A 574710-nucleotide genomic window follows, 5' to 3' on the forward strand; every position below is an offset into this window, starting at 1 on the left:
ATATCTCTTCGTTATACTCCTTCCCATCCTCTTTGTTCCCACAGCTGCCTCATCACCTCTCCCTTGCAGTAGCTCAGGACTCACTCCCCACCCTCAATCTGTCCTCACATCAACTGTCTGCCATCTCTACAAACCCCTATTTGACTGTGTCATCTACATGCTTAAAGGTCTCTGGTGGCCCCTCACAGTTTATATTTTGAAGCTGATATTCCTTAGCATATTATTCAGGTCTCATTCCCAGTTGAGGAATGTTTATATTTGAAATGATGGAGTAGAGCAGGTTGACAGTGCAGAGTGAGTGTGGTAGGAGCAGAATTCCCTGGGAGGTGCCTGGTGATCCTGGAGGACCCCACTCATCCAGTGCCTGTACCCATGCATTCTGAGTGATGACAATGGCTTTGTGTAACAAAGTACTTACCAGACACTGGACCAGTGCCAAGTTTATTATTGTTATTATTATTACCATTATTACATTTATTTACTCACTTGGTGTATTTATATGTTGCATTGTGTATCTGTGACAGTATGTGTGACACATGGCATATGTGTGGCAATCAGTGGACAGCATAGGGTTGCAGTTTTCTCCTTCTGCCATGTGGATCTCAGGAATTGAAGTCAGGAACCAGGCATGGCAACAAGTCCTTAACCCACTGAATCATCTCGGCAGCACAGAATCAAGTTCTTCACTTGAAGATGCGTCATGGATTCCTGGACTATCCCAATATTTCTAAGAGGGTTTTCTGTTAGTCCTGTTTTATGATGGGGAAACTCAGCTCCTGGAGTCTGTCATTGCTCTAGAACTCCACAACTAGTGTGTTACTGAACTAGGCATCATCTCAAACTTCCAGAGCACTTCACTCCATCCTATTCACATCTGCAGAGACTGTGGAGCTGCCTATTCATAGACCCAAACTTCCTGTTTCATCTCTTTAGCTCCCACTCACCTCCTGTCCTAAACACAACCCCAACACACACTGTCTGGGTCCCCAGTCTTCACTCTGATCCAACCCTGCCTCAGCCCTTGCTTGCCTCACACCAACTCATCCTTCAGTACCTTCCTGAAAGGCCACCTCCCATAGTGCTCCACTGGTGCTGCACTAGGGGACCAACTAAGCAACCCTGCTCCTTGCTCCCAAGGCACCCCTTGTAACACTTATCACACATCACACTGCAGCCTGACTGCTCTCTCAATAAGATGATGGGCCCTTTGTGGCAGAGACCAGGTCAGCTTCCTCTTTCTGGTCCTAGCTAGAATCTGGGATGGAGTAAAAGCTTCATAAATATCTGCCAACCTGAATTTGCTCAGTGGATGTTCAAACTGGGTGATTTGGGGTGACTATTCCTATAGACTTTGCAGTATACTTTGAGGTCTAAAGAATTTACATCAATCATTCCATCTCATCTTCCAAGGTTGATAATGTTCCCACAGCTGTGGAAACTGACTCAGTTCCCTCAAGCTCACCCAGCCAGGAAGTGGCCAGGCGAGGACTCGACCTCATGTCTCTCTGAGTTCAAAGTTCTCTCCATCACTTCCCAGGTCATCCGATGCAAACCACTTGCACATTTTACCAAGGGTGCTGTAACTGGGAGAGAGAAGTTGCTGGCTGAGGACCATTCCGTTTGTACCCCATTGCTCCTCTCCTCAACAGGAAATGTCCAGCAAGGTGACACAGTGGGAAGAGGTCCTGGACAGGACAGGAGTGTGCTGCCTCCGTCTCTTCCCATTTGCTCTCTCCCTGTGTGTCACAACCTGAATGTTTAAATTTTCTATTTAGTATTTACTCTGAAATGGCTTTCATCTGATTTCCCCCTTGCTCACCAATTTAGCTGTCAGAGTAAATAAACGTGAAGCTGGGTCTCCAGCCTCTCCAGCTCATATTACCTTCCTAGAATTACTCCCGGCGGGGTGGAACCACTGCTGGGGGCCTCCCACAGAATTATCCGGTTACTAATGAAGCCTCTTTTCAAGCCCAAACCTTTCAGGACAGCAGAGTCTCAGGTTGGGGGGAGGATGGCAAAATCCACCTCAGAGGACCAGATGACCATATCCTGTTAGTGACCAGTGGGAGCGGAAATGATGACAGCATAGATGCCTGGTACTAAACACAGCTCCAGAATGGAGTCAATGTTTGTAAAAGTATCACGTGTAATGTGTGGCTAGTTGTCACTCCAACCCCGAGGGGTGAGGATCGTTAGCCCCATTTGCAAGTTGAGAAAGAGAGCTCTGAGAGGTAAAGTGACCTGCCCACGGTCTCCTACAGGAGGAAAATGAGTATCCTGTCTGAACAGACTAGAGGAATTGTTCTGAAGTTTGGCAATCTGGTCTCATTCTGCTGCAGGACTCTGGGCTTGTGGGAAGGAAGATTTCTTGTCCGAAGTGATTTCATTTTTGTCTTTGAAGTTGGATATGCTCTGAGCTAGAATAATAGGTCTGCTGCTTCCTTGAGTAAGTTATTCAGGAGAGTTTTTGAGTGTTTAAATTATGTCTTACCTATTCCAGAAAGAACCTGAAGTAGTATCCAGTAGAATAAACACTAACTACAAAATCTGGTGGGTCTCTGCCATGGTGGCCCCTAATATTCAAGGACTGGGTAGTGTGTGACAGACATTCTGAGCCATTGGCATAAGTTTCACAGTTGGGTGGGACTGTGCTTAGGAGGCTGGACTCTGTTATCATCCCTACCTCGAAGGAGAGGGAACTGAGGCTGAAGGAGTGAATGGAGGACTTGCTAAGCCAAAACATAAGGGGCAGTGTTATGGCTAGTACCAAGGCAGGCTGCCCTCAGTCTTTGGACTTTGGTACTGACTGAGTTCCATGCCTCTTATTCTAGTTTTGATTTTTCGAAGGATCTAATCAGAATCCAGGTGTGGACCTGCATGGAGATAAGAGTTTCTGTTTGGAGTGCCAAGACACAAAATCTAGATTCCTATAAACAAGGGCACCATATCATTTTTGTAGAGTTACTAGGAGGATTGAAGAGGATGGTGCATACAGAACAGAGCTAAGTCACACAAATGGTGCTATGTCATTGCCGCAGTCATTCTGGGAGCAGGTACTTCCCACTTCTCCTCATAGCTGTGGCACCACCTGTTTGCTGCCACCGGACCTCTGCCATCATTTCTCTACCTGGACCACTGTCTTCTGTCTCCCAAACTATGTAAATCTCAACCACCATTTTGTTTCAACTGGTCTTATCTTACCTAAGAAGTTTTGGAGGACCAGCACAACCTTCAAGCCTGGTCTTTTTGGGTTCCTATGCTTGCCATGTTCTGTGTATTGCCCTCTGGACTCTCCAGGCCAGGAAAGGAGAAGAGAGGAGGGGAAGGGAGGGGAGGAGAGACACAAAGACAGTGCTGCTGTTTTTCTGTCTGTGCTGATGAGCCAGAAGTATCCATATTTTTGACAAAATATGAAAAGCATGTGTGTGTATGCACATGCTCACCAGGAGTGGTCATAGTCATGGGTATAGCCTAAAAATGAAGGTCATAAGCTCTGTAGATGAATCCAATTTTGAGTTCTTGGCTCAGGCAGTTATTAGCTATGTGGCACTATGATGGGTATGAGTTCTTTAAACTTCAGTTTAAAATGGGTAAAATGGGTAACATAAGGAATGCTGCCTCACGTAGAAAATGAGATCACAATTGTAAAATGCTTAGCATTTTAATGCCTAGCCCGGATTAAAGCATTCAAGAATAGTAGTGTATATGTGTACATATGTGTGCATGTACACACCTCACCTACTTCCAAAGTTTAATATGTTCTCTTTAGTATAAAAGACTGGTTCAGAACCTTTCTGCTCTGTAGATGCATGTGCCTGAGAGCAATAAATTACTGGAATGCAAGGGCTGATGCCATTAGCTGGGGCTGTTTCTGCCCAAAGGAGCAGATACGTGCGTCTCTTTAGGGTTCCGGAGATGGGTGTTTAATTCTGTGATGGTGTGTACAAAACATCAGTGTGTTTCTGGCTATGCCTATTTGTGCAGCTAGAGACTGACAGCTGGGAATGCTGTTCTTTGCAAAGGTGTATGTTGCTTTCTCATAAGCCTAGTGCCTGTATTGACACCTGCAAGAATGCAGTACATAGTAGGAGATGTCAGATAACAGACAAGTAGTTACATGGGTTTGGAGCTCTATGGGAGCCTGGACTCTCCTGAATATGGCTGTGTGTACAAGTGTAAGCATGATTGTGGGGGTGCTGTTTACATCTTTAAATGAGGGCAATTATGGAGATGGTGGTCTGTGTGATGGGTGGGTTGTTGTGCTATGCAGGACTGGATCTAAATCTGAGTGTGCACATTTTTAAAGAAGAGGATGCGTATTTACACACTTCCTTGGCACAGTTTGTGTGTAGAGAAAGAGGCTGAGGCTATATGCGTCCATTTGTGTTTGTCAGTTTGAGGGCTCAGTGTTCCGGGGTGTGCCTCCTATCTACATGTCCAGGTCTCTGCCTTTCCCTAACTCTCATTGTAGTTAGAGCCCCATGGAAGGTAGAAAATGTAGAAGTAAATCTTGAAGTGAAGGTTGATGTCCCAAGCAATTCCTTCCAAAAGAATCCAGGGGAACTGCCCTCTCACCGCCACTGGCACACTTAGCTTTGACCCCAGTTCTACGCAGCCCTTAGGAGCTAGTGCAGGCTCTGGTTGTTCTGGAGCAGAGATCTCTTTGCAGGAGTGTGAGGGGTGTGTAGATGTCCGGGACCTGGGGGGTTAGTGTGAGCAGGTAACCATTTGCGGCTATATGTACACAAATGTGCTCGGCACTGCACCAACAGAGTGTGGCTTCACGTGGAATCCAGCTCTGCAGATGGGCTGACCACGGATTCCTCTCACACTTATGAACCGGCTATGTGAGGGCGGTGGGTGCCCTTGAGGGAGGGGCGGTAGTAGGAGCTGTGAGAATGTAAGCCCGCCAGTGTTTTTGTATGTTAGCATGTTCCGAGAGTCCCTCTGTAGCACTGAGTTTCAGTGTGTCTCTCTGTGTGTAAGTCTCTGAGTCTGCCTCCTTGTGAATGTCTCGCTCTTCTTAGCGGGGAGGGGATTGGTCACGCATGACTCATCTTGAACGGAGCGGGGTTCCAGCGGCAGGGCGGTCGTCGCCGCAGCTGGAAGGGGAGGAGGACGAAGAGGAGGGAGAGGAGGAGGAAGAGGAGGAGGAGGAAGAGGAGGAGGAGGCAGCAGCGGCAGCCGCAGAGGCAGCTGCAAGGACCTTTCCAAGTTTGTCGGGACCTTCTTCCGAGGAGGCAGTGGCGCCGGCAGCCAGGGAGGCTGGGTCTGCTTTCAGGCCGGGGGCGGGAGCTGGGGCTGGGCCCGGGGCGGCCCGGCCGCAGCCTCGGTTCTCCAGCTCTCGCAGCAGCCTCTGCCCCCAGGGCACCCGAGGCCCCCCTCCGCGCCGCTCTCCGTGCTGCGCGCCCGCCGAGCCCTCCGCTCCCGGGCCCATGTACTGGAAGCATGAAAGCGCCGCCCCGGCGCTGCCCGAGGGCTGCCGCTTGCCGGCGGAGGCCGGCCCCGCTACCGACCAGGTGAGCTAGCTGAAGAGTGGGTAAGCCTACTGGATCCCGGGGCCAGCGAGAGTCGGGATTCAGCTCGGCCGGGCCGGGTGGCAGGCGGCAGTAGGGAGGAGGGGTGCTGGGTGAGCCCGGGGAGTGTGTGTCTGCGAGTGTGAGAGTGTGCAAGGGGGTGCGGGGGGGGGGGGGGTCGCGGAAAGCGGGAACACATTATGCAAATGTTGGAGGAATTTCTCAAAAAGCGATTTAGCAAAGACATAGGCGAATCAAGAGGAGGCGAGGCCAGTATTGTCCGTCTGAATAGGCGCTGATAGCGCCGATGCGCCGGGGGTTGTGCCGGCGCAACGCTGAGAATCCCGACGCGGGGCCGGTCCCGGGCTCTCCGAGAGTCGGGAGGGTTCTCTTTCCTCCTCCAGGAGGCCTCTCTTTTCTCTTTTTGGCCTCATTTTATTTGCCGATCTCGTCCTCGTTGGCTCCGGGCTTCCCTTCCAAAGGCGTTTGAATCGGTGTCAATATCCGCGCTTCAATTTCGCGGCGCGCGTCGGGCAGGAGGGCGGATGCTCCCAGTGCTCTGGGTTTTATTTTTCTCAACCATCACCACTACCACCACCACCCCCATCTCCTTTTTATTTTCTTTCTTTCTCTCTTCTCCTTTTTACATTTTGTGCCGAGAGTAGGAGAAGGGAGGGGTGGAGGAAGAAAAAAATTCGATTTTTAATTACTACCATTAAAAAATCAAATTTGCAATTCTTTGGGCGGCCTGATGGATCTCACTGATTGACAGTTGGAATTGACACTCTGGCTACCTCTTATCTTGGGCATTCACGACAATTTCTAATTGCAGGTAGTTTGTGTGTGTGCGTGTGTTTTTTTTTCCCCCTCAGAGGCTTGGATTGCAAAGGAACTAAGCGATTACTTCAAGAGCCACGGGTTAAGTGCAGGGAGAGGGGGAGAGAGAGGGAAAAAACCCAATCCAAATTCAAATTGCTTCATTAGAGAGACACCGCTTTTGTGGGGAAGGGCTTTAAATGCCCACTACAAAGTTAGGATTCATTGTTCACCGCCGGTTTATATAACAGGCGCGGGGAGGCGCAGGGCTCTGACAGCTCCGAGCCAGTTCAGCAGCCGCCGTCGCCTGCATTCCCTCCCCCTCCCCCAGGTGATGGCCCAGCCAGGGTCTGGCTGCAAAGCGACCACCCGCTGTCTTGAAGGGACCGCGCCGCCTGCCATGGTGAGTCCATTCGGCTCTGCTTTCGGCCCCGAGTTTTCTCCCAACGGCACAGGCCAGGGCATCTGGCTCAGCCTTCTGGCTACCAACCTCTACCCCTGCGCTGGAGAGTTGCCGATAGGAGCCGCCTCTCTTTAAGCCTTGGTTTTTCTGGCCTGGAATGTGGGCTTTGGCTACTTCCTGCACCCAGGATACGCTGTGTTAAAAGTTGGGGGCCGTCCCTTCTTCTCCAATAGATCCTTTCATTCTGGTTCTCCAGCCTAGGGCGCGACATCCTTGGCACATTTCGTTGTCAGTCGGTGCGCAAGGGAACCAGATTTGTCTTTACGGCAACTCCGGGTGTCCGGCTTAGCGCTTCGCTGTTCCTCTTTCCTATTTCAGGCTCAGTCAGACACCGAGGCCCTGGCAGGCGCTCTGGACAAGGATGAAGGTCGAGCCTCTCCATGTACGCCCAGCACACCGTCTGTCTGCTCGCCGCCCTCTGCCGCCTCTTCCGTGCCGTCTGCAGGCAAGAATATCTGCTCCAGTTGCGGCCTCGAGATTCTGGACCGGTATCTGCTCAAGGTGAGTCAGGGTAGGTGTTGCCTGCATGATGGGTGGGTGTGAACTGTAGGGAAGCCCTGAGGACTGTAGAGAAGCAACGCCCTTGCCCGGTCCATTTTATTCGGCGTCCTAGTTCAGCCGCTGACGGATTGCGCAGCTTTGGGCAAACGTGGGAGGTCTCCTTTTGCCCCGAGTTTCAACTAGAAAATGGGAAGAGTGTATTTCAATTTCCTTGAGCCTCCGTATTGTAGAAGAAAACTAGAAAAGCCATTCGCCCTTCTGAGCTTCAGTGTCTCTCTCCGCAAATGAGGCTGGGGAGGCTGGGGGGCGGGAGTGAAAGAGGCCCGCGCTGAGCCGACCCCCCCCTCCGCCCCCTCCCCAGGTCAACAATCTCATCTGGCACGTGCGGTGCCTCGAGTGCTCTGTGTGTCGCACATCGCTGAGGCAACAGAATAGCTGCTACATCAAGAACAAGGAAATCTACTGCAAGATGGACTACTTCAGGTAGGCTGCAGCGGTTTGGCCAGCAAGTGCTGGTGCACGCAGGCCCTGAACAGGAGTTTCTAGTGTGGCCGGTGCTCTCCGACTCCTGAGTCCTGCCATCCCGAGAGCAATACGCAGCTCGGCGCGCTGGCCCAGCTCTCCTGCTCTGCACGTCTTAAACAGAAGGCTCCGGGTAGAGAACCAGTGCCAGCACGAGCGATCTGCCTCGGGTTCCTGAGGCCTGATCCTCCCTGGTCACGGTTCTGGCTCCGTTTCTGGTCTTTTCTGAGTCTCAGGCTCCAGTTGTGATCTGTTGAACATTGACATCCGTGGCTCTGGCCGGGATCGGTCCGGCTTCTAGGCGCCATCCGGCTGCTTCTCTAGCTCTGGTTCCCACTTGAAATCCAGTTGTGTGTGGCCTATCCTGGCAGGGAGATCCTAAGATAGGCTCAGGACTCCAGTTCTAGCTTTGCTCTGCTCTCAGTTCTGGGCTCAGATCTGCTCCAGCCCCAAGTGCCAACGCCACATCCGACTGCAGCCCTAGCCCAGATCCTGGCGCTTAGTCCTAGGCACCAATCTTGATCTCTGCCTCCTCCACAACTCATGCCGTGGTCGCTTTTTGAATTTGGGGTTATGATTAGGTTCCAGGCTCCTGTTCCCGCCATTGCTCGGCCATCGTTTCAGCCCTGCCTAGGTTCAGACTCTAGCTCTAGGCCTCCAGGTCGCGCTTTGGGAGCGGCGGCGTTGCATTCCACCTAGCTATACTTTGCGCCACCGCCGCCACCGTGCCGAAAGCCTGCTCCCCGGCAGCTCACGACCCATCACTGCTGGTTGCATGGGCCTGGCCCGGCCTGGCAGCTGAACCTCCTACAGGCACCTAGCTTCTAGGCACACAGCAGGCGCCTGCTGACCGGGTCGAGGTCATGGCAGTGCCCAGGGGCACTACGAAGAATCTATCAGATCTATGAGGGAAGCCGAGAGTCTGCTGAAGAATGATGTGGAATTGGTTCCTCCCAGCAATGCCTTCTTCCAAATACTTTCTCCGGAAGTGGAGAAAGCTGCCCTATGTATACATTCCCCCTATACACAGACAGACAGTCAGTCAGACAGACAGACAGTCAGACAGACAGACAGACACACACACACACACACACACACGCACACACACGCACACACGCGCGCGCGCTTCTCTTTCGAGAGAAGTCTTGACTCAGTCCCAGAACACTTGTGAGTCAGGGAATGTGGTGGGTGGCCACCCTCATCCTCTTTGAACCTACAGGGACCTGGCAAAAAGTCCTTGAACCCAGGGAGAAGTTAACAGCATGTGGGACTGCAGTTCTCTGAGAAACCAGGAGAAACAGCCTCTTCCTTCACATCATGGGTCCTAGGACTGTGTGCAAGGAGCATGTGTCTATGTGGTGTGGTCCAGCAGTGGTGCTGGGTATGTGCCACCAAGCAGGATCGGACATATGAACAGTAGGTATGTTCCTTTATAGAAAAGCATGTGTCTTTCTAGTCACATGTGAGTGTTGAGAGTATAGGCCTTGCATGTGATTGCTGAAACTTTGTGTGCTTCCCAGTGGTTTGCTTAGGACAGGGGACACATCTGGACCAGATGTAGGAGGGCAAGTTGGGGTGAAAGGATTTGAATGCCATTTTCCACCTCCAGATTCTCTGAGGGAGCATTGCAAGGGTAAGGGTGTGGTGTGCAGGTGGACCTTTGGACTAACAACTGCTGTGCATGTACATAGAAGAAGGTTATGCCTGTGTGGTGTGTAAAAAAAGATTGAGGTCTCCTCTGTCTGATGTTTTATCGGTTTAGTTTAGACAGAAAATGTATATTACAGATATTTTCTAGCCACCTTCTGCTCTAGGCCTTCCTCTATAGAATAAAGCTGGGCAGGTGCCTTCTTCTGGCTCTTCAGATGATAAAGGCCCAGGCAGCCCTACCCTGTGTCAGAACTCCTCATTATCTCCATGCTGGACTGAGACTCCTCGATGTCATGCTTCACAGAATTTTGAAGGACCAGTCAAAACTAGGCTCTTGATTCCCTCATGTATAACCCCCACCAATTCCCCATGCCACTGTACTGGTGTGGTGGGTGGCATGCACAGCCAACCTGAGAAGAGGCTAGAGACTCTGAGGCTAATTATGACCTTGGGCAAGTCACAGCATCTCTGCTCTGATTTTCCTTTCCCAGGATGGCCTCCTGAACCAAGGAGGCCACCAAGAGGGAGCAGTCTCCATAAAGGCTCATACATGACAGTGAATATGAATGCATCAGTTATAACCATTATGGTCATTGACAGGGTGGGTACCAGTCATGAACCTGTGATAGCATTTCCTCAGGCAGCCTGGAGAGCTGGACCTGCCTGTCTGGCCAGGCCATTCCTGAGAAGAGGTTCCGACTGATAACCCTTTTCCAATGACAGGCTATCTCAAAACAAAACCAGATTCTAAGTTAAGAAAATAGTGAGTAGTGCTCACTTTGCCCAAAACAAGGGTAGAGTGAGTGGTGGATTTTCTGATCCCTTCTCTCCTTGCCAGTCTCCATGCAGGCATAAATCATCTCTGGCAGCCTCACCAGTTACACAAATAATAAAACTCAAGACAGGGAAAGAGAAAGCCTGTAGAGGATCAGGCAAGGACTATTGTCTGCCTGAGCAGCAACACAGACTCTTCCCAGGGAGTTGAATAATGGTGTGTGGGAAGCAGAATTCCCGCTCAAGAACTGGGGCTGAGAAGGCCAGCTGTGCCTCTCCAGGCCTCTGTTTCCCAAAACAGGGGTCAACAGTCTGGGTCTGATGGTGTGTGGACTGAAGTATTCTGCCAAAGGGAGGCAACATCTTCCAACGGGGTAGAGGGGAATGGTGAGCAGGAGTGTGCCCAGGGCCCCAAGGAGTGGACACTTTGGACTCCCAAGAGCTTCTAACCTCTGACCTTGCCCCCACAAAAGGATTTTATCCCAGATTCTATCTCCTCTCTCTCCCTTCCCTAACATTATCTTGTAGATTTTTCTTCAGTTTCTATTGGCAGAGTGGGTGTTGGTGGCTCAGAAGTTAGAGGTCAAGAAGAAACTCCAAGTTTAGCAGGGACTGAAGTTGCAAAACATGGAGGAACTGGAGAGTCTGATGCTGCTCCTGGCTTGTTTGCACTTGTGGGGGGCAAGTGGTTCTCCCATTATGTGCCCTTGGCCAGGTTTCTGGACATTTTGGCCTCAGTTTTTCCAATTCCTTCTCCGAACAGAGAACTCACCAGCCATTGTAAGTTCATTTTGATTCTCCACCTACCCCCTACTCTTGGCAAGCGCGACTGAAACATAAAATCACCAACAAGGAAGTAGGGTTTGCTTTAATTTCTTTCTTCCTTTCTTCCTTTCTTCCTTTTTTTTTCTGAAACCATTCCTCCTCCCTAATTTCCCCCATGAACTGGAGAAGATTGTGGTGTGTGTGTGGAGGGTGTCTGAACTGAAGAAGATTTGGTGTGTGTGTGTGTGTGTGTGTGTGTGTGTGTGTGTGTGTGTGTGTGTGTAGGATGTGTCTGAACTGAAGAAGATTTGGTGTGTGTGTGTGTGTGTGTGTGTGTGTGTGTGTGTGTGTGTGTGTGTAGGATGTGTCTGAACTGAAGAAGATTTGGTGTGTGTGTGTGTGTGTGTGTGTGTGTGTGTGTGTGTGTGTGTGTGTAGGATGTGTCTGAACTGAAGAAGATTTGGTGTGTGTGTGTGTGTGTGTGTGTGTGTGTAGGATGTGTCTGAACTGGAGAAGATTGTGGTGTGTGTGTGGAGGGTGTCTGAACTGAAGAAGATTTGGTGTGTGTGTGTGTGTGTGTGTGTGTGTGTGTGTGTGTAGGATGTGTCTGAACTGAAGAAGATTTGGTGTGTGTGTGTGTGTGTGTGTGTGTGTGTGTGTGTGTGTGTAGGATGTGTCTGAACTGAAGAAGATTTGGTGTGTGTGTGTGTGTGTGTGTGTGTGTGTGTGTGTGTGTAGGATGTGTCTGAACTGAAGAAGATTTGGTGTGTGTGTGTGTGTGTGTGTGTGTGTGTGTGTGTGTGTGTGTGTGTGTAGGATGTGTCTGAACTGAAGAAGATTTGGTGTGTGTGTGTGTGTGTGTGTGTGTGTGTGTGTGTGTGTGTGTGTGTAGGATGTGTCTGAACTGAAGAAGATTTGGTGTGTGTGTGGAGGGTGTCCCATTCTTCTCTGGAGTATTCATTTCCCATTACCGTCAGCGAACACACCACAGGGCAGTTTGATGTGCCTACCTACAGCTATTGCTCCATGGCCTGCTGGCACTATCCTCAAAGCTCCTGTGGTCTCTTAGAGTGTTGTACCCATTTGTAGCAAAGAAGCCCCATGTGCTAGGAGAAAAGCCCAGGATCACCCAATGATTGAGAGCACACAGTAAGACTACCAAACCTTTTATCTGCTATATCCTGTATCTCGTGTAACCATGTGATCCACCCTGTATGATACTGTCAGCATCTCCACCTTATGGGAGGGAAACCGAAGCTCTGAGGGATGAGGTCAGCCAGGTGATGTTCAGATAAGCTCCACAGCCACTTGGCTCTACAACTTCTTCCTCTAAGTGTCCCTATAACTCTTCTATAGTCAAAACACAGCTGCCACCTTTTGCAATTGTAAGGCATATAGAATGGCAAAGACCTTTCTCTGCTATCCCTATGATTCTCATCCAGTTTCCCTGATTCACATAAAGAGCACCCACTATATGCTTGAATGGCCCCATGAGCACTACAACAGAAGTAATCTTTTCAGAAGTCAATAACTAGCAACTTTCCTGAGACCAAGGACTCTGGTCCTTATCCCTTTTCTCTCTGACAATGGGAATAGGGAACAAAGAGGTATAGGGATGGGATTGGGAGCCTGAGAGCTCCAGAACTAACCGAAATTCCTGTTCTCTGCTTGGCTTACCACCCGGGGGTGGGGCATGGGGGTGGGGGGCGCTCCAGCCTTCTCTGGCCTTCCACTCTGAGCCCAAGCTCTGTCTCTGGTCTTCAACCCCTTTCCTCAGAGCTGGGGTCCCAGGGGAGACTGACAGCCTGGACACCAGCCCCCCACCATGTGCAGAGAGGCCCAGCAGCAACCAGCTGTTGGGGGACAGATGTTGGGGGAATGGAGGAGAGAGCTGGGAAAGAAGGAGCCTCGGGCCAGGACCTCCAGGCAGGCTTAGCTGCTGTTTAACCTCTTAATTGCTGGTTCTGCACCCCTTTTCCTTTTAAGGGTTTTGTGCAGGAAGGAAGTGGGGAGAGAATAGGAAGGCCTTCACTTCCAGTTCTCTGTCTACAGTTCTCGGTCTTGAATGTCTAAAACCTAAAATAAGTGAACTCCAGTTTCTTTTGGTGTTAAGAGACCTCACCCTGAGCTTCGTTTCCCCCGTGTAAAAAGAAGCAATTTAGTGTGCGTGTGGGATTCCAACGGGCTCACTTATTTTTAGAGGCTCGTTCACCCAACCTATATCAAGGAGCATCTTCTATGTGTCCAGGGGAAGTAGACCTGGAAAATGAGCCTGACCTGGTCAAGGACGCAGTTCCGCCTACAAAACCGGCTATCCGGATTTCTGCTCTCCACTGTGGGGAGAGGGTTTGTTGGTTTCCCTTTAACAGTTACTAGGATTCGCTGCCTCTGTCGGGCACCTCTCTATCCTCAAAGCTCATCCACCCTTTTCGTCTCTGACTGTGGTGTGCTGGGACCCTGGTGGGGAAGCGCAGAGAATCCAGATCTCACCGCGTGGGTGAGGGTGTCAGTAGAATCATCCCCCAATCCCTTTAGCAATTCCTTCATAGCTCCCAAGCATCCCTTTCTTGAAGTTTCGTTGTCTCCGCAGACGAGGCTGTTTTTCGCTGCTTCCGGAATGAAGCGGCTGGAGCCTTGAAGCCTGTCTGGGTGGGAGTTTGTCGGTTTGTCAGACTTGAATCGTGGCTTCCTTTCGCTCTTTCTCTGTGAACTACCCCCTGTCCTGAGGACACTTTGTCTCTCCGGACACAATGGGCAGTGACACCTTTTTCCATGGATCTGATTCCAGGAGGATGTTTTGTTGACTGGGCCAATTCGTGGCGCTTCAGTCTAGGGTTGAAGACAGCATTTGAGATGTGCAGAGGGTGAGGAAGTTGCTGGTGGGTGGGTTACAGGAGGCACTTACTCAGGAGCGAGGGGATGGGGGCACTATGACCTATCTGTGTAGGCACCAAAGTCTGGCTCGTAAACAGAAAGATCTGTGATTCCAAAGGAGACTGGGACCAGGAATCCCGAGGAGTCAGGTGTGGGGACCGCTGTTCCTGGCGCAGAAGAGCACAGCATGGAAGCCAAAGACTGCTGCTCCTAAGGGCAGCCCTTCCCTGCTCCACCTCTCCTTGATCTCCGATAAGGCACTTCTCAGAACCCACTCCAGGAGTGGACCAGGGTTAGACCAGGCCCCTTACTATCCCCCACTGGGATGCCAGGTGTCCTCATCTCCATTCCAGTTGCTCCCAAACGTGTTCTAAGTCCTTCAGCACCTCGAGGGGACCTTAGCTCCCACCACACACTTTGTGTTGTGGAGTAAGTCAACACTGTTTTTGCACCTCTGACTCCAGGTGCCAGGTGTGAAAAAAGAGTTTGAGTCTGTACTTCACTGGTTACAGAAAAGATGAAGGGGTGCACTGAAGGTATTGAGCTGGAGGGGGGGTGCCTAACAGGAAGCAAAGGCTCTGAGAAGGCCTGGTTGTTCTGTTACCCCAAAGTACAAACAATGGAAAACCAGCCTCCCATGGGTGGCCAGAAAGTGGTTCCTCTGGGACTACCATCAGCAGGGCTGGGGGATGGGGTGTTGGTAAAGCGGTTTCATCTCCATTTTCTGAAGGATTAGGAATAGAGACCACAGACTGGTCTAGACTCTCCCACAGGGAAGCCTGATTTCTAAGGTCACAAAAAGCATCTACTTGGGTGGGGGGAGGTGTTTGATTAGGCAAAGGGCTGAAGCTTAGCATGAGCAAACTTAGAGGCTTGGGCAGGGTCCCTGGACTCCCCTTGAACCAGAGAGGAGAGAGAGATGTTGTGGAGTTTGTGTTTAAGAGTCTGAGGTGATGAAAGTGCTGCAATCTAGCATTTCCAACAGCCAATTGCTTAAATTTGCCACATCAGGCAATGCCACGGTGTAACTGGAGTGAGTTTTGCTGGGCTGTTTATACACACAGGTAGTGTGAGTGTGCTTTCAGATGGAAAGGTGCTGGCCCTGGAGGCAGGAGCACAAATCCTTCTGGTATACCCATCTCCAGGAATGCCAAGGATGAAAGGGGCAAGCCAAAGATGCAGACACTTAAAGAGAAGTGTAATCAGTGCTGAGATGGTGGTATGACTCTGGGGGGAGTCATGGCCAGGGAAGGAACAGCCTGCAAAGGCCTGGGGGTGGGAAAAGGCTGGGGGTGGAGAGAACAAAGGGCTGAAAATGAGCTTCCACTGTGTCTTGGGACTCATGCTTGAATACAGGGTGGGAGATACTGACGATTAGGAAAGAGGTGGGCCTGAGGAGGATGTGGTCTGTTGGGTTTTATAAATCCCAAGCATCTTGGACTAGACCCTAAGCATAACATGGAGCCACCAGAGACTATAAGCAGGCCAGCGGACAGGATTCTGTGTTCATGCTGAAAATTTAGCTACAGACTGCAGTGTGGAGGATACATTGACAAGCCAAGGTTGGAAAAGTAAGAGCTGAGTGCAGATGGGGTGGTGAGAGGAGCCAGGCCAAGAAAGGCAGCAGCGGGGATGGGTGAAGTGTAAGGTTCCGATATCCACACTGGAGGGATGGATGATTGTGGTCGTGCTTCCAGGATAGAGTGTGCTCCAGAGGAGACAGGCTTAAGGCTTAGGACCATCACAGGTGAGTCAGCCACTTCCAGGTGGGCTAGGCTCTGCGGCTTCCTGGAGGGACTCCTGGTCTGGGGATCCAGGCTGTAACAGCCTAACAGCCCCTACAGAAAGCAGAGAGAGGAGGGGAAGGGACAGAGAGACAGGCAGAATGGAAAAGAAGGCATAAGGGACAAGGGAGCTTTCGATCTGGACCCCCCCCCCCCCCCATTTAGTATTAGGATGCCATGGGCTCCAGAGTTCGGAGCTGCTTGTGTTGACTGCAAGACACTAAACAAATAGTAGCAGTCATTGCTGTGGTCCTCTTTGCAGCTTGGATCAAGGAAAATGAAAAGTCAAAGCAATTCAGTGATATGTGGGGTCACAAAGCCAGTGAGTGCATGTAGATGTATCCTAAGAAAGGCTGGGGCTACAGCTGGAGTCCCTGTCCTGTAATGAGACGTTTCCTGTTAGGGCCTAGATTCCCGATCTCCTCCGCTGCAAAATGAGAACCGAGATTAAACTCTGTGAAGCATTAGAATCTTGCAAGGCAGGCGATACTCAAACCTTTCCGTGTTTTGTACTGTTGTGTTTTCCTAACACTTGTGGAATAGTATAATGAACAAATACACAAATGTTAAGTGACTGTTGTAGAAAATCTCGCTCTCAATCATCTTATTGGTAGGACTTGGATGCACAGGAGTGATGGATTCGAGTGTGGGGTAATGAGGGGGCATGGGTGCTATGTGAACCCTGAGCAGCGAGCGCCCTGAGCAATAGAATCAAGAAAGGCGTTTCTTTACTTTCTAAACTTTACTATTCCGGTCCGTGTCCCCTTTTGATCCGCAGCCGATTTGGAACCAAGTGCGCCCGGTGCGGCAGACAAATCTATGCCAGTGACTGGGTGCGGCGGGCGCGTGGCAACGCCTACCACCTGGCCTGCTTCGCCTGCTTCTCCTGCAAGCGCCAGCTGTCCACCGGGGAGGAATTCGGCCTGGTTGAGGAGAAGGTGCTTTGCCGCATCCATTACGACACCATGATCGAGAACCTCAAGAGGGCCGCTGAGAACGGTACCCAACCCGCCCTACCCAGCACCTAGTCCTAGCCCTTTCCCACCATCCCTAGCACCTAGGTATGGTCGGCACAGTGGTACCTGCTGAGCAATCGCTGAAACACCTGAACGCAGCGTAGAGGGGTTGGGGGAAGGGAAGGCTACACGTGGAGCATGCACTCTGGTTCTATCATTTGCGTGAGTCGCCAAGTTTTTACTGGTCCCTGCAATGCATGCGGCAGGCCACACGCTCATTGGCCTGCGGAGCACCCCACCCTACCCCCCAGCTGCCTGGGCAGTCCAGGAGATACGGTGTTGCCCACATTCTTTCCACTTCCTTATGGGCTACACCAAGCCAGAGGCAAAGGATGGCTCATGCTGGATCAGGGGTTCTGAATATGAAGGTTTAAAAGGGTCTTGGTGACACCGCTCCACCATACAATGCCAACAGCGGAGGTTTCCTTTTTCTCTATGGGCCTCTTGCTGTCCTACATCTGTGCAAGCTATCTAGATGTTGGTCTAGAATGTTCTTGAATCTCCTCAGGCTCTGACATTATAACTTATCCAAGACATATATCCCAGGGTCAAAGTGACAGTCTTCCAGCATGCGGGGGTGAGTTGGGGTGATGTAAAAGGGGAGGTGGGGGACCCTAAAAGGGAGTGGAGCTGTGGCCAGAGGCAACAACCCTTTCCCTAGTACTGCTGTCAGGATCTGTGGATACTGCTAACTTCCCTGGAATGTGACCGGCTGTATAAATCCTTATAACACTTTTAGGAGCTTTGTGGTATTCATAGCTAGGAAAGAGGCAGAGGTTATCTGCAGTACTCACCTTCAAAGGTTACACCTAATAGGTCTGCTCCTGCCCTAAATTCCTTAACTATCATAATGTAGCACACTACAACATGTTACTTCATCCCTACGCTCCAGAATCCCCTTCAGCCGCCAGGAGACTCCTGGGATGTGCTTGCCTCTGTGAGTTTCATTTTTTTTCCATCTAAAAAAACTAGGCACAGTAACCCTTAAGATGACTGCTTTTCTTGGAATATTAATATCGCACAGCTCCTCTCGAGAGGAATATGGACCTCCCTACCTCAATTAAAGGCACCAGTGGAGGGCTAGTCAGGCCCACGGAGTGTTACTGGCCATGGCCTCACCCGAGACCATCACTTTCTCCTGTTAGGATCAGTAGCTAAGTGGGGAGCAACTGAACTTAAGGCACACTGAAGTTTCCTGTAGTGCGGGACCGAGTCAGCAGCAGAGCTGGGTTGGGAACTTAGGAGTCAGAGCTTCCTCTACACTATGTAAACCACTCAGGAAACCACAGGCTCCTTTCACTCCCGGACCACCCAGGGCCACCCTTAGTCCTTGCCTTGCCAATGACCTCCTATGCAGGGGAACTCGAACACCTGGGGCTTCTGATCACTGGCCATCAGCACTGGCTATTGCTTTTCTTTTAAGCAAAACAACACACACATTCATTATAGAAAAATGAGGAGAGGTGGTTAAGGAAAAATTTGAGATGTCATTATCTCCCTGTTTCCACTTCCAGTTTTTTCTTTGTACATGCAGGGTTTTTTGTTTTTGTTTTTGTTTTTTCTGCATTAAAACATTACAACAAAGCGTGAGCAGTGGTTACCCCTAAGAAGTAGACTCACTGTGACTTTCCCTTTCTTTGTGCTTGCCAGATTTTTGGGCTTTTGATAAGAACAATGTATTATTTTTTTATTCAGAAAAATGAAGCATTAAAATGGGAATATATTTGGTTTGCAATCATAGCTGCAAAAGTTCTATAAAACAGAAAGACAGTACCTAAGATATATCCTAGTTAGTAAACTATTTAGAGAAGGTAAAATGTAATTCTTTTAAATACTTCAAAAGTTGCCGGGAGTGGTGGCACACACCTTTTGTCCCAGCAATCAGGAGGCAGAGGCAGGTGGATCTACATGAGTTAGAGGCCAGCCTGATCTACAGAGAGAGTTCCAGGACAGCCAGGGCTACACAGAGAAACTCTGTCTCGAAAAACCAAAATAATAATAGTAATAGTCATAACAACAACAACAAATAAAATAAAGAAAAAGAGGAAGTTACTGAAATATCGAAAGTGAAGTTACCACAATCATACTCCTTGGAGGTAGGCCACTGTAACGACTTGAGCCTTCCCAACTTTTCCCTCCTGATTGTTTCTGTGAATTCGGGATCATAGCTTCTACAACCGCAAGTTTTTATCTCCACCTCGGTTTCCCTCCAGCTTAGCTAGGAGGGACGTTAGGGTCAGCCGGGCTACAGATCTGAGACAGATAATTTGGGGTTCCCAGCCAGGAGCTTTCTTCTTTCTGAGCCTTAGTTTCTCTTAAAAAATGGGCAATAGTATAGAGAGGACGCACTGGGCTCGGGGACTATAGCCCTGGGATCCCCGCTCCCAGACACCTCGCTCCTGACCCTTCCAGGGACAAGCTCCCCCCCACCCGGTCCTTTCCAGGCTGCCACTAGAAGAGATGGGGACGCGTGGTCAGCCGCTTCTGTCGCCCCCCAGGGAACGGTCTCACGTTGGAGGGGGCAGTGCCCTCGGAACAGGACAGTCAGCCTAAGCCGGCCAAGCGGGCGCGGACGTCTTTCACAGCAGAACAGTTGCAGGTACGCAACCCCGACCCTCCCGCTAGCCCCGAGGCGTGTGGGCGGGGCCTCGGAGTGGGCGTGGTTGTGCGGGACTTGTGACTCCACCCCCTCGTGCTGGGACCCGCGGGAGGTCGCGCCGGGCTGAAACTGCCTGGGGCGTGGCCTCGGGTCCCGAGCCTCTGATTGGGCGGAGGTCTCAGGGCACTCGTACGCCCCGCAGGTTATGCAGGCACAGTTCGCCCAGGACAACAACCCCGACGCGCAGACGCTGCAGAAGCTGGCGGACATGACGGGCCTGAGCCGCAGGGTCATCCAGGTGGGGCTCCGGGGTCTCGGCGTTCAGGTCTGGGGCGGGTCTCGGGGCGAGCGCTGGAGCTCGTAGCGGAGGGTCTCGGGTGCACGTGGCCGCCCCTCTCCAGTGTGGCCTGAGGTCCCCAGGCGGCACGGCTGACCTCTTTCCGCGATTGCTGAGACTGCGGAGGCTGTCGTTCCAGGTGTGGTTTCAAAACTGCCGAGCGCGTCATAAAAAACATACACCGCAGCACCCAGTGCCGCCCTCAGGGGCGCCCCAGTCCCGCATCCCCTCCGCCCTGTCCGACGACATCCACTACTCTCCGTTCAGCAGCCCCGAGCGGGCGCGCATGGTCACCCTGCACGGCTACATCGAGAGTAAGTGATATTGATTCTGGGGCCGCCAGGCCTGCTGGGAAGGGGACGCTGAGGAGTGCTCCTTGGTTTCGTAGGCGTGGGGGGATCTGAGGGAGACTAGTGGATGAAGATGTGAAGGGGATCAGTTTCCGCCCTTCCTTAGTGGGTCGGCCTTTTGGAAGAGGGAACAAATAGTAAAACTTCAAGCAGCCTCTGTGTATGTGCGTGGGATGGGGGGCAGGAACCAAGAAGCCTGCGTTCTGACGGGCAAGACAGCCTAGGTCAAAACTCAAGTGTGCATGCAGTTTTCATCACAGTGATTCCTATAGGGAAGATGCCAGGTGGGAGTGTCCAAAGATGCTGGGGCTGGAGGAGTATTGCCTCTGAGCAAGCTGGGCTATGAAGGATGGACTAGATTTCCTGAGGCACATAGACTGGGGAACTGAAAGTGGGTAAACCCTGACTCAGAAGGCATCCTGCGGAGCAGAAGCCAGGATGGCACGACCACCCAGAGCTGTGAGGCCTTTGGACAAGTCACATACTCTCCTCGAACCCTTCTGTTTCCTCATCTGTGAACTAGAATAGTGATAATGCCTCTCAAAGGGTATTGAGAATTGATTGACATGGGCATCCAGCAAATGTATACTCTGAGTGCCTCCTGCGTTCTTAGCACTAAAATAGAAGAGTCAATAAATAGATCAGAATTGCACAGCTCCTGGGACTCACATTCCAGTGAAGAGACAAATTCCTCCCTTCCTTTACCTCCCTCCTTCCTCCCTCCATGTCGGCATGATAGCAAGTGCTATGCCATTGAGTTATGATCCCAATAAAGACAGTAAAGGCAGATATGTGGGTGGGCAGTGGGCACTAGAGGGGTGGATGGGTCATGGTGAAATGATCTTGAAGCTGGCACCTAGATGAGTGAAGGCATGGCCTGGATTTCTGAGAGATGAGCAGTCAGTGAATCTGCTACTCAGCTGGTGCTTGTTACAGTCTCTCTGCTTTTGGGATCATTTCCTCAGCTGGGTATGACAAAAGGAAAAAAAAAAGTCATCCACACCCATACTCTCTCTCAAGCCATTTGTGGCTCCAACTAAAAGGGGGAAGAAGGGAGCAAACTCTTGTTTATGGAGCATCTGCCCTTTGCCAGAGGAGATGCCATCTGAACGTCAGAGGCCATTTATTCCGTTACACAGACTAAGAAACCAAAGGGCCCACTGTTAAGTTCCATGACTGAATGTGGGCTGTGGTGTAACTGCCAGGGATCAAGCTAGGAAGCCGCTTCCTAGCTTGGTGACATCGGGCAAATTTCTTTGCTTCCTGGACCTCCAGCCTGATTCTTCATCCATAAAAACAGGGACAGTGAGAGTAGCCAGCGCAGGGCAGTCCTGGGAGCAGCACCGAGACAACTGACTTCGAGACAACTGACTTCAAGGCCCGTTCAGCACAGAGAGGCTAAGCCCCAGCTGCTCTGGGATGTGCTGTGGATGTGGTTGGCAGAGCAAGGGGCAGAGCCATGTGTGCTGTGCCCGGCTGCCAGCTGGCACCGTCTCTCTAGACACTTCCATTTCTGAACCTTCTCACCAGGAGGGACACTTTCTCCCTTTTGTTTCTAAACAATGACTCAATGTTCAGCCTGAATAACACCTATTAAATACTTGCTGAAGGTGCCAAGACTAGGGACTCTCTCTTACTGGGGGTCTTGGCAGCCAGCTAATACTTGGTGTGGAGTTGGTAGTGGGTCTAGGTGACTTCTGTCATGTATTCTGTTCATCAAGCCTGGATCTAACTTTCTTCTAGAGAAGGGGCTGTTAAACTTTCTTCTTCCCCTAGAGTCAGAATATACCTCTGTTGCATGACTAAAGGGCAACCTAGCAGTTTGTTTACAGTGATCTCAAGACGTGGAGTCTTGGGTTTTCTGAAATGTTAAAGCTATAAAGTGAGTACAGGGTTTAGAAGCAGACCCAAGGGTGGGGGATGCCCTTCCACTTTGAAGTCAACTAAATTCAGTTCTTAGAATCTGATTTAAAATAATTTAAAAAAATTTTGGAACCAGATTCCAGAAAACATACAGACAGAGTTATTTGGGTAACTTGAAGCTGTTCAGAAATGTCCTGAACACCCAGAGAGTTAAGAATCCTCAACTAAATAGGATTGCCTTACCCTGCAGAAGAGAGAATGGCATCTCAGAAAGGCACAGCAACTTGTCCCAATTTAGTTATCACTTGCAAGTGTCTATCTAGGCTCCACTGAGCAAGTATGTCAGAGTCTAGAGAAGAGACAGGCAGGTGAGTGCTTAGCTACAGTGGTGAGCAGGCAGAGATGTGAGATGTGGATCAGAACCAATAATGAACTTTCCTCATTGGAAGTTCATCCAACAAATATTTAAAGAGTGAGAGATCATTCAGCAGTCAAGGGCATGACTGCTCTGTAAGGGGATAATGGTATGGTTGGAGAGATGGCTTGGAGGTTGAGAGCACTGACTGCCTTTCCAGAGGACCCGAGTTCAATTCCCAGCACCCACATGGCAACTCACAACTGTCTGTAACTCCAAGATCTATCACCCTCACACAGACATACATGCATGCAAAACACCAATGCAGATAAAGTAAATTCAAAAAAGAGGATAAAGGTTTGATTCCCATAAATCCACACAGCAGCTCAGTACTGTCTGTAACTCCAGTTCCAGGGGATCCAGTGACATCATCTGCCCTCCATAGGCACAAGCACTTGCAAGTAGTGCAGAGACATACATGCAGGCCAAGCACCCATATGTATAACAATAAAATTTAAATAAGAAAAGAGTGCCTTGTATATTCCATGCCTCATCCTGAGTACTAGAAAGCCAGAAAGATCAGGTGTGCATGGGGGAATTCCCATCGTCATAGAGTCTGCATTCTAATTGATGAAGAGACAATATTAAATAAACAGTGAAATTATATGTAAGTCAGGTGATTAGGGCTAATCAAGAAAAGAATGAAGTGCAGAAGAAGGAAGAAGGACAGGGGCTGTTTGTTGGGCTGCAGTTACAAGCAGGGTGGTGAGAACAGAATCTCCTAGGAGGCCGTTCATAAACTGCCTTTGGTGATGCTCTGGAAATGAGAATGTGTGGGAGAGGATCTGAATAGGTGGGTACATCCTTCTTTGCAGGCGGGGCTCAGTACATTCATATAGCAGTGTTGACTTATCAGTGAACTGGGCTGTAGCACCTCATAAAGTCCTTCACATCCATAGCATTGCAGCCAACTCCATTGAGATCATCCCCAGAGCTACCCAGGTGGCAAGCCACAGGGATGGAGCTCTGGGTTTGTGATCAGGCTTCAGCTTGCAGAGCACACAACAGGTGGGATCCTGTATGGAGCCTGGGGGATGGGCTCCAAGGCATCCTCTCATCCACAGGTCAGGTACAGTGCGGGCAGGTGCACTGCCGACTGCCTTACACCGCGCCCCCTGTCCACCTCAAAGCTGATATGGATGGCCCGCTCTCCAACCGGGGTGAGAAGGTAAATGGAGCCTGGTTGTGTCTGGTGGGTCAGAGCCTTCCTGCTGGGAATGGGTTTCTGGCAGTATTCCCTGTCACTGAGTGGGTACCATGCCATGCTATGGCAGATCACTCAGGCTCCCCAGTGTGTCCCCAAGGCAGTCATCAGAGCAGCTACTTGTGTGTTTCATGTGCCTGACTTCTCTGAAGTCTCCCTTGTAGCCCTGTCCTCCCCACCTATTGGAGTGAGGCCTTCTTATTTACCTTCTTTGAAATTATTCATGTTTGCGGTTCTGGGGAGGCTTTCTATCCCACACCACTTCATTTCCCATTTCATATCCCTTTCTTCTATTCATTCTGTCTGTTGGCAGTAAATAATTGTATAGGGCTGGTGGGTCCCAGGAAGAGAAGACCACATGTGACCCAGGGTCAGCTGGCAGGGCCTTCTCTGTGGAAGTGAGTCTGTGGTTGTTCCAGGCATTAATACTGAGTTTCCTAAAGGATGCATAGATGTCACAGTCTGGTGGCTTGATTTAATCTTGTCCACATGACAGGTGAAAGTAGCTGGGTCTGCTTTAGGTGTAACAAGGAGTGGGTAGGAACCTTGTCTCTTCAGTCGAAAATACCACATAGTTTGACCTCAAAGCCATGATCCCAAACAGCTCCTTATTAGATGTGGAGAAACAGAGGCTCATGCAGTATTTCAGGCACAGAGCCTGGGGGAGGGGAACGGGGTGAGAAACAAAGCCTTAAGGATGCTAGGTGGGGGCTTAGATTTACCAGGCATCAGGGTGATGGTGGTGGTCAGTGGAGCTGGGTAGGGTGATCACATGGGAAGCAGGAAGCTCCTGGCATGCCTCAGAATCCCAGAGGCAGCTTGGGAAGGTACAGATCCTCAAGCCAGGGGTAATGAGGAGCAGTGGAGGCCAGTAGGAGCAATGCCTGGCACTTGTACTTCTGATGGGCTGCCCTGAGAAGACATCTTTTCAAGGCAGGTCTTCCCTACTGCTTTCTGAAATCTGCTGTGCACAGGGCTTCCTGGGTGGTGGGCACTATGGGGCAGGGACTGGAGGATGGAGGTTCAGGTGGTCCGACAGGACAGTATGGTAGCATTGCATGAGAATCTGGTGAGCAGGCTCCGAGAAGACACCTCTGAGCTTCTCAGCCACAGTGAGAGCTGCTGACTGTTGAACTCCTCCTCAGCTTGAGGTTGGCACTTTATACACACTGGTTGACACCTCCCAGCCGCCTTTGGTGTGGACATGGCCTTTTCTTTCCCTTCCTTCCCTCCTCCCTTCCTTCCTTCATTTATTAATATTAATATTATTATTATTATTATTATTATTATTATTATTATTATTATTATTGAGACAGCGTTTCTTTGTGTAGCTTTGGATGTCCTGGCACTCTGTAGACTAGGCTGGTCTCAAACTCATAGAGAGCCACTTGCCTCCTGAGTGCTGGGATTAAAGGTGTGTGCCACTATGCCTGGCATGACCTTTTCATTGTAAACACAGAGAAACAAATTCAGAGAGGTGGCACTATTAGACCCAGGAGTACCAAATATTGGAATCTGAAGTCTGCATACTTTAGTGTTTAGTCGTTGATGCTTTTGTGTGGCACTTTATAGTTTGTTCAGTACTCTCTCTGACTTCGTCTTTCTTTCTCAGCCTCCCTGAGGGGGGTTATAATGCTCTGCTTTTCAAATCCATAGAAAGTGAGGCTCAGAGCAAGTAACAGCTCACCCAGGGTCACAGGAAACACGGCAGAGCTGACCTGGATCCTACCACTGCCGAGTTGGAGCTGGACCCGACGCTGGGACTGCAGAGGGAGAGTACATAATCTCTGCCCTCAAGGGCTGTGTGGTGTAGACAGGTTTGGGGCAGATAGAATGGGGGACAAGCGTGACCCCAGAGGATTCAGAAGGGGGAATGACAAGCTCAAGGGGAGAGGCATGGAGGAGACAGAGCTCAAAGGACCGCTCATGTCCAGTGTGGCTGAGGCCCAGGGAGGTAGGGAGAACTGGCAGAGGCCACCTCACAAAAGGCCCAGTCCCTGGAGTGAAGGGTTTGAGTCAGGGGAGCTGTGGAAGTGCGCAGGGTTGGGCTCAGAGGAAAGCCTTTCTTTCTTACATGCTGAGCTGTGGTTGTGTCTGGTTCAATCTGAAAGATGAGCCAGGCTGGGTGATGGCAGCTTTGGCTCTCGGTTCTTGGCCTCTGGGTTTGTCTGTTGAGCCAGAATATCTCTTTCTGGGCTGTGTCTCCAGCTTTGTGGCCAGAAGCTCTGTGGTACAGTGTGTGTCCTCCCTTCATGACCTACTACCCTCTTGCTGTCAGGCCTGCTTGCCAGCTCCTAAGTACCTCTGCCAGCCACATCTGCTTACACATGTGAACGAAGTCTGCTGGGTTACAGATGTAGGGTGGGACAGACAGACAACAGAATTAGCTTCCTCCCAAGTCCTTCTATGAAACCTATGAGGATACTCAGAGTCCCCTTGGTACTGGTACACTCATTGACACTAGTGCTGGCAGCCAGGCGGTGGTGGCATACAACATTTAATCCAGCACTCGGGATGCAGAGGCAGGCAGATTTCTGTGAGTCCGAGGCCAGCCTGACTAGTGCTGGCCTGGCTAGCCCTGATCGCTGAGACAGGGTGGAGCTTCCTGTCCCCATGACAGCATCATTTGGCCCCACACACCTGTTAAGTTCCTAGAACCACATTTCTTCCTGGCCGTATACCCTGATTCCCACAGCTTTAGCACTTGAAAGGGTCTTAGAAGTCGGGCAGGCTGGCCTCAATCAGTGGAAGAATGGAGCCTGCAGAGAAGGAACTGACCAGAGTTGTTTCCCAATAGGATTTCAAAGCCAGGTGTCCCAAGTTCAGGCCCCGAGAAAGCTATGTCCAGGGCTGGGTGAGGAATGGAGTGTGAACTTCTGAGGTCAGGTGACCCGAAGTCCCAGATCTGCCACCTCCTCCCCCAAAGACTTTGAAGTACAATTAGCTTTTTGCAACTTCGGTTTCTGCCTCTACTAAGTGGGGCTGCAATAGTTTCTGCCATGCTCCAGTGCTATAGAAATGAGAGACAGTGTGTGTGAAGAGCCCAACACAAGTGCCTGGTGCACAGAAGGCACTCAGCAGCTTTTGCTTATCAGCATCTTCTCAGTGGTCCTTTATATATGGGAGCTGTGGATGCCCAAAACTGCGACTAGAACTGAACCTTACACATATACACCCATGATAAGGCTCAAGTCATAATTAGACACAGTCAGAGATTAATAAAATAGCAAGTAGTAAAACAGAACAGTTGCAATATGCTGTAGTAACTGTGCCGTAAATGTTCATGGGGTCCAGAGTAAAGCACATGGTGGTCTCTGCTGCTGCTCTTGTTCTGAGAGATTTTGCCATCCCTATTTACACATGAGGAAACAGGCTGGGAGAAGGGAAGTGAGCTGCCCAAGGTCTCACAGCAAGTAATCAGAGCTGGGATTGAAGCTCAGGTCTAAGCTCTGAACCGCCGTCCGTCCGTTCTCCAGGCCGTGAGGTCCCCTGGGCTGCTGGGTGGGAAGGCACCAGCTCAGCAGCCCCTCCCCTTGCCCTTCTCTTGCAGGTCATCCTTTTTCAGTATTAACGCTGCCGGCACTTGCGCATCTGTCCATGGGCACTGCACAGCTGCCCCTCAGCCGCTGAGATTCAGCATCCAGCTGTGGCCAGGGATCCACCACCTCTGCATACACCCTCACCCGCTGCCATCCTGCCCCTCTGCCAGCGGTCCCCCAAACCCAGGCCTGGTCTTTCCCTCTCCTGCTGAGAACTAGAACCCACCAGGAGCAGCAGAGTCCCTGTTTGGGAAGGCAGGCTCCCTGAAATGTGGCATCAGCATGAAAACAAGCAGCCTGTCCTTCCTCATCAGACGGGAGTCATCCTTAACGTCCGTCAGCTAATCACAGCAGCAATGGCAAACTGAATCTCGAGTCACCAACAACCTCCTACTTTACAGGTTTTCTTCTCCCCTACATTGGCCTTTATTTACTACTTCCTTGGAACCATCTCTGAATTCTGAATAGCCAACAACCCCCAACGCTGCATACTCTGTTGCTTTTGTCTGGAAAACTCTACAGTGTTTGTGGGATGTCCCCAAAGGAAAGCTATGTTCTAATTTTATCATTTCCATCTGTCTGGTTATGTCAAGTTAACTCAGAAAAAGAAGAGACAGTGACCAACCCTGAGAGGCCCAATAGGGCAGAGATGGAGGCCTGCCCAAATGAAGAGGCAGAGGGACAGGCAGGGATGGGTGCCAAAGACCCCCCCGTTGGCTTGGAGGAGAGGGACTGGGTACACTGGACTTGGAAAGGCACTGACCATTTCATGGAGAGAAAAAAAAGCAAACTTGGGGAGGGCCCTTCCCCCACCAACTACCCAGCAGGAGTCATGGCAAGGCTGACGTCTCATCTGCATAATGGCACTGCTGAACGTTTGGGTGGGCTAGCATTAGGGACCCTTGTTGGCTACTTCTCAGTCCTGAGAGGAGGGCCTGAGCCAGTGTTCACTGAGGTTTGGGTGGGACCATTTATGAGGACCAAGGAACATAGCCCAGTGAAATGGAGCCCGAATATTAGTTCTGACTTATCCCTGAGAAAAGAGAGGTGCCCATGGCCTTAGTGAGTATGCCAAGCCCAGGATTCCAGCTGGCACCTCTGCAATTTCCCCACCAACTCTGAGCAGAGTCAGCTCCACCCACTCTTGAGAGCAGAGGCCAATTCCAAATAAAGGTCTCAGGTTACACAGGTCCCCAACTTATGTTTTCTGGGGATGCCCATTTGTCCCACACTTATCCTGTTATTATAGAACCACTTGGTGGCCTGATGCACTTCTTACTAGGGGCTGCTTGCAGCATGTTTTAGCCAAAGTCCTCCTTGCTTTGAGAAGGAGACTCCAGGACAGGGAAGGCAAGTTTCTAGTATGGATGCATTTGCTGTCCCTGCTTCACCCATGACAGACATCGCTAATCAATCACAGCACTCTATCTCATGGAGTCTGGATAAGGTTTCAGGATTCCCATGCTTAAAGTTGGCACTTAACATGAGAACCACTGTGCTTTTTGCTGTGGGGCTTGGAGGAGGGTTAGGCAAGGGTGACGCCCTGGAAGGGGACTTTCATCTTCTCCCTTCCTAAACTGTCAGCTGACTGAGGACAGAGAGAGCACCTCCCAGAATGTGTGAGTGTGGTTCAGTTCAGAACTCCTCCAGTACCCTTGCCAGGCACTGACTCAAGCAGGAGGAACCTGGCCTGATCTCTGGCTTTGGGGAACCCAGATCTTTCCTTTGATTTTTGCTCCTAATGATCAAAACCCCAATTGCAACCATGTGGGAAGTGGCCAGCTGAGCCCAGGTCACTCAATACCCACTCTGCCTTGAGCCTTCCCCCAGGGTCTAATTTTGCGTGGATCACGTGGCAGTAGCATGTTGCAGTTCATACGTCTCCACTACCCTGTTCAGAACAGCCTGGGAATGTACAGGCCGTCAAGGCTATTTATTTAAATACTCACAAAAAAGGGGGGAACACACAAACGGAAAAAATTGTAAGCACTTTTTTTTTGTAAAACCAATGTCTGTTTTGTTACATACCTTTCATGTCGTGCTTTGTAAATGTCTTATTTGTGTAATAAATAAAGTTAATGCAAGTAGAAGTGCTGGCACTCAAATCCACAATATGATGGGATTCCACTGCTTTCTTGCTCATTGGTCCCTGGCTCAGGTCCCTGGCTGCTGGATGATGCAGTCTCAGAAAACTGGTACCATAGTCCAGGCAGTGGACTGTGCTAAGGCATGGTGATGGGTCTCCTCTCTAACACTGTGTCGTTGTACGTATTGGCTTCTCTGTGGGAAGTCAGGCTGGTTGCTGACCTCTGTTCTGCTTTCTGAATAGCGACTCTGCTGTGTCCTGTGCTGCTCTGCCTCGGAGAAGCCCTCAGTCTGACCAGTGCTGCCAGCAGACATTCCTCCAGTGTGGAGGGGACTGAGGAGGCATTTGATCCAATCCAGTAAGATACACAGAGTAGATAGGAAACGCGAGGGTCTGGGAGAGGGCGGGGAACAAGGTACCCAGATATTATGGGGAAGAATCCAATGTGATGGTACTAGCTTAACATAAGCCTGACTCATGACGGCTTTGTCAGTTCTAGTTGCTGGACAGTGGTCTGGTGGCTGTCTTCAAGCAAAGCCCCAGATATAGAGAATAACGCTGCCTGTAGGGTGTGGATGCTTTCCTGCCTCCTGCAGCCCTAGGCATATTGCTTATAAACCTTGCATGAAAGCTTGTGGGGTGTGTGTGTGTGTGTGTGTGTGTGTGTGTGTGTGTGTGTGTGTGTGCGTGTGCACGCGCACAAAGGCCAGGGGTATGTCCCTTATTTTCCTCAGTAGCTTTCCACCTTATTTTCTGAGACAGGGTCTCTCACTGAACATGGAGCTCACCAATTTGGCTAGAGCAGCTGGCCAGCAAGCCCCAGGGGTCCTGCTGTCTTCATGTCCCCAGCACTGGAATGACAGGCACATACTGCTGTATCTGGCCTTGTACCTGGGTGCTGGGGACCAAGACTGAGGTACCCATGCCCATGTGACAAGCACTTTTCCAGGTGAGCCATCTCTTTAGCCCATTATTGTTGCTTTTTAATCCTCTCCCCCTAACGTTGTTTCTGCCTTTCCCTCTAGTCTATGTTTTAAATTCTATTTGTATATGACAGAGAATGTACACTTAGTTGTGTGTGTTTCTTCGACGAGTGTACCTTCTGTTTTGAAAGCCCAGTTTGAGGACCTCCGGTGGAACTCCACCCTATCAGTTTTCTAGGGATAACTAAAGCCTTAGGAGAGATGACTCCCAGGTCTACCTCATGGAGCAGCTAGCTAAGGGACCGAAATTTTCCTTGGCTGGTGGCTCTCCAGCAGGTCCACTCTGAATTCCTGGTTTGAGGTGTTTTTCCCCCTCTAGATCTCAGCAGATCTCTCCCTAGTCTGACCACTCTTCTGTCTCCACAGGGTAACGTGGGTAAACCAGCAATCATAACCTGGAGTCTGAAGGGGGATGTCCTCCATGGACTAGTCATGCAAAAATACAAGATGCTTGGGGCCCAAGAGTGGCCCTGGGACACTTTACCAGTTCTTCTTCTGAACTGAGCTAACAAATGTGATCTCTGGGGATGATTATATGCACAGAGAACAGATTTACTTTTGTATCTTTTTTATATGGGGCCTTACCATGTAACTTGGGCTGGCTCTTGAGCATGTGGTCCTTCTGCCTTACTCTTCCAAGTGCTAGGATACAGTGGCAAAAATTGATATTTAAGTTGAACATTGAACACCTGCCAGTGGTCAGCATCTTGAACTGTCTCATTTGACTCATTATGGTGCTATATTGTTTTAAGCATTCTTGTAACTGTTTTATAGACATTGGAAGCTGAGACTTAGAGAAGTGACTTGCCCAGAGTTGCATGCTGAGTGGCCATGATCTAGCTGAGATTTGAACCCTATATAGACACCAAAGCACCTTGTGGATCCAGTGCCCAGAGAGAAAGGCAGTCCCGGGGGAAGGTGCCACTGCTGAGGCCAGTGAGTCACCAGCAAGTCTCATTTCTCTGAGCCACAGATTCTCCATCTGCAGAAGGAAGTTCACAGCCCTTAGTTGCTCATTCAGTTAGAAATCTATGTCCTAAGATAAAGGTTCTTGAACGTTCCCATGAATGAGAATTAATTGGGAATGCAATTGCCAAGCCCCACTTCCACATATTCTGATTGGCAAGTCTGGGCTTGGGCCCAGTGCCACCACACTGGTACCGAAGCAGGTGAAATGGGGGTGTCTTCTGAAGCACTCACCCTTGGGGCCTTTCAGTGCTGGAAACCTTTATTCTGAAACTCAAGTTGAAGCTAGAACAAGAACCCGTGGACAGAGGGGATCCCAGTGGAGATGCTGAGGTATTCACAGCTTGGGCTTCTGTGCAGGTTTCTCTGCCCAGCCCTTGCGGCAGGTCCTGACGATCCACTCATGTTCATCATCATCTGTAGGGAGAGAAGCCAGTTACACCTCTACTCACTAGAGCCCTCCAGGCCCTGGGCCTGGGAGACCCAGGTGGGGTCTTGGGGCCTGCAGTGCCTTCCAGCACCAGCTGCTGGTCCAGGTGTTCAGCTCGAAATGGCTGGAGCAGACCTTTGTCTCGCTATCATAGCATCATAGCATCCCTTAGCAAAGTTCCTCTGCTGGGAAAATGGACCACTAAGTTATCATCAAAGAGTTTGTGGTTTGAGGATGGAGCTGATGAAGACAGCCCAAGAGCATCTGGCCACTTGGGATGGTTTGGTCCTGTCAGGCGGTGTGGTGGCCTCACACTCACTCACCTGCTGACAGCCCTACAAGCAGCAGCCCACTACATTGGGCCAGACCTTGGCAAAAGTACTAGGAGACACAGCCTCGGGGACCAGTTCTCTTTCTGTGACCATTTGGTCTCCCCGTTTGGACTCAGGTACACAGTGGGGGACACAGAGGGGACGCTGGTGACATTCTCTCAGAGGCCGAGTACAGCCCTCTCCCTGCACCCCATCTTCACGGCCCCCCACAAGCGCATTGTTCCCACCACTGTGCAGATGAACAGGGGCTCACAGGGGTCTGGCCACTTGTGCCCAGCCTCCTGGTCAGCATGTGGCAGAGCTGGGAGGATCTGAGCCCATGGCTGCTGCTTTTCCAAGCAAGTGAGCCCTAATCTTCATTCCATAAGCAGCCTTCCCCTTTCTGTATGGGACCCTCTGTGGATTTATCTTATTTTCCTTTCTTCCTCCTTTCTTCTCTAAACACACACCCAGCCCCTCCCCCACCACAACAGGGACCCTCTCTAATGGCAGGGCATGCACCCCTAAAAATGCATGCAGCTTTATAAAATATGCCCTCTTGTTTTGTGTGCAAATAAATGTGTTTTTAATTTACAAAAATGGCGTTGTGCTGTGAGCCGCATTGTGTGGGACTTCTTTCACTCTGTGGTACGTCTCACTTTTCCTGTGGCCAAACGTACAGCTAGTTCTTTGCTTGTTACCACGGCCTCTGATTCCGTAGCTGGCTGCTCTCATAGCTGACTCTGTCCTCCAGGTGTCAAACCTCCAACCTCAAAACCGGGAACACCAGGCACTGCGGGGCTCCTGCCTTTGTGTGCACAGGGGAGAATACGCCTGGGTTTTGTTCCAGGAGGAGGAGCACAAGGCTGCACAGATTTCACTCACCTGTGCCCTACCACCTTCCTGCCTGTCCTCCCTTGTCCTTCCTGTCCATCCCTGTGTCCATCACTGCCTCTCGTAGGAGGAAGGGACTCCCCATTCTCCTCAGGTGACAAATGCTGGAAACTAAGAACCGAGGGGACTCACTGGAAGCAGAAAAGCAGAAAGCTAGTAAAAGCCTCCTGCAGCCCCTGTCCAGGGACCTCCCTAGAGCCACCCTCTCGGGGAAGCACCAGGCCCACCCCGGGGAGAGGTTCGTGGACAGCTGAAAGTGCCACACAAGCCCCGCGTCTCACTGGGTCTCTGTAAGAATACAGCAGGGGTTGAGGAGATCACACTCATGTCACAGAACTGAGGCTTTAGATCCCTGGCCTCTGGAATCTCAGCCAAGTTCATCAGGAGCTGCAGCCTAACTTCTCACCCCAGGGCAAGCTTGATGCAGGGCCAAAGCTGCCTGCGGAAGAACTAGCCCTGCCCACCCTCACTATTTCTTTGCACTGTGACTCAAGAAAAACAGCTTGCTGGTGAGAGCATGCTCTGGCCTTGGACTTAAGCAGCCAGTGGGCCTCAGTTTCCCTTAGCAGGCTGCCTGAATGACCTCGCTAAGGCTGGCAACCCAAGGGTGTGTGGTGGGGTGCTATGCTGATGTGTCAGCACACAAGGAGTTAAGCACTGGTGGAGCCCACTTTCGCCACACTGTGAGCAGCCTGCTTGATAATTACAGTTCTGAAGTCTCCAGGCTATTCGAATCAGTGCAGCTGCAGCCTCTTCAGCGGTAACCCCTGAAACCAGACAAACTGGGTGTATTGTGCTGAACCAGTCCTCAGGCCCCTCCCTGATCGTTACAAATTGACAGCAATGGACTTAACAGCCTCTTCACTACTCAGTTTACTCTCTACCTGGCTGCACAGCCACCAATTTGAATCCCAGATGCCTTCCCTCGGGCAGCTGCTCCTCCATCCTCCCTCCACCTCCTCGGCGCCTCCTCTGCTCCCCTGGCCCTGCCACACCAGGGTGAGGCTGCCGAAGCACATTTCATCAATATTTAAAATGGAATTAAACCTGTAGCTTTGATTAATGCCTCCTGGAGCCCAAGAGTAGTGATTACTATTTTGCAAATTGCGATTGTTGGAATATGTTAATATGATTGTCTGAGAACATCTTCACCTTCTCGGGTAATTTTCCTCCTTTTTTGGCAAGGGGGGGAGGATGGGAGAAAAGCAAAAAAAAAAAAAAAAAAAAAAAAAAGATGGGGAAAACACCCCTGAGAACTCTTTAATCAATTGTAAATGATAAGCCTTGGCAGAGTTGGTGGTGGTGCAGAGGGAAGTGGGAGGGGTGGAGGGGAAGACTTCTGTTTTGGTACATTTAGCATCATCCTAAGTTTTTGGTTCTTGTTGGCCTGGTAATGCCACTCTGGGACACTATCCTAAGGAAGTAATCTAGTTGTCTCCATACTGTTTAGAATCAAGAGAACAGAAAATGATGTAGATTTCTAAACCAGGGAATGGTTACTTTGTTGTCTATTCATTCATTTAACAAATGATTTCTAAATGCTGGACATGCTGGCAACCTACTGGCTTGGGGAGTGGGGTGGGCACTCACTCTAAGCCATGGGGAGGGGATATTTAACAGCCAGTGAAAATGATAGTTGTGAAGTCGGTACGGCAACACAGGGGAAGTCCTTTTGATAAGGTAATAAGCCAGAATAAATGAGAAGATGCAGCAACACACCCCTCAACAACAACAACAAAAATCCATGGACTTTCATACAATAAAATGGTGACTGGAAGAAAAACTAAAGGTGATAAACTGAATTGGGGTAACTCTGAGCACTGTGGTGTTCTTTCCTGTTTTTGGTGTTCCCCAGATCTTCTCTCCTTAGTGTGTGTTGATCACAGAAGAAGTGTTTGCCTTTTTTGTCCTGCTCTGCAGTATAAAGTCTTGGTGATTTTTATGTGTTTTGTTCATTAAAATACAAAATTTCTAGGTTCCTAAAAACACTAATGTTTTTATATTTCTAAAAAGTAAAAATCTTAGCATAAAAATATTGGCAGAAATATACAAAAATCTGAACAGATGCCCTGCCCTCATGCAGAGTGACCATCTTCCAAAGGAAGGGAGAGGAAAACACACACACATACACACACACACACAAATACTAACTTGGCAGTGGAAAAACTGGCCTCAGCTAGGTTCAGGGTTCAGGACAGTGCCAAGTAAACCCCAGGGAGCATGTCCTCTTGTTCTGTTTGGATGGAAATGGCCTGTCACCTTTGTGGCCTTCCTCCCCAAACCCTCCCATCCCAGTCTAATCAGAAGAGAAACATCTTACAAAATACCTGAGCAGCGCTCCTTAAGACTGTCACCCCACACAAGGAAAATGGCACCTGTGGGTGTAGCCTAGTTGCAGAGCACTGAGATCAGGTCCTAACCAAACCAAAATAAAACCCAAACAAAAATCCTAGCCAGGCATGGTAGCACACACCTTTATTCCCAACACTTAGGCAGCAGAGGTAGGTAGAGCTCTGTGAGACTGAGTCTAGCATGGGCTCATAGTGAGTTCTGGACCAGACTCACTACATAGTGAGACTCTGTCTGAAAACAAACAAAACCCACTAAGTAAAACAGGAAAGGTGGAGTAACTGTCACACTAAGATGAGCCCACAAAGACACAACTGCATGTCATGTGTTGTTCTGTCATGTGATGTCCTGGAAGGGGTCCTACAACAGAAAGTGGACATGAGAGAAAGAAAAGGGATTCTAACAAACTTTAGACCTTAGTTAAATTAATTCACCAACATTAATATTGATACAAATGAACTAACTTGCCAAGTTTACCATACAACAGTGTCTGTGAATAAGAGGAAGTGGGCATGTGGTGTACTGAGAGAATAGCTGTAGGATCCTCACACTGATTATGTGACTGTAACTGCTCTAAAATAAACAGATCATTTCTTTCAAATGCATCAAAATCAGTGTGCTCCTTACTGGCCAGACATCATGCTCTCCAAACACAGCCAGTTACCCAAATGAAAACACTCACTGCTTTTGTCTCCCTTGGCCCCTCATACCAGATTTTTAAAATCCTTTCTTAGATAATGCCTTCCTTTCACATTAGAGACCCCCTTTGGGGGTCACATATCAGATGCCCTACATATCAGGTATTTACATTGTGATTCAAAACAGTAGCAGAATTACAGTTAGGAAGTAGCAATGAAAATAACTTGATGGTTGGGGTCACCACAGCATGAGGAACTGTATTAGAGGGTTGCAGCGTTAGGAAGGTGGAGAACCACTGGCCTGGAGCTAAGCTCTTGGTGCAGGCACCACCGCACCAGCATACATAGGTACCCAGTAATGCTCTGCCAGGTGAATCTGAATAAGCCTTTTTCATCCTGATTTCCCTCAGGAGTCTGAAGCAAGAGAATAAGGGAGTTTATGGCTAGCCTGGGCTACATAGACCTTTTAAGACACCAGGCTAGGATACAGCTGAGTGGTAGAGCACTTGCCTGATATGCACAAGGAGAACTTCAGTTCTGTCTTCAGCAGAAAAAAAAGAAACAAGAAAGGCCTAAACAAGGTAATACCAACTGTGGTATACTTTAAACATTGACGTTAGATTATTCCTTTTAACACAAACAAGTGTTGATACAAGGGTGATGCTCTGAGAGTTCTTTCAGAAGAAGTCCAAAGGCTGTGGGTTGGGGAAGGGCCTATGGATTTTCTTGTCTGGACACAAAGGGCCACATAATGTGTATAGGCTGGGCTCTCGTGCCTACCTCCACTCCACCCTCACAGGCCCTGTCTGAATGCCAGACTTCCCTGACAAAGAAGCCAAGATCATGGTTGCTTCAAGCAGATTGGAGCAGCCACATCGTCAGGGCCTAGCGCAGATCCAGAACATTTAAAGTACTTAATAACTATATGGTGAACAAATGAATAAAGAAATGTAAACTTAGGGACATAAAAGTAATAGATTGACTCTGTGGGACTGAGATCAAAAGAGAAGAATATTCTCCCTCCTTGGGCAAATGGAGCTCCTCAGACAGATGCCAAGTGCGGCCTAAGACTGACAGCTGCCGCCGCCTTTTGTATCCTGGGGCCGTAGGTTGGGCACCTCACCACCTGGCCTGGGATCACACCTGAGGACTAACCGCTTGCAGGAAATGCCAAGCCTGGCTGGCCTATGGCTTGCCTCCCAGCAAAGATGGAGGAGGGCCAGCCTGCATAGGCCAGATATGGGCCAGGCCTGCCAAGCTGCGCCCAGGTCCCAGAAGGTGACGATAGTTCAGTCTGCAAGTCAGCATGACATTGAGGGAAGGAGAGGTACTGGAGTCTCAGGAAGGCTTCAGGGAAACAGGAGCTGCCTAGGTGGCTAGCAGAGAAGGAAGCAGTATGGCTGCACATGGCTAAGAATGTGGCCTTCGAGGGCTGGAGTGATGGTTCTGTGGGTCAAGTGTGAAGACTTGAGGTCAGACCCCTAGCATCTGTGTAAGAACCCAGCATAGCAGTGTGTGTCTGTGACCTCATTGGAGATAGGGTAGATGGATGGATCCCCGAAGCTTGCTGGCCTTGCAATCTAGATGAAACTAGCTTGCTGGCCAACCCCCCGTTCAATGAGAGACCCTTTCTCAAAATGAATAAGGTTAAGAACAATAGAGGAAGGTAACTGAAGTTATCTCTGGCCTCTATGTGTACCACACACAAGAAATTGCACCCAAGCACACATATACAACTCGCACAGTGTGGCTTTGGAGCACTGTGCCACTGTTACGGGCAAGAGGGTGCCACCTCCCTGGACTTGTTTGCCCCCTACAAATGTCCCTGCCCAGAAGCTTTGCCATGAAGTCACATCTGAAACATGCTTAGGGCAGTTCTTGGTGCACAGGAAATGCCAAATGCCAAAGAGAGAAGCCGGAAGTTAGTTGTTTATGCAAGGTGGGACTTCTGAAACCAGACAGACCTGGGTCAGACGATGAACCACTCACTTGCTGGGTGAGCAGCCCTTCTCCATTTCTGAGCCAGGATCCCATCTGTACAGTGGGTTGAACCAGACCTCCTACAGAAGGCAGGGGAAGGCCTGGTCAGGAAGAAGGGCGTTCCATGAGTACTGAGGAGGTAAAAGCTGGATATCATTCCAATGGGTCTTTAATTCCCAAACTGGATGATTGCGAGGGTGTGTTCCCTAAGGGACTCACCAATGGACCCTTGGAATTTCTGGGCACCTGCCAGATATGGGGTGGAGGGGATCACAGGGAGGAGGTCTTTACTCAGCATTGGAACCAGGAGGATCAAGAGGCACAGCTCAGCTAATGAGCTCTGTTCAAAGCTAGGAGGGCAGGCTGGGGCAGGTGAGCCATGGTGGGCAAACAGGGAGACTGGGGTCACTGGGCACCACAAGCTGGGCTCGTGGCACACCTTTGGGTTAGGTAACCCTGTGGTCACCACTCCTGTGCAGCTTCCTAGTGTGAGGGGAGGGGTGTGGACTGGGAAAGGGAGGAGACCCAGAATGAACAAGCAGCAGGCCTCAGGGAGTGGGGGCAGCCCAGCCCAGAGCCTGGCGGGGCTGAGCTTTGTGTGTGCATAGTGTGTGTGTGAGTGTGTGTGCAAGTGTATGTATGTGCATGTGTGTGGTGTGTGTGTGCAAGTGTATGTGTACATATGTGGTGTGTGTGTGTGTGTGTGTGTGTGTGTGTGTGTGTGTGTGTGTGTGTATTCATCAACCCTCTCAACGAGAAATGAGATTGCCACCACTTACCATAAGGAAGGCTTAGGAGATGTAGTGATTTCCTCCTTCTCTCCATTGGGGCAGAGGGGAAGGCCCATTTCTACCCAGTTGTTCTCAAAATGCAGCTGTGTGCCTGTGAGTGTACCAGTAGTTATGTTTGAGGTACGCACTGTAGTGCATGGGACTCTGGTGAATGTGTGGCACACTGTGTGGGGATGGCTGAGTGTGGCAGTGGGTGTGTATCTGAAGTCTGAGTGTATGGGATCACAAATACAGGACAGAGACACTGCCAACCTGAAGAGCCAACCTGGTCATCCAAAAGACCAGGCTGGCAGTGGGCCCAGGGCCAGGCCAGGCTCTGGGAGAGAGAGCTTCTGTCATGGGATACTGCTCCTTACCCCTGGGGTCAGTGCCAACAGGAGTCCAGACTGGGATGAAGGTACATATCAAATCAGACTTCCAGGCCATAGCTCTGTCTCACCTTCAGTACAAATGACAAATGCATGAAATGGTGGAGGTGGACCAATGCCACCATGCCCTGGTATTCCTATCACAAGTCCCAACAAAAAGGAGGCTTTGAACTTTTCTGGCAGTGGTGGCCAGAGGCAAAGACCTCAGTGTTGTTAATATTGACTGAGAAGTCCCTGCCCAGGCAGCGCTTGCTGCAGGCAGGTGAGAGGCCTTAGGTTGTTCTTGTCTCTTCCTGTAGTAGAGTATCCTCTTGGGAGTGGATTAGGACAACCCACACCACCCCTTGGGAACCAGGGCTGTGGAACCCAGCATCCGAAATCTTGCCAAGGCCCATTCAGATATAAGAGGCTTGGAAATAAAAAAGGAAATGGCAAGACTGAAATAAATAAATATTATAATTAATGCATTCAAACTTGATTAGTTATTAATTCTAGAAATCAAAACAATTTTATTATCCTTGAAATCCATTTGCAGGCTCTGTTTCTTCATTTTGCCAGAATTCTCTGCTAACACACCCCTCCCAAGAAATTAGAGCTAGTGTAACAGAATTGTAGTCAAATAATGGACCAAGTAAAGTTGGAGAGACCCAACAGCAAATAGAGCTTGTACTTTAATATACTGAAATGATGCGGATAAAGGCTTCAGGGCTTGGGTGCCTTAGGATCTGTCCTCGCGGACTGGTGAGTTAAGAATCTTAGGAAGCACTTCTGGGGTCAGGTGCTGGGCACAGCAGGAACACATGCCCTACCTCAGTGGACCTCATGAATACTTCTGAAAGTATGGCTGGGATGGTTTGGGGTGGATGTTGTGGGTGCTTCAGTTGCTGGGTAAGGGGGAAAGTGCTCACAGTCAACAACAACAAAAAAATGAACCTTAGAAGTCCTTTAGGAAGGCCCTAGGCTGGAAGGACACTTCTCTGAGTACCACATAGGCAGTTTGCTGAGGTGGCAATACACACGTGACCTGTGCTTGTGGGTGATACTAATCTAGAACCATCGTCTGTGTCTAGTGTGGACAGGAGGCATTCAGGAATGGAGACTGCTGATCCCTACCCTTACTGTTTGAGTACTAATAATTGGATTTGTGTTTCTGAATCACATTCAGGATGCCTGCCATAGCAATAAGACAACTCAGAAAAACTGAGTACCTGGCAGCCTGACTTCATAGCATCTGCTCCTTTTGCCCCTGACCTCTGGCTGTGCATGGATGATGGAGGCCAGTGTACAGTTAGCAGATGCCAAAGGCTGGATTAGGCTAGCAGAGTGGGGACAACCAGGAGGGATGGGAAGTACTCTTCAACACTGGTTTTGCAGGTCAGTGTTACCATCTCTGGATCACAGGGGAGGGGAGCCAGGCTCAGAACCAAAGCCTCTCCACAGGCTCACCAGTGGTACAGTGACAGAGCCACGCCTATCTTCACAGCGGCAGCCCATGGTGTGGCCATGCCCCACTTCCTGAGAAGCCTTTCTGTAGGTAGCTCCTGCCCTGACTGTTCACTGTCTGAGGGATTAAAGCCAAACACCCTAACCAGCATTCACTTTCTCTCCATGCTCTGCCTTGAATGCACAGCTGAGACCCACTCAGACACACCCACCAAAGCCCTGCTGGACATCACTGCTTTGGGAAGCCCCTTGAGTCCTCCCTCAGCCTCTAACACACAAGCAGATCATAGTGATACATCTTAGGCTCCTACTGTTCCTTCCCTTTCATTTAACAAACCCCATCTCTTGTTCTTTAAGGCCAACCTCATTTTCTGGGCCATTATTTCAACTGCACAGACACAGTCACACATTCAACACACTGTAATCACAGCTCTGGCTACCAGAGAAATGAGGGCATTCTTGGTTTTGGAAGAAGGAATCTCATATTCAATATTTTAAATTAAATGTGAACATGAACATCACAGGCCACTGCCTTCCATATGTCATCTGTGGTTCACTTGAGCATTTAGGCTCCCTGAAGGCCCCAGGCTTCCTGCGCCTGCCTGTTCTGTCTGTGCTTTTCTCCACCCTGCACTGATTTGGGGTTTGGGGAAAGCTCTGTGCTGTCATATGAAGCCCTCATGTACACAGGAGAAAATCAAAGACCTGAGTCTGGGGTGCCAGAGGGTCTGAAACTCTAGATTGATAAAGGATGAAGATGAGGGGCCTGTGCCCCCAAACTGAACACCAAGGAGAGATCTGGAAGCAGCAGGCCACTGGTTCAGTTTTGAAAGCAGTACCAAAAACAGGTGGGCAGAGGCCAGGGAACAGCCTGCCGAGGGACCCTGGCTTGCTGGGTGTGTAGTGTGACTTTTTAATCCATGGTACAAGATCACCACTGTGGTGATCACTGGCATGCACTGTGCCATGGGCAGAGCCACACACTGTCCCCACAAGACTGCTGGCATCAATTTCATGCTCACTACAGATCCTTTACTGCTCCCATCCTTCACATGAGGAGTTTGAATTCTAGAGAAGGTAAGTTACCTGCTCAAATTTGTCCAGCTAGCAAGTGGCATAAAGCTGACTGTGGCTCCAGCTGCCCCTCCAGCCTAGGAATGGGCTTCAGCTAAATACCCCGACTTCCAGAGCAGAACTGAGGAAGACAGGTGAGGCTTCTGCCCAAGGGTTCTGGCCTTGCACTTACTTCTATTAAAGAAGACAAAACAAATGCTGGCCAGGCTGATTCCAGCTGCAGAAGGGGAAGCTGTGGCCTCTGGATGCCTCCAGGAGGCTGCCATGAGGGCAGGGAAGCATTGTTACCACAGTCCATGGGCCTTGCAGCTGGAAGGGGGACTTCCAAGACCTTTGGAGTGCCAAGGTGAGAGGGTGACAGTGGGCAGGTCAGGGAGGGGCAGCAAGCAGGGCTGTCTGTCATCACCACACATGGATCTTGACAGGGACCCATGGGTGGTTTCCAGATGAGCCATTCTTACCCTTTCTAGGCCAATTTCTGTTTGGGGAGAGGGCTCCATAGCTTTACCTATATTATCAGAGAGACCTGGGTTCAAATGCTGGCTCTTCACTTTAACAGAGGCATAATTGTTAACAAATAACATGCTCCCTGAGCCTCAGTTTCTCCATCTGTCAAGTAGGGAAAATAGCATTTCCTCAAAGACTGGGGATGGGCTAAGTTGCTGGTACAGTGGAGGCTTCAGTGTGCCTAGTGTCCCTTCCTTTGCCTTCTGCTGACGGCGCATACCCACGTCTGCTGGGAGGGATGTGTGATCTGTGGGGCATTTTATCTGGCAGTTACAAGCGTGATATTATCCCTCCACAAAGCCTTCATTATGGTGCTGCTGACAATACCACAGATAAAGCAGGGATGCCCCTGCATGCCAGCCTCCAGGTGATTATAACATTTGGATAAATTGCCTTTTGTCTTGCTAGAGAGCCAGCACTGGGAGGGGCTGTGTGGGAGCCTCACTGGCCATCTTAGGAAAACCCCAGGAGGCTCCACTGAGAGGTAGCCTGGGACTGAAGCTTGCAGTGGGAAATCAGGGTTGTAGCCTTGGCTGGACCATGGTTGCCAATGTAAGAGTCAGGCATGGGATGGGCTGTCTTAGAGGAAGTAGCTGCTTCAAGGTGAGAGGCGTCTTGACTTTCTATAGCACTGGAGGACTCTCTGGGCCAGATTTTGAGCATAAAGTAAGCAGAGGACCTGTCTTAGCAAAAGTAGCTGCCTGTAATTCCATCTTTCTGGTGCTGGGAAGGCCATTGGTTCTTCCACTAGCAAAATCCACCTTCTCGAAGCCAGCCCAAATGCTATGGCTATTTAGCTTTGGAGTCAGCTGGACTTGGGTTTTAATTCCAGCTTTGTTGACCTTGAACCAGGCATTTTGCCTCACCTCAATCTCATCATCTGTGAAGTAGGAACGATCAGGAAAGCTACTTATCAAAGCTGCTGGTGTCATGTGAGGTGGAGGCCTGTGCCAGGGACACTCAGTAAAACCATCATCACATCCCTCATTCCATATGTGCCTTGGTCCCTCCTGTTGGGCATTTGGGATGTTTAAACTTCAGAAGACTAAAGTGGCCTTCCATTTTCAGGTGTACAGTCTGCAGTTGGGTATTCTAGAGTTGGCTGGGGGCAATTGCCCGGGCCCCTGTGAACAGGCCTGGCATGTAGATGAGCCTGAGTGTGACTCCCATCTGTGCTGAATTTCCTGGGGGAATTCTTTAACGTCACTGGGCCTCAGTTTGTCGAATGTAGCTGATGGGAGGACCTCCTCCCACTGATGGTAGATGTCCAGTCAGTGACAGCTCTTACCACCGCCTTCCACTTTATCTTCCTCCCAAAGGCTCCAGATGGCACAAGCCAGGTCAAAATCCTTCTTCCTACTGCCCATGGAACCAAGTGTACATTCAAATGAGGTTTGTGGTCTTCATTTTGAATTCTGTCTGGGATCCACAGGTTCAAGTGTAAAAAGGGCCTCTCTACAAATAATCACCAGCGTGTGATATTTTTACGAAACCAAAGCCATTGTTTCTGATTGAAGGAAAGTCGCTGCTATTTTGAAGTGCAGCACGATTAGGCGGTGGCGTTCTCTCTTTCACCATTGGGAATTAGATGCTGTTTGAGAGATTGTGAGCTCCAGGACATTTGCCAGATGTGCTTGATTCTACATTTCAGACAACAAAGGGGATAATGTTGGCGGGAATCTTGACGGCACTGCTGATGATCGGGATATTCTTTGGGGATGGTACTGAGACCTTTCAGGGAAGGATTTCAGCTTTTACATAAACTAATTTGGGATGCTCACTCTCTGTCTTGCACAAAGCAAATTTAGTTCATTGTTAGCTGTATCTGTTAAAATGGTTACAAGGGTTTTTTCCTTGAATATTAATAATGTGCCTTTCATCGGAGACTCGCATGGGGTGTCATTAATTGGGAGGAGGGAGTGAGGATTAGTGGCACAGTTCTCTCAAAAATGATTCCTACCAGTGCCATGGAGGCAAGCAACAGACACATAAAGAGATATATGAGCAAAATGCTGACGTGACTTTGGCTAATCCTTCCTGAGAAGGGTGAAGGCAAAGTCTATGAGGGGGCAGCGTTAGCTAATCTCTTGATTTTTTCATCGTATTGAAGGTAATTATCCTGAATATCTTCAAGTGCTTCTGCATTGGATCACAGTGTATAAAGGACCTTTTTTGAAATAAGGTTACATTTAATTTGGGAGACTGTCGTGGTTTTGTCTTAAGACTCTAGAGTGGGCCTTCTCATCCATTTAGGACCCTTACCAAGCTCCAGGTGGGTGCCAGTGGCTGTCTTTGGTAGAGGAACAATTATGAATCAGGCATGTCCCTGTCTAGAGAGGTCAATGAGCACAAAATGAAGTAGTGTGCAAACTGGCAGGAAGAAAAGAATGTGTATTAACCAGTTTGCTGTGACTGTAACAAAGTACCTGAGGCAATTAACATAAAGGGGGAAAGTGTTTAGTTTATGTTGTAAAAGGTTCCTGTCCAAGACCAGCAGCCCGCTTGTTCTGGGCCTCTGGCAAGGGTGGCACATCCACGGAGGGTGACCGTGAAGGTGACATGTAAAGGGTGGTCTGTGAAACTGCAAGCCAGAAAGCCAAGGAGGGACACTGGATTGAGGTCTCATAGACCCTTTCAACAGGGTGCTCCAATGACCTAAGGACCCCCCCCTAGGGCTCCACCTCCTGACTAACACCCCCTGGGGCTGCCCTTCAACATGTGGGCCTCTGGGAGATAGTGCACACATTTGAATCACAGCAAACAGGCTTTAAGTTTGGGCCTAACTTTGTCAACAGCCGTGTGACCAACCCAAAGCAAATTCTGCTTGGAAAGACATATGTGTATGTGTGTACCTGCCAGTGCTCACCAGCCAGAAGATCCCCTGGGACAGGAGTTCCAGAGAGGGCTGTGAGCCACCATGTGACTCTGGGAATCAAACACAGGTCCTCTGCAGGAGCAGTAAATGGTCTTAACCACTGAGACATCTCTCCAGTCCCCATAAGGAAGTTCTTAGCCTGTCTGACACCAGGTATTACATTGCAAACTATAGATCATGCAGATTATCCTCTTAGAGCAGATGAGAGGAGGGAGGAGGTCCACAGCACAGGCCTCAGCAGCCTCCTCTCCAGTGACCATTCCTTTCCCAGCCTTGTCACCCTGAGAGGAGAGTGAGCAGGTGAAGTGATTCTTCAGTGATCACAGGCAGACCTCCTGGCCTGTGGCTCTGTGCTGAGCCCTGAGAGATGAGGCCTGTGGCAGGTGGAAGAGGGAAAGGCTGTCTGTGTTGTTGCTCACTGAGAGATGGCTGGTAGCCTGGGTAGATTTCAACATGGTGTAGAGCACAGAGGAGTGTGGAAGATAGACCTTCACCCAAAGTGAACTGGGAGCTCTGAATGCTCTGAGTGAGGAGCTGTGGACCCTAAACTCCCAGCGGCATTCCATTCCCCAAGCACATCCGGGAGGAGGCAGCAAGATTAGCATAGCCAATCACATAGTCTCCCAAGAGACTTCTTTGCTCCTCAGCACCCAGAGAAAACATAATAAGCCCTAGGGCCCAACTCACTCCTCTTTCCTCCAACCTGAGTCAGCAATCATCATAGTGATGGCAGTCTCGAGCCGCCAGTGAGTGAACACCTGTCTGGGCCAGGTGCTGGGCCGGGTAATCATACACCTAATCTCCCTTTAACCCACAGCTCCTCCAGAGAGGTGCTACTACAACACCCATTTTATAGATGAGGAAACTGAGGCTCTTAGAGGAAGAAGTGAGCTATCCATGACCACACAGCTCATCTCTGGGTCACCTCAGACTAGAGGCCTCCCATTGATATGGGTGCCAGGCCCTGAGGTTTCGTCACTACAGCACCTCCCCCAGTCCTCATGCCTCTCGTGGGACAAAAAGTCCTAAACAAGCCTGGTTTGCTGTATTTGCTGTACTGAGATGTATACAATAACTGTGTCCAGTGGCTATCACTTACAGTTCACTGTCTTAAAACAGAAAGCTCCAGGGAGGAATGGAAAGATCCCTCACTGATGGGGGATATGAAACAATTCTGTTGTCTCCAGACCTGACATTCTCATCTCAGGACATCAGCATTCCAGCTGCCAACATGCCCAGAGGCTCTAATGGGGGTCAGGGCACATGAAGAGAGGCTGCGAGGTGGACAGAGATGACTAATGCCACTAGCGCCATAGAAGGGACCTGAGTACTGTGTGCCCACCTAGCAGCTAAGCCCAAGCTCAAGCACTGGACCAAGCAAACACCAACCCTGCAGATCAGATATGGCTTGAGTCCCCGATTGTGACCCCATGTCAGCCAGTAAGATGATTTGAAACCTTGGCACCATGTAGAAATATAATGGACTGCTTTTATTCAAAATAGCAAGTTGTCTATTATGTACAAGAACTGAACTTCGAATTTCAGAGAGGGAATATGTAAGATGTGTAAGGGAGTGCTCTGCCTGCCTGCCTGCCTTTGCTTTTACAAAGACTTGATCGACTCATGGGACCTGTGAGATGCTAGGAACATGATGAGTCAAACATACTCACCCAGGCCCTGACCTCATGAGCTCCCAAATAAAGATACTTCACTGTCATATGCTAAGCACTGCTTGAGAAGCCTATGGGGCTGCAGAGAGAGAAGGAAGCCAGGAAAGGATGCCTCTAGCAGTCCTTGGAGAGAGTTAGGAAATCAGCATAGTGCACAGCAGCCAGCACTTACCAATGAGCAGAACAGAGAATATTGAACATTGCGTGTGTGTGGTACACATATGCACACGGGCTGTGTCATGTGTGCAGTCAGGAGGAGATGCTCCTGATGTGCCCAAGGGCCTGTGCCTTCCCTGCTGCAGTGACAAACTTGAGGTACAAAGACTTTATGTGACCCACAGTCTAGGTTATAATCCAGGGGAAGTGACGTGGCATGGCAGGAGCCTGAGAGAACCATGGTGCTCAGCATGCTTTCTCCACTCTGCACAGTCCTGCCCAGGGAATGGTGCCACCAGTAGAAGGAAGGTCTTTGCTGTGGATATCGCTCTGTATGCTGTGAATGTGTTGCTCTGATTAGTTAATTAAGTGCTGATTGGCCAGTATCCAGGCAGGAAGTATAGGTGGGACAAAGAGAGAGGGGAATTCTGGGAACAGGAAGGCTGAGTCAGGAGTTGCCAGCCAGATACAGGAAGCAAGATGTGAAGGCAGAACTGGGAGAAGGTACCAAGCCACATGGCTAAACATAAATAAGAATTATGGGTTAATTTAATTTTAAGATCTAGCTAGCAAAAAGCCTGAGCCATTAGGCCAGTTTTAATTAATATAAGCGTCTGTGTGTTTATTTGGGTCTGAGCGGCTGCGGCCCAGGTGGGACTGGAGAAAACTCCAGCTACAGGTCTTATCTCAAAGTATTTAAGATAACCCCTCACAGACATACGCACAGGAACCTGATCTAGACAATTCCACACTGATACTCTCTTCCAAGGTGATTCTGAATTGTGTCAGGTTGATAATTGAAACTAACTGGCACTGCCTAAAAGCCAAACTCGAGAGCCCAGGTCGCCTGCTGATATCCTGGAATGCTGGAGGTTGTCAAACCTTTTTAATGAGTAGAAGGGTGGATTTAAACTATCACTAAAAGCCTAGCACAGGCTTGCCTGTCTGTGATGCTGACTACTTGGAAGGCTGAAACAGATTTGCTTGAGCCCAGGAGTTCAAAAGAAAAGTTAATTTTTAAAGTAACTGCAGGTGCCACAGTCCTCAGGTAAGAAAGGCATCTCTTAGGGCTGGTGAGATGGTTAAGAGTACTGGCTGCTCTTCCAGAGGACCTGGGTTCAATTCCCAGCATCCTCATAGTGGCTCACAACCATCTGTAACTATAGTTCCAGGGCCTCTATTGCCCTCTCTGGCCTCGTGTGCACCAGGCACACACATATAAAGTGCCAGCAGCACACTGTCCACACTGAAAAAGAAAAGAAGGGATCTCTGAAGCCCAATTCCAGCAGCAGGGCTGCCCAGGGAGGCTAGAGTTCTGGAGACAGGGAGGAGCCAAGGGAGTACAGAGAGGCCTGAAGGAAAAAAATCTACTCTGCACAGCCCATCACGTCCTTCAAAGTGTCCATAGAGAAACCAACTTCAGGTTGACCAGGAAACTCTTCCCCTGCTCACTAGCTTAGACAGTACCAGGAAGTGCTCTGTGGGCTGCTGGGGAAGAGAGGACAAGCTGGACCCTGCACACTGCAACAGTGACCTGCTGGGAAATATGCCCTCTGGTGCAACAGTGGTGTGTAGGTTATGGGGTAACCAGCCCTGTCAGATTAGGATATGAGGCCTGCTCATACTATAAACCAGATCAGAAGTCATGACTTGGGAAGACCATGGGCCCTGGGCAGCGGGCTGGGTGGCTGGGCTGGGGTGGGGGTATACAACAACCTACAGCTGTTGTTTTACTAAACGCTTTCAAACTGCATTCTAAATACCTATGTTTTTGCTCACATATGTGGAATGCTCTCATTTTGGTCAGAGAAGCTTCTTTAAGCAGTGGATAGTGGTAATGCAGAGACCCATAACTGGTCTGTGTGCAGGGTATGTGTAACTCCGAGTGCCAGCTGCGGTGGATCAGTTGTATCAGCCTCCGGCATCCAAGACTCATGCCACATCAGGCCCACAGGCCAGCAGCTCAGGCCCCAGGTTGCAGATGGGAAGCACTGTTAATGGCAAATTGGGATGTGGGGAGAAGGGCCCAGGGAGAAAGTGGACAGGAGTGCAGGTCATTCCTCATGTGAGGAGGTGAGTCAGGATAATGACTAGTTGACCAGAGAGGCTCTCCCTCAGTGGTTTTCTGAACACTCTACACTCAACCTGTCTTACAATATCAGGACCAAATACTCTTGGTTCTGTTTCTCTCCATTATAGACTCTTTTTTTTTTTTTTGGTTTTTCGAGACAGGGTTTCTCTGTGTAGCTTTGCACTTTTCCTGGATCTCGCTCTGTAGACCAGGCTGGTCTCGAACTCACAGAGATCTGCCTGCCTCTGCCTCCCAAGTGCTGGGATTAAAGGCGTGTGCCACCACCGCCCGGCTCCATTATAGACTCTTAAAGTCAGAAGGACAAGGGATTATCCAGCCCGACCACTTCATTTACAGCCGGAGATGGGGCCAGAGAGGGAAGGCTCCAGGGTTCAGAGCTGCGGCCAGAACTTTAACCCAGGTACCAGGGTCCTTTTGGTTGCCCTCCTCACCCACCGTCTTACCAGAAGGCTCTCCTACAATCTTAGTTCTTTTGCCCTTTTCTCTCTATGTAAAGAGTCTTTCCAGTCTGAAACATTCCCCTGCTCCAGTCACCCGTCACCCCCCACCCCCCGCCAAGTGCTGGCAGCAACTCTGTACAGTCAGGGTTGCTTCCTCAGTAGTCCTTCCTGCTCTGTGGGAGATGATGCTGGGGCGCTGCTACCATCCCCATACTTAGCCCAGATCCAGACACACAGCGAGTGGCAGGAAATACCTGACGTGCAAACCATTAGTATCTGCCCTCCAAGCGCCCCTAAAGTTTAAGTACACCACCAAGAACGGCTTCCTTTGGAACTTTCTGGCTGCTCGGTCATGACATATTTTTATGCTTCTGTGTCTTTACACATTCTCTCTGCCTAAAATGCCCCTCCCGGCTTTCCTGCTCAGTATATCATTATATACCCATTGTTTGTTTGTTTTAAACACATCTGACCAGGCTGGCCTCAAACTTGCTATGCATGAGGATCATCTTGCCCTCCTGGTTCTCCTGCCTCCACCTCACAGATGCTGGGATGACAGACATGTGCCACCATGCCTGGTTTATGTGTTCTGTGGCTTCCTATGTATGAGCCAAGCGCTCTGCCAGCTAAACTACACCCCAAGAACACCCATTCTCTAAGAGCCATTGCCTCTGTGAGCCCTTTCTCTGTAGCACATTTCCTTCTCCCTCGTCTCCCACTCATTCACAAATTCTGCCCATTATACTGCAGATGTGTGCTTCTGTGTCTGTCATGAACATTAGGCTGTGACTCTTCACTGGACCAGGATGCCACTCTGAGGAGACAGGACTGGAATACAATTCAAACCTTAAAAGCTTCAAATAAATCACTTGTTTCCTACCATAACTATAGAAAGATTTAATGAACACACCGTGCTCTGGAATGCTCCAGAATAGACTTCATATAGCCCTGCTTCTGCAAAATGCTCCCACTGCCCCACTTCCCAGCAAATTTCATAGTCAAACACATTTGAGACATGAAAGAAACATATTCTCTCCTGCCCCTTCCTCCCCTCTCCCCCAGGTAGAGGTTGATAGATCACATTCATTCCTTGATTTATCTCTTTGTCTCTGTCTGTCTCTGTGTCTCTGTGTGTCTCTATCTCTCTGTGTGTCTCTGTCTCTCTGTCTCTCTCTGTCTCTCTGTCTCTCTCTCTGTCTCTCTCTCTCTGTGTGTGTGTGTGTGTGTGTGTGTGTGTACAGATAGACAGGTCTCTGAAAAGGTCCATAGCTGTTGTTACCTTAGTTGGATTATGACTCCAAGAACACAGCTGTGACCCCATGCATTTATAGGAAACATCCATGCTTTTCTTTATACATTGTCTTCTGAGAGTCAAGTCACTGTGGAGTCTTATCAGCCTTGGGGTCACTCACTAAAATGAAGTTCTGGATCTGCCAGCTAGCCAAGGACCAGCCAGCCTTCCTGGACTACACAGAGTCACTCCTCTCTAGCCATACCTATGCTTTCCCTCTGACTGACAAACTTCCTCTCCATGTCCAAGGCCAATTCCTAGGTGCCAGTTGAGATGCCATGTCCTTCTCAAAACCTCTGATACCTTGGTTCTGGACTAGGGACTCTAAACCACCCCTTCATGGTGCTCCCACCCTTTCACTTTCAGGGCCGTGTCTTTCTTTTGATGGCCTGCTCCATCATGAAATCAACTCTCTGTAGTCCTCTCTCTGCCTACCAGAGCATCTGCTCCAGCAGGAAGGGGCTGGGGTCTAGCTTCTCTCTGTTATACCAAGCACTAAGCATGGCGTCTGGAACACAGTAGGAGTCCACTAATGCTTGATGAAGGGACGCATACAAAAAGAAGTGCCTTAATCTTTCAGCAGCTGGCTGCAGTGCTATCACAGTTACCCTAGGAATGTCCTTGCTCTCACTCTGTGGTCAGGGTTGAGGTCACAGAGACATCCAGATAACCCATATTTGTCTTTTTCTTAATAGAAAGTGAAGAGAAAGCATGTCGGCGGTGTCAGCATACACCTACCTGCATTTCTCAGAAAGCGGTTTCGGTAATCCTTAATGACCCTGGTGGTAGGGTTATAGAAGCCATCTCCACAGTCATAACAGCCTGGGGGGATTTTTCTAGGTGGGTCCATGTTGGTGAGCTGAGAGATACCTTAAACAGACACAAAAGGACAATTAGTATATCACCAAGGCCACGTGCAACAAGGCCACTGTTTATGTGGCTGTGGGACCAAAGGCTCCTTTTGCAGGGCCAGGAACAAAATCAGCAGGAACAGGGCCCAGGGAGCTTTTGGGAAACGGGCTATAGTCAGGGCCTTGGGAGCTGGACCCTGCTTTGACCTTACCCTCATCCATTTCTTGGACCACTGTGATGAAGTTCTGAAGTCAGAGAAACCCTAAGGGTAAGTCAGAGATGTCCAGAAGGGTAAATCCAAGAGAGGGGTAGGCAACATGTGGGTAGAGGCCACAGGTGTGAGCCCTTGGCCACACTCAGGACAGAGGCCACAGGTGTGAATCCTTAACCACACCCCAGGAAACCTGAGAGCAGAACTTAGATGGGGGAGGGCACCAGAGAGGGTGGACAGAGCCCCGCACCTGGCTTTCCCACATGGCCACATTGTACCATGCATTGTTTCTTGTGTGCTAGACATTTGGTTCCTCCTGTCTCAGGTGACCCTCAGAGCAGCCCTATCTTACAGAGAAGAGAGCTCACATCTGAGGCTGAGGAACAGGCCCAATGCTAGCTAGATAGGAAGCAGCCATGCTCTGGACCCTGGGTGCTAAGTAACGCATGAGGGAAGGCGTGGGTCTGAGTCTGAGCTCTAAGTCAGCGGCACTGGAACCCCAGGAAGGAAGGAAAAGGATATAGACATTTTAGGTCTTGGCATGCCATGGCTGGAGTAAAGGGGGATGCCAGAATGTTTTTAATTGTAAATCTTGAATTTCCCTCTCTCTGAGCAGAAAGCTGAATGTCCCACCATGCCCTGTTTATAGATCTGCACCCCAGAAAAGCAAATGCTTGAATGTTATCTAATTATATACTTGACCTTGACCCTAACCAAAACACATGTATATTGGCAATGATTGTGGAATGCTTTTTCCATGCCAATGGCTTTGAAGCCATTCTATGGCTGAAACCTCAGGCCAGTTGCCACCCTAGAGATGCTTGGAGAAGTCAAGATCACCTTAACCATCTCTATTTTCTCCTCTGTGAGGCAGGGCAAGAGTGACCAGATGGGGCACCCTGAACAATCCAAGAGATAAGACAGGGACTGGAGGAATCCAGCCCACAGAGCACACGTCCCATCAGTCTCTGTCCCCCTTTCCCACCCTCTCGTGTTCTAATGCTTACATATTTTTAGTATGACAGCTGGCATGTGCCATGCACCTGACATGCATGCAAAGCACTATTCCAGGTGCGAATTCTCTTATTGGCAATGGACTTGTAAGGCAGAAAACACTGCTTCCCTGACTTAGATGGGGAAAGCTGAGGCAGAGAAAGGGAGTCCCTTGGTCTCCTCCCCTTGGCCAGCCCAGGGGTCTCAGATGTGAGGACTGGGTCCTGTGGCTCTCCTGGGTCTGTTGTATCCATCTTCCCCCTTGAGAAGGTTCAGTGGGGATCAGTCCCTTGTTTCAAGCACCTTTGGCCTCCCTCTAGGTGTGGGTGTGCTACCTGAGGGCTTCAGGCCGTAGCAGATCTCGGTGAAGAACCTGCGGTCATAGCTGTCACAGTAGTGCCAGTGTCTGTCCTCGTACTGCAGCCCGTCAGCGAAGGTGTACTTGCCCTGGAAGAAGAGAAGCACGTGGGCGCCAGAGGAGACCAGAGACTTTTTGGCCGAGCAGGTCGCTACCAAGGGAGCAGTTGGCTGTTTGCTGCCTTAGGAAAGAAGTGACAGCTGGCAGAGTGGCCCTGGTTGTGAGGATTAGGGAGATGGAGCTACAGGACTGAACCCGGGTGTGGCGGCTGCATGGAGCTGGGCAGGCCACCTACTCGCAGCTCTCAGGTTCCTCATTTCTAGGATTAGGATGATGACAGTGTCCCTCTAATAGGGGTGGCTGGGAATTCGGTGAGATAGGTACATGCCAAGCTTGGCCGGGAGAGGTGTGTGTGTGTGTGTGTGTGTGTGTGTGTGTGTGTGTGTGTGTGTGTGTGTGTGTTTCCCAAAGAGATTAACATTTGAGTAGATGGACTGAGTGTACAGAGATCACCCTTACCCATACAGATGGACATTGTTAATGGCCTGATCAGAACATAGGGCAGAGGAAGGATCACTGTGCTCTCAGCTGGTCTTGGGCATCGGCCTCTGCCTGGGACTCACCCCACTGCCTTCTCTAGGTTCTCAGCCTTTCAGTTTGAACAAGAACTACAGTTCTGGCTTCCCCTGGGCCCCCAGCTTGCAGAGGATACACTGTGGTCCAGCTTCCATTATTTCATGAGCCAAACTCTCATAATCCCTTTCTGTGTATCTATTGGTGCCTTCCTGACCACCCTTCTCTGAGTACTCTAATACCCATAGAAGAAATACTTGCACATGTTGTTTTCCTTTTATTATTATTGTAGCTAGAAAGGCCAGAGCCAGAAGCCACAGCCGCCTGTCCAGACATGCATTCTGTTCTTGCTGCTTCAGAGCTAAAGGGATCCTCAGGATGTAGGAGCACATCAGCCTAGGCCTCAGGAAACATGGGTGGAAAGTCCCACAATACTGTTTGTTCACTGTGTGGCCTTGGGTAAGTCACAGCCCCTTCCTGAGGCTTAGAGTCCCCAAGCTATAAAAGAAGCATTTCTTAGCCTTTTTTTAGGTCATGAGTCAGGCTCAGCAAACACTCGGGGAAGCTCAGGAGAGCACAGATCATTTCCCCACAGAAAAACAGTTCCATACTTGCAGAGACTTTTGTGTGTGTAAAATCAGGGTGTTCCACTGACCCCTGAGTTCTACTCATGGCCCATAAACCCCAAGATCAGAACCTTTGGATTAGATGACTTAGTAGAGGTGGGGATGGTAAAAGCTAACCCTTATGAGCGTCTACTGTGTGTTAGGAAAATACACCTTTCCCCTATTGACTGTCAGCACCATTGTGGTAGGCTGTTATACCATCCCACCCCACCCCACCACCAAAGCTGGCCACACCTGCTGGAATTTGAGAATGTGTTACCTTGCATAATTTTTTTTTTTTTTTTTTTTTGGTTTTTCGAGACAGGGTTTCTCTGTGTAGCTTTGCGCCTGTCCTGGAACTCACTTGGTAGTCCAGGCTGGCCTCGAACTCACAGAGATCCGCCTGGCTCTGCCTCCCGAGTGCTAGGATTAAAGGCGTGCGCCACCACCACCCGGCTGCATAATTTTTTAAAAGGAACTTTTCTAGAATCACCCAATGTGAGGGTCCTTACAAGAGAGAGGTAGACAGGTCCAGGTGGGAGAGCTGGACAGCAGGAGCCAACAGGGCTGGGGAGAGGCGGGGTGGGGAGGGGGTGGGAGAAGTGACTTGGAGCTGTAAGCAGTGATTGGAGTAATAGCTAGTCATGAGTCAAGGGGTGCAAGCAGTTTCTAGAAGGCAGACAAAATGTGAGGAAACAGATTTTCCCCTGGAGTCTGCCTGCTGGCCCTGTTGAGACTTCCAGCCCCTAGAACCATAAGGTGGTGATGGAGGCTGATTTAAAATGGTAAACTGAGGGGTAATCCACCACAGCAGCAGTAGATAGCCAAGCTGACTGAGGAGCATGCATTTCAGAGATGTAGATCAGACAGCAAAGGACACAACAGGACGGAGGAGATCCTAGAGTCCCTGGAGAATGAGAAGTGGGGAGAGGAGAGACTGGAAAGAGGAGGTAAGCAACAGACAAGGAGAGCACAGTGACACAGCAGGCGGTGGCTCTTCCTGCCTGAGCACCGCCCCAGTCCCCAGCTGATCACCTTCACCACCAATCCCTTCTCCCAGGTGGCGTCGAATCTGCTCCCGCTGGGGAAGAACAGGGTTCCTTCTCCATGGAACATGCCATCCTTCATGTCCCCAACATATCTCGTGTCAGTAGGGAGGACGTATTCTGCACTGCCCTCCATCCTGTAAGGACATGGGGAAGTCACTGAGCTCTGCATGGCAGCTGGGAAGACATTCACTCTCTACATCCTCAGATGTTGTCGTCCCTCAATATTCTGTCAGAGCTTTTTGTGGTGCTTTGTTTTCATCAAAACCACACACACACACACAAATGTTGTTTAAGATGGGGCACCTTGGGTCCCTGCAGACTGCCCTGGAGTTGATGCTGTTCCCCGAGATACCTCCTCAACAGGCCCAGAGAAGGCTGTGTGCTGTGTCAAAGCTACACAGCAGAAACGGCAGAGACCAGCGCTCAGGAAGCCGACTCTGCGCCCACTATGACCAGTCCAGCCTTGCCCATTAAGCAAATCCTTGGTCTGGTAAATGTTAGCTTGGGCCAGCTACATAAATCACTCTGCACCTTACCTTACTTTTCTCACTTGTCAAGTGGCAATCACTGTGAGGAGGAGATGATGCATGGCGGCTGCTATAAAATGTGGATGGTCTTCCTTCATGTTCTGTGTTCTGAAGTAGAATTATCTAGAATTCACTGCACAACACTTCCAGAGAAATCATGATCATGAGGTCAGAGAGACTATATATATATAATTTTTTTTAACAGGCACTCTAGCCCATGCTGACCTGGAATTCATGTAGCTCAGGCTGGCCTTGAACCCTGCCTCAGCCTCTCAAGTGCTGAGATTATAGGAATAAGCCACTAGACCAGGTTTTTCATTTTTAGATTTAGATATGGTACAAGCAAGTCATGAATTTTAATGTTTTGTTAAAACAGCTTTATTTATGAAGCATAATTGACATGCAAGACTACACACATACTTAAAGTGTACAATTTGTAAGTCTTGACACATATCCTGGAAACCATCATCATAGTCAACATAATTAATATATCCACCACCCTCAGCTGCTGCATACCCTTGTTAACCTTTCTTTTTTGTTCTTTCCATTCCTCATCCCTAAGCAAATACTGATCGATTTTCTGTGACCATGAATTAATTTACATTTCCTATAATTTTATATAAAATATCATATAATGCCGGGCGGTGGTGGCGCATGCCTTTAATCCCAGCACTCGGGAGGCAGAGGAAGGAGGATCTCTCTGAGTTCAAGGCCAGCCTGGGCTACAGAGTGAGTTCCAGGAAAGGAACAAAGCTACACAGAGAAACCCTGTCTCGAAAAAACTATATATATATATATATATATATATATATATATATATATATATATATATATATATATATATACTCCTTTTTGGGGGGATTCTAATTTCCTTCATTCAATACAATTCTTCTGAGACCTACAGGCTGTTTTCTTCACAGTGGTGTTTCATCACATGCTGGAACTTAAGAGGCCCCAAGGATGACTTGTTTGCCTATTGCTAAAAATCAAGATTCAGCAGAGTATTTGACAGAACTATGAAAAGAAGTATAGTCAGCAAATCAACAACTGCCTTCTTGTGGGTTGTGGGCAATTGAGAGGCATTCTTCAGGTCTGGGTTTCAGTACTGTGGCTACAGCAGTACTGAAAAAAAAAAAAATCCCAAGCAAACACATTGCTTGGGATGAAGCACAGGGATGGCTGGTGTGGTGGTGTGGACAGGTGAAAGTGCACAGGAGGCCTTCTGTCCATGTCTGTCTGGTTATCTCACTAACTTTACATGCATAGCACATGATGTGTGTGGGCTTTCCAGTTTCTGTGCCTAAAATACTCAATCCTTCATCTCCACCTGACAAAACTTTTGCTGTAGCAAGGCCTTGTGGGAAGAAATGATGTGGTTTAGACACAGAACTGGGTAGAAATTCTTGACTCCATCACTTCTTCTCTGTGTATTCATAACAGTGAGCATGCTGTTTTGCTTAAGTTCAACCAGTTATTTGCAAGATCAGCCTGAACCACCTCACTGCCATGGAAGTGTTGCACCCAGCATCTTTGGAGTGTTGCACCCAGCATCTTTGCCACTTCCTGAAGAGTTAGACAGGGGTCCTGAGTCCTCTAAGCCCCCTTTCCTCCTTTACCATCTCCCTTGCAAAGCTGCTTGAAGATTTGCGACAGCATCCCATATGTATTGTTTCCACTTTCTCTAACACTCTATCCCATGCTTGGCTAGACCATTGCTCTCGTTGCCTCAAACTCAACACCCTGCAGTTCCTCTAGCCTGTACACACAGACCCTCCCAAATCAGGCCCTTCATCTCCATCTCCACAGTCCATGAACTGATCTACACCCCCAACAACTAGTACTAATCTGTCAATATACTTCCCCCAGCCTCGGGCTCTCCAGCTCTAAAAAATACTCCACTCTCTTCATCCAGAGCTGCTAGCAAGGCAAAGCGGCCGCCTCCACACATCCTTTGCCTCCCTTGGCCACAGTGCTGACCTTGATTGCTTGTCATAACTGTTAAGCTTACTTGCTCCACTATGTTTGCGTGAGCTTATTGAAGGCAGAGATTACAATCAGCATTTGCTGATTAGCATTTCCTGTTTTCCTTGGTGTGCATCATTTTAAAAAATATTTGTTTTTATTTTTTAATGTGTATTAATGTTTTGCTTACATGCATGTTTGTGCACCACGTGCGTGCCTGGTGCCCGCAGAGGCCAGAAGTGGAACTTTGGTTACAGATGGTCGTGAGCCAGCATGTGGGTTCTGGGACACACACACCACACACAATAAATAGAATGAATGAATCCCACCTATGCGGCTTATTAGATATGTGTACTTGAGCATGTTAGTAGAACAAGTGTTTGAAAGCGCTTGGCACAATGTCCTTGGCAGAGGCCAAAAGGCAGCTGTCTCTCTCTCCCCTGCCCGGGAGTGGACACACGGACGAATGGGACCTTACCTCCCGTTTACGTATGCCCCGACATAATGGCTCCCGGTGTACTGCATGTCAGCGGCTAGTGTCTAGCAGTTAGACGCCAACTTCAGCGGCCTCAGTGTCACTATGACAACCAGGAGGTGTGGGCGGAGCTCAAACGAAGCTCCGCCCCGCGAACCCGCTTGACTTCCTGAAATGGCGTACACTCATTCCTCCAGCGGTCACAGAGCATTGCGTCTGCGCGCCGCTGGAGACGCATGCGCAAATGGTACAGGGCAGCCTCGGAGACCCAAAGGGGAATTGAAGGAGACGGGCGACGCGGCCGAGGGCACCTGGTCAGGGTCGCGGCTGCCGCCGTCATGCCGGGGATAGTGGAGCTGCCCACTCTGGAAGAGCTGAAAGTGGAGGAGGTGAGGCTCGCCCCCAGGGCAGGCGGGAGGCCCGGGGCTGCAGCTGCCAGGCGGGCCCGTGCTCGGTCCCGGCCTCTGCGACCTGCATGATCACATCCCGCCGTGCTCCAAACACCTAGGCCCCAACCGCGACCCGTCTCCCCTCCCTCTTGTGAATGGAGGTGACACTTTCTAACATCACCTAGCCCCCTGCTGTACCTCCCCGTGAGACGAGTATGCCTATCCAGGTGCTCACCTTCCTACGAGTCTGTCAAAATCGGTGCGGAGCAGGCCTGGGGGCCGCCGCAGCATACAGTGCGTGTTGCACAGTGAGGCTGGCATGGGCTAGGGTGTTTGGTAACAGGACACATTTAAATATTCATTATACAGTGGAAAGTAAGGGACAATGCTCTGCTTTCGTAGCTTATAGTTTAATAAGGAGATAGGTAAAGAGGCAGTACAGCACAGTGCAGCTAGTGGTGTGAGAAGTGAAGTGAAGGCGATGTGTTACTGTAATTATTGCAAACACGATCAAGCCACTTCTGCAGGCCACGTTGCTAATTACTTGGGACACACAGTAAGGTAAGATATAACTGATCTTCCCTGTAGACCAGAAGTAGGCCCGGAGAGTAGAAATGATTTGCCCAAGGTCACATAGACAGTGTGTGGAAGAGTTGGAACGGGAACCCACACCTGTTCTGAAGCCTGGGCTGTTAAAGCTTTGAGCTAACGTGCGATAGAGTGAAGAGGAGGTGTAGATCATGTTCGTTGAGAAAGCCAGAGCTATTTGATGTCAGCTCTAGTGTTAGTGGTGGTTCTGAGAAGTCACTGATGGGGCCAGAGCAGTTTGAACTTGACCCCGTGAGATGGTGCCAAAGGTGAATGTGTTAAGGCAGAAGACCGTCCTGGCAGGACTTGTTGTTAGAAAAAACAGACCTGGCAGGCTGGAAAGTCTGTGTTGGGAATTCCACACCAGACACTGAAAAGTGTTTTCCCCACACTACTTCTGGAGTCCCTTACAAACCTGTGAGGGTGGCAACTGTTATTTCTTCAGATGAAAGTATTAGCTGTACTCATGTGTGAGTAACACTTACTAAGAAGTGACAAGTTATGTCCCCATGAGCCCGCTTTTTATTCTTATCCCATCATTAAATTGGTTAAACATGAGTTGACATGTTTTTGATTTTTTTTTTCTTTTGGTTTCTTGAGACAGACAGGGTTTCTCTGTAGTTTGAGTTCCTGTCCTGGAACTCACTCTGTAGACCAGGCTGGCCTTGAACTCACAGAGATTCGCCTGCCTCTGTCTCTCGAGTACTGGGATTAAAGATGTGCACCACCACGCCCGACTTTTTTGTTAAATTTTTAATTGGCACAGCAAACATTTCATGCAAGAGCTTTCCAGTATATTTTTCTTTAAAGTTTGCACAATATATATAATTATGCAAATAACTAAGGTGTAATAAAAGATAAGACACATATGATTAAATCTATGAGATAGGCAGGCACAGGTTAAGGAGAAAGTAGGATTTGATGTTGGATCTGAATTCTAGGCCAAACTGCTTGATTACTTTCAGTAGCCTTTAGCACTTATAAACAAGGGTGTTTTGCTTGCAAGATGAGGTGACTAGCTGAACAGTTTGTGAGGACGTAAGCTGTGCTTAACAGAGTTAAAGATAAGATCCTCTGTGCGAGTGCGTCCTCCTTAGCAGTGGACTAGTGACAGAGGCGATGATGTGGGAGAGCCTGGGTCAGGTCTGCAATATGACAACAGGCCCAGGGGGGCCAAGAGCAGCAGCCACAGCTTTGGGGAGCAGATAAAATCCATTTTGGACTCTATGACTTAGGGGTCATGTCACATCACTATGGAAAAAAACATCCAGGAGCTTTGGGTTAAAAATGCCAGCCAGGGGGTGGTGGCGCACACCTTTAATTTCAGAACTCAGAAGGCAGAGGCAAGCAGATCTCCAGGTTCAAGGCCAGCCTGGTCTACAGAGTGAGTTCCAGGACAGCCAGGGCTACATAGAGAAACCCTGTCTTGAAAAACCAAAAACCAAACAAACAAACAAACAAACAAAAACAACATCAAAAATATTCCTTGGTGTGTTGATAATTTTGAGTAAAAATTAAGCAACAGCCAGTACTGATGTACATTTTATGTGTCAGGTACATTCTTAGCATTTTTACAGGTATGAGTTCATTGGATCCTCACAAGATCCTGTGAAGTAGTAAGTGCATCACTCTGTGTTTTACATAAATATGAAATAGGCCTGCCATAATTTAAGTACTAAGAAGGTGTGGATGTGGTTTGTGGAAGCAGTGCCAGTACTGGAAGGCATGGGGGCTTTGCTGTGACTCTGTGGAAGCTTGCAACGCAGAGTGTCTGTGAAGGATGATGAGGAAGGATGCTGAAATTCTGGGTTCTGGAGACAAAGGATGCTGGATGAACTTGAGAGGGGACTGTTGGACTTCATCAACTCTGAAGAAGCAGGTGAAGGGGGCATGGTTGCATCTCAAGCGCTCCACCTTCTCTCTGATGGTAATGTCATGCCAAAGGCCTGTTGAGAGGCTACAGCGTCTGGGCTCCAGTTCTGAAGATGGCTGGCATGTCATCTCAAATGTGTGTTTATTCGATGGTTAGGAATTGGCTCAGTGAATGTGTCTCATCTTTGTTTCTTTATGACAGCATGAATATACCTTCATTTTGATAAGACTGCCACCTGTGTAAGGAAATAAAGCAACTAATACTTCAGGCTTTTGGAGGGCTGCTGTCTTGAGGATTTAAGTAATCAAATCAGTCATTTAAGGATATTTTGAGGCATTTGGCAAGCAAGTAAAATGGTGCTCAATTTTTTATTTAAATTTTTTATATTATTTATATGTATGAGTGTTTTGCCTGAATGTATGTGTACCACGTTTATGCCTGGTTACCATGAGTGCCAAAAGAGGGCATCAGATCCCCTGGGACTGTTGGTGAGCCACATATGGGTGCTAAGAATTGAGCCTCAGTCTGCTGGAAGAGCAGCAAGTATTCTAAACCACTGAAACTCAATTTTTAAAATGTAGTGACTTTTAGAAAAAACAAGAGTGGTAGTGCATGCTTGTGGTCCCAGCTGAGCAGGATTGAGAGTAGGAGGCCAGCCTGGCCTACATAGTTCAAAGCTAGCCTGGGCTACGTGAGTGTCTCCCAAAATCAGAAATAAAATAAAAAGGTTGAGTACCTTTATTCTCCCAGCTGGCTATAGGTAATAAAATAAGCAAATGTGTACCAAACTTAAATACAAAAATTTACCGATTTGGAGTATAAATCTGTTAGAGTTGGCATGGCAAATTTCACTTACGTGTGAGTTTACCTTTGTGTGTTGATTGTTGGGATGGACAGTGCTGGTGGGCAGTCCTGGTTCTTCATCTCCTTCCTGTAGGATGTTGGTGAGCCTTCTCACTCTTCTTTCCCAGATGTTTGTCCTATTAGTAAATTAATATGTATAAAGTGCATAAAAATAAGAGTGCAGACTTTTCTCACACTAAAGTCCTTAATTTTTTAAAAAATCCAATTCAGTGGTGTGTTAAAGTATGGTTTCCTGACACCGACTTTTAGGAAGCCTGCTAATGCTCTCTGTTCCATATCTCAGTTGACCAGGAATCTGAAAACTCCCTGCTCGGGAAAACAGCAACAGTAAAGCAAAAGCAGGTTAGATCAGAAAGGCCAGCCCTGAACAGGACTATCAAACTGCCCACGCCCAGATGCCAGCAGCAAATAAATACCCCACCCCGCTCTTGAAAATTTAGGCTTAAGAAGTTGCCCATGGCAGAGCTGGTGCTCAGTGTCTGCCTGCAGACTTTAGTCGGGCAGTAAGATAGAAATATCAGAAGAGAAACAGTAGCCAAAGTGGCTAAAAAGCGAGGATGAAGATGAGTCCTTCCAGACAGCAGAATGCTCTGTCGGGTTCCAGTGACGGAAGTGGCTTCGGCCTGGGCTAACACTCTAGAGCTGGAAGCTGGGCCCTGGACTCTGCCGATCCTAGTGAGCTACCTGCAGCTGCTCTTCAGTGCTTCTCTAGAGTGTTGGAAGGCAAGCAGGGGAGTCTGCATGGTCACAGTGCTCGACTTCGCATCAGTGTGGGCAGGTTCCAGGGCTTTATTCTTAGGAATAATTTGCCAGACTGTGAGCTCCTTTTCCTTTTCCCTGCTTCCTCTGATTTCCCAGCCCTCTGGGAGTTTCAGATGTCCTTATAGGATTCATTTCATCCTTGGAGAGGAACCTTAGCAATGTTGACAGGGTTATTTTAAGCAAGATTCTGTTAGGGTCACCATCTTTGTCTTTAAGAGAAAGCTGGGCTGGTTCTGTCAGCCTAGCGAGACGTGCGGGAGTGCATAGTGTGTGACCCTCTACATCACTTTTCCAGGTGAAGGTCAGCTCAGCCGTGCTTAAAGCTGCCGCCCACCACTATGGGGCTCAGTGTGATAAGGCCAATAAGGAATTCATGCTGTGCCGCTGGGAGGAGAAGGACCCCAGGCGCTGTCTGCAGGAGGGCAAGCTGGTCAACAGCTGTGCACTGGACTTCTTCAGGTAAGACTCACCTGAAGGCAGTGTCTGTGTGAGTTGTAACGTCAGGGTGTTCTGAAATATTCTTACCTGAGGAAGTGACTTCCGGCTAAGAAAGAAGAGCTGCAAGTGTGCAGGTTTGAAGTCAGATAGACCAAACTTAGTTATTTTGTTTGTTTTGGATTTGTTTTTATAAGGCAAATTCTGTAACCTCCATGAATCTCAGTTTTCAGTTGTGAAACAGTGTCTGTCCTCTGCAGTATTGCAGTGGGTATTTTGAAAAGGTGTGTGCAACCGTCTGAGCCCAATGCTTATTGACAGACAACAGACAGTTGTGCTGGTTAGGAAAGCATTGAGGTGGACACTATGCTCAGTACTTAGACAGGCCCAGGTGTGCAGTTAACTGAAAAATGTTAGTTGGGCATGATGCTGTGGTTGTAATCCTGGCATTCAGGCGGTAGAGGCAGAGGACCAACCAGGGCAGCCATGGCTACATAGGGAGTTGGAAGCCAGTTTGGGCTTCATGAGATGCTGTCTCAAAAAAAATTCTGGTTTGATTCAGTCAGCCTAGAACTCACCATGTAGTCCTGGAACACTCGTTCCTGATTCAGCCTGCAAGGGCTGGACCTGTACTGCGCACTACCTCACCCAGGCGCAGAAAGAGGTGTTTGAGAATTCTGTTATACTAAAGGGATAGAAACTCAACTCAGAGCGAGTTGGCTCCAAAGTCCAGAAATAGTCCTGGTGTCAGGCAGGCTGGACTCAAGGGTCTAAATGACAGCAGAACTATGTGATCCCTTTTTTCCTCTTTTCTGCATAAGCTCTTGGCTCAGCATTTCTCCGTTGACCTTATTTTCAAATAGACTTTCCCTTGGCTATTGCCTGAATGGCCAGCAGCCACTGTAAGCTGCCCTCCTCGTTAGTAAGCCCTGAGAGGGTGCCATTGTAGTGCCATTGCCAGGGTAGGCAGAGTCCCCACACTGAGCCAACTCTACTGTCTGTGGACTTCATGGGCTTGTTTTTGAACCTTGGGAGGTAAGTGCTCTGATTGGTCAGGCCTAAAGTGGGATGTAGTCTTAACTTCATGCAGCTGCATCACTGAGAGACAGGGAGGAGTTGTTTCCCAAAGGAAATCAGAGGGATGTTACAGAAGAATGGGGACCGACTGCTGTCGGAGCAGGCGCTGCTGCAGTGACATTACAGGAGAGTCAGACGTGGAGACCCAGTAGCGGCCTTTCTTCTCTCTTGCCTGTGCTGTCTCTGTCCACATGCAAAGATACTCTGTGGTTATAATTGTAATGTGTAGACTTTTAGACTGGTTTTCCCTGAAATCACTGGACGCATTCTTTTGAAGCTTGGTTTCAGTGACTACACAGTCTACTAGTAGAAGGGCCAACTGTAATGTACCAGACAGCTCTTGTTAGTGAACATCAGTCTGTACTGTTTAACCTTTCTTTTTCTTTTTTCTTTTTCATTATTTTTTATTTTTATTATGTTTTGAAACAGGATTTCCTAGGTAGCCTGGCTGTCCTAGAACTTACTATGTAGACCAAGCTGGCCTTGAACTCACAGAGATAGGCCTGCTTCTACCTCTCAAGTTCTGGGATTAAAGTCGTCTGCCACTGCAGCTAGTTTTTATTTAACCCTGTAATTCCTTGGTATACATTTTCCAACAGTGTGATTCTTTTTTTAAGGTTCTGATAATTATATTTGGCTTCTGAACTTTTATTGCTATATTTTTAAAAAATTAATGATTTTTAAATTTTTTTTTCAAATGTGTTTGTGTATTTTGATTGAAGATATATGTCTGTGCACCGTGTTCATGCATGCCTAGTGTCTTGGGGCCGGGAGTCAGAAGAGGGTATCAGATTCCTTGGAACTAGATGTGAGCTGTCATGTGGGTGCTGGGAACCAAACCATTTCTTGGCAAGAGCAGCAAGTGATCTTAACTGCTGAGCCATCTCTCCAGTCCCTGATTAAACAAACAAACAAACAAACAATTTTATTTATTGATGTCTGGGGGGAGGGAGTCATGTCCATGTGCCATGGTGCAGGTGTGAGGGGTCAGAGGCCAACCTTGTGGAGTTGGTTTTCTTCTGCTACCTTTATGTCAGTTCCAGGGATTAAACTCAGGACTTCAGGCTTTGTGGCAGTTTTACCCAATGAACCAACTCACCAGCCCCTGCCTTTTTGTTATTTTAGGTTGGGTCAACTTATTCTGCCCTCTGCATTGATGATATGCACAGTGTTTAAATATTTAATACATAGGAGATGGTGCTTTATGATGCTTGAATTTATATTGATATGATTGCTAGCAAGGTTAAATATGTCTTTACTTATTTGGGGGAATAAAAATGGTTTTCTAAGAGAATATTGGAAAAGGATTTTTCCCGAGATGCCGAGATGGGAAATGAAGAATCCCCTTGGTCCTCAGGCCCGCCCAGGGAGGAGGGACTCAGAGCTGGAGATGACTGATGAGCACTAGATGAGGGTCTGCAGGCGTGGTGGGCAGAGGCCTGGTAGGATCCCCACTGCAGTGCTGGGCTAGGACTCCTCTTCTGCTGCGGACTGTGGAGAACACAGGAGTGGGTGCGGGTTGGGATACACAGGGTCCGGGTAACATTGGTGAGTCCTAGGAGGGAAACTGAGTGAGTGGCAGGAGGGAGGCATGGAGAGTGACTTTTGCTGCATGCTTAGACTCTCGGAAAGTCTTCATGAGACATATTAAAGGAAGGCCATGCATTGGGAGTCCTCAAGTTCTAGAATAGGGTAGGGAGCACTTTCAGCCTTTATTCTACTGCAGAAATGTGTTCTGGGGTTTTCCCCACTACCTTAAATATGGCTTTCACATAAAATTGTGCTATTTTGTGCTTACCTAGCAAGCACAAGGCCCAAGGTTTGGTCCTCAGCTCTGTGGAGGGAGGGCGTGTTACATAAAGTAGTGCTATTTTATTCTTCCTTGAATTTGTATTTAATTCCTAACAGGTTTGAATGAAAAGGGAGGGGGAATTTTGCTCCAGTCATTTTTTTCTTTTCTTCTTATCTCTACCCGCCCCTCTGGGCGAGGTGTGTGTAGAATAGGGTCTCATGTAGCCCAAGCTGACCTCAGATTCACTCTGTAACTAAGGCCGCCCCTGAACTCCTGATCCTCCTGTCTCCACCTCCCACAGGCTGCGATTATAAACCTGTGCCCCACACCTAGCCTCCCTAGCCATGTGTTCTCTTTGTGTGTTTGTTTCTGTGTTTGTGTGAACGTGTGTGTACCCACATTCATGTAGAAACTTGAGGCTGACAGCAGGAACCCTTATTCTTTGAGGCAGGGTCTCTCATTCTGGAGACATGGAGCTCAGCACTATGGGCTAGTTTCACTGGCCAGCTTGCTTTGGGGTCTCCCGTCCCCTTCTTCAGAGGATGGAATTTACAGTGGGGCTGCCAGGGCAACTTGGCACTTCTGTGGGCTCTGGAGCCCCCATTCCAGTCCTGTTTCTTGTGTGGCCAGTGCCTGAAGCACCAGCCGTCTCCCTGGCTTCCTCCAGCTGATGCTCCAGATCAGTTACTTGCTTCCCTGCTTCCTAGCAGCGCCCAGCTCTTCTTCAGGACTGTTTCTGGCTAGAGCACCAGTGGGCCGAAGCCACAGCTCTGTGTGGGCCCCAGTACCTCTTCCAGTTAGTGTTTGTGTTTGAAGGCTCTGTCACCTCTGGCCTCTGTCAGCATGCCAGGCTCTGACTGCTTCCTTCCTTTCTGAGTTTGCTAAGCTGAGATGTAAAGAATGACCAGGCTCCAGGAGAGTTAGTTCTCCTGACTAAGATGCCAGTGTCTTAGGCCATGGTCTTTTATTTTTGCTGGATAAAGAAAGGCTTGCTCCTCAGAAATCTTCCTGTTTATTTCTTACTTACTGGTTCTTAACTTTGGCTTCTTCTTTTTTTTTTTTTTTTAATTACAAAGCATATAGAAAGTTACTTTTCATTATGACATTTTTCAAGCAAAATTTGTTTTTGTTGTTTCTCTTCCCTCCTTTCATGAGTCTGCCTCCCTGTGTGTTCCCCACCCCTCACCCCCACCCCGTAGCCACTTTACACTTTCAGGTCACCTGTGACCTTTAGCCCCCCAACGCCTCTTGTCCTAGTCTGTGATCACTCTCACAGCCTTTTATTTGTATGCATACATCCTGACCTGCCGTCCTGCTGTGCTAATGAGACACTATACACATTCACGTATATTAAAAGTGAACTCACGTGAGATCCGAGAGAGGGCCAGTGGTTCGTGTCTGAGACTGTGACACCTCACTTAGTATGACATTTCCTAGTTCTGTTTTCCTGCAAATTTCATATTTCTTAGAAGCTGAGTAAACCAGGCATGGTAGCAGAGACCTTTAATCCCAGCACACTGGAAGCAGAGGCAGACGAATCTCTGAGTTAGAAGCCAGCCTGGTCTACAGAGAGAATTCCAGGACAGCCAGGGCTACACAGTGAGATTCTCCCGAAAAACCAGAAGTAAATAAATAAAAGCTGAGTACAAATCCCATTGTGTATGTTTGCCACGTTTTCACTGTCCAGTGTTCTGTTGATGGACATCTAGACCGGCTCCATTCCCTTGCTGTGGTGAATGGAGCAGCAGTAGATACAAACAGTCCAGCGTCTGGGGTAGGGTATAGCGAGTCCTTTGGGTGCAGCCTGGGAATGGTGTCGATGGTCACATGGTGCTCTGGTTTCCATTTTTTGGTGACTTCCACAGTGGTCGCACTAGTCTACATCCCAGCGGTGATGGTCACATGGTGCTCTGGTTTCCATTTTTTGGTGACTTCCACAGTGGTCGCACTAGTCTACATCCCAGCGGTGATGGTCACATGGTGCTCTGGTTTCCATTTTTTGGTGACTTCCACAGTGACTTCCACAGTGGTCGCACTAGTCTACATCCCAGCGGTGGGAAGGGCCCCTTCCCTGCAGTCTCAGCGTTTGTTGTCCGTCTTCACTTGAAGGCCTTGAAGGTGACATGTGGGTGGTGTGGCATTACTGACTGCTGCACTTCCAGAACGTAAGGCTGTTCACTTGCCTGTGGGTGCTCTGTTGTGTTGTTCAAGAGGCACCTCTAACTTCCAGTCTCCTTTTCCAGGAAGGTAAAGCGCCACTGTGCAGAGCCTTTCACAGAGTACTGGACTTGCCTTGATTACTCCAACCTGCAGATGTTCCGTCACTGCCGCAAACAACAGGCAAAATTTGACAAGTGTGTGCTGGACAATCTGGGCTGGGTGCGGCCTGACCTTGGGGAGCTGTCCAAGGTAAGGTTCCTCTGGGCTCACTCTGACCTGGAGGTGGAGGTCAGGCAGAGGGACTGGCTTTGACAGAAGCAGAAGGGGCCTTCTAAGGTTGGAGAGGATGTGAGTGCTCCCCATTGACCAGACAGGCATCCAGAAGCAAGTGTGTCCAAGCACGTGTCATCCTCTCTGGGCTGGTTAGCTAACGGGGTAGAGCGGCTTAGGCAGCATGCCAGTGAGGTGCCCTTGGGGTGATCGGATCAGCTTGTGTCAGGTTATTTTGTGACACCAAGAATTTAGAAGCCCTGCTCACAGTTGAGGAGCTCAGTCCTCCCTCCTCCTGTGTTGGTGGTTTTGGTGACGACTCTGGGTGAAGTGTCCCCGGACGCCTGACACCTGCACTCTTCTCTGTGCTCTCATGACTGTACTTAGCACAGGAGCAGGCCAAGTGTTGACCCCCCAAGTCTGTCCTCCCAGCCCCCACTGCTGGGGCCTTGCTGGAGAGCTCTTCTGAGCTGCTTCTGCACGATAGCTCATCCTGTGCAGTTGAAGGATTCAGGGCTGAGGCGCTGTCGGTCTTCACTGCAGGAGCGATCTGTGTGGGCAACAAAGATGCACCGATGGCACTCTGAAGAGCTGTAGGGACCCCCCTCCCGAGCTGCATGTCCTCCCCTGTTGTGTTGTGCAGCTGAAGAAGCCCTCCCCACATGCCTACAGTTCCTGCTGCTTTACCTGGGGTCCTCCACGCTCAGAGCCAGGGAGCAAAGCTTGAAGGGGCGGCCATGGTCAGACGGACAGAGTAGGGCTGCATCCTCTGTCCACAACCTCCTGTGGAATCTCAGACTAACTTTCCAATCCTGTCCGCCCTGATCCTAATAAGGCTGAGGATCTTGGCCTCCTGAACGAGTTATACCTGAGCCCCTGTGTGAACCCCTGCATAGCACCAGGCACACAGGCCGTCTGTCCATCTTAGTTCCCTTCCCTCTGGGGTCAGCATCTGTGAATAGTTGTCACAAATAGATGGGTAGCCTAGCTTTTTTTTCCCAGTCTGGCATACTTAGCTTTACTTCAGATACATTCTTTAGCTAAACTGAGAAAATTATTTTAATAGTGGCCAATTCAGAGTTGGAAAATGATAGGACTTACACACTTAACCAGTAAAACTATCTTTTCTTGTTTCTCCCTCACCACAGGGGAATTAGTGAGTCAGGCTATTAAAGTGGTGTATTTATTCTTGAGTCTTTGTGTTAACATTTTTAACCCCAAATAAAGTTGTCACCCTAATCGCCTCAAAAATGTATTTCTTGACACGTATCATCAATTGTAGCTGTACTGCAGTCCACTGTCCAGTCTCTGGAAAGGCTCCATCCAGCCGAGGGAGCCCAGGCTGCAGCTTCATTCTCTTTGGCACTCTGTCTGGCCCACTTGCCTCTTCCTCTGGATGTCACATCCTTTTCTAGGCAGAATTATCTCCAACTCATGATCATAACCTGAGTATAAAGAAAGCAAGGTAGGGGCGCTTCTGTACATCCTAGTTCCTCCCGGGAACCCCATTTTACACATGGCAGGTTCATCATCCCGTAGCTGCCCCAGACCTTCCTGCTCCTTCTCCTCAGGATGCGCTTCGCTCTTCTTCCCTTGATCAGTTAGCTGTTCTTTCAAGGAGTCACTGGGTACTTCATGTTCAACGGACATTTTTCAAAAACAAAGATATGATATCACTCATATCTTGAGTGAGCATTTGGAACTACTCGTCAAGCAGCAAGGAACCCTTAGTGACCTGCAGTTAGAGCAGGGGACAGGGACCTGCATCAAGGCCTTGGGTTCCAGCACCAGCTCTGATGTCATCTTAGGTGACCCAGTTGCCATCCTGTGAGCTGGAGGTAATGTGTACACACAGGGTGGTGGAATTAACTGTGTACCTGGGAGCTCTGGGCACAGACATGTTTCTGAATGGTATATCTAGGCAGATGGACCTGGCCTCTCATGTATGTAGGTGGCTTAGTGTTGGTACCACTAGAGTAAAAGCCAAAAAATGCTTAGTAGCTGTGGCCTACTTGTAAGGGCCTGCTTCCTTAACTTTCAAAGGGGTCATTTCTGGGCTAGAGGTATTGCCAAGTGGTACAGCATTTACCTAGCATGTGCAAGTCCCTAAGTCTAGTCCCCAGATCCACAGCAAAATTCAAAAATTAAAAATCAATTTCTGGTTGCTTCAGTTGAGATTTTGGTGGCCATTGGGAATGGTAGTTGTGGCTGCTCTCCATCTCCCTCTTGGCTGCAGTTTAGAACCTACCGTTTCATTTGGCTGTTGGCTCCACTCGTAGTTCTGGTCCTGCCACCAGGACTGGCTTCCCTGACTCCCGGCCTGCAGATGGTGATTGGTTGCATCCCTGTAACAGTGGCACCTGTTGATGTCAGCTCAAATCCAAGCACCTCTGCACGTGTTTGCACACTGTATCACGCGGCCCTGTGGCTTAGCTGTGCACAGAACCTCCGAGCACAGAACAGATGGGCCTGGCTTTGTGTCCCAGCAAGGTAGTCTTAGAGAAGCGCTGGGAACTCACCCGGTGGGAGCTGCTGGTAATGGTGAGCAGGGATAGCATGCTCAGCGTCAGCACTAATAGCATCAGAGCGTGTTTAGTGTACGGCCTCTGCTGCTGTGTGAGTTCTGTACATGTCGTCTCTGTCGTCTCTGCTCTCTCACTTGCACTGGCTTCCTTCTTAATCTCCCTGGCTGACTCCTGATTCTCCTCAGAAATGGACCCAGTCTTCAGTGTGAGTGATTTGTGCAGGATCCTCCCTTCTCCGTTGTCATTGGGTAGAAGTCTTGCTTGATAGTTCTGGCTTGCTCACTAGCCAGTGGATAGCATGTATCTTCTCCTTGCTGTATCCTCAACTCTTACCATGCAGCATGACAAAAAGTGGGCTTTCTGAAGTCTGTACAAGATTCAGTGAGGCTAGACACATGTGCCTGAGGTTTGACGCTGAGGAGTAGTTGGGGCAGCAGGAGCAGAGGGACCCCAGAGGGCTTAGGGTCACTACTGCTGCAGTCCCTTTAAACCCTGCCTCCTTCTTTGCCCTTCCAGGTCACCAAAGTGAAAACAGAGCGCCCTTTACCAGAGAACCCTTATCACTCAAGAGAGAGGCCGGAGCCCAACCCTGTGATAGAAGAGGAACTGAAGCCTGCCAAACACGGCAGCCGGTTTTTTTTCTGGACCACTTAAGATGGGTCCCTAGCCCACACGTGCCCAGATGACAGCTGATGAAAATACCCATGCCGCTCGCATGTTCTTTCCTGGATCACGGACGTTAACAAAAAAAATTAATTTATGTGACTTGGCAGTTATTCTATACATTTCCTGTCCATTAAAATTTTAAAGGAAACAGTTGTGTTTTATTACGCTTTACGTAACCTTTTAGCCTTTAGAGATGACTTCCCCTGTCCTTTCTTGTGCTTCTGTCTTACTTGCTTGCTCTAAGGAGGACTCGCCTGTGTAGCAGGAGAGCCACACTCCAGCATGGAGGCTTTTCTACCTGAAGCAGCTTCCCAGAGGTGTTTGGCAAACAGTATGAAACCCAGCTCTCTCCTCTGGGCTGGCATTCCAAGCAGATAGCTCTCCCTATCAGTCATTCCAGGGAAACGTCCAGGACAGAGTAAAGGTTTGAGCCTGTGACTCAGGCACGGGAGGGGCTGCTGGCTGGGTCCTAGGCAGTGTTGCTTGAAGTTCCTTAAAGAACCTAACTTCCACCGTTTCCCCTCAGCAGCCCATGGTCCGTGCGTTAGAACCCAGATGTTTTTCCTGATAGACAAGGGAGGTGGAGGCTGAGCTCCCAGCTCCAAAGCCAGGAAGTTGGAGGTCTGAGTGTCAATTCCAACCTTGGGTGTGTTCCTTAACCTCTTGTGAGAGGTTGAGTTTGAGGGCACACCAAAGGGCACACACTTATCTACCTCCTGGGCAGGTTAGAGCCCCAGTGTTTATAAAGCTCTGGTTCAAAGCGCTGTTCCCCCGAGTCCCTTCACCCCATCCAGTTCCTTTCACTTACTCGGCTGTCTCCTCCGCGGTTGACTGGGTCACTGCACTTTCTGGTTGTGGCATTACATTGCCATAAGACTGTGTGAGTCTTCCAAGCTCGGTGGCTTTGAGCTTCTTTGCAGAGCTGTGAAAATAAAGCTTTGGGACACATGTCTCCTTCAGTTCATCCAACTCTCAGTGGGAGAGTGAAGCATTAGGCTAGATAAGGAGCTGGGGCTGCCGCCCAAGGAATGCGAGGCCAGTTGAAGGGAAAGGACTGGCAGTCAGCCATGCCCCCCACTCCACGCTCGCCTCGCCGTTGCTTTTCCGTGAAGCTCTACTTGGTCCACACCAGTGCCTTGCCAGCACCTCTGCCTCATTCCCAACTCTTGAATAAACTCTTGGTTTTTTTAAATGGCTGCAGCAAAGTCTATTAGCATCTTGGTGGCCAAATAATTGGAAGTCAGCTACGATACCTAAAGTTGGGCATGGCCTCAGATTGACAGGTCTGTGGTGTACTGCCTGCCATGGTTGACTTCCTGGGTCTTACCTAGGTAACGCTCGCAGAGCACTTGCACTGTGCCAAGTGCTGCTTCGCACAAGTCAACTCCTGTGTCCAGAGCCGTTTGTAAGTGGTGCTGTTGACTGGGGAGACAACGGATTGCTCTACCAGAGGACTCAGGCTCAGTTCCCAGCACCCACATCAGCTGCGTCACACCCATCTGTAATGCTCAGGGGATCCAGCACCTCTGGACTGTGGGCCCTCACACATATGTGGCATACACATGATTTAAAATAAAGTTTTTTAGCCAAGCAGTGGAGGAGCACATCCTTAATCCCAGCACTCGGGAGGCAGAGGCAGGCAGATCTCTATGAGTTCAAGACCACCCTGGTCTACAGAGCTAGTTCCAGGACAGGCTCCAAAGCTACACAGAGAAAAATAAAGTTTTTAAGGAAAAAAAAAAATACATCAACTAGCCCATTTCATAGGCAAAAGAGCTAATGCTTAGGTATGGGTGAAGAGGGCCCCGCCCCCTCAAGAAGTGCATACAGGGTACAAGTGAAGGGTTTTCTGATCCTGATGGTCACACCCATCCATTAACACCTTTTGCAGTTCATAGCCTTGGATACACATTGAATTATCTAGAAACCTGTAAATATTGATATCTGGATCCCACCCTCCAGAGGTTCTGATTTCCTGGATCTGTGATGTGGACTGACAGGGGTTTGAAAACTCCCTTGAGGTGAAACCAAGGTATAAGGCTTTGCGCTGATTTTGTATATGGAAGCCAGTCAGAAGGTCGCTTTCTAGCTGAGTAGTAGATGGCTAAGCTGAGATCTGAACCCAGTTCCAGCCGACAGCAAAGTCTGTACCCCTATGTAAGTCTGCAGATGCAGCACGGGGAAGATTCTGGTTCAGTGGGTCTGAAGTGAGACTTGAGATTTCTAATAAGCTTTCCAGCAGACTACTGACACCTTATTGGGTAACAAAAGGATAAACTGTTTGTAGGGTACAAGAAGCTGGCTTGACCTAGCTTGCTTCAGGTGGCCTGTGGAGTGCCAATCACTCCCCAAATGCTAATCTACTTCTGTAGAAATACAACAATGCAGCCTGAACTGTTAATGTCTTCAAATTCAATTCTAGGATGTTTTAACTTTTACCCAAGTTGGACAGGAGCTGTGTCTTCCACCCTCCCCACCTTGCTTTGAATTCCTTGAACAAAGGAACCAGCATTTGGCTTTCCTGTACCCTTGATGGGCTCACACATCACAGCCTTCTAGGACAGAAAGTCTAGGCGGTTGAAGATAATAATTTCTTACAGCAAATGCATGTCTCGATGTCAGTAGGTAAAAGGTCACAGGACAGTTTGAAAGCAGCTAGTGTGAAGGTCCCTGAGCAGGGTGTCAAATGGCAGAAACTCTCACTTGCCTTGAGGAGAGTGAGACTAATTCCTTGCATTCCCAAAGGAAACCTGTCTGCCCCTTTCCCCTGCCAAGCCCGTTCCTGGCTTCCCTATCTGAGTCTACACTGTCTTCATCCTCCCAGTGTCAAAACACGAGACACATCTTCGGCTCCTTCCGCTTCTTCCTCTCCCATTCACAACCCAACACCAAGCCCTGTTGAGTCTCTTCTGTGGCCTCACATTGGCTGCTTCCTCTTTATCTCACTGTCCTCACCCTAGGCTGCTTTGTTTCCCTGGCCTGGATTATTGAAACAGTTTCCTAATTGTGGTCCAGTCCATCTCACAATTTGCTGTGTGTGCCTCTGCTGCCCAAAACCTTCAGTGGCCCTCGAATGCCTGCTAAGGAAAGCCCAAACCCTTGCTGGCATTCTGACACTCCGTAACCCGCCCTAGCTTGCCCGTTTCCCCATGTTTATCTTAATCTGATGATGAATCCTGCACTCTACAGAAGGCCTACATTGCTTTCCACTTTTTTTCTGGTGCTGGGGGTCAAACCCAGGGCTTCCTGTATGCTAATTAAGCCTTCCCACCAAGTTACATTCCCAGTCGGATTTTTACTTTTCATGTTTGAGACATGATCTCAACTAACTTGCTCAGGCTGGCATTGAATTCACTGTAGCCCAGGCCTGCCTTGAACTTGGTGATCTTCCTGTTTAAGCTTCTTGAGTAACTGGGATCACAGGCCTGTGCCGTCAGATCTAGGAGTCTAGATGCTTTCCAAAGTTTAAGTCTATATGACTGCTATCTCGCCAGGAAACCATCCTTCTCCCGTCCCTGCCTCTTGAACCTCTAGCCATCTCTTAAGACAGACACTAGTGTGTCTTCCCCAGGAAGCATTGTCTTCCTACATCCAGAAGTGGTCTTTCCTGCCCCATTGTTCCCGTGACACGGTATACAGCGTGAGAGCTGAGCATAAGAGCTCTGGAATCCCGTGGTTTGGATTGGATGCAGGCTCTACCACCGCACAGCTGTGACCCCACGCAAGGCTCTTAACTGCACTATATCCTAATTAGAAATGAGGAGCACAGAGATGATCCCTCCTGTGTGGTGTGGCCATGTGTATTTGGTGAATTACACACAACATGCAGCCTGGGGTGTTGACAGATGCGGTGTTAGCAGCATCCTAACACATGTGATATGAGTGACACGGCACTGGGTGTTACCTCCCTTGTTCCCAAACTACAAAGGCTAAATGTCTATCTTATTTTACCTTCTATGTCCTGATACCCCACTGCATGACAGACATCTAGGAAATGGCTAATTGACCACTACATTTATCTTTCCAAAGCCCATGCCCACCCTCCAAACAAATTCCTTCTGTGTAGAAATGTGCTTAATTCATTCACATTAAATTGCTTCCTTTTAGGTGCCAAATCCTGGGTGAAAGACTTTTTTGAGTGTAATGAAAGTTTTACTCTTATGCCATGAAACAGGCCATGAAGTCTTTGGGTTTTCAAGAGTTGCATATAATAGCTGAGTCTGGTGCCTTATGCCTGTAATCCAAGCATTGGGAAGGCTGAGGCAGGAGGATCACTGCAGGCTTCAAGTGAAACCTGAGCTGCAGAGTGAGACCTTGTCTCAAAACACAACGTCAATTAAAAAGAAAACAAAACAACTAAACAAGACAAATTGTTTCTACCACATGGGAAAATCTCATTTGGAGTTGTGCTGTCCTGATGAGTCTTAAGCATTTGTAATATAAATCCCAAATCACTTCTTTTTGTAATAATGAAAAGCCAAGTGTGTTGGCACATGCCTTGTTACTTTACTGTTGCTGTGATAAAACACCATGACCAACGCAACCCATAGCAGGAACAGTTTATTTGGGCTTATAGTTCCAGAGAAGTAAGAGTCCATCGTGTTGGGGAGGTGTGGCAGCAAATGGAGGCATGGTAGCAGGAAGAGGAAGCAGTATCACAATCTGGAAATTTTCTCCTCCAAAGAGATTGCTTTCTAATTTAGCCTCAGGCAAGTTCTTAGGACAAGGGCAGAAGATAGCCAGATTCTTTGACAAAATATCATAGCTGCTGTCAAATCCCTTGCTTCCCTCACAAGCCGCCTCAGCCAGGACTCTCAGCACTACCCTCTTCCAGGACTAGGATGCCCTGTTAAGTTCTGCTTACTGTAGTCAAGCACTTTCTCACCCAAAGTTCCAAAGTCTTTCATAGTCCTCCGATAAACAACGTGGTCAAGCTTCAGCAACAGCCCTCTCTGTGGTTCTAACTTCTATATTAGTTACTTTCCCATTGCTGTAATAAAGCACCATGACCAATGAAGCTTATAGAAGAAAGGTTTTGCTTGTCTTATGGTTCCAGAGGGTAAGAGGCCATTGTGGTAGAGAGGCATAGTGAGCAGCAGGCTGGCAGCAGGAGCAGGAAGCTGAGAGATGACATCCTCAACCAACAGCAGGAGGGAGAGAGTGGACTGGAAGTGACATGAGCATATAAACTCTCAAAGCCCACCCCAGTGATTCACTTCTCCCAGCAGGGCTGCACCTCCTAATAACCTCTGCAAATAGCACCACCAACTAGGGATCGAGTGTTTGAATGCTTTAGTCTGTGAGCAACATTTCCCATTCAAACCATGTGTCTTAGTTAGTGTTTCTGTTGCTGGGAAGAGACACCATGACCACAGCAACTCTTATAAAGGAAAACATTTAATTGGGGCTGGCTTACAGCTTCAGAGGTTTAGTCTATATCATCATGGTGGGAAGCATGTTTGCATGCAGGCAGACATGGTGCTAGAGAAGGAGCTGAGAGTTCTACATCTAGATCCACAAACATCAGAAAACTGGCTTGAGCTTGTGAGACCTCAAGGCCCACCCCCTGATGGCACTCTTCCTTCAACAAGGCCACATGTCCTAGTAGTGCCACTGCCTATGGACCAAGCATTCAAACATGAGTCTGTGGCAGCATTCCTATTCAAACCACCATACTACCACACACCTGTAACCCCAGCACTTAGCAGGTGGAGACAGGAAGTATGATCATAGAAGATCAAGGCCATCTTCAGCTGCATAACAAGTTCAAGGGCAGACTAGGCTAGATGAAACTTTCTCAGAAAAAGTTATTGAAATTTGCAAATGTGGAATTCCTTCACTCACATGACATGGTAGATCTGGGAAGCAATGCTCAATGCCTGGCTCCAATGGCCATGCTCTTGCCCTTTGGGGTCATCAGGCTTTAAGCCCGGGATGCACATTAAAAGCACCTTCTCCCCATCCATTCCACCCTCTGCTACGCTGCATGAGCCTATGCTGTTCAAAACCTTCAGGGGTTCCTGAATGCATTCCCATACCCCATAATAGTCTGGCCCTCACCCTTGCCCTTTTACCCCTCTCTAACCTCTCTCTGCTGCACCTCTACCTTCTACAAAACACCCCTTTTGGAATACTGATATCTGTATCCATCCCATGAGATTCAGCTTTACTTGGTCTGGAGTATGACTTGGGCATATATATTGCGATCAAATGATACTGTGCTTGCTCATTTATATTCATACGTGCTCTGTTCAGTGGGAGGAAAGCGGTGGAGTTGCAGGTGAACTCTGGGGATACATTAATTAGTTCACCAACCTCTGTTTTACAGTCTGCGGTTGCCATGCAGTTGTAAGTGACAAACACGTGGGAGGCAGGACTCAGGTGAACACAAAAACTAGGCGGGCTGAGGTTGTGATAACTCCTGAGAGGGAGCTGCGCAGGGAATGCATGAGGACAGAGTGGGCAGTGGGATGGGGGGCGGGGTTTGGGGGAAGTGGTATTTGAGAAAGACCTGGTAGAAAACCACCCGAGTCTGAGGGAATAGCAGGACCAACAGCCCAGAGGCAGGAACAAAAAGTTCCTCTGACAGAAGTCTGGCTTGGTATATGGATGCCGATGCAGCTTATCGACTTGTGCTTTTACTGTGACAGAGACATTTCCTGTCATGGCGTCTCCATAGTCTGCTGCACCAAGTCCAGATGCCATGTGTGTGACTGCTCATGTCCCTAGAGTTAGATTGAGAAGTCCTCTGCTTGAGGCCTCACCATTGCACCCCGATATCCACCTGTGCCTTTCCACTTGCTGCAGCCTCTGCCCAAAATGCCTCTCCACCTCTTCTTGGGGGATCATTCCTTCAAGACTGCTCAAAACAAACCATGTCCCCTCTGTGAAGCGCCACCTTCCTTCTGTTCAGGAACATTTGCACACGCTGCCCTCCTCCTGCTCATGAGCTGGAAAGCCACCCTGTTTCCCATTGTTCTGCCCCTTCAGATGCTGTCAGCGCTTGAGGAGAATCTGTTGAACGCATGTTCCACCACCAAAACTTCCTCCAAGAAGAGCAGCCTGGATCATCAAGAAACGTGAACCATCTGCAGAATCCACAAGGGGAAGGCCAGGCATTCTAACGTGATGATTGGCACCACTGGAGAAAAGAGGAACTTGCCATTTTTGTTTTGTTTTGTTTTTCTTATCAAAGCCCAGAATTCCCGTGGCAGTCTCGGGAGAAATGCCACCTGTGACTGAAGGAAGGAGACATAAAAGGTCACATTAGGCTGTGGTAATAAGGAATATAATTGCATCCCAGTATTCCTTTAATTTGAGGGTTGAATGCAAATGAAGCAGGCATGCCCTTTCTGGAAGCCTTATTTTAATCAATTCTGTTGCCCTGGTGGAAGAGTTGATGTCTAAAAGAAAATGATAATAGCATTCCTTTCTCTTGCTGTCAAAATGGGGGCACGCTATGATATGACAGCTTGATTTAAAGGCATTGTTTATGTAATCATCTGTTGGACATGCAGTTTATGTTACTGTTGTGGCTTCCACGGATCTGTGGGTCCCAGGGCTTAACTTCAGTAGAAGAACTCTTGGGAAAATTCTTTAGCACCTGACCTACCATTTCAGAGTGACAGATAACGATGCAAAGAGGATGCCGAGGCAGGGGAATTTTGCCCACTCCATCTCTAACTTCATTACATGACCCTAACAGGTTACCTTTATCTTTGAGTCTAATTCCTTAACTATATAATGAAAGACTGGAGGAAGTGAGCATCTGGGCTCTTTTCCACATCAAGAATTATGTGTCACAGGTGATTTGAAACTGGGGAAGGGTACTTGGGTTTAAAAGGCTCATGCAAGGATGGGAGCTAGGGGATGGGAAGAAAAGGGGTAGAGGAAAGGTTAACCAAAACTAAGGATGTATGAAAAAACCTTATGGAAGGAAGCTCACTATTGTGTAAGCTAACTAAAATACCCAACTTTTTTTTTTTTTAAGATTTATTTGTTTATTTTGTATACAGCATGTATGACAACAGGTCAGAAGAGGGCACTAGATGTCATTACAGATGGTTGTGAGCCACCATGTGGTTGCTGGGAATTGAACTCAGGACATCTGGAAGAGGAGTCTGTGCTCATAACCTCTGAGCCATCTCTCCAGGCCTTTTTTTTTTTTTTTAAATGCCGAATGCTGTTTATTGAAGGAGGGAAGAGGTCTTAAATACAGGCTTACAGCGCAATGGGAGAACCCCGGAATACCCAACTTTTAAAAAAACAGAATTGGAATGGAGGTGCTCAGCATGGGTGGTAGTGCTTCCCCCAGAAGACATGGCCATCAAATAAAAGTCTTAGTGCCCACCTGCTCAACTGTGTTCATAGCAGCATTATTCATAATAGCCAGAACCTGGGAACAACCTCAATGCCCCTCAACTGAAGACTGGATAAAGAAACTGTGGTACATATACACAATGGAGCACTACTCAGCAGTTAAAAAAACAGTGACATCATGAAATTTGCAGACAAATGGACAAAACTGGAAAATATCATCCTGAGTGAGATAACCCAGACTCAGAAGGACAAACATGGTATGTACTCACTCATAAGTGGATACTAGATATAAAGCAAAGGATAACTATACTACAACCCACAACTCCAGAGAAGCTAGCTAACAAGGAAGACCCAAAGAGGGATGCATGGATCACCCTGGGATGGGGAAATAGATGAGATCTCCTGAGTAAACTGGGGGTAGGGAGGCAATGGAGGGTGGGGGATAGGGGATGAGAACATGAGGAAATGGGATGGTTGAGCTGGAACAGGGACAGAGTAGGAGAGCAAGGAAAGAGATAGCATAATAGAGGGAGACATCACAGGGATAGGGAGAAACAGGGTGCTATGGAAGTTCCCAGGAATACACAAGGATGACCCCACCTTAGACTACTAGCAATAGTGGAGAGGGTGCCTGAACTGGCCTACTCTGGTGATCAGACTGGTGAATGCCCTAACTGTCACCATAGAGCCTTCATCCAGTAACTGATGGAAGCAGATGCAGAGATCCACAGCCAAACCCCAGGCCGAGCTCGGGAAGTCCAGTCAAAGAGAGGGAAGAGGGATTCTATGAGCAAGGGGCATCAAGACCTTGATGGAGAAACTTACAGATACAATCAAACCAAACCAGTGGGAACTCATGAACTTTGGACCAACAGCTGTGGAGCCTGCATGGGACTCGACTGGGCTGTCTGCATGGGCAAGACAGTTGTGTAGCTTGGTCTGTTTGAGGGGCCCTTGACAATCGGAATAGGATCTATCCCTGTGTATGAGCTGCCTTTTTGGAGTCCATTGCCTATAGTGGGACACCTTTGCACAGCCTTGATGCAGGGGGAGGGACTTGGACCTGCCTCAGCTGAATGTGCTGGGCTTTGCTGACTCCCCATGAGAGGCCATACCTTTTCAGAGGAGGGGATGGGGAGTGGGCTGGTGGAGGAAGGCTGGGGGGGGGGAGTGGGGAGAGGGAGGAGGGGGGATCTGTGGTTGGTATGTGGAATGAATAAAAAAGTCTTAGTGCCAATGTGGGTACCTCCACATGAGTATTGGTCACAGGGGTCTCAGAGCGCCCCCAGTATAGGTCATTACCATTTCTCTTGGTTGCCCACCAGAACTAAATGGTAAGACCCTATTGCTGAAGACACAGCACACTCTGGTTACAGCATGTTGAGAAATCAAGTTGGAACCGACCTAGAAAGTTTTTCCCTGCTGGCTAGCTTCCATAGTGCCAAAAAGTGTTATGCAGGCTGCTGGGGGTGGGGGGAGTCATCACAGTAGGGACCCTGCATGCTATCATACCAACTTGCCAAGCAAGATGTAACTATGGATGCAATAATGACATGATTGTTACAGAGGTAACCAATGCTTTCTGATTGTGTTTAACATCTGTGCTACAAGAGAGAATTCGCATCTCATACTGTAAACCTGGTCAAAAGCCAAGATTCAGGAGACCAGAGGCTCTAGGGAGGAGAGCCTATTGTCTTGCTAGTCAGACATGTTTGTCAAACTGCCTTCTAAATATTTATGCTGAAATCTATAGATTAGTGTTGCTCTCAACCTTGGTCAGAGAAGCTGTAGTGAGCAGCAGTCAGTGCAGAGATTTATAAATGCTCGAAGTGCAGAGAATATGTTAAGTGCTCAGCCAGCCCTAAACGAGGCATCCATGTCAGTTCTGCAAGGCTCAGGGAGTATTGTGGAAGAGGAGGTAAAAAGAATGTCAGAGCTGGAGGATGCTGGAGAGCGCTATGGAATACTGGCTTCTGGTTGTAACAGGACCATTGTACCCGTGGCCCCACAGCAGCTGTGTTTACCTGCACAAGATCAAGCCAGTCGATAGTTCCAGTGTGGAGGGGAAGGGCTCACGAGGATCCGCCCCTAGCTGGGGTGGGGTAGGAACATGAAGGTAGAGAAGCAGGTGTATGTGGAGGTTTGCAGGGGTCCAAGAGGAGTGGAGGGAGCATATGATCAAGATACATTGTATACAGGTATGAAATTGTCAGAGTAAGTAAAAATATTTTCAAAAGAAATTTCATGTAACATGTTTTGTCTTTTGGCTAACCTGCTAGAGGTAACTATAGGATTAGATCTAATCACCTGGGTTATTCATTTTGGACTTTTAAATAAGATAAGAAAGACCTTTGGGTCTCTTTTATTTTTATGTATGTGTGCATTTTGTGCATGTGTCTGTATGCAGGTGCATACACACGTGTGTACACATGGAGACCAGAAGACAACCTCATCCTCAGAACACCATCCAATTTTTTTGAGGTAAGTCTCTCATTGGCCTGGAGCTCACCAACTAGGCTAGCCAGCAAGACTCAGGGATCACCTTGTCTAACTCTCCAGCCCTGGGATTATAAGCATGTGTCATCAGGCCTGGTGTGGTGGCATACACTTTTAATCCCAGCACTTCAAGGCAGAGGCAGGTGGATCTCTGTGAGTTCAAGGCCAACCTGGTCTACAGAATGAGTCTCTGGACAGCCAGAGCTACATAATAGAGAGACCCTGTCTTACAAAACCAAAAGCCCAAAGTCAAAACCAGCAAACAACCCCCCCAATGTAAAACAAGTGCATGCCACCATGCCCGCACTTTACATGGGTTCCAGGGATTTCACTCAGGCCCTCCAGCTTGTACAGAAAGCACTCTGCTGGCTGAGCTGTCTCCCCAGGCCTGGGTTTAAACAGACTGCCCACACTGACATTCGAAGCTGTGGAAGAACTGAGATCTCCATTTCCACTTGCCTCATTGAAATTTCATGAAATTTTATTACTGTTTGAGGTTTAGGAAGCTTTTAAAAAAGATTTTATGTTTTATTTATGTGTGTGTTCCTGTAAATGTATGTACAAGTGCATGGGGGTGGCCTAAAATGTGGATGCTGGAACTGAACACGGGTCCTGTGTAGGAGCAGCAAGTGCTCGTAACGGCTGAGCCATCTCTCCAGGCCTACTCATGTGTTAAGACCTTCTTTGTGGGACCGCCAGCCCCCAAATAACGACATGGAGAATTCTTATTAATTACGAAAGCTTGGTCATTAGCTTAAGCTTGTCCTACTAGCTCTTATAAGTTAAATTAACCTGCTTTTATTAATCTATGTTCTGCCACATAGCTTGGTTATCACTCCTCTGTACCATATGTCTGACCTCTTCAGTGTCACCCTGGCATCTCTCCACCTCTCTTCTACCTTGAGTTTTCTCTCTCCCCAGAAACCCCACCTAGCTATTGGCCATTTAGCTCTTTACTAAACCAATCACAGTGATACAGCTTCACACAGTGTAAACAAATATTCCTAAACATACTAGGAAGCGTTTGACCTTAAAAAACAACAGAGAAACCTTTTGGAAATCATCTCCTGCTTAAACTGTTTCTCACTGAGCAAACTTGAGTCAGAGAAATCCTTTGGCTTCTTGGGTTCCTCATGATGAGCCTGGAGACCGACTCTATAGACGGGGAAGATTAGCCTGAGGGCGTGAGGCACCGCAGGTGGCCTGCTGGAGGAGGTCCAGGTCTGAGGATCCAGGAAGGCAGGTGTGGCATCAAGAACTTGAGTGAGAGTGTATGCAGGGGACATACATGCTTTAGAGACATCCACAAGGCTACAGGGAACAAGTTTTCAGGAGAGACTCAACTAATGAGCACATGGCATGTCTAACCAGTGATCAGAACGAACAAGGGACATTAAAACCACAAGATGCCATCTTATTTGTTCAGCAAAAGATGTAAAAACCTGATAATATCATGTATTGACCCAGATATGCCAATCATAATGGATATATCGATGCTTTATGTCCAGAAGGTGCATCTATCAAAATACACAGTGGGCATATAATTCCACACCTCTAAAGTGATACTGCAGAAATGCAGATTGCGGTGTATGGAGAGGTACTATAAGGATTTCAGTGAAATGCTGTTTGTAAGAAATAGAGAAGGGAAACATCTAGGGGCTCACCAGTACCACAGTCCCTGACTGTGGTAGCTCTGTCCCACACAAGCCTGAGCATCCATGAATAGCTCTGGAGTGCCTCCGGAGTGAGTCGGGAATTATCTCTGGCCTGTAGCTCTTGTCTGTGCTAATGTTGTGGTGATTATCTGCGCTGTTTGCCTCCCTTTCTGCAGTTGAGCCTTCTCCCATCAGGGGTGTACGTTTCGTCTCTGACTTCACGCTCTGTTCTGAATTGTGGGTTGGGAGTTGGTGTGAAGAAGGGATGTGAAGGGACTGGGTGGACGGGGTGGGGCGCAAATGGAGAGGAATTTGACTCACTCAAGGCCGCACAACTCTAAGCTTATTTAGCAAGTGCGGTGAAAATGGCGGTGCTGGTGACTAATGAGATGGTTTTGTGTTTTCTGTGAGCCTTGAGAAACATTCCTCAGAGGTTTCATTGCCTGCTCTGCAGAATGATGAGACAACGGTGCTTGCTGCCCCTCTGGGTGGCTTTGCTAACTCAATAACAAGATGGGGACGGCGACAGTACACTGCCTGGTGCCCAGCAGATGTGTGGCAGATGCGCCCTCACTGAGGTGGCAGGTGCACCCAGCAGCGGGTGAAGAAACCACCTAGAAGAGCAGCAGAGTGTCCTCTCCAGGGGACGGGACACAGGGCTCACAGAACACAATGCTGCAGCCACAGGCCGCCTGAACCGTGGGCCCCCAGCACTGAGCTCCCTGTGAGTCAGTGTTGGGCTAATTGGTGGACAATGGCATTAATGAAAAGGCCATGTTTCTTGACAAAAGCACCCACCCCGCTCCCAAGCCCGGAGACAGCTTGAACCACTTGTGCGGCTCCCCTCTTTCGGGGAGGATTCCAGTCTGTTGGGGAACTGGGGACACAGACGCCCTCTAATGCTGGGTGTAGGCTTCAACTCACTGGCAAGTTCAACATCAGGAGGACAGGAAGGGCTCTTGAAACAGCAGTGTGGGGGAACTGAGAGAGGCCAGTAACTCCCTTTGTTTTACGGTGGGGGAGGTGAGCCCCCAAGATGGAAAAGGGTCTATTTGTAGTGACATTAGGGTTGAGCCTTGGTTTGGCTTCCCTCTCATTGGACAACCTGTGGGCTGTGACTAAGTAATTTTGTGCACAGGAGGCATGGGCAACAGAGAGAGAAGGCTTGGAGGCAGGGGGACCCTGGAAGCAAAGACCAGAGAGGGGAATTGTGAAGGCACCGTGGACACAATAATAACAACAATGTTTTGGTGATGCTCATGATTGCTGGCATTTACTGGGTACCTACTTTTTGGCCAGGCACTGAACCAAGTGGCTTACATTGTCTATTTCTCACAGTGACACCTAACATAGGTAGTATTATTACCCTATTTTACAGATGGAGAAAACGAATCTCAGACAGACCACGTCATTGTCCCAGGTTGCACGCTACCATTCAGTGTCAGATTTCATTTGTCCTTTTCCATTTCTGTTGTTGTGACGAAACACCCTGACAAAAACGACTTAGAAAGAAAGGATTTGTTTCAGTTTATAATTCACGTTCCACGCTATCATCACCGGGCGGCACAGTGGCAGGAGCTCGCCGGACAGCCACAGTCAAGAGAGAATTGCTTGTTCGCTTGCTTGCTTACTTCTCAGCTCAGTTTTCCCATTCTTCCATAGTTCAGGGAATGAAACTGCCAACAGTGGACCGAGTCGCCCGCAGGCCAAGCCGGTGTAGACAATCCTCATTAGGACTGTTCTCCCCAGGTGACTCTGGGTTGTATGGAGTTGATAATTAAAGCCAACCACCAATTTTGTTTGAGCCTTAAGCTATAAGTCTGAATCAGTCTTCACATATAGCATATATAGGTGATCACATGGACATGATTGGTAATTAGTAACCTTGAAAAAACGAGTTGACAATTCCTGGCTGGAATTTTCTGAATGACTACAAAAAGGCAAGTTTCCAGAGCATCTGTTACCTGAGCCCAGTGAGTTAGCTGCTCTTGCTATTCCTGTTCCTGTCCCCTAACGGTCACAGCAGTTCTGCTAGGTGAGGATGTGCCCCGATCTTCAGATGGGAAGCAGAGTAAGGCAGCCCATCCACAGGACTTCAGCCATGCCGGTGGCAGAGCGGGACAACGGACTAAGAGATAAGCATAAAGGATGGCCTGGCCAGGTCTCAGGAGGTGGGGAGGGATGGGCAGGACCAAGCACAGGGCAGCAGCCCCTTCCTGGCTTCCTGACAGCACCATTGTTTGAAGCCGGGTTCTTGGACATCCAGGAAACGGGCGACATCACTCCCAACAAAGGAGAGGAAACTGCCTGAATGTTTCAGCTCCACCTCACAAGCTGGCCCTGGGACTGGAGATGGGAGCCTGGCCAAGGCAACTTGACCCTCGACTTGGCCAGACCATTCAGCCCCCACCCTGTGCTCTCTCCTCTCTGCCAGCCAGCTCCAAACTCTTCCAGCACTGACCAGCAGGCCTTCCTGCCCTAGAAACATCCACAAGCACCAGGGGTTTTCTTTTCTCTGAGAGCTGTGGCCCTGGGGTCTTCTGGGTGGACAGTGCCTTCTTTCCCCCATGCCTGATGGCCAGACACCAATGCACCCTTAATTCTGGATGCCCAGCCTGGCCCCTGGCAGCTCCCCATCTGTGCAGGGGCAGAGCATATGAGCCAGGGCTATTCTGGGTCTCTTCAAAGGGCTCCTGTTAGATCTGAAAAAGAAGCAATGTCAGAGTCCCCAAAGGAGGGGCCTCACCGAGAGTGAGACAAGTCACTAAGACAGAACTCAGGGGGAGGGAGGGTCTCTACTGGGCTCTAGAGTCAGTGAGACTTGGGTTCAAATCCAGGCCCTCTCTCTTAGCCATATGACCTTGAGTAAATGACTGTCTGTTGGAGCTTCTGTCTCCTCTCCTAGGAAACGCAGCCTGTACATGCTACTTGGCGGTTTTGGGGATTAAGTGAGGACATGGGGCGCTAGATGTGTACCAACATACAACTGTTTTTTCCACACCCAGGTAAGAATTGGAGGGGGATGGAGAACTGGACACTGTGGGATCCTGACTCAGAAGCCCAAGGCTCTGGGTGGAGAATAAAGATAAATGTTGGTAGCGAACCTTCCTGAGCAGGTATGAAGTAGGACCCACCACATAGCAGCAGAGGTCTGAGCCTGGCACTTGCAGGTCCCTGTTGCCCAGGGTTACAGCCACTGAGAGATTGGCTGGGTCTAGAGTAGGAACCACAAGCCAGGCTGTGAGCTGCACTCTTGGAGTCATCAGGCTCCTCTGGTCTAGGGCACCAGGTATGTGAGGCCCAGTGATGGTAGGTACACCTTCCCTCCGGACAAGACAGGCTTCCTCTGACTTGAAGGTCCTGGGATGTGAGAGCCCCCCTCTCTGCTCCCTTGATCTAACCTAAGGCTAGAGATCCAGGGAACAGAAGGGAGGCTGGGCCACCTGTTGGCTGGTTCCACATGCTGTTCCTCCTTATCATCCTCTCCTGGCCATGTCAGCACCTGTGTTCATGCAGCTGACCTTGGTCTTTTTCTCTACCTCTCTGACTTTAAGCTCTCCTTCTGCCAGGCCGAGATTAAACCATCCACCTGTTGTAAACAAGGGAGGAAAATCTTGAAGCCCTGTGAAGGCGAGAATTTGTCCTACACCATCCATCCAATCTACAGACAATTAGCTGAGCACGTGATACATGGAATGTCATTGCCTGAGCCTCTACAGAGACCCAGTAAGGAAACATCTCAGGGGTGAGAAAATGGAGGTGCAGAGAGAGGAAGAGATGATCTTTACCCAAGACCTCGCGAGGTGTGGGCAACTTACGGGGAACCAGAACTTCCGTCCCTGCTTCAAGTCCAGAGCAGTTGTTTCTCAATGACCAGTTTCCAGCCCTGCCATGAGGAGTGAGGGGAGGGAGGACAGGCAGGAAGGGAGAGGAAGAGCTAAAAGGCTTCCCCATACCCCCTCCCCCCAGCCTCCCACCGAAGGGAACGAATCTCCAGGAAGCCCAGCGGGTGTCCGGGTCCCAGCGCTGATTACAGGAGATGGCATGAAGGCCTGGCGGTTGCCATGGCAACTTCCTGAATCACAGAGCCTGTTCCCGCTGAGGCTCTGGAAAATCAGACATACCTGGGCAGCCACTGAGGCCAGCTAGGACTCTCCTAGAGGGAAAAGATTCGTGGAAACGTGGCTTGCCTGCTCACAGAAAGTCGGTGTGTGAGCCACGGTGGCTGCAGGTGTACAGCCAGGGCGCACGTGGCTGGGCGCAAAGCTCCCTGGCCGCACAGAAGCCCTTTAGGATGAGAACAAATCAACGCAGGGGGGCGCTAGAGAGCAGGCCAGGGAAGTGCCGAACAAGGAAGAAAGTTGGCAGAGCCCGGGGTCATGCCTGGTTTTGCAGGCTTCGCTAAAGAACTTGTCCCTAAATCTAGAGGTATTAGGGAATCAGGGAGGGCTTTGAATCAGTGAGGTGGCCTGGCAGGACATGAGATTCCCTCCAACTGCTCACAAAGGATGAGTCAAAGGGGCGAGCCTGAAGGCAGGGGGACCAGTGTAAGTAGTGTTAAAGCCTGGTTCAGCCTTGTTCCTATCAGTGTTTCCCCTTCTAATAAAGGTCATTGTCGCTCCAAACGCTAGTCTCTTGCCCCTCTTCCCCTTTAGGATGTGAGCTCACAAGAGCAGAGGAGTGGATGGCTTTTTTCCCACTGAGGTACTTACTAAGCTCCAAGAAGAGCCTGGGATATCAGTTTGCTGGGTGAATGAATGAGGCCTGGGTGAGGGGAGCGGAGAGGAGAAAGAGGAGATGCAGAGACATGACACAGAAAATGATTGGCAGGACTAAGGTGGAGGCCTCAGTCGGATGAGAGATGATGGATGCCCGAGGCCTCCAACACTCCTGAGCTGATAGTTTTGGCCCCACTCAGAGGAGGTCAGGTGATTCCTGGCAAGACAGAAGTGGGGGGCTGGAGAGGGAGACTGAGGCAGAGACCATGGGTTGTCCTGGACCTGAGTGCATTGGGAGGGCCACAAAGGATGGTTTTAGGTGAATGAGGAACTTGTGATAAAATTACAGCTCAGACCTCAGGGCAAGCATACACAGCAGCCCGCACATTCTAGGGAGGCTAGGGATGCAGCTTGTCTTCCTGTAAAGCACTATAAAGAGAAAGGGGTAAAGAATCAGATGATGTAGGGTTAGCAATGTATTTTACTTCATCCCACACGGCCACATGATGACCTCAACAGGTTATCAACAGGAATCATCCAGGAACTAGTTCACCTTCCTCTTTTTGGGTACAAAGTCTTGGCAACACTGTGTGTGTGTGCTGTGCAGCACATCCCAGTTTGGAGTAGTCACTGGCCAAGTGCTGGAGGCCACATGACCAGTGCCACCATAGCAGACAGCACAGGCTAGGTGCTGGAGCCCATCCACCAGGGATGAGGCTCTGGTTGGGGCCCCAGGGACACCAGCCTGGCCGGGGATGGGGAGGTGGAGAAAGGGCGATACCAGGCCTGTGAGCCCCTCAGTCCCCTGCCCTGCTGCTTTCTTCGGTTCATTCCTCATCCATCTGTTTGTATGATAGACTTCTAATTAACCTCTACTGTGTATGAGGCATGGTGCACAGTACCGTGTACGTGCTGGGCCACAGTAATAAACACAGGATTTGTTTGATATGTGTGTGTGTGTGTTGTTGTTGTTGAAGTACACAGTACACAGGTGTGCATATCCATGTGTGGGTGCTAAAGGTAGACAGCAGATCCTCTGTTGCCCTCTGCTTTATCATGTTTTTATTAATTTAGTTCTTTGACAATTACACACATGTACATAATTGCATTCTGGTTACTCTCCCCCCACTCACTCTCTTATCTCCCTGCACTGCTACCCCACCTTCCTACCTGTCCCCTCTCAGACTCATGACTTTTGGTTTGGTTTTGTGACTCATTCAGCTTAACCAGGGCTGCTTGTGTGGCCATTAGGTTGAGACCACCCACTGAGCCTGGTGGGCTCACTCCTGGACAACTGAAAGCCGTGATTGTCACGTTCCTTGAATCTACCAGCAGGAAGTAGTTTAGCAGTAAGGGTGGGTAAGTCCTCCTCCATCCTCGCTGGGATGGAGCCATTCTTGCGCAGACCCAGTGCAGTCCAAGGCTGTTGAAAGTTCATGACTGCAATGGCTGTGTGTTCAGAAGGTGGCGTTTCACAGCCTCTCTCCCTGTCTTCCAGTTCTTGCCTTCTGACCCTTCCAGTGTTCCCGGAGCCTTGGAAGCGGTGGTAGAAAAGTCTTGTGTAGGGCTGAGCATTCATCAACTTTATTTTTGAGACTGGATCTCTCTCTCTCACTGAATCTAGAGCTTACTAATTCAACTAGACTAACTGTGGAATCCTCCTGTCTCCATCCGCCACGCAGCTTGGGGCACAGTTAGGTACTGAGGTTAGAACTCCGCCCTGAGAGTAGTCATTCTTAGGTGAAGAGGCTGATGCCCAGAGAAGGTGAGTGTCTTTCTGGGGTCACACAATCTTTTATTGCTCTATGTTACATGAGTAACCAAGATGTGAGTAAAACTCCAAAGGGAGGAGGTTGGAGACCTGGTGGGACCTACTACCCACCAGTGACGCAACACAGGGGTGGGAGCGGGGCCGGGGATCGATGTGTGAAGCCACGTGTTCAAGCCCTGTGACCTTGGGGAAGATGACCCGACCTTCTAAGTTTCAAAGTTACCTTGATAAAATAGGCAAACTAGCCTATCTCCCCACTGGCCACATGATGGGCACAAAGGCACATGGTGTGTTAGAAAGGATGGCACAAGGCCTTAGGAAAAGATCCATTTTCTAAAAAGTACAAACTATGTTTTACATTGGGACCCTGACTCTGACTTGGTTGTCTCCAGGAGGAGCTTCTCATGAGTGAAACTCTGGGATGTGTGTCTGGGGTCTGTGGTTTGGGAGGGGATGTCTTCCTTTAGGATCTCTTTTGTCTTACCGTGCCAATTAAATAGCTCTTCTTCACAGATGAGGAACCCAAGTCACAGAGAAACTTGATGACACGGTCCAGCCAGGAAATAGCCATGTAGCTTTTAACCTTGGCTTCCCTGTCCAGAGGCATCGCATCTGTCTTTGGCCTAGCATGTGAGGTGATGATTTGTCTCCAGAGGTCACAGTACAAATAGCCTGTCCCTCATGGGCTGGGGTCAGCATGCATCGTGCATCCAGGGACATTGGCAGGGGCCAGGAGGCTGCGGGTCAGGCGTGGCCGGATCCACAGGTTGAAGACTATTCCTCTGGGCTTCCGGACTCCGTGCCTTCCACTGCAGCCCCTTCCCTAGGCCACCTCCCTTCCTGGCCCGGTGCTGGGGGTGACCATCGGGTGGAGTGGCATCCGGGCTGGGCTAGAACTGTGAAGAGAGTGTCTGGGCAGAGACTGATGGCCTGTCATTTGGCTGCTGGCACATCCTCGAATTCTTTGTCTCTTCAAGTGGGGACTTGGTGGGGGTGGGGAAGAGAGACAGAGCAGAAGAAACAGGAGGTGGAGACAGCATGGGGGTTGTGAGTGCCTCCATAGTCTGCTGCCCCGCTGTTGGTCTAGGGTAAGCGTGTGTGTGTGTGTGTGTGTGTGTGTGTGTGTGTGTGTGTGTGTGTCTGTGTGTGTGTCTGTGTGTGTCTGTGTCTGTGTCTGTGTGTGTGTTTGGGAGAGTCAGGCCCTGATTCTCAGCTTTGAGGCTAGATATGACTTCAAAGCCCTGCCTCTACCCCTCACTCGCAGGAGCACCTCTAGCCAGTCTCTTTCTGGTTTCCTGTCCCAGACCTCTGTGTCTCCATCCAGGCAATGGGTCTGAAGCTCTGACTTGTGCTCCACGTAAAACTGGCTTGATCAGAGCATTTGACCCTGGCATTCCAGAGCGACGACTCTCTCCATAGCTAGAGCAGTCGGGGCTGAATCAGCACCCTCCAAGGGAAGAAGTGAAAGGCTGGAAGAGAGAGTCTTCCCTACCAAGGAACCTGCCAGGAGGGCAAAGCCAGGCTGGCAGCCCTGGGAAAGGGTAGACAAGGAGGCAAAGGCAACAGAGCTGTCATCTGTCTTGAGAGAAACAGCCTGCCGTTATTGGGGTCTCCTCCACACATGGTTCCCATTGGATCTCCTGGACCCCAAAGGTTCTGTCCCCCGTGCTCCCACAGCCTGGATTCCCATCACTGAGCCACAGCTTGGCAGCTACAGCCACCACTGTAGCCTTTCCACAAGCTTGTCTGCACCCGGGCTTATGGGGACAGACTTAGTCATGTGCACACAATCACAGCCACTCACAGGCACAGAGACCTGCCGATGTCATGCACCAACCTGTAGAATTACAAGTGCCCCAGGGCAGGCTGAACTGCTAGCAAGGCCCCTTTGTGGCCACCCCACCACCACATGCAAGTATGCCCCTTTGTGGGGAGCCCAGGACAGGGCTCAGCTTTCCCAGAATCCCTTGAGATGTCAAAGGCATACAGTATCCCAGAAGGCTGTCTTGATGGCGATGCTGGCATGAAGGGCCCTTTGCAGGTCCCTGACACCCTTTTTGATAAAAACAAAACAAAACAAAACAAAACAAAACAAAACAAAAACCAAAAAAACCCAAAACTAGATGGCTGGGGAGCATTCCCCAGCTTCTGGAGCTTCAGCAACAAAAGCTGTAACCATTTTTATTCTCTCCGAAGCTGCTCTAGGGGGAAACTGAGGCTTGGAAGGAGGAGCCAGGATGACCCTAGGACAAGGCTGGGGGTCAGAGGCAGATTCAATGGCGTGTCGGTGGTGGATTTCCCAAATGCGTGCTGACAGGGGACCCTGCAGCTAGCCCCCTTCCCCCTTCATCCCAGGACCCAAGGGCTCCCGGGCACAAAGCCACTTGGCGGCGCTCGAGGGGGCGCGTGTAGGAGCGCGCGCGACGGCCCGCGCCTTCGGCCAAGATGTTCCCTCTCTGCATGATTGACAGATTCGAGTGCCGAGAAACAAAATTGTTTATGCGCTAATGAATAAGGCCCTGATTGCAAGATCCTGTTTGGAAAATTATAGTGCGGCGGCGGCGGCGGCGGCCGCGGCGGCCCAATTACAGCCCGCGCTGCATATTCATTTCGTCTCTCCTTTGCATGGGGATGAACGGGCGGCCCCGAGCCCTGCAAAGGCAACGCCAAATTTAGTCCCAGGTTCCGCACTCCTCCGCGCCATTGTCTGCCCGGACCACCTGCCTCCTGCCGGCCTGATTGCCCGCGAGGGCGCAGGGAGGGAGGCCAACAAAGTTCTCCCTGCCCCCTCCTCCGGGCACCCCCCTCCCGCCCTTCCCCTGTCCCCGACTCTTGGGGTCTCTCCTTCTCCCTCTCCTCTTTCCTTTTTCCGTGCACCACACACTTTCTGACTCTTTCCAGCTCCCCAACTCCGTGTGTGCCTCCCCCGGGTATAGAACGTGAACCCAGGCTGGGGTGTAGCCCAGTGGTAGAGCACATGCTTCGCATGCACCAGACCCTGGGGGCCGCCCGTAGCACCAGAAGAATGAGTAAATAGAATGTGGAACACGCAAAGGAATGTCAGTCATTTCTCCTCCCTGTCCCAGCTGCAGAAATTCCCTGGGCTCGGGGATTCTAGGCCGTAGGAGTGAGCAGGGGCGGGAAGGGGGTCGCTGTTGCACTGCCCTCCCCCCATGAGGCACATCCCAAGACTTCAGAGGTCCCTCTCCTTCCTGTGCCCCACACTGCTGGGGTTGCAGCTGCCCTTCCCAGCACAGCTAACTCACCCTTCTCTTCCCAGGCAGGAGACAGCTCCCTCCCAGGAGCACCCTGCTTCCAAACATGTCCTGATATAGCTACTAGCATAGTAACTGACCTCCTTTCCCCAGGTCTGACCTGAGAGGCTCCCAAGGCTGGCTGAGTTACCAAGGGTCCTGGTGTGGGGCTCAGGGCTGAAAAACAAAAAAAAACAAAAAAACAAAAAACCAATCCTCTGCCATGTGGGATATGCTCACCCATCATCTGCGTTGTTGGGTGTTGGCGGCCCTAATGGATGTGAGACTGGGAGAGAGTGCCTTGAACCTCCAGCCTGTATGGATCCCATCAGCCAGGTCAGCCTGGATTCTAGCCAGTGACAAGAAAAACTGGTCCTTCTCAAGGTCGTGGCTCTGGTTGACAAGATGCAGGAGGCCTGTATGTAATCAGTAAGGCTCAATCAGATGTGTCCAACTTTTCTTTTGCCCAGGCTAGCTTAAACTCCTTGAATAGCTGAGGATGGCCTAGAGTTTCAGATCCTCTTGTCTCTACCTCCTGAGAGCTGGAGTTAGAAGTATGTGCCACCATGCTCGTATCAAGTAAGCACGTCACCACCTGAGCTACAGTCCCAGGCTCCACCCCCTGTAAAATACTATTTTTGTTTATGTGTGTTTGTGTGTACCTTCTTGAGTGTATATATATTGCATGTGTTCAGCTGCTCAAGGAGGCCAGAGGGCACCCAGTCTTTTGGAACCAGAGTCACAGGCTGTGTTCGAGCCACCTGGTGTGGGTGGTTGGGATCAGAATCCAAGCCTAGATCCTTGAGAGAGCAGTATGCACTTTTAACTGTCAAGCCATCTCTCCAGCTGTCCATCTGCTTGACATCACCATATAATACTGTCGTCAGCAAAGTTGCACAAAATCATAGAACTGAGCTATAGAATTAAAAAAAATCAGAGCAACCGCGCCTCAAACTCTTTCATAATGTTTTAAAGACGCTTATAATGTTGTGTTGAGCAGAATTCATAACTCTCCTGGTCATGTGCAGTCTGTGTAACAGAGGTGGACACACTAAAAATGATGGTGGTCCAGGCTCTCCATCCTGCCTTCCTGCACTTCCAGAAGTCCACAAAATGACTAGATTGGGAGGCATTGATGTGAGCAAAAATGGGCACCACACACACCCCAACCTGCCAAGAGACACACAATGTCACACACAAAGTCACACACAAAGTCCCTCCCTCCCTCCCTCCCTCCCTCCCTCCCTCCCTCCCTCCCTCCCCTCTCTCTCTCTCTCTCTCTCTCTCTCTCTCTCTCCTCTCTCTCTCTCTCTCTCTCCCCTCTCTCCTCTCTCTCTCTCTCTCTCTCTCTCTCTCTCTCTCTCTCTCTCTCTCTCTCTCTCTCTCTCTCTCTCTCTCTCTCTCTCTCTCTCTCTCTCTCTCCTCTCTCTCTCTCTCTCTCTCTCTCTCTCTCTCTCTCTCTCTCTCTCTCTCTCTCTCTCTCTCTCTCTCTCTCTCTCTCACACACACACCCCTAACTTCTCCTTAAAAGACCTCAGTGTCCAGACACAAAGACGGCCTTCCCAGGCCTTGAGTGGGGCAGCACTGCCCCCTGGTGGTTATTCTGGAGTTCTGCTGTGTTCCGACGGGCTTCCTAGAACTACAGAGCCCACGGGTACCCAGAGTCAGAGAAATAGGACTTCCATAGACAGGGCTCAGAAGGGATCAAGTATTTAAGTGTCCCTAAAGGCAACATCTATTCCTCTCATTCCAAGTCCCTATTGCCATCCCCCAGGCACAGAACTTGCTTATAGAAAGACCCATTCAGCGATTGGGAGAGCACAGGAACTCCTGTCCTGGGAGGCAGAAAAGCTGGGTTTTCTGTGGTAGAATGGACAACATCAGGGGTCACTTCTAGCCCTCTTTTATGTCCACCTCAGCCCAGCCACTCTCCCATTGTGTTTCTTCGGCAACTATTGGGCTATCTCAGCACCTGGAGCATGATGTAAGACCTTGGATGCCAGGACAGGAGGCTGCCTCTGGACATTTTGAAGGCCACTGCAGGGAGCATGCACTTACCCTGGGAGCAACAGGGGTCTGTGGACAAGGGAGGGTCAAATGGCTTGAGGAGATGAGAGGCAGAGCAGCTCAAAGGGAAACAGTGATGTGGCCCTGAGTGAGGGTGGGAGGTGGATGACCGGGAGCATTCCAGTTTCGTAGTTGTGGAGAAAATTGACCTACCCGCCTTGGGGAGGGATCGGCCTTGGAGATGGGAAGCTGAAGGACTTCAGACAGGGTGGGGGAAATAGTGTGTCTGGTTTGGCTCTGCCAAGCCCGAGAGCCAGGAGACATCCAGGTGGTGTGGTTTGGATATGAGGTGCCTCCTACAGAAGCTCTGTGGGTTGAAGACCAGGTCCCCGGCTTTGAGAAGTGATTAGACCACGAGAGTGCTAACTGCATCTATGAATCTATGTTAATGTGGCTGTACTAAGCTGGTTAAGTGGGCTGGTCTAAGCTAGGGCGTAGTTGGCTAGAGTTGGTCATGGGGGTCACTTGTCCCTGGTTCCCTTCTGCCTCCCTGCTGCCTTCACCATGAAGTGAGCAGCCTTCCATCATGATGTCTCAGCTCTGCCTCGGGCCCACAGACTGAAACTATGTGCCAAGATGAATCCATCCTCCATGAAGTGTCTTTATTTTTCAGGTGACTTGTTACAGTGATAGAAGATGACTAATGTAGGTTTTGTCTGGAAGGCAGTGACATCAGGAAAGAAGCCATGTATGACTTCGACATTTACTGACAGGTGGCTGAAGACAGTGAGGAGTCACTGAGGTAGGGCCCCTGGGGGGCCCAAAGAACTGAAGATGGATGGTACCCATCCCACCCCACACAGTGAAGAGGAGCCATGCTGTAAAATTGAGCACATGTACCACACAAACCTGTGTCTCACCAAATGGACCAAATCATAGACACTGACGTCTTTGGTGCTCCTGGTCTGAAAGTTCCATGTGACACCTGGCTGCTCAGGGACCAAGCTCCTATATAAGCAAGAACAGGAGGCCATGGGCTAAGGAAACCCCCACAGGCAGGGACAACGAGACCCGGAAGACCAGAGACAGCCAAGAAGGACCAACCAGGGAGGTAGGAGGACAATCCAGGAGGCCTAGGACAGGGAGGGCTTCGAGAAAGCCATGTCAAAAACAAGAGGGCGAGAGGCGATGAGGGGTGAGGACCTGCCCAGCTGTGGCTGTGGAGGACTCTTTGAGGCCTGAAGTTAGTGCTCACTCAGCAGCAGCTCTAACCGGGTCCATCTTCTCGGTTTGCCCGCCTAAGGGGAACAGCCTTGGGTGAGGACATTTCAGAGTGGGAAGCAGGAAGGAGATCGGACCCTAGGGCAGAACTGAGGTGAGTTTTCCCAGGAAGAGCAAAGGAAGCCAACACAGGGATGGTTGGACTTCGCGTAAGGGACACCCTGGGCTGCCAGACTGCAGTTCACCCTATGACCACTAGAGAGCAGCAAAAGCGGGTCCTGCCTTGACCAGGCTTCTTCGTCTAAGGACTAGGTGGGTATCCAGATCTTAGCTTCAACTGTAGCGGGTCCTTGGGCTACCGGGGCCCGTTTCTTTTTTGAAAGGTGAAGCAGTTGGGCACCGAGATCTTTGCAACCCTTCCCTCTGCAGCTTATAACTCCACTCAGTCCAGTGAGACAGCCTCACAGTCAAAGGCACAGATAGTGCGGGTAAGAACAGAGCACGGCTGTAAGCAAGCTGGTTGAGGGAAAACCAGAGTCCCACACATTCTGGTTAAAGCTGCCGGTGACCACAGTCTCTGAAGGCACCTCTGGCTTCCTTTCACAGGAGTGCTGGGTGAGCGCCCCCCACCGGTAGCATTCTCTGGGATGTGTCCATGCTCATGCCCTCCTGTGGGCCCATTTGAACAACCTAGAGTTTACTTTCCCACACTTCATTATCCTCAGATACGTTCCCCCACCCCACCCCTGAGCTGCCTCTGATGCCAAGGGTCTGGATGGGTGGTTCTGACCACAGTGTTGTGATCAGACCCCCAGAGAAGCTGTTATACTTGGGGCTTCTAGTGCCCTCACTAGAAATGAAGGGGAGGGATGGCCTCCCCTTCCTACGTCTGATGGAGCACAGCCTCAGTTGCTCACTACTGATGAAACGGTGGGGTAACCAGAGCCAGAGACTGCACAGAGAGACATTGCCTACCTGAAGGACAGTGTTTCTTTCCCACAGAAGTTAAGCCAACCCAAGGCAGCCTGGGCAGAAAGGCAGGGGCAGCACCCACGGGACTCACAGTTGGCTAGAACAGACTTCCCTGCTCTGTGCCCTGGAACCAGATAGCCCTCTCTAGCCTTTGCAGGGAAACATACCCAGGATTCTGGGCAGCATCTCAGACTGGATAACCTTAACATTGGTATGCAAAGGGGAAACCCCGGACCGTCCACGTGACCCATGGGGTCCAATCCTTCTCTTAGAGCCCACTGGGGTTCCAGATTTGAGAGTGATCTAACTCAGTAGGATCTTGGTACTAACATTTTGGATTGGGGATTAGAAGGGCTAATCTAAAAACTGTAATTACAAGAGTGTGACCATTCCTTCCCAGGTGGCTGCAGGCAAGTACCCTCCTGTCCCTGAGCGGCCATTTCCACCCATGGCAAGGCCTTCAGAGTTCCACTCCCCTGCTAGCCCCACTGTCCTCTAGGATCCAGGCTGAGATGGATCATACACTCTTTCACTGAGAGCTGCTCTGAGCCCTGGCTGGTGAAGGGAGCCAGCAGGTACTGGCCCTGTGAACCACTGAGAACTCGGCTGGACTTTGTGAAGCACTCTGAGGGCCAAGCCAGCTGGGATGTGGTGGGTGCTGTCCACTCACCCAACAGCTGATCTCATCGGAGCCTCTGCCTCCCTCCTGAGTCTACTGCTCTGGTGACTGAGCCTGAGACTAGAGCCAGGTTGAGCTGCTCCTCAGCCAGGAGGGAGGCTGTGCAGCATTGGTCCTGGCCTAAGCTGATTCTTCAGACTGGAAGCTCCGCTTCACTTCTATGCTGGCCCCTCCCACACTCTTGCATCTGGGCCTGTGCACCTGTGGGGGCAGCCTTCCCTGTCTGAGGCTTTCATTCCAGGAGTGCTTGGAAGGGGAGCAGTGGAGTAGCCCCAGGCTGCACCTGTTCCCCGGGATCCCTGGGTCAGTTTTAAGCAGTCTCCTCTCCCTCTGTGTGTCCTGCAGGCTCTGCAGTCTCCAGAGCTGCGGGCAGCAGCCTTGCTTTCTCTCGCCTGTGTTTTCCATGCTGCTCACCAGTGTCCCGCGCCCCCCTCCCCATGCAGTGAGTGCTGGATTTGTGGCGAGATAGACCTCCAAGGCCTAGGCTTGCCCATGACCACTGTGTTGTCTGGCTCTGCACCACAGAAAAGACATGTGTGCACTGCCATGAGTGCAGGAGAGTCCTTTGGGTGCAGCCACACACAGAGATGTGAGCACCAGCAGGCTCATGCACACAGCTGTACACCCAGGGTGTAAGTGCAGACAAGGACACATAGTGTTTGAGAGATGGTATGTCTATAGAAGCAGTACCTGCAGACAGGAGCACAGACCCCACAGGAGAACAGAGTTCTACCTGTGTGCACAGATCCCGATGTGGTGTGCACGTTTGCCCATGTTTATACACAAGTGGAGGTGCCCAGGAACACCAATGCTGAGGTGTGCTTACAAGAACATTCAGGAACCAGGGCAACATAATTTATTAGCTCTGGGCACAAACTGTTTCTTCGGGCCACTCTTGCAGGTCTTCCTGGTATGGAGCAGATGGAGCCCCTAGCAGGGCTAGAGCAGGGAACATTACCTCTCTTGATCCCATAACGACAAAAGGTGTCTTGGCCACCAGCTTGGGTAATGTATGTGTGTTCAGGGCCTGAGAGGTGTGTCACATGTAGAAGATTCTAGAGAAGGCAGAAGGGTGAAGGGCTGGTTCTTCCTCTTAGTAGCCAGTGGGAGCAAGTTGGGTGCCCAGGGGCTGAGGCTAGCCAAGGAACCCCATGCCACGGATAGAGTTGTGCAGCTTGAGGGCTGAGTCCATTCATTCTACGCAGCTCCGACCTTCTGAGAGAAGATGGAGCAGCTGGGATGGAAACTTCAGGGTGGAGCTAATGGGTGCAGCCCCTGCAGGAAATGGACAGACCCAGGTGAAGAACATTGGATAGGATCACAGGTTTGCCTGGAGCTGAGCTCTCTATGGACGAGGGATCAGCTGTTATCCTCAGGGAAGCTATCCAGCCCTGCCCTGCCCTGCCCTGCCCTGCCCTGCCCTGCCCTGCCCTGCCCTGCCCTGCCCTACAGAGTCTTTGAGCAGAGTCAGAGCAAGCAGTGGCCTTGGCTTTTGAAGGTAAGAGGGCTGCAGTCAGATCTGGCCATAGAGACAAGAGAGTGGGAAGGGACCTGACTCACTTGGGCCAAGCTGGCTGTGTTGGAGATTGTCAGAGGTGCCCATGCTGTGCCAACTGGACAGCCCATCCCTCCTCTGTTCTCCCTCACAGCCCTGACCAGAGAGGCCCAGCCATCCCTGTGAAACTGGAAACACAGAGGTGTAATTCACCTATGTAAGCCCCACACTGAAGCAGGTTTTAGTGCATCCACCAAGTTGTATAATGATTATCACCATTGAGTTCCAGAATGTTCTATCACTGCAAAGGAAGCCCCGGGTCTACTAGGCCGCTCTGCCCACCTGGCACCCCAGCCTCCCAGGAGTCTACACTCTGCCCTAGACTTGTCGATGGTGGACATTTTGATGGATGGAACCACACTGTACATGGCTCTGAATGTCTGACTTCTTTCATGAAGAATTGTGTTTACAGGGTTCTGCATTCCCACTCTAAATAGGAAACTGTGGTCCAGACAGACAGAGTGATGTCCCAAGTCAAACAGCAGTTCCAGGCAGGCTTCTACATGGTGTTACTGCCTTCTCTTTTCATTCTCAGCTGTTTAATTCTGAGATTTTTACTTACGTGTATGTGTGGTATGTGTGGGTATCTGCATATTAGAGCATGTGCCTGAGGCTGGAAGAGGGTGTCAGGCGCCCTGGTTACAGGCAGTTGTGAGCTGCCTGAATGGGTGCTGCAAACTAACTGGGGTCCTCTGCAAAAGCCCTGGTGCTTCCTATTGCGGAGCCATCTCTTCAGCCCCAGAACTCTGTTAAGGGTGTTAGCCTGGGATTGTGGGGCTGGGAGGTGGGGACCAGAGATCTCTCAGTGCATGTAAAGGAGTGGCCATGGTTCAGTCTCTACTACCATCAGATTGGCTTGTGTGTGTGGGCACTTCCCACGTGTGTAAAGGCCAGAGGTTGACAGTGGTGTCTCCCCTATCACCCTTCACCTGATTTTTTGGGACAGGGTCTCTCATTGAACCTGGAGCTCACTGTTTTGGCTAGACTGGCCAGATAGCAAACCTCAAGGATCCACCTGTCTCCATGTACACCCCACCCCCCACAGGCACTGCCACACTTGGTGTTTACACGGGTCCTGGGCATCAAACTCGGGTCCTCATGCTTGTGGACCAAGGCCTGGCTCACTAAGTCATCTCCCTGGCCCTACAGCTCTGTCCTGGAGAGGGAACGTGAAGTGAGCACTCTCCTATGGATCCTAGTGACCAGTGAGAGAGCAACAACTAGCAATCCTCTTCCTGTACCTAGAGTTTTAAGTTATTTATTACTTGTTATGCATATGTGTGTACAGCATACTGTGTGTATGGGGTGTGTGTCACAGTGCATGCGTGGAGGTGATTTCCAAGTTTGCAGTGCCAGGATGCAGTTGAAGAGAAGTTCACAGATGTTGACAACTCACTTCAGCTGTTATTGGCACTTGCAGTTTGTTTTAACACAAGTCCCTTCACCTCTGGCTTCCTCCTTGGCCTCACTGCCCTTCCATCCACTTCCTCAAGGAATTTTTTGCAGGAGCTAGAAGATGAGTCTGCAAGTGAGCACTGGGTCCAGCTGAGGGCCATGCTGCAGCAGGCAGCTCCATGACCTGGGGTGTCCCTGGACTCAGCAGGGTACTGCACCAATCCCCTCCTCTCCATAACTCTCCATTGCAGCCTCGGGAGGGACTTTCTCATGGGGTAAAACATGCTCACGTGACAGTGACAGTGACAGTGACAGCGTTTGAGAAGCCCCTGCCCACGTCCTCGTGTGTTGCCTTTACTTCCATCCAGAGCAAATATCAATGTGCTCACTAGAGCCCCAAACTGTGCTCACAACTGCCAGCACTCTGAAATGCTGGGAGATAGTAATGGCTGACATTTGGGTTAGGACTGGTGGAGGCCAACATCGCCATGGAGCAGTCCCACACAGCACAGTGAGGGCCTGGGCTATAGGTCATATAAGTGGTTCTCCACTTTCCTAACGCTGCAGACCTTTAATACAGTTCCTCATGGTGTGGTGACCCCCAACCATAAAGTTATTTTGTTGCTACTTCATAACTGTAATTTTGCTACTGTTATGAATTGTAATGTAGGTATCTGGTATGCAGGATATCTGATACACAACCCCTGTGAAAGGGTCGTTTGACCCCAAAGGGGTCACGACCCACAGGTTGAGAAGCACTGCATATTCAAGTCAGATGGCCTTTCTCGAATCTGTGGATCTTAACCTTGACCTTGGTGGTTACTCACAACACAACACGGGAAGAGCAGCACTCACCTTTAGGGGCAGCAGGGATTCAGTAAATACAATGTAAAACACACACCACACCAAAACCAGTTTTCTTGTGTTTGGTAAACACCACTGACACAAGGCTGCTTTTCCATTTCAGTTTTCATGGAGCTGGAGATGTACACAGAGCCATGCCCAGCCCCTCCTCCTCGTTGCTATGAATTCCCCTTTCACTGACAGGGAATCAGGACTAGGAAGCAGAATGACTGGCTAAGGCTGTGGATCTGTTTGGGTGGTTTTCTTCTTGGGTGCCTTCACCATGTTTGAGAGCCATTGTGCCCATGCTTCCCTCGGGGGCCTGTAGGGGCATGGCCAAATGCTCAGGGGTAGCTAGGATGCTCTCTTAGCACCTTGCTCGAGACACAGTTGGGACCAGGGTGAGGTCCAAATTAGTGGCTCTGATTACATGACTTCCTACCGCGCAGGTTCAGGCAATGAAACGTGCTGAGCTATCTTACCTTCCTTTCTGAACTCAGTTTTGAAGGCCTCTCTCTGTCTTCTCTTGGTCTCAGTTATTTCCCTGAGGTTTGGTTGGGAAGAGGGTAAGCACAGAGGGGCTAAAGAGCTAGGTCTCTAGCCGAGGGGTCTCTTGCACCTCCTAGATTGCAGATGGATCCTTCAAAGCCTCTTGGCTCAGCCAGCATCCCCCCCATACTCACCCCTGTAATCCCCAGACCTCCCCTTCCCACACACCCCTGCAATTCCCTGGCCTCCCCCACCACACTCCTGCAATCCCCCTAGCCTCTCCCATACACACATTCACCCCTGCAATCCCCGCCACCTACCCCTGCAACCCCCTGGCTCTCCCATACACACACTCACCCCTGCAATACCCCAGCCTTTCCCCCTACCACACCTACCCCTGCAATCCCCCATCATCTCAAGAAGCTGGAGGAACAATTGCTAATCAGCTTCTGAGAGTTCTGGGGATGAATGGAGGCTCAATTACTGGCAGCTGATCCACTGTGGCTGCCCAGCCTCAGAGCCTCTCCTGTACCCCTTCCCCTCTCCACTTCTTCCTCTACCTGTTTCTTCACACACTGATGGAGCACCACCCCATGTCCTGGTGGTGAGGCCCCTAAGCCTCGAGACTCAGTCTCACCTCTGAGCTGCCATGCCTCTCACTCTTTCTTCTACCCGGCCATCTCCCAAAGTTCAGCTCCCTACTGCACCTCCTTCATGAAAACCTCTGGGCCTTGATCTCTTCAAAGGCAGAGTCCCTGCAACAGGCTCCCACAGCATGCACAGGTGCACACACCACACAGTGTAGACACACCATGAGGGCAGCTGCTGGGACAGCTTGTTTGCCGAGAAGAGCTGACTGCAGTCCAGAGTCTTCTGCTCCCTTCTCTGACCCACCATCGGGTACATGGCATTCTTGGCTGTTCCTCTTCCTGCTTTCACCTAGCTGATCTTTCCCCACAGTCTAAACCCCAGTGCTCTTCCCTTACTAAGAATGACTCATACTGGGCATGGTGGCACACACCTTTAATCCCAGCACTGGGAGGCACAGGCAGGTGGATCTCTGGAATTTGAGGCCAGCCTGGGCTACAGAGTGAGTTCCAGGACAGCCAGGGCTACACAGAGAAACCCTGTCTGGAAAACAAACAGACAAACAAATACTAACTCCCTAGCCTCCAGGGACACTGTCCTGCCAGGATGTGCATGGCCCCGGCTGCAGCCTCAGCATGTGAGAGAGATGAATGAATGAACACTCATCTTAAAATGGTAGCAGTCGCTCCAGTGCAGCTGCTGTGCAGCAAAACTTTTCCTAGAGAAACACATCACACACATCTACTCACCTGGGGTAAGGAACCCAGGACTGACCAAAGTACAGATCCCACCAAAGTCCAGCTTGGTGGGTCAATGGGTGTTTACTGTGGTCCCTTACAGGAATGTGGGTGAGGGGTCCCTTACAGGAATGTGGGTGAGGGGTCCCTTACAGGAATGTGGGTGAGGGGTCCCTTACAGGAATGTGGGTGAGGGGTCCCTTACAGGAGCAGAAATGACTCACAGACAGCCATATCACCAATGCCCACCCGAGCACAGATGACAGCTCACAAAAGCTGGGAACCTGGAGCACACTGCACAGCCTGCAGGCAGCTCAACAGGTTGGAGAGTGTCCTTTCTAAGTGACTGGTCTACACCTCTTCCCGGCAGCTCAGCTGGTTTCTACTATTCCTAGACAGCTGCTCTGGTCTCAGTCTTTTTTCAGTTCAACTTCTTTGTCTGAGGGGGACTAGATGTTTGCATGCCAGCCTCTCCCGTAGTTCTCAGAACTAGCCCCAGTGAACCTGGCTGTTGTGGTTTGTGAGAAGTTCCCTTGTAAGGGTCCGAGGAAACGCTGAAGGAGCCTCCAGACTCAAAAAGTATGTAAAAGCAAAGAACATTTATTAATATTCCAGCATATGTGGGGTCATTCGCCTGTACAAGATGGTGATGGCCCCAAGAGGAGTGTGCAGGCTCCTTTTCAGCACAGCTAAGGGGAGTTTCAGGGACAATTAGGTCATCTCATACGCGATTTGTTAAGCAAGCAGCAGTTATATTAGTATATTTTTAATTGGCTGAGGTTTAGTCTTATTTTTGGACACACTTGCACAAGCTTGGACAAGTCCAGATGTGACTCAGAAGGGGCTGCAAAATTTGTCCTTGAGAAACTGTAAGACTGACTTAGGCCTCTATGTTTGCTGTCTCCCTTGTCCCCGAATGTGAGGGTGTTGTGGATAAATGACCCTTTGTTGAGAGAGACACTTGGTTTACCCTTCTCAGAGAACTGAAACCTAAATTCAGTTATGAGAGTGGGAGAGTTTAACCCCTTCATTCCCCCCTTGAGCTTGGCTCCATTCCGAATCCTTGAGATGGGTCAAGGGGCTGATTTTGGGATTTTAGCATCAGCAGCTTAGTGGTACTCAGACAGGAGTTATCATTTAGTTAAGGCATCATTGACATAAGAGTCAACAGCAATTAGCAGAAGCAGAAGGGCCAAAGGCCCTGTGATGGTTGACAGAGTTCCTATCTAGAAGGAACCTGGAAATGAGAATGGGGACCAGTTATTATTTTATCTCAGGTCCTGTTTTTATTTTTTTTTCAGTACAGATTATAATCCTGAATGATTTATATAGAAATAATATTTTTTTCTTAAAGCCTTATAATACCTCTTTGGTTCTGTATAAAGAAGGCCAAGTGCCTTGATGAATCTACCAATTGACTATTTGAGCCCATTTTCCTGGTATGTCAATGGGCCTTATAAGTAGTCATTTAGTTCCCTATGTCAGGGAGTTTCCTTTTGATTTAGCATTTCAGCCTTTAAGGGAAGGGGGCAAAGGATGATGTATTCTCTTCTGTAACTACTTACAGTTGAAACTGAGGTTTTTTGTCAGGGCCCAGGAAGGCAGAAAGGCTAGTCAAAGGCTGGGCAATGGGGCATTCATCAGAAACATGTGGTTATCTGACCCAGTGTGGGGGCCCAAATTACTCAGGATCAGAGAATCTGGACTTGCTTTACCCCACAGGGCTGCATAATGGGATGATTTGGCCAGGGGCATGGTTACCCAGTGTTTGGAAGGGTCTACATTTGTGCTTTTATCTTGATGGGGGAGGACTTTTGCCTTGCCCCTTGGCATTGCATAAAGAGCCCTTTGGACTAAATCTCGAGGCAACTGGATATTGACCCAGGGAGCCTCCCAAAGCTATCCTGTGTCTCTGTCTTTCTTATTGTCTCTATCTTTCTATCATTTCCTCATTCCTCTCTCCTCCCTGCAAGAACCCTTTAACAGGTTGGAGCTGGACTCCAGCAGACTCCCACAACCAAGCTGTAGAGACAGGAAGCAATCACGTTGGGTGGACTGGTCCACATCATCTTTCAGCAAGTCCAGGGCTCATAATCATTTGGAGCAGGTTGTAGTTATCCACTGATGCTTGGATGTGCCTGTCAGCCAAGTGGAAACCTATTGAGACAAATATAGACTAAGGACAGAAGTTAAAATTTATGAACTTAAAGGAAAATATGTTATACTTGGAACTTCAGGACCATAGTCCTAGTTGGGAAGTAGAGGAATCCCAAGACCAGAAGAGAAAGATCCTATCCTGAGGAATAGACAGGTGGGGAAACTTAGGCTGTATTTATCTGGAATCCTTTTGATCTGTGAGAGGTGGATCCAAGTTTTATGTCTTCCCAGATTTTTGAAGCTTTTATGAATTTTTAGTTTACAAAAAGACATAGAAGTTTTAGATTACATTATCATTACCAATCTGTATTGAAATCCATATTTTAGAAAAAGCAGGTAACAGGGGTCTGTAAAACAGCTGGAGGAGACTCACACCTTTGAGTCCTAGCAAAATCTATAGATTTGGGTTAAAAATCTTCTGTCCAGAGAGCCAGATATAGATTGGACAGAGATGTCTTTGGCCTGATGAGAAGCATCTTTAAGTCTATATTTAGAAGACAACCAAAAGAAATCTAAAATCTTGAGTTTGTAACTAAAACATAAGTAGTCATTGATCTACCAGCTTATCAGAACTCTACTAATGCTAAACTCTGAACTTTTGAAATCCTAGTATAACTATACCATAGAAGGGGAAGGAAATCTAAAACATTTTCCTACACCTTAAGGCCTGCTTGTTAGCCCATTTTATATGTAAACATCAAGCCTTGCTTTTTCTTAAGCTGCTAGGTTTCCTGTAAAGAAAAAAATAAACAGGTTTTAAATATAACTTTCCACTAAAGGAACATACTTTGCAATGACTGTTCTCAATAATAACTACTTATATCTCTGATAAATGATTAGATGAAAAAAATGTTCTAGGATATTAAAATCTATGCGAGTTTTAAAGGTCTAAGAAAACATTCTCAAGTTTTGAGGGTCTAAGAATGTTTTAAGATATAAAGGTCTAAGGATTTGAAAGTCTATATAAATTCTAAGCATCTGAAATATATAAAGGTCTAAAGATGTAAAAGCTTAAATAAATTCTGAGGGTCTCAGAAAATGATTTAAGATATAAATGCAAGTTACAAAGACATAAATAAAAGACTTGAGGTGTGTCAATGCAAGTTTTAGGGTCTGAGGACATAAAGGCTTGGGTTATGAGGGTCTGAGAAGATGTTTTGAGGAATATGGATGCGATTTGTGAGGGTACAAAAAGATATAGCCTTATAGAAGAATCTGGTTGCCTGTTGCTGTTAACTGACAAAGTTATAGTTAGCCTGGCCATCAATACCATCAGAGATCTGAGAAGGATAAATTATTACATGAAACAATGAATGGCCTGTGTATCAGTTAAAATGACAGAGACTATTCCATTACCTAGACAGCCATGCCAGGCTGCTGTAGTCTCCATAACCTTGGAGCAAATGTACCAGGACAGCATCAGTCTTCGGCTGCCAGGTCCATAAAGGTGAGAGTTTTTCCTGTGGAGGAGGAACATGGGGAAGACCAATGTTATTTTGTTTTGGCAAAGTGGGGCAGGCAATTCTCCAGTATCCTTTTTGTCCACAGTCTGGGCTGGGTCCTGGCGATAGGTGTTGCACTGGGGCATCTTGCCCAGTGGTCAGTGTTACCAATAGTCCAGGTAGAGTCATCATGGTGTTCCATATCTTCTTTGGAGACCTCAGAGTTATTGCTGGGAGTCTCTGTCTATCATATTAAGCTTTTTTTTATCAAATAATTTAAATGCCATATTCATCAGATCTTTGACAGGTTTGAGGACCATTGTCTATTAAATATATCTGAGCCAAACAAACTTAGGCTTAATCTTGAAGATATATTTATTTAAGTTTGGTAACAACCAGGCCATCACATTACCTTGTAGATACATTAGTTAAGTCCTGCTCTTTTTTTTTCCACATCTTATTATAACTTATGACTGAGATTTTGATTCTGCCATTTACAGAATTCATTAAGTTGATGGCAACTATTTTTTTTTTAAATATTAAATACAAAATTAGAGTCATGTTTTTCTGAAATGGCTTCTTTAGAAGTTTTTTTTTGTAGTCCAGAGTTTTGCATTTGTTTTGTTTTTATTTTGTAAGCATTTTCCCCTACCCATAGACATATGTATTTCCTTAGACATTATAGGAGCAGTTAGATTGTAGTTTTCATTTATAGGCCATAGACGTGATCTTGACAACTTTTAAGAAACAGGTTTGAAAAAAAAAAAAAAAAATCTGTTGAGCCGGGCGGTGGTGGCGCACGCCTTTAATCCCAGCACTCGGGAGGCAGAGGCAGGCGGATCTCTGTGAGTTCGAGGCCAGCCTGGTCTACAGCGCGAGATCCAGGAAAGGCGCAAAGCTACACAGAGAAACCCTGTCTTGAAAAACCAAAAAAAAAAAAAAAAGAAACAGGTTTGAACTATTTATGAACTCCAACTAGCTAGGAGCTTTAGTCTTGTCATTTCATATAAGGCCAATCATATAGAACCCTGTAACCTTGAGGGCTGAAATATGATGACTAATTATTAACCTGCATTTGTAATTATACATTATATTTTAAACGAGTCTGACATGAGACCTCAGTCCTCCTCCCTCCTTTAAAGAGCATGACCCCATTTCTTTTTCTTTTTTTTTTATGACCCCATTTCTAACATAAACATTTTGCAGTGAAGAATCATCGAGTTTTTTTAAATGAAGAAAACCAACCAGAATTAACCTAATATGGTCAAATTTCCAACACATTTTACAGTTTCTTTTTAAATTCAGTATTTGCAGGTAGGAGAAACCAAAGCAAATACAGATCACACCCCTCCGGCCTTCTACGACTTCCTATATACCCTCAGGTCAGGCCTTTCCTAGCTCCATTCCTCTGGTTCAGCCAGACATTTTTCTTTAAACAAACTCCTCTTTTCCTTTTCTTTACTGTACTATTTTAGTCTCCTGCTTTTTTTCTTGCTTTCCAGATAACACTAAAACTTTCACCAAAGTCCTTGTTGTGACTTCAGTAGTCTAGCATATTTATAGGTATAACACCTTAAACAAGAGTAGAAATACATACATATATATATATATAAAATAACAAAAATAGCCTTAAATTTGTATTAATATATATTAATATACAATGTAATATATAATAAATTAATATAAATGTATTAATATAAAAATTCATACCAGTGTGAAATATTTGAGACTAGTATTAGTTTTTTCTTACCATGATCAATAATAATAATTTGTAACCAATTCCCTTAGATGATGACAAATATTTATAACCCATCGAATCTGAATGACCAAAACCCATCTATCTTATCTTTATCAATTTTGAAGGAAAGCATATTCCCCCCCACATGGAAACAAAAGTATAATTTTTCCTGAACATAATATATTTTTGAATTTTAGTCTGAAGCCAAGACATCCTAAAATATATAGGCTGGTTTAATTTAGCAGATTTTTAGGCAGTGTCGGGACAGGAAGGGGTTAAGGTGGTAAGGTAGCAGCGGCGAGAACCTTGGTGGAGGGAGGTGTTATGACAATGGAGTAACATTGCATTGTAAGTTATATTCAGTCATCAACAGTGAAGAACTTGGCTTAGGAAGGGAGGGGGGAGTGGCAGCTGCATGGGCAGTGCAGGCAGCTGGTGGACACAGAGTGCCTGGCAGTCAGTATTCCTGCAAAAGATCATTAGCTTTCCAATTCAATTAACCCCTGACTCCCCACTTTGCATTTGAAGTCCCTGAAATGTGACCAAACTAGGTCCAGAGGGGTGGAACTCACTGTCTGTCCCATAATAATATTTTTTAAGAACACAAAAGAGGATGAACAGAATATAAACATATACACACACCACAGGGCTCACCTGGGATGGGACATTCAGAGCAGGGATCCCAATGGCCAGGCTTACTGACCCACGCCATAGATGGAGATACAGGTTGGGAGGGGTCTCAATGGTTTCCAAGCATCTCAAAAGCAACATGTCTGCCACTGTTCACAGTCAACTCACCACTGCTCTCCAAACGCATATCCCTCTGGTTCCATTCTGGAAAATACCTCCAGCCATCCCTCAGTTGGGTGAAATGGTTGATTCTACCTCAGACTTCCTAGGTTACCCTATTCTCTCTATCCTCTCTCTCCCCAACTGTGCCCAACACCCAAAACAGTGCCTGGAATATAGGTGTCTGGTGGGATGGTTGGCTACTTCTAGCTTGCAGCTGCCTGTGGACGCAGTCCCTGCGACCTACCCTCTACTGAGTAGCTGGAGTAACAGGAACATCTTAGCCCTTTCTGAGCCTGTGGGGCCCTGTCAAGCTCAGAGATGGCATTCATGCTCTCCTGGCTTGCAAAAACTCGAATAGCCCACCCCTACCCCTCTCTCCACACACTGCTATATATAAATCTTCTAGCCATATCATAGATCTTGTAGGCAGCCAACTTTGCCAGGCTGATGGATGATTCACACTTTTGTTTGGCACATGCCTATGGTCGCCAACCCCAATCCCATCTGCTCAGTGAGTGATTCACACTTTGAAGGCATGTTCAAAAGTCATCCTGGCCATGAGGCTCAGCTGAACTTGTGTATCTGCTATTTCACTTAAGTTCTGAACTTACTTATGGATGTGTCTGTGACTGTCCTCGGTCCCCAGGACCTTTTTTACTCATCTCTGTCTGGAGTGCCCAGCACAGACCTGGGGTACAGAAACAGAAATGAAGGATATCTCACTGTTGTCTAAGGCTGGATGTGTCTAGGTCCTGTTCATGTGGCATTCTCATATAACTGCACACATATCTTGTCCAAATGGGAAGCACAGTGCCAGGCATTTACTGACTGGCCCTAACACAGACTCAGTTCAAACAGTGATCATTTACCCTTGATCTCAATCTGGGGAGCTGACTGGACTCTCCCGGGGACTAACCCATGTGTTGTAGCTGAGGCTGCTCACTGTGGTGACACTCAGCTGGGACTCACATATCTTATTCTTGATTGATCACCATTCAGCTGTCCTGATTGCCTTTATTATAAAGGCCCCTCCCTTGTCTCCCTTTAGCCCCTCCCATGTTCCCCCAAGTTGATAGCCTTTTTATTGTTACATGCATATATGTATGTATGTATATACAACCTACTGAGTCTGTTTTTGTTGTGTGTATATGGTTTCAAGGCTGACCACTCTGCATTGGACAAATGAGAGACCATTTTGAATCTCTAGTTTGGTTAAGTTCCTGTCTACTGTAAAACGAGTTTCTGTTCATCAGAGCTGGGCTGCACCCCAACCCCATAACCATAGAATGTTCTGAAACAAACGTTCTAGGAAGATTCCCTTAACTGCTTGGTTTAGTGTTAACTGCCTGGTCTTGCTTCTGTAACCATGCTTGCTCCCCACCCTATGGTTTTGCCCTATAAAAGGAGCCTGAGAAATTGGCTCAGAGCTGATTTCTTGAACTCTGCCTTAGGAAGAGTCAGCCACCAGCCAGATCTTACGTACACAAATATAGCTTGCTTTAATTTGGCCATAATTTGGGTTAGTGGTCTTTCTCCTCAAGTCTTTGGGATTAGCCAATAAGGGAACTCATGCCTGGGAGAGGCTAAGTCTCCTTCCCCCACCAGTTGCAAGTTGTCTGTGTAGGGGTGGGACCCCTAGAAAAGTCCCTCCTTCCATGTTAATGTATCCACTGATACTGCCAAGGTTCTGGGCTCTGGTCTTCTTTATGAAGTCGTTTCTATGAGAGACTTTTCAACAGCAGGCTTCTTGGGATTCTGGCTCTTGCAATATTTCCATCTCTTCCTCCGTGATGTTCTCTGAGTGGTGTAGATGTACAAATTGGGGCTGGGCTCCTCAGGAGCCACTGAGCCCTGCATTGTGTCCAGTTGTGGTTTTCTATGATGGTCTCCATAGGCTGTGAAGAGAGGTTTCTCTGGCGAGGGCTGGTAGCTTCATGTACCTATGTGTATGAGGATAAGATTTAGAGTGTAGTAAGGAATTGTGTTGGCCCAGCAAAGCATGGTGTTGGCCTTTCTCGGTAGCACATTCCAAGAAGATGCATCCTGCCACACAGGAACTTCTCAGGCCTTTACCTATGTCATACTTACCATTGTCCAGTTGTCCAGAGCAAGTCACTTGGTCACAAGGGGGTGTATGTATGCTTTATGTGGGGCTGTCAAAGAACATGTCCACCACAGTCATGCTTCCTTCTTCAGAACTGATCCTGAATACATCTGAGCATCCTTCCCTCCTACCAGGTCAAGGGCATGTTGGTCTACAAGTTTGAAGTGGGTTCTGACCCCGCTCTGGTTCAGACCTGGTCTCATTCACAAAGGATGGGTCTGAAGGTGGCGGCAACAGCCTTGACTTCTTGGCCAGATTTGTCTCTTTTCCTTTGGAGGCCAGGTATGGTGATATTTTATCTGTACTGAAATGTGATTTTATTTGTATGTTAATAAATAAAGTTGCCTGGGGGTCAGAGCTAATAGCAAGCCATAGCAGAAGCCAGGCGGTGGTGGCACACACTTTAATCCAGATCACATGGCAGACAGATCTCTGTGTGTTCAAGGATACAGCCAGCGTGGAGACACACGCCTTTAATCTCAATGCCAACCATAGAAGACCTGGATGTCTGTATAGACAGGCAGTGACGAGGAAGTCATGTGGTTGGGTTTACAACCAATGAGAAGGCAGAACAGAAAGTCAATAAAAAGACAGACACACAGGAAGTAGACCTCTTGCTGAGGGGAAGGACAGGAGCGGCAGTGAAGGGCAAGAAAGGGTTTTTAGCTCTTAGCTATTGCTCTGACCTCTTGGGCTCTCAACTCTGCATTTGGCTCTATGTTTCTATTTTCATAAGACGGTTACATCTACAGCCAGGGCTTTGGTAACAGCCTCCTTCTGTGGGATATCCATCATCACAGACAACAGAAGTGGCATGACTGTTTCCTCCTGAGAAAGAGGGCATCGGAGACTCACTCAAGCCATTCATTGGGTTAAATGACTTCAAGTTTTCTCCATGCCTCCTCCTCCTCCTCCTCTTCTTCCTCCTTCCCAGTGTGCTGAGGGTGGAATCCAGGACTCCATGCATGCTAGCACCGAGCTACCCTCGAGCCTGCAGGCCCCTTAGCGCCGAGCTACCCTCCAGCCTGCAGACCCCTTAGTGCCGAGCTACCCTCGAGCCTGCAGGCCCCTTAGCGCCGAGCTACCCTCCAGCCTGCAGGCCCCTTAGCGCCGAGCTACCCTCCAGTCTGCAGGCCCCTTAGCGCCGAGCTACCCTCCAGTCTGCACTTTCTTCATCTCTTCTCCTGTTTGCAGCCAGATGTTGTATGTTACAAGGCCATCTACCTCATGTGCCTACTGTGCACCAGGCATGCACCAGTGCCTTCATCTCCCCTCACTCTAGGTGTGGGGGGTGCTGCTTAGTCCCCTGAGTCCCACACTACAGTCCTGTGTGACTTATACCTGGACCTAGCTTGCGTCCAGTGCTCTGCTCCAGGTGGGTGGGTAGAGGGGAGCCACCCTGTGACTCACTTCTCTTTTCTTCCCAATAAACAATCACGCTGAACCTAAGGCATTCATGTTGAAATGAAGCCTAAGTTAGCCTGTGACCTTGTATGACAACTATGTCAAGAGCCCCCATCCTGGATAAACAGCATGAGTGAGAAGTAGACTTGTGTAATGTAGCTGAGGTGTGGGAATGTTTGTTACTGCAGTATAACAAAGCAGTCCTGACTACATTCAAGCTCAGCAGAAGAGACCACAGGACTGCTGGAGCCACTTCTCCGACCCTGACAGTCAGCCTTTCTGGGAAATGGAAAGCTGCTCTTTAGACTGTTTTCAAATCTAGATCTACTGGTGGCCAATGGGGGTCTTGGCTAATGGTTGTGGTCGGTTTGGAAAAACAAAGGGGTCCAAAATCTGACAGAAATCCTCTTTTTCAATTCACCCCCTCTGGCTGCAAGGGAGATTTCTTCTCAGCCTGGGCTACTTGGGGTTTTCTTTTTTAACCTGCTTTCTATTGTCAGGCTAACACTGAGCATGCAATGGTATGGGTTTTCCCCCTGAAGCACAGCTCCACAACGTGTTCAGCATCCCTTGTCTCCATGCCTGGGTAAGGCATCTCTCTTGAGTGCCTACAGATGATCGCTCCCTAAAATATTTTCAAACTTTGGAAGTTCTCCAAGAGAAGAACCACTTGTTAGGAGAGTGCTCTGGCTTCTGATTTCCCTTGACCTTTTCAGAGAAGTGATGTGAGATCTGGTGTTTTTTGTTTGTCTGCTTTCCCATAATGTGGAGACAGAAGATCCCTGGGGCTTGCTGCCTTAGGCTAATTAGTGAGTCCCAGGTCCCAGTGAGAGATCTTGCCTCAAAAACCAGGGTGGAGAGCTGCTGAAGAGTGACACCTGAGTTTGACTTTTGGCCTCCACATGTGTGCGGATATGCACACATATGTACCTGCACACACATGTGCACCAATACACATGAACATATTCACCTCCCCTATTTATAAAGAAGTCCACTTCATACTGATTAAGGAAACAAGCCATTAAGAGGTCAGTACAATTTAAAACATACATATGCAGACCCTGGGAGCACACAGACAAAGTCATACACTTCTCCCAACACAATAATAGTGGGTGAATTTAATACCCACTCACACCAATAGACAAATCTGCTGTGGGATGGTCTGTATGTCAAATGTGTTGCTGATTGGTCAATAAATAAATCACTGATTGGTCAGTGGCCAGGCAGGAAGTATAGGCGGGACAAGGAGGAGAAAAAACTGGCAAGTGGAGGCTGAGTCAGAGAGACACTGCCAGCCGCCATGATGAGAAACAGCATGTGAAGATGCCGGTAAGCCATGAGCCATGTGGCAAGGTATAGATTAATGGAAATGGATTAATTTAAGCTGTAAGAACAGTTAGCAAGAAGCCTGCCACGGCCATACAGTTTGTAACCAATATAAGTCTCTGTGTTTACTTGGTTGGGTCTGAGATGCTGCGGGACTGGCGGGTGACAGAGATTTGTCCTGACTGTGGGCCAGGCAGGAAAACTCTAGCTACACAAATCATCTCGAACAAACAAATAGAGAAAAATATTTGTAGAAAAATAAAAGACTAACTCTCCTGAAGTCAATGATGGTCTGTATAGCCTCAAAAAAAAAAAAAAAAATGGGATGAGCCAAAAAGGCCCCTTCCTCTCTTCCTAACTTGTTCTGCCGGGTCCTTTGTATCAGAACGAGGAAAGTAGCCAGTGCACACACATTCCACTAAGTTGTAAAATCTAAGAGAAAAGGGTGGACTTCTAGATATGACTTACCAAAGTTAAGCCAAAACAAACAATTTCAACAGATCTATAATGGGCAATAAGATTGAAGCAGTATTAAAAACCCTCCTGACTAAAAGAAGTTCAGGTCTAAGGGATTTCCTACCAAATTCTACCCAAACTTGAAAGAACTTCCACCAACACTTCTTAAATTATTCCTCAAAGGAGAAAATGAATAAATGCTTTCAAACTCTTACAGTAAGACCAATATTACTCTGATACCAAAATTAGACAAAAACACATAAAAAGAAAATGACAGGCCAATCTTTCTGATGAATACAGATACAAAAATTCTCAATGAAGTACTACAAACTTAATGCAAGAACATATAAAAAAAAAAGATCTCTGTTCACTGTGCTCCAATTGGCTTCATTCCAGATCCTGGGTACAGTTCAGCATACACAAATCATTAAACACATTCAAGGACAAAAATCACGTGATTCTCTCAGTAAATGCAGAAAAGGCCACAGACAAAAATCTAAGATCCATCATGGTAAAGGCCCAAAGACTTTGGGAGCAAAAGGAGCATATCTCAACATAATGGATGCTATATATAACAAATCACGAGGCAACATCATACTAGACAGAGAAAACACGATAAATGGATCATGGTGGTGTGTGTGTGTATAATGCCTCCCTCAGGAAGGGAGACAGACTGGATCAGGAGTTTGAGGCCCGCCTGAGACACAGGAGAACCTGTCCAAAACAATGACAACAACATATCCCAAGCAGGTTGCTCCTTGGTTACTTTGAACTGTACTAAATAAACTTGTTTGTTTTTAATGGAGCAGATGGGTAAGTCATGAGCTGATTGAGAATGGTGCTAGAAAATCCATCTTTGGGGGTGACAGATGAAGGACTCAATTTTGGGGGTGTCCAGAGAAAAGGAGATACCGCCAATAAGTAGCTAGTGGAGTGGCCAGCATGAAGGGGAGAGATTCCTTGATTGGGGAATTGCATAAAGACAGGCTGGGCTGGGTGAAGAGGGAAGGTTGTGAACAGGAGAGGGCTAGAGAAGCCTAGGTTCAGGGCAGGCAAGAGTAGGAGGGTAGAGATGAATTGATGTGTCAGAACAGCTCCGCTGCAGGTAGACCTTGAGCTGAGATGGGTGGGCAGGTGTTGGGATGGAGCGGGCGGGATGGGGTAGACAAAGTCCGCAGAAATTGAAAGCCCACCCCCACCCACCCCCATCAAGTCCTGACTCTGTCCTGGGGAGAAACGGGATAGAAGGTCTGATGAGGATCTGGCCACCGAGCAGGGCACGAGAGCTGTTGTGAGGAAGGAGACTGGGCCGAGATCCAGCGGCCAGATCCACCTGAGATGTCGGGATGGGGCAGGGGCCTTCGAGGCTGGGGTTCATATTGTGGGAGGGAACTGTACGGAGAACCTGTTGTGAGGAGACTGGGCAGAGGCCTGAGGAGTCGGCAAAGGGCTTTGAAGGGACTCTGTGAGTTCCTCGCCCACCTCCTGAGCCCTGGGGTCCGCGATAAACAGAAGTTGGTAATGGAGACTGTTCAAGCTGCGTGCACACCCATCGGAGGACCTGCTCTGCCCTGCGACAGGCAGCAGGCGGTCCCGCAGTCAGGGTTCACCCGTCGCTTCCAACACCCCGCAGTGTGACCACATCTTTTGTCCTTCTTTCTCCTTAGCCAATTGGTTTGGATACTCGCCTCCCTTGACTCACTTGGAGCTGTAGTGGTATGGCCAGGCTTTCCCGCCCCACCCGGAGAAGTCGGGTGTAGCAAATTGGTTGCAGCTATGTCAAAATGCTCCTGGTTGTGACCTCTTGATCTAGTCCGAGCGCCGCCGTCGATGGCCAGACTTCAGCCAGGGTCTGAGGCACAGGGGACCCTCGGTGCCAGGGACCCCTCAGCAACCCAGCCCTTGTTCTGCGCAGTCGCTGCTAGGAAACTAGATAGCAACTCTTTGGGTTTTCAATCCTAGGCTTGGCCCTCAGCTCCTGCCTCCCCAAACCATATCTCCCTGGGTTTTCTCGTTTGGTCCTGGCCCGATGCTGTTCCGGAACCCTTGCACCCCGCCCCCAACACAATTCCCCTTCTCTACCCTTGGGATGTAATGATATGAAAGTTTAGTGAGTAGTGGTGTGTTGCCCTATCCGAAATGTGAGAAAGGACTCCAAAGGGGCTGGAGATGTATGTGTTGGGTGAGTTGCTTGAAGGCAGAAAGACCAAGAGTTCAAAGTCATCCTTGTTTATAGGTCGAATTCAAGGCTAGCCCCATATAATGAGACCCTATCTTTAAAACACCAGAGGCTGGAAAGCTCAGGGGTTAAGAGCATTTACTGCTTTACAGAGGACTCGGGTTAAGTTATCAGCACCTATGTGGTGACTCACAATCATTGGTGACTCCAGTTCCAGAGGAAGTGACTCCCTCTTCTGACCTTGGCAGGCACCAGGCATGAATGTTGTACACATACATATATACACGCAGGCAAACATTCATACACACAAAACTGAAATAAATCTTCTAAAAAACAACAACAAAAGGCCTTGTTGTTTATATACTTTCTGCCTCCCCCCTCCTCCCCGCCCCCCACCCGAGGATATCCTTGTGTCCTACAGACTGGCTTTAAACTGTATTCCTCCTGCCTACCCTCCACAGTGCTTGGGATCGAAGTGCCACCACATCCAGCTAATTCCTGCCTACTTAATGTTTACTTTCCCATCTCTGTCTCTATCTAGTTTTGCTTCTGGGAGCTGCAAACTCTGGAACTGGGATTCAGAAGATTTAATTTAAAATTCATGTGTGTGTGTGTGTGTGTGTGTGTGTGTGTGTGTGTGTGTGTGTGTGGTGCGCGTGTGTGCTGGGTTATAGGAGTCAGAGCCTCTCACATGCTTGGCCCCTTGATCCAGGCCGAATTGGAGGCACGTCGTAGCTCACCTCTGCAATGTGGGGCTGGACATGGGCGATCTGGGGCAAAAAGAAAAGGAGTCCCACAGCCTGAGACTGAGCCCCCGCCCTGACCCATGCAGCAATACCCACCCTTACGGCTTGACCCGGGAGACCAAGTCACACACTGGTGACTCCAACCTTCCAGCTCAGCTGGTTTTCCACAGAAAGCTCCTCCCTGCTTCAAGACCCGCCTGTTCAAAGTCACGTCCCTCCCCCAGGTTGGAGTCCCAGGACCCAGGAGCACTGTCCCTTCTTTTCCCAGCTCCTGGCTCTGGTACTTAGGAACCATGTGGGCCAGCCCTGGTAACTATGTCTAGCTGGTATGTTCCGCACCTGGGCATGCTAACTGTGGTCCTGTAGAGGTCCTAGATGATGCTCAGCCCCTGCATCAACGCATGGCACGTGAGTAGCATCTCCACAGAATCCTCTAACAATGTATTCTGGTCCTGGCAGAGTGCAGGTCGGCCAACAGCTTTGAGAAGATGAAATCTTTTGTCAGTGGAAGGGCAAGGAGTGGAAAAGGACCTGACGCATGTGTCCCTAACTGTGGACCAGAGCCAGGTGGGACTGTGTGCAGAACTTAAAACCCTCTCAGAGACACCAACGCCTGTGCAGAAGGGTTTGTTTTGACCCTTGGGATGTAATGATATGACATTGCAAGCCTTACCATGTTTCTACCACCCCCTCCCCAATGTCCCAACCCTATCCTCAAACTCCCTTCTATCCCTATTCAACATCCTGGGAGTTCTTGACCCTGTTGTTTCTGCCAGGCTTCCCAGCTCTCATCTCTGCCCCCTCCTCAGGTGCCCGCCTTCTTACCCCTGCTCACAGCATGTGTGGGGACAAGGAGAGTCCTTCACTGTGCAACATTGCAAGGCATTTTGCAAGCTTCTGCCATGAAGCAGGTCCCACTGCTGTGGATTTTTGTGTTGGGACTATTCCCCATTCTCATATCAAGTAGATAGTGGACAGTGTGGGTCCTTAAAATGTGGAGCCATTTAAAATTTATTTTAAATGGTGTGTCAGGTGCCCTGCCATATCCTAAGAAGAGGAGGTTTTGTATCTGAGCTTTAATGTGCTTAACTAAGTCTGGGGCTTAAGGTAGACAGGGTTTAAGTACACCGAAGTGGGAGGGTGTACCAGGCAGAAGGATCAACAGTCGCAAAAGTCTAACGTCTGTACTTTGTGGGAGGCAGGTGGGAGATGTTTACTGTGGCCACCTTCCCTGTCCACCAACCGCTAAGCCTTCAAAAGTCGGTCCTCGAGCGCCACCTGGTGGCAGATCTTTACAGAAACAAAAAAAAATCTGACTGACAGAAGTAGTCTATACGCTTCTCCCTTAGACAGCTTCTTCTGGTCTTTGCCCTCCAGAAGCGGACCTGCTGTACAAATGATATAATAATACCCAATTTTTTTAAACTTAAAATTGGTTTTCCAGTTAGAAAAGAAATTGCATGCTTGTTGCAGACAATTTGGAAAGCGTAGAAAAGAATGAAGAAATATGATACACGACCCACCCGTCGCTGCCCAGTTGCCTGCCATCAGGGAAGACTCCTGTGAGCAGGCTTCCCCACCAACACCCCCACCAGACCCTGCAATCTACAAGACCCACATCCTACCCCAAGTCCACCCATCCCCCTACAACCTCAGCAGCTTCCTGAGATACAAAATTCGCCAGCTCTGATTGGACCAAGAGATGAGTGATGCTTCTGCCACCCAGAGTCCTGCCTCTAGGACTTAGGCCTGGGTGCATGACCCATGCCGGGGAACCTCCACCCGTCGCTGCCCCAGTTGCCAGTCGTCAGGGAAAACTCCTGCGAGCAGAATTCCCCACCAGCACCCCCCATCAGGCCCTGCAAGCTACAAGACCCATGCCCTACCCATGCCCCTGCGACCTTAGCAGCTTCGGGAGACACAGAATCCTCCAGTTCTGATTGGACCAAGAGCTCTGATTGGACCAGGAACAGCTTCCTGAGACACAGAATCTGACAGCTCCAATTAGACCAAGAGCTAGGTATGATTGGACCAAGAGTGGCCCCCTGAGACACAGACACAGCAAGCACAGATTGGACCAAGAGCAGCTCACTCAGACACAGGCACCTCTTGCACCTATTGGAGGAAGAGATGGGTAGATGCCAGTGCAAAAATACATACAACAGCATAAAGAGCAATATGGCATCACCAGAACCTAGTGGTTCTACAACAGCAAGACCTGAACACCCCAATGCAGATGAAGCAGAAGAAAACGACATTAAAAAATAACTTTATGAAGGTGATAGAGGGCTTTAAAGAGAAAATGAAAACTTCCCTTAAAGAAATTGAGGAAAAGAAAAACAAAAATAGGAAGAAATCAATAAATCCCTTAAAGAAAGCCAAGAAAAAGCAATTAAACAGGTGAAGGAAACAGTGTAAGACCTGAAAATTGAAATACAAGCAATGAAGAAGACACAAACTGAGGGAATGCTGGAAATAGAAAATCTGAGTAAACAAACAGGCAATACAGATGCAAGCATAACCAACAGAATACAAGAGATGGAAGAGAGAATCTCTGGTGTGGGAGATATGATAGAGGAAATAGATTCATCAGTCAAAGAAAACACTAAAGCCAAAAGAAGTCATAACATGAAACGTCCAGGAAATCTGGGACTCCATGAAAAGGCCAAACCTAAGAATAATAGAGACAGAAGAAAGAGAAGAATACCAGCTCAAAGGCACAGAGAATATATTCAACAAAATCATAGAAGAAAACTTTCCCAACCTAAAGAAGGAAATACCTATGAAGATATAAGAAGCTTATAGAACACCAAATAAACCAGACCCCCCAAAAAGTCCCCTCACCACACAATAATTAAACCACTAAACATACAGACTAAAGAAAGAATATTAAGAGCAGCAAAGGAAAAAGGCCAAGTGACTTATATTGGTTGACCTTTATAAGAAGTCAGAATAACACCTGAATTCTCAATGGAGACTGAAAGCCAGAAGGTCCTGGACAGATGTAATGCAGACACTCAGAAACCACAGATGCCAGGCCAGACTACTATACCCAGCAAAACTTTCAATCACCATAGACTGAGTGAGCAAGACATTCCAAGACAAAACCAGATTTAAACAATACCTATCCACAAATCCAGCCCTACAGAAAGTACTAGAAGGAAAACTCCAACCTAAGGAAGTTAAATGCACCCACAAAACCACAGGCAATAGATAAAACCACAGCAGCAAATCCCAAAGAAAGGAATTACACACACACTACCACCAAAAGAAAACAATAATCAACAAACATTGGTCATTAATATCCCTTAATATCAATGTACTTAATTCGCCTATAAAAAGACACAGGCTAACAGAATGGACATGAAAACATCATCCATCCTTCCGCTGCATACAAGAAACACACCTCAACTTCAAAGACAGACACTACCTCAGAGTAAAAGGCTGGGAAAAGAGTTTCCAACCAAATGGACATAAGAAGCAAGCTGGTGTAGCTATCCTAATATCTAACAAAATAGACTTCAAACTAAAATCAATCAAAAAAGATCAGAAAGGACATTACATATTCACCACAGGAAAAATCCACCAAGATGAAGTCTCAATTCTGAATATTTATGCCCCCAATACAAGGGCACCCACGTATGTAAAAGAAACATTACTAAAGCCTAAATGACACCTCAAACCCCACACACTAATAGTAGGAGACTTCAACACCCCACTCTCACCAATGGGCAGATCTGCCAGACAGAAACTTAACAGAGAAATAAGGGATCTAACAGATGTTATGACTCAAATGGACTTAATAGATATATACAGAATATTCCACCCAAACACAAACAATATACCTTCTTCTCAGCACCTCATGAAACCTTATCTAAAATCGACCACGTGCTCAGTCACAAAGCAAATCTCAACAGATAAAAAAAAATTGGAATAACCTCCTGTATTTTATCAGACCACCATGGCTTAAAGTTAGATTTCAACAACAACAAAAATTACAGAAAGCCTACAATCTCAAGGAAACTGAATAATGCTCAGTTGAATCACCAATGGGTCAAAGAAGAAATAAAGAAAGAAATTAAAGACTTCCTAGAGATCAATGAAAATGAAAGTACTACATACCCAAACTTATGGGACACTATGAAAGCAGTGCTAAGAGGAAAATTCGTAGTACTAAATGCCCACATAAAGAACTTGGAGAAATCTCACACTAGTGAGTTAATAGCACACCTAAAAGTTCTAGAACAAAAAGAAGCAAAGTCACCCAGGAATAGATGCGAGGAAATAATCAAATTGAGAGCTGAAATCAATAAAATAGAAACAAAGAGAACAATACAAAGAATCAATGAAACAAAGAGTTGGTTCTTTGAGAAAATCAACAAGATAGACAAGCCCTTATCCAAACTAACCAAAAGACAGAGAGAGAGCATTCAAATTAACAAAATCAGAAATGAAAAGAGAGACATAACAACTAATATTGAGGAAATCCAGAGAATCATCAGGTCATTCTTCAAAAACCTGTATTCCTCAAAATTGGAAAATATAAAAGAAATGGACAATTTTCTGGATAGGTGCCACATGCCAAGATTAAATCAAGACCAGATAAACAATTTAAATAGACTTACAACCCCTGAGGAAATAGAAATGGCCATTAAAAGTCTCCTAACCCCCCCCCCCCAAAAAAAAAGCCCAGGACCTGATGGTTTTAGTGCAGAATTCTACCAGAATTTCAAAGAAGAGCTAATATCAATACTCTTCAAATTGTTCCACACAATAGAAACAGAAGGAACATTACCAAACTCTTTTTATGAGGCTACAGTTACCCTGGTATCCAAACCACACAAAGATGCAACAAAGAAAGAGAATTACAGACCAATCTCCCTCATGAACATTGATGCAAAAATACTCAATAAAATACTGGCAAACTGAATACAAGAACATATCAAAAAATTTATCTACCATGATCAAGTAGGCTTCATCCCAGAGATGCAAGGATGAAAATCTGTCAATGTAATACACCATATAAACAAACTGAAAGAAAAAAAAACACATAAGCATCTCACTAGATGCTGAAAAAGCCTTTGACAAAATTCAACATCCCTTCATGATAAAATTCTTGGCGAGATCAAGAATACAAGGAACATACCTAAACATAATAAAGACAATTTATAGCAGGCCGACAGCCAGCATCAAATTAAATGGAGAGAAACTCAAAGCGATTCCACTAAAATCAGGAACAAGACAAGGCTGTCCACTCTCCCCATATCTATTTAATATAGTACTCAAAGTTCTAGCTAGAGCAATAAGACAAATAAGGAGATGAAGGGGATAAAAATTGGAAAGGAAGAAGTCAAACTTTCACTATTTGCAGACAATATGATAGTATATATAAACGACCCCCAAAATTCTACCAGGGAACTTCTACAGCTGATGAACACAAGATACAAGATTAGCTAAAAAAAAAATCAGTAGCTCTCCTGTATACAAATGATAAATGGGTTGAGAAAGAAATCAGAGAAACATCACCCTTTACAATAGCCACAAATAATATAAAATACCTTGGGGTAACTCTAACTAAGCAAGTGAAAGACCTGTATAACAAGAACTTTAAGTCTCTAAAGAAAGAAATTGAAGAAGATATCAGAAAATGGAAAGATTTCCCATGCTCATGGATTGATAGTATTAACGTATTAACATAGTAAAAATTGTAATCTTACCAAAAGTAATCTACAAATTGAGTACAATCCCCATCAAAATCCCAACACAGTTCTTCACAGACCTCGAAAGAACAATACTCAACTTCATATGGAAAAGCAAAAAACCCAGGATAGCTAAAACAATACTGTACAATAAAGCAACCCCTGGATCATCACCATCCCTGACCTCAATCTCTACTATAGAGCTATAGTAATAAAAACAGCTTGGTGTTGGCATAAAAACCAACATGTGGACCAATAGAATCGAATTGAAGACCCTGACATTAATCCACACACCTATAAACACCTGATTTTTGACAAAGAAGCCAAAACTGTACAATGGAAAAAAGGAAGCATCTTCAACAAATGGTGTTGGCATAACTGGATGTCAGCATGTAGATTGCAAATAGATCCATATCTATCACCATGCACAAAACTCAAGTCCAAACGGATCAAAGACCTCAATATAAAACCAGTTACACTGAACCTGATAGAAGAGAAAGTAGGAAGTAGTCTTGAATGCATTGGCCCAGGAGACCACTTCCTAAATATAACACCAGTAGCACAGACACTGAGAACAACAATTAATAAATGGAACCTCCTGAAATTGAGAAGCTTCTGTAAGGAAAAGGACACAGTAAATAAGGCAAAATGACAGCTTACAGAATGGGAAAAGATCTTCAACAACCCCACATCTGACAGAGGGCTGATCTCCAAGATATATAAAGAACTCAAGAAACTAGACATCAAAATACCAAACAATCCAATTAAAAAATGGGCTACAGAGCTAAACAGAGAATTCTCAACAGAAGAATCTCAAATGGCCAAAAGACATTTAAAGAATTGCTCAACATCCTTAGTCATCAGGGAAATGCAAATCAAAACGACTCTGAGATACCATCTTACACCTGTCAGAATGGCTATGATCAAAAACACTGAGGACAGCTTGTGCTGAAGAGGATGCGGAGCAAGGGGAACACGCCTCAACTGTTGGTGGGAGTGCAAATTTGTACAGCCACTTTGGAAATCAATATGGCGGTTTCTCAGGAAATTGGGAATCAATCTACCTCAAGACCTAGCTATACCACTCTTGGGCATACACCCAAGGAATGCTCAATCATACCACAAGGACACATACTCAACTATGTTCATAGCAGCATTATTTGTAATAGCCAGAACCTGGAAACAACCTAGATGCCCCTCAACCGAAGACTGGATAAAGAAAATGTGGCACATACACACAGTGGAGGACTACTCAGCAGTAAAAAACAATGACATCATGAAATCTGCAGGCAAATGGATGGAACTAAAAAATACCAGCCTGAGTGAGGTAACCCAGACTCAGAGGACAAACATGGTATGTACTCACTCATAAGTGGACACTAGATGTAAAGCAAAGGATAACCAGACTACAACCCACAACTTCAAGGAGGACCCAAAGAGGGACGCATGGATCACCCTGGGAAGGGGAAATAGATGAGATCTCCATGAGTAAAATGGGGATAAAGGGGGGTAACGGAGGGTAGGAGGTAGGGGATGAGAACGTAAGGGAATGGGGTGGTTGAGCTGGAACAGGGATGGAGTGGGAAAGCAACGAAAGAGATACCATGATAGAGGGAGACATAATGGGAATGGAGAGAACCCAGTGCTAGGGAAGTTCCCAGGAATCCACAAGGATGACCCCACCTTAGACTACTAGCAATAGTAGAGATGGTTCCTGAACTGGTTTACAGAAGTAATCAGATTGGTGAATACCCTAACTGTCACCATAGAGCCTTCATCCGGTAACCAATGGAAGCAGATGCAGAGATCCACAGCCAAGCACCAGGCCAAGCACCAGGAGTCCAGTCAAAGAGAAGGAAGAGGGATTCTATGAGCAAGGGGCATCAAGATCATGATAGAGAAACCTACAGAGATAATCAAACCAAACCAGTGGGAACTCATGAACTTTGGACCAACAGTTGTGGAGCCTCCATGGGACTGAACTAGGCCCTCTGCATAATCAAGACAGTTGTGTAGCTTGATCTGCTTAAGGGGTCCCTGGCAGTGGAATCAGGATCCATCCTTGTGTATGAGCTGGCTTTTTGAAGCCCAGTACCTATGGTGGGACACCTTACACAGCCTTGATGCAGGGAGAGGGGCTTGGACCTGCCTCTACTGAATGTAGCAGGCCCAGCTGACTCCCCATGGGAGACCTTACCTTGTTGGAGGTGAATGGAGGAGGATGGAGGGTGGGTTGGGGGAAGGCTGGAGGAGCAGGAGGAGGGAAGAGAGGGGGATCTGTGGTTGGTATGTAAAATGAATTTAAAAATCCTTAATAAAAAATGACAGAGAAAAATAATAAAATAAATCAAACTTTATGTCTAGCTCTTTTGGGCACAACCCTACTAGGGAGGTTACTCAGAACTCCTGCTGTCAAAAACTGACATTATTGACAAACTAAAGTAAGAATTGCACTTTTAGCTAGATTATCCTTGTGATGAAGTGTAAGTTTGTTCTAAATGGTTCCTGGGAACATATACTAAAAGTCTAATTGTTCAGTGTATTCTTATTTTAATAAAATAATTGTAATTATTTAATTTAAATAAAAAGAAATATGATAAACTTAATGGGCACAACCTAGACTAATAACAATTAATATTTGGAAATATTAACTTGCAGTGATTTTCTCTGAATGTGATCTTTTCATAGCATTCTCTACACACACACACACACACACACACACACACACACACACACACACACACAGACAGAGACAGAGACAGAGAGAGAGAGAGAACGTGCCTCTCAGGTGCTGGGAGCCAACACTGAGTTAGAATCTTGTCTTTGCTCTTACTGACTGTGTGACTTGGGCAAATGAGTAGCAACTTCTTTCACCATCTGCAAAACCTGGCTCCTGGAGCTGTCTAATGAAGCTGCAGGACATCTGCAGAATGGTCAGTCCAGGGCCTGTCATAGAGCGGTTACTCACCATGCAAAGCTTTGTCTTCTGATTCCTTGAAGCAACCTCCAGAAACAGAGTTGATTTGGGGTTCAGGGACGTGAAGAGCCATAAAGCCGCTAAAGTTCTCCAAAACTGAAAGGAAAAATTGAAGCAGCACCACAGATGTTCCTATTTGTCTCTAAATTCTTTCAGGCTCTTTTTATGTTGGGCAGTTTTTAAACACAGTAATTACAGTGCTTATACCAGTTCCCTTGATGTTACATCACCGTCATTTTCCTCTAGGGCTAAGGCTGTCTCAGACAGCATTTGACAAATTAACTGTTTCCTCAGTGTGAAATATCTGAACCATGCACATCTTCATTCATTCATTCATTCATTCATTCATTCATAAGTTACTGAGAACCTCCTCTCTGTCAGGTGCTGGACTAGGCCCTGGGTCACTGTGGCCCACAGGAGCAGAGCATTCCTCACTTCTGGCCCCTAGACTGGCAACACAGTCATGGAACAGACAAGCAAAACTCCCACCTCGGAGTTGTGAGGCAGGTTCGTCACCCTGACCTGCTCTTTGCCCAGCACTCACAGTGGATGCTTCTCTTGGAGGCAGCTCCCACAGGGTTGGAATATCCACTAACATATTCTGGGGGCTTTCCTGAGGAGTCAGAGGTATCTCCTGCGGTGTCCAGAGCCCCTGACAGTGGAGCTGCTCTTGTGCCCTGCTCTTCCTTCTCCGAAGCTTGGGTTTCATCTGGTCCAGTCAGCTTCCCCCTCCCAAAGGCTGATGCTCTCCGCTTGCATTCACAACACTGTATCTTTCTCTATCTCTTCTCTCAGTGAGGCCCTCCACTGACCCTGGAGCATTTGAAGCAGGGAGCAGGAATATCCTCTGTGACCGTGGCTCAGTGCACAGACCACTTGGTCCCTTCTCCACTGACTCTGGCCATGGCCTCTGCAGTGGCCACCCTGTCTAACTTTCCGCCTGCCCCATTCTCAAGATTGAGCTTATAGTTATGTCTGATGTAAAGCCTGGCTTTTAACTTTCAGGAAACTTAACATCCGAGTCACGGCACCAATGATGGTTTTGAGCAGCGCTCTTACCCTGCCAGGAAAAGTCATGAAACATGACAGAATCCACTAACATGAGTTTCATTAAGACAAGGAGGAAGGGATAGATGCGATCAGGCCTGCTGAAAAGACACGTGTGGGAGAAGGGGTGGGGGGGACACAAGGCCTGTCACTTTAAGGGCCAGCTCGCACCTGCGCACACAGGCCCATGAGGCTACTCCACCCATGCTCATAGATCACATGGTTACACGTGCTTACATGACCACACAGTGCATGGGGCATGGGTTACACAGGATGTGTGACCCAGAAATGACTAAGTATCCCGCAGGGGCATGTGCAACCATAGGGGCATGGTTGGAATTCCTGTTACCTGGAACTCCTGAGGAGTTCTCTTTCACTTTGTTTTCCTCACTTGGCACCTAATCATGTGGCCTCATGCTTCATCTTGATTTTCTCTCTTCTGTAGTTATTTCACCTGGAGAGGGCTGCTTTGGATTGGGTGGGAGACTGGAGGCATCTCAGCAGAGGTTTCATCTTCACTGAAAGCTGAAGAAGTGGGCAGAGTCTAGAGCGAGATTGTTCTGGGCAGAAGGAAGGGCATGTGCAAAGGCCCTGAGGCAGAAGAGGTCATGGATGCACAACTGGAGCAGTTATCCCTGGGTGGGCTGATCTTTCCAGATTTGGTGAGTTGTAAACAATTTGTTACTGAATTCACACTGCTTTTTGCAGACCATTATGTTCTGGCCTCTTCTAGAGAGAAGTCAGTCTGAATTTGTCTTTGCCTAGACTGATGGAGGGGGCTGAGATGATTTTTCTATGATGTGACAGTCAGACTGTGGAGGAGGTTATCATGAATGCCATCAGTACAGCAGAGAGCAACTACTTCTGCCTGAGGGCACTGAGAAAAGCTGCTCAAAAAGACAGCACCCGGGATGAGCGAGCTCTCCTGGCAGAGACACAAAGGAAGGGTTATCAGGCAGAGGGAACAGAAGCCAAGAGAGAGGCTGTGATTCCAGAAATGGGGATCGGAAAGAGTCTCCAGACAATTGGCATGCTTGAAATTTATCTAGAGATGTTGGAAAACCACAGTAGGTTTCTAAGGAAGAAGGGAGCAGGTCTGGCTGCAGCGTGAATGGATGGGAGTATAACAGACAAGAGGCAGGGACAGCCATGAGGAGGTGCGGCTACAGCTCAGGCAGAGGCTGACTGGAGCAGTGGTGACAGCCAAGAGGAACAGTCAATACCTTAATGTAAAAGCCGCAAGACTGTAGGGTTGGCCTTAAGAAAGGGGGGTCTGTTAAGCCTTGGCAATTTTCAAACATGAATGAGTGAGGGGGACACCAGGAGGGACAGGATTTAGGGGTGTAGAAGGAGAGAGAGTGGCTGGGCAGTGAAGGCCTCTTTCGGGTACCATGGACAGCTCCAGGAATCTCCACAGGCCTCCAGCAAGGCTCCATTCCCACTGCCTCTTGACATTGGCTGCCTAAGAATCAGCAGAGGAGGAAGTTTTAAGTCACACCTGCAGGCTCAACCAGATGTTCTGTGTCAGTCTCTGGAAGAGGGTTTCGGAATCCCGCTTCATAAATGAGAGCCCCAAGTCCCTCAGTACAGATACTCGAAGATAAGCACCCACGGCTGCTGCACAGGAGGCCTGGTGCTTGTGAAGCTAAGGGTGGTCTTTGAGGCAACTTATTTACCTGCTGAAATTACTGGCCAAGGAAACTAGACTTTCAGAGAAATGGGAAAAGGGGCCACCTTCCTCTAGAACCCTTAAAACTAAATGAGACAGAATTCACCCACGTGCAGTCACCGCCATTGGTCAGTCTAGGCTGCTGTTACAACTTTCTAACTCCATTTCCTGAAAGCTCAAGTCAACCCAAATGCAGCTCCCTCAGGTACAAGAAGAGAGCCCCTTCTAGACAGGCTTTACAATTTTATGACAACCTTAGCTGGGCAGAGTGATGCATGCCTTTGATCCCAGAACTCAGGAGGCAGAGGCAGCCAGATCTCTGTGAGACTGAGGCCAGATAGTCTACACAGTGAGTTTCAGGACAGCCAGGGCTACATAAAGAGACCATCTCAACAACAACAACAAAATTATGGCAGTCATGAACAAGTGGAAAATAGCTGTGTGTGCACACATAGCATTTGTAAACTTTAAGAGAGAATGAAACTCTGACACCTGCTATGATGTGACGGCCTTGAGAGCCAAATAAGACTAACAGGAGAGGTACAGCAGCAGTCAGTCATCAAGACAAGAGTAGAACTGTGGTAGCCAGGGCTGGGGGCAGAGTGGGTATCCCAGGAGTTAGTTCATGGGTGTGCTTTCAACATGGAAAGTTCTGGAGATCAGCGGTAGTGATGGTGTGCACGACAATATGAATGTACTGAGTGCCAATGGACGGTGTATTAAAAATAGTTAAAATGAAGGTTGGAGAGCTAGCTCGGAGGTAAAGAGCGCTGACTGCCTTTCCAGAGGATCTGGGTTCAGTTTAGCACCACATGGCAACTCACCTGTAACTCCGGTTTCAGAGAATCTGATGCCCTCTTCTGGCCTCCTGGGACAGCAGGTGCACCTGTGGTACACATACATACACGCAGGCAAACACTTATACACATAAAATAACAAATTTAAAAAGTTAACATGGTAAGTTTTGTTGTTGTTTTTTCTATAAAAATTGATGCCCCCTACATACCTGGGAATCTGTAGGGCTTCTCTATTCGTGGGAGATACCTGAAAACCAGTAAAGGTGGTCTTGTGCCTCAGTCTGAGGCTCGCAGAAAACTGGGTGGATGTGGGCTTGGAGTTACCCCAGTGTGTGTAGGGCTGAGGAAACTGAGTCTCGTGTTTGCAAAAGATATCGCTCCTCACAAGTCCTTCCCCTTCCAGGCTCGGGAGCAGGACAGGAAGGAGCTCAACACCTTTTACCCTCAGCCTCACTGTCAGCCACTCCTGGCCAGCTTCTGAGCGCGTCCGTGGGTGTTAGGGCCTTGGCGGCTCGCTGCCCTCTTCCAAGATGGCCGCCGCCGCCTCTGTGACAGGCCTGGTCACGTGGGCGCGCTCGCTTGTGAGGTCGCGGTGCCCCGGCAGGCGATTGTCCCTTTCGGGGCCCCGTCCCGAGGCGGCGACTATCCCTGTCAACCGGAGCCTGAGCGATCATGGCAACGGGCTCGGGCGGGGAGCGCGTGGCGGCGGCGGCGGCGGTGGTTTGGTCGCGGGCCGGGGCGGCGGAGCGGCGGCGGCGGCGGTGGCTGTGGCGCCGGCACCGACCCTGAGCGCCATGTGGCGCAGCAGCCCCGAGCGGGAGCTGGCGGCCAGCTGGGCGGCGGACGCGGCGGCGGGCAGGGCGCCAGCGGCGGAGGCGGAGGAGCCGCCGGCCGTGGACGCGGGCGCGGCCGGGGAGCCCGAGCGCCCGGCGCGCGAGGAGCAGCCCAAGGCCGAGCTGCAGGCCCCGGCGCGACCCCGCGCGGCCGAGGAAGGCGATGCCCGCGTCGCCCGGCGCCTGCCGCCCGCGCTGCCCCTGGCCCCGGCACGGCCGGCGGCGCGGGCCCTGTGCCAGCTCGCCAAGGCCCGGGGCCGGGGCCGCGGCTACCGACGCGGCTCGGGCTCGCTGCGGCCGGTCACCGTGGACAGCTCCAAGGCTCGCACCTCCCTGGACGCGCTGAAGATCAGCCTTCGCCAGCTCCGGTGGAAGGAGGTGAGGCCCGGCCCGGCGCGTGGGCACAGGGGGGTCGTCCTGCCGGGCCTGGCCCCCGAGCCGCCTCCCCGGGTCAGCTCAGCCTCTCCGTGCCCTGGCTCCCCGACAGCTTCTAATGTCTGTAGCTCTGGCCTCCCGCTTTCTATGTGTGTCTTCTCCGCTACTGGCTTTCATTTTCTTCATTTGAGTTCTATTTAAAGTTTTGTAGACTTTAGTGCTTAGAGTTCCACTCTTGGGCCAGGTTGGTACTCGACAGCGCCTCACTACACCCTGCTAGCTACTTAGCTGTGCGACCTTGAGCAAGCTGCTTTTCTTCTGTTAACCTCTGTAAAGTGAAGCCGGTTAGTTACTATCAGGGGGCTTACTGCCTAGTGATCGCGCAAGTCTTCAGTGACAACCTACTTTTTTTATCCCTCTCCCTTCCACCACCGCAGACACCACCGCAGACACTGCTGTATGATTCAGGGCATGGAGCAGGTGTCAGTAAGTGGGGGGTGAAAGCGCGGGTGGGGAGATGAATCACTCACCCTTGAATTCGTTTCTGTCCCTTTAGGGTGTGGGGCAAAACACCAATGAGTCCGAGAGGTTTCTGTTGCCATCAGCCAAGTAAATAAAGGCCAGTTGACTTTGTTTACAGCATGGAAACTATTGGCGAGCTTTTGGGAATGGTCTGCTAAAGATTCCAGGTGCTGCCACAGAGAGCACCAGGACAGGTGCTGAGCCTGTGTCGGGGCTATGGTAGATGTGGTTTAATGACTTTGGAAACTGGAGAGGTGACCGCAGGAGAGTCCGCTGTGGTCAGAATGTTGATGTCCCATTGGTAAAGAGTTTGGTTGGAGGGAAACGAAGAAGGGGGCGTGGGGTGGGGGGTGGGGGCTAGCTGCTGAAGAAGTACCAGGTGTTAGGGCCCCTCAGTCTTGACTTTCACACCCTGGATACTGGGGAAGGATTGGGAAGACTCAGTTCTACAGTGTCTAGGTAGATAAAGCCCCATGTCCAGCCCAAAGAGAGGAGAGCCAAAAGACAAACTTGTCAATGTGCAGTCCTAGTGAAGAAAGTCCAGGGGTAGACACTGGCTAAGGACTCAGTCTAGCCAGCCAGGGCCTGTTTTCAACTTAGTCCAGAGAAGGGACAGGAAGCAGGCTTGATCTTGTTCACTGGGCCAACCCAGCACAGGTTCATTCACTTATTTTGTGGTGATAACCAAGTACTATGCTGGGCCCAGGCAGTTACACTTAAGATGTACCCTTGCCTTCAGGCGTTTGTAGTTCAGTAGGGAATGAAATGCAGTAAGTAGTCCCAGCATTCATAGGACCACTGCTGCTGCTGCCGCCGCCGCCACCGCCACCGCCCAACTCCTTTCCCAGCTATTCCCATGACTTACTCTGTGGCCTCTTGAGACCTCTGATCAGATGCCACATCCTGAGAGCGGTCTCCCAGCCGATGCTCCCAGCCATCTCCAGCCCTTGCTGTCATTTCGTAGCATGGACCTCTCCCTGACACTGTGTTTTGTTTGCTTGTCTTGTTCACCAGAATGTAAGCTCTTCGAGGGCAGGCGTTGTGTTTTGTTACTGCTGTACTCGGGCGGGTGTCTGACATATGGAAGTTGATCAATAAATGTTTGTTGACTGTATAAACACATTATGTGATGTGTGTTTCTGTGTGCTGTGGGATGCAGAGGAGGCCAGCTCCAGCTCTGCTTCCTGGGAGGAGAGAAGCCCAAATGAGTCTTGAGTGTTGACAGTGGGGCCAAGCTATGTAGTGCTTGGACTCTGGGTCTCTGGTGGAGGGAGCCGTGTGGGCCTGGCAGAGGTGAACTCGGTGCTTTGTAGGCAGCACTGTTTGGCTGGATCACAGAGTGGGAGTCAGATGGCAAGAGAGAAGGCAGCAGAAGTGAGCTGGAGTCAGACCGTGTGACAGAACCTGGGCCTGTTCTTGAAAAGAAGCCTTGTAAACCTCTGCAGGAGTCCGAGGCTCTTCAGGCAATCAGCTGTACTACTTTGGGCAATCCAGTGAAGTTCTTCAGGCCTCAGTTTGCTCATGTGAACAATGAGGGTAGGTAGAGCAAATCCAGGCTCCTAGTCTCCCACTGTACCACAGGATGACAGCGTTAAACCCTTCACCAGTGAGCCCAGCAGAGTGGGCACTTTCTAGGTCCCTACCTTGACTGCCCCTCCATCCCAGGCCTGCCTCATGACACTTGTAAAACATGTTGGCATGTAGGTAAAAATGCTCATTCTAGCATATTTGAACATAATTCAGACACACACACACACACATACACACACACACACACACACACACACACACACACACACACACACACACACAAACCTTCTTTGCAGGTGTGTAGTAAGACCCTTCCCACCGTAGCCCACTTCATTAGGGGGCCCTGAGCTAGCCCATGAATCCAGAAATGTGCTCTACTACTGGGAATACTTTCCTTTCCCTTTCTAATTCCACACATATCTAAAAACCACCATGAGTCCACAATAATGAATGCTTATGCAGCTCTTAGAGTATACCAGACAAGTATTTAAACTTCCTAGCCACTCACTACAGTAAGTGCAGTATTGTACCCATTTTATAGATGGGAAAATTGAAGTACAAAAATGCTAAGTTACACTGGGTCATATAGTGCGTTAGGCGCAGAGCTAGCATTTGAGGTAAGCAGGCTTCAGTTCCCAGCTCTTCTGCAGACTACAGCCATGGATATGAATAAACTAGGTTCCTTGTTGTGCAAGATCTCTCACTGAAGAGGCACTGAGCTGCAAAACAGATGATCACGGTCTGAGTGGGCAAAGGAAATCCCACACAGTGGGCTCAAGGCAGGGGGTCAGGAGCAGGTTTCAGGTATAGGAGTGACATGCTTAGAGAGCCTGTGGGGACCAGCTCAGAGAGCCAACTGCAGGCCATGCCAAGAAGCACACGTTCCTATTTGCACTGTCCTGCAGCTTCCCTTGCCCACTGTGCCTCATGCTAACTCGAATGGTTCAGTTTTCAGTTCTGGACAGGTCTAATTCACCTGTATCCACATGTTCAATTTGGTTCTGCAAGAGCAAATTCACAGATGGTAGCTCTGTAAATTTGTAGATGTCAATAAAGCTATTCTCAGCTGGCAAAGTCACGTGTCCCCAAATCACCACTGACCAAGTAGGATGGTTCCTGGCTCACATTTAAAGGCTCTGTACTCTTCCCATCTCCTACAAGCTTCTTTTTGTTTGTTTGTTTTTTAACTTGCCATCTTCATTAAAGGAGGCTTTGGAGAAAAGACATCACAGAGAATAGATGGCTCAAGTGTGTGAACTGCCTTCCTTGAAAATGTCAGTTGTGTATGGGTGCCATGATGCCACGGGCACCAGGTAACATGCATGGGAGCTCTGAGAGATTTGATAGTAGCACATTTGTTGGCAATGGCTTGCATAGCCCCTGTCCTGAGAGCTGTCACAGACACTCCAGTGTGTCTTCTGCACGTGCACACTACTGCATGGTCTTACCATTTGTGTGGTGGGAGCTACTATTTATTAGGTGTATGGGCTAGGTATGGTACCGAGTTCTTTGTGCTCATTAAAAGTGGATTAAAGAGCTGGAGAAATGGCTCAGTGGTTTAGAGCACTGGCTGTTCTTCCAGGTGACCCAGGTTCAGTTCCCAGCACCCATATACAGCACTCACAACTGTAACTCCAGTTCCAGTAGATCTGATGCCTTTTTCTGGCCATGCACTTCATGACCATGGTGTGCAGACATACATGCAGGCAAAACACCCCCACACATAAAAATAATAAATTAATTAATAAATGTGGTCTTTGGTTTTTTTAGAGTGGATCAGGGTGCTGGCATAATGGCTCAGTGGTTAGAGGTGTTTTGCCTCCAGGCTGGGAGACCTGGAGTTTGATTCCTGGGACCCACATAGTGGAAGATGAGCACTGACTATTGACCCCTGTAGGTTGTCCTCTGCCTTCCACACAAACATCCTGGCATGCCCACATGTACACACACACACACACACACACACACACACACACACACACACACACACACACACTTGGAGAGATGGCTCAGCAGAAGACCTGGGTTTGCTTCCCAGCATCCACATGGTGAATCACAGCTGTTTGCAACTCCAATTCCCAGGGATCCGGTGCCCTCTGCTGGCTTTCATGGGCACTAGCTCATGTGGTACCCAGATGTACATGGAGGCAAAGCACCCATACACACAGAATAACAAAACAATTTAAGTGAGTAACTATAGTAAAACATTTAAAAGCAAGTGGATGAAGCACTTCCTATGGGTCTTTTGTTTCTGCCTCACACTAGTCTCAGGCAGATGCTAACATCATTTCCTGTTTAGAGATGAGAAAAACGAGGTTTGAGAGAGATTGGTACAGGGCTAGCCCAAGGCTACATAGGTGACAAGTGGCTGAGCCATCCAGGACTAGAATTTGTCACCGGTGTGCAATCTCAAACCATCTTTTTTGCTAACCTTTGTCATCCTGCCAGGACCAGACCATCGCCCACCACCATTACCCCAGATAATGGTTGGAGAAAGTGAGGCAGGCGCAGCATCTGAGCAAGAGAGGCAGCTGTAAACAGCTCTCAGTAGTGTTCCAAACTCCTTTTGTGTGTTTTATAATTCTCCACTTCTGATCCTTCCTTTTCCCCACCCAACCTGTAACTCTCAAATGGCAGCAAAGTCACTCAGAGCCAAGAAAGCAATATTACAAACAGTGCTTAAAATAGAGCACGCTGAAACACACCCTGCCTGGCAGATAAACACTCAGCACCCACTCCTTCCAAGGCACAGAGGTGATTCTGGGCTGTCTGATGGCTCCTCTGTGGAATACTAGCCTGTGATTTGCATTTCTCTGATTCCTTCTGGAAAAAGGCATAATAGAAGTGAAAATCAGGGTGCTTTGCCCCCACTTTCGAGTTTCAATGATAGTGCAATTTATGTCGTATTTTTGAAAAGAGCATTATACTTGAGAACAGTTTATACCCCACTCCATCAAATGTTCTCCTTCAGCAGACATGTTATTTTAACGTCTAATCCACCAGAATTTCCCCTTTGCTAGTTAAACTTGTCATCACATAAAAATCACAATTCATTGCTGCTGGTATTTGAACAATATGTGGAATAGCTTCAGCATCCAGACTAACCTCTTAAACAGCCCCTTCAAGACAGTCAATTCCAGGGTTCATGTTCAGGGCCTGTAACTACTGCAGATTAATTTTTTTAGCAGGTGTAGTGTTTTCTGGGGCTGTTTTCTAAGGTACAGAACACACACTGCATCATCCCTTCATTTGCCAGTAGTTTTGGATCCTGGCTTTCTGTCAGCTGATGCTGAATGCAAAAATCCACACATACATTTCCCTTTGAAATCTATTCCTGAAGAAGAGCATATTAAAAGTAATTGGCCACTTTCAACTGACTGCTCTAAGAGAAAGGACCAGGTGGCCGAGGGTTAAAATCCTCGCCATTAGCTGTTTGGAGAGTGCACTCCAGTTACTCTCCCTGCACCTCAGCTCCTTCAGCTGCCATGACACTTGCCCCACCAAGTGTCTGTGAGAGGCATGAAAGAGGGTGCGGGCATCGCCTTGAACCAATGTTGGACACACTGTGGTTTTCAATTCGTTCTTTTTCCCTCTACTGGGCAATGAAGACATTGGTCTGTATTTGTGCTGGTTGTTTGATCTATTTCATTAACTAGAAGAAAAACATTATACTTTCAGTCTGCCGATTGAGGTTATCCCAAGCACAAATGGCCATTCATTGTTTCACAGATATTTGTGACCCACATGTACCTTTTCTCTATAGGCTCTAGGGATATGGCAGATAGCAGCAGGTTGGGGGTAGGGGTAGTGGCAGCTTTTGCAGTGCTGGTGATGGAGCCCAGGGGCTTATGGCAGCATCTCTGTACCTTGTCTTTGGGTTCACAAACAAGCAAGTGGCTTCACTGGGGAGAATGAAGGGCGTGCTACGTGAACTGGAAGAAGCATGCCTTTCCTGGGTTGCTTCCTTTGTTCCCTCCTTTCAGACCTTGAAAGGAGTCTGGGAAAAACAAACACATGGATTTAAATGTTGTTTCTGTCACATGGCTCTGTGGCCTGGACAAGCTGCTTCACCTCTCTGACAAAGTTCCTCATCTCCAAAAATGAGCATAGTTGTGAAGATTGTCACACAGTCTCAAGCACCTGGGACTTTGAACACCTGGGTGGGTTTAGCTTTCTAAAGAATTTCTGACATTTTTTTTGGTTTGTTTGTTTTTTGTTTTTTCAAGGCAGTGTTTTTCTTTGTAACAGCCCTGGCTGTCCTGGAACTCATTCTGTAGACCAGGCTGATCTTGAACACACAGAGATCAGCTTGCCTCCCTCTGCCTCCCAAGTGCTGGGATTAAAGCATGTGCCACCACTGTCCCGCAATTTCTGACATCTTAATTACCTTTTTAAACAGGTGTTGATGATATAGACAGCTGCATAAGCTTGCTGTATCTTTAGTTCATTTTGAACCTCCCCTTCCTTGTGACTGCTCCAAGACCTTGCCCCAAAGGCCACTTTGGGGACTGGAGAGAACACTGGCTGTGGATCTGTCCCTGGAGGCCCAAGGAGCATCTCTGTGCTGGCGCTGTGCCTGTGTCCTCAGCTACCTGTGTGGTGCACGCGCACCCCTGGTCATTGTGAGCCGCCCGCCGCCACCTAGTGATGTTCGGGACTGAACCCCAGCAGGCTCCCCGCGGCTTCTGTCATGGGAGCATGTTTGTCCCCCACGCTGTGCTGTCTGTCCTGGGTAGAGTTCCTCAGTGTATTCACAGTGACGGAAGAGCAATGAAGACAGTAACTTCGGAATACTCCCTGGAACCCTGAGAAAATGCCTGTTCTGTAGTTATCCAATGTGGTGCTTCATACATGACATTTGATTCATGGGAATTGTAGTATATGGATTTTATGGCTTTAGTTTTGTGTCTGATTTATTCATTTATTGGAGTTATGCCAATATTACCCCTGCAATTGTGGACTTCCTGTCTTTTGTTAGTTTTTCTTTCCCCATTTTCTTGCTGTACTAACCTGGGAGTTAGTTATACTTCCTATTTTTATTCTTCTAAAAGTTTATGCTAGAATATTTGACATGCATGTAATTTCACATAGTTTAAAGTTAGAATCATGATGCTCTTTCTAATTTTTAAAAGATTTAGTTTTACTATTTTTAAATTTTTATTTATTTATTGTTTTAAATTTAAATGCAATTACATCACTTACCTCCTTCCCTGACTCCAACCCCTTCCATGTTCCCTCCTTCCAATCCCTCCCATGTCCCCTCTGCTCCCTCTCAAACTGATGGCCTCTTTTTGATTATTATTGTTACATATATATGCATAAACATATCAATGTAACCTACTGAGTCATTTGTGTTGCTTGTGTGTATGGTTTCAGGGCTGACCTGAATTATTGAACTGGTTAACCAGTTCAGGGCTCGTCCATGGGAGAGGCTGATGCTCCCTCTCTCAGCAGCCATTAGTTGTGTGTAATTCTTTGCCTAGGGGTGGAACCCTGTGAGACTTCCCTCTCTGTGTTAGTGTGTCTGTTGATGGTGTTGTTGCTTAAGTCATATTGTTGAGGTATCATGAATGCAGCTTCCCCGTCAGTTCTAGGAGGCACAGTTTCACAGACTTCCTGGTCCTCTTCCCTTACAGTCGTTCTGCCCTGCCCCCTTCTGCTGTGTTCCCTGAGTCTTAGGGGCAGAAATTGTTGTAGGTGTATCTAATAGAGGCTGTGTTCCCTCTGGTCCATTGATCTCTGCATTATGACCAATTGTGGTTTTCTGCAACGGTCTCCATTTTCTGTAAAGAGATGCTTCTTTGATGAGGGGTGACATTTATCTGTGGGTGTAAGGGTAAGCTTTAGAATACAGTTGAGAATTATGCTAGTCCAACAGGTAGTAGTGGCGCACGCCTTTAATCCTAGCACTTGGGAGGCCGAGGTGGGTAGATCTCTGTGAGTTCGAGGCTAGCCTGGTCTACACAATTCTAGGACAGCCAGAGCTGTTACACTGAAAAACCCTGTCTCAAAAAATAAAACAAAAAACAAACAAAAGAATTATGCTTGTCTAGTAAAGTGGAGGAATTGTTCTCTAAGATCCATTACCTCACTAGCCCAGGCAGTAAGCTAAGTTATTGTTACTATTTTTAATTATGGGTGTGTATTTGTGTGTGGGTTTGTGCATGTAAGTATAGTGCCCACCAAAGTTAGAAGAAGGTGTTGAGTCCTGGAGTTGGAGTTAGAGGCAATTTTGAGATGTCTAACGTGGTATTGGAGCAGAGCTCTGGTACTCTGATACATCAGTATGTGCTTTTAACTGCTGAGCCATCTCTCCAGCCCACTTATTTATTATTATTACTTATATTTATGTGTGTGGCTATGCACATGCTATGATGCACATGTGGAAGTCAGAGGACAACTGGTAGGAGTCTGTTCTCTCCTACTGTTTGGTCCTGGGGATCAAACTCATGATCTCAAGCTTGGCAACAAGCGCCATTAACTGCTGAGCCATCTTGCTTGTCCTGTTACTCTCTTACCAACATAATGACCTTAGGGGGAACTTTCATTTAGTCTATATTCTTACATGCTTTTGTACTAATATTTTTGTTATTTAATCCTTCCTTCAATTTAAAAGGTTAGATATTATTTTATATGCCTTGGTGTCTTTTGGATTTACCCACATTTGCCCTTTTCTTTGATTATTCTACTTTATTACTCAGGCTCACAATGTTCCCTCGGATGTAATCCTGTAGCAGTTAATTTAATGATGTACTATTTAGAATAAATTCCACCAGGTTTTATTTAGCCAAAAACTACCTTTATTTTTCCTCATTCTTGAAGGATAGTGTTGTGGTTGTGGATAGTGTTGAGGCATACAGTTTACTACGGTTCTGGTTCTGTCTTGTTAGTTACCTGACCTCTGCCCTCTGACAACATTGTGCTGTTTTCTCATACTCTTGCTGTTGGGGAGAGCTGGTAGTCTTGTTCCTTTTGTGGCTAGGCGTGCTTTCCCTTGGAGACTTTAAAAGTTTTCTGTTTGTTTCAGATGTCTTGCGAGTCACTGAAGCACTCCCAGGAGGGGGTTCCCCTTTACTCTGCTGAGGATTTTGCGGGGAGGTGTCCGCTTTCTAAGGTTTGGTATCCTATTGATTCTAGAAAGTTCTCACCCATTTTCTCTTGCAATATTTTCTCTCATCCAGTCTCCCTTTCCTATCTTTCTGTTTTGGGTTTTGATTGAGGTCCCAAGCCTTGTTTGATGGTACACTTGTGTGCCTAGAACTTAGGTCTCTAGCCATTCTCTGAGCTGTGGGTCTAAAGTGAGGATCTTCATTTTGTGTGGCTGCTGCAGAAGCATCTACCAACCAGAACTGCTAACAGTGTGTGTGTGTGTGTGTGTGTGTGTGTGTGTGTGTGTGTGTGTGTGTGCATGTGTGTTGTACTTTTTTTTTTTTTCCAAGACAGGGTTTCTCTGTGTAGCTTTGCGCCTTTCCTGGATCTCTCTCTGTAGACCAGACTGGCCTCGAACTCACAGAGATCCGCCTGGCTCTGCCTCCCAAGTGCTGGGATTAAAGGCATGCACCACCACCGCCCGGCGTGTGTTGTACTTTTTAGACTCTAGACATAGTTTGGATTTGGTCTCCCAACTCTTCCAGGAGGTGTTACGATAGGTATCCTGAGGGCAACTTTCCCTCTGGGTTTTCCTAGCTTTCACCATGGCCATAACAAAGCAGGTTTTCTTCTAGTTCGTCTACTGAAGATGTGGCCTCTTAGGGGGGCCTGACCTCTAGGAGAGTTTCTGGTCTGATTCTTTCCTTGCCAGCCAGCATTTAGAAGCAGGAGCACACTCTAAGGCCAGGCCATTGCCTACTTGTACAGGAAGACAATTACTCAGATGCCTCTGATACCTGTGGAGAATGGATTGCCGGGGGGACTGCAGCCAGAGAGGTAGGTTAGGGTGCTATTGCAGACCTCAAAGTCAAGTTATGATGGGTGGGGAGCACATAAATTACGACTATCTCCCTGGACTGTTAGAAGTTCTGTGGCAGGGAACTCATCATCTTCATCTGCTGATGCCTGGCACAGAGAAGCATTTGGTGACAGTGGGCTCCAGCTGTGACCTCACTCGTGGATGCTGCTTGGACTACCTTCAGAGTGACAATTTTCTTTAAAGGGGGATGACATAGAGAGACCCCAGATGGTGTGCTCAAGCCCATCTCTGGCACAGCAAAGCTCAGGCCAGAGATACAGATCCAGCTGCTTGAGAGCCCCAGAAGCTGTGGGTCTGGCAAGGCTCCTCTTCCATGATCACAGTTTCCTTTAGCTTGGGCGTTTGTCCCTTTGATCGAGGGGTCCAAGCTGTCTGAGAATGCTCACACAAAGCCTTCCTGTCTTCCTGGATTTTTATGACATTTTCTCAGGAACAACTAAACTTTACGAGTCTCTTGGCACATTGCAAAGCTGTTCCTCTAATGGTTGCTATTGCTCAGAAAACTCCCTACTCCTACGTCGTTCTTGTAGAAAAAGTGCCCTGTGTCTGGGGATCAAAGGGAGAAGCAAATGGTCCCTGGTGTGTGACAGTTTAATAAGCCTCGGATGGCCACTGAGGACTGCTGCTGTAAGAGTTTATCCAATAGTGTTCTGTTAGAGTGAGCAGAGCATTTCTAGAAAGTGAAGTGAAATAAAGCGTATAGAGGCAGCTTTTAAATCCTTGGGCCTGGGAGGTCTTCATTATCACTCAGCAAATATGGGTTGTTCTCCAAGGCCCGAGTGAGATACTGCTCTTTCCAGGACCACAGTTGTCTTACACTGCCCTTTGTGGGAACTAGGAGGGAGCTTCCTCTTCTAGGAAAAAATTACGAGTCAGTATACTACTTATCCTACTATTGACAAATTTGTTAGAGTAGTAGATTACTAGTAAGTTAATGCTGGTTGTTAAACAGTATTCTGTTGTATCATAATGGAGTATTTGTTGATTTGAACTTGGATTCAGATGTAAACATAAGGTGACTGAGTTGCAATTCTCAAATTTAACCACTGCACTGATTCTAACGAGGGGTTTTGAACAGTTTTCAGTGTAGTCCCGAGCTGTTGCTCACCTGCAAAAGCAACCTCTGTTTGGAAACACAGGCTGCTGTTGAAGCAGTATCATCTTCTGCTTGTCAACTTGTCACGATGGCTTGTTAAAATAAGATACTTGATTGCCATCTGCCAGAAAAGCCTCGTTATAAATATCGAGTCACCCAAATAGAAAATAATCTTGTTTGTTTAATAAGATGGAATGTTTCTTGGTGTTAGTTTGAACCAACAAATCATTTTACTATGACAGCCTGCCAATACTATGTAATAGCTAGTGCTCATACGCCATGCTCTGCAGAGTTAAAAATAGAATTGAAACATTCTAAGCTGGCCTGTAGGCCAGAGCCCATAGTCCCAACTGTTTTGGATGTCAAAGCAGGAAGATCAGCTGAGTGGGTTTAAGATCAGCCTAGGCAACTAAGGAGAGCCCTTACCCTAAATAAAACAAAAAATTCAGATGCTAACAAAAAGCCTGCACAGAAACAACATGACCAGAGGAGCCCTGTGGGCTGGCAAGCCCAGTGTGTGGCGCCAAGCTCTATTTGAAGAATGAAATATGGCAAGAGTCAGGAGGCGACACCAGTCAGCCTGACAGTTTCTGGAAAAGACTCATGTGAAAACCGGAGGCTTCAGCTGTTTTCAGGGCCAGATGGGTGGTGGGTTGCTATTTGTAGAGCACCGCTCTTTCCTCCTGCCCACGCCTTCCATCACCAGGTGTCGGTTAAAATCCCTCCAAAGGAGAGTGACTTGGCTGGGTTAGATGCTCTTTGTCTGGTCTTCTTCCACAGCATGCGTCAGCTTTATTGTTATTGTGTGTTGAATTTTCTCTTTCCCAGCAGGCTTTAAATTCAGCTAGTGCAAGGCCTGTGTCCGTCTCACTTACTCTTGTTTATTATTGGATCCCCACTGCACAAGGCCTGCGATAGTCTAGAATCAGATTTTGATAAATACTGGCCAGAATAATTTTTCCATTTCTTCCTCAAACATTTCCTTGGGCTTGACTTTGTGCCACAGATCCCGCTGAGCCTTGGGCAAACAAAGCAGCGGCCCTGTGGGGTCTCTCCTTCAGGCAGCCCTGGTCCATGTGAGACAAGTAGGAAGGGCAGAGGCCAAGGCCAGGGTACCTGGCTCGGGCTCAGGGTCAAGAGAGGCTTCAGCTAGGAGGAGCCTCGGAGTGAGTCTGGGGTGTGGGTGAGCCAGCTCTCAGGGGACAGGGCTGAGGTAGTAGTTGTGCTTTTAGACTTGGTAAGAAGGGGGAGGGGCAGGGCACTGCAGGCACTTACCTTCATCTGGAGCACAGGATGAGAGGGGAGAGTTATGTCAATGGCCTGAGATATATGCAGGAACCAAGCCAGAGACACCTCAAGTTCAGACCAAGAGTTGAGGGAGCTGCTGGAAGAATGGTTATGATTGGAGGGGTGTGTGTGTGTGTGTGTGTGTGTGTGTGTGTGTGTGTGTGTGTGCGCCTGCCTGAGGGGTGTGAGTGTGTGTGTATGTGTGTGCCTGCCTGAGGAGTGTGAGTGTATGTGTATGTGTGTGCCTGCCTGAGGAGTGTGAGTGTGTGTGTATGTGTGTGCCTGCCTGAGGAGTGTGAGTGTATGTGTATGTGTGTGCCTGCTTGAGGGGTGTGTGTGTGTGTGTGTGTGTGTGTGTGTGTGTGTCTGCCTGAGGGGTGTGTGTGTGTGTGTGTGTGTGTGTGTGTGTGTGTGTGTGTGTTCCTGCTTGAGGGATATGTGTATGTGTGTGTGTGTACCTGCCCAAAATATGTGTGTGTGTGCATGTATGTGCCTGTCTGAGATGTGTGTGTGTGCATGTGTGTATGTGAGCATGTGTGCACCTGCTTGCCTAAGGAGTGTGTATGTGTATGAACCTGCCTGAGGGGGGGGTCTCTGTGTGTGCATATGTGTGCCTGCTTAAGGTGTGTGTACCTGCCTGAGGGGTGGTTGTGTGTACATATGTGCCTGCTTAAGTGGCATGTGCATGTGCCTGAAAAACAGATGAGAAAGCAGCCCCTCTGGCTGTGCTGTGGCAGTTTACTTAGGGGGTGAAATGGTGAACAGAGCAGACCCTCCCTAGGGACAGAGAGACATGTGGTGATGAACTCGATCTGTGCAGACTGTGGCAAAGCAAGATTTACCAGTCCTCAGTGTGGAGTAGGGGTAGCATCACTGGGCACTTTATTGAGCCTCCATGCAAGTTAGGCATCATCCCTAGTCTGTAGGGATGAGGAGGGTAAAGTCAGAACTCACACCAGGTCTTTGCTTGGTCCCAAGTCAAGCAGTCGATCCTGCCCCAGGCTGTCCCACCCCAGGCTGTCCCACCCCAGGCTGTGCCTAGGGAGTGCGGAGAGATGCCTCTTTCAGGGGTCAATTGTCCTCCTTTCTGATGAGCAGGGGTCCGAAAGAGGCTTCTCCAGGCATTCAGTCACAGAAGGGCCATTTCCCACATTCCCTCCAGGCCACGATGCCCTCTTTCCTGAGTATCCTTGCGCACAGAGAGGAGGAGGCCCAGTGCAGTGGGGAGATTTGTGCCCTGCTCCCACCTCAGCCCTGGGTGTCTGGCGCTATTCAGTAAAGGCCTCATGCAGGAAGGGCCACTTAACAGCCAGTGTGAATTTCCTCTTCACTGGGGAAGAAGCTGCAGAGTTAAATCCAATCAGACCATGTGGAAATAAAACAATAAAATGCTGAGGCCGGTGGGATGGGAGCCAACCACCCAGAGCCCATGCTGGTAACCGCTTTCCTACTGAATACTCGTAGAAATGCTGGCTCTGGTGGAGCGATTTGTGTCTTCCAGTGTCCCACATGTGTGCATGTGCATGGGGACGTGTGTGTTTTGTACATATGTGTTTGTGCACTTGTGCATGTATGTGGAGGTCTTCCTTGGTGACTCTCCACCTTGTCTTTTCAGACAGGGTCTCTCACCACCTGGAGCTAGCTCATCAGTTTGACTAGGCTGGCTAGCCATAAGCTCTACCCCGCCCCCTCCCCAGTACCTTGGTTACAGACACACACAACCACACCTGTTTTTATGTGGGTGCTGGGGATCCAGACTCAGGCCCTCATGGCAAGCACTTTCCCCATCCATTGCCACCTATGGGGGAACTCCTTATGTTCCCTGTCATTTGTAAAGGATCGTGAAAAGCATTTTGAGTTCCAAGGCAATGCTAGTCACATGGCCTGCAGACTCCCTCCGGCTTCTCCACAGTTCTTTCAGCAGCCACTGCCAGAGTTGAGGCCTGCTCTCCTTCTAGAACTCGGGTTCAGTCCCCACGGCTCCCAGAAGAATCTGTTGTTTATGAATAAATTCAGCACATTAGGGCCACCATCACATCCTTGTACCGCCAGGTAAAAACATGCCTGAGGCTCCATTGTGATTCCATTCACTGTTTCACTGGGAAGGACCTCCACCTGCATCACTCTCTCAAAACAACAACAACAACAAAACACATATCTTTATTAACTGTTGGTTTTGAATTGATACCATTTCTCTCTTATTACACTATAAATTCACTTGTTTCATTATTTGTCGGCAAATATCTATTAAGGGCCCAACTGTCAGGCTACCACCTCTATTATTTCATGTTTTGAGAATAGTTAATGGAGAGCAGGACTGATTAGCCCCTTTGCAGCTGGGGAGGATGAGGATCAGAGAGGTCCATGGAGTGTCCATGTTTCTTCTGTAAGTGGTAGGTCTGGGATTTGATATTAGACTGCCTCAATTTTGAATCCATGGCCTCTCCCCAATGGAAGCTGCTGGTTTCTTAGGATCTAGCTGCTTTAGTTCCTCTGTCAACTCCCTAATTAACAACAACTCCACATGAAGAACGTGTTCCTGACCCCTCTGCACGGGAATGGGCTCTGTTCTGAGAAGACATTGCTTAACCCAGGGAACGGTTGGACAGGAGAGCAGCCTTTTGCCTGACTAACTAGCTGAGCTCTGCAGGGCTCTTATTTTATTTTATTTTTTCCCATTCTTTTCCTTTTTAGAAAGCTGCATGACTTTAATGATTCCACTCCATTCTTAAAAATGGCCAGGAGGCTGCTGTTCGGTAAACTAAGACACTGGGTTTTAGGTTTTCTGGAGGCAGGACTTAACAGATCTTAACTTGTCTGATGGAAGAATCACTTGGGGGTTTGTTAACTCCAGTCCCCCAGCAGGGGTGAGTCCGGGGAATCTTTATTCCTTGTTTTTAATGAGCCCCCTAAAATGACTGTTAGGATCAGATTAGGTTGGGAAACATTAAGTGTCATGTCTGGGAACTGAATGCCACTGGTGGTGGTGTATACTCTTTGGATTTGAGACAGAATTGGTCATGCTGGAGTGCAGGTCAGCATGGCAGTTAGAACCCCAGTCCCACAGTCTATAGAGTTGACACTCTATAGATGTAACTGAACATCTTTTGCTCAAGGCCTCTGTGCCATTTATTCTCTGTAGAAAGGTTCTGAGAAATCTCCCCCTTATCTCTTCCCTACTCTTTTCTGAACCCTGGTCCTCCTTAGCTGAGTCAATCATCAACATTTCTGTGAGAGTTTAGACTCCAAGCTCCATGAAAGCAGGAACCATGCCTCTTACATCCTTTATTCTGTGCCCACCTTCTGGCACAGTACAATGTGAGTGAACTCAGTGTCTTCATGTTTTTTTTCTTTTTTAATTTGTAAAATGAATGAATGTTGTCAATCAGTGGGGGTGGGCGAGAGGTGAAAGCGGTGACGGGAAGCCAAAGATTGTAAACAATGCCTCACAGCTGCTGTCTGCTTAACCCCACATTCTACAAACTTTGCAGCTTTCTCAAAGTTTTATAATGTGTCCCCCACACATACACCTCAAAATGCTGTCCTCCAGGGGTCTTTCCACTCTGTTCTGGTGTGGTTAGCATATGCTGAAGATTTCTTTGTTCAGTCTGGTGCTGAGAACAAAACAATTGGCTTGTAGGTTGGACTTAATACTTAAAAAAAATTATGGGTGGTAGGAAGGCTTTCAGGGTAGCTTTTGGAAATCTCTGCCTGGAATTCTTTAGAAAGAGAATAAGAACACTGACTGATGAAAGCGTCCTCTAAGCCTTTGTGAAATCCAGGCAGATACTGTTACGATCCGAATTCAAAACTGTGTTTCCTTCCCCAGCTGGGAATTACCCAGAGGAATGACGACCAGTCAGAATTCAGGCTTACAAGAGAGGCACTTGGACAAGTGTAAGCTGCCCTGGCGTGAGAGTGACCAACAGTCCTCTGAGTCTTAAGACTGGGAGAGCCCTGGGCAAACTGGGGCCAATTAATGGGCAGTCCTGCCCAGTGCACATGGCAGCTTGCACAAGAAAGAGGTGACAGAGAAGAAACATTAGCATTAGAGGATTCGTGTGCGTGTGTGAATGCATGTGTGTGTGCATATATGTGTGTGTGTGTGTGTAGGTCAGGAGACAGTTTGCAGGTGTTGGTTCTCTCTTTTACCAGCTGGGTCCTGGGGATGGACTTGAGTTACTCGAGTTGTCAGACTTGGCGGCACTTTTACCTGCTGAGTCGCCCTCCAGCCTGTGAAGAGTGTGCTTGAGGGCTGTTTTCAGTGTGTGTCAGTGTCTCACCTGCATGCTTATCTGTGTCCCACAGGTGTGCTTCAGGCTAGACGAGGGTTACATGTAGTTGTGAGACACCATGTGGATGCTGGAAATGGATCCGCGATCTCTGGAAGAGCAGTCAGTGCTCTTAACCACTGATCCGTCTCTCCAGCTCCAAGAGTATGTTTAAAATTGTAATTTTCTCTACGTGAATAGTGAGTAGTTTGTGAATAGTGAATAGTTTGTGGCCCATTTTCCAGCAGGAATTTGTACCAGTGTGTTCTGAATGATTCATTTTTGCAGGAAACATCAGTAGAAGAGCTGATAGTGTATCAATCTTAAAAGCAGTTCAGTTTTTAATGGTTTCTGTTAGCATATATTTTATACAACAATGACCTTCATCATGACATTTTCATACATGCATATAATATGCTTTGGTCATCTTTACCCCATTAACCTCCCCCAATCCTGGTTGTCCCCTTCCTCTATAATTAGCCCATCTTCTACTTTCATGTTTGTGTGTGTGTGTGTGTGAGTGTATGTGTGTGAGTGTGTGTGCGCCATGCTTACAACAGCATGGGTGAGGGATGTTTACAGGAGCATGGAGATGCTTTCCCAGTGGCCACAGCACTGAATATCTGTGAACATCTGAAAATGTCTCTCCCTTTACTATCTACCATTAGCTGTCTTTAAATCCTCAGGGAGGGGGCTCCTCTTACTGCTCCATGATTGTGAACCCAGTCTTGCACTGATAGGTTCAGCTGCTGTGATATCTGGAACCTTCCCCTGTGGCAGGGTCCTGTGCTGTTGTTCCATTTGGGGGAGGGGGCCAGGTAGGTGCAGAGTCAATGACATAGACTCCAGGAGAATGTCAAAACAAGCTCAGTTTATTCAGCAAGAGGCAAGCCTTATATACCCTCCACCCCACCCTGGGGGGAGGTCTGATGAATATGCATCTGCTGGTGTGACGTGGCTGCCTCTCTTTGGTCCAGGTCATCTCCAGATCAAGCTTCAGCTGCTGTTGCTAAGGCCATTGGGCAGACCCAAGTTGGCTCTCAGAAAGTATCTTTTTTTACTTGTTTGGGCCGGCTGGCCCTCAAGCCTGTTAGAGATGAGTCATCCCACATATCCACCCCTTTTTATTATTTCATAGGACATGCTCAGTGGGAGCTAAGGTGCATTGCCCTAACCTTGTAGACCCCACCTCAGGAGAGTTAGGCATAATGGACTGTGCCTGTCTTAGATTGGCTTGCCAAACAAGCTCATATCCATGATTGACTACCAGCCCTGGAAGTGCATCAATCCTGGAGAGCTGTCTGGGTGGTGGGCTTTAGGCAGTAGCCTTCTGTATCTCAGTGAGCCATGTGTGCATTATCTCTCTAGGAGGGCTTTGATCTAGGTGTCTGAGAGCCAATAAAACCTGTAGGGCTGCCTTTGTGGCCACTTTCTGTTGGTGAATGTGTTGCAGAAGATATTTGAGCAAGAGAAGGATTAGTCAAAATTTTAGTCTCAAGGACATGAATGGGACCCTAGTCATATTTATTGTGCCAATTGAAGTCTTTCTGGTGATGCATTAGCGACCTTGTAGGGGGTGAAGCAATTGCTAGGGTTGAATACCAGTAATGACATGACCTTTACTAATGCCACAGTAGCAGGGCAAATCATACACTACCCCTCTGAAGCTTCTTCTTTGTCCAAAGTCTCTTGGTCTGTTGCCGGATGCACATGTCTGGAGTGTATATATATCAGCGTGGTGGTATTCTGGGGGAAAATGCAAACATACCCTCACCTCCAGGTTAATAGGGGAGCAGGGGGTTGCCAATGAAGGGTGATGGGATCCCTCCAATGCACCAAGGGCAATGGTGTCTCCCAAGGTAGGTAAATAAGCATGTTGTCCAATTTGGGCTTGTGTGACAGGGTTAACATATGGTTCTTGGCCCCATGAACATCTCAAGAGAAACAGCAATGTTATACTATATATTAAAACAAGCCTGAGTCTCAGCCTGGTCATCATAGGCAGCTTGATTAAGGAAGACCATAGACTCCAACACAGCCTTCATCAAATGGTGCCAGTCATAATAAGTCTGTAAATGCATTGCCCATTGTCGTAGGACTTGCTCAAACTACATCGAGTCAGGACCTGATTCATTAGCAGCCTTATGGAACAAAGACCAGTCTGCAAGAGGGGCAGGTATGCACGGCTGGTTGGCCACACTGGGGCCCACATTAACTGGAAACGCCATGGTGGGCATGTGCAGCACCACAGGTGGAATAGCCTGGGAGGTATGCAGAGCAGCTGGCTCGGCAGGTGGACATCCAGGCGAATCACTCTGTGGATACTGCAGTGGGGGGTAGCCACTCGAGGCATGGGGGAAACAAAGAGAGGGGCTGCCAGTATAGGCTTGGGTGCTTGCAATCATTTTCTCTCTTTTTCCACCCTTTTCCTTTCCTTTATGCCTATTTCCATTCATCTCCTTGTCAGCAGAGGCAGAGGAAATATCAGTCATGGATGGAATAAAGCCAATAGATAAGTTGGTGTTACATTGTTCCTTATTGTGGGCCTTAATGACTTCCTCATGACTTTAGGCCAGCGATTATAGTCAACAAAATGGGCATGAAAAACAATTGGAGAGTTACTCCTGAGGTCACTTCCCTTTTTCTGGCCAGGAACAGAACTCTTATCCAAAGATCAGGTTCCCACATGTTCTCTTCAGGAGCAGCACTCACTCTTAACTGCTGAGCCATCTCTCCAGGCATCGTAACCCACAAGCACATGCATGCACTAACACACACACACACACACACACACACACACACACACACCAAAACAAAACAAAAAACTAAAAATAGTCAGACCGTGGCTCCATTTCCTGAGGGTCCAGCCCTTACATAGAGACACCAGGTGAGCCTGAACAAAAGCATGTGCCCTCCTACAGTGCACACAGACTCACAAACAAGACAAACAAAAGAAGGAAGTGGGGGTCCCAGCATTTACCTGCTGAAGTGACTGAAAGCACACCATGTAGAGGGGCCTACTCACTGAAATACACTGCTCAAGGGAGTGCTCAACCAGTGCTGCGCAGGAGGAAAGGGAGACAAATAGACCCTGTTCAAGCCCCAGATGTCCTGGGTTTCAGCACCAGATGTGGCAGGGTCCTGTGCTGTTGTTCCCTTTGGGGGAGGGGGCCAATAGGCACAGAGTCAATGACACAGACCCCGGGAGAATGTCAAAACAACAAGCTCAGTTTATTCAGCAAGAGGCAGGCCTTATATACCCTCCACGCTATCCTGGGGTGCCGCGGACTGGGTCTCAGTAGGAACACCAGACCGAGGGAGAACGGGTTGAAGGTACTCAGGATAAGTGGGATTCGGCGAATGACAGACAGACACAGACACCAGAGTATGCTGTGAACTGCTGCAATTTTACTCAGATCAAGCAGTGTTTTTTATACATTCATTTGAGGAAACATGGCAATCGGCCAGTGGGGCGATAGACATAGAATTAACAATGTGGTCTCACAATTTTCTCAGAATGAGTAATAGATCTCATGAGTACAGGTGTTATTTCCTCTTTTGTGGTCCCTCATCCAGACAGAGAACATTACGGCCCTAGCTGAAGTTTTCCTTCTACGTAATTATTAGACCTTTGTTTTGTATCACAATTAAACCCTTCCCACCATCGTTCTAACCACGGTTTCATTTGTGTGAAAATATTTAACCTTTGCTTGCAGGTGAGAAGGCACCAGGGGGGTTGGGACCTAGCTATTCTTTCCATGAACTGTAACTTATGCCATTCTGTTTTCATACTATTATGATTCACCCATTGGTTCCCATGTTTATCATAAGCTCCCGTAAAGGGCAATGGCTCCAAATAATTATTATATCTAAGATTAAAGTTAGGGGGTTGCCACCACCGACCCTTGATGAGAAACTCTATTTGTCCCTTGATAATTCTTGTAGGACTGGTTAGTTCCTGTAACTGCTTCCTTACAGCTGCTGTTGGCTGCGCGTATGGATTGCTTATGAGTTCCTGGACTTTTACTTTCATCTCCCCTCGCTAGACTCTTTGTCCCTCTGAGTCATAAGTTCTTTTTGTTCTAAGTCATTCATAAATTCCCCCAAACTTCTAGGACCCTCTTTAACTGTTTGCCTAAAAGCTTGAATTATAGGTGGGGGTATTGAGGCCACTTTTGAGGAATCATTATACTCTTTATGGGGCACATCAGGAACATTGAGAGCTAACTCCCTGAAATTAATACACAAGGAAACAGCAATAGTCACAGCTGCAAAGAGAAAAAGGCAGAGTGCCAGCCAGCCTCTGCAAGCAGATTTTGTGTGGTTCCGTGTAGCCTGGCACCATGATTCGGGCAGATTGATAAGGGGTCGCCGGGGGCATAGACCCGAGGGCCGCGAGCCCCCCTTTCCCACGTAACCACCTCATCCAAGGCATTTGTCACGCGGGCGACACCGTCGTGGGCGTGGCAGTTCCCCCTTTTTTGTTTTTAAGGCGGAAGGCATACAGGTCCTCACGTACACTGCCCAGAGATCTGGTTATTGTCCTGAAAAGACAAGGGAAAATCACGATAACACAAACTACAATTAAGGCAAGAATGCCTATGAAAATAAAATATTGAATCCAATCTAAGGGATTCATGGCCTTAAGGTCTTCTTGTAATCCTTGTGCTAAGACATTCAATGAGCCAGCTTGTATATGAGCTTGGCTCATGGCCGATATGTCCTTTTGAATAACCTCTAAATCATGAGTAATGGAAGAATCCTTCCATACCCCTAACAAATGATGCTTAACTTTATCCCAATTCTCAGAGGAATTGTAGGGAAGTGGAGTCACACAGATAGCTTTGTATTCTTGATGACATCTAGTTTCCATGAGTTTCTTAATATTGGCCACATCTTGTCCTAAGGCTAACACTACTTCCTCTAATATATTAATCTTTGCCTCTAATTTCTTATCAATAATTGCTTGTTCAGATAATGCAAAGGAAATATTCTTATTTAAATCATTTACAAATTGAGCTGTATGAATCTCTTGAACCAGGGCGGTGGTGGCAATGGCAAAAGTAGTAATAATAGATATTAATGCTGTTATCCCTAATATCAACGCTGCAACAAATCTTTTTGGCCTTATTAATTTATGAAGCTGTCTAAGTACCTGTAAAGCTGAATTATCATACCAAGTCATGTTATGTAATTGCACGGGCATCATTATAAAAGGTGGTCTTTTCACAATCATCATAATCTGCATTTTTTGTCTTTCCCTTGGTGAAATACAATTAGTGATAATGCATCTAAAGCAAGTTACATGATATGAGTTAGACCCAAGAGCAGAGAGATATTTACATGGGCAGCAGAGCCTAGTAGCAGAGCAAAAGGATAGGAAATACACGCTCTAACCACAATGGGAGATGGGGTAGTTTCTTTGGGTCTTTTTTGAGACACTGGGCCTGAAGCGGCAATAAGCCGAAACAAGTCTGGATGTTTTCTCATGTTTCCGGAGGGGGTTCTAGCGACCCACACTGGCTCAACATACCCAGGTGAAAACCACCTAGTGATTTTCTCTCCATGACCCACAAATGTATAATTATGGAACTTATCTTTATTCTTTGAGATATAATCTTCATACTTCTTTTCTCCAGAAGAGGCGGAAAAATCCCAAATAAGCAATTTAGACAGTAAAGGATTGTAGGAGGAGGCTGTGTGAGGAAACCCACAACGCAACCAAGTAGGAAAGGCGGTAACACCATCATCCCAAAATTGATTCTTATCCCGATACTTAGTAATACAGGAATCAAGAGGCATAAAATTGAGAGACTGAAAAGTTTCATTCATAGTGGGAAGTGCCAGAGTAAGCAGCTGAGTCTCCCAGATCCATCTAGGATCTCCTTTCTTACCGGTAGAGCTGGGGGCATCAGTTAAAAAGGTTCTGTAGCTGGTGGAGAGACACCCGGCAGGAGCTACTCCTTCCAGGGCGAAGCAAATTGGTAATGAATCTGAGCTTCCTGCAAAGTTTATAAATGAGGAAGCACTTGCCCTTTCGTCTGAATCTTGGAAACCCCCGATGATCTCCGTCTGATTGCTCAATACCTTATAAGTCTCATCATCCAACCACCCCACTACATGTAAAAGAGGAGGACAAGGAACATAAGCCCAATAGGTAGAAGGACTGGTAGAGGCGGTAGAGGCCCAACAGCAATCAAGGACAACATGGCTATAAATAGCATTTCTAAAGGAGGGTTAGAACATTGTTGCGAGGCAAGTGCTTTTGTTTTCATCACCAGATGTTTTAGCTGGGTCCATGTTGGAAGCTTCTGCCACTTCAGGGTCAGCTTCTTCATCTCCTGAGTGAGCCGGGCCGTCGCTAACTTTTCCTTTCGCTTTTGCAGTTTTCTGCGGCGCCGGCCTGATGAGTCTGTCTGGAATCCATATGGGCGATTCCGCATCCTGTGGAAAGATACAAGCATACCCTCGCCCCGAAGTTATTAGAGGGTTGGGTCCTTTCCAGGATCCCGAAAGCAAGTCTCTCCATAGTACTTGTGGCAATGATGATGCCGTCTCTTTTACTGCCCAATGCTTAAGAGCAGAGGAATTATTATTTGAGTCCATGTTCAAATGGTTTAATACAAAGAGAGAATGACTTAAAACATGATGAGGGGACATATATGAGTTAGCATTCTGTAATCTTTCTACTTGTAATTTTAATGTCTGATGAGTTCTTTCTATGATGGCCTGTCCTTGTGGGTTATAGGGAATTCCTGTCGTGTGACTAATCCCCCATTGTGCTAAAAATACCTCAAAAGATTTTGAGGTGTAGGCAGGTCCATTATCAGTTTTGATATGCATGGGTTTCCCCATGATCATGAAACATTGTACCAGATGCTGAATCACATCCTTTACTGCTTCTCCTGATCTGGCAGACGCGTGGATAAAATGAGAGAATGTATCCACTGTTACATGAACATACTTCATCTTCCCAAAGGAAGGAATATGGGTTACGTCCATCTGCCATAATGCAAGAGGCTTCAATCCCCTAGGATTGACTCCCATCTTTAAACTCTGATTTTGTGGAGGGCAATGAGCACACTCCTTAACTATATGTCTAGCTTGTTCTCTAGTTATCTGAAAAGCTTGTTTTAATGCATTAGCATTCTGATGATGCAGAGCATGACTTTCTTGTGTCTCCTGTACTGTAAGGAGATTAATTCTAGTTAATAAGTCAGCCATGTGATTACCATGGCTCAGGGGTCCTGGTAACCCTGTATGACCCCGAATATGTCCTATGAAGAGTTTCTCTGTTCTTTGCCATAACAGAGCTTGCAGTTCCTTAAGCAGAGGCTTAATAGTAGAAGAACCTGTTAAACTCGCTGTTTCTATGGCAGGAAATAAATTAACTACATACTTTGAGTCTGTATAAAGATTAAGGGTCTGGGGAAAATGTCTAAGTGCAAGCAGAACTGCACGTATTTCTGCTTGCTGGGCTGTTATCTGCGGTACAATTTCTATTAAAGGTTCCTCCCCTTCCGAGTATACCGCAGACCTCCCATTTGCTGACCCATCTGTAAAAACCACAATACCCTCTGCTAGGGGTTGAGAAACACATATCTTTGGAAATATAAGAGGAACTTCTTTTATGAATTCAATAAGAGGGTCTTTGGGGTAATGAAAGGCGATTTGTCCTAGGTATCCCATTAAGGAGAGACACCAATCTTCTGATTCTTGTAATAAGAGCTCTAATTGTTCTTTATTATAGGGTATAATTACAAAGGCCGGTTCCTTGCCAAACAATTCTCTAGACCTAATTCTGCCCTTATATATAAGTTGTGCACAAAGAGAGGGATAAGATATAAGTACCTTCTTATGTGTGTGTGGTAAGTGTAGCCACTCCAATACACCTCCCTGCCATAGGCAAGCTGTTGGAGTATAATCTGTGGCAAAGACAATTAAATACCATGGAATCAAATAGTCTACTTGATGTACTTTAGCTCTTTCTAAAGCCTGCTCTATATGTCTTAAAGCCTGCAAGGCTTCAGGAGTTAAGTGTCTTATTGACCTTGGGTGAGCTTCTCCATGTAATATTTGATACAGGGGGCTTAATTGGCCTGTTGTGACATCTAAATATTTTCTTTCCCAATTTATATTTACAAACAATTTTTGAAAATCATTGAGGGTCTTTAATTTATCTACTCTGATAGATGCCTTTTGGGTTGTTATATAATTATCCCCTATCCATTGTCCCAGATAACTAAGTGGCCTATTTTTCTGAATTTTTTCTGGAGCCACGACAAGGCCATAAGCTGTTAGACTACTAATTGTCTCTTTGAGAATTTTCTCTGTTGTATCTTTATTTTCATGAGCCAATAATATATCATCCATATAATGAATAATATATGCAGAGGGAAAAGTTTTTCTTATTGGTAAAAGGGCCATATCCACAAACTTTTGACATAATGAAGGACTGTTCTTCATTCCTTGGGGTAATACATTCCAATGAAATCGTCTATAGGGTCTCTTAAAATTAACTGAGGGTATGCTAAAGGCAAATCTAGGGCGATCCTGAGGCTGTAATCTTATTGTAAAAAAGCAATCTTGTAGATCAATGACTATAATGTGCCAGTCCTTCGGTATGGCCACAGGGGATGGGAGTCCTGGTTGTAGGGCCCCCATATCCTCCATTGTAGCATTTACTGCTCTTAAATCTTGTAGTAGTCTCCATTTTCCTGATTTCTTTTTTATGACAAATACAGGAGTATTCCATGGGCTATTAGATTCTTCTATATGCCCTTTTTCCAATTGTTCTGATACCAGTTGTTCTAATGCCTGTATTTTTTCTTGTGTCAGGGGCCACTGACTAACCCATACAGGCTGATCAGACTTCCACTGTATAGAGTCTGCATAGAGATCCTTTGCAGTGGCCCCTATGTAAAATGCTGCTCCAGCTCAGAACTTCCTGTTACTAAATGCACATCAAGTGACTCCATTAAGTCTCTTCCCCATAGGGTAAATGGTAGAGAGGGTAGCACATAAGGCTGTATAAACCCTTCTTTACTGTCTGTTTGCCATTTTAAAAGCTTTGAACTCTGCATTACTCCGGAAGCCATCCCTAATCCCATAAGGGAGGATCCTGTTCTGTGTGTTGGCCAAGAAGAAGGCCAATCCTTTCCTGCTATGCAGGTCCTGTCAGCACCTGTGTCCAAGAGTCCTTGGAAGGTCCTGCCGTCCAGGATGATTGTCTTAAAGGGTCGTTGCCCTAATTCTTGTACCCAGTTGACTCCTTCTACGGAGTCTGAAGAGCCAAACTGTCCTGACCCCCTATGGCTTTTCATAACAGGGTTAGGCATTTTTATGTAGGGGAGTAGAACAACCTGTGCGATTCTCTGTCCCTTGTGTAATTGAATGGTTTCTTTTAAAGGCCTGATCATCACCTTTATTGTACCTAAGGTATCTGCATCTAGCACTCCAGGGAGTACTTCAAAGCTGGTAGCAGTATTAGAGCTTCTCCCCAAAATTAATCCTACCATTTGTGGTGGCAGGGTTCCTGTAATTTTTGTATCTATGACTGTTACCCCATCCCACAGGGACAGGAGCAAGTCCTGAGGACATGATATATCTAATCCAGCACTCTCTGGAGTAGCTCTAGGCAGGTTATGGACAGTGAATTCTGGCGCAGCAGGGTTTAGCCCTGGTGTTAACTGTACTTCCTTTTGGACATTCCCCTTTTCTTTCTCGGGGCTAAGGGGGAGCCCCGAAGCTAGTTTTTTGTCTGACTGTCGGGCTTGAGGGGAACTCCCTCCTTAGTGAACCTTGACTTGCATTCATTTCTCCAATGCTTTCCTTTTTTGCATCGTGGGCAAATGCCAGGAGGCGCTCTTCCTCCTCTAGTCTCAGCATTCGGGCATTCCTTTTGCATGTGCCCTGATTTTCCACATTTATAACAGGTCGGGGAGCTATCAGCCCCTCCGCTACTTATTTTCTTAACATAGGCGCTAAATCGTTGTCCTTTCATTGCTGCAGCGTAGGCCATTCCTTGCACTACGGCTGGTGAGGCATCCATGCATGCTTTTATATAATCCTGTAATGAGCCTGTCTTCCTGACGGGCCTAATTAAGTCTTTACACAGGGTATTGGCATTTTCCCAGGCTAACTGTTTCAGAAGCATGTCCGTCCCCTCTGAAGGGGGAAGCATTCTATGTATTGCTTCCTCAAGTCTGGAGATAAAGGCTTGATATGTTTCTTCATTCCCTTGTATAATCCCTGATAACACCATGCTCTTTGTCCCGGGAGGCGGAATGCGACGCCAAGCAGCGACTGCATTGCTAGTAATAGCCTCCAAGACATCACGAGGAAAAGCAGACTGAGACTGAGGCGTTCTTCTCCCTTTTCTTTTGCATATCTGTGCATAGCCTTCCCTACCTTCCTCCATTCCGTCAGTGTCAGGCTGCCATCCTCTGTGAGCCAGGGACACAATTCCTTCACGAGTTTAAGGAATTCGGCCAAGACCTCTGGTGTTACCTTCAAGCCCTTTTCTGCCAACATATGTCTTATCACAGATGCAAATAATTTGTCCTCCTTTGAGAGGTGGTGCCCCATGCTTACCTTCTGGATTACCTGTGCTTAACCGGTGAGCCTTTACCGGCGGGTCTGCAGAACCCTGACAGGAGCCGATCCCTACTTATGAAAAGAGAGAAAGAAGAGAGAAAATTACCTGTCCTTCATGTCCCTGTTCGAAGCGCCACCTGCCGCGGACTGGGTCTCAGTAGGAACACCAGACCGAGGGAGAACGGGTTGAAGGTACTCAGGATAAGTGGGATTCGGCGAATGACAGACAGACACAGACACCAGAGTATGCTGTGAACTGCTGCAATTTTACTCAGATCAAGCAGTGTTTTTTATACATTCATTTGAGGAAACATGGCAATCGGCCAGTGGGGCGATAGACATAGAATTAACAATGTGGTCTCACAATTTTCTCAGAATGAGTAATAGATCTCATGAGTACAGGTGTTATTTCCTCTTTTGTGGTCCCTCATCCAGACAGAGAACATTACGGCCCTAGCTGAAGTTTTCCTTCTACGTAATTATTAGACCTTTGTTTTGTATCACAATTAAACCCTTCCCACCATCGTTCTAACCACGGTTTCATTTGTGTGAAAATATTTAACCTTTGCTTGCAGGTGAGAAGGCACCAGGGGGGTTGGGACCTAGCTATTCTTTCCATGAACTGTAACTTATGCCATTCTGTTTTCATACTATTATGATTCACCCATTGGTTCCCATGTTTATCATAAGCTCCCGTAAAGGGCAATGGCTCCAAATAATTATTATATCTAAGATTAAAGTTAGGGGGTTGCCACCACCGACCCTTGATGAGAAACTCTATTTGTCCCTTGATAATTCTTGTAGGACTGGTTAGTTCCTGTAACTGCTTCCTTACAGCTGCTGTTGGCTGCGCGTATGGATTGCTTATGAGTTCCTGGACTTTTACTTTCATCTCCCCTCGCTAGACTCTTTGTCCCTCTGAGTCATAAGTTCTTTTTGTTCTAAGTCATTCATAAATTCCCCCAAACTTCTAGGACCCTCTTTAACTGTTTGCCTAAAAGCTTGAATTATAGGTGGGGGTATTGAGGCCACTTTTGAGGAATCATTATACTCTTTATGGGGCACATCAGGAACATTGAGAGCTAACTCCCTGAAATTAATACACAAGGAAACAGCAATAGTCACAGCTGCAAAGAGAAAAAGGCAGAGTGCCAGCCAGCCTCTGCAAGCAGATTTTGTGTGGTTCCGTGTAGCCTGGCACCATGATTCGGGCAGATTGATAAGGGGTCGCCGGGGGCATAGACCCGAGGGCCGCGAGCCCCCCTTTCCCACGTAACCACCTCATCCAAGGCATTTGTCACGCGGGCGACACCGTCGTGGGCGTGGCACTGGGGGGAGTTCTGATGAATATGCATCTGCTGGTGTGACACAGCTGTCTCTCTTTGGTCCAGCTCATCTCCAGATCAAGCTTCAGCTGCTGTTGCTAAGGCCATTGGGCAGACCCAGGTTGGCTCTCAGAAAGTATCTTTTTTACTTGTTTGGGCCGGCTGGCCCTCAATCCTATTAGGGATGAGTCATCTCACATTCCCCAACATTCCACTCCTATGTGAGCTCTTACATTCTTTCTGCCCCCTCCTCTGTAATGTCCCTTGAGCCTGGTGATTGGGATTTTGTGTTATATGCCAGCATTTAGCCCAGAAGCTAAAACATGATTGGTCCTGGATTCATGCTCCTCCAATGGATACGTTAATTAGGATTGGAGTCTTGGTCTGATTCTTAATCCTCTGATGTTTCTACTAGTCATATTTGCAACATGATACAGGTTTTTCCTAAAGTGACTTTATTGGCCCAGTTTCTGAGGCTGTTCCAGGAACACACCAGCTCTATGCTGTACAAAACAATGGTGTGTGCACAAACAATGGTGTGTGCACTATAACAAGGCTGCTTACAGAACTGCATGCTGGGAGACTGACTGAAAGGCCTCCTGGCCCGACTTTGTCTTACTAGCTTCCTTCACCAATTGAGGTCTCTCTTACACACACACACACACACACACACACACACACACACACTGCAACTGCCTCATTACCTGGCCTGTCATCAGGGAAATGCCAGCTGTCATGGTGACTGAGCCAGCCATTGTCCCAAGTACATTATGAAATGGAAGTTATCGCTGACACGCTTTGCCTGGGAAGAAGCAGCTCATCCTAAGGAGCCGGCACAGGCACCACTTCTGGCCACAGCCATTGGCTGAGCTGTAAAGGGTGAGAAGGTGGGGGCCTGGCCATGCAGTCATCAGCAGGGATGAAGTATGACTCCAGACACTAACTCTGATATCCCCAGTCCACCCTTCCCAGTCTGCCTGGCTGCTATACTGAAAATTCCTCTAAAGTCCTTAACAGAAGAGTGGCCTGTGTCCCATCTGGGGACCAGCCCAGTGTTTGTACTGGCCCATATGACAAAAGATTTCCTTTTCCAGAGGGGTTTTATTTGCCTATGGGAAATGGATTTGTCAGTTCTTATTGACTATTAACCAGTCTCGGTCTGGAGTGACCAGACCTGCCCATGACTGCCATATTTTACCCTAAGTTTTCTTTAAAAGATTACTTTTACTTTATGTGTATGAGTTTCTTACACATATGTATATATATGCACCATGTGTACACAGTGCCTTCAGATGCCAGAAGAGGGCATCAGATCCCCTAGAACTGGAGCTACAGACAGTTGTGAGCCACCCTGTGGGTGCTGTGTGCATTCATAAAGGAAGCTTGATCTTGAGTCTGTGCATATTGAAGCTTGCTTGGAAGAGGTGAAAGTGGCTAACTGCTCCTTTTTGGTTTTGGTTTTTCGAGACAGGGTTTCTCGGTGTAGCTTTGCGCCTTTCCTGGAACTCACTCTGTAGCCCAGGCTGGCCTCAAACTCATAGAGATCCACCTGGCTCTGCCTCCCAAGTGCTGGGATTAAAGACGTGTGCGCCACCACCGCCTGTTCTTATGTAGGGTGTGTAGGAAGATAGAAAGTGAGGTGGGGATTTAACTACAGAACAGAAATACTATTCTAATATCTCTCTCACAGCTGGGGGAAGAGGTGGCTCATAAATACCGAGTTCTATAGGCCTTCAGGCTCCATGGCCTACATGACTGAATGGATGACCTCTCAGTTCACAGGGGGCACTTTCACTTCAACCAAGATTGTGACCAGGAGTAACTTGAATCTAGTCACCCTATAGCTGAACAATTTCAATTTTTCTCTTTGTTGTGATTTTTCTCCAGAGGGCAATCAAATTCAGGCCACCCTGAATCTCTGCACATTGTTGGCAGAAGCATAAATTTGTGCATCCATGGTGGAAAACAGTGTGCTGGTCTCCCCAAAACTGAAAAAAGGGTTGGTGAATAAAGGGGCCAAACATGGCAACTTGAGTTTTATCTGCATGTCCATGTGGAGGAGTGGACAAATAAAGTGGGCAGAGCATACACGAAAGGATACTATTTGGCTAACAGTGGGGAGAGGGCATCAGAATCCCGTCCTTTGTGACACTGGGGGAGCTGGAGACAACTGCACAGAAGGACTGCAAGACCTCACCCCCGTGGAGTCCAAACAACGTCAGAGCTGAGAGTAGAACAGAGGGAAGTGTGGGTGGGGTGCTGACCAGTGGGTGTTGTTGCAGTTAGAGAGGACAAGACGGCTGGAGGGTTACTGGGCAAAGTGGTGACTGAAGTTAACAGTAGTGTGCTGGCATTCCAAGAATCTAACAGAAAGGATTTTGAAAAATTTCACCATAAACAGAAAATGTTTTGGGTGAAAGCTGTGTTTAGCCTGATTTTTATATTATGCGGACAACACATGGCTCCCCATTCGTATGTATGACTTCGACGTTTTTTATCTCTCAGTTGAAAATACACAAAAGTGTGGTCCTTTCAGAACACCTTTGAATGCAACACTGGGCTGGGAACTTAGTTGTTTGTTCCCAGAACCTGCCACCCTGGGTGGCTCAGGAGGAGCCTTTGCTTCTGTGTCTCTAGCTCTTCTTCTCCATGGCCACTCCAAGAAGGCCCCGCCCACTCTTCAGTCTCTCTTTTGCGGCTTCTGTTCGCTTTGGCTTCTTCCTCCTCCCTTCTCTCTCCTCCTGGTCCTTTGTTCCAGTCCCCTGGAGGAGGGCTCTACCCAGCTGTAAGCTATGCACTTCTGAAAGTCCTGTGGAGCCAGAAGCAGGGACTCTGATGGGCACTGAAACCAGGGGGTGAGGGCTGGGCCAGGCAGAGAGACCTAGGCAGAGATGCAGGTGTCTTGTTGCTGTTCCCACTCTGGAGAGCTGCTAGGAGTGGGCAATTCCCTTCTCCTGGTCCCTCTTCTACCCGCCTTCCCCTTTAACCTAGGCACTTAGGAAGGCCACCATCGCTAGAATTCTGCGGTGGTTGAAGAAACCCATCTCTTTCTCTTGGACTTGGTTATTTGGGGCTGGGTCCCCGTCCTTATTCTACCCATTATGGTTCATACCACTCAATGGTCTAACTACTCTGCCTTTAGGTTTCCTCATTTGTCAAACAGAAATAACATTTCTACCTATTTCATAGTGTTGTGATAAAGGTAAGCTGAAATGGCACGTGTAAATCACACAGCAAATACTACGAATTCGGTCCTCAATTGCCACTACTTTTAGTATAAGAATTACTGGCATAAGATTAATTCTTCTTAAAATGTAACCTGTGACATCACAGTAGAATGTCTCTGTGAGCTTCAGGATGACTTTTGGGGTCAGGAGGAAGACATAAATGTAGGGGAGGCCTGAGCCTATCTACCTTTATCTATGAATCCTCAGCAAAACCTCTTCCCCCAGGATGAGCTTCAGGATGAGCCCAAAATAGCCTCAATTCTTGGAAAGAGAATGAAGAGCAGGCATTTGCAGATTCTGTAGGATGGTGAGAACCTGCATGTGGCAAGGGGGAAGCAGGCCAACCAAGGTCTAGAGAATGCTCCCAGGTCACTCAATGAGTCGGTGACCACAGGGAACGGGGCCTGCAGGCCTTGGAATCTCCTTGCTCAGTCTCTGCTGGGCTGTTTCCTCCTGTGGGAACTTTTCCACCTGCTTTCTTGACAGCATCCCTCTTCCTCATTAGGAGAGGGGCCCGCCACCTCCCCTGCCCCAGCTGCCTCTTCTGTGGAAGGGAGAGAGGGCAGCTATTTCTGGGGACAACTTTGGGTTGTTCCTCAGGTGTCCAATTTTTCTTTTCAAAACTGGCCTGAAATTTGCCTAATGGGCTAGACTGGCTGGCTGGTGGACCGAACCTGAGGGACCCAGGTCTCTCTGCCTCACTATTGTGCTGGGATGACAAAGGAGCCCCACCACGCCACCATGATGGCTTTCCCCTACTTTGTTTCTCTCTCTCTCTCTCTCTCTCTCTCTCTCTCTCTCTCTCTCTCTCTCTCTCTCTGTGTGTGTGTGTATGTGTGTGTGTGTGTGTGTGTGTGCGCACACGCGCGTTTGAATACAGGTAGCAGACACTTTTGGGAGTCAGTTCTTTTCTTCTCCCTTGGGTACCAGGACTCAGACTCAAGTCGTCAATAGCAAGTGCTTTTACCTGATGAGTTATCTCATCAGCCCTGACTTTTTAAAAAAAACAAAAACAAAAACAAAAACAAAACACCAGTTCTGGGACAGAACTCAGCTCCTCATGCCTGCAAGACAAGTGCTTTGCAGATGGCGCTCTCTCCCCAGCCCACCCCAGTCTGCAGAGCAGCTTTCTCCTGGGACCTACTGCTGAGAACGCCCAGAGTCAGCAGGAGGTTCTGGCTAAGAGGCCTCAGGTATCACTTTCATGACGCTGTTTCCTGGCTGGGAGGAAAGGCTTCTGAAATGGAAGCCTCCTCAGCTTTGCCTCCATTTCAGTTAATAAACACATTTCAAGTTCTGTAATTTGGGAACTAGCAGTGAAATGACAATTTACTGGTGTGAGGAACTCGGGAGCAGGGAGGTGGCCCTTGATGGTTTCGGAGTGTACTGGAGTTACTTTGTAGTTTATCACTGGTGTTGGCTCTCTTTTCCCAAGGCAGAGTTACAGTACGACAGACTTGGGGACATTTAGCTGTTGTGTCACCCTTATAAATTGGAAAGTGGAGAAAGAACATAGTGCTTAAATTGGTATCTAATCTTTCCAGAGCTATTTGCTAAATAAACTGGAATTTTAATTAAAACTGCAAGCCAAGAGGTAAATCACTTTAGAAGTTTGTGGATTTTTTTTCTTTCTCCTGCCTAATATAATCACCACTAATAAGATTCTTCATGAGTGGGATAGTCGATAGCAGAGTGCGTATCTAGAGAGGAAGGCTGACGTTAGGGGAGGTGAAAGGTCATCTCCCCTCTGACTGGCATGGTTCCTCCCCACACTTAGACTATTTGGCAACAATATTGACCTCATTGAAAGACTTGGGACCAGACGTAGAGGTAGAGGACAGACTCCAGCGTAGCTCTGCCAGCTGTAACTCCTAGAAGCAGATGAAAACAAATGGGCTTAATATAAAATACACCGTGTTTTGGTGGTAACTTGGTGAGCTATGGATGGCACACTTGCCCAGAGTGTCATACTGTATCTGCAATAACGAAGGGGTGGGCAGGAACAGGAAGCTTGTAGATCACAGGAATTGCCACTTTCCAGCAGAAGGTTGTTCATTACCCATCCTCATGCTGTATTTATTGGCTCTATTAGAGGGTGAGTAATTGTGTTCTCGGGAAACACACTGGAGCCGGCACCATTATTAAATTGCAAGTCTCCTCTGAGCACTAGTTAGCCCTGTGAGAGTCTCTCCTTGGGAGTCTCAGCCACCTGCATCCTGGGGAGGTGGTACAGGGATGGCGGTTCATGGACACATGGGAAGGAGCTCAGAGGGTCCTTATGTACCGACCTGGGACTGCCCTGTGCCCTAACTCATAGACTTATCTTCCCCTCTCCCCAGTACATGCCTGTCTGTTGGCCCAGGAACCTCACCAGCTTCCTCCTCTTCTCCCAGTCTGGTTGGCTTCCTCATGGAACCTGCTCCAGTCCATTTCTTGCTCACATCTTGTTCGCCTGATTTCTCCTTTCCCCCAGATTTCCCATACCTGTGGAGCCAAGTTCAATCCTTGGCCTGTCTGGGAGTTATTCAGCATTGATGTGGGCTACATGGGGCCCTGTGGGTCTCTCCAGCCTTGTCCCCATGAGCCCTGAGCTCCAGGCATGCAGGACTCCCCAGTGTCCACCCAACAACCCGACTTAGTGTCACTTCACACCCACCCCACACTCATCTCGGGTCCCCCCTTCTTTCTCTTTCTTTATTTCTTTGTTTTGTTTTGTTTTTGTTTTTTTTTTTGTTTTTTGAGACAGGGTTTCTCTGTGTAGCTCTGGCTGTCCTGCAACTCCCTCTGTAGACCAGGCTGGTCTCGAATTCACTGAGTTCCACTGGGCCAGCCTCTGCCTCCCAAAGTGCTGGGATTGAAGTTTTCTTAACCACAGCCAGCAGGACTCATTTGCATACCTGGCATCAGGTGGCTCTGCTTCATGTTTCCTGTTTCCTCCGAGGACTTGCTCTGTCACCAGGTGTGACTGAGGAGGCTCCCTCTCTGCCTTTCTCACCAGGGGACCTCATTAGTGGAAGAACAGTCAGGGAGCCTTGCTTTTCACAGTCTCTAACTGGGCTAATTTAGACTGTGTGCCAGGCCCTTGCTTCAGGGGCATCTTTCCCCTGAGTGGTTGTTTTCATCTCTGCAGCGCCCCACTCCAGGGACATTGTGCTGCTCATCTTTCTCAGATGATGAAACTGTGGCCCATCACAGTTGGCAGGGCTGAGGTTTGAGGCCAGGTTCTCAAATGCCAGGCAAGGGACTTGTCTGCAAGTGCAGGTTCCCCAGAGCTGGGCAGTGTGATCTCCTACCCACTTGGAGGTCTTCCCATCAGCCCCATTCTCACAAGGGGAAGGAAGTCTAGAGTCTAGCCATGGTCCTCAGCTGGTGGCGGGTACTTCTCAGCTGTCTGGGAGGACTACAGTGCCATTAGATGAGATTGAAGTGGCAGAGAAGTTGGGTGCGCTGGCCTTCCACTTCCAGGCTTTGCTTTGATCTGCTCAGATTTGGCCCCTAGAACTGTGCTCGGGATGCGATAGTGCTGTGGGTTGCATGTGAAATGTCTTGCAAGGGCCACGTGGTAAAGGCTTGGTTTCCAGCCTTATTGCAGAGTGTTGGAACTTTTAGGAAGTGTGGCTCAGAGAGTATAGGTCATTTGGAGTGTGCCCTGGAAGAGGATGTAGAGAGATACCCTGGTCTCTTTTGCTTCCTTGCTAAGAGATGAGTAGATTTGCTTCACCATATGCTCCCTGTCATAAAGAGCTTGTCTCACCTTAGGAGCAAAAGCAAGAGTGTCAGCCAGCCATGTCCTGAAACCTCCATGGATGTGAGACAAGATAAATGCTGCTCTTAATGTTCACCACTTTAGGCATGTGTTGTGTAGTGGGAAATGGACTTACAGATTTCTCCCAGTGGTCTCCCAGATGGTCAGTGGTGAATTTTTAGTCTGTTTCCTGAATGTTTCTATGCTACATTCTTTTGTTGTGATCTTTATGGTTTCTTTCTAACTGGGTCTTAAGCACTCTTGTTGAGAATGGTCACAAGTTGAAATACCTACTGTATAGGAGAGCAGTGGCCAGGTGACAGTTGGCTTCAGATGCGTTAATGAGATAAATCAAATTAGGGGATGAAACCAAACGCACAAAACTAAAGACACGTATTGCCGAGAGGCTAGGCGTGCCACTGGGGCGGGGGGCAACAGCTGCAAAGAACTGTGGGTGGGAAAAGCAGGGAAGGAAGCAAAGGAAGAGACAGTGGACCATGCCCTTCTTAAGGTCCATGGGTTTATCCTTTCGGCTTTCTGTCCCAGGTTGTAGTTTGGCTTGTTTCTAGAGAGGAGGTGAGAAGGGGTATTAATAGTTTGTATTGCCCCAGTGTTGAGCATAAGGCTTTATGATCAATAGTTGAAAATTTGCTGGGTTTGGGTCAATAGGATGAACAACATGCATGTTACATCACAAACAACCACACGGAAGGGCAAGTTTTAATTAGGCCAAAGGCGACTAGGTACCATTCATTGGGTTTCACATAATTTATATCAGACCTAAAAGTTGATGCCAGGGCTGTAACTGTATTTAGCACACTTATGACATCTTCTTAGAGATGTCAGCCGTACTGCTGGGTGCTCATTTTTGACTCAGGTTAGCTGTCAAGCCACCTATCTTAGTACAATCAAAGAGCACAACCTTTGGATCAACGTGGCTTCCATTTCTGGGTTTGCCACTGGATTATATTTATTTTTCAGAATGGGGGCAGATATGCAAGAGATCTGCCATAAATAGTAATTGTTACATTCACTATAAGTATACATTCAATTTTAAAGATTTATTTATTTTTAATTTATGTGTGTATTTGCCTGTATGTGTGTTCACCATGTGTGTGCAGTGCCTATGGAGGCCAGAAGATGGCATTTGATCCCTTAGAACTGAAGTTAAGGAGTTGTGAGCCACAATGTGGGTGCTGGGTATCAACCCAAGTCTACAAAAGCAGCCAGTGCTTTTAACCACTGAGCCATCTCTCCAGCCCCAGGCCATCTGGTGTTTGTTTATTTGCTTGTTTGTTTGTTTTTAAAGATTTATTTATTATATATACAGTGTTCTGCATGCATGTATGCCTCCACACCAGAGGAGGGCACCTCATTATAGGTGGTTGGGAGCAACCATGTGGTTGCTGAGGATTGAACCCAGGTCCTTTGGGAAGAGCAGCCAGTGCTCTTAACTTCTGAGTCATCTCTCCAGCTCCAGACCATCTGTTTTAAAGCACTGGTTTGGATGGTTTTTCTTGTCTGTATACTCATCCATATCAAAGCATATTTCCCACTTTTATCCCTAGTTGTTTAAAGAGTTGTGTTTGCACAGCAGGTTTATGAAGAAACCCATTCACAAAGTGCAGAAGTGTGAATTGGGCTTTTATCAGCAATAGCCATGAAATTTCATTTTTTTAATCATGGGGGGTGGCATTTGAACATGCCTTTTGAACCATTAAAAGAGAGACCCTGGCATCAGTTCCTTAAGCATAAATATGCTCAAAGGACATTTAATGGTGCCAGCTCTTGTTTTAGCCTATTTTAAAGTGTGTTTTCAGTTCTCTGACAAGAGGGGGAAAGATTTTGAGTCCATCCAGGTGTGTCCCCTGACACAGGAACTTCTTTGTGCCAGAGGTAGTAGTGTAGCAATGAGGGTATGTTTGTTACAATATTTCATATTGGACTGATACATGATTATAATGATTAGTTCAAAATGTGGCAGTAGTGGTGGATTAGTCAGTTTTATCTTACTATATTAAGTAATATGATGAGATACTAGAGGCTCTTTGCTTATAAAAGGGAAAAAGTTTACTGAGTGTGTGTGTGTGTGTGTGTGTGTGTGTGTGTGTGTGTGTGTGTGTGTGTGTGTGGTGGGGGTTGTCTCTGCAATCACCATGGCCTGCAGAATAAACAGTCTGTGAAAGGTAAGAAGGTAGTTTGGTTCAACACCACTAAGTAGCCGGTATTGGTTCAAACTTCGGGAGTCTGACCCTGGGTAGTTTATTTTAGGAATACTTAAGCACAACACAACTTTCCTGGTGATAATAAAATCAATTCCATGTGCACATGACTGCATCAAAACTCTTTATAAAAGTACATGTAACATCGTCTATAAAGATGGGTTCTGTAGATTGGCTACATGTGACACCTTTCACAAAGGTAGGTTCTACAGATTGACAGAAAAATGAGCTCATGTTAAGGATCTGGGGGAGAATCCAATGTGGTCTCAGCTACACAGATAGTACAATTAACCCATCTGGTAACCTTTGAAGGAACAACCCCATGTGTTTAACATTCCTGGTTCTCTGGGTGCTTATCTGTGAGCACAAGGACCTCATATTGAGCTCCCGGTCCTGGAGTTTCCAGTCTAAGATCACACAGACCATGAGTATGCACATCCAGGCAACAGTGAACATTCAGGAGCTTTGGTTTCGGAGTCAAGTCTTTTTAAATGGTGTGCATGGGTGCACATGCCATGGAGTACATGTGGAGATCAGAGGACAACTTTCCACCTTCCTGTGGGTTCCAAAGGTGGAATTCAGGTCACCAGGCTTGTGTGGCAAGAGCTTGTCCACTGAGCCATCTCACCAACCATGTTAATCTTTTGTTTTGATTTTTGAGACAGGGTTTTTCTGTGTATGCCAGGCTGCCTAAAACTTGCTATGTACATCAGGACAGCCTTAAACTCATAGAGACCTGCCTGCCTCTGCCTCCTGAGCTCTGAGATTACAGGTGCATGCTACCATGAATGGCTTGGGTCTTGGAATCCAGGAGATCAGGATTTGAACTCTGCCTTTACTAGCCCTGTGTCCTGGAGGAAATGATTTACCCTTCCAAAGTGTTGTTTCCTCAGTCTGTAAACAGGGTTCATGGTGCCACTTTTCTCATAAGACCGCCATGAGGCTGAGACACTACACACAGTGTAGACACTACACACATTAGTAAGTCATTAAGAAACATGGTGTAGACGCTGGAGAGATGGCTCAGCAGTTAAAAGCACCGACTGCTCTTCCAGAGGACCCAGGTTCAAGTCCCAGCACTTACATGGCAGCTCACAACTGTATGTAACCAGTTCCAAGGCTTCTGACACCCTCACACAGACATACATGCAGGCAAAACACCAATGCACATAAATTTAAAAAACTTAAGTATTAAAAAAAAAGAAAGAAACAGTGTAAACACAGACTGGCAGTGATGGTGTGTTTTGAGTGTGTAGTGGTCTTTGTAAGTTCATTTGATCATGTGTTCATGGACACTCTTGGTGTTTACATTCTATGGGCTTTGGGAAATGAATGGTGACCTATGCTCATCATTATAGTACCAACAACAGTTTCACTATCTTGAAGATCCTCTGTGCTCTAGATTCCTCTCTCTCTCTCTCTCTCTCTCTCTCTCTCTCTCTCTCTCTCTCTCTCTCTCTCTCTCAACCTCTAACTTCCACTGATAGCTTTATCATCGCCACAGTTTTGCCTTTTCCAGAATGTCTTATGGTGGGAAAGATACATTATGTAGCCATTTCAGATTGGCCACAGTTTTGCCTTTTTTAGAATGTCTTATGATGGGAAAGATACATTATGTAGCCATTTCAGATTGGCTTCTTTCATTTAGCAGTGTGCACAATGGTTCCTCTACACTTTGTCAAGGCTTGAAAGCCAATGGCTCTTTATCCCCAAAGTCTCATCTCCTGTCTGTACCACAGTCTATCCATTTACCTATTGAGGAGTCTGCCACTGGCGATAAACACTTGTGTTCAGGATTTTGTGTGGACATAGTCTCAACTTACTTGAACAAACACCAAGAAGTATTATCACCAGATAAGGTGGTAAGAGTGTGTTTAGTCTCCTAAGTAACTGCCCACCTGTCTTCTGAAGGTGGCTGTGCTATTTCACATTCCCTCCAGAGAAGAATGTGTTCTTTCTCCTCGGGGTTTGCCAGCATTTGGCATTGTTAGTATTTCCAGTGTTGGCCAGTTCAGCTGGTATCTATGTGTCTGTATTTTGTTTTACAACCATGTAGCTTTGTTTTTCAGCTTTGACACCAGGAATGTGAGGTCTCTCACTGTATTTATCCTTTTCAAGATTGTTTTGGCCAATTAGAGAGTCTTATAATTCCATTAGTTATAAGATCGTCTTTTCTATTTCTTGCTAAAACCAAATCATGGCTGTTTTGTTAGAGACAATGGATCTATAGCTCATTCTGGATAGTATTAACATCTTAAATAATATTATTATCCAATCCATGAAATGGGATTTCTTTCCTTTTATTTGAACTTTCATTAATTTCCTTTTTTTTTTCTTTTAGTTTTTTAGTCTTTTGAGACAGGGTTTCTCTGTGTAGCTTTGTGCCTTTCCTGGAACTCACTCTGTAGACCAGGCTGGCCTGGAACTCACAAAGATCCGCCTGCCTGATTAAAGGTGTGTGCCACCACTGCCCGGCTAAAGATTTATTTGTTTATGTATGTTTATGAATGCTCTACTTGCATCTATGCCTGCATGACAGAAAAGGGCATCAGATCCCACTATAGATCATTAATTTCCTTGAAGAACATTTTGTAATTTCAACTGTACAAGGTGTTTCCTCCCTTCTCAAGTTAACTCTTAAGTATTTCATTCTTTTGGCGTTATAGCATAGTTCTCTTGATTTTTCTGTAAGCTTTTCATGCAATCATGAGGGTTTCCTACATACAGGATCCTGTTATCTATAAGCAGAGGCCATTTCCCCCTCCATTTCTAGTGAGAGTGCCCTTAATTTCTTTTGCCTATTGCTCTGATGTCATTAACCCTGTGTTGAGCAGAGTGAACTCAGATGCCCTTGACTTGTTCCCAGCCTTAGAGGCTAAGACTTCAGCTTTTTACTGCTGAGTATGTTCACGCTCTGAACAGGTGTCTTTAAAATTGTGCTGTGCTATATTCCTAGCACCCAGATAGAGTCTGGAACATAACTGTTATTGGAAAAAAATATATTTTTTAACTTAAAGAGCTAAAAGTATTTGTTTTTTACTCTTTGTACTTTCTTTTTTTGTTTGTTTGCTTGCTTTTGTTTTTTATAAAACCAAGTCTTACTCTGTAGCCCAGGCTGGTCTTGAGTTCATGACAGCACTCCTATCTCAAGTTCTTCAAATATGTGTGTGAGCCACCATGCCCAGTTTTAAGGGTTAGAGGGCAGTGGCACGGTGAAAAGTGTTATCAGCAGCACACTAGTGTTGGTCACTAATGATGGGCAGCAAAGCCACTCCAATTAGGGTCCAGTTGCTTGGACAGTCTGCATTTTAGAGCCCCCTCATGCTGTCTTTGCCTTTTCTGTATTAGACTTAACAGTTGGCAGGAGGCAGCATATGTTCCAATTCTTGGTATTTATGGCTGCTGAATAAATAACTTGCCACCCATTGGAAGCAAAGAAAATGAACAAAAAGCTGTAAATTATACATACAAGTTGTTCATGCCCATACATGTAATAGCAAATGCCTCGCTGTAGCAGAGCTTTTTAAAGGATTTGAGTCTGTTGGCCTCAGTTTTAATTTGGGATGGCTGGAAGCATCCCTACCACCATTTCATTAGTCACGCCATGTGATTCCATCAGGATGTAGCCCTCAACTCTCAGTAGATAAAAATTCTGATGAAGTGTAGTCTCAAAATGGGGAACCAAATGGTTTATTTAATGTACGGCCATCTCTCTCTATTTGGACTTTTAACAAGCAAGTTCTAAATACAAGCGAGCGGGTCTTCACATTCCCGTTAACAAGGTCATCTGAGTCACATTTTAAAGAACTTCTATAGATGCAGAACTGCTAATGACGTTAAGGGTGGTGGAATGTAGCAGGAAGAACAGGCCATTTGGTCTTGGTGAGGGGTTTTCTGGCTGAAAATAATTGAAACCATAAAGCTTGTACCAAAGAGGAGATGAGAACACTGGGAAGATGTTATAGGACCCAAGGGCAGGTGGGGCAGCCAGGCTGGGGAGAACAGTCCTGAGGAACCAGGGTCATTCTGTCTCACTGTTTCTCTCCATGATTGGCCCTGCTCTCAGCAGATGGACTGGCCCTCCTCCCACACTCAGGGATCTGCAGCTGTTCAGTTCTGTCTTTTCACTGCTCTGGGGCCAGGGGCCAGCAGAGGCTGCCTGGCATCTCTGACGTCCAAGTTCGCGGAAGGCAGACGCTCATTAGCTCAGTTTGAGTCAGATGACCTTGCCTGGATCGTTCATTTATAAATTCAAAACATCTGCACTAAGGCCCAGGGACTGTCTCAGCAGCTGAGGATGCTTCCTGCCCTGTGTGAGGAGTTGTGTGTGAGGCAGTGGGAGAGGGAGGGAGGGACTGACTGCCTGTTTTGTGGGGCCAGATTGAGGGTTGCCATTTTCAGAGAAAGGGAAGTGTGGACTTAGGATTTGGGTTGTTTTGTCCTAGGTTTAAATCTGAACAGCTCCTGCCCCCGCCCCATACATACACACCAGCTCTGCATGAACTGTGGCATATTAAACGACTCCTTTCAACCTCAAGTTTTTAATCAGTAAAATGAAAACAATCCTTTATAAAGCAGTCAGGAGGCTTGTTAAAGCAAAACAGTGCTTGCCACACAGCAGTGCATCCACCCTGCTCTGAGCGATGTGACCTGTGTGAGCCTGTTTCCTCACTTGCTTGCCTTGAGGTTTAAGCTTTGGGATGTTTACCTATCGCCAGGCATTTGTAACTCCTGAGCCCCGAATGTGGGTGCCACACCTCTTGTTCTTACCATGAATCACATTTTCCCCTCTTTTTCTAGTTCCCATTTGGCCGGCGCTTGCCTTGTGACATCTACTGGCACGGAGTTTCATTTCACGACAATGACATACTCTCCGGTCAAGTGAACAAATTTCCAGGTATCTGCTGTTATTGTTGGGCCTTTAGAAGTATCCTTAGGTCCAGAACATAGTCTTCCACAAGAACACGACAATGTTTTCAGACCAATTGTGAGGACTCTTAATTGAGAATGTCTGCCCATGCTCTGCCTAGCTGGAAGAAGTCCCCGGAGAACCATGAAAACTAACACTCCTGAGGGTCTGAAGATGCAGACTGACCTTCACTGGTAAAGATGTGCTTTCTGTGGGTAAAGTGTGTGCTGTGCAAACTTGAGGACTGGAGTTCGAATCCCCAGCACTCCAAGTATGGTGGTCTGCCTGTAACCCCAGCTTCCTAGGGGCAGAGACAAAGGATCCTTAGGGCAAGCTACTAGCCAGACTAGCTGAATGGGTGAGCTCCAAGCTCAGTGGCGGAAACTGCCCTATTGAATTGAGATGGGTAGTGATGGAAATAGATACCAAATATTAACCTGTGGGCATCTATACATGTGTGTATACATAGGCATGTTTGCCAGCACACACATGCATACCACACACATATGTAAACATACACAAAATGTTTTGAACTTGTTAGAGATATGGCACAGGAAGTCCATTGATGGAACTACAGTGTCTAAAGAAAGAAATACAGCCTTTCCCGAGCAGGGAACCAGGGTTCTGGGAACAGATCACAGAAATGAAGACCCCATCTGCTTTCTCTTCAAGTACCATAATTGAAGGTACTTAGAGTGAGCTGCTCTGGTCTCCACTCTAAGTGTCTAAGTGCCATAGGCTGTGGACAGCCTCTAGACTTACCCTGCGATGAGGACGGGGTGACAGGAAATAGTTACTATCACCTCTGTTTGCGGGGCTCAGCCTACATGTCCGCGTCTTTTCTGTCTTTCTGCCCCTATCTCTATCTCCTCTACAGTCACTATCCTGAAGGTCTTGTTTGACAGAGGCAAAGGGTAGTAGGACTCCTTAGGGAAGAGGGAGCATTTAGTTGAGCTTCCAGATACAAGCCTCACATTAATTTTGTTAATGCATTATATTGCAACATTATATTCTATTACAATACAGTAATAAATAATTTTAAAGGAGAAAAATCACTCAAGTTCCATCCCTCATTTTTTTTTTTGTTTTTTTTTTTTTTTTGAGGGGGGGTTTGGTTTTTCGAGACAGGGTTTCTCTGTGTAGCTTTGGAGCCTTTCCTGGAACTGACTTTGTAGACCAGGCTGGCCTCAAACTCACAGAGAACCACCTGCCTCTGCCTCCCAAGTGCTGGGATTAAAGGCATGCGCCACCACCACCTGGCCCATCCCTCATTTAAGATTATATTTTCTCTCAAAGTTTGATTTTTTTATGTACATGAGCCTTTTACATGTATGGTATGTATGTATGTATGTATGTATGTATGTATGTATGTATGTATGTATATGTATGATGTGTGTGCAGTACCTGTGAAGGCCAGAAGAGGGCATCAAATTCCCTGAAACTGGAGTTACAAATGGTTGGAGCTACCATGTGGGTGCTGAGGACTGAACCTGGGTTCAGTTCTGGAAAAACAGAAGGTTTTCTTCACCCCTGAGTTGTCTCTCCAGCCCCAGTTTTCTCAGACTTTAACCATGACCATCATTTTTATATTGCAGCCTCACAATGCAGTTACCATAGCAGAGTACCTTCTGTTCATCTCTTATCTATTGAACTTGTATTGGAGGGAGAACAATTTGCCCTTTATTTAGTATCCTATCCTCTACTTTCAAGAAAATGCTCTCAGCTAGCAGATATGGTGGCTACATTTGTAATCCCAGCACTTGGGAAGCTGAGACAGGAGGATTGCCATTCGAGGCAAGCCTGGGTAACATGATGAGTTGCAAGCTAGCCCAAACCATGGAGTGATACCCTGTCTCAAGACCAAAACAAACAACAAAAACACCACCTCTCAGAAAAAACAACATCCATATATACATATCTACACACTGGCTAGTTTTGTCACATTCAACAGGGCTTTTTTTTTTTTTTTTTTTTTTTTTTCGAGACAGGGTTTCTCTGTGTAGCTTTGCGCCTTTCCTGGAACTCGCTTTGGAGACCAGGCTGGCCTCAAACCTCAAACTCACAGAGATCCGCCTGGCTCTGCCTCCCGAGTGCTGGGATTAAAGGCGTGCGCCACCACCGCCCGGCCTCAACAGGGCTTTTAATCACTCAGACACACAAGGTTGCTAGCATGGGCAGTAAGTGCTTGGTTCATTTGGGAGGGTACAGGGTAGGAAGCACAACATGGCTGCCAGTCAGTATGGAGCATTTATCTTTAGTAGAATATTTGCAAAAGTTCTAGGGACTTGTTTCTGGCCCTCAGTAAAAGATAAGGCACAAGAAGACAAGGTCTACATCTGTCTTGGGATGCCCACAGGTACCAGCATTTCTCATGCATCTGAGGACCCCTGCAAGGCTTATGCCCAGTCATAAGGATTGTCACTCAGGAAAGCCTGGGGCTTCAGCTTCCTGCCTGGTGGTCATGCAGCTTACCAATCTGAGTTCATGTTAGCCGTGTGCCCTGTTCTTTGCTAACACAGCAGATGTCCCACCTTTGTTGGTTTTGAGGGGAACAGAGCTGGAAGTTATCCCAAGGTCAAATTTATTCTCAGAGAGGAGAAAGGGTTTTGTTAGAGAGCGAGAGAGAGAGCCCTGCAGCCAGGGTCTTTGCACACTGCTTTAATGAGCTCGCTACAATTGTTTTCTGTCTTGCTGCTCACAAAAGGCTACTTCTTTAAAAGAAAAGAAAAAAGAAAAGGACTTTTTGAGGTCGTGGGAGAAAACAGTTTGCACACAAACAGCACTGCATAGGCACCAAGTTCGTATGACCCGACTCACAATCCATCGGTGAGTCTGCCTCTCCATTTCTTTCTGCTCCTGTCTCCCCGATGGCTGAGAGCGACAGAGAAGTAGCTAAAGAGGAAAAAGTGCTCCTGAAGGACTAGCTTACTACAAGAACATTCATTCCAAAGAGGCAAGCGTGCTCCGTCCTGTATTCAACATGCCAGTGACTGGAACTCGTAATTCTCCACTTTGGAAATAGCAGTTAATTAACTGTGATGACACAGTTGATTATGTGGGAGCATCCTGGAGGGGACAGTGCTGCCACACCCTCCGCCTTGGACAGACATACCCGCCAAGGCAGCGGGTAACTCCAGCCGGCACTGACTGACTTTTGATTCCTGTGGTGTCTGGGTCTTTCTCCTGCCTCACACATATCCCATTATTCTTAAATGTGCATTTCCCATGCATGGTGTATCCCCTGGAGTGAGTTCTGGTGGATGCTCCAGGAGAGGATGTGCTAGAAATACAGCATAAACTGAGAACTCTAAGACACTCATAATGGAATTTATCTTGTCTTGTCACTGTATTAGATGTTACTTGCTTTTCTTTTCTTTCTTTCTTTTTTTTTTTTTTTTTTTGGTTTTTTGAGACAGGGTTTCTCTGTGTAGCTTTGCGCCTTTCCTGGAACTCACTTTGTAGTCCAGGCTGGCCTCGAACTCACAGAGATCCGCCTGCCTCTGCCTCTCGAGTGCTGAGATCAAAGGCGTGCGCCACCACTGCCCAGCGTTACTTGCTTTTCTATGGGTAATTTTCTTTGTCCAAGGATTCATTTTATCATAACTGATGTATTAAGATTTTTCATTAAAAATATCCTGATTTAGATAGGTCTTTGTTTTGGTGGCTTTGTTGTTGTTGTCTTTATTTTGGTTTTGGTTTTGAGACAAGGTCTCTGGATGGCCTGGAACTCACGATGTCAATCTGGCTGGCCTCAAACTGGCTGTGATTCTCCTGCCTCTGCCACATCCCAAGTGCTGGGATTCCAGAGGTATGCCACCACACCTGACTCTGTCTTTGCTTTAATGAAGTCCAAAATTGTCATTTCTTAGCTTGCAGTCAGCAGTTTTCTACTGCGTTCCCAGGTCTGAGATGTGAGGTGGCACACGGCAGTCAGGGGCCTCTCTGTAGGTGGGAAAGGGAGCTTCAGAGGGGAGTGTGTGAGGTGACCAGTCAGCATCACTGGTTCAGGAAGAGTGACTGAGTCATAGTAAGTGCTGTGCTGGAGAAAGGACATGCAACCTGGGTGAGATCCTGGAGGAAAGGGGTGTGCCTCTCCCCGACACCACACAGGGAGCTGCGCCGGTGCAGACAGCTCCAGCATGCCACCCATTCAGCTGAGAGCAGGTGATGTAGACAGCCAGAGGGTCCGTCCAGTGGGGCCGTGGGGAAGTGACAGCAGGGACCCACCCAAGGGCAGCACTGCTGTAGCTGGAAGTCACTAGGAGCCGAAGACCCTTGGAAGCCAAAGTGTGCCGTAGCCAGCTTGCACTTTAGGAAGGTCAGCCAGAGGGTCACTTTGGAGGCAGCTGAGAGAGGAAACGGATGCAGGTAAGAATCTGAGGCACTCTTGGCACAGAAGGTGAGCCATGATGGTGAAGATGGAGGAGAAGCAGGGTGGGGAAATGTGTTGTTTGGCAGTTGTAATGTGGGCTCTCTAGTTAATGACAGGAATTGTGGTTATAAATGGTACTTCAGCTGAATGAGTGGCATGCTGAAGTTGTCTGCACCAGCCTAGCTCCCTGTGTGGTGTGGGGGAGAGGCACACCCCTTTCCTCCAGGATCTCACCAGCCTGCCTGCCCCAGGTTGCATGTCCTTTTTCCAGCACAGCACTTACTATGACTCACTCACTCTTCCTGAACCAGTGACGTGGGCAAGGCCGAGGACCAACCTGTAGGCTCTTTGTTAACTCCAATGGGGTAAGACCCATCAGGCCCTGTGACTCTAACAGAAGAACTGGGGGCTCAGAGTAGTAGCCGGAGGCAAGCACTTGGTATCAGTAGCTGTGACTTGAGTCCAGGGGCTCTTGCTGCCTTAGTCAATGTCTAAGAGTAGACCTCAGTGAGTGACCCAGGGATGCAGTCAGCCTCAAGAGTATGGTGACAGATGGCAGGAGCCCAGACGCAGGCTATTGTCATAGACAGCAAGACCCTAGCCCTTTGGGTAGGCCAGGAGGAATGGAAACAATGTAGGAGAGAGGTGATACATGAGAGAGAATGAGACCAAAGCTGCTTTCAGCTCTGTGTGTGGCTCAGGGAGCCACTGAGCCACCAGGAGCAAAAGACAAGTTACCAACATTGAGGTCAGAAAATCACGTAAGCTCTCAGCTGTAGAATGCAGCCAAACTTTTGAGCAGAGGGAAAGAGATGGGCAGCCACTGCAAGTCACAGTGGGTTCTGGAGCCCAGGGAGGCTCTCAAGTAGAGAGAGGCAAATCACAGAGCCTCTGGGGCCTGGAGCCTGAGGGGCATGGAGACTGCAGGGCACAGAACCTACAGGGTCTTTGGGCGGGGGTGGAGTCTTCAGGGCATGGAGCCTGTGGGGCTTTGCATGACTGCTTCTGGGTATGGTGGAGGAGAAGGTTTACTGTAGATAAAGGGAGAGCATAAGTCGAGGCAAGGACATCTGGGAGAGTCCAGAGTGGACACGACCAGACTGAGCTGGGCCGTGTGGAAGAGGGGGAAAGAGGGGAACCATGTGCAGCAGCCATGAGGACAAAGGTACAGTAGGGTGAGTAACCAAAACGTCTAGATTGCATAGGGAAGAGCCTCGGGGGGGAGGGCAGCCCAGCCCCTGGGGCTGGAGAGTTCAGGACAGAGGGCAGGGTATGCCAGCCATACCCTGTAACAGATAGGGATGCTGGGAAAGTCTGGGGGCCTGGTCCTCTTTGATATGTTAAATAGGCACCTCAGCCTTTTGTCCCAGGGTTGAGACTTAACACTGGCCATCACTTCCCTTCACATATTTACTGGGGAGCATGGCCTTAACTCTGCTAGAAACCCAGATAACCCTGAGCAGGGCTGCAGTGTGAGAAGACACCACCCCCATATCTACATGAGCTGCATGCAAAAAATGCCAGTGACCTCCATGACAATAAAGTGTGCCACACAAGCATGAGGACCTGAGTTTGATCACCAAAATCTATGCCAAAGAACCAGATGTGGGAGTGGGTACTTGTAGTCCCAGTGCCATGTGTCAGTACAGGCGGATCCCTGGGCCTCACTGGCCCCATAGGCTAGCCTAATTGTTGGGCTCCAGACCAGTGAGAGACCCTGTCTCTAAAACCAAAGCAGGACCAGGGAGATGTCTTAACAAGTAAAGCTCTTGTGTAAACATTAAGACTGGAGCTGGGGTCGCCAGAACCCATGTCAATGCCGAGTGGGCATGGTGGCCTGTGTGCAATGTCAGTGCTTGGAAGACAGGAGCCCCAGAGCAAGCTGGCTGGCCAGACTAACTATTGTTGAGCTCTGGGTTCAGCGAGAGACTCTGCCTCAATGAATAAAGTGGAGAGCAATGGAGGGAGACTCAAACAGCTAAAGGCCTACACACACACACACACACACACACACACACACACACACACACACACACACACACACAGTGAGAAAAGTGGTGGACAGCTCCTGAGGAATGATACCAAGGTTGCCCTCCAGATGTACAACCACATATACCCACCTACCCACGTGAACACATGCACACAGGCACACACATGTACACAAACACACATAAAGACCCAAATGTCCACATATTTTTAAGTGGACATTTCTCTCTGGGCAAATAAATGAATGAGAGTCAGGAGATGTGCAAGCCGGTACTCACTCCCATAGTGCTGAGCACCGCATCCCCTCATAATTAATATCATAAATTATGCTATGGATGCTTTCCCCTCTTCCTGTCCTTGATTCAAGGAGATGGATTTTATGCTGAAAGGCATGTGTTTTTCTATTTTATACTTTTAGTAGTCATGAAAGATTAAAACAAAGCAACTTAATTAAGTTTCTCATAATGTCACCAGAGTCCACTAGACAATCTTCTCCGGAACAGGATAGATAGGGTCCCTGAAATAACATGCACTGACCATGTAATAAAGAGGGGGCTCAGTTTTAAGTGAGAGAACTTCATCACCCACAAAGATGACAAAGGACAGTCTCAGACTCAAGACTCAAAAGGAGGCAAAAACTCATCTTCTCACTTCAATAGGGAAGGGAATAAATCGACCATTTCTCCTTACTTTAGCAGAGCCTTCTAATCCTCGAGTCTCTGCTGCCCTAGAAAGTGACCGTGGTGGGCGGGAGGCTTTAGAAGTCTCTGGTGGCCTGCTCTGGTCGAGCCTCATGGCTTCTCCTCTCCCCAGGCATGACGGAGATGGTGCGGAAAATCACTCTGAGCAGAGCACTGAGAATCATGCAGAACCTGTTTCCAGAGGAGTACAACTTCTACCCTCGCTCGTGGATTCTGCCTGAGGAGTTCCAGCTCTTTGTCGCTCAGGTAGATAGCAGCACGCCGGGCCTGTGGCCCTTGAGTGATAAGTATGCTTGTGACTGCAGCTGTGCTGCTGGTCCTGTGTGCTGGGAGCTGGCCAAGGGGGCACCAGGAGCCTGAGCGACTTGCTTGTACACTGTGAGTACTGGCAGCCATTGAGGCAGCTTGCAGTGTGGAACAGGCAGGGTAACAGGTAGGTAAACTGAGGCGACAGGTGCTAGAGCTGGATCATGGAGTCAGGGAACCAGCAAACCAGGAAGGTGGAGCAGTTGTGGAGCCCACAAGTGGAATGGGCCATGGGGGGGGGGGTGGTTCTGGGGTGGGCTCCCCAGCCAACAGCACAGTTGGGCTGCTTAAAGACCAGCAAGCAGGCTTAACAACCCGAAGCATCCACTTTCCAGTGGTCCATCCCTTCCACCTCGAAAGCAGTGTGTTCGAGCATAAGATACTCCAGAAACTTGGTTGCTGGTTTGAAATAGCAGTGATGGCAAAGTGGGACTCAGAACCAATGTTTAGTTTAGTTTTTGTTTTTGACAAGATTAATTTCAGACCATTCCAGACCCTTTGACAAGTTCTGCAGAGCATGGGTAACTTCCATAAACCTTGGTCTCTCTGGGATAAGTCTGCTACCTTTTTTGGTTTTACTGTAGTCTGGGCATTGTGAGTACCTCAATGTTGTTTTGGGGTCTAATATAAGAATCTAGAATTTGAAATAAGATTAAGATTTACCAAACACAAAAATAGCCTGCTTGCTGGCCAGTGGTGATGCACACTTTTGATCTCAGCACTTGGGAGGCAGAGGCAGGCGGATCTCTGAGTTCAAGGCCAGCCTGGTCTAAAGAGTGAGTTCCAGGACAGCCAGAGCTGTTACACAGAGAAACCCTGTCTTGGGGAAAAAAAAGAAATAAATAAAGAAAAGAAGGAAGGAAAGAAGGAAGGGAGGGAGGGAGGGAGGGAGGGAGGGAGGGAGGGAGGAAGGAAGGAAGGAAGGAAAACCAAAACAAACCCCAGCTTGTTCATCTTTAAAGAGAAGCATGGGGGCTAGAATAGACAGATGGATGGATGGTAGACACATGGATCTATGTATTTATTGAGTCAGGTGTACTTATTATGTGTAAATTTTGCTTCAATAAAGTTAACTTTTAAAACAGCTATCAGCGCTTCCACTTTCTCTCCTGGCCCTGCTCACCCTTCCCTCTGGTCTCTTCAACTCTTCTGTCTCAGGAGTAAATGGGCAGAGTCAGCACTAGATCTGAGGGCATTTCAGACCTAGTGAGATGAGCACACCCACTATCCGTCCCCAAAGCCCTGTGTGCATCCTTGTGGTCAGTTCTCTCTGTCCTCAACCCTCCTGCTGCAGACAGAAAAGTAAATAAATCAATAGTGCCCAGAGAGTCATCTTGGTTTGTTGTGTGGCTTCGTCATCTGTATGTTATTGCTGACATGTGTTCCTTTATATGAATATACCACTATTTGTTTATGCATCCTGCATTTGATAGGCATTTGGGTTTATTTCCAGGTCGGGGACAAGAGGAAGGCGCCTTACTGCTAAGCTGTAGGTTTGTAGGTGCATCTGTTCTTGGGAATCTTAGGATCATGTGACCTTTGTGATTTCCAACTTTCTCACCAGCAATTCTGAAGTAGCAGTTCCTCATTGGGAGACCCTTTAGATGTTCTGATGGGTATAATTATATTTCTTTTTAGTACTTTTTTTCCTGAGATAGGATCTTGCTAGAATTATAAGCAAGGGCTGCTATGTTCAGATTTAGTTTCCTTTTCATGTACTTTTTTATATTTAAGAGTTTGTTCTTGTTGTTGTTCTTTTATTTTATCCTCCTCCTCTTCTGAGACAGGGTGTCACTGTGTAGCCCAGGCTGTCCTGAACTCACTCTGTAGACCAGGATGGCCTTGAGCTCACAGAGATCTCACCTGTCTCTGCCTCCCAGGTGCTGGGATTAAAGGTGTATTCCACCATGCCTGGTAATATATTATTATTAATATATTAATTAACTATAATTATAATTAACTATAATTATAATTAATATATTAATAACATTGAAAATATTGTTATTATGTGTGTGAGTGTAAGTGTAGTAGACATGCATGCACCATGGTATTATTAAACAACCCAGTCAGATTCGGCCATCTCCCTTCAATAAACCAATTAAAAGAGACAAATCAAAAATTGAAAGCAGAAAAAAACCCTGAAAGACATTTATTCCATGTGTCCCCGTTGGGGAGGGGCAGAGAGACCCAGCAAACCCCTCAAAGGTCCTGAAGAGAGATCGACGATGTTTAAGTGGAGGGCCTAGGATGCCCATAAGTCAACAGCCCTTTCAAAGCATGGTCCTGCCCACCACTGAGCCATCATCGTCTGCTGGGGCTGCGCTTTCAGGCTGTGTGGTGGGTGGTCTGACAAGTTGTTAGAGCTGTGTGACATCTCTTTCTGAGTGACAAGCTCCCTTCTGGCTGGTTCTTTTCCTTCCCCCAGAATGAGAGTCCTGGGGAAATTCCTATTTCTTTGGGGGTCCATTGTTTCAACAGCTGGTCGTATGGAGTAATCTGAATATCTCTTTAGAGTATCTTTATTTCTACCAGGCCTGTGGCAGTGGCTCACATGTGAAGGGCAGAGGTGATCCTCTCTCCCACCATGCTCGGAGGCAGGGTCTCCATTGTACAGTTTCCTCCCAGCTGAAACCTCAATACAATAAATTTCCCTGGGAGCTCTGCTTTGAATACCGCTCAGATAGTTTTATATTTTGCATTTTTATTATCCCTTACAGTCTTCTCTGCTTTTCTTCGAGAATTCTTTTGTTCGTGGGCTATTTATAAATGTATTGTTTAGTTTTACAATTATTTTGAGATTCTCTAAATACTTCCTGTTATTGATTTCAATTTTATTTTGTTAATGCTGGAAATTATAGGCTTTAATTATCTCAAGCTCTTTAATTTTTATAAGACATGATTACCATTTTTATTACACCTTTGTTTGTTTGTGTCAGTGTTGCGGTGGGCACTCACGTGCCATGGTGTGTGTGGAGGGCAGTGGACAATGCTCTTTGGGAATGGCTCTCTCTTCCTGTCATGTAGGTTCTAGGAATTGAACCCAAGCTGCCAGGCTTGGCACCAGGTCATTCTCCTGCTACTCCCTCGGTCTTTTAAATTGTATGAAACATTTTCTTCTTGTGGCCCACATGTTATCTGTCTTGGTGAGCATTTCATGTACACTTGATTTGTATTCTGGTATGACCAATGTGGCATTCTATAAATGTCAGGTCTAGTTAGTTCTTTGTAGGGTTCTGTCTTCTTTTACTGATTTACTGACCATTACTGAAATTTCCAATTATGGTTGTAACTAAGATTGCGTTTCTTCCTTAAATTCTGCCAGTGCTTCTTTTTTTTTTTTTTCGAGACAGGGTTTCTCTGTGTAGCTTTGCGCCTTTTCCTGGAACTCACTTGGTAGCCCAGGCTGGCCTCGAACTCACAGAGATCCGCCTGGCTCTGCCTCCCGAGTGCTGGGGTTAAAGGCGTGCGCCACCACCGCCCGGCACCTGCCAGTGCTTCTTAAATTCTGTCTCTGCATGTGTTTCAAAATGTTTAGTTTAATGATTAGACTTCTTTATAAGATAATTACTTTGCCCTGAAGTCTACTTTCTGTGATACTGACGGGCACCTTCCAGTTTTTATTGGCTTAGTATTTCCATGATAGACTTTTCTCTTCTCTTACTTTCAAACTATCCACATTTAAATAAGTGCCTTTTGTTGAGAGCATGTATATAGGTTATTGTATTTTAGCCTGCTTGACAGTCTATGCCTTTTAATTACTGTATGTAAAACATTTACACTTAGTGTGTCATATTGTCTTGAAATTTGGGTCTGGACTTTTGCTAATTATCTTCTATTTATCTTTAGATTAATTGAATTAAAAAATTGCTTTATCTCTTCTTTAGGTTTATTAAATATATCCATTTAAAAATATTTTTAGTTTTTAGCCTAGTCCTATAGTTGAGGGTTTACAGAATATCTTGAGCTTATCATATTTACCATTAATTATTACCATATTCCTAAGAAAATTCAAACAGCTTAAAACAGCACAGGCCTGTCTCTGTCCTCAGCCTACATGTTTTGCAATATACTTTACTGCTAATTCTATAGCAGACCATTAATTTTATGCTTCAAAAAGTTACCTGTGTTGTTTTGTTTGTCTCATAAAGTCTGGGCTGGCCTCAAACTCACAAAACCCCTTTTACTGCTGAAATGACAGGTATGTGCCTCCATGCCCAATGAAAAGTTGCTTATCTTAGAGAAACGGAAACAACGTATATTTAGCTTTGATTCTTACCACACATCATGCTACCCCAGCACTCTGAACTCTTTCTTTAGGTCTGGATCCCTCTGCTTTTGTCTGACCTGCAGGATTTCCATTAGCTTTTTTTTTTTTTTTTCCATTGCATGTCTGTCGGTGGCAAATTCCCTCAGGTCTTATCTGAAGTGTATTTTGCTCTCAGTTCCTAAAGTGTTTTGAAATGATTTTAGACTCCTAAGACTTTGTAGAGTTAGTGCAGAGTTAGTTCTCCTTCTCCCTCCCTGTAGCCTCCCCAGTGTACATTGTACAGTTGCTGAAACTGGGAATGAACACGGATGTACTGTTAAGTAACATGCTAATACCTCCTCTGCTATGGGGTCTAGTCTCTGACTCCTGCTAGCCTTCTCCAAGCTGTCAGTCTTTGGTGTTCATGACCTTGACTTTCTGAGCAGTATTGCCAGTTTTTGTTGTTTCAGAAGGATCTTCAATTTGATTTTATCTGATTTCTCTCACAGTCCAATTTAGATTATACATTTTTTTAAAACCAAAAATAACACAAAAGAGATGCTGTGACCTCCTCAATTCAGCAGACCAAGAGGTGGATAATACCGGTGTCATACTCCTGGTAGTGTTGGTTAAATTAGCTGTTACATTGTCTGCTCTGTTTCTTTACTGCAGAGTGATTATTTTAATCTTTGTAGTCACTTCGTGTCTTGCCAGGAGATAGTCTTTTTAGACAGCATGGAGAGCCTGTTTGCATTATAGTCTCCTCCCATTTGAGATTGTTGTCAATTTCCATAGCAATCTGCCCAAAATCCCACTGGGATTTGTGCAATCCTTGTATCATTTGAATAGAAGAACTGACTGCTTAACGACACGAAATCTTCTGACCCGTGGACATGAGTCATGCCTCTTTTAACCGAGGTTTTCCTTAACGTTCTTCTTACCTTGTCTTTGACCCTGCACGGTGTTGAACAGAGGTGATGCAGCAGACATCCTCCTGGTTTGCGTCATTTGTGGTTTTGATGTGAAAAGTAGTATCGCCTGCACGTTGTTCATTAGCTTGCCTTTACCCCCACTCAGCACTTCCAGCATCTTTTCAGGTCACTGCTAGATCACATCCCATTACATGAAGAGATCGTAACTTGTGTTAGGTAGTTCACATATTTGTTGTTGTTCAACAAATAACATTATAAGGAACATCCTTGGGGGGGGGGGGAGTGTCGGCTTTTCTTCAAATAGGTAAGTCATCCCTGTGCTGAACCATGACATGTACTTTCTCAGGCAAAGCCAAGCACAAAGCTTTATCAGACATGGGACACAGGTTCCTCTGCAATGAGTGCCTCTGTCTCTGTCTCTGTGTGTACTGGTGTGTAGGGGTGGGGGTTGGTGTGTGTGTATGTGTGTGTGTGTGTGTGTGTGTGTGTGTGGTAGAGGAGGTGTGAGTCACTGTAAAACAATAAAGAAATCTGGAGCTTTGTGATTTCTTGTGTGGATTAGTAGTGAGTGCATTTCATCCATGCAAGGGGGAGGCCTAGTTCCCCTGCGGCCCATGAGCAAAGTCCTTACCCAAATGCGAGCAGCAGGTGGCGCCAGGCGGAAGCAAGCAGGCTCCTCAGTGGAGATTTTTGTGAGGGCTGCAGGAAAAAGCAGGCTTGCTTTCCAATTCCAGCAGATGGCCAATCAAAAAATTCCTTGGAATTTTTTTGGGCTTTTTTTTGTTTTGTTTTGCATATGGTCTTCCATCTGGGTATTTGAGAAAAGTAGAGTTTTGTTATCAAAACAGCACTTATTATGGTGAAAGAGTTTGTATTTCTCAGCGAAGTTTTTTTTATTTTTAGTGAAAAAAGCCAAAAACCTGCTCACTAATGTCTTGCAGCTTCTCGGAGGGAGCCATTGAGCAGGAGTGCTTCAGTTTTCCCTACAGATACCATCCTGAGTTAACTCCTAAGATTCAGTGCCTCAAGGTGGGGTCAAGTGCATTATTTGAAAAAACGAGACAGAGGCCGATTTTCTCCACTGGGTTTAAAACGGGGGAAGTGAAGCTCTCCATGGGTCTGAGTAAAGGCAGGAAAAGAACTGCAACCCACTGTCATAGCCTTTTCTCTTTGTCCAATAACCTTTGGTGACTTAGCTATTTGCATGGCTGTCTATGATGGTTAGTTTTGTCAACCTGACACAAGACTCACCCAAAGAGAGTCTCAATAAAAGATTGTCTACATGAGGTTGACCTGTGGGCACGGTAGTGGGGAACTGTCCTGATTGTCTTTGTTGATGTGGGAAGAGGGGCTTGGGGATCCTGAACTGTACAAGAGAAGAAAAGCCAGCTGAGCACTGGTAAGCAAGTGCACACGTGTTCACTTATCTCCCTCTGCTCTTGACTTTGGATGTGCTGTGACCAGCAGCTTTGGGCTCCTGCCACTGAGATGTCTCTGCAGTGGTGGAGGATAACCTAGGAATGTAAGCCCTGAGCCTCCCTTCTCCATGCTGCTTTTTGTCAGGATGCTTTACCACAGGCAATGAGTGAAACTGGAACGTTTCCTTCATGGAGACAGTATGCTGACCTGCCTGCATTGGGGTCATCAATAGTTTGTTCAAAAGATGCAGTTTAAGCTCCTTGATTTGCCTCAGAGAGTCCTGCACCCCTGCAGCCTCACCTCACACAGTCCCAATTCCTCCTCCTTCCACACTCTGTGAACATGCATGTGTAGGCCAGAGGACAACCTCAATGTCATTCCTCAGGAGCATCCACCATGGTTTGTGGGGCGGAGGCTCTCACTGAGCAAGCAGGCTAGGCTGGCCAGCAAGCTCCAGAGACCCTCCTGTCTCAGACTCGCTAGTGCTGAGATTACATGTCATATGGTCCCTCTGTGCCTATCTTTTTTTAATGGATTCTAGGGGGTCGAATTCAAGTCCTCCTGTTTGCAAGTCAAGCACTTTACTAACTGGGCTATTTCTCCGGCACCCTACTTGATTTTTAGGCATCAGCCTCTTGATCTCTCTTTGTGCCATGTTTTTGTTGAGAGCTTGTGACTTCATCTTTTGTGTTTCCTCCAGCTCCCAACGCTGTCTTATTTCATGTGACTGATGTTAACTATTCTGTCTGTCTTTCTTTCTACCTTTTTGCTGTTGTTTTGAGACAGGGTCTCAAGAAGAGGGCTGGCCTCGAGTTTGTTAGGTAGCTGAAGATGGCTTTGAATTCCTAATTCTCCTACTTCCAATAGCCAGGTGTTGGGATGACAGACATGTGCCTCTACACCTGCCTCAATTCTGATAATTCTTTAAACTCCTGCCAAGCTTCTTCTTTCTCCACCAAGTCTTCTCTGCTGCCCACATCTGGGGCAGACCCCGATAGCATTGGGCTGCTTTCTTTATGGTTCTAGGGTTGGTAACTACATTTCCTTCTCTCTTTCTCCTGCTGTGAAGTCTGATTGGCCTTATTGATCACCCACACAAAGTAGATGCTTAAGTACATCTGCCTAATTGAACTGAAAGGTTTTACCTCTTGGAAGGTCAGCCATTGACTTTAGCCTCAAAGATCAGCGTGACTTGACCTGTCTCCCAAGAACATAGGACAGACTCGGGTGACAGGAGACTTACCAAAATAATGCCATCTAGTGAGAGGCCCAGGGAGTCACTCCCTGGTGAGCCTGCCCAGGTGTTGTCCCAACCTCCACCTGGCCACATGAGTCTTTTCCCATAGGGAGCAGTTACAGAGGATGGGATGTTGCCTGTTTTTGACACGCAGCATCCCGAGAGGCTGAGGCTCAAGGTGGTGATATCGAGGGAGCAAAGGACTGGAGACAGAAGTGAGGGGACTCCAGATATCAGAGGAGTCGGATGATTCAAAGGCATGACTTCATCCCTCCATCTGCTTCGTTTCCCTTTTTTATTTCTAAAAATAGATTGTCACCCCTTGCTGAGATGGCTAATGCTGTCCCTGTATCCTTTGCTTACCAGCTGGTGCATTTCCTAGGATGATGATATCATCTCCAGCTCAAATTGTTGCTCCTCTTTGGATTGAGAAGGTCTGCCTAGGTCTCATGCATTAGCCCAAGTGACAGCTGGCACCTGTATCATGCTGTGCTGCCCATTGGGGGCTTTTCATGCACATGGCCTGTTTTACCTCCATTCAGCATTGGCTGCTCCCGTCATCTGTCACTTTCAGAAGCAGAGATGAGGGGTCAGAATGGTAGGCTTATGTGCATATATGTTCAAGTAGACTTGTGTAGCTTCCACCCCTTGTGGTAGACAGATACTTCCTGAGATCTGCCTGTACCAAGTGCCAGGGCTACCAAACAAACTGAAAATGCCCTTGCCCTTGTGTTTCTGTGCTGGAAGGGTGATCATCCATCCATCCATCCACCCATCCATCCATCTATTCTTTCTTTCCACTTGAGAAGTCACAGTACTGATCCCACTGCCTTTCCACAAATCCATGTTCTTATTCTTTACCATACAGAGGAGGAAGATGAAGTTCTGAATGTGGAGTAACTTCCCAGAGTCTCATGGCTTCTGATGACATGCGGCCAGGACTTGGACACACTCTGGACTCAGGAGTGATTTCCTTTAGTCTCAGCAGACATTTATTGTGTGATTTTTATTTTTTATTTTTATTTTTTTATTTTTTTTTTTTTCGAGACAGGGTTTCTCTGTGTAGCTTTGCGCCTTTTCCTGGAACTCACTTGGTAGCCCAGGCTGGCCTTGAACTCACAGAGATCCACCTGGCTCTGCCTCCCGAGTGCTGGGATTAAAGGCGTGAGCCACCACCGCCCGGCCTTATTGTGTGATTTTTAAATACCCAGCACCCAAGGGGTGAGTCTCTGCTTTCAGGGGAGGTCACTGTGTGAGCTGGCTAGTCCTATATGAACTTGACACAATCTCGAGTCATCAGGGAGCAGGGAGCCTCCTTAAGATTGGCTTGTCAGCAAATCTGTGGGTACTGTTTCGATTAATGATTGATGTGGTGCCATCCCTGGGCTGGTGGTTCTGAGGGGCATAAAAAAGCATGCTGAACAAGCCAGGAGGAGCAAGTCTATAAGCAGTGTTCTTCCATGACCTCTGCATCAGTTCCTGGCTCCAGATTTTTGACATGACTTCTCTGGATGATGTGCTACAAGCTGTAAGATGAAATAAGCCCTTTCCTCCCAAGTTGCTTTTGGTCATGGTGCTTTATCACAGCAATGGAAACCCAAACTAAGACACTGGTGATGGATGGTCCAAAGGAGATAGATGAGAGAGTCTGCAAAGAGCTCAACACAGGCCCTGTGGGAACCAGGGTAATACAGGGTGTGCAGTGTGGGAGATGGACCAGCCAAGGAATGCTCTCATGCCATCATTTAACCTGAAATGAAACAGTGAGCCAGAGTCAAGGGACGAGAGTTCAAATCCCCTCCATGTCTTCACTGACTATGAGATGCTGGGTAAGCACCTCACCTTGTTTCACTACTCCAGAAGACTAGACCATCACTAAGGTGCCTGCATTCTGATCTGTAACTCTGTGGGTTTGGGCTTTCACAAAACTTCCTGCTGGAACTAAACATCTATGCAAATTGCTGTTGAAGGTTTCAGTTGGGGCACACAGGACCTTGGGTAATCAATCATCTTGTCAATGGTGGAGTCTGCAGCCTGGAGCTTGCAGAGCCCTGGTTGATGGTGGGGGCTGCAGGAAAGCTGCAGATGGAGGGTTCTCACTGTCCTCCTGATCCCTGTACCACCCCCTTCTGAGCCAGTGACTGGGGTCAGGTAGCCGGTGTGATTGGCTGAGAGAAACAGATAGTGGCTGAGCCAACACATCCTTCCCATGGCTCCCCCAAAGAGCATTCAAAAAGACTCCCGGGGCTAGAGAGATGGCTCTTCCAGAGGTCCTGAGTTCAATTCCCAGCATCAACATGGTGGCTCACAACCATCTACAATGAGATCTGATGCCCTCTTCTGGCATACAGGCATACATGCAGGCAGAACATTACATAATAAATAAATAAATCTTAAAAAAAAAAAAAAAAGGAAAGACTCCCACTTCCAAAGCTTCACCCTCTTCTCACCTGGATCCCTCTCCCAGGGTTACCCCTCCCACACTCCCCCCACAGATCCTAATCTTTTTGTGTGTTGAAGTTGATGTCATCAGGCTATAAAGGCCTTTTGTGGTGGCACACACACACACAGACACACACACAGACACACACACACACACCCCACCCCGCCTTCATCTCTGACTCTGCTGCCTTCTTAACCCTGGCTTGACTACTCTGTCCTTTGGGTCCAATTCTGGATTCTTTCTCAATGATAAGACCCCATACATCCCCAAACATTGTATTTTCAGAATTCCCTGTTAAGAATCCAAAGTTTGGTGTTGATGTAGACCTAGGTTGAGAGCTTTCCTTCATTCTTTTGTAAGTGTGCACTCAAGTATCAGTCTAAGCCTCAGTTTGTTCCTCTAGTACCATAGGGTTGCAATGTGAATCACACTGAATGCCCCCCAGGAAGTGCTCCCTGTCCTGCAGTCCCTGCTAAGCTGGGGTCTCTAGGAAGCTGTGTCCCCCATAAGGAATGTAAAGAGGATGCTCAGACATGTATGAAATAAATGACTACTGAAAATGGCTTTGCCATTTTAGATGGAAATCTAAGCCTAGAATGCTTAGCTCAGTGGTTAGAGCACTGGCTGCTCTTCCAGAGGACCGGATTCAATTCCCAGCACTAGCAGCGCTGTGAGCAGTGACTCTAGTCCCAGGGGCTCTGATGTTCTTCTGCCATCCTTGGGCACCAGGCGTACAAGTGGTACACACACACACACACACACACACACACACACACACACACACACAGAGAGAGAGAGAGAGAGAGAGAGAGAGAGAGAGAGAGAGAGAGAGAGAGAGAAAGAGAGAGAGAGAACATCCATACACATTGAATAGATAAATATAATTTGAAGAGTTAATGCTTAGCATTTTGGATATTTGTGGCTTTGGGAGAGTATAGAAATGGTTTTATCACCTTGAGAGGAATTATCTCATTTATTAAAATCACATCCCTTAGGAGTGAGAAAGAGCAAGCACTAACTGTGACCACACTGCGCCCTGGCTTGGCTTAGCTGTGTTGAGATCTCCACCTCGTCCTGAGACAGCCCCCAACTCCGACAGCCCAATATAACAACACTTGTAACTGGAGGAGCTTCGTTGTTCCACATTCTAAACTCCAGTTTTCCCCAGACACATTTAGTGTTTTAAATCACAACTATTATAATCATGTTACTTTGCAGAACTGATCTATCATGAGAAGTATGGGGATAAACACGCTCACTCAGGTCCCTGCTTTAATGTGCCTTTCCCTCTAAAGCAAGCTTCTAGACAGGAAAAGTGAGAGGCATAAACAGTCGTTCTTCTTCGGGGAGAGACTATTTTATAGGTCAAGGAAGCCCTGCCCCCCACGCAAGTGAAGGTCACCTTTCGCCTTCAACTTGTATCCCTTTGTCTCATTTTGGAAAAAAGAAAATCTTGGTGATGGCGTCTGAGTCACTTAGCAGAGACACCTAATGTTCTGCAAGAAAATAGTGGAGCCAACCTTGACTTCAGCAGCTATTTCAAAAGGAAATTATGAAAAAATTGCCCCGGGATTCCTCTACTCATCTCCAAAGAAATGAAGAATCTCTCCGACTGTTTCTGGTTCAAGGCTTTTCCATGACGGTGCTAACGGAGGGAGAGATGCGGTGCTAACGGAGGGAGAGATGCGGTGCTAACGGAGGGAGAGATGCGGTGCTAACGGAGGGAGAGATGCGGTGCTAACGGAGGGAGAGATGCAGCTAGGGCGGTTCTAATGGAGGGAGAGATGCACCTGAGACAGTGCTAACAGAGGGAGAAATGCACCTCGGACGGTGATGCAGTTAGTGTGTGTGTGTGTGTGTGTGTGTGTGTGTGTGTGTGTGTGTGTGTGTGTTATATGCATGTGTGCAGGTGCATGTGTTCACAAGCAGAGGCCAAAGGCGGGCACTGGTGTCTTGCTCTGTCACTCTCCACCTTAATCCCTTGAGGCAGGGTCTCTCCTGAAGCGGGAGCTCTCTGTTTCTGGCTAGGTCAGCCAGCCACTGAGCCCAACAACCCTCCCATCTCCAGCCGCACCTGAGCACTGGGGTAGCATGCGCAGCCATAGCTGGCTTACATAGGTTCTGGAGATCTGTAGGCAGGTCTTCATGCTCGTTCAGCAAGTACTCTTACCTCTGGAACCATGTCCTCAGTCCCTTAACTTTCCATTTTGATGTCATTTCAGACTCAGAGAAAAACTCTAAGAATAATACAATAATTTCTACAAACCCTTCACTCGGGCTGGAGAGATGGCTCAGAGGTTAAGAGCACTGACTGTTCTTCCAGAGGTCCTGAGTTCAATTCCCAGCACCCACATGGTGGCTCACAACCATCTGTAATGAGATCTGGTGCCCTCTTCTGGCCTGCAGGCATACATGCAGGCAGAACACTGTATACATAATAAATAAACAACATAATAAATAGATATTAAAAAAAACCCTTCACTCAACCTGGGAGGTCACTATTTCAGCACATTTACCCCGTTTTGAGACAGGGTTTCTCTGTGTAGCTCTGGCTATCCTGGAAGTCACTTTGTAGACCAGGCTGGCCTTGAACTCACAGAGATCTGCCTACCTCTGCCTTCCAAGTGCTGGGATTAAAGGTGTGTGCCACCACTGCCTGGCTTTCTCTATCCTTTTTGACAGTAAGTTATAAGTACAACATCCCCCAAACATTTCTGGGTGCATCTCCCACATATATGTGCATTTTTTTCTTTCACAATCACAGCGTAGTTATCAAAACTGTGAAACTGATATGGACCCAACATTGTCCACAATGTAATTGTAGTCATAATTTATTCCATTTTATTGTAATTAGTTTTAGTCATTAATTTTGGTTATCATAAGAAACACACCAGATATGGTGGTGCACATCTGTAATCCCAGCCTTTGGGAGACAGAGGCAGCAGGATCTTGAATTTGAGGCCAGCCCAAGCTATATAGCAAGATTCTATCTTAAGTAAATAAAGAGAAAATAGACACTAGTTATTAATGTATGCAGAGTACACACTCTCACCATAGCCCATGACTGGACTATATGCATATTTTCTATTTAGTTCTTACATTAAACCCATGAGCTATGTAACACCTATTACCACCATTTTTTTTTTTTTTTTTTTTTTTTTTTTTGGTTTTTCGAGACAGGGTTTCTCTGTGTAGCTTTGCGCCTTTCCTGGAACTCACTTGGTAGTCCAGGCTGGCCTCGAACTCACAGAGATCCGCCTGGCTCTGCCTCCCGAGTGCTGGGATTAAAGGCGTGCGCCACCACCGCCCGGCTCTATTACCACCATTTTATAAATGAAAAACATAAACCTTGAAGAGTTCTAGTCATATGCCAAAGTTGGTAGTTTACCCTGGGTATTTAGCTGATAATGAACAGCCAATGGGTGGCAGACCATGCTTTGAACCATGACCTACCAGACACCCACAGTCATGTGTCCTTAAAGATCATGTAAACTGGTAATTCTACAATGCAAAAGGTTATAAATAAAACTTATTTTTGAGAAAATTTTAGCAGATTCCAGGACTAGAGACAATTACCTTGGAAACAATTAAATGTAAACATGGGGGCTGGAGATGGCTCAGTGGTTAAGAGCACTGGCTGCTCTTGCAGAGGACCCAGGTTCAATTCCCAGCACCCACATGGCAGTTCACAACCATTTGTAATTCCAGTTCCAGGGAACCTGATGCCCTCCTCTGGTCTCCATGTGTACCAGACAAGCAAGTGGTATACAGGCATACACACCTATAGGTTTATTAGACCTCTAAGCATATTTGACAGGGGATATTCAAACGCATATTGAAAATTGTCACATGATGGACACATTTGTTACTAGAGCTGACAATACTGTGTTGTAAATTTTTTTCTTCTTTTCTCATGGCAGTAGCATGAATTGTTCCACGTGTTTATTTTCTATGCAGAAATTGGCAAACTTGTTCCATCAAGGGTAGCTAGTAACTGATTTTAGTTTTACACATCACAGTCTTGTCGCACTCAGCTCGGATGCTGTGCTATGCAGGATCCACAGATGATACATGAGTAAAGGAGTATGGCTATTCTCCAGCAAAACTTCATAAACCAGCCAGGAGTAGACTCACAGCATGGTCCAAAGTCACTCATCCCACACAGCCAACTAAAGCAACCTCACTTCATTGAGGAGACATCCACTGGTATTTACAATTGCAAGAAAGATTAAAAAAAAAAGATTGCACTTAAATTTTGAGCAATGCCTGACCTTTAGTTTTACAGGAGGAGTCGCATGGTTTATTTTCTTCACTGTCAGTTATGCTAAGAAGATTAAGAGGAAAGAACAGAGACTGAATGACAAAAATAACTTATATGTAAGAATTACTGTAGATTGACACTGGAAACTGCTTCTGAGACATATTAGTGCGGAAGACATGGCTTAAAGGGGGCAGAGTGAAGCTCAGAATCCCCTGGATGTAGTGCCAGCCACACAGCAGGAAAGTCTCACTGGGGAGATACAAAGCTAAGAAAAAAAGCAAAAGGAAAGAAACTAATATTAGAGAATTAAATTCATGAGTTGATATTAAGTTATATATGAATTAAGGTATTTTAGTCAAGTATCCATCTCTAGCAGTAGCATGAAAGATAGCAGATAAGTCTTCTCTTAATAAGATTTTTCAGCAAGTTGAGGTCACAGAATGGGAGCCCACAATCTCTTTAAATTAGCTGCAGCTTTGTTACTACAATTTTACTAGGAATCAGGCCTAGAATGGCTGCATATTATATGTGTGTGTCCACACAGCAGATGAATAAATGGACACATATATACATACAACATTGTTACTCTTTGTATAGTATACAGAACACATGTATTACAGGTGTATACATATATACAGTATATATGTAGTGTTTGTATTTTCACTCTGCTTTCTTATAGCACCCAGGACCAACGACCTGGGGTGGCCCACCCACAATGGGCTGGGCCTTCCTACATCAATCACTGATTAAGAAAACACACCATAGGCTTGCCTGCAGCCTGATCCTATGGAGGCATTTTCTCAATTGAGGTGCCCTCCTTTCAGATGATGACTTCAGCTTGTGGCAAGCTTATGTATGTACAGAGTGTATATAGAGATATATATTTTATGCCTTTTTATGTTAGCTATAGAGAATAAAGAACAATAAGTAGTGTATTTGTAACAAATATCTACATTTGATTTCATTAAATCTCCTCAGCAAAAGGTTAATTATGAGACTCAGGGCACAGTTCAGTGGTAGAGCACTTACCTAACATATGTGAGGCCCTGAGTTGATCCCCAGTATTGTAGAAAATACATAAGTAAAAAGGTGAAACCCTCAAAAATTCAATGAAGTAAAGACTTAGTAAAGATACTAATATATTTTAATGTACTTTTTAATCAGTTGATAAAATTATATGTTTATTATGTTTAGTACATGTATAGATTGTATATGTATAGCATATGTATAGATTATAGAATGATAAAATAATTACATATTAATTATGTGGATTACCTCAAAATATGTATCGCTTTTTTGTGGTGAGAACATTTGAAATCTGCCCTCTGGGGGCTAGAGAGATGGCTCAGCAGCCAAGAGTGGGCACTGCTTTTGCAGAGGACCTGTGCTCAGTTCTCAGCACCCACATCAGGTGGCTCACAACTCCCTGGAACTCCATCTCTAGGGGTTCTGATGCCCTCTTCTGTCTTCCAGATACTGCACCCACATGCACATACAGACACATATACAGACACACCCAATGAAAACTTTATTTTCAGTAACCTTCAAAATCAATACAGTGTTATTTGCTATAGTCACAGGCTTAGTTTTCCATTGGGGTGAGATAACTTAGCAGGGAGAAAGACTGAGTAAACTGGCTAGTTTTGTGTCAGCTTGCCCCAAGCTAAAGCCATCTGAAAGGAGGAGACTTCAGCTGAGAAAATACCGCCATAGGATCAGGCTGCAGGCAAGCCTGTGGTGCGTTTTCTTAATTATTGCTTGATGTAGGGAGACTCAACCCATTGTGGGTGGGGCCACTCCCAGGCTGGTGGTCCTGGGTGCTATAAGAAAGCAGGCGGAACAAGCTTCTATGGCTTCTGCGTCAGCTCCTGCGTCCAGGTTCCCATCCAGTTTGAGTTCCTGTCTTGGGCATCCCTCAGTTGACTGCAACTCAAGACATGTAAGCCAAATAGACCCTTTCCTCTCCATGTTGCTTCTGGTCATGGTGTTTCATCACAGCAACAACAGCCCTAAGACATGAGGTTTTGACCACAGTTGCTGAAGTCCTGGTCCAGCTTTGGTTGGTTCCGTTGCAGTGGGCCTGTGGTGAGGTAGATCTTGTGATGGGAGAAATTGTTCCTTCATGGTGGCCAGGAAGCAGAGAGAGACAGGGAAGGTCAGGGTTCTACTCTCCCCTTCAGAAGCACAACCCCATGAGCTCACACGCCTGCTAGAAGTATGATCATCTCCCATTGGCTCTACCAGCTGTGCCAAGCCGTCAACACACAGATTCAGACCATAACCATCCCTGTGTTGTAAAATAGACCTCTGATCTAATTCATGTCCTTTGCTCAGCATTTCCCCAACCCCACCCATCCAGCCCTACTAACCACTAACCTGTCCTCTGCTTCTAGACCATCAGCCCTTTTAGTGTGTACATGAGACCATGTGGCGTTATCTTCCTCCGCTTGGCTCATTCATTCACTGAAGATAATGTCCCATGGGTATATCCAGATTATTGTAAGTGGCAGGATTTCTCTCTTTTTAAAAACTGAATAATATTCCATTATGAATATATACTATGTTTCTTATGCACTCATCTGTTGATAGACACTTGAATAATTTCCTGTCTTGGCTGTTATGTGCAGGGCTGCATCAGATAGGGAAGTGTGCAGGTAACTCTTCAAAACACTGATTCCATTTCCTTTTGATATATACCTAGTAAGTGAACTGTCAGATCACGTTTCTAATTTTTTGAGGAACCTTCAAAGTTATGATTATGCTGTTTTGCACGGGGACCATATGCAAAGGTTTCTCCTCCACAGCCTTCGCGCTGCTTTGCCATTGCTCTGGTAATAGCTGTTCTGACAAGTGTAAAATGATGCAGGTTTTAGCTTGAACTTCTTTGGTGGTTAGCAATAATGAGCATTCCCCTGCACATCTGACAATACGTTACAAATCTTCTTTTGAGAAATACCTATTCAGATCCTTAACCATTTTACTCTACTTTTATTTTGCATTTGTGTGTTGTGCTGTTTGTCCTGGTGTTGTGCATGCGGGTGTGTACTTTGGACGATGTCTTTCTCAACTGCTCCCCCATCTTATTTTTTTAAGACAGGATCTCTCACTGAACCTTAACGCCATTTCAGGTAGATTGGTTCACTAGCAGTCCCTGGGGTCCTGTCTCTGCCTCCTGAGCACCAGTGGTACAGACATGTGCCATCACACCTAACTTTTTAAAAATTTATTTTACGTGCATTGGTGTTTTGCCTGCATGTACCCCTGTGTGATGCTGTTGGATTCCCTGGAACTGAAATTACAGACAGTTGTGAGCTGCCATGTGGGTGCTGGGAATTGAACCTGGGTCCTCTAGAAGAACAGCCACTGCTCTTGACCGCTGAGCCATCTCTCCAGCCCCCACACCTGGCTTTTCCGTGGCTGCTAGAAATCCAAACTCAGTTTCCCATGCTTGCATGGGCACAGCTGAGTTGTTTGTGTTTCACCAACTTGAGACTCTGCCCGTATTGGATATGTGACTTGAAAATATTCTCCACAGTTCTGTTGGTTGCCTCCTCCCCTGCCTAGTGCTTCCTATTCAGGTCTTTTTTCATAATTGTTCCAATAGGGTATAGAAAAGAAAGTTCTGGATCATAGGCATCACTCGGTGTGTCATTTAGTCTCCTTCCCCTAGAGGAACTTTACCGTCTGTATCCATTGACTGGCATTTTGATGAGTACAGGCCTCTCAATCTAGGATTGTCTGAAGTTTCCTCATTACTGGATTTAGAATACATTACAGAGCCATGCTGTGTCTTTCTTGGGAGTATCGCATCTGGAAGTACCTTGTGTCCATGTTTCTGATTATCAGGGACATTAACTTTAATCATTTGTTTGAGGTGATGTGTGCTAAGTTTCCAAAACAAAGACAATATATTCTATTCCCCCTTCCTAATCAGTAAGCATCTTGTGAGAAGGTTCTTCACTGCTTTCTCCTTCCTAGCTTTAGCTTTTATTAATAATCCTTGCTAGGCTCTGTGGTGATATTTTAATTGTGCTGAAATGTGATTTTATTTGTATGTTAATAAATAAAGTTTGCCTGGAGATCAGAGGCCACATAGCCATAAACAGGAGTCAGGCGGTGGTAGCACACGTCCTTAATCCGATCACATGGCAGGCAGAGTCTCTGTGTGATCAAGGACAACAGCCAAGCTTGGTGACAGGAGCCTTTAATCTTAGTACCAACCATAGAGTCTGTATAGACAGTCAGTGACGAGGAAGTCATGTGGCTGGGCTTAGAGCCAATGAGAAGGCAGAACAGGAAGGCAATTAAAAACACAAGTTAGATGGGAAGAAGCTCTCTCTGGGGAAGTGACAGTGGCAAGGTGGTAAGAAAACGTAGTTGTGGCTCTTTGCTAATGCTCTGATCTCTTTGGCTGTTACCTCTGTATTTGGCTCTGTGTTTCTTATTTAATAAGACTGTTTAGAAATTTGTCTACAAGACTCTCTTATGGTGATGATGGTTGCCAAATGCTGACATATAAAGCCATCAAGCCTTGTTCAATTGGCTGGTGATGTTTTGCTTCAAAGGAGAACTTGGCTTTCTCACTTCCTTATTGCTGTGTGTAAACATGCATGTTAGTGTGGACTTGTGGACTCTTGTTCATCGGGTTATAATCTTTTACTATCATTAATTTGGATGCTTAAGTTATCCAAGATTTGGCTAGCAGAACCCTGAGTCCGTCCTTTAACAGCCCTGCCCTTCTTTGTACACTGTGTCACTAGGATGGTAAGAGAGTTGGTCCCTCTTGTGTTTTCAACTGTTGCAGCCGTGGAGTCAGCCAAATCTCCAATAAGTCTTAGATTCTTTTTTTTAACGGATGCTCATTACTACATGAGTGCCATGTGCTTCTTTCCCATCGTTTATTAATATGATTGTGGCTGGGGTGTGATGGTGTGTGCCTGTGAGCCCAGTACTTAAGAGATAGAAGCAGGAGGATCAAGAGTTCGAGACCAGCCTGAGGCACACAGTGAGACTCTATCTCAAATTACACCAGAGATGAATCGTGGCATTCTCTTTGCTATCCTGGAATAACATATAAGTAACCTGTACATACAGTTAAAAAAAAAAAAAAAAAAGAACCAACCAACCAACCAACCTCTCTCTGTGCCCTCTAGAGCAGACAATTGAGGAATTGAGGCACATTCTTTATAAACAAATGATCCACACTTCAATGAGTTCCCAGTGCTATGCCATGTGATGTGATGAAGGCCTCCCTGGCTGACTCTCTACCTCTAATGAGCAAGTTTGGATATAAGAAAAAGAAGAGAATACATGGTCGAGCACTATAGTCTCTCACTCTGTTTACTCTGTGTTTATATATTTGACTATATTCTGTATATTTAAAACTATTTCCACATGTAGTCACTAGATAGTGTATGCATGATAGATTTACCATAAGCCACTGTACCATTAGGGAGGTGATATTCCTGAAATGGTAAATATACTCAATAAAATTTCAGGAACAAAAGAGGGGGAAATGTAATTTTTCCCTCTGTCTACCCAGCTCTTTTTTGTGATACTCAATTCAAACCAGAAAACTTCTTCCTGTTTCTACAGAACACACAGCAAGGCTCTGCTCTATCTTCAGGTCATCTATAAAACAGCCTTTCACATTCAGGAAGCCATGACAGGATAACTCAATACATTGAGGTCTTTCTGGAATCCCTGGACACTGCCCACAAACTGCCAGTCATATGCTCTAGTCACTGTGACAATGACAAAAGCCACCAGGAATTTCCAAGACCCTTCCTAGGTGGCAGTGATAGCTTTCTTGAGACCATGGGCTGACCTATATGAAGCAAAAGCATTTTCATCTCAGTACCTTAGAAATGCAAACCTCATATATTGCTCAGAGGCGTTTAATTTTTAATACAGTCGTAGAATTGTGTCTAATTCAATGCATTTGCCTGGTTCCCACTTTACCTTCTGAATCAAAATGAGCCTTGTCTGTCTCCCTGCCTGAGTGGGGAGACAGCTGAGCTCACTGCCTTAGGTGACCCAAACTTGCATCCAGAGTGTCCCAGGAAGGCTTGTGGCTCCTCAGAGCATGTTCGCCAGTTCGCCAGAAAGCATGAAGAATTGTGGAAGCCCTAGACAGAAGAATTCTCAGTAAGGTCAACATGCAAAACCCTCCATTATTCAGAAGAGGGAATTGAAACCCAGAGAGGAGAAGAAATGTGGCCAAGATTTACAGAGACTTGGAAACACTAATTAAGCTTAGAATGGAAGAAATTGGTGTTGAAGAAATTCTGGGGACTGGAAAGGACCTGAGAATGTGAAAGCCACTTTCCCTTCTAGATGGGTCCCTCTTTTCTTAAGTGGGCAACTGAATATGTTTCAAAGCAATTCACCCAAGTGAATTTGCTTCATATAGGGCAGCCCATGGTCCCAAGTGGGACAGTTCTAACTAAATATTCCTGAGCTGCGCCCTTCACCCTGTACCTCCCACCTTTCTCTACCCTCTCTGGGCATGATTTGGCTCCCTTGGTCCCAGGGAACATGCATGTTCTCTGCAGACTCTGTGACAGACCTTTACAAATTCTAAAATGGTCTCCGCGTCTCTTGAGCATTGAAAGCTGTAGTCTGCATGTGGTGCTGTTGTTAATGAGCTGAACATACCTCCATTCCCTCAGCACTGTTGTCTAAACCAAGGAAACACACTGGGCTGTGGAGCAGTCCGCATAGGCCACAGCTGCTACCATTGCCTTCACACTACATAAAACTTAATAACAACCTTCTCAGAGGGCTGTTGGAAGGGTGGCAAGAGATTGAATTTTAATAAGAAGCCAGGCAGCGGTGATGCACACCTTTAATCCCAGCACTCCAGAGGCAGAGGCAGGTGAATCTCTGTAAGTTCGAGGCCAGCCTGGTCTACAAAGCTAGTTCCAGGACAGCCAGAGATGCACAGTGAAACACCCTGTCTCGAAAAACAAAAATGAAAACAAACAAAAGAATGAGGTGCCCCCCCCACACAGTGACACTTATGTTAGTTTATTTCCCCCTTCTTCCCCAACATGGCATGCTTGAAGCAACCTCCTAATACTCAGCACAGAAGACCAGGGGTAAAAGTGGTCCACCTCTGTGCTCCTACTCTTCACCCTTTGTTCAGATAACCACACAGTATTTTAAAGTGTGTGGGCGAGGGCTGGGAGGATGGCTCAGGGATACAGCGCTTGCTGTGCGAGCGTGAAGTCAGAGGTTTGAACCAACAGAACCCATGCTCTGCATCTATAACCCCAAGGGTCCTAAAGGGAGATGGAAACAGGAGACTCCTGGGCACTCAAGGCCAGTGAACATGGCATATACATGGGACTAGGCAACCGTGAGCAAAGAGACCCTGTGTCAAGGTGAAAGGCATGGTGGTCCTCTGACCTCCACCATGCACTATGGTGTGCATGCACCCACAAACATGTTTACACATATCACACTCATATATACGCCTATGGAATATTTAATTACATGGGCCAAATATAAAAAAGGAGCTCATGCTTATTTGGATAAAAGGCAAAGGAGAAAGAGAAATGCTTCTGTCAGTTTTGGTGATGTTACTGACTAACCTATCCACCGACTAATGCCGTCATCTTGCTTATCCCATATTTTGAGATGAGAATCAGTCTATCTTATTAATGTGAAGAGATGTTCGTGCCTATTGGTGTTCTTCAAGTACTCTATAATTTGAAAGTGTCCCCTGGCCATGCATCCAGGAAAGTTCATTATAATCCCACTTGACAGATGAAGACATCAGCATGGGTGTGTGACAGACACCGTTGTTTCAATAAGTGTTTCTTCTGTGTGTGGTTCACCTGGGGTATTACACTCTGGTAGCCTGTGGTGCTGTCCTCCTGTGAGTGACACTGCCATCCTGTCCTTGGTGAGGCCTGCATAAGGAAAGTGGGTCAGCTAGGGCTTAGTGCTATAATTCTAGGATGTCATAGGTAGGGGCATGAAGACCAGGAGTGTCATGGCAGCACCAGCCTGGGCCACATGAGACTGTTTCAAAAAACAAGTGTTGTTGGGCTGTGGTGGCACATGCCTTTAATCCCAGCACTTGGGAGGCAGAGGCAGGCGGATCTCTGAGTTCGAGGCCAGCCTGGTCTAAAGAGTGAGTTCCAGGACAGCCAGGGCTACACAGAGAAATCCTGTCTTAAAAAACCAAACAAAACAAAAGCAAAAACAAACAAGAGTCCTTACTGTGTGTGGAGGCAAGGATCTATGGATCTAAGTCTTGGGGGATCTAGGTAAGGTGCCAGGTTCAAGAAACACAGCCCTCTGCCATCAAGGGTCAAGTGGAGAAGCCTCCACTCCAAGGCTAGGAAGCTTGTGAAGAAGAGTGTGTAGCTGTGCGCTCTTCCACTGATTTCCATTCCCCTCTGCTTGTCTTGAGTTGTTGACTAGGTTGTTTATATTGGAAAATAAGAACTGGGGCCTAGGTGTGGTTCAGAGCCAAGCAGGGATCCAGCCTCCCTCTCAGCCCTCAGCTCCTTGTTGATGTGGTAACTGTGACCTGTGGGATGCTCCTGAAAGAAAATGCATTTAGAGGGATGGTGGGCCAGTCAGCTGTCACTCGGAAAGTGTAGCCCCTCTTGGGATCATCAAGGAAGAGGATGGTTTCCTCACAGATGATCCAAGGTGATGGTCCCTGTCAGAGGTGGGTGAGGAAGGAGGATTGGGGGACATCACCTGTGAGCCCTCTGCAGGTGCTTAGCCCTAGCTCTGGTTGTCCAATGCCTGCCTGCATCCTTGAAATATTGCCTCTGTGGCAGTGAGAATCCCTCTGGGCTAGCTCAGCTTCCAGTCACCAGCTCTCCTTTTTAGGTCATCAAAGGCATGTGACAGCAAATCCCTTCATGTCAACACCTGCAGGCTTCCCTTGAAGCCCACACTCACTTGTGTGGAAACCTAGACCTTGCTAGGGCATCCTGACCCCACTCTGCTGGTGGAGACCAGCCAGCAAACGACAGTCCCCGTGCGGGGCATCTAGACACTTGACAGTTGGCCTGGGGCTCTCACAGTCTACACAGACTTCTCTGCACAAGCTCAGGGTCTTCCCAGACTCTGCTCTGCTGTCCCTGTCTGTCCACTTGAGGACCTGAGACAGCCACACCCACCCATGGGCCATGCCACTGACGCTGAGGACAGCAATCAAGGGACCACACTCATAGCTCAGTCCATAACATTTTCTTGATTTTGTTATTCCTACCTCCTGACCTTTGGCTGTATCATTCAAGCTCACTTGACATCTAGGGGCCTCAGTACTTTCTCTTGTAACATTATTAAAAGCAATCTCCCCACCCCACTGCCCCAACACACAGCACAAAAGAACAAAAATCATTTAATGCCTGTAGATTTCTCATGGTGTGACTACGAGGATTAAGTAAAATGACAAGCATAAGGCCCAGTGTAGGTGCTGGGAGACGTTGTTCTCAATACATATTGATAGCATTTTAAAGTATAAAGCTGTGAGCATTCCTCCAGGAACTAGCATGTAGATTCTGAAAGTTGATGCGATTCAGCAGAAAAGGCTTGGGTTTGGAAATTTGAACACACACCTATGTTTAGATCCTGGTTCTCTGGAGTACAAAATGTCTGACCTTGGAGAAATAAATTATCCTTTAAAACCCAGTTTTACAGCCAGGTGCATGCCTGTAATTTACCCTAGCATTTGGGAGGCAGAGGCAGGAGGATTAGGAGTTCAAAGCCAGCCTTGGCTACATAGCAAGTTTGACCTCTGGGAACCTTGGATTCTTTTCTTATAACATTATCACTATCAATATAACATATGAATATCATTCACACACACACACACACACACACACACACACACACACACACACACACACCAAACATACAAAAGAACATAAAATTTAATGCTATGTGAGACTGTCTCCAAAACCAAAACAACACCCCCGCCCCAAACGTACAAGCTTGGCTTGCGATAGAAAATACTAGACTTATGGTGAACTATGTGGACCTGTGTGCACATATGCACATGAACTATATCTGGCCTATAAAAATGGCAATTTCATACAGCTTACCCTTTGGTGCCTACTTTATAGTGTTGCTTGTAAGAGCTGAATGTGGTGTGTGGGAAATGCTCGCAGTCTTCAGCATGACTGGGAAGCTTGTGCAGTGATGCTGGTGAGAGGGAAGCCAAGGGAGTGTGTCAAGAAGTGTCAGGATGGATTGGGTGGTGAGGGATGCGAGTGTGTGCGTGCGTGTGCGTGTGCGTGCATGTGTGTGTGTGTGTGTGTGTGACAAAGCAGGTAATCTCAGGTCTCTGACATAGGCACATGCATGGATGGTGGCAGTGCTCACTGAAAAAGTAAACACAGGAGGAATAGATTTGAAGGGAAAAATGAGTTTACTGAATGTACTGCATGTCATGATGAGTCTGCAGCACAGGGCAACACTGTCCCAGAGAGAGTGAGAGTTACCTGCATCCAGGGAGACTTTAACAGACGTATGAGTAATCCCCCAGGCTCAGCATTCAAAGCCACGTGAATGTCTAACATCCTGGACACAACGTGACAGATTGAACAGAGGAGATGGTGGGCAAGTTCTGAGAGGTATCAGCCAGGTCCTGCTCTGTGTGTAGAGGACACAGAGAGGCAGGACAGAGCAGACAGGAGACTCAACATGTCATGATCATTCCCTGCCCTGAGAAGTTAGTAGTTACCTCAGCTTCTCATGAGATTGGGAGAACCTGTTAGCTACAAAGCACATGAGTAGAGCTACTCCTCACCTCATAGTGTCAGATTTCAACTATACACATGGATGTGCTTCGTCTTGTGACTAAGACTGCCACTTTGCCTGACAGAACATTGAGATGAAGGGCACCTGGATGGAATGTTGCAAGCTATGACATTGATCAGTTTAATGTGAGGATTGCTGTAGGAATACAAGAGATGTGGGAATGCAGTGTTGGGCAGTAGGAAGAAGACTTGAGCCCATGATCTCAAGTGCTCTTGACTATAATGAAGTTGTATATACTTGGAAGTGAACTAAAGATTATTTAGCCAGTTCATTAGCAGGAAATCCTCACAATTGGAAAAACGCTTTAGCTGGAGGCGGATCTCACTCAGCAGTTGAATGTTGGATCCAGGATTGGCGCAGTTGTGAACCTTTCTGTTACCTCGCAGGAGACCAAGGGGACTCATGAGACTAGGAACCAGGCTGGGAGCGTGAACCCTGGAGGGAGTGGTCCTAGGGTTATAGGAAACATGAGCTTGACATCACCAGGACCCAGCTGAAGGTGGGTAAACAGGTCCTAATCATTGATGGGATAGCCCAAGCATGTACTTAGACCCAGCCAAGGTGGTTGGGATGCACCTCCAACAGGAACACGAGGGATGTTGGGGAAACCAAGGCAGGCTGGTACAAATTGGAACAAGCTGTAGCAAGTAAATGCTGGCTAGTACTGAATTATTCTTGAACTGTTGGGAGCAAACATCACCCCTCTGCTGGACAGACAAGGATACTGACATCCACAAGATGAACAGCTTGGGCAGGTCCACAGGCAGTGCTGCAGTGTGGATGTAGTTTGAGCCTGTGCCCCAAGAGCTGATGTGTTGGGAGTTTGGTCCCAGAGTCACAGTGCTGGGAGGGTGGAAGTCCTTAGGTCACTTGGAGGTTAAGGCAGTTCTCTGGGACCTTCTCAAAAGACCACACTGTTACAGAGTGAGTTTCTAAGTCACTCTTGGGATTCCTGTCTAGCCATGTGATCTCTCCCTCTTGAATGTGATGTTATCTGCCATGAGACCTTCACCAAAGCTCATGTGATTGATACCCTTGAACCTCCCAAGCTGTGAGCCAAATAAACCAGTTTTCTTCACAAACTACCCAGCCTACAGGAACAGAAACAGACAAGTTTTCCCAGAAAGTGTACTGAGATTTGAATCGCCGTCTATCAAAGCCTTGTAACCTACTGTAATCCTTGTCCCCCAACAGGCACTCAGGTACGTGGACTTGGTCACAAAAGGAAGCAGCTGCCTGTGGTTCTTCATGCACTCAGAGGTCATGCAAGGCCTCTGGGATGGCATGTTTCAGGCCACCAAGTCAGGCTTGGTATCTGCTTGTTAGAGAAATCAAGTAGGGTGGGTGGGGAGCTAACTGAGGCTGGAACCATGGGAAGTGTCAGGAATGCCAGGCAAGGCTGACCCACAGGGCTGGCGTCCTCAGTCTGAAGGCCCTGCAGGGGGTGGACGGACAAACACAAAATAACTAGTTCCTTCCTACTGAGCAGAGTTTATGGCCCCAGATGGGTTCTCCAGTGGCTTTTTGATTGCTCCCTAATGATGGATAGATTATGTCCCGCGTAAACTTGTACTTATCAAGAGTGACATCCATCCATGAAATCACTTGGCATGGGCATTTGAAGTAAAGCAGGTGGAGGGTCCTTTGCCTCTAGCTTCACCTGGCAGTTTATGTGCTGTACCTGCTTCTCAGGTAAAACTTGAAGCATCTTCCAAAGTAAAGGCTCAAGCTAGAGCTTCCGTCCCACCTGCTGACTGGGCAACCGTAGGCTTCCTGCATGGTACCTGGGCCCACTTCCTTGTTTTCTGTGGAATGGTGATTTGGAAACAGGTCATCTGCATAGCCCAGAAATGGATACTATCACTCAGCCCATGTTACGTGTTGTTCAGAAAAAGAGCGCTACTTCCAAAAAACTTCGTCAGAGTCCCCAGTTCATTCTGGTGGAAAGAACTTTGGGCTGGGAGTCTGAGGATTTTAATTCTGTCTTTATTGCTAGTTATCTGAAAGCCTTGGGCAAGTCTCTGTGTCTCTTGGCCTTGGTTTCTCTGTTTATAAAGTGTGCACGTGCAAAAATGAACACTTGTGTGCAGTGACATTTCCTTCCTGGGCCTTGAAGGGCTGAGTGTGAAGGACAACTGGATGCAGGCAGCATGGTGGAAGGAAAAAGATCCGCTTGGAGGGTTGCAGGCCAGGCCAGCACTCTCATGACTGCGCTGTGCATGTTGGGTAGGAATCCTGCAAGCAAAGAGGGTCAGAGGGTCCAGGAGAAGCTGTGGGCAAGCACACATGAAGGGATGGAAGAGAGACGGGCAAGGGTAGGGCAGGAGGCTGCTGGGAGTGGGTGAGTCAGGGCTGTCCGCCAAAGGAGGGCTGCTCCATGGAAGCCGTGTCACACATGGGCGGCTAGCAACAACTCCATGGGAATACTTAGTGTCGGTTCTTCTAAGCCAACACTCATCTGTAATAAAGCTGCAGGGCATTTCTTTTTTCAATTTAAAAATTGCAGTTTAGGTCTTCTGAACTGGAGTCATTCCAGAGTCAGTCACATGTCAGGCACCCTCCTTCCCACATGGTCCGTGGCTCCCCTTAAGTCAGAGCTGAAGGAGTCAGGAGCTACACCACTCCGCACGCGCTATCCTGCCTCCCAGTTTAAAATCCAGGGCTCATCCTTGCCAGACAGCACCTCGCGTTTTTCTTTTCAGACTGGGAGAGTTTCTGTATCAAAATTAATTTTCTTGAGGAAATATTGAACAGCATGGTTGAGGAATGAGGTTACAGAAGCTGAAATTAACTTCATGGCAAGAGCTGATGATCAGTTCAGGATGACTCGGCAGAAGAGCCCCTCCCCCCAACCTCCCCTGTGATATCTGCTCTTTGCCATATCCCCTCAATCTGTACCTGGCACAGCACCACCTCCATGACTACTGAAGCCCTAAACCCTGAGATCTTCCCTCCCCCACCTCCTTATATCCATCTGGTTACTATGGGGTTCCTAGCAACCTGCCTCCTCCCATCCCCCTACCCCAGTGCCACTATCCCTGCCCCTGTTCAGGCCTTCAGGAATCCTGTGGCCATGACATCTTCTCGCATCAGACTCAGACTTCCATGTGGCAGTTCTCATGGGTGCCCGTGTCCATCTCCAGTTGAAAATCCAACAGTTGCCTGCAGGTCAAGCTTGGAAGAGAGGCCTCACCATCTCGGTGCCCTTCCCAGACTCCTTCTTTATTTTCTAAGATGATCTGGTCTGTGGCAGCCATCATCATCTGGTGACTACACGTCTCTCTCCCAAACTCTAGACTCACATGTCCAAGTGTGGAGACTTGGATGAGAATGTTCTCCATAGGCTCTTGTATTTGAACACTTGGTGCCCAGCAGGTGGCGCTGTTTGGGAAGGTTTGAAAGGTGCAGCATTGTTGGGAAAATGTGTCACTAGTGGTGGGTTTGGGGAGTTGAAAGACTCATGCCATTTCTAGTTAGCTCTCTCTGCTTCCTGCTTATGGTCCAAGATATGAGCTTTCAGCTTGCTGCTTCGGCCATCACAGACTCTCACCCCCAAGAAGCCATTAGCCAAAATAAACTCTCTCTCTCCGTAAGTTGTCTTGCCTGAGTCATGGTATTTCATTACAGCAGCAGAAAAGTGACTAAGACACCAAGTGACATAAACACTTCCCAGCTGTGTCCTTGTGCCCCTCTACCTGGCTCATCACCTTCCCCTGCCCCCCACTCCAGACTCCCTGCTAAATCCTCTTAGTTCCCCAACCAAGGTATTTAAGAATCCCTCGCCCAAGGGGTTGTTAGTTTCTTATCCCTGTGATGAAACGCTTCATCTGAACAACTGAAAGGAGGAAGGATTTGGTGTGCTCTTAGACTTTCAGAAGTTTAGGCCCATGATTGTCTGGTTCTGTTGCTGTGGGCCTGAGGGAAGGCTAAACATCTCAGAGGAAGTGGGAGAGCAAAGAAGCTCACCTCATGTGGGTGGGAAGCAGAGAGGGTGGCCAATGTCCCCCACTAGACTCCACCCTCTGCAGCTCCCCACCTCCCTATGGTCTATTTGAACTATTTTAAACTTTTTAAAAAATGGTTAAATGATATGTATTTGTGGGGGTTGGGGGGAGGATGTGCACATGAGCGCAAGTACCTGTTGGAAGAGGTGGGGTTCCCCCAGAGCCAGGGTTACAGGTGGCTGTGAGCCTCCTGACCTGGGTGCTGGGAACTGAACTCTGGTCCTCTGCAAGAGCAATGTGAGTTCCATACTGCTGAGCCATCTCTCCAGCTTGTCCATCCACATTCTGAGTTCATCAGTGAGTTAATCTGCTGATGAAGGCAGAGCCTCGGGTCCACAAAGCCCCATCTCAGAACATTGCCATACTGGCAAATGAGCCTCTGAGCCTTTGGAAGGAAACAGTTCGTATCTGAACTGGAACGATTCTAGTTTTACATGTTTTCCTCAAGCCTCCCTCCTTCCTCCAGTCCCACTGTCCAGTGCCAGCATTTCCTCTCAGTCCGTGGACATCTGCGCCCTCCAGGACATTTTCTATCCAGGGCCTGGAAGATCTTTCCATAATACACATCAATTAGTTTCTTCCTTCTCAAAAACACGTTAGGAAGTCCCCGCCTTTGCAGAGCATCACCTAGAGTCCGTGAAATGATATTCAAGGTCCTTACCAACCAGGCTAACCTCTCATACCCAATAGTAATCTATTCATTTTGGACATGGATTCTAGACTCTGACTGCCTAAGTTCGAACCCTGGCTCCTCACCCTATTGGCTGTGTTACCTTTGGGAGGTTAATAGACATCTCTGGCCCCCCATTTTCTTGTCTATAAAATAAGATAGTTGTGAGGATTACATGCGATGAAGTGTGTAGAACAGTGTCTGACCCATATGTGGTGTCTGAGCTGTCTACTCTGCCTGCTGATCTCATGAGTGGGAGTCGTGTGTCCCTGACGCTGGTGACCCCTCTCCTGCTGTCCTGTCATTGGCAGTCTCCTAAATGTCCACCACTTTCTCCTGCTTTGTCATCTGCTCAAGTCCACCTCCCACTTTGCCCCTTAGATGGCACCTACGTGACAGCTGCCTTCAGTCATAGCTGGGCTCAGAAATTGTCTTGCATATGAAGTGGTGGGCTTTCCCTTGGGTAAGTCTCAGACTCCACAGCTGTCAGGATTGGGCCCCTGTGTCCTGTCCAATGTACCTTTTGTCACACCTTTCATCTGTCAAAGCCTTGTTTGTGCCTGTGACACTAAGGGCCCGGGTTGTTATGACGGAATGCAGATCCCCCAGTATGACAAAGCACGGCTCTAACTAGCTTTGACATCCCCGGTGTCATCGTAATTCAGAGGTTGTCCCCATGCCTGCCTCTCAATGCTAATGATGCTTTGTGCCTTTCTAGTCCAGCTGCTGAATCCCTCCAAGTGCTGCGGCTTGCTTCTCTCCCATGCCCCAACGCATTCCAAGTCTCTTATCCACAGCCCACTCTCACATCGTCCCCATGTGCTGGTGGTAAAGCACAGCGTGACCTCCCAGTGTGATTAATGCTGCTTGTGGGTCTGTGACACAGCCCCCAGGAGAGGTGATGTCGAGATAAACCCCTGCTCAACACCTGTTAGCGGCCTGAAGCCCAGGACCTTCCAATGAGCCCTTGATTCTGCAGGTGAACACAGCAGAGGCCAGAAGGTCCAGTGACTTTCCATGGCCACACAACAGTTAGAAATGACCTAGCAACACTGGAGCCCACATTCAGACTTTTCTGGCCTTTGCTTATTTTTTCAACTCACCAAAGACTAGTTAAGAGTAAATACGAATGACAGAGTTTACCAGCTTCGCCTTTTTTTTTTTTTTCGTGTGTATGTGTGTGGGGGGTGTGTGGGATAAGGGATATGTGCATGTATATGTGTGATGTGATGTGTGTGGTGTGTGTGTGTGGTGTGTGGTGTGGTGTGTGTGTGTGTGTGTGGTGTGTGTGTGTGTGTGTGTGTATGGTGTGTGTGGTGTGGGATGTGGGGTGTGGTGGGTGTATGTGTGTAAGTAGTGTGTGGCATGTGTATGTGTGTATGTGGTATGTGTGGTGTGTGTGCATATGTGTTTATGTGGAGACATGCACATGTATGTATGTGCATGCAAAGGCCAGAGACTCCTGCAAGAATCTGTAGAACTGTTCTCCACTTTTGAGACTGCTTGGAGCTTATCAGCTCAGCTATGCTGGCTAGTCAAGGAGCTTCAGGGGTCTGCCTGCCTTAGTGCTCCCCACCCCATCCCAACTCTGGCATTACAGGCGAGTACCACCACGCTGCGGGGCCACATACGTGGGCTGCAGGCACTCTTCCAACAGAGCCGTCTCCTCAGCCGTGGCTCCATCGTTTTTAGACTGTAAAGTTCAGTCATCCAAGCATCACCACCACCCAGCTGTAGGGTGTCTTAGCTCTTGAGTAGCTGGACCGTTTATTAACCACCCCCTCCCAGGCCTGGCAAACATCCTTCTACTTCTGTATTCTTAAGAATTTGACTTTGGGGACCTTGAATGGTGAGACCCTACAGGACTTGCCTTTTTGTGTTTGGCTTGTTTCTCTTCAGAGTCCTCAAGGTGCCACCTTCTTAGCATTCCCTTCCCTTTTAAGGCTAATAATACCCCGTTTAAGTAATGTTGGAAATTTGAACAGACTGGCTTTCCCAGATGCCTTTCCAAAACATCCACTAGGGGGCAGTAAAAGATACAGAAATTTTTCAATAAGCCTCCTGAGTGCCAAGCAAGCTGGCCAAGGCATCCTCTGTGTATCTCTCTCAGCCATCCGTGTATACAGTTACAAGATAATGGATTTCACATCCGACAGCAGAGCTGGATAAACCAGAGATACCATCAGCTGTAGTCTAAGAGCCGTCTTGCTCACATTCTGGCAAACACCAAGGCATAGAACTTCATTTCAGATAGTGGCTTCAGATGGTATTTTTGGCTTAATTCACTTTAGTCCAGTGGGTCCCACCCAGTGCACACATCAGAATCACATATCCAGGTCTCAGCTGAAATCAAGTCAAAATTTTCAGTGGGAGGTGAGGGTGGGGGTGGGGTCCAGAGATAGAAACTGTATTTAACATCAGTCATTGGAGGGGAAGGTGTCTATGGGGGCGGGGGGGGGGGGGACAGAAGTCAGAGGATATGAATTCTGAAAAGTCTTTCTTGCCAAAGAAGTGGCTGAGGGGACTGAAGATATAAGGACCTCATTTCCCAGGCCGTGTGTGTGTGTGTGTGTGTGTGTGAGTGTGTGTGTGTGTGTGTGTGTTTGTGTGTGTGTGTATGTGTGTGTGCACATGCGCGTGCATGTGTGTAGACCAGAGGTCAAAGCCAGATGTCTTTCTCAATTGCTCTTCACCACTTTGTTTGATTGTTTTTGTTTTGTTTCGTTTCGTTTCGTTTTGTTTTGTTTTGTTTTGTTTTGTTTTGTTTTGGAGGCAAAGTCTCTCACTGAGCCTGGAGCTCGGCTAGCCTGGCTGGCCAGCAGCCCTAGGGATCCTCCTGTCTCTGCTTCCCCAGTGCTGGGATTACAGGCTTACACCACCATGTCCAGCTTTTTCTGGTGGGGATCAAGCTCGGGTCCTGGTGGCGTGGCAGTTCCTTTAATGACTGAGCCTAATGGCACTTGCTTCTGATCACACTGGCAATCCAGACAGAAGATTTGAAACTGGGCTATCCCAGACAGCTCTGAGACAGCCATCTTCAGGGTGGGGTCAGAGCCCAGATGTCAGCAATGTCTGGGATACCAAGAGAACCTTTCCTACAGAAGTCAGAAAGTAGGTCTTTGATTTTATCTTATCAAAAATAACAATGGCCAAGTAACTTGAAGTGGAACCAAGAGATCTGGGTTCTTGTCCCAGTTGCCCACTAGCTAGTTATAGGACCCAAGGCAAGTCCTGTTGCCTCTCTAAGCCTCAGCCTCCCCCTTTGAATTATGAGTGGATGGGATGATGTCGATCTCCAAGGATCCTTTTGGTTTAGAAAATTCAACGATTCTATTAGAATTAATAATCTTGATTTGTAGTGACAACTCTGGCAAAGAGCAGAAGAAATATTCAACAGTGTAATAAATGACAGGGACTATTGACCATGTAGTTTAATTTATTTAAGGCACATACCCTGAATTCAAAGGAGAAAATATCACTCCTGATAATATATTGAACTGTTAGTATCATTGGCCTAGAAAAAGCTTCCCAGAGGCAGAAATTGCCTGTCAGTGCAAACTTGACATTTTTCCCTGGCTGATCCATGGCTGCCACTTGTCCATTGCACTCATATTTGCCGTAAAGGCCGTGCATGTGGATGCTTTGGATGAATATTAAATAATGGCAGAAACGTCAAGGTCACTGTTGCAGGAAAGGCTCTGTGAAGGGCCCGGGAGCCCACATTGATCTCTTGTGAAGTTCCATTCTAGAATCCTGCTGACATGGAGGAAACAATTGATGTGAACCATTATTAAGGCTTTAAGTGTTTCTCCATTGTTAAGGATCTTTTACAAGCCCAAGGAATCGGCAAAAGCTTCAGTTAGAAATATAGGCCAGTCAAAGAGATAAGTACATTCTAGAGCACAGATGGCCTGGGTCAGGCTTGCACAGCAAAGGCAAAGGCTGGCCGTGGACGTCACCGGCTCTGTCTGCCTCTGGGCGCTGCTCTTAGTGACAGCTCAGAGCAGAGCTTCCATGCCGGAAGCTGCAGAGAGCAAGGCGTCCTCTATGCCTTTGTCCGTCTTCACATGTCCCCACTGAAAACCTCCTCTCTCAACATTTCAGTTATCAACTTCCATAGCTTCCCAAAGCTCCCCAACATGGCTGTCTCAGGCTGTCTTAGTACCTGAGCCTGGCCGGTTTGCAAAGAATAGAAGTATGTCTTTCAGCTCCACAGTCCAATGTCAAGATGCTGGTAGCTGGTGAAAGATCTTTACTGCATCACACGGTGGCAGAGAGCATCATAGGACAAGACATGGCAAATGTGCTAGCCGGCAGTGGGGAGGGGTGCTCCCTCTCCCTTTCTCATGAAGACACCAGTGCTGTCACGGCCTCCATTCTAATGGCCTCTCCAACTTTACCCGCTAAGTTGCCACCTTGAGATATCATCAATATATGCATATGGGGGTTAAGTTTCCACCATGTGAGCTCCAGGGGAACACCTTGAAGCCATGGCCTGGAGGAATTGGGTACCTATAAATTATACACGATCACAGGTCCAGATCTGAACTGGCCAAGTGCCTGGATCATCATGGGAGTCTCCTACTGACCCAGAACGGGGAGGAGGGCAAATGCTGCAGATGACAAACTAAGTCTCCAAAGGTCCAAACAGATTGGAGGCTGGGCCAAGTCTGTGAGGCGCACATCAACCAGAAAACCCGGTTCTCGTGTGCTGGCTCGGGGTGACTGCACTCGGTCCTTTGCACGTTTCAGTTGGTCACATCTTTATATTGTCCCATTGAGGGTTGAAAGGAATATGGACGAAGGCACAGGGCTCTAGAGCTGTCAGTCCAGGACTCAGTCCCAGCTCTGCCACCTCCCCCAGTTAGAGTGGCAAGTTACTCTATCTTTAAAGCATGACAGTGGCTGGGCTTTTGTCACTCACACATCAGCTTTTATTTTCTCATTGAATTCTTAGCCCAATCTCACCCTGAGCTGAGGATGTAGCTCAAGGCTAGCATGTGCAGAGGTAGCTCAGGCGGCCGCATGCTTGCCTAGCATGCACAGTCCAGCACCACATAAGCTAGGGGTGATGTTTACTTATCTGTAATCCCAGCACTTGGGAGTTGAAGATAAAAGGGTCAGGAGTTCAAGGTCATCCCTAGCTACAGAGCAAGTTCAAGGCCAGGTTAGACAAGGTACCCTGCTCAAAACAAAGAAGATCGGGAAAGAAAAAAAGGACAATATTAGTTCTATTTAGCAGATATGGAAGGTAGAGAAATAATTTGTTCCGTAAATGACAGCACCAGGCCTTGAACCCAGGCAGGCTCTTTCCTCTCACACATAACATCTACACCCCTCTATAACATCTACACCTCGTGTTTTCTGGGACAGTTTGATGAAGTAACTAGTGTAAGGTGCCTATATGATACCACAGGCACTCACAATTTGTATTAAGCCATTGTCATTGTTATTAGTTACATGACTCGTACAAGAATACAACTAAGGATTGGCAAAGTGACTTGAACTCAGTCTTGTGACTGCCTTTCTAATCCATGTTCTACCTCCCTCTAGAGACTGAGGACAGTCCCATGTCACTGTACCCCCAGATGGCATCATCTCTGTGGAAGACACCTGGTGAGCACTTGGGAAGGGCGATCTCTGACACAGTGCTAAAGGTCTTTCCCTCCCCCCAGGTCCGGATGGTGAAAGATGGTGACCCATCCTGGAAGCCCACTTTTATTGTGAAACCGGACGGTGGTTGTCAGGGTGATGGAATCTACCTCATTAAAGATCCCAATGACATCCGCCTGACTGGGACCCTCCAGAGCAGGCCGGCAGTGGTCCAGGAGTACATTTATAAGCCTCTCCTTATTGACAAGCTCAAGTTCGACATCCGTCTGTACGTCTTGTTGAAGTCATTGGACCCCTTAGAGATTTATATAGCCAAAGATGGACTCTCTAGATTTTGTACAGAGCCATATCAAGAGCCGAACCCCCAGAATCTGCACCATGTCTTTATGCACTTAACCAACTACTCGCTGAACATCCACAGTGGCAAGTTCATCCACTCTGACAGCGCCAGCACAGGCAGCAAGAGGACTTTTTCGAGCATCCTCTGCAGACTCTCCTCTAAAGGTGTGGACATCAAGAAGGTCTGGTCTGACATCATCTCCTTGGTGATCAAGACGGTCATCGCCCTGACCCCAGAGCTCAAAGTTTTCTACCAGTCAGACATCCCTACAGGGAGGCCAGGGCCCACCTGCTTCCAGGTAACCATGATAGCTTCCATCCTGAACTTCCTAGCCTCGATTGGGCCAAGGAATGGGATGAAGGATGGGGTAGGATGGCCAGATGTAGGCATATATGTAGATGTAGGCATATATGTAGATGTAGGTATATATGTAGATGTAGGCATATATGTAGATGTAGGCATATATGTAGATGTAGGCATATATGTAGATGTAGGCATATATGTAGATGTGGGCATATATGTAGATGTAGGCATATATGTAGATGTAGGCATATATGTAGATGTAGGCATATATGTAGATGTAGGTATATATGTAGATGTAGGCATATATGTAGATGTAGGCATATATGTAGATGTAGGCATATATGTAGATGTAGGCATATATGTAGATGTGGGCATATATGTAGATGTAGGCATATATGTAGATGTAGGCATATATGTAGATGTAGGCATATATGTAGATGTGGGCATATATGTAGATGTGGGCATATATGTAGATGTAGGCATATATGTAGATGTAGGCATATATGTAGATGTAGGCATATATGTAGATGTAGGCATATAGGTGGTGGTGACTGCTATGGGCTTTTGAAACCTCCAGCCCGACTTCCACCTTTCTCTTTCCTGTGTGACTTGGGCCAAGCCACTCCCCTCACTGAACTACAGGTCTGTAAGATTCCTGTGAGAACACGTGTGTGTGTCATTCATTCTCCAATCACTGAACAGTTGTTACCACCTACTTAGGGGGCGTCAGGCATTGTGGAATACTGCTGCCCAGTGTTAAGAGTCCACCCTGGGAGGAAGAGCGCTTAAGAAGCAGCTGACAGTGTTACAAGTGGTTGAATGAAAGAGGGAATGGAGCAGGCGCTGTGGGCCTGTGGACCCACCTACCATTCCTGGCTGAGTCCAGAAAGGCTTCCTGAAAGCTTAACTAACATATGACGTGAGAGAGAGTGGATAGGGACAGCCACAGAATGCTCTAGGTGGAGACATGTTGCTTTGGAGGTAAAAGGAAAGGAAGCCTGGTGTGTCTGAGATACCGAAAGAAGTTCACTGTGGTGAGGGTGGGGTTGAGGCACAGGTGAGGGGTATGAGGGGTAATGAGGAGGGAAAGTAGGTTAGAGACAAGTGGTGGAGAGCCTGAGGCGGTGGCAACCACAGAGGGTTATAAACAGACTACACTCAGGCTTTCACATTCTCAAGGACACAGTTCCATGACCTGTGGGTTAGGTACTGAGCCAAGGCTAGCTGCAAGGAGCCTGCAATGAGATAAATGCTGCTGTACAAGCAGAAGATGCTGGTTCTGAGTAGGGAGGTCTTGGTAGGCATGGAGAGAATGGGTAAAGCTGAGTGCCATTTAAGAGGCTGGATGGCTAGACTTGGGCCGATGTGGTCTAGGGAAAGAGAAGGGATGGTAGCAGAGAGAAGAGGAGGAACTGAGATGGAGACACGCGTCTTGGGCTCTTGGGAGGTGGGAGAGAGGCTACCAGGACAGGACCAGCTAGCAACAAAGGCCAGGAACTGGAGGGAAATGTCTGTGTGGCAGCCGAAAGGAGAGGTCAGTATACAAGTTGATGTTTGGGCTGGCATCCAGGAAAGACAGGGTGGGCTGGGGAAGAACTGAGAGCTCGCCTGCAGCAGCGACTGAGGGTATGAGGTGATCTGGAGAGGACCCTACGACACCTCCACTTAACAAAGGGATGGACTGAGGCAGGGAACCCACAAGAGAAACTGAGAAGTTTGGTCAAGGGTGAATGTTAGAAATGCCAAGAAGAGGGACACCTGGGCCTGCAGCCTCAAACATTGCCAGGATGTCAGGCAAGGCCATCCCTGGAACTGTCTGTTATGTTCACTGACACTTCTCCTGGGGACTCTAGCAAGACCTGTCCTGGGCAACCAACCAGTCTGTGAGAGGGAAGGAAATGGAGAATGGTGTAAAACAGCTTTTTAAAATACAAGTCAGGGGTGAAACAGGAGCCTGGAGACCAGGCACTCACTGGGCACTCTTTCCTGCCACCAGATCTGTCAGAACAGGCAAGAGAAGATAAACCTCTGGGATCCTCCTCACCTAATCTTTGAAATTGTTGCATAGCTGTGTGTGTGTGTGTGTGTGTGTGTGTGTGTGTGTGTGTGTGTGTGTGTGTATGAGATAAAAGAACACAGAAGATATTTGTAATGACCACACCTGACCCACCGCCCGGCCCCTATTAGTGTGTTCTTCCTATTCTATTCCCTGCCTGTCCTCGACATAACCACTCTCTGAATGTTATGTTGACCATTTTCTCCATTTTCAAAACTACATGTGGTTGTGCACAAATGTTCCGCTAGACAGGACACTGCCTTATTTGACTTGCTTCTGAGCTTGATAAAATCCCTGGTGTGAAGTCCTGTCCCCTGAAGCGCCTGCTCCTTGTGGACAGCATTCCAAAGGTCCATCCAACTGCCAGGGCTGCTAGTGGCTTTGACTGCACTGGTGTGCACTACTGTAAGTGTACACAATCTATTTACACTTTTTCTGCAGAGAAAATGAGCATTTCCTGGCCATGCTAGGAGGGTCACAGACAGTAAGGAGCAAGAGTGAGGAGAGAGACCAGAACAACGACTCTCACAGGCACACACCCACTCACCAGCACATGAGTAGGCTGGGTAGCCCAAAATCTAGAGAGGCTGCTCAGTGGCTGGGCTTCCCATCAGCAGGGTCATCAGGTAGAAGCCCTGGGGGTGGGAATTGAGGCAGTGGGAGAAGCAGGAGGTGGTAATTGTCTTCTAGAGTCCCATCCATGGTCCTATGGCTCCTGTAGGTCTTTGAAGTGTTTGAAGATTGCTTATCTATCTGAATTATATCTCTGTATGACTTTGAAAGCATACCTAACATACCCATAAGTTTGACTATTATAGATGACTATTAATCTGTATTTCTTAATTATACATTACATTTTAAATGAGCTGCATAAACACAATACCCTAAACAAGAATAGAAATATACATACAGTATAACAAAATTAACTTTAAATTTGTGTCAAAAAAATAAAATCCATACCAATGCAAAATATGTAAGATTAATAGTTGTTTTTGGATTAAAGTAGGTTTAATAATCTATCCTTTTTTCCCATCATTTCTATATCATACCCCCCTTTCTTCTTTTAGAAAGAGATTGACTATGACCAATAACGATTTGGAACCAAACTCCTAAACAAAGACAAACATCCATAATCCATTTTTTGAGAATGTGGGTGTAGTGTTCTAGGCTACTTCCTGCTGATTGGGGATGAGCAAGTAAGTGTGTCGAATAGCCATGAAGAGATGGTTAGGGAGGGCAGGTGAGGAAAACTTCCAGGCAGTGCTGGAACAAAGAAGTCCTGACCCAGGCTACCACAAAATGAGGGCAGAGGAGACAGCTGTGATGTGGTCACACACAAGGTTCATCCCTGAGGACTGTGTGGTCATGCCTGTTTGGTAGTGACAGCTATTCTAGGAGCATCACATGGGGCCAGGCAAGCACGGCCAAACCACAGATCCCTCGCATGGTCACAATAGCAGCAGGGAGAGCCAGGATGGTCATTTTGTTTTGCAGTAGACAGGCAGCAACAAGCAGCCATTGGGGTGGGGCAGGGCCAGCCACAGAGAACTGAAGGGTTAGATCCAGAGTTGCTGATTTGGTCAGGTCACATCTAACTGATGGGCCCAAAGTCTCATGACCATTTGCCCCTGCTTGGCCACACTGAACAGTTTCTGAGGAGATAGGCTGGAAATGAAGCCCGTTCTAGCTTCGTGAGGGTTGGAGTCTTTCTCATCACCCAAAGCCACTTAGATTCTCTCTATACACTCACACCTGTATGGGCACATTGGGAAGTGATGTGGGTGAAAAGGCCTTAACAAGGTATGCAGTGGTATCCACTTACCATTTGCTGGCTGCATGTCTCAGACGTACAGCGAGGGAGAGGAATCAGTAACCTACTCTCCGCCCCCACCTCCCCCACCCCACCTCCCACCCCCACCCCCACCCCCCGCCACTCCTGCTCTCTTTACTTTCTTCACTTCTCAGGATGTCGTTAGCTGGGTTCCAGATACCTGAGCAGACCTAGAACAGGTTTGGGCCATGATATAGTTCTGATGTCCATTTGCCATGTGACCTGTCCTAAATCACTTAACTTCTCAGGAACTCAGTTTCCCCATCTGCCTCACAGGGTTGTCCAGCTCACGAGATAAGGACGATAAAGCTCTTTGCGAACTGTTGAGATACTACACAAACATGAGAAGCTATTTCTTTGCTGGTAGCCCCTCTTGCTTGGCCAGATGGCAGCATTGCAGAGCATAAACTCCAGCCAACCAAATTACATTCCTCTAGGGCATGTGACTGTGACCCTGTTCCAGCCACGAACACAGTAATGACCTGGAAAACATGGTGGCCAGGCAACCGCTGGCGTGGCTCAGTTGTGGTCAGATTTCCTGTCATCTGCTGCTGAGGAACACAGCTGCCCTGTCATTCCAGCCCATCCCTTTCATCGTCCAGGCAGCCCCAGCCACAGAGCCTCACATCTGCTGTCTTGAGGGCAGCAGTGTGACCCTGGCTTAAACATCAAGGTCAGCTAGGGTGTAGTTGATCACGTGGCAGAAACGCACGCAGAGAAAAGTCTTCTGCTTGGTTCTCCAGAGGCTCTTCCCACTCTGTGCCTTAGTCTGTTTACTTTTCTTGTTCCCATGTCTAATTCTGTCCTTGGCCATGACCTTCCTGTTGTATGTCTAGAGGTATATCATTCCTGAGGCCTAGTGTGGTGCTCTTTCTCTCTTTCTCTGTGCCCTCTCCCTTACCCCACAGCCCAGACACTCCAGCAGGCAGAAGCCAAGACTCAGTGGGGTGGTCAAGGGGGTTTCCTCCTCAAACACACTGGGTTTGAGGTTTCCCAGTTCCCACTTACAGCAACTGTTGTTAGTGAGCTTGATAAACCAACCTTTCCTTGTCTGGGTTCCCTTACCTAAAAGGAGCAAGCATGTTTATAGCTACACCCCAGAGCTGTTGCATGCTTCAGTAAGAGAGCTGTGTGGAGCAGTCCCTAACGCACAGCAGTCACTTAAGTGACAGGTCGGATGTTTATTACATTGTCTCCCATGACAACAGTTCTCACACCTGCCCACAAGGAAGGATCTTGACGTTATAGTAAATCGGCAACCCTTCTCATTTTAGTGTTAACTGGGATATTGGTGTTCAAAGTTTGGAACCAAGTTTGGAAAACAAGCCCTTGGCCTAGTGTTCATCACCTCCCAGCCTGACTCCCTGGGTTCCCTGTGCCTCAACCTTAGTTCTCCCAAAGAAGATCTGCGTCCTCTCCCTGGGCATTGCCAGTGCTGTCCTGGTTGGGCCTCCACTTCTCTCTTGTCCTGGCCAGCGTGCTCCAGGCTCTCCTGCTCACTGGTTCTGGTACTCGATACCCTCTGAAGAAGTTCAGACCTCTCTCTGTGATGCCTTCCATGACCACTCAAATAGCTAAGTTGTTTTCTTCCTTTGGAATCTCATACGTTCCCTGGTCCCCTGAGATGAGGCCTGAGCTAAGTGCGGGGCCTGTGGCTAAAGCCAAGGCGAGGTCGGTGCCTCTTGGGGGTGCTCCGTTTAGTGTGGAAGACTCACAGAGATAATCACAGTTCCTTGTAAGTAATGCAGTCCAAAGGCACACATGGGATCAGGGGACAGTTAACTGCTCAACTGAAGGCCCCAGAAGAGGGGATACCTGCCCAGGTGAGGGCAAGGCATGCAGAGGGTTTTCACAGAGGTGGTGAGGCATCCACGCTCTTCTAGTTTCCCTGCTACCTCACTGGTTGTGCCTCCTGAGCACCTTCCTCTGGCCTGTCAATATTGGAGATCCCTAGGCATCGATTCTGGGAAGTTTGTCTTCATATATCTGTGTCACTTCCTAAACGATCTCATCCTGCCTTGTGACTTTAGGGATCAGCTACATGCTGTTGAGTCCTCAATTCATATTGCTAATCCTGACCTCTGCTTGAGCTCCAGACTGAACTATCCCATTGCCATTTACACTTTCTACTGGGATAGTTAGTGGGCACCGAACACTTACCGGGTTCAGACTCTTGCCTTCCCTCCTGGAGACTGCTGTCCACCTTCCTTCCTGTTCCAGCAAGTGAGCAGCATCCACATAGACCAAAGCCAGAATCATCCTTAGCTCCTCCAGTCCCTTCTTGCCACATCCAACCCACAAGCAATCCTGCGAGTAGCCAATAAGAACCTTTACAAGTCAGATTCCGTTACCTTCCCTGCTCAAACCCTCTGACGGCTTCTTCATTGTGCTTACAGTCCTGGCTGCACAGTGTGCTCCGTACGAGGCTGCCCGTCTACCCTTTGCCTTCATTCAGAACTCAACTCCCCTCAATGAGCTCTCCTGGAATGCTCGTGCCAGCCCTGTAGACAGGACACTCACTCTCTTACTTCAGTCACAGTTGGCATGTCACCTCCTGAAACTCACAGTTCTGGTCCTGATGGAGCCACAGAGACTGAGCTTAATTTCTTTCAGCACACAGTGAGGCTGCCAGAAACACATGAAAACAGGTGTATGAAATAAGTGTTTGGGGCTTTGGAGGGGAGGTGTGACCTTCCACTGTGAGCCCCAAGAAAAGGAGGGAAGCGAAGCAATCCTCTTGCTGTCCTGCTTCTGGTCTGGAGGCAGCTGTCTGGAGCATGCAGCAAGGACAGGATGCCACACAGACACTGGTGACCCCAAGGAAAGTAACTGGTTAAGTCAGGAATGAGCCCCAGAAATCTGTCCCAGGATGTTCTAAGTGGAGTCCTAGGCCATATGTGTGTGTGTGTGTGTGTGTGTGTGTGTGTGTGTGTGTGTGTGTGTGTGTGTAGGGTTCATCTACAATGCTAGGAAAGAATGACCCAGAATGGCTAAGGTTATCTTCTGGAGCTCACACAGGACAGAGTTCCAGCCGTGAACATCTAGAGTCCAGAAGCCTTGCTGGTTACTGGGAATGTTCAGTGGAGACGGCAAAGATGTCTTCCTCCACAGGTAGTGATGGCACAGCCCATCTGACCGTAAACAACAAGATCTTAAGTATCAAAATAACCCACAAAGACTGATTGCAGCACGAAACTCAGAGTTTTGAGCCAGAATAAATACATTTGTCATGGTACCACAGTGCCCAGCATCCACTTAAGAAACCACTGCAGCAGTGCACACGGGGAGGGAAGGGGACAAGCGTCCACTAGATCCCAAGTCTTCATGATGAGAGAACTAGCAGGAAATGGATAACAAAACAGTTATTATAATGGTGCACAGAAATTTAAGGAAAACATTACCTTATGAGAGAACTAGAAGTCCTTAAAAGAACAATTGTAACTCCTAAAAAGACAAAAATCCAAGCCGAGCTTGATGGTACACATCTGTGATCTCAGCTCAGGGAGGCTGAGGCAGGAGGATGGAAGCCGACCTAAGCTACATAGTGAAACCCTATCTTAAAAAAATCAAGAGGCAGCAAACAAACAAAACAAAATCTTATTTCTGATGTGAAATTCTCACTGACTGGGATTAACATCAAACATGATACCGAAAAAAAACAGCGGTTAACTGGAAGACACCATGAGCTATGCAAAATCAAACAGAGGAACAGGACAGGGGAAAGGCATGAAACATACCAGGAGGCCTAACACATGTTCATGTGGGGTCCCAGGATAAAGGAGAAAAGGAAACTACAGAAAAACAAAAACTGGTAGCTGAAGCTTCCCAAATTTGGTTAAACATAGCAAAAGCTCACAATCCAAGAAGCTAAAACAAAAGAAAAACCCAAACTCCAAACAGGACACACATCCCACCCCCTCATACACATCCCACCCCCTCACACACATCCCGCCCCAAGACTTACAACAGGGTACAAATAACTAGTAGTGATGAGAACAACTTTGACGCAGCCAAGAGAAAACACACCCTTCACACCCATGTGAGAAGCAGTGTGAGTCCAAAGACAGTGAGCTGACAATATTCCTCCCTAGCCTGGGCGGTGGTGGCACACGCCTTCAATCCCAGCACTCGGGAGGCAGATGCAGGTGGATCTCTGTGAGTTCGAGGCCAGCCTGGTCTACAGAGCTGTCACATAGAGAAACATTGTCTCAAAAAACAAAAACTAAAAAAGGAAGGAAGGAAGGAAAGGAAAAAAAAGAGAAATGGCGAAAGCCCTTCCCTGGTCCTCCCACCCTCCCCTCTGCCCACCTTTCCGTGCTCCTGTGTTCTTACCTTGCTGTAAGGTTAGCTTGCTCATGGCCTTCTCTTCTCTGAAATGTGAGCCCTGGAGACAGAAGTGTTGAGTTGCTTTGTTCCTGGTGCCTAGAACAGGTGTTCAATAAATACTCCACAAAGAAATAATGCTATCCAGGAAGGAGGGAAGAGTGGGGGTGGAGGAGACACAGCAAATTAAAACAAACTAGAGCTGTGTAATTGGAATTCAGGTGAGCGGTTGAGGGGGCTGGGAGTGCTGTGTGATAGTCAGCCAATCCTGGCAGTTAAAGGACACGCCACAAGGACTTGAACTTCTATGGGCAGAGATTCTTTTTGCATTCTAGAAGTTTCCCTGCCACCTCTTAATGATTCAAAGGGGTGAGTTTGAAATCAGGGAAAAGTGAGAGCTGAGGCGGGTTCCAGAAGTGAGATGGCCAGATCTGGAAAGGTCTTGCAGGAGTTGGTGACCGGTAGATACGGGAGAAGTTTGACTTGGTGGGTGGTTGGATAAGGCGTACAGGAAACCAGCGAGTTAGAGGAAAAGGCCGCTGAGTTCAGTAGCTGTGCTGTGGGACGAAGCAGTGGCCTGAAACAGCAATCATCACGTCACCATTCCCGGTGACCAAGAGTCTAGGGTAGAGACTGGAGACCTTGGCTTAGCAGTTAGGACCACTCGTCACTCTTGCACAGGACCCAGGTCCGATTCCCAGCACCTACCTGGTGGCTCGCAACTCTATTAGCTTCTGACCCAGCAGGCACCAGGCAACACACATGGTACACAAACATACAAGCAAGTGAAATACTCACACACAGAAAATAGTAAATAAATAAATCTAAAAACCTCAACATGATAAACTTAAAAAAAAATCTAGGAGCAATTCTAGCACTCAGGATGCCAAGATAGGTGATCTCTGTAAGTTAGAGATTAGTCTGGTCTACACATCGAGTTCCAGGTCAGCCGGGTATAGTGAGACCTTGTCTTAAAATAAAATAAAATAGAGAGAGAGAGAGAGAGGAGAGAGAGAGAGAGAGAGGAGAGAGAGAGGGAGGGGAGGGAGGGAGGGAGGGAGGGAGGGATGAGGGAGGGGTAGAGGGAGGGAGGGAGGGAGGGAGGAGAGAGAGAGAGAGAGAGAGAGAGAGAGAGAGAGAGAGAGAGAGAGAGAGAGAATATCAGAGAGTAACTGATGTGTCTTTGGCTCCAGTTTACAGACTGTCCAGGGCTTCAGTCCTCTCAAGGCCTTCCTGAGGAAGATCCTCCAAGTTCGCTCACAATGTTGACAGGCCTCAGGTCCTGCCTGGTGGGTGGCTGGAGAAATCAAGTCGTTTCTATCCTTCTCTATCCACTGGCAGCTTACTTACATGCCTGGTGGCTTCTTTCAGAGTGAGAGAAAGCACCCCAAGACAGAAGCCACTGCCCTTTTTTACCTTAATGTTGGAAGTGACACACCATCCTTTCTGCCCTTCTGTCAGAAACAGGTCACTAAATGTAGCTACACTCGAGGGGTAGAGGTAATTGGGAGTTGCACAAACTCTTGAATACTGGGAGGTGACCCACTGGGACCACATTAGAGACCACAGACCACAGGTATATGTAGATTTTTAGGAGTCCTGGACTCCTTGTTGAAAACACTTGATTCAGATGGTCGTGTGGCTCACTCAGAGGAGAGATCTCTCTGTGGAATGTAGCTTGACACCTCTGTGTGAATCTAAGTCAGTTGCTCAGGACCCTCTCCAACTCAGTTTGAAGCTTCTAGAGGTCTGCGGTGAAGGGCAGATGTTTTAAATCCCAGGGCTTCCTCAAATAGAAGGTGTCCCCCACATAATTATTGGTTGAAAGGCTCCATAAGGCAGATGGTCACATGAATGAAAAGTCACCTCTCCATTTGACAACACTTGCTGTACCACAACCATTGGAGAGGCTGAGAGAGGTCCTTCCTTTCCCTCCCCAAGCTGCAGGTATCTAGTCTCCTAAAAGGAGGGACTAGATGAGATTAGTGATTTTTCAAAAAAGAAAAAAAAATACATAAATGTCTCTTCCTGGAAATGTAGCATACTAAAAGTAGTCAAAGTTGATCCAATCTGGCTCCTTCCGAAGAACATTATCTTGAGAAGTTGTGGACCAAGAAATTTTCAGACTTACTTTCTTCCTTTCTATTTATTTATTTATTTTGTTTGTTTGTTTGTTTGCCAGTTTAGACATTCTGGGATTTTAATGGCAAGATCGAGTTCTTCCTTGTCCTGTGAACCTGAGAGTCCTTGGTACTGGATATTTATTTATTTATTTAGTTAGTTAGTTAGTTAGTTAGTTTAAGATTTACTTACTTAGTATACAGCATGTATGACTGCAGGACAGAAGAGGGCACCAGATCTCATTATAGATGGTTGTCAGCCACCATGTGGTTGCTGGGAATTGAACTCAGGACCTCTGGAAGTTCAGCCAGTGCTCTTAACCTCTGAGCCATCTCTCCATCCTGGTACTGGATATTTCATCATCAAACTTTTTGAGAGGAATACAATTCAAATGTCCTTGAACTTAAAAAAAAAATGCATAATATTGTTTGACCTCCCTTAAACACACAGTGTGTGTCAAGCACTTTGCAGAACACATTCCACTGGGTGCCCTCCTTGATGGTGCATAGTTATAGAAAACATTCAGTAAATATTGCACTAATGAATGAATGAATGTTCTTTTGCCCATTTTACAGATGAAGGAAGTGGGGCCTAGAGCCACCAAGAAGCTCGCCTTCAGTCATGTAGTTAAAGGCAGAGCTGAAGATGAGCAGCCCCTTGTGACTCCACAGCACACCAATGCCATCCCTTTGATGGACTTCGTTGGAAACTGTAAAGAGCTAGCATAGGTCACCTTCTATACAGCAAGCGCAGTGCTAGGGGTCACTTTTCAGACCCATTATTGATGGCCCTGCAGGGCTTCCATGTTATGCCCATTTTTCAATGAGGTCATGGTTCAGAGAAGCTAAACACCTTCCCAAAAGCCTATTAAAGAGCTAGTGAGAGAGAATGAGCTGAGATAGAGCCCAGGGCTTTCCAACTCCAAAGCATTCCCATGTAAGATTCAATCCATTCAAAACCAAGCACCCAAGTTCAGAGTCTTGAATGGTCGGCACTGGTGGGTGCCAACCAATTCGTTGGAAGAGGCTTCACTGTTCTTTTCTCTAATTCTCAACATCCCTTCACATTCTGTAGTCCACTGGGCCTGGAACAGAAAAGAATCTAACCAGGTTTGAAAGAGTGAAAATCCAGACTTCTGAGATGCAGCAGAAAGCCAGGGCAGACAATCAAGGATGACCAGTGCTGGCACAGTGGCAAGCCACTGTCCCCAACCTCATTTGCAGCACATGGCTCAGGCCAGGTCCAAAGTTACACTGCTGGTGTCACCACAGTCTCTTAAAGGCCTCATCACTCATATCCACTTGTCATTTATTATTAAGCAGATCTGTAATATATGCAGCATTTTCTACTGATTTCCATTCCTTCCTTTTCATGACCACGGAAAGAAAAATAGTACAAGGGTGATTTTTCCCAGCTCCTCATCCTGATTACCCTTCACTGAGACATAAGTTCATCTTGAATCATTCCCAAAAATGGCCATCCAGACTTTGATTTCATTAATATAGATGAAGCTACAGTTTGATAATTATCATTTAACTAATGCATATTCTATATGGATGAGCAAATGGATTCTCCTCATCTTTCCCTCTTGGAGTCCATAGAGGAAGAGGAATCTACACCATATCTGTTTCTTTTTTGCCCTCTTCTGCATCATTTATTTATTTAGTTTTCTGAGACTCCAGGGTTGTGTCAATTTTGTTAGAAATTTTCTAATGTTAACACTTTTCTAGAGATAATGGGAACCACTCCTGCCCCTAAGAATCTGTGATCCATGTCTTTGAGTCTGAATCTCATTAGGAAGGATCTGAAGGATGCACAGTTCCCCAGGTGAACGGTGTGAAGAGAGAGCAGGATGCACACGCAGTTGGCCTGACGGAGGGACTTGTAAGGAATTCAGAGGTTAGGGCGCTGGACGACAGGTGCTGAATTCAAGCATGGGTGTCCAACAATTGGTGCTGGAGTGAGCCTTGAGCACAGGGTTGGCCTGTGGTGCTGATCTGTGAAGTCGCTGCACAGGGTCCCACACTCAGGCAGCTTTCTAGCCTGGTCTTATGCTATCACAATTTGGAAACTATTAATGCTTTTTGAGCAGAGACACACACACTCATCTTACCCTGGAGGCACATGTGATCAGTCCTCTTTGGGTGTGAAAGCCAACATTTTCACCCTCTTGGTAGGCAGTACTGAGGACCCACAATCCTTTCTGAGACTCAAATTCTGCTGCCTTCTTAGGCTGTCTTCTTCATAGGATCTAATGGAATTGTGACTCCTTGGTGCATTGTATAGTTACTAATTCTCTCTCTCTCTCTCTTCTCTCTCTCTCTCTCTCTCTCTCTCTCTCTCTCTCTCTCTCTCTCTGTGTGTGTGTGTGTGTGTGTGTGTGTGTGTAGCACGCATAACTATAGAGGGTTCTAGGAGCAGGAAAAAGGGGTGGTGATTGGCACCCCCCAATGTCATATTTTCCAAAATAAACCTCTTCTCCCCTCTCCCTCCTCCCTCATCTCTCACTCTCTGCACACACACACACACACACACACACACACACACACACACACACACTCCAAGAGGTTATGTCAGACTCACCCAGGGAGGGTGATTAATGTTTCCCAAATACATTTGCCCACATTCTGCTGAAAGATTCTAACAGCGGGTGAGGCCTGGAGGGTGAGCTGCTTTTGAACCTTACAAGACACTCGTGCATGCTCCAGGTTAGGAGAGGTGGCCTTGGGTGTCCAGAGATGTAGCCAAGAAGGAACTTAACAGAGGAGAGTAGAACAAAGGCTGGGGGGGAAACTGATGGGCTGCAGTAATCCTTAACATGGTAAAACGCCTGTTAAGGATAGAGGGCGTCGTTTTATGGCACTTGGGTCGACAGAGATAGTACTGAAACGCACTATGGGAACGCATTCCATTACCAAGGTTTCCATAAAAAATTCTGCTATCCATTTGGCCCGACAAGTACACCCAGAGGAGCAAGGGCTGTGGAGGAGGGAGGTCAGGGTCAAGGCCAAGGTTGGAGACCAAGTTTGAATTTATTTTCCCCTTAATGACCCTAATACCATACTCAGTTCCTGAGAAGAAATTGTGGCCGGAGGGAGTAATTCTGAATCATGTGTGCTCTGTCCAGATTTTAGGCTTTGACATTCTTCTGATGAAAAGCCTGAAACCTATGCTACTTGAAGTGAATGCAAACCCCAGCATGAGAATTGAGCATGAATACGAAGTAAGTGATTGCAGCATCTCCTGGACCATGTATCCCTACCTGTGAGGCATCCCCTTGACTGCCCAAGACTTGCCATCCTCAAAAATTCACAGCAAAATTCCATTCGAGTCAAATAATTTTAGTTCTGTCGAGCTCCAAAGAGAGTCTATTAATATAAGACCTTTCCGACCCACGGTAATTTCCCAGCATGCCATTCTTCTCATTTTTAAGGTGGGAAACTTAGAAGCAGCTGAACCTCTCCATCCATTTTGACATGAACTAATTAGTTAGCCTCAGGAGATGAACTAATTGAAATTCTATGAATATGAGTTAGCCATGTCGACATGCTTGAGCCACTAAGATAAACAGTACATTTAACAGCGCTTGTGCCCCACCCCCACAAATGAATTTAAGGAGCCAGAGGAAACACCCCTAAAATTACTACTGGGTTTTTGGGGATTATCTGGATTCTTTTAATTTTCTTAAGCCTTTTTCACGTTCCCATCTCATACATAGTGAGCATCGCATAATTTTGATAATCCAAGAAGCATAGTGCCAAGAGCAGGCATGGTAGTGCACACCTGTAACCTCAGGAGTCCAGAGGGGAAGGCAGAGGGATCATGAGTTCAAGGCCACCCTCAGCTACATATCAAGTTGGCAGCCAGCCTAGGCTAACAAAACAAAATCTTATCAATAACAACAAAGCCGTAGTGCTGTTATTTTTTGTGGGTTTTGTGGATTTATAAAAGGTGATTTGCATATTTAAGCTAAGGTGAAGGAGGGTTAAAATCCCCTTCTGTGGATTTGCATAGGCCAGATGCGTGATTGCACAACCACTGGGCTAGTTGGAGGCAAGCAGAGATAAGCATCCGAAGTGGGTCACAGTTCAGCTCTGACTCGGAATCCTTACCTTCCAAGCTCTCTCCAGGGGTGTTTGAAAATATCCCCAGCCTGGTGGATGAGGAGGTGAAGGTGGCCGTGATCAGAGACACGCTGCGCCTCATGGACCCTCTGAAGAAGAAAAAGGAGACACAGTAAGTCTTTATTATGTCACTCATTTCTGCTGATTTTTTCATTTCTCTTTGTGTCCTAAGCAGGTGAAGTAACTTCTTGAGATCTAAATGAATAAATCATGTTTTTATTTCATAAATAGTCCCAAGCAACCAGCAACTCAAAATCAGGAGTGGTTGGGAATACAGCTCAGTGGTAGAACATGTGCCTAGCATGTGTGAGACCCTAAGTTCCATTCCCAGTACTACATTCAGTCAACAAACCAACCAATCAATACACTAATAGAATCAGGAATTACACCACAGTTGAGATTCAGTGATAAATCTCCCGTGGTTATCCAAACCTAGAGGTAGCCAACTAAGCTTCCACTTCCCTCAGAGATAGGATCTGTACTTCCTGTGACTGTGAAATCTCTATGCACAGGAAGAGCGCTACAGCACATGGGGAGGCCACAGCAGCTGCCCATGGAGAGAGCTGCCTCTGTCTCCCTCAGTGGTTTATACTCTTGTGGTAGAAGCTTTTGAGCTCTGTGTTTGCAGAGCAGATACCATGGACTTCTGACACCTCTAGCACATGTCCACATGAAATTTCTGCCCCTCCCACCCTCTTGGCCACCCATGGGGACACCAAGGGGAAGATGTATGTCCCTACCTCGCCCTTCATGCAATCGTCCTAGATATGAAGAACATTTCACTTGGCCACTTTGCTCCGTTTGTCCCCCACCACGCAGTTCAGGCTCCCACAAAATTAGTGTTGACTGATTGTTGTCAGGCCTGGGCTTTAGGCAGGAACCTGAAGCAGGCATTTCAAGTACTTCTTCTCATAGCCGTGATGCGTCAGACTGACCCCAAAGCCCCCGGCTGTGTCAGCACTTGCCAGCCATGGCTGGAGACAGGGAGACTCCTCATCAGTGGGGCTCAAGCTCTTGTTTGATTGACTGCACAGCAATGCTTCTCACCCTGAGTGCACATGAGAACAGAGCAGCTTTGGGAATGCCAGCACAAGGGCCCCACCTTCCGCAATGCCAGATTTTATGAATATGGCTTGGAGATTTGTCCATAAACATTTGTAGGTTCCCCAGGTGCTGTATCTTGGCAGGTGTGGTTGAGCAACCGTACCTTGCAGGAAGTGTCAGGAAGGCTGGGTGGTACCTGCTTCCCTGTCTCTTCTGAGAACAACTTCACCATGCTGGCAGCATCCCACAAACATTCGCCTGGGGTTTGCATAGGACAGTTCTGCAGATGTGGCTGCCATGGACTCCTGCTTTAGAGATGATGTCCCTGGGCCGCCAAGTCCTCTGAGCATCTCAGGCCCAACAGCAGGTAAATGATACGGCCACTGGCTGAGTATATGCAGCAACTCTCACTGCTTACTCTCAGAAAAAAAACACTGGTTGGAGTTGCAATTTAATTAGATTAATTGCAATAAAGCACACTCCTTAAAAATCTATTCTGTAATGGTTATTGATCTCAGTGGTCAAGATGAGATTCCCAAGATACTTTGGGCTCTGTGCAGGAAGAATTGGGGGGCTTTCTATAGCGTGGGGGTGCAGATTATTTTAGGATGACCTTGACACATTGGTATTCTGACTTCTTCACTGGGAACAAGAAGTCCAAAATCCATTGTATGGCCTAAGCATACTTTTAAAATTTAAGTTAATTTTTTTCTTTTGAAAATTTCCTACATGACTGTATTACATTATTTTCATCCCTTCTCCAACTCATCGTAAGTCCTTCCTATAACTCCATCTCAATATTTACAACCTCCTCTTCAGTAATATATATACATAGAAAATCTACCAAGTGTATTAGTGTTGCTGTGAGGTGTGCATGTCTAGGGCTGAGACTGGATAGCCCATCAGAGGCCTCCTCTGTGGTTCTGCCCTGAATGCACTGTCTCCTCTGAGCTCAGAGTCAGGGCTGGTTAGTGCTCACAAGGGAGGCCTGAGCATTCCCTCACCTCTGCCACCTAACACAGAGGACTCAGAGGTTCCACCCTTCACACTAAAACAGCACAGAGACAGAGCCCTCTTTTACCCTGTCCTTGTTTCGAGGTACTGTAGATGTAACCAACAGTCTTATTAAATAAGAAACACAGAGCCGATTCAGAGAAGAAAGCCAAGAGGTCAGAGCTAAGAGCCTCACCCTTCCTGATTCAGGGATCCTCTTCAGCCAAGAGAGCTCTCCGAAAGAGGGGCCTACTTCCTGTGTGTATGTCTTTATACACTCTAGCTGTTCTGCCTTCTAATTGGTTGTAAACCCAAACATGTGACTGCCTCGTCACTGCCTGAATGTACCGCCCTCCAGGTCCTTAAAGGCATGCGCCACCACCGTCATGCACTTGCTATGGCTCTAATAGCTCTGACCCCCAGGCAACTTTATTTATTAACATACAATTAAAATCACATTTCAGTACAAGTAAAATATCACCACATTGTACCAATACAATCTGTATGTGTAGCTAGAGTTTTCCTGCCTGGCCCACAGTCAGGACAAATCTCTCTCACCTGCTAGTCCCACAGCCGCTCAAACCCAACCAAGTAAACACAGAGACTTATATTGCTTACAAACTGTATGGCCATGGCAGGCTTCTTGCTAACTGTTCTTACAGCTTAAATTAATCCATTTCTATAAATCTATACCTTGCCACGTGGCTCATGGCTTACTGGCATCTTCACATGCTGTTTCTCATCGTGGCGGCTGGCAGTGTCTCTCTGACTCAGCCTTCCACTTCGCAACTTTATTCTCCTCCTTGTCCCGCCTATATTTCCTGCCTAGCCAATGGCCAATCAGTGTTTTATTTATTGACCAATCAGCAACACATTTGCCATACAGACCATCCCACAGCACGTATGAGCTGAAGATCTGAAATTTAATTGCAGTGGAGCCTGGGACCATTAACTGGGAAGGATGAAAGAGGCATTTTATAACTTATCAAGTCATAAGTAGCAGCATCTCATTTTTAATTTAAAAAGCATTGACTTTGTATCGATATCCAGGAACAGAATTTCAGGACTCCAGCTTCCTTGTTAATCGAGAAGTCCTTTCATCCCCCTCTTTATCAGCAGCAAAAGGAGGTGTGTGAATAGCTAAATGCCATTTACTCATTTTCCCCCTGAATTTCACTTTATTTTATTTTATTTTTAGCCAGCAATAATCATCCATGAGAGCACATTGCAATCTGCAAGGTGCATTAATATATAAGCAATTACTATGTGGTAACTTTACCAGGTTCGAGGCTGAATTACTTTTCAGTTCCTATGTCTCAAGATAACTGGACAAAGTACAGGGTAGGGGCCAAAGAAAATATGCAAGGCTGTGGATGACGTTCTGAGACCATTCATTCCAACTGTATTGAGTGATATCACAGTAGAATTCTAGGCTGGAACTTGCCTGTAGAAGCTGAGTTTTCAGTTTCTTTTTGCTGTTGTCTCTTGTTTGAGTTGGGTCTCACTATGAAGTCCACGCAGGCCTTGAACTCACAATCCTCCTGTCTCTGCCTCCCTAGAGGCAGAGGGATTACAGGTGTGTGTGTCTCCATGCCTGGTTCTAGAGCATGTGGCTGGTCCTTATTAGCTCCTGCTTTGGGTGTTTGTCATCAAGACAGCTGGAGTGGAGTTCCCTTGATCCACACAATCTTAATTAAGAAGCAGATGTCCTGAGCCCCTCAGCCCCAAGACTTCTCTGAAACAGTGCAGAAGAATCATTAGAAAGGCTCCAACATGTGCCTGTACACCCTACACCCCCGCACACCCTGCACCCCCATGCACCCTGCACCCCCATGCACTCTGCACCCCCATGCACCCTGTACCCCCGTGCATCCTGCACCCCTGTATACCCTGTATCTCCATGCACCCTGCACCCCCATGCACCCTGCACCCCCTACACCCTGTACCCCCATGCACCCTGTGCCCCTGTGCACCCTGCACCCCTGTGCACCCCCGTATACCCTGCACCCCCCATGCACCCTGCACCCCCGTATACCCTGCGCCCCCGTACACACTGCGCCCCCGTATACCCTGCGCCCCCATGCACCCTGCACCCCCTACACCCTGTACCCCCATGCACCCTGCACCCCCCGTACACCCTGTGCCCCCCGTACACACTGCGCCCCCGTACACCCTGGGTCCTGTAACTCCTGGGACCTTTCTGGGTGAGACTGACAGCAGTCATAGATGTTCTACAGCAGAGGAGCCTGACCCTGCTGACCTCCTTCCAAACATAACCAATAGCACTTTCTTTGCTGGGCACGATAAGGCTGTAATCCCAGTACATGGAGGCTGATGGGATTGCCATAAATTCAAGGAAAACCTGCACTATCTAGTGAATACCCAGCCAGGCCTGGGCTGCAGAATGAGACACTGTCTCAAAAAACCAAACAAACCAAGTGCTTCCTTTTGAGGCTAACAGATGACCTTCCGTTCCTCCGTGGTAAGTGCTTCAGAGAGTTGCCTGGCTGTTTCAAACCTCTAGGAGCCTTTTTACATAATAGATAATAACATGTAAATAAAGCAAAGATGAGCACATCCAAATGAAACAATTTAGCGGACACGCTTTTGTTTGGTTTGGTATTGGTTTTTGAGGCAGAGTCTCCCTATGTAATCTAGCCTGCAACTTGCACACCTCTTGGCTCAGCTTCTAGGGTGCTGGAGTGGCAGGTGACTGTCACTGCACTGTTGACGGCAGGCTCTTTCTAATGCTCATCTCATTGGTCAATGAGGAAGTTACCAATGGACATGCAACAAACAAAAAGTAATGATTAGTTGTTATGTCCCCTTCTTGCAGAATTGTGAGCTTAAAACCCATGATGTATCATAAATCTGAGGCGGCGAGTCTACCGTGGACTGTCATTGATGTTGGAGAGGGCTGCAGTGGGGGTGAGGTGTTTCCAGGCAGCTGGATGTCACTGGACATGTGTGTTTGGGAGTCTAGGAGAAATTACCTTTAAAGAAGGAAGAGAGCTGTCACATGAGGACTAAGTCGACTGGAAACTGTAGTATCTAGCAACTATTGATTTCCATACTGGGGCTCAGTGGAAATGGGGAAGCTGATGGAAAGAGCCTGGGATCCTCATCTCTGTAGGAGTAAAATTAACATACCAAAAAATTTAAGAGTCACTTAATCCCCCAGTCCATCTAGCTCCTACAATTTTTGTCATTCCACAAGAAACCCATCCCGGTACGCACTCCCTTCGTCCCCAGGCCTCCGCCGGCAGCCCTGGAAGCTGCCTGTCTGCCATGGAGTTCCAGTCCTCCGGAATGTTTGTTTTTTAACAGAATTGCACACTGTGCAGTCTTCCGTGATTGTCCGCTTTCATCTGTATAATGTCCTGAGGTCAGCCTGCTATAGATGTGTTAGACCTTGATAACTGAGTACCCTTCTGCTGTTAGATAGATCAGATACACTGCAGTTTAGTACCTGTTTGTCAGGTGATGGATTAACCCTCCACCCCCAGTGTGTGATGAAAGGATTAAGTTCTGACTTGGGTCTTTTATATTAGATTTCACTCACAGGGAGAGAGTTTTTCTGCCTCAAGAAGCCATTAGAAGTTCTGGTGTTGCCAGGCTGTGGTGGCGCACACCTTTAATCCCAGCACTCGGGAAGCAGAGCCAGGTGGATCTCTGTGAGTTCAAGGCCAGCCTGGTCTACAGAGCGAGATCCAGGACAGGCACCAAAACTACACGGGGAAACCCTGTTTCGAAAGAAAAAGGAAAAAAAAAAAAGAAGCTCTGGTGTCACCTGACCCCCACTTTATTGGTAGAGGCACAGAGGTCACTTATTCAAGAACCCCCTCACATGTGGCTGAAGGACGGTGATGTGGCAGGCAGTGAACTTGGCCTCAGCCAGGACTGGGTGAGGTCCTTAATCTCTCATCAGGTTCTGAGCTCAGCCAAGTCACTTCCCTGAGAAATCCAACAGCATTTGGCAAATGCTGGTTCCCAGGTCACCAAGCAGTCAATCAGGCTACACTTTCTTTTTTTTTCTAATTTATTTATTATATTTCATGCGCATTGGTGTTTTGCCTGCACTGGAGTTACAGACAGTTGTAAGCTGCCATGTAGGTGCTGGGAATTGAACCCTGGTCCTCTGGAAGAACAATCAGTGCTCTTAACCGCTGAGCCATCTCTCCAGCCCCCAGGCTACACTTTCAAACTGTGCTGATGGTTGACAGCAGCTCCTAAGCTTCTGAGGCAGTTGATGCAAGTGATGGATAACGTCATCCTTCGCCTGTACCTCCCCCTGCGCACCTCCCACCTGGAAACTAAACTGGAGAAGGTACATGAGTTGTCTGTTCCAGGTCACAAGGCTCATCAGTGGCAGAGTGAAAAGGACCAGTCTCTCCTCATCTTGAGACCGGTTTCTGCCACACATTGAAAACCCAGCTTCAACGAGAAAGGGAAACATAAAGAAAACCAGCAGAAACTCCCTGTAGGCATCTGGGTAGCCCAAGTCTTCATTTTGAAAACCTTCTATCTGATGTGGAGGAATGGACGGCTTTCCCAGGTGTTTTCAGATGAGGTCCCAGACTGGGGAAGGCCCATCTAACTCGAGGGGCCACTTTACTGCTTGCTCTTTCCCAAACACTGATCTTTCCAGTAGCTGGACTCTTCTTGGGATTTATAACCCTTTGGGACCCCAGAATTTATAAAGTGTGGCAGAGAGGACGGTGTGGAGGAACCTGGGGGGATTTTATGGAGACCCCGGTGTCTCCTAGTGCCTAGGAGCTGGGTTATAGACTGCTCACCTCTGACTCAGCCACAGCTATTTGGAACATGACTTACGGAAGCCCAGAAGGCCCTTTTCCCACATTAACTTTTCACAGTCTGCTCCCGTTTTATTTACCCTTTATCACCATAAGAACCCCACTTGCTGTAAGGATGGAGTGAGGAGCCTGAGCAGCATCAGTGCCCATTGGAGATGCCCACTCGAGGTTTTACTTACCTTGACAAGCATCTTTCCTGAATCCTTTGCCATTAGAACCAACAGGTGAAACTCCAGAGCAGGTGGATTCTAATGGAACCTAGGACAAAGGTGAGGCATTCTGAGAGAACGGGAAGAGGAACCTCCCAGACACCCGTGGTTGGACCTCTGAGTATGACCAAGGAATGTGGCTTTGTCCTGGCCTGGGGGAAAAAAGAGCACACAAATCAGAAAGCTCACAAACTCAGATTCTTCCCCTTAAATTGGCAGTATACCTTACTGAAACCACCTCAGGAACAGGGAAGAAGTATTCATGTTTTTAAAAAGATTGATTATTTTTATTTTATGTATATGGGTACTTTGCCTTTATTGTATGTCTGTGATGCAGTGCCCATGGAGGCCAGAAGAGGGTGTCAGATTTCCCCCAGAACTGGAGTTAGAGATGATTGTTAGCCCCCATGGGTGCTCGGAATTGAACACCAGTTGTCTGGAAAAGTAGCCAGTGCTCTTAACTGCTCAGCCACCTCTCCAGAACATGCCATCCTTAAAAAAGGCAGCACCAGCTTTGCAGACGCCGCTGTCCCCTGGTCGCCGCTTGCTGCAGCCATGGTCAACCCCACCGTGTTCTTCGACATCACGGCCGATGGCGAGCCCTTGGGCCGCGTCTCCTCCGAGTTATTTGCAGACAAAGTTCCAAAGACAGCAGAAAACTTCCGCACCCTGAGCACTGGAGAGACAGGATTTGGATATAAGGGTTCCTCCTTTCACAGGATTATCCCGGGATTCATGTGCCAGGGTGGTGACTTCACACGCCATAATGGCACTGGCGGCAGATCCATCTACGGAGAGAAATTTGAGGATGAGAACTTCATCCTGAAGCATACAGGTCCTGGCATCTTGTCCATGGCAAATGCTGGACCAAACACAAATGGTTCCCAGGTTTTCATCTGCACCACCAAGACTGAGTGGCTGGATGACAAACACGTGGTCTTCGGGAAGGTGAAAGAAGGCATGAACATCGTGGAAGCCATGGAGCGTTTTGGGTCCAGGAATGGCAAGACCAGCAAGAAGATCACCATTTCCGACTGTGGACAACTCTAATTCTTTCGACTTGCGGGCTTCTTACCCACCAGACCATTCCTTCTGTAGCTCAGGAGAGCACCCCCACCCCATCTCCTCGCAGTACCCTGTAATCTCCGCTCTCACTGAAGTTCTCTGGGTTCCATATTCTCCTCATTCCCCTCCCAAGTCTAGCTGAATTGCAGAGTTAAGTTTATGATTATGAATAAAAACTAAGTAAGAACCGTTAAAAAAAAAAGGCAGCACCCTTCTAGTTGGTGATCATGCATCTTGGGAAAAGACTCTTCTAGAAGTCCATCTGTGTGTACACAGTTGATCTTTGGTTAAAATTCTGAGGTTCAGCTGATGCCAAAGAATTCTTTATGCTGAACCCCATGGACCAGCATACACAGATCCCAAGGACCTCCAAAGGTATCACGTACATAAAAGAAGTCTGGGTCAAAGTAAGGTGGCTCTTTGTGGGTTCATTTACATCCCATTTGCATCAGGGGTGGATCAGAGAAGCAAGAACGCCTTTATCTTGAGTGTTTATTGAGCACTTACTGTGTGTCAAGAGGACTCCAGAAGCAAATAAGCTCGCAGGCCGGAAGGGGAGGTAAGACCCATACATAAAGATCTGGAAGGTGGAGGGGGCTAAGTACTGTGACTGCAAGGACAAACGGCCAAGGGGAGATCACTTCCTGCAGGAAGAATCTGTAAAGCCGGCTGAGGTGTAAAGGGTGAGTAGGGATTGAAACACAAAGACAAGAGAAGGACGTCCCTGGAGGAGGAAGCAGCCGTAGGAGGCTCTGCAGGGAACCCTGAGGAGTTCGAGTAGGCTGAGAGACAGGTGCCTGAAGTGATTGGAGAGAGGGAGTGGAAGGATGCACCATGGAAACCCAGAGACCAGAAGTGGGCAGCCTGGAATGTCAAACTAAAGAAACTGGAGCTTGTTTTCAGTGTGGAATGTGTGAGGTCTTGCAGGAGCCCAGAAGTGACACAGGATCTTGTATATGTATGTGTTGTTCCTGGAGAAAGGCCAGAAATTTTATTACTTAAGGCCAAAGTGCTGCTATCGTTGGAGACTCCACACACGCTGCCAAAAGTTGGGGGCATTGTGGTTTGCAGCTATGGTGACTGTCTGGACTTCAAAGGTTGCAGGTTCGGGTGGGTTGTCAGTAAACTAGACACATGTGCGTGATCTCCACAGGAAGACAGACAGACGAGGCTAACGACAGGTGCATTGCTCTACATGAAACATGCTGTCTTTTCCGTCTGAATATGTGGAAACAATGGGTGAGCAGTGCCCAATAGAGGCCTCTTCTGCGTGCAGTGGGCTGAGGGGAGCCATTTCTGAGGCTGATAGAAACTCGCATTTCCTAAAGAGTGTCATTTCAGGGGGATGGCTGGGTCTCTCCACTACAGATATGCAGGTGGAATGCCCCCTTTATGGGGCAGATGGGAAACTGGATGGGCATATAGCCAGTCAGTCACCATCATGGATATGCAGCAGTGCTGACCAGTATGTGAGCCCTCCCAGAGTCATTTCAAGTAAGGACAGGTTAGCAGCCTCCTCACGCACTGCCCTAGTGAGCCCAAAGCCTCGGATATTCTTCCAGTCGGGTTGTGAGCTAAGGAGGTGCCTGAGTGAATAACGTGCTTGCTTGACATCATGAGGACCAGAGTTCAGACTCCAAGGGCCCCACGAAAAGCCAGGTGGGTATGGTAGAGCCCACCTGGGGTCCTAGCATTTGGGAGGAGGGATCTCTGGGGAATAACTGGCTGTCTTGATGAATGCAGTGGAGAGCAGACAGCTTCACTGTGAGCCACAGCAGGGACTTGTCTCTCGGTTTATATGGGCTAAACAACAAGCAGGTGAGCCTGAGCTGAAAGAGCCTCAGCCAACCAAGAAGCCACTTCATTCTCAGTAATGCCCCAAACTGGAAGGAATGGAGCACACGCTGATGTGTAGAGAGAAGCAAGAACCCTGGCAGGCAGGATTTTCAGCACTAGTCGGACAGGGGTTTATCTCTCTCTACATATAATTACCATGTCGTCTGCAGGAAGAGAGCCACTGAGGTCGGAATAGAGATCCACTGGCTTTTGTGCACAGATTGGGGGGCAGGGCTCTGTAGTCAGATGCTGGGGGAAATCCTGGCTCTGCCATTTATAGCCGTAAATGGTCTCGTCTCCTTACGCTCTGCACTGTGCTCTCTTCATCCATAAAAGGGAGTTTTCGGTTGGGTGGTTTTTTTTTTTTTTTTTTAATCTGTAAAGCAATGAAAAGTTCTTGGTTTGGAGGGAGAGAGAGTCTTTCTTATTCCTAGAAGAGTCCTGGCCATGGGAAATGTCCAATGTGAACAGTTTTAAATAAGTGGAACATTGTGTGTGTGTGTGTGTGTGTGTGTGTGTGTGTGTGTGTGTGTGTGTGTGTGTGTGTGTGTGTGTGTCTTGGAAGTGTGAGAGAAGAGGTAGGAAAGAGCAGGAAGGGAGCTGCAGTAGTGACAGGTTAATCTTTGGCTGTGGGCGGGATTTGATTTCCCTCTAATTATCTGCTAGATTAAAAGAAATGAAAGATCAGGATGAAAGTCGGCTTCGGCAATCACCCAGAGCCTCGGGTTACCACACCAGGTCGGCAGTATTCTCCAGCTGCTCTCCATCCTTGTCTTTTCATGCAATTTCCATTTCTTCCTTCACTTTTGGCAACTCTTAAGGCAGAGGCTAATGTGCGGGGCGTGGGAGAGAGTAGGTCTGAGCCCCAGGCTCCTCCACCCCTGCACTCTAGCAAGTCAGGGCTGCCTGTGAGTAAAGTGCTCCAGCCCCACCCCCACCCCCACCCCAGCTGCAGAGCCGCCTCTTCCCCGCTGGTGGCTGGCTTCCTTAACATTGAGAGGATCTCTTCTTCTTCCAGACAGGGCATGGAAGCTGCTAGAATGTCAGTGAATGCACAAGGGAAAGCATGGCTGCATGGAGACCTATGCCAGAGCCTGGGTTGGGGGTGCCTGGGACCCTGGGGAGGTACAGAATGTAGTAGGAATGCCAACGGGGGTGGGGGGTGGGGGGGATGGAGCTGGGCCTGCCCCAGGGAACGTAGAACAGGACGGAGGCGGATGTGGAAGCCTCAGCTTCTCAGGAGTTCCAGTGTAGAGCTAATGAAGCTTCTTGGCAACCAGAAAATGGGGACTGTAATATTCATAGCCATGTCACTCATGAAAATGCAAACTAGAAAAAAAAACCCACCCTTTCCCCCATGGAAAAATGCACTGGTTTTACTCCTGAATCTTGGTTTCTGCCCTACTTACAATACTATGTCAGCATGTTCAGAGGTCTGTCCTGATGGCTGGCTCAGTACCCGGACACAGGGTCATCCTGTCTTTAAGGTGTTTCTGATGGTTAATACTGACTATTGATTTGACAAGATCCAGGCCACATAGAAGGCAAGCCTCTGGGATGTCTGGGTATCTAGACTAGGTTAACTGAGGTAAGAAAACCCATCCTGAATGTAGGCTTGAGTCCTGGACTGAATAAAAAAAGAAAACTGAGTATCAACATTCATCTCTCTCTGCTTCCTGCCTGTGGATGCAAAGTGACCAGCCGCCTCACAGTCCCGCTGCTGTGACGGACTGCAGCCTCAAATTTTGAGCCTTCCCTCCTTAAATTGACTGTCGGGTATTTTACTCCAGCAGTGCAGAGGTGTGCATTGTGTATCATCCATGTGGTGGTAACTCGCTGGTGGTCTCTCAGAGTCACACACTGTCTTGGCATACTGAAGGAGCACGAAGCTCCAGCTGTGCATTGCATCCATGTCTGCCAGGGGTGGGGTGATGAAGGACCGGAACTCTAGTGCAGCAGGTGGAGGGTTTCCTCAGAGCACCTGCCTGTGGCTAACTATCGTTGCCTCACACCTGCATCGTGCTCTGCTGTCTTACAGTCAAGCACACTCCAAACTGTGTGCAATAGCCATCCCACGAGTCCTCTCCCCATTCTATAGGCCAAACACCCCAGTGCAGTGAACCTGTCCTCAGCTCTGGATCTTAGGACTCCATCTCTTGGTGGTAGGAGAAACAAGCCAATTGCCTGCACACTGAATCAACTGAGGTGGAATTTCTTCACACAGTGAACCCTGTGAACTGCTGTAGCAGAGACTGGACTCTGTCCTCAGAGGCCTGATTCAGCAGAGGGTCTGGAAACCCTCTGCTAGGAAGGAAAAGGGGGTCACTGAGGATGTTTCTCTCAGAGGAAGGAGCCAAGAGCAGATGCTGCTGTAGCTTCAAAGATTGTAGCGGGAGATGGAACAGTGTCTCTGCAGATGCCGGTGTCAGAACAAGGAAGTTAGGCTGAAGTTTGCGGAGAAACTTAGGCTCAGTGAAGGAAAGGGAAAACCAAAACTCCCTTGGCCTGCAATGGTAAGAACTGACTCAAAGGAGTCATGAGTTCCATCGAACAGCTGTGTGGAGTAAAGGAAAGCCAGCCCCAGAGGAGTGCAGCTGGCTTCCGATCGTGAGCATGTGACTGAGAGAACCACTTCACCTCCCTGAGGCCCGCCTCCCCACTCGGGAATGTGTGGATAACAGTGGAATGGTGCCTGCGCTGCTGCTTGGCTGGAGCACCAGGGCGGTGTTTAAGGCAAACAACTCAAAGGTGGGAGGGTGTAACCTTAGCTCTCAGCTTCTGAGGGGTCAGTCACTGGCTCCGTTTGTTCTGAGGGTCTGTGATAATTCAGATCCTCGTGGTCAGCATGTGTTAGAGCAAAGCCACTTACCTCGTGACAGCAGAGAGCCCATTAAGTATGCGCCCACCAATGGGTGAACCCATTGAGGAGATCAGAGCCATCATGGTCTGGGTAACTGGGCCTGCTTCTGAACACTACTGCACTGGGGGACAAGCCTTCAACTTAGGAACTTTGGGGGGAGATATTGTAGACCCAAACCATAATAGTTATGAGGAGCAAATTAAGGATCAAAACAGGTCTCAGGGTACATTCTCTCTGCAAGTATTTGTTGGGTTCTTTCTAGGGGATGGCACGTGCTACCTGTAGCTTTTCAGTTTGCATGCAGGCCCACCCCAGGATTTGTGATGCCCTAGAAAGAGGGCAGCTGAGATGCCAGCCTCTGCCAGCCTCTCTGGCCTCTTCCCACTCCTGACTCCACTGCTTGAGGATGAGGGGTGGACACTCTGCTATACACACACACACACACACACACACGCACACGCACACGCACACGCACACGCACACACACATTCTCTCTCTGTCTCTGTCTCTGTCTCTGTCTCTGTCTCTCTCTCTCTCTCTCTCTCTCTCTCTCTCTCTCTCTCTCTCTCTCTCCTGGTTCTGATGCTCCTTGACCATCCTTGAGATCTAGAGGGAGAGCACCAGACAGACCTTCTGCTTAGGTAGACCCTCGCCCTATAAGGTTGCTATTCTAGCTTCTAGGTATCTGGAATGAAAGTCTAAAGGGTGTGGGCTTTCTATAAGTGTATTTCTTTGGTCTCAATATTCCGTCATTCAGTTCTTGAGTTTGGAGCCCAGGGCAGGGATCTGTGGCCAGAGTCAGAGGGCAAGATTTCTTTGAGTGTTTAGTGATGGTACTTGAATGTCCTCAGTCATGTGCCATTGTCAGGCCTCAGTGGCATTCTGGGGGCGGGGGGGGGGGCGTGGAGAGCCAGGGGAGCAAGGGGGGCAAACAGGGTGCTGGGTAGGATAGATTGTCAGGACAGGGCCAGGAGCTAAACTGTGCTGTCTGTAGAGACACACTCAACTCAGTTCTCTCTGGCTCCAGCTCTGGCCTTGGAACCTATGACGGGGGGCGTGGGGAAGTCGGGCCCTGGAGCCTTCTGGAGAGGGACTCTCACCAGTGTGTGGTAACACTGGGAACACACACCTTCCCCTGGATGGGGGTAAGGGAGAGTGGCCAGGAGCAGCCTTCAGCCATTTCACCTAGTGTTGAAGACCAAACCACAGCACCTTTAGAATAGCCAACTGGGCCACCATGTTGGCAAGAAAGACACTGCCAGGCCACGTCAGCCAGACTGCCTACTTCCACAGGTGCTTTGCTTTAGAATCTGCATGAATGAGCTAAGGTCTCCTCTGGACTGATGGGGCCAATCCCTCATGCAGAACCACGAAGCTGTTAGCTGAGGTGGGACCGAGGCCACCCAAACTGAGAGCGGACGGTCTGTTCCCAAACTTAGTGGGAGGGCCTGTGAAAGCCCAGATGCAGAGTCTGCCTAGAGTTGCTGACAGGCACTCTGGTACTGTCCTTGCTCTGATAGCAAGCAACACTTACCTGGCAGCCCGGGATTCAGGTCTGCCCCCCACCATCCCCACTGGGAAGCAATCCCCCAGCCCTTTGCTGGGTTTCAGTGCTGTGATAATCAGTATGTAAGAAGCGAACAGTGCCCCTGGGGACGGACACCCTGGAGACGCAGTTTCCCCCTAACTCCAAGAGCAAGGGTGCTCTAGTTTAATTGAACTCTATTCATAATGCTTGCAACCAGAGCACTGCAAAAACAAAACAGGGCCACGCCATACATTCACATTTTTGTTCCTCTGCTTCCTTTCCCCTGCCTTTCTGTGTGGCTTTCCTTAGACAATCAAAGGATTAATGATTGTCCAACCTAGCCTTTAAGGCACCATCACATCCATTTAAAACAATTCTTCTAACGAGGGAGAAGTTGCAGATCCCCGGCCCGGCCCTTCTTCTTTCTCACAGCTGGTTTGCAAGCAAAGCCCTAGATGCATTCTTCATTCTGACTCCGCCTTTCTCTCCAGCAGGACGAGTGGCGGGGACATTTTTTTCTCTAGGCAGCAGCAGTGCTTCTGTCTCGTTTGTTTGACTTTTGCACCGTGACATGGCAGCACACGGGGCTGCTGACTTGAACCTCAGTCCTTCTAGGGATGTGTCCTTCATGATCAGCAAATACATCGGCTTGCGGATTTTAGCCATTTAATTATCGAATGCGCAAGTGCTCCTTTGCTTTATGAATATTTATGAATATTTTAAGATGGAACAGTAGACAAATTCTGTCTTGCCCCTGAATTTCGCTGGTGCTCTGAACCACTTGTGTTTCAGCTCTGTCTGATAGCCCGGCCTTGTGAGCTCTGCTGTCCCCTGGGGAGACAAGCAGCAGAGCTCCTCAGCTGCGTGCCATGGAGAAGGCCAGCATGGCTGTGGAGAACAGGCCATTGTCCTACCCTTTAGTTTGCCCTTGGGTCTTGGAACGTCCTTGCTGGAAATAGAACTTGAAGTAATACATCTACAGACAGGGATGGTGCAGGAGGCAGGTTTCCAAATCCTCTGGGCCTGGATTTGAGGACAGCTTTCCCCTTGCTCTCTGTGAAATCTGGGGCAGCTGACTTCCCTGAGACTCAGTTTCTCCATAAGTGAAATGTGTGTAATGGTAAAAGCTGCGTAGCAGGAGAATTGTAGTGGTAAAATGAATCACCAAGCCTAACTCACAGCACACATACTGCCTGGATATGGGAAGCGTTTCATGAGTGGTAATTGTTTGATAATTAGCCACATTGTTATGATCATCTACTATCACAGTGCTGAACACATAGGGCTAATATCACCAGCATTAACATTATTACAATTCTCACAAATGGACACAAACTGAAATGCAGTTGTCCTTCCCAGCATCTCCGGTAGTACCCACATCTATGGATACTCAAGTCCCTTATACAAAGTGTCTGCATGTAACCTTCCCCCACCTCCATATACTTTAAATTATCTGTGGGTTCCTAATACAATGTCAATGCTACCTAAGCAGTTGCTATACTGTATTGTTCAGGAAACGACCCTTTGAAAACAGGCTATACACGGTCAATAAATGCAGTTTCTTTCCCGAATATTTCCCATCCTTAGTTGAATCCTTGGGCAGAGATCCCACAGATGCTGAGGGCCAACTGTATACAGTTTTTCACCGTGCAAGTCATGTATTTTATTTTTTTCGAAGACAGGAATTTATCTAAACATATGGCCAGTGTAATGGAGTTCAGCAAGGCTGAAGAAAGTCAACAGTGCCCACGCAACCAGTTTAATTAAAGTGATCCCCGATGCAAAGCAGTTGCTCCCTTTGTGCCTCTTGTTGAAAATGGCACCTCTAATTTCCATGAAGTTTTTGTCATGCCACATGGGTGGGGACCCTAAATAAAAGCAGTGTCCCTTGGAAGGCAGCTCTGACCCAGCTAGAAGGTTCTGGGCTGCCCACCTTGCCACAGTGCACTCTGAACTTGACCTTGGGCCAGTCTCCACTCTTCCTTGGGCTGTGCTTTGTTCATCTGTACTGTCTGCCATGTTGCAAAAAATGCAGCCATTTTTTTTTAAGTGCACATGATTTAGTATTTGGAAGAGACAGATTTAAAAAGATTTTGTCTTTTAAAAACCCTTAGACTCTGCAAATTTTGCTGGTTGCTTTTAAACCACTAGGTATGCGGTTCCGGGTATTCTAGGCCAGCCTAATTGAGAATTGTAGTTCTTGTCTACAGTGACTGGGCTTGTGAGAAGCATCCCTGACAGTCTCTCGTTGCCCCACCGCTTGCTTCCAACTGGAGTGATCTGCTTCCCCGTGGCAGTCACAAGAAGCACTCAGTCCTGCTTAGAAACCTTAATTAGCTTGAAGAAGAGAAACAGGATTTGTGGTTCTTGAAATAGTTGTGAATACAGAAGGCCATTTTCTTGGTGTTGTAGTCTGGATGCCTCATAAGGGTGCCATTATGAGGCTTTGTGTGGATCCTCTGCCCAGGTTCATGGCTAGCATCTTTGAAACTGATGAGCTAGTACATGCAATTAGGGAACAGAATGGTCCTCATCTCTGTTTTAGATGTGATCTCTGTGTCTTCTATGGTCTGACCACAGTTTGTACCAGCTGCCTTGTGAGGCATCTTCCCGCTGATGTTGGAAGCCTGCTCAGTTGACCTGTATGTAGTGTTGGTAAAGTGACCAGACAATAGTGTCTCTATGGGTAATATGCCAGGTATGGTGATACATGCAATCCTAGCCTTTGGAAGGCTGAGGCAGGAGGATTGTGATGAGTTCAAGCCCAGCCTGAGCTATGTAGTGAGTTTTGGATCAGCAAGGAGACCTTGAGTAGCAGCCCTAGCTCTACCACTGACTTGCCTCTTTTATGCATGCTATGGGGGAGGTGCCATATCCCGCCTGTGGATGGAAGATAATGTTGCATGTGCAGCTTTCTGCATCTCCCTGACAGGCTCGGGGTCCACTGCTGTGCTGGTTTTTGTTTGTTTTGTTTTGTTTTGTTTTTTTATGTGTATGGATGTTTTGCTTGTGTGTACGCCTGTTCACCAAGTGTGTACTATACCCATGGAGGCCGAAAGGGAGCTTCAGGTCTCCTGGGACTGGAGCCACAAACGTCTGTGAGCTGCCACGTGGGTGCTCAGAGTGGAGCCTGGGTCCCCTGGAAGAGCAGCCAGTGCTCTCAGTGGCGGAGTTATCTCTTGTGCTCCCATCTCATCTGCCAGTTGGTTTTAACTGTCAACTTGGCATCACCTGAGAGGGAAGTCTCAGCTGAAGGATTTCCTAGAACAGATTTGTCTGTGGGCATGTCTGTGGGGGACTATCTTGATTGTTAACTGAGGTTGGAAGACCTATCCCGAATGAAACTGTATGCTCGTGATGAGAACTGGCTGATCGTGTGCACCAAGCAAGCATGGCTGTTTGTTCTATCTCCCTCTGCTCTTGGCTGTGAGTGTGGGGACCAGCTGCCCAAGCTCCTGCCTTGAGCTCCTCTCAATGATGATGTAACCGGGACTTGTAAGTTGAATAAGCGCCTCTCTCCCCTCTGTTGCTTTTGCTAGGATATTTCATATCACAGCCATAGATATGACACCAGAACCATGGCTGAGAACCCTTCCTGCTCTAACAGCCCATCAGTTCCACCATTCTCCCTTACAGCAGTCAGTCTCAAGCCTGAGGATCGAACCCCAGCAACAGGCAGGTCTCCGAGTTTGGTCATATCCCACATGAGGTCTGATGGACTTGGGAATTTGTGTATTATGAAGACTTACTAGTCTCCATAAGCCGGTTTTAGCTCCTGCTGGATAGTTGGGAAATATCTGGTCAGATATCTGTTCTAGGCACCTGCTGGTGCTCTGGTCACCCAATATCGTACCTTAGATTTAGGTCTCTAAATTGGGAGAAGTTTGGTATCCTCCATTGACAGTGTCTTCGTTTGGATGTGTGCTTTCTTTTCTAGTTTGTTTCATGCTTAAGACATGTTTGTAATATTACCCTACCCCCCGTTTCTCATTAAACTCTGTGCAGTAATCTGAGTTAAAGAAATTATCCTCATACAGCATATTTATCACACACCTGACTGCATGTAAGCCTCCTGTCCTTCTGGGCTCTGTCTGTAAAATGGAGGTCAGATGGGACCATGAAAGAGAGCCGAGAAGGAGTCCCTTTCCCACCTAGCTTCAGCATTATTTGAGAATAATGTCAAGGAATAAAGAAAAGAGCTTGTATCTCACCCTCATTATGGAAGAGGTGACCCCGGAGAAGGAGACCTCTATCTTTAGGTGGATGAGCTTCTCGATGCTGAATCCAGAGTGATGCTTTCCCCGAAACCCCCACGTGCAGGACTGTGGGGACCAGAGTCAGGGCTGTGAGCAGTAGGAACGCAGAGGACGTGGGCATCCTGGCCTCCTTGGCATACTGTCTTCCTCCAAATCTCACCCATCACTGGAGGCAGACTGTTTCCTCCATGAGCGGCCCAAATGCTATCTACGCTCTTGTGCTTATTCCCTGGGGTAAAATAAGGACCAGGGAACAGCGCCCCTCAAAACAGTGGCTTTTGCTGAGATCTGAAAGATTCAGGTTCCAGTTCTAGTCTTTCAGGTTCAGCTGCGTGATCCCAGGTGAATTCTTGTGCCAACATTGCACCTCACCTACAAAATTAGAGATAATGGTGGGTCACTGTGAAAATGAAGTGACATGATACATGGATATACCAGGCTGTGGTGAGTGCACAATATATAATCATAAGTCAGATGAGAGCAATACAGACGTCCTTGGTAAACGGTACAGATTTATATAAATTGCTTCTATATAAATATAAAGAAATAATTATGTTTTATGATGGTTTTAACTAATCTTGAATTCTTTCTGCCGTTTGTTAGTACTACTTATTCCAGCCAGAGCTACCGCTGCGTGCTCCCGCCCTCCTTCTTGCTAGCTCTTACAAAAGAGGATCACGAGCCGGAAGGAAAGGAGAAATTAAATTAATGAGAAACTTCTGTGCACTGAATGGCCATTCTCTGATTCCAGCTATTTTTATAGGTTCTCCTGGAAGCTGTCACATAATTCGGCAGCAGCCATTTCAAAAGTATTCGCTCCAGTTAATTTATGCTGAGAAATCATTAGTGGGAATTTGACACAGGCCTGGCATGTTCATAAGCCACTAGGCTTCAAGGGACAGTGCAGGGTGCCAGAGGCAGTGCTTGAAGAGTACTCAGGGATGAAAAGCAGTGGACACCCGGGGCTTCTCTCAGGCTCCTCTGTCCTCCCTGTCCTCACTGCCACTGCATTTACTGAGGGTTACTTTAGACAGGAACTTTCTGATTTAATTTAGACCATAACCCTGCCAAGCATCATTGATGTCATTCTACTCTTTCTATGTTCACCCCAGGACTTGGGCAGAGTCAGGGTTTGAACCAGGCTTGGCTAGTGCCAGCTCCCATGCCAGCCTCGTTGGGAGCTGAGCAACACTTCCCCAGGCCTGGAAGAGGCCCTGTGCAGGCCCTGGTGTCACCATGCTGTGCTCACTTGGTATTAATCAACAGCTTCTCCCTCCTGGCAGACTGCTGATGTGTTGTTCCAGCTCTCCCTGCACTTTAGAAATGTTTCTCTCCCTTGATGCATGAGATGTGGGACTGAGCACAGGGTGTTCTGTCCGATCCGTGCCACCTTGTGTTCTTAGGGAGGATTCTGTCTCTGTTCTCCAGATGTGTAGTCAGTTTTCATTGCTAGAAGAATCTATAAGAAAAGTCACCTGATTTGGGCTCACAGTTTTGGGGATTTCAATACAAAGTGGGTTGGCTCTGTTGCTTTTGGACCTGTGACATTGTGGTGGGAGCACACAGAGGAATCTGCTCTTCTTACAGGGCCTGGGGTTCTAACATCCCCTTCCAGCACACATCCCCTGGAGGTAGAATGATGCTCAGTGGTTAAAAGCACATGCTACTCTTGCAGAGGACCCAAGTTTAATTCCCAGCACCCATGTGGGATGACTCACAGCCACCTGTAACTCCAGTTCTAAAGGACTCGACACCCTCTTCTGGCCTCTGTGGGCCATATGCACTCATAAGCACAAACCTACACGCATATGCAAAGGCCTATGAATAATTAAAAATACATTTTTTTTTCTAAAAGGGTATATCCCCAATGACCTAATGTCCTCCCACTAGGCCTACCTCTTAAAGGTTCCCTACTTCCCAATAGTACCAAATGGGAGACCATGACCTTTAAAATTTGGGCTTTATCTTTTTGAGGTGTGTGTGTGTGTGTGTGTGTGTGTGTGTGTGTGTGTGTTGTCCTAGAACTCGTGATCCTCCTGTCTCTGCCTCCTGAATACTAGGCTTATAGATGTGCATTGCTACACCCAGCAGGAAACTAGTCTTTTAACTCACAGGCCCTTGGGGATCCAAACTAAAGTACCAGTTCTTGAAGGTACAGACACATTGGAATTTCATTGAATTCGAAAAACAAAACCAAGCCCCAAACAAACAAACCCAACCCAACCAGCCATCCAGCAAACATAAAACCCTTACAAACCCCCACCCTTTCCTGGGTCCAGAAGGGGTGTACTGAGCAATCACATCTTGACATGACGAGGGTGTGATGATTATCACCGTGTGCCGTGTGGCAGACAGTTCCAATGCCATTGTTGAGTTCAGGCTACAAAGTCCACAGAACAGTAACCAGGTCCTGAAAGAAGTCTCTGGAAAAGATTACCCCCCAAACAAGTCATGAAAAATGGGGAGGTGACCCGAGACAGATGCAGGGAAGAAGAGCAGCATCTCTGTCTGAACAGGTCGCCTGTGGCAGAGGAGGCTCGGAGAAGGCTGGGGACTTGTGTGAGGGTCCTCTCAGAGTGGCCGCCTTATGTGCTTGTGATGTTCGGCGTGAACAGATATCTACTCATCCCAGTTGAGGAACTGACCACAGACCCAAGAAACGATCCTCCCAAGTCTGAGGAGTTTGTCGGGCCATCTTACAGGAGCACATTGTCTGACTTACAGGGCACAGGACGCCTGGGCTGCGCCTTCACTGAAAGCCCCCCCCACCCCCGGAGTCTCCTCTCCCAGCAACCGTGTGCAGCTTCTGTAACTTTGGAGAGGGGACTTGTCCCCTTCTTATGAGTCTAGGGGGACACTGCCTAACCATGAGGGAGTATTGCAGCTCTACAGCAGGAGACTGTTCAGTATGACTGTGTGGACCAAAATGAGGATCAACAGAACCTACCAGAAAGATGGGCTGGTTTGTTTGTTTGTTTGTTTGTTTGTTTGTTTGTTTGTTTGTTTGTTTGTTTGTTTTTGACAAGTACCAGCAAAGGCCTTCTATAATTCAAGACTCTTCTAAAAGTGGGGCCTGGCTGTCAGCACTAGCGGCCATGTTCTTTGTCACTGGCAGGTCCTAGCAGATGGCAGGAGCAGTGGCTTTGACACCAGAGACCCCATGAAGGTCACCTGAGCTATCTGAACCTCCTTTTCTCTTTGTGTATGCATGTGTATGATGTATGTGTACACGTGTGTCTGAGTATGCACACTGGTGTATGTGCATGCTTATGGAGACCAGAGGAATAGTCTCAATCAGTCTCCACCCTACTTTTGAGGTAGGTCCTTTACTGAACCTGGGACTCATCAATTCCAAAGCTCCAAGGGTCCCTCTGCCCACTGCCACCTCCTCACCAGTGTTGGATGAAAGGCACATGCCACCACACCCAGCTTTCTGTGTGAGCATCGGGGATTCAAACACCCAGGGCATCATGCTTGTGTAGCAAGGATTTTACCCACTGAGCCCACTTCCCAACCCTCAATCTCCACTTCTCACAGGACCCAACACAAGTGTAAGAGTGGTTCATAAACCATGGGATATCATGCAAAGTGTTAATTATCATGTTCATTGTGACTTCTCTGTAGTTACTAGTAAACATGTCTTAACCACCCAACCAATCAGTCTCAGATCCCTAGAGTTTTTAGCTTAATGTTAGCACATGAGAGTAAATACTTATTGAGGGAATTAATTAACAAATCATTAATTTTCCTACAAAACTGACCCTGAAGCTTAAACTTGGGTCTTATCCCAAGCTTAGTACATAGTAGTGCTTAGCTTTAAATGCACTGAGTGAGTGAATGAGGGAGATTCCGTGTGTTCACTGCTTCTGGCTAATGTAATAGTCACTGAGATAATAAGCATGTTAATTAGAGTTCATTTAATGTTACACAATCAGAATGGAGACCAGGGTGCCAACATTAGATGGAAGACCGGCCCAGCTGGCCTGTGGGTCAACCTCACGGACAAGATGTCACATTTCTGGGGCAGATGCTCTTGGTGAGAAACACTGAGGGTGGGTGATGCATTCCCATGTGGACCATGTATGCCCAGTGGAGTCAGGGTCTCAGCTTGCGTCGGGTGACATTTCTGCTCATGTGGTGGAGTCATGTCTGTACTCACTTCACACAGGCTGTGGGGTGCTCAGGAAACTCATTCCTGGGTTGCTGTCCATTCAACAGTGGTGGAGTCCACTTTTTAGCACATGAGAGGCCATGCACCTGGCAGGCAGAGCAGGAGCATGGATGGCAGGGCCCTAGATCCCAGAATCCAGCCTGCTCTCCCCCTTCCAGCTCTGTGACCTTGGGCAAGGTCACCCTTCATGCCTCAGCTTTTGTATCTATAAACTGGGACAATACGCAGTACATCCGCTCTCTGTGAGGATCCAGGTTACATGCTTGGTAGGTCCAGAGCCTGGCATGTGGAAGGACACAGGGGTGAAGCATACAAATGTCAGCATCCCATGGCTTTTAGAGTCCTTAGACATAGGAGATACTATTCAACCAACAGTAGTGACTGTGTGTAATTACTACCATTTACTAATTATAAAAATGTACATAAAGTTTCTGTTTTCCCACCTTTGTAATATTGAGGCCATCTTATCTCTTGATAAATGTTAAATAAATGAAGGTCAGGGTTCGAGTTGATGATAATCCTTTCTTGGTTGTTATTTTACTGGTCGGGACAGAGGGCTGTCCCAGAGTCATTGCTCTGGCTCTTTCCTGGCGCTGTTTAACGGAGGAGGCTGTGCCTCTTCTCCTCTTTAAAATGGAGGAGACTGGTAGCTGCTTCGTAGGGCCACTGAGAGGCTGGGAGTTACCATACCTAAGAACTTGCTGTATAATAGCCAGGGAGCAAAGGACTGTTGTGTATCACATGTCTAAGGACATCAAAGTCTGTGCTTGGTGGGAAAATAGGTACTCATTAAACACAAGTTCCTGGTTCCTTTTCCGTCCTCATGTCCCCTCAGTCCTCCCCAGCACCATGCCACTCTGACTGGCCTTCCCAGCCACGCTCTGCTAATGGCAGAACCGTGTTGGGGACAGAGGAGAAATGCCATAGCCTGAGCAACTTCTGTTAGTGGCACCTGTTGTTCTTACCAGGAGGCTTCCGCCTCATTCTAGTACTGGTCTCAGCACACACAGACAGCGAAGGCAGGGACTGGCTGCCAGGCACTCCTTCCTGGAAACAATTTCTAGCTCCCAGGGACCATGTTCACCACCATTTCCCTTTTTAATTGTCATGAAGTAACTGAGTCAAATTCCCCCAGCCAACAGCAGCACACAAAATGCATCTGTGCCCACGTGGCAGCCTCATTAAAATTACAGAATTGTATTTTCTATACTCTTGGGGCTTCTCTTTCTGAATTAAAAAAAGAAAAGAAAAGAAAAAAACAGTAAAAACTTTTCAGTTTCACTTTTTGGGAATTGAAATCTTTCTCTTAGTATAATGTTTTTAATGTCTATTTCTTTGCGGGGAGGGGGGCGTTGCCATAGTATGTGTGTGGAGGTCAGAGGACAACTTGTAGGAGTTGGTTCTCTCCTTCCACCATGTGGGATCCAGGGGTTGAACTCAGGTCATCAGGCTTGGCAGCAGGAGTCTTCTTGGCTGGTTAAGCCCCTCACCAGCCCCGCAGCATCTTTCTAAGTGTGTTATACACCTGCTTCCAGAAATCAAAGACAGCAAGTTGACATTTGTTTTCTCTTTCCTTGTTGCCTTGGAAGGAAGAGATGTGCTAATAAACTAGCTTTCAAAATACAAAACAAAACACTCCACACTCTGGGTGTGTTTGCTTATTTCCCATGGTGTAAATACTCTTTCCACAGTGGTTCTTAACAGCCAATTTGGAAGGGTCTTGAATATTCATAGGCTGCTTGTACAGGAATGAAATCACACAGCATGGCCAACTGGAAAGGACAGGCCACCAAACATGGGTAGGCCTGGCTGGGGACATTGGAGAGCTGGCTCCTTGGGGCAGGGTGATTCCTGGAGCATCTTTTATAAATAGAGGTAACAGTGACCTCACAGAAGTGAGGATGAACATAAGAAATAGTGGCACACCTCAGGGGTCTTGAACTCAAGTGCTGCATCAGGCAAGACCTGGGTGGAGACATGGACAGGCACCTGAATCTACCGCTCTGGCTTGGCTGTACACAGGAACCGACCGAGAATATCACAGGTGCCTCCAGCAACTAAACCAGAATTTCTGAAGGTTTAAACAACAAAAACAAACAAGCAAAACCTCCCCAGGTCTTGGGCAGCTGTGGATGGCTAGTTAGCATGTCTGTCACCTCCCAAGTAAGTAAACCATTCTGCACATGGCAGCAGCTACAGAGGGCTTTACCTGTCCCATGCAGCCTGGCACTGTGCGGCAACTTGCTTGCTATTCTTTGGTTGGGCCTTTTTTGTCTTCCTCAACCCTAATGACTTGGCTTCCAGGCACCATTTCTTCAGCCACAGCCCCTGCCTCTGTAGGCATGCTCCTCACCACTGGCTTTGTCTTGCTGTCTATAGTGGGCATGAGCGTATTTTGTACCTCTTTTGTTGTTTAAGTAAGGGTGGCTTTGTTGGTGGTTCAAGAGCATAGACTTCTGGGACTCTACCTCCATTTCTCCCTACTTCGCGCTAGCCATGGAAAGAGTGTTGGAGACCCCAAGTGTGTCATGCCCTTTCACACGTTTGCCAGTACTCTTCCCTCCACCCATGATGCTCATCTACGTTTTCACCCAGTGACCTTTCACCTCCCAAAGGTCAGTTCTGCCTCGTCTTTTCCTGAAGCTCTCTTTGCCTCTTAGGAACCAGGGCACACTCTTCTTAAGGGCTCAGGACATTAATGGTTAACATTGTCAACTTGATAGTATTCAGAGTCACCAAGGAGACAAGCTCCTGGGGGTGCCAGGAAGAATCATCTAGATCATGTTAATTAAGATGGGAAGACCCACCCTAACTGAGGATGGCACTATTCCATGGACTGTAGTCCTGAATTGAATAAAAAGGAGAAGTCTAGTTGAACTAGACTTCTGTGTGGTGTTTATCTCTCTCTCTGCTTCCTAATTATGACACAATATACAGACCTCATGTTTCTGACACCGTGACCCCTTTACCATGATGGACTGCATCCCTGAACTGTGTACCAAGATAAATTCTTCTGCAGTTTCTTACATCACACTCTGTCTCAGCAACACATAAAGTAAAACAAGACTTCTGCAGCCACCCTTGGCACAACGCAGCTTCATTTGTTTATCCCCTTGTCTTGATTCAGCAAGGATTTATTTGGTAATTTTTCTGGTGAACCAAAAATTAGTGAGCTGAGTTTATGGATTAGATATCCCAGTTGTGCCTTCCAGAGCCACAGCTGCATCGGACTCATCTGTGCCTGTCCCTCTGCACAGGGCCGTGGTTGCAGGGTTGGTTTTTGTTTGTTTTGTTTTTTCTCATATTGGGAAGACAGGTGGAAGGATGGGTGGGTGTGAGACATTTGTGACCTATGTGTGTATTCAGGACCGCTGTGGCTCAGGGGGCTAAGTGGACTGCAAGAATGACTTTCTAACTAACTTGTTTCCAGAAGCTTCATAGGGAGGTTCAGTTCCTACAGCAGGGCTCATTCACGGCCATTGCACCTTGGACCACTTTCTTTAAAGGACTTGGCGTTGACTTTGATAAATTTTTTTTTCTGAAAGTATCCAGAATGAAAGCAATGAACTGGGAGTGAGTTTACAGGGGCTGGGAATACTTTGGATCATCCAGGGTTGTTTTCAGGAAAGAAACGGGCTGGCAATGGTTGCTCAGTGAGTGCATGCTATGCATATGTCGCTGTGCTGCAAGCAAGGTGTGGAACCCAGGACTGTGCATTCACCAATGCTGGACAAGCACTGTACCACGGAGCTCCCTCCCCGGGAGCTTAGGGAGAGCTGCTAAAATTATATCTCACTCAGCAAAGAAACTCTTAGGTTGGTCTCCACACCTCCTGGAAACAAACATCCCAGATTTTGCCGGTTTTCCTCATTTTTCCAGGATGCTTGTTACTACACATTGTTATTACTGATTACGGTTAGCTACATGTGTAGTTGTCTTGCTGAAGTCTGAAAGATCTTTGCAAATGCTCTTTTTCAAAGGAGGAAATTCAGCTCAGTGACTAGAGTCACCAGCTAAGGTCATATGTCCCTCTAAGAGTCGGGCCACGCCCATGCTCAATTCTCCGTTTCTCATGGTGGGTGCCAGCCTTGCTTACTGCAGTCCACTTGCCTACATTTAGTTAGGCTTGATGTGGACGTAGCTCAGGACCCTGTGCATGCCGGGTAAGTGCTAGACTCCCGGATGGCTAATTGATAGCGTTTTATGTCACAGGAATTTGTATTTTGGTTAAACATCACATGGAAAATAATGACAATAATTTAAAGATATGCTTAAGAACACTATAGATCTGTATTAAGTGCCATTAATACTTTCCTTGTATTATGTACCCTTTCCACTTGAGTTCACTTGAAAAAATAAATTCAGTATTTCCTGCTCTGCTGGTGAAGCCCTAAATTCTAAACTTCCCCCAAGGGCAGCCATTGAGGTCCCCAGTGACTGCTCCTGGTGTAACCAGCCTTCCGGGCTCGATTTATCACTCGGTTAATTTGACCATAGGGTCTCTTCCTTCCAGCAAGATGGTAATTGTATGGAATCGCTTTGATTAGAGATTTATAGATGTCACATTAATTTGGTCTTTTTGTTCTCTCATGATTAGCTATTTATCACATGAAGATGGATTTTTATTCTTTGAGCAGACACGAAGAATGAAATGGTTCGGGTTATAGGATCATTCATGTAACAAGCATTTTCTGAGCCTCTCCCATGTGTGGGGTGCATTTGAAGGGGAGCTTTGGAGCCACAGTGTCCACCTGTGTGTCTGACCTTCAACAAACACTGGGGTGTGCCCCAGCAACAAGTACTAGGTCCTGGAATTGCCCCCCGCCATGCATAGGCATAAAAGTCTTAGTTCTAAGCTCGACAAGGTAGATGCTTTAAGAAGTGGGAGGTTGTGGGCCATTGAGGACAAGCTCTCAACGGGCATTCTAGGATCCCAGCCCCTGCCTCGCCTGCTTTTTTACTTCCTGGCTGCTATGGAGTGAACAGCTTCCTTCACTACTATGTGCTGCCCCCTCCCTCCCCAGTTCAGAAGCAGTGGGTCCGCCTGACCATGATCTGAAGCCCCCAGAACCATGACCCTTTTCTGCTTTTCAGCACATTACCTCAGGCGTTGGTTCCTCAGGCGCTGGTTACAGTAAAGGAAGGCTGACCACAGAGCCTCTTAGCCAGAGGCTGTGGTTTATGTCTGTAATCCCAGGACTTAGGAGGCTGATGAGGGAGGATCGCTGTGAGTTCAAGGTGAACCTGGGCTGCAGAATGAGACCCTACCTCAAAATACCAACATGAATGAACAACGAGAGCTTTTTTAGCTCACAATTTGGGGAGTTCAAAGGCATGGCGTTGGCAACACTGGGTTCTATAAGGGTCTTCCAGCTGTATCACATCATAGAGAGTGGAGATGGCGGGAGAAAGTGGTCACACCTCGATACACAGGCCCAGGGAGTGCAGGATGGAGCCAGGTTCAGGTTCTCATAACGTTCTCCTGAGAACAGCCTTGCTCCCTCCCTTAACTGGCCTAAGGCCCTGCCACTACATCCTACCTTTTAAAGGCTTACCACTTCCCAAGCCACCATCCTGGAAGCCAAGCCCCCAGCACATGGACCCTCGGGGAACAAACCATGTCCAAACCATAGCAAAACAGGACAGTGATGAGAGCAAGTAGCCATCATCTTTTTCTTTGAGGTGATCCTTGTACAGGAGGAGAGAGATCCAGAACGTCTTCTGTAGGTTTGATATCACCTATTCTGACCTTTCTTGGCAAACCATGGAGGTCTGTGAAACAGCAATCTTTCATTTGCTAATCTATGAAAAGCTATCTCTCCTTGTAAAGTAAAAGGCTTTTGTTTTCTGCTAGAATAATTTGAGCATCAGTGAATAGATGAGGTAAGTGTCTGTGGAGGAGTCTTTCCTGGGTCGCTCAGGAGCAGCCACGAAGGTCCTAGTCCATCTATTAATCCAGCCAGCCTTAAACAGTGTCCATTATGGTCTGTACAGCTAAGGAGAGCTGGATCACATGGTTCCTACCTTTAAGAAGGGAAAATAAACACTTTGGGGCTCTGACAGTCACAGGGGTGAGCATCCTCTGGGCACCTGTGAGTTAGCCATTGGCTACTATTCTGTGGGTTCTCCCTATAAGACTCGTGGGGCAAGGTCATACAAGGTGTTTTACATTTATCATTTCTCGGTTCATGCTGCTGAATGCCATGTGACTTTTGGGATTGCTGAGGCCAAGGGACTGGTCTGCTGGACACCAAATTCTGTAGCTATAGGCTAGGGACTCAGCTCACTTGCTCAAGGGCCATCAGACCTCCCTCCATAGCACTGGACCTAGTTGTGGAGCTAAGTGAGGAGCACAGTTTGTTCTGGGTTCAGCAGAAGCTCTGGTGGCATGAACTGGTTTTCAGTTGCTCTGGGACCAGCTGGGAGACAGGAGTGGTAGCTTACCTAGCAGGGCCTGGGGGAAGTATGGTAGCAGTTTGCATTAGCTGTGTGGATTTGCAGACAGGAATGGGTAGGCAGACTCCCTGCTGACTTCCCGGAGACTGCCATGGAGGGCAGGAGAGGAAGAATTGGAGTCAGTCTTGAAAGTTTGTCTTGAGAATGACATAGGGGAGCCCATCTATGCTGTACAGAAGAGGGTGACAATCCCCAAGATGGGCAGGATCTGTGTGAGACAAGATGTCTGCAAGGCCAGCTGCTAGAAATGAGCTCTTGGAACAAAGCCCCTGAGCCTTGCCCATCCTCCACTCAGCCGGCTCAGGTAGGACTGGGACCCACGAGTGAGGAAGCCAGAGGACTCAAGAATGAAGGCTGAGTCCAGTCTGCACGGCGAGACACTTGTGAGCTTGATCTGCTTGGGGGGCCCCTGGTGCATGAGGGGGCTTTTTGGAGCCCAATGCCTATGATGGGACACCTCGTGCAGCCTTGAGGCAAGGGGAAGGGCTTGGACTTGCCTCTACTGGATGTGCCTCCCCACAGGAGGCCTTGCCTTCTTGGAGGGGGGAGGGGGATGGGTTGGGGGAGGCCGGGGGCCTGCAGGAGGAGGGAAGAGGGGGATCTTTGATTGGTCTGTAAAATGAATGAAAAAAATGTCTTAATTAAAAAAAAGAAGGCTGAGCGGGAGTGATTTGGGGAGGATGACAGCAGAAAGAGCCCGTTCGAGGGAAGAGAAGCAGCCTTTGTCAGGTCAACGAAAGTGCATGTCAGCACTCGGTAACGTCACTGTTGTCACATCACCTCCATCACAGCCCGCAGCTCAGCAGCCACCACACTGGGAAGAGTGGGACACCAGAGGGAGCAGTCCTGCCTCCATTGCTCTTAGAAGCCAGCACAGAGGCACTTGTGGGTACCCAGCCCTCACTCTGTAACAATGTGGTGACTTGAAGTTTCTTAAAATTAGCTGCAGTGTTAGAAGTGAGGTGTAAGTGCTACTCACACCTGGCAGCCCTGAGGTCCCCTACACGAAAGTTCTCACACACACTAAGACAGTGACAGGCACTGCATGGTTAAAATGTTTTAATGGAGAAAAATGGATGTGAACAGCAGAATCTCAAATGCATTAGTTTTTGACATTGTGAAATTAATTGGCTCCCAAATATAACCCTCTTCTGTCGTAAGTGGAGCTCGGAAGAACTTCCAGTGTTCTTGCAGCCTATAGCCAACATCTCTGGGTTCTGTGGTGAACAGAGGCCCCTTGTTTAATTAGAGCTGAATGGTGTTTGAATAAGTTGGTAATCCAATTAAAATTATATTTGCAATTTATACAAAATAAAAAAAGTGACTTGTTCAGCAAATGTTTTATGAAACGTGCTCTGTACCCTGCAGTGAGCTAGAGGCAGGGATTCAGTGTGGCCTGGGAAACAGGCGAGAGCCCAGGGCCTCCACATGTGATGGCCCAATGTGCTATCAGGGCTCAGAGGAAAGGGGTTTGCTCTGCCTAGAGAAGGCGACACTTGCTATGGGCTTTGAAGAAAAAGGGAGAATGCCATTCTAAAAGGGAGGCACTTGGGCATAGTAATGTCCCAGGGAGAGGGGAGATCTGAAGTTCTGATGGGGACAGGTGTGACCTTAGCTCCCCCTGGGTCTGATTGGACACGGACTAGTGGAGGAAGCACAGATCTCAAGAAAGGAAAAGAGACATAAAGCAATAAAGTGGGCTGGAAACAGCTCAGTGCAAGGTTCCCGCCTTCCACACACAAGGCCAGTCCTCAGTGAGGTTAGGGGAGAGGTCAGAGAGAGACAAGAAAGAGGTCAACACTTGAACTTTCAGAAACATGGCCAGATGGTTAGGGGTGCGGGGGAGATGGAGAATTCAGAGCGGGGCGTGCTATTAGCACAGAATTGTGTATCACTTAAAAGAGGGCCTGTGACTACCAATCACAACTCGAAAAAAAACAGCCTTTGTCCAGAAGAGCTTTCAGAGACTGGGTAGCCATCTGAGCCTCACTGAAGTCCCCAGAACAAGCTTGGCTGTTCCGTCCAGGGAGGGAAGGGACAAGGTGGCTACAGCCTGCAAGGTGAAGGCATTTGACCCTATCCACAGGTCATCCTTTCAGGGAGTATACAAGACTGCCTCACCTTGAATACCCACCCAGGTGTCCCCACCTCACCCTGACGCACTCCACCTGCTTTGGGTGTTCCTCTATCTGATGAAATGCTCTCCAGGACCATGGTCACATCAGCTGACCTGTGGTCCTCAAGCCGGGCTGGGCTCAGCCAGCACCAGAGATTTCCTCCAAGCCAAGAGCTGGCGCTTTGTTTCCTGCTTTTACAAAATAAAACCCCTCTATTATTAATCATGAAACATTGTAACTCTCTAGACAACACAATGGGTAGCTATGTAATTCCCATAGATGAGCACGATTTTGCCTTATCTATTTCAGATTTATCTTTTATTTTAAAAAAATAATTACATGTATTCTTTGGCAATTTTATACAGGCATATACTTTTTATAACTATCTTTTAAAAGTCACTATGTAGTGTTCCTTCTCTCTCCCCATAAAAGAATCATCACTCTGTTCATTTTGCCAAATACATATACATTTATAGACAGTATGTGTGATTATTTTACACACAAGGTTTTTTTTGTTTTTGTTTTTGTTTTTTAATCTAAATGATACAGTACCATGCCCTGTTTTAACCAGTCTTTTCCCACAGCACTGTGTTTGGATGTTTACTGTGTGTGGCATATTTAGACCTCTGCCAGGACCCTATTCTTCATTCAGCTGGCTGCACAGTGTTCCATCTGATAAGCCAGGGTTGGTCGGTTCCACCTTGTTAGTTTACTCTTAGCAAAGAGAAGCGAGGTTGCTCCCCTCATCTTCGTTGAGACAAGAGAGTCACTTTAAATGCCCTTCTGTGTGTCCCTGGTACCCATGTGCAAGAGTTTCTCTGAACTGGACCTAAAGGAGAAATGAGCTCTTTATTGATTAATGCTACTCATTTATTATGCTATTTTATTGTTACATTATTATATTATTATGTTATGTACAAATGTTATTTTCTCTCGAGACTTTAGAGACCTGGTTATCTGCTCCATCCCTCGAACCTAGAACAATACCTTCAATAAATATCTGCTCAAAGAATGAACACATTCACATGACATTGCAGGGCGGGTGTACTTACACTCCCACCAGTTTGTGTAAACAGTTCCATTTCTGACATTCTTGCCAAGAGCCGATTGTGGAATATGTTAACATTTTCTGGTCCAATCCATATGGACAGCATCATTGTCATCTCATTTGCATTTCTGTGATTACTAATGAGCCTGACTGTCGTCAGGTACAGTTACTGATTTGTAGACATGTTCTCTTCATCTGGGCTGAAGCGCCTCTGATGGTCTCCCGGGTCACAGATGGTGGTTTAGGCTGTACTTTACAGGTTGTCTGTTGATAAGTACTGGTCCTATTTTGTTTATTCATTTTAACTGTTTTTTTTTTTTTGGTTTATTTTGTTTTGTTCTTGACACAGGTAGTTCAGACTGACTTTGAACTCAGTATGTAGCCCAGGTGGTCCCGAACTCAGGGTCCTCCTACCTCCCACTCTAAGCACTGGGCTCACGGGCATGCATGGCACTTGTGATGTGCATTGGCTGGCTATTCACTGCTTTTTAATTTTGCAGTTTTATTATTTGTTTACTGAAATTGACAGTCTTACTTTTTCCTTTCTTGTAGTATACTTTTTTAAAAGTAATGTTTATTTATTTAATTTTTATGTGTGTTGGTATTTACCTTGCATGCATGTCTGTGTGAGGGAGTCAGATTACTGGAACTGGAGTTACAGACAGTCCTGAGCTGCCATGTGGGTGCTCTGGAAGAGCAGTCAGTGCTCTTAACCTCTGATCTATCTCTCCAGCCCCTCTTCTTTCTTTTTGAAAATTCCATTTTCTCTTCCTGCTCACCATGCTCATGATTGGAAAGTGGTTCTTCTAACATGGGCTGTTTCTAACTGCACCGGTGTGATTCAGCTGTGGGTTCTGGCAGGAATCGATTGTCAGGTTACTTGATATATCTTTGCAATCCTAGGATAAACATTGACAATTATAGGTTATTTTTTCATACTTTACTGGATCTGTTTCTAGATAGCCTCTTTGGTTCTCAAATGTATCCATTCCCTTAGGGTTTGGTTTATTCTCTTCAAAACTTTCTTTTTAAATATTCTTAGGTCAGGATTTTGTCATTTTCTTAAGGAGAGGCATCTCTCTCTTCATGGTATGTTCACACACTCTTCAGCTTCCATTGGTTTACATAGCCAAGGAGTCACCAAATGTTGAGTATGCAGCTGCTGTATGCCAATCATAGTGGGGTGAGGAGACGGGAGCAGTTTTGGTGTCTGAGAAGTCATTGCAAACACTTGACACACAGTGAACGCTACGACGTGCAAAGCCTTGAAATAGTGCGGTGACATGGGGATTGGTCAAGAGCTCAGGAGTAGTCTCAGAGGAGCCTGGATTCAAGCTCTGGCGCCGTCAGTTACTGAGTTCGCAAGTTACCTGCTTGCTTAAGGCCACAGTCTATCCCTTCAAGCAGGACATTCAGTGTGTGTGTCACAAAGTATGTTGGAATCCATGTGGCACAGTATCCAGCACACAGTAGGAATCAATCAAACGGAGCTGTCGATGTTTGCATCCAGCTCTCCATTTGTTCCCATAATTGCTTTACAAGATAGATTATTGTTAGCATTTGACAGATGTTTCATGAGCATGTGGGAACATTTAGTAAAATATTGTAAAAATGTTGCTTTTTATTAATATATGTAAAAGGGCTTTGATCGATGTCAAATACCATGCAGATGGGAAGGAATGTCACTCTGGGGGATGGCTTAGGCCCAAATTCTTGTCTGCATTTGGAGTATCACTGCAGGCATCTAAAATCATGTATCACAAGAATCAGAGAAACAGCCTACAGTCTGAAAAAGAGGGACCAGAGGACAGATTGCAAAGATCATTTAGCAAGAATATCTAAGCATTACTATACTGGAAGAAAACACCAAGATCATGTACATGCATACATGTGTGTGCTTGTGTATGTGCATGTATACATGTGTGTATGTGTGTGTGAAGAAAACAAGATCAATGTGTGTGCATGCATGTGTGTGTATACATGTGTGTGCATGTGTATGTGCGTGAGTACATAGGGAGGTCAAAGACCAAGCTCGGGTGGTGTTCCTCAGGAGCTATCCACCTCTTCTTTTCAGATAGAGTTCCAGTTCTTGCCTGGAACTTACTATGTAGACCAGGTTGACTAACCGTGGAGCCTCAGAGACCAGCCTGTGTCCACCTGCCAGCACTGGGTTACAAGCGTGTGCCACCATACCCAACTTTTGCTTTGTTTTTTTTTTTTGAAACAAGGTCTCTAAGTAGCTCTAGCTGTCCTGGAACTCACTCTGTAGACCAGAACTCACAAAGACCCGCCCGCCTCCGACTCCCAAGTGCTGGGGTTAAAGGTGTGCACGGCTCTGCTCAACTGACTCTCTGGCACCGAGATCTTCATGCTTGTTAGTCAAGCGCTCTACTGTCTATTTTCCCATCCCCCCACAGCAGTAAAATCTTAAGTGTGATCATGTCTGATTTGTAGGATCATAGATTCCAAGTTTCTCTGTGACCTGATGTGGCACTCAGGGAGGAGAGCTGGGCACTGAATCCCAGTGAACTCCTCAGTGAAGTCCCAACTTCCAGCCCCACGCGGCAGCCCAGCCTCAGGCCTCACGTGTGGTCTCGACTCCTCTCTCCCCAAATCCAACTCGGTGCACATGGCCTTAGGGTCCTCCGTCTGTCCCTGATGACTGAGTTGATTTCATCCTTTGAGCTTGCTGTGAAGGACCTGCCTGGATCTCCAGGCAGGGCGTCCTGAAGGGGTTGGCTGCACAGCCCCCAGCTTAGTCCATTGGCGTCTCTACCCGAGGCTGCTTTTCTCAGAAGTGGCCGGCAGAGGTCAGTGTACCCAGAGGCACCAGCGGCTCCTCTCTCCTGAGCGAGGCCTGTGCTCTGCTTGGAGCTTACCTCTCAGCTCTTCTAGGCAACTAAGCCGGAACCAGAGTCCTTTCCATGAACACCCTCCCCCTTCATCACACTTGCTAGGCTGCCATCTTCTCTAGCTTGAAGAGCGCCAAGCATCCCAGAATCTATCTTCTCACCTGTTCCTACTTCTTCTATTTTATTCTCCCTTCAGAAGCCAGCCCCCTTTTCCATTTTTGTACATGCACTTGTACATGTGCACATGTGTGCATGTATGTGCATGTATGTGTGTGTGTTTTGCATGTGTGTGGGTACACATGTACCTGTGCATATTCATGTTTTGCCTGTGTGTATGTACACATGTACATGTGTGTTTAGATGTGGAGGCATGACACAGATTTTGGAATTGCCCTTGAAAGTTTTTCCACCTTTATGTATTGAGTTAGGGTCTTTCAATCAAATGCAGAGGTCACCAACATAGTTATTCTTTCTGGACAGCTTGCTCTAGGGATCTCGTCTCTGATTTCTGAGGCAGAAATCACCAGTCACCAGTGAGCCACCGCTCCTGCCTGGCATCTGCGTGGGTTCTGGTGATACAAACTCTGGTCCACACATATCCAGTCCGCTTTAACCAATGAGCCATCTCCCCAGCCCATGGTGGTCTTTTCAAAACTCCATTCTAAATGGGGTATGCTGCTGGCTTTTCATCTCCCCACAGAATGAGGATCAGCCTGTGTCAAGCACCAGGTTTTGCATTGCCTAGCCTGCATGATGGCTCTCAATTCGCCATTCTCAGAGCCCCAGGCATCCCCAAGACCTTGTGGGGTCCCTGCGAGATCAAAGTTGCTGTCATCCTTTACCTTTTCCACAGCATTGATGCTGGCCCTGCCATTGTAAACACAGTGATCAATAAAACCACTGGCTACTAAGTGCTGGTCAAGACGGTGACAGCAGGGTCAGGGAGCCGGCTCAGCAGCTAAAGGCCCTGGCCACCAAGCCTAGGGACCCGAGTTCAGTCCCCATGGTGGATGGAGAGAATAAATTCTCAAAGTTGTCCTCTGACCTCCACACACACCATGGCACTGTGTGCATTCACACACACAAATAAATGCAATACTTTTTTTTAAAGATAGTAACCACATACTACACATGGTTTTTGTGTTTTTCGTGGTCATGTGCCCTCACACTGTGAGCCTGGGACACTTCCTACTGTGCTAGCAAGGCATCTTCTTTCACAATTTAAAACAAAGAGAATGACAAATTCACTTAAGACAGTCCTTGGTGGGACAGTTAAAAAAATTCAAAATAAAAATATCAGTCCTTATTATATACACTGTTTTTGTCGGTGGCGTTGGTGACACTGTGTGTGACAAAGGCAGTGAGCTCAGACGCCTCTGCTGCCCGAGGAAACACAGGGAGCTCTTGCGTTTGTGTGAGCTGTAAGTGACCGCAATGGAAGGATTTTGTGAGAAGAAAGTCGGCAGACAAACTATTATCTTGAACAGAAAGAAACAAACTTCCGACTTAAGGAAAACAGTCTGGAGTCTTCAGGAAGCTCGCGCCTGCCTCTGTGCGCATGTCCGCTGAGATCACATGGAGGACTGTGGTGTCCTGATGATGTGCAGTGGATGCCCATTTGGAAGATCCCCATGAGCCAATGTCTTCCAAACATCAAAACCATGACATTGCCATGTGTGCAGGATAGAGACTGGTCCAAGGCAGGACCTCGCAGAGCGCGCAGCTTTTTGACATCATGCAGGTTTTGCTTTGCGTGTTACCTAACAAGGCACCGCTTGACAAGACAAAACCTGATGTTCACCAGGCTTTTATCTTATAGACTTTCCCCAGAATTACAGCAGATCGAACACAGAAGCAGGCAGTAGGCTCTGGCCATCCTCTCTCTGTCTCTCTGTCTCTGTCTCTGATGTGTGTGTGTGTGTGTGTGTGTGTGTGTGTGTGTGTGTGTGTGAGAGAGAGAGAGAGAGAGAGAGAGAGAGAGAGAGAGAGAGAGAGAGAGAGAGGAAAGGTGCACATGTGTGCATATATGTGGAGAACAGAGGTCAACTTCAGATATTGCTCCTCTTGCCCCATCCCACTGGTCTTTTGAGACAGGGTCTCTGCTGACCGGGCCTTGCCTTAGGCTAGCCAGGCTGCCCTGAGCCCGAGATCTGCCTGTCCCTGCCTCCCCGTGCTGGGATTGAAAGCATGCTGTGCCACACTGTGCTAGGCTATTTTCAAGTGGGTTCTGGGGTTTGAATTCAGGGCCTCATGCTTACAATGCAAGTGTGTTTACCAGCTGACCTACCTTCACATCGCTTCTCCAGCCCTTTCTATGAAGTCACTGAAGAGATTTGCAAATGTGCTAAACAGTTCTTCTCCTGACAGTTTCTTCCACAGACCTCTTTTTCGTTAACATATTTGCTTTCATTGCTGTCTTACTGATTTATTGTTAGTAATGTATTGTTGGAAGAATTAGTCTACTTTTAAGTGCTCTCTCTCACTCTATGTTATGGAAATTAACAGGTTGTAGGAGTGTGAGAGACTTCCAAGCGCATAGCCCTTGAGAGTCCCTAGTATTGAAAAAGAAAAGAAAAAGAAAGAAAAGGAAGAGAAAAAGAGAAAAAGCTGGGTGGTGGCAGCAGCGCACACCTTTAATCCCAGCACTCGGGAGGCAGAGGCAGTTAGACCTCTGTGAGTTTGAGGCCAGCCTGGGCTACGGAGCAAGATCCAGGACAGCCAGGACTACACAGAGAAACCCTGTCTCAAAAAACCAAAAAAAAAAAAAAAAAAAAAAAAAGAATCCCTGGTATAAACCCCGTAGATAAAGGTCCAGCTCTACAGCTTCCCATCACTCACTCTTAATATTCCTGGAATGTCCCCTAATCCCTTCTTTCTGTCCCACAATCCATTTCCTTGGCCTGACTGCCCTGTGTACCCTGACCCCAGACCCCCAATCCCTCCTCTGCAGGCTTCATGTTAATGTATTTCATAACGTTCTCTACCTTCAGATTAAAATCCTCATTACATCCCTCCTTCATCATGGCCCCTCCGCACCTATCTTCCGAGAGTCTCCTCTGCCGCCCGCTGTATTAATCACCGCCTTTCTGAGGGGAGAGGAGAGAAATAAGTGACATGTTCAGTGTGCGAGCAGTCAGTGCTCAGTCTTTTCCCCAAGACTTCGAACATTGTTGAGAGGTCTCATAGACCTCTTTACACTGATGGCATAGTTTACTCAGTGTTGTTGTTGATTTTTCCCTCCCAAGCTCAGGAAGAAAAGCACCTGCTGCTCCTTGATTTCCTGTCTCCTGTCCCCATGTCTGCCACTCCTCTAATTTCCTTGGAACACTGTCTTCTCCTCACAGCTCTGGCCCTTAGGTAGCCTCAGGCCTCACCTACCCTCAGGATCAGTGGGAATCCGCTGCACCTTCTGATTTTCCTTTGCAAAGAAAAAAATAACGTGGGTTATCTGGACGTCTCATCCTGCTGTGGGACTGCGAAAGACTTGACAGGGTTTTCTTATTGAAACTGTTATGAAAGCTTTGTAAGAGCCTGGCCTGTGTGCACCCTTGGTTGAAGAGGTGTGCTCATGAAGTATGTCCTTGTACCGACGATGCCGGAGCCTCGGCTCTTCTCTGGACCTGGTTTTCCCACTGTCAGATGAATGGTTTCTGGAGAGCCCAGTACACGCCAAGCTGTTCTTGGTGCTGAGGAGGGAAACATGCATCGGAAAACACCTGGGTGTTCTCTCCAAAGAACACATGTCTTAGACACCCACAAGCACCTATGGAGTGACACCCACTCGGCGTGTGTGCGTATTCATTTTTATGCACAGGTGTGTACACATGTATAAACCTAGAATGCCCACCTGTGCAGGACCCTTGCTGTTCCTGGGATTTGGTGGGGACAGATGAGGGAGAGTGTGCACATGTCAACTCTAAAGGATTCATAGGTTTATGATGGAGCTACATGGAGTGAACAACCAGGCAGGCTCCAAAGCACCACTGGAGGGGAAGGAGGGCTGGAACAAGATGTGGCTTTAGGGCAGGAACTGGGAAGTAGGTGCCAATTAGGAATGGTGACAGTTTCCAGTTGAAGAACTTGAGGAAGCCATTTGGAAAGAGATAATTAGCCAAGGCTAGTGCTGTACACTTGACATCCCACAGCTCAGGAGCCTGACGCAGGAAGACTGTAAAATGTAGTGTGGGCTATACAGTGAGACCCTGTCTCATAGACAGGAGGCCAGGAGATCTATTATCAAGTCTAAATCATATAGCTCAATGACAAACACCGCAAGAATCCAGAGAGGAGAGAAATCAATGTGCCCTAACCTCACTGAGGAAAGGTTCTGAGGGGGATAAAGAGAGAGGAGCCACTGGACACACCAAAACTTTTTGGTTGAGACTATATATGAGTCTATGAAGTCTTCTAGAATCATGCAGCTAACCCAGGGGTGAGCAGGTTGTCTGGTGATAGGACAGGCCTCTCCTACAGAGTCCTCTACAGTATTACCTAGAAGCAGGCTCCTGACATTCAACCACTGTCTCAGTGGTTTGTGGGCATTTCAGGTCTGTGTGAAGCGGGGATCTGAGCATTTCATAGAGTCTGGAAGGACACGGGAAATGGTCAGACTCCCTTTCACATAAGAAGTGCACTTGAGCGGCTTACTTTAGTTTTCAGGCCTGTGGCCTCATTGGTAGTCTATCTGGGAGAGGTCTGCATACACTCCAGGGGTTCAGAAGATGCTGGGCCGTCTGGTGCCTTTAGCATGTGCTCTTTGCCCCGGGCACATTAGCTCATTACCAAGCACTCACAGCATTTGACAAATGGGATAGCTGCCGCTCAGGCAATTTCCCAGTGAATGGCTGAGACAGGTGGAGTGGGAAGATAGCCGGCCTGACTGAACAGGGGAAGCTAATACTAATCATTAGGTCTTTGAACCTTACCATGTTCCCAATTAATGGGTGAATAAAGTGAAGCGAGTAATTAGATGGATTCCAGCCCACTAGCTGTGCTTCTCCGCTCGGGTGCCTCCCGCCTCCTTACCACTCAAGGCAGAGCAGCGATTCCATTGCAAAGAAGGGCAGAGTGGGCCTAGGGTACTCGTAACATTAATAACTACTAGCCACTAAGAACATAAAATGGGCACTTAGGACGAGCCGCACTGAGTGCGGGGATGTTGGCATTTGAGCAGTGATGGCATATGGGCTCCGTCTTAGAGACGCAAAGGTCAGGATGCAGGATCACCTGGCTGGGTAGCTGGCCTGGGGTTCAGGGTCTTCCTTTCCTATCCTTGACCCAGGACTCTCCCCAGCTGACTGGCCCCAGGTGAGCTCTTTTCTTTCTGTAGCAGGTGGCCTGCCCAGCCTACTCTTGGAGCTCATGGATGTGAAGCTGAATGTAAAGACTGTCACCAGCCAGCGAGCTTTGTCGTTTGATGGTGTGTTGTCAGCTGTGGGGCATGTTTTAGAGCTTATGTCCCTGAGAAAACACCAGTTTACACCTGTGCTTTCTCCAGAATGACCCCGTAGGGTGGTTTCCTCCAATTGCGTGAGTGAGGCTGAGCTTCTGGAGGCTGAACCTTAAAGGTTCAAAATCTTTCTCTCTCCCTGGGGACTCTGTGTGTTTGGGACCATAATCAAAGATCACAGAACTCTGTGAAGCTGAGTGTGGCTCACTTCACCTCTGCCTCTAACAAATAGGCTTCCCTCGGTTTCCTCAGAGAGGAATTAGGTGAGTCGCCCTTAAAGGACTCTCTGGCTCTCAGATTTCTGTGATCTTCCGTTTATTGATCTTCTCGTGTTTATTCCCCATAATGAAGTCCTATTCAATGACAGTACACATCACTAATCACCAAAATTTAAGTTCAGCCACTTAAAATTGGAATTTTTTTCCAGAAACATGTACAGCTTTGTTTTCTTAACTTCAATTATTGAAGTGATCTGTTCTTCATTTTGATCATTTTGCCAAAAAGAATAGTGATTCAGCCCCAAGCTGCAAATACCCAGTGTCGCTGGACAGGGCAGCACGTGTGTCATCAGCACTGTCCCGATTCAGCTGCCTCATGTCCAGCACTCATGGCTCCTCGTCACAGAGCCCGGGTCAGAGTGAAAACAGATATGTGTATAAGGAAAAGAACAGGAATCTGTGTCACTCCCCCGAAAGCCTCAGAGCACCCTGCTGGGTGTCACCAGTCTTGGCTTGCTGTCCTGTGCCACAAGCTGCTGGTGTCCCCAGACCTCTGAAACAGCACAACCACTTTTCTGGGAACTCCATGTGGCCTTGGGGCCTCTGGACTCACTTCATGTTGGAAGGTCCTGTTCTGGTAATTGAAACTATCTGGACCCTAAAGGTTCTACTTCATGTAAATAAAGGTAGTATCTTATAGAGTAAATGGATTTTTTTCTCCAAATGAGAAGAAATGAGTCACTTTATGTTAATGTGACAAATGTGTATTGTCTGTACAAAAAATTTAGTAAGAGATTTAACGTGAGATTTTAAGAGATTCAGTCTATGTATGTGTAGTGTGTGTGTGTGTGTGTGTGTGTGTGGTATGTGTGGGTGTATATGTGGTACGTGAGTGTGTGTGTATATGTATGTGTGAGTGTGTGTGTGTAGTGTGTACGTGTGGTATGTGAGTGTGTGTATGAGTGTGCATGTGGTATGTGTGGGTGTATATGTGGTATGTGAGTATGTGTGTGTATGTATGTGTGGTGTGTGTGTATGTGTGGTATGTGAGTGTGTGTGGTGTCTGTGTGTGGTGTGTGTGTGTGTATGTGTGGTGTGTGAGTGTGTGTGAGTGTGTGTGTGTGTGTGAATGTACATGGAGGCCTGAGGCTGACTGTAGTTGTCTTTCTTGGATTGCTCTCTCCCTCATTTTTTGAGGTAGGGCCTGTAGGTGGACCTAGAGCTCATAGCTTTATCTAGGTGGGCTAGAAAGTGAGCCTCAGGACCCTTCTGTCCTCTCCCCCGCAGTGCTGGGGTTCCAGGTGCATGCTACCATGGGTGGCCCTCCTGTTTTCACAGCAAGCACTTTACCAGCCAAGCCGTGCCCCAGCCTGTGTTTATGATTTTGACCATGGTCTCCTGGGAATATGCACATGTTTAACCTGTCACTGCATAGCCTAAATATGTGAAAACTTTTCTAAGAACTACAACGCAGCTGGGCGGTGGTGGCACACACCTTTAATCCCAGCACTCCAGAGGCAGAGACAGGCAGATATCCATGAGTTCAAGGCCAGCCTGGTCTACAGAGTGAGTTCTAGGTCAGCTAGGGCTACACAGAGAAACCCTGTCTCCAAAATCCTAAATAAATAAAAATAAACAAAAATAGAGCTGTGTCTGTCAATTGTCAGGCTCTCCCAGAGGTCGCACCCCTTTTCAAGGAGGATCTGACTGGGAAATTATTCAAATGAGAACTCCTGATCTGTCTGGATCAGATCTCACCATAGGTTGCTCTGTTCTCCCACCAGCTGCCATGGTACTTTAGGATTGAGGCTCGTGGGGCACCCCATCAAAGCTGCATGACTGTGTGTCCCATGGCATCAGTCTTTCCACAGAGAACATCATTTCATCAGGTTCCTTGGCTAATGTCTTAAGAACACCAAGGTTTCCAGGTCACAGGCTCCAAAAGAAGGCCCATTCTCAGTCACTTGGGATACACAAGTCACTGAAATCCCATCTGCCATCTGCAGCCTCTTGTGGTCTGTGCTGTGATACAAAGGCGGCCCAGCCGCCAGGCTGCACAGCTGTCTATTCACAGTACTCGTTGGACCTCTTCTCTGCCCAGCTAACTCTGCTGTGCCTGTACAGGGCGACATCATGTGGGGTCTTCCCCACACTCCCCCACTTTCCCTTCAAAATATGGCCCATTTCTCTGTATTCTTGTAGAACTTACTGTTTTGTTTTTTATCAGTTTATATGTCTTTGTGGTTTTTGTTTTTAACTTCCTGTATACAAAGAAGATGGGCCTCTTGTGTCTCTAGATTTCTTTATCCAAGAATGCCTGACTCTGTCAAAGCATTTTCTCAGATACTGGCTCAAAACACTGGATCCTAGTTCAGAGAAAGGCAGTTTATAGAGGATCATGGTGCTGGTACTTGTTGAGCAAAAGTGGTAAACGTGTCTATCAAATTCCAGGAGAAATGGTGACTGTGATAATTTAAAAAAAAAGGAGCCACCTATCCATCCGCCACCTACACAGCTCAGCCTGTGCTCTGAGCCAGACCGACCTTGTAAGGACATTACTTTTCACAACAGAGCTGTCTGCTAAGGTGCTTGGTGGGTGAGGGGCGGTCCTAACCCACTGTGACCATTGGCTTTGTCAACTTGACACATCTAGAATTTCCTGAGTGGGGAGACTCAATGAGTGATTGTCCATATTAGGTGGGCCTGTGGGCACATCTGTGAGGGAATTACCTCGAGTATGTTGATTACGGTGGTAAGATGTGACCGCTGTGGGCGGCACCACCCCCTAGGCAAGGGATCCTGAACTATGTAAGATTAGAGAAATTGAATGTGAGCAGTTCCCTCAATCTCTGCCGCTGTGACTTCCCCACCGTGATGGACTGCGGCCTCGAACCATGAACAGGAATAAACACTTTCCCACCCGTGTTGCTTGTGTTGGGATATTTTTATCACGGCAACAGAAAATGAACCTAAAACACCTCCAATGCCATGAGCAGTACTAGGCAGGAGAGCATTTGGAAGTGATCAGATCATGAGAGCAGATCTCGTGGGATCAGTGTCTCATAAAGGGATCCAGGAGTCCCTTCTCTCCTTCTAAGCAACCTCAACCAGACTCCGCCGGCTCCATCAGGTTTCCAGGCTCATGAACAGGGAGATTAAAGACAGCAGTAGTGCTGACCAAGCCACACAGTCTGTGATTCTTCACCACAGCAGCATGAGCTGACTACATTCAGCTAAATCAGGAAGCTCATAGCAGGGCCTCTCTGAAGCCAGGGCTCCTGCTTCAGCCTTGAGCAGAAAGCTACTGAGGCAGCACAGTGGCTGCTCAGGAGAGAGAAGATTAGCCTACAGCCCTACTCTGCCACCAACTCATTCTGAGACTGGCAGCAGCCTAAGATCACCCCCACCCATGGCTTGTGCCACAGGGATGCTAAGAGCCCCACTTCAGAGGGCTGTGATGACCTTCCCAGTGTCTCGGGGAACAAAGGAATTCATGAAGACGCATCAACCCTCAGTAAACCCTGGAACAGGGAAGGAAGGGTTGTCTTCAGATTCTAATGAGTCAAGGCACCAGCCATCAGGAGGCCCAGCCGAGGGAGCCTTGTCTGCTGGGGTGGTATGTGAGCAGCACAGGGCAGTGCCTCCCCGGGGCTACTCCTGCCCTGAGCCCCAAACCAGGGCTCCTGAGAAACCAAGGCTCTTGCCATATAAAACCATGGCTACCTCCTGGCAGATGCATATGAAGAGGAACTTCAAAGTACATTTCAGGATCCTCTTCTAGCTCCAAAGATTCAAACACCCCGTGAGAAATGAATAACCCTGGAGCCCTCACAGGTAAACTGATCTCTTTGTGGGAAGAACACAGACTGATGGGACAGGCTTCTCAGAGCCCCTGCAGTACAAAGAGAGAAGGGAAAAAAAATGAATGCTTTATCTTCTAAAGAGCGGCCTGTGCCTTTCATCCCAAGACTAAGGCTCTTACCCTCCTCCCCAGTGAGCGCTGCTCCTGATCAAAGGATGGTGTCGGAGTAGAACATTGGGGGCTGTCTGTCTGTCCACCCATCCAGCCATCCAGCCATCCAGCCAGCCATCCAGCCATCCATCCGTCCATCCATCCGTCCGTCCATCCTTGCCACAAACCCATCCAGGCTCTGCGAACAGCAAGACTCAAAGGTTGAGTACTGGCTACTGGCAGGGAGTTAAGGGTTGACATGGGATCCTGTCATGGGGAACCTGGGAAGGAAGCTTTTCACCCTAGGAGTGTCTGAGGGCTTCTCTGAAGAGGAGACCCATATATTTGAAGGCCAGGTCTATGTAAAAGAGAGAGAAGAAATGGCATACCCAACAAGGAGACAGCCAGAGAAAGGCCGGGGTCTAGAAAAACAGGAGGTGGGTGGGTGAGCACAGGGAGCACTGCCAAGTGGTGGAGGTCAGGCACACAGGACCCCCCCCATCAGCTAGCCTGGGAGCAGGCAGGCTCTGAGGAGGGTTCAGCGCTGGGGGCGGGGCACTCTTCTGTTCTCACCTCGGGCTATCTGTCAGAAATGGCCCAGTGGAAAATTGGCCTGAAATCCTGCTGGTGATATTAGAGGGCTATAAAAAGAGCCATTGGGAGGAGAAAGGAGCGAGGCAAGCATGCTGTCCTTCCCCCTGGAGCTGGACCGGCTCTCTGCGGCCATAAGAGAAGATTCTCCTAATAAGGCCATACAATTGGATTCAAAGGTTGCAAAAAACCAAAATCAATATTTTTGTAATTCGGTTCACTACGTAGAACTCCCTACAACCCTAACCTGCTTATAGACACTTTGGTGAGCTTCCATTCCCTTGTGAAAAACGGCTGTTCCAGAGAGTTAAGACGTGTCTCACAAGCTGGAGGAAATCTCTGGAACAAATTTTGGATGATAAAAGTAGCTGGGCTCGACGATTTTCCTCAGGTTTAAAAAAAGAAGGGAAAACAAACAAAACCCACCTGCTTGTTATCCCACAGGTATTCCTGCAGGAAACTGCCTGGGTGCCTCTCTCTCTCTCTCTCTCTCTCTCTCTCTCTTTCCCTCCCTCCCCTCTCTCTCCCTCTCTCTCTCTCTCTCTCTCTGTCTCTGTCTCTCTCTCCCTCCCCTCTCTCTCCTCTCTCTCTCTCTCTCTCTCTTCTCTCTTCTCTCTCTCTCTCTCTCTCTCTCTCTCTCTCTCTCTCTCTCTCTCTCCTCCTCTCTCAAGTGCCCAGTTTCACTCTGACCTCCGTTCCTGTCAGGGCAGGAGCTGTTCTCCCCACCTGTGGCTTCCACTGGTCTTCAGCCTCAGGACGCACACCCTCGTGACTCTACAGAGGCCCCTCCATTTTTTGCCCTGGGGCTCCCTCCTAACACCTCCTAAATCTTCACTTGCATTGTGATTAAAGCAAATCAGCCGTCACATGGCTAGCAGCTGGATCTCTAGAAGCAAAGCATGGCTGCAGTAATCACCCCACTCTGTGCAGGGCACGGCAGAGCGATGTGGCAGTCGGTGGGAAAGGAACAACCTTGCCTCAGGTTCAGAGCTGACACTGTACCCTGAGCATCTAGGCACCAGGTTGAGTCTGGGGGCCTGGGAGAGCTGGAGGGTGACTCCAGCTGCAGTGTGCAAACCAACTGTGCCGAGAGGCAATACCTGCTCGAGCAACAAAACAAACGTCAGACTAGGGGGGTGGCATGGCACCAGGAGGGACACTCAGGCTACAGCCAGATGCAGGGGCCTGCGTAGCTCTATGCGCCATTATGAGCAAAGCAAAACTGTACTTTGATCAAACTTCAGTTTCTACACCTATGACATGGAGCACCCAGCACCTGGGGCCTTTGGGGGAGTTAAATGTACCTGGAACAACAGTGCCCAATCAGGATTTTTTTTTTAATGGAAGTGTCATGTAGACCAAGCTGATCATGAACTTGCTATGTAGCCAAAGAAAACCTTGAACTTCCTGCCTCCACTTCCTGAGTGCTGGGATTAACCATGTGTATCACCAAACCTGATTTATATGGTGCTGAGGCTAGAACCCAGGGCTTCATACATCCTAGGCCAGCGTCCTCCCAGCTGAGTGACATCCCAAGCCTGAGGATGTCCTAGTGAACAATGGCTTCACCTGTTGGTGAAAAATTCCTTTTGTAGTTTGAGGACAAATTGGTAAAGTGTTTTTGTTTTGCTTTAATTATGATGCCAGTGCTTAAAAAAAATTCACATTTTAGAAAATATAAATATCTCTACCAGTGTCTCCCCATCCCACCTGCAAGTGGGGGCTTTCACATTATCTCACAGTGCACAGGCTGTTGGAATTCCGCCTTTTGAATGACTTTATGGCATAAATGTCATTCCACGTTGCTCTGCTGATCTCCTCCTCAGCTTTAGTGGCAGGAATATACCCTCACGTTCTGTCAAACAGTAATTTATCCCTTGTCTGGTGCTTCTGAAAGGCTCGATTTTGCGCCTCCTTAAATAGAGCAGAGCTGTGGGATTACCGAGTCAAGAAAGTGGGCATCTTCAAAGCTCCTGGTGTGAAGTGCTCCCCTGCTCTTCCAAAGGATTGTAGCTGGTGGCTACCTTGGCTGCAATCAGCATGTCTGTTCCTGGAGCTCGGTGCCATCAGTGTAAAACTAGTTGCCAATTGTGTGTGTCAGCTGATGTAAAAGTGTACGGCTCTTTGATTGTTATGAGGCTGGCTGTGTTTCCATATGACCTTTTAGGTTTGTTGTTTGTATTTCACTTTGTGAGATTTGGAACACAGATGTTCCTATCCCTGGCCATTAGCCTTTAGAATGTGTGTGTGTGTGTGTGTGTGTGTGTGTGTGTGTGTGTGTGTGTGCAGGTGTTCATGTGGAGGCCAGATGAGGATGTAGGGTGTTTGCCCTTTCATTCTCCATACCATTCCTTTGAGCTGGGGTCTCTCCCTGAACCTGGAACCAGGCTGCTGGCCAGAAACTCCATCAATCCTCCCCTCTCTGCCCCCAGGCCCATTCCCAAGCACTGGGGTCATAGAAGTATGTACAGCCATGCCCATCTTTCACACATGGGTGCTGGGGATTTGAACTTGGGTCTTCACACTTGCATAGCAACTGCTATTCCCCACTGACCCATCTCTCCAGTTCCTCTCTTAGGACTTTGAGGTTTGATAAACACATACAGAGAGGAGGGGTCTTTTTCTACTGACTGAGGACTACAGGTGCAGATCAGCTGGAAAGTCTGTTCTCTTCAGGACTCCTTTAGCCCAAGGCCAGCTCACTCCCAAGGTGGTTGCCAGTCCAAAGCTGTCCAAAGTTGATTTCACAAACTTGATAACCCCCATCCCCCAAAAACTCCTCCAGGGACTCTAGTGAGAAATGTGACATTAAAAATTCAACAGTGGAGGGCTAGACAGAAGCCCAGCAGTTAAGAGCATTCGATGCTCTTACAAAGGACCTGAGCTGAGCGGCATCACCAGCCGACAGCTCTCGCCACCTGTAACTCCAGGACCAATGCCCTCTTCTGGGCTCCGTGGGTACCAGCACACATATACACATAAGTAAAAATAAGTAAAAAAAAATTGTAAAGAAAAAGAAAAGAAGCCAGGCAATGGTGGCACACACCTTTAGTCCCAGTACTCGGTAAATAGAGGCAGGTGAATCTCTGTGAGTTCAAGGCCAGCCTGGTCTACAAAAAGAATTCCAGGACAGCTAGAACTATACAAAGAAACCCTGTCTGGAAAAACCACAAAAAAAAGAAAAGAATGCAGCAGTGACATTGGAGGTGATGAGCCAGCCTCAGGGTCATGGGTTACCAGCTAAATGCACACAGAAGCACCCCAGTTGTGGTGGACCACATGCTTACATTGCACCCTTTTAAAAGACTCTCAATTAAGTGAAGAAAGGAGGGATAAAGTCCTGGAGAGCAGAAACACTAGTGGGAGGAACCTCAGGGTTACCAGTAAGTTCTTCTGTGGAGCTTCCCAGTTGTGCCTCCTGAGCGACCTCAAGCTGGAAGGTCTGACTCAAACTCCAGCAGCTAAAGCTGGGGGTGGCTGACTCCCAGATACGTGAGCCTGAAAGATGGCACCACTTCAGCCAGGACGGTTCCCTGCAAGGCCATCAGCTCTTCCTCTCCCACCAGCGGCCACCATGACTAGTTCAGCCAGCTCAAGCTTCAGCTTTCCTCATCTGCACGGCCTTCTCTGGTCCACTGTGGTCTGCAGGGCTTCCACTCTTTCCCCAGCCCGGGTTCTCCCTTCCCCTCACACTCCCTAATTGAAGTAGCTTTTGGTTCCGAAAGCTAAAATTCTCAAGGTGCTGAAAAAGCACACAGAAATAAATCAGCAGGTGCCAAAACGCTCCTGAGGGGGACTTGGCACTTGGGGGGTAGGGATTACTGGAGCTTAATTTACACAACAGCTGTGCTTCTAAAGGGGTGGGTAAATCAGTCCAGGGGTGATCGGAAAGCGATGGGAGTGGGATTGTTACTTAGAAGACCCCTGTAGTGAGCTGTTTTGTAAAACAAATCTTAGCAAGCTCCCAGGTCGCCCCTCTGTGACCCTCCTCCCTTCAACCCAAGTGGATTAACAAGTCCCCTTTGGACTTTATCACACCTCTACCTACCTGCCTGGGCTAAAAATAGTTCCTAGTATAAAAAAGAAAGAAAAAAGCATGAAATCCACGTTTGTGGATTCAAGGAAAGGAGAAAGTGGCACATAGAGAATTAAACTTCACTCCCTGAAGGAACAGCCGTCCAATCCAAATGACCTCTTCCCCTGCCCCCTGCCAGCTGGAGCCCTCTCCTCTATTGAAGGCCCAACAACAAATTAGTCCCTCTTAATTGCTCCTCTGGTAAATCCTTCTGTTAACATAGATTAGTGCTATTAATTAAAGGTTATTAGAAATGTGTGGGCAGATGTCATGGCAGTTGGGAAGCTTAAGGATGCTGTCAGTGTCCGTGGGTCAGCGGGTGTCCCTCCTCAGCTATGTTCCCTAGGCAAAGGGGGACTGGGAGGGTGAGGGTGCCCTCTATGTGAGGGCACGAGACCCGTGCGAGCCCCAGTGACTCTGGGATTTATTTTATTAGACTGTAATCCCTGTCGGGGGCGGGGCCTGGAGTCAGCTTCAAATCCCAATTATTTAGGGGAAAAAAGGAAAAGAAGTTTCTTAGCACCATTTGACATGTCACTCGAGAGCCACCAAAATGGCATTATGTCACTACTAAGGCAGTTAATTGTCACTCTTCTTTGAGAAACCGACACCCATGCTCTCTGGTGAGTCTTATTTTCTTCCCAAATGCTTCTTTCTTAACCCTTGTACACACATCTGTAAATTTGTGTGTGTGTGTGTGTAGTGTTATGTGTGTGTGTGTGGGTGTGTGTGAGTGTATGTATATGTGGGTGTGTGTAGTGTGTGTGAGTGTAAGTGTATGTGGTGTGTGTATGTGAATGTATGTGGTGTGTGTGGTATATATGTGTGTGAGTGTGTGTGTGTATGTGTGTGTGTGTGTGTGTGTGTGTGTGTGTGTATGTGTACCCCTTTTCATAAATTCCAACTTTACATTATAGTGGCTTGTTTTAAATTATTTTCTGTGTCAAAGCTGAGGAGCTGATTTACCTGAGTCAAGTTCCCTAAAGGATTAGAGGAAACTGTTGTGGGTGACAGCTGTGTGTCTGGCCTGGCCACCACTGACACTACCAATCAATGGTCATCGCTGGAACTCCTACCACACACCAGGCTGAAGTGGCCATGACCATGCTGGGTGGTTTATGTTTGGGAACCGTCATCCTGTCTACAGGTCTGTGTCTCAAAGCAGACCTGGAATTTCATGACTGAAAAGCAAAATTCTACATTTGTAAGACAGACAAGCTGCCTGGTGACATCCATCATGATTTCCTTGACATCACGGCCTCAAGGCAGCTCGTCAGAGAGCTTTGCTCTTGTGTGTCTTTGGGCAGTGCCCCCAAGAGCAGGAGCCGTATAAGAAGCTCACCACCGGCGAGTGCTTGTCAGGGTGCTTTGGAGGATCTCTCTGAAGTGTCTCGGCCCCGGGCTCCTTCCCTCAGCTGTGGAGAAGCTGCACTTTGTGAGCGGCCGCTTCGCCTCCTGAGTTGTGGCTTCTGCACACTGACTCTTCTCTCCGTTCTTTTTATTTTCCAGAAGCCTGGGGCCAAATGTGTGCCTAACCCTGGCAAGTGTGCGGACCCTTTGTCCACTTGTCTCTTGTGCGGTCAATTTCTCCCTGGCCTTCCCTTCCCCTTCCCACACTTGCCCTTTTCCTCTTTCCTGGTGGGTCCTCTCCAGGGCATTTTATACTGCCCCTTCCCCTCCCTGTCACTTACTTATCTCTTATCTGTCACCTATCACTGCTTTGTCTATCTTCTCTGTCACCTGCCATCGCTCATGGAGATCTTTATGTAAGACACTTCATATTCTTTCTTACAAAGAAAATGTATGCTTTTTTTAGTCAATATTTTACAGCATTTGAAATTCTCCTGTCATCTCTAAGGTTGCTCAGTACTGATTTTGTTAGAAACTATAGAGATGGACACTTAATTTTGTAATCGAGCCCTTGTGTTCTCCCTCATCTAGGCTAGTCTTTGGAACCTAAGCCACTTTAACTGGATTTGCATTTTGATTGAACATCCCACTCACAGAGAAAGGCACCAAATAACAGGTGCACTGCTCAGCACACTGTCACAGAGTGACCAAACTCACGACAAGCCATGCAGCATCTCCAGTATCTTAAAGGTCCCCTCTGTCCCCCAGGGCCCCCTTACTGCCTCCTCCTCACAGGTACCTGCTCCTGGTTCCTACCCCCTTGGGCTACTTTTGCCTGGTTTTTGAGCTTCATACACAAATGCCTTTGTGCAGCGCTCACCACGATCCTTTGTGTCTAGCTTCTGTCAGTGATATTCAGTGGTGTCTGTCTGCATTGAGGAATTCAGCAGCTGTTCATTCATTTTCACTGCCACATAGAAGTGAGTACATCTTGTGAATGCTGCTACAGGCTGGAACTGATGGCTTCAGTTTCTTTCAGTGTCTGGCTATTATTTTCTGTTGTTTGGGGCCCAAGATCAGCAATTGAAGAAATGAAGTGAAATGAGTGAATGAACAAATGTTTAGAACTCATCCTTGATGGCCCCTCTCTCCCACAGAGGATGGACCGTGGCTTCTCTGCAGCCAGCTCCATCTGTGAGCTGGTGTGCCCCGCACACCAAAGCAGCGCCTTTGCTGCCCTCTTGAACTACGCCCTAGTCACACGGTCCCCTCAGCCTCACTCGAGCATTTGACATCACTGACTTCTGATGTCTTCCTTGTGTCAGCTGCTCTCTGCTAAACTTTGAGAAGTCTCCCCTCACCTCTCCACCCCGAGACTCCCTTCCAAGAACACGTTCCCTCCACCAGCCACCTCCATTCCCCTTAGTGCCCTCTGCCTCCGTAACCTCGCACGTCATCTGCTCTCATGTCCCCATCCCTGATGTGTAAAACCTCCGTGGGCTGAGGACTGGGTCAGCTGAGGCTCCTCCTACAGTCCCTTTGCTAAGGGCCACGGGGGATGGCTCAGTTGGTAAAGTTCTTGCCATGGAAGCATGAGAACTGGGTTAGACCCCAGAACCCATGTAAAATCTGGGCGTGGCTGCATGTACCCGGAAACCCGTGTCAGGAGGCCGAGACTGGAGAACCCCAGGGCTCTTGCCTAATTGGCAAATGAGTTCATTTAGAGACTCTGGGTCAAAAACACACAAACCAAAAAGACCCCAGAGGTTGAGAGTGATTGAGGAAGATGTCCAATGTTGACCTCTGACCTCCATATACAGTAACATAGACATATGTCAGTGAGCCTAGTGGGGGACAGCATCCTTTTCCCAGCAAGTTCCCTCCACCCTGCCATTCCTTCCATCCTCGGCACAGTAGCTTTGTTCTTCAGGCATGGTCTTGTCTCAGTCACACACTGTCTGCTGCAGGTGTTGTATCCCCATGTAGTAGCATCTCAAGGCCAAAGACACAGAAGGAGTGCCTTTACAGGTATAAAATAGAAGTCACTATCATACCGTCTCAATGTGTAACACTAAGTGAGGTCACACAATCTTGGAAAGAGAAAGAGAACCACATGCTCTCTCTCATATGCAGGTCCTAGCCTATGATGGGTACACGTGTACATGTATACAAATGTGGTGTGCACTCTAACATGTACACAGAAGAATGAGGAAGGCTGGCGTGCGTGGAGGCACACTCAAGTCAGGAAGGAAGCTATGAAACTCGCTGCATTTCTAGTTTTAACTGTCATGGTTTTGGGGTGTGTGTGTGTGTGTGTGTGTGTGTGTGTGTGTGTGTGTGTGTGTAAGTACACAAAAATACAACTGAGAGTGTAGTGTAAAGCCCCATAGCTTCAGAATGGCCATTCTAACTGTGTAGAAGCTCATAGAGACGTATAGTCTTTGGGTCTACGTAGGTGGTCCTTTGAGTGGTTGTGTTAATATAGTTGTGTGGTGTTTTTATTGTAAGTTCTTTATGATAAATTGATTTTTATTAAAAGATAAAACAGGGCTGGAGAGATGGCTCCGAGGTTAAGAACACCAACCAACTGCTCTTCCAAAGAACCCAGGTTCAGTTCCCAGCACCCACATGGCAGCTCACAACTGTCTGTAACTCCAATTCCAAGGGACCCAACAACCTCACACAGACATGCAGGCAAAACACTAATGTTCAGAAAATAAAAATAAAAAAATAAAAATTAAAAAATAAAACAAATCAATTAGTATATTCTAAATACATCTTTAAATAGTGAAGATGAAGTCAGACGTGGTAGTAGTGTATGCTTGTCATCCCAGTACTCGGGAGGTGGAAGCAGGGGTATCATGAGTTCAAGTACAGCTTGGATTACATGAGACTTTTTCTCATTTAAAAAAAATTAAAAAGAGCAAAAATACCTTAATAGATGTTCTACCACATTACATTATCCAGAACTGGGTCATAGTCCCAACCATAAATTAGTATTGTCAATAAGATTGGACCCACAGCAACCTATCCCTGAGCAAGTCTGGGCTGGGGTCAGCCTCACCCTGAAGCATGTATCTTTGAAAAAGAGCGTAGAAGCTGAATGGAATTTGAGTCTGCCAGGCAAAGGGAAGGGCCAGAGTGAGCTATCAATCACGTCTACAGCGATTTCCTAACCCTAGCATAAAGCCGCACTCGGTCTCCAGGTAAAAGACAGTGCTGGGTGTGTGTGGAGGGAGGGGTGTACTTTTGTTTGAATAAAGTAATAAGACTCTTAACTGAAGATCTGGTTCTACAAGAATTTTCCAACCTCCTGACTCCGACTGTCATTGGCTGCAAAGCAAACCCCAACGTGGTTAGCCATCCTGAGGGCTCAGATCCGCTCAGGGCCCCTTCGGGCAGGGGCACCGCTTCTCTGTTCTCAGGTTTTACTCTTCCCCATCCTCTAGGCTCAGCTTAGAAAATGCCTGTGCTGAAAGCCCAGTCAGAATCCCAAGACCAGTATCAATTTTCCTGGTTGGTTTTACTGTGCACCGTTACCTACCGCATACCAAGGCTGTTTTCATTTACTGCTTTGTTTGGAAATATTATGAAAGTAGTGGCATCACCATCATAAATAATGTGAATGGCTTATCAAGTCTTTTTTTTTTCTTTTTGAGATAAGCCCCATGTGTTCCAGGCTATTGCCTAACTTGTTCCTGCCCTGGAGCTTCAGACCCCCTGCCTCTCCTCATGCTGGGATCACATGACTATATACCATGACTATCTGGTGTATGTGTGCCGGGCTCAGACTCTGGGCTTCTACAAGCCAGGCAAGGACTCCATCAACTGAGCATCACAGTTAGCCCTACAGTTTATATATGATTGAAAAGGCAAACATTCCTTCAACCCCAGCTCCCTACTTCCCAGTGAGAGACAATGTCCAGCGCTTGCTTCTTCCCAAGCTTTTCATTTTCATGTTTAAACCTGCAAAGACACACAGGAACCTATGCTTAACTGAGTAATGCATCTGCGGGTCTCCGACTTGAACTTTGTGCTCTCCAGGATAGTCAGGACATGTCTGCACAGGAGCAGATCCTGAGCTGGGCATCACTGCTTCTCTGGCCTGTTTGCTATTCCAGTCTGGGGACTTCTCATTCTCTTCATAGCCAACTCCATGACTGTGAGAACGTCAGTTAGTTCCACATTTTGTACACACTGCCAGGAACACCCTGGTGCCCGCCCATCTGCAGGCTAGATCCTTAGAACTAAGACCTGCTAGGCCAAAGAACAGGTGATTTTAAATTTTGACAACTACTGCCACAGTGTGCGAGATTGTCTGGGGCCAGATGTTGCTTGGAAAGGATAAGTAATTTCCAGTTTTGCAGACTTTACAAACCAATAAAATGTGAAAATACACATGCATGCATGCATGCATGCATGCACACATGAGCTAATATGAAGAAAGTTGCCAACATTTTATGTCTCCATATAAGAGATAATTTCTAAATGCCAATTATCACCAATTAAATGTGAAATTGGGAGTTCCATGTGTCAAGATATCTGCAATTTCACATGATTTAACTTAATATTGTCAGCATGATTTCATAAAAGTGTGGTCTCCATATGTTTACACCAGCACATGTACACACATATGTGTGCCTTTTGTGTTTCTCACCTCACTGTGAGGTGAGAACAGTTTCATGTGTGGGTGCAGCCCCTCCCCCCCTCCAGCAGCAGTTGTCTGTTCTGTGACTGAGAGGAAGGACTCGTTTACAGGAAGAGTGACATGTTAGGGAGGGAATGAGACAATAAGTCACACATTCTACCCCAGGTCCCCTGAATGATTTGAGCCCCTATGGGGACAGTGTGTTAGTCACGACCTGTCACTGCAATACAAGAGACAAGTTCAAAAGAACTTCTTTTGGCTTGTGTCTCAGTCAGTGGTTGGCAGCTCCACTGCCTTTAGACCTGTGCCGAGGTCAAGTATTGTGGAAGAAGGGCGTGGTGAGGGAGCTGTTCACCTCATTGTGGGCAAGAAGCAAAGGGATGAAAGGGCTCCGACACAAGATAACCTCCCTGAGGTGTGCTCCTCCAGGGGCCTACATCCTCTGCTGTGCCCTCCTCCCAGTTTCCATAACCTCCCACAGAGTGTCAACAAATCAGGAACGTATCAGTGGGGGCCTCATGACCCAAGCACTTCCCCAAGCCCATCCATCAGTTGACACCCAAGCCTTTGACACATGAGACACGGGGAAGAGGGGTGCATTTCATATCCAAACCACAACAGAGAACTCAAGGCTGAATGAAGCTGATGAGTCTGGATAAGTGGTACCTCGCAGAAGCAGGACTCCAGAACCAAGGGGGCACAGGCTCCTGACCTCACTCCACCTCGCCATCAAAGAGGGGCATGAATGCAAATCTTGCTTGATGCTCAGGCTACAACCTAGCTCAGAAACAAGGCTTTTCCACGCGGCTGTGCGCAGTGGGGCTGGACCATGTGGGAATCTGCACAGGAGAGTGAGCTTAGGAGAGCTCTGTATGGTGGAGACTGTGGTGCTGGTTGGATGAGGAGCTCAGGAAGGTCAAGAGATCTGTTGCAGTGTACAAGAGCAGGGCAGGACTCTTGTTCCATGACTGGAAAGGTGGCGGGTTACTGAGATAATAAACAGCCAAGCTTAGCTTTATGTTTGACTCTAATTTCCTTTATCTTCTTCAACTTTAATGTCATGGCCCTCTCCAGCCCAGACAATGGTGCTACCTCACAGTCAATTTTATTGTGACACGTAGTCTCTTTTCTTGAATCAGCAAGCTTTTCCTTCAAAGGTTTGCTATAAAATACTTTGGGCCCAGCCATTTATCCTCTCTGTGTGACATCTACACAGTTTAGCTATTGTAGCATAAATTTAACTATAGACAATGCTTAAATATACATGGCTGTGTTCCAATAAAACTTTATTTACAAGAACATATGACAAAGTGGTTTGATCCATTATTATGGGGCAAAGAGTAAGAACTGACTGCCTTCAGGTCAAATACTAGCTTTGGTACCTAGAAGCTGCATCTCCTAGGTGAACTATTCCAACATTTTGAGACTTTGTTTCCCAAAATGTAAAGCAGGATAAATAATCATTGCTCCCTGCAGACCCAAGAGAACTGCCTGAGAAGGTGCATGCAGAAGGAATACCTCAAAGTACAGACATGCGTAGATGTGGGAGGGGCTTGAGAATGGCTAGTTTTAATACCAGATTCAAACCCTGCAGCCCAACTTCCTTTGCACAGCTCCACCTAGGGAATAACATGAAAGAGCAGGAGACAGGATGCTGAAGGAATGTCAGAATGAAATGCTTGGGACTTTGATTTGATTTCGGCACAAGCACTGGGCAGAGAGACATGATATCCCTGGTCCTCCCTTGCACAGCCTTTGGGTGTCAGTTCAGCAGCGTCCTGGTTTCATTACATCCATCACAAGCAGCTTAAGGCTTCCAGAAACACAGTCCTAGACAGATGTTGAGCCTGTCTGGGGATTAGAAATATCCTCTGCCATTAAGCATAAATTAACTTAATCACCAGGTATGAAAGATAAGCAACACAAACAAACAGTGTTCCCTGAAGCTTTCATTAAAATTAAAATTCTATTTAAAATTAAGCTTGTATTTTCTAAGACTCGAACCCTTTCAAAGAGATAATATCTGCTGTAAGTTTTCATGCTGGCAGAGACGGATGTGCTGGAGACAGTGGTGGACTCTAATTTAATTTCGCCTCCTGGTTTTCTCACCAACTGAGGGATCCGGACACTTTAGAGAAATGACTAGGTCAGTCAGGTCTAGTCCTTCAGCCACCAGTCAGACTGGTCCAGAATACGAAACTCAGAGGCAAGGCTACACGATGCTCAGGGTCTTGCTGTTCAGATCCATGTGATGGAAAGTGAACACACAGCAAACAAGCAAGGGAAGCCACCCGCAGTAAACCATCAGGCGCCTTCGGAAGCCACGCCCCCTTCTGCCTGCGTGCCTGGGCTGAGCCAGGTGAGTGGAGAATGGGCGAAAGGTCAGAGTTCACTGTAGTCTTTATCAACAGTTAGGAGAGAGAACACACGGAAGGAATTCAGTCTGCAAGGCAAGAGACAGCTGGCCTCAGATCCTGGCTCTTTGTTTTCTGCCCCTTGTCTTGGGCAGGTCTCACAGTTTCTCCAAGCCTTGGTTCCCTAATCCACCAAACAAAGAGAGTAACTCCTTGCTCACAGGATCATCATGAGGGTTAGGGAGACACTCAGAAGGAAGAATTTCTCTCATCACATCTGAGGTGCCCACATAATTAAAGTCACTGGATAGCCACCATTTGCCAGGTTCTGGATGAGGGCTCTGGACTGAGGCTCTAGAGAGCTGCAGACATAGCCCTGGCTCTCAGGATGCTCCCAGCTACAGCAGGGGACAGAGGCCTGTCTGGCAAGCAGGCAGATGACAGTTGAAGGTGACAAACCCAACCGTGGGAAGGTGGACACAGCACAGACGTGTCCTAGAGGAGGCACAGCACACTGTGTACCAGGTCTCAGTGACAGCAAGGTTTGCTTGGTTTGTGAGGCAGTGAGAGGCGTTCTGAGCAGAAGGGGCTTATGCAAAGGCAGCGGGAGTGTGATGGGATGTCTGGGATTTGGAGTGTTCTAAGCAGCATGGTGGTGTCACCTGAAGAGAAGGGCAGGAAAGGAGTTTGGAGGGTGGAGCATTTCTTGATGTGCTCAAACATCCCTCAAGGATGTGATCTGAAGTGAGCCTCAGAGCCTGGCACCACATGTCCCCAGATTAGAAGGTGTCCCTTACAAAAGGAAATCCTGTTGTTTGCTTTGACTGAGCCATAATCTGCGGGGAATCTAGGGGTAGAGTTGAGAACACAGGGGGCAAAGAGGCTCAGGCCCTACTACCAAACACCAGTTAAGACTTACCTTTTTTAGTTTAAAAGCCTGTTTCCCTACTCATTATAAAAAATACACCATGTGACTATTCCTGGATTCAACCAACTCCACCCACATACACTCTTCAGAAATACCAAGACGCTCAAGCCACAGAGTTTTATTTGGTGGTTTGCCTTTGTACTATTGTAAAGTTGACTTATTAATCAAAACAATAATTACATCTGAGACAATCAAAGATGTCTCGGCTCTTTCCTATATAACCTAAAACATGCTCATTTCTAAGGGAAAGTAATTTGAAGTTCCGGCTACTCATGAGGCAAGCATTATCTAAGAAAAGGGAGTGGGTAGAAAAGATGTTTTCCCCAAACATTTCTAACTGTCTTGACAGCTCCATGTCACTTTCCCTAGGAGCCCTCAGCCCTTTGTCTGCATGACAAATGTGTGCTAAAGAAAGCGGCTGGAGCTGGTGTCTCATCTGAAGTCTCAATGACACAGCGCCACTTCCTAAACTGTTACACTCAGCTGACAGGGAAGCTGTGAAGGCTCTGGGAAGTTTCTAAAGCCTTCACAAAATACAGAGCATCTTCTGTGGTGGCAGAGTGTTACAGAGCGGAAGGTTCTGGAAGCTCGCTGCAGATGCATAACATACTCAAGCCCCAGTGAGAGCTAAATACCAGATGTACCCCACGAGAAAAAGCCATGAGATGAGAGACTTGCCCAATTTAACTTGCAGAAACCAAATAGATAGGTGCTGTCCCCCACCGATACCCCTGCCCCAGGGCAGCTGCTGTGAATAAGACTCAGTGTCTGCAAAGCGTGGAGACCATGGTGATGGTTCTGATTTTGTGCTGAACTTTGTATTGTATAGGCAAAGTAGTTATCCCCTTCTGAGACCTCTCAGCCATCGTAAGGGTCCCCTCTGTGCTGCTCACTACACAGCTCCACGCAGAGGCTCCCTTAGGAAATCTCATTGGCTGTTGGCGGGCAGCAAAGGACTCCAGGGCATTGCTAGCAATCATGGGGCCCCAAGACCTATGTGTCCCTGCCTCTCTTCTCCACTGCCCCAGGTACCAATGCACAACCCCAAAATGGTTTGTAGAGAGATCATTCAAACGAGAAATCACAAGCCAGGTATAGTATCTATCCCTGGAATCTCAGCATTCCATACAGAGGCGGGGTCAGGTGCCAAGTGTTTGGAACCATCTCAGGCTGTACTTCTGTAGACCTACCTACCTCTAAACCTGCCATCCCAGGAGCATCCCTTACACAGAACTCCTGTCCTGGGTGATCCAGAAGAGATGGTCCAGAGGCCCGGGTCCAGCTATGGCTCTGTTTCTTTAATTTTGTCTGGTTCTGGGAAAGTCTCTTCCCCACACTGGTATTCATTTTCTTAGACCTAAAAAGAAGGTTGGGTCTAAGCAATTTCTGTAGACCTTCCAACAGCAAACAAATCCATGAGCACTTACAGTTTGGTTAAGACTGGCTCTTAGCATGATGGTGAGCCTTTGGTTGAGAGACCCTTGAGAGCCTTTGGATTTTTCAATTATCTTGTGTAACTGTCTACGCATCTCGACTTATTAGATCCATTCATTTCATGAATTTGTCTCTCTCTCTTCTCTCCCTCCTTCCCTTCCATTTCTTCCCTTTCCCTCCTCCCTGACCCTCTTTCCAAGGTGTCCCTGCGTAATCCAGGCTGAGCTCCATCCCTCCATTCTTAGCCCAACCTCTAAGCACTGGGATGGCATGTGTATGCTACCCCACTCATCTCGGGACTTTTTATCTGAATTCCACAACCCAGTTTGAGACTGCTCTGTGATGCACTGGTGTCTTTGAAGAGTGTGACCTTTCCAGGTGGATATGTTCTCCTTCTCTGTTTTCTGGCTGGCAGTTGATCATGTGGCTATGACATCCCTTCCCTCACCTCCTCATTTTCGGGTATCCCTCACTGTGTGTTGATCTGAAAGTCAATTCGGCATATTTGTTGGAAGCGTGGATTATGGAAGCACATATGGGTGCAGTGAGAGTCTTTGACCATGCAGATGTTGGCCTTAGTGGGCCAGCTTCCAGGCTGGCTTTCAGCACTTCCCAGGACTTCTCTCTGGCTTTCTGGTTCTTCCAACTGTCCCACGTGGAAGGGGAGGTTCTTGGGCACCTGAGTCCAACAGAGAAGTGAGTCTCTGCTCTTGTGTTTTCTACAGGGTCTGCCACAACCTTCCTCTCTGTTCCCGTTGCTCCTCCACACACCTTAGGCTTCCCCCCCCCCCCCCCCCCCGTCACCTGAATTCCTAAAGCATAGCCTTCCTCCTACATGCCTGTCAGTTCACTTTTGCAGGTTCCTTCGCCACAGTCTATGTCTGCCTGTCACACAGCTCTCGCTCCTCTGGGAAACCTTACCATAACACTCCCTGGGAGCCAAGAGTCCTTACCATCTCAGTGACCTCTCTGGCTTGCACTTGCATTGAGTCAAAGTATCTGTCAGGTGACACACCACCTCCAAGTATGAAGCCTTCTGTGGCCATTGCTACCTGATTTGTTTTGTTTCCCTTTACCCAAATCAGTGCCTGGAACCTCTGTTCTCCATTATGGTTGGAAGGATGAATGAATGAATGAATGAATGAATGAATGAATGAATGAATGAACTGACTAACTGCTATGAATTGAATCACGTTGTCCCCACCTCTAAACTCAGGTTTAAATTCTAACTTCAAGCAACTTAGACTGTGATCTTACTTGGAGATAGAGTCTTTATTGGAGTAATTGAGTAGACCCTAATCCAACATGATCAGTATTGTTGAAATTATTAAGGCCACTCCACGTAGTTAAAAGGAGATCTATTTAATGGCGTAACTTACAAATTAAGGGATAGGTAGGTCGCAGGGTCTGGGGAAGGTGTATCGCAGTCCAGCGGTGTTCTCTGGAGCTCTGCTTGGCCCACCTCCACCATCCAGGGTCCCGCAACGGAGCGTGCGCTCCCCGATCCAGATCTTGGGTCCCCAGGCACCTCCCTTGGCCCTGCCTTGTAGGCGTGACAGTTGCCGAAGTCTCAATGGGGGTTGGAACTTCCAGATCAAAGCTGGAATGGCTACCCACTACAGATCAGTATCTTTGTAAGGAGAGAAAATGGACACACAGAGACACATAAAAAGAAGAAAACATGAAAACATGGAGATATGACAAGACAGCCATCTACAAGCCAAGGTGGTAGGCTTGCAACACAGCTCTTGAAAATGGGCAACATGGCTGCTTTATAGTCACAATAAATATTTTTTAGCAGTTGAGGAGATTGACTAGATGGAGAAACATGAAGAGATAAGAAAAGAAACACAGCCAATTGGTGGTGGTGCACGCCTTTAATCCTGGCACTGGGGAGGCAGAGGTAGGTAGATCTCTGTGAGTTTGATGACAGCCTGGTCTATGGAGTGAGCTCCAGGACATTCAGGGCTACAAGGCAGAACTTTGTCTCAAAAAACAAACAAACAAACAAAAATCATATAAGAAGGAGGAGGATGAAGAGGAGGAGGAGGAGGAGAAAGCCATCACAGAATAGGAAAATGGCATTATTACTTACTTATAAGTGGACATTTCCTGTCCTAACCAACTGATCCCAAATAACCAACTTAGAGGCTGAATATGAATTATAAATATCCGCCAATAGTTCAGGCTTGTTACTAGCTAACTTTTACACTTAAATTAACCCATAATTCTTATCTATGTTTATCCACATGGCTTCATACCTTTTCTCAGTACAGCATTCTCATCTTGCATCTCTGCATTTGGCGGCGACTCTCTGACTCCACCCTTCTCCTTTTCATCATATTCCACAGCACTTACTTCAATACTTAATGACTCCCCAATGAAGTCAAGATGAGAGGGATACTTCCCATTGCTCATGTAATACCAACATGTGGTGCAATCTTTCATAAGAACAACTTATTCTGCCTGGTGAGTCAGGCCCACCAAGTTTTCTAATCTGGATGTAAAAGACCGAATGAAACCCCCTACTCTCTGATGCACTGTTCTCTGCCCACACACATTGTAAGAGAGAACAAGAAGGTCTGGTACCATGCCATAGCCCTGGGGTTTGCTACTTGATGCTTTTTCTTAAGGAATTACTTTTGTCTGTGCATGTGCATGTTTTACAGGTCCATAGGGGTGCATGTGTGTGTGAATTTCCACCTTATCCACTGAGGCAGGATCTCTCAGTCAAACCCAGTGCTCACTGTTATGGTCGGTACTCACTATTATGGCTAGTCTTAATAGCCAGCTTGCTGTCCTCATCTTCAAGGCTGGAATTTCAGACTGGCTACCACATACCTACCTGGTATTTATGTGGACTTCTGGGAACCTGAATTCAAGTCTTCATGCTTGTACTGCAAGCCCTTGACCACCACGTCATCTCCCAAGCTCCTCCTAATGAATCTTTGTCCTTAGGTCTTAGCTATTTCCCTCAGTTGTGTGTAGCACATTTTAAAGTATTTGCTCAATTAGAAGTCATGTCTTTTCTACAGCAAGACACCACATAGGTAAAACTCCCCAGGGAAATCTGCAGTAAGATGTAGCGGATTTCAACTGTCTAGACCACGTATCCTCAGAAGGTTGCTACCAAATGGAAACAGGTGTGTGGATGATCTCAAGATGGCTGACAGCAAGAGACTGGTAGCTGCCTGAAAAAAAGCTTGCATGGCTTCTAGGTAGTAGAAGGAGGGTGGTGCCTCTGACTGATGAAAGAACAGCCCTTTTACCCTATTTCCTGTGGGTTTGCATGCTCACCCCCCCCCCCCAGTCTGTAGATAATCACTGAAGTGTCTATGTTTTGTTGAGATGTTCTGAACCCTGGGATGGTAGAGAATAGGGTAGATCTTACCACCTATCACCACGCCTGAACCCAGAAGACATTCCAGAAGGATATTTGAAATAAAAGGCATGTGCAAAGGTTCAAGGACAATGTGTGGGAATTAGTTCTTCCACCATGTAGGGCTTGAGGACCGAACTCAGGTCATCAGTCCTGGAGGCAAGTTCCTTCCCCACCGAGCCATCTCGCCAGCCGAGCACTGAGGGAGGCTGCAGAAGTTTTTCTTTCCCACTGTTGCTCTCTGCTCAGCGTCTCCTCCACCTTCCAGCACACTCCATCCCCAAAGCACCAGCCTCAGGCTCACACTGTCACCCTGGCAGCATCCCCACATGCCTGTGATCTCCAGTTAGACACTGATGGTTGTGCTGTGTCAAAGAAATCTTAGAGTTGCACCTTCCAGAGCTCACACCCTGGAGAGATGCTTGAACAAAACTGAAATCTGACAAAGAGCAGAAAAGGTGTAAATGAGCCCTGGCAAAGAGCTATGGGATGGAGAGTGATTAGTTCTCCTGCACAGATTGGGGAAGGATCACAGAGAATATAGATATTTTTTAAATGTATTGCATAAATGGAATTCTGAGCAGCTGATGTCCCAGGTTCACATTCTACACAAGAAACTCAGAAAAAGAGTCCCCATTTCCACATCTGACTGCTCGGGCTTCTGACTCACCTTCAAGTTCACAGCTTTGGGAAGAGTCTAAAAAATAATTGGAGATACAAATCTCAGTGACTATTTCTTATTATTAGGAAGTAATTGGGGTCATTTGAAAATATTGCTTAATCTCATGCCTTTCAGTTTCACATGCTTCTGTGTGAGATAGTCTTAATTCTTAATGTTGAAATTAATAGCAAAGCATGTCGCCCTATTTGATTGCGACCTCGGTCATCAACTTCATGGCAAACAGAGGATTGTGGGTGGGAGCTTTGAGTTGGAGTCTGTGAGTTCATCCTTTAGCAATGTACAAGGTCCTGGATAAAACCAGATTATGTGTCAAGGGTCTTAAAAACCTGGTGACTTAAAATTTTCACTTCTCAGAGTTTGTTCTAAAGATATAGTCTGAAAGTATGAGGACAATAGTTTGGTAAGTAAGCTTATCTGAGTAGGAAAAGTTGGAAGCAATCTTAATACCTAACAGCTTGAGGGATATTGTCCCTGAGGAGGTTGCTTAAGTGCTTACAGTAAAACGTTAAATGTGAAGCAAGCTGCAAGCTGGTGTGTATTATAGATTGTGATTTAACTCTGTGAAGATAGAGTATGGTATTAAAAGATATGGTATTAAAAACAGAGATAGGTAGCTGGGCCGAGGTGGTGTACGCCTTTAATCCCAGCACTCGGGAGGCAGAGGCAGGTGGATCTCTGAGTTCGAGGCCAGCCTGGTCTACAGAATGAGTTTCAGGCCAGCCAGGGCTACATAGAACACTGTCTTAAAAACAAACAAACAACAACAAAACAGAGCTAGGAGAGCTTCCATAACGCAGCCCAGGTTGTGAACTTCTAGGTTCCAGGTGGCATGACAGAGAAGGTTGCCAGAGCCTTTAAAAGTGAAAAACCACAGCAAACCAAACACAGAGCCGTCTGAGTCCAGAGCTCAAGACAGGAGGTGAGACAGACATGGAAAGCCAGGCCTTGATCGATGCTGGTAGCCAGGCGCTGGTGGCCTCAAGTTGTTCACACTCAGCTAGTGTAAAGTTACAGGGACTTGAACCTGCCATCTGCATGGAAGAAGGAAGCAAGGAGTTCCAGTGCCCAGTCAGATGGATAGAGATCTCAGTCAGGGTGTCTTTCTCTTGGGAAACAGTTCCAAACAGACGCGGAAGATGAAGGCCAGTGGGCCGGAACTGGCCAACCGCTGTGAGCGAGAGGTTAGCATGAACATGTAACTGCAGCTGGGGGTTTCTGCAGGTGCCGGATTCCAGACTCAAGGCCGAAGGATAGCAGCAGTTCTGAGGGAACTAAAGCTCTGTTTGCTGGGCTGGAAGCAGCTCCGGGCTTGGATGGGGCTCAGTGGATTGGTAGAGGCTGCAGGCCTCTTTGGGACCCAGGCTGGAAGGGGAATGTAACACTAGATGGACAGTGTACCAAATACATGACAGTGTGCAAAAGCCACCCAAGAGCTGTGAATGTGTCCACTGGACAGTCATTGGTGTGGAAATACTGTCCGCTCTTAGAACTTCCTCTAAGATTGGACACTGTTTGCTAAGAGAATGAAGGGAGAGTGGGGAGAAAAGCAGCCTCCTGGTCAGACTCCATCCGCATGTGAGGCTGAGCCACGGTTTAATTTTAACCCACGTCCTGCTTGACATCCTCAAGCCAGCTGGGAAACCTGCAAACCCCAAGGTACAGAATGACAGAATAGATATCATTCCGTTCAAAGCACAGAGGGAAAAAGACAGCTCGGGTTTCTCTGAATGCTTGAAGTTTACCTAATCCTCTCCACCTTGCCAGCAAATCTGTTCTTCGTGATGGATTTATGATACAGCATGTCCAGACAGCCTGGGGACTGCCCATGCCAGCCACAGTTTGACCTAGACGGGAGGGGGTGGGAATGCATATGTGCTTCTACAGTGACTGCTTTTAAAGCAGTTCATGAGAAGAATGTATACATTTAGTAATGTATAAAAATAGCATGCATTTAATCTCCGCAGGCAGGGTCCTGAGGGTTGGACATAGGGTCTCAGGTATGCTAGGCAAGATCTCTGTCACTGAGCTGGATCCTACCCCTCTAAGGCAGTGGTTCTCAACCTTCCTAATGCTGCGACCCTTTAATACAGTTCCTCATGTTGAGGTGACCCCAACCATAAAATTATTTTGTTGCTACTTCATCACTGATTTTGCTACTGTTAGGAACTCTAATGTGAATACTTTTGGAAATAGAGGTTTGGTAAAGGGGTCACAACCCACAGGTTGAGAACCATTGCTTTAAAAGCATATTTTGAAATAGGATCTTGTTGAGTTATAACACCTGGAGTTAGACTCACTCTGTAGCCAAAGCAGGCCTTGACTCTTCAAATCCTCCTGCCTCAACTACACAAGTCTCTGGAATCAGAGACCAGTTCTGCCGTGCTATATATAGAGAGAGATTAATATTTATAATTATACAGAGTTGCAGATTAATCTCCCACCGACCCTGCAAGAGAGAAATTATCCCTGTTTAAGGATAAGAGAGCAGAGGATCAGAAGAGTTGAGTGTCTTATACATAGTCACACAGCATCTGAGTGGCAGTGTTGGGATTTGAGCTGTTTTGGTTCCAAGTGGGTACTGTTTTCTTTTCTTTGAAGTACATAATTCTTTTTTTAAAATGTTTTTTTTTTCCTTCAGAATTTTGTGTATAGATATAATTATGGGCTTTGTTTATTTATATATATTCATATATATGTTGTTTGAATTGCTAAATGGTCTTTTAATTAAGAAAAAAAAAACGGGAGCCAGATATTGGGATGAAAGCTGAAAGATCAGAGAAGCAGAGCAGCCATAGCCTCCACCTCTGACCTCACCAGCTCCTCAGCCTGAAAGTGCTCCAGCCGAAAGGGACGCTTCTGCCGAAAAACCTTTAGTTCCTGTCTCCTCACGCCTTATATACCTTTCTCCTCCTAGCCATCACTTTCTGGGATTATCGGCGTGTGTGCTTCCCAGTACTGGAATTAAAGGTGTGTGCCAGCACTGCCTAGCTCTGTTTTCTCTCCTAGACTGACTCAATCTCATTTAGTCCAGGGTGGCTTTGAACTCACAGAGATCCAGATGGATCTCTGCCTCCTGAGTGCTAGGATTAAAGGTGTGTGCCACCACTGCCTGGCCTCTCTGTTTAATCTAGTGGCTTGTTCTATTCTCTGATCTTCAGGTAAATTTTATTAGGTATACAATATATCTATCTATCTATATATATATATATTCTTTAATCAAAGTGTCTCCCATTTTCCTGTGCCCCTGAATTTAATTAGAGTTGCCTATGTGAGCGTGGGTGGGGGCGGTGTACCAGTCGATATACCATGACTCCTTCCCCTACAATCTTTAACTATCAATAGCTCTCCTCTTAAGGGGTGGGGCCTTGAGAGCCTCTCCCCCTTCCATGGGTCCAGGCTTGTGCAAGTGGGTGCTATTCCCAGGGACATCTTCAAATTCTGACGTAAATGGCAGGTCTCTCCACCCCAGCTACTGGTATTGCTGCAGATTTAACATCTCCGCATCCTCATGGGGTAATTCTGTCATCTAAACTCCCAGAGGGAAACAGCGATGTAGAAGGAGTGAGAGACCTGGGTCCTGGGCTCTGCTACCTGCTTGTTCTAGGATGTTGGCAAATGAACATCCTCACAGGGCTAAGTGGCTTCCAGATGATGGGTATGAAGCATGCAGCATGGTTTCATGTCCAGGAAGCCCTCTATACACTGGCCTCCAGTTACCATCCTTGTGTTTGATCATGTCTGAGCTTCTGGTGAGGGTGTTGGAGCTCCAGCAGCGCTGAGAAGGCTTCTTAGCCGCTAAGCCCATCCTGAGCCATTCAATGACACGGAACCCACAGGCTCCTTCCAACCCCTTTGACCCGGATTAAGAGCATGCTCCCTATACTTCGCAGCTGCAGAGTCAAGACTCCTGTATGTGTGATGCCTTACAGGCAACGGGGTTCAACGGGAATGGATGCCATGGCCGAGACCCCATCACTAGCACACCCTGACCTTAAGTCTACTCTCAGCCTGTGCTACAGAAGAAGCTCATGGACCCAGCTGAAACACAGTGCATAGAGGACTAACTAATGACTTCCTCACACTCCAAAATGGGGAGCAGGAAAGGAGAGTGCGGCAAACCCTGGTCAGCATCCCAGTGCCAACCTCTGCAAACAACTCATGAGAAACTCCAGGCTAGGCACAGTGGCTCACACCTTTGATCCCAGCACTTGGGATGCAGAGGCAGGAGAATCTCTATGGGTTCAAGGCCAGCCTGGTCTACAGAGCTAGTTCCAGGACAGCCAGGGCTATGCAGGGAGACCCTATATCAAGCAAGCAATCAAATAAAACTCTAATTAATTAATTTAAAAAAAGAAAGAAAGAAGAAGGCCCAGGCTAATCCACTCAGCATAAACAGTACATACAATAAAAGACACCCTGACCCTAGAGTGGGGTGTGGAGAGTCAAACTGGCCGTGAGGAGCATCTTTTGCTCCAAGGCTCCTAACGACAGTGACTTTGCTGAAGCTTAGCCAGGAAGGCAGCACAGAGCAATGAGAAAAGCAAGGACCCAGAGTCAGGTAGACTTTATCCAATACCGTCTCCACTGGGCACGTGGAAGCACATAAGCACGCTCTTGTCACTTAGAATGACTTCTAGAAGGAGTCACAAGCATATTAGCATTCTATTACCATAATAGATAGCCAAGGAATCAATTTACAAAGAGACGAGGCTTCTTTTGGCTCACAGCCTTGGAATCCTTAGTCCATGACTGATTTGACCCAACAAGGAAGCACATCACTGTGGGAGGTGCCCAGCAGGCAAGGCCACTTCATCAAAGAGAAAAGGTCTAGGGTGCCAGAGTTTTCCTGAGGGCTGTGAAGGGACCTAAAGACTTCCCACTAAAGCCCACTCCTTAAAAGCTCCACCTGCTCCCAACAGCACCAGCCTGGCCCCAGGCCTTTGCCACACGGGCCTTTGGGTCCACACTAGGGTCCACAGTGAGCCGTGGGAGCCGAGTCCAGGACAGGGTAGTAACTACAGCTGCAGGAAAAGCCCCGCCAGGCCACGGATCAAGAGAACACATTTATTAGGAAAGGAAGCCACTGCACCAATGTTGAAAACTAGTTACTTCTTGGTGGCAGAATGAGAAATATATATGTTTTACATATTATCTGTTTATCCATAATTTCATTTCTCTTCAGACTGTTTATAACAGAGTAAAAATCAACAAGTGTAATATTTTGTTAAATCACACACTAGATTTTGTGTTTCTGAGAATATAACCAACTAGAAATTTGATGAAGTTCTCCTGATGTGTGCCAGAAAATGTTTTAAATGGTTTCTTAATGTAAAGAGGTCTGAACAGGCAGGGATGGTACCAGGTGTGGAAACTGGGCTTCTCCTACGGGCATATCTCTGGTGGCCTGGAGCTTAGGCCTGATGTTGGAGAAGAGAGATAAAACTTACAACTCAAACAGTGGAGGAGTTAGACCAGAGATGCCCACATGGAGTTAGGACCCCTGAGGGATCACAGCTCTAGTGAGTGAACTGGGGAAGACATACCCATGGTGGGCAATGGATGAACAATTGACTGGCATGTTCTGGTCCTGGGACAAGGAGTGACGGCTACATCTTTAAGAATCCATAAACCCTCCTTCATGAGAGTTTGGGATTAGAATTCACATTATCTGTGTGGCTTGAAAAGCAGGACATTTTCAGGTGAAGCTGCTGTGAGTCACTGGTGTTTCCAGGAACCTGACTGATGAAATGGACCTGACATCCGGAACTCAAGCAATCTAAAACAGTGAAGACCCCAGGAAGGTAGATCTGAAACAGAAAAGAAAGCATTGTTTAAAACCTTCAGGAAAACAGGCCAAATGAAGAAAAACAAAGGGAAAATGACCGAATGTAAAATCAGCCACTCAATGACTATGAATATTACAATTAATGCATACATACCATAGAATAAATATGCTTAATGTCTTTAAAGAAATAAAAAATAAAACAGGTTGGCAAGTTTGAAAACAAACAAACAAAAAACAAACAGATAAGTCAGATTTTATAAAAAGAAATCAGGACTTTAAAAATAAAAACTAATGTGAATAAAATAGAAATTCAGGGGATGGACAAATTAGCCTATTAGACCAAGTGAAGAGACATGAAAGAACTAATAGACATGTTAAAGAGGTTACTAAGAATCTCATGAAAAATAGTGGATGGAAAATCAAGTACCTTCCCGGGAGGTCCAGAGAGAGGCAATAGAAAGGCTGGAGAATTGCTATTCAGAAGAATTAAGGTTGTGAATTTTCCAATAAAACTTAAAAATAAATGACAAAATGATCAGAAAGCCCACCGAATCTCAGTGAATATAAATAAAAAGAACTGGGTATGGTGACTCAGCCTGTCCACTGAGGCAGGAGGATTGCTGTGAATTGGGGGCCAGCTTGGTCTAAGTAGTGAGTTCAAATTGAGCTTGGGCTACCTGTGAGACCCTGTCTCAAAATAATTAACTGCTTAAATATCTACAGGTAGAAAGGTCCGAAACAGCAAGGTACCAAAATACCGAAGACAAAAGAGCCTAAGAGGGACCAGACATAGAAGGACAGAGTGCGTGCAGCCAAGTGAGAATTAGACAGCCAGGTAATTTCAACCGTGACAGTAGGATCCAGCAGGAATAACTTCAAACGCTCCGAGAAATGAAATACAGAGTCACAGAATTGTGTCTCCCATGAACGTGTCTTAATACTCTTGGAAGCTCAGAGCAACAGACCCCTTTGCTGAGGGCAAGAGGCCCTGGTTAGAGCTGACTTCAGGGCCACTGGCTGTTAGGATATGGGAGGTGCTGTCTATGGTGGCAAGATCTTAATAAACATAGGCTATTCTGGATTCAACTCCCACATGCTAAGTGCACAAATGTGGATCTCTCGAAACACCCATTGGCTTCTGCTTCTCACCCCATAAAGTGGGGAAATACTGTCTCCCCCCACGGATTGTCTGTGAAACAAAACAAGATCCGATATAAAAGCTGTAATGATGTTTCAAATCCCCGTTTCTTTGTTCATTCACCCAAGAGATACTGAGTATCTGGGCTGCGCCTTACCCAAATAGCTGCCGGGAATATGTCAATGAACAAATGCAAAACCTCAAATCTCATGTAAGTTCTAGTAGCAGTGGCTATGGGGAGGGAGAAAACAGAGACACAAGACTCAAAAAACAGACTGTGTTAAGAGAGCACAGTTTGTGTCAGGGGTTGTTTGGCAAAGTCTCCTGAAGAAGGGACAAAGAATGAGGAAGCCTAGAGAGGACAGACTGGCAGGCAAAGCAGTAGGCAAGCTCAGAGGCAGGGGGATTGTGCCAGGCAAGTCCAAGATGGCTGGCAGAAATGGAGCCAAGGGAACCAGAGAGCTTTCACATAGCACACGCCCTGAGAGGGGAACTGTGGAGCAAGAGGGGGGCACGGCACAGTGACCGTACAGTCTTCCCCGAGAGTGCCAGGGACAGGGCAGGGGCAGGTGTGAGTCCTTCCAGCCCAGCAGCTCACTGGACATGCATCTTACCCTGTTCCCACTTCCCTGCAGTCAAGTGTCCCTGGCCCATGGAGGGCCATGGCCAGTCATCTTGCCATGCTGAACTACAAATACACAAATGCCATCGAGTACTTGAATAAGGATTGTGTGGCAGAATGGTTAGAACCACAGGGCTGGGGCCCCATGCTGCAGCCACATTCTCCCTCAGGCCCGCCTATCCCAGCTTGCCCTCCATGCTGTTTAGTCATCTGGGGAGTAGCAACCTCAATTGAGGAATTACCCCTATCAGATTGGCCTATAAGCAAATCTATGGGGGCATTTTATTGATTGATGATTGATGGGGGAGTGGGCAGTGTAGCTAGAGTTTTCCTGCCTGGCCCACAGTCAGGACAAATCTCTCTCACCTGCCAGTCCCACAGCCGTCAGACCCAACCAAGTAAACACAGAAACTTGTATTGGTTACAAACTGTATGGCTGTGGCAGACTTCTTACTAACTGTTCTTACAGCTTAAATTAATCCATTTCTATTAATCTAGACCTTGCCACATGGCTCGTGGCTTACCGGCATCTTCACATGCTGTTTCTCATCGTGGCGGCTGGCAGTGTCTCTGACTCAGCCTTCCATTTCCCAGCTTTATTCTCCTCCTTGTCCCGCCTATACTTCCTGCCTGGCCACTGGCCAATCAGTGATTTATTTATTGACCAATCAGCAACACACTTGACATACAGACCATCCCACAGCAGGGCAGTGCCACCCTTAGCCAGGTGGCCCTAGGTTGTATAAGAAAGCAGGCTGAGCAAGCCATGGAAAACAAGCCAGCATGCTGTACTCCTGCATGGTCTCTTCAATACTCGCCTTGACTTCTCTCAATGACGGCCTGTAACCTGTAAGCCAAATACACCCTTTCCTCCTGTAAGTGGCCCTGGTCAGTGTTTTATCACAACAACAAAAAACAAACTAAGACACCCACTGAAGACCCACTGCTCCCAGCCCACCTCAGCCAGCTTTGCTGTATCCACCATGGCACTCACGTATCTTAGACCCCACACTGTCCTTTCAAGGGTCACACAGCCTCCTGGCCTCTTCCCCAACCCCAGCTTCTCTTTTTCTCTGCCACCCTCTCTGCCTCTCTAGGTCCCCAAGCTTCTCTCCTTCAGGATGGTGAGGGTGGTGTTAACAGAGTATGAGAAGGAGGAAGGAGGGTGAGGGAGGCTACTGAGAAACAGGCCGAGAAGGTCACTCAGGGCTGTTACAGAGGCGCTAGGAGTCCTGACGATAAGGCTGAACCCCAGAAAGAGGAAAGAAATGAGGCGGTACTGGACCTGCAGAGAGGAGCAATTTGGGCCTTGGGGAGAGGGCAGAAGAGGGAAGACTGTGTTCTGGCTTGAAGTCCAGCCCAGGGAGATGCTGAACCTCCCTGGGCCTGTGTCTTGACTCACAGGGCTGGCATGAGGCTAAAAGTGAAGTAGAAACTCAGGCAAAGCTACCCAAAGCACACAGCCTGTGAGCAGTGGCCAGGTATTCCTGGACTCTCCAGGAAGCCCTGTCTGGGCCCCTCTATGTCATGCAGCATTTCCTGATATCCAGGCTGATTGCCAGGTCACATTCAATTAATATGGCCCGAATCAAAGCTGCTGAGCAGCCCTGAGTTGGCATTTGCTTCACAAAGATCCTTTCCTAAGGTGTCCAGGGAGAGCCCTATACCCTGATGAGGTGTCTGTGACCCACAGCCACTGCACCCCCTTGTGGTGGGAAGAGGGCTCCTTAACAGTGGAGGGGGGCACTCATGGAGGCCGGGTGTCTGCAGGTCTCCCTCTCCCGACACTTCCCTTTCCACACATGTGTGAACCATACCGTTTGGGATAGGCAGGCAGAGGGACTGGGAGTGAAAATGAAGAGGAAAACAATGGCGGAGCCTGGGGTTGAGGCTTCCAGGAAAGCAGGGTTGAGGACAGGAGGAAGAGGCACACAGGGCCCACAGCATGCTCTAACCTGCAGAACTCCCTGCATCCTGTGTTCCCAGCATTCTCTGCTTTCCCATCGGTCTCTCTCCCAAAGGTCTCAGGGGCAGAGTTCAACAGCCTTGATTTATCCATTTAGAGGTAACTGAAGCTTTTAGAAAATGGAACAACATATTCATACAAACATACGTATATCCACATACGTAAACACATGCACATGCACACACAAATACATACGAACATGCACATAAGCAAGCATGTTCACACACAACCACATAGGCATGCACATATGTATGCATACACAAATACATGTGCCCATAGACTCGTACACAAGCACAGTGAGCTCTTAGGGGAACAAAATGCATCCCAGCCGTCTTCTCCCCAAAGTGTTCCATGTTAGAAAGAGCCTAGGACTGTCCAGGGAACAACGTGTGCCAATGCACTGCTGCTAAACTGAAGAACTGGGAGATAAAAGAAGAGGCGACTTGATTTCCTCTTTGTCTTTATAATTATATTTCATAAACACAGGGCTTCAGTTAAAAACAAAGCCTTTAAACAGTTGGTCCCTGGGGTTGGTCCCTCCCCATCCCAGCCGGAACTCTTCTCTGGGCCATGTATCCTCACGTGGAGAGATTTGTTTCTTCTGGGTTTAGTGTGTGAGCTTTTGTTTTGTTTGGTTTTGCTCTGCTCCCTCTCACTGCACCTCAGCCCTGCCATGAGCTCCTGTTGGGAGGGGACACTGTGGGTGCCCAGTGCTTGGCACATAAGCTCTGTCACCTACCTCTCCATCAACATAAGGACACTGAGTACCTTTGGTTCTGTTGAAACATTTGGTGAGAAGTAGACCCTGGGTCCTTCCTGTCCCCTGCCACCAGGCCCTGTGGACATGCTGACTGCCCCCATCCCCCTCCCCCCACCCCCATGGTGACCTCTCTGTAGAACTTACTTCAACTGTCTCATGCAAAGCAGCCTGCAAAAAAATAGTTCCTTATGCTTTCTGATTTCAGCTTTCCAGATATCTGTATGGGCAGAAAACACAGAATCCCTCCAGTTTCTGACAGAATGTCTTCATCGAAGTTTAAGGGCTCCTCGCTTTCCGTAGCCAGGTACTGACTAGGCGAGCGATATTAGCCTCTTTACCGCCATTGCTTCTCCCAGCAGGGTGTGGAACAGGGGACCCGACAGGGAATGAGGCAGCTAAATGAAAACCATCCCCACCTACGCCAGTGGTGACGGCACAGTACCTGTAATCCTAGCCCTTGTGAGGCTAGCCTGGCCTATGTATCAAGACTATGCCTCCAGACAAATCCCAGTTCACCCTTTCACCCTTGCTGTGGGCAGAGGACTGTGAACATGGAGGAGGAGAGGAGAGGAAGGGATGAGAGTCCCTGTTCACCCGTCTCCTGCTGTGTGACTTTGGATCCTTAGCTCCTCATCAACTGTGCTAAATCTATGTCTGTCTGTCCCTCTCTCTTTCTCTCCCGTCTCCTCCTCTCTCTCTCTCTCTCTCTCTCTCTCTCTCTCTCTCTCTCTCTCTCTCTCCTCTCTCTCATATACACACACACACACACACACACACACACCCATACATACACACCCATACACACACACAGACATATACACACATACCCATACACACACATGCACACACATACACACCCATACACACACACCCATACACACACACAGACATATACACACATACCCATACACACACATGCACACACATACACACCCATGCACACACATACACACACATCCATACACACACATATACACTCACACACACACCCATACACACACATGCATACACACACACCCATACACACACACAGACATATACACACACATCCATACACACACAGACATATACACACATACCCATGCACACACATACACACCCATGCACACACACACACACCCATACACACACACCCATACACACACACAGACATATACACACATACCCATACACACACATGCACACACACACACACCCATACACACACACACAGACATATACACACACACCCATACACACACACAGACATATACACACATACCCATACACACACATGCACACACACACACACCCATACACACACACACAGACATATACACACATACCCATACACACACATGCACACCCATGCACACCCATGCACACACATCCATACACACACATATACACTCACACACACACGAGGAAGGATGGAGAAGGAAGGCTGGGAAGCAAGCGGCATGTTAATATTGCCTCCAATGTTTCACCGTGAGCCAAATGGTTAATATTTTGCCCCCTTTGTTTCTACTTTCTGGGATCTTTTTGATATTTTTTTTCCTTAGGCACATATTGACTTTATAATTAGGAAAATAGAAAATAAGCCTGAAAGAATAAAATAGGAAAATACACACTAAGAAGCAGCCGTAAGCTGGCACTGTGTAAATGGTAGCTATTTTTACTAATTAGTCATTATCCTAATAATAATAATTAGGAGTAATGATTTCCTCTGGGAATGAACGTGTGCATTCATCGGTTGGAAGTTGTAGATGACTCATGACTCCCTTGCCAAGAGACAGGGGCCAGGGTCCTTTTCCAACCAGGCTGCCCCTCACCTGCCTTCCTGACTCCCGAAACCCCACCCCCCAGCTCTGCTTCACTTCCGCTGTTGCCTCCCTCTATCCATCCACGTGTAAGTCCACAGACAGGGCTCCGGGGCCCACACAGAGGACCATTACTTCTAGGCAGGCAGGGGGTTTCTCCTCCACAGAGAGTGGCAGAGACTGATGCAGGCATTGTCACCCCTCTGCTGAGGATAGTTAGAAGGAGGGAGCTGGGAAGTGGAGAAGGTACCCACAGAGACGCTAACATCTGAATCCCTGAATGCTGATGGCTGGAAAGGATGCCTGCTACAAATGAGTTTCTCTTCAATGATTCTGTTGGCCAGGATGAGATTCAGACTAAAACTCTAGATTTCTCTAGGGTCACACAGGTTCACTAAGGAAAGAGAGAGTTAAGTTCCTAACAAGATGTGAGATGCGAACAAGTCAGTCAACCTGTCTGAACCTGTGTTTTCAGGTATAAACAAGGGATGGGCACAGCCAATTCCCAAGGTCCTCAGAGAGTCTCAACTTCACGACGTGCTGATTATAAATAGAGTGTGTTCTGGGAAGAGAGTGGACTTGGATGTTTTCTGTGTACCAAGGGCGTGCTGCCAAAATGTGATAGATGAGACAGGAAAAGACAGGAACTCTTTCTGGGACATTGATCAGCCCAGCCTCCAGAGGGGACAAATGATGGAAAGACTCTGGGTGACTTCTAAAGGAAAGAAAGCAGATTTTCCATGCATCTCATGATCCCAAGACTCCTCACCCCAAGCCCTCGCACCTGAGTGCCAACTCAGTATCTTACTTATTGTTCTGTTACTGTAAAGAGACACCATGACCAAGACAACTTATAAAGAAAGCATTCAATCAGGGGCTTGCTTACAGTTTCAGACTGTTAGTTCATCATCATCATGGTGGGGAGCATGGCAGCAGGCAGGTAGGCATGGTGCTGGAGAAGTAGCTGAGAGCTTACATCTGATCCACAAGGATCAGAGAACAAGAATGGGCCTGGCATGGGCTTTTGAAATCTCAAAGCCAACTCCCAGTGCACACCTCTAACAAGACCACACCTACTCCAACAAGGCCACACCTCCTAATTCTTTCCAAACAGTTCCACTAACTGGAGACCAAATGTTCAAACACATGTTCATGGCACACGATTTGTCCAATCCAGTGGAATGGTCCTGGTGTTGTTTCAGGAGGGAATAGCTGGGATTCACAAAGTCAGCTCATTTTCCTTTTAGTAGACATTTCTTTCATCCACAATGAGCCTAGTCCTGGCCCTGAGGATCTGAGAGCCACCAATATCATCCTGTCCTTATAGAACTAGTTGTTGGAAAACTGATCAAGACAGGTAAAGGGACAGCTGCAATGGAGTGTGTAAAGCTCAAAACTGGGCTAAAATGGGGTGTGGTGAGAGCCTAGTAAAAGGAGCCACTGAGGTAGCAGAGCAACAGAGTGTGGTAAGAGAAAGGGCATTCCAGGCAGAAGCTACAGTGTACATAAAGGCCCAGGACTGGTGGGCAACAGGAAGACATCGCAAGCAGGACAGTGTGGCTGGAGTATAAGCAGGAGTGTGGGAGGAAGTGGGGCTGGAGGAAGCCACTGGTCACTCACACATAGCTGTACTCTGCACAGGACACCATCAACCCCTGCCTTGGGAACTGTGTTCTCTATAGAGGGTGTGGAGGTGAAAGGGCAGGAGATGAACGAGAGAGAAAATGATGTATGGAATTGATGTGATCAGTCTCATGCTCCTAGGTTTGGCATCTGTGAGAACAACCAATCACACACTGAAAATGCTAGGGAATGTTGTATCTGTACTAGGCATGTACAGACATTTTCTTGCCATAATTTCTTAAACAATGCAGTATATCAATTCTCTATATAGCATTTGCATTCCATTCGGTATTGTAAATGATCTGGAGATGACCAGATATCATATATCCAGGAGGATGTGAGCACGTTCTATGTAAATATCATGCCAATTTCCACAAGAGCCTTGAACATCTTGGAATTGAGGTCCCCACAGCTGATCCTGGACCACATCCCCATGAATCCCAAGGAATGAGAGCACAGTGTTGAAATGGAGCAAAGAAAGGCCCTGGGGGCCTGACGATGCCAGCAGAGTGCTCCGGCACACTTGCTTGAGAAGGACTCATTTGGACAAATTTTTTAAAAGCATGATGGTGTGATTGAGTGGTGAGGTAAAACCAGAGGTGACATGGTGGGCTGTGTTCTTTGTCTGTGATCGGGAGGATGTGTTGGAGGGGATAAGAATAGTGACAAGACTGGTAAAGAGGTTGTGAGAATTCAGATGTCTCTCAGTTGGCGACCCATGATGGCATCATCTCATGGGACCTGTGGGGATGAGAGAGAGAACTTAATTTGTCATCTCAACCCATGAGGAGAGGGGAAGTCAGTTTCTCTAGTGTCTAGCCATCAGGCAAGTAGAGACACACCCCCTCCTGCCAGGCTGGAGCTCAAGTCCAGGAAAGAAGGTGGCCAGCATGCTCGTGACTTGCCCAAGTGCACACATTTTCTCCAAGACACTGTTTATAGTAGACAGACAAAGGCCGAGCCAGTGCGGCCCATTACCATGAAATTTCCATCAATCTCCAAATGGAAGGAAATTCTAATGGGATGCACAAAGACAGCCCTGAGGGCACTGTGCTAAGAGAATACAGCAAATCCTGAATCATCTGTGTAGGTCAAGTCCCAAGAAGGTGGAACAGGGGCTGCATGGAGGGGAAGCAGGGAGTTGTGTTTTATAGGTACAAAGTCTCCATTTGGAAAGAGGAAAGGCTCTGAGGTGGGTGGTGGTGATGACTACCCAGCAAAGACTGTCCATGACATCATTGAATCGGGCACTGAAGAGTTAAAAGGGAAGTTTTATGTCATATGTGGTTTACCAAATATTAATTTACTTGTTGATGTGCTGGGGGCTAAAGCCAGGACCTCACTCATGCTGGGCAAGGACCCTGTTGCCAAGCTACACTCCCAGGCCTTGGTTTACCAGTTCAGAAACAAACAGTCAAAAAGTCCCTTCTCTTAAAAAAATTGTAAATTAAACTTTCATTTGTTCATGCGGCAGGGGTGTTATGTGTGAAGTGTGAGGACAACGTGTGTGAACTGGTTCTCTCTTCCACCACGTGGCTCCTGGGAAGAGAACTCAGGCCATCAGCCTTGGTCTCAGGCACCTGCACCTGCTGAGCCGCCTCACCAGCCCTAAAACATTTTCTGAGCAGTTTTCTCCAAGTCAGGCATGCGGAGTACCCAGCCAAAGCTCCTCACACATGCCTTACCTTTGACTCTGGGCTCTGTCCTTCTCTACCTGGGTGTGGGTCACCTGGAAACTTCACTGTGCATCTCTAAGCCTGTAGAGCCATGGGGCTGGTGGGGGGTGGTGGGGGGATTAAGGACACCCACACTTCTGTGCCCTGCACAGAGAAAACCATTATCATTTGTTAATTACTATTCCCACGCCAGCAGAGCTGGGCTGAGGCAGAACCCTCCAGATGGAAATGAGTTCTGCTCCAGCACTCATGTGTGACCTTGGGCAAACCCTTTAGCTTCCTGATCCTCAGTTCCCACCTGTAGAGAGGGGCTGGTGATCCCTGAGGATGAGATTTGGTAGGACTGAGTACACAGCCCCCAGGGCAGGGCCTGTAGGTCATGGCCTCTGGCAGCAGTAGTCATTGTGTGAACAGTCACAGATACACAGGAAGAAAATAGCATGGCCACGTGTCATGGCATCCCTGGCTGTTGTATAATCTGTTTCCACATCATGTCACAGGCAGGAAAAGTTCCTGCTCAGAGCTGGTCATCAGAGTCCTGAAATTATCCCTCTTTAGGGATGTGTCCAAGTCTGAGATATATGTGTATAAGAGGCAGGTTCACATTAGGCCTAAGTAATGTGTACTGAGCTGCTGTCCTAGAATGAGCCCTATACTGCTGCCTGAGGGCCAGAGATAACCCCAAACCAGCTGCTGTCTGCAAAGAGCTGATTGTGGTCCAGGGGAAACCTGAGGATAATGTCACAGCAAACTTAGGATCTGAGAATCTGGGTCCCCCCCCTTGAGCCCTGAAACCTTGGACAGGTCATATTCCCTCTCCAGAGCTCAGTCCTTGTCCTGCCTATAGATCAAGGACATGAGCTGGAGACTGCCCAGAGCCTCTGTGTTTTCTCTTGGGAAACAGTCTTCAGGGTGTCTGATGATTGCAGAAGGCATGCTTTGTACACTGCCTTCTGTACCATTCACACTTGGCCTTGGAATCTTAGCTGTCAGCCAGGATGGAATGGACCCCCATGGCATTTGGAGATCCCAGCCTCAGACTGTCAAGGAAAAGAAAGGTATGGGGTTCAGGTAGAGCACAGGCTACTGAGACCTGGAGAGGGGAGGGAGCCCAGAGATACAGACAGTGGTCTCCTGGGACACAACTGGATAAGGAATGCCCGTTTCAGAGCCACAACACCTGCAAGTCAGCAGGGGACCTGGATAGCATGACCCATTCCAGTCTCCCTGAGCAGTTGAGGCCTGACAGATAGCTATCTCGGTACAAGTAGACTGTTCTAGGAAGACCAACAGATGCCAGGCTAGCCCAGTGCCCAAGGTTGAGAGGATCCATCCTATCCCTGGGAGTCTCTGCTCCTTGGCCCAGGCCACTCCCCTACCTCTCAGACCATGAAGACAGCGTCTGTCCCTCTCCTATTTGGGTCTTCCTTTTGGTTCTCTCTCTCTCTCTCTCTCTCTCTCTCTCTCTCTCTCTCTCTCTCTCTCTCTCTCATGCCAAGGCACAGTGTATCCATCTCACATGGGACACTCCACTTCATGTGATCTTATCTCAAGCTGGAATTCAATCAAACCCAGCAAAGCCGTGTTTGGATTCTAGGGATCATTGGTGTGTGCGCTGGCATAATATATCCTGGTCAAATTCTCAGTAACCAACCAAAGTTGATTAACACTGGCAGAGAAATTGCAGGTTATCATTCGGCCATGGCTACCATCCATATCCATGAAGCCCATAGGCCTGACTCTCCTGTGGAATCAGGCATAACCATTAGAGGGGCCAGTTTTAGAGAGAGTGCTGTCCCCTTCCCCCAGCCACCCATAACAGTATCTCTGTAAGCCACAGTCATGTTGTCTCAGGTCTGTGACAACAAAGGAAACTTCCTAGGCTGTCCACATGTCACCAGTGCTTGTAAAGGTTTTGATGGGCTCCTGCCACTTGAGAATTACGTGTAGAAACATTGGGCTTCAGTGAACATGTCACAGCTGTGTATAGGAAAAACATACTGTTATCACTAGAGCCAGCCTGAGACAATCAACTTGTTCTGAACCAGATGTTTTGTGAAACCCACTCTGACAGGCTCATCATCTCAGGCTGGAGATAGGCCAGCACTTAGTCACCAGCCTTGCAAGGACACAAACCCTCTGAACTGTCTGCTTATTCCTGGCAGCTAGGCTCATGGGGACGGTCCTCTCTCTGGCACGCAGCATCTAAAGTTAAAGTTTGCCAGTCTGAGAATGGAGACAGCAGCGGCTAGCCAGGTGTGCCTGGGGAAGATGTTTCCAAGGTGTCGCCTGCGACTGTTCTAGAGTAGTTCTGCACACCTGACTTTCATGCAGGGCTCATTGTGCACCAGGTCCTGTTGGAGCTGTGTCTACATTATTGCAGAATAACCTGCTGTGACCATCCATCCCAGAGAGGGGACTGTCGAGGCCTACTGTTCGTTACTTAGGACTACCTCAACAGGTCACAGCAGACAGGGGCCACAAAGCCACAGAAATGGATCCCCTTGTGGTTCTGGACGCTGTGTGAAAATCACGGGGACACAGCTTTTCTGATGCAGCAGAGAGAGGCAGCTTTGGGTCTTTGGCTTGTTCCTTGGTAATGCCATCACTCCAATGTAAACAGAGGTAGAGTTTTTCAGTCCCAACCACCTGGTCCCAAATAAACACACAAAAGCTTATATTAATTACAAAATGCTCAGTTGATAGCTCAGACTTATTACTAACTAGTTCTTACATTTAAATTAACCTATTTCTATTAATCTATATATGGTCATGTAGTTGAAGTTTTCCTGTGTCCTGCCCAGTCTGCAGCTGCTCAAACCCTAGTAAACACACAGAGGCTTATATTAATTAAAACTTCTCAGCCATTAGCTCAGGCTTACTACTAACTAGCTCTTACACTTAAACTCAGCCCATTTCTGTTCATCTATATGTCGCTATGTGTTCCATGGCTTTACCTGTGTGCCATTACATGCTGCTCCCTGGACGGTGGGCTGGCATCTCCTGACTCAGCCTTCCTGTTCCCAGAATTCTCTTTGTCTGTTTATCCTGCCTATACTTCCTGCCTGGCTACTGGCCAATCAGTGTTTTATTTATCAACCAATCAGAGCAGCACATTCGTGACATCACCCATCATTGCCATGTGTCCCATGGCTTTCCCGGTCCTCTGGCATCTTCTTGGGCAGCTCTCTGGCACCTCTCTTTCGACTCCTCCCCTCTTCACCCAGTCCTCAGTTTGGTTGTCCTGCCTAACTTTACCCTGCCTTGCTATAGGCCAAACGGCTTTATTATTAACCAATGAGAGTAATACGTATTCACAGCGTACAGAAGGATCATCCCACAGCACTCCAGTCCCTGTCTATGTGCAGGTTCATGTGGCCCTTCCCTCTGTACGTGTCATCATGGATGCCCCTCTCTAAATCCAGATGATCTCAAAACCTTTAACTTGATTTTGTCTGCAAAGACTGTCCTGGTAAGGGCTCAGGCAGTAGTAGTCATAGGGATTGGAACTGGACAAATCTAGAAGGTGGGGCATAGTTCAGCCCACTAGAGTCCTTTAGCCCTTAACTAGTAGTTTCTTCAAGGTTGTCTTGCTAAGATCATACAACAAGATATGGTCTCTCTACAACTGGTCAATGTGACTATGGGTTATTCAGCCCTAAATGGCTATATCTATATCTAATCATACCCCCTCCTCCCAAGGCTACAAGATTATCATGGAGTTGGGCAGAAAGGGTGTAAGAGCCAGAGGTGGTGGATGACTATAGCGAAACAGTGTTTCCTGGCTACAACAGGGCAGTTGCACATGTCGACTCAGAGTGACTATAACAGCATGTGCAAAACCTACCCAACATCCAGCCAGACAAGATCCCAGCATGAACAGGGAGGTGGACAAAAAGTCCCACCCCTAGCTGAGGAACTGTTGGAAACTGATGGAGGAGAGTCAGATTTCTTCAGGGATCTGGCCCCTGGGCGGCTACCCATGCTCCAGAGAGTGACCTTACACCCATGCACATACAGGCAGCCGGAAGTGGACTCAGAGGGTTTATAAAAGGGCTCCCTGAATGAAATTCAGAGAAAATAGTGGGGGGAGAAATAGAGGAGGGAGGGGAGGGGACAGGAAGGGTGGGAAGGGAGGGATGGAGGTAGATTTGATCACAATGACATGCTATGCATGTGAGATTCCCAAAAAAAGAAGAGAGGAGGAAGAGGAGGAGGGGAGGAGGAAGAGGAGGAGAGAAAGCATCCTGCAGTATGGAGTGGAATCCAGGCTGACTGGCTCTGAACTAGCACTCTCCATGAAGCTCCAATAGGCTACTTGCTCATCTCATCAGATGCACGGGGCTAGCTCTAGTGTCACGGTGCCAACATATAGCCAAGAGAAGAGATGCCAGCCACTTTGGCTAACACACTCATGCTGAAGCCAGGTGTAATGGTGCACATGTGGAATCCCAGCACTCAAGAGGCAGAGGATTGTAAATTCAAGCCCAGCCTGGGGTAGGTAGTAGGGAGATCCTGCCTCAAACAAATCAAATGAGGGAGGGAGGGAGGGAGTCAGGGAGGGAGGGAGGGAGAGAGGGAGACTCCTGGGTTCCTGGGAGTGGGGGTTGAAGGCTGGTTGTGAGTCAGGCGGATCTACACTTATAATCTGTTCTACTCTGAATAGTGCTGGGCAAATTGTGTTACCCTGGTCTCTTAGGCAGTGTCTCATCTGGAAGGTGGAAATCCTAGGAGGAAGATGAATAGCCTCCAAGATCAGCGTGCTTGGGATGTAAGCATGCACTCACACAGAGCCCAGGCATCCTGACCTTCACCGCTGACCACCTCACTCAATGCTTTCCAACCCAGAATCAGGGCCTCCGAATGGAAGAGGGTAGGGGCAGCCTACCTCCTAATGCAGCTCCCCAGAAACCAGGGTGAGCACAAGGAAGGAACCAGAGCCAACTTCAGGGTTTTGAGGCTTGGCTCATTGCTCTGGTGAAGTTGCCAATAACAACAAGAACCAGCAAGACTTGGGTTCTGGGAAACAAATTGTGTTCAACTTGGAACGCTGGACTCACTGAGATGGAGGTGGGACATCTGCGTGGATTTGTCTGCAGGTGTTGGGCTTAGAAGGTGACTTTTAAAAGCTACATGGAGCCAGAGTGAGAGGAAGAAAATTAAACCTGTTTGGGCAGATTCTTGTGCTCCCTGCAGTGCAGAGGCAGAGAACACTCTTGAAAAGGGAAAACAAGCCAGCTAGTGTCTATGTGCAGTGGTCACCAATGCTCAGTCTTGCCAGAAAATGGGCATACTGTTCTCTGCTGTTCCAGAGGGCTGTTCAGGTCGCATCCAGTCTGGGATGGGAAGTGTACTCTGAGCCTGGGACAGCAAGTGTCAGCATCGGCAAGCAAGACCCAGGAAGCTATCCCAGCCTCTCTGATGCTCACTCTCCAGCAATGCCTTGATGACACTGATGAGGGCTCTGGGTCTCCCCAGAACCACCCAAGGGTCTGTCTGCATGTTAAAAGCTGTAACTCCCCCTGACAAAAGATACCTTTGCTGATTTTGTTTTATATTAAAAACAGGTGACAGTGTCCCTCATGTGAACACTGGGGAGTTCCCTGGACAGAAGCTGTCCTGCTCCTGGACCACCACTTTCCACACATCCCACCCTACTGCATGTGGCACGTGTGTGTGTGTGTGTGTGTGTGTGTGTGTGTGTGTGTGTGTGTGTGTGAGATAGGTCGCTAGTTGTTGCCATGACAACTGAGGAAGAGGCAAGCTCTGACTTCAGTGCCTTCTTGTTAGTAGTGAAACTGGATAGTGAAGACTTTGTCCCCCCATCTTGGGGAAGGAGGTCTACACCATATTCCTGTTGGCATGGAAATCTTTGCCTACTCATTGAATCTAGTCCAGTAGATATGAATTGATTTGAATGAATGGGTGTTAGTAGGAGTTACTGTTTGAGAGATGTCAAGAGACCTGGGGAGACAGCTTGGGGGTAACATGCTTTCTGCGCAAGTGTGAGGCCCTGAGTTCAAACACCAGCGCTCACAGAAACAGTTGGGTGCACTGATACATGCTCATAATTTCTATGCCAGGGAGGTGGAGATAGGTGGGTCCCTACCTAACTAGCAAGCTAGGTAGTCAGTGAGAGATCTTGTCTCAGAACATAAGATTGGGGGTGGCTGGCGAGATAGTTCGGTGGTTAAGAGTTCTGGCTGTTGTTCTAGAAGACTTGGGTTGAATTTCCAGCACCCACATGGAGGCTCACAATTGCCTGTAACTGTAGTCTCAGGGGATCTGACGCCCTCTTCTGGCTTCCACAGGTACTGCACACATGGTGCACAGACATGCCTGCAGGCAAAACCCCCACACACATAAAATAAATGTGCCCCTCCCACACACAAAGAGAAGAAAGGCAACTTCTGGTCTTAGCAAATCTGTCGCTTGAAGAAGCAGGGGTGGGGAGGACGGCAGCCTCTAGACCCTGGTCTCTGTATCTTCACGTCCTTGAGACCCTGAGGACCAGTGGCATGGCGGCATTCCCCCAGGTTCCATTCAGAGCTTCGGAAACCCGTCCGTCGGCTTGGCGCTGTCACCGCTTTCAGATGAGGAGACCGGTGCCCAGAGAGGTTAAGTTCCTTTCCTGAGGTCACTCAGCTGGTAAATGACAGCGTGAGCCTGCTTGATCTCCACAATGTCTTACCGCTCCCCCACCTCAGCTTACCCTGTACTCAAGTTCGGTGTGGTCTCTCTAGAGTCTAGGTCCATCGGGGAGATACCATCTGAAAACGTACCGCCATAACTAAACATTTAGTGCTTCTCTGAGAAGCACCACAGCACACTGTCTGGAATTGAGCAGCAACAAGAGAAATTAAATTCTTTAATGGATTTTGACAACAACTCTGTTAAGGGAATTCAAAATCACATAAAGGAAAAAGTCAGACTTTCTCTCTGGACCTGATGGCTAATATGCACATCTAACTTATTAGCTGATTAAAAACAAAACAAAACAACATCAGAAGAAAACCCCGGATTTCATTAGGGCCAGAGTTCTTTAAGGGAAGGTGATTGTAGACTGGAGGAGGAGGTGGACTTTTATGGAGAAGGTGATCTTGAACTGACCTTTCGTCCCTCACTTCAGAGTGGGTACTTGATAAATATGTGTCCAGTGGGACATGGCAGCACTTGGAAAGCTGAGGCAGGAGGATCTTGAACTACCTAACAAGACTCTGTCTATCTGTCTGTCTGTCTATCTACCTATCTGTCTATCTATCTATCTGTCTGTCTATCTTTCACTCACACTCACACATATACCTGCATGTGCGCGCGCGCGCGCGCACACACACACACACACACACACACACACACGCACACACACACACACACACACATGTCCTATGACTAACAGCAGCTTTCTCTGTGCCGTGATTCAGCCAGGATGTCAGCCCCTTGTTTTCGTGCTCCCATTGAGCCCCTCCACAGCTCTGGGAGCCAGACTGTATGTCCATCTCCATTTCACCAAAGGGAAACTGAGGCTGAGCAATAACACAATTTCGTAATAGTCATCCAGTTAGTACAAGATGGATTCAGTTACTCTTATCATCATGAGTTATTCACTGTATTAACCATATAGTTAATCTCAAGGAAGCTGAAAGCTTCCCTGAGAATGACATCCAGCAAATGGCATGCATGCCCTCAGCCAGAATCACCCCAGATTCTTCCTGTCACAAGTGTTCAAGAACACATCGCTTGTGCAGTCATCCTACTAGCAGGCCTTTCTCACGTGTGTGAAATGTAAAGAGACGAGGGGAACACGAATCAATTCGTTTCCAACAGTCTTTCAGGAGAAATGGCTATGTTGCAAGTTCAGAAAATGATACATTCCACCAAGAAGTACCATGGGAAATGCAGGAAATGTACTTCTGAATAGGAGGGAGGAAAGAGGCTGTGGCTGGTCTCTAAAGGGAGCTGTGAAGGACAAATAGGATCAGAACCTGACTGGGGATGAAGGGTATACAGGGCATCAGCCTGCCAGACCCAGGTGCCTTCATACATCCCTGGGCATGAGGTGTGGATCTGAAAGCCACAAGCCTGACACTTAGCACATAATGGAATTACTGGTCTACTGGAGAGGGACCATATGCACACACAGGAGCAGGGTGTCCTTGCCTGAGAATGGTTTGTCCCAGAAGGGCTCCCTCACATTAGCACAGAACCCCTACTGAGTGGCTCACAAAGGAAGTGGGGTGCAAATGCTGTGAGCCCCATGTCACTGAGTGAAGGTGATTTGGGGTTACACCTGTCCTTCAGGGTTGAGGTAGATGTGCTGGCACCATGATGTTGAGAGAATGCTCCTGGCAAGTCAATCAATCAGTCAACAGAGCTATCACTCTCTAGCCTGGTGGAGTCCTATGAAACCAGTGAATGAGGACTCCTTGGATACACAGCAGTATGAGAGAGATACAGGACATCTGCAGACAATGAACTGGGCTTGGGTGGCATTGGATGTGGAAAAAGAAAGCAGCCTTAGCAAAGAATACCATCTACACGTGGCTGTCCCCACTTGCCCACATTCACGCAGCCCCTACTTTGACACAGAACTGTGTTCAAATACTAAACTGTTTTGTGTTGCAGCCTTGCACTGGGTGTGTAATTAAGAGGATCCCTTCATTAGCAGAGCTGCACAATGAAAGCTCAAGTTAGCCTTTGCTGCTAATTCTGGAGGTGGTGGAACAGGCTAATACAACCACTGATTACAGTTGTCACATAGGCTCTTGCTGAAGCCACTAGGAAATTTTCGTTTCCCAGAATGCATGTGGGATCTTGCAGTGACTGAGAGAGAAAAGCGGGAAGAAAGATTCATTGTGCAACCAGAAGTAGAGGTGTGTAGGAGTTAGGAATGTGGGGTACGGCATAGAGCTCCGATCCCAGCCTCATCACTGAAGCCACTAGTGCGCCTAAGCCTCAGGGTCACCAGATGGAAGCTCATGTTAGTCGTGTGTCTAGTTAATTAGAGTGTTGTACGAACTCGTTCAAATATGACTAACTCACTGCAAGTATGTGCACAATGAGGCTTTGTGGGGCAATAACTTCAGTCACAGACTCAGCAACTACAGAGCCTGCCCTTCTGGAGTTTTTCAAAAGGAAACATATTCCATGGACAGTTAAACAAATTAGTCATTTAAGCTTGATAAGTTCTTTGAAGAAAGAGAAACAAGTATGTTGCGTTCTTTGCATCCTGAAGGTCAGAGAATAAGTCCTCAGTGAATTTTATGATAACGATAGTGATGAGGATGATGATGACAGCAATGAGAATGACAATGGCAGTTGGAGATGGTCACGGTGATGACCATGAAGATGGTGGTGGTGGCAGAAATGATTGTGACCATGACAGTTGTGATGATGATGATGGTAACAATGCTGAAAATAATCATGGTGGTGTAAATGATCCTGGTCATGATGATGGTGATGGTGAGGATGGTGTGATGATGGTGATGGTGATGGTGATGAAGGTGATGGTGAGGATGGTGTGATGATGGTGATGGTGATGGTGATGAAGGTGATGGTGAGGATGGTGTGATGATGGTGATGGTGATGAAGGTGATGGTGAGGATGGTGTGATGATGGTGATGGTGATGAAGGTGATGGTGAGGATGGTGTGATGATGGTGATGGAGGTGGTGATGAAGGTGATGGTGAGGATGGTGTGATGATGGTGATGAACTTGATGGTGAGGATAATGAAGATAACAATGTTGAGAGTGATCAAGAATACGATGAGTCAGGCATAGTGGGCCACACCTTTAACCCCAGTACTTGGGAGGAGGAAGCAAGATTGAACTCTGTGAGTTCAAGGCCAGCCTGATCTACAGAGTGAGTTCCAGGACAGCCAGGCCCACACAGAGAAACATTGTCTCAAAAAACAAAGCAAACAACAACAAATAGTGTGATGATGTACAAAGTCAGGAAGATTATGGACAAAGGAGTGATGCTTTTTTCCCCCAGAAAGTTGTAGAAAGAGATACAGAAAAGATGGAACACATGAGTGATTAGCAAACACATGTGCCAAGGGAGGGACTGTCAGGAGGGAAGAGAAGCCAGGTAGTGAGCAGATGACATGAAGCTCCAACATTCCACTTGGGGATCAGGACAAGACATTGTTCAAGGCAAGCTCAGACTTTGAAGAACTTTTCTCTGGGTTCCAGAGAAAAGTGAAGCCTGGCCAAAGTGTCACCTTCCTTCCTGGCCAAAGTACCCAGAATCATTTGGAATTGCAGCCATCAGGGTGTTCCAGCTCAATGAAGTGTGTTTTTTTTCCCCCTTTGTTCATCTGAAGACTCTGAGTCAGGGGATCAGGAGGATGGAGTTTGGCCTCTTGCTAGATGTCTCCCCTCAAGCAAAGACTTGGCCTCTACTTCCCTTTTATTTCAGAAAGAGAATGAGGCAAATCATTGTGCCCTCTAACCCCTGTGTTTAACTACTTTCGGTATAGGGCGGGGAGCAACACCTCCATCAGCATAGGATTTTATGATAGCAGTAATCCTGAGCCAAGATTGAAATATCAGGTAAGGTGTGGTTTGTTTTTCATTGAGGCATCATGGAGCACAGTCTAAGCTAGAACAAGAAGACAGGTCTCATTGGCCTAGGCAGCCTGTAATGAGACTCTCCCAGCAGCTGGAGCAGTGGAGGACAATCCTGTGTCTAGTTACATGAAGTAGGGATGGAGCAGGATCTCCTGGTGAACATCTGCCTCTCAGTGGTTGGCTGGTGACTAGATGGTAAGCCCTTTGAGATGAAGAAGCACCAGGTGATTATGATAGAAGTGGCCGACAGTATCCAGGCACGGTGCTAAGGTGTATGCTCCACTCTCTCTGCTTACCGTTACTTATATCAGGCCTATGGGTTAGAGGACCACTATTATTCTGTCTTACATAAAGCTTTGGGATTATGACTTGCCTAAGGTCAGGTGGCCTCAAGCAGATGATCCAACTGTTCCTTGATTTACCAATCTCCTGTACCCCAAACCACCCAGATCATCAGGCCCGTGCCCCACTAGAGAGGAGCCTCAGTAGCACGGCTTCCTGAGCTGTGTGTACAGAACATTCCATCTATCGAGCATGCTGCAACATAGCAAAAGGGACAGCAGGGAAGGCACTTGACACGAAGAAGCGTGCCCTGCCAACAAAGCAGCTTCATTGGAAAACGAAAACAGGAGGGCTGGGCCCAGTGACCCCCACAGGGCTCTCCAGCGCTGAAAAGACTTGCCTTCAGGCCTGGGGAAGCGGCCAGGAGACTATGTCCTCCCATTTGTCCTTCTGCAGTTCATTGTCTGACCAAGCGAGAAAACGCTCCAGCAGCCAGCCCAGGTCATGGCTCCAGGAAGCATCCCACAGCAAGGACAGAGATGCGCTGCTGTTGCCTCCGGCTTGCTACTTTGCATTCCACAAACACTACGTCAAGAGTTACAAGAGCCCAGGATAGTCAAGTAACAAACTGATTTGCTTGGCAAGCAAAATTGGGCAACTGCATCCAGACGAGCAGTTGACCTTCCCAGAAGCTGCCTCGCTAGTTCATCTTGGTGCCTCAGAGAAGGTTGAAGTTAGATCTTAAGCAGCACCCCCATTTTGTGCTGGCACAGGCTGTACCCACCCTCATCCATTCTCCCCGTTAAGCCTTCCTTACAGCATAAAGTAAGAGATTCTCTCCATAAGGAGACAGAAAAAGAGTCCAGCTGAGAAAATGAAAAGAAAGCGCCCAGTTTTGAACCGAAACAGCTCTGGGTTCAAATTGAATAGCTGAGAAACTTTCGCAAGGTGGTCGGTCAGCTTTTCTGAACACATTTCCCTCATATCTAAAATGGAGCCACCTAAAATATCACATTTTGGAATCTAGGTTTACATGCATGTTTACATGTGTATACAACCATGTAGATATATATGCATATTTTTCTATCCTGGCTCCACCATGATTGATTTGTCTTCCTGTGTCTTGGTTCCCCTTTCTGTAAAGTAGGAATATAACGTCCACTTTGTCATGGGTCTATTCCAGGCCTTTTGCATACATGCTGCTGTTCTTTAGCTTGAGGTTTTTGTTGGACTCCTAACAATGCAAGTCAGGGTGTCTGATTCTCTTGCCTGCTTATGGGACCTATTTCCTCCTACTGGACTGCCTCATCCAGCCTTGACATGAGGGCATATGCCTAGTCTTATTGCATCTTGTTATGCCGTTCGGTTGATATCTCTGGGAGGTCTGCTCTTTTCTGAAGGGAAGCAGAGGAGCAGTGGATCTGGGGAGAGGGGAGGGGGATTGGAAGGAGAGGAGGCTGCAGTTAGGATGTATTGTATGAGAGAAGAATAAGTAAATAAAAGAACACCCACTCTGTGAGATTTTATGGAGCATACACACTTAAAACCTGCTGACAGTAATGGTGTCATTAGTGTGCCTGTTGCTGGTGAGGCTACATCCTGCCTCAGAGATCAAGTGAGGTGGGAGTGGCCGGGGTTTGGGGGAGGAACAGGGCGGAGGCTGATAGGGCCATCCTCGGCCTGGGTCTGGCTCTTATATGGACTTGAATGTGTCGAGCAGAGACTTCTCTTTCAATTCTTCCCTCATCTCTCGGGAACGTGTGCCCGGTCCATCCACAATCTGTACCTCCTCTTCAAACTGCGTCATATCACCCATCAAGCAAATGGGGCTCTGTCATGGCAGATCTTTTTCACGTGACAGAGCTGAGTTTTCTGGTAGTTACATTTATTTTTAGTGACTTCATCCCGAGACATTTCAAATTAGCTGCGGTCCTAATTTAAGGCACTGCATGGTGCGTGGTTAGCATTTCTTCACGAGCAGCGGTGCACTTTGTGCGCATCTGAAATCTAGTGATGGACAGAAAGAGGCCTGCGTCCATCCCTCTGTCCTGTGGAACCTCTATGCCCAGGGCATCCTGTCTGGACACAGCTTTGCCAGCAGCATGTGACCTGGCTGCTCTCTGCCTCATCATCCCCCATTTTCTAGAAGTCAGAATCAAGATCAAAACCCATGTTGGCCACCTGGACATGATACTACCAGTGTGATTCATGTATGGGCCTCTCTCTATCCCCATTCAGTCACATGGCTCTGGGCAGCAGGGATTCTGTCCACCTCACCTGTGTATCCAAGGCCCCTGGGACATACCAGTGCTTAGGAAGTATCTCAGGGGTGGAAAATGACTGAAGGCATACTTAACAAGAGATGGAAGTTTTTCCTCTAGAGGGAATCCAAGCAACTCCTGTGAAACTAGGATTTGATCTTGCCACATCTACCTCCCCACTTTTGTTAATCTCCAGGACTATATATAGCTTATAGAGAAGAAAAGTCTCTGATTTGATTTAAATCGAAAAAGCACATGAACTGCCTAGCGAGCTTGGCTTGGGTATGGGGGAGGTGGCCCTAGAGTCAATGCAGATCCCTCAGCTGATCGAGTGAACTTGGGCAAGTGTCACCCAGTCACCCTGAGAAGGGGAAATGGTTTCCATGTACTTCAGAGTCCTGTTATTGGAAACAACGGGATTCCAAAGGTAAATCGATTAGCTCCATTCTTGACATGTAGACGGTCCCCAGTAATCGGTGGTGATTTTTTAACACTGAGGTTTCCAGATAAAATAGAGACAGGCGGTTTTTTCACACGAGTTGTTTTTTTTTTTTTTTTTTTTTTTTTTTTTTTTTTTTTTTTTTTTTTTGGTTTTTTGAGACAGGGTTTCTCTGTGTATCTTTGCGCCTTTTCTGGAACTCACTCGGTAGCCCAGGCTGGCCTCAAACTCACAGAGATCCGCCTGGCTCTGCCTCCCAAGTGCTGGGATTAAAGGCGTGTGCCACCACCGCCCGGCTCACACGAGTTTTAATGAAAAAGAATTCCACTTTGTTTGAAAAATGATAATAGATAAAAACATTCCAGGATCCTTTCCCCTGTTTTAATGAATCAAGGATATACCAAATTCAATTTTTTTCCAGAAACGATCCCAAATGACTAGTAAACTTGATTTATGGTTTCTTTAGCAGTCACTTTTATTCCAAAAGCCTGACATTTCTATTAAAATGCTATTAAGTAAAAACGGGATTTTTACAGTATTTGTGATGGCTTGGGTCTTGGTGTGATAATTGCAATTATCTCCAGCAAAGATGCCATCCTTCATCCTTTTATTTCCTCTTATACATCAGCTGCATCTTTAGTACTTCCAGGTGAAGAAAACCACTTCCCTCAGAAGCTGTGGATCTGAGGTCTGTGAGGGACACTGGTGTCTGGGAGGGCAGCCATTGGAGGTACAGAAGTCTTGGAGGAGTAGTGACAGGTGCATGCTGGGCAGCAATAGACAGGAGTCTCCGGGAGACGGCATCCTCATCCTCCAGGGTGACCTGAGGAAGATCTGTCTAGTCTGAGTGTGCTGGATGGAGCTGATGAGGTCCCCATTATCATGGCAGTCCAATCTAAGATGGCCACCTGGACTATTGCTGTTTTAAACAGCCTGCTGCTACATAGCTCCAATCCTGTCTACCTAGGTTAAAATTTCTTCTCTGAAATGACACTCTTGTGAAATGTTCTAGAACTAGATGGCAGTGATAAAACCTCATGAAAGACCTGAAACCACTGAACTGTACACTTTAAAATGGTTTAAATGGTGGCTTTTATGTATGTTTCGCACAAGAACAACAACAACAAAAATCTTTCTGGATAGAATATTTCCAAAGCCACTTGCAGTTAACACCGTAACATCTGTGTTTGGGAGAGGAGCCACCTCATCCCGGGAGGAGGCCAAACACGGGGTTCTGTTCAGGCAGATGACAAATCATGCGGCCATTAGATCTCTAACTGAGGAGGAATATTAACTTCATTATAGCTGAGGCTTCATTCAGATTGTGTGTATGTCCATAAGAAACATGCAACAGAATTAAACATCCTAACTCTAAACACACTATTGGTGTCTCTATTCAAGCTAAGGGATTAGAAACCATTTTGGTTCTTTCACACTTCCCTCTAAAGATCTACAAAGAACTGAAGTAACATTTATAATCTGAAACATAAAGCTCCCAGCTGAAGATATGGCGCAGTTGGGCAGAGTGCCTGCCTCCCATGCAGAAGGTCCTGTGTTTCATCCCCAGCACCACATAAAACTGGATGTGGTAGTGCACACCTGTAATCCAGCAGTGGGGAGGTGGAGGCAAGAGGATCAGAGGTTCAAGATCACCCTCAGCTTGGACTACATGAGACCTTGCTCTTAAAAAAAATCAAAGAAAATAGATAGATGATAGATAGATAGATAGATAGATAGATAGATAGATAGATAGATAGATATTAAAGGCAATTGATATTTTTAATGTTTTTAAAAATTAAACAATAGTATTCAGAATTTTGTGTCCCCAGTATGAACCATGATGTGCTTTAGAACAAGGTTTTAGGAAAACAAGAGTGCTAGAGAACTGTTTGGAGAACTGCTTTATAATTCTGGTTTATTCAGAGATATTATGCCATGCTTGACCTCAGTCTCCCCATCTGGAGCAGGGCTGTAGTCACAGGCTCCTCCACAGAGGTGCATGGAGAGCAGATGAGATGACACCCTGGAGGCGGGTTTGTTGACTGAGTGGTCCCCTGAGCTGTCTCCATCCCTCCATGCCTTCACACTGCACACCGCCCAGTCTCCCCCTTAATGAAATTTCCTGAGTGCTTATAATGTCAGCCACCACCACTTATTCAGAAATTTAGGAGCTAATTTCTGGTAAGAGTGTCAGTTTACCCGCCGCCCCCATTTTTCTTCCTACAACTGTCATGGAGAAAACACTTCATTTCGTGTGAAAAATAACCACCTGGCTTTTATTTACTGTCTGAAGTTCAAGGTGATGGTGAGAAAGCCATTTCTGCTGAAGGAAAATTGCACGTCCTAGGGAATACTCACCTCTTCTGAGGAACTGGGTCTGCACGTGCAGGAGGGAGTGTTTTGCAGCCCAGACCCTCCATGCCATTGAACATTGAAAGAGATTTTCCTTCATGATGCCTGGTTCTGTTCCCCTGCCAGTCTTTGCTTTGAGTGCAAAGTTAGGATCTACTTGAAAGAAACTGTGACCAGGCCTTCTGGAACTTTCTACTCATGTCTTCCCTGGAAGTTGGCTCCTTGGGCTGGTATGAGAAGGGGACCATTTGGGCAGAGCTTTCCACCACAATGTTTGTCTCTCAAGTTTCTTTCCCATTCCCAGGGACTTATGGGATAAGAAACATCATGGCTTTGAGACTCTTCCTGTCCATTTATGTCATTATTAGAAGCAAACTTTCCCAATGTCTTAGTCAGGGTTCTATTGCTACGAAGAGACACCATGACCACTCCAACTCTTATACAGGAAAACATTTAATTGGTGCTGGCTTATAGTTCAGAGGTTTAGTCCATTATCATTATGGTGTGGGGTGGGGGAGGCATGATGGCACACAGGCTGACATGGTGCTGAAGGAGGAGCTGAGAGTCCTACATCCAGATCAGCAGGCAGCAGGAAGAGAGAGAGTACCACTGGGCCTGGTTTGGGCTTCGGAGACATCAAAACCCACCCGGAGTGACACACTTCCTCCAACAAGTGCACACCTCCTAATAGTGCCACCCCCTATGGGGGCCATTTTAACTCAAACCATCACACCATGTTTCTGGGTTTGCCCTTCCCATTCTCCATTCTGGCACCTGAGTGGCTTTTGTTTTATTTATTTTCAGTTTTGAGACAAGGTCTCACTATGTACCTCTGGCTGGCCCTAAATTTACCATGTAGCCCAGGCTGCGCTAGAATTTGCAATTCTCCTGTTGCTTTCTCCCAAGTGCTGGGATTATGGGCATATGCCACCATGCTTGTCCCCGTGGCAACCTGATTGGGCTACTTCCTCTCCAGCCTTGTCTGAGATGCCCACCTCTTCACAAGGGCCTCATCCTGCCGCTTGTGTTTTTTCCCAGACCTCCTTGTTTCTAGCTCCTCACTGGCTGGGCACACATTCTCCTCCAGGCTTTGAGTGTCGCCCTCTACACTGCTGTCCATTGGTCTGGCCCGGCGCCCAAGAGTCCTCATTCAGTGCTTCTCTCTCCTTCAAACTCCACCCTTTCTTGGCTCCTGTCCCACCCAGAACCAGGTCCACAGAAAACCACTGCCACCTGCTGTCATCACTCCTAAGACCAAGTCCTGAACACACTGCGCATGGTCAATAAGTCCCATCTAAACCAAAACATAAGATGTGTTCAACACACATCGCATGGTGTTAAACTCAATATGGCTTCTTGTGACCCTTTCCTTAAACAGCCTCGTGTCAACATTCCCACTTCCAGTAGTCCCTACACTAGACCATCATGGTGTCCCCATACCTGCTTCTCCCTGGCCCTGGCTGTGTGGCACATTTCTATACTACACTACCTCCACCTCAAGATGTCTCTTTGGCCACACCAATGACATTCTTTCACATCCCATTCTGTTCCTCGGACATGTCTCTCTGTTTCCCACATACTTCAGTGGTTCACAGATCAGCCCCTCAGTGTTCTGTGAGCCACATCCCAGGAAACTCATGTATATAGGATGTGGTGTGTATTAGGCTCCTGGGAGCAGAGAATGGGAGGCAACTTTCATTAAATTTGTTGCATTGTATTATGGTTTGAATTAAAATGGCCCCCATAGGGGGTGGCACTATTAGGAGGTGTGGACTTGTTGGAGAAGTGTGTCACTCCGGGTGGGTTTTGATGTCTCAGAAGCCCAAACCAGGCCCAGTGGCGCTCTCTGTCTTCCTGCTGCCTGCTGATCTGGATGTAGGACTCTCAGCTCCTCCTCCAGCACCATGTCTGCCTGTGTGCCGTCATGCCTCCCCCACCCCACCCCATGATAATAATGGACTAAACCTCTGAACTATAAGCCAGCACCAGTTAAATGTTTTCCTGTATAAAGGTTGCTGTGGTCATGGAGTCTCTTCCCAGCAAGGGAGAACACTGGCCTGTGAGAGCTGATTTGGGGGCTATAGTGATATAGCATTGACTATGGAGACAGAGAAAGAGTTGGCATTTATTCTGATTTTTCCCACCTGGGTGACTGGCAGACATCTGGTAGTGAAATACCAAGGAGATGTAAATACCAAGGAGATAGGACAGACTCTGGGTGGGGGAAGGGCTGTGTCATGCTGGAGGCAAGAAGAAACTGAGACTATTTCCAGCTAGAGGTAGATAGATAAATCATTTTCTTGATTATCAGAATAATTTCAGAATAACACGCACAGGCTATGGAGTCACAAAACTTGTCATTTTCTGTATGAGCTCCAAATAAACAGTTAAGGCAGGAAACTGTCTGTGTTCCTAGGGCTGGGAATGGAAGCATCTCCTCAAGTTGTTCACTGAACTGCACCTGTGGCTTCTTGCCAACCCTCAGTGAGATTTTTTTCCATTTCTTAATTATTCAATTACTACCCATAAGTAGGAGTTTGATATCAAATCCAGACTGCTCACAATGGAGTATTCCCTTGAATTGTGAGCAGAGCAAAGCCGGGCTGGCAGGATGGAGGAAACCTGTGTTTCCAGTCCTGGCTCTGGCCTGGGTTTAAGCCTTGGCTTCACCATACAGAAGCTGTGTGAGCCTCGACAGGCCACTTTTCGAAGGTCAGTTTTCTAGTCTATAACACCAATCCCCTGGAGCTACTGTACATCTCAAGGGAAGGAAGCCATTGGAGGAAGGCATCATGTCATGAGTGCCTTGTGTATTTCAGGTCTCAGCATCCCGAAAAGCCTATCACTGGGAAGGAAGATCTGGACTGTGAGATGACCGGTGACCCCGACTCCAACCCTGAAGCCCACCTGCCCTCTATTTGCCTCAAGCAGGTGTTCCCCAAGTATGCCAAGCAGTTCAACTACCTGCGCCTGGTAGACAGGATGGCTAATTTGTTTATCCGTTTCCTGGGAATCAAGGGGACAATGAAGTTGGGACCGACTGGCTTTCGGACCTTCATAAGGTTAGTGAGATCAGCTTCCTCTCTCTTGAGCTTTGGAGAGGGTGGAGTCCGGTCACTCAGCTGAGTGCCATGTGGCCCTTGACTGCTCTTAGGAGACCATAGTATTGAACTGGTGCCCTATTTGAAGCTATATTCACCTCAGGGTTGGCACTGATCCTGGCATATTGTAGACTCTTGTCAAATGAGTTAATGAATGTTCTGATCATGACATTTAAATTGTAGGTTCATTATTAAAACAAGCAATTGTGGGGCTGAGGGAGGTAATTCAATAGTAATGCACTTGATGCTTAAGAATGAGGACCTGAGTTCAGATCCCTGGCACCCACATGAAAGCCAGGCATGGCAGCATGCAGTAGTAATTCCAGTACCAGGAATGGTGGACAGGGCAAGATAAGAGCTTGCTGGCAAGCCATTACAGAAAAGAGCAAAATTCCAGGTTCAGTGAAGAGCCTGTCTCAAAATATAAGGTGGAGTATAGTAGAGGAAGACACTCAAAATCTACCTCTGGTCTCCAAATACACATGTGTGGGTGTTTGAACCCATCCACACATATGCACACACCCAAAATAATTGTGAACTACACAGTGGTCATTTTTTATTGTTGTTATGACAGGATACCTGAAGCTGGATAACCTTATTAAAAAAAAATGGGTTCACTTAGCTCACAGTAGTTTAAGTTAGCAACTTAAAGTCTAAGATTGGGCAGCGCCGTTAGGTAGGTCTTTGTTAAGAGTCTGATGGCAGATGATATCACAGGGAGGCATGTTCAGGAGAAAGATCATGTCCAGAGATGATCAGAGCAAACTGGAGTTAGCCTCATTCTTATAACAATTCCGGGTCCCACTAGTATTCTCCAGGGGCTCATGCCCAATGACCCAAAGACCTTTGACAAGCTCTGCCTCCTAAAGATGCCACCCCTGAGTAACAGCATACTGAGGTCCATGCCTCCACACATGAATCCTCAGGGGATATCCTCGTTAGTGTTGTCACTTGGAGGGAAGTCTGAATCAGACTGGCCTGTAGGCATGTCTGTGAGGGTGTCTGAAGTATTGACCTGCACAGGAGGGCCCGGCACACTGTAGGGGTGCCTTCTCGAGGCAGGTAGTCCTAGGTTGCACAAGAAAGCTAGCTGAGCAGGAATCTGTGAACCAGCCAGCCAGCCAGCAAACCAACAAGTAGCATTCCTCCATGTTTTCTGCTTCAAGTACCTCCTTGAGTTTCTGCCCTCAAAGATGGACCATGACCTGGAAGTATAAGCCAAACAAATCCTTTCTCCTGCTAAGCTGCTTCTGGTCCAAGTGTTTCATCACAGCAACAGAGTGAGACTGGAATAGGGGACTTCCTCAACCAGATTCCAACTGCGGACTCTGACCTAGAACCAGGTCCGTCAACACTTAGTCGTGATTGCTCGTGGGTGTCTGACCAGCCTGTGTTTAACATGCATTCTCCTGGCTGAGGCTTAATTCACAAAGGCATGTCATTCCACACTGAGTTTCTGGAGTGAAAAATTTAATAATTAGTCTGATAAATCATACAGTGCAGTTGTTCTAATATTAAAATAGCATGCTTATAGTGTGTGCTATACAAAACTTGCATGAATTTTAAAAGTAAAACATAAACTAGGAGAGAGGCTTTTCTGTAGCCTACAAAGTAATCAGTTTTCTCTTACTGCCCATCTTTGAGGGTTCATTCATTGCCTCCTCCCTTTGGAACACTTTGGGGGGCGACCCAGGTGAGTTCATGACTACCCTGGACCTGGGGGTCTTAGCCTATAGAGTGGAATGCAGCCACACAGGCCATAGGGGTGTGTGTGTGTGTGTGCGCGCATGTGTGTGTGCATGTGTGTGTGTGCATGTGTGTGTGTTGTGTATAGAATTAATCAGGACCACAGGGAAACACCTAGTATATGGTAAGTGATTAATAAATGCTAGTTACTTTCTACAATGGTTAAAGAATGTCACGAACTTTTACATATATTTCTATAAATTCAAACACACACAGAGGGAGGGGAGAGAGAGAGAGGAGAGAGGAGAGAGGAGAGAGGAGAGAGGAGAGAGGAGAGAGAGAGAGAGAGAGAGAGAGAGAGAGAGAGAGAGAGAGAGAGAGAGAGAGAGAGGAGAGAGAGAGCGAGCCCGGGCCTGCACAGGTCTGGTACAAACCTGACAGCCATGCCGAGCAGATGACCCTAGATCTCTTCAGCAACCGTGATCTGGTACAGCAGGGAGCTGCTCATTTGCAGTTCTCTGTGGCATAGCCACCTCAGAAAGAAGTCTCTGACAGCCCTTGGCCCTGCTGTCACCTCTTGTCGTTAGTTTTAACACCTTACCCTGCACCTCAAAGCCACACTCTTCTTCACTAAAGCAAATAATTGGGCTCCGTGAGTTGTAAGCCACATTTTGCTAAAGGCTTCTCCAGATGCAGTTTATGGAGACTGCTACCAACCTTCCGGTCTTGGTAAGACGGTAAACCCATGTCTAGGTGGCCACTGTTGCCAGCCACTTTAGCAAACCTGAAGTCCTAGGATGGCTTGAGAAGGGCATTGCTTTAGTTTCGGGGGGCGGGGAGCGGCGTTGGGCGGAAGGAAGGACATAGGCTTTGGGGTCGAATAGGTCTGGCTCTGGGACCAAGCTTATTGGTCATTGGCTGCGTGGCTTTGGCAAATCCTCCATTAGTCTCTAGTCCAAATTCCCTCGTGTGAGCAGTAATCCTGCCTTGTGTGGTATTGTGAGTCTGGGGTATGGTGTATCATAAGCACCTGGCCCGGGGCCTGGATCGAGGGAGCCGTTTTGACTCTTGTCAGGACTGTAGCTGATACTCAGTACTGCATGGTGTCTGCAAGTGGCTTGGGACATAAAAGCCACCAGGGCCTTCTAGGGGCGGTGAGCAGCTCCACAGTGTCATCCAGTCCCACCTCCTTTCTGGTCACCCACACTAAGCATGGTCTGATGGTTTCAAGGTTGCCTTATGGTCACAGGATGGCTGCTCAAAATCCAGCCACCATGGTGGAGCTCTAGACTGAAGGGAGGAGGAGGGGGAAGTAGCACAGTCTCTACCCTCTGGTGAACTGGACCCCTTAGAAGCTGCTCTGGGTGCGAAAGCAATGATTTCTGCCTCCATTTTGTTTGGTTTTGTTTTGGTTTTTGGTTTTGTTTTTGTTTTTCAAGACAGGGTTTTTCTGTGTAGTTTTGGTGCCTGTCCTGGATCTCGCTCTGTAGACCAGGCTGGCCTCGAACTCAGAGAGATCCGCCTGCCTCTGCCTCCTGAGTACTGGGATTAAAGGCGTGCGCCACCGCCGCCTGGCTTCTGGCCCCATTTTGTTGGCTACTTCTAGTTACATGGGAAGCTGGGAAGCCAACTTTGTATTATATCTATTCATTCATGTATTTAGTGTGTGTGAGTACAGGTGACACATGTCGCAGCATGCCTGTGGAGGTCAGAGGACAGCTTTCAGGAGCCAGGTCTTTCCTCCCACAATGTGGATCTCAGAGACTGAACTCAAGTTGTCAGGCTTGGTGGCAAGCATCTTCATCCACTGAGCCATATTGCTGGCCTCCAGAGGTGTGTGTGCATGTGTGTGCGTGTGCGTGTGCGTGTGTGTGTGTGTGTGTGCGCGTGTGTGTGCGTGTGTGTGTGCGCGTGTGTGTGCGTGTGTGTGTGTGTGTGTGTGTGCGCGCGTGTGTGTTTTCTTTTAAAATGTATAAAAACTGCTGTCATTACAGTGAAAAGGAGAAAGAAGACAATAGCTAGGCAGTCTGTGCCTCTTTGTGATAGAGGACCCTGGTCTGAGGGCCTGTGGAAGCACATGGGGACACAGTGAGGTGGGCGAGCTGGTGCACTTCATTTGCATAACATGGCCAAGGCAAGAACATTCTGGGCTTGCCCAGCTTCTGCACCATGACACAGAAGTCCCCATTCAAAACCTGAAGGACTGAAAGGCCAGCTGAGCTTCACGTGGGGAACCGTCAGAATCTGCAAGGAACACAGATCCTGTGGCATCCTGTCCATGCCCATCTCTTCCCAAGCATGGGGACAGGACATTCAAAGACAAGTTAAAGAACTTCCTTCCCTTGGGACTCTCAGACTAACTGCACATGGGAATCAACTCTCCACTTCAGCCTTTGGCAAAGTCTGAAGCAGCGACCAGGGGCTCCAAGTCCGGGGCTGTGAACAGAGCAGCGAGCTGGGAATAAGAACGGGGAGGTTGGGGCTGGGGGGAAGGTGAGGGGGACGGGAGGGGGGAGAACAAGGGAATCCGTGGCTGATATGTAGAACTGAATTGTATTGCAAAATAAAAATAAAAATAAAATAAAAATTTCCATACCAAAAAAAAAAAAAAAAAAAAGAACGGGGAGGTTTTATACACCTGGTGGAATCCACGGGGGCCTCCTGGAGGAGGCAGTGTTTGTTCACTACTAGCTGTCATTGGCTGGCTGAGCAGTAGACAGACACACCACCAAGGTAGCAGGGAGGGAGGGCCTGCAGAAGGATTTCATGTGGCCCAAGCTAAGAAGTGAGGGATGGTGCGTAATCCAATCTGCAATGGACCTGAGGCTCTGTGCACTGGGCAAGGACACAGGATAGACAGGGAGGAGATTTGGAAACACTGGAAAGCTTCCAGTCTCAAATGCTTCCGGGTCTTCCCTCCCTCCCCACTGCCCCAAACACACTGTGGGCTCTGATGGGAAGTGGCTGGAGAAGCTGCTCACCAGCACACTAACTTGATGTTACCAGAGATTTGGGGCTCTTCAAAAGAAGCTATGCTTGCTTATTTTTATGTAAAATCTCCATAAAGAATGGCTATAACCATGTATGCATTCCATCAAAACAGGACTGCCCACAGAGGCCTCCAGGGAGTGACACTTGGTGTGAGAACCCAGGAGGCATCTGTTAAGAGGACCTCCACATTTACACAATCCTGAAGAGAAAACAGAATTAAGAATGTTTCTAATAGGCTGGGTGGTGGCACATGCTTTTAATCCCATTACTCAAGAGGCAGAGGCAGGTGGATCTCTGAGTTCGAGGCCAGCATAGTCTACAGAGCGAATTCTGAGACAGCCAAGGCTACATAGAGAAATCCTAAAGTTTCTAATAAAGATAACTCTCAGGTCAGAAGACCTAATGACAAGAATATCCCTGCAAAAGCTGTGGTTGTGACAGGTTCTGTGGTCCTCACCACCGCTGGAGGCATTTGCATGAGAAATAGATTTTTCCCAGGTTGGGGAGTGTTAGGTTCTGAAGCCACCACTTCCAGTCTGTGACTAGCCAGGGCTGTCAGTGGAGCTGTGGCAGAACAGGACAGTAAAAGAGCATCTTCAGGTGGCCAAGAGGCAGCTGGAGCAGATGGACCCAGACAACAAGGCTGCCCAGCAAATGCCTGTCCTGATTAAGGATGCAGGAGGAAGTAGATGAAACACCGCACTTGTAACAGACGTTTCCTTTAAAGATGTCCCAAGAAACCCCAATGGCAACTTAATAGTAAAATATGATAATTCTCCGCTTTCCAATTTATCTGGGTATGTTCAGTCTTGCAGATTAAATTTTACCACCTGCTAACGACTGTTCTCTCTCTCTCTCTCCTTTCCACTTTGGTTTAAATGTTGCTTCATTATGAATTAGTAATATTTATGCCATATGCTGAATTGAACCAAGTGCCCTTTGCGAGAGCGCTTCGAAGCAGACATATTCCCAGTACAGTGCACGCTTCTTCAAGGTTCCCACACAGATGCCCGAAGTGGAACTTGGCTTTCATATCTGCTTCCCACTCTGTTTCTCTCCACATTCCTTGAAGAGCATGAGAAGGGAAGAAAATAATAAACGGTCCATTTGGATTTATTTTTGGTGTCCATCTCTCAGAACTTGCAGCATAGATCAGCAGTTTTCAGGGCGAATTATGCTAATGGCCGCCCAGGCATCTTCCACTCTTCTCTTTCCCTGAGAATGAGAAATAACGAACTGTCACCCTCTTGTCTAGACACTCGGACCAGCCTCCAGTGTCATTTCCTCAGGAGCCGAGTAATAGTAGCGCGTATCATCGCTGTGAATTGAGCTCCTCTTCTTATTTTTTTATTTTTTGGAAATTTTATTTTATAATAATTGCCAGGGTGAGGAAGCTTCTCTTTCTCAGGGAAATAAAAGCTGTCTAATTGATTCTGCAGCTTGGCAGCCTTCCTTGAAGAGAAATGTGTTTGTGTTAGGCTCCTGCCAATGGGTCACTAGTTGGGGGTGGGGAGCCATCAGATGTAATTCACGGAGGACACTTTTTCATAGTTGGCCCCGCCAGGCTCATTCCTGGGAAACTGCAGCTCTGAACTCTGAGACCACACTTTGAAGTCCCTGCTCGGTCACTCTCGCTGCTTCTGATCCCAGGTCTCCTCCTGAATTAAAGGACACATTTTCCTCTTTCTCCTTTCCCCTCTCCCTTCCCTTTTATTGTACGGGGATATTAATATGCTCCATAATGGATAGCTGTAGGGGTTTTTCTCTGAGAGACATGACAAGTTAGAATGTTCTAGAATAGAAGTATAAGGAGCCAGCTTTCCCCTTTATATTAACTCCTTAGTGACTTTGAAACTGTCCCTTCCATGACCATTCCTTCCCAGAAATCTTGTGGGATTCCTCTTCAGACCCTTGAAAACCATGGATGTTTTAAACTGTAACCACCTCTTTCCTCCCCCTCCCTGAAATACTTAGTCATTTGCCCCCCCCTTAAAATAAATATGGGTCTTTGCCTTTTACCTTAGAGAAACCTCTTGGGGGAAATGAAAAGCTGCTCTCTTTTTTTCTGCCACAAAGAAAGATGAACATAAAAGAAATTCTATAAATAGGATTTTGTGGAGTGTAAAAAGTTGGTCCCTAAATTTCCCATGAGACGTAGGCAGTTAGAGGAAATGGGATGATCATTTCAAAGCTTCCTACACGCTCAGGCTCCTAATGAACTTGAATGATTTGTGATTCTCTCCCATCATATGTACTCAGATTTCCTCCCATTCTGAAAAAAGAAGAAAACAACAAGAAATGCACAAAAATCGTCACTTTCAGCTGTTTCTTCACCACTAGGCAAGGCTTCGCTTGTCATTGGCTTCTTCTTTCTCCACATGTGCCCGGCACAGAGATCAACAGCTGAGCCCTGCTGGTGGGTGGCCTCGACCCCCCTCAGACAAATGAGAACTTCTGTGGCATGCTCAAGAACAGGCAACAGCCGGGTGATGTGGGCGCACGCCTTTAATCCCAGCACTTGGGAGACAGAGCCAGGTGGATCTCTGTGAGTTCGAGGCCAGCCTGGTCTACAGAGCGAGGTCCAGGACAGGCACCAAAACTACACAGAGAAACCCTGTCTCGGAAAAAAACAAAAACAAACAAACAAACAAACAAAAAAGAACAGGCAACAAAGCCAAGGTCCTAATCCTTCATTCCTGTTCTAGAAAATTTCTAGCTTCGCTCATACCCTATTTCCCAGAGTGCTCTTCCCCTAAAGAATTGACTCTCCCACCTGTTCATTGGATGAGGTTGTCCCAGGGCATAAGGGGAGGAGATTGTGCTCCATGATCAGAACTACCTGGCCATCACACTCCATCTCCTGCATGGAACCCTCTGAGAGCTGTGTCACCCTGGGCCCTGAATACTGCTGACCTCCATGGCGGAAGATGAGTTCTGTATTCAGTGGCTAGATGGATGAAAAGCCTTATTCCAAAGACTTGATGTTAGCCTCTATTTGAGCTCACTGAGAATGTCTGGTAGCCAAAGGACAAACCCAAAAGCCCCTGCCTTCCTGGTTTTCTCCCAGAAGCCTTCTGTCCCCAAACTTTCCAGCAGGTGTCCAGCCCTTTGGTCACTAGATGATGGAGACTTTGTATCTTGATCCTAGGCTCCTCCTGGGACCCTGAGCTGGGCCACCTCCCCACAGCTCCCGAACCTTCTCCTCTGTCTCCAAGGGGAGATGGGATACAGACCTGTGTGACCTTGGGCAAATCCTGACCCTCTATACCCCACTGAAATGGGACTGGGGACCCCTCCCTCACATATGCTTACACAGATTCTGAGACCTCAGAAAGGAAATGACCTTGCAGATGGATATGGTGCCCAAGAAATACCTAAAGAATCCAAATCTCTTTAAGCATTCCCCGTCTGCTGCAGCCGACATGGATGGTGCTCCACTCTGACTGCAGACGACGTCGTAGTCAACTGTATTTGGCAGTATTGCTGGGCAGGATGAGTTACCTGGGAAAGGGGATAAATGGAGAATTCTCCCTGGTAAATTATGGCTTCTGCTAAAGGTTTGACACTTCTATTTTCTTCCTGTCAGGAAAAAGAAATAACTATATACCAGGGGTCAGTTCAGTTTCTGTTTTTATCCTTCATTAACCCATAGAGCAGGCCAGGCAGCACTCCATCCTACCAGGGAGCAGGTAGTCCTAAGAACACTGACCATTAGGGAAAGGTGATGGGCTTTTCTCAATGAAGCTTTGGAAATGTGCAGCATACACTGACAGCCTGGCTCGAGAGACTGGAGTATTGTCCCTAGCAGAACCCAGTAGAGATAGCCACCTCTGTGACGGGTGACGTGAAAAGCTCGGCGTCCACTGACATGTTTTACTGAGACTCAGTAACTGTGCACTGACATGCTTTGAAGTCTGCCATGGAGCCTTGTGATTGAAATATGAAACAGGATGTGAGTTGTCGGTCTGGAAAATGCAGACGGGTGGGAAGAAACGAGAGGAAGGAGGGGCAATGGCCTCATCGAGGCACCATGCTGGGCATGCTCACAGCCACCATAGTTAAGGAGTGGACCTGAATTTGGACAGGGGCCTCTGGGTGCCAATCATGCTTGCCAATCAAAGCTTCACCTGCCTGGTGCCTATGGGAACTGTTCACACAGGGACAATGACAAATGGCAGACAGACAAGCACTTTATCACCAGCTGGGGTCACGGATGTGATGCATTAAAGCTGTCCAAAAGTGTTGGCTGTAGCTCTGACACCCCGACAGCTGGCCCAGAGTCCAGCCTTCAGGATTCCTAGGCAAAACCCACCTCCCAGAATGATCACGTCCAGAGTGGGGAGGGAGAAGCGGACAAGCCAATGGCTGCCCTAGGCTCTCTTGACCTAGGTTTCAATACCTCAAAAGATCAGTGAAAGTTTGGTCTGATGGCCTGAGAGGAAAAGGGGAGTGAGAGGAGATGAGGACTGGGGATGCCACGAGTCTCCCGGGCATCACTCAAGTCCCCACGGACACTCACTGTCTCAGCAGCCATGTGGGCAGGTGCTGTCTTCATCCTAGAGATCAGGAAACAAAGATGTGGAGAGAGGCTTAAGAAAACTACCCACAATCAAGCATCTAAATGCTGTTTACCCACCTCCGTGGCTTAGACAGGATCGCTGCCGACATCAGACTTAAATCTCGTTCGTTTGGCTTCCCCGCATGTGAGCAGAAGGAGCACCAGAAGCATCCACACCCCCTGGCTCCAGCTGACCAGGAACAAGCATGCAGCCCAGGGTAGGAGGGCTCTCCTGTGGCGTGGGCCCAGCCTCTACTTTCTGCTCTGCGTGTCGGGGCCTGTACAAAGCCGTCAGGGTGACAGAAGTGAAGTGGGGCACAGCAAGCCTCTTGTCCTCGTGTTTGGCCTCAGGGACTCATCTGGTGAGATCCGGGAGGAATGGCTCCCAGGCCAGTGGTGACTTGAGCCACTTCAGTGGTGAGTGGTCATTGCCAGGCCACGTGACCGTGGCACCAATGGCTGCCTGCACTGGCGGGAGAGGGCAATACTCACATCCGGAAATAGTCGTAAGAAGATGAACACACGTAAGGAGGAGTATCTCTAGACTGTGGAGTTCCTCGGCTGGGGTGTAGATCAGCTGGTGGAATGCTTGCCTAGCATGCCTGAGGCTCTGGGTTCCACCCCAGTGCCACCTGAAAAACAGGTGTAGTGGTGCGCACCTGTAATCCCAGCACTCGGGAGGTGGAGACAGGAGGATCATCCTCAGCCACATAGCAAGTTTGAGGCCAGCCTGGGCTATGTGAGTCCCTACTGCAGTAATAATAATAATAATAATAATAATAATAATAATAATAATAATAGTGCAAAGATAGAGTCCTGGCCTCCTTTGGGAGTGGGCGGGGTCTTGAAGGCTGTATGAGGTGCAGCTGACAGGAGGAAAACACTGAAACAGGTAGGCCAGAAAGGGGAGTGGCTTGCCCAGGTTCTCAGTGGCAGAGCCAGGATTTGGCTCAAGCATGGCTATCTTCACAGTCTTGCTCTCAACAGGCCATTCATTAGCTCCTAACTAAAGCCATAGTCTCCAATCCCCAGTTCTCACTTGCAGCCTTCTCCCCACTGTTCCTCTGCTGGCCTCCAAGAATTCTGGGGAGAAAAACATGGCCTGAGCAAAGACACATTCTCCAGTGGAGCAGCTCCAGCGCTTTAAACAACAGTCTGGAGGCTGGGAGGCCAGTGCTGAAGCCCTGGCAGCAAGGTGGCTGCTAGGGCTCATTCCTGGCTTGTTGCGTCTGCTTTCTCTGTGGTGAGGAGCAGGGAAGCAAGCAAGCTCTCCTCTCCTTAGTGTCTTCATACAAGGACACTAATTGATCTGCTAGGGCCCCACCAACATGGCCTCTTAAGCTCCAAAGACCCCACCTGTGGGTTTCATGGGGGTACAAATGTTCAGTCTCCATAGGCTTGAGGGAGAAAGAGCCAGACGTTTGCACCGTAGAACGACACGTTTTCTTTGCTGTTGCGGCAGGAACTGCAAGCTGAGCAGCAGCAGCCTGTCCATGGCTGCAGTGGACATCCTCTACATCGACATCACAAGGAGGTGGAACTCCGTGACCCTGGACCAGCGGGACTCAGGTACCTGATGGCTGCCTCCACATCCCATGGGCCCTTGCCTGACAGGTGTGGGGAGGGGTCTGTGTATCTTCTGTCCTTTCATATTATGGAGGTGAGAAGGAAGATGAATTGAGTGGAATTGGCCCTGAGGCATTGTCTTCTACCATGGTTGTGCAACCCCTCCCCAAATTCCAGTCCCACCATTAGCTTAAGGCTTTGACTCCATCACTACTGGAGGTAGACTGCTGTTCATTTATTTGTTTGTGGCCCTGCATACATTTGCTGAGCACACAGTGGCTAGGCCTTGGGTAGACTGGAGAGCTTGGTTCTTGCCTGGAAGGAACTCTGTGGGGTTGAGACACGTGAAAAATGGTACTAACATAGTGGGAGTTGGGGTGGACTAGGATGGGGATGTTCCTCCTCCCAAGAGGAGCCCACTGGATACACCAGTAACGAAGGTGAGGATGGGTCTGAGCAGGAATGTAGGCCTGTCTACGCACGAACACGTAAAAAGACCATTAAGCCTAGGCTACCACAACTAGCTCCAATGGAGGAGAACAAAATGGGCAAGGAGATGGGGTTGTGGTAAACTTTAAATACCACACCAAAGACTTCAACTGTGGTAGCCCATGCTTTGATCTTTGTTTTCTTTTTGATTCTTCTGCTAGGAGAATCTACCTCTGAGTGGGTAAGGTTCCTATCTCTGTCCTCCAAGCAGTCTAATAACCATAACTGACATTTGTACAGTTCATCACAAAACTGCAAAGATTCTCTCATTAAGTGTCCCATGACCCAGCACAGAAGGTATCAGGAGCCTCATTTCACAAACAGTAAACTGTAACTCTAGTGACTGAAGTTGTGCCGTGACCATGATCCGGGTACGCACTGGCACCATCCTCCCCTGCCCTCTGCACCCCCACCTAAACACACGGAGGCCACACCTGCCAGGGTGTCTTGCTCCTCCTGTGAGTGGTGGAGAGGATGTGAAGTCAGAAGCTACAAGATCTAGATGAGAAGTGGTGTGCCGTCTCTTGCCAACATCAGCCCCAAAGCCATGTCGCCTCCTGCTCTGGAGTTCCTCATCTGTATATATATATGTGCTCTGAATGGCCCTGAAGGCTCACACATCAGTGGCTACTAATGCCTTTGGGGTCACTGCCAACCATTCAAGGTGGTTAACCTTATCAGTGGGTTCTTTCCTGTTTTACTGCTGGGGGAGACTCTCAGGAGAGGCTGTGTGACCACCGTTGACAGCTGGGGCAAATCTGTCCCAGTGTGGGCTAGAAATGCCAACCACGAGGACACAGCCAACCCATCCTGCAAAACGCTGACACTCAGAAATCATTTGAGGTTAGCTTCATGTTTGATCGTGATGCCACCTCATACCACTCTGTTGGCTGTCGCCTCTGTGCCACACGCTTTACGTGGGTGGCACCGGCTACAATTCCGGAGTCAGGTCTAACTGTGTCCATTGTACAGAGGAGGAAATTGAGTCTCAGAGGCACAAATGATAAAATAATACTCAACCACAAGCCCACCTGGGCTTCCTGTCTGGGTCACTTCCTCCTACCCATTGCTGGCGTGGCGGTAAGATGGCCAGATTGCCTGCTGCCCGGCTTAATTCAAAAGCCAAAGTCAGGGAATGCTAGCAGTCATTGAATCAACAAAGTGAGCTTACATCTTCAGCTGACAGGGCCTTCCAGCCTCCCCAGCGTGAGAGGAGGAGGGCACACCTGCAGGGGGACATGGAGGCAGGTTAATTATCATTTCGAGGACCAAGCGAGCCCATGTGACAGTTGAGCTGTGACACGTTTTGCTGACATCCTCAGAAAGGGAGAAGTGCTTGGTCGGCGAGCTGAAAGCTGGGTGTCATCGCGGGATCCTGTGTAGGGGGCCCGATGAGGGAGTGGGGGTGGCAATGGAATTATTAAATATTGAAATTGATCAGGAGTCTCAGCAGGAAGCTATTTATCATGTTCTATTGCTTCCAACCAGCATGGCCATCTGGCCCATTGTTCATCCCGAATAGCTTTGCATGTTTTGTTTGCTCCTAAAATCGCTCCCTGTAAGCAGAATCCATAGGGGGCAGGGAGGGGGCTGTCCACAGTATCTGCTCTGCAAAGGGTTTCTGGGGTCTGCCAGGGTCTCTACTTTGCTGACCAGGCCAAGAAAAGGAGAAATATTCTTCTATTTACCATAGCTGAAGCTTGGCCTGGGCTCCCCGGGACTTCCGCAATCCCTCTGTGCCTGAAGGTGTAGAGCAGTAACTATAGGTCTTGCAGGACTTTTAGACTTCACGCAGGCATTTATTGTGGTTTATTCTTGTAGCTTTGATATGCGAGATCACACCTCATTTTGCAGTTGAGGATCCTAAGTTTCCAAGAGTAGAAGGGACTTGTTTATAGCCTCATAGGCAATTAGTGGCAAAGGCAAGATTTGAACGCAGGCCTCAGCTGCCTGGCCCCAGGTACTGTCTCTAATCTAGAACCACCCCAGGAAGTGTCTGTCCCCTGTACAACTGGGGAGGAGACTGGGCTTGTGTGGCAGGACTCAGGCGATTCAGAGGCAGAGAGCTGAGCTCACAATGACACTGTGTGTTTCAAAGAGCTGGAGAGAGAATTATGAGGACCCCAGGACAGAGACATGATGGGTAATTAAGATGATGGGTATGCTAATTAGCAGGATATGATGTCCCGTGTGCTCACATGGACTGAACAGCACACTGTGTTCCATGAATACATGTAAATATTATATATCCACAACATTTCCTTTCGAAGAGTCACTTTGCCCAGCACAGAACCCGTGGGGACATAACCAGAGTGTGTAGGTTGTGGAGTCTTGTCCAAGCTCCCACCTCCCCTCCCCTTGTCTTTGGAGTGAATTTTCCTGTTTCCGTTGTTGCTGAAAAGAAATGTCAGCGGCTGGGGGCCTAGGAAGTGGGTTGGGTATTAAAGTCAAGAATGGAAGCCATTCTGTTATCCCAGCCATTGTTGCCTCCTTTGAGACCTTCCCCCACCCCACCCCAACTCTCAGCAGGAAAGAGCATCTAAAGCCAGCTGCCTTACAAGGACCATTCAAGACACTCCCAGAGAACAGCAGGAATCTGTGCCTGGGTGTGGTTCTTGCTTTTGGCATGAAGCAGCAGAAATACCAGGGAGGGAGGGGGGAGTCCTTCTGTCCCCACTTCCTCCCTCAGTCTCTCCCTTCCTTCTCCCTCCCTCCTTCTCTCCCTCCTTCCCATCTTTCCATCTCTTCTCTTCTTTCCTCTTCCCTTCCTGGTATGGAGCCAAGGGATCTTCAGCCCTCCACTCCAGTTCTGGCCAGGGTGTCTGCGTATGTCTGTATCTGTCTGTGTAGGTGTCTATGTCTCTGTGTCTGTCTGTGTGTCCCAACTAGTATTTAAATAAGTTGACAAACTGAAATTAAGGTCACCACATACTCAAAACAGGGAGTTCTGGGTGGGAAAGTCACAGCCCGTAGAAGCGTGGCCTCGTTGGCGGGGTCTTGCTTCCCACTTCTGAATGCCCAGTGTGATACACCAGCCCGGCGGCACAGGCTTGCCGTCCACCCAGCAGCAGCTGTGGCAAAGTGCTGTGGGACCCTCCCTTTTCCCAGAGCCCGCCCAGACCTAATGAGACTGTCCTCAAGAGAAAGGGTAACCCAGCCACATCACAGTTGACAAGTGAGAGCGTGTGAACAAAGGCAGCCTGTGTTTGGGGACTTTTCCACCGATATGGAGGAGAAAACTAGTGCTGGAAACACGGGTTAAGAAGAAGTCAAACGCAGTCAGAAAGAGCACTCACACCAAGAGATGTAGTCGCTCTCAAGCCATCCTCTCCAGCAGCCTTGGTCCTGACCATGGACTTTGTTTCCTGGTGGGCCTCCCGTGTGTGGAAGTGGCTTCCACAGTATCCTTGGGTACTGAATCACTTCCACCACGTCCATGCCCGAGCTGTTTTACTGAGCCTTTGTAACAGGTGTTAGCACCTGTGTGTGGGTGTGTGGTGTGTGTCTGGGGGGAGGGGTATGTGCACACCTGTGACTGTGGAGAGCAAAGGACAACTTCAGCTGTCGTTCCTCAGGTAGCATCCACCTTGATTTTCAAAATGGGGTCTCTCATTTGCCTGGTTCTCACTGAGTAGACTAGGCTAGCTGACGGGGGTGGAGGCGTGGGGGGGGGTGTGGGGGCCCGGGGAGGAGGGCAGGTATCCACCAGTCTCCTCCTCCCCAGCACTGGGATTGCAAGTGTGTGCCACACCTGGGAGGTTCTTCGTTTGTTTGTTTGTTTGTTTGTTTGAGACCATGCTCGAAAAGTGAGCATTTTACCGTCTAAGCTCTCGCTCCAGCCCTGAAATTAGGTACTTTTAGTAATGGAATGAGCACCCAGAAGACTTCACCCAAAACAAAAGCTAGACCTTCACAGTCACAGCCTCCCACATGTGGCTCCCCACCTTGGCCTGTTCCCCTCCTCCCCCTCGGGAGCCCTTGTCTGTACCCTGGATAATCTCTCAAGCCTGCTCAGGAGCTTGAGGGAACTTAACAAACGCATCCCACTCTCCAGCACCCCAGTGTAACTGTCATATTTTTCCCCAAAATTAAGAATTTTTATTTCCATCCTTAGAATTTCTAGCAGAACACAAGTCTAAATGAGGGTGTTATCAGCAAAACTGGAATGCCACAGCCCTCTCCTGGGCTGGAACCAAATGAGGAAACCAGTCTGTGGGCAGAGATGCAGTGATTTCACATAAATCACACTCACAACTTATCCAAGACTTTGCTCTCTGCTCCTGCCAGACTCTACCAGCCCATCTCTGTGTGAGAGATGAGGACCGCATCCCGATTAGACAATAAACCTGTCCTTGTCGCTGGTGCCACAGTCACCTGTATGGGGGCACTTGGTCCCAGCAGCAGGCATCACCCTCTAACAGTCGACACTTGGGGGCTCTGGATCATCTGTTTTCTTTGCAGCTAGGTGTTTTCCTGTTTGAGAAGGGAGCTGGGCCAGGTCTGGCAGCACACACCTGAAATCCCAACACTTGAGAGGCCAAGGCTGGCAGAAGCTGGTCTGTGCTACCCAGGGAGACCAGTCTCAACAAAACATAAAAAAAAAATAAACAAGCAAAGGGGGATTTAAAGGTCCTTCTCAGGACTCAGAGAGGGAAAGCTAAGCATGCATAGTTTACTATCTGATTATGCTAGGGACCCTTCCACCAAACAAAGACTTCATCTCCCTTCTGAGTCCCTGAGCTACCTGTCCCCTTCTCAGGCAGTCCTGGCTGTGAGTAGCTTTCTTTTTCCTTTTTAAGATTTATTTATTTTATGTGTATCAATGTTTTGTCTGAGTATGTGTATGTTTACCATGTGTGTACCTGGTCTTTGCAGAGGTCAGAAGAGGGAGTTAGATCCCTTGAAACTGGAAAGAGTTATAGATGATTGTGAGCTGCCATGTGGGTGCTGGGAACAGAACCCAGGTCCTCTGCAAGAGCAGCCAGGGCTCTTAATCCGTGAGCCATCTCTGCAGCACTTGAGTGACACTGGACTCTAGACTCAAATGGGGGGTCCACCCTGTGCTTGATAACTTCCCAGCTGGATGGTCCTGAGCAAGCTGCCTGACTTCCCTCAAGGCGCCCTGCCCATCATCTGCAAAGTGAGCGTGATCCTGGTGTCTGCCTCCAAAAGTGGTGGGGAGTGAGGCTGCCAATGGTGTCTGCCGGTGTCTGCTGCTATCTATGCTCAGAAAGCTAACTACTGCCATTGTGATTCAGCCTGCCTACCAGGACCCTTTCCCTTTTCAGGTCTCTGTGGGTCTTGGGGAGTGGATAGAAAGAAAGATTTCCTCCAGTCTGGTCACAAGGGTGGGCTTTCTCAGCGCCCAACAGTCCAGGCCTCTCACTACATTCAGCCCAGACAAGGAAGTCATGAACCTGCCTGGCTCCCCGCCTTAGGACACAGCGTGCACCAGCTCATTCTGAATCATCTTTCAACTCCGAACTACCACCAACTCCTCATGGCAGGATCACCATTCTGTTTCTGGGGAGGGGAAGTACTCTTTCACTCTAGGCAGAGTGCCAGCCACCTCAGAGTTCTTCACTAGGGGCCTTGCCTGTCCCACAGATCCCCTCTCCTCATGGCCAAAGCCAGGGCCTTCCTCCTAAGAGAATTCTTCGCAGTCCCAGGTTGGGCTGGGACCCATCTCCTCTGTTCCACTCACAGCCCGTGCTATATAGTGCGGTACCTGCTGTCAGGTTAAACCAGCCAGTCACTGCTGGGGTTCTCCTGTCCTGCAGAAGCCTAATGTTGTGCCTGGTGCATGGCTGACGCTCCACACACAGGCACTGGGGGACCAGACCCCGCCAGCCAGCTCATCTTGTGGGCGTCTGCAGCTCCCTGCCGTCTCTCACCAAATTTCCTCAGTCGACTTATGCAAATCATGTGACGCCTGTACTTTCTTCAGCTGGAACATGCTCCTACTGAAACGTATTTAGTTGATGATGTACTGAAATATTTAAAAGTATTTTTACTTGGAATGCTTAGCAAGACCTCCCTTATGCATATACACGGCTGCCCTACCCCTAGGCCGGGATCACGCAGCGCCTCCCCGTCCACTTCCTTCAGTTTTGAAGTCATCTCAAAGTCAGATGGGTCTCTCTGGATGGAAGTCCTATACACTTACAAAATAGCCAAATTATTTTTAATAAAAGTAAGTGGGCCAGGAGAATGCCAGCCTTGTCTTCCCTCCACCCAGATGTGGGTCTTCAAGGCCTGCAGGACACAGACTACACTGTGATGTGCCCTCACCTCACCTCAGGGTGCCACTCTGTGATGAATGCTGTTACCGACTCTCTGACCTTCCTAATCCTCAGTCACCTAGGCAAAAGAGAACATTGCATCTGCACACCAGAACCAGGCAGGAGGAGGAAGCCGGCTGCTTCCCGACACCTCCCTGTGCCTTGCACTCACTGATTTATGGTTCCCATATCTTGTGGGAACTGCCACAGCAGCAGTGTTCAGTGTCATGGAGCAGGTGGCAAGGGACTGTCGGGAGCTCTGAGAAGAGTCTCCTCTCCTCTGGGAGCCTCAGCAGCCTCTGAGACAGGGTCTTTAACATCCACCTTGGGTTCGTGGTATCAAGATTTATAAGGAAGCATACGGGAGCTCTGAGAAGAGTCTCCTCTCCTCTGGGAGCCTCAGCAGCCTCTGAGACAGGGTCTTTAACATCCACCTTGGGTTCGTGGTATCAAGATTTATAAGGAAGCATACCCCTAGCTCCAATGTGGCTCCTTTTTCCTTTTCTCAGCCAACCAGCATCACCCCTGATGTGGGTGTGCTTTGTAGATGACAAGATGGATTCCTAGCTGTTGGCCAGGAGCTCCCATCCCCAGACGGCTCCATCTTATTCATAGTCCTATTTCAGAGGAGGAAACTAAAGTTCCAAGAGGTTGAGAGTAAAGAGACCACTCACAGGGGCCCTTGAGGATAGAGGCCACTCATGAGGGGCCATGGAGGACAGACACTACTCACGTAGGCCACTGAGGACGGAGACCACTCACGCAGGCCACCGAGGACTACAAGGAAGCAGACTGAGTTCAGTTCCCAGACTCTGAGAGACATGAGCACCATTCCAGGCCCTGTCCTCACATGATGCCAGTGCAGGAGCTGAGAGAGCAAAGTCTGGTGTGACAGTCTGGTCTCTGGTCGTGGCATAGTGTAGTGGTGACGATGAAGACAGGAAGCGCTGCAACTGTGAGGGTCCTTTCCACGCACTCTTGTCTGTCACTCGTCAGCCCCAGAGGAGCCCGTGGGATGTGGGCACTGGTGAAAGAACTGTGACGAAAACGCACACCGGGGTGTCCAATGGTGCTGTGGGCCGGGATTTCTCTTTCTGCTCAGAGTTGGAGAAGGACCAGACAACTGAGGTGCCACCTCCACAGACACCAGCTAATCTCGGCAGCTCTTAGAGCCCTAGGTCTCCTAACCACAGCTTCTGCCGCAGACTACATCCTAACCTGATCACAGGTGATCAGCACAAATGTGAGCCAGAGGCTCTACAAGCACAGAGCAGAAGCACAGACTCCCCCTTCCTCATACAGTCACCCCAGACACAACCACCAGTGAGCAAGTACTAGTCTACAGTAAAGTCCATGCGTTACTCTTTGTATTGCACATTCTAGGAGGTTTTTTTAAATTATTTTTATTGTTACATTCTTAATTCTTATTTTTTAAGTTTTATGTGTATGGTATTTTGTCTACATGTATGTCTATGCACCACTTGTGAGCCTGGTCCCCATGGAGGCCAGAAGAGACTATCAGATGCCCTGGAACTGGAGTTATGGATGGTGGTGAGCTGCCATGTGGGTGCTAGGAATGGAACCCAGATCCTCTGGAAGAGCAGCCAGTGCTCTTAACTTCTGAGCCATCTCTCCAGCCCCAAAGAAATGAGTTTAAATTACAGGGAAGCTTTGCTGCCCCAAGCCTCTCTGTGCCCTATTCACCCTACACACACACACACACACACACACACACACACACACACACACACACACACACACACACACTCCCGGCCCCCTGACAACTGCTGTGAGCCCTTGACTCTGTAGTTCTGCCTTTTTCCCAGTGCTATTGCTGTTGAGATCACAGTATGCGTAGCCTTTCAGACAGACTCTTCCACCCACCAGTATGCCTGTAGGATCCTCTATGCCTTTCTATTCCTTGATAGTTCATTTTTTTAAATCTCTGAATAACCATCCATTAAATGGGCATAATCACAATTTGTGACCATATTTACTTTTTAAAAGGGTATCTTGATTGCTTCACAGTTTGGGAATGAGGAATGAATTAACTATAAATATTCATGTGCAGGTTTCGTGTGGACGTAAGTTTTTACACGGATAGACAAATACCCATCAATGTAGCTGTTGGACCATATGGTTGTGATGATTAATTCTAGGTGTCAGCCTGACTGGTCTAAGGAATGCTGCGGGAGCTGGTAAAGCATTGATTATAGATGCGTCTGTGAGGTGTTTTCAGAGGAGACTAGCTTGTGGATCAGTGGACTCAGTGGGGAAGGTCCACCCTCACCATGAGCAGGTCCTGCCTTCTTCTGAGGACCCAAAAGAACAAAATGGGGAGGGGGCTGGCAGGATGACTCAGCAGATAAAGTGTCGGCTGCCTGATGACCTGAGCTCAGCCCCAGGGACCCAAGTGGTGAGAAAACCTACCTACAAGTCGTCCCCTGACCTCCATTCACATGATGGCATGCATGTGCCCACACATGTGTGCCCCCACACACACGTGATTAATTAATTGTAATGTTTTGAAGGCAGGGGAAAACTCTCTCCCTTCGCTTCTCACTCTCTTAGGCATCAGAGCTCCAGCCTCCCTGGGTTTTGAACTCCTGGCCTTACACTAGTTTACTCCGCATGTTCTCAGGCCCTCTGGTTCTGAGGCCTTTAACATAAAGTGAGCCACATTACCTGGACCCAGGGCCTCCAGCTTTCAGACAGCCAGATGTGGGACACCTTTGCCCCCCCCATCATCACATGACCAATATCCCTAATAAGTCCCCTCACCTGTCTAGATTAATCTATTATCTGCTACCCATCTATCTGTCTGTCTGTCTGTCTGTCTGTCTAAGGACCTCCTTCCCTGCCTCCTGTTGGTTCTCTCTCTGGAGAATCGTGACAAATCCATATGAGACTGTTTCAGTCTTACACAAACTGCCTGTCTTCCAAAGTGGCAGTGCCATTTCGTGTGCCCACCTGTTACTCTGCATCATTGTCGGACTTAGAATAGTCAGAGGACGTTTTTCTTTTGCTTGACCTTCTTGGTGGATATGCAGCGGTACACACCTCACTGTTTTAATTTGAGATTCAGTATACATTTTTAATATTGACCATATTTCCATATGCTTCTTTGCCATTTATATATATATTCCTAGGGGAGGCATCTGTTCAGATCTTTGGTCCTTTGCTAAAATTTGAACTATTTTCTTATTGTTGCATTTTAAGAGCACTTTGTGGCTCTCGGATGTTTTTCCAGTCTATTGTCTCTTTTCTTTTCTAGCCTTCCCCATGTTGGAGTTTGAACCTATGGTCTTGTACATACTGGGCAAGTATTCATCTGCTGATCTGTCCCCAACTTTAAAATAATATGCCTACCAGGACTGGAGCTTTTCATCTTAATAAAGCTCAACTTTCTTTTTTTTCTCTTTCATAGATTTTGCTCTTGAAGTTGTAGCAAAAATTTCAGAGACAAACATAAAGTCACCTAGATTTTTTTCACTTCTCTGGGAAGGGACATATTGTTATTTGAAAATGGACTTATTAGCTAAATGTGTTGTAAACCAGGCTAGTGATTAATTTAAAAATTTTAAAAAGACAGGGTGTGGTGTCACACACCTCTGGTCCAGTCTCTTTGAAAAGAATGAGGAGGAAGAGGAGGGGAAGGAGGGGGAGGAAGGAGAGGAAGAGGAGGAAGAGGAGGGGGAGAAAGGAGAGGAAGAGGAGGAAGAGGAGGTGAAGGAAGGAGAGGAAGAGAGGAGGAAGAGGGGAGGAAGGGGAGGAAAAGTAGGAGAACAATTGGTGTGCTGAAAGGAGAGAGAAAATCTCCATATAAAATGTTCTGTTTAAAACCAAAGGAGGCAGATTTCAAGATTTCAAAAGAGAAGTAAGATCATAGGAAATAAATAGAAAGCACTTCCAACCATAAGAGATATTAATTCAATTATAACAGCCATAACTCTAATGTAGAAGCCTCAAATATGTCAATTAAATTGCAGAACCTGTTGAGAAGATCAAAAAAAAAAAAAAATCAAGTTAGGTGTAATGGCACACGCCTTTAGTCCCAGCACTTGGGAGGCAGAGGCAAGAGGATCTCTGTGAGTTCCAGAAGAGCCAGAGCTACATAGTGAGACCCTGTCTAAAAAAAAATAAAAAAGAAGTAAATAGAATTCAAAAATAAAAATATACAAACAATACTCAATTTTATGGAAAACCCATTTAAACCTTAAAAACACCAGTAGCTAAGGAAAGCGACTGAAGACAGACATATCATGCTCACACAAACCAAATCTGAGATGGAGTATTGTTGTCAGTTCTGGACAAAGCAGACTCTAGAACAAGGGAATTGCCAGAGATCAAGGTGGGTGGTAAGCAAGGGGAGTCGGTTTTCCAGCCACACCTAAAGTGTTTATCATGAGTGCACCTGACGGCAGTGAAGAGTAACCTCAGCATCCCCCACGGGTCAGGATACAGGTGCCCAGAACAGTACGTCCTCGGGGCTATATGTTTAAAATGCTTCATGCAGTTCAGGCTGGCACCCACATCCTTCTCCATCCTCATGGAACAGTCTCCAAAACCGAGCGTGTGCTAAGCTGTAAAACATCCATTAACATTTTTTAAAATTTTTATTTTTGCAAGACTGGGGGTTGCTTCCTACGTACCAGACGAGTCCTCTCTTCTGCTGAGCTGCATTGCACTGATTCCTTTCCATTTGTTCTGTTCAGACAGACTCTCCTCACATTGCCCAGAGTGGCCTTGACGCCTCCCCATAGCTGGGATTACAGGCCTCCACCTTCAGGGATGCCACTTTAAGAAAGCAGGGAATTAAACAGTTTTCAGACCACAATTTAAGCTAAAGCAAGAACAAAGATAGCTGGGAAGCCCCTTGGATGCTGAATAGCACACGTCTAAACAATCTGAGTTCCTCCCATGTTCTAGAAGATTCTAATGTGACTTAGCATCGTTTCTGTTTTAAACAACTGGGAGAATTCACCAGTAAGCCCTCTGGGGCTTGGTGCTTTGGGGGACGCTCTGAATTTTTTATTGAATTTCTCTAATAGATAATAGGCTCATCAAATTATGGGTTTTCCTTATGTAAATTTTGGTAAATTGTATCTTTGAAGGAACTGGTCTGTTTCATTTAAATGGCCAAATTCACAGGCAAAGATGTCCTCATGATACTCCATTGTTACTCCAGTACTGTCACCCACGTCGGGAGGAACAGTTCTGATGCAATTATTAGGACTCTCAGATTTCTGATTCTAGTAATGTGTAATCAGTAGTTAACGATCTCCTTTTTCTCCTCAGTTAGGCTGGCTAGAGGTTTATCAGTTTCATTGGTTTTTACTCCAAGGATAAGCTTCTCTGGTTTATTGATTTTTCTCTATCGATTTCCTGTCTAATTTTCATTGATTTCTTTTCTGATTTTTACCATTTCTTTTACCATTTTGAATCTGCTCTTTTTCCCGTTTCCTGAAATAAAAACTTTTTTTTCCCTCTGAGACAAGGTCTCTATGTAGCCCTGACTGGCTTGGAACTCGCTCTGTAGACCAGGCTAACCCCAAACTCACAGAGATTCATGTGCCTCTGCTTCCTGAGTGCTGGGACTAAAGGCATGCACCACCACACCAGCCTGAAAGCTTTTTTTTTTTTTTGGTGGGGGGTGGGGTTTGAGACAAGGTTTCTCTGTGTAGCCCTGGCTGTCCTGGAACTCACTCTGTAGACCAGGCTGGCCTCAAATCAAGCTCACAGAGATCTGCCTGCCTGTGCCTCCCAGGTGCTGGGATTAAAGGCGTGTGCCGCCGCCGCCGCCGCCGCCGCCGCCGCCGCCGCCGCCGCCGCCGCCGCCGCCGCCGCCGCCGCCGCCGGCAGCAACTTTTTTTAAATTTCAGAACTTTTTGTCTGATACGTGCATCTGATGCTGTAAACCTGTAACCACACACTGCGTTCACTGTGCCCCACACAGTTCAGTAAGTTCTGTTTTCATTTTCATTTAATTCAAAATATTTCTAGCTTTCTCCTGAGTCCTCCTCTCTGGGAGTTTTATATTTATCTTGCCTCAGCCCGGCTGTGTTGACTGTGCTGTGCCTGTTGGAGCCAGAAGCCCGCATTTCCTCTCATTTCTTTAGTTTTATTTTTCTCTCCTCACTGCCTTTGGGTTTCTCTAAAAACTCCTCAAATGGAGCCTGACAATCCTCCACCCCGTGCTGAGTTCTGGGGCTGAGGTGCTGTCTTAGTTAGGGTTACTATTGCTGTGATGAAACACCATGACCAACCTGGGAGGAAAGAAGAAGTGTGGCTCACACTTCCACATCACAGACCATCACTGAAGGAAGTTGGAACAGGAACTCAAACAGGGCAGGAACCTGGAGGCAGGAGCTGGTGCAAAGGTCATGAAGGGTGCTGCTTACTGGCTTGCTTCCCATGGCTTGCTCAGCCTGCTTTCTTATAAAACCCAGGACCACCAGCCCAGGGGATGGCCCCACCCACAATGGCCTGGGCCCTCCCCATCAATCACTAAATAAGAAAATGCCCTATGGTTTGCCTACAGCTGGATCTTGTAGATGCATTTTCTCAGTTGAGGTTCCCTCCACTCCAGTGACTCCAGCTTGTGTCAAGTGGACATAAAACTAACCAGGACAGGTACCAGGGAGAAAGAGTGCTGTAAAAACCTGAGCTTACAGAGGGCCAAAGTCTACAACTGATGCTTTCATGAGGGTTTCTTGACCCTGCTTTGCTTCCCTCTGGGTAGGACAGGTCAGCTGGAGAGGCTGGAGTTCTCTAATTGCCTCGCCCCGGGTGGGTGTCCAGAGGACATGGTTGGGGAGAGAGTTCTAGATATTTCCATAGAGTCTCTTCACCTGCAACCTTGTCTGAAGCGGGGGTGGGGTGGGGGGAGGGGTGGGGGGCTTTCTCCAGTCTCCACCTTGAGAAGCCTCTGGGACTCTTGGGGCTTCATCCGTGGGTGCGTGCCCACCACCTCCCACCCAGGACTTGCGCTCCTACCAGCCAGCCATGAATGTGTCTCTCTTGTTACTGGCTCTGGTGTCTCTGCCGCTCACTGATTCTCTCTGTTGCCTGCATCTCCAGCCTCCAGTGTGGCAATTTGTTCTGTGATCTCCCAATTCTCCCCCAAACTCAAGAAAAGTCATTGCTTTGCGGCTTGTTCAGCCTGGAGTGAGATTTTGAGTTCCATACACGTTGGAACTAACACTGGAAGACCTCTATAAGCATGTGACATTTTGCCCACCATCTCTGTAAGGTGGCCAGCATGTGAGCAGTAGGGCCACTTTCTTCAGAATCTAACGACATATGAGAGTCAGTCTGTCCCAGAGACAAGTCTCCTAGAGACATTTCTCCATAGAGGCTTTCCAGAGACTTTCTGGGCCTCCTAAAACTCAAAGTGCAGTGAGAATCAACCGCCATCCAGGAAGTCCACCCTTGGGGTCAGGAAATACCTTTCCCAGCCTGACCAAGTCCGTCCAGCAGAGAGAGAGCTCAGCATCAGGGCCTCTTTCTCCGATGTGCATTTACTTCACTGCCACAGAAAGTCATGGGACTGAGAGCTCCTACCCCAAGTCCCCAGGAGTGTGAGCATGTCTGGTCATGCTGAGGGAGAGAGATAACTCCAGCATCTAGCAGGTTGAAGCCGGGGTGCTACTAAACGCTCATGATGCCCTGGGCCATCGCAGCAAAGAGGTACCCAGCTCCAAATGCCTATAGCAGCCATGTTTCCCCTTGGGCTTCCTAAAGACAACCAGTGGAGCTCTCAGAAGTCCCCTGTGCCCCCACCATGGCTATCTGCCACAGCGCCATCCAAGTAAGGGTGAAGGAAGATATCTTGAGCCTGGGGGTGGGGGGACCAGTGGCCTCCTGGGAAGAGCGCGTGCACCTGCTGGGAGAGACCTGACATCACCTAGGTGCTTCTTGGTGGCCGTGGGCGTCTCTGCCCTGCTTTTCCTGCTTGCTGCTGCAAAGGGGGGAGGGAGCCTTATGTAATCGCAGCCTCATAGAACCTTCTGTCATTTTGGCACCCAGGGCTGGGAAAACCCGTCCCTCCTAAAATCCCACGGGGCCGTGGTTCTTTCTGTTCTAAGCAGACCCTACAGGTTGCTTGCTGAGCACCAACAGCAGAGTAAAGTGGGGGATGCTGCATCCTTTAAAGGCACCTTTGCCGACCTGTCTCCACCCTCTGCAGCCCCATCATCCATCCCACCCACCACGTCCCCCCTGGCCTAGGCATCATTATCACAGTACGCTGGTCCCCGTCTCTATGAATGCCCCTCCTTAACAGCCTCGACCAGGCCCTGTGAGACCTTTCCTGCCTGAACCTCAGTGTCCATCCCTGATACTACCCCAGCACACTCTCCTCTCCTCTCCACCAGCGCCCACAAGTGCCTTCCTGCCAGATCCTGGCTCTCCTTTGGGGCCAGTGGCTTAGTCCGGTGGAGTCCTCTAGAATAAATGGGTGACTGTATGTCCACATGAACAGGGAGCTCCTGGTTCTCAGAGTGGCGGCTTCCAGGCCCGACAGTGGCTTTCTGGTGCTCACCTGGCTCCCTGAGGCGTGTGGTCTCGCTGGAGCGCAGCTGTGAGATCTTGGGGTGGTCACTTACTCCTTCCACTTGTGCAGCAGTCAGCTGTGTGCTGAGGCTGGGGACTGGAGGAGGTGGCAAAATCCTAACCAAGTTCAGGTTCTCCCTAACTTCCCGCTGCACTGGCCCTAACCGGCTCCAGGACAGGACTGCTCCCAGGCATGGTACAAGAACGAATCGGGTTTGTTTTTTTTCCTGATTTTTCCTGCACTAATAAAATTACCCTCTCTAAAGAAGGCAATTTGCATGTTAATGTTTTGGGTAATTCTGTGCAGCTCCAATGCCCCCAGGGCTGCAATTTCTCTCTGACAAAGTGACAAAAATAAACTCCTGCATAAAAGAGCATTTCTCCTCCCTCTCGTTTGTGCGCTGATGTGACATTCGTAATGTGAGTCAAGTTGAAACCCACTGCTCTGTCTTCCTTTTGACACTGATCTGCCTCCTTTCACCTCTCCAAGTGACAGGGGGCTCTGAAGAGTGCCTCAGGGTCCTTGAGGACAGGGCTGGGTCCCCTTGTGAGTGGATAGCACACCCACAGCCCACCTCCTCACCCCTTTGAGGCCTAACCTTTAAGCCTCTCTAAAGTCTAGAAGGTGCAACTAAGGGGCAGCACTGTCCATCTGTGGGGACAATGGCGGCTGTCCTGCAGGGTGACAGACTGTCCCTGCAGACTTGAGTCCCTCTGGTGACTTAAAGACAAGCAGGGAGGAAACTTAATTCATGGGTGTCTTCTCCCGGCCAGACATATTGCTTACCCTACTACCGACAACAACCAGGATAGAAGCCGAGGTTCCCAGGGCACACCAAACCAGCCCAGATCACCACACAGCCTACCAGAGTCACTTCCTGCCTTCACACACGGTGACTGATAGCCACTCTGGATTCTTCCTGGCCCAAGCAGGAAGTTGTGCTGTGTGCCACACAGGTGTTGTCAGAGCATCCAAGCCCTTGACCGGAGCAGAGGCAGACATTTAACACAAACATCCTGTAGTTACAGTGTTTCTTGATAATTCTGTGAAAGAAAATACATTTTAGTGAGAGTAGGGTCACCAGAAGGGAAACAGAAAGGACGGCAGTCAGAGGGAGTGCTGGTGACCAGGAAGTTCTGGGGACAGAAGGTGGAATGATAAGAAGTGGACCTTGCTACGCCAAGCTCCTGGAGAAGGGGGTGGGGCAGAGCTTGGGAACAGCTCTTGCAGGCCCCCCAGAGGAGGTGGAGAGTGTGGATTCCCTCTGAGAGTTTTAGTCAGAGGGATGTAGGTGGTGCTGGAGGCCGGGGACAGGTGAGGTTGTAGCTGGAGCCCCAGGGCCTGGCAGGTGGAGAGCAGGCTTTCCATTGTTTGGTGTGTGGAAGTGTTTAGGAGGCAGATGAGGTTGTGGGAAGGAAGTTTCAAAGCTGACCCCAGGCTCCTGGCTCCTGGCAAGTAGGTGGAGGTGCCATTTGTCTTCATCAAGGTAGGGCTGGGAAGCCAGAACCAGACACTCATCTTCCACAGGTTCTTTGAGATGCTAATGAGGCATCCCAGAGGCAAAAACCCGTGTGGCCTGCAGATAAGGGTTGGGAAGAATTTAGATGGCCTTGTGTCACTGAAGGTATTTAAAGCTTAGGCACCAAGTGACTGGAAGGGAAAAAGAGGGGCAGTTGGGTGGAAGCCCTCAGGCCGGAGGAAACCAGGCAGCACAAGGCAGGGGGTGGGGCGGGGGAGCAGGGAGAGTCAGGGGAGGGTGCCTAGTCCTTCCAAAAGCCCCACTAGACTCCAGTGGGAGGGACGGAGCTGCAGGCCAGTCTGCACCTGGGAGGTTTGATCTCAAGCGAGAGAAAGAGAGAGAGAGAGAGAGAGAGAGAGAGAGAGAGAGAGAGAGAGAGAGAGAGAGGAGGGAAAGATACAACCTCAGGCAGCCTGTACCACTTGGGAGGGGCCAAGGCTAGCTGGTGGCTAACAGGCAAAGAAGTCCAGCTGGAGCATTCATTCAAGGGACAGATGCCTTTCTTCTCTTCGCTGCCCCAAGGCCTCTTGCCAGGCCCTGGACACCTGAAGAAGGCCCTTTCCCAGCACTGTGCATGACCTAGCTCCTCACTGTAAAGAGTCTTCCTCCAGAGACCACAGCTCAGTTTGTAGATCTGCACTTGCTTGCATGCACAAAGCTCCCCAGCGCTAAATAAAAACTAGGTGTGGTGTTATGTACCTGTAATCTCAGCCCTTGAGAGGTGGAGGCCTGAGGATAGGAGGTTTGAGGATCGGTAGCAAGTTTGACCTCATCTCTAAACAAATAAAAAGATCTTCCTGTGCAGCATCCTCCAGGGTCCCAACCCCAGGAGAGTTTGGCAGGAGCTACCCAGGTGACCCAGAAGTTTCCCCTTGAAGGAAGGCATGGCTCCTGCAAGTACGGTATGTGCTGATAGGTGTGCAGAGCTGTTCATGGAGGCACCATGTGAACATAACACACGGGAAGAAGAGAAAGAAGAGGAAAGGCTTTAAAGCTCATGGTGTGTCCACACTAGGAACCTGGGTGCAGTCTGAAAACACCGAGTAGATATGTGTTTATGCAGATACAGGGAGGGGTGAGACATGGTACAAGAGGACAGTACATGCTCAGTGTGGTGACCCAAGCTTGGTACTGGAACACTTGGGAGCCTGAAGCAGGAAAATAGGAGTGAGACAGCCTGGGCTACATAGTAAAAGCCTGTAAAGAAAGAAAGGAAGGAAAAGAAAGAGAAAGAAAAAAGAAGGAAGAGGAGGGAAGAGAGAAAGAAAAGGAAAAAGCAAAGTACGACACACAGAATTATGTAGATAAGTTACTGATGTCTATGGAATCCATGAGTTCCATTTCACACGTGTATCCCAGAGATGGCACACAGCACACACTTTGAGCTCTCACCTGGTCCACACAGCTCCCCTGTGGGAGTTCACCATCTCTCCTGCCTCTCCAGACTATGATCTCCTGCCTTGGATCCTCGCCCTGGCCACACCCTTTCCACATCTGCCCATCTCCACTTGTCCTGACCCCAGCACAGGAAGAGGCTCATCAACCTATGTGTCTCCCTGATGGGATTGCCTTCACATGGTGGCTGTCCTCACAGAGTCAAGTTCACTCCGTGTTCAAGTGAGGCCATGGGAAGAGGCCTCACACCCATCTCAGGACCCAGGCTGAGCCCAAGATATCACACAGCAGCCATCTGGGCCTTCTGGGACAGTAGAGAGTGAGTACTCCAGCCCTGGGGACAGCCAAGAGGGGACTGGATGGCCAGAGAGGACAATCCGCAACCCAGAATCTCACAGGACAGTACAAGAAGTCACATTTTCTGTACACTTGCTCCATGCTCCTTCCTCTCTGCCTCTGAGCAGGCAGGTGCCAGGAAGGAGCCCGCACAGAGGGTTGTATTGAGCATGGGTTTGATGGGAACAACCTCGAATCCCTTCACCCAACCACCAAATTAGACCCAAAAACAAAAGGTTTGGAACAACCAGAGGAAGAAGTGGGAGGTGGAGGGTCTCAATTAGAGATGTGAGCAGTGCCAGATACCCATAATTCTCCTTAGAGGTGCAATTGCCCTGTAAGGGCCTGAGATGTGCTGTCTCTGAAGGTCTTTCTAAGCCAGAGATTTTGTCAACTTGCTGAGGAATGAATACTGAGCCTCAGAGTATCCATGGAGCTACTGGTCACATAAGAAATATCTGGGATGGCATGACACAGCAAGAAAAGTGATGACTGGTTCTGAGGTCCCATCTCCATGATGAGTGAAATGTGTATCTGTTATGGTGGGATCAGGTGTGATGTCAGATGGCTGGGTCTGGGACCTTGGGCCACTCTGCCCAGGGCCAGCCTGTGACCTTTGGTTAATGAAAGATGGAATAGTTGCTTTCATCTTTGATTACGTTTGCCATTGGATGCTGTGGGCTTCTGGAGGTAATGGTTTTCTGCAAGGTCTATTTATGGCTCTGTCTTGTCACTTACTCATTTCTCCATCCGGACAAGGACAAAGGTGGTAGTGGCTTCTTCCCGCTGTGACGCTTGTAGGCAGTCACTGTGCTTGCATGGGGATAGCACAGGAGGTTTGTGGCCCCTTCTTCCCTGGAAGGCTGGGCCTTGGGGGGCTTTCCTCCCCACCCCAGCTCGAGAGGAAATGAGTATGGAGAAGTGGTGGGGACCCCAGCACTATCTCTATGTCCGTTAGTTTTTGTCAGGTTGATACAAGCTAGGGCCATCAGAAAAGACAACCTCAGTTGAGGAATCACCTCCATCAGATGGACTGATGTGGGGCCCAGCCCACTGTGGGTGGCGCCACCCCTGAGCAGGTGGTCCTGGGTTCCATAAGAGAGCAGGCTGAGCAAGCCAGGAGGAGCTCCAGTAGGCAGCATCCTTCCTATTCTCTGCTTGAGTTCCTGCCCTGGGAGTTGTAAGCTGAAATAAACCCTTTCCTCCCAAGTTGCTTTTGGTCATGGTTTGTCACAGCAATAAAACCCAACTAAGACACCATCCACCTCTGAAATGTGACCTCAGCCAAGAGAACCTGATGCCGCGTACCTGCCTTGACCTCTCAGGCAGCTGGTGATGTTTTCATTGTCACTGTCCTAGTCACTTTGTGTTGCTGTTTGGAATGAGAAGAGCCACTGAGGGAAGAAAAGTTATTTTGGCTCCCTGTTTAGGTCCATCACATCAAGGCAGCAGGAGCCCAAAGCAGCTGCTCGTGTGGCATCCACAGTCAGAAGAGGCAAATTAATGCCAGTTCTCAGCCATTCCACTTACACAGTCCAGGATGGCTGGCACGGGGGATGGTGCCGCTCACAGTGGGTGGATCACCCCACCTTAATGAATGCTATCAAGATAATGCCCCATAGCCATGCCTAGAGGCCCATCTCCCAGGTGATTCTGGATTCTATCAGGTTGACAACAGTAACCATCACATCACCATTTTAAACATTCAGAAGATACAATCAACTACCAGTATTTCTAGACTCCCAAGAGACCCTTATCTACAAAAGGGACCATGAGATCCATGGAGCAGAAGTGACCAGCTCAAAGCTACAAAGTATATAAAGGACAGAGACCACTGAAGAGGCTGGTCTCCTGCTCTGTCATCTTGTGCAGTTCAGAAAAGTCCAGAGGCCAACAACGGCTGACCAGCCATAAAAGGAGAAGCCAGAGCAAGAAGCTAGCACTCCAGGCAGGCAAGAGAAGCAGGGTTTGAAAACAAGGCAAGTGGAGAGGAGACAGACAGGCCCATGGCCAGCTTCTAGACTCCCACATTGCTTTTGTCCAGTGGATCCTTGTAAAAGTCACTCAGGACAGATGTTACTGTCCCCACTTTGCAGATGAAGACACTTAGGCACAGAGAAAAGAAATACTTTGGCAGCTCATCAGGGACAGAGCTGGGATAAGACCCAGAGTCCTAGTCACCATTCACTGAGCCTCTTGCAGTCTCTTGGGAACTGCCTGGGTTTGACCTACCCAGCATGAGACCCAAGCACTGGGCCTGGAGGACTGTGGTGACAGCTGGTGGGTCCATGCAGCAGAACGCCTGGGTACCACAGGAGCAGGGAGGAGGCTGGGAGTTGGTAATGGAGCACCTTGGTGTCTTTCCTCTCCCAGCAGACAGCTCTTCTGGAGGCCATGGCGATGCACAGGGAGAGGCTGCTGAGGTGATTCCAGCCAAGAGCATCCCACTTCATTTCCAGACACAAGTATGTGTGTGCACTTAGGACTTCTGTGAGGCAGAACCCCCATTCTGGCTGAGTAAGAAGAAAGAGATTTGAATATTGTGAGAGAACAGAGACTGACTGGAAGGGGGAAATCAATCTCACCTTCAGTGTGGGATAATATCTCTGGCTGTCAACAATGATTTGGATTTAATTACATCCAATATGTAAATGTGTTCTGGAAACTGTAAAATAATACATAGCCATCAAATGTGACAAAAGCTTAATTAGGTTGGGAAAAGAATGCAGGTCTGAGTACAAGACAGGCCTAGGCTGGAATGCCACCTCTTCTATCGGGAGTCACCCTGGCTTGCTGCTTGGCCACTGGTACATGTCCCTCACCTTCAGGTGGAGAGTTCGTGTACCAATAGCCTTCTTCAAACACTTCTCAGAGCTGGATGAGAAGATGGAGCGCACCAAGAAAGCGCTTGGCTTTGTCTGCATCCTTAAACCTTAGAAGATGGACTTCCTGGGGAGCTGCCACGCTCACCTCAGGTCAGAAGTTTCCAGGCCTCCCTGGGTGTGAGGAGAGGACTGGCAGAAGCTAGAGGGCCCTCCCTCACCTGCTGATTGACAGAATGAGGCCATGTCCTGTCAGTGGCCGTATCTCAGAATCCAATGGCCATCTCTAGTGAGAGGCATGAGTCTGCAATCAGTTCAGCCACATCCGTCAACCCAAATGAAATCCTGATCCACCGCTTATCTTCAGGTGTGGGGAAAGCATGTTCACAAAGACCCATGGATCTTGCCTATCTTGCCTGTCCTTCTTGACATCTGGCAGAGATGGATGGCACCCAGCCCTTACTGACTCCAAGATTGATTTTGCTTCTGGAATTTTCTTTTCTTCTTTAAGTGTTTTTTGTTATTGTTTGCTTGTTTGCAGTCCTGGGGCAACTCTGATATGGCCAGATGTTTGAAGGCTCAAAGCAGCACTGAGCAGAAATGCTACAAGACGGTTGCTTGGGTAGCACCTGCCAGCCATGTGGCTTTAGCATGTTTCTTGAATGTAAAATGGCTTTGAACAGCACCTGCTTTATAAGACTTGAGTACAATCCAGTTGAACAGTGTGCAGGCAGTCTTTATCCCAGAGCTTTGACATAACAACACGCAATAACCATGAACTAATGTTCATTCCTTTGACTGTAACAAGTCATGAGATGTCTCCAGCGCCCAAGACCAACCCTGAGAGCCTTCCCTGTGACAAGCAGAGGAGCAAGGAGAGAGGTGAGGGCTTAACCCTTCCCTAAATAGCTCTAGGACTCAGAGACCTAGGGAGTGTGAGAGAGTATTCCCACATGGTAGGGCCACCTCAGCAGGATGGAGCGCAGCACCCTCCCCCACTTCACATATTGGGGCTAATCCCCTGTGGGATGGATTATGGACCAAGGAGATAAGGTCGCTGAGGAACTGGGTGATGTTAAATGAGGCCCCTTTCCAATTGTGTTAGTTCCTCTTCAGAAAAGACAGCAGAGTGTGTGAGCACTCACTCTCTGACCTGTGAAGGCGCAGTAAGAATGTGGCCATTTACCAGCCAGGATGAGGCCCTCCCCGGAGCCTGGGCATGCTAGCAGCCTGCTGGCACCTCCAGCCTCTAAGTGTGAGCAAGTTAGACATTACTGCCCTTTGTCACTGAGTGTGTGGAACTCCGTTATGGCAGCCTGGGCTGACTGAGGACAGGGATGGATGGATGGGCACTGATACTTCAAAGAAAACAGCTTCCCCGGCATCCTCAGGGGCTCTTCGCTGCCTCATGCCCTGGCTAGTCCATTCAGTGCGAGCTTTCTCACAGAGCATCCTCTGGGTTTCCTCACTGTGCTGCCTCAAGACACAACCACATTGGAGTGTTCATCCCAAAGGCCCCCAGATTGGCTGTAACAAACGAACCTTCTGATGCATCACTGTCAAAAGGCAGCACCTCCAGGAGAAGGGGACAGAAAACTGCATCTCTGGCAAGGTCCTCCAATTACCTTGTGCATAAACCAAGAGAAGGCCTGTCTCCTGGACCTGGTGTCGGAAGCCCTGTTTACTAGGACGCTTGCCTTCCCATCACTCCTACATCTAGCCCATGGGCAATCTCAGCTCACACTGGGACAGATCTTAAACTGTACCTAGAGTCTGCTCAGCCCTCACTGCCTTCCTCTCCACTACCACAGCAGCTGTCAGCTTTTGTTTGGACTGGTGCAGCATCCTTGTTTTCTTTCCCCCATGCCCCATACCACTTGGTCTCAGCATGGAGCTGCAGCCATCTTGTTACTTCAAACACCCCTGCTGGCCTCTCGTCTTCCTCCATCTGAAATCTTCTGCCATGGTCTACAGGGCCATCTGTGGCCTAGCCTTCTAGAACCATCCTAGCCTATTACACCTTAGTAAGATGGATGGGAACAAGGATCAGGAGTCTGGAGTGTGTGGTCTCTCAGAAACCAAGGGAGGGCTCGGCACAATACTGAGACAGGTTCGTGGTTTCTCAGATCTGTCGTTAGGCTTTTAAAAATAACACTTGGGTTTCTCTCAATCAATGTCTTAAAATAAATGTCTTTTTAAAATGTCTTTAGCACAAAGTCAAGCTCCTCTCTCTTCAGGACAGTCAGACTAAAGTTCATCTAGGCAGGGCTCAGTCGGAGGAAGGGGTTGTCTTCGAGTGGACTCCCTGGTCCCTAGCCCTGAGCATCAAATGAGAATTTATGAAGGCAGAATTTCAGGCCTCACCATGGACTTTCGGATCTGAAGCTCTGGCATAGGGCCTCTATCTGCTTTCCAATGTCCCTCCCCCTCCCCGGCCAGGGGATGCTGAAGGTCAGGAGCCCCTAGTCAGGGCCACTATGTTCTCACCCATTGGCAAATCTTCTCAGAAGCGTTTTCCCGGGTCTGTCCCAGCCGCTCTCAGTGTCCGCTCTGTACAATGGCCAATCACAGCACCTGTGTCTCAAGCATGCCTCCAGAATTCCAGAATTCTCCTCTCCCCTAAGGAGACAGACCCTGTGCCCGTGGATTTATAGACACAAGTAGGAGGAAACAGGAGAAAGTACTGAGAAGTGTAGTTGACTTCCACTTGGGTGGCCAAGGGGAACCTCAAAGAACCAGTACCCTGGTTAGGGTATTTGTTTAAAAATTAAGCTTTTTCTATTTTTTTTTTTAAATTACCACTAAGAGTGAGCACACATGATACCATTTGGAAAATACAGAAAAGCAGAAAAGGTTTTAATGCTGTATGTGGAAGTTTGAATGTAATTAATTGCCCCTATAATCTCATAGGGAGTGGCACTATCAGGAGGTGTGGTCTTGTTGGAGGAAGTGTGTCACTGTGGAGGCGGGCTTTGAGGTCTCATATATGCTCAAGCCACACCCAGTGTCTCAGTTCACTTCCTGTTGCCTTCAGATCAAGATGTAGAACACCCAGCTCCTTCTCCAGCATCATGTCTGCCTGCATGCTGCCTTTTCCCTCCATGATAATGGACTAAACCTCTGAACTGTAAGCCACCCAAATTAAATGTTTTCTTTATAAGAGTTGCCACGATCATGGTGTCTCTTCCCAGCAACAGAAACCCTAAGACACAATGAAACTTCTGTACTGTGCAGAGTTGTCAATGAGCTGCCCATGTGAGAGAATGTATTATATCTGGGAAATTTCTGGGTCTGTCATTGCTGTGTTAAACGGTATAATGGCTGTTCATCTTCTGCCAGATTGCTTTTCCGAAGTCCACAGTGATTGAACCACAGCCTGAAAGTCGCTATTATCTTACACTTGCCTTTGTTCTGGGATGCTGTGTGGTTTGAGAGTATGCTGAGCACATAGGGAGAGCTGGGGTCTGGTCCTCATGTGGTAGATTACTAACTGACTCGGGATGTCATGTACCCTTGTGGTGAGGAGCCAGGAGTCCTATAAGATGAACAGATCTGTATGGGGAGGACTGTGAGCTGCCACCCACCTGGCTTGAGAGAGGATGGCTCTCTCTCTCTCTTTTGTTTTTTGTTCTGTTTTATTTTGTTTGGTTTTGTTTTGAAGACAGGGTTTCTTTGCATAGCTCTGGCTGTCCCAGAACTCACTCTGTAGACCAGGCTGGCCTTGAACTCACAGAGACCCACCTGCCTCTGCCTCCTGAGTGCTGGAATTAAAGGCGTGCGCCACCACGCTGGGCAGGACGGCACTTCTGTGTGAGTCACTGGTGTCCATTAGCCTTCACTCATCCCCCTTTGTGGTGGTCTCCCCTTAAAGCATTGCTTTCTGTCTCAGCTCCCCACTATCAGCATCAGCCTTTAAATATTAAAAGAAAAATTCCAGAAATAAACGATTCGCATGTTGTGAATTAAGCATCTGAATCACGTGATTGAGTCCTAGGCTGACCCGTTCCATCTGCCCAGAACCATGAATCATCTCTGCATCCAGTGTATCCACACGGTATGGGCTACCTGCCCACGGCGCAACACAGCACAGCAGTGCTCATGCTTGAGTAACCCTTAGTACTCAGCAGCGGCCCAAAGCACAAAGATCGGGAATAAAACAGGAAGAGACGTATTCATTCTGGTGCTATGTCGTGTTGCTGCAGGACATATAAGGAAAAAGATATAAGGTGTGCACTACAGTATTTTGTATTGGCTGTAGTTTAGGGAATTCTCTGGGGAGTCTTGAAACATACCCCTCAAGGATAATTGGGGAACTGGGGTGTGTGTGTGTGTGTGTGTGTGTGTGTGTATGCATTGTATTCTTTCAAAGCAATACACATTCCCAACTTCAGACTCAGACTCACTATTAAGAAGCAAGTGCCCACTCAAGTTTCCCATTACAAGTCAAGTGTGGGGGTGCAGGAGACTGAGGCAGGAGGATTGCACAAGTTTGGGCCTATTCTGGACTATAAGGTGAGACCCTTTATCACCTGTTTCAAAAGACAAAATACATTTTTTGGTATATTTTTAATACACATTTGCTCCAGGAAATTAGAAAAGACAGACAGACAGAAAGAAGGCCACGGGTAGTGAATTAAACCTCTTCCCCTCTCAGGATGTCCTCATCCAAATAATCCAGCCATGGACTCTTGCCCCTGTCCTGTTCCTTCTCTGAATGATAACTCAAATCACAGAAGTCTTCAGAGAAGGGAACAAAAGTAATCCCATGAGTTACAAGGTCCTGTATTTTCCAGCCTGCTGCTCAGTGTGGTCCGGAGGCCAGCAGCCACTAGACCTAACAACACGCACGTCTTTGGCCTCACCCTACACCCCACATTTTAACAAGACAGTGGTAATTGGAATGCCCATTAGTGCTGCTGTGTGTGGACATTGGAAGTACTCGGAGTTGTGACCTGCAAACTGCTCGTTACAGCCTGGACCAGAGGCTTGAGCCAGAGCATAAACAGCTGGCCACTTCCTTTGTTGAGAAAGACTTGCTATAAGTATTGTCAGCTCAAGTAAGCAATGTGATTGATGAGGCAGCTGATTTACATTCTGGCCCAAGCTCCTTATGTTGTCAGAAGCCAGAGATGCCCAGGGAGATGCACAGTGACACTGCCCTGGGGGGCCAGTGAGATGCACAGTGACACTGCCCTGGGGGGCCAGTGAGATGCACAGTGACACTGCCCTGGGGGGCCAGGGAGATGCACAGTGACACTGCCCTGGGGGGCCAGGGAGATGCACAGTGACACTGCCCTGGGGGGCCAGGGAGATGCACAGTGACACTGCCGGGGGGTGGGGGGGGTGGGGGGGGGTGGGGGGGGGGCAGTGAGATGCACTGTCTCAGACATGGCCCTGGGTGGGCCAGGCTTCGAGAAGAAATGTTTAGATCACAGAGCTGGGAGGTTGGAGGGCGACGGAGTTTCTCTGGCTGAAAGCCTGGCTTCTTCCATTGTACATGTCTGACCGGCCCAACTAGTCATGAGATGTAGCTCAAATCTAAAAAGTCTTTCTAATAAAAAACCCAGAGCCAGATTTTGGGGTAAATACTGAAAGATCAGAGAGACAAAGGAACAAGTCACTGCCACGTCTTATCTCTAGGACTCTTCAGCCTGAAAAGGCTCTCTAGCTGAAAGGGCTTCTTCAGCTGAAGAAGCCTTTAGTTCCTGTCTCCTCACGCCTTATATACCTTTCTCCACCCAGCCATTAAAGGCGTGTGACTCCCAAGTGCTGGGATTAAAAGTGTGGCCACCACTGCCTTGCTCTGTTTTCTCTCTCAATCTCATGTAGTCCAGAGTGGCTTTGAACTCACAGAAATTCAGATGGATCTCTGCCTCCCGAGTGCTAGGATTAAAGGTGTGTGCCATCACTGCCTGGCCTCTGAGTTCAATCTAGTGGCTTGTTCTGTTCTCTGATCTTCAGGCAGATTTTATTAGGGTACATAATATATTACCACAGTGACACACACATTCGAATGTGCATACTCTTTTGCTCAAACACATACATCGTCATATGCACAGAACACAGGCACACGCTCACCTTAGTAAACCTAGCCAAAAGTTGGTGTTTGGGATATCTCTGCCTCCTGAGTTAAACTGAAGCCCTGTTTCCCTGTCTGTCCACAACAGGCTTCTGTTTATGTGGAAAAGATTTTCCACAAGAGTCCCGTACTTTGACATCTCCTCCCGTGGAGCAAGGGACTTTTGGAGCATCTATCAACAGCAGCAGAGTCACAAAGCTGATGCCTTTGGGGGGAGACAAAAGCCTTTTTCCCCACTCACACTCTCGAGTCAAAAGGCGTTCTCAGGTCCCAGGGTAGCCAGTATCTGCAACCGGAGGCCAGGTGTGGATGAGCGGAGGCAAAGCCTAGGCTAGCATGCTGTAAGGCACCGACTCTGGTCATAGTTGTCACCTCCCTGGGGATCCCTGGGTTCATTTTCATGTGGACACTGGACCTTTCATGTAATACAGTTTGGTTTTAAAAACTGATTTCCTAGGCCACTGTTCTCTGTCAGTGACTTATGAAGTTACTTCATCTCTGTCTTGTTCCTCATCTGTAGAGCATAATAATGATACCCAAGAGGATCAGTGACAATATCTATAAAGCACCTCATGCTGACATGTTCACTCTCCCACCCACCTGCCCACTCAACCATCCACTATCCAGCCATCCGCTCACAGACCCACCCAGCCATCCACTTTCGGATCCAGTACATCGTTACTAAGTACCTTCTGGGTTCCTGTCGCTGGGAGACAGCCATGAACTAAACAAAAGCAGGAAAGATGGCCACAAAACAAACCCAAGTGAGCCGCAGCAGGTGCCACCAAGAAAAGGGCGAGGAGGGGTTGGAGGGAAAATGCTTCAAGGTGTGAACACAGGCAAGGACTTCGTGAACAGGACTCCAGCAGCACGGGAAATAATCCCAGAAGTTAGGAAGCTTCTGCACAGCGGAGGAAGCAATCACCAGAGACAATCTGAAGAGACAGCCCACAGAATGGGGGAAATCCACACCAACGGAACATCTGACAAGATACATTGATTACAACAAAAAACACCAAGCCCCAAATTATCCATCAGTAAATGGGATGATGAACTGAACAGGCAGTTCTAAAAAGAAGAAGCATAAACAGCCAGTAAAACACTTGAAAAGGTATCCTTAGCCGTCAGGGAGATGGAAATTAAACGTGCTTTGGAGACTGGGGGGACAGCTCCGCTGGTAAAGCGCATGCTGGGTAAAGCGCATGCTGGGTAAAGAGCATGCTGGGTAAAGCGCATGCTGGGTAAAGCGCATGCTGGGTAAAGCGCATGCTGGGTAAAGCGCGCTCCTGCTGTGCAGTCACGAGGACTGGAGTTGGATCCCCAATGGGAAATGCCAGGCATGGTGGTACAGGATCAGAAACCCAGCACTGGGGAGGTGGAAACAGGCAAACCCTTGGGGCTCCCTGGCCAGTCAGCTTAGCCTAACTGATGAGCCCTATGTCCCAGTGAGAAACCTTATTTCAAAAATAAACCAGGAATGATTGTGATCGACTGGAGAACAACACCCAAGGTTGACCTCTGACCTCCACAACATATGCATGCATATACGTGGGTGCACATGCCTGCATACTACATATATATTCTTATACAAACACATGCACAAACACAAAACAGTAAGTAAATAAATAAAATTGCTATGAGAGTCTATCTCACCCCAGTCAGAATGATAGTGCTCAACTTTAATCCCAGGATGCAGGAGGCAGAGGCAAGTGGATCTCTGTGAGTTTGAAGCCAGCCTGGTCTCCACAGAAGTTCTAAACCAGTCAGGCTACATAGCGAGACTCTGTCTCTAAATAAATAAATAGGACAACAAACGCTGGTGAGGATGTTAGAAAAAGGAATGCTTCTTCACTGCTGGTCAGGTGGAAACAGAGGCAGCCACCATGTACATCAGCATGGGGCTTCTTCAGTACTAGAGTACCACTCCTGGGCATGTGCCTGCGGGACTCCAATTCAGAACACCACAGAGATACTTGCACATCCAAGTTTTTGAAATAATCAAGAAATGGAAGTAGCCCAGATGTTCATGGATGCTGAATGAATGGATAAAGAAAACATGGTCCAGCTGGGCGGTGGTGGTACACGCCTTTAATCCCAGCACTCGGGAGGCAGAGCCAGGCGGAGCTCTGTGAGTTCGAGGCCAGCCTGGGCTACCAAGTGAGTTCCAGGAAAGGCACAAAGCTACACAGAGAAACCCTGTCTCGAAAAACCAAAAAAAAAAAAAAAAAAAAAAAAGAAAAAGAAAGAAAGAAGAAAACATGGTCCATACATAAACCGAATTTCATATAGACATCAAGAAAAATAAAACAATGACATTTGCAGGAAATGCATTCAATTGACCTGGAAAAATAACTCACATTCCCTCTCATGTGTAGAGCCTAAATTTAAAATTGTGTGTATGTGTGTGTGTGTGTGTAGTATGTTTATATAAGTGTGTTTATAGCTTGCAAAGCTACAAAGAGGGTCTTGAGAATGGAGAAAGAGACTTAAGGGAAATGGGAAGTAGAGCCAGTAATGAATGGACTATAATGGAAAGCAGAAGGGAGGGGAGCTGGGGGAGGGGGAAGCAGCTGGAGGGGGAGGGGGCATGGAGAAGGGCAGTGGCAGGGGAGCTAAGGAGCTACAAAAAGACACGGACAGAACCTGCTAAGTGGAAGAAGCCACACTACAAAACCAACAAGCCTTATTGCTGCCATTCTGGGAAAGGCAAAGCTACTCAATGAAACAAGGAGAGCTTCACCAAGGACTGGAGCGGGAGGAGGCATGGTGGGCGGGTGGAAGCCAGGGAGTGGGGGCCAGTGAAACTGTCCGTGTGAGCAGTCAGAGACACCTGACTTCTACACTTTTACCAGAACATACAGAGCTGCACAGAGCAAAGAATGGGCCCAGACACACCTGTGACACTTCCATACTGGCTGACAGAGTGTGACGAGTAGACCACACTGCGATGAGCTGTGTGAGACAAGGACCCGTGGGAACTTCCTCTTCATTTATCCATAAACCCGAAACTGCGCTACATTCGCCTTTGTCTCTCGACACCGAAGCGGGCGGGGCCAGGACCCAGCTCTGTGGCAGATGCCTGTGGAGCCTCACAGGACCTGGGATCCTGAACCCGGCCCTGAAAAACAAACGTACTGCTGAATTTTAACCTTGGAAATTTGAGCTCGAATCCTAGTGACAGGCAGGAGCTTATGAGGTACAGTCAGGAAGAACATTCCAGGGCACGGTGGGGATGGTACATCATGCATCCCAGAACGTAACTGTCACTGGCATGTTTCTCACGTAGCCGTAACAGAGATGCACCTGAGGGGACAGCTTTAATGAGAAAGACAGAGGATTTAGCCGCCCAGCTTCGGAGGGCTAGTCCACGGCTGCTTGGCCCCATATACTTGAGCAAAACATCGTGGTGGTAGGAGCGTGTGGCAGAGGAGGTCAGCCACCTTGTGGAAGACAGGAAATAAAGAAAGAGTGGAGGGACAGAGGACCAAGGACATCTTCAAAGGCATGCCTCTGTGACCAAATTCCTGCAGGTAGGCACTTCAGGTAGAAAACTGAAGTGTCCAGAACCTTCTCAAAGAGCGCCATTAGCCGAGACCAAGCACTTAACACAAGCACCTGTGATGGTGGGGGGGGGGGGGTCACATGACAACCAAAGAGAAGGGGGTTGGTGAGGTAAATTTTACAAGTAGTGAAATGCATAAACCTTAAGATACTATTGACTGCGTGTACCTGTATCAGAATGGAGAGCACTGTGTCGGATTGAAACTAAGATTATCCCCTCTAATGGGGAAAGTTTGGGAACAGGGTTTTCTTGGGAGGACATTTCATCATGGTACCCAGGAATAAAATTTGGGACAAGGTTTAAATCCAAGCACCACTGCTTTCTGCTTTCTATTCAGGTCTCCCCACTTCTCTGAGACTCAGTTTCCCCATCTCTGAGAGAGAATTAAATCTACTTCCTGTTTAAGTTCGGAGTGTCTGGGCATGGGGAAGGTCCTGTGTGCTGGTCTCAGGTGGAGTTTCCCGAATGGAGGTGTGGTGAGCAGAGAAGCTCTTGCTGGCCACTGTGCTTCGGGTGAGCCTCCCTGGGGCACTACGAGTTCACTGACAGTATCTCTCTGTCCACAGGGATGTGTCTCCAGGCATTTGTTGAAGCTTTCTTCTTCCTGGCCCAGAGGAAGTTCAAGATGCTGCCTCTGCATGAGCAGGTGGCCTCCTTGATCGACCTGTGTGAATACCACCTGTCCCTGCTGGACGAAAAGCGCTTAGTGTGCGGCCGGCGCAGGCGCCCCCAAAGCAGTCCTCCCCAGGAGATGAACGCCAGAACCCAGTCAGCTGCAGGCAGCCTTGCGCCCCGCATGATCGGTGCTAACAAGCTGCCTCACTCTAGACACGCTCTGTCCTGAAGACCACCCTACCCTCCTGGAAGAAGGTGTGCTCTTGGGGGCTCAGCACCCCGGGCTCCCCCGATCTGTGGGGAACCACTAGGGTTCCAGCTACAATGGCCAGGAATCCTCTGTGTTCTGCAGGACTCTCGCCTCACATGGCCAGTTCTTGCCCACCCTCCTCCCGGCAGCTCGTGGTGACCCACCCTGCTTGTGAGTCACCAGTGGATATATGACATCTGAGATGTGACAGATGGCACCTACTGTTCCAGGTTCCTGGGAAGCACCAACTGGGGCACTTCTGCTGTACTTGGGGCCACAGGGAGCAGAGCATGGGAGAAAGGATAGACCATTTCAAAGCAAGGAACTGTGGCTGCGAGGTCACACTTGGGGTCTGCTGGGGCCTCTGCGAGCCTGCTGGTCAGAGCTCAGGATCTCAGCAGCTCTTTCCACCTACCTGTTCTCTGAGAGAAGCAGAACTATCAAGATGGTGGACACCCCAATCATGTGCTATATGGGTGTACTTAACAGATTAACCTCACTTATTTCATTAACTTGCCTGTTGCAATGTTTGATTTATTACTATTGAAGAAATAATTAAGAAGTAATGGGTTCTTCAGTCTTCCCGTCCAGCTTCCAGGGGACCCCAGCAAAGGTGGGGTGCTGACCCAATGGCCAAGAGCCACTGTGTACCCACCCAGCACTGTGCTGTCAGCTCCGGGAGAGGGGAGGGTTCAGAGGGAGAACGCAAGGCCCAGAGAGGCAGGGCAAGCACAAGTGTGTGGAGAGGTGTGGGGTTCTAGACCAGAGCAATCAGTGTTCTCAAATGGTCTGCTGTGGGGATCCTTGTTGGCCAACCGGGAGCTGTACAGGGCTATTAAACAGAGCTTTGACTTGATACTTTTTCTCAAAATGAGTCTTCACAAAGTGCTTGCCAGCACGGAGCAGAGAGGAAATGGGCACATTTTTATATTACCACGTTGAGGTAATACAAAAAATGTCAGCATTCGTGGTGAGAGATGGCCTCTCTACGACGCCTGTCATCTAGAGGTAGGTCACTGTTGCTTCCATGGTTACAGAGCTGCTCAGTCTGTTGCTCATGACCTTGGGAGGCTTCATGCCCTTGAGGATTTGACTCTAGTGATGGTTAGGGAAGCCCATTACGGACAAGTTGGCCCCGCCCCAATACTGTCAGAATTTCGGGCCACTCTGCTGTGAGTGAACACTAGGAGACTTCTGCCTCACTTCCATTTCTCAGCGGCACAGCTATCTAGACTCACTTTGGTGACCTCACCTTCTGCAAGGTGTGACTGAAATGAAAGCTATTCAGATGGCTCCTTCCTCCTGCAGGGAAGGAGTAGCACAGAGAGCCCAGGCAGGCACAGCTGAGCATCGCATGCTCAAGTCCCTTCTGTAGAGGCCCCTTGAGAGGTCCCAGCCTGCAGACCGGGCTCAGCTTTTCATCTGTTGGAGGCGGGGCTGCGACCCACCAGCCTAGCCAAAAGGAGCCTACAAGGACCCAGGATTCAGTGGAACTGTTTAAATGCTGGTCCTACCAGATGCCCACTCCGTCCCCACCCTGGCAGATCAGCGCCTCCTGGAGCCTCTTCCTTCCCTACACAAGCCTCCTGGTGCCGGGGGTGGGGGCTGTGTGCTTCCCCTTATATTATCCCAGGGAACTCTATGTCTTCTTAGTTCAGACCTCAGCAAGTCTCTCCCAGATACAGCCATGCCTCTGCCTCCATACCCCTCAGTCTCCCCCACCCCTCCCTCCCTAGCTTCTGGAAGGGAGCAAGAACACCAGGGAGCTTTTGAATCCCTGCTGAAAGTGCCCCAGTCAAGGGCCTTTTGATCAAGCCCCCCCTCTTCCCTAGGAGCCACAAGGCCCCCACAGTCCTGGATTGGACCTCTGGACTCCTACACACTTAGAATCTGTTGTCATGAAAACAATGGGCCATTTCTTCACTGGCAGGAAGAACCTGGCAGGCCGCTGCTACCTCTACCTGGTCCAGTCAGATCCCTCTAGCCAATAGAAAACAACTTCCTCTTGAGGCTCAGCTCTAGAGCCCTGCTCACCCCACCCCACATCCCCCTCACCCTCACAGAATGAACAGCTTCTTCCATATATGTCCAGGAACGCAGAAAGCCCCTTCATTGACACGCTTATCTGTGGGAACCCAGCTGTGACTTGAGAGAGAGGCCAGGTCAGCTGCTAAGACCCAGAGGTGCTTGCTGAAATGACAGAAACTGAGCAGCTGTAGGTGAGGAGACATGTCCCCTCTCCACATGCTGTGGATGTCCTTACAAATCACAGCTTTCTAAGCTTCACTGAGCTGATTGGCTGAACATCCCCAGATTCCCAATTGGCTGATCCCTTCCCCAAGCATGGTAGCTGTCCCATGAGCCCACGAGTGGACAATGGCTTTGCTGATCCTTGAGTCTCTCCACAGACAGATTCCATGGGACCTTCAGCTCAGGTCCTAGGCCTATTCCTGAGGGGCACCCCTCCCCTTCAGCCCTGCACTCCAAGGACTGCTAGACCGGTTGGCCTTCAACCTGCTCCTCATGGGTGTCCACCCTGTCTCCCCCTCTAATGTCACACCACACATTTGGAGAAAGTCTGCTGTGAATGTGGCTACTTAGGAGTGGAGCTGGACAGGCATTTGAAAAACATTCCATGCCTTTCTAGATTATTCTAGAGACTCCTTTTCTGTGTGAATGAACATGTTCTTGGTGCTTCACAGTTCAAAGGTTTCTTTTAAATTTCTCTTCTTGTCTGATCCTCCAAGCTACCCAGTGAAAGGCAAGGACTGTCACCAGTCCTTCTGACACCCTTCCAAAGCCCAGTTGAGCAGACGTGGCAGCCCATGTGGCAGGGAAGCTGCATGTTCCATCAGAGCATACCTGGGAATTCTAGGGACTTGGGTCCTTCCAACTTATACTATTGGGCCCCCAAGGAAGACCCTGGGGGCCACGGAGACTATAAGGGCTCCAGGTCCTCCACCACCCAAATGTGGGTGATGTCTTCTCTCAGAATTTTAGGAACGTTAGGCAAGATGACAAAAAGTTTCCTTGAATAATGTTCATGGAGATGGATGAAGCCGAAGTGAGACCCCCACCCCACCCCACCCCACCCCACCCCACCCCACCCCACCCCACCCCCCGGCTGCCTTTCATCTGCACATATTTGAAGATATTCATGGGCTGGAAAAAGGCCCTGCCGCTCCTCGGATGTCTGGGGTTGGCCTCGTGACTGACAGAGTACTACTCTAAAACGGTGCAAACACCACCACACACACACCTTCCTTCTTTGATTAGGGTCCTTTATTCCTCAGAGGTAAGTGAGAACTGGGCTGGCTTTGGGTGCCTTCTCTTGAGGTTCAGGCCTCATGAGCCCTCATCTGGGAGCTGTGTTCCCAGAGGCAGAGAGCTGTCCACACTCCATGAGGGAATTTCACCCGTGAGCAATGTAGCCTAAAACCTACCTAGCCTCCATTGATAATTTTGCCATTCTCCCATTTCATTTGATGAATGTGAGTGAAATTTTCCCACACACTATTTCTCACAAAATAGTGCAATCTTTTTTCTTGTTTTCAGAGACAAAGAAACTCTGTCTGCAGAAGGCTTTTCAGTTGCCTCCTCTCATCACCAAAGTCTTGCTTTCTTTTTAACTGGAAAAAACATGCTGCCTCTATTTACACTTACACATGCAGACACACACACACACACACACACACACACACACACACACTGAGCCTCAGCATAAAATGATAAAGTCACTAATGTTTTCCTCATTTCTGGCTTTTTGTTCCGAGTCTGATCTGGAAAACGGAGGAAAGCAGGCTCTTCGTGGCCCTGTTTTCACAAAACCTCCTCACCCAGAAGCCCCTGGGAAACTTTTCCTCCACAAGAAGGGGAAGCATTTGAACAGACTGTGCCCAGGGCCATCACGACTCCCCCAGGCCTCAGTTGGGCTGCAGAGATTTTTCCCTGTCTCACATGAGAACGGAGAAGCCAAAGGAGGCCTGTCTCCTCTGGAAGGACGGGGCTTTGGGAGTCTGACGGGAGTGGGAACTTGCTTGGTCTGGTGCACGGTTGGTGAGGGGCCAAGAACCAGTGGCTTTCCACCTTCACGCCCATCCCTCTTCTGTGCAGCAGAGATCATGTCAGAGTGGACCCAAAGAGCCTGGCTTGAGACTTGGCACCTGGGAAGTGTCTTCACAAACGTCTGCTGAGGAAGGTATGGTCTCCATATGCTGAAAGCCACAGATGCCCACAGATGCCGGGGAAACACTGCTCCAGGCCATGAGCCCTGGCAGGGGAGGCTCCTGGAAGTCTGCTGAGACCTCGGCTCCCCTCCCCCTGCCACTCCCACCTCTTAAGCCTTTCAAAATTCTTTATTAAATTTTCATGGCGCATGTATTCAAGGCTCTGTTACAGCCTCAGTTGTCTTGGTAACTTCGTAAAATGCAATAATAAAATGAAGCTGAGTGTCACTAACCACAGGCTTATTGTCTAAACAGCGAGAGTATTACAGTTTCTTTTGTGTGGTAATTTTTGACAGCAAACCTGCCTGGGGGTGGTTGAGGGGGAGAGACAATGTTTGTTCATTTGGGGTCAATTGGTAAGCAAAGGGCACCTTTTAATTTTTTTTCTCCCCTCATGATTGATGTTTGCTTGAGAGCTATTGACTCTAGGGAACCATGAAGTCCTGGGGGCGTCAGAGGAAGGAGTTCGGGAAATCCTCCAAACCTCAATCTGCCTGAGGAACAGTCTCTCTCAGCAGGGTGGGCCCTGTTAGAAGCTGGCCACCTGTCATGGACGCCTGTCCTGAGAGAAGGTTTGCTCTCTGAGCTCCTTGCATGTCAAGTCATCTCCTGTCACCAAGGAGGCCACAGAGTCCTACTGGCATACCTGAGAACAGAGCCCCCCACCCCCACTCCCTGCACACACCTCGTCCCAGCACCCCACCCCCACCCCACCCCAGGAGCAGCATATGTTCACTCTGAATATTTCCCAGACTGTGGCCCACCCGGTGGGAAGTGGGAAGCAGATGGCCTAGAGTTAAAAATAAAGTGAGACCCCCAGCTCCCTGGAACTCTCCACTGCACCCCAGTGGCTTCAGAGAAGCATTCGTTTTGCAGGGCCCCTGTGCCACTTGGGCAGGCTGTGCACACCGACAGCCCCCTAGAACGTTCGATCCCGCACATGCCTTGTACTCCCACCATGTGACAGCCTCCTTGGTCCCGGGGTCCCGTCACAGCCCATGGCTCTTTGCCACTCCACTGTCTAGTGGAGAAACCCAGGTCTGCCCACCAGGAGTCCCCCGGTTATGTGAGGAAAATGGCAGGACAGCATGCAAGGCTACCCTGGCATGGTTACCTGGGTCCTCTGCACCCAGGGTACATCTCTGGGGCTTGGAATTGAGGCTGTCCAGACCAGAGAGGCTCTTCACCCAGCTGCCTTCCCCCAGAGCCCTGGGCACGTAATGGCACTCCCTCAGAGGGTCAGGCCCACCTCTGTTGTTAACCCAAGCAGCTCTGGCATATTACCCCCACCGTGTAAGGAGTTCATTGTAAAACAGTGTGCGTGGCTGTTCCTTTACAAATGAGGGGGCCCAAAGGGGGCTCTTATCCTTCTACCTTGTAAGTCAGGGGTGTGAGGTAAGCCTCTTCATGAAGGACAGAAGCTAGAGCCAGCTCTTGGCCCACCCCTTGAGCCAACGGAGCTGCCACTCCACTGTCACACAAGGGGCCTGTGCTGTGCACCCGCAGGCACACAACAGCGAAAGGCTCCAGCACTCTCCTGTCTTCGAAACTCCCGTCTGTGAGGAGAACTCCAGGCTTTTCTAGAGCTGGGGGCCCAAGTTTGTGACCACAGGGGCTTCTGCCAGCCACCGGAATCCAGCCATGACCGAGACCTCTAGCCCCGCCAGCCTCTTGCTGGCCAGGGTAACTGAATCTATTTAGTTCACTGCAGCAAAAGTACCATAAGCTGAAAGGTTTATAAACAGTGGGAATTTATTTCTTCCTGTTTGGAATTCCAAGATCAGAAAGGATGCCAGCACAGTCAAGTTCTGATGAGGGCCTTCCAGGCTGTAGCTGCTCTCTTCTTCCTCCTTGTATCCTTGTGTGGCAGAAAGAGGGTGACAGCAGTCTGGGGTCCTTTCGTAAGAGCACCGATCCTGTTCATGCTCTACTGACTTCCCAAAGTCCAAGCCTTCTCATAGCATCACGCTGGAGCAAGCACTCGTCAGCTGACTTCCGGAGGGACAGGACAGCACTCTCAGTCCATTACAGCAGGCATTTCTTTTCCCCAACTGAGCAGTTCTGAGGACTCTTGAAGGCCCACGCTGAGTTTGTAACTAATCAGTTTGAAGGAGTACCGTGACGTGCAGTGGGAACAACTGGCCCCTCACTTGGCACTCTCCAGAGTCAGCAGCTGTTGGCCTCAGTGGGTCACGGGGTCTGTCCCTGGTTGTACTGGGGAAGTAGGCCATCGACTGACAGGTCAGAAGCAGTCACTTATGGAAGGCTCATTTGTTTTAGCTTTAAAAGTCCTGTATTCTGTTCAGTGCTATGTTCCTATTTCAGTCAGGCTAGGCAGACCTGAAATGAGCAAGCCGGCAGGTGTCAGCAGCTTCCCCAGGATGTACTCACATAGTTAGGCAGGTGGCAGTTCAGGGTGGCTCTAGTTGCTTCCAATGTGGGCTCTTCCCTCTCTGGAGAGGTCGCCAGCTGTTCTGGAGAAGACAAGGCAGGAGGACAACTGGGGATGTTGTTCAGGCCACCGCCACTCTGTCTCCACCCACATGCCTTGGCCATCACTGTCACATGGCCCTGACCCAATTGCGAGTATAATGGCAAATGCACTCTCTGGTACAAATTCAATTAGGCTACCCATGTGCATTAGCATATGAACCAAGATCCCTTATCACAACCTTTGCCATGGATATGCTCTTACAGCCCAGGGTGTGGTATACACCCATCCACACTAGCATATGGAACACCCATCCCAGGCAGACTCAGCCCATGGTATCCAAAACTCATTGATTCAAAGATTCTCAGATGATACCAAACTCTGAGGATGTTCAAGTTGATCACATAAAATGGTGTACTGTTGCGATATAATGCCTGTATGTCTTTCCATGTACTTTAAACCCTCTCTAGACTTATAATCTTTAATACCATGAAAGTGCTGTAGAGATAGTCTAAGGAATTTGTCCCTGCTCAGTACAGATGCACGCATTTGGGGGAACATGTTTGAGCATCTGTAGGTTGAACCCTCATGGAGGTGAAGGGCTGGGTGTACTCACCACACCACCCCAATGTACAGCTGGAAAAACTGAGGTGCAAAACTGAGATGAAGTAACCTCCAGAGCCCACATAAATGGCTCAATACATTAAGGAACTTGCTGTTATCACGCATGGCCTGTCCTCTGACCTCCACACCTGTACCACGCCACATGTACCCCACACATATGAATGAATGAATGAATGAATGAATGAATGAATGAATGAATGAATGAATTGTACATGGTGAAGGGCCAGCCCTGCCGGAACAGTGTGAGGTTCTGGTGAAGTCCCTCAATAGTAGCATGTCAGATTCTCCCAAGAGCTTTCCACTCTGTGAAGCCATCAAGGAAACACCAGCAGTCCCTGCGGTCACCCTGAGCTCCATGGAGTCTTGAAGTCAGCCGTGGGCCTAGCCTGTGGAAATGCTTGAGCTTGGCTGCAAAGTGAGCGACGGGGGAGCCCAAGACTTACAGTTCCAATAATCCAGATAGCTCGTTCCTGATTGGAACGTGCCTGGCTGTGGAGGTGGGAAGGCCAGAGAGGAGAAAGTAAGTCTGTCCTGACAAGCAGATTCATCTGGCTGCCACAGTCACCAGCTATCATGGCGTCGACCCTGGTTTACAGCTGAGCAAATGGAGTCATAGACACTGGCCCCACCACTGGCCATGTGGCCACCGGAGAAGCTTGGATTCCAGCAGGTGACAGTTGACAGAAGGAAACCACTGCTCTTGTTAGCGCAGGCCAGCGAGTTTCTTGACTCCAAGCGCTAAAGTGTGAGCAGAGAGCATGAAGCCCCCGAGTGTGGGCCTGACAGACAGTACCCTCACAGTGCAGGCTGCCAGCTGCCACCCCACTGCCACTCTTGCTCATTTCTTGCTCTGCGTTCACACACTGCCTGTGAAGTGGGGCCAGAGCTGAGGGGAAGGGTGAAAGTCCCGTGAAGACAGAGGCCTTGGGGCCTACAAAATGCTCAGTGGGTTTAAGGCTTACCACTCAAGTCTGCTGACCCGAGTTCTAGCCCCTGGATGATAGTAAAGTGGCACTGGTGACCGGTGGAAAAGTCACAGGCCACGGCAGAACCCAATGTTAGTTTTCAGAGCTTTATTAGGGAAAGGTGGAGGAAGAAAGAGGGGAGCCAGGCCTGGTAGGGGAGGGAAGTGGGGGTGGGTGGGGTGGGGGAGCTGAGCAGAGAAAGGAAACAGAGAGAGAGAGAGTGGGGGGTCTGCGTCCAGCTTTTTAAGGTGGGGATTGTGTGACCACTAGTCACCGCGTCCACTGATGACGTAAGTCGCCAGACCCAGAGGAGTGAGAGCAGGATCCTAACATTGGACCCACATGGTAAAAGGGGAACTGATTCCAAGGGGTTGTCTGTAGCGTGAATCTTAAAAGTTCTTATTAATAAAATCAAACCTGGAGCCAAGTATTTGGGGCGAACACTGGAAGATCAGAGAGACAGAACAAGCCACAGCTAACCTCATCTGGCCAACTTCTCAGCTGGTCTTGTTTCCTCAGACTGGAAGCTTCTGTGTCCTCATCCCAATGGCTCTCAGCTGAACTGCTGCTTGAAAGCCTGAAAGCGTAACCAGCCAAATGCTTAACCAGCCAAATGCTTCTAGTTTCTGGTCCTCACACTTATATACCTTTCTGCTTTCTGCCATCACTCCCTGGGATTAAAAGCTTGCTTTCTGGGATTAAAGGCGTGAGTCACCATGCTTGGCTGTATCCTTGAACACATGGATTTCTGCCTCTGGAATGCTAGGATTAAAGGTGTGTGCTACCACTGCCTAACCTCTATGTTTAATATTGTGGCTGTTCTATCTCTGACCCCAGATAAGTTTATTAGGGTGCACAATATTTTGGGGAACATAATGCCACCTCAGTTGTCCTCTGACCGCTGCACACATGAACACACATGTGTGTTCATATGCATACATATACACTGTAAGTAAGTAATTTCTTGTAAGACGAGGCCATAAGTGCAGGAACAAAAGGTTTCCAGGTTACCCCGAAAATATTCACCCACATTCTTTATTCTTTACTTGATAAAACATGTGTTGTGTATTTTACAATGCTCTCCTTAAAAATTATAGTTAAAAGTTTTGATTCTCACCATATCTGGAAAACTCACTTCCATGGAAAGTCAAACCTCAAAACCCTGCTTAAAATGAACCCTTGGGGTGCGTGGAAAACAAGAAACAAAACTGCCTGGGCTTTTGTTTTTGGTTGGTACAATTTTAAAAAATGTAATAAATATACATGTATACATATAACTCCTATGTATATACATCTATAAACTGCATTTGTGGCCTCAAAAATATATAACCTAGCTTTCTTTCTATTGATGTGATAAAACATAACTAAAAGCAACTTGGGGAGAAAGGGGTTATTTGGTTCATGCTTCCATCACTGAGGGAGGTCAGGGCAAGAACTCAACAGGAACCTGGGGACAGGAGCTGAAGCGGAGGCCATGGAGGGGCTGCTTACTGCTGGCTCCCATGGCTTGCTCCGCCTGCTTTCTTGTAGAACCCAGGACCACCAGGCCAGGGATGGCTCCTCCCTCCCACATCTGTCATTAATCAAGAAAAGGCTCCACAGGCCGATCTCCTCCCACATGACTCCAGCTTGTGTCAAGGTAACATAACAAAAGCCAGACAACCCAGCGCAAAGGTAGATAGTGACAGGGATGGCCCCATCCTACCCTCTACCATTGGTGGGGTTCTGTGTCTTTTAGGCAGTTCATGCACACTCAAGAACTCTTAGGTGTGTGCGCATATGTATGTGCATATATATGTATGTGTGTTTATCTGTATATGTATGTGCGCACATGTGTGTCTCTGTACACATCAACTTGCACTCTGCTTTTTTTTTTGGTTTTTCGAGACAGGGTTTCTCTGTGTAGTTTTGGTGCCTGTCCTAGATCTCACTCTGTAGATCCGCCTGGCTCTGCCTCCCAAGTGCTGGGGATTAAAGGAATGCGCCATGACTGTGCGACTGTGCACTAAGGCTGTGGTGGTGCATGCTGGTAGGATTTGTTGAAGGAGGTGGAGGCAGGAGGAGCACTCTGCTTTTTTTAACCTAGTGCTGTTTTTTGAGACATACATGACTCTGTGTGATACACGCATGGAAGTGAGTCTTAGCTTTTTAGTGATGTGGTGCGATCCATTACACAATATATTGTAATTACATATGCTGTCACTTTCTTCATTGGCTTTTTTTTTTTTTTCTGTTTTGAAACAGGGTTTCTCAGTGTTAGCCCTGGTTGTCCTGGAACTCGCTCTGTAGACCAGGCTGGGCTTGAACTCAGAGATCCGCCTACCTCTGCCTCCCGAGTGCTGGGATTAAAGGCATGTGCCACCACTACCTAGGACTTCATTTTTCCTTAATCAATACATCCACATTGCTGCCAGCTCTGTGACTATGAAGTGTCACAGGAACAGCTGTCACACACACATATTCTGACTCTATGTACAAGGATCACGTGTCCAGGTCAAAGGGCACATGCATTTTAAAACTGCACCAGTGTGGTTCAGTTATCTTCAAAGGGGTTGGGCAGTTTTTCAGCACCTGTGTGAAGGGCCAGCCTGGCATCACCCCATGCAGCTCTAAAGGATGTACTATCAGGATGCAGTCGTTTGCCGGTGGGTGGGTGGGAAACACAGCATCGTCTCATTACAGATTTAATTTTCACTTGGAGACTCGGCTGTGGAGGCTGTCAGCAGCACTTCCTGTCCTGTCATCCGGCCGCTCCTCCCTCGGCTTGTTTGTCCACCGTTCTCCCTCTGATTTGTAACGCCTTTGATGAAAAGAACTGGCCTTTGCTTCTAGGTCTGCAAGCCCCCTCTTCTACATGAGCCATTTTCCCAGTCAGAGGACCCTCGCTGCCTCAGCCCGCTGTTCAAGGCATCCCTTCTATTACTCCCGGGAAGGTATGAAGTGACTTCTGCCACCGTGACTCAGGCTAATGCCCATCCGTTTCTGAACCCTTCACATGGGCTAAGCTTGCTCCAGTCTGAGCCACACAGCCACCACCACACGAAGTCACAACACATAGGAAGAACAGGAGAGTCGCCCCTCCTGGAAGCCTTGAGCACCCTTGCTGAACACCCACAACCCTCCCCCACCCACACCTTCTGCCATTCCACGAACCCCCTTGCTGCTCATCCCTCCAGTGCTAGGTCCAAAGGCTTCCCTCAGCCCTCAATGCCCTTCTCTGCCATGGCTCTGGGGTTAGGGTCACAGGCTCTGCAAGCCTGACCCCACTTTCTGGGGCAGATCCTCCTGTCCTGCAGCTCCTGGAGCGTCTGGCAGCCCAGTCACTTACTCAGGGCGATTCTCTGTGTTTTCCACTCCCAGGCCTGGTCTGCAACCCAAGACCCCGCTCTACTGCCAGCAAAAAGAGATGCTAGGAAATGCATGGAGGACGAGAGGAGGAAGGAAAGAGATGAGTGAGGGAGAGGAATAAATGTACCCTCTAGTACAGAACTCAGCAGACACGGTGAAGGTCCAGGAGCCCCTCTAAGACTCAGGCTTGCCCAGTTGTTCACAAGGCTATCCTTTCCTGTAAACATCCATTAACACTTTGAAAAATGCATATTTTAAGAAATGCAGCAGCCGGGCGGCAGTGGCGCACATCTTTAATCCCAGCACTCGGAAGGCAGAGCCAGGTGGATCTTTGTGAGTTCAAGGCCAGCCTGGTCTACAGAGCGAGATCCAGGATAGGCACCAAAACTACACAGAGAAACCCTGTCTCAAAAAAACAGAAAGAAAGAAAGAAAGAAAGAAAGAAAGAAAGAAAGAAAGAAAGAAAGAAAGAAAGAAAGAAAGAAAGAAAGAAAGAAAGAAAGAAAGAAATGCAGCACATGGGTCCTTCCCAGGCAGCCTGGCCTGCCCTGGCCTGCCCTGCTAGGCTTCATGGAGGCCTCTGACTCTGAGAAGCTTCTCCATCCCTCTTCCTAGCCCTAGGGCATTGCAGAGGGAGGCTAGCGGGTACAAAGGGTGTTTGGGCCTCCCAGGGCCACAAGAGACACAGGATGCAGGCCCTAGACCATTTCCTTCTTCCCACCCTGGACCCACCTCCTTGAGGGAAGCATGCAACTGAGTTCTCCTTGCTGTCTCCTTGCATGGGAGGCCACAAGAGACACAGGATGCAGGCCCTAGACCATTTCCTTCTTCCCACCCTGGACCCACCTCCTTGAGGGAAGCATGCAACTGAGTTCTCCTTGCTGTCTCCTTGCACGCCTGGGCTGTCCCATCCAGCGTTCAACCTCTGTTCTTTCCCCAGTAGCTCAGGGAACTCTCCCAGCTCACTGTGTTCTGTGGCTTCTCTACCCTCTGAGGAACAAGACCAAATCTCCTCCGGCTCCCCCACCCCTTCAGTCTCATCCCTAGCTGGGCTATGCCTCTGTCCAGGCTTCTGCGGCAACTCTCCACCTCTGACTCGCCATCCAGCCCTCTGGCTGCGACCATTTGCTCTGCCTGTTGGCTTGGGGCTCAACCCCCTTTCCTTCCTTCTCATGGAATAAACACTGAGGGTATGCCATAGGGCACAGCCAGGGTGGCTCCTGCATGCCTGAGACTGGAGATCTAAGGACACTCTGGCTGAAGGTAGGCAGGGGTCAAGAGAGACCAGGCTTCCCAGGTCCTGGGGACGTTCCCCTCAGCACTGCATCACCAAGACTAGCAAGGTGTGATTTCCAAGACAGACTTATAACTGGGCTTCAACAAAGTGAGCAGAGGGAGGGAGGGAGTATAGGGACCATTCCCACCTGGCCATCACTTGGGAGGAAAACAGACACATTTTCCAGAGTTTTGTTTTGGGGTGTGTGTGTGTGTGCGTGTGTGCGTGCGTGCGTGCGTGCGTGCGTGCGTGCGTGCGTGTGTGTGTGTGTGTGTGTGTGTGTGTGTTTCAGGTTTTGTTGTCTTTTCTGCTATTACTGGGGATTGAACCTAGGACCTTAAGCATGCTAGCTAAGTACTCTACCAGTGAGCTGCATGCCTAGCCTTACTCTGAGTTTTTAGAGACCAAATGGACAGAGTCATCAAGGCAGTAGCCTGACTCCCTTAGGAACCAAAGCTCCATGAATGCAGAGCCTGCTCTGCTCTGTTGGAAGCTCCTGCCGCACCCAGAGCATGTCTCCATGAGCACACAGGTGGGTGTGAATGCCAGGTGAGAGGGACCCATGGCAGAGTGAATGGTTTAACAGCACACTTGTGCTGAGAACAGGGTAGACAGCAGGAGACCATATGGCACTGCGACAACCCCTCAGCAGGGCCAGGAGCAAGACCAGAGGCTTCTGCCCGAACCCTGAGGCCTCAGGAAATCCTTGTCTCCTCCCACCTGGCTCCCCACACACCCACCAGCAGGGATGCACACTGTCTCAGTAAATAGATCTATGCTAGTTTTCAGCCCTGCCTCGCATCTTCGGGAAGGCTGGGTCACGTGGTGTCCAGCAGCAGCCCATTAGTCCACAGGCTGAAGCATAGCATATTGAATTCTATGGCCCGCAGAGCCCACAAGGCCCCATGCTGCTCTGAAATCGGCGCTGATTTATTGGAATGCAATCGCACAGTTATTTCCTGTAATGGACACGTGGCCCCTCCTCTCATCAGGAAAGCTCTTCCAAACCTCTGCAGGAAAACAGAAGCCCAAGGAGCTCGAACCGGGTCCCTACCGCAGCTCCAGAGGAAGAGAGGGTGACGAGGGAGATCGAAGGGGCACCCTTGTCTGCCTGTCCCTGTCCTTGGGTCCCCTTGGCCTCTGCCCCCCCCCCCCACACACACACTGATGCTGCTGTGGCAGAGCCCATAGCTGGGCTGGCCAAAGCCTTGGCCGATAAAGCCCATGCTATGTGAACCTAGCTCTGCTAAGCCTCCTGCCCCACAGGTCTGGCCTTTGTCTTCAGCTCACACACATCTATGGCATTTCCTCACAATGACACAGGATATACCCCCACAGTGATCTGTATCCACAGATACCCACTTGCATGCCAAAGTGTAGGCTACACCGACCCACTCGGATCCACTACACATCCATCACAGTTAGTCCTGTTCAGATACCAAAGCCCAAGGATGCTCAAGTCACTGATGTAAAATGGTGTTGTATATGTGTAGTCTGGGTACCACCTCCTGCATGCTTTAAACCCCTGCTACACTATTTACAGTGCCTAGTCACAAAATGTTTAGGGAATTAAAAAAATAAACAAATACATGTGGTCAATACAGTTGCATTTCCCCCCAAAACATGTTCAGTGTTTGACAGCTGAATCTATAAATGCAGAGTCAGAGAATTTGAAGTACCAATTTGATATTCAGTACTCATGTGCCTATGTTCTGTGTGTTTGTGCTCAAGTTCTCTCTCTCTCTCTCTCCCTCCCTCTCCCTCTCTCTTTCCCTCTCCCTCTCTCCCTCTACACACACACACACACACACACACACACACACACACACACACACACACACATCCATATACATGCTTCTATATGTAAATTGAATTTTCAAGCAATAGGTCAGTTTTTGTCATTAATTTCTAATTTCATTGCCCTGTCCATTAAGAGATATAGCCTCGGGGCTGGAGAAATGTTAGCTCATTTAAGAGTGGTTGCTACTATTTCAGAGGATCAGAGTTCCATTCCAGCACCCACATCAGGCAGCTCACATCCACTTCTAACTCTAGCTTCAAGGGATCTGCTGTCCTCTTCTGGCCTGGAAGGATACCTTGTACACACACACACACACACACACACACACACACACACACAATAATAAAACACATCTTTAAAAATATGGCCCTTCCTTTACTGAATTCCCTATGAGACAAGCCTCACTTTAGGTGTAAATATACATAGAAAGCTGAAAACACTTTGAACCCAACAAGCTGAGATGGACAACCTGCCATAATGCTGCTGCGCAGTGAATCCCAGGCCCTAAGTGTGTCGATACTTAACATCTCAGGTTTTTCTCTTCTTAGGTTGACTTCCTTTTTGTTTCTATTACTCAATCAGGGACAAACAAAAATAAAAGCAACTTAACTGATATTTTCATTTGCTTTTCTTGAATTATTAGTGTGGATGAGCAGAGCACTTGTTTGTTTACTTTGAAACAAGATCTCCTATAGCCCAGGCTATCTCCCAACTCTCTATGTAGCTGGGGATGGCCCTGAACTCCTCGATTCTCCTCCTTCTATCTCCTGAGTGCCAGGATTGCAGATGTGAGCCCCACTTTAGGCTCGCACTCATTTGTTGACTCCTTGTGTTTCTTTTCCAACTCGGCATTTCACTCTTTTGCCCGCTTTTCTGCTGGGATAACTGGTGCCCTAGTGTTTCAGCTCTTCAGGTAGAGATGGATCCCTGTGCACATGCGTTTTCACCATCAACAAAGGTGAGAGACAGCTCAAGGTGACTGGTGTTGCTAAGGAGGGCAGGGCATCTAGTGACGGAATGCTGTTCAAGGCCCAGAGAGGCTTCCACACTCCCTGCACACGCCGCCACTCCAGCGCAAAACTCACCACGGCTCTGTGGAGGCCAAGGACCAAGAGGGAATGTCCCTGAGACTTCTCATCTTTCGTGTGTGTGTGTGTGTGTGTGTGTGTGTGTGTGTGTGTGTGTGTGTGTGTGTGTGAAAATTCAGATCCATTAAACTCTAAACAGAAGAGCCAATTCACAATTTCTAGCACGTGCCTGTGCAAGGATGTATATTCCTGATCTTGGCCAGTTAATACCATTCCTCAACATTGCTGAGAGAAATGACAAATGCCAGAGCCAGGACAGAGACGGTACAAGGGAAGAAACCCGGATGTCACGTTAGGTCAGACAGTAAGGACAAGTTCAGAAACGGGGGTATGTCAGTGGGATAGACACCAGCTTGAAGGGCCCAGGGGCCACAGCCAGAACTGCTGGGTGACTTTGTCACAACAAAACCGAGGAATGAATTCCATCCCTTTAACAACAGGAATGCATCAGCTCCACACGGATAATGGGAGGCCTCTGCTGCCGTCATGAGACACATCAGAGAACACACAGTTCTGCTTCTGTTTTCTTATTGATGCTGTTTAACAGGGAGCAAGGGGTGTAGTTGATTGTATTTCTCCTGAATGTCATCGTCACAAAAGACCCGGAAAACCTATGGAAAGTTCCAGACTAAAAGATGCCAAAGAGCCATGACAACTGAATGCAACCCCTGACCCCAGACTGAGGCACTGGTGGAACAGTATAAAAGGATGTAACGGGGTTGGCTGAGAAAACTAGAAAGTGAATGTGAGAGCCGGTTCCCCTGATGACACTGGCACCCAACTATGATGGGCAGAGACTGCCTGAAGCTAGGAAGGGCTAGGAGAAGGAGCCATGATATGCAACTTGACTACAAGGAAGTGTGTGTGTGTGTGTGTGTGTGTGTGTGTGTGTGTGTGTGTAAGAGAGACAGAGACAGAGAAAGGGAGAGACAGAAAGACAGAGAGAAACTACAGTGATACAGCAAATAGGGTTACGCGCTCATGGCCCTTGGAGTGAGAGGCACGTGGGTGTTCCTTGTACTATAGATTCAAACAACTTAGCTCTAAGTGTGAAATGCCTACCAAAGCAAACATTTAAAGAAAAACAAAATCAAAATTCACGGCTTGAAACTTTAAACTATATGCACGTATAATCATATATATAATTATATATGTAAATAAATATAAGTAACAGCGAAAGATTATATTTGTAAAGGACAGTGTCCACAATCTACTGCCGAGTGGCAAAAGCAAACCTGTTAGTTGGATACTGAGAGCAGATCTTATGAACATCGCTTACTCAGGAAGATGTGAGGCAGGGTGATCTTGAATGTGGTACTCGCCTGGGCAACATTTCAGCTGTTTTTGTTGTTGTTGTTGTTGATTGGTTGTTGGGTGGTTTTTTTTTTTTTTGGTATTGTTTGGTTTGGTTTTGTTTGAGACAGGGTATGGTCATGTTAACCTTAGCTGACCTAGGATACGCTATGTACACTATGTAGACCAGGCTAGCCTTAAACTTGCAGGGATCCTTTTGTCTCTACCTCGAAAGTGCTGGGATTATAGCCATGCCCAAACATGCTCTGCAAAATAAACAAACAAGGAAAAAAACCACCAACAAAATAGGGCTGGGGTTAGGGGAGCAGGAGAGTGCTCAGCGGTTAAGACAGGGGCTAATCTCGAAGCACCCACATCAGGCAGCTCACAGCAGCCTGTAACTCCAGCCCCAGGGGGCCTGGTGCCATGTTCTGAACTCTGCAAGAGCAACTCTGCTCATCTGCACAAAACATAGACAAATACATACACACATAGATACACACATAAACACATAGACACACAGATACACACACACATAGACACACGACACACGTACACAAAACACACATAGACACACATAGACAAACACATACATATATAGACACACAAATACACATACACACATATAAACACACACATAAACATGCACACACATATACATGCACACATATACACATAATTTAAAATTTAATACAAACCCCAAACTATTGATTAGGGGCTAGAGAGATGGCTCAGCAGTTAAGAGTATTGACTGCTCTTTCAGAGGATCTGGGTTTGATTTCCAGCACCTACATGGCAACTTACAGTCATGTGTAACTCCAGTTCTAGGGGAACTACACTGTCCTCTGACTTTTGTGGGCACCAGCCACATATGTGATACACACATGTATATGCAGGCACTCACACACACTCATATTTTACTTTTTAAAATAAAAATGAGAGCATCTCTTAAAAATTGATTAGTATGTAGTGCAATTCTATTTTTGCCTTTACAATACTAGTCTGTGCCAAGCGGAGCGGTGCACACCTGTAACTCTAGCACTTGGGAGGTAGGGCAGAGGAGTCTCAAGTTTGAGGTCAGACTTGGCTGCATACATAGTGATACTTTACCTCAAGTCATAAAATAGAAATTAGGTTGTATGGGCAAGAGCAAAGTCTATCTTGATAGCTATAAACAATAGATATGTCTACACTGAGAGGGATTTTTAGGTAGTGGACTTTCAACATTGCCTCTTCCTGTTTAGTCATTATTATTTGACTTTTAAATTTTATTTATTTATTTTAGGTTTTTTCAAGACAGGGTTTCTGTGTGTAGCCCTGGCTGTCCTGGAACTTGCTCTGTAGACCAGGCTGGCCTCAAACTCAGTGACTTGCCTGCCTCTGCTTCCCGAGTGCTGAGACTAAAGGCGTGCACCACCACCACTCAGCTATTTTTTAGTTTTTAAGTATATATAGAAGCACCTGCATGTGGGTATGTGCACGTGAGTGCAGTGCCCGTGGAGGCCAAAAGAGGGCATCAGAGTCCCTGGAGCTGGAGTCACAGGGTTCTGAGCCACCCGGTGTGTGTGCTGGAAACGGAACTCAAGACCTCTGCAAGAGCAGTATGTGCTCTGACCACTCCAGCCCTCTTCTTCGGGTTTGTGTTCATTTGTTTTTTCAAGGCAGGGTTTCTCTGTAGCCCTGGCTGTCCCGGAACTCGCTCTGTAGACCAGCCTGGCCTCAAACTCACAGAGATTCACCTGCCTCAGGCTCCCAAGTGCTGGAATTAAAGGCGTGCACCACCACTGCCCAGCTTGTTTTTGTTTTTAAAGCTAGTTTTAGGAAAATATATGACTTCAATATCTTTGGTTATGAGTCTCCTGGACTGGTCTTGAATTTCTTTAGGTCATAAAATGCTGGCAATACTGTGATCTTCGTCCTACAGATTGGGATAAATGGTGTCTGCTGCAGTGCCCTGGAAACAGCCTGATTTTGCATCTATTTGTAAATTTTCTTCCTTGTAATTTCCAGTTGCCTACATGCACAGCTCTTTGAATTCTCCTTTGAATTGGCTGTGACAACTGACTGGTTTCCTCATTAATTAGTGAATTTAAAAAATGCTAAACATATGTTCATCTTATATTTGTGTGTAAGTCTTGGTTGTCAAAAAAAAATATGCTTTCACACGATTTGCTACTTCCTGTCATTAAAGGTAAAAGCTGTAAATATTTTGTAAGGAATGTTTCTGAGACTGAGGCCTTCTCCCTCCAGTGTGGGAATCCCTGACCCACACACTCCAGTGTGTGTAAACTCTCGCACAGCAATCAAGTGTGGATGGACACCCCCAAGTGTAATTTGCAGGGACCCCACCCTAGCCCTCAGAGCCTCAGTGCCAACTCTGGCACAAAGGACCCATCACCCTCAGAAAAGCCGGTGGCTTCTGACTGGACCTTCCGAAGGACTTTCTTCTGAATTTTTCAAAAACATTCAGAAATAACTGTGAACCAGGAGTCACGAAGCCAGCAGTCAATTCTAAACATATATGTGGAACACATGACCATCTTCATATGAATTCACTAACAGTATAGCTGTAACAGGTAATAAGATCAGGACCTTGGTGAGCTGCGGACACAGACAGGTGATCCACCCTGGCCACAGGTCTGGTAAGGACTCAGTCCAGACGGTGTGCAACCTTCACTGAGCTGTTTGGATTTGAGGTGTCCAGTATACCATCAACAACACCTCCCTTCCCTCCTGATGGACTCTGGTGGCTGCTTGAAAAAGCAGCTTCTATCTTGTATATTTATTTTGTATTCAGTCACTTTCATAAGCAAAGACCTTTTTTATGATGGGAAATTCTAAGAAAATCCCATTTTGTTTTGTTTTCTTGCCTGTCTCTCCCCAGAAGCATAAGGAACTTCTTTCCTGTCCTTTTGTATCAGCATGGAAGTTTAGCCCCACGCACCTCACTTCCTACCCCATTTAGGTAGCCACTGTAACAGTCCTATCACGGTACTGCCAGAGTACTGCCACGGTACTGCCCACTGGCTTTGAGACTTTTTTTTTCAGTGCTGGGAAATAAACCAGGATATCGTGCATGCAAGGCCAGCACTCTACCACTGAGCCCCAGGTATTGATTGAGTTTTCATCATAAATGCAAAAACATGTTAAGAGAGAGAGAAAAAAAAACTTAGCACACCTTTAATCCCAGCACTTAAGAAGCAGGCAGGGCTGGAGAGATGGCTCAGAGGTTAAGAGCACTGCTTGCTCTTCCAAAGGTCCTGAGTTCAATTCCCAGCAACCACATGGTGGCTCACAACCATCTGTAATGAGATCTGGTGCCCTCTTCTGGCCTGCAGGGATATGTGCAGACAGAACACTGTATACTAAATAAATAAATCTTTAAAAAAAAAAAAAAAAAAAAAAAAGAAGCAGGCAGATCTCTGTGAGTTTGAGACCTGCCTGGTCTATAAAGCAGATACCCGGACTGTTACACAGAGAAACCCTGTCTCAAAAGGACAAACCAAAAAAGAAAACCAAACCAACCAACTAAACAAAAAGTTTTAATTATGTGTGTGCGTGTTTGTATTCCCATGTGCATGCAGGTGCCTGCAGAATCCAGCAGTGTGTTGGATCCTCTGGAGCTGGAGTAACAGGTGTTTAAGAGCTGCCTGGTGTGGGTGCTGGGAACCAAATTCCGGTTCTCTAAAAGAGCAGGCATCAACTGTGCACCCTCCCAAGACTTCTCTACAGATACTGTCATCCCTGTTCACAGTGGCGAAACTAAGAATGAAGGACTGTCCCATAATGCTAAGATCATGTTACCGATCAATAGCCATTAAGACTTGAAGCCCACAACATCTTCAAACTCAAGCGCTTACCTAGCCATTACCATCTCCCAATCCAGGTGTTTTTGTGAACATGGTTTAAAAGCTAAACCGGAATCCTCCTGGACGTATAATTTTGTTATCAGCGTTTACACTTAATACATTATTTACATCTTTCAATGTTGTTTATTATTCTTCTACAAATTTAATGGCTGCATAGCGTTTCATTATATGGGTATGTTTTATTTATTTTTAAATGACTCCGTATCAAAATGAGAAATAAAACTGACTGTAAAAAAATCAAACACACAAAGGAATGTAAAGTGGAACATTCATGTTCCCCTTCCCCTCCCCAGAGTGAACTGCCACTAACAGTGGGATGTGTTTGCCTGTGGTGGAATTTATTGGCTTTTCTTTAGAAGAACGAGGGCACACTGATTGACTGCTTGCTTTACACTCAGAATGGATCATGACCATCATTCTAAATCTGTACATCTCCATTAAAGCCCAAGAATCAAGAATTCACATTTAAAAGAAATCAAGCTTAGCACTTGGCTTGAATAAACGGTAGGAGAGTCAGAACATTCAGGGGATTGGAAAAGAAAGGCATCAAGGTCAAGAGTTCCATTTCAGACCTATCAAGTCTGACGCCTGTGAGATCCTCAAGTGGTGAGGCCAAGTGGGCACACGGCCTCAGTGAAAGTCAAGTATGGGGGCTGTGAACTGGATATAAAAATGAAGTCATCTACATGGAGTGGATGGTGTGACAAGCCCCCTGCTGCCTCTAGACAGGACATATGTCCATCTGTACATTCCAGTCCCGACTCTCTTCTGTTGTCTTCCAACACTGGGTCCAAGTGTCATGTGCCACGGTTCCTGACTCAGTCACTCATTACCTGACAGATGGCAAGCCTTCTTCAGCTGCCTTGGGGTCCTTGGCTACACATGCTCTCAGAGTATGTACAAGCACAGGCATATTCTAGAACAGTGGCACTGTGATTCAGTCTTTTCACTGAGTTAACACTTCTCTGAAATGAGGGGAAGGGCTATGGGCAGAGGGAAAAGGACAGGCTTACTTCCCCTCACCTGCTTTTCAGCCCTGTGGCTGACATCCCCAGTCCAGAGTTCACAGGGCTCAATTTCTCCAGAGAATGAAGCCCAGTCCCGCCAGGAGACAGGGTGCAGTACTTTCATGGCTAGGGGCGGGGGGGGGGGGGGGCAGGACTCTTTCCTGCTTCCCGTTGTGTGTCCTGGCTCCGGATAGCCTAGCGTGTATGAATGTCTGGGGGTGGGGTCCCACCTAAGCCTCCGGGAAGGGTCTGGGCAAACAGCCCTTTCTCACCAGCTTCCAGGCGACAGTTAACCAATTCTTATTGCCTTGAACCTCCTCCCACATTAATCTTTTCAGTACAATCATATTTGGGAGTAAAACAGATCACACGTGGTCAAGAGTCCTCAATTTCAAGACTCATTTCTTTAAAAAAATTAAAAACCCTGGAGGAGCATCTGTTTATTTACTTGGTTTTCATAGCATTTCTCACCGTAGCCTGGGAAGGTATTTTCTTTATAGCTCAGTAGCCAGCTTTAGGTAATTTTCAAATTTTAATCTAACAAAAACAGGAGTGTTCTCACTAGGGTGAAAGCTTGATGTGTCCCTGCTTATTAGAAGTTCTTAAAACCCTCCAATTTTTTTTTTTTTAGGGATTTGGGGGTGTTTTTCTGAGAGTCTGTACTGGGCTTGTGAGTACCCCTATAGAGCTGGACTGCCGATGTGCTCAACCAAAAGATGGGGTCCCAAATGCTGACAGATGCTGGGCGAACACCCAGGGATGCAAGAACTCATTCAGCAGGTACGGCGGCAGCAGCTTCAGGCAAGTTCATTTCCAGCTCGGGAGGTTCTGAGCCTGAGGAGACCGAGTCGGCCTTCCCAAGCACTGGGCGCTGGGGACAGCTAGTCTTCACCCACGGGTAACCCCCTGCTGTCTCCTCTCCTCAGGCTGCAGTGGATCCACAGGGCTTGACCCGGAGCCTCTGCAGCGGGAGGTGCGGCAGCTACTTGTGCCCCCCAGGAATCAATGGCACCCCAGGCACATGGGGGTCAGGGGGCCTTAAGTGCTGCTCCACTCCCCAGCACAGGCTTTCAGCAGAGAGGAGGGGTGATCCTAGGTCACCCAGTTAGGGGTCATGGCTGGTAGCCCAAGATTCAGAGTTACCCACAGGAAACAACCCACAACATAGCCGAATAGAGAGCCGAGTCAGGCTTAAAATAGCTAAATAAATCTTTAATATTTCTAATTGCAAATGTACAGAAATTGCACAGCCACACAGAGTCTTTGAACACCAACAAGTTCTCTGTACATTATTACATGGTTAAAAGTCATGGCTGGTGGGAAGGGCTCCAGCCGACTCTGACGTTTGCATTTTTTCCTTTTCACATACTTACAAAAGAGGGGAGGTGGGCACAGTGGGGACAGGGGTAGCCTTGTGGCTGAATATATAGAAAAGAGGGGCTGGTTCCCTGGACAGTCTGGCTCCCAGATGTACGGGTATGAGGGAGTGGTGTCCCTTGGACAGGTGCTGGGGTACACGGGGAGCTCTGGCCCTGGTCCCCACCCCCACTCCTGGGTAGTCAGAGGTCTTCGCTCCAAGGAAGTTTGGCAGTTTCCTTAATCCTGAACATATAAGTTGAACAAAAAGGTCAGTTGCCTGTGTTGGCGGGGGAGGGGCAGGTCTCTCCAGCAGAGCCTGGGTGTCAGTGGCCAGGGTCTCCCAGAGCAGGGACCACCCTTCCCTTGGGGCTTCTGGCAACTCCAGCCCTTGCTGTAGGCAGAGCTCAGCCCCAAGGCTGTGGGCAGGAGGATGCTTTACTGGCCCCATTGGGGCATATGCCCCCATCAACCTCCCACCCCTGACAGCATGCTGCAAAGCCAACAAATCAATGCCCCAGGCAGGAAAAAGACAGACACCTAGACTGCAAAGCTCGTCATTGTCCTGCCCAGCACCGTTCTCAAGGCTACAGTATCAACCGTGAGAGCAGCATCCCGGCCAGCCCTCGCAGCACCAGGACTAAAGGACTATGTACATCCCTTGGGTGAAATAGTTCCATTACAGTCAAACACCAAGAACATTTACAAAAATTGTCGGACTTGCAATTAAGATTAAAAATCTGTGGAGTCTGTACACTTTTACAGTTTTTGCACTAGGTAAATAAGGCTCTCGGTGTGAGAGCTAACAACCCCGCCAGAGGGGCCATTGCATCTGGCCCTGCGCCCTCCTGTCCAGGCCTGGGGACCTCCCTATATTGCTAAGAGGCGATCAGACAGAGGTCACTTTATGAGGCATGGGCGAGAGTATGGGTAAGGAGGAAAGCAGGGCTCCCTGGGCAGTGGAAGGGCAAGACCCAGGCCAGGCCAGGCCCTGCTAAGGGGCCACCCTGGCTGAAATGCACAGGCGCAGGGGTGTGGACAGAAATGGGGCAGGAAGGAGTAGTGGCAGGACCGCAGCCCCGCCTCCTTCCTTCCTGAGGTCTGACCCTTGATAGCCAAGCCCTCTCTCTCTCCCAGCATTTGTCTGCAGCCTAATTGGGTTGCACATCACATCTACCCTGGCCTGTCCACAGAGTGAGGATGAGGTGCAGTGGCTGGGCCACACCTCTAGGACTTCCACCCTTCCTAATGAGAACTCTAGGAGCACAAGTACAGCTTGCCCAGCCCCATTCTGCTGTCTGGGCAAAGGCCCTAGCTCCTGCCCTAGGTGACTCAGAATCAGGGCTTAGAATCTAGGGTGTGGGAACAGATGGGGAGCCAAGAGACCCAAGCTCCTGCCCATCTCTGTCCCACGAAAGGGGGAGGGGCAGATACGCTACAGAGCAGCCTAGAGCTGGGGAAAACCAGCCCCAGCTGTGGGGGTGCCCCTCCCTGCCTGCAGTGCCTGGGTCCTGGGCTGGGGCTGGGAGGGTGAGGAGAGGCGACTGCACACACGGGGCCTGGTGCAGGCTGCTGCTGTCTTGGAGAGGGAGCAAGTCTAACATCCTCCAGGGCCGCTATTTCCCATGCAGTGCGCACGCTCAATTTAAAAGGCCCCTGTGTTCCAGCAAGCGAGCAAGCGGGCTTTTGTTTCTAATGCATACTGTGAAAGGAAAAAAAATCACAGTTATCCACCTTCTCAGGGCCTGCAGGCACTAGATTCTTCTGTTAAACCATCAGAGAAAAGAGATCATCTTTGCAGGGTGAGCCCCAGCCGGCCACTCCCCTCAGGCCACTGTGCGGGGAAGCACTGGGACCCTGGAGAAGGCAGCTGCCATGCATGGTGCAGCTTGGCCACCTCTGCCCATCTCTCTGGCTTCTGGGAATCCCAAGAGCATGAGCCAGGCCCACATGTGAAGTGTGGGAAGCTGTGGATCCTCCCACAGGTAGGTACGAGGGCCCCGCAGGAAAAAGTGCAATGCTCACTGTCTGTCTGGCAATGCAACCAAGGAAGGGAAGGAGGATGTCGAGACTGGGACGCGCACAGGAGCAAGGTGACTCCAGTTCTGTGCGGCCAGCAAGGTCCCCGATGGGCTGCATGCAATGGCAGTGGCTCCGGGCACAGAGGAGCAGGGGCCACAGAACCCCTACTGTGTCCACCAGCTGACCACTCCACCAGGTCCCAGGAGGCAAGGAGAGCCCCCAGGAGTGGCCCCAGACCTTACCCTCCCTGGCAAAGGGTGAGGGGCACATGCACTCAGCTGGTCAAGGAGAAGGTGACACACCAAATTCAACAACCAACAGACACATCTGGCAGGCCTCCCTTCAGGCTGTCCCGCTTCCCAGCGTGCATTCTCTGCTGCCTCTACCCAGACCGCTGTGCAGATGGGCGAGGAGACGGGCCCTGTGCTCAGGCTCACACTCCATCAGTCTTGTGCTCCCTCCACTGCAGGGAGCCTGCAGCTGCGGGAGCCTCCTGACAGACCGAGACCCTGCCCCGGCCACCACAGTCCCCTCTCCTCAGGCAGGTTAACAATTGCTGCTGTTTCTGAACTCGCCGTTCTCAGTAATCTGCAATTTGGTGGGGTTGGTGGGGGAGACGCCGTTACGGGCTTGCATGCTGTACCTCTCTTTCAGCTGTGTGAGTGCGCTCATGAGACGGGCGTTGGCAGCATCCAGCGAGGCGATACGCTTTTCCTGTGGGCAAGGAGGGCATTAGCAGGCCAGAGGACCATGCGAGGCAGGAGAGACAGGGAGACTTGGTTGGAAGTCAAGTGTGGGAAAGGCCCCAGGTTGTGGAGTATCCGGCTCTACGTGGGGAAGGTTCTGTGCCATCACAGACGGACGGACGGAGACTGCCGTCATCTGCCTCTTAACTTACAGAGTTAACACCGAGTACCATGCTTCCAGGCATTCGAGACACCCAGAGCCCCTAATTCCTAGGCTGAGTAGTCTACAGTCTAACCAAACCTGCCAATTCTTGGGGCATTTGGAAAAAAGGGACAGCCTTGAGTGAAGGACTTGGGGGCCAGAGTCCCTCTACCTAGTCCGCTTTCACCTCCCCACTCCCAGGAAGTCCCACCAGTCAGTATCCTCAGAGGCTTCTGTAATCACCCCGGGTCCCCTCAAGCTCTCTAGCACTGTGGCCGACCTGGGCATCAATGATCTTCTGTTTGGAGTCTACAGCCGCTTGCATCTCGGCATGATCCTTCTTCAGCTCCTCTTCCACAGACATCAACCTGTGACAGAGACAGGGGTAGTCAGGTGCACCAGAAGGACGAAATGAGCAGTGGCCCTCAACGCTCCGCAGCAGTGACATGACTGGGCTGCTCCGTCTTGACATCAACTCCCCGCCTCCAGCTCTGGGACTGGGGCTACCCCTGTCCCAATGCACTTCCAGGATACAAAGAACGCCATGTCACAGGCTCTGTGGCAGAGAATACAATGAAGGCCCTGGAAGGCTCTAGACCAGGCTCTTCTGTCCTATTTACTGAGGTGGTGTGGGCCTTGTGAAGGCACACGGTGGCACCCAGGTTAGGGAAGCTCCAATTTTTCCCTTCAGGAGCTCAGACCACCAGGAACACCACACCTGGCCTGTAACTGCAGGCTGTAGAGCTGCGGTCGTGGGGCAGCTTACACCCAGGGATGTTGGCAGTGCCCTAGGATCAGGGTGATGAGGGAATTCAGCAGGGTTGAGGTAGAGGATCTATAGGACAGAGATGAACCCAACTAATTCCCATCTAGTCTCTGGAGAATTCTAATTCCACCCTGTGAGCAGGAGAGCAAACAGTCGCAGGGCAGGGCTGTGAAAGAGGCGCACCCCTGGGAACAGGGTAAGATGAGCTACCTCGGGGCAGGATGAACTCTGGGAAGGCACCTGATACATGATACAGCCAAAGGAGGCCAAGTCTGAAGGTCCCACCCAAGCAAAGCTCCACATCATTTTTGGACACAGCTGATTGCTGACAGTAAGTATCACTATACTCCAGAACAAACCCCACACACATAATTACACAAACACACAACCTCTACTACTGATCTCTGTAAAATTCACAATGCCTGGCATCCCACTGAAGCTGCCAAGGACACAGAGATGTAAGAAAATAAAACCTATAACCCGGAGGGAAATCAGTGAGAAGAAATTCAGACGGCAGAACTAGTAGGTAATGCCATTAAAACAGCCACTATGTAGACATTCCACATGCCCAGAGAAGAGACTTAAACTACAACCAAACTCTAGAGATGAGAACTCCATACCTGAAGTAGGAAGGACTGACAGCGGGTACCGCGGGAGCACTGGTACACTATTTCAGACCACACAGAAAGCATCTCCTGCAAGCCAGGCCTATGGCCCAGGCCTGTACTCCCAGATACCTGGGAGGGGAAGCGCAGCAAGTTCAAGACCTGCCTGGGCTGCAGCACAAGTTCAAGAGCCCAGGAAATTTCCTTGAGCTTGTCTCAAGGAAAAAGGCTGGAGTGTAACTCAGTGGCAGAGAAATGTCAAGCTTGAACAAGGCCCTGGGTTCAGTCCCCACCCAGTAATAGAAATGCATATAAAACAAAACTCAGGGAACAATGGAAAAAGAAAACTGTGGGGGGGCTGTATAGATGGCTCAGTGGTTATGAACACTTGTTGCTCTTGCAGAGGACCGGAATCAGTTCCCAGCACCCACATGCAGCTCACAAGCACCTTAACTCCAGGTCAGGAGATCCAACACCTTCATCTGACTTCCTTGGGCATCAGACAAATCACCAATGTATAAAATAAAGTAAGGGGGGGGGGGTTGGGGACTTAGCTCAGTGGTAGAGTTCTTGCCTAGCAAGCACAAGGCCCTGTGTTTGGTCTTCAGCTCTGGGAGAGGGAGGACGAGTATCTATGAAAATCGCCGGTGGCAGGAGTCACAGAGAAAGAACTAGGAAGCAGGGCCACACCCCTACAGATCTAAAAACAACAACACCAAGAAACACAAAGAAAACCATACTAGGCATGGTCTAGTCAAGACTGCAAAATCGAAGTGTTGACAACATTTAATGAAAGAAGCATTGGGAGGGTCAGGTGGCTCAGGGGCACTGCCACACAAGCTTAATGCCTGAGCTAAATCTCCAGAACCCACAGTGAAGAGAGGCCTTCTGGACGCTGTCCTCTAACCCCCACCCCCCCATCCAGACACACCCACACCCCCATCCACTTACACCCACACCCTACACACCTACATACACACCCAAACACACATATCTACACACCCACACCGTAAACACCTACACACACACACACACACACACACACACACACCCCTACACACACCCCTACACACCTACACACCCACATATACATGGTGGCAAAACTGGACACACACATACATGCCCCGCCCCAATAGTAAATACATTTTAAAAATTTGTGGTGTTAAGGTTCTACCTGAGGGCCTGTGCATGCCAGGCAAGCATTCTAACAATGAGCACAGCTCTAGCCTAAGAGAGAGAACTTACAAACAGCTAGAGAAAAAGCAGAAAAACATAGAAAAACAAAGACAGGACAACGTTCCCCTCCTTCTATAAACCTTCACATCACATAGTTCTGCCGTTAATCATGTGGGCTGCGAAGCCTGGCACACTTAGTATCTGCCCTTTGAGGAAAACTTGTCAACGAATATCCAAAGCATCAGGGAGATACAGCGTACAAGCCAACCAGGGAGGTGCTATGGGTCAAAAGATACAGTCCAAGGAAGACAAGAAGAAAGAAAGAAATGCTAATGTTACAAACAGGAAACCAGCCAGAGGTAACAGGCTTAAAAATAATTACATTGATAATTACATTAAAAGTAAATGGCTTAAACACTCCAATTAAAAGGAAGAAATTGCTAGATAATAAAAAGAGCCAACAATAAGGAACCTATAAAATGAACTCTATGCACAAAGATTGGTGTTAGAGTCTGAAGTTTGTGTCCACACCCAAATGTGTACACTGAAACTTAACCCCTGCCATGTCACTAGCTGTCCTCCGGGAAGTGATTGGGTCATGAGGCATTTTTGCCCTCAGGAGCAGGGTTAGTGCCCTTACCAAAGAAGCTGGAGGGAGCTTGCCTCTAAGGACACAGCACTAAGCATCGTCTATAAAGGAGAGCTATACTCAATCTGCTGATACCTTGATCTTGGACACGGCAACCTTCAGAACTGTGAGCAGTACATTCCTCTTGTGTATAATCACCCAATGGAGGTATTTTGTCATAGAAGTGTAAACGGACTGAATGATGACTTGAAAATATATAGGACAGAAAATGATATGCTAACACCAGTCAAAGAAAGTTACAGTGGCTACATTAGAAATATGATGGAAAAAGATTATAATTAGAAAGGTCAGTTTGGCGGGCGGTGGTGGTGGTGCACACCTTTGATCCCAGCACTTGGGAGGCAGAGGCAGGTGGATGTCTGGGAGTTTAAGGTCAGCCTGGTCTACAGAGCTAGGTCTAGGACAGCCAAGGCTACACAGAGAAACCCTGTCTCCAAAAAACAAACAAAACAAAAACAAAATACCCAGTTGGTTTGTTAGTGGTACATAATAATTCTAAAAGAACACTCATCCAAGACTAGAAAGTCAAAAACAAACAGAAAACAAACAAACAAACAGAAGAACCACGATCAGACAGCTCAATACTGCTCTCTCAGAAACTGATAGAACGTAAGAAGGGAGGCAGAGGACCAGCAAGGCCGCCGTATTAGACCCAGCTGTCCTGGTAGCGTTTGCATTCACAGTCCCAGGGAAGGAGAGATGGCTAGGCACCAGGGAAGCCAGGGCAGAGAGGGCTGTGCAGTCTGTGCAGTGGTTAGCCACCTCCGCTCTGCTCATCCCCTGTGATGGACAGAAGTACAGAACAAACACTAGGAAGGCAGGCCAGGGGATCCGGGGAGGGTCACGCTGGACAACAGAAGGTTACGGGGGAGTTCCCCGCCTACCTCACCTGCTCAGTCCAGGGCCTCAGCAGATGATCAGGCTCTAAGCCCACACTCTTACACCTGCTGTCACTGGGAGGTAGGACGCTCTAGGACCGGGACTCTGCAATGTGTGCACTGCCTGTGTGCAGACACCAAAGCTGGCACGCCCACCCTGTCCCTGGGCAGAGACAGGGAGGAGAACTAGCTACCAGAACCAACTAACCTCAGAAAGTCTTTAGACAAGCCAGGTACTAGAGAGACCCAACAGACTCCAAGTTGGCACAGCCACCTCTCTCTTCCCCACCCAAACTGCTCCTGACCCCATGGGCACCCAGACACACTCCCAGATGTGCTGTTCCTCTCCCTGACTTCAATAGCTTCTTTGGTGTCTTGTGTAGCATCTCAAATCCAGCTTTCAAACTCCCCCTAGAGCTTGGCAGTATAACCCAGCTCCTTTGCCCTGTGCTCCCACCTGCCCCTCAGATGCCTCTGCGGACCAGTGGGAGGCCCTCACCTGCTGATGATGCCCTTCATCTGGATGTCCTTGTCCTCCTGCTGCCGCCGGAGCCGCTCCTCCCCCTCTTCCAGCCGCGCCTGGTACTCCAGAACCAACTTCTGCGTCGTCTCCTCCTGGCACTTGAACAGGGTCTCGTATTCCTCCAGCTTCTTGGTGGAGATCCGAAGCTTGTCTTGCAACACTGCCAGGTCCTGCCAGAAGGGCAGCAAGCCACGGGCCAGCACCCAGGACAGAGACACAGCCTCATCAGCCTGAGCACGGTGCAGGGTAGGAAGGGTCTAGCAGGGAATAGCCAGCCCAGCAACTGTGATGAGACTCCAGCCCGTGGCTGCCCAAGGTCTGTCCAACCTGTGCAGTCAGGAGCAGGTGAAGAGTCAACCCAGCCGCAAAGGGTGAAGTTTTAACTTTGAACTTTCTTCTTTAAACCTCTTTTTAGATTTTTTTAAATGCACGAGTGTTTTGCCTGTATGTAGGTATATGCATCACTTGTATGCCTGAGGGGTTTAGAAGAGGGTGTCAGATCTCCTGGAACTGGAATTCCAGATGGCTGTTAGCCATCACGGGGGTGCTGGGAACTGAGCTGCTCAGTCATCTCTCCAGTCCTGTAACCTTTTATAGGAAGCCCTGAGATATAGGAAGGACACCTGACAGCACCCTGAGAGGTAGGCGGCAACACAGGAGGGACAGGGAGGCTCAGACAAGTCCCATGAGAAGCAACTACTCAACCAGATGAGATCCCAGCCTCCCAGCCTCTACCTGACCAGACCACCACAGGAATGGGCCGGCAGGACAGACAGGAGAGAAAGGGAGAGGGAGGAAAAACAAGGTATACTGGGATCTCCAGATGTGACTCAGCCTCTGGGGAGAAGGCAGGAAGCAGGGAGCGTGCAGGGAGGCTAGGCCTCCTTGCTCTCCTAACCATGGCTCTGGGAGCACCATGTTCCATGTCCCCAGGTTCCTTTCACATACTGGGGGAAAGCAGGCGGATGCAGTGAACCAAGGGGGTGGTGGCAGGTAGCAAATGCAGCATGAAGATGGACCCCCTTGAAGTAGGGGAGGAGGCACATTGCCACCCTGAACAAGGGGCCCTTGCACATGAGGCTCAACAGGCTGTCTAGGACTCCAGAGCCGAGGGTACTCGATACCAAGAGAACAGCAAGGGAAGGGATCTGCCTATGGGGTCTTTCTCTGGCTCTTCCATCTCCCTGGAGTCTGTTATCCAGGGAAAGGTAAGGCCCACCCATGGATCCAGGGCAGCTGCCAGGATTACTAAAGACTTGGGAGGGCAGTCAAAGCACACTATTGCCCCAGAAACACTAGATGTATGGTGGGGTGAGATCTGGAACTTCTAGAACTTACTTTCCCCCTGGGTAAAAGGGCAGAGCCACTGGCAATGTAGCCTCATCCCTTATCTTGGTAACTGCTATTCCCCCCTAAGCCCTAGGCAGGAGAGCTAAGTCCCTAAACCCAGGGCAAGGAGCCCGTGTGGTTCTCAGAGTTGTCACGGGACCCCTGCCTCTGGCTCCTCATTCCCAAAGCTCTCCAAGAGTCTCTAGCAGCCCCTCTGACATCTTGTTTCCAAGCCTCAGCTCCTTAAATGCCCAGCAGCAAGGGGCCTTCTTCAAGTTCTGACCCCTGTGTCCCAAGACTGTACCCAAGCCCTCTCCAGGTAACTGATGTGCAGCCAGCCTGTAATGGGAACCTTGGCCCCAAGCTAAGTCCTTGCTGCTCTCCTCCGAGTTCTGTGACTCAGTCTCCACACGGGCAGGGGCAATCAAGGACTGGGACAAGCAGTAGCACCCCACTAAGGCTCTCTGGAGACACCCCACTCCCGCACCGGTGGAGGCAGCCCGCCCTCCACCCAGCCCAGCTTTACCTTCTCTGCTTGGCTGAGCTCCTCCTTACTCCTTAGCCTATCCCTGTGGGGGGGATCTGGGCCCAGGCCCTCGTCTTCTAACAGCTGCGCGTTCATGGTCAATAGCCAAGCAGCTGTACGGTCCAGGGCATTGGGGCTCACGGGAGAAGGGCCCTACAATGAAACACAGCTGTGAGGGGCTGTGGAGAGGCAGAGGGGGCGGGGCAGGGACAGTCACTAGGGAGCCACAGGTGGGAAGGGAGAGGACCTCAGTTGCCTGAGTGTTTCTTCAAGGACATCAACCTTCTAGACAGAGGCAGAGCCAGCAGAAAGCCCAGGTGGGCTCAGAGCACTGTATCCTGCTCCTGTCAGGGGCTGTGGCAGCCCGGCTGAGGGGTGGTCAACCTACTGCCACCAACCTGTCTTGCTGAAGCCCCTGGGTGGAAGGGATGGGCCACCCTCCTGATAGTTATGGCCAGGGGTAGCTTCAGCCTGTCAGTGCTTCAGGAAGTGGGGTCAGAGCAGGACAGGTGGGCCTGGGGTCTGGGCGAGAACTTGACTAAGCATGGAGAGAGAACAGAAACATTCCTCATTTCCTGACGCAGTCTATCCCTAGGGAACTGGTAAAGGAGCCTGGCATTCCTTAAAGCCCTGTAGGTCCCAACTGCCAGAAAAAGGAGCGCATAGGGTGGGCCAAGTGGATGCGGCGGGACAGGCCCTCAGCATGGGATGACAGCTGGGTGCAAGTGAGGCGGAATGACCAAGGAAGAGCATGACATGGGTGTGCCCCCGACTGAAGACGCCTGCCCACAGTGCTGACCTGCTTGTGCATGGCACGGGGCTTTAGCTCAGGGCTGTCTCCCTTGGAGGAGGAGGACTGTTGGCGCAGCCGGGTGCCAGGGCCGGCCCAGTCAGGCGATGCTGATGCCAGGGTTCCACTTGAGGGTCGCGGGTACTGTAGGGTGCTCAGCAAGGTAGGAGGTGTTCTGCCGCGGGGCGCAGGAGGTGGTGGTGGTGGCGGCGGCGGCGGCTGGTCAATCCTTCGCTGGGGACCAGCACTGTTTTGCCTTGGCACCGTGGGCTGCCCCCCCTTCTCAGTCAGTGACATCTGCCGCCGCGCCAGCTCCCCAGGCCGCCGCACCAGCTCCTCTGCAGTAGTGCTGAAACTTCCCAGTTTGGCAGCAGCAGCTAGCTCCTCACTGTTGCTGTGAGAGCTCAGGGAGCTGTGGCCCTCAGAGCCTGAGTCACCAAGGCCTCGGGGCGACAGCGGCAGGCCAGCCGCCATCTGGTACACAGGGTTCTGGAAGGACAGCGGAGCCAGCAACTGGGGCCGGCCTGGCGCACCCTCCGAGGCGCCCGGAGTGCTCGGTGTTGGCACTGCCCTCCGCACTGTGGCCAACCCTGCCAGGCTCACTGGGGCTGCCCGTGCTGGCCACCCAGCTACCAGCTGAGTTGCAGGCACCTGCCCGTCAGCAGGGAGGGCGTCAGGGCCCACTGGGGAACCTGCCTCCCCATCCAGTGTGCGGGCGTCCTGGAGGTCTACCATGGACAGGCTCTTGCTGCCGTTGGCCATCTGTAGGTCAGGCTCATTGGCTTCTGAGTAGCTCGAGCTACGGGCAGGTGAGGGCTGGACCCCGGAGGACCTTGTGACAAAAAACAAGTCCTTGTTTTCGGGGGTTGGAGACGGTAACCGGGTGAAATCTATCAGACTGCAGGGAGACAAGCACACACAGGGAAAGAAGGGGAAAAGAACCATGAGTCCAGCCTCGTGTGTCCAAACCAACAGCATCACCACTTGTTGGGCCTGGCAGCTTGAGCCAGGGCTATGGACACAGCTGGGTGGCAGGAGGGTCACTGGCGAGGTGACTGTTCTGACGGAACTTCTCTTCAGGGACCAGCTCTGCTAGTTTTAGGCCAGGCAGTTGGGCAGAACTTTCCCTTTAGGTGCAATCTTGGGACGATGGCTGCCGGGATCTAAAAGTGCCCCATAGTTTTAAACCTGGGCCCAAAGCTTGGAGGCTCTCTGCTATCCCTGGGTTCTGATTGTAAGCACCGTTTTCAAAGTTATTGGGGCTTCTCCTGCCTCCTCTCCTGTTCCGAGTCAGCCTGTAACTCTAGTGGGGCCTGGTGAACCTACCCTGCCCCACCTCCTGATGCCACTCTCCTTGAGTGGCAGGCGGGGGTTGCCATTCCTGGCAAACCCAGGGTATCTGAAGAGCTGTCAAGGGCACGAGGCAAGCAGGTCTGAATCGGCGCTGCATGCTACAGCCTCCCTCAGTCTACAAGGGCTTGACTGCTTCCTCACTCCAACCCTGTCTGCAGCTTGACCTTGGACCTTGCCCAGACACCAAGCACAGCGGTAGGGATCAGGTGGGCCATGGAAGGGTGTGCAAAGCAAACAGGCTCTGAGTGGGTGAGCAGCAGCAGGGACGTGGGAACCTGGTGTGGCCAAAATCAGCAGGACTGTGTAACAGTAGTGGACCAAGCAAGAGAAAACACAAGTCTGGGCAGCATGTGCGTGCCGGGGGCAGGTCTCCTTGGCACCCGCACGTCAGGCTGCTGCCACCTGAACTCCAGTCCAGCCTGGAGACTTTTCCCCACTTGGCAGGTTAAGAGCAGAGCCTGAGGTCACACTCCTCCTCAAGCCACACCCACCAGGCCTGGCTCTCTGTCTCCACTTGCTCAGAGCTGAGGCTGCGACTCCCAGAGTCTTCTGCTCTGCACTCCAGCCTTCCTCATGAGCTGCTCCCACGCCTTGGCAGGGAGTGGGGCACACAGTCTGACCAACTCCACACACTTCTTAACAAAACACCCCCTTTCTCCTCTTTGAGGTTCACAGAGTAACTGTATCCAGGGCTCAGGGCTCAGGGAAGCTGGGGCTAGGAACCTCAAAGCCAATTTTCTAAAGCCCCAGAGATACAATAATGGATGTTTATTTATTTAGAGACAGGGTCTCTACATAGTTCTGGCTGTCCCAGAACTCACTCTGTAGACCAGGCTGGCCTCAAACTCATAGTGATCCGCCTGCCTTTGCCTCCCAAGTACTGGCATTAAAGGTGTGTGCCACCACACCCAGCAAGGGGTATTTTTAACAAGCACAGGTCCTATGGAAACATCTCAGGGAATCGGAGTCAATAGTCATCCTTAAACACAGGCTTTCTTGGCTCTCTGCTTGTGATCAACCTTGAACCCAAGATAGTTTCCCAGAAGCAGAGATGCATCTTTCCCACAAAGCATAAACGCTCTACTAGTACCACCTACCTCCCCTGAGAAGCCTGCCCCCCACACACTGGGTTGGTAGGCTAGTTGTAAGTGTTCATGTGGGCATCATTTCTTTCCGCTGACATGCAGCTGGCCTGTGCCTAGTCTGCATGCACACCCCACCCCACCCCACCCCACCCCACCCCGCACACCTGGCAGCTCTTACCCAGAGAGATCATTCTCAATCACCATCTTCTGCAGCCCAGCTGAGATGCTGCTGCTGCCAGAGCCTGGCGTGGAGGCCAGGTCATTGGTGCCAGGGAGCTGCCCACTGCCCGGAGTGCTCAGTGCTGTGTGGACATCCCTCAGGATCCGAGGCAGGGGTCCCAGTTTGGACACAATGCTCTGCAAAAATGGAGAAAGGCAGTTGTCACCTACTGGAACCACAGAAATGCAGAGCCCTGCTCCCCACCAATCAGACCCAGCACATCTGGGAAGGTGCTACGAATCTGCCTTGTTATAGCTCCCCAATACTGGCTTGGCATTTTTCACTCTCTACCTCCCTATCCAAGAGGCATGTGTGGTAGCCTCTTTACCAGGGGGTGGACTTGACTCCCTACATCTGAGCCTGTAGATACAAGCCAGACACAGAGGGTGCTGGCCTAAGACAGGACAGCGCCTGGGCCCTTCGGATCCCCCCTGTCACAGCACGGATGTGGTGCCGAGGACCTGGCTGAGCTGAAGGGAGTGGAAAGGCACACATGGAAGAACCCGCAATCCCTGCGGCAGAGTTCTGGAGGCAACAGTCCCATTTCACATTCTTGTCACACTCTATCACTTCTGTGACAACACTGATCATTTTCTGGACTTCCTGCCTGGCCGTGAGGCCCACAGGACAGTGACTGGCACCCTGCCTCAGGACTAGGAGGAGGGAGGAAGCCATGAGCAAAACAGCTTCCCCGCAATTTCAACAGCAAGAGTGCCGGTGAGAGGCGGGAGGGGCTGGCGCCCATCAGTGCGGACTGGCGAGGTTAACGGTGTTCTCACTGCAGGCTACTCTGCTACACTAAAGGCCAGAGCCGGTGCTGGATAATGTTGTGTAGGAAGACACCCACAGAGTGCACGAGGGGTACAAGGACCATGTACAGTTAAGTTCTCACTTGAAAACAATCTGCAAAACAGAGATCCCTATGAGCTCGTGCCTGAGTGTGAAAACATGTCTACAAGACAGCATGGCAAAGCACACTGAGTAGTCCCTTCTAGGATGGGACAAGAGGCAGGGGCCTTCCAGCTCGGGGTCAGCAATCATTACTTTTGTAAAGTGATCCCTAGAGTTCTGGAAAGCATGGTCAGTTAAAAAGTGGACCCTGGCAGGCTCACTGTGGGCTGCAGCCACTGGGGGAATCAGCAAACCTCCCAAGCCAGAGAAGGGCTGCTTGGGCCAAGTGACGGAAGCAATGTCAGGTACACAGACATTAATCTTGTCTGCTGACAGTCGATGGCAATTCTAAAACGCCTTTTCTTCTTCATTTCTTTTTTCCCGAATTAGGGACCAAACTCAGGGCCTTGTGCATGCTAGATCAGCACCCGACCACTGAGCTACAAGCCTTAGCTCTATAGGGGTTTCCAAATTCCAATCTAACACATGAAGGGACAGGATCCTTGGAGTGTCTTTTCCTGCTCAGTGGCTACAAAACTAAGAGCAAGGGCATTTTCAGTAAAGCAACCAAGTCAGGCCCATTTCTCATACCCCCGAGGTAAGGGGTAAGCATTCATATGTGGTACTTGGCCACCAGAGCTGAGGAGTTAACGTGGCACTCATCCACCGAGATCCCTGCGACAGAGGATCTACTGTCATGCAGTGACCATCTGACCCGGAGCTGCACCATCTAGCCCAGGCAACAGGCACCTGCTCAAGCTGGCTGACCGCCTCCCAGAGCAGGGAGTGCAGGCTGGAGAGCTCCCGGCCCAGGTCTATGTAGCCCTCGAAGCCTGCTGTGTTGGAGAGGGTCTCAGGGTTGGAGATCTCCAGCAGGAAGCGCTGCATGTTGGTCCACTCGTGCTCCAGGAACTGGTTCATGAATGACATGTACTCCTCCTTGCTGCCAAACCTGGATGCAAAGGGCAGTCAAGGTGAGTGTCCCTTATCTGAGTCAGGTCCCACCTCCCTTCCTCCCTACCATGGCTGTTGCCATTCAAGACCAGGGCCCTCTTCCCAAGGCCAAGACCACTCTACCCTTTTCTCAAGTCACTAGAATGTTCCATGTTCTCCCTACATACTGCCCCTTATGGGCCCCTGCCTCAAGAAAAGATTGAAAAGCCTGGTACATAGGTAACTCTCAGATCCACCCTTGGCCTAGGTCTCTACCGAGCTTTCCGAGCTATCGGGGTACCCCAAGTCCAGTGCTCTCCTCCCGAGTTCCCTATCTCAAGTGAAAACACCATTGTCCAACGGACAACAAGCCAGAGGCATGGCAGTTGTCAACTCCTCCTCTTCTTCATCTCCAAATGACAAGGCCTGCTGACTTGATCTTCTAGTCACCTAATGTTGTCCCTAGCAGCCACTGCCTCCTCTTCCCAGTGCCTCTGTCATTTTTCACCTCAGGCATGGGTATAGTTTCCCTTGGCGTCTCTCCTTAGCACTCACTGCCCGCTCAGTGTAGATCCTTTTCAGAATCCACAAGAGTCTGTGGTGAGTGCTGTGTTGAGTGGTGCCTCTCTGCACATGTGGCCTTGGGTCCCTGCAGCCCGCCTGAATTGTCGTTTCCTGTCTCTCCTGGCTTTGTCTTGATGCTCGAGATTCCTCTGGGGCCAGGCCCTTACCATCACGGCAGCCTCTGCGGCTTACCTGAGACTCTGGCCATGTGTCTTGGTCCCCATTCTTCTATCTACTGCATATGTCACCCGAGCTGAAGTGCTACGCTCTTGAGGCATGGGGCCAGGGCTGACTCATCTCTGTACAGTCAGGGCCCAGCACAGAGAGCCCTGAAAAAACGTTCAATCTACAACTGGGAATCAGTAACAAGATTGCCCAGTCTGCCGACACTCCTACTTACACTCTCTAAAATGGCGGCCATGGGGGCTGGAGAGGGGGCTCAGTGGTTGAAAGTACATGCTGCTCTTGCAGAGGACCCAGGCTCAATTCCCAGCACCCACATGGTGGTTCATAATCATCCCTAATTCAGTTCCAGGGACCCGATGCCCTTTTCTGACCTCTGCAAAACCAAGTATTTGGTATACAGTGGCATACAGACATACAAAACGCTCACACATAAAATAAAAAAAAAAATCTAATTAAAAAAATGCAGCCCCAAACACCAGAAGTGCTTTAGGCAATCATCCTGGTAGCATTAACCCAAGTGCCCAGCTACTCAGGAAATCAGCCATTCATTGCAAAGTGGAACTTGGGCTTAAAAGAAACAGGCGAATCCTCATGGCATGTTATGATAATATGTTAATTCAAAAAAGCAGAAGGAGAAAATATCTTGTCTTCCCACCTTTGAAATCCAAGGAAGCATACCAAAATGGCATGTGCTTTATTTGGGAGGCTGGGTGTGGAGGAGGCTTTGTTCTGAAGTAAGTGGCAGTGGGGAGACTGGAAGGGTCAAAGGCCAGGCCTGCCGCACCAGCCTGGGTCAGGTACAGACCATCCCACAGGAGCAGCACACTCACTTGGCGAAGTTGGCCAGGTTCTGCGTGACTTTGGCGATGAGCGTGAGGGTGCGAGCGGTGCGGTCGTCGGGGTACTCCTGAAGGAGGTGGAAGAGCGAGGGCGACATGATAGCAGGGCACAGGAAGCGCAGGAAGAGGGAGGCGCTGATGAGCCGCTCGCTGATGTCTGGCCGGCCACGGCTGCCACACTCCTGCCGCCAGGAGGCGAACACCTCTTTAAGCTCCCGTGGGAAGACACTGAGTAGGGACAGACCTGGGGGTCAGGTAGGGGCCCAGGGCCCGATCTGGTTCTGAGTCACACGGAACCCTGAGTTCCGATCCATCTCCGCGCTGGCGTGGCAGGAGCTCAGGGCCATCTACTAGGCAGATGTCACTGGGCAGGGAGGCTGCTCACCAGGCAGAAGACAACTCCACAGAGGGTGGGCTCCTGGGGGAGGGCCCAAGGGGGCCAAGTGCTGAGGCTGGCGGAACTGGCTCTGTGCCAGGCTCATCTTTCCCAGGGGAAACACATTTTCCCACCCCAACAACAGGCTTCTGGTCTGAAGGCATGAGGAAAGCCACAGGCCAGCGAAACTGCTATTCCTTTGGCTCCCGTCTCTGGCTCCCAAGACTCATTCCCTCTGCCCGAATGATGTCATAGGGACAGGTTTCCCAGAGCTCATGATGACTGAGGGGGGCGTACCCTCAGCTGGGTGAGAACACAGCCTGTCAAGGTCTAGAGAGGAGAGAAATAAACCTCCCCCTGGTAACAGTAAGAAGGCACGAAAACAGGATTCTTGGCTCCACTGAGTACCCTGACCCACCTGTCTTTAGGTGGCTTTCCTTCCTTTCCACCCTGGGGACCCCAGCGCCCCTGGACCTAATCTACTGCTGGCTCTGTCCTGAGCCCAGAACTAGGTTCCTGACCAAGACCCTGTGTTTTCCTGGGTTTCACTTTTGGGTCCTTTAAATTGAGCGGAGGCCTATCCAGGCTCTCAGAGCCCCCTTTAGACTTATCGGCCTGTCATGGTCCCCACCCCCACTGCCTTTCAAGCCTACAGCCTCCCCATAGGGCTTATGGCAACGAATGAGGCTGAACCAGCAAGGCTGCCTAGAGAAACGGGCACAGGCCTGGTGCTTGAGCCAGGGGGTGTCTACTGACAGACTTGTCCAGGAGAGAAGAAATGGAAACTCCTAGTCATACAATGTCTTCCCTGTGGGACGGAGGGCAGAGGCTGAGAACCCAGCTCAGCAAGGAGACGGCAGTGTATTCTGAGGGTGCTCAAGGCTCTCCAGTTGTCTCCTTACCCCATGAAAGCATCTTGGGCAGCACAGGCTGAGGGACCTGGGCAAATGAGTACCCACCCCAGGATTGGCCACCACCCCCTGCCCAAGGCCACTGCCCACCCAGCAAGCCTGCCTCTGCCTGGCCTTTGGGAATAGTAAACACCTCTGAGCTGGTGGACCCTCGAGTGCTCCTGGCTGCAAGGGCACAGAAGATTAAGTCACATGAATGGTCACAGAGGGGCAGGTCTAAAGCCTCAGGGAAGGATGCAGAGTCACCCGGGAAGGCGCAAGGGGAGCACCAAACAAACGGAGGAGGTACGGCTTCATAGTGGCGTGGCCAGGGTGAACATCAGGCTGGCCTGAGGTGGTAGCTTCTCCAGTGTGAAAACAAACCCAACAAACAAACCCAGGCTGGCAGCAAGGCCCACAGAGATAGTCAGTCCCACATACTCTAACCACAGCTAGGCTTAGCACCAGGCCAACCAGTCTTCTCCCGCACCTCAGGAGTGAGCACGTGCCCAGGAAACTGAAGTCTCCGTCCCCGGCATGGCATGGAGTTTTCCAGGGATGAATCCCAGCCCCAACCATGGCCCCAACGTGAGTAGCCCACTCCTACCGAAAAGTCACCCCTTTATCTCTGTTCCCTAGTCCAAGCTGGAGGCCTAGCTGGTGCTTAGGCATTCACACATAGCCCTGCTCAACAGGTTCAAGTGTGATAACCTCCAGGCACAGACAGGTGAGGAGCCTAGGCAGCAGGTGCCGGGACACCAGGGCTCTATCTCCATGTGCACCAGTGCGCTGACACTGGCCTCTACCTGTACACGGTGCTCACCAGAGTTGCAGACAGACTGACATTTCCAGGTTCCTTCCAACACACACACACAGACACACCTCTCTTACAGATATTCTAGAATGCTTTCCTATACTTAAGAACTCAAAACCTGGCAATCCAGCAACTCAGCAGAGTCAGATTTTTGGCCCAGGGGGTTAGGGGGTGGGGGAGAACCTGACAGAAAAGAGGATGGCCCAGATGAAAGGATGGGAGGCCTTGGCAGGCTGCACTGACCAGTAGGAGTTGATGATCTTGCAGAAGGCCAGCTCACAGCACATCTTGAGGTTGCCCTGGTGCTCGGGGAGGTCAGCGGCTGAGCACTTGCTTGGATCCACTTCACAATTTTCATCCGACTCGTACAGAGCTTTGATGAACTCACCTGTGGTTGGGTGAGCATGCAGAAGGCAGTGAGGGTCTGATGAGCACTGCCCAGCCCTCGCTACCTGCTGGCCCGGTAATGTCCCCAACTACCTAGTGCATCCTGCAGGTACTTCTGGCCCACAAGTTTGAGGTATTCCTCGATGGCCTTCGTGGCCAATGTGTTCTCCCGGAAGATGAGGTGCTCATTGTCCCCACAGCGATCCACCTCTGACATCATCAGGTCTGTTAGAAAGTCCTAGGGAGACAGAAGGGGAGTAGAGTGGAACCTGAGCTGAGCTGATGTGACAGCAGAACCATCACTGTCCTTGGCTGCTGGACACCCCAGAGTGACTTGGAGGCAGCTTGCTCATTGGGATACTGTGGGAAGACACTGCAGAGGAGCTCAGCCACACCTTTCCCTCTGACTATGGCACCTGACTGGCTGGCTATTCCCTTTCTCTCAAGCCCAAAGCCCACCTGAGACCTAGGGTAGGGCAAAGAGGCGGAACAGGAGACTCAGTGGCAGCAATCAGGGAGCGGCCAGTGCAGAGCCTGCAAGACACCCAGCACAAGCACGGGTGATGGTAGGCATGCCTTCAATCCCAGTGCTTGGGAGGCAGAGGCAGGCGGATCTCAGAGTTCAAGGCCAGCCTGGTCTACATGGTGAGTTCCAGGACAGCCAGGGCTACACAGAGAAACTATCTCAGAAAACCAAAAAAAAAAAAAGACAAAAAAGACAAAAAAGACCTTGATCTAAGAGGCCTGATTGGCCAACCAAAGGAAGGGCTGAGAGACAGGCAGGTCTGAGGGGAAGCTACAGCTGGCCTCTCTGGAATCACATCCTAGAAACACAATGAGCAGAAGGGTAAGGAGCCCATCACCCCTAAAGCTCCGCCACGGCTCCTATTCAAAGCCACCGTCTTCCTGACCTTGTGCAGCAGGCGCTAGACCTCAGCACTGGGATGAGACATGGCTCCTAAGAGGTGGGCAGCAGCAGGGAGAGGAAGAGCAAGGAACAGAGCAGAAAACAACTTGTCCAAGGCCACACAGCCATCTGTGGCCAGGTGCTGCCTCCAAGGCTCCGTCATCCCTCCACGATCATACAGAGTTCATTGCGGGGAGGGCTCCTAGGATGAGAACTTGAAAAGCTTAGACAAACAGGACTGAACAGAGGGTAGGAAGGGTCAGGACACAGGTTTGGGACCCTCAAAGTCCAGCTGCCACCTCAGGAAGGGAGACTGCCTACCCCTCATTACCCAAGTCGCCTTAACATATGTTCCGCCCGGCTCAAGAATGCTCTGCCAGTTCTAATTATTCCAGAGACAACAGCCAGAGACATTGGTTACTTGGGATGCCTCTTGGCTGCTTCAGACAGCATCGGCTTCCCAAGCCACAGCAACCTTGGGACCAGGAGCTAGAACACAGCAGCAGGGAAGGGCTAAGCCTCTCACTTGCCCTCTGTGGTCTGTGATGGATGCAATTCTCAGTCCCCGGCCTCTCCTGCCCACTACCCACCAGCAAATCAAAGCAGTACCCCTGGGCTGGAGGTGGCTCAGCAGTTAAGAGTACCGGTGCTCTTCAGAGGACCCAGCTTGGATTCCCAGCACCTACGTGGTGGCTCACAACCACCTGGAACTCCAGTCCCAGGGAGCCAATGCTTTTTCCTGACCTCTATGGGAAGCAGCATGTATGTGGTGCACAGATATAGATGCAGGCAAAGCACCTGTACACATAGAATAAATAAAAATTTAAAAACCAAACAACAACAATAAAAAACATGCAGTACTTCAAGAGTTGGCCTAGCTGGCAGTCTACCCAGCCAGCCAGCCCGAAGGCAGCACATGGTGAGGAGGGTCCTGGCAACATGGTGGTCCCTCTCCCTTCCTGTCCTGCACAGTACCAGTCAGTCCAGCAGGCAGTGCAAGATGCAGAGGACAAGGTGCTTCCAACCATAGCCTCCCCCTGCCAGGGCCTCTAGAAAGAGCTAAGAGTTGACCAAAGGCCTATGGAGTCTTAAACCACTGAACTCTGCCCACTGACACCCAAGCCCGGTTCCCTTCTTGGCTCAGGGCTCAGGGTTTTACCTCAGGGTGACCCCCATTCCTCCTCGCCAGTTGCTTGAAGTCTACTACAATACAGACAGCCAGTACAGCTTAGGTGTTCTCCCACTTTTTGTGGGTGGCAAGCCCCAAAAGAGAATGAATGGTCACTGGAGAGACCGCACAGGGTAGGGCTGGAGGGCATGTGCTATTGAGCTAGGCAGGAAAGAGATGGTGTGTCTTCTAGAGACATTCTGTTCTCTAAACCAGGTGTGGTTGGAGCTGAGGTGTGTCCTTTCTGGGCCCCTGTCAGGAGTAGCAGGCTTTGGAAGGTGGTAGCAGACGCAGGAGCTGAGCCCCTCCAGCTGTAAAGCAGAGCCTATCTGCATGGCTCTCTGATCCCTATTTCTGCAAGGCACCAGGGCCTTGGCTGGCTGTCGACACTCAGCATGTATGTATGTGCACCCATGCGCCCGTATGTAAAAGCAATGCATGAAGGCGTGGGTAGAGGCCGGCGCTATGAAGGGGGCTTACCTGTTGTGTGTGTCTGTCAACTCATCCCACTGGGTTTGTGAGTTTGGGCTCAAGTGCTGGAAGAGCTCAGGCACACACCTGCTTGAGTACAGCAGGGGAGACCCCCTCTGCAGTCCCAGGCCACTCACTGTACCATGTCTTTGGGGCTCAGCCCTGCTACTGGTGGAGTACAAGGTTCTCCCCAACTCATGGCACAGTGCTCCATTTTAGGGAGCCCATCTGACTGCAATGGGTATCCCCAAGTCCTCCAAAATGCAACAGGTTACGTAACAGAGATCCAGAAAGGGCAGACAGCCCAGTGTCTGTGAGTAGTCTTTCCGCAAACGGAGCGACACTCACCTTGACCTTGCCCGTGCTCTGCAGGATGTGCACCAAAGCGGATGCCATCTCCTCCTTGGTCTTAGCACTGAGGATGGGCTCGAGGGCTGCACACAGCCCCAAATAGTGGTTAGTGATGTGCTCGGCAAATTCTTTGTACATCTCCATGGGCAAGATGGTGATGGTCTGGTAGCGTGCCTTGATTCGGATCATGGGCCCAGGGCCTTTGCCACCCTTGGGATTGGGTGTCACCACTGGGTACCACTTCTCCACGAACTGCCGCCCAGCCACAGAGGCAGCAGGCAGGCTCACCAGGCCCAAGTAGCTGTTGCGTTCCTTTTTCTTCTTCTTGTCCGTCTCCCGGTACAGGTGGACAGTGACTGTACGCAGAGGCGGCAGGTTGTGGAACTCAAAGTGCTCTCCCCAGAAGACATTGTCCGTCTTGAGCTTGCCCGTGGTACGGGCGTACAGTACATCATCTAGGCAGAGCTCACACAGGTATTTCTTCTTGGCCGGCAGATCCTTGGCCTCAATCACCCATAGCTTCAAGATGTGCTCCACACGCCGGCTGTTGTCCTGCAGAAGAGGGGTCTGGGGTGGTCAATTGTAGCTGTTACCTACCTACTTAGCCAGCCCAGAGCCCAGAGTCCTCAGAGATCTGGGAGGGATTGAGAGACGAGGTGCATGGGTAGTGACAGGGGAGATGTCCACGGACACGGCTTCATCTAGTCTGCATTGTTGATCACTAGCTAGTTTACCAACCTTAGGTACCTAATTTCACCTGGGCCCAGGCTTGTTCTTCTAGAAAACTACTAAAACAGCCCTGCCTCAGAGTGAGACTGAGAAGGAGTGGACACAATGCCTAGACCCTTACAGGGCGTCTCAGTCTTTTGGTCCCTAAAGCAAGTTAAGAGATGACTGCTGCTAAGACCTCTTTCTTCAGTGATGTCACAGTAATCGGGCTTCAATCTACACCCAAGTCACCTGGGAAGACAGTCAGGGCCCCAGCCAGAGAAAGAGTCCAGGACAGTAGAAGATAAGAAGATACACCAAGGGGCACCCACCTGGAGAAGGGTGTGGATGTCTAAGCTAGAACAGAACAGATGAGCCACACAGCTGGCTAGGAGGAAGTGGATCTGGGCAGGACACAGGATCCGACTTCCCAAAGGGGAAATGCAGCTCTGTGGCCCACGCTGCTCGGTGTGTAGTGTTAGAAGAAGCACCTAACAGCAGGCATAGCTCAGCAACGCCCAGTATTTCCAGGCCCACTCACTCCCGCCTTACTCAGGAGTCATGCCTCTGCACCCTCAGTCTGGGTTTCACCACATCTTTCAGGATCTAGCAGGAACAGGTACAGGCCTACCTTGTTGGGGTGCACTGCTCGCCGCAGGTTTTCCATCCACTTGTCTCGTTCAGCTGCTGACCGGCAGGAAAAGCACTTGCTCCCCGATGATGTTGTCACCTGTTGGGGCAAACAGGATGGTGTGGGGGAAGGGATCGCAACCAGGCTGTACACTAGGGAAAGGCAGAGGCCACCATGACTGCATAGCAGCCACAGGATGAGAGGCAAGGAGGAGCTGCCTGAAATCTCTGAACCACATGTGGCACACTGGACCCAGATGAGCCCCAGCAAGTCAAGAAAGTAGTCAAGCTTTTGATATAGGCTTTTTGGCCTGTTTCCTCATCCCTGCCCACCTCACTCCTGTCCAACAGGAAAGCAGCTTCCTCACTGTGCCCTCTCTCCCTAAGAGGGAGACAGAACGCGGTACCCTGCTGGAGTCACCCCATAGTCTCCCTAAAAGCAGACCACAGGTCCCAGGAGAAAAGCAAGGGTAGGCTTAGTCCTAAACCGACCCCTTCTGGGGATGGGGAGAGGTTTCCTTTTGCCCATCAGTAGGGACAATGACAATCACAGAAATGTAGCCGTGTGCTAGTCTAGAGAAAAGAGCTGAGCTTCTCGGTGGGCCAGGCCTGAGACCTTCACTGCTGGCATCAATTCTGTTCACCTCCTAGTTGTAAACTAGTGTTTTCCTGAGGTGAGGGAATTTGGCCAGAACTGCCCTCACTGACCTGCTGCTCTCAGCACAACGCAGGCCCTATTGAACAAACCAGACCCACATCTAGGCACTAGAGGGTATGATCCTTCTGTAACAGCCTCTGCTGAGAACAAGGGGACAGGCCCTAACCGTCTCGGCCGGTCCCAGATCTGGACACCTCAGCCCAGATCCAGTTTGACTTGGCCTGGAGTCTTAACCCAGAATAATACAGGGGCAGAGAGAGAGGCAGGTGCCAAGAGGATCCACACTAGGCCCCACTGGCTTGTCAGTACGAGGCTCACTTCTCTATCAGAGGGCTCCCCCAAAGCATGATTATTGGTGGTGAGGACTGGGTACAAACCTTCCTAGAAATAGAGGAATAAGACCATTCTAGACTGCTCCCAAGAACCTGTGTCCTGACAGGGCAAGAGCACTCATGGAGGAGAGCTGTGGAGACACCCACCTCAAAGCAGTAGTCCTGACCTAGGATGCTGCTATGAACAGGTTTGATGATCACCTCCTCCTCCATGCTGAGGTCCAGCGCCTCCACTGCACTGCTGGGGCTGAGCAGGGACTCGTGTGAACGAGACTCCTTCAGCCTTGGCATCAGATGGGACCTGGGGAGGGGAGCAACAGGAACGTCACATGTGGCCTGATAATATCTGCACCAAACAGGCTCCCATCCCCTTGTCCACTTGTCTTGCCTCTGTCTCCACTGCTCCACAGAAAACCCATCCACCCTGCACTCTCAGGCTTGTAACAGACAGGTTTGGAGGACCGCCACAGCCCCTTTCCCACCACACTGCAGCCTGGGTGAGGCACTCCTGTAAGAGAGCACACTGCTGAGGATGCTGTGCCCACTTGGGTTTGGGGCAGGGTCTGGCCTGACTCTGCAGTGGCCCCACAAACCCGCAAGAAAGAGCTGTGACCTTGTAGTCTCCCGAGGCCTTTCCTATCTTCCCTGCCCTCTGTCCTGGTCACTTGTCAAGAATGTCACTGCCAGCAAAGCCCTTTCTCATGCACTGTTCCATCCTGCCGTACCTCCCGGAGCCTCTGGGTAGCAGGACCTCAGTTTTCTACACAGCACCCAGAAACTCTGGCACTAGCTTGGGGTTCCTATACCATGGGTTTTGGTCATTGAGAAACCCAACTCAGGCCTTGACACAAGACACCAAGTAAAGACAGGCCCAGGCTGGCTCCGACAGGCTTGGCACTGGGCACGCTATACACCTCTTAATGCAGCCCCAGATAAAGAAGCGGTCTCCATTTCTCCAGCCCCTTGCATAAACAGTCACCCAGGCCACCCCAGGAGACCCACTCGACCTTTTCACAGTGCCTCTCTAACCCAGTACAAAGGTGGTCTCTGAGAGCTCCAAGGGGATGGGCAGAACAGGAGGGAGCTAAGGCAGGTTAGACTGGCCAGGAACCCATCCATGCTCCTCCCTTCAGCACTCCCCTTGCCGTGAGGAGCGTGGCCGAGGCCCACTGGCTGCACAGCAGAGGGTACACCTGGATCAGCCTGCCATGCCCTACCACCCAGGACCAGAGCGTGCTGGTCTCCTGCAGCCCACTAGCGGTGAAAATGAGCATTTGTTTCTGTCCTGGACCTAACAGGTCCATCTTGTCGCCCTCTCTTGGCTGTTTAGACAGGCTTTTCTCCAAGCCTGAATCCTGGCTCCAAGACCTCACCCCACCCCGCTGCAGTTCTAAGTTGAGTGCCTAACTCACAAACCACCTGTCTTCATAACTCAACGGAAGTTACCTCCTGCCTCAGGTGCCAGGGAAGTCACTTGGCCTAAGGAGAGCTAAGCCCCACCACCCCTTTGATCTGATAGCCAGGTCCTAAAACAGCAAGGCAGAATCAGGGTGCTTTCTGACCCAGCTGGGAGCCAGAATGGTGAGGAGCCCAGTCAGGAAAAGGGAGGAGCTGGAGAGCTGGGGTCACCCTCTGGTGGCTGGAAATAGAAGTGAGAGGCACGATTTATCACCCAGGGCCTGCTCAAATGAACCTAGAGCTGGAGGAGCCCAACAGGCCAGACCCCAAACAATCAGGGCTGGAACCAGTGGCTGTAAAACCTTTACCTCCCTCTCTTCTGCCCAGGCTGTCCCAGACATGTTCCAGCTGGCCCGAGCCTCCCTGGGAAGATTCCTGGGGAAAGAGCTGAAGGGAAGCTCTGAGTCCTTAAGGCATCTGGATTGGCCCAGCCCAACGGGTGATTGTGGAGCAGTGCTGGCTTGCTATCCCCCCAGGACTGCTCCATGAGGGAGACATGGAGCAGAGGGGGCATCTCCAAGGTCTCCCTGGCTAGCTGCTCCAGGTGGCAGGGCCCTGGTTGGTGGTGGCAAGACTCGAAGGATTATGCATCTGTACTTCCTTCCCCCTGAGCTGGGAGTCAGCCTGCCACCCCTTTGCCCTCCAGGTTCCCTACACACACCAATCTCAGTCTTCCCCCATGCAGGCCTAGAGGGAGCTGGTCTGGTGCCACCCACTAGGGCATGCCTGTGGTGATAGTTGGTAAGAAGAATAGAATTTAGTAGGGGAAATGGTTGTCTAGTCATGTCCTAGATCCAGCAGGACCATCTCACAGCTTAAGAAGCACCTCTCTAGGAAGACAGGCCCGTCTTGTGTCTACAGCACCTCTGGGCACTCTACCCAAGGACCACCTGCCCCATCGGTCCGTGGCAGGTCTCTGCCCCACCATGCCTTCCATTCAACACATAGTTGGTCACTTCTTCCTCACCTCCAGCCTCTGACAGGGCAAAATGATCAAGGAACCTGAGGCAGGGAAGGAGATGAGCACCCCAGATTACCCTGGTTCCAAGGGGGCAGTAAGTGGGCACAGCTTTCAGGAGAAAGGAGGTAAGCAACACGCCCACCTGGGGCCACTCTACCCCCAGGTGAGAGGTGATCTTAAATGTGACCCCACCAGCACAGGCTGGACACCCAGCCAGTTCAGCAGCATACAATCCTACCAAGAGCTTCTTCATCTACTCAGCTACTTTACAGAAGGGGAAGGTAGGCTCAGGAAGTTGTTTGATCTGCCAGAGGCTTCTCACTGGGAGATCTGTGCAGTCCTGCCCTCAGCTGCCATGAGCAGTCAGTTTCTAGGGCCGATGTGTACAAAAAGCCTCTGCCACCCTCCAGCCCTGGCTGACCAAGGTTGGGTGAAGCAAGGAAAGCAGCCAAAGGCGTGGCCATCTAGCTCCTTTCCTGGCCTCTGTAGTCACTGGAGTCAAAGCCTTAGTCCTTTTGGCAAAGTAACACTAAAGGAGGCAAATGCCTCCAGCCAGGACCTCCACCTAGGGATCAACTCCACAGCCCAGATCTGAACATCTCCCAACAACCTTACAGGAATACTGTGTAACTCTACACTGTACTCAAAGAAGCTGGGTTATGTGTCTATAACAGGCCCAGGTTTCAAGTCACGTGTCTACCCTAGCCAGTCAACAGCCAGCATCCCTGAGAGAGGATTAACATTGGGCTACCATCATCCACATTACATATATCACCTCATAGAATCTTCAAAAGCCCCCTAGACAGTGCTGACCTCAGCCCACAAAACTGAGGCCCAGATTCCATCCTTCAAGTATTGCTTGGGTCCATTTCCTTATCTGAGAAAGGAGGGATTCTTGCCCCAAGTGGAGAACAAGACTGGGCATACCCTGAGGGAGAGCTGTAAGAACAAGGTTGAAGATGGGCACTCATTTCCTAGCCTTTGAGCTGTTATGGAGGTTGAGGGTGTCCCCTGAAGACCATGAGATTCAGGTTCCATCCTTGGTCCACACTCTGAGCTGCTGCCCAGAGTCCCTCTGCTCTGTGACCTGCTTGCTGGGCTGCCCCACCCCAGGGATTCCCTGTCTCCTCAGCAGGCCTCCAGCATTTGACTACTCTGCCTTGGTTCTACCAAATTCAACATCCAGCATCAAACCCTTTCATCCAAGGTTTTTCCAGATCTCCTGAGTAAGCAGGGACTCATTAGCTGGTCACATCGTTGTCCCTTTGCCGGGCAGGGACACTACTCCTTGTAAGTAGGCTAGGCTGTCTTAGCTCCAGCGTTCAGAGCCTCAGAGTTCTTGGGTCAAAGCCCCCAAAGATCCCAGCAGCCAAGTTCAACCACATCTGGTGGAGGTCGGGTCAGGGAGGGCAAGGACAGACCTCCTGAGTCCAGACACTGCTGAAGGGGCCGTCCCCAGGAGTGACAAAGATGGTCCAAAAGTGGGTGACCAAGGCTGACTCCTGAGAGCTGTGCCCTGAAGCCACCCCCACACTAATCCTCTTTATCAGAGGAGACCTACGAGGATCCTTTTCTCTTCAATGAAGTGTTTCAGTCCATCTACCTGGTCCTTTGGAGACCTTTTCAAACACAGTAAGTTCTCTAGCGCCATAGTGGCTCTCTAGGAACCAGAGGCCCTTTCACCATACATTCCACGAAATGGAATCCCACACTTTCTGGGAAGTAGTTCCCAGTTACTCACTGGCTAGCCCGACCTTAGGCTAGTACGACCTACACCGAATTCCTCAGCTAAGAGCTGGTCTGACCAGGGCCTATCAGCCTGCAGGGAAGAAGGGAGGGACTCAATGTCCATCCCCACTTCGAACACAGCAGCATTCCAGGGAATCAGCCCTTCTACACAGTATGGCTCACTCCATTTCCTCCTCAGAGCCCTGTGCTAACCAAGCCCAGAGGACCCAAGGTAGTGGCCAAATATTCATCAAAAATCACTTTGGCCAATGACCAAGACACCTGCCACTACCCTTCCTTCATTTCTAACAAATCATAACATTTCAAAGCCCAGCCCAAGCTGTCCCTGGCCCTCCAAGCAAACGCACTACATTCCATGCCACACTGCCTGCCTCCTCGAGTTCTCATCAGCCCCGTCGGGACTGAGTCACAGCACCCTCTGCAAGAGAAATGACTTGCCTCAGATCTGGTAGTAGCAAGTGACTGCAAGAGATCCCACAGCTCAGGAGCCCAAGGCTGACTCTACTAATGCTGCCCCAGCCTCAGCCTGGCCTTTCAATCACCCCACAGAAGCCACTGGGCAGTAGGGAGAGCAAGGGCCACCACAGGGCTGACTGCCATTTGTGACGCCCTCATTCTAGGGCCCAGGAAATGTAGGCATGAGCATGGGGGGACCACTGCTGGAGGCAGAGCGGGTCCCAACAGCAGATTATTGTGAGGTCCAGACGCAGGAACAAGGGGACATTGTCCAGCTCCTGGGGCACAGCCTTATCTGATAGCCTCCCTATCGGCCCACAAGCTGTTTTCCAATTCTGCTCTTTTTCTCTAAAAAGGTTAAAGACACAGAAGTTAGGCAAATTCCCTATTATTTCGATGAGGGAGGGACCCAAAACAAAAAACAAAACTTGAAATAGTTGAAAAGCTCACTTGACCGGGAGTGGGCTCACAGCTAAGGGTGGGTGAGTTTACGTGGGATTGTTGCATAAGGGGCTCAAAGTCACCCTCCAAACCTCAAAGGGACAGAGGAAGCTGCTGGGTATGGCCAGGACAGGGCTGGGACCAGGAGAGGACACCTACAGTTCAGGCCGCTGTCTCCAGATGGGACAGTGAGAGGACAGGAGCAGTGCAGGGAGACCTCTGGAGACACCTAGGGCTGGAGATGCCACAGAGGTTAAGAGCACTGGCTCTGTCGGGCGGCGGTGGCACACTCAGGAGGCAGAGGCAGGCATGTCGCTGTGAATTCGAGGCCAGCCTGGTCTACAGAGTGAGTTCAAGGACAGCAGGGCTACACAGAGAAACCCTGTCTCAGAAGAAAAAAAAAAAAAATGAAGTGGTTAAGAACACTGGCTGTTGCCGGGCGGTGGTGGCGCACGCCTTTAATCCCAGCACTCGGGAGGCAGAGCCAGGCGGATCTCTGTGAGTTCGAGGCCAGCCTGGGCTACCAAGTGAGTTCCAGGAAAGGCGCAAAGCTACACAGAGAAATCCTGTCTCGAAAAACCAAAAAAAAAAAAAAAAAGAAAAAAAAGAAAAAAGAAAAAAAAGAACACTGGCTGCTCTTTCCGAGGATCTGGGCTCAATTCGCAGCACTGACATGTCAGCTCATAACCATCTGTTATTACAATTTCAGGAGGATCCAGTTTCCTCTCCTGACCACTGCAGGTCCCAGGCACATGTGGTGCCCAGATATACATACACATAAAATACCCAAACGCACAAAATAGGGGAGTACCTGCACCCCTGGGTAACAAGGTGTACGGGGGAGAGTGAGCCCTGGAGTAGGCACACTATGTGAGGGAATAACACAGACGCCAGCGGGCACAAGACAGAGCTTGGTATCAGTGGCGGCTGCAGCGGCACGCAAACCTCTACACCAACAGATGCAGCTCTAAGTGCCTAGGTCAGCCAAGTCTCTAGACCTGTTTCCATCTGCCGGAGGAGGCATGGGTACCATGCTCATAGGGGTCAATCTTAAGTCAAATGAGACACCGCAAGAGGGTGTGCTCATGAGGCCAGTGCCAGCAACTGCCACCAGTCACTGTGACCATCCCGTCTCTTTATCCAAGAGACAATTCTAGGCTACCCTTCTGGCATTTCCCAAGCTGCTCTTTGTTCACATTCCCTAGCCATTCAACTTCTTTACTCCTTCCATCTGTAGGATAGGACCAACCATCTTAGCTGACCAAACACCTAGCATACCTCAATTTTTTTTAAAAAGCCGTGAATTCCCTTTAGTTAATTTAAAGGAAAAGAAGGTATGCATTGGGGTTCTACACCAGGCCTGGGACAGGTAAAAAAATAGGAACCAAGTATGTCTCCAATGTTGATGCCCACCCAAAGACTACAAGTCGTACCAGTTCTGGAGTGGCAACTCAGCACACTCTCCAGGTCCCATCAGGGCTCTGCCCTCAGTGAGCAGGCCTCTCTCTACCTGTGCAGCGGGCAGGCCTCTCTCTACCTGTGCAGCGGGCAGGCCTCTCTCCATACCTGTGCAGCGGGCAGGCCTCTCTACATACCTGTGCAGCGGGCAGGCCTCTTTCTACCTGTGCAGCGGGCAGGCCTCTCTCTACCTGTGCAGCGGGCAGGCCCAGGCAGCAGTGCTGGAGCTCTGTCACAATGTGGACTGCTTCTGGAAACAGTCCTGGAACATGTCAGGACAAGGGCACAACCTCCTGGGAATCAAGTGCTGGACATAAGCTGGGCTGTGCCTTGTTGGGAACATCTCTCCTCAGCCCTGTCAGGCCTGAGAACTAGCTGCTGAAGCCTGTACTCACTCCTGGCCCAGCTGGAATCCAGACTGGGTTAGGAGAAAACAGCCTGGTGGCTCCCAGGACCCTGGGAAGACAAACACCATCCTAAAAAGGAAGAGAGCCTGGCCAGCCAGCCTGGGAAGCTTCTCGGGAAGAAAACCTGGAGGAATTCGTTCCTCTCAGGCCTGGGTTCCCTCAGTCCAGGACTTGAAGTGGGTCCCAGCAGAGTCACTATGAACCTGGATGACACTTTCCTTCACACACATACTGAGCCCTGGCCTGTTGCCTTCACACTACCGTGGGATCCCCACCCCCAGGACTGAGACTGTGAAAAGAACGCTACCAAAACAGGGTAACTCATAGCCGGCTACAAAGCAGCCTGCGGCCTGGCGCCAGTGGTGTCCACAGGCTACTGACCTTCTGCGGACCTACCAGGTGTTCTTACCCTAGTATACACATCACCTCACAGCCTTCTCCCAACCACCACACACACGTGTTAGCCAAAGCAGTCAGGGCTTCAAATGAGCCAAGGGCAGTGGTGACTCTGCCACACATCAAGCCTCAGAGAGAGGGCATGGCTTCACAAGATCAACAGCTGAGAAACTAATGGCCTGGTCACCCTGTCAGCCTAGTGCCTCAGCAAGGCTCTGTGCTCTTGTCTCACACAGGATGAAGAACCAGGCCCAGGAGTGTTGGACTCCCACTCTAGCTCCACCCTAAGTGACCGTGGGCCAACCCCCTATTCCCTTTGAACCCTAAACAAGTTCCTTCTCTTCTCTGGGCTGTTTCCTCACATCCTGAGCTACCAGGAAGCCTTCCATAACTCCCAAAGATAAACTCAAGAGACGGTCACTACCTAGGGCTACACTACACCAGCAATGGTACGACAGTGACGCCTCACTGCTGCCTGGGCCTTGCCACGGCTGTCTCACTCCTGCACAGAGGGCAGCTTTCGGGACACCAAGAGACCCCATGCTACCCTTCCCAGGACTAGGCACAGCCAACGGAGCCCGCAGCCCTCTGGGAGCACATTCACCTATCACAGCTTACTTCCCCGAGTGTGGATGGGGTAAAAACCAAGACCTACCTTTCTTTCCATCTAGGCCTCCGTCATCTTGCAGCCTGAATAATTTTGGGTTTTTAATCAATGGCTGTCAGACTTGTCAAATTACTTTGGGGACCACAAAGCAGTTTTTAAACATTCATAAACCCCAGCAGAACAGCGAAGTGCCCTGAATTTTAAAAGAGAACCTAAGAACACTCAGTGGACAGGATGAGATTTCAGTAATTCCAAAGACAAAGCTGAGGCCCAATGGCCACTACTACTTAAGCTCTCAGCCCTCCCTGGTTCCCACGAGAAAACTCCAGGCTTGCTCTGCCGCTCGGAAAGACCAGGGGACAAGACATTGCCAAGCTTTCGCCCTGCCTCCATCCCCCCAGGGCAAGTGTCTCCACCTGTATCCCCAGGCAGAGTCCGATGTCCCTGCAAGACACAGCATGAGACCTAGGGCTGACTCCAACCACCTCAGCGGAGCACCTCGGCTGGCTAGCGGAGCACCTCGGCTGGCTAGCGGAGCACCTCGGCTAGCCGCCTGGCTCCACCTTCTCCGTGCACTCTCTGGAGGAGTTTCAAGGCCTTAGCCAAGATGTTCTCTCCTCTGTAAGTGAGCTCAATGGGTCCTAGCCAAGGACACATCCACGTGTCCCTTTGGTCTGAGTATTGGGGGTTCCCGACTGCCCCCCAAATACTTCCAAGAACATCCTCCATGGCCTTTGAAATAAGAATGCTCATAGAGAGTGATTGTGAAATAAAAATAAAAGATGAGCTAAGAAGCAAGTATTCCCATTCCACAGGGAGCAGCTTGCCTTGCCTAACTTAATCCCCAGTCCTCCGCCTCCAGGAAGCCTTCCCTCCCTTAGGATGGAATGTGTGGACACAGGCAGCATCTTCTGCCTCATCTTCTCCACCAAGACCCAGGTACCATGCCATGTGACTGGCTGTTTCCATCAGGGTGACAGTTCATCTGAGGACTGCCTCCTACTCCAACCCCTTGGGCCACACTTCTGATAACTGGTTAAATGTGCCATATAAATCACATATAAATCAGTGTGGCACATGTAATCCTAGAGGCCAGCCCCCACTACATAGAAAGTTCAACAACAGAAACCTACAAGCAAAACTCTGTGATCTGGGCCAAACTAATAAGTCAAGAGTAGGTTATTTGAGCGCTACTGCTGTGGAACAAGTCACCCAAGAGTGTGCTCTTGGTCTACAGTGCTGCGGTCAGCTCTGGGAGCCTCTGTGCCCTGCCTGACTCTAGGCCTTCTGGCCCCTTCTCCAGTACTTTTCTGATACTCCTGGCTTCTCCTTGGCCTGATGGTGTGTCCAAGATGCCTCTCACTTGGTTCAGATCCTTCCTCCCGTTCCTACAGCAAGGCTCCTAAAAAGCTTCTCTGCCACATGATCCCAGACAACCTCACCAGCTCTGCTCTCCACCCAGAAGCAGGCTCAAAAAAGCAGGTCATCTTGGGCAGACATCTCAGAGACTCCCATGCAAGGACACATCTGGAAATAAGCATGTACACTGAGACTCCACCACTGGGGATGGCAGGCTTTGTGGCTACACAAGGTCCATGCCAGCAACCCCCAGGAGACGAAAGCAGTAGACACAAAGGGCCAGCTCTGTCGCCTGCCAAACAGGCTGTCCTGTAGCTATACTACACTGGTACCCACCCACTGGGCAGGGAATATAACAGTTGAATGCCCCCCTTATACCATCCTCAAGTCTGCAGACCCCCAGTGGGCAACAGAGCCACTGTGCCTCAAGCTGCAGCAGGAGGCATCCAGGAGTATTCATGGAAGCAAATCAGCAAGAGGGCAGCTCCGGGCAAGCCAAGCTCCTACACTACAAGCGAGACCAGAACCTCGGAGGTGGGGGAAACATATCAAAGAAAAGCAGAGGTGCTCTCAAGTCCCCCCACAGTCATCTGCTGCTAAGCCACCCACCTGGCAAGTGCACCAAGGCACTGGCTCCACATTCCCTTTGGTTCTTCTGCACTTCACTACAGTTAAGGACACTGAGGCTTAGGGATGGCCCTCACAGTCCCTCTCAGGCTGGGCACCTGTGACAATCACTCCATCTAGTATGGGCAGCAGCCCTGGCCCATCCAGGCCTCCCTAGCTCCCTTTTGCCCAACCTCTACTAAGGCTACTCACCATGCTTTGAACACAGCTACCAGTTTTACCAAGTTGGGGACAGAGGCCAGGCCAGTTACCTAGCAACTCACTGGCTAGTCCCCACCAGCCTCAGTCAGGCCAGCCCTGTGCCTGCTTCTAGACACAGCACTCCAGTTCTATCCACTGGGACCAATCATGGCTAGTTAAACAAAAGCCATGTTCCAACGCTCTGTAATTCTCTTAAAGGGCCAGCATCACAATCAGGTCTTCTGCAGGAACTTAAAGGTACAGATCCCCTTTTCTGTACAGGAAGCAGGAAAAGTGAAATAACAGCCCATGAGTCACGATCAGATTAGCAGTCTTAGGCTTCTAAGGGAGACTTCAGGCAAAATTCTTAAGAGTTAAAATCTAAACTTCACTAGAAGGTCCCAAAGCATTTGAAACAGAAACAGTAAGACTAATTCTCGAGTACAGACTATAAACGAAGGGAACCCTGCCAACTCTGAACAATCCCTGCTTCCAGACAAGGCTCAGCGCTCCTGGTACAGTCGGCTTTACTCCCTCAGCTCCCCAGACGGGCGGTACTGTCATGCCTCTTCCAGATGAACACTGAGGTCAAGAGAGGATTTCTCCAGGATTCAACCCACAGGTCAGTGTACGCCCCTGCTGCTGCTCCCTCCCAAGAGACCAGCTTTTCCTATCCCAACCTTAGGTCTCACAAGATCCACATCTTGTGATCTCTCCTAAGAAAGGACAGCACTAAATCATTTGTCTACAGTGCCCAGCCACTGGGCTTTCAGGCTGAGCTCCAAAGCTCTGTGAGGTCTCTCTCCTCTGCTGCTACCTTTATTTTACATTACAGGAGTCAACAGGAGACAAATGCCGGGAGAAGGAGAGTCAGGGAAGGCGGGAGGATGGTCTGTAGGCTCTGAAGATGTGCGGACACCCACACAGACCCCCAGTTCCCCACCAACAGGTGGTGTGGATGGAGGCAACAGATGAGGCCCAATGTCCTTTTTAGCCCAAGACTCAGAACACTGAGTCTGTCTACAGGGATGGAAGGGGTAAGGGCCACAGAATGGGGCTCCCTTGCCCCCCGTCAAGCTTGGGCAAGGGAAGAGGGGGGACAAATGCCTGACTGCCTGGACCCTGGGTCCTGACCTGAGAAAGCTGCCAAGGAGGGTGAGCCATTCTGGCCGAGAGTGGTCGGTTTAATGGGGGCTGTACGGCTCACCCTGACCAGGAGGAAGCCTCAGGCCCAACACTGCAGGGCTAAACCCCAAGGATGTAATGCTTCACTGTTTCCACAGAGCCTGGAAATCAAGTCAGTCTGAGGATCTACAGCTGTCTGCACTCAAACCTGAGCCTTACCACTCGATACCCTGTCTCAAGCCTCCCTCAGTTTCCTCCTCTGTAAAATGGGCTATTTCAAAATAACATTCACTTCCCAGGACTGAGAGCAAGCCTGGCTCCACTGAGCACTTAGCACGCAGAGGCCAGTCTCCAGCGTGGCTGAAAGAGCTGGCAGGCTGGAAGGCACACATCAGGGACAAGCTTCCAGGGTAGTGAAGTAGGTAAGCCATTTTTTCTCTGGGAAGGAATTTTCAGAGATCCCAGCAGGATGACTGAGATGATTGCCTTTCCCTTAAGACAATGAAGCCTGAGAAAGGATGAGATCTAGCAAAACCCTTTGAAACAGCACACAGCCTGCTTTAGTATCCAGCCCCAGTTGAGGCCCAACGAGTAGGTAGAGGGCAGGAAGGAAGGGGCCCTAAGCCTGGGGGTGTTGTTGGGAGGCACCCTAAGGCTTCATCTCCCATGGTAGAGCCTGTCTCACACCTTACCTTTGGGTCTCAGCCCCACCCCCCACTTCCCAGGTGTCTCCCCAGCTTCTGAGATCAACTAGCTTGTGTACAGAAAGAGTCACCTACAGCTGCTGCACACAGAGCCTCCCCAACAGCCAGAGGTCCCCACAACACAAACACTCCAAGAGCCGCTAAGCTTGAGGCCTACAGCTCCTTGAACCTGACGCATCTGTTTTGTGTGTTGGGTAGCACTCGAGTACTAGTAAGTCCAGGGCAGCAGGAAAGCCTCCAGTCCTGGCACAGTCCACGGCTGATTCCTGAGATGTAGCAGGAGACCCAGTGCTCAACTGGCTGGCGGGGGCTTTGCATACCTCAGCTACAATTGTGGTCATGTTTCTCAGCAACTGCAAGGCCTTCACTTCCCAAGGCCTCAGTTTCCATGTGTATAAAATTAAGCACTATACCCCCACCTGAAGACAGCATAGGTAAAAACAACTGTTAACCAGATCCAGAAGAGGCATTTAACCAAGTAATGGGACATCAAGGACTCACACACTTTAGTTATTCACAGGCCCAGAGCACCCACCAGGGCTCTGCTGTCCACTAGACTGCAAGCTGTCCGTTACCGTGCACAACAAATCAAAACACATTCTAACTCTTGCCTGGAAATTCTGAGAAAGACCCCTGGAGAGGCCACAGACCCAGCAGGCCCAGATGTAGGGCCTGGGATGCAGGGAAAAGTACGGAAGTAAAGAATGGGGGCGGGGAGCCGAGTCAGCAGTCACCAAGGCAGCAATGAGGGGAGGGCCCAGAAAGCTGCTGACACTGGGGGATGTCAGAGCCACTGAGGAGGGAGGGCCAGGTCACCTGAAGCATGCTGGTGAGCCGGACAGCTTCTGTCCCTGCTTCCTCCTTCTATTCTACACATCGGTTCTGATCACCAGAGGCCTTTGGGTTGCCACAGCCAACACGATCTGAGACCCAGGCCCTTATTCACACCAGGGCCCCCTCATCCTTCATAGGTGTCTTTGTATTAACTCTCCTCCAGGCTCCACAGGGCTCTTCCCTGTGGTGACATCTTCCACACCCTCAAGTGTGCTCACAACTCCAACTTTGTACCACTTCCTCCCTAGGAGCTCCAGACTCCTATCTCATGTGGGAGTCATCTCCCCACCCCTCTCCATGCCCCAGAGAACCTCAGGCCTAAAAGGCCTCCTTTCCCCAATTCGGTTTCTCCCATGGGAGCCCAAAGGGCCAGCAGCCTCCCCTGTACTAGACTTCCTCACTCCACTAGAAGTCAGAGGACTCTTTAGGAAGGCAAAACTCTTAAAACCTTCCAGTGGGTGCTGGATTGATGGCTCAGTGGTTAAGAGCATTTGCTGCTCTTGCAGAGGACCCAGGTTCATAGGTGTCTTTCCCAGCATCCACATGGTGGCTCACAACCGTCTGTAACTCCCAATTCCAAGGGACCTGATGCCCTCTGACCTCAGTGGGCACCAAGCACCTGGTGCATACATTAGGGCAAAACACTCACGCATGCACGTTAAAGAAGGTTAAAGAAAACATCAGCAGAAACCTCCCAAGACTCCTGGTGACTGCAGTAGGAACTCGGGGTGAACTCTGAACTCCTCCCCAAGTGGGAGGGGGTTCAAGTCTGCTCTACAAACCCTTCACTTTTTACTAGTATCTGCCTGTGCTGACCTTATCCAGCAATGCCCTGAGGTTCTTGGGTGCCCACCTGCCTTGGGGATACACTACCTGAGATAAGAGTTCTTACTCTACCCCACTTTCAAAATAGGTGGTTTCTGTCCTCTCTTGGACTTCATCTTCCTTCATGGACTCCTTACTCCACTTCAGGTCCTTCCCTGTCTCCATCACTCCTCAGCAAAATACTTGGCCTGCTTCCTTCAGAGCACCTTGCTCATTCAGCCAACAGATATTTACTAGGTGCAAGCTATGTGCCAGGTCCTGTGTGAGACACACTGGGGTACAGGTGCTGAACAAAGCCAGTCCCAGACTTGCAGGCGGGGGTCGCTTACTTATTTTTACCTATGTCTTACCATAAAGGGACACTGTGTGTGGCCAGGGGCTAGGGCTGTTGCATATGTCCTAAGAGAGTGTTTGATATGATGTCAACTCTATTTATGAACCAGCACCTGAAAATCAAGGACCAGAGTAGCCAAGGAACCAAACTCAGAAAGACAGGAAATCCAGAGCCCGCCCATGCCCTTAGGTGAAAAGGAAGGGCTTCAGAGCTGCAAGGGCCCGGGGGTTCCATCCTTGGGGACTGATGGGTGCACGTGAAGCAGTTCCATTTTACTGCTGGAGAACAAACAGAACGGCGATGCACACCAGAGCACCAGAAAAAGCCTTTACCCTTCAATCTTGAGGTTCTGATGCTCTCTGCTCAAGCAGGAAAAGAAGAGTGGGCCTTAGTGTCTGGATCTACACGAGGGCCAAAGTAAAGCTCTGCTCCTACAGTTGTAACCACAAGAGGTCACCTCCCCAAACTGCAGCTTCTCTGGGCCAGGATCAAGAGCCAGGGCATGGGGCACCCAACTTGCAGGTGTCCCCAGCTTCACCTGCTGGTTTCCTGGTCCTTGTTCCCCAAGGCGAGGGCTTGGCTCCTATGGCATGGGAGCAATCTACCCAGCAGCCCCAACCCCACCCCTGTTCTCCCTCTCTTTGTTGAGAAGAGAGATACCGAGAGATCTGGTTAGGTCTCAGATCACCACTGCAGTGTATGGGGCAGTCCTCCTAGTGACAGACACACCTCCAAGGAGATCAAGACTCTCAGCCTCCAGCCCTGCCCCAGCCCCCACACCTGGCTAAGTGCACAGGAGAGGGAACAGGAACCAGTGCCCTCTTCCTCCTTCCCTGCACATCCAGGCACAGGCACAGACCTGGACAATGGTTGGAGTGTAGGCCCCTCTGCTGACCTGGGCACCTGAGGCCCCGAAGCCAGATGAGGCTTCCGTGGATGGCTGGACCTCCAGGGAGTAGCACCTCCAGTGCGGCCCAGGATCTTGCCAAGGTTGTCACTGAGGAGTCCAAGGCCACAGAGGCCCATTCCCAAGGGTTGTGCAGACCTAGGTGGCCAGGGTGGACATGTAAGAGGTCAACCCAAAGGGCTCCCCCTCACCACAGAGCACACACTGAATCCATGTCCTCTACGCTGAAACTCCTCAAATGTCTTAAACACAGAGGTAACAACATCTAGAGATTTCCGGGTTCCCCAGAGAACAAGAGGAAAATTACAGCCTTCCAGACAGGTAACCAGGAGGCCTCCAGGTCCAAGAAGTCAGAAGGGCTCTTGAAAATAAACAGCTTCTCCTAGCCAGCGGCGGCGGCGGCAGCAGCAATCTCCCAGGGTCTCTGGTGGAAGCAGACTAACAGGAGCAACTCCAGGAAGCCAAAAGCCTCGGCCCAGAGATCCTCCCAAGCACCTCCCCTGGAGTGCTGGCTCTGCCCTCTGGAATCCCGCCCCTGAACCTTCGCTAGCCAATGCCCAGCAGCCCCAGTTAGATGCATTCTGGTCTCAGATCAAAAGATCAGTCTTGGGAGGGCCCTTCCCACTCTCCACCCCCACATCCATTATCACCAGCTCCCTCCGTTTTCTTCATAGCAGGGATCTGAGGTCATCCTGCTTTTTTCTGCTGCAGTCTCCCCTCCCTCAAGAACCTTACTAGTCCAGCCCAATAAGCCCAGAACACCTTGAGCTGTGGTGTCTGCCAAAAAGTAAGAACTTGATAGGCGTTTGGAATCTATGGACATATTTTCCTAGCTGGTCTGAGACAGGCCAGCCAGAGCTACACTAAGGAGAAGTTGGAGCACCAGATTTGAGGGAACCCCTGTACCTCTCCACCCTCTCCCCACCCCAGCAGTCCAGACCTCCATCGGCTCCGTTGCCCCAGGCACTCTCTCCTGACCCCGCCCCTCCCATTCTCCCAGGCCTGCTGCCTTCGGTTGCATGGCTTGAGACAGGTGGCTGCCCTCCAGTGCAGGCTGGAGCAGGAAGACGAAGCCGTGGGGATGAGGACAATCTGGAGGGAATGGGGGGCTAGGACCTCGGGCTTGTGCCTATGTGCCCTTGCAACTCCCTCCAGCCCCCTCCAACTATGGCTGAGCTCCAAAAGCATCCTGTGGACTGAGCTGGGCACGCACCGCAGGAGAGAGGTGAGGTCTAGTTCCCACTCACACAGCCAGAACAGCCGGGGCAAGCATCCCTCCCTCTTGGCGGCACTACCACTTCCACTCAGACATTCCAAAAAAGCAACACAGCGAGAGAGGTCCAGAGAAGGGCGCAGGTTTGCGGACCACAGTCACTGGGACAGAAACACGGAGGGAAGCCCAGCCCAGCCCCTGCTGTGGGGATGGACGGAAGCCCTCCAGCTGAGAAGGTCCTGGGTCCCAGACAGCAGTCTTTTCACTTTGGGATGGTTTCTCTACTGGGCCAACAGAGCAAAGAGCTGGTTAGCTGTGAGTGGTACCCAGACGTCTAGGAGCCCAACGGGCACCATTTAGAGATCCATCCTCGGGTCACACCATACGCAGCCCTCACTGTAACGCGCTACTGTAACACTGCACCGCTGTAGCTCTGGGACGGCACCCCTGGTCAACCAAACATTTCTGCGTGGCTCACCCTTTCCCACACCACAAAGGTGAGCCACAGCACCAGGCTCCACTTACTAAGCTTCGAGCACCAAGGCGTCAGTGCCCCTTTCCCTAGAGCCACCAGGCAAGAGAGCTGATCTAGAGCTTCCCTGTCTTCAAAGGCTTCAAGTCCCCAAAGGAAACAGAGACAGAAAGTGGCTGGTAGGGGAGGCCCCCGTCCGAGGCCATACCCTTCTGGAATCACCGCAGGCCCTAGTTCTGTCCATGGCAACTGGAGTCTGCCCTAGACTGTGTCTAGCACCTACTGTGCGCAGGATTCTGCAGGGGCAAATGCAGGGCTGGTGAAGAGGCTGTCCTATTGGCCCAGGTGACTCCAATCTTAGGGTATCCAGCTTACTTCATCTTGCTGGGGCCCCAGTTCTGGATTTAGCTGAGTTCTGGGCATGCTGGGCCAACACCACCTCATCTGGCCACATATGCACCTGCCCATCCCTCAGGGTCCATGGCCTGGCAGGCTCCTAGTCAGCCATGGTCTTCCTCTGGAGGCCAGGTTTACCCTTTCAGTTTCTAAGTCTTCGTAACATTTTCTAGCAGGAAGAGGAGACAACATATTTACAGAGTATGGGACCAGCAAAGCCCCCCTGGCTCCACAATGGCCAAGCCAACAGGAAATAAGCAAACAGAGCCTGTCCTCTAAGCACCAGGTGCTGGCTCCAAGCCAGACCAACCCCAGTTTCATGATTGTGCACGCAATAAAAGGCAGGACACCACTCCCCACACTAAATCAGATCCACAGAGACAGTCACTTGCACAAATGACCCAACTACGTCTAAAAGCAGATGTGTCTCATTCAAATACTCCTTCCAACTGGAAGCCCTCCTGGATTTCTTCCAGGCAGGAAGCCATTCCCTGCCAGTGAACCTGCATTTGCATTCTTTCTGAGACAAGACATCAATCTGTAGCCCAAGTTGGCCTCAGATTCAATCCTCCTGCCCCAGCCTCCCAAACACTGGCTTTCTGTAGAAATCATAAACGTGTGCCACCACGCTCAGCTTTTACCTACGTCTACTATCTTGTAGCAAACACGGCCTTAGAGCAGGACTTTTGCTCTGTGTGACAGCAGTCACAGGAAGGGGTCACAGCTGACACAAGCAGAGGATGGACTGTATCCTAAGTTGGCTCCTACACTCACCAGCTGCCTGGTCTTGGAGAAGTGTATCTTCTACACCCTCCAGCACCAGCTGGAGGTGCACAGTCTAAAACCAACAGGTCTGAGGGCAAGCCCTCCTGAATAGGCCCTATCCAATCTCAGCACACTCCTCCTTCACAGCCAGTGCTAGCAACCTTAAGACCCTTCCCTTCCTCATGGCCACATCCCCTGTCTGTTCCACCTTTTAAAGCCCAGCTAGGCTCCTCCCATTTAAGGGAAGTCTTCCCCACCCCCACCCGCCATGGGCCTGCATGCTACTTCTGGATCTGCAGGTCCTCCTTGGGGTCTGTTCATCTCTGGTTCAAGGCTAAGGACTCCACAATGCATGAAGAGCATACACACCCTATAGCCCAGTCTTCTCACCAGAACTCAAGGCCCCGGCTTCCTCTTTCCTATCTGAAGTTGTCATTACCAACCAGGCAAGGCTCTCTGTGGACTCTGGAAACCTCCCCCTGAAAGAGCTTCCCTTTTTGGGTGTGACAGGAGAGTGAGCCCTGACTGTAAAGACACTTGGAAGCCTTTTCTGCATATCCCTGGCTCCTCTTTGCTGTCACTGAGGGTACTTCCGGAGGGGAGAATGAGGAAAGGAAACCCGGGTTTCCGCTGGCAGGGAGCCTGTGTGCCTGCAGCACACTTGCCCTGTCTTTCCAACAGGCCACGCAGCCAACAGCACTCCCCTGCCAGACCTACCCCTAAACTGATCTTGTCAAGTGTCAAAGGGCCAACGCCCAAGCACTGAACTCTTGAAACCACCAGCAAAATACATAACCCTCCCTCTGCTTCTGCCATGCATTCGGTCACAGCAACAGCCAAAGTAATCACCAGAGTCGCACATTCCTCTCTCCTTTCGGAGGAGGCTGCTCTCTAAGGACAAAGCCCCCACGCCCCCACCGGGAGGTGCTGCTATAGTCTAGTCCGGGGACCACCTCAGGATGAATCTGCAAGTCATTCAGGGCAGCACCAGTGAGGGACCATTGCAGAGGAATCAGCCAGGCTCTTCAAGGGCAAGGGCCTCTTAAGACCCTTGCTACCTACACTTGGCTGATGGTAGGATGTCAGATTGAGGGCCAACTCCAGGAAGCAGCTTCAGCACACCCCAGCTGTTAATTTATGTGAGCACATCCATGCATGTATGGCTTTATCAGCACCAATAAAAAACATGTGTCCCGGTGCCTACTCTGTGCTAAGCCAAGAGTGAGGTATCTTATATACATTATCTCCTTAAACCTTCGGGGGATCTAAGCCTGGGCCCCCACACAACTTCTGCCTAAGGTGAAGCTGAAGCAGAGGGTAGGGGTGCTCCCCGAGGTCACAGAAGATAGTCACTGGTAGGAAGCTGGAGTTCATTGCTCCAGGGCCTACTGTCTCTACCTGCAGAAACCCTCCCCCCCCACCCCACATGAACTGTGTGGGTGCTTAAGGAAAGCTGTCAGTCCACAGCCCCAAATTCCCTTCCTCTTCTCCGCCTGCTCAGTAGCCCCATCTCCTCCAGATAAGCCCAGCGAGCTCCCAGCCTCTGGCCACCTCTGCCTTCCACCAGGCTGGATGCACCACCCTCATCTGCCAGGCCCCCAAGCAGGGCTTTGAGGCGATCACTGTGGCTGGCAGAGAAACCTGGAACCTTTTCCCCTACTGAGATGTTAACACATGTTGGCTCCCCAAATGTAATGTTTCTATTAAAGCGTTCCGTGGGAGTCAACTCCCACCCACGTGACATCTCCCCCGAAACAGTACATTTACTTGAACAAGCAATGAGACGTGGTCAGCCTTTCCTTTCTCGGCTGTCAGACTGCCAAGTGCTGGGCAGAAATTCACGGTGTGCCAAGGATTGGATGTGCCAAGGAGGCAAAGGACAGGGTGACCATAACCTAGCCCGAGGGCCTGTGCTAGCATTACCCGGTGCTCAATGCTCTCCGTCCTTAACTTGTCCAGAGATACAGCCACTCCCTGGGCTCTAACTAGTGCCTCACTTGTACCCCCAAGTCAGCTGTTACCTAGTCCCCAAGTCCTGTCCCTGACCATAAGGCACAAGTGTCACCTTGTGTCTACACTGGGCTACATGTCAATGTTCAAACATGCTTCTTGAAATTCAAACCCCTACACTGTGCCCTTATCCCCAACCCTGGGGCCATCAGTAACAATGCCATGGAGTGACCTGGGGGATCCTGCCACTCTCTCATGTCCAGGGGCTGCCGTCAGAAGTCAATCAAACAGCCGGGCAGCGGTGGCACATGCCTTTAATCCCAGCACTCGGGAGGCAGAGCCAGGCGGATCTCTGTGAGTTCAAGACCAGTTTGGTCTACAGAGCGAGATCCAGGACAGCACCAAAACAACACAGAGAAACACTATCTCAAAACAACGAGGAGGAGGAGGAGGAGGAGGAGGAGGAGGAGGAGGAGGAGGAGAAGGAGGAGGAGGAGGAGGAGGAGGAGGACTGGTCAATCAGAGCTGAGGCCAGACCTACCTAGAAGCCACTGCTCTCCTTGCTGCTGCATGTGGCCAGAGAGCTGGTCTACATAGAGCAAGGTGGCGTTCACAGTCCCTCCCAGGACTCCCCATAGCCCTGTCCTCAGACGGCCTGGGCCCGGCCTTCCTCCCAGGGTCTTCTGAGTCTGTGCTACAGGCATCCTGCACAGTGCTGCTGTGAGCTGCCACTGACGACTTTACCAAGACACACATCAGAGAAGGATCCCCACCCCTAGTTCACAGTCCCACTAGATGCCTGTCCCTGCCCTTAGGAAGCTGGCGGCTTAGTGGAAAGGGAAAGCAGACACGACAGGCCACGGGCCAGAAGAGGCCACTTCACTGTCCAGTGTGGGGTCTGACACTGCATGGGGACACTGCAGTTCTGGGAGCCGAGAATGGGAATGGCCCGGATCACCCCTTTCTGAGCCCTACAACTCCCTCCAAACTCTGCCTGGCACACAGGACACCTCTCATTGCAAGCCAATTAGCCCAGGGCTGGCCACTGACATGCCACACCCTGTTTACACCAGGACAGCCCAGCCCTGTGAGGTAGGTGCCTTGAGTAATGCCGTGTTTACAGGTACAGAGTGGGGCATTCTTATTTCCCCAATCCACAGAGCCTAACTCCAGCAAGCACGAAGCCTTTAGTTCCCCACCTGCGCTACCGCTGCTGGAAACTCAGCAGCGGTGGCCTGGTGCTGAAGACCTGAAGCCTAGGTCCTGGAGGTGGAGGTCATGTGGTTTGGGAGCCTGAAAGACACTGGTTCCGTGGTTTCACACATCACTCTTCTCTGCCAGAGAGAGCCAAGCCTGCTGAGGATGGCCAGACACAGAATTCTAACTGGGGAGCTTGGTGGCGGAGAGCCAGCAGCAGACTCAGTAGTGATGGTGTGCAGAGGAAACAGCTGAGCACAGCAAAGAGAGCATTGACCCAATTCAGCTCCATTCTGTCTTCAAGAAAATGATCGAGTTCAAAAGAATAGGTTTCCCATGTCCCCAACGGCTTTGGAGGGATGGAAAGGGGAAGGGGGACCAAAAATGGCCCCTGGGCCCACTGCTGGTTATCTTTGAGTCATTAGGCCAGGCAAGGCTTCTTACTTTCCGTGGTGGCCAGAGGGGTTGGACACAACTGAGAACCACATGGCTGGGTTTGGTGGGTGGTCCTGTTGGTCTCCTATCTCTACAATGGGAATCCTACAACCCCCACCCCTTCCAGTGTCAGCAGAGCTGATCTGGAAAGGCATACAGGGTAAGAGGTCAGATGAACAGGAATGCAGGCCCAAAGCTGTCTGGACTCTGAGGAGAATGTTTGAAGTGAATGGTTTAGGAATATGTAAACGGTAACTTGCTTGCTGGTAACCAACCAGAAAACTGGAACACCATTCCACCCCATTGTGTGAGACCCCGCCTGTCTGTGGGCTACAGCTGGTCGTGAGCCACGGTGGGCCACCTCTAGTTTAGTGACACATTAATTTACGCTGGGACAGTGTTCTCCCCCTGCTTACTGTTTTAGTTTTTCTTTGGCTCCTGAGGGGCTGACTCTTACCCCTCACCCCACCATCAGACTGCAGGAAAGAGGGGGTCTGCCTGTCCTGGTTTACTTTAGAAGGTATGGGGCCTACTTCCCTCCTTGGGCAAATGTTTTATTCCTTTTTAGCAAAATGGGGGCTTCTGAGAGGGCCAAGAAAGAGAACCGGCTCAGAGATGAAAGCATTACCAAGTGTCCCCAGGAGCATCCAGGGCAGGGGGAGCCCACCTGTGAGGCTCTTGACTGTACTGAGCCCAGGGAAGTAGTCACCTAGGCTCCTCAGCCTCAGTCTTATGCCTGGTACACAGGAGATAAGATCTGTGGGACTCAGTGTTGCACAGATCAAATGAGCTGCTGCTGCTGCCAAGCACTTGGGAGGATGTCTGGCACATAACAAGGGATCAAAAACCAATAGGTATTATTATTCCTGTTGTGTTATCTTTAGTGAGAAGCATGCCAGAGGATTCCGAGTGGGTGACTGCAAACGTGTTAGCAGCCGAGGCCACCTATAATTAGCAGTCATTACATATGCAAATGTCTGCACAGCAGCTAGAGCCAGTGTTGTTTGAAGTATGTTTAAATAACCCTTTCCCCCAGCTGCCCACCCTCCTCAAATCTTGCTTACACTATTAATTTCATTAACAAACATTTACTTCGCAAGGGCAGATAGGAACTCATACATATCTGAATCACAGGCTTTAAGGACTGGGATGTGGCTAAGGGACAGGACACTTTAAGGCTTTGTGTTGGCTCAGAGAACAAAACAAAGCGCTACAAAGGTTTTAAAGGTTGAGCCTCTCCCCACCCTCGCTGTAGTCATTTGGGGTCTGGTTCTGGGTTCTGCGGCTACTGAAGTCCAGGCTGCCACTTAGTATCTTCCACAGCCTAGATGGAGTCTCAGCTGGGTACAATTCCCAATCATTGTGCTGACAGAGTGCACATGGTAGGCCTACAGGAAGTTCTAGATGGCTAAACTTGCTACCAGCTCCTCAGGTCAATAGGGCCAGAAAGCAGAGTATCTGGGAGGTAGCTTTCTTGTAAGTCCCAGAGCCAAGTCAGAGCAGGGCCACCAACTGCTCCCCAACCAGGCTCATCAGGAGAACATGAATGGTGCCAGGCCCAGCCTTTCCATGGACGCTTCACAATGGCTGTGTCGAGAATCATGGGAGATGAAGTCATTGCTCCCAGAAATAGACTGATTAAGATGTGAGGGTAGTGCAAACAGCAAGAACGGACGGACTGACGGATGGATGGATGGACGGATGCGCGTGAGCGCACACACAAACACACACACACACACACTCCCCCCACCCTCTATTTTTTCTCTCTCTCTGTTTCTCACCCTGGGAAGCCTGGCCAGGCCTAAGCTCCTCTGGGAAACAGAAAATATGCCAGGAGCCAGAGCTAGCACAAGGAGCCTGAAGGTGGGTAGGCGATACAGCTACAGCTGTTGGTATTTTCTTCCTTCCTTCCTTCCTTTCTTTCAGAATAGCTGGCACCTAGGGGGCAATTTCAGGGACTGCTCTGCTGGGGTTCTCAAGCCTGAGCATCTATAAAGTCCCTAACATTCAACCAACTGGCACACTCAGACACAGGTAGTTTCCTTATCACCTCCTCCATGGCTTCATCCTGCATGTTCCCCAGGTGAAACCCCACCTACCTCTCTCTTCTGGGCTGCTCACATTCCTATCTATCCAAGAGGCAGGAATGACCAGCTGGCGATTAGGGGCAGGAGTGGGCTTCTAGTGGCTAAGGAAGAGCTTTAAAGCATGTCCTCTTGCAGCTATATGACCCTGGGCCAGTGACTCCACTTCTCTGAGATTAGTTTCTTGGTCTGTAAAATACAGATAGCAATGTGTCTACCTCACAGGGTAAAATGAAACGAACTGTGTGTTCATTCACTGACACTACACCAGCCCTACCCTAGGTACTGGAGACACAGGAAGGAGCGAGCGGGAGATGAAGTCTACTCTCTCAAGGTCCTGATCAAATGTGGGTCAGGTTCAAACCTACACGGCAGAAGATGGGGGGCTCAAATCTAGCTCAGGCAGGAAGAGTCAGGGTTAACACATGAATGAGACAAACAAGCAGGGCCAAGAGGACACCGCTGGCGGAAGAACAGATATGGAGCTGCACTGCAGGGCAGGGACCAGGGACCACTGCAGCGGGGGGGGGGGGGGGGGCGCATGTAATCCCAGCACCTGGAGACAGAAACAGGAGGATGGAGAGCTTGAGGCCTCCTGGGATATATTAAGGAGACCTTATTTAAAAAATAAGCCACAACAACAAAAATAATCAAACAAAACCACCAATTGTTCCGGCACTGGCAAGACTAGATAGAGTAGAAGGGGAAATGGGGAGATCAGCCTAGGGTCAGCTACAGGCACAAGGTGAATCTTCTATAAATATTTCTTCTTATTGGCCCCGTCACTCACTACCACCTCATCCTCATCACCCCTAATATTCACACACACACACACACACACACCCCAGAGCTGTTGGGCTGATCCTCAAGAGAGCCCCAGGAATGGGCTGGCCTCACGCTTGCTTTTCAGATGACAAAGAACTTCATCTCCAAGGCAGGCAGGCAGTGCCACTGTGGCCCAGGCCAGCACTCTGTGTTCACTGCTCCATGGGTGCTTCCCCAGCTTTGCCCATAAATAAGCGGGACACTGGGCTAGCTAACCCAACCAGACACTTACAGTAACCCTCCCTACCCAGGGCCAGTGCTCCATCTCCTGACCAGCTATACAAGTTTCAGAGCTCTGCCCAGACACTCCTGAGAACCCCAACTTGTGACTCTCTTCCTCCATGGCCCACCTAAAAACCCAGGCCACACTCCTGCCTGGCCTGGCCTCCCTTTGGAGCACCGAAGAGCTGGGTAAAAGCTGTGGTGAGGGCAAGCTTCCCAGGAACAGCAGCAGGTACCTCTCCCACACCAACACAGGCAGGGACCACAGCTGATTTTCTGTCCCTGTCCCCAGGGTCTAGTACAGGTGAACAAAAACAGAAATAACTCACCCCAAGGATCCCTCAGGGGAGTTCTGTCTGCCCCAGAAAATGAGACAGGCAACCTGCCTGTCCTGGAGTTTGTGTGAAGCTTCAGGGAAGCCATGTTCCAGACCCGTCTCCACTCCTCTATGGACTCAAACACTTCTCTAGTTCCCCAACCCAGAAAGAAGCTGCGGGCTGTCGGTGAGGGCAGGAGTGCTCACGGGAAGGCACTGCCTGCCTTCCCGCCAAGTGAGCTGAGGAGGAGGAGGGCACTGGTCCACGCACAGGGACAGTTCTTTGTCTATGAGCCCCCCCAAATTTTCTGCAGAGGAAGATCCCTGGTGGTTTTGGTGGAGGGAGAGTTTTGAGGTAGCAGTGCTTGGAGTCTGTGCTACGAGCTTCTGATTTTAGTTATCTCTGCATTGAAAGAAGACTTAAGCGAAGAGAAAGAGAATGGGAGGGTAGCGATGAGGACTCTGATGAAGAGCTGGCTAATGTGGCTCCCATCACCCCAAAGTTCCTAAATCCCCGAGTGCTGCTTGACCTCAGACCAGCACCCAGAACACAGAGAGGAGCCCCACCTCAGATACAGGCATTTGGGGGTGGCAGACTCTTCAAGGCCACCCAGGGTGGGGGTCGGGTGGAGGTGCTCTCCATTTTCCTCATGCTTTTGCAGACACTGAGGCTGGAAACCTTCGGGCTGTCGGGATGCTCCACCAATCCAAGATGAGGGTCAGCTGCCTCTGGCTCTGACGCTTTGCATACAATACGGGGATAATGAAGGTTTAAGCCTGAGGACAATGGAGGGACCAGGCACCAGGTGATCGTCTATAAAGCCAGTCAGTGGAGAAAGAGGAAAAGGAAAGTTATGCCTACAGGCCTGGACAGGCCTGAGCCAGGCTAGAGGTGATCAAGGTTCTGAGGAGCAGGAGCCTGCAATGGAAGGGTGGGAAGGACAGGGCACAAGGTCTCTGTGAAGGCCCTCCTCAGCAGCACAGGAAGGAACTGCCCTGTTGGCAGAAGAGCAGATGCTAACAGCAGCAAGGTCACATGCATGGACAGTGCCGTCCCACCGCTGCCCAAGAGCAGGACGCAGGTGTCACTGGGGTGTCTCTTCAGCCACTTTTCTTTCCTGGGCTCCATCCGGACTGGCCCAAGGGGCTTATTTCTGTGGCAAAGCTGGGGAAGCACCCATGGAGCAGGGAACACAGCTGGCCTTCTCAGGGCAGCCTGGGCTAGCCTCCAGCTGATATGCCGGCCCACGGCAGCATTGCACACCACTGGGACCAAGCCAGCCCACAGCCAGGCAGGCACCGTCCACTCAATAAATGGACGTGGGTCCCATTGTTTCTGCCCTGTCCCTCTGCAGGGAGGCCTGGCCTAAATGCCTTCTAGCCACCTGGACTTTGGCCACCCTTACCATAAAGGACTCTAACCAGAGTGCAGGCTGTATTTGGTCAACATTCGTGTTTTGTTTAGCCACACAGTGTACGACATTTTTAAGTCTTGAATCAATTGCCAGCATTTAAAGATGCAAAAATTTAAATGTCACAAAAAATAACTCTAGGGCTTTCTCTTCCAAACCCAAACTTCTGCCACCAAAGCCCAGCAGCTGTCCCTGACCCCAGAAGGACATAGCCCTACAGACTGTCACAGCCGTCATCATAGCTGTGAAGTGCCTCAGCTAGGATTCCTATGTCACATGGGCAAGGCAGGGCCCACAACACATCAGACCTCTCCTAGGGTCACACCAGCTCCTGGCACACAACTGAGACTTGCCAATGTATGTGGAGAGAGAGAGAGAAAAAAAAAAGCAGATAAATCAGATAAATGCTGGGCTTTACCACGCCCAGGACTTCCTGACTGCCACAGCTTCTTTGCCAAAGCCCTGCCCGCTGCGTGTACAGCTGACCGACTCGGGCCCTCCCACAGGCGGGTACTTCTACAGCAGGACCTGTGGGACAGGAATCTGCAGACTGCATCTGCACCTCTGGCATCACCACATGGTCTTTGTTTAAAGGTCAGGCCTTGTGGTGTCTAGGCAAAGAAGGCCAGCGCTCCTGGCATCTCTGCACCTTCTGGCCAGCCCAGACAGATCCCCAGGACGTCTGTCAAACTGAAAAGGAGAAATCCAACAGCAAGAACTCACAAAGTCAAGGCTTCTTCGATGCTGCCTGCGGGAGGCCTGCCCCTCTCTGAAGCTGGTAACCAATTCTTCCCTCTTTCTTTCCAGTAAATGAAACTCCACAGGGTTTCCAAGGTCAAAGCTGTGTCGGTGGCAGGAAGGGTTCTCTTTGTTCTTCTACCTCAGACTTACCCCAAACACAGACAATTGTCCCCAACAACCAGTTCCTGCTGGGTGGAGACAAGGACCAGGCAGGTGCTTCCTGTGGCCCCCAGGAGTCCTGCTCCCCTGGATACGGTTCTCTGTGGGCCTGGCTTCCTGAAGCTCCACCTCAGCATGAAGTTGGGAAGAAGCGGCTGCCAATCCCCAGAGTGTACCCACAGCCCAGGGAGGGGTCAAGGCTCAGGAGGGGCTTGGTCCCTTGTTAGTGGCTGAGGATGTTACCTCAGGCTACTCTCCTCTCTGTTTCAGTCTCCTCACTTGAAAAATAAGGAAATAAATACCCAACTGGAGAGATTCAACCTCCTAACAAGACCCAGAGGAGCTGTGGGGATCATAAAGTGCCATGCCAAAGTTAATTATTCCAGCACCTGGCATGGTGCATGACATGCAGTAGGTGCTCAATGAATGTGTTTATTCGGCTTGAGCTGTGCCAGGCTTCATACTGGGTGGCAGAAGTGGAGAGGAGGTCTAGGCTGTCTATGGGAAGTCTGCCCTTCAAGGGCTAGAGAGACAATGGTCATGCATGTCTTGCATGTAGAACTGCAAGGAGCCCCATGTGGGACCCAGAAAGGGGTCCTGGGCTCCTTGAGGTAGGAGTAAGAGAACTGGGTCTTATAACCTCCACCTCTGTCCTGTAGCCTAGTTCAAAAGTGGCCAGGAACCTGAAAATACCACAGTACTGTAGAGGCCACCTTTTCACGGACATTCAGTAGTTCTTACATGTGGTTAGAGAACAGACTACCTGATCCAGCCAAAAGGATATGGCAGCCAGTCCTGAACAGTCTGTGGCCACCAGCAGTTTTAATGTTGGGCAGCTGGCAGGCTGTCCTGGCTTTTCTGTACTAGCCTCAAGACCTTGGAAAAGTCAACAAGTCCCTCTACAGCCTTTTCCCAGCACCTCTTATACTTCTGATACCAAAAACAAAGCACCCAGCCAAAAAGGGGCCAGTCTGGGGCCCATCGTCTATCTCCTCAGTCTCAGCCTTCACCTCTCCTACCTGCTGCTCCTGCCCTTTAGAACTGGCTCCCACTCTCCCAGCGCCGAGCCTCCTTTTCACCTCCCACAGCCTGTCCAAGAAGAAGAAAGGCCCTGTCCTCTGAAGCCTGTCCTCAGCGGGCTCCCTCTACCTGTCTCGGGGCCCTGCTCCTTGCTTCGCCACCTGAGGGACCGACTCCTTTCAAACCTCGAGTATTATCACCATTCCAGCAGATTCCCTGAGAGCAGACCCAACTGTTCCCCTAACCCTAGACAGCAGTAGGAAGAAGCAGGTCAGAGTGTCTGCGGCCCCTTGTCTACTTGGGAACATTCCTTCCTCACCTGGCCCTGACGTCCCTCTGCAAGGGGCTAATCTCAACAGCCCTGTATGCAGATCGAGGCAGAGTGCTCTTTGTTAGGACTGGGGGAGGAGCTAGACCCCCAGTGTCCCCAGGAAGCCCTTCTACTGTTGAGGGGCAGATCCAACAGGGACCCAAATGAACAGCTCGAGAGGCTGGCAAGGGGCACCAGGGAAGCAAGCCCTAAGCAAAGGGGTTGGGACTTGAAGATGGGTAGAGAAGGCATTTGGACAGGGGAAGAGAAGGCAGGGAGCACAGCATGACGGCGCCTTAAGGGTTTCGGCTTCAAGCACCTGCTCCGTGCCAAGCACTTCGCTGTAAATTTCATCTATTCCTCAAGACTCCCAAGAGACGGGGATTGCCATTATCCTCACCTTACAGGTAAGTAGGCAGAGCTAGGTTTGACAAAGACCCTGACCTGGGGCACTTGCATGAGTAAACAAGGGAGCCCAGAGCACAAGGGGATTGGGGCAGCAAGGGCAAGCAGAGTCTGGAGGCTCTGAGGCTTGTTGAGCCCTTGATGTCAGCTCTGCTGTCCCTGCAGACCCACCCTAGCATATACAGATGAAACCCCAGGGAGCACCTGGTGGCAGCAGGAGGATTGCCAGTCTAAGGACCTCGGTCCCCCAACCTTCTTTCACCATTTGCCTGAAGCCTGAAAGCGGCTGCTGCTGAGGAGCCGGAGAAGGCAGCCAGTCAGGAGGCATGCTCAGTGGCCACACCACAGGCTGCTGAGGAGCTGTTGCCAGGGCAGCTGAAGAGTCTGCCTTCACAGGCAGAGCGCTTTAGCACATGCTCTCTCTGGGCTGCCAGCACAATGTCCAGCAGCAGCTACCTCAGCCATGGGCTTCAAGCTTCTGCCCCAGAGAAACAGGGCTCACGGGCAAGACATCTACCATCTGGGATGGCTGGTCCTCTGCCAGGGTCAGGGGAAGTGGAGCTGAGGAGAGAATGAGGGGAAAATAGGCCCCCCAACTGAGCTCCAACCAGGCCAGATCAGACCGGCCCTGGGATAGTTATGGTCCAGACTACTGCGAAGGGCTATGTATGTAGTCCACAGACTCAGAGGAATTCCAAGCGCTGTAAGAAACATGTGAACTTGGACTGAATCCACCCAAGGGCAGAGTCACAAAACCCCTCAAAACCAGGAATCCATGTGCTGAGGTGGCAACCAGAGGTCTAGAGTAGTTTTCTCTAAAGCTGTGCTAGAAAGGACGCAGTGTTCCTGAGAGCACACCGAGAAGCCTCACACTGACCACACAGGCGCCACCAACCTGTCCGAACCTGCCCCAAGACTCAGGAAAGTCAGCAGACCAGCGCTGCCCATGGCGCTCAGGTCCTGAGTTCTACTTGGACTAAGGTCGCTTAAGGAGGCCCCTTGACCCTTGAGCCAGTAAGGAAGCTGCTGGTCCCTGCTAGGAACACACTGAGGCATGCTAGGAATGATCTGAGACTCAGTGCTTCTCAGCAGACAGGAGCACACGCAGGAGACTGTTTGCAGGGCCGCTCTCTCTGTGTGTGCCCACAGCAGTCTGCCTGACACCACTACAATACTTATCCTGGGACTCCCTGGGTGGAGAGGAGTCCAAGCTCTGTGCTCACGGCAAATCTTTAGACTAGAAATTCAGCCACTCTGACTTAGGAGTAAGAGGCTGCAGGTCAGGTGGGCACCCTGAGACCGGGCTCTGAGAAGAGCCCACTATCCACCTGGCCTTAAGCGGGTACCTACACATACTAGCACAGTGGCTGGGATACCTAGCTGGGAGAGAAATACAGAAGAAAGGATCTCAAATCCTCTCATGGTCCAAGGAGAAGCAACGCATACATACATGGTAGGGGAAGCTTAACGAGGTGCCTTCCACTTCACACCTCCCTGGGTTCCAGCAGGCCCAAGCCTGTCTATGGAAAGCCGGAAAATGCCTATGAAGAGACCCAGGATCGGTATCCAGAGTCAGGGCTGCTATGTGATCCTAAAATAGCACACTGAAGAGCAAAAGCTGGCGGTACAGGTTGGTTGGTTCTGTCACTTGACACAAACAAGAGGGAACCTTACTTAAGAAGAGGCCTCCATGTCTGCTCTGTGGCAGCAGCACCCCCGGGCAGGTATGGTCTTTGGCCATCTAAACCCAAGCTGAGTGAACCAGAGAGCAAGCCAGGCAGCACCATGGTCTCTGCAGTCCGCGCTTCAGTTCTTGCCAGGACTTCCCTCACGATGGACTGTAAGTGGTAAAGCGGAATAACCCCCCTCCCAAAGTTGCTTTTGGTTTGCTCATGGTCTTGATCACAACAGGGGGCCCGGCAAGCCTCCTTGCTGCTACCTCAGGCTCCCTCCGGCAGCGGGCTGGGGTACTGGGCAGGGCTGGCGGTCCCGCAGCAAAATGCCTTGCTGTTTACTTGAAGAACTAAGCAGAAGTTTTTTTGGGAAATGGAATGAGTGTGGGACAAAGAGCACCGGCTGGGCTCTTTAACCAACCAACATAAACACTTAGCCTCTAGCCATGGAGCGCTGCAGTTTACATTTGGCAAGGGGCAGGAACAGCCAATCAGACCCGGGCTGAAACCTGGCTTCCAGCCAGCAACAGTAGCAAACATGCCCAGCAAGCTCCTGACACTTCCGAGGCTCAACAGCCCATCTGGCCCTGTCCTTCAGCATCTATAGGGACACCCTGAGGTCTGGCTCTGGGTGCAAGCAGGTCCTGCACACCCAATCCCGGGTTACTCTGTACCTAGGAAGACGAGCGTACAGCCCTACCTGCAACCCATCACTCCCTGTCCTCCAGAAACCTGGCTGTGGGGGAGGAAGAATGTGGGCCTACTGCTTGGAATCTCTGGATTACCCAGAACTTGAGGGGGCTACACACTCCAGAACGGACCACAGACTTGAGGATCTAGCCCTCAAAGGCTGGGTTTCTTTGCACAGCTCCTCTGGCACAAAGATGCTCAGCTATCTCCAGAAAACAGGGCAGCATGGCCTCTGATGCCCTCCAGGCCTTTCTTAGTGCTCACAGTGAAGGTCAATTCTCCCCACCTGCTGTTGCCACTTCTGAAACCCTGGAGAGTCCAGAAATCTCCAAGTGTGCTCAGCTAACCACACCTCCACCAACACCTCTGTAGACAGCAGAAGGCCCCACATCATCACAAGTGAGCTGGATACTAGTAAGGAATAAACCAACAGGCCTCATGGGAGGGGAGACGGATGTTATTTACAAAGCCTTTTCAAGAGTCATTAATATACTCGGCATTTAGAACATTGCGAAACTGTCAGGCTGCCATTAAGAGGAAGAAAAGTCTGGTTTGGGGATACTGAGGCCAACACTTTGCTGGCGTCCTGTAGACCCCAGTTCAACAGTCTCAGGCAGCTGCCAGTCCTTCTGTGGGAATGAAGTCCTTGACACTAGTCGCAGGTGCCAGCTTCCAAGTGCCTTTGGACTTGGGGTTCTTCAGGCCCAGGTTTGAACCCAGTTCACCTTAACGCCTATATGACCTTAGGCAAGTACTTAGCTGTTTCTGCCTTGGTCTCCACACTTGTAAGAATTATATTTCCTAGGACGGTCTGAGATTTAGGGTCACATACTCTTCCATCCCCCAGCAGCCAGACCATGGAATGTGTGTATGCTCTTCTACCTGCCCAGAAAGCTCACTGTTCCTACCTTACTCCCACTGGATCAAATGCCACATCTGGACTCACTTCCATGGGCAGTGCAATTATAATTTGCCTGTGGGACAATTTTATCCCAGCCCTGAGGGGAGAGGCTCAGTACCCACCACTTCTTCCAGCTTGCCTGGTGCCTGACAAGTGGCAGGGTCTACCTGAACAATGCCCCTTCCCTCCAGCCCAGGCCATCGAAGTTCCTTTGCGGTGCGGGCTAACTTGACATTTACTAACTCCTGGTTCCAGTCCCAGTGGCACCCGACTCAAACGGGCATCTTAGACCTGTCAGTACCTCCAGCACCTCACCACCCAATAGCTGCCTGTCTCCCCACTGCTTGGGACTTGCATGACTCTCCAGATTTCTCATAGTAACACCTTCTCGGAGTTTCGGAAGCAAACCAAAGTCATTTGCCAACTATTTTCTCCCATTAATCTCACAATGCATTTGCTATTTTCCTTCCATAATGACTCATTTAGCAACAACAGAGCAATTAGGCAGACCACAGAATATTGATTTTCTAAGTGGAAGAATGTCAGCACAAACGTCATTTCCTGCTTGTCTTGGGCCATCTCTTGCTACATGGTGGGGTGAACTATGGGAGCGCTGATGGGATCTACTGTCAGGATCCCGGGGCCTCAAATAGAAGCTCCAATGTATGATAATAGGATAAAACAATAAGATGATAAAATGACCACGCATGCAATCTCGGGTAGACCTCAAGACCCCAGGGGACCTGTCTCATCACCCAAGATGACAGAGTCTGGCCCAGGCACAGGTCCATATGGCACAGAGCAGAACTGTGTTCATCAGTGTGCCTTGTCTTCAGTGCGGTGAGGATGGAAATAGGAAACAGCTGGGTCCAAATCCTGAGTCATACCCATGTACATCACACCTGAATCACACCGCAGTACAATCCTCATGCCTATCAAGAGCATGTCCACCTCAGGCTGCCCATCCAACCTCTAGGCTCAGAAAGGGCTGAAGAAAGACAAGCCAGCTGGACACTCTTCCTCTCCCTCCCACCGCCACAACCCAAGACGAACGCCTTATAGTTCTAGAACACTCCAAATCACTTTCCAAAACACAGGGCAAGAGGAGGAAAAGGTAGCCTATCAGGGGCAGCCCAATGAGTGGGGCATCTGGCAGTCTTATGCCCACACTGACACAAGGTGTCAAAGCCAACCTCACAGTGGGAAAACTATTAAACAGGGATTCTGCTAATCTCTCACCCCAGACGCTCCAAGCAAGTGGAGAAGACAGCTGGAGAAGCAACAGGTCCCCACAGCCCCACCCTAGCCAACAGACTAACTTTGATCCAGGGAGCAGAAGGTTCTTGGTAGCTGCAGGGCAATAGCCCAAGGCCCAGCTGATGAGTGTAAATTTAAAATGCAAACTCGGTGCCTTTTGGTGTGATTATTACTCTCTGAGCCTCTCTAGCTCATCTGTAAAATGGGATGATGATTCCTGTCCTGCCAAAGTTCTATCTGGTATGAAAGCAAAGTGGTAAATAATTTAGTATGCACACATACTCTCATACCCATCCCACCCCACCCCACCCAACACTCACACTCTCTCTCTCTCTCTCTCTCTCTCTCTCTCTCTCTCTCTGACACACACACACACACACACACACACACACACACACACACACACACACACACGGCACACTCAGCAAAGGAGTCGGGGCATTCAGCTCTAGCAGGACAGCATGGCCTGTCCCTATGAACAGGGCACCCATTCTAGGGATGTGCAGTGTGGGCAGGAAGGTAACCCAAACTCCCTTTTGTAGTTTCAGACACATTAGCATTTCAAGTTGAGGAATCATGCCTTGAAGAAATCTACTTCCTCCAGCTCACTGAATGCTGCCCACCTACCTGTATGTACAATAGGATTCCCTCAGCCCTAACAGACTGTAACACCTGTAAGAAGTTCTGAGAAACACTTCCATGGGAGCTCGGGACAGAGGGGGAGATAGGGGAGTGTATCCCAGCTTGGAGAAATAGGACTTTCCTCAATTTCCAGCAGCACATTGGGGCAGATCTGTGCCTCAATTTCCATTTCTAGCATAAGAAGAAGCAAGAGACCACATACCAGAAAGAACATTCATCTCAACAAGAGGCAATTAAAAAAGGACTAGAAATCTCAAATGGAATTTCCTCCAGGCTACCAATAACCTTCTGAGGTCCAGAAACTGGGAGACTGGAATTCCGGAAGAGGATCCAGGTAGACATGCTTACCTTACCCTCTCCTGCTCCAAAATGCACTTCTAGCTACAGGTAAGCACCACGCCCTTGTGGCTTCCAAAAAACGGGGCAAGGTCCCAATAACAGCTGGACACACATTTGAGAAGACAGTATAAGAACAAAGAAATCAGAGAGAACACAGAGGCATAACCCATGTGCACCAGAGATCCCATTTATGGATCCCAGAAGGGACATGGCCAGCACAAGGGCCACATGGGTACAACAATAGCAACTCCAGCCGGGCGGTGGTGGCGCACACCTTTAATCCCAGCACTTGGGAGGCAGAGGCAGGCGGATCTCTGTGAGTTCGAGGCCAGTCTGGGCTACAGAGTGAGTTCCAGGACAAGCTCCAAAGCTACACAGAGAAACCCTGTCTCGAAAACAAACAAACAACCAAACAAACAAAAACAATAGCAACTCCCCCAAAACAACTCAGTGTCCCCACTTTTCTCTTAGATAGAGGGCTCCTTGAAAGGTCAAGGACTCCAGGAACCAGCTCCTCCGGAAGAGCTCCTGCAAACCCATTCATGGCAGACCCATCCATAATGGCACAGACTTTGCTCCCAGCAAGGACAGTGCTTTATTAATTATTCAGAGGACAGTACAATTATGCAAATCTGTGGACAGCCTCTGCCCAACTACTGCCTTCTGCAGAGAGCGCCTGAGGGGCATGGGGAGACCCAGAGCCAGAGCTGCTGTGTACAGGGGACCCATCATCCTACTAAAGGGACAACTTAGCCAATATCCTGGCTAAGGTTAGTAATGGTCAAACCACTAATCCAGTGAGGGTGTGGACAAGACAGACGGACTGACGGACGGACACACACACACACACACACACACACACACGAGAATTGGAAGCAACTCTGAAGATCAGCTCTGGGCACCTCATAGTAACTTTCCCCAAACAGCATCACCCTGCCCCTGAGCCAGCACCGCCACTGTGCAGGGCTCACCCCTGCAGGCCCTGAAGGCAGGGAATGCACCCAAAGTCCTATCTTAAAGACACGCTTCTGAGGAGAGGGAACACCTCAAGCTAGTGTTTACCGAATGGTGCTCTGCAGAACATTCCTGCAGACGTCCACAGCTGCTCCTGGGGTAGGCGTAGGGGCAGGAAGCCCTGGATTAAACAAAGCAGAACTGGTGTCTTTACTACATGACCTCTCAAAGGCTCTAACCTTCTGGGGCAAGGAAGCAAACAGCCCCTGTGGAAGACAACATATAGTCCCACATCCAGAAACCTCTGAAACCACTTCTGAGGTCATCCTCCACCACCAGATGGCTTTCGGCTAGGAAATTCCTCATCCCTAACCCATTACCAGCAGCAAGAATAGTGTTCTGTGGAACTTAGTCTGGGAATGTGGCAGGCAGGAGAGCAGGACCTTCCCCTAGTCTGAAGAGACTGTAAATGTTCCCTGCTGAGCTACGCCAGCACAGGCTCTGAAATACTGTGGAGTAGGTTTTCATGACCCTTATCCTCAGCACCAAAGTTGCACATCGGGATCCCTGGGGCAAAGATGAGACCACCTCATGTACCCTGGACTGTGCCCACAGCCTGCAGCCCACAAGACAGCCCTCAGTACTACACCCTTCCACAGACCCAGAGGAAACTGGGCAACAGGTTAACTATCCACCATCACCATGATACTTTCCAAGGCAGTGATCAAAGTCACATCCACATTCTGATTTGGGGAGTGGGGAGCTGTGAAAGCCAACACCTTCCTGCCCTCTTCCCCATCACCATAACACAGACCCAAACACAGCTACTGCTCATCAGTACCAACTCAAGAACTAGAAAGTTACTCAGCACAATGGAGGAACCACAAACTGAAACTGCCCACCTACCTCCCTGAGACTTCACCACTACATCAGCCTCTTGCAGAGTTTCTAGTGGCCTAGAGACAGTCCCCAAAACTCTCCTGGCAGCCACCATGTTCTCATGCAGGAGACAGTGAAATACTCTGGAGAAACCCAAGTGTAATCCCATCTCTGCTAATCACTGGCAAGTGACTTCCCTTGGAAAACCTCAATTTATGTATCTGTAAACTAGGAAAAGGCAGCACTGCCCAGTGGTTAAAGCCTAGGCCCTAGAGATGGGAGATGGGCTGCTGGGTTTAGAACCTAGCTCTGGCAACCAGAGTACACATGGCTCGGCCTGTCATGAGCTGAGGAAGGGCCTGGCCTGGAAGATGGCTCACCACATGACCAGTCCACTAGAGGACCCCGACTTTGTAGCTAAAGAAAGTCTGTCTCTAAGTCTACTGTGAGGCTAACCCTGGAGAAGAGACTTACTGTCTGAGGCCAATTTCTTCACTCACCAGACAGGAAGGGTAAAGTAGGAGTAGGCCGTCAGCAATGGTGTGTGTTCACCGCCCAAGGCCTGGCACATGCGCCTCAAATGGTAAGCAGTTTGCTATTACTAGTGTTATCCGAACATGTAACATGAACATGTGAGCAGAGACCACATGAAAAACAGGTGACAGGGCTTCACAGGCAGGGCCACACTGGGACTCCGTTGTCCCCTCTGTAAAGTGGGGATGGTAACAGCACCTGTGAGCGTGAAACACAGAAAGGCATGACATAGCCCGTTTTCAGTGGCCACTCAAAGGCGGTGGGTGGTGCCATCCCAGCACCGAGAGAAGCCTGCCATGGAGACAGCGAGATGAAAGACATCTGCATCCCACCCAGCTCCAACAGTCCAGGAAGTTCCAGGGCTTCACGACCTGAATGCAATGAACCAAGCCCAGCAAAGACGGCACAAACCTGCAGTGTGCATTCCCTCTTGGAATCCTGGGCCTGCTTCACTAACACAGGGAATTTGAGGGGAGCAGTAGGCGGCCTAGGCCTCAGACAGGTTCCGGGAGACGACTCCTCAGCATGTGGTAGTGTGGCAACTATAGGGGATAGGGCCTGGAATGGGCAGCCAGGGGTTCAAATTCCAAGACCTTACCTCACAAGCCAGACCCCCTAACTCCTCTCATTCAGCCACCACCCGGTAGGTGACCTGGGCTGATCTGTCTCCCTCAAGACAGACCCCTCTAGGCTGCGCTGAGAGCTCTGTCCAGAAGGCAGGACACCCCTCCAGACCTGAAACACTGGCTTGTCTTGCCCAGGGGCTTTGCCTTCATGGAACTGGGCCTGAATTACATGGCCGGAGCTTATTCATCCTGGTGCTTCACCCCTAGAACCAGGGGGTCAGAGTACGGAACGGGCTGTGGGGACTGGTCTGGGCTCAATTCTGGACACCTGGAGATGGAGACGAGTGCGGCTCCAGCTTTGCCCGCCCTCTCCGAGCTCACTCACCTGCTGACCACGGTCTCCAGGCCTGACCTCATCCAAGCACCGCCAGGAAGCCCAGAGCACTGGCACAATGAGATGCTTTCCATCCACAGTGGGAGCCGGACAGTCAACACCAGGCTGAGAAATCCCCACAGCTGAAGAGCAAGCACCTTCTTGACCAAGGGGAGCATGCTGCCCCGTGGGGACACTTCAGTGAGTGCTGGGCTCTTTCCTGACCCTGAACTTATTTCTAACAAGAGGGTTCCTGGTTTGAGATGTTCTTTGAAAAGGTACTACAACCAACCTTAAAGCAAATGGCAGGCCCAGATAAAGGTGGAATCTCAGCTCTGGCCGGGGAATGAACTACCTAAGCAGAGAGCTCTCCCAGGAGTGACAAGGGGCCACTCACACACTGAGCTTCAGTTTCTCCATCTGTGAAATGGGAACCCCCGCCCCCTACTGTGAGGAATCAAGAACACAGCACAGGATATGCTTGGACAAGCTGCCCGCACACAGCTGGGTCAGTCTTCGCCCCTCTACAAAGGTTCTCAACTTTGGGCAACAGTTCTTAGACTTGGAGGAGACATGTTACCCAAGCAAAGAGTGTAATCCAGCAGGTCTAGGGTGGAGACCAAGAACCTGTATTTTATCAGGTGCCATCCCAGCACCTGAACATCTACCCTGAACATCTGTGACAAACTCCACCCAGCCACTTCTACGACTGAGTCTCCTAGCTGAGTCTGGGGTGGGGACTGAAAAGAAGGCATACAAGGGAAGAGAACAGGGGGTGGGGCCAGGAACAATCCATTATAAATCTCCTCCCCAACCAGAAACAGCAATTGTTGAGGCTTGGCCATTCTTCACATGCTAACAATCTGCAGCTGCAATACAAGGCTCTGATTATGAACGTCAAAAAGACAGAGCATGAAATTAACTTCCCCTTAGTCAGTGGGCACAGGGAGATGCTACACTAATTCACTGCCCTCAGCATGAGAACTCCCTACAACAATGTCACATCTTATTAGGGTGTGTGCTACCCTGGTACCATCTTTCTCTGTGCCCAATGCTCTTTTACAATCCAGCCAGGTTGATGTACAATCAAGCAGGACCCTGCTTGTTCAAGGAAGGTCAGAAGAGTGGGCAGGAGGTTAACAGAGAAGGGGATTTGCCAGGGCAGCTGAGAGAAGGTTGAAGAACCCCCAGCAGGAGCTTCCCACTGGAAAAGGAGGTGGAAGGCCGCTGCACTGGCAGGTAGCAGACACAGGGAGATGTTCCACGAGATGGGAAAGCTGGACTCAGAGCATGCCTGTGACTCTTGAAGCCCCTGCTCCAGCCTGGCCAGAAACACCAACGTTCCCGTGAGTGCCCACAGAAGGTGGGTGACAAAAGCCTGCCAGGTTACCTTTTGGAGGATGCCCCAAGCAGCAGGGCTTTAGGGCTGCCCACTACCCCAATCTCTTAGGAAACTTAAGGCCATGGAAAGTTACTGACAGCACTAAACATTTCCGTGCAGCACACAGCACTGTCGTTGCTTCTGACCAGCCCCACTGCAGAAGCTGTCAGGAGTCAGAGGCATGCAGGCCTCCTGAGCAGGCAAAAACATTCTTGACATGTTGCCAGGATTAGGCTTAACCTCCAGCTTTGGGGGTCACTTCTTAGTCTAAGAATGTCTAGGGAGTACCCAGGAAGGGTGTCAGGTTGGACACTCTCTTCCTCCCTCTCCTGGGATTATACCCACTACTTGCCCAGCATAGACAGGACCTTCAGCGCATAAGTGATGGCTTTCACAAGTACTTACACCCAAGTTCCCACCCCAAAGAAAGTCTATGTGTGCATGCAGAATAGCAGACGGGTGAACAGCCATATGTCTATGGAGCTCATTCTCTAGTTCAGGAGGGAATGCGAAAGCAGGCACAGCAGGCCTGGAGGGGAACTTCCATGTCAACTGCATTAGTCACCTCTGAGCCTTCTGAAGAACAGAAACACACAGACTCACGATGAGAAGGGGGCTAGAAGGGGGTGTGGCTTGCTGACAGTACTCAAAGACCAGACGATGGCACGAGAGTGAGTGTGGTCTCACCTTACTCATGGATCAGACTCCATACAAGCACTGGAGGGGTCTGAGGGCAAGGAGCTGAGCCCTTGGTGGGGTGTGGCCATGGCAGTTATCTAGGCGCTGCTTGGGCTAAGGGACAGTACCCCTTGCATGGAGTGAGTAGGAAATGGGCCAGTTTCATGGAAGAAAGAGCAGGCCTTAGGCATGTCACCTGGAGCTCTGAGGATAGGTAGCTTCGGTTCAATCCAGACCTGCTGCCCACATCCACTCACAAGCTCCTACAGGATGGGACGCTTATTCACGGTCCTCCTTCCAGACAGACAGACTCATGGACAGCAGAAATGTACAACCATCAGAGCTTCTCTGGGAAGGGGCGCTTTGTCCTTCACAGTCTCAGGACTGCCAAACATAGGCTGTTCCCCTGGAAGGCAACAGCCAGTCAGGGAGGTCCGTGGTTTGCCTTCTCGCCTTCTCAGTCTCTCTATGATCTCCAGTTTGCTTCTGTGGTCTTCAGAAATAGCCATTAATTAGAGCCCAGTAATTAACTTTCTGGTTCAAATAATATTTTGCAAAGGAATTCCATTAAAGAGTCTATTTGCATATCCTCTGATATAGGACCTGGAAATAGGCAAGGCTACTTGGGGAGAGAAGTCCCACGGTACCCAGAGGCTGGCTGTCACTAGGACCTGGGTCTACTTAGCATGTGAGGTTGAGAAGGGAGTCCAAGGGCTGCTGCTGGGTAAGTTATCCCCAGAAGTTAGGCAGCTTGTTTACAAACAGGACAGCATGTCCACATGCCCAGACAGAACTGCGAATGTGGACAGGAATACACACATGGACACAGACCACACACATATATACAGAAAACTCAGAACATGCACCTGGACAACACAGAGTATACGTAAACACAAAAGGCAACACACACATGAAGAAGATACACAATAATACAGCAGTCAGCACTTACTGAGTACTTAGTTTGAATCATTTGCCTATATTTGACCTACAGAAATTTTAAAACTTCATATGGTCTAATCCAACAGGATGCCAAACTGGTCTGTTGCAAATGTTTTATATACACGCTTATTCAAAATACAAAGACATATAGAAAAATACTCACATGTCATGCACATACAACTTTCCAAGGACACATGCACAATTGCAAAATATATAAAAACCATGCAAATGTATGTGTGCTTGTCCAAAGGTAGGCTTACTTAGCCTCTGAAACTTCAGCTGGGCAGCTTGGGGCTGATCACTAGCTAATTTCCACCATTCCTTACAATTTTATCCAGCTCAGGTATCTATAAGGTCCACAAGGGAACCGCAGATATAAAAGGCAGGCAATAAAAATGAGGAAGCAAAAATAAATTGGCTGCTCCATACATCCAGGTTGCGTCTGTGGCCTCCCTCTCCTCTGGAGCTGAAGCTCTAGCTGGGCTTGCCCATGCTCGAGCCTCAAGTGAAGTGCTGAATAGGGAGGCAGTCTAACTACAAAAGGCCTGGCTGTTATGTGGCCTCAGTTTCCCTGGACCTTTCAGCCCTTCTCTGCCTGCCTACCCTGTGAAGGACAGATGCCCTCTCCAAGTACCGCGTGAATATAAGCTTCCTTGTAATGATTATTGTTCAAGAATTCAATCTGAGTCCCATCTGGAGGGAGGGGGAGGAGAGAGGGGAAGAGATGAGAGAGAGCCCACAGGAATTAGTGAGTCTCTCCTTAGAGCTCATGTAACATGTAGGGCCACCCACACAAGGCCTCCTGGTGCTGAGGAAGACAAGACAGGGCAACCGCAAATCTGCCAAAGGCTCTGTCGGGAAACAGATCACGGGAACTCAGAACACAGGACGCAAGAGGTGAGTCTGGAGGAACAGCACTACCAGCACCGCCGGCCGCTTGACTCAGGAGAGCAGTCCGTACTCAACCACTAACAAGCAAATTAATGCAAATAAAGAAATGTCATTTTTCTGTCTTTCCAAAATGAAAGAGACCGTCTCAATGATGACAGACAGCTCATCTCTTAGGGATGTGAAGGCAAACCAACAGGTCGTCATTCTCAAAACTCACTGGCAGAGAATAAACCATTATAGGTTTTTGATATGCTTTTTTTCGGTCAAAAACTTCAAACTTCATATTCTTTGACTTAGTAATTTTATTTCTAAGACATTGTCCTATGAGAAAATAAGAGATGTAGACAAAAAAATGAACACGCAAGGATTTAAATTAATAAAGAAAAAGTAAAGCTAAATGCTAAATGATTTAAAATAAGGATGGCTCAGAAGGAGCTGGAACAACGGACATTTAAAATAGATTTGTAAACCACACAGGAAAGCTCTGCACTCCAGGTGTGGACGAGAAGAGGGCCTTTTCCCAGGCCTCTCGCTCTGCTTCGTTCAAGGTTAACAACAACCTCCATCAGGACTCAATTCTTCTTACATCTGTGATCTCTCTAGAATTATGGGATGATACCACATGACTGGTTGTTGGTCCCAGCATAGAGATGAGAAAGCTGAGGCCTACCACACAAAATGGCTTCCTCCTACTGATACTAACTAATACTTCAAATCCTACAGTTAGGCTAAGTTCTTTCACATATTATGCTTCACTTAATCAAATTTTAGAAACATTTAAGAAGTGTATGAGACCCAGTATTAAATGCTAAGGAAACAGCATGGAATAAGATCAAATACTTGCGATTAAATACTAAAGTATCAATACCAGTATCTCCATCATAATTTACATTGTGCCCACTTTATAGATGTATAAGCTGAGGCTCTCAAAACCTAAGTGACTTGCTCCAAGAATGGCTTCAAAACCAAAACTCACACTATACCTAGCAACTGTCTGAACTGCATCTTGTAGTCACTATACTTCACAGACCAGTCCCAAGGGGAAGTGAGCAAGGGCCCAATGTCCCATTCCCTGTGCAGAGCAGGGCCTGATGTCCCATTCCCTGTGCAGAGCAGGGCCTGATGTCCCATTCCCTGTGCAGAGCAGGGCCCGATGTCCCATTCCCTGTGCACAGCAAGGCAGGAGCCAGCACACAACGTTCCACTTCCTGTTCTTCATCCAGCTTCCTGTCTCTTCCTCTAAGGGTTACTTCAGTCCTGGAAACAGAACCCATATCTGCCTACTCAGGGTCCCTGTAACAACCCCACCTCCAACTTCCAATTATCTCCCCTCCCTGGCTCTACACATCTGAGTAACTCTCGGCCGTGGAAACAGAGTTCCACACATTCCCTGGAAGGAACTGCACACACACACACACACACACACACACACCAGCCTTGCCTAGCTGCACCTGACTGCCTGCATTTCCAAGCTAAGTGTCACACCAGGCCAACTGGTAAGAACAGGAGGGTACTGCCACTTCCAGAGTACACCCAGAGTCAGAGGGGACACTCTCTCCCAGCATGTAGAGGGCCAGAGTCGCCTAGAAATGGTATCAGGAGAAATAAAGAGAAGGATGTCAGCTGACTGACCTCCTAGCTCAGTGTCTTGGTTCTGGGAAGGCTTATCCACCATATCCTTTATTGCCTTTACCAACATTAAAACCCCTGCAAACGAATCGGCAACACTTCCAGTCTGCACAAGGAAAGCGCTTCTGCCAGCACCGGCTCGCCTGGAGAGCGCTGGCCTGCACCCATTTCTGCTATCCAGGAGAAATGACTGCCTGCCCCCCGACGCTTACCGCCACAGCCTCCAAAGGAGAAAGGAGTGTCGAGGAGGCCCAGAGACCGGAGACCAGTTGGGACCCTGCCCCGAAGCCATCTTCAGCAGAGTAAGTGCAAGGCTCAAACATGTTCTGTAGCCCTTGAGCCTCCAAGTCCCCTCTGCTGGCCTGACCCAAGCCTCACAAGCAACAGCAGCAGCCCACACCTAGGGCAGACTTCCTTCTCAGGAATCCCAAAGATTCAAGCACAGAACCACCTGATTTTCCAGTCTCTGGATGGAGAATTCCAGAACAAAAAAAAGGATCTCCCCAGCACAGCAGTCTGCAGAGCACACAGACAGCATGCAACAACGCCTCTTTAGCGGCCTTACAAACCAGACAGATTCACCCACTTAGACTCAAGAGACTGACCCAGATAGCCCTAAACTGTTCATCTACATGGGAGGGCCTCTGGGATCAGGGCTCTCACACACCACCCTGGAAGCCTCTACTCCCCTTCCCAGGAGTCCTGGTCCCCCATCCACTCACTGCTTGGTGTCTCTGGATTTACCCCAGCCCCGGAGAAAGGCAGGGCAGTCAGTGGGGTGCCACAGAGAGGGGATGCAATCTCTCCATTCCACCCCACTTGGGCAGCACTACACCCACAGAATGAAGAGGTACCTCTCCACTGACCCAGGTCTGACCATGAAATGAGGGGGTGGGAGTGGATTCACCACAGTTATTCACTGACCAAGATGACTCCAGGACTGCCCCAGAGAAACATCTGCCAATTCACCCAACACCAGCCAGCAGACCTATTCCTGAACAAAGCAACAAACTGAGACCCCAGCCCTGGCAAAGCCCACTTCAGCTTCTAGACTGAATAGGATTCCAAGCCCAGTTCCCCTGACTGTTCCTGGGAAACCTGGGTTCCTTTCCGGTATCAGTCACGCCACTAGGCCAGATTTTGTTTATAGAAATTAAAAAGACAATTCCATGCCGCTGCCAGTGACATTCAGTTCCTCGTGCTGAGGTTCACATTTCCAGAAACGGACGTGTAGTTTCGCTCTCAAACCTGACTCTGCCTACCCCCTCCCGCTGCATATAACAAGGCTAACTTGAGACCAGGCTGAACAGGATGTATCTCAGGTCATCTTAGCTGAGCCTGGACCTCTGGCTACGGCTGCCAGCCAAGCGCTTGCCGGCCTTTTGGTGCCGGCTTCCCAGGGTGGGAGGTAAACACCACATGCATGCTTCCTGCTCTCAAGAGGGCAGACACACTGAGAGACCCGCGTTGCCTGCTGTCTCTCCTGCTCGCGGACAACCACCACATGCACACAAAACCAGGTACGTACACAAGCCCTCGCATGTGAGAACAGAGGGTCCGGACCCCTGCCAGGGAAAGCGCAGAGAAGGGCATGTTCTTGGGGGAGACAGCCAGAGGTGGGGGCCGTAGGAGAGATGAAGGCAGCAAACCGGGTGGCCTGCCGCCCAGACAGACAATAATAACGAAGATGGGAATGGAGATTTTCAAAGACGCAGTGGCTGCACCCAGCACTGAGCTCTGACCTGGCTGCATCTTCCTGCCTGGGAACGCCTGGTCCCCTGGGGCACCATAGCCATCAGTGAAAGGCCGGGGGGTCCTGCCTGGGGCTGGGCTTGGCAGCTGGGGCAGGAAGCCAGGTGCCCACAGTGGTGGGGAGGCACTGGAGAGCCGCTCTGGGCTGAGGGACAAGGAAGGTCTAGCGGTTCTAATTGGGATGTGGGAGGGGTACTCTGAGGAAGACACTAGCTGTCACTAATCGTCACTCCACCTTGGGCAGGAGTTAGGATAACTTGGGCTCCTTTGCTTGCTGGAACCAAGGAGGAAAGGAGAGACATTGTCATTCTACCTGTGCCTTCCACACAGAAAGTGCCAACTCGCCAATGGTAAAACAGACACAGACCCAGGAAGGAAGATGCCAGTAGCCTAAGACATTGGGGCTGAATACTGAAAAGGCTTCTCAGAGCCTACTGGCTCCTTCACCTCCACGACACGTTCTAACTGGCACAGGAATCCATCACTGTGCCTGTGCCTAAGTGGAAAGGTGCCTGTGGCTGACACGACTCAAGGAGGAGAATCCAGAGGCTGTGCCCGCCCAGTGCCCCCGCACGGACAGGATGGCTTGCCCTTGCGAGCTGAAGCCTGCACATTGCCAGTGACTCCAAAGCAGGCTCAACAACCTCCTCCTCGCTCCTCTGCCCCACAAGCCACCTCCCCCTGGAATTTCCACACCTGCTCCCGGCTTACCCAGAAGGAAGCAGGGAATAGGAGACACCCCTGGGAGCGGGAGGTAAAGGAGGGGAGCAGCTGCCCAGACTGGAGGGGGGAAGGCCCATCTTCCCAGGTCTCAGGTTATGCCCATCAACCCAGCGCCTGGGCACTGCCCGCTCTGCTCGCCCCAGCCCCCAGCGGAGCACGTGCCCTACTTAGCGCAGATGTGCCCCCTAAGCAGCCCAGCCCCCTGCTCCTCCCCTCCAGATGTTCACCCTTTTCCGCGCCACAAGCGCTGCCTGATCTGGGCAAGACCCAGGCGAAAACGCCTTTTGTATCGGACACCGAGGGACTCGGCAGGCCGGGGGATGGGTCCTGAGGGTGGAGGCGCCACTTCCGTCCCTACCTCCAGGCACCGCACGGCCCGGGAAACAATGCCCACCTCGGCCAGACGAAGCAGGACCCCTCATGCCCGAGAGGGCACTTGCCGCCCGGCCTCACCCCGGACCTCCAGCAGCCGGTGGGGGCAGCAAAGGGTACAGCCCCGGTCCCATGGCCCGACGGGGACCCCGTTCCCGGAGTTCCCGGAGGCCGGCGAGGCGTCCCTCCCTCGGGAGCATGCTCTGCCCGGCTCTGGCTTTGTCCCCGCGCCCTCGGGGCACAGCCCGGGCGACGGCGGGCTCACCTCTCATTGTCCGCGGCGGCGGCGGCGGCGGCGGCGGCTGCGCTCCGGAACCCCGGCAGGATGTGGCGGAAGCTGTGGTTGCGGTCCAGCTTGGGCTGGCTCTTGGTGCGCTTGATGGAGCCCTTGAGGCGGCGGCTGAGGAAGCCCTGCGCGCGGGGCGACAAGAGGGGGAAGGGGAGGCGGGGTTAGCGCGGCGGCGGCGGCGGGCCGGGACCCGCACCCTCGCGGCCCACGGCGGGCCGGGCTCGGCCCCAGCAGCTCGCGGCCCGCGCCGCCGCTCGCCCGCCCGCCCGCCGACCGAGCGCCGACGGCCCGGCCCGCGCAGCGCGGCCCAGCCCACCCCGCGCCGCCCGCCCGCCCGCCGGCCAGCCCAGCCCGCCACGTCGCCCCCGCCCCTAAGCCGCCGTTGCCTTGGCGACGCTGAGCCGAGTGCCTCCGACCGCGGCCGAGGATGCCCGAGCCCCCCACCCCCACCCCCGCCCCCTGGTGCCAAGAGGGCGGGGACCTGGGGGTCTCGCGCCACCAGCTGCCCCTCATCTCCCAGCCTTCCTTCACAAGCAGACCACACCCCCAACCTCCCAGGGGGATTCCACACACCCCGCCCCGCCCGGGACTAACAGGAGCGCTGCACAGATGAAGGAAGCTAAGGCCGGGAGAGCAGGCCCTCCAGCCGGCCATCGCTTAGTAGCAGTACTCGGGCCATCTAGACCTCTAAGGTAGGCAGACAGTGGCTGGATGTCAGGATGGAGGCTGAAACCCCTGGACCCCAGCAAGGCCAATCTCCATGGGTACATTATCCCCCAGTGCACCCGTTGGGGAGGAGCCCGAGGTGCTGAAGGGTTTGCTGAGCATCCTCAGTTTTGGGACACCGGGCTCAAACCACCATCCCCACTCACCCCACCCCACCCCAGAGCTTCTGGACTAACGAAGAAGCAGGCGAGAAGGCCGGCTTCAGTCAGTATATGCAGGTTGGACCAGAGCTCCGTTGACAGATGATGAGATGGGGCTCAAGGGGCCACAGCCGAGTCTTTAGTGAGCTGGCTAGTTTTAGGTCAACTTGACACAGGCTAGAGTCATTTCAGAGGAGGGAACCTCAACTGAGAAAATGCCTCCATAAGATCTAGTTGGAGGGAATTTTTCTTGTTTAAGGACTGATGTGGAAGGGCCCAGCCCATTGGTGGTGCCATCCTGGGCTGATGGTCCTGGGTTCTGTAAGAAAGCAGGCTGAGTTAAGCCGTGGGGAACAAGTCAGGAAGCAGCACCCTTCATGGCCTCTGTGTCAGCTCCTGCCTCCAGGATCCTGCCCTGTCTGAGTTCCTGTCCTGACCTCCTTCGTGGATGGACTAAGATATGAAAGCATAAACTGAATGAACCCTTTCCTCCCCAAGTTCCTTTGGTCATGGTTTTTCATCATCGCATTAAAAACTGTAAGACACTGGGCTTGGAACCTGCAAGCCCCTTGGGGGAAAAGAGCCAAGAACTGGAACTCCCTGAGGAGAGCTGTCTGGGAGGGGTGCTGGGCCCCACCCACTCAGCCTGGATTCTGGGTGATCTAAGGACAGAAGTGAAGGGGGTGTTCACTACTTGGATGTCAGTGCTGTCAATGTGACCTGAATGTCACATTTCATCCATCACAGGAGAACCGGTGTGTGACAGCCCTCTGACTTCAGAGGTGGACATCTGCTGCAGCCTCACCCCCCATACATGACAAGCTCAAAAATGGGCTGAATAAATCCTTTCGTGTCACCAGCACACACAGAAAACACCAGAAAAACCTTGTCTGCAAGTGAAGAAGCCTTGCTCAGAGATGAGGTGTCTTGCCCAAGGACACCCAGCTCCAGGGGCTAATGGCAGAGATGTTCCCACAGGACATCCCCTCTCTTGCAATTCCTCAAGCTATCCCTCACCTTGCCCTTTTCCCTCTTCATTTTCTTCCTCCTCAACCTCTCCTATCCATAGCAGACTTCTTCTGTTGGCATCTGTCAGCATTCCACGTCCTCCTAGGTCGACTAAAATACCACCTCACCCAAAGCTTTCCTAGGTACTAATGTCCAAATAGGTATTCCAATGCACTGCAGCTCAGTAGCTACTCTTGGCTTACAGGTAAGCTGGAGGGACCCTCCTCCAGAGACATAATCCACAGGCAAGGCATTGCACACCAGGGGAGCTCGAAGTTCCTGGGGGACCCGCACCTCCGTGCAAACGGGCTCTCCCATCCTCAGCCCCGCCTGGCTGACCTGTGTGGCTTCCCTCACAGGCACTAAGTTGAGGAGTCTCCCCAGCACACTTGGACTTTTTCTTGGTTTTCATTTTCTGCACTGATGAAGATTTCACAATTGTTACACTCTTGGGGTTCAAAGAACCACAAAGCCCATCTTACAATTTATGGAGCCCATTCTCTAATAATATTGTCAGTTTGATCCTATGTCTGAGTTTAAAAAAAATAAAAGTAGTCTCCCCTCTACGAGAGTGGGTTGGACTCGTGCAACTTTCCCACTTCTCACAAGGCTCAAATACCAGTTGTCGGACGGCAATGCTACCACCTACCTCTCCAAGCCAGCAATGACCTTGGGGACCAGTACTCCAAGAGCCTGCTACACAAGACACTGGGAACACAACAGCCACTATAACGTGAGCACTGCCTACACTTCCAAGAGGCCCAGAAGCTCAGATCACACAGGGTTCTTCAGGGAACCCTTGAGGACTCCTGTTAATCCCCACTCTTCCACAATCTGCCCTACAAACCCAGGTCCGAGTTCTGAAGCTCCACATATAATATATCCTCATCCTGGAAGGAGACCCATAGCTGACAAGCTGTTACTGAGGGTGACGAAGGTCCACAGAGGTGAAGGGGCTTCCCAAGATCATGCAGCAAGGTTCATCAAAGGCCCCAAGCTGTATTCCTTCAATCTGCCCAGATTCACAGAGCTGGAGGGTCAGGTGGTTCAGCCCCTGCCCTAGATGAAAGGAGACAAGCCTTTTCCTTTATCCATTCATGGGGTCAGCTAGAGCCAGAACACATGAAGAGTGGCTGGTTGGTCTTCAAGCCAGAAGGTCATGCTAGGCCAAGTCAAAGGGCTGGGAGGTAGCTCAGTGGTAGAGTGCTTGCTTGGCATGCATCAGGTGCAGAGTTTGGAGCCAGCACTGAGGAAAAAACAAAGACCCAAGCCAACCCTTGACTGACCTGATGGAGCACACCTTTGATCCGGGCACTCCAGAGGCAGAGGCAGGCAGAGATCTTTGTAAGTTCCGGGCAAGCCAGGCCTATGTAGTGAGACCTTGCCTCAAAAAACACATCGTTCTTTCTTTCAGTAAAACAGAGAACAGAGCCGGGCGGTGGTGGTGCACGCCTTTAATCCCAGCACTCGGGAGGCAGAGGCAGGCGGATCTCTGTGAGTTCGAGGCCAGCCTGGGCTACAGAGTGAGATCCAGGAAAAGGCGCAAAGCTACACAGAGAAACCCTGTCTTGAAAAACCAAAACAAAAAAAACAAAAACAAAAAACAACAACAACAACAAAAAAACCAGAGAACAGAATTCCTGTCACCCACTTTGGGGATGTGTCGGAGCACACTGACAGCCTGTGGCTAAGAACGGAGAGGTCCAAGTAGGCACATAAGCCTCAAACCCAGCTGTAGCAGGCCCCAGCTTATCTCTGAGAGTTGGGGGGCAAGGTCTGTCACCTCACTGTGAAATGAGTTGGGGAGGATTAAACAGGACACATAAAGCTGACTAGAGTTTAGGTTTGGGGTGCAGAAAGGAATGTCCAACAAAAGCCAAGTTTATTCTCACAAGGAACCCACTCAAATACAAAGGTTTTATAAAAACCTGTCATTTGTAATAGCATATGCCAGGGCTAGCTCATCTGTGAGGGCCAGGCATGCTTTCAATAATCACTCCATAATCACTCCTTTGCCTGCCCCCACAGTGACCTCCCCCCACAGTCACCCCCCCAAAGTCTGCTTTGTCACATGTCCTCTAAGAGACTATCTCCCCCCCCACAGGATCTGGCCTTGCCAATCAACCCCTAGGGCACTCAAACTTTGCATGGTGCATGGGTTCAAATCTCTTTGTTCATTTGTTTTTTGGGAAGGGTCTCAGCATGCAGCTCAGGCTGGCCCTGAACTCATGATCTTCCTACCTCAGCCTCCTGAGTGCTAGGATTATAGGGGTAGCACCATCACACTTGGCTTCCTAGGATCAAACCTTATTTTGGGGGGAAGAGGCTAGCCTCAAAACTCCTAATCCTCCTGTCTCCTTCCATGTACTGAGATTACAGCATGCAACACCATGTCTGGTCTGGGTTCAAATCCTAATTCAGGTAAATCCTAATTCAGGTAACCTCCGTAAAAATTACCTGCCCTTTCTGAACCTCACTATCCAATCTGTAAAACAGGCTAATGATGAACCTACTCTATGGGACTACGGGAAGGATTATGGTCAGATGGCACCAGTAAATCAGCAAGTATTTAGGCAACCACACGAAGTAGCTTGGCTGTCACCGTTACTAAGGTGCTTTTTGTCCCAAGGTGTGGGTGACCGACGGAGGTGGGAGGAGTCTGCAGGCTGACTAGCAGTGGGGATAGAACCGTGAATGAAGCTGCTTGGGAAATGGCCCTGCAGGCACAGAGGAAGATCCAGTTTAGAAGTTCGAACTCTTTTAACTAGTGCTGCCTTCTAAAGCAGCCTCAGAGACTCCCCATGTGCACAGTGTGGGGCCGTAGGGCTGCTCAGGTGAGGCCTAAGCTTTCATCCAGGGAGCTGAAGTGTAAAACGCAGCGGGCAGCCTGCAGTCCACGGGGACAGAGCCTGCTCCACCCCTGTGGGGCACTGGCCTCCATTAACACAGATGGCAGCTGCGCCAGTATCCTGGGCTCAGCTAAGGTCAGGGCTTTCATGCAAGGCTGTGTTGCCAGCCCCTGCCTCTGCACCCTCTGTGGATGCCCCCACCCAAAGAACACAACCACTCACAGCTGATCCCCACCCTATCACTGGCCAAGACCCAGGACAGACCAGAGTGGAGAACACAGGTGTCGTTGGCTGGAAGGACACGTCATCAGACACACCACACACACACACACACACACACACACACACACACACACACACACCCAGTTACATCGTTCTCTCCTAACATCTGGCCCAACCTTGCTCTTCTCTGGAAGGCTCTCCAGCCGCGCTCAGACCCTTTCAGAATTCCAGACGCATGACTTCTTCCTTCACCCATTTCAATCAATTCCAAGTGATGATGATGATGATAAATGATGGGTTATCGAGCAAGCTCCTGTTTTACCAAGTTGCTGTGTCCATGAAAACTCAGAGCACATCTCTCAGCAGGGAGGGAGTCAGCACAGGAGGCTCAAGGCCTCTGCTAAGAGTCCTTGGGAGGAAACAGGCTTCAGTATCAGAATGTTAGGTTTTCAGAATGGGAAGTGGAGGCTACAAGAGATCCAGACACATGCTCAGAGTGGCTAGGTTGTTATGTGGCAGAGCCTGGACTTTACCCAGGAGAGTTCTAGAACGTGGGATGAACAGAGTGGGGACCTCCTTCCTCATATGTGAAATGACAGCTCAGACCATCCTCTGCACACAGGACTTCAGGTGAAGACCTGAAGGCTCAGGAGGAGTCTTCACCTGTCCTCTCGTGCACTGTACTCTGGGGGGTATACATACCACACCACCCTGGAAGCCCCTTGTCACCAAGGGCCTCCAACCTGCTATGTATCTCCTACAGTGTGAAGTACTGAGCCCAGACCCAGCAGATAGCAAGTACTCAGTCAAGGGCATGCTCCTTCCCTACCCTCAGCATCTAGCCCGTCATTCCTTCCACCCAACCCAGCCGTCATCTCCTCCGCTTCCTGAAAACTGACCCTGGGCCACTGCAGATGTGTGAACAGTCTGGCATACCTCTGTCTCCCTTTATCTGTCCAACCCGCGGCTCTTTAAGACAGTGCTCACAACGCAGGCAGAATGCCATGGATCTATGCTGGGCAGTACTCAGCTCTACCCATGCCAGATTTAAAAGTCCAAACCCAAACAGGGAAGCTTCAGGAAGAGAGGCTGTTTTCACAGATGTCTCCTTCAATACCATTCTAGGGCTCTGTCCAAACGCCAAGAACACATCTAAATAAGCAAAACAGGAAAGGCAGGGGAAGATCCCAGCCAGATATCGCCACCTCTCGGCCCCAGGAGAGGAGAGATGCTGGGCACACAGCAGGCTGGGGCAGGAGCTGCAGTGGGCAGAGACCTATTTCCTAGGTGGATGAGTAAAAGCCACGGGCCCCACATGGTACAAGCAAAACACCCGAGGCCCAGAGGGTGGCTAGACTTGTCGAGTATAACCAAGCACAACACCTAGGTCTCCTGCGTTCCTTACAGCTTCAGCACCATGCTTCCAGACTCTCCCAGGTAGGTGTGTTCCTTTCTCCAGGCCTCCTCAGTCTCCCATGGGAAACACAAGGAGCTGGGGTGAGTGAGCACTCTCCAGTGCTGGCACCTGTCAATTCTATGAAGTTAAGATCAGTGACCAGCCGGGTGGCCTGGTTCTCCCAGGCTTGGCACTTAGTACTGAAGAATGCTCTGGCTCTGCATTCCTCCGTCCTCCTCTGCCATCAAAGGTGACTGAAGCCAGGGAATGACTCACTAATGAAATGACAGGCATGGTGACAGGTGGAAGAGAAGAGGAATTTTAAGCTGAGATCAAAAGCTGGTGCCTTTCTGATGGCCACCCACTTGTGGGCATCTTATGCCCACAGATCACCCTCTGACCCATGCCAGTGTTCCCTTAAACATGAAAGACCTTCACAGTCCACTTGTCAGCGGAACACATGGTCCACACAAAGGGAGCACAGGACCTCAGGTCATGAGATCCCGAAAAGAGGCTGGGACAGTCAAAAATAAACTCTTGCCAGGCGATGGTGGCGCACGCCTTTAACCCCAGCACTCGGGAGGCAGAGACAGGCGGATCTCTGTGAGTTCGAGGCCAGCCTGGGCTACAAAGCAAGTTCCAGGACAGACAGGACAGTTACACAGAGAAATCCTGTCTTGAAAAACCAAAATAAACTAACTAATTAACTAACAACTAACTAACTAACTAACTAACTAACTAACTAACTAACTAACTCTTGTCTCAAAATACTGAGCGGCCAAGAATGTGGGCACACTTGTAATCTCAGCACTGAGGAGGCAGAGGCAGGAGGATCGTGAGTTGGAGGCCAGCCTGGGCTACAGAATGAGACCCTGTCTCAAACAAACATCCTGGCCAGAAAACTGCACATCAACACAGTCTCACATGGAGAATACACAAGGCTGAAACCGTACTTGAGCTCACGGACAGCATGCCAGCAATGCCCACAGGAAAGGCGAGCAGAATATACACTCTCGTCAGCACCACCATACTCACAGAGGCACACACAAGACAGAGACGAGCACACACACACACACACACATGCTTAGCTGTTAACAGGCGGCCACAAATGACACTGTCACAAATGCCGGTCACACCAGGGAAAGAAGAGAAAGTGAACCTGAAGACCAAGCTTAATCCTACCACCACCATTTCCTCCGGCCCGTGTAGGAGGCTTCATTTGGGGGTGTTTCTGAGCATACCCTGTTTACTCATTATACACCCCAAAAGCTCATCTTTACAGTCCCTCAATGTGTGGCTCTCAGGCTTTTGTAAAGAGCAAAAACCTCCTGCCCCAAACATGTCTTTCCGTCCTAAAATTTAACACACTCAGAAGTCCCCGCCTGGCACAACCCAAGACCTGCCGGGTCAAGTCCGAGCTCTGCCTTCCATCTCCCTGAAGAAGCCAGATCAGGAGCCACGCTGCCTAAGCCAGGGGCTGGATGTCCTGGGCCGCTTCCCTGCTGTGAAGGGGGAAACAGCTACGAATACAGTGTTTGGAGGACAGCATGCGGGCGGGCGGGCGGTGTGGGGAGAGCTCAGCCCACTGCAGCTCTCGGCTCTGGCCCCCATCTTCACCATCACCTCCACTTTTCCTGTCTTGCTTATATTGCTCCCTCTGACCAGCAAGGACTCTGAAAGGGCCGTCTGAAATGGAAGCCTCCTTCTCCTGAAGGACCCAGACCCTCCTTTAGACCCCTCCTCCCAGGCTGGCCTCCCGGATGCCCTCAGTCTTGGTCAGGTCCCTCTGTGGACATTTCCAATACAAATGAATGTGTTTAATACCTCCCAGCCATACTGGGCCGTAAAACCCCAGAGCAGGGGCTGCAAGCCTGGCAGGTATTCACTAAATATCTCCTGAGTGGATTTATATCTACGATGCAAAAAAAGACTTTTTAAAGAATCCCGCTTAGAAGTAATCCTGGTAGGCTTATCAGAGGAGACAGCTTTTTAGAAACACTGACGATGGGCCAGCAGGCAGGTCTAACGAAAGATTCAGGGCAGGGCAGCCACAGAGGGCAATGAAGGCGAACTCTGTGCTCAGGACAGCAGTGAGTGTGACCACTTCTGGAGACCCCTGCCACTGCTGCAGGGCCCCCTGGCCTCCAACTTCCACACCATCACCCCAGCCTGGGCGCATGGCACATGAGAAACCCCAAGAGCCTGGAGAAGGCAGGAGAAGAGGGTGGAGTGATTCAGGAAGGGGAAAGGCTCCACGAGCATGGCCCTCTAACACTTCCCGCAGGCTTGAGCAGACATCCATGTGCAGAAATCAGACATGCATTCCTCAGGTCTCAACCGCAGATGTGACAACGGGGAGCAGCCAGGGAGTGACTGGCCATCCCGTAAAGCCCCAGGCCTGTGGACACTGCCTTCAGCATAAACTGGCTCAGAAGCCTGAAGGCCACCACGTTCTAGGCCAGCGGCTCTCAACTTTCCTAATGCTTCGACCCTTTAATACAGTTCTTCATGTTGTGGTGACCTCCACCATAAAACTGTTTCGTTGCTACTTTATAACTGCAATTTTGTTATGAATCATAATGTAAATATCTGTGTTTTCCGATGATCTTAGGCAAGGGGGGGAGATGGGGATTGTTAGACTCCCAAAGGGGTCACAACCCACTGGTTGAGAATCATTGTTCTAGGCTGGCCTTAGGCTAGTACAGGAGGTGGCTTCGGAAGCCCATTCCACTAGGGTGCCTTCCTTCCCTTGCATTTGACCTCTCATCTTTGTCCCCTGGCCTCAGGGCTGAGATCTCATGACCTGGTAGGTCTTCCTAGTGAGTCACACCTTCCCCATCCTGTGTGAGCAAATGCTCTGGCGAGGATGCCCAGCAGAGTGGCCACGGGCCCATTCTCAGCCTCCCTGTTCACCACACAACAGGAGTTGACGTAACACAGGCCCTCACAAAGCTTCCACCAGGCCCTGTCTGTACTAGAGCTTTTCATGACTCCTTTGGTCCTCACAACCCATTATGCAGATGAAAAATTAGAGGCTCAGGAAGGGCAAGAATCTTGCACAGGGCCACACAGCCAGGGAGCAGCAGGGTTCAGTCTGGGTAGACCACTCCACAACTAACCCTAAGGCCCTGAACAAGCAACTTTAGCCATTCTGTAACTCAGCTTCCTCATTCCTACAATGAAAAGGTCGGTCTAGAGACCAGCCGATCTCTAAACCCTTCATTTCTTGGGCATGTTCCCCCACCACAACAGGAATTCATCTCTCGTGACAACAAATGAAAGAACCTTTTGGGAACAGTGGCTACCCCAAAGGATGGATGCTAGGTCAGACCTGGAGCAAGGAGGGAAAAGTGTTAACCAATGGGGAACCAGAGAACCCAGGGGGCCTCTGACTTGCACATCAAGAAAGCCAAACTGAGCCAGGTGGGGGTAGGGGGTGGTGGGGAGTACCCCCAAACTCTTGAGCAGCAGGATTGTTAAATGCCTTTTCACTAGGAAAACAGTCACAGCTGGACCACTCACTGTCCTTGGGTAATCTGGCAGGTGCAGGTTGCGCTGACCTGGGAGTCCTGGCCTCAGAGGAACTGTGAACAGAGTCTATATCCAGGCAAGGGCTGGTGTTCTGCTGGGCTCTGGGGAACTGGGAGACCAGTCAACCTTCCCTCTTGGAGCAAGGAGCCACAGTGGCCTCAGACAGAGCTGGGGACTCTCAGATTTGAGGAGGTGGCTGCTTCCCACTTCTCCCCCATCTAATTAATTTGCTCCCTGCTGCCCCCCACCCCCGGCCGTTCCACCAGCCCCTAGCAGGTACCCACAGCAGGCACTATGGATTCCAAGGAATCAGAAGCCAGTCCTGTCCTTGAGAAGGTCACTGTCAGCTGGTGGAAGAGGCACGTGGTGGATCATTAGGGACAAGCGAGCGGAGGAAGAAAAGGCAGACATCCTGAAGCTGGGGAGACGTCTGCCCAGGAAGGCCTTCCAGGGAGGAAAGGGGGGCAGGAGGCAACAAGAACTTCTCAAAGCAGGGGATGGAGGGTGGAAGACCAACCTGCCCCAAGGTGGAGGCTGGCACAGGCCTGTGGGGCTCTGGATGGCCGGATGCCAGGCTGGAGAAATGGATCTACCCACCCTTACGAGGCACCAGGGCAGGGGAAGGACAGTCACGGTTCCTCCAAGATGTTCTTCAGGCAACCCCACAGGCAACTAATCATCAGCATGTGTAGACTTGTGTAGGAAACAGATGTCAGTATGAGCCACCTCTACAGAGGGCCTCCTGGCTCCAGAAACAATTCCTACTCAAGAACTCACATGGAATTATGTGTGTAATCCAACCCCAATGGCACAGGATCACTTTGTATTCACAGCATTAAATAGTGAGGAAACGGGGCTGGGGGTGTGGCTCAGTTGGTATAATGCTCACCCAGCATACACAAAGTCCTGAGTTTGATCCCCAGCACCGTCTAAACCAGGCATGAGGATATATGCCTGTCCTCTTAGCAACCAAGAGGTGGAGGAGAAAGATCAACAGTCCAAGGCCTGTCTTAAAAAAAGAGATGGGGTAGGGAGCTAGAGAGATGCCTATCAGTAAAGTGTATGCCACACAAGAATGAGGACCCAAGTTCAATCCTAGATGTCAAGGAGGAAAAGAAAAAATCCAGGCTCAGTGACACATGCTGGGAGAGCAGGGTCCCCAGGGCTCACCGGCCAGTGAGCGGACACACCAGTGAACTCCAGGCTAACGAGAGACCTGTCTCAGAGAGCAGAGGTGAGGGGAGAGAGGAAGAGAAGCCGAGGAAAGCTCCCAACATCACTTCTGGCCTCTACACACACATGTGCACACAAGCAGGGCACCCATATGCACATGTGCACCTCCACGAGAACACACAAACAACACACACAGAGAAAGCAAGTGGGAAATGAAGGCATCTGAGCCGTGCCTCTATCCAGGCTCCTCAAAGGGCCTCGGGGCTAAAAGGTGGGGTATAAGACATAAACTCTCCCCTGGCTGGAGGAGTGTCTGTCCTACATAGACACCTGCTGGCCCATGTGCTGAGCAGGAGAAAGCGGGGGAGGGGAGCCTGGATTCAAATGTCAGCTCTGACTCTCCCTGACTGTGTGATCCCCAAACAACACACCGCCCCTCTGTGAGTCTGAATCCTCATCCACAAGGAGAATGATGACACTGGCTAGCACACATTGGCCACAGCCAGCCAGCAAGGTCCATGAGCCTTCCGCATGCAGGTGCACAGGGCAGGCAGCTTCAGGGGGCCTTTCCCAACACTCAGTGTAGTCACCTTGGAAAGTGAAGTATGTGTGCCCTGGAGTTTAAGGAGGAAATGAACACTATCTGCAGAGTGCCCAGCATGGGTCTGCCCCAGGGGCCTGCCAAAAACAGGCTTCATGATCCTGTACCAAATAGCCCATAGAGTCAGCCATGCTGAGCTTGGGACCCAGTCAGGGGACTTGACCTCCCCTGGAATGCCCTTCTACTCCATCCCTAAGTAGTGGAGTCACTAAGGGGACCCAAGGAGCCTATAAACTGTTCAGAATGACAGGGTCCAAGTGTTTAGGAGACCCAGCCTGGTGACAGTGCCATAACCCTTCCTGTCAGCTCACACACTAGCCTCTCACCCTGAGCCTCTCCTGATGCAAGCCTGTCGTGGCTCCAAACCTTGGCCCCCCAATGACCTCAAAGGACAGCTGTCTGATCAACCCAGGCCAAACCAGCTCAGTCCCCCATGCGTTCACTTGCTGCCCTCTGCTGCCCCCAACTGGTGGGAAAATACCCTGCAGACTGGCCAGCTCTGGCCAGCTCTGGCCAGCTCTGGCCAGCTCTGGCCCCTTAGAACACTAGTTCTGGTTCCCCAAGTGTTCTCTGCTTCACCTCTCTCAACCTCCTGGTTCCAGCTGGGCCTCAGAGCTGTCAGGAGGGATGCTGCTTTGGGACAGTGTTAAGTAGAGAGATAGGGCCCTCTACCTGGGGCTCTGGGGAAAGTGTGGAAAGGGTGTGCCCTGAAATAGCAAGCCGTAGGGGTGGACACTGGCTGAATGCCTACCTGTGTGGTTCGGAGCCCTCACAGCTCCCTGTTTGCAGATGAGGGAAGAGGTCTGGGAATGAGTAGCTTGCCCACAGAGGGGAGCAGCAGCCAAGATTCAAATCTGGTCCCTCCCTGTGGTCTGTTGGGAGCTATCAGCACTACATCCCCGGAGCACACGTGAAGAGAGAAGAGTGTCTCATGGCACTCTGCTTACCTGCCAGTCACTGAACCCAGCATCCCACCCTGGGCAAGAAAACGTGTAAGGAGCCTGTGACACAGCCCAGGAACCAGTCATTCACACCTTAGTAGTTACCAGAGAGGGCCTGGCCGAGAACAGGCACACTCTAGAAGGTTCTAGAGATGAAAAGAAGGGATGGGAGCTCTCCGTGTCCCCTTCCCTCTCCAAGCTGCCCAGGCTGGGCTAGTCCTTCCCAGGACTGAGCAAGCAGACCCCCACAAGGACATCTAAGCTCAGGGGATCAAGGATCGGGTGAGAATAGCAGATGTCCCTTCACCCATCCTGAATCCCCCTCTGGCCTGGTCTCTGTCTACTGATGGAACACCTGGTTCTCCACCTGAGCACAAATCCCAACAGTCTCGTTCGCCTGATGGGCCTGGGCTGCCGGCTTGTTCAGACAGGAGGCCTTTATTGTTCCCCAACCCTGGCCCAACCCCAACAGCTCCTTCTCTAACAAGAGCCCCCTGCAGAGGCAGCCTCCGAATGTCTGGTCTTGGAAAAAAGATGGTGCATGCATGGAGAAGTCACGCAGAAACTGGGTGAGGACTGAGCAGCTGAAAACCTCAAACGGGTACCTCAGAGGCCTCCACCCTTAGCCATCACCCCTGCAGTTCCTGCATCCTACTGGAGATAGTACAAAGGCTTTAGAGCCCCACTAGAGTCCCTCACGCTTCTCAACTGGCTGTTACCTTCATGCTCCCAACATTCCGATGAGGACTACTGGTTTATTCTTGTCTGGTTAGACCTTCCTCTAACAGAACTATTATCTCTTTTCTTGAAAAACTACAAGCCCTTAAAAGCCAGTTTAAAGGTCCCCACTCTAAGAATTCTCCTATCTCCCCCTGAGTTCCCACAGCACCCCGAGCACACCTGTCACGGAATCAGAAACACAGAGTTTATGTGCAACCCAGCACCAGTAAAAGGGAATCTCGGAAAAGAACGGAAGACCTGCTTCCTTCCAGAAGCACTGTGATCCACCCAGTGCTCAGTTCATCTGCTGCTTCTGGAGCCTCGCGCCTCCCCCCCCCCCCCCCCCCCCCCCGCCGGCCCCCAGCCTTCCCCTCTCTGACACTTGCCATCTCACAAAAAATAGCCTTGAGACCTAATTTCAGCCAAACCTTCAAACATCTCTACTCTCAACTTCCCGAGGAGGGATCAACTGGCCATCAGGTTTCCCAAAGCCACCTCCCACCCCACCCCTGCTCAGCTCCTCCAGGTCAACAGCCTCCTCCAGCCCACATCTAGGGATGGCAGGGGCTAAGGGGCCTTCCCGGGAACCACGGCTGTCAGCACTTCCTTGTCTCCCACTAACCTGATTCCTGGGAACACACGAGGGGACGTGGGCCCAGGAGGGGTTGGCCCAACACCTGCAGATCCAGAACCCCGCATCCTGCATGTTCTTTCCTGTCTCTGTCTCCCACTTCCCAAAACCTGGGTCAGAAAAGACGCACCTGGGTGTGAAACCCAGACACCTACAAGGAGGAAGAGGAGGCTACCGTGGTCACCTGCTCTCAGCCCCTTCCCCATCCGCTCTTACCCCACAGAGCTGGGCACACCAATCTGAAGAACCACACCCGCTCACTGCCACCTGACAGCAGAAGCTGTACACAAGTTGGAAGGACCCCCGACTCGCCCATCACAAAGCTGGCATCAGGCCTCGAAGCCACATCAGAAGTGGCCAACCTCAAGCGCCATCAACTTCGTTTCACAGCAAGAAAAAAAACAGGCGCTCCCAAGTCCTGCAATTAAGAGGCTTCGATAGGCTAGCACCAAGCCACCATGCCCTGGGAAACAGGGACAGCCTCTCACAGAGGAGGGCTGAGAGCCAGCCCTGGAAGGGAGCAGACACCCACTGTCAGCTGGGTGGGACCTCTGTCAGATCCAGCCCTCTCCCACAGGGCACTTTCTGTGAGAGATGGTGACATCCTGTCACCGGGGCTTGCAATGGCAGCAACAGTGGCAGTCTCATTACAGTCTGTGGTATCTCCCCTGCCTCCCCCAGGCAAAACCATGTTCCCCAGGCTCCCTCAGGGTCTACAGGGAGCAGCAGCAAGCTGCAAACTGAGGATGCCAAGGGGGAGAGAGTAAGTGCTCAGGAATGGGGGTGAGGAAGCGCTCCTTCCCAATACCCCAAACGCCATGCCTTCTGTCCTCTAGCCCAGCCCTCCCCAGCCCTGCACTAATCTGGAGCCAGAAAGAGAAACTCGGTTGGGACTGTAGATGGAATGGATGGATACAATTGGCCACAGCGTATCTCATCAGCTAAGCACCTGCCACAGGGCAGGGGTTGCCATCCACACTTTACTGGCAGAGGTTCTGAGAGGCTGGGTGGCTAACTAGGGCACAGCACAGCTCAGAGAAGTGCTGGGATTTGAAACCAGATCTCCATACCCGAACACTTCAGTTCCCCCAGCTCCACTCACACCCCTGTCCTTCAAGACTACACAGAGACAAAGGACCAAAGCGCCTAAGGACAAGAAAGTGACATGGCCACCAGCACTATCGGTGTCTGCCTGTAACTCGGGGGCTATGTGACAGACTCCGAACCTTGGGCTCCTCCTGTGTGAAATGGGAGCACGGAATGACTCCTCGCAGGGTGGCCAGGAGGTAGGTGGACAAATGGCCCACGAACATGCCCCCTGCACCGTGCAGACCCTACCCTAGTGAGTCCAGCCGCCGGAGTGGGTTCTGAGTACAGGAGGTTCACAGACTGTCACTGACGCCCCCTCTCAGGTGGCTTCTGACCCAGGCAAGAGTGAAGACACAACAGGAAAACGCCAGTCTCAGTGGGCAGTTACCAAGCCATGGATTACAGCAGCGTGGAGGTATGATGGTGTGCACATGGAGTCACAAACAGAGGACCTGGCAGGCCACATGATGCCCATGACATTCCCGCTTCCAGTCCTGGGAAGTCAAAATCAAGTCCTGGGGCCGAGACACCTGGGTCTCACTCCTTAGCCCAGGCTTGAGTCAACGCCTTACCCCACTGCGCCTCAGTTCCCTCCTCGGTAATGGGAGAATCAATACCAGAGCTGCCTGGAGGATTACAAGTCAGGGGTGCAGGGCAGTGGGCACAGTGCCAGCCACACAGTAGATACCCTATCGGTAGCAGGACCACAGTAATACCAACCACTGTCCCAAGGTCCAGAAAGGTTTACCCTCCCTGCTGTGGCTCTCATGTCTGGCGGGGGGGCATCTAGTTCCTGCTCCAATGGAGCCCCCAGAAACCATGTGCTACATCTAGGGGTGTGACCCTAGGCCCTCAACATGGACTCTTCTTCCCTGCCAGAGGCTGACCTTAGCCATGACTCTGAACCACCTCTTAGTAAAAGAAAGAAAAGAAAAAGAATGCATGGGAGTGCGAGACATTAAGTGTCACTGAGGTCCATTTCTGTGAAGTCATTTAGGGTTTTTGGTGTTAATATATGCATGAAAACCCATGTATCCATATGTGTGCATGCTGGTGCGTGTACACAAGAGTGTGCACTTGTGTAGAGGTCACAGAAAAACTCTTCAGAGTCTCAGATACCTTTTTTGAGATAGTCACTGACCTGGAACTCGCCTAGTAGGCTAGGCTGCCCCGCCAGTGAGCCCAGGGACCTGCCTGTACCTGCCTTCCATCCCTCTGATGACACATTCCTGTGCACACTAAACATGGGGTCTAGGAACTGGACGCGGGTTCCTATGTTTTCAAGGGAAGCACTGTATTGACTGAGCCGTCTCTCCCGCCATCATTTAGGTTTGCAAAAAAGAATCAAATACGCATGCCGGCTATCTAAACTGAACAGCTACAGCACACATGCTGTGTTTGGTCCATTTTAAGGCATCATCAGCTGGAGAATACAGAATTCTTTTCTTTCCTGTCAAGACAGAATCAAATTATGACACTCCCTGACTGCTCTAGGAAAGATACCAAAACACAGCTGTACGTCTGAAGGGCGGAGGGCAGTGTGTGCACACGTCAAGGGCTCTAATCCAGTCCAGCCTGTTCTCCCAGCCCTGGTGGCCTCCTAGGTTTTGTCCTCCACCTGCCCCCTCCCTCAAAGATTGGGACCCCATGTGGCCCCCAGAGAGCAGGCAGCCGCCAGGGGATTGGATACCTAGAGCAAAGGAGGCTGGAGGCTCTCCCAGTCCATGAGGCTCCAGGAAGGGGGATGCGGGGTCGCAGAGTAGCCCCGCAGGGCCAGGTGGTGACGGTGGTGGCAGTGGCCATGGTGACGCAGAGATAGTTACCGTGACCCGGAACGGGGTTGCAGCCGAGGGCTCCATGCTGGGGCTTTTCTCTGACAGGCTGCCGGGAAGGCTGCGCCGGGAGCCCGGCCTTTCTTGGGGTGACTCTGTGGAAGGAGGAGAGGGGTGGTTAAGATTCAAAAGCTCTGAGATGCCAAGGCTTCTGCCAACTCCCACATCCTAAGACAGCACAAAAGACAGACTGTAGCCATTGTGGAAAAATGTAGTGGCATGCCCCCCCACCCCCATTAAAGACAGGACTAGTACATACCAGGCAATTAATTACACCCCTACAAGTATACCCAAGAGGACCAGAAAACAGATTTAAACACTTGTATGAAATATTGACACCAGTGGTATTCACAACAGGCACATGGCAGATACAGTTCATTGCCCATGCACAGATGATCGGATGAACATGGTGAAACAGTTTACATGATGTGAATGAATCCCGAAAACATCGGGCCAAGTGACGTAAGCCAGAAACCAACGGCAAAGACTCTTCGAGTCCAACAATGGGAGGTACCTACAGTAGTCAAACTTATAGCCAGAAAGTAGGTCAAAGGTTAGCCAGGACTGTTGGGAAGGGGTGGGGGCTACGGCTGAATGGTGTAGGGTTTCTGTGTAGGAAGATGAAAAGGTTTTGCACATGGAAAGTTGTACAACTTCACATTTGTACACTTAGCAATGGTTAAAAGGCAGCTGGGGAGATGCTCCATTGGTAAAGTGCTTGATGCATAAGCATGAGGACCTGCGTTGGGATCCCCAGTGCCCACATGATGTCAGGTGTGCTTGTAGTCCTGGTGCTGGCCAAGCAGTCCAGCTGTGAGCGAGCGCCAAGTTCAGGGAGCGCCCTGGTCTCCAAAAAGTAAGACGGAGAGTGAACAAGAGGACACCAACACACACACACACACACACACACACACACACACACACACACACACACACACAGGGACAGGGAGATCCTGATCCTTCTGCCTTCATCTCCCAAGTGCTGGATTTCTACAATTTTTAAATGATTTGTTTATTGTTGTCATAGGTGTGTGGGTGTTTTGCCTACATATGTGTGTGCACCACACGTATGCCCGGCACCCATGGAGGCCAGGAGAGGCAATGGATCCCTAGAAGTTAAAGACAGTTAGTTGAGTTACCATGTGAGCGCTGGTCCTCTCCAAGAGCAGCAAATGCTCTTCTTAATCACTGAGCCATCTCTCCAGCCCTCACAACTGTTTTTGTTGTTGTTTTGGTTTGGCTTTTGTTTATTTTTAATATTTGGAGACAGGGTTTCTCTGTATAACAGTCCTGGCTGTCCTGGAACTTGCTCTGTAGACCAGGCTGGCCTCGAACTCAGAGATCCACCTGCCTCTGTTTCCCTAGTGCTGGGATTAAAGGTGTGCTGTGATGATATTTTGTGTGTGCTCTAACAAATAAAGCTTGCCTAAAGATCAGAGAGCAAAGCCAGGCATTAGTTAGCCATAGAGGCCAGGCAATGGTGGCATACACCTTTAATCCCAGCACTTGGGAGGCACACATGCCACTCTCCTCAGTTTTAAGCAGTTATGTAACCTGCCGAGAGGCCACACCCCAAGGCTGCTACTCCAAAGCTGTTGGCAGAATGAATACCCACAGCATGCACAAACCTAGTCAAGACCCGAGCCAACCTAATCCAACTGCTTCTTGACTGGTTCCTCAGACCATAGTTGCTGCCTGTTTGCCCGCTCTGGTGTGGCCCACTACAGACCACTCCTCCAGCTTCATCCACCAGCCTGACTATCCAGACAGCCCCGAGGGAGGTCCTCGTGACACCTCTGCCTGTCATCTTGGCTCCTCTAACAATGGCTGACTCTGTCTCTTGCTGAGAAGGTCATTGCGCTGTGTGTGTGTGTGGGGGGGGGGGGACTCCTAATACACACACTGCATCTCCACATCTCCTGCACTCACACAGAGCCTGGTATGTGTGGGGTTTAGGAAAAACCTGTTGACTCAAAAGAAGAAAAGGACAGTGTGAAGGTCTCCCTGGCACATGGGAACACACAGGGACATGGGATAAGAGACCACCCTGGCAAATGTGTGCACACATTCACATTCACATTCACACAGATCCTCCCACAAGTCTACCCCAGGGGCACAGCAAGTGGGGATGTGTGCAGACACAGGATAGAGAAGACAGGTGCTCACAGGAGCAGGTCCGTCAAAGGCAGGGCAGTCTAGAACACCCTAGCCACACCTCCTACCTTCTTCTCTCCTGACTGAAAAAGTGTTCCCAAAAGTGTAAAAGGACAGAGCTCAGCCCCTTGCTCAACTACAAGTCTCTAATTCTGAGCCCTGGCCAAGGAGCAAGCAGGCCATGCCCTGGGTCACCTCTGCCAGAGTGGCTCCTCCAGTCAGGTGGCAGCCATCTCCATGTTTCCTTGCTGTGTTTCTCTACTTAAAACTCACCCCCATCCCCCGCTAGTCAGTCAAGAGACACCCACTCTTTCTGGAGGTTTCCCTAGGAAATCTCTTCCTACGCTCCCCATCTGCCTTTAAGTCCCTTCCCTGAATCTAGGCCTGGCTCCTGCTCACTCTGCGACAGAACACATCTTTTCTACCTGGACGGGACATGTCACCACCACTAGGCAGATGTCCTATGAGCTCTGTGATGGTGTACCCTACTCTCACCTGAGTCCTGTGGGAGGCACTGAAATGGGAGGCCAAGCGGCCAATGAAGGCCTCATTCCAGCAGAGTGTAGTCTGAGCCTCAGGTCCCAGCAAGTGAAGGACAGGTACAAGTGAGTACCCAGGGTGTGTGGGCTGAGTCCATGGCTCCAGAAGTGCTGAGTCACTGGGCCCCAGGACAGACAAAGAACTGGACATACACATAGCCCTCAGAGCTCAGTTCAGAGTGCAAAATTCAGCTAAGGCAGACTCCTGGGATCAGCCACGTTTCCAGGGACAGAGAACAGGGTCATGATAGGAGCTGACAATCCTGGAGTTGTCAAGCTCCAGCTAGCTGTCTTCTACTCTACTCAGTTCCCTCGAGGTGACATATACTTTACCCTGGTTCCTAAGGTGCCACTTGATGGTAACACTGGATGCTGCCCCTGACAACAATCTCTACCATGCCTGCCATGAGGCAGAGATGCCCCCACACACACTTCACTCATGCTGTCCCCTCATGATAGCCAGCATGGCCTCCTGTGGGATGCAGTCAAGTGCTAAGGGGTCATTGTTCCTCTGTTGGGGTTACCTCATCAGTTCAGACCCGGCTCATGCCCACTCTCCATTACTGAGTCTTGCAGACCTACTACTTCCCTGTCTCTCACACTCTCCATCCCTGAGTGTTGCATACCTACTAATTATTTCCTTGTCTCTCTCAGTGGGAGAAAATGAACATCTCTGTTCTGTTCCTACTACGTTGAGCCAGCCACCCAGCAGTGCTGGGTCCTGGTTTGACCATTATCCTTCCTCCACCAACTCAGCTAACCCAGACAGGGCACCCACTACAGCCATGGACTCAGCTGGCAAGGCCAGCCTCCTGCAGAGCTCTTAGGATCCCTATGAAAAAAGGTACTGAGGTCTCCAGAGTATCAGGGAAACGTTCAGAATGACTGGCCTCCAAAGATGTATGTGTTCACATGTGGGAAACACACAGAAGAGTGCAAGTGCATGTATACACACACACACACACACACACACACACACACACACACACACACACACACACAAACAATGCCCCCTGCAAAGAACTCACACACACGCCTGGCCACAGCTTTACCTCCCCTTCCAGGACACCTGTCCTCCTGGTAGGGCATGGATGCTGGGAAGGGCTGCCCCTTCACCCAGCTCTGAGACTGCTGCTCTCTCCAGGACACACCCATCACCTTGCCTCTTGCCCTCAGGGTCTGATCCAGGAGCTTCTCAGAGACTGTTTGGTCCAACCTCTCATTTTTCCCCAAGTGGCATCCCTGGGGAGCCTGCAGGCAGCCAGACACCAGCCAGACACTGAGCTGAGCATACAGGAGATAACGGGCTTCTGTAGCCAAGGCCCTGACCAGCATCCCTCAGCCTCTGGTGGTGAGCGCTGCCACTCAGCAATCTTCTTAAGCTCCTTTATCCCTGGCCCCCGCATGGAAAATCATGATAGCAAAGACAGACTCTTCTAGGTGCTGCACACATGTACTGGGCTTTAAAATGAAAAAGGGTAGGGTCTTTCCAGCTCCTTGGGGACCCAGCTTTTGACCAGCTTGTGTATAATACTGCTTACAATACCGCCCCACTGAGAACATGTACTCTGGGCACTTTCAGACAGCTCGGACAGCCATGGTATGCACCCGTTTCCAGATAAGGAAACCAAGGTGCCAAGACACAAAGGTGACTCCGAGTCCCCCAAACAATGCCCCCTGCAAAGAACTCACTTAGGACCTCAGGGAACCTGAGGAAACAGGGTATAGGGAGAGGTCTCCATTTGTAGTCTGTGCTGTGTGACTCCAACCCAATGCCTTCCCGTCTCTGGGCTCTTGGTTAAACATCCATTTAGTGAATTGGGAGTAAAAGCAGAGAGTACTCTCCCAGTGCCCCCCCCCCCGCAAAAAACCATTATTTATACCAGAAAACAAGCAGGGGGCTGAGAGCCCTGCTGTGTCCCCAACCTAACAGTGCCTCTACCTCTGGGGATCTCTGCGCAGAGCATTAGCTCCAGGGCCTCGGCCTCTGGTCTCAGACTTAGCACCATGGCTGTTTCCCAGGCTTGGACACAGGAGCCGGTGAGAGCAGGATCCCAGACAGGGCTCGTGAGTCCACTAAGAACACACAGCACTAAGGGAACATTTCTAAGAACTGTTCATGGGAAAGGAGACCCAGCCACCCTGGAGTCCCTCAGACCTTCCTGGAGGACAGCCCAGAAGTCCTTCTTCATCTCAGACTTGATATGACCTCTACACAACCTCCCAGGTTACAGAACTGAGCCTCGGAATCGGCTGACCCTGAGTCCTTTTTTCCACTGACAGGTAGAAAAAGTCCCCATTTAAGCAGTGAGACCAGGCTATAAGCGGTGAGCCCAGGCTATAAGCGGTGAGCTCAGGCTACCGACCACTCTTGGAAGCCACTGCCAGAGTCAGGCATCTTAACCTTCAAGTGTTTGCAAAAACTAAATAAAATAAAATCGGTTTCATTCAAATGCTGCTGGCTTGGTTGCCATGGATACCACCTAATCATGAAGGATGACTGTTACTTGTTCCCATGGAAACACAGTGGCTGGAGGAACATCCTGTAATTTCAGCTGTCGGGTTGCACTGCCCAGATCTTAATGGTTGGAGGCAGGTGAGTGGCAACTATGAACATGGATGTTGGGAGACACAGGGTCAGCAGAGGTGTAGAAAGGCTGGGTGCTGGGGAAGAGGATAGGGGTCCTCACAGTGAGGAAAACATCAATCAGAACTACCAGACACCATTTCACACTTTTCAGATAGGATTTGGCCCAGTCCAAAATTGAAAAGAAACTAATTAAAAGAAATTAATAAGAAACCAGTCCTGAAATTAAAATGAGCAGTAACTCCCACTGCTGGTGGAGCCAGGATACTACTCATTCATCTCTGCTGGTGGCATGAAAAGGCTCTGGGAACAATCACACAATAGACAGTTCACACACACACACACACACACACACACACACACACACACACACCTGTCCCTCCTACAGACTCAGTCCAGACCACTAACTGTGTAGTCTAGGCTGTCTGTGTGGTTTGTCCCATGTATACCATGGCTGCAGAGATGTTTGCAGCCCTCATTTAGCACAGAAAGGGAAGCAGCCTCAATGTTCAGCAGCAGGAAATGGATGAGTGCTTCTTGGAACAGTCACTCAGTGGAATACTACACAGCACAGAAGAGGACACAGCTTAGGAGGACTCTACATGGAGCACAAAGGCATGTCATAAAATCTAAATTTATAGAGATGAACACAAATAAAACAGCAACAGGGTGTTGTGTGAGAAGAACAGTTGCTAAAGGAGAGAGAATATGGCCCTCTTATGAATAGTTTTGTAAGACTGTTCACAGCAACCTTACAATAGCCCCAACTACACACAACCAAGCGCCCTTCAACAGGAGAGTGGTTATGCAAACTACAACATTTAAAGAATAACGACCCCCAAGAAACCTGCACCCGATTCCTGGAGCCTGTGAACAAGCCACACTGACAAGGCAGAGAGGGGCTCTGCAGATGTGCGCTTGAGGGTAAAGATTTGGAGGCAGAAGGCTACCCTTGGGGACAATCCCGCCTCAGGAGCCCTTAAATGTGGCAAGGATGGCCGAGGTTGGAGACAGAGCCATGGCAGGAGGCAAGGAACCGATGTTTCAGAGGCAGAGGGAACATCCTCCTCTGCTGGCTTTGCTGCAGAGGAACATGGTGGCACCGTCTCGAGACTGGAGTGGACCCCAGCTGACCGCCAGCAAGGGACGGAGCCTCGCCTTGCTACAACCCTCCCCAGGGAACGACGTTCTGTACAAGGAGTGGTGACGACATGGGATTTGTTTTTGAGGCAGGACCTTGCTGTGTAGTCTAGGCTGGCCTCGAACCCCTGCTCCCCGAGCCTCCACCTCTAGAGCACAGGGAGACAGGTTACGGTGAGCTTCTCTCCAGTCTTCAGAAGGGAAGGCTACTCACTACACTTTGGGTCTGGCAAGCCAGTGCTGGAATTCCATCTACTGACCTGTAAGACGGCACTTGTGCTGTGCACACTGATAGATTTAATATGTGCAGCAGAAACAGAATACTAGGGCTGGAGGGGTTCTGTGGTTCCCTGGTAGAACACTTCCCAGCAGGTGAGGCCTGGGATTTCACCTAAGGGCAGGAAGGGAAGCAGGGAGCCAGGGCAGGCTGGAACTGGGAGAGGAACTGTATGTACTGCAGGATACTAGTCAGCTATGAAAAAGAACGTACTATAGATCCGCACGATGTGGGTGGATCTCAAGGGTACCCTGCTAATGATAAAAGCCAGCATCAACAACTTCCACAGCACTCACACCATTCCAGGGGACAAAGCAAGGGCTGAGGATGCAGCTCCATTGGGAGACCACTGGCCTAGCATGCAGGAAGCCCTAGGTTCAACCCCCAGCACCCCATGAACTGGGCATGGTGGTGCACACCTGTAATCCCAGTAATTGAAAAGTAGAGGCAGGAGGACCACACATTACTCTCCTGAACATAAGTAACCTCTCTTGATGGCAACCTTAGTCAGGGTGACCCCAGGACAACAAGAAAGTGACACCAAACAAGGCTGTTTCCTCTCTAAGCAGTCCACAAAGACAAGGCCACGGCTACCCACGAAACACCAAGCCTCCTCTCAGCACAAACAAACAAACAAACAAAAACTCCCCTCCATTACTTCAGCATCAGTAACAAGTTAGCAGCTTGTGAATCGCTTCTCCCGAGAGACAAGAACACCTGGGGTGGGGGTGAGGCAGGATCTCAAGTTCAAGGCTAGCCTGAGCCAAAAAGGGGGGTGGGGAAAGAAAGAAAGAAAAAAGGAAAAAGGATGCCATGTCTGACATAGCCCTGCCTTCCTCCACCTTGTGACAACAGCCAGGCAGTCACGAGCCCCACCCCCCAGACCTCCCCCAGGTCACCAGCCCAGGCCCTAAAGAAGGTTCTGCTGACTCTTGTGTCCAGGTGTTCCTCATCACCTTGAGTAAGAACTGTAGCGTGGTTTCTAGAATGTTCCTGGTGGTCCCTCGATGTTGAGCATGGCTATGCAAGCAGCCAAGGGGAAGGAGCTCACCCTGGGCTCATCTGCACTGTCTGAACAATTGCCTGCAACCTGTAATCACTTCAAAAGAGAAGTGTCCGCACGGCTAAAGCAAAGACATTCTCCTTCCTGGACATATGTGCACACAGTGGCACAGAGGAACAGCACAGAGCTTCTCTTTGGAGAACTAGAGGGCCTAAGAGTGGAGACAGGTGACATTCTGAGTGAGAGAGAATGACGCCTTCCACTCAGTACACTAAAACCCACGGGTGACAGGGTAGCTCAATACAACCCGTTCCCTCTGTGTATGTCTGAAGAGAAATGAAGCAAGGAGGAAAAGAAACCAAACAAAAGCTGCACATCAAGACCGACAGCAGCTCGGATGACCGGCCGGACGGCAGGGAGAGCATCAGGGAGAGCATCGCAAGCTCCGAAGGGCACAGCCCTCAAGTGGGTGCTCAACACACTTGAGCCGAGGCCTGAGACCTGAGCAGGGAGCCTGGGTGGGAACTCAGAACTTTCGAGTCTGTGAGTGTGGTATGTACATGCACAGTGCATGCATATGTAGTGTGTATGATGTGTGGCGTGTACAACATGGTGTGTGTATGCATGGTGATGTGATGTGTGTGCTTTTATGTGCGTGTGTGTGTGTGTGTGTGTGTGTGTGTGTGTGTGTGTGTGTGTGTTAGGACAAGAAAGCATATGGAATCTATCATGCTGTTCTCTGGTGGTATCCGTGAAAATAAAACAACCTGGCAGCCTCCTGCCTCAGACAATACTTCTTCCAGTTGACCTTTGACTTCCCATGTACGGCCAGGTGTTACCTGGCGGTTACAAACCTTTCCCCTCTCCTGTAAGCCCAGTACTGGCTCCCCAAAAGCCACATCTTGACTCCTGCAGCCTGTGAAAGTGTTTCTTCATGTGGCAGAATGGACTCCAGATACGATTAAGGACCTTGAATGAGAAGGAAGACCACAGGGCGAGCACACTGTACTAACAAAGACTTAAAATTTTATTTATTTCATTTCTCTGCTTATTGAGACAGGATCTTGCTCTGTGGCTCGGGCTGGCCTTGAACTTATTGGTCCTGCTAGCTCAGTGTTCCAGAGTGCTAAGATTACAGACATGTGTCACCATGCCCAGCCACAAAAAGAGACAGTAAAGAGAAGGCAAAAAGACAGCGTCACCAGGGAAGCACCAGTGGGGGAGGTGAGGTAGTGAGCCAAAGAACTGCAGGCAGATTCTGGAAGATAAACAAGGAAGGAGGAAATACAACTGCCCCAGGCCACAAGGGTCACAGCCTCAAGACCCTTGGACTTGGGCCACTGAAGCAGATTGTAGACCTCAGACCTCCAAATCTCAAAGACTATACACGTATGTCTGGGCACCTTATATACAGTGCTCTCAAAGTCCAGAGAAGAAGTTACAGACGGTGTGAGCCACCACATGGGTGCTGGGAACTGAACCCAGGTCCTCTGAAGATCAGCCAGTGCTCTTAACCCCTGAGCCATCCCTCCAGACCAGCACCTTGCATATTTTATCCTTAGAATAGAAACTAATTACATCAACAAAACTTGAGGGCACAAAGTCCTAATTAAAGCGTGCCAAAGGGAGGTAGTAACACTAAATTCACTTCCTTTCCACTTCAGTCATTAGAAACTATTTCCCCACCCCCCATCACACCTCTGTACTTAATGTTCCTTAATACTTTGCACTTTTGTTTAAAAATCATGTCATCAAGTGAGATCATTACGACTGTGTGATACAGCACGCTTGCCTCTTGCAGCAAGCTAAGACAGGCATAAAGTTAAGTGTGCATTTATTAATTTTTAGAAGGTTTTATTTTTAATTATGTGTATGTGGGTGTCAGTGAGTACATGTGAGTTTGGGTGCCCATGCAGGTCAAAAGTGTCAGATCCCCTGGGGCTGGAGTTACAGGCAATTGTGGGTGCTGGGATTTGAACTCAGGTTCTCTACAAAAGCAGCAAGTACTCTTACAGGCTGAGGCATCTCTCTAGCCCCTACACGTCCATATGTGTGTGTGTGTGTGTGTGTGTGTGTGTGTGTGTGTGTGTATATATATATATATATATATATATATATATATGTTCACATTTTCTTCACCTCTCTGTGCTGTGCAACCTGGAATTTTATTTTAATTATCGCTAAATTTCTTGTTTGTCTTGTTTGCTTTTGAGACGGGGCCTCATGGAGCCAGGCTAGCCCCATTCTTGCCAAGATATCCTTAAGCTCCTGATCCTCCTGCTTCACCTCTCAAGAGCTAGGCACCCGCCACCACACCTGGCTCAAACTCCTGATTGAATGACGTCATCCTGTCACAGAGCTGCATTCCAATTCCTTGCATAACTCTGAGCCTAAGGAGCAACTGACTCATAGACTGTATATCAGATCCTCTAAGGGACACGAGGTTAGGCTGGAAAAATAGTAAAGCAGCTTTGTTCAAGAACAGATCATCCTAAAATCTGTTCTTGGTACTGGATAGAAAGGGAATCAGTGGAAATGTGAAGCTCAAGCCGCCTTCTGTCTCGGAGGCAAGTGTCTTGTGCTTTATCAGCATCCATGAAACCACCAGGCTAACAAGTATAGTAACTATTAGTCCCTCCCTGGTGACCAATGCGCGCGCGCGCACACGCGCACACACATACACACACACACACACACACACACACACACACACATACATGCGCGCGCGCACGCACACACACACGCACACGCACACACGCACACACACCTTTTAAAACGTTAACATGTAGGCGGAGAGATGGTTCAGCATACAAACCCACTTACACAAGCCTGACAACCTGAGTTCAATCCTGGACCCCACAGAGAAAAAAACCAGATACGGTGGCCTGGATCTGTAATTACAGCACACTGATGGGAAATGGAGAGAGGAGAATCGCACAAGTTAGGTCCAGTTAGGCTGGAGCAAAATAGAAGGTGGGAAGTCTCCTGAACACTCTCCTCAGACCTCCACACGTGCACGCACATGTACACACACACACACACAAATATTATTTTAATTACACACGTGAAAGATTAATAACGAAAATGCATTGCTGAAAGGTATTATCTTGTAGTGTAAAGAAATGAACAGCCAATACCATGCTGCAAGACTCAATGACGTTCAGGTGACATTTCGCCTGAAGTGACTTACAGATTCAATGCAATCCCAGTCAAAATCCCAGGAAACTTTTCAAGGACTCTAACAAGCAGAATTTTAAGTTCAGACAACAAAGCAAAGGAGTTAGAATGGCAAATCAGGCTTGAGAACGCAGGAAAGGGCTAGGGGACTTCCGCTGCTAATGGGTTTCAAGTCATACTTTAGCGTCTGGAAGTACAGCTAGTGTAAACACGCCTGCAGAATTAGCATAGGGATAAGATGTAGAGATCAATGGATCGGGATGAAGTCCAGAAATAGATCGTGTACATTTCGTCAACTGACCACTGAAGGAAGTGCCAAAGAAAGGCAAGCTTTCTCAACAAGCAGTGCTTGAACACTGGCTGTCTGTAATAACAACAGACTCCAGGAAGCAGGGAGATACACACCAGAGATGCGAAGCCCGCACAGTGCCAGCTCTGACTTCAAAAAAAAAATTGGGTCTGCTCATGACCATGCAGCGAGGGGCACCAAGGCAGAATATAAACCTACGGGATCTGAGGGGAGGTGAGGGAGGGGCTGGGTGCGGTCCCTCCAGACTCAGTGTCCTCCCTGCCTGGGTCCCTCCCAAACTCCCCAGCCACTCCAGTTCTAGCTGGAAGGGATGAGTTTAGTCACGTTCGAATGACATCTGGTTCATGACACTGACCAGGTTTGGGGAAAGGAAGGAGCCATGGGGACTGAACTGTCCCTCTCGGGCTCATGCTTTGAACACCTAGTCCCCAGTGTGTGGCACTATTTTGAAGACTTGAGGAGATGGGGTCTGGCTGGGGAAAGCAGGTCAACTAGGGGTGGGTCTTTGAAGGTTAGCCCACTTTCAGTTCAAGCCTGTTTTTTCTGCTTCCTGGTCTTCTAGGATGTGAACAGCTTCCACAGGTTCCTACTAATACAAGCCAATTACCATGTCTTCCCAGGTGTGTGTGTGTGCGCGTGCATATGCATCTGATACACTGAAAGCCTTCTGAGACCATGAGCCAAAATAAGGCTTTTTTCCTTTATGCTGTTTCTATTGGATATTTGGGTCAAATACCATAAAAGTAATTAATTTGAGGCCATTAACTGTGATATGTCAGTGTCTCTCAAATAGACAGAAATGGAATTCAAGCTGTCTCCAAGTTCAAAATGTGGTTCAGAGTGAGTGGGCGTTGTCCACTGCTGTGGGAGTCTGCTAGGAGGAGACATGGGGAGGGCTCTATGTGCAGCGCACCCACCACGGCCCTGAAGACCCTTACACCGAGCACCAGGACAGAGGTGGCACGAGAACTCCTGGGGTGGGGTGGCATAGTGGGAGAAGGCACATGAGCAGCTAGCTCCTAGAAACTGAGGAGACTCGGTCTCACAGTACATCCCAGGATCCTGTACAGAGTGTCCAGGACAGGAGAGGTGCTCATTCCATCCCGTGACCTCTGGCCGGCCCCACTACAGACCCTACAAAAGTGCCACCAATGTAGCCAGCACAGACACTGCTTTACAGCCTTCCACTCAAGAGAGTAAGCAACCGCCTTTGACACCACATGCTTCCTATGCCTCATCCTGAAAGGCACCATGTTCCAAAGAGCTCCCCAGTCTAGACTCTGGGTGCCCTGGCTACTCTCCCAGATTAACTAGCTCAAAGAGTTCTCACTCCCCGGAGTCTTACTTCCTCTCCTCTCAAGACCTCTGGACATTTCAGTCTGTAGGTTACCCTCACCATTTTCTTCCCACAGGTTTTCCCTGTGTCTCTTCTTTGCAGCCTCGGGGCCCATTCCAGGCTTCCAGAGAAAGCAAAATGCCATCCCTCTGCATTACTGGAATTTGGGGAGCAAAGGGGGTTCCCTGGAGATGTGTGCTCCTCTCTGCTGTGTGCAGCTTCTCTATAGCCATGTAAACCACAACGTCCCGTTAGGTGTTCTGAAGCATTTATAGCAGCAGCGTTAAGGGTACGGTGCAGGGTGCACACACGTAGGCAGCTGCGGAGAGCAGACAGATGCAGCTGTGTTTCAGGGATCAGTCAGAAAACCTTTTCCATAAAGTGCTAACAAATATTTTAGACTTACAAGGAATCAGAGGCAGGCAACTAGGTTTTTGAGAGTTCAAGGCCAGCCTGTTCTTCATAGCAGAATTCAGAGTCTAAATTCAGAATTTAGACTGTGCCTCAACAAAGGGAGGGAGGGAGGGAGGAAGGGAGGGAGGGAGGGATAGGAGGAAGGGAGGAAGGTGTGAATCATTACTGGTGTCTGTCTCCTGAGGACCATCAGTTACACAGGAGCCTGCTGAGAATATTCCAAAGAGAGGTCAACCCTTTTCCTCTAGCCATGGAGCATTCCAGACTGATGAAAAGGTCCCTCTCTTTGCAGGGAGCATTTGGGTTCTTTAAAAGTCAGGGTCCCGGAAGAGCTGAGAGCCCACCGTAGGACAGCGATGGGGTCGGGGCTCCCTGCATACATTAAACCTACCACTCTCAGATACAACTACGGCTCTGGATTCTAGATGGAATAGACAGCGCAGGTGGTTTGTGGAAACCCATGGTTCTCCCAGACCCCATTCCCACCAAGCTTCTCCCACAGTACCAGGTCTGATGCCCCTTCCCCAAGCAACTGGACTGCTGCAGCCTCTAGTACTGTCCTGCTAAGCTGTCAGCGCCCCTTCATCCCTTCCAGCATCAGCACCCAGCAGCCACCTCTCCAATCCTCACTGCACCCTGCCTCACCATCTCCCAGCCCTCTCATCATGAGAGTGAGCCTGGACTTTTCCCAAGTGCCAGGCTCCCAGACTTTAGGAATTCCAGGAACCAGTTCAAATCTCAGAAATAAAAACTGCAGGGCTTAAAAGAGGCTGAGTGGCAGGGTCTGACTTCTGGTCCTGTAGCTAGAGTTTTCCTGCCTGGCCCACAGTCAGGACAAATCTCTGTCACCCGCCAGTCCCACAGCCACTCAGACCCGACCAAGTAAACACAGAGACTTATATTGGTTACAAACTGTATGGTCGTGGCAGGCTTCTTGTTAACTGTTCTTACAGCTTAAATTAATCCATTTCCATTAATCTATACCTTGCCACATGGCTCGTGGCTTACCGGCATCTTCACATGCTGTTTCTCATCATGGTGGCTGGCAGTGTCTCTCTGACTCAGCCTTCCACTTCCCAGCTTTATTCTCCTCCTTGTCCCGCCTATACTTCCTGCCTGGCCACTGGCCAATCAGTGATTTATTTATTGACCAATCAGCAACACACTTGACATACAGACCATCTCACAGCACTTCACCAAATCAAGTGCTGAAACCAGTGACCACCATCTCCTACTTCCTAAAAGCAAAGTTCGGAACACAGAGTCCAGGGGCTGGAGAGGTGCTCGGCGGTTTATAGCACTTGTTGCTCTTGCAGAAGACCCAAGTTCGATTCTCACCACCGACATGGTGGCTCACAACCTTCTGTAACTCCAGTTCCAAGGGATCTGACGCCCTCTTCTGGCCTCCTCAGACACCAGGCATGCATGCGGTGCGTGAACACACATGCAGGCAAAATACCCATACACATAAAATAAATGTATGTATTTTTTAAATAAGTGGTGGTGGCCTTGTTACAGTGGCCTTGCTGTGCACAGGCCAGAGCCCAGTGTGCTGAGCCCAGCATTATCCTCACAGTAGTGTGCGGGCTCTCCTCTGCTCTCATCCCCTCTCTCCCATTCCACCTTCATAGCCAACAGCACCCTAGAGACTCTCCAGGAGTCAGTGACCTGCCAGCATCTAAGTCCCCTCCTACCCCCCTCCCCCCGACACACACTTCCTTGAGGCCTGAGGTTGCCCCACTCCAGAGCCTGGTACAGTCCTCACTCCCTCTCCACCAGTCCCCACCCCGGTGTGGAGTCTCTCAAGCCAGATGCCTAGCTACCAGGGGCACATGTGATCACTGATGCCCACCCCCACCCTGCTCCTTGCAAGTCTAGCTGTGGCTCTCAAGTCACCTCCCCCATCACAGCCCTGGTGGGGGTAGGGAGGTTTCCCATGCACTTGGCCAGTCTGAGCCTTGGTTTCCATCTACAGAGTCTGTGGGCCCCAGGACTGAACACAGAAGAATGCCTGTCACAGCGCACATGCTCAAGGAATAGAGGTTGTCCCCAGTATTATCACTGTGGCTCCCTGTGCTGCTGGGGGAGGAATGCACTCTTGACTCACCATTCAGGGCCCTGCCAACCTTTCTAGCCATACCATCTGCTGACCTGGTTACACAGCCTTCCCTCAACTCAGCTCCTTCATCACTAGGGCTACTATATCGCCAAGGCAGCCCCTGCCCAGTGTGTACACAGTAGGCGGCTAACTGAGTCACTAAGGTTATTATATCACCAAGGCAGCCCCTGCCCAATGTGTACACAGTAGGTGGCTGAGTGCCACTTACCCGTGTAGCAGTCTCTGGTGGAGGAGACACCGAGGAACCATAGAGATGATCCCAGTCTCCACAGACATCACACCGCACTTCTACATCAACACGACAGACTTAGGATTTAGACAAATGGGCACTAATGACAATACACACTCTCAAGTTTGTGACACATCCTACATGGTGTCAAAACTATGTCAAGCCTGCTTTAGAACCCAAAGCTAACCTGTCTGAGATGACACTTCTCATCCATCCTGGAACCTAACCTTGGTTATACTCCTGACTCAAGCCCGGGGTCCCCAGAACAGAAGCATTAATAAATAGAAAATCATTTGCATCTAATCCAGATTGTCAATGTACTGGTCTTTAATCTGTAAACCACCGTTCCCCATGCCAAGTAGGACTCTGGGAAGGAGTGCTAGCGGCCTGCCAGCATCCCAGGGTCTCATGCTCTCCTCAGCACAGGAAAGGGGCACAGAGCTCGATCCCATCTGCCTGCCTGCACTCTGCTTTTCCACTTCACAGGAGTGTCAAGGCATCACCTCCAAGGGCCACAGAAAAAGAAATCACACAGCTCGGGTGCTGACAACCCTCTCCTGTCTGTCAGAACAGGGAAATAAAAGCTAACAAGACCTCCAAAGGCAAAATCCCCAAACCTCCATTCGGTACCCAGCAGCTGTCAAAGAGAACACAGGGCCCTGAAGACAGGGGGAACCCCCCCCCCCCTGAAAAACACAGCTGCTGCAGGTGTGAGCCCCACAGACAAAGAAGGTCCAAGGGTGTTACAGGCATCCTCCGTACCCCTGCAACCGAGGAGCCAGGGTTGTCTGTTCTGAGCACCCAGCCTCCTTCCCCCATTATTATTATTTAGAGGGCTGTTGAGATTCTCTTGCTTCCTTATTTATGCAATCAGGAAATCACTGCACAGACCTACTTCCAAACTCAAAGCCACGTGGGCCAATTCAGATGGATAATTAAATATTGAACAAACGTTGAAATGCCGCTACTGGATGAGAATAGCTAAAAATAACCAGCCCCCACTCCTGGAGCCAGTACCTGACACTCGGGCACCACGGCGGCTCCTTCTCAACCCCCCCTCCCCACGACTGCCAGACACATTCCCAGGAATGACAAAGTGGGGTGGGGGCTGACTCCCTAAATACCTCCTGAACAGAAAACAAAACTCCAGCTCCCGGCAAGCTCTGAATGTTCCTGACCAGGAAATGCTCTCCCTTCCTGACATTTAAGCAAGTGGCCCTAGAGGAAGTTACTGGAGAAGTGGCAGTCTCTGCTTTTCTTTTAAAAACAGTCAAAAGGCTTCGGGTCATCTCTAAAGCAAAACAAGCATGTGGTCCCGGATGTGAGCAAGTCCACCAGGAGACACACAGGGGTTCCAAACTCATGAGCTAATCTAGAAAAGGCAACAGACAAAGCCAACATGTCAATAAAATGCAAAGAGATTGAGAACCCAGTTCCAAACCGCAGCTATCATCAGTCATGGCGGTAACCTTAGGCAAGAGGCCTCGGCTCCATGGACCTCAGTTTCCCTATTGGGAATGTAGTTGCAAGAGACTGAGCAAAGGCTCCTGGCGCCTGGTCATGCTGTGGGCCTCGGTGGGTGCAGAACTGAAGCAGTGAGAAACTACGTGCCCAGGAATCAAGCTCTACCCTGACCCACCGAGGTCAACCAGTGCTCAGAGTCACACCAGCCAAGGAGAGGCAGGGCCTCCAGGTGATTCTAGGCCGGCTTAACAGCCCTGTGGCCCCAATGCTAGCTTCAGGCATTATTTCACCAGAGCTCAGTCTCCCTACCTGGGGATGGAAATAACAATGCCCTGTACCTCTATGAAGGGTTGGGAAGTTACGAGATGGGAGATAAGCAAGGGAGGCCCTCAGCATGGCATGGCCCACATTCCGACGGTGAAAGAGGCTATCTAATTATTAAAGGTGATGAAGACAGCCGGGATATCGAAGGCCACGGGGCTGACATTCCAGCAGATTAACTGGCGCCTCCGGCCTCCCTCAAGGACCTAAAGCTCTGTCTAGGGAGTGGGCCTCAGGCTGGCTGCCTGCGGCTGGGAACTCACCACCCAATGTGCACTGAACCATCCCACTAAGAAACTTAAAGGGTAAACCGGGCTGACGTCCTGAGACATGTGATCTGCCAGTAAAGTGGCATGTTTGGCAGAATGTGAACGACAACAGGGGATAGCAGGCAAAGGTGAGGCAGGAGGCCAGAGGTGGGGGTGGCCGTGGTGGGTATAACCTGTGTATGAAGAGAAGCCAACTGGAAGGAATGAGGAAGACTCCATATTGAGCCAGTGGGCTCTGCATTCCAGGAGACATGCCAAAAGGCCCTGGGGCAACAGTCTGGACCTACGAGCTGGACAAGCCTGAGAACACTTGTGAGGTTGGGAGCTGGATGTATCTTGTGGCCCCCAAGTACTCAAATATGCTCCCCAGAGACCAATGACATGCTCTGTCTCTTCTTGGGGGTTGACCTCTGAAATCCAATTTGTCTTTCCCCCCCTTCCTCTCTCTGTTCCTGCGGAGATACAGAGCCTGTGTGGGGTTCGGCCCCAACTTCTCTTCACCCTTACATATCCTGGGGTCTGGTGGGCTCACTCCCCTTATGAGGTATAATATGAGTCAATATTGTTCCCATTTGCTTTGCTTCCATCTGCTGAATGCCCCATCTGTTCTGGCAGTGAACTCAGAATGTTTAACCTTAACATCAGAACCTTAACATTTAACACGCATAGCGGTGCTGTGGATGCATACTGGTATCTTCATTTTACAGATGAAGAAACCAGAGGCCAGAGACTGAGAGCCTTGCCCAAGGCCACACCACTCGGATGCTGGAGCCCAGCTCTGCCCAACCCCAGATTCTGGTCTCTGCCTTACTAACCCACGGCCCGGCAGAGCTGCAGGCCAGGCCTTGACTTTAAGAAGGCCTCATCTCCTTTTCCTATCCCATTTTCACGGTTAGCAGCATCACTGGGAGTCTGCAGCTGCTTTCTCCCACAGTCCTCCAGTCCCAGCCCTCCTTGTGGTAGAGGATGGGTCCTTCCCTCACCGCTGCTCCCACGAGAGGCCAATGTGACAGACACAGGCACAACCACGCTGCCATCGGGAGTGCTGGTGAGCCGGAATCACACACCCATGGGCAAAGGTGTGCACCCGTCCAGACTCCAAGGGCAGATGACCCAGAGGCCACGCTCTGAACTGGTAGTGGAGGAAGCCACACTCTAGAGGTCATCCCCAGCCCTTCTGGGTACACCTTCATTTTGCAGAGTGTATTGGGGGCTCTTGGGAGCCCCCCTCCTGGTACTCCACAGACAGACTCTAGCAGTCCCTGCAGGGAAAGGGGCCCAAGTAGGATTGGGCCACAGAGCAGCAAGACAGGGAAACAGACAGATAGAGGGCTGGGGAAAACACAGCCGTGCCAGAAGGAAGTGCTGCCCAAATCCCTAGCCCCCAGCAGGACCTCGCATGGGACTGACTTGGACACAGAAGACCCCAGACCTCCCTGGCATTACTGTGAGCACCCAGAGAGGTGTCCAAGCTCATGGGGCAACAGAGTAGGATCAGCTCCTCCTGACAGAAGGGGAGACTGAGAGCCTGGAATGGGCCCACTGTCAGCAACCAAAAGCCGACCTAGGAGTAGAGTCCTCTCACTAAGCACGGCCCTGTCCCTAGAAAAGGCTGTGTTCTACGGTACCTGATAAGCCAGTCTCTCCATCCAATAGGGCCTGGTGAGTCTAGGAGCAAATAAAACTCATCTCCACATGCCCTGGGCCCAGGCTAAAGCCAGCAGCTAGCAGGTGCTGGAAAAGTACTGAATGATAGGCTAGGGCTTAGATCAAGGACGGGGAGTGTTGTATTTCTCTTAGGAAGTTGTCCTTACTCCTGATACCAGGAAATGGAAGCAAAGCACCTTAACTGGTGACATCCTTCTGGAGACAAGACTCCCCCAAAACCCAGAAGCAAGCCCCAGCCTTCAAGTGGCCCAGGGTCACACAGCACAGTATGGAATGCCTAGATGAGGCCATCACACAAAGCTCCTGCTTCCTCCCAACTGCAAGGCCCACCTGCCCGATCTTCAGATGGGAACATGAAGCTAAGGAGAGAAGAGCCTTGTTTAGTCCCCAAGTGTAACCCTGGGACCCTGGAGACATCGGCTTTCCCTCACAGCTTTGTCAAGAACAGCACGCTGCTCTCAGAGGGCAGTGAGGCCCTCCACAGAAGGTGGTGGCCTAGCTAACACCCGTGCCTGGCCATCTGTGGGTCCCTGCTACCAGCCCCCAGCACTTTCATGTACTTTTCTATTTCTGAACACAGAGCTATGCTCCTTTCCCCTCTCTGCTAGTAGCTGAGGTCAGAAATGAGGTTGGGGAAAGGTGGATCGAGGGGCTGCCACCACCCCTTTGGGTAATGCTACCATTAGAGGACCAACCCCTAACCATGACACCAAGGTCAGAAGGGAGCAATTCAAGATCTTAGTGTGGGCTTCCCAATAGGAAGCCCACAAAAGGGGGTGTGGCCAGAGCAGGAAGATGGGCAAGGAGCCCCTGGCCACCCTGCACCTTGACCTGCAACTCTGATCACACCCCCAACTGGTCACTACCGAAGGCTGTCCTCTGTCCCCCCATGCAAGATGAACTCACTCTACCCCAAGGGCTTTTTCCTTTTCTTTCTCTGTGCACACTCACAGGCACTTCCCACCTCGTAAAGGACCACGGTTCACACCTAACTATGGTCTGAGCTGCAGGCACAGGCTTCTAGCTTCCCAGACAGGACCCTGCTGCCACTGCCACCACTGTCCCTGAGATTCAGAGAGGCAGCTGACAGAAAGACAGTTTTCTGGAAGTAGGACTTAGACCTAGGGCTGACTCAGTCACTCCCGGTAAGGCAAAGGAAATCCCACCCAGCTTAGACACAGTCTCAATGTCAACTCCTTCCTGAATTTCTCCAACTAGAATTTCCATCAGCGCTGGTCTCTCCACCACCGCCAGCAAGCAGTGAGTTCCTTCCAAGCTAGCGCACAAAACTGAGCCCAGCTGGGAGCCAATGTTTGATCCATTCAACATTGATCATCCCTGGCCTCATTAACTGAACAGAAGGCAGAGTTCCCATCCTCTGAGAGCCTCCGCAGTGGGTACAGAAGAGGGCATGGTCATACAGGGCATTTGAGGGATAGGGCTGGGACAGGAGAGACTCTGAGGGAAGCCAAATACAACTGGACACTCATCCCACACCCATTCTCACAGCAGGAACCTGTAGAAATGACGCCTTCTCCCACAGCTGAGCAAAAAAGGAAGGCTCAGGAAATGCAGTGATTAGAACCCATTCACGAAGCTTGAAGCCAGGTCTCTGGTTTCCTGGGCCAGTCCTAGACTTGGGGCTGGAACTAGGCAGAGGCCACTTCAGCAAAAGCAAAGGGTGGGGGGTATCACAAACTTTGGGATACCCTCAGACCAAGTCCCAGCACAAACCTGTAAGCAGAAACAGCTTCAACGTGAACTCTGTGCACAGGAACTCAGTACTTCCTAAACAAACCCTGCACATTGCTACTTGGCCCTACTGTGGGGAAAACTCTTCCCCATTCGTGGGGGGAAGTAAACTAGTGCAGACTGCCTGCCTGCTTCACCAGCCCTCACCCTAACAAGGGCCAACTCATACACCAACACCTCTCCATACCTGCCAGATTCTGCCTATGGTGAAGGGGGAGCCTTACCATGCCCCAGATAACCTCATGATGCAAACCAACCCATCTTCTTCTGTATCATGGACACCTTCAGTGGGCCTAAGCCTCAGAGGCATCTGGCCTTCCTAGAGCCCAGGGCAAAGCCTCTGTGTGGAAGCCCCTGACCCTTTCCACTTACTAGACCAGCACAAGGCAAAACTTTCAGCGTTTTTGGCTGAAGATCTTATTACTGGAAAGAGGAAAGGCTGTGCGTGCCTCCCCCACTCCACCCCACCACCATCTTGAAAGAGGTACCCCTCCAAGGGCCACTCAGAGGGGCCCCAGGTCCCTATAAACATGGCTCCCCACAATACAGGACTGAAGGAGGCCAAGCTTGAGTTCTAGACAGTGGAAACAAGCCAAGATCCACTTCGACTACTTTATGGCCTGGGTGCTGGGTAAACTGATGCACAGTGGGATGGAACACGGATCTGAGCGGTGCGGGGGACACTGGATATCAGGGCCCCTATTCCTTGCTCCTGGTACATGGGAGACACTAGAGACCCAGGTTCCCCAAGAAGAAGGACCAACAAGAAGCTGGGGCAATGGGGATGGGACAGTCACGGTATCTCCAGATGAGGGGCCCTCACCCACAGACACAGGCGCATCACCGGTCCCCTGGTGTCCCAGGGCATCCTCTGGTGATACGGTGGTAGTGAGGAACTGGGGTCGGGGTGTCGCCTACCCCTGGCGGGCCGGGTCCGGCTGCGGGAGCGGCTCCTCTGTCGCTGCAGCCGGGGCCGCCGCAGCAGCCGGTAGTAGTAGGACGGCCTCCCGGTGCTCTTCCTGGCGTTGCCACCCGCGGACATGCTGCCGCCCGCCGGGCACCGGGCCAGGCCTGGGCGCTCACACGGGCCCCATCGGCCGCTCCGGACCGCCCGGCGGGCGCCCCGCACTCTCCTGAGCTCCGGTGCAGCAGCCGCCGAGGCCAAGGCTGCCCTACAAAGTAGCTCCAACTCCTCCTCCGCCGCCTCCCCGCCCCGCCTTGAGCAGCCGGCCCCTCCGCGGGGGCCCGGGACCGGGAGGCCGGGCTGGCACCCGCCCGGAAAGTCAGTGCGGGTGAAATCCTGGCCTGGAGTCGTCGGGGCGACGCGGCCCGGGAGTGTCCCTGTCCCGCCGGAGGGACCCCAGGAGCATCATATCCCGTCGCCCGCGCCTCAGACTCCACATTGCACCCAGGGCTCCCGGGGCACCCTATGCCACAGCAGAGTGCATATCTGCATGCACACTAAGGCTAGGCACGTGCAGTTAGGGTCTGAGGGAGGGGGTCCCTGATTTACTGGACGAAAACGTGGCCAGAAGTGAGCGGCCGCACACAGCTCTGCAGGCACTCCTCAGTCAGGTCGGAAGTCCCCCCTGACTTTGTTGCCTAAGATACTTAGCTATTCTTTACATTTAGAAGGCAGTCTCGTCTGATAAGAATATTGCTTTCATATCACTGGGATTACTTTGTGTATTTCAAGCACACATAAAGAATATAAGGCACACCTATGTAATCAGAGGGCTTTGCCAAGCCATTTTGCCCCATCCCCGCACCAAATAAATCACCAGAGTGCCTGAATTTTTCCTCCCCTCCAACATTTTTAGTAGCACTATCGAGGCTGAAGGCAGGAAGATCCCTACCTCACAGTGGAGAAGAGAAACTGAGGCTTGCAGAAAGGATGCATCAGCGGCCTCTATCTGCTCTCATAAGCTTTCTCCAAGTCATTCTGCAGCTCCAGAAACTTCCAATGGCTCCCCAGAGCATAAGAGCTACAAACCCAACCATCTCTTTGGTATTTGAAGTGCCAGAAATCAGAAATCGGGCACAAATCAAACCACCTGCAGCTTCACCCATCACTGCCTCGACCCTGTTCCCTGCCAGCTCTCAGCCCTGCTCTGTTTGTGGCCAGTAATCTATCTACCTGTTCCTTTCCCCATCCTCTTAGGGCTGCGTCCTCTACAGGGAGTCCCTGACCCTCCTGGTCCTAGGTGACTTCCCTTTCTCTCTCTTCGTCCCCATAGCAACATTATTATTTTAAGTTATTAAAACCACACCATCTACCAGACTTCCATCCCTTCAAGAACAGAAGGGGAACCTGAGGACCTAAAAGATGTGCACATGCCTGCATGTGTTGACTTATGTATGTGTGTGTGCAGTGTGTGTGTGTGTGTGTGTGTGTGTGTGTGTGTGTGTGTGTGTCACTTGCCTCAATCACAGAGAAAAGTGTAATGGCACATGGTCTTGGCCAGAGGCTGTTGCATGAACTCTCTAGGGAAGTAGGGTGGGCTAGTCACAGGTGGTGCTTGGGGCAGTCTGGAGCTGGGTAGGGCAGCCTAGGCAGGAATCCAGGCCAGGTTTTTCTCCTCACAAGGGAAGCCCCCTTCCCGGCTCCTCAGTCAGGGAGGGAGGGCCTCCAGGTCAGGGGGGGGGGGGGGCGCTGGATCACAGCTGGAAGCCAGGCGCCATCCTGAGACCTGGGATGGGGGAGGGGAGGGAAGGGCAGTTCTCCAAACCCAGCTGTAGAGAGTCCCCGGTCCAGTCCTCCTGTCCCTCTTCCCAGAACACCGGCCAGCCCCACAGGACTGGAAGTGTTGTCAGCTGGGAGACAGGGACCCGGATACCACTACAGCAATCTGCACCATGTCACTGGACTCCAGGCCTGTTGTGGGCTGAGCCTTCCTTCAGAGCACCTCCCACCAAGGTGGCTCAGCATGCCACCGCTACACCTCAGCATTTCTGGGGGTGAGTGCTCTCCACTGCCAAGCTAGCCTAGTTTTAGAAGCTGAAGGTCCCCACCTGCAAAGTTTCAGGGTCAGAGCAGAGTTCACCTGACCCATTTTGCTTCCCTTTGGGCCTGCTTGGCTAGGTTCCCTGTGGACTAGGTGAACACTAACAGGTGGAGAACAGGCTCTGGCCTGGCCCCCAGCAGGCAGCAGCAGGGATGTGTTTGGTGACCTTGGAGTAGCAGGACTAAAGTTTAGGGCCCCATCTGTACACAGGAGGGATCCAAAGGTCTGGCCTGGTTTCTACCTCAGTCTCTCAATTCCCGCCTACAACGGGACACTATTAAGCGCCTACCGGCTCTCAGAGAGTCAGCTGGTGCACAACAAGCGTCTGAATTCCTGGCCTTGGCAAAGGAGTAGTCATTACCAACCAGCCACACCCAGCACTTCTACAGGTCCATGGTGGGTGCTGAGGAGGAATGGCGGCCCCAGCAGGAGCTCGGAGACTAAGGAAAGGCCTGGCTCCCCGCCACCCCTCCTGCTCTCAATCCGAGAACCTGGAGGCAGACAAAAGCTGCTTCCTGCACCCCAGCAGAGCATCTGGAACCAATCTGCCCCCAGAGCCTCTACCTCTGCCTGTGAGCAGGACTCCCGTGGCCTCCACTCCTGTGAAGGAGAGCAGCCCCCAGGCAGAGCCCAGTTTTGGCAGGGGCACCTGGAAAATGCCCTCCTCCTCACTAGGACTGTTTCTCAAACTGAGGACTCTAACCACCAACTACCAACAGGGAAGCCCTCAGTGATTGCCTCAGACAGACAGGCTTCCCAGGCCCTGATCCAGGAGCGTGGGTGCCTACAGGAAAAGTCTGGATTTGTACTGCCACCCTGGCCCACTTCCAGAGGGACACCTGAGTGAGGAGGTAACATACATCTCTCCATCGACTGGGTAGAGGTTCAAGACCGTAGTCTCCAATCCCCCAGCTGATAAAGCAGGCATTTCCTATCGTCACGTAAGGTGTTTGAAACAGTGGATGTAGATGGAACCTAGAAATGGACCCTCTCAGTAAGAGCCAGGCTGGAAACGGGACTCCCCAAATCAGATCTCACCTATCCCCTTCACCGTCTTCACCGTCCCTCAGAAGACCCAGCAGATGGCTCAGAGCTTGAGGACCTCAGTTAGCTCTCTGAAAGCCTGTGGTGGAAGAGGAGGGTCACCTCCAGCAAGCTGCTCTCCACTCCACTCTAGCAGTGGCATGCGTGGGTCCACACACAATAAAGAAATGTAAAATGAGGAAGAAGAGGAAGGAGAAAAAGAATACCAAGTAAAAGCAAATGGGCGCCCCATCTCGTTCCTTCTGGACACCGGAGCTACCTACTCTGTCCTGAGACAATTTTGGGGGCCTACTTCTCGCCTCCCTGTTGTTGGGGTGGGGGAACAGCCTTATCTACCTCATCAGACTTCACCACTTAATTGCATTTTCAGAGGCATCCCTCTCACACACACATTCTTAGTGGTGCCAAGCTGCCCGGTACCTTTAATGGGAAGGGATCTTCTAGCTAAGGTAGGAGCGTCCATTTCTTTCGCTCCCCACATTCGCCTCACCCCAGACGCCCCAACAGCTCCTCTCCTCCTTCTCCTAGCCACTCACTCTACTGACTCTAATGGTTTCTTTCCCTTGCCAGCCTCTCAGGTAGACCCAGAAGTCTGTGACACCCAGAACCCTTCTATCGCTGGACACCATCAGCCTATTACTATCCAGCTACAAAACCCTACCAGATATATCACCCAAGCTCAGTACCCTCTCTCACTCCAGAGCCTAAGAGGACTTAAGCCTATCATTTCTGACCTTCTTAGGAAAAAGCTGCTCCGCCCAACCTCTTCACCTTTTAACAACCCCATACTTGCAGTTAAAAAGTCTAATAGAACCTACCGCCTGGTTCAAGACCTCTGGCTCATCAATTCTGCAGTGGTCCCTCTCCATCCTGTAGTGCCTAACCCTTATACTCTCCTGTCCACTGTCCCTTCAGGAACCTCTCACTTCTCAGTTCTAGACCTCAAGGATGCCTTCTTTTCTTTTCCTCTCAGTCCTCAGTCTCAAGATACCTTTGCTTTCACCTGGACTGACCCTGACACTCACCTGTCCACACAGCTGACCTGGACTGTTCTGCCACAGGGATTCAGAGACAGTCCACATCTATTTAGTCAGGCTCTGGCCTCTGACCTGCTTTCTCTGTCTCTCCCTGGCTGTAAACTAATACAGTATGTAGATGATATTTTACTCTGTAGCCCATCCTTACAGGTTAGCCAAACTAACACCTCTGCTCTCCTAAATTTCTTATCCAGCTGAGGTTACAGGGTATCTCCGTCTAAAGTTCAGCTGTCAACTCCCCAGGTCGCCTATTTGGGTCTAACCATTACTCCAACCCACAAGGCTATTTACTGTAGACAGAAAGCATCTAATCCAGCCTCTTACAGTCCCTTCTACTAAACAGGAGATTCTGTCTTTCCTAGGAATAGCTGGCTTCCTATGTCTTGGGTTCCATCTTTTTCTCTCCTTGCTTGCCCCTTATATGAGGCAGCTCAGGACTCGCCACATGAGCCCCTCCTCCATCCTGTCACTAAACCTTTCCAAAAGCTCCAGCAGGCTCTTCTTCAGGCCCCAGCGCTTCACCTTCCAGACTTAACCCGTCCCTTCTCCCTCTATGTAGCAGAGAAGGAGGAATTTGCCCTGGGAACTCTAGGGCATCAGCTGGGACCCTCCTTTGCACCTGTAGCCTATCTGTCAAAGAAGTTAGACCTTACCAGTCAGGGCTGGGCACCTTGCATCCGTGCCTTAGCAGCTGCTGAGCTCCTTATTCGGGAATCAAAGGAGCTAAGCTTTGGGTCACCCATTATTTTCTTTTCTCATCATAATCTGTTCCATCTCTTAACTTATAAAGGCTTACAAACTTTACCTCCTTCCCGGGTTCTTTCTCTCCAGGTGGCATGACTAGAGGATGCCACACTTACTTTCCGGACTTGTCCACCTCTTAATATTTCAAGCTTCCTCCCTCAACCTAATGCTGACTGTTCTCCTTCTCATTCCTGCACTGAAACCTTAGAGGAACTGTTACCTCACCCTTCACACATACAGGAGGGCACATTGCCTCAGGCTACTTATACCTGGTACACAGATGGCAGCTCCTTTTTATATGAAGGGACCCGTAAAGCGGGTTATGCCATAGTGTCAGATACTGAGATAATAGAAGCACAGGCATTATCCCCACACACCACTAACCAACAGGCTGAGCTGATAGCTCTCACCCGTGCCTTCCAATTGGCACAGGGACAATCTCTAAATGTTTACACAGACTCCAAATATGCTTTTTATATCCTCCTGTCCCATGCTGCCATTTGGAGGGAGCGTGGCCTTCAGCGCCGCCAAATAACTAACACCAAGTCCATCACAAAGCAGCCATCTCTCTGCCTCTGAAGGCGTCTGCCCCATTGCTAGAATGGCCACCACTTAGGCTCTTGGGAAGATTTTCAATGCCAGAAAACCAACAGCAAATCACACTCCACCCACAAGGAAGGAAGGGCTGAGCAGCTTCGGAGCTGGGCTAAAAGGCCAAGTACACTGTGCACCAGGCCAGGGCCAGGTCCGAAGAGGAACCAGTCCCAGACAGTCCTGAGTCTTACTAGGGCATTAAGTTTGAAGGCCCTCTGGGCTGGGTGGTGGTGGCAGCGCATACCTTTAATCCCAGCACTAGGGAGGTAGAGGCAGGTGGATCTCTATGAGTTCAAAGCCAGCCAGGTCTATAGAATGAGTTCCAGGTCATCCAGGACTACACAAAGAAACGCTATCTTGAAAAGAAAAAGGTTGAAGGCCGGAAGGGGTGGGGGAGCATGTAACCAAAATTACCCTCAAAAAGCTTACCAATGCCAATGGAATGCTAGGACAAGTCACTCAGTGCTTCAGTTGAGCACGTGGCAGAAGGACCTGACTTTCATCCAGAGCATTTTGCAAGGAAGAAGACACTGCTACCAAGAATGAGGTGCTGGGACTGGGAGGCTAAACTCGACCATCAGGAGCACAGGCGCTGTTCCAGGGACCCGGGTTAGATTCCCAGCATCCACAAGATGGCTCATACAACCATCTATAACTCCAGTTCAAGTGATCTAATGCCTCCTCAGGCACCAGGCATGCATGCGGTGCAGACATTTATGCAGGCGCCACACCCATGCACAGAGAGGAAATCAGAAACTGCAGGGTCATAGCCCGACCTAGGGCCTGTTGGAAGATGGAGTTTGGGTTTCGTGCTAATTGTAGTAGCTGACCCACCGTAGCATACCTCCATGGCAGATCCTACTCTCCGCATCCCACACACGCTCAATCATCTCATTTCTCAGTGACCCTAGCAGACAGGTGGCTGTTTTTCCAAAACAATATTGGAGACAAGAGAGTAAGTTCCTTAAGATCACAGGGCTTCCAGTAGGACCTGAACCCAGAGGTCTGGATGTTGCAAAGGTCTTAAGGCTGAGTGAGACTTAACACACAATCGTGTGAGGACAGGGCAACAACCTGGGACTTACCTTCAGAGCTAGCAATTGTCCAGGGACAGGGGAAGACAGGGGAAGGAGGAAGCGAGTTTCTAGCAGTGCCTACCCCAGGCCCATACAATGGTGTCTGGAGAGCTCAGACCTGTCAGGTTTCCTGTGTGGACCTGGGTAGGCAGCACTGACCGGAAGTCCCTACACAGGCAGGTCTGCACACATCTGCCTCCTCAGCCAGGCTCCACCTCTAATTCTTCAGAGTCTGAGCACTCACAGTTAAGGTCACAGCCTCCCCCTCAGGATGCTGTCTGTCTAAAAGGCAATGACAGCTTCCTGCATCCACTGTTTATCAGGAATGAAGCGGGACCAGGAGCAAGAACTCTACTGGAGATAAGAGGGAAGGAGAGCCTGGATCCATCTCCAACGTGGAAGGGCATAGATCAACCCCCAAAGGAGGTCCTGCTTGAGCATCCTAAGCCAGACAGGCATCCACTGCACCCCCAAACTTCCCTCCCAAAAGCCACCCACAAATTTAATGACATCCTTTGTAAAAAATGGCTGATGTGGAGCAGGTAAGACCCCAGGCTAGAAGAACAGGGACCAGTCAGGTATGGACTTTTGAGCTCACACAGACAGCTTGCCTCAGAGAATATGAGCACCTTCCAAACAAGCCACCCGCACTGACAGGATGGGTTCCTGGGACAGGGCTGGGTCTAACCAGAGCAAATGGACAGGCCTCTGTCACTATCTGTGAGCCTGTGGAAATGACATAGCTGAGCCCACACCCCTGAGGTTTTATGGGTATCTAAAAACACTCTCCTGGCTCTAAGCCACACCCTAAGCTCCTGCTCCCCATTCTGCCTACTCTCTAGAAACCTGGAGAGGGAACACTCCCCTATTGCTGTCAACAGCCCACTGTAAGCCTATCCTGAGGTGCAGAGGACAGCTGGAGTGATGGGGACTGGGGCTCCCAAAGGAAGGCTCTGTCTATTCTACAGACACTCAAATCCAGCACCCAATCCTCAGTCACCAAGGGGTGTGCCCGTCCTCAGCCCTCCCACCTAGCAGTGGGCCTGTCTGAGTGGAGGAAATGACCCCTTCCACACTGGGTAGGACTCAGGCTGGCACTTCCCCAGGGGACCCCCTCAGCTACCCAGGCTGCTTCCTTCTCTGGCAGAACCAGAATGCCTAGTGTGACGCCCCCCAGATGCCAGGTTTCCACTTCAGAAGTGGCCCCAGGCCCCAGAGAGGCTGAGCTTCACTGTCTACCAGCAGCACTGGCCCTCACTGTTCTCCAGCCCTGGAAGCCTGTGCTCCCTGTCCGCCCAGATGGCCAGGCCCGAAGCTACGCCCTCTGTGCTTCCTCCCCCTGCCCTGACCCAAAAAGCTTGCTCAGCTCCAGGTGGGCCCCAACCCAGCCCTCATGCCCTCTTCTCAGCCCCACCAAGGGCCCGGTCTCAGGTCTCCAGCTTCTTCCTCTCCATCCCGTGGTGATGGATGCAGGCTGGTCTACTACACCCACCAGGCCACCAGAGGAGGTGCCATATGGTCTCAGTGTGGGGTCACAGCACCTCCTCTTTTCTCAGGCTCGCCAGCCTGATCATCTGCAAATCCTGGTAAGGCTGGCACTGGCCTAGGTTCCAAGGGGAGGGGCCTCACTGCCTCTCTGCAGAGCCCAGGAAAGAGGACAGCTGAACCAGCCCTGTAGCTGATGCCCAGGTAGCACAGGTAGGAGTTGCAAGGGTCAGGGTCAGGGTCAGGGTCAGGGTCAGGGTCAGGGTCAGGCTTCGGAGGAAGGAAGGAGTCAGCTCATCCATGCTGGGTGGAAGGGCTGAGGGGTGGCACTTCACCTTTCTGGGCCTCCCAGAAGAGCCACAGAGAGCAGCGGATTGCAGCCTCAGGTGGGTTCCTTGAGAGGAGATCCCAATCCCAGAGCAGACCTAAGTTTGGGAGAGGTGGTAGCAACCCTGGAAAGAAGTAGAGGAACCCACCTGATCCACAGTCAGCACAGAGAGAACTGAGATGAAGAGAAATACTGGAGGACTGAGGGGAGGAGGGGCCACAGGCACTGAGCTAGAAGGCTACATAGGAGCGGACAGCAGAGAGAGCAGGGTGTACTCTGGGAGGAAAACAGTGCAAGGAAAGGGATGTACCGTACGGACGACGTAGGTAGGAGCCGGTGAAACATCGCGGGGACTGTGTGCAGAGCTGAGGCTGGAGCAAAGGGTGAGCTGGGGACTTGGGGGCAGGCCTGGATATGTGAAGGAGGAGGAGGCTCCCCTGGAGCCTGGCTTGAGGCTTAGATCTGTCAGATGGCTGGGCTACTTTGAATAAATTATAGGCCTCTCTGGTCCTCTCACTGCAAGTATGAAAGGGCTGGCTCTCCTAATGTAAGGCTGCGGGTGCAGGGCTGGGCCAGGGTGCCCGTTCAGGAGTACACTCCAGGGTCCCAGCATCACTAAATCTAAAGTTGGGGCGGCAGGAGAGAGGGAGATAGATCCAAGAATTCCTTTTTTCCCTTGGGTAGAGAAGGGCTGAACCTAGGTCTTGCAGATGCTGTGCCTAAGAGCTCTATGCATGGGCAAGAACTCCAGCCCATTATTTACCTTTTCTCCTAAAATTCAAACAGTCTGGCTATGCAGCACAAGGCGGCCTCAAATTTACAATCCTCCTGCCTCAACTTACTGCATACTTAAGATCGTAGGCAAAGCATGCACTCCAGCCACGACTTTTAAGCACTGGCCAGCCCAACACAGTCCACCCCAGGTCCTTTGCATATGCTGCCTCTACCAACTCATTAACAAGATGAAGCGTCTCTGGCTGCTGTGCTCTGACACCACACATTCAGGGGCCTTCCCTGACATCTTAGCCCAGGTCAGTTTGCTCCAGTCTCCCTGGGACATGCTTCTGCCCTGATTTATTTTCTTCAACTTTCCGGACCTCCTGAAACCCTCTTATCTGGGTGTTTCCTAATTGTTTCCCTCCAAACTTCAATAACGGTTGTGGCCTTGGTAATCCTACTCACAGCCATTTACCAGTGCAGACAGTGCTCAGTGTCTGATGAATGTGGTAAGGGGAGGGAGCTTGGCTCAAAGCTGCCATTCTCAAAGGACAGTTACAGCCCAGTGGCAAGTGACTTCGCCTCTCTTCTCAAGACTTGGGCTTTCTCCCAGGTGACATGTGGCTGCCCCGCAGGAGGGCTTATGTTCCCAAGGCAGCTTGGGGCTGGTCAGGCCAGGGAACATTCCTGATTCTTTGCAAGACTGATTGAAAGTCAGCCTCTAGTGAGTGAGTGAGTGAATGAATGAATGAATGAATGAATGAATGAATGCCTTTCCTTTACCATTTGCCTTTGATCAAGTGTCTGGGTCACAGCTCCTGCCTCCTGGCTGGCCTGGGCACTTTCAGGGCTCTTGAACAATAAGCGGCTGTGCTCAGTCCCACAAGGGAAGTGGGAGCCACTGAAGGTGCTGAAGCTGGGGGCAAGCTTCGCGGGAGCCTGGGGACCCCCCCCTCCCCCCCGCCGACCTCACAGCTGGCATCCTGAGGCCATGTAGGAGTTAAATGCAGCCTCTGCCTCCTTCACCCCCTCAAGTCCCCTTGAGAGTGAGAACAATGAAGCCCTGCCCCCACCCTGGGAACAGCATTTTGCCTGGAAATTCTACCAGGGGCAAGAGGAAGGGCTGGCCCTACCGTTTCAGTGCCTGCTCCAACAGGAAGGAGCGGAAAGTCTGGGGCCAAGGAAAACACGTTCAAGGTCACCCTGGAAACCAGCAAGTCCATGGCTGAGCCTTGTGCATCCCCAGAGGAATCTCTTCTGGTGATTAGGGGTCAACACACAAGGACATGAAGAGAGAATGGTTCAGGACCACCCACAGGCATGAGAGGAAGGGAAACTTGCCCAGCTTCTCTGCCAAACCTCCTGCGACAAGGAACTCACTGCCTTACAGGACCAGTCCCAGCCCTTCTCCCAGAGTTGTGCTCCACACCTAGAAACTGGAAAATGTTTTGGGGGTCTCCCCACCCTCCAACCAGAACGCAGGCTTGGGAGCTACCTAAGGTCCTCCCTCTTCCTAGCAAGAGGCTATTGTTGCAAGCTCCACAAGGAGCAGCCAGTGGTATGCTCCTACCCCACCTCAGGTCCCTCTTGACTACAATGCTGAGGCAGGGGGCTAACCTCTGGCTGGCCCTCTCTAAGAGCCCAGAAGACATAGGCAAGAGCCCTGACATGGACTCAGTGCCACTGAGTCTCTTCGCACCCTGCACCAGAGACATCCTGGGTCACAGAAGCCTCAGCCCCTGAACATCTTGGCCCCCTCTTCCCTACAGTCCTTGCCCCAGGAAGATAGAAGGTAATGCCAGGACTTTCTGGACCTGCTCCCTCCAACCTTAGCTTAGCGAGCCCCCTCATTGAGCCCACTTACATTGGCTCCTATGCATACACATCTCCCCTGTGCTCCCGACCTACAAGCTCTTCCAAGGTCCAGACAGGCCAGAAACTCAGCAGCCAGGACCATGGCCAGTGTACCCCCTTACCAGGTGAGGCACCCTGACAAAATCTTTGTCTTGTACCTCAGTCCTGGGGCTTTAAGATGGCTTGGGGTAAGTGTTAGAAACAGCAGGTGCCCAGCTCACCTTAAAGTCTGGGTTAGCCAGCTTGGAGACAGGACTCACTCTGTGGAATGAGGACTTCCTGAAGCTCGCAGAGACCCTGCCTCACCACCCAAGCACCAAGAGTACAGACATAAGGCCCTGTGCTGGGCTGGGCTAGATGCTTCAACAGCAGGAGATGGGCCCATGGATAATGCTGAAGGTCACACCTGTTGCCCTCTTAGGCTCCGTGTGGAGCTCCCAACAGAAATGATTCTACAGCCTTCTCTCCACCTCAGCACCTGTGTGCCTCACAAGGCAAGCTTTCTAAACCTCACGGCATAGCAGGGCCACGTGAGGCCTAGAACACAGTTTTGAGAGTCCCCCACCGATGCCCCAGGCTCCCCAAAAGTGGTTTGGAGTGAGGGCCCGGCAGGTCAGCTCAGGCTGGGAAGCTCCATGACTGGCTCCCTTTGTCCTGGTCTCTGGGTTCCCTGACTTGACCAGGTCCTGGGCTGATATCCCCTTACAGCGCGCAGATAGACACGGTGTCCCCTTACAAGCCTAGGGGACAGAGACTCACCCAAGGCAGCACTGCCAAGCTCGGCCGTGACTTGGCCTCCTCCTGTGCTGAACACAGCTGGCACAAGAGAGGTCAGACCTGCCAGAGGCTAAGGCCCAGAGGGGATGCCATGAGCAGGGTCACATGGCCCCACTTATGAACCCAATACAGTACTCAGGCTCTGCCAGGCAGTGTTCATTCACTGAGCCCTTACAAAGCCCTCGCAGGTAGACACAAGGACTCTCGGTCATAGGCACAGTGTTGGTGAGTGATAGAGACTTGGTCTCTACAACCTGCCCCCTGCTAGGGCCCCATGCTGTCCCAATAACGTTTATTATTTGTTCCCAGGTTGCTAAGATGCTGACTGACTACCAAGGGCAGAGACTGCATGCAAATCCAGCGTCTTTTAGCAACAAGGCTGAGGGCACCCAGATCTGGTCCTAGCCAGTAGCCAATGGACATCACCTGTCTCCACTTCTCACCTCTCCCAGCTCTCTACACTTCCCTGTCCCAGTCCTCATCAGTCAGCCTCTCCTGAAGTCTCCTGTGACCCAGGACACAAGCAAGGCTCCTAGATTCGACTCTTGCAACCAACCCCTAGCGCCCGGCTGTGTCTATAGGCCTCTCTCCATCTTCACAGACGTCACCCAGGGCCATGCAGCCACTGTGTCTAGCTCTGGAGAGTCCCACAGCCCTCAACTGTTCCCCCTACATCCTCTCTTGCATCTAGAGTCTATTCTGCATTCAGCAAGGAGAATGGGCAAGTGCAGAATACTCTTGCCAACCTCCCAGGCCTGCTGGGCCCCTTCTCTGACACACCTCTGTCAAGCGACCTGACTGACCCCCACTCACCCTTCTTTTCCACAAAGGCCACCCCTTCCTTTGCAAGCTCCCCACCCCATCCTCTCCTCCCAGGGCACACTCCTTTCCTCAGTGCGCTGTGCACTGAGACTCATCGAACACCTGTCTCTGCTAGCACAACGTGCTCTCCCTGAGGGTCAGGTTCCTGTCTGCCTGGTCCATCCTGGCAACCTCAGCTCCCAGTGTTGAGAGTCACATGGCCAATGTCAATTAGGAGGTGGGTGGGCCATCTCTTTCGAGTATACAGAAAAGCACTGGGTCCATGTGTTCACACATGTATGTGTTTTGGAGGCCCTCAGACATCAGATCTCCAGCCCTGGGCATCATGACCCTCCCAAGCTCTCAGCAAAACCAGGCCAGAGGCCCTGCACCTCCACCACAGCTCAGAAATTATTCATCTCCCCCTCTCATTCCATGATTCATAACCCATCAATACACTTCCCCATTATCTTTCACAAGAGTGCCGCCTTTCTGCCATTTAATAATGCATCTGGCTCACTGCTTGTCTCCCAGGAGAAATCGAAGGCTTGGCTCCCAGTCTATACAGGCCATGTGTCATTCAGGGGCACATTTCAGACCTGAACCTTGAACCTCACATTTGGGCTCCGCGGGCGGGAAGGCCCCACTGCTCTGGCCTCCCTCTTGCCTTCACCTACTGATAAGTCCTGGTGCCCATGGGTCTTTCAAGGCATGTTCTGAGGCAGTGGAGTTACACTCTGGCCCTTTTTGCACCCAGCCCCACATAAGTCAAGGGAGCGTGCCAGGTTCAGATGCAACTTACAGTCGCGGGACTGTCTCCTTCATCTTCCCAGAAACCTTCAGAAGCCAAAGGGACTGTGACCATTCCACAGACAGGGAAACGAGGCCTTGGTGACAGGCAGCTTCCCTCAGGCTGTACTGCAGCAGATGGTGGCTTCCGGGGAGTGGGGGTTGGGGGCTTACTGAAGGAGGGAGGAGAGGGTGGAAGTCGGTCTCCACACTGAGCTCTGCAGGCAGAGAGAGCCCAGAGAATGAGCGGCTGGCAGCCTGAGAGACGCAACCTCACCTCTGGTGGTATGTGGGCTAAGTCCCCGTCCCCTGACTCACTGGCTGGACTCGCACTTCTGTACCACAGACAGGCCTCCTCCCAGGACTGCCACATGACTGGATGAGGCGACATGTGGGAAGCTGCCGTGTAAACTGTCCAGTCCCAGTGCACATCTTTCTGCATGTCAGAACGTGGACTCAAGACATCGTTATGCAAAGACCTGCAAGGAAGTCCTGGCTGCTCCAGGTGACGTAAGGCCCAAAAGCTCAGACCCAGGCGGAAGATGAGACCCCTCCTCAGACCACAAGCAGCCTCCCACCTGACACCAGCCCCCTGCTCAGTATAGTCACCGCGAGTGGCCTGGGCCAGGCCCCCCTGCCAGCCACCAGGGCTGGTCCCCTCCCCCTCCTGCTCTGCAAAGTTTCTGCTTCTACTTTATAGTTTCCGTGGCAACCACCTTTCATTTTTATTGCTTTCCTCTCCTCTGTCACTTTGGCATCTTAGGATCCAGGGAGAAGGAGGGTGAGCGGGGCAGGAGGTCTGGCCAAGAGAAAGAGCACACAGCAAGATGCAGGGCTGGGGTGACCTCTGACCTGAGGGCAGTCCTTCAGAGGATCCTCAAAGGAGCTAACCGTTCCTCACTTCACTCTCACATCTCTAAGGGTTGTCAGGAGCCAGCACACAGTAGGTCCTCAGAAGAACCTGGTCCCAAGCCTGAGGATTCCTGTCCTTTTCAGTCAACACTAGCTGAAGTGAGTTTAGGGGGCTGAGGAACCTGGCGTGTTCTCTCTACTGTGTGGACTCTGGTGTTATTTGTAGTCCCTGAGTCAGGGCCATCCAGGAACAGCCCAGAGGCCTCCTTGACCCACACTCTCGCAGTGGCTCTCTTTCTCCACCTGCTGACTCCTGAGGCACTGATGTCGGCCTGCAGACAGCACAAGAGCAAGGCCCAGCCTCTCTCCAGCCCCACACACAAGCTACCTCCCCTAGCCCCCTCCCACTCACAGGCACATGCATACACTTATGCACACCCACACAGGTTTACACATGGATACACACACATGCACCCTAGCATTCATACTCAAATTCATACACATGTATAGGCATCCAGGACCCCATGGCTTCTCTAGAGCCTGATGTGTGCTCTCTTGGGAGGGAAGGCACTCTGGCACTCTAAGGCTCCCATGAGCAACAGCAGAGAATAGCCCAGCCATCAGGTAAGCATGCTGACAGGAACAGTGCCCTCCTCGCCTGGCCAGAGCATGGGGATGTCCTTGGCCTTCTCAGGCTGTCACCGTCTATTCCTTCCTCTTGGGTCTCCCATGCCCCACATCCACCAGAACAGGGCCCCTCTTCTTTCCCTATGGAGCTGATGATGCATCTCACCTTCACCGCCAGCCCAGACCTGCACATCCCTCCAATGGCTCACCTGCCCAGGCTCCTGCTAGGACAGGAGTGCCTGTTGACAACTCACAGGCACTGCCCAGGGCCAGTGTCTCAGTGTGAGGTTCCTATGCCGAAGGCTATCTCACCCCCACCCCCACCCCCACCCCCCAGCCAAGACCTACCATGTCAGGTGTTAGTGGGCCCAGAGAGAAGGGGTAAAACCCCAAACATGAGACCTAACGAAGTCAAGTCAGGCCCAGCCTGGCCAGTCACGGCCTCCACCCCACACTTCTGCCCCTACCTCCTCTTCTCATAGCTCAATGGTTCAGGATTCCCACAAATGCCATTGGGAAGCTGAGCTTTTAGCACCTACCCTGAGGTGTATGGGGGCAACTCCCAGGAACTGGTACTTGAAAACCCAAGCGAGTTCTACTGTGGTCTAGGAAGGGACACTGTGTGTGCACAAGTGGGCTCCAATACAGTCCCTGTCCCTAGAGAGCTGACAGTTTAATAACACACGTGGGCTCCCCCAGGGGCACGCAGGCAGGCGCTGAGGCCAAGGAAACAGAAGAGAAGAAGCAAGTATCAATGACCAACTGACATTCAGGGGTAATCCAGGGAGGCTTCCCAGAGGACTGGGATTCCCATAGGCAGTGGGTGTGGGGTATAAGGTGAGCCTAATGTGATTTCTTTTCTCTCTCTCTCTCTCTCTCTCTCTCTCTCTCTCTCTCTCTCTCTCTCTCTCTCTCTCTCTCTCTCTCTCTCTCTTTTTGGACAGGGTTTCATGTAGCCCAAGCTAGCTTCACTATGTAGCCGAGGAGAACCTTGAACCTCTGACCTTCCAACCTATAATTCTTTTTTTTTTTCAACCTCTAATTCTTGAGTCCTGTGATCACAGGTATACGACACTAAGTCTGATTTTATGCAGTGCTGGGGAGGGAAGTTGGAGCCCCACACATACTAGGCAATCACTCTAGTAACTGAACCACATCCCCAAGCTGGGACTGAGGTCAGCCGAAGCCTGCCGTTAACAACTCCCTTCCAGACTGTGTAGCAGGAATCTTAAAGGGTCTTATTAATAAAAAAAACCTGGAGCCAGGTATTGGGGTGAATGCTGGAAGATCAGGAAACAGAACCAGCCACAGCTACCTCACCTTGCCAATTCCTCAGCTGATCCTGTTTCCTTAGACTGGAAGCCTCTGAGTCCTCATTTGAATGGATCTCAGCTGACCTGTGCCGCTCAAAGCCTAAAAGCTTAACCAGCTCTAGTTCCTCGTCCTCACGCCTTAAATACTTTTCTGCTTCTGCCATCACTTCCTGGGATTAAAGGCTCTTGTTAGCATGCCTGGCTGTTTCCAGTGTGGCCTTGAACTCATAGAGATCCCAGCGGATCTCTGCCTCTGGAATGCTAGGATTAAAGGCGTGTGCTACCACTGCCTAACTTCTATGTTTAATATTATGGCTGTTCTGTTCTCTGATCCCAGATAAGTTTATTAGGGTGCACAATATTTTGGGGAACACAGTATCACCACAAGACTGTAGAGAGGGTTTGGGCCTAAGCATGCTAGCCTAGTCTCATTCGCTGGGTCCCTTAGGCACAGGAGCGCTAACTCTTCCAGAATGAGGCACTTTCAGGCCAGGTCCTGAGGCCACCTCTGTCACAGGCAGTAGCCCAGTGGTGCCACAGTGGGGTAGAGCCTGACAGGTCTTGAATTCCTACAGGAAAGAGTGTCTTTGAGTTACCTGTACAACCTACTCCAATGTTTCACACCACCCTGCCGTCAGCCAGGAAGTTCTTGCCCCTATCTAACCTACATCTCTCTTGCTGAAATGTATACCCACCTTGCTGTGGAGACAGGAATAACAAAGGCCAGAAGCTGAAATGCCTCACTGGTCGGTTGGAGAGCGGAGAAGGGGGCGGGGGTTCGGGAGTCAATGGGCAGACACAACCCCTGGCACTGAGGAGAATGGACAAGGCCCTCTTTGTGTGCATGATTAATTTATAGGCCTGGGGAGGGCCTCAGGAACGTCCCGCACGGGCCTCCGAGGCTTCCCTGACCCAGTTTAGAAGCTGTGTTTATTGTGTTGTTCATGTCAGACCTTCCTGGCGAGGTCTCTATTCCCAGCGTGCTCATGAATTTTCCGGGGGTTTAATCGTGCACAATCTGAGAACGATTTATTAAGAAGATTAAAACCCCCAAATATGCTTCTGCATGGTCTACGAAACGTGGCAAATTGATCGTCCGCCACAGGCAGACTTCCTCCGGCAGAAAGATTCCTCGGCAGAGCTGTGGGAACTCCACAACCAGGAAGGAGGGAGAGGTGTGGGGTGTGGGCCCCCTGGCAGAGTCTAGAGCAACAGTGTGGGGAAGGTACATTAAAGATGGCAGGCTGAGGACGCAGTCTACTTGGTATCGCGATTGCTTGCCTGGCATGCACCAGACACCGGTCCGTCCTCAGCACCAAATAAACCAAGAGGCATCTTCAACCACACAAAGTTTGAGGCCAGCCTGGGCTTCATGAGACCCTCGTTCAAAAAGCAAAACAAAAAAGAGCTCCAGAACCCTAGAGTGTGAGCAGAGCCCAGAGCCAGGCCCTGGGTTCAAAGATCTCACAGTCACTGTGCCCAAAGTGTTTCTGCTCCATGCAGCTCCCTGGGCCACTCACCCCTGCGACCAGAGTGGAGCTTTTAATGTCCCATTCTGAACCCTTCTTTCCCCACCCCGACCCTGAGGGCTCTGGAGGAGACCAGGGCTAGGTCCCCCTACCAGGAGGACTTTTCATTCCCACCCTTCCTGGGATGTGGTCCAGGGTAGGCCTCACTAGAGCAAAGCTGAGTAGACACAAGAGGAAGGAGACATGAGGGCCCAGCCCCAGTCCTTGGAGGCTTGGGGAAGATGGCTCCTGGGGATCTGAGCTGACTTCAGAGGCCAACTGCACGGGCCCCAGCCTCAGTGCCCATCTGAACTCTCAGGCCTGTCCTTGCCTCTTGCCTCTCCTGACCCCCCTCCCATTTAGGAAGCCACCAGGAACACGGTCTGTTTATCACAGATAATGAATGTAGCTAAGTTGTGGGGAACCTTCCTCTGAGCCAGGCCCTGGGCTGGGCCCTAGTGCCTGTCTCCACTCACATGCACAGCACTGCATGCCACGTGCTGTTTCCACCCAGACTTTGCTAAACCTCCCTTGCATAACTGATGTACACAGGCCAGGAAACAGAGAATGGCAGAGCTGGGGTTCAAATCCAGAGTCTACCCCAGCACCTAAGTCTGAGCCTCTGGCCCTTCCACCTCAGTCCTTAGCTGGGATGCCTGTCTCCATGACGACTCTTGGTGGGCTCAGATCCACTCTCCAAATTCCTCAGCTAGCCTCCAGCCTCAGTCTCTCCTGTTGTTTTTCAACACCAACCAGCAGGTCTGACCTTGAACGCAAACTGACCTCCCAAAAGCCTAGTCCCCAGGCTGCCAGCCTGGGCCCACATGGGCCCCACTCCCCTCTGTGCTATCTCTATGGTCTTCTCTGGAGCCACATGCGCTCTGGGCTCTAGTCCCTTTGTTAAATATGCGTATTTTCCCTGTGTTTCTTATTTCCAAATTCTCCGGATCCAGATCTAATGCCATCTCCACAAAGCCTTCCCAGGCTAGCAAATCAAGTCACTGCAGGACAGGGGGCCTCTCCCCGGTCTCACCGTCCTCACTGCAGCCTCATGCTCCACCCCACCCCCACCCCATCAGCTCCTTAAAGACAAGGTTGTCAGTGAGCAACCTTGTTGTCGGTGAGCAAGGTGCAGGGAGCAAGCTTACTTGCCCGCTGTGGTCTCCCTGACAGTAAGGGTGACCAGAGCAGCCTGTGCCAGCCTGTGGATACACTTCCCTGGTCACAGTGAGAATCCTTCATCTTTAACCCTGCTGTGGACCACTTCAGCCCCTGATAAGGCCTACGGACCTCTTTAAACCTATTTAAAATGCAGAAGATATGGATCTCTGTGAGTTGCAGGTCAGCTGCATCTACAGAGTGAGTTCCAGGACAACCAGGACTGTTTCACAGAGAAACCCTGTCTAGAAAAACCAGAAAAAAAAAAAAATTGTAAGATGAAACATGGGGACTGGGGACTGTGGGGATGGTTCTGTGGGTATAAATATCAAGACTGAGAACTGAGTTCTGACCCCCAGAAGCCATGTCAAAGCGGGATGCAGCAATGTGAGCACACCCTTCTGGAGTCCCACCACCTCCACAAAGGGTTGGGAGAAGAAATGGAGAATGCCCAGAACTCCCCAGCCTCCAAGTCTGCAGCCAAGAGACCCTGAAATGTGCTTATCAAGTTAGTCAAGAAGGAAAGGTGAGAACCCATACCCATAGGTATCCTCTGATCCCCACACAGGCTGGGGCACATGGGCACCCATACCACCCCCACATGAACAAACACAAAAAAGCACACATTCACACCACTCACACCACACACACACACGCACACACACACACACACACACACACACACATGCATGCTGGACTAGAAAGGAAAACAATGGCACTAAACCGTGCTTATCAAGTACTTTCTAGAACACTGTAGTGATGTGTGCCCTTTTTTATTTGTGCCTGAAATCCTGATCTAGAGCTAATAAGGACTGTCATTTTGAGGTGTGGTAAGCAAAAACAGTATTATTTAAGTTATCCACAACTACACTATGACACAGAGGTGGTGATTTCTATAAAATCACTGTATGGAGAATGCTAGGGCGGCTTATCGCCTACAACGATAATTGAAGGGATTGCCGTGTATAATTGTAATTAGAGGTTAGGGGGATGAAGGCGGGGTAGGAATTCTTTTTCCTGCTCCAGGGCTTAGCGCTCTGGAGTTCATGTAGACTCCCAGGGACCCAGGACTCGGGGTGAGAGCCCTGAGGTGGCACGTGGAGCGGGATGGACTTGTCCTGGGCCAGATTCTGGCTGTGTGGACGGGAAGCCTCAGTCTCCACATGGCAGTTCCGGCACCAGCACCCAAGCCTGTGCTCATGGTATGGCTGCTCCAGCGGCTGCCAAAGCCCCTCAGTGACTCTGGCTTGGCCGAAGCTCTGCCTGGACAGCCCCTGCCACTCCTCAGGGAACTTGTTTTATGTCCCAAAAGAACAAGGCTGACAGAGGATAAACTGCCAAGGAAGACTGGAGTGGGCTCCGACTGTCTGCACGGCGCCCGCCCAGCCGTCCCCACATCCCCACTGCTGTCTGCCCTGTGGAGAGAGGAACACACCATCAATTACCCAGGGAGAAAGGGCGCCATGAAGACATGCCCAAGCACCGCACAGAGAGCATGTCCCTGCCCCCGTCCCCCCTCCCCCAGGCTCTCCTCCTCTTTGGTGACAGTAGGGTCACCTTCCAATGGGAGAGGCGGGGCTTGCCCATGTCTCTCAGGAGATGCTCTTTACAGGCAGCCTTCTCCAAGGAAGGCGTGTCTACAGGTCCCTTCCCCTTCACTGGACACACCTTGAGTCTGTTCTGAACCCTGTGAGCTGTACTAGGGATGCATCTCTAGCTCTACCCACACCCCACAGCCCACTCAGTCATCACTTCAGGCCCAGGTAATCATGTTGCCTTCAGAACACCTCCACAAAAGCTGCCTAATGTAAATCTGTCTCAAGCAACCCTCCTACCAGGCCTAAGCAGGAGGCTACAATTGTTACATTTTTCAGATACAGGAGGACTGGAGTGGGTATGTGACTGGCCTAAGGAGGTACAGCTGACCACAGACAGAGTCAGGGTCGAGGCCTTTTGTCTGACTTCAACCACAGGCAGCTAGAGTGTCCAAAGAAAGCACCAGTCCCTCTACACAGTCCCACCACGGGTCTCCTTGGAACCTAGAGACCTGGGTCTGCATCTCTCTACTTCCAACCTGCCCCAGTCCTGCCTGCTCCAGAAAGGTCTCCCTGCCCTGCCCTTAACCCTCACAACTCGGCCTCCCAGAGCTTCCTAACCCTCAGCAGAAGGCGGGACAATCACCAGCCCCCCACCCCCCACCCCCACCCCGTGAATCTTCACCTCATCATCTTACCCACGGCCAGGTCCAGGCACCCTACAGGTGCTTTTTCAAGCCTAAAGGATGTCCCTGCTGGCAGGTGAATGGGTGGCTCCGCAGCTGGATGCACTCCACCTCACACTGGGTCTTGAACAGGAAGGGGTCCACCTGGACTAGACCACCTGATGCCCAAGTGGGCCCAGGAATGGCATTGTAGATGTCGCCAGCACCAGGAACATCTCTAATCCAAAGTCTTAAGCCAGCTGGAGCTCCCCTGCCACGGAGGTCTCAAGAAGAGCACAGAAGGGACAAGCTAGAGGCCAGGAAGATGGCTCAGTGGGTAAAAGCACTTGGTGCCAACCAGGCCTGACAACCTGAGTTTGAGCCCCAGAACCCACACGATCCTTGGAACCTACATGGTAGAAGGAAAGAGTCAACTCCTGTAAGTTGTTCTCTGATCTCCACACGTATGCCATGGCATGCACACATGTATGTGCACACACAAAATAAAATTAAAAAAAATTAATGGGTGGGGGTGGGCTCAAGATCAAGTTGCAAGAGCCGCTACTCTAGACACACTGATTAAGATCAGGGCCATTCCCGATGACTTCCCCACATGACCACTCTCCTAGCAATGTGCTTCCTCCAGACAGTGGGACACTGGTACTAATGAGACCCAGAAAGAAGATCCCTGAAACACTAGGACGCTCAGGACCCCTCATCAACCTCAGGAAGAGGCCACTGACACAGGCAGCGGGAGTGAGTTTCATGTTCTCTCTGGAAGAGAGTTGGAGACCGGAAGAGATCTCCAAAATGTCTTCCTGAGTAAAAGGTGCAATTTGCATGAAGTTAAAATGATTATCCAATAGAAACTTTAAGAGTCATAGGTATCTTACGGTTTTATGTGTCTGTGAACTTGAGGCTGCATGAAGAAAAGCACTCTCCAAGGCCCCTCCCATGGATGCGTTCCACTTCCAGGCCCCACCACCCAAGTCCTCTCCAGGCCCGGATAAGCCGCGCTCGAGAGTGAAGCCAGAGAACTCTCACCCAGAACCCACAGGACCTCAGCCTCAACAGAAAGCAAATAGGCAAAACATTAAAAACCACAGAAGAAGGTCAAGTAAAATCCATAAAATGTGTATCTTGAAGAGGTGGACACTTGGTTCAGGCATGTGACCCCAACCCTCACAAGGCTGGGGTAGGAGGATCATTATTAATTATTAGTTCGAGGTCTGGGCTACACAGTGAGACCCTGTCTCAAAAACATCAAGGAGAGAGAAGAAACAAGTCAATTAGAAGTTCATGAATCCTCATGCTATCCCTCAGGTAAACTCTCACAACGTGTGTAGATGTGTAAGGATGCCTGTGTGCTCCTGTGTGTGGTGGCAGGGGATAAGAGTGACTAATATCCAGGTCACTAATATTAGGGTCACTCCTAAGGATGCATGGAGTCCATACACAGCAAGGCAAAATGCACACTGGATTTCAGGACATATGCCATGATCTCCTGGCTGGACAGACCTCGGGACAGAATTAAACTCGAGACAGACTTGGTTTCTAGTTCACAATGTTTATTTTTCCAGTTCTGAGGGTTAAGTGCAGGGCTCTGTGCCTGTTAGACAAGAGCGCTACCAGTGCCTACACCCCAGCCCAGCCTGCAATGTTTGCTTTGATTTTAAATAAATAAGTCATGGATTATGCTATTTTTATATACCAGAAACCAGACTATGTTGGGGATGCTGAGGGTGGGTGAGGCTATGCATGGGGAGGGGCAGCAAAGAACTCTCTTCATTTTCTTTGCTCATTTTTCTTGGGGACCTAAAACTGCTATAAAAAGTAAAATTTAAGCTATACAGAGAAACCCTGTCTCGAAAAACCAAAAAAAAAAAAAAAAAAAAAAAAAAAGTAAAATCTACTAAAAGAAAACAACTGAAAATCTTTAGAAATTAAAAACACAAGACAACATCATCCCCAAAGTCAGCGCTGCTGGGTTGAGTCTCCAGGGGCGGGATTTAGCATTCTTTGGCAAGCCCCAAATTCCAGCCTGATTCAAGCTTGGAGAGGAACAGGAAATTGGAACCTTATCCCAAAGCTGGGTCTCCCTGGAAAGCTGTGTTTGGGGTATTTCCGGTTTTGTCCAACCAGAATGTCTCACACTTTCATATGAAGCTGTTCCGATGTCGTTCAGAAGCCCTCTCCCCTGAAGCACAGCCTGTCTCAGGAGACTGTGTCCCATTTACGGATCTCTGCAGCCTATGGAACCAGCCAGCGCCTGGCACAAGGCAGGAGCTCATTAAACATGTACAGAGCCAAGGGGTGCCCTTCAACTCACAGTAGTATTTCTCAAAGCCCCTGAAGCCCTGTCTAGACATCTCGCTGGGGCCACTCATCTGGTCTTGAATTATAATTCCCTATGCCCATGTTCACAGCTCCTGAGCCTACATCCTGATAGGGGCCACCAGTCTCAGCCCACTTGGCTCAGAAACAGAGATGAACCGGAAAGGGAAGATCGGAACTATAAAGCATCTCACACACACACACACACACACACACACACACACACACACACAGCCACTATAGCCCCCATTGGCCATCGGACTGGCCAGGCATCCCATTTAAGAGAAGCTGCCAGATTTGAACGTCAAGGCCTTCTTACCGCTGTCACGTAGATAAGTAATTCTCCTTCAGGACTAACCGACAGGGTCAGACAGTGATGACAGGTGTAGTAATCCAGCACTTGGGAGGGTGCGGAGGATTTTGAGCTGGAGGCAAGCCTGGACCATACAACAAAAACCCTGCCTCGAAAATGAATCAAGTCTGGAGAACTGGCTCAGTGGTTAAGAGCACTGGCTGCTTTAGAAGACCTAAGTTCAACTCCCGGCACCCCATGGCAGCCCACAGCATCTGTCAAGTCTGCTCCAGAGGAGCTGACGCCCTCTTCTGGCCTCTGTAGGCACCGGGTGCACCCGTGCTGTGCAGACACACATGCAGGTAAAATGCCCACATACAGAAAATTAAACATTTTTTTTTTTTTTTTTTTTTTTTTTTTTTGGTTTTTCGAGACAGGGTTTCTCTGTGTAGCTTTGCACCTCTCCTGGAACTCACTTGGTAGCCCAGGCTGGCCTTGAACTCACAGAGATCCGCCTGGCTCTGCCTCCCGAGTGCTGGGATTAAAGGCGTGCGCCACCACCGCCCGGCGAAAATTAAACATTTTTAAAAAATTTTTTTAGACAGGGTTTCTCTGTGTAGCCCTGGCTGTCCTGGAACTCACTCTGTAGAACTGCCTCTGTCTCCCGAGTGCTGAGATTAAAGGAGTGTGCCACCACCACCTGGCTTTTTTTTTCTTCTTTTAATAAATAAAAATAAACAGAGCTGGGTGTGTGATAGAAACACTTGCCCAGCATGGGTGAAGCCTTGGGTTCCATTCCCAATCGGATGAGCAGAGAGAACAAACACCCACTATATAGGCCCCATCACACAGGGCCACAGGCCCCATCACACAGGACTACAGGCCTGATTTAGCCCAGACCCTGGATGAGGTAGTCTACGGGATGATAGCTCAGAATCCTGAGCAGACACCATTTAATTGGAGTGTGTGAGGGGAGGGAGGTGCCTCTGGCTTGACAATCAGGAGTTGGCCTTGGGCATGCCCAGCTATTACCATCTGCAAAATAGGGCTGAGAACTGCTAGCCACCCACCTAGCAAGGACCACACAAAGCTCAAGTTAAACAGACAGGATCCGGGCAGGAAACTATTACCCTAACACCAATACCTTTTATGAGACAGTCTCCTTGTGTAGGCCTGGCTGGTCTGGAACTTGCTATGTAGACCAAGCTGATCTTAAACTGGGATTAAAGGCATGTGTCACTTAAAATAGCCTTGACCTTGAACATTCCACCCTCCCAAGACAGACACTGGTGCCTGGGGCAGGGTGGTCAGACCCTCTGATACTCCGCACTCTCCAGGTTTGGACACTCCAGGTCCTGTGTCCTGGGAACCCCTCCCTCCTGGCCTGGTCACCCTAGCCAAGGGGCTGGCCTTTCTGAAGGTGAACTCACCTGACAGATGTTTACCGAGAATCGTGGACAGGTAGAAAGTCAGGCGGAGAGGGGCCTCTAGAGCTTCCATCCCAGCGGGAATACAGAAACAAGCCGTGAGAAGCCAGAGCAGCTACTGTGCACCGAAGGGTCCTGGTGTGGGCCATGGAACTCTGAGCTACTCTGTGGCTGTGGTGGGGAGGCTGGCTCAATCTACCCCAACTCTGCCTCTCTATTCCTTTCCTTAAGGAGAGGAAAATGTTTTAAAGTAATAAATGGTTTTCTTACCATCCTGTGTTCATACAGATGAAACTCATTTTGGACTTCAATCAGGAAAAGTAACTAAACCTGAAGTATATTTAAGAGAGAAATGGCATGTACGAAATAGTGTGCTGGATGGAGATATATATACATGTATATATATATACATACATATACATATATATGTATATATATTTGCATGGGGATTTGGTTAGTGTTTTGTAAATAAAGAAAAAATCCCTAGGCAAATATAAATATAGACATTTGTGTGTGTGTGTGTGTGTGTGTGTGTGTGTGTGTTTATGTGTGCAAGTTACAAGGGAAAAATCATGCAGAGAGTTTCATGCAGAGACTAAATGCAGAAGGGCCACTGTCTTTTTATTTATTTTATTTTTTTCTTAGTTTGTTTGTTTTTCAAACAGGGTCTCTGAAGCCTGTGCTTGCCTGAAACTCCCCATGTAGCTTAGGCTGGCCTGAAACTCCCCATGTAGCTTAGGCTAGCCTCCAACTAATGATTCTCCTGCTTTAGCCTCCCAAATATTAGGGTTACAGGAGTATACCTGTCCCTGGCTGGTTCGATTCTTATTGACTCATGGTCAGGGTGCCTCCCCAAAAAGACTGCTGTCGAACATGATGTGGCAGACAGGGGTCCAGGAAAAGGGATAAGGAAGGGAGACAAGGTTGAGGACCCCATAACCCTGCTTACTAAGAGTTAACTCCCAAGCCCTGGTGAAGCAGGGCTGTTCTCACCCCTAGAAAACCCCTAAAAACCAAAGTCAGCAGAAGTCAGTGGCCCTGGGAAGCATTTTCCTCGTCCACTCCCTTCACAACCCATGGGACTGTCACTCTTCCCGATCAAAATGACCTCTTCTCTGGGGTCAAGTAACCATTTGGTGTCCCTCCTGGGGTTTGGGGTTGGGGAGCGGTGATGTTTTAAAGCCATTAACAACTGACATCTGTTAATTCTTACTTGTCTGCTTCTGTTTTGCTTTCATTCACATTGCTTTATACGCCCGGCCCTGCCCGGAGAAGGGAAAATCTCACCTCCCAGCAGAGAGGTAAGCTGGGATAGATGTTAATATTCTCACCCGCCCCTTGAAAACCAGTTCGTATGCTGACCTGCCCCTTGGCGCCACCCTGCGTCCTGAGTAAAGCCTCATTTTGGAGAAAGGCCCGCCTCCTTCCTCTCTTCTTCTTTTCCTCCCACGAGGTGTGCACCCTCGACTCCTCTCTCTTCTCTCCCTCTTTTCTATCTTCTCTCCATCTCTCTATTATAATAAACCATTTCCTCATGGATGCAGCGCCTGGGTTGTGCATCTGCAGGGCATGCTAGCATGTTTCCCTGTATGCGCGATACCCTCAGGGTCCCTGTGCAATATATTATAGCATTGGTGCTAGTGACGCATTGGTGCTAGTGACTCAGCAGAGGCCCTCCTGGCGCATTTCCCCTGCCCACCGGCAGTCTGAGACACACTAGGAGCCCTGGAACCTTCAACACTCACTTCATCCAACACCGGCATAATCGGTAAGCCCCCCTCCCCCTTCGGTAAGCCTCCCTTTTGGCCATTTTCCCACAACTGAGGATTCGCTCGTCTCTCAATTGTGGTGCCGGCGCCACATGTCTTTCTTTGGGCTTTAAGCCCTTGGGCCCCTGTCCCTATGTGACAGCATATGGAGACGGCCTGTTGCCACTCGATTCTACGGCCCACAGCCTTGGTTACAACGGTCCATTGGCTGTCTTGTGCCTTTCGTTGGCCCTCGCTGACCCTCTGAGACGCTGGAGGTCAGTCTGCTGGGCCTTATACCTCACCGTGGGAAATGAGCCTCGGTCCCCCACCCCCACCACTGCTGGGACCCATGGCTTGGTGTGGTTCCCCTGCTGCAGCTGCTCTAACCATGCTGCAGCCCAGAGGGTCCCTCTTTCCCGCCCGGCTGCACTGCTACTCTGTTTCCTGATCCCCTTCACAGCACAGCCTCCAAGCTCCAATGCATTAACTGTAAAAGTTTCCCAAAAAAACTTTTCTCTGCCTTTCTTTCACAAAGTCTAGTTCCTATGTGCGAATGGAAATGTATGATTAATATGGCCATCTATATTTCCTTCTGATTGACTTTTAAATGCTTCGATTTATCTGTTCCTTATCTGCTCAGTTTATTTTGGGGGGAAAAAAATGACATGAACACGTGGTCAGGTGCCATATTTGATGGGGCAATCACGAGATCAAGGCACCATCTTTTTTTTTTTTTTTTTTTTTTTGGTTTTTCGAGACAGGGTTTCTCTGTGTAGCTTTGCACCTCTCCTGGAACTCGCTTTGGAGACCAGGCTGGCCTCGAATTCACAGAGATCCGCCTGCCTCTGCCTCCCAAGTGCTGGGATTAAAGGCGTGCGCCACCACCGCCATCTTAAATAAGGTCAAAACAGGTCATATGACCTCACCACCATCTTGACTAAGGGCAGCAAAAGGTCACTTCCTGACTCAGTTGTGGACAGGGGCATCACACTCCTATGCTGGGATAATGTAGCAATAATAATGCTTAAGAGATTTTAAATCTTTTTTAAATGCCATGTACTTTATTTTTGATATTGCAAGAAGACATTTGAGAGATCTTGAACCTTTCCTTGGGAGCAGATTTTAGGTCTCTTGATAAATGATTCAGGATATAAATACCAGTTACACATATTTTGTAACACAAATCTGTGATTCCGCTAGAGCTCAAGGGTGTGAGTCTACTTCTGCTGTCTTGCAGATACTCATTGTCTGCTCTTCTACGATATGGATTTCAGTACTGACTAATAATACTAAGTTATCTAAACTTTTATCTCCTTTTATAAAATAAAAACTCATATAAGCCTCAGAGGTCAAAAGAAGCCATTGGATCCACTTCACAGAGGTCAAAGGAGCTCCAGATAAATGAGTTTCCTCACACGTCTATTCCTAAGGATGGTATTTCTCTCCCTCCTGGTATCCCTTTCCCAATCATTAAGATTATGGGCCAAGAGGTTCCAAATAAATTCATAAAATTGTAACTCTTGTTTGTAAAATTTTAACTTTTTTTTTTTTTTTTTTTTTGTTTTTTGAGACAGGGTTTCTCTGTGTAGCTGTGCACCTTTCCTGGAGCTCACTCTGTAGCCTAGGCTGGCCTTGAACTCACAGAGATCCACCTGGCTCTGCCTCCTGAGTGCTAGGATTAAAGGCATGAGCCACCACCACCCGGCAAAATTTTAACTCTTATCTCTCGTCTATGTCTGTTTCAGCGGGCTTCCATCTGGCTGACTGACATATCCAGGCATTGGCTACTGACTTAAACCTGTGAGACATGACCTGATGAAGGCCAATGCAGATCAGTCTAGCCAAACATAATTATTCCCTTTCTCTATGGCTAGGTCAGATGATCACATGCCTGGGTCCTGACCACCTGTGCCCCATTTCAGCTTGAAGCAGCTATGGAGAATATGTCGTCCTGTGCTCCCTGTTCCCAGGACAGGCTGGAGGGCTAGGTTAGGGATGCAGGCCCTGGCATAGAGTCCACCAAGAGGGTCTTTTTCTTTTTTTCAGAGTTGGGCCATACCTAACTTTCAAGCCCCTTTTCTCGTTTCCTCTGTTTCTTCTTTGCCCTCTCAGGAGACAGCTTAAGAAATAATTATTTCTGTGTAAGTCATTCAGGATTCTAGTCTGGCTGTACTCAGGAATCAGAACTACAACTACAGGGCATTAAAAATGGTGGTGGATTCAGATATCACTGCCAATGGCTTAGAGAATGTCTCTCCTTGCTCAGGATCTATTTAGGCCTAAGAACGTAGGCCTCCCTGTCCTTGCTGACTTCATTGGGCTGTGACATATATATATGCTCTCAAAGTTACATATATACATTTAATAGATTTTGTTCCCCCAGTCCTCAAATACCTGTAGAGATCTGAGAATATGGCATTTAATACAAAAGCTTTTTGACAGAGAGACATGTCAGCTCCTGGCAGCATCCTGTATCCCCTCCAAGAAGATGGACAGCCACAGAAGAACTTCCACCCAGAAGCTCACGGCAAGGCCGGCCATGCAGTGAGAAGCTGACATCCTGTCCAGACTGTGAATAAGAGGAACAATGGGGGTCGATTGTCCTCTCTGCCAAGACAGGTAAGATGACCTCCCCAAATTTCTACTCCACAGGAAAAAAATCTGTCAGATCTTCTGGGCTTATCAGCTGAACAAGTGCTGCCTTTGGGACTTCCGTCCCTCAGTGACCACAGAGAGACTTGGGATTGCTGCCTAGGTAGCTGGAAAGCTGTCTGTCTCACTTCTTCTTAAATTTATCCTTTTCAGATCTGACAATGTTTGATGACTAGGGTATCAGTTTAACAGCCCCAATCCCAAGATTATATATATATATATATATATATATATATATATATATATATATATATATGCTCTCAAATTACAGACAGGTATGCCTCATTCACAGACTTCATGGTACAGGATAGACTGATTTCAGATATAACTCCAGAGGTACAAAGTTTTAATTCTGATAAATACAGCTTTGATAAACTGATAGAACATTGACTACAAAGAGTTCTTAAGAGTCCTTAAATGGATTTTTAACCCTTTTGCTATGATAAAAATCTATTCCAGCTGTCTTACAGATATCTACAGGCTCCTGGGAAAAGTTCTGCTACTATATCAAGAATCTGGTCTGATGAGAACTAGCAATCTCCAGAGCCTGTTTTGACCTCGCCCATTTTCAAGCAGATTTTGCAGTTTCCCTCCTCCTGCCTGGGCCAAGGGGCTCCCCAGACATGCCAGCCCCTGCACCAGCTGGCGCCAGCTCCAAGGACACCAACTGGGATGGATGCACACCACCTCCAGAGAAATGACAGATGTGATGGCTCCTGAACTCCTGAAGAACATGTCATCCCTCACTTCACTGCCGGTGCCACCTCTCCAGGCTCAGGCAGGCACCTGCCCAGCAACGCCTGATTTTCCAAGATGCCCCAATAAAGGGCGTATTCGCTCTCATGTCTCACTTGTTCACCCTTGCCTCTTCTGTACACCAGGGCACTTCTCCGTCCATTCTTTCTGGCAGTTGTCACTCTTCCCGTGGCTAGCCCAGCTCATGAGGCCAATGATAACAATCTATTTTTTCTCCTAGCGACCTCACGGAACAGATATCCCCGTGCCTGAGATCTCCATACCTGAGAGCTCCACAATGACAGCCAACTGTGCTTCTTCACTCCTGCCTCCCACCATGCGTGACCCCGGCTTCCCCTCCCCACTTTGCCCCTTGTCAGCTTGAAGCAGTGTCGGGAATTCAGCATCCTTGTTCCTCCACTCGCTATCCATAACTCAACTTTTTATAGTAATCAAAACAGAAGAATGTTAGTATTCTGACCTGCCCCTTGGCGCCGCCCTGCATCCTGACATAAAAACCTCATTTCGGGGTCCCTCCCCTTCCTCCCTCTCTTCTGCTTTTCCTCCCACGAGGTGTGCACTCCTTGACTCCCCTCTCTCTTCTCTCCCTCTTTCCTGTCTTCTCTTCATCTCTCTATTACAATAAACCATTTCTGCACGGATGCAGCGCCTGGGTATTAATGTCCATCAGCCACCCCGCCACCATGCCCACATGGTGTAGGTCGCCTGCCAGCCTGCCACTGCATCTGCCCCACATGCCAGCATGTTTCCCTGCATATTTGGGATATCCTGGGGTCCCCCATGTAAATTCATAACAGTGGAGGCCCCAACTGTAAGCAGAAGGGACACTGAGCACGGGGCCCAGACCATCTGACAATGCCCACATGGCTTTCCTTCCACATGTGAGCCTGGAAAGGCAGAGCTCAGCCTTGTGGAAGGTGGTAGGACCCAATAACCATTTGCTTCAAGCCACCACCGCCGCCGCCACCACCACCACCACCACCACCACCACCACCGCCATTGTGGAGGTACCTACCCTGTGCCTAGGAGGTGGCCCTCCTCATCAGGTCAGGCACTATGCAGGCTCAGCTTAATCAGTCAGACTATAAATCATACAGAGTCCATAAGGAAAGTTCTCGCAGAAAGAACCCAAAGGGTGAGTAAGAAATGTAAACAGCCATGTTCTTCTGGCTGTGGGCAGGAGCTGGATTGAGAGGACCTGTACTTCCGCTGACCCCGCTGGCTTTGGGAAGGCAGGAGGTAGATAGCTTTGCAGGCAAGAGAACTCTGAAAACATGGGGGCACTGAACCTCAGTGTCCAGGGACTGCAGGAAGGAGCTGAGGAACGAGGTCCCCTAGTGGAACCAGACCACCTAAACATTAGCTGAGTGGTAGAAACCACCACCAGTGAACACAGGTGCCCCCCAAAATCTTTGAGCAGTCGAATGACCACCAAAACTTGCAAAGTTCCCTTGGAGCTGTTGAGGGGCATGGGGACCTAGCCACTTGAGAGGAGGCTAAGGCTGGGTTATTCCCCAATGGGCAGTGAGGGCAGGACAGGGGTGCAGGAGATGGCGCCCAGTGGAAACTAGCTGTGTGCAGTGACAGGAAGGACGGACAGGAAGATGGGAAACTCCCTGGCTGGGGCAGAGCAGTGAGTGACACTCCACCTGCAGGAGGGGAGCTGTCCAGAGGAGAGGAAGTGGTCTGCAGGGGGAAGCTACAGACTTCTGAGGGCACTGAGGCGGGCATCACTTCTTACCATCTGGACTTCAGAGGGTGGGTTGGTAGAAGGAATTTAGAAGCAAGAGTAGGAGTAGTCTGGACTCAGGGACTCTGGCACCCTGGGCATGAACAGACTTTCCAGGCGAGGGCTGGAAGAGGAGAAGAGGGCACCAGAGGAGGACCCTCGGTGTCAGGATATATGAACTGAGAGGCATGTGAGAGATGAAGGGAGCAGTGGCTGGGAAAGCAAGCAGTCATCTGTAGGTGGTACCCAGCCTGCAGAGGTTGCCTGACCGAGCACGACACCACAATGTTAGTTCCCATGTCGTATGCTCCCTTGGCCCCACAGGCCTTGAACTAAAGGCCTGATGCATGTTAGCCAGCTACAGATGCCTCCAGAAAGCCAAGGGGCTACTTCTGCAGATGGGAACGTCAACAGAGAACATCATGCTCAGCTGAGCCCACATGCCTTTTAACCACCTTAGAAAGGGGCTGGGGGCGGAGGGTGGCCAGGGTTTGCTACCTGGTCTGTGGGTAAAGGTCTCCTATGTGGTGATCTATTGTGTAACCTAATAAAATTTGACTGAAGATTAGAGAACAGAACAAGCCACCAGATTAAACACAGAGGCCAGGCAGTGGTGGTAATCCTAGCACTGAGGAAGCAGAGATCTGTCTGGATCTCTGTGAGTTCAAAGCCACCCTGGACTACATGAGACTGACTCAGTCTAAGAGAGAAATAGAGCCAGGCAGTGGTGGCCACACCTTTAATCCCAGCACTTGGGAGTCACACACCTTTAACCCCAGCAAGAAAGGTATAAGGCGTGAGGACATAGGAACTAAAGGCTTTTCGGGTTGAGGAGTCCTAGAGGTAAGAGGTGGCTTTGTCTCTCTGATCTTCAGGCATATTTTATGAGGGTACACAATGTATCACCACACTCCTAGGAGCCAGAGGTGACCAGGCCAAGACACAGCCAGGCCTCCAGCTGGGCAGGGTAAGAGGAAGGGGAGTCTGGCCTGGGATCCAACAACTTCCTCTAGCAGCTGGACCAGGAGTAGGAGCCTCCCATCTGAGCGGAAGGGTCTGGAAGGCTGGGGGAGGGACATTGGGGGGGGAGGGAAAGGACCTTTAGTTTTTGTTCAAAACAATGACCACCAAAAGGATCTGATGCCTACAGTTTCTGACTGTTTAAATTTAGCGCACAGGGTGGGGCAAGCACAGTGATACACAGCCCGGCCAACTCTGATTCCAAATCCTGGCCTCTGTTGAACTCCTTCTATTTACACCCTGCCCACAATGGGGGCCTGCCTTCTAGGGGCCTTGTCATGGGAGAAAATCAAACTACTTCCAACCCACAGTGGTTTAGAAGTCAATAAGATAACCACTCATTGTCCTATCAATACTTCACACCTAAGCCAGAAAGGGCTGAGTTTAAGTCAAAGGATCCAATCACTAACAATGGGATTTCAGAGACCAAAGGTGATCTACCAGAGTTCATAAAGTCATGATCAGGACCACGCCAGTCTACCCAAGTGTAAAGATGGCTCAATTCTCAGCAAACCTTTCCTAAGAAGAAAAAAAATCCTAAACTCTGCCTCAGTTTCCAATATCTCCTCTCTCAAAAGGTTGGCCTTGCCTGGCAGTGGTGGCTCACGCCTTTAATCCCAGCACTCGGGAGGCAGAGGCAGGAGGATCTCTGTGAGTTGGAGTCCAGCCTGGTCTACAAAGCAAGTTCCAGGACAGGACTCTGTTACACAGAGAAACCCTATCTGGAAAAACAAAAACAAACAAAGAAAAGCTTGGCCTTATGTAATCCAGTAGGAAAGTCTGTAGATGTGAAGCATAGCAGTACCCAGCAGATAGATACAGACTATGCCATCCCAGACAGTATCTCACACTTGTCACAATCAGAGGACTCAAAGGTATCCCTGGTGTCCTCAGAATGCCACCTCTTCTGAGGGTCTCCCTCCACCAGCCCCTTACAGACCACTTCTTTCTTTCCTGAGACAGAGCCCACTAGATGGCCCTGAGGGAGTAAAGCTCACCATATAAACTGAGCTGGCCTTCAATTTGCAGTGATCCTCCTGCCTCTGCCTCCCAAGAGCTGGGATTACAGGTGTGCACTATCATGACCAGCAGGTTATTTCCTGGATCTAGAGGATGATACAGTCTGGTTTCTGGGCTTCCAAGCACCAGTGTTGAGGCAGAAAGAATCTTGCAACATTATTTAGTTCTGACTCAAATGTTTTCAGGCCTTAAGAGCACTTCCCCACCCCACCCCTGTGCTGGAGGTGGAACTCAGGGCCTGTGGCATGCTGTCAGTAAACACGCTTCCCCACTGAGCGACATTCCCCAGCCTGCTTAAAAGCACATGTACAACAGCACAATTTATCCACAGCCCATGCCCCACCTCCTGCCACTCTACCACCAGGCTAGGACTCCAGCAATGCCACCCTCCCCTGCTGAGCCAAGACACACCTGCAGAATCATTCTATGCAAGAGAGGTTGTTTCCTTTAATTTATAGATACCAGGGAGCATTTCAGCTGACGGTGTCCATGGTGTCAATTCCCAATGTGGGGGGAGGGGTGTTTCTACATATACCCATTGAATCTAATCACTAATTTTAAAATTTACTTATTTTTAAGGTTGTTTGTTTTGTTTTTGTTTTTTATCTTACGAGTGTTTTGCCTACAGGTACGTGTGTGCACTGTATGTGTGCCTGGTGCCTTCGGACGTCAGAAGAGGGCATCCGATCTCCTGGAACTGGAGTTACTGATGGTTGTAAAGCAGAATGTAGGTGCTGGGCAATGAACCCTGGTCCTCTGCAAGAGCAGCAAGTGCTCTTAACCACTAAGCCATCGCTCTAGCCCCAAATCTAATCACCATTCTGAAACTGCGTCTCTTGTTCTTGCCTATTTGCTCCCTTTATTTGGGGGGCAGAAACATCACTTACCCTATGACACACACACCCCTCCTGGGGGCAGGAACATCACTCACACTATGACACACACACACCCCTCCGCCCCCAGCTCAGTGGAGAAATAGAGTTGGGAGAAGAGGGAAGCAAAGAGAGAGTGGCAGACAGACAGACAGACGACAGACAAGAGTCTGGCAAGCTGACTGGAGGGTGCTTTGGCCTCTGGTGGCAGAAGCCCTTGAGAACCCCCATGTAAGCACTGAGTTGGGCACTTGAGTTGAGTGGTGTCTCAGGGCGACAAAGGCCCCTGAGTTCCCAGGAGTCTCTGTGACTTCAGAAATCCCCGTCCAGAAGCTGGATAGACACATATTCAGGTGACCAGGCATGGTGCCAACTCCAGTTGAGAGACAAATGGAGCCAGAGAAACTGCCCCGCCCCCCAAGGACGCACTCAAGATTCCAGGAGACCTACATCAGGAAACCCAGAGGCCTCTCCTGCTCCTCAAAAATTACCCTGGGCCTCCATTTCCTTGTCTGTAAAGTAGGGGTGCCAGGCTGCACGTAGTGGCACATGCCTTTAATCCCGGCACTCTGGGAATCCAAGGCCAAGCTGGTCTATATAGTAAGTTAGTGAGTTCCAAACAGCCAGGGCTCTGCAGAGAGACCTTGTCACAAAAAAAAAAAAAAAAAGGGTGCCAACAGCATGTGATGTGCAGGCCAAAGTCCATGAAGGGAGTCACAGTCTCCAAGCCACACGAGGGAAGATGCTCTCTGTGAGAGGAACAGGACCTCCTGGGCCTGCAGGGTCCTGTCTGTCAGTGAGGAAGGGGAGAGAGAAGGAAGAAAGAGCCACAGGACCCCCTTCATGGGACCATGAGAGGATGGGGTGAAGAGCTCACACCCCAAGCTCTTCACAGCAGCGCAAAGGCAAGGCTATTAGCTAGGGACAGACTGTAGAGGAACTCCACTCTCCAGCATGGCAGAGCTCCCCACTGAGGGCCAGGCTTCAAGCCCTACCCATTCCCTGTGGAGCCAGGGGTAATGGTCTGCCCTCCCCTCCCAAGGAACTACCATGCCTCCAGCCCTGAGTCCAATGAAGCATGTGGGTCTGCCCAGAAACTGAGGTCAAGTTTCCTTCAAACAATTGCTTTCCTCAGAGCTCTCCCGGGTCCTCCTCGGTCTCCTGGGGGACAGATGGAAAGGGCCAAGACCAAGGTCAGGCCAGAACCAATGCCCAGCAGGGCCCTCCCTGAAGAGCATGGGAGTTGTTGCTGCCTTTCCCATCATTTTCCTGAGCCGACCTGACCCGGGTCCAGTCAAGAGAGTGCTGTGCAACCTACGTACCTTCAGGGTAAGAGGGGGAATTCCAGGTCTAAAAAATGCATTATCCACAGTCTCCATTCTGGCCCCTCTGTCAGCAGCTGCCAGCAATAACGCCTTGACTAAGAAAGGCCTTGACCGGTAATCCCTGCCTCTGCGCCAGCATGCTCTCCTAAGACAACGTTCAGTAGCTCTGAATTTCCCAAATCAATTACTCCAAGGAAGAACTCACGCAGACAGGCACTAGAATAAAAATGGCAGGTAATTCCCACTGGCAGGTAATTGGTCCCTTGAGAATTTCAAATAATAAAAGCAGAATTGAAAAGAAAGCATTTCCCCTAGAAAGGCAGGGAGAGAAAGTGCATGGATAAACAGAAGGCTCCTCCCTGCCCCAGCCACCTTCTCCTACAGGGGAACCCCCATGAAGCCACCAGGACCCAAGAGGTTGGGGTGGGGTGAAGTAGGGCCAGTTCCAGATGTCTGGGCCTGAGGGGACACTTGAGTCTCATGTCTTGGGATCCTGTTCGGTTATGGGTCAAGTTCAGTTGGTCTCTGTTTTCCCGGTGATCTGACCTCTCGTTCAGGACAGAAGCTCTTCCAGAGTAGGATCTCGATTGTCACACCTTGCCCTTCCCGCCCCTGACTATGGTACCCCCCAGAAAGGAGCACCCATGGCCTCAGATGGTAATGGAGGAACAGGTCCCTTGTGTGTCTGCAGCCAGTTATTACACCCTCCAGGCCCCTGTTTCCTTAACTGTAACGTGGGGAGATGCCATCCAACTGTTTCATAAACAGAAGTGGCCTACCGTGCCACTTCAAGAGTGCTCCAGAGCTCGCCTGCTGGCATTCCAGGAAGAAAGAGACCTCTAGTCGGGATTTGTAGATTTCTGGAATACACAAAAGTCAGCCGCAGTAGGATTTCTCAGAGCCTTTTAAATCACTAATGTAGATTGGCACTCTACAACGGACCATGACGAGCGTGGCCTTTTCCTTACCAGCCAACCATTCACAACACAGACCAGGCTGACAGTAGTGTCAGGCACTGGGTACAAGGACAGAACAAGGCATTAAAAGGGAGTTGGAAGGTCACAGGAAGCTTTCACAAAGGGCACATGTTCCATAAGTTCCTAAAGAAAGAGGAAGGGATCTGTGGGCAGACACAAGGTGGCCCAAAGAGAGGCCAGTACTGGGACAGCCTGGTCCCGCCGGGACCTGGTTGTCAACTGCCAAGGAGGGGGAAAACTGAATGGGAGAAAGTCGCAGGGTAAAGAAAATGGTGGCAGCCTCTCAAAGAGCCTGGCTGAAAGATAATGTCTCTCTTAGCACTCGCCAGGCATTGTGGGAAACAGTGCTCAAGTTCTCTCCCCTGGTCTCTGCTCTTTCTCCAAGTGAGATGAGTGCTACAATTCAACAGGGCAGAGACTCGAGGATTCCAGTACAATTCAGACCAGCGTGCTTACCCACTGCACTTCCCCACCTACAGCCAGCGTGCAGAGCTAGTGCCACCAGCGCCATCAGTGTGGAAAGGAGTCACTGATCCCTTGCCATGTGAAGCCTCCTTAATTTTTTTATTTATATCCCCACTGAACAGCACTTTCCAGATATCTGCATAGGCCATTCATTTCAAGTATTTAAAAGGATATCATCCATCCACGAGCGAGCACGGGGTTCCCAAATGGGAAGCTGGTACTGAAAGAGATATATGTGGCTGAACCATCAGCACCCTCAACAAGACTTGGGCTTCCTGGTGCATGGCTGCGGTGAGTCACAGGGCCTGGACACAGACCTGGGGAAGGGGGCACCACTATCATCCCAAACATGACCCCCGACAGTCACTTCCATCAGAAGGAAGAAGTCACCAGACCCTTCCTGTCCCCCTACTGGAAAGGAAGCAAAATTATGTGCCTTAATTCAATTAGGTAATTAACTAGACAATGTGAAGAGAAATTCCAGTGAGGATATAAATACTCTAAATCGCTGCCGTGGGTGAAGCAGATGTCAACAACAAACAGGAACTCCAAATCCAGGAGGAGGGAGGACGGAGGCGGGAGGGGGGCTGAGGTGTGTCCCTTCCAAGGTGGTTTATAATTACCAGGGCCAGCCCTGATAAGCACTTTGCAAGCCTTACCTCACCTAAGTATCACAACAACTCAGTGATGAAAGTGGGGCCATTTGAGGGAAACTGAGGCAAAGGGACGGAATCGACTTGCCTGTGGGCACAGGCAAGGCCAGCAGGATTCCAAGTCCCCACCTTCCTCCTGCAGGCCCCTCTGCTCCTGTCCTCGAGCATGCCCAAGATAAAATGGGCTCTCTGCCTGTCTGGGGTCCTCAAGGGTCCCTTTTGTCAGGTTAGGCCTGGGGCTCTCTACATCCCAGTAGTAAAGGCTGCTGGGTGGCTGAGTCCCGGCCAGCTGGGGAAAAGCAATCTGGACAAGCCTGCTTGCTGCAGTTTGGGGGCCTGTCCTGGATGGCTTAAGGCTACATCCTCTGGGAAGGCCCCTGGCCTCCCTGCCCCACTGTCCACACCAACAGTATGACCCACTAAAGGTCCCTCTTTCTAAGGGGAGAAGGGGGTGAAGAGCCAACCTCAGACTACTTTAGGCCCGCCCATCTCTCCCCTACAGCTGGGGGCTTCAACCCCCACTTAGACCCACACATACCCTGGCCCTTCTCCACCTGGTGCTGTCACAGCAGTGGGGACAAAGGTGGACACAGACCCAGAACTTCAAGCACCTTAAAGAATCTTCGATACTCCCTTCTCTACTTGCCAAACTCACTCCCTTGAAACCCACATTCGGAAACCATTTTGTTTGGCTGACTTAACCCTACCCTCACCCACAACCCCATCCTTCCAACCAACCCATATGATTTTACAAGAAAAATAAGATTATATAAAAAATAGAATCTTTCAAATTCAGGTGGTCCTACCCAGAACTTTGCTGGGGCAGAAAGTGCTGGAAAGAGGCATTGTCCAGAGTACCCTCCAACCTCTAAGTGGTCTTCTTAAATAAAGTCCCTGGGGAAGAAGAGCAGTGACCGGCAGAGGCCCTGGTGTCTGTCACATGTTCACTGTGCCTGTGGACTGTGCTCTCTCCATGTCTACTTTGAACCTAACAATCACCCCCACAAACAGGCACTGTTGTCCCTAATTTACAGAGAACTTTGACTTGACTGAGGTTACAAAGACAGTGAGTACAGTATCCTGGTCTCAAGCCCAGGAGCAAAGCCCAGATCACCATCCACTCCCACTTCCGGGTGGGACTTGTGAATACTTCCCAGACTGCTGTGTGGGGACATGGCAGTTAGCTCTGTCCCTACCCCCACTCCAAGGGCCATCACAGATCCCGTTCCAAACCAACACCTTACCAATCAGTCCATGGAAAATGCAATACCATCCCAAGTGCTGGCTATAGAGATGGGCAAGGAACTGACACCAACTCCCCCCAAAGACAGCAAGCTACAGGGATGGAAAAAGAGGAGGCCTTCCTGCTTACCCTTCCCTGTCTATTAACCTCACTTCTACTTCCACATCCCCTCACGAGGCTGCCACACAGCTCTGGATGAGCAATGCACAGCTGTATGCTATAAGCTGTGGCAATACAAAGACCTGTATTCAAATCCTACCCTGGCCCTTCTCCACCTGGTGACCTTGAACAAGCCCCAAAGATCCCAGAGCCTGTGTTGAGACTCAGTGAGCTGATGCTCAAGAAGCCCTACTGCCTGGCTCTAGGAAGTGCTCAGAAAGTGCAAGCTGCTGGGTATTGGTATTACAGCCCTGAGAGATCATGTGCCTTGCCTGGGCTCACACAGCCAGCAGGAGGCACATCGAGTGTTGGCATCAGGTTCCAGGTCTGACCTAATCCCTTTCTTGACACAGACCCCCTCTACAGGGAAGCCATGAGAAGGCACAGCCCAAATATTTACTATGCCCCAGTGGATTCCCCAGGCCTACAGGTCACAGGCCAAGTACAAAGTCCCAACCAACAGGTTTGTTTTTACACACACACACACACACACACACACACACACACACACACACACACACACACACACACACCAGCAATGGCTCACAGTGAAAGTTCCCAAACCTTGGCATCCTCCCCCATCCAGAGGTGAGTGGTGAGCTCATGCCTGTGACTAAGCCACACAGACGCCAGGAGCCCTCTCTGGGAACCCAAAGACTTGGCTTCTAGCCCCAGGAGGAGTCACGGCTGCAAAACCAGGGTTCTTCCAGAGGTGGGGATCCCTGGCTCCTGTTGCTGAGATTAAGATGGCTTCGCCTTGCAGCCAGGGGCCAGCAGGAGCCTGGAGGTCAGGGTTTGAACCCCAGTTCAGACATGAACTTAGAGAAGTTTAGGGCAGCCTGACCTCTAACCATGGTTCTAAGGAGAAGTAGGGCAGCTGATTTCTGGCGGTCAGGAGTTCACTAGACCCTGCGTGGTCACCACCCTGCTCACCTGCAGCCATGCTGAGTTGGGGAGAAGCAGAGCTCGTGCGGGCCCTGAGAAGGGGAAGAAAGAGCAGTGTTGAGGGAGAGGACTGGGCAGGCAGCCTGGAGAAGCAGGCCTGGAAGCGAAGTAAAACAAGCCCGGCTGGGGGGCTGGAAGCTTGGAAACAGAGTGTAAGGTATTACAGCGCCCTGCAGAGGTTCCCGGAGTCAGCCAGCAGAAAAGAAACCCACCCCTGCTCGCTTCCCTTCTCCCACCTCAGGAATCGGACAGATGGACAACCTGGACCACCTCGTTTAAAAACCAGAGAGAGCCGGGCAGTGGTGGCGCACGCCTTTAATCCCAGCACTCGGGAGGCAGAGCCAGGCGGATCTCTGTGAGTTCGAGGCCAGCCTGGGCTACCAAGTGAGTTCCAGGAAAAGGCGCAAAACTACACAGAGAAACCCTGTCTCGAAAAACCAAAAAAAAAAAAAAAAAAAAAAAAAAAAAACCAGAGAGAGCTGAGAACTCATGTACAGGCTTTCCCCAAAGCTGGCTCTTCCCGGACAGCAGAAAATGGATCTCCTGATGCAAGGTGGGGTAGGAAGTGAGCAGATGTTAAAACAGTGTTACAGGAGTGCCCACGCTAAAGACCGCACTGCTCCTTCTAGCGCAGGTCACCACCCTGCTCTGTGCTCCTCAGAGGCTCCTCCCTCCCAAAATATCATGTCCACAATCCTTTTGGGTCTGTTTGAGTGCTGAGGACTGAATCCAGGGCCTTGAATAAGCTAGCCACTGAGAATGTCCCCACCCCACCCCACCCCTTTTCTTTGTCTTTTGGTTTGATTTTGTTTTTGGAACAGGCTCTCATCTCACTCAGGCTGGCCTAGAACTCGAATGGTGACCAGACCTTCCTCAGGCTCCTGAGTTTTGAGATTACAGTTGTGGACTGCAGCCCCTAGCCCACAATCGTCATCAAAGGTCCTCACGGTACTTTTCTGCTGCAGGCTCATCACCACCTTCCCCTCCCTGCTCTAGCAGGTCACAGCTTTCTGCTCTCCCCGCCAGCCTTGGCCCCTGGAGCCCTGATTCGTCACTGGCCTTCTTGCCACCTTTGGTATTTGGCTGAAAACTCTGCGGAACACTTTCAAGTGAGCCCACCACTCCTCCAGTCTGCTGAGGACAGACTCAGATTCTGCCATTAACTTCTGGAAGCAGTGTATGTGTCCAGCAAGAAACTGGGTGCACCCCTTCTGTGTACTCATGAAGCCGGCAGCCCAGCCTCCACCCACTTCAACAGCAGCAACAAAGCCACTCAAGGGAGATAATGGAGCCAGAGGGCTCTGCAGAGCCTCAAGTGTGACACGAACCCAAGGGATTACGAAGTCTATTTTTAACTCCCCACATCCTGACCGAAAAACAAATCCCTCACACACCCCGCCAATTCCTATCGGGGTGACAGGGCCTTTTAAGAATGCTCTCCTCCTGGAAGTAGCGCCAGCCAGTGTTGACGGCTGATGGCGGTCCCTCTGCCGGGAAAGGCCCTGAGGTCTCTGCTCCAACCGCTGCCAGCTTCCACTATGTCTGGCTGGGTCCTCACTGTTCCCGGCAAATAGCCATTTCCTAGTGGACTCAGTTGTCATGTATTTTCCATGACAGCCATATTTCCATCACAGCAAATGCTGAGAAAGGCCACATTCGTTCCTCTCCTTATTTCTTTATCCAGTGCCCCTCCTGGCCCTTCCCTAGTAAGTGGAGTCCTGCTCTGGGACCATGACATGGGCCAACCCTGAGGCACCTGTACCACTGGGAATTGGCCTCTGTGGGGGCAAAGATAGGTAAAGTGGTAAGGCAACCTGAAAAGAACATTCATTAGCAAAGACGAGGGACTCTGTGGCTTCAAGGGTTCCAATTTGTGCAAGGGAGTTATGGAACACTACCTACCCCTCCAGGATCCCAAACAGTTTTCAATGGGAACCAGCCCTCACGACCTACAAGAAGATGGGAGCTTCCTCCCTCGGGACATGGGTCTCCTACCTGTCACCAGCCCCATCTGTGTGGGTGCTAGTTACTGAGAATGGATCCCAGGGCTTCATGCATGCCAGGCAAGCACTCTACCACACAGCTACAATCCCAGCCCTCACCTCACTCATGCAGTGTCCAGCCTCTCAGGCCTCCCTCAGCTTGCATTCACTGTCATGAGGAAAACAGCCTGGAAAATGGCCCAACAGGGATGTCCCAAAGGACAAACCCTGGCTGTGCTCCTGGAGCACCGCAAACAGCTTCCCCTGGTGAGGTGCACCGAGAACCGGGAGGGAAGCAAGAAAATGGGAGGAGGGTGGGGTGGGGTGCAAGGGCCGCCTTTCTGCCTCAGGGAGCCAACAGTGTCCCCTTTCCCAGAGCCTTGGTTTCTTTAGCAGAAAGTCTCCAGGAGACCGAGGGAGGCCTGGGTTAAGCCAGTCTCACTGAATGAATGGAATTCACAAGCCGGGAGGTGGAGACAAATGCTGTGTGTTTAGCCTAAATCTGCCTGTGGTTTTGTTTCCTCTTCTTTGGCCTCTAGGGCTCCACAGCCCTCTTCCAACCAAGAGACAAACCCTTCCCAGGGTTGCTGTACAATTCTAGAAAGTCATGTGACCCTCTCAGTGTCCCTAGGACAACATCTGTGAGCCCAGAATAATCCCCCAAACCCCAGCAGACCCTTCATAATCCCCACATGTTCTCTTGAGTCTAAAGGTGGTTTGGACCGTTCTCATTTGAGACATGAGATCAACCTGCAGGAAGGGTTGACAAGATGGCTCTCCTATACCTGTTTCTAGACCTGTCCATCTTAGATGCCATAAGGCCAGAAAGGAATTTTTTGAAAAGCAGTTTAAGACTGGGGTGAGAGAGGTGGGTAGTGGCTTAGTGCAGAGCACGAGTCTACCATATACAAAGTTCCAAACTCTATTTCCAGTACCCCACACATGCACACAGAGGTAACAGATCTAGAATCATCTTAGAAGACACAGCCATCTGTCCACAAATCCAAAGCATCTGTTTGTCCTTCAACAATGGTCAGCCCAGCCCAAGTGCAGACACAGAGGCTGCCTGGCTCTGCTAGAATGCAGGAAGCAAGGAAAACATTCTGGGCCTGGAGCATCAGCAGGGCACTGCTAATCTGGGTGAGTGGTCACCAGGCATAGGAAGACCCTTGCTGGGCTCACTCATCCTGCGGGCACTCCAATGAGAAGTCCCGGGTCTGACAACCCCTGGAAGTTGAAGGCTTGCCCTGGGAGAAGGACCTGTCTGCACATTAACAGGAACTGCAAGTCAGGGGTAGGATGCGGCTCAGTTGGTGGAGCGTTTGCCTCACATGCATGAAGCCCTGGGTCTCATCCCCAGCACTATATAAGCCAGGCATGAGAGCACACGCCTGGAATCCCAGCACTTGGGAAGTGGAGGCAGGAGAATCAGGAGTTCAAGCCTCCACTACACAGAGGGTCTACCGCCAGCCTGGGATACAGAAGCTAGCCAGTACCAAGCAGGGGCAGCTCATACTTAGGAGATAACCTGCTGGACAGTCAAACAGTGACAGAGAGGAAGCCTCAGGAACAGACCGCGATGCTGGAAGCCTAAAGAGCAGAAGGAAGTGACCAGGAAGGAACGTCAAAGCCACGCACTGTAGCCCAAGATTAGGCCCTGATGCTGCGGTGCAGGCACTACAGCAAGATTCACGGCAGAGCCGGGGGGGGGGGGGGGGACACGCTAACAAGGCTGCTTCAAGAAGCCTGGTGCGGGGCACCCCAGGCACGAGGTACAGGCATGGTACGAGGGGCCTGGCTGGGATGGCTTGCTCCTAGAAGAGGTCAGAGCACTGGGCAAGGGCACAAGCTGAGAGGCAAAAGTAGGGAAGGCCAGAGGCACAGAGAGGTGGTGACTTGAGAGGGAAAGCAGAGGTGCCCCACACTCACACCTGGGTCTCTGAGCCCACGCTACTCAAGCCCGAGGAGACCCCAGCTGGGCTGGTCCCAGAGCCCCCGCTCCCTTTGGCTCTAATTCAGGAACCCCAGTGTTGTGTGTGCAAGTCTGCTGCATTCTGAAGTCAGCAACTTCATGTGGGCCCTGACCCCATGCGGTACTCATCCTCGGAGATGCTAGGGGAGATCAGGGCTGGAAAAGAGTTCAGCCATTTAGCTGAACAGCCCCGGTCCCTCTTCCCCTCACATCTGAGGAGCCTAAAGATATGAAGGACCTCCCAGGACCACCTGCCTAAGAGCCCAGGCCCTCCATCATCTGGACAAGATCTCTAACATCAAAGCCACCACTGAGTGAGCAGGAAAACCATGAAAAGGCATAGTGTAAAGAAGGCCTGTGTTTATCATCAAGGGACACGAGTTCAAGTCCTGGCACTACCACTTTCTACTCACTCTTCCCATATAAACACATTCGGGCTTTAGATGTTCACTTCCTTTTCCTGGACTCCAGGGACCTCATCCATAAGATGCGTATTAATAACCCTGAGCCTTCAGAGGGATCAAGGGGTTTAAAGGCAGAGCAAGGTACTGCCTGCCACAGAGCTGAGTGGGCAGAAATGTGCCGTGGGATAGCTCCGTGTGAGCATGCCCTTCCTTCCATAGCCAGCCCAGCTCTCAGAAGACACAAGTCCCCAGAGATGTCCTCCAGGGAGGATTGATTTAACAAGGAACAGACCTACCCCATGCCCTCCTCAGAGGCACAGGCACAGAGCCTCCTAGTTGGGAAAGTCCAAGGCACCCACACTGGAATGAGGAGAAGCAGGGAGATCACACTCACCTCTCCAGTGCCCCCACCTCTCTAACTTAACAACTGAACACAGGGGTCTCAGCATGGTGTGCCAACCCTTCCAGAATGCCAAGGTCAAAGGTCTGCCCTAGTGCATGACACTTGGAAAACTTCCCTGGATTCCTCTGCCCCTCTGGCCTGCCTCCTATCCCTCGATTTCCACCACCACCCACATTCTCTTCCCCTCGGAGTACCTAAGGGTGATGGTTCTTAAGCTAAGCTGTGCAAAGGGCCTGGACAGTTGTGGAAGAGAAGGTCTCTAGGTCAGGAGTAAAGATGAGGAATTTGCACTTCAACAGGTACCCCGTGTGGGCACTCAAACAGGTCAAAGGTAACAATCAGAAGCACGGACTTTATGTTGCTGGGTTTGGGGTACAGCCCAGCCCCATCACTGAGTGAAGGACCCTTGGTGAGTCCCTTCCTCAAGACAGACCCAGACTCAGCCTTGCACGGTTATCTTAAGAATGCAGTGACATGTGTGTTATGTCCCCAACACAGGGTGTGGTACATAATAAACAATAATGGTGCTGTAGCCACTGCCAAACTCAGTCCTCTGCCTTGAGTGCCTAAGGGAAGGCACAGAAAACCAGGACCAGGGGACCACAGTGAATACTTGAACCCCTGAAGGGTTGTGCGAACATTCAGTGGGTAGAAGTAACAGGGACACAGATTTCCATTCTGAACAGCAAGAATGTTTTAGTTGACTGGAGATGCCCAGCCATAAAGTCAACACCTCCAGAGTTCCCAGTCCCTGGAGGACCTGAGCGAAGGGGCTAGCTGTGTACCAGGTATGGATGCAGCCCAGAGAAGGGGCACTGGAGGCCGGTGGCCTGGAGCACCCCAGCGAAGGCTGGGGTCAGGTTCTGTGCTTTGGCCCCTCTCTCTTGTATGTTGGTTGGTCTTTCACTGTCTCTCAGTATTTACAGTGGTCACCTCCACTTTCAAGGGCCTAACTTTCTGACACATCCACAGCAGAGAAGGGAACGGTGGCACCATTTGCAATCTGGGACTACAGTCATCTGTCCTTATGTGTGCACATTTCTCAAAGGCCTGGGGTTCGCTTGTTCCTGAGAGGAGGGAACCTGAAGCAAACGGGTCCTTCAGACACCAAGCTCTTCAAGTTCCAGGAGGCCAGCTTCTCTGACCCTGTGAGTCCACGAGATCTTTTTGACAGACGGACCCTTTAAGCTCAGGGAGGTTAGGGAGACTGCCCAAGGACACACAGTGAGCTGAGATTTGAACCACGTTCTCTAGATTCTAGAGCTGGGTGTTAGGTCTGGTTAATTCTGGGCACACAGTCTTTAGGTCAAGAAAATAGAATGGAGTTAACACTAAAGAGGAATAATGTTTCTTATGACTCTCAGTGGTGACCCACTGACAGTTAAAACCAAGGCACACTCCCCTCCCGAGACTTCAGCTGCTGAAAGAGGTGGGCTAAAGCCGGACACAAGCATCATAGAAAGCTCTGAAGGACCAAACCCAGAAAAGCTTGCAATCCTCACCAGACTGAAACCTGGGAACGTGGTGGCTTGGGTCTCTCTCCCCATGCTATGTGCAGTTCAAGGTGTGTTCTGTTAGTGGAGGGTGGGGTTGGAAGCAGGCCAAGGAAAGAAAAAGACTCTGTGCCCACCGGCGTCCTTAGTAACAGCACCAGCTAGCAATGAATACAAACTCCCCAAACTTGGTGGGGCACATGCGAGGGACAGTGTGTGTGTGACGGGGTCTGAAGTTGGAAGGTCAGTGGAAGCTTCTGGAACTTGTAGACTGGAGAACCCTGTACCCCAACTCTTGTAGACCGAAGGCCCCAACTGAAGGTACCTTCTTGTTGCCACCTGCGCTCTCCTTTCCAGAGGAAAGCGTCAGCCCTGCGCCCCGCTGTGGTCAGGGATAGAGGCAGAAAACAGCAAAGTTTAAAGGGTCCAACAAGACTCAGAGGTCCTGCAGGAGAGCAGAAATGAGAAGTAAATAAAGCGAAGCCGAGGCGCACTCCTCAGTCCTGTAGCCCTATAGAGGAATCAAGGGCCCCAGGGTCCTCAAGGAGTCCCCGCTCGGATCCCTGCAGGTGTTACAGTCCCCTCAACTTGACCCGCGCTCTTCAGCCATTAATTACCTCTATGTGCTGGCCTGGCCAGCAAAGTTTAAAGGGTCCAACAAGACTCAGAGGTCCTGCAGGAGAGCAGAAATGAGAAGTAAATAAAGCGAAGCCGAGGCGCACTCCTCAGTCCTGTAGCCCTATAGAGGAATCAAGGGCCCCAGGGTCCTCAAGGAGTCCCCGCTCGGATCCCTGCAGGTGTTACAGTCCCCTCAACTTGACCCGCGCTCTTCAGCCATTAATTACCTCTATGTGCTGGCACTGCCATCCCAAGGGCAGCGGAGTCGGAGCAGCCCAGGGCCAGGGTCTCGTCGTCACCAAGACTCCGGGTCGTAGGGTTCTGGGCTGCCAGTTCGGCGGCCGGAAAGTTTCCGTGGGGCCGGCTGGGCCGAGCGGAGCGGGCCGGGCTGGAGCGAGCTCCGGCCGGCTCCGCGCCTCCCGCGGCGCCGCGGCTCTCTGCTCCCGGGCCACCGGCCTGCCCTTCCCTGCCAATCGCAGGCCGGGCAGCCGCAGCTCCGCCCGCCCACGGGCCCCAGCGGACGGGGGCGGACGGGGAGGGGCGGGGGCGCACCTGTTTGGTCAATCGACCCCACATCTCCACCACCCGCCGGGCCGGACTGGGCAGGGCTGCCAGCGCTCGCTCCCGCCCGGGCTTGGCCGGGGTCCAGGCTGGGCCACACGCCTCTCCTCTGGCCCTGCTCAGCCCGGTCCAGCTCACGCACGGCCTCAGCCCGCCCTTTTAGGTCCTTTCCCGCCTCCTCAGCTGTAGACCAGCGACAGAGAGATGACCAAAGCTTCACTTTCCTTACTCCTCTGTCACCCTCTAAATACCTCCTCCTGCAAGCATCGTCCCCCGCGCGCTGACCCCCTAAACTTTCACATTCGTCCAGCACCAATCTCCAACTTCGGGCTTGGAGGCAGGTACCAGAGCCTGAGAAAGGGACGGCGGCTATGATATCTCTGGGAAGGCATCGCAGCACGCCCATCCACATGAAAACTCCGCAGCACCCCCAATGCGGCGGGCTCGATGTCCCCGAACTTCCTTGGCCTACCATCGCCATCGCCCCATTTTCCGCGATAGAAACACTGAGATCAGAGCGGGCGAAACGCTTTTCCGATCTGATGACAGGTGAGTTGACAGAGTTTGCCTGGCTCCTGTCCCCGAAACCGGAGGATGCCTGGGTCCGCCCCGCCTGGTCCCGGCGGACCGCGAGTGGCCTGGAGGAGAGGAGGCGGAGGCCCGCGGTGGCGCGCGCCCGGCCTTACCTCGGCTGCAGAGCGTGTCCCCGCAGAGCGCGCCCGCGGGAGGCCCCAGCAGCGGCAGGGAGGCCCAGGCGAGCGCTCGGGAGGCCGAGCGCCCAGCGCCCATCCCGGCCCGAGTCGGCCCTTCCACCCTCCGCGGCACCTGTGGCGCCAGCGCTGCGCACGCGGCCTGGGCCTCGGGGGTCGAGCCCTGCCGTACCGGGGCTCCCCCGGGGCTCTTCGTGCCGTCCCGGCTCGGACTCCCACGGAGGTGGCGCGGACCCTGGCGGGAGCAGGCCGCCCTGGGCAGGGCGCTATTTTTAGCGGGAGCTGCTCTCCTAGTCGGACAGACAGAACCAGTTAATTCGGCCGTTGGGGAAGGGCCTGTCCGGGGAGCTCCCCGGAAAGGCAGCCGTGGCTCTGCTGAAAGCTGATCCTGCGCATTCCTGCCTCTCGAGGCGGGAGGGCGGGAGGACGCCTGTAATTCCAGGGGGAAGCCTGAGTCCTCTGAAGCTGTGCCTTGGGCCCAAGTGCACGCCCCAAGAGGGCTCTTGAAACTGACCTGGAACCTGGCCCCGCTCCTTTCATGCTCATATGCCTCAGATGATGGGGCATAGCAAGCATGTCTACCTTACTGAGAGTCCTCACTTCTTGTTAGGAAGAGTCCTTTCGATGTGGAGTCTGAGCCCCAACAAAGGACGCTGCCATCACTCTGAAGTTTCTTGGCCAATGTCAGATACTGGGCAGTGATGTGCCCTGGATGGACTAGGCAGCTTTGAAAGCTGGAGGACACCTAAGCCTGACACTTTTCAATGGTGTGGCCTTGGCAAGCCACCTCACTTCTGGATCTATCTCTCCTTAGAGCCCCAAGACAGTATTCGAGAAACCCTGTGTAAAAGCAAGACCACTACATACATGTTCCTTCCAGGAAGATGCAAAGACTCAGACAGGGATTTGCACTCAGGAAGCCGTGGGAGGGGGCTAAAGAGGCACACGTGGTGTTAGTAAGGGTAAATAAATAGGCTGGATGATTAGAATAGAGGCTGCAAAAATAGACTCCCACATGTATGGAAACTTAATATTTGGCAGAAGTGGTGCTTAAGGGTGGCAGAGAAAGGAGAGTCTTCTGTAAATGGTGCTGGAGCAATTGGATGTCCATATCAGAAAAAATGGAATTTCTCCCTCACACCATTCGTAAGTTCAGGTATACTAAAGAATTAAATATAAAAATTAACTGGGCATGGTGGCTCACATCTAAGCCCAGCACTTGGAAGGCTGATGCAGGAGGACTGTAGTGAGTTTAAGGCCAGTCTAGATTACATAGTTCCCGGCCATGAGCCTGAGCTAACAGTGAGACTCTGAGTCAAAACAAGCAGACAAACCTGTCAGAGGGCAGGATTTCTTGAAGACGCACAGAACATCAAGGGAAAGATGGATGCATTTAATTAAAATATAATACCCGTGTTTATCAAAAGAAGATAAATGAAGTCAAATGCACAATAGACAGAGGCCTCCCACACATCAGTTTTCAGAAGAGACTGGTAGAGTGTTGGCCTGGCATTCAGGAAGCCTTGATTTGATCCCCAGCACCACATAAACCAGGTGTGGTGGCAAAAACCTATAATCCCAGCCAAATGGGACGTGGAGGCAGGAGGATCAGAAGTTCAAGGACATCCTTGATGGACTACAAAGAGAACTCAAAGCATGTATGACCAGACAATTGGCAGAAGAGAAGAACATGACCAATAAATAAATCCAAAGAGCGCCTTACTGTAACCAGGGAAACACAAAATCAAGTCCCAGTAAAGTGTCACATTGCTCCTGTCAGGTTGGTCCCCAAAGTGGACAGAGGCATAGGGAGTGTGGAGAACACTCATGCCACTCTGGAAAACAGCTGGGAGGCACTGAAAAGCACCCAGCTATCCGGCCATCCTTTGGGGACACACCTAGTCAATGTCTTCTCTGCAGCAAGGCTGCCTATGGCCATATGCAGAAGAACATAGACACATTGTGGTGTGATCTGAGAAATTCTCTACTGCAGGGAGGAGGGCTAGACAGAGGGGGTCTGCGAATCTCCAGAAAGGGAGACAGAGCGAATCCAGAGGAACAACGTACATAACACCATTCATTTGGACTCTTTAAACACGAAAACCAAATACCCATATATCACACAGGTATGCACAAATGTAAAAGCAGAGAGCATGCAGAGTCTTGATAAATGCACCTTTTGACCAAGTGTTTATCCCGGGGAGGCAGAGGGTGATGCAGAGGCAGAGGGCAGTAGAAAGGGGCTCCCCAATTTAGTAAGGTTTTTTTTTTTTGACTGGAGTGGTGCATAAGTCTCTCTCTATCTCTCTGTCTGTCTCTATCTCTCTCTTTTGTCTGTCTGTCTGTCTGTCCCTGTGTGTGTGTGTGTGTATGTGTGTGTGTGTGTGTGTGTGTGTGTGTGTGTGTATGATGTTTTGGGGAATTGAACCCAGGGCCTTTTGAATGCTAGACAAGCACTGAGCTATTCCTCTAGCTCCCAAACTCTTTTTTTTTAAAGACACAAAGGAAGCCTGATGGGAATTCCTTTAAAAGCCAGTGGTGCTCCAAAGGATACCTTTCCCCTTTTAGTGATGTCATCATGTCTAGGTGCTGATGCATGAACACAGCCTGACTTGTGGTGAAGCACTCAGAAAACCTAAGGAACACTAATAGCTTCCTAGTCCATCTCCCCTGAAGCCCAGCCTAGATGCAGCCTGCTCCTCCCCCACGTTGGCCCACCCTCAAGCTAGGCCTCCAGGCCCTCAGCTTCCTGCTGCTCTGGTACTCCTAGCACACTGCTCTGTCTCTGCTTCAGTGCTTGTATGCTACAATCCTGCCATGGGAGACCCTGAGTGTGGGGGGGTGGGTGTTCATATCTGTTCTTGAGACATCTGTTCCTGTCCCTCACCGTCTGTATTATCACAAGATGGACAGTGGCATCTAGTTTGAGATTGTGTCCTGAAGCAGACTGGTTTGGTTTTTTTTTTTTTTGACAAGGTCTTGCTACTTAGGTCATTCTGATTTCAAAGTTGCAATCCTCCTGCCTCAGTCTCCTTAGTACAAAGATTATAGATGAATACCACCATATCTACTCATATCACCTTTCTGGGCCAACACTGCAGGCCCACCCTCTGCACAGGGACTCAATTAGGAAGATTTACGAATATAAGAGCTGAATGACTCCAAATACTCAGAAATCACGGAGAGCCATGCCAAACTCTCAGAAGGAAGACAACCCCACCACCTGGTGGACTGCTTGGTCTTCAGGAATGTCCTGGAGAGTGACATGAACTTTGAGGTCAGAGAGCGCTGCATTCACATCTAGGCTGAACCACTTACTGGCTGTGTGTTCTAAGGTACCATTTCATTCGTTGGAGTCGCACTGTCAGGGTCTGCACAACCAGGGTGTGGCAAAGATTGTCACAGGGAGAGATCAGGACGAGTCTATGAGATCACAGGAGCCAAATGCGTGGCCCTGTTCTTAGGTCAAGCAATTATGCGAATATTGGCTAAGAGGAAGACGTTTGCAGAGGAGGGTGGAAGTAGAAGGCTGGTTAAGCAACAACAAGGGTGTGAACCAGTCCTGAACAGAAGGACCTGGAGGCTGGCTCAGGAGCCGAGTGTCAAGAGCATGCTCTAGCATCCTCGCTTCATTCCTCATGCCAGCATGCTCCTTCCCAGGTGCTGAGCTGCACAGCATGCCAACTCTGCAGACCCTCTTTATCTCCCCATAGCCACCCTGTTCTCCTCCAATCTGTTCTCACACACATCCCAGGATCTCAATCTGGACCTGTCTTTTCCTTGCCAGCTTCCATCTGTAGGGGCGACAGAGCCTGCGGCACCTTCCCCGGGGGACATGTCTGAAATGATTTACCAGATGCATCATCTGCACTTGGATATGCAAAATCTACATATGTCCTCTTGTCAGCAGCTTCCGCCGAGGCAGCATGCAGGATTGGGACTTGCTTATGGTCCAGACTCTAGAAGATGAATCAGCCGGGTTACATGTTCTCCATGCAAACAAAAGCATAAAGTTGAGAGGGCTGGTCGGTTCCTGGAAAAGAACAGCCCTGTGCACTTCAAGCATTCTGATGAGAGATTTTCTAAGCTAATAAACCAGTCTCTTTGATTTAAATCCCATCACCCAGGTGACATAAACATTAGTCACTGATGGTCCTTTGTCTCATGCAAATGGGCCGTGTGAGGCAGCAATCCCACCCAATTTATAGTCTGCCGTGTTCTTTTTGAGGCAGGGTCTCATGTAGCCCAGTCTAGCCTCAAACTTGCTGTACAACTAAGGATAACCCTGAGTTTATGACCCTCCTCCCTGCACCTCTTCCCTGGGCTGGGATTATAAGTGTGTACTACCCTGCTTGCTTTTCTGTCTGTTTTGTGTGTGTGCATGACTTTGTGGGACATGCTGAGGATCAACCCAGGGTTTTGTGTATGTTGAGGCAGCATTCTCCCAACAGAGCCACATCCCCAGCCCCTATCATCTTTCTTTTTTTTTTTTTTTTTTTTTTTTTTTTTTTAACAGATCCTGCCTCAAGTTTATTTGTAAAAACAGCATGGGGTCCTGATCATCTGCATATAGTGTGTAGGTGTGTCACACCAGTCCATCTGTCTGGCAGACAGAAACCTTTTCTATGGGGCCTTCACAGGGGCCTGGGCACCTTTGGGAGCCTGAGCCGGAGCTGAGGCCTCTGCCTTGGTCCCTATCATCTTTCTTAATGGCTGTCTAGAAGACCATCCGTGACCTCCCTTTTGGCAACACTGAAGGATGCTCCTGTGCCTTCATCTCTCCTAACCTCTGGCAATATGTGGTTCTATGGACAATTCTGCTCCTTCTGTTTCACCACATTCAACCAGTTTCTCTCCTAGTTTTTCTGGGTTGCTTCATCACACTCCCTGGCCAGTTGGAAGATAAGACTCTCAGAATCTGATCTCCCTTAATGTTCTTCAAGTGTAGGAGCCCAGGGATTTACCTGCTACCCTTCCTTACACCAGTGACTCTCATGTGCATCTCCAGCCCAGCAGGCACTGTGGTCCTTGGCCCAGGCTTCTCTGAGCATCAGGCTACTTCTCTGCCTCTGTGGCTTTCTCCCTGCAGATCCCACCCATTGGTACCTCTTGAAAGACTGGCAGATCACAGATCCAATCACATCCTTCCCACCTCTGCTGAAAAGCTTGCAGAGGCTTTGTGTCCTATTTGTGTGGCTGATAAAAACCCATCAGGGAGTTCACTGGTTCTGAGCAGAAGCACACACCTCGGGGTAGCCAGGGAGCTAGCTGGAGGATCGAAGCCTCCGCCTCGTTCTGTGCCACTGTCCTTGGCCTCTTCACTGTCAGCCACTCCAGCTCATTCCAGAGTTCTCAAATACACAACACTCCTTCCTCAGGCCTCTTCTGTCCTTTCCCCTCCTGGCCTGGCTAGTGTCTCCCAGGGGCCATTTAATGTCACTTCACAAGAGCAGCCTCCCCTCGTGTTCTCTAGACACTTGACCTAGGGGTTTTCCTTCACAGTGCTGATGGCAGTTGGTGACTGCACCTTCACTGTGTGGTCACCAGGTATTTGGGGTCCCTGAGTACAGGGGTCACCCCTGGTGTTCATCATTGCATCACTTCTCCTCCTCAGCAAGGGCCCTAGCCTGTAGCACGTGCTCAGTAAATGTTTGCTGAAGGATGAATCCAGATCTGCTTGCATACCTCCACCGATAGGCTCTCTTAGGACACTGTTAGTTACCAAATAGTCCTTCATTTCTCTCTGGATGCAGACAAACAAGCTTGAATCTCTTGGGAGGTGATGTGTGTTCTCACATGTCATTCTCACAACTAGCTCTGAAGAAGTTCTAGATTGTACTCTATATTTCTTTTTGACATAGAAGGAAATGGAAGCTCAGAGAGTATGTGCAAATTGCACAAGATCACACAGCACGAAAATAGCTGAGCCAATATTCAAAGCCATGCCTATGCTATTCCAAATCTGAGTCTTTGTACCACTGTGTCACATCGCCCTGTTTCTGCATACTATGTTACCATATAAAATAACCAATAACAGGCTCATCTGGAGGGAGCCAGACCCTTCCTTGATAGTGGAAATGAGATGCAAAAGCTGGGAGATGTGGCTTGGCATGGAGTGTTTGCCAAAGCACAAAGCCGTCGGCTCCATGCCCAGCATCATATAAAGTGGGCATGGTAGTGCACACCTGTAATCCCAGCACTTGGGAGGTGGAGGCAGGAAAATCAGGAGATCAAGGTCATCCTGAATCACAGGGAATTCCAGGATAGCCTGGGATACACGAGACCTGTCTCGACAGTAGACAAACAACCACAAACCCAGGGACCGAAGCATCCTGGGATGCACACCCAGGCTCACAGGACTCCCAGAGCAAGAATGACAGGCAGGATGAGAAGAGAAGCAGAGGGCAGGAGGGGCTTGAGAATTGCACACTGGTGTGAGCTGCTGGACATGGAGGAGGGATGGAGGGTGGGCCCGCTTGGAGAGCTGCAGCCTGTGGGACTGTAGCCAGGCTCCAGAGCTCTGGTTCTGCCTCTGCAGCTTTTCCCTGTTGTCTATGGACTCTGAGTTGATGGTATGGGGCCCCTCTGGGCAGGTTCTGAGCTGAGGCTTGGGGACAAAGGAGAACAGGCCAGTAAGCTGCTCCCAAGTGCTAGGGAAAGTAGCAGGCCATGGTGTCAGCAGAGCCCCTAGGGAACCTCCCCATGGCCCATAAGTGAGTCCCTCCTATTAGGTACTGAGCATAAGCTAGTGACTATTAAGACAGAGGAGGGGGCTGTGGGGCCTAGTGTTAGCCTGAGTAGGAGAGTGGTTTCCAAGGAGGTGACCTCTTAAAGCAGGAAGAAGATACAACCAGGCAATGAAGAGACAGCTGTGCAAAAGCATGCTACAGCCTGGTATTCTCAGGAACAACAGTTGGCACCTCTGGGCAGGCAGCATGAGGGAAGGCTGGCTTCCTAGGGCCCCGAATGCCATGCCCAGAAGCTTGGACTTTGAAGGGAGGGCATTGGTTGGGATGATCCTGGGCAAGGGACATGTGTAATCCTGAGGAGGAAGGTAGACTTAAAGAGAAAGACAAGAGACTATCCTGAGGATAGTCCTGGAAGGGAACAGGAAGTAAGGACAGACAGACAGCCCAGGAGGGTTCAGCCAGAGATGAAAGATCTGATGCGGATGGCTACTGAAGGGAAAAGTTCGTGGGAGGGTTTGTCCTGAGCCCTCTTCTGAGGCTGGGGAAATGGCTCGATGGTAAACTGCTTTGTGTGCAAGCTGAAGACTGAATTTGAGTCTGGACCCACAGACTGGACCCGCCAAGTACAGCTAGTACTGCAGTCCTGCTCCTAGCGGGTAGAGACAAATGGATCCCTGGAACTCAACTCACTGGCCATTCAGTATTGCCAATTGGTGAGTTTCAGGTTCAGTGATTGACCCTGCCTCAAGAAATACAGTGAGGCTGGAGACATGGCTCAGTGGTTAAGAGCACTGACTCTCTTCCAGAGGACCTGAGTTCAATTCCCAGCTCCCATACACATGGTGGCTCACAATGATCTGGAACTCCAGTCCCAGGGAATCTGACGCCCTCTTCTGGCCTCCTGGGGTACTAGGCATGCGCATGGTGCACAGACATACATGCAGACAAAACCCTCATACACGTAAAGTAAATAGAAATTTAAGTAGAAATAAATAAAATAAAAAGGAAGAAAAGATGATGGAGAGGAGAAAGTGGGTTAACCTAAGACAGAAGCAGAAACTGGAGGCAATGTCAGAAAGAGATAGGCTGGGAATCAGAGGGGGCCATGTCAGAAAGAGATAGGCCAGGAATCAGAGGGGGCCATGGCCATGGCTTTTCTTTTACTCCAAGAAGAAAGTAGGGTTGGCTCCTTAGGAGAAGGCAGGTAGTAAAACAACAACCTAAGAAAATAATTATTGCTGGGCAGTGGTGGTACTGACCATCAATCCCAGCACTTGGGAGGCAGAGGCAGGCAGACCTCTGTAAGTTCAAGGCCAGCCTGTTCTACAGAGCTAGTTCCAGGACAGCCAAGGCTACACAATAAATAAGTAAACCGACAAACTAATAAGTAAATAATAACATAAAATGTGCATGGTACTTGCACTGGCCGGTTTTATGTCAACTTGACACAAGCTAAAGTCATCTGAGAGGAGGGAATCTCAATTAAGAAAATACCTCTTGGTGCTGGAGAGATGGCTCAGCAGTTAAGAGCCCTGGCTGTTCTTCCAGAGAATCTGGGTTCAATTCCCAGCACCTACTTGGCAGCTCACAACTGTCTGTAACTCCAGTTCCCTGGGATCTGACACTGTTATACCAATGAACATAAAATAAAGTTAAATGAATTATAAAAAAGAAAAAAGAAAATGCCTCTATAAGAAAAAGAAAATGCCTCTATAAGATGGGCTGTAAGCAAGCCTAGAGCATTTTCCTAATTAGTGGTTGATGGGGGAATGCTGCCGGCCATAGAAATATAAAATAGGAATTCAGCTAACTATGGCAAAAGCTAATACCTGGAAGAAGCCAAGGGCCTTTCCAGAGGATAAAGCCAAGACTTAAGGAGTCTCGGTGATATTGGCTTTTGAATATTAGCTGTTTCCTGCTATGAATTTCTCATGTGCTATTGTAGCTTTTCCATTCCTAGACCAGTGTGTTTGATCATTCACTGGGCTCTATTTCCCTATACATTTGAGGTATTTGGATACTTCTCCCAACTGTGACACAGGCAAGACTTCCTTTTTCCAGGCTTTTGTTTCCTGTTGTTAGCATTAGACTCAGATATCTGCCTTCTGTAATTATCTCCATTAGCAAGTATCCAGGGAACTTTATCTGGGATACCTCTTAGCATCCAAGGACAAAATGCAGATAGACAAGCATTCCAGACAACCTGCTAGTCTCCCAAATTAAGGTAAATATCCATACAGAGACAACAAGGCTAGGCAGATGTTAGGTACAAACCTTAGCTTCTTGTACAAATTAGGCTTAAGCCTTTCTTCCATAGCCCAAGTGGTATCTCTAGGCTTTCCCTTTAACAATTAACTCAGAACAAAGGGCTTACACATACCAGGTGCATCCAGCTATGACGTAGGCTTCCCAGCTACCAAGAGACTTGCCCCGCCTGAGCAGAAAGTGGCAGAGCCAGAGAATTGCTGATTGTATGTGTATTTAAACTGGACAAGAGAGACAGAGACAGAGACAGAGAGGAGAACAAAGATGGAAGGAACTTAGAACAGTGAGAGGACAGGAGAGAAAGGGACAGAGAGGAGCTAAGTATGAGAACAAAATTAAAGCTCTGTAGAGAGATTTTGACTTAGAAGAATAAAGTGAATGGACTAAAGAGTTTCATATAGGTAAATTTATTCAATAATCCCTCAGATTAATTAATCTGCCACTGGTAGTGTCTCTTCTGGAAGTCTAGGAAAAGACTATAGAGGGGCTGGACCCCAATAGTCTTCATTAGGGGAGGGCCCAGTCCATGATGGGTGGGGCCATCCCTGGGCTGGTGGTCCTGGGTTCCATAAGAAAGCAGGCTGAGCAAGCCTTGGGGAATAGGCCAGTAAGCAGCACCCCTCCATGGCCTCTGCATCAGCTGCTGCCTCCAGGTTCTGGCCCTGTTTGAGTTCCTGTTCCAACTTCCTTCAATGATGAACAGCAATGTGAAAGTGAGCCACATAAACCCTTTCCTCTCTAGTTGCTTTGGCCACAGTGTTTTGTCACAGCAGTAGTAACCCTGACTAGGACAGTACTGCTTCCTCCTTGTAAGGTTCATCTAGAAAGCATGAGAATCACTCTTGAGTGTTGGTAGTCTCCCAGTGGCCAGAGCTCTGCCTAGAACCTAGAGCACTACACCTGCATGCTTGAATTAGCTAAAAGGTCCTGAGTCTTTGCTGTGTGCTTGCTTCTCAGGGGGCTGAGACCCAACAATGTGTGTACAGATCTGAAGAGACGAGAATGCAGCCACTATTAGTCTAGCTGCGTAACGGGGTTTCTCCCCCTCTTGACGAAGGGTCTCCTTGGAATCAGACATGGCAGCCAGCCTCTGCTGCTGGAAGTATCCACTGCTCACATTTCTGCTTCAAGCCCTCCCAATCCCAGACCAGAAAGGTGATTTTTTAAAGGCCCATTAGCATAATTGCCTGCCTGCAACGCTGTAGAGAAGCGATTAGATGAGCCTGCAAGTCTTGCAGTTTTGGGGAGTAAGTCACCTGAAGTTCAGCCACCATCAGGATTCATGGCTGCCTGCTGTAATCGTGGGGAATTATGTGGTAGTAGCAGAGGTACCTTGGTCTAATTTAGTTTTAGGGCCAGGAGGCACCCTCCTAGAACCATCAGCTTCAGGGCAATTCTAACTTCCAGCTTGGTTGCGCTTTCTGGAGAGAAGATTGGATTCCAGGAACCTAAAGTTCCCTCTTTATCACCCAGAGTCATCTCGGGGCAGAATGGATCCTACCTCCATGTGTTGAAAGAAAAATGCTAACAGTGGCAGGGCCACAGGAAGCCAGGGTGGCCACTCAGTGGAAGCACTAGGTGGAGTCTGAGCCATCAGGGGTTTCCTGGGAGAGTCCTGAGCTCCCTCCCATTCATTGATTACCTTGTTTTTCAGCAAGCCCAGACGCTGCTGCTATTTGGGTAAAACTAATGATAATCATGGAGTTGAACCAATCGAAGCTGTTTTAACACTTACTAAGATGCTGCGTTCGGTGGAGGAGACGCCTGCTGCCCTGGCCCTGGGTGCAGATGGGGTCCCTGAGGCCAGGAGGATAAGGCATTTACTTCAGGTCACACACTGAGTACGCTATTCAGCGGGGAGCAGAATAATAATCCTGAGGCAGGCATGGTGGCACAGGCAGAGGAAGACAGATCTCTGAGTTCAAGGCCAGCCTGCCTTCTTTGTGTTTCAGGCCAGTCGGGGCTTCAGAGAGAGACTCATCTCGTTAAAAAATAAAATAAAATAAAAGGATCTTGAGGAAGCATTCAGTCCCTTTTTACAATTACTCAGAAGTGGGATTACTACCTTTTGGGGAGGAAGGAAGAAGATGTCTCAGAGGATGTGGATCTGGCCAAAGTGGATGTAGTGAGGAGATGGAAGAGTCAGGAATTGAACCAAGATTCTAATTCTAAACCCAGTGCAGCCTTGTCCATAGAAACTCGTCAAGCACGTGGATAGCTCAGGCAGAGGGTACATGGCATTCAATGAGGCATGCCAAGCCGCCCAGCTCTGTTCTTTGCTTCCAGCTTCTGAGCATGCCTCCTCCCCATCCCCCACTCCTCAGTCGGAAGCCAAGTGTCTCCTCTTGTCATCCCGTGTTTGTTAGATATGCTCACTTGTCCACGTCTGCGCTTCCGGCAGAGGGTGGCCTGGTTCCACAGGAAGGGTCACCACTCTCCCTGAGGACTGAGGACACACCCAGGCCTCTCTAGGCTTTGCCTTCCCATCTCTACAAGAGCAGAGGGGTAAGGCTCTTTTTATGGACTTCTGGCCTGGAACTCAACAGTCCTCTTGACCTCCCAGTACAGGGGTTTCCATTTCCAGGTTTTAAAACCAGCTCTTTAAGCCAACAAGCTGCAGAACTCTTGTTTCACCTCGTTTTGTGGGGAGGAGGTGGAGGGAAGTTATTTTTTTTGTTTGTTTGTCTTTTTTTGAGACAGTCTGTCTCAGTCACTGTTTTATTGCTGTAAAAAGACACCATGACCAAGGTGACTCTTATAAAAGAAAGCATTTAGCTGGGGGCTTGCTTACAGTTTCAGAGGGTTAGTCCAGTAGCTGAGAGCTACATCCTGATCTGCAGGCAGAGACAGAGGAGAGGCAGGAGCAGACAGACTGGGCCTGGTGTGGGCTTTTGAGACCCCAAAGCCCACTCTCAGTGACACACTTCCCCACCAAGGCCACACCTTTTAATCCTTCTAATCCCTTCATACAGTTCCACTCCCTGGTGACTAAGCATTCAAATATATGAGCCTGTGGGGACCATTCTTATTCAAACCACCGCAGAGTCTTCTGCAACCCAAGCTGGCATCAGACTATGTAAACAAGGAAAACCTTGGACTCTTGGTCTTCCAGCCTCCACTTATCAAGTGCTGGGATTGTAGGTTCAGGCCACCATGCCCAGTTCAGAACTCCCATTTCAAATGAAAACCAAGAAACCAAAGGAAGGTGATCTGATGGAAGCTGGGTTAATGAAAGGGGCCACGCCAGTTCACAGCCCTGCGTGTCTTCTCAGACATGGAGTCTGTTGGATCCTGGGGTTCCCCAAGTCTAGGACCTGGGTCTTGTGAGGGCTGATGTTACCTGCAGTCCTGTGTGGGCTGAGATGTGCCTACCTGGGTCCTACCCCATCTCTGAACACCTGTCTATCTATCCTTGTGGCCGCCTAAGGGTCAAATCCTAGAGGATCCTCAACAAAAGCAGCTGGACCCATGCTGCTGCCTCTGGGGTGTGAGCTGTCTAGCAATGCCTGTCCCCAAGCTCCACGCCCTGATGGCCAGAAGGAAAGACGGGCTATGCCCTGACTCTGGTTGCCCGTTTTCTCTCTGTCATTTTAATCCTCCTTATCGTCTCTCGCCTTCCTCTAACCAGGGACCCTGGTTTCCACTTTCTGTTGCAGGCCCAAGACTGCAGAAGAATGGAGCAATCACCACTTGCCTTCTGGCAGGCCTCCCCCTCCTCCCAGACTGCTGCCTCCTGAAGTGGCTGGCACCATCCACACCCCTGGTACTGCCACTAGGCTGAAAAGGCCTCCTAGAGGATATGGGCACCAAAGGGACATGAACACATGAGTAGGAGCTGGTGAGTTTGGGCAAGGCAGGTGAAGAGGATGCAACATTTTGAGCCCAGAATTGACAGGCAGGAAGTATTGGAGGAGCTGTTTAAGGAACTGTCAGCCACTCAGTCTGGCCGAAGCCTGGCCTGGACTTGGTGACCCTTGCAGGTAGGGGAAGTTAGCTTCCCAGGGTTGTCAAGGACCTTTAGGGGTTGTTCAAGATCTAAAGATGAATCTTGAGGATTATAGGGAGCCAATGAAGGTCTCAAGTCGGGAAGATGATGGACAAGACCTGGATTTGGCAGTTCATCTGACCATATACGGAAGGGGGCGGGGCTGTGAGCTTCCTAACCCCATCTATCCTTCCAGCCTCCAAAACACACACTCACAGTCCAGACAGCCTGATTCCCTCTGAAGCACAGCACATGGACATAGGGCTGGAGGTTTCAGGCTGCCTTCTGTCCATCCCGCTCTACCTGGAATGTGGCCTCTGACCTCTCACCCCTCACCTTGGGGCAGGAGTTCAACACCCTGCCTCCATTGGGTAGAGCTGTGGTTTGAAGACTCAGGCTGTGAAGAGGACGGCTCCTACTGCCCTCTAGCCCCTTATCTTGCTTCTGCTCCCCACAGCCGTTCCTCAGCCCCACAGGCCCCTTGGCCCTGGCTAATGGTCCTTTCTCCAAATACAGGCTCTTTTGTTCACCAGGCAGCTAGCTTGGCCCTCAGCCCTAGCTTGATCTTAATGAGCCCAAGGTCAACTGAAGGACGAGGCGGTCCCATCAACAGAGAGAGGTTTAGACTGTTCCTAGCTACAGTGTGCTACCCTGTCCGTCCTTCCCTGCTCAACTGCCCTTCCGTAGCGCTTCTGCTCCAGGACAGATGATGGTACACTAGCATGTAATTGCTCTCTTTCCTTCTTTCTCCCTTTCTCCCTCCCTCTCCCTCTCTTTCTACCTGTCCTGTAATCCATGACCCTCTTTCTCTGCTCTGCAGCCTCCTGGGTGTTGGAAAACTGATTGGCACCATGATACCCAGTGACAGGGGTACTTAACTTGGCCATGTCTAGGGACATCTTTGTCCCAGCTGAACTATACAAAGTAAAGTCTATAATTCACAGGACAGCACCACCCTACCCCAACAGTTACCATGAAGAGCAGTTGAAGGCTGAAGTCTCCTGCTCCAGGCTGAAGGCCCTCCCCACCAGGGCCTCCTCCAGCCTCTTCTTCTGTTGGACTCAAGTTCCTTCCGGCCACCAAGGAGGGCCTCACTTCTGTCAGATGAGGCTAGGTCTTGTCTCTGGAGGCTCCAAATGCTGTTTAATATCTCTCCATGCACTGGATTATCAAAGGGTCCAAATGGGCCCTTTATAGTGCCAAGTACTTTTCACCAAGTCATTCCGTCACTCATCTTTCACCCAACAAACATGCAAGGGAGAGCTTGAAAGTCAGGGCCCCACGGTGTGTGTGCACAGCAGGGAGAGACCATCGGGTGTGACAGGACGGCCTTGGAACCCTGAGCAGAATGCGTGAGGGAGACAGGGCTGAGGAATGTGGGATCACAGTAGAAAGATCCTCTGTCTAGGGCAGGACCTCGGGCAGAATGGGTCCCAGTGGGGGCTGCAGAAGCACAAGAAGAGGAGGGTGAAGAGAGGGAGGTGAGAAAGGGCTCAGGGAAGTCGTCCTCCGAGTTGGGGACAGGGTGCTTGGCTGAGGGAGGAGTCTGGAGAAAAGACAGGATGTGGGGATATCATGATGCCAACAACCACAAGTACCAACAGGGACTGCCCAGGTGGCCTGTGCTCCCTCTGGACTTCTCACCAGAACCAGCACTTCCCCTCTAGTCAACACACGCCACACTGGGAGTGACTGGGGCTGTCATCCCATCTCACAGGTAGCAAAGTCAGACTCAGGAAAGTCCCTCTACTTTCCCAGTGCCACACACCTGAGAAGTGGCAGAGAGCTGATGCAAGTTCCCTGGGACTCCCGGGACTCCCAGTCCAGGGGACCCAGAAGATGATGGGACCTTGGGAGCTACAATCCAGGCTCAGGACTGGCATTAGTCAATGCCCTTTGAGGGACAGAGGGGTGTCAAGGACCCTGTGGGAAAGCAGAGACCAGAGCAGGGAGACTGACCTAGACTGCACAGGGGAGGCAGCTGGAAAGGATGGGGAGACTGGCAGGGGATCCCCAGGCAGAGGGTACAAACCCATAAAGCAGGACTGGCCTCCACCAGGAATGGGCATGGGAGCAGGAGTGTGCCCTACTGTGCTACTGTTGCTTCACATCGTAGGCCCTCAGCCAGGGGGTGAGGCCTGTGTACCGCTGTGGGAGGCAGAGACAGACGGAGACACAGAGAGACCAAGAGACGGAGACAGACCAAGAAGGTGCGCGTGCCTTCTGCAACGTCAGAGGGCAGTCTGAAAGAAGAGCCCACAGAGGTCGACAGCTACCCACTGCCCTCCAGAGCTGGCAGAAGCAAGCCTTAGGATGGGTGGGATGGGTATCTCTCAGCAGGGCACATGCCAGTTCCTGCCATGGAGCTCACCCTGCCCCTCCCTCAAGGACAGGCCTCACTGGGAGGGAGGGACTCCTTCTGCCTCCTCCCCAGGTACCAAAGCCCATAGAGCAGACTTAATGTGGCCCTGAGCCACCTGGGCTTCAAGGCCAGACCCAAAGCCTTTTCCCTCTGAAGACTGCCCCTTTCCCTTCTCCCCTGCCTGCTCCCTGCCTCTCTCCCTTCTCTACTTCCTCCTGCCAGCACTGATGGGGTTAATGGAACCTTCCACCTCATATCCAGTATCCTGCCAAGAGCGAAGGGCAACAAGAGACCCCTCGGGGGCGGGGGGGGGGGAGAACTGGACAGAACTGGGGTGCTCTGAAGACGCGCACCTCAGCCTTTTCAGCAGCCGTTGTACCTTGGTCTGGTCATTCTGGACAGACTTAGCCTATGGGGATTGTGCTAATCCAAAAGGCCCTATCACACCTTCACAGGCTCACATAAGAGTTTCTGCAGCCACGGAGTCCCTTTGCTGGGACACTGTCCCTCTCCTACAGGCTCCCACACACTCTCATCTGTCTGCACATGGAGGCGCTAGAGAAATGTAGGTCACTGGCAGGAAGTCTGGCTTGTGGTGATCCAACCGGCCTGCACAGCCATCAGATTGGATGGGCATCTGCATCCCTCCACTCCTTCTGCCCCGCTCTCCTGGGTCAGTGTGACCCAGGCCACCCTGCTGCTCAAGGGAGGGCAAGGCAGGCCTCCTTGTCACTGGCCTCTTTTCAGTAAGATTTCCCTTGATTGGACAAGGTGGTATCTTCAAAAGATGAAGAGATATGCTATCTGCCTTGAAGCATTTGTAGGCATAGCACATGGAATATCCCAGGATGAGAGAAAAGTCCTAACCATGGCTGGACAGGCCAGCTTCTCAGGGGAAGGGTGTGAAACATGAATGGACGGACACACAAGACTCCCATCCCTCCATGCTGAAACTGGGGTCTCCTCTGGAAGAATTATCAGATTGTTCCATAAAAAGCTTCCACATGACTCTGTGGACACAGACATCATCACCCCTTCCACTCAGAATCATCTGTGTCCCCCTTCTCAGTGTGAACCCCACATCCCCTGCCAAGAGGTTGGGGCTCTTGCGCCTCTTTCTTACTCCAACCCCTCAGCCTTGAAGCTCTTAGTCTGGCTGGCCAGGCAGCTCACAGCCCAGATGTGGAACAAGGCAGAGTGGCAGGGAGGCTCATCAGCATTAGGGGAGTAGCAGGAAGCCCAGGGCACCCAAACAGCATGGTCAGAAAGCTTTCCTGGAGGAAGTGACCTGAGTGGTGCCCTTAGCATGGGTAGGACAGACCCAGGCCAAGGTGAGTGGGGAGAGCTGAGCTACAAGACCACCCAGAACAAAGGTGAGGAGGACACGTGCAGTTATTACGGTGGCAGTAGAGAGGAAGAATGTGGCATTGAGGCCAAGGCCAAGTGTCATCTAAGGGTCAGACCATGGTCCACCTTGAGCCCTGTCAGTGACATGGAGGAGCCCAAAGAGGAGATGAGGCAGCTGCCTCGGTGTCCAAGGCTGAAGTGAGGTAGAGCTAAAGATGGCACAGGGCAGTGGTGGTGCACACATCTTTAATCCCAGCACACAGGAGGCAGAGGCAGGTGGATCTCTGTGTTTAAAGCCAGCCTGTGTACAGAGCCAGTTCCAGGACAACCAGGGCTACGCAGAGAAACCCTGTCTTGAAAACAACAACCAAGATGGAGAGGTAGGGTCTCCAGACCTTTATGAGGCAGGCTGGGGCTTCAGTGGACCTGTTTCTTCCTTCCCTGGCTTCTGTCTTCCCATCATGCAAAGGGTACCAGACAAGAAGATCATAGCTGATCTTTCTGTGGGTTTCTACATGCCTTGGGCAGTTTACTCCTTGCTCCAGACTCACAGGACTTGCAAAGGTGACTTCTTGAGAGCCATCTCAAAGATCAGGGTGCAGCTGTGGCCTCAGAAGGTCTAGAGTAAGCTGACCCACAGTTTATCCAGGAAGCAGAAGCAATGGGGCTGGACAGTGCAAAAAGCCTGGGCACAGAGCCTAGGGAGGCCAGTCAGAAAGGAGGCTTGGTGGGAAGGGCCTGCTCACCTCAGAACATCCAGGTCTGATGCAGGGTCATGCAACCTGGGTGGGAATCAGGACCTGTCTTTTGCAGGGCAGGACTAAAATGTGGGCAAGTGCTTCTGTTTTGTCCCCTGCAAAATGGGAATGGGGCATGTGCCAGGAAGAGCGTCAGGGACAGGAGGGCTTAGGAGAACTGAGTCAGGCTCCAGACTAGTTAACGAGATCTGTCATTCTGTCCAAGCCTGGTGAGGCAGCCATTGGGAATGGACGAAGAGAAGAAACAAGTTCTACTGCTCAGTATTCACAAAGGGAGGGGCCCTGCCAGCCCCCGCCTCTCCCACTCCCCACCTACCCCACCCTCACCTACCCTGCCCACTCTTGAGGAGCTCACAGACAGTAACAGCAGAGGGAGAGATGGAAGGGGAAGAGGGGGCTTCCAGAAGCTATGTGTTCCATGGATGTGACATGTCTTGGCCCTAAGACAGTGGTTCTCCACCTGTGGGTCACGACCCCCTGGGGTTTGATAGACCCTTTCACAGAGGTCACCTAAGACCATCGGAAAACACAAGTATTTACATTACGATTCCCAATAGTGGCAAAATTACAGTTATGAAGTAGCAACGAAAATAATTTTATGGTTGGGGTCACCACAACATGAGGACCTGTATTAGAGAGTCGCAGCATTGGGAAGGTTGAGAACCACGGCTCTAAGCACACATGAGTGTGAATGCCCCCTCCCTCCTTGATCTCCCTCCCAGAGTGCCTTTCTCTAGGGGCCACCAGCTGCTGCCCTCTGCAAGGGCTTTGTCCTGGCCCTGCCCTGGCCAGCTCAGCACAGCCCCATCCTTCCCTGAGTCCCCAGCCTTCCTGCTCAGCTGACTGCACTGGCCTGGGTGTATCAGCAATGCAAGGCCCTGTCTCTCTGCTGCTTTTTTCCTTATTGTTCTTTCTTCCTGATGGCACCTCAGTGGATAACAAGTGTAGGAGTAACAGAGGTGGCATCACTGTCTCCTGCCTTGCTGGAAGGCCAGAGCAAGGCTGGCCCAAGGCTTCCCGGGCAAAAGAGAGGATAAAGTGGATCAGAGCATGGGAGATCCAGGGAGGATGGGCACCTGAGGGCAGGCATCTGTGTTAGCTTCCCTTCTGCTGCTGCGATGGAGTGTCTGGCAAAAGCAGCCAGGGGAGAAGGCTTGTTTTAGCTGGCAATCCCGGGTTACAGCCTATGGTTCTGGAGAGGTCCAGCAGGCTCACAATCCCGGGTTACAGTCTATGGTTCTGGAGAGGTCCACCAGGCTCACAATCCCGGTTTACAGTCTATGGTTCTGGAAAGCTCAACTATCAGAAACTGGATGTAGTTAATCCCAGCTACCATCAAGAGCAAGATGCACGCATACTCATGTTTAATTTGCTTTCCCCTTTTGAAACCCAGGGAATAGTGCCACCCACTTTGAGGCTGGGTATGCCCTCATCAATTACATAATCGAGACAGTCTCCCCACAGATCAACTTGTCTAGACAATCCCTCCTTGAGACTCTCTTCCCCAGAAATTCTACAGGTTGACAAAACTAACTCTCACAGAGTCTGGGAGTCCTGGGTCTGAGTTACAAGCACAGTCTTTAGCTGTGTATCTGGGGTCCTTCAGAGCCTGATGATTTCTCTGAGTGCAGGCCGGGGTTCCACATTGCTCAATGGGAAGTCTATGAGTGTTCAGCATATAGCCTGGTGCTTAGGAGGTGCTAGAGAAGGGACCAGCTCTGCCCACCGTGCCTCACGAGTAAAGAGCAGCCAGAGCAATACCGATAGGGCCACCCCACACCCCCACACCCCCACACCCCTGCCCCCAAGCCTGCTTAGGGACAGAGCCTAGACATGGAAGAAGCTGGGGCCAGCCAGGTGGCTCAGGGGATAAAGGCACTTGCAGTTCAATCCTGACAACCTGAGTTTGATTTCTGGAACCCACATAAGGATAGAAGGAGAAAACTGATTTCACAGAAGTTGTCCTGTGTGCACCATGGCGCACACACACACACACACACACACACACACACACACACACACACTGGAAGGAGCCCATTGTGCATTCCCTTCCCTATTTCTGGTAGACCAGGCTGGTTGTTGCGTCACCACAGAGAGGAAACTGGGGAACTGAGGATTGAGGATTCCCAGGTCTTGACCCAGGGCCTGCTGAGTTTCAGAATTGGGAGGAGGCCTGCGAGGCAGGGCAGGCTTGATTACAGCCTCCTAGGCCTGAGCTCACAGATGCAGCCCAGAGAAGGGCCTTATAGGCTCAGTTTCAGTTACCATCACTAGCTTTGTGTCTTTGGGCAAGTTGCTCAGCCTCTCTGAGCTGCAGTTTCAGTCTCTAGCATGAGAGTTGTTAGAAGGAGAAATGAGGTGATGAACGAGAGGTGGGTCGCTGGGCACATCTGTGATCATTACCATTAGCCTCACTTCTGAATAGCTGAGGCAAAGTCCTGGGCGACATCTGTGGCCTCCCCAGCTCGGGGGAAGGGCCAGGGCATTATGACATCAGGCTTGTGACAGCTTTGAGCCCAAAATAGCTCTCTCTCTGGACTAGCCCCATCCTGTCACAGCTGCGCAGCCTTTTGCTGTCCCCTGTTGAGCTAACACCGGTTCTTGCCATGTCACATAGTCACGCTCAGTCCTGAGCTGGTTCAGCAAACAGTCCTCCGAAGGA

The 574710-nt window shown here is 49.3% G+C and overlaps 6 protein-coding genes and 3 long non-coding RNA genes across 37 annotated transcripts in view; 6 read left to right on the forward strand and 3 right to left on the reverse strand.

The window, feature by feature from the left end:
• The first annotated feature begins 4720 nt into the window (after positions 1 to 4720).
• Positions 4721 to 29100, forward strand: Lhx6 (LIM homeobox 6). Of its 6 annotated transcripts, XM_052723172.1 has the most exons (10): positions 4727 to 5519; positions 6664 to 6735; positions 7114 to 7296; positions 7658 to 7779; positions 16444 to 16664; positions 19180 to 19280; positions 19483 to 19578; positions 19757 to 19931; positions 23310 to 23413; positions 27000 to 27146. In XM_052723172.1, the coding sequence occupies exons 1-10, from the start codon at positions 5049 to 5051 to the stop codon at positions 27018 to 27020; spliced, it is 1566 nt and encodes a 521-aa protein (XP_052579132.1). In that variant the 5' UTR covers positions 4727 to 5048; the 3' UTR covers positions 27021 to 27146. The 6 variants fall into 6 exon arrangements, with proteins under 6 accessions (XP_052579135.1, XP_052579134.1, XP_052579132.1 ...); XM_052723171.1 differs by lacking the exon at positions 19757 to 19931 and having other exon boundaries at positions 27000 to 29100; XM_052723173.1 differs by lacking the exon at positions 23310 to 23413 and having other exon boundaries at positions 4734 to 5519; positions 27000 to 27192.
• A 2167-nt stretch (positions 29101 to 31267) lies between these two features.
• Morn5 (MORN repeat containing 5) lies at positions 31268 to 58111 on the reverse strand. 2 transcript variants are annotated; one of them, XM_052723180.1, is made up of 6 exons: positions 57941 to 58039; positions 55510 to 55643; positions 54960 to 55107; positions 52724 to 52835; positions 51071 to 51202; positions 31268 to 31440 (listed from the first exon to the last, which is right to left on the reverse strand). In XM_052723180.1, exons 3-6 carry the CDS (start codon positions 55104 to 55106, stop codon positions 31361 to 31363), a joined length of 471 nt encoding a protein of 156 aa, XP_052579140.1. In that variant the 5' UTR covers position 55107; positions 55510 to 55643; positions 57941 to 58039; the 3' UTR covers positions 31268 to 31360. The 2 variants fall into 2 exon arrangements, with proteins under 2 accessions (XP_052579140.1, XP_052579139.1); XM_052723179.1 differs by lacking the exon at positions 55510 to 55643 and having other exon boundaries at positions 57941 to 58111.
• A 61-nt stretch (positions 58112 to 58172) lies between these two features.
• Ndufa8 (NADH:ubiquinone oxidoreductase subunit A8) lies at positions 58173 to 71486 on the forward strand. Its single transcript, XM_052723178.1, has 4 exons — positions 58173 to 58326; positions 62709 to 62872; positions 67961 to 68126; positions 71189 to 71486. The coding sequence occupies exons 1-4, from the start codon at positions 58174 to 58176 to the stop codon at positions 71324 to 71326; spliced, it is 621 nt and encodes a 206-aa protein (XP_052579138.1). The 5' UTR covers position 58173; the 3' UTR covers positions 71327 to 71486.
• A 33131-nt stretch (positions 71487 to 104617) lies between these two features.
• LOC128101238 (uncharacterized) lies at positions 104618 to 131095 on the reverse strand. 5 transcript variants are annotated; one of them, XR_008215038.1, is made up of 8 exons: positions 130780 to 131095; positions 130598 to 130659; positions 129495 to 129566; positions 128454 to 129029; positions 127049 to 127153; positions 110029 to 112106; positions 107551 to 107654; positions 104618 to 106194 (listed from the first exon to the last, which is right to left on the reverse strand). It is a non-coding gene; the product is annotated as an uncharacterized LOC128101238 (long non-coding RNA). The 5 variants fall into 5 exon arrangements; XR_008215034.1 differs by having other exon boundaries at positions 128454 to 129566; XR_008215035.1 differs by having other exon boundaries at positions 128454 to 129566; positions 130598 to 130691.
• A 254-nt stretch (positions 131096 to 131349) lies between these two features.
• Positions 131350 to 378399, forward strand: Ttll11 (tubulin tyrosine ligase like 11). 7 transcript variants are annotated; one of them, XR_008215032.1, is made up of 12 exons: positions 131350 to 131781; positions 140858 to 140944; positions 174369 to 174465; positions 181649 to 181782; positions 217521 to 218096; positions 231560 to 231655; positions 232553 to 232668; positions 330957 to 331199; positions 341936 to 342042; positions 352084 to 352128; positions 373643 to 374949; positions 378055 to 378399. XR_008215032.1 is itself a non-coding variant. In XM_052724180.1 (10 exons), the coding sequence occupies exons 1-10, from the start codon at positions 131365 to 131367 to the stop codon at positions 373918 to 373920; spliced, it is 2151 nt and encodes a 716-aa protein (XP_052580140.1). In that variant the 5' UTR covers positions 131350 to 131364; the 3' UTR covers positions 373921 to 374797. The 7 variants fall into 7 exon arrangements, 5 of the variants coding, with proteins under 5 accessions (XP_052580140.1, XP_052580141.1, XP_052580142.1 ...); XR_008215033.1 differs by lacking the exons at positions 352084 to 352128; positions 378055 to 378399 and adding an exon at positions 370035 to 370625 and having other exon boundaries at positions 373643 to 373742; XM_052724180.1 differs by lacking the exons at positions 352084 to 352128; positions 378055 to 378399 and having other exon boundaries at positions 373643 to 374797.
• LOC128101237 (peptidyl-prolyl cis-trans isomerase A-like) lies at positions 240121 to 240870 on the forward strand. The gene has a single exon (XM_052724186.1). The coding sequence runs from the start codon at positions 240172 to 240174 to the stop codon at positions 240664 to 240666; it is 495 nt and encodes a 164-aa protein (XP_052580146.1). The 5' UTR covers positions 240121 to 240171; the 3' UTR covers positions 240667 to 240870.
• A 19196-nt stretch (positions 378400 to 397595) lies between the features above and the next one.
• The window catches only part of Dab2ip (DAB2 interacting protein), a 182083-nt gene continuing 4968 nt past the window's right edge, over positions 397596 to 574710 (reverse strand). The window contains exons 1-17 of one of the 13 annotated variants that reach the window (XM_052725896.1): positions 553599 to 553779; positions 484203 to 484306; positions 467329 to 467474; positions 421288 to 421441; positions 420152 to 420250; positions 418810 to 419379; positions 416009 to 416153; positions 415772 to 415916; positions 413440 to 413676; positions 411677 to 411878; positions 409994 to 410172; positions 407387 to 408275; positions 406588 to 406740; positions 404709 to 404902; positions 400416 to 400503; positions 399891 to 399961; positions 397596 to 398927 (exon numbers count right to left, since the gene is read on the reverse strand). In XM_052725896.1, the coding sequence (XP_052581856.1) occupies positions 398918 to 398927; positions 399891 to 399961; positions 400416 to 400503; positions 404709 to 404902; positions 406588 to 406740; positions 407387 to 408275; positions 409994 to 410172; positions 411677 to 411878; positions 413440 to 413676; positions 415772 to 415916; positions 416009 to 416153; positions 418810 to 419379; positions 420152 to 420250; positions 421288 to 421441; positions 467329 to 467474; positions 484203 to 484306; positions 553599 to 553620 (3408 nt within the window). In that variant the 5' untranslated portion in view covers positions 553621 to 553779 and the 3' untranslated portion in view covers positions 397596 to 398917. Of the gene's footprint in view, positions 399962 to 400415; positions 400504 to 404708; positions 404903 to 406587; positions 406741 to 407386; positions 408276 to 409993; positions 410173 to 411676; positions 411879 to 413439; positions 413677 to 415771; positions 415917 to 416008; positions 416154 to 418809; positions 419380 to 420151; positions 420251 to 421287; positions 421442 to 435920; positions 436103 to 444495; positions 444609 to 467328; positions 467475 to 484069; positions 484183 to 484202; positions 484307 to 505888; positions 506133 to 553598; positions 553782 to 554618; positions 554638 to 574710 lie in introns of those variants that run through there. The other 12 variants (XM_052725900.1, XM_052725895.1, XM_052725893.1 and 9 more) reach the window with 12 other exon arrangements.
• Positions 531565 to 536733, forward strand: LOC128102289 (uncharacterized). Its single transcript, XR_008215376.1, has 3 exons — positions 531565 to 532700; positions 535126 to 535302; positions 535795 to 536733. It is a non-coding gene; the product is annotated as an uncharacterized LOC128102289 (long non-coding RNA).
• The window catches only part of LOC128102290 (uncharacterized), a 34059-nt gene continuing 13295 nt past the window's right edge, over positions 553947 to 574710 (forward strand). Inside the window, exons 1-2 of the long non-coding RNA XR_008215377.1 lie at positions 553947 to 554481; positions 567253 to 567434. This is a non-coding gene — a long non-coding RNA (uncharacterized LOC128102290). The remainder of the gene's footprint in view (positions 554482 to 567252; positions 567435 to 574710) is intronic.

Source organism: Peromyscus californicus, unplaced genomic scaffold (assembly GCF_007827085.1).
Source record: "Peromyscus californicus insignis strain IS unplaced genomic scaffold, ASM782708v3 Scaffold_7__1_contigs__length_154581171, whole genome shotgun sequence".
NCBI lineage: Eukaryota > Metazoa > Chordata > Mammalia > Rodentia > Cricetidae > Peromyscus > Peromyscus californicus.

Excerpts from the sequence above, each read along its gene's own strand:
- Ndufa8 (XM_052723178.1), top strand. The coding sequence starts at position 58,174 with ATGCGCAAATGGTACAGGGCAGCCTCGGAGACCCAAAGGGGAATTGAA. Across the intron at positions 58,327-62,708 it reads AAGAGCTGAAAGTGGAGGAG|GTGAAGGTCAGCTCAGCCGT; the intron begins GTGAGGCTCGCC and ends TCACTTTTCCAG. Across the intron at positions 68,127-71,188 it reads ACCTTGGGGAGCTGTCCAAG|GTCACCAAAGTGAAAACAGA; the intron begins GTAAGGTTCCTC and ends TTGCCCTTCCAG.
- LOC128101237 (XM_052724186.1), top strand. The coding sequence starts at position 240,172 with ATGGTCAACCCCACCGTGTTCTTCGACATCACGGCCGATGGCGAGCCC.
- Morn5 (XM_052723179.1), bottom strand. The coding sequence starts at position 57,987 with ATGCAGTACACCGGGAGCCATTATGTCGGGGCATACGTAAACGGGAG. Across the intron at positions 52,836-54,959 it reads AGAAGGGATTGGTGGTGAAG|GGCAAGTACACCTTCGCTGA; the intron begins GTGATCAGCTGG and ends CTCTTCTTCCAG. Across the intron at positions 51,203-52,723 it reads CTACGGCCTGAAGCCCTCAG|GTATCTCTCAGCTCACCAAC; the intron begins GTAGCACACCCA and ends TGTCTGTTTAAG.
- Lhx6 (XM_052723171.1), top strand. The coding sequence starts at position 5,049 with ATGACTCATCTTGAACGGAGCGGGGTTCCAGCGGCAGGGCGGTCGTCG. Across the intron at positions 16,665-19,179 it reads CAAGAGGGCCGCTGAGAACG|GGAACGGTCTCACGTTGGAG; the intron begins GTACCCAACCCG and ends GTCGCCCCCCAG. Across the intron at positions 19,579-23,309 it reads TGAGCCGCAGGGTCATCCAG|GTCAGGTACAGTGCGGGCAG; the intron begins GTGGGGCTCCGG and ends TCTCATCCACAG.
- Ttll11 (XM_052724180.1), top strand. The coding sequence starts at position 131,365 with ATGTGGCGCAGCAGCCCCGAGCGGGAGCTGGCGGCCAGCTGGGCGGCG. Across the intron at positions 131,782-140,857 it reads GCCAGCTCCGGTGGAAGGAG|ATGTCTTGCGAGTCACTGAA; the intron begins GTGAGGCCCGGC and ends TGTTTGTTTCAG. Across the intron at positions 181,783-217,520 it reads TCCAGCTCTTTGTCGCTCAG|GTCCGGATGGTGAAAGATGG; the intron begins GTAGATAGCAGC and ends CCCTCCCCCCAG.